Source organism: Lissotriton helveticus, chromosome 6 (genome assembly GCF_964261635.1).
Source record: "Lissotriton helveticus chromosome 6, aLisHel1.1, whole genome shotgun sequence".
Classification (NCBI taxonomy): domain Eukaryota; kingdom Metazoa; phylum Chordata; class Amphibia; order Caudata; family Salamandridae; genus Lissotriton; species Lissotriton helveticus.
The window spans coordinates 33154723-33731438 of NC_136067.1; the positions used below are offsets into that span (position 1 = coordinate 33154723).

Consider the following 576716-nt stretch of genomic DNA (forward strand, 5'->3'; position numbering starts at 1 on the left):
GCTGGCTCCACCCCCCTGCTGGGTGTCTGGACACCATCATCCCGGCCCCTCTGACCCCCAGGCGCGAGGGTCCGGACTTCAAAGACCTCCAGACCTATATCTGGGGCAACCCTGGATTAAGACTTCAGTTGTATCCTGGACTGGAAGCCCTGCTGACGCTGTCACGGCCGACACCAGACGAACTCATCCGTAACCCGACGACTTTCTGAGAGCCTGCTGGCGCTGCCGCGGCCTACCTTGCTGAACCTTCCGAGAGCCTGCTGGCGCTGCCGCGGCCTATCTTGCTGAACTATCTGAGAGCCTGCTGGCGCTGCCGCGGCCTACCTTGCTGAACCTTCCGAGAGCCTGCTGGCGCTGCCGCGGCCTATCTTGCTGAACCATCTGAGAGCCTGCTGGCGCTGCTGCGGCCTACCTTGCTGAACCTTCCGAGAGCCTGCTGGCGCTGCCGCGGCCTATCTTGCTGAACCATCTGAGAGCCTGCTGGCGCTGCCGCGGCCTATCTTGCTGAACCATCTGAGAGCCTGCTGGCGCTGCCGCGGCCTACCTTGCTGAACCTTCCGAGAGCCTGCTGGCGCTGCCGCGGCCTACCCTGTCGAACCATCTGAGAGCCTGCTGGCGCTGCCGCGGCTCGAGCATCTCGGAACCCCCCAGCTCGATGATTGAGAGCTGTGCGTAGGGTATCCCTTCCTCCGCCCAGAGTAAGACTGTCCCGCTACCTTACCCCCCTTTAAGAGACTTTCCAGATCCCTCGATCTGCCTGTACATACTGCCAAGAACCAGCAACCGTTTATTCCCTATAAAAGCTTGAGAACGTAACTTCTTGTGTGGTGTCCCTCTGTAGTGTTGTGATTACTCTGCTGTACGATCCTAGGAGAGGACCCTCATTCAGGAGGCCTCTCAGCAACCGCTCGGCTACTCCTCGACGGAGAGGTGGACCTAGGGGTGGTCAGTCAGACATCTTCTGCCTCGCCCGGGGACGCCTTTCTAACATTACAATGAATTTTTAAAAACTACCTCTACAATGCGTTCCATTACAATGCATACTAGCTATACAACGCATACCATAACAACGCATAACATTACATTGCATGTATGGTAAGTATTGGATAGTGTATGGGTAAAAATTACTATTCTAACTCCAGGGGGGTGCAACAGTAAGGTAAGTGTTGGATAGTGTAGGGGTAAAAATGACTATTCTAACTCCAGGGGGTGCAACAGTAGGGTAAGTGTTGGAAAGTGTAAGGGTACTATGCGTTGTAATGTTATGCGTTGTAATGGTATGCGTTGTAATGACATGCGTTGTAGTGGTATGCGATGTAGTGTCATGCGTTGTAATGGTTGCGTTGTAATTGCATGCGATGTAATGGATGTTGCGTTGTAAAAGTTTTGTTGTAATGGTAGTGCATTGTAAAAGTTGCGTTGTAAAGGTTGTTTCCCAACATGTGTAGCCACCGGATATGCTTCAGTGTGATTTCGAATGGCCCTTATGTGTTCTTGAATTCGCAATCTAAGTGGACATACACTGCTTCCTATGTATATCTTATTACAGGTACATCCTAAGACATATATGTTATAAGTGGTATCGCAATTTATGAAACTGTTAATAGTGTAACTTTTATTGGTGTTACAACAAAACTTTTTTGTCATAATATGACCTAAGCTAAACATTGCAGTTACCACACACTTAAAAACCATTAGGTGTCATGGGAAGCCAGTTACTGTCAATATTGTCTGGGATGTCACTCTTTACATAGTTGGACAGAGAACATTTCTTAGCGTCATCCGTCTTCGATAAACCACACGCAGTTTAGATGATACTACTCCATCTGGCATGGTAACACATTTTAAAATTTGCCGATGTTTTCTAAGGACATTCTTTATTTATACGTTTTATATAGCGCTAGCTAGACCAGTGGGCAACAGAGCACTTTACATACACGAAAATACACATTATAAATAAGTCCACTGTAAATACTGTATTGCATTACAAAAAATAATGCTTCCATTTTTAAAAGTATTCCTACCTTGAGCATGTGACAAAGTTTGTTTATGCTCCAGTTCAAGGGATCTATTTTCTGCATAATCGACGCTTTTAATATCATACCCTCAATGTTGAAACCCTTGCTTTATTAATGTTAACCTCTTCTTAAAATGTATTTCCTGGATACAATTCAGACTGCCTCTCACCATTTTCCCTTAAGGTATAGATTTAATTACAGTCTTTGGGTGTGAGCTAGAAGCACGTAACACCCTATTGGAGGTGGTTTTCTTTTTTAAAACATCACTCTGGGTGGAATTTTGATCTATTAACCCCTTGCGTGCTCGTGACGGAACCATTCCGTCACGAGCCACGGTGGGGCTGTGCTGGTGACGGAATGGCTCCGTCACGGACCGGCCACCGCACCTGCGTGGTGCTGATTTCACACCTGCGCGGCGCGTTCCATTGAGCGGGCGGGGCCGTGCCAAACCATTCCGTCACAAGCACAGCGCCACCGCGGCTCATGACGGAGTGGTTCCGTCACGAGCATGGTGGTGCCGCGCGCCCCCCCTGCCCCCTAGCGCCGTGGCGGAATTACCACCGCGGCCAAGGGGTTAATAATAGGAGGGTAATTAATTCTACCTAACGCCTATTATCTTTCAATGTTAATTGTACATGTAAATGGTTTGTATTTAGATATGCATGAAAAGCTTGCAGGGCCTCCTCCGTTGCATTCCAGATTATGAGGATATAATCTATATACCTTTACCTAGAAGATAATATTGTCCACCCATTAATGTGCACCGAGGCCCCAGGCATGCTCCCTCTCATACAATCCCATGAAAAGGTTTGCAGAAGAAGGAGCAAACCTGGAGCCCATTGCTGTACCCCGTTTCTGAAAATACCAGATGCAATCATGTAAAAACAATTGCAACTACAAATTATTAGAGCCAGTCCTAATAGCATCTGTGTGTGGCATCCACTTATAGAGAAAATATCTTAATGCCTCTAAGACAGATTCTAACTTCATACAAGTATATAACCTTGTGACAATCATAGTCACATAAAATTATCATCCTCCCATTGAAAGTCTCCTAATTTGCCCAGGACATCCTTTTTATCATGTAAATAAGAGCGAAGGTTAGCAACAATGAGTGGCAAGAAGTCGTCCACATAGTGTGCCAAATGTTCGATGCGTGAGCCATTCTCAGAGATGATTGGACTTCCTTTTGGAAAAACCTTGGGTAACACATAAATGCATGGAAATCTAGAGCAGTGAATCTTAACCCGTTGGCTGCCGTTGGCCAACGGTCGTCGCGAGCACTACCTTGGTAGTGCTGCGCACGTCCGTTGGCCAACGCTGCCCCACCCATTTTTCGAACGTTCGAAGCAGCCAACGGGTTAAGATAAGTATATCTCTGTTCAGATATTAAACAAGACTCCCTACAGTCAGTCATCTAGCATTATATGTCTCTCAATAGATGGTATGGGGTTTTCATCCAATTTATCATAACAGGAGAAGTCATTAAACTGTCTACTGATCTCACTCATATAATCAGTTGTATTCATTACAACAATGTCTCAACCCTTGTCAGCCTCTCATATGGCAATGTTAGGACAGAAGACATTAGTTCATGCTTGCTGAATATTTTCTTTAATTTTAATTCCCTGATAAACTTGAACACGTCAACATGAATATCAGCAAAGATAGATGGTTGCATAGGACGCAAATTCAATCCTGAGCAAAGGATTGACTGTTTATCCTACACAACTGTAGGAAATTAGGTTACTGGATGACTGAGGTGTGGGCCCAGGCCAAGCAGCAACCTCAATCCTTGTCAGGGTCAGACACACGAAAACATCAAATTAACCTGTGTTCAGCCCCATGGTAGCTTGGTACATTACAATCAGGATTAACTTAGAGGCAATGTGTAAAGTATTTGTGTAATACTTCAAACATTAAAAAAGTGAAAGCAACGCAAAAGACCCCACACCAGTTTAGAAAAAGAGAGCAAACTTTTATGTAAAATAAATGCCCAAAACAACAAAAATCCAATCAGTAGAACTGAAGTTATGAATTTTAAAGATTAAACTAAAAATAGTGCCAAAAAACACAAAACGCCAACTGTGGATATCTGATCTTGCCAGACCAGGACAAAGTCACAAGTTCAGGCCAATCGCGATGGAGCATGGGCCAGCTCCAGGGGGGCACTTGGACCTACTGAATAAAGTACCTCAAATTCTGGTTTTGATCTTTGTGGATCTGTGTTCAAAATGTGTTACACAGTCGAAGCAATACATCGAGATATGGCAAGGCTGCGATGCAAGACCCTGGGTCGTCGTTGACAATCAGCAGATGTGGCTTGCAATGCAAAGACTAACTTTGAGGATGGGGCACGTAGTCAGGGCGATACGTCTGTACCGAAGCTTTAGAAGGCTGCAATGCAGAGTCTTGCATCATTGTCGAGGCTGCCGTAGACAAGATATGTGAGGGCCTGCGTTGAGGATGCGCCATGCAGTTGGGGCAATGCACCTGTTCAAAACCGCTGTGATGCGATGGGGGTCTTTGTGACAGGTCCAATACAGCCAGAAGCTGCAATTCATCAGTTCTTAATGGGTTTGTGCCAGGCAGCTGTGGAGATGCATCGGTTCGGCTGGATTCGCAAAAGCTGGCAGAGCACCCTAAGCCTACTTTCAAGGGCCCAGGACTGGGGTGGCACCACTTGGCAGGGTAGACTTACAAATGGCAGATACTAATGTCCTGGTGCAGATAAAACATTGTTGGAATCTTGTTTTGTCCCTGAGGCTCCAGATCAGGAGGCCAGCCAACTAGCCCTTTGAGTTACTCTGCGTTCCGGGTTCAAGAAATACAGGTCCAATTCTTTTCACCCAGATAAGCGGGCAGCATGTGGCAAGTTAGCACAGCAGTGGGCTCCAGTTCTTTCAAACAGCAGTCCAGCAGAGTGGCAGTCCTTGTAGCATCACAGCAGTCCTTCTGCCTGGCACAGTATCCACAGGTCCAGCAGTGTACTCAAGGGTTGGAGTCTGAGGTCCAGGAGTTATACCGAGTTACGCCTTTGAAGTGGTGTAGAAGCTTCTAGAGATTTCCCTTTGAAGTCCCCAAGCATCCTGCCTTCCCTGGCTCCAGACTGACTACAGGGGGGTAGTGAAGGCAGGGGGTGTCCAGCTCCTCTCTCCCATCCTGCCAGTGATGGCCCAACCAGACACACCTATGCTCCCTATTGTGTGTGGCTGTCTAGGAGGAGTACACAAAGCTCAACTGACAGCTACACCCAGTCATGTGACTGGAGACAGGCTACATACCCTAAATGACTAAGGTAAGAAAATGATAACTTTCTTAAAGTGGCATTTTCAGAATTGCAATTTAAAAATCTGACTTCAAAATAAGTTAGTATTTTAAACTGTGATTCCAGAGACACCAAACATGAACTGTTTATCTCTTCCTATTTGGAAATTACACTTACTAAAATGTAATTAGGCAACTCCAATGTTATCCAATGGGAGAAATAGGCATTAAATTAGTGAAAAACAAATGTAAGAGTTTTTCTCTATCAGGACATGTAAAACTTAAAAGTACATGTCTTTGTGTTTAAATACACTACACCCTGTCCAAGGGATGTCCAAGCCCTACACAAGGGGTGATTTATATGTATTAACAAGCATTTACAATGCAATGGTCTCGGCAATATTATAGGTAGAGCTATTAGAATTGCTCATTATTTTTTTATCTTTTTTGTATCCCTAAATAAATGGCATTGTCATTTGTATTGGCATTAGCTTTGTTTTTTGCATATGTGATACCTATTGTATTAGCAGAGAGAGAGTGAGGTAGTGAGATAGAGAGAGCGAGTGAGGTATTGAAATAGAGAGAGAGTGAGGTAGTGAGAGAGAGTGAGGTAGTGAGATAGAGAGTGAGGTAGTAAAGAGTGAGGTAGTGAGGGAGAGGGATGTTGTGAGGTAGTGAGATATAAGCATAGAGTGATGTTGTGATGTAGTGAGATAGAGAAAGAGGTAGTGAAAGAGAGAGTGAAAGTGAGTTAGTGAGATAGAAAGAGTGAGGTAGTGAGATAGAGAGTGATTGAGGTAATGAGTTAGAGAAAGAGAGTGAAGTTGTGAGGTTGTGAGCTAGAGAGTGAGGTAGTGAGAGAGTGAGGTAGTGATGTTTTGAGAGAAAGAAGTTGTGAGGTAGTGAGATAGAGTGGAGTAGTGAGGTAGAGAGTTATGTAGTGAGAGATAGGTAGATAGAGAGTGAGGTAGTGAGAATGGAGAGAAAGTGAGGTAGTGAAAGAGTGAGGTAGAGGGATGTTCTGAGGTAGTGAGATAGAAACAGTGAGTGAGTTTGTGAGGTAGTGAGATAGAGAGAGAGTGAGGTAGTGAAAGAGAGTGAAAGTGACTTAGTGAGATAGAAATAGAGAGAGTGAGGTAGTGAGAGAGAGAGTGAGGTAGATAGAGTGAGACAGAGAGAGTGAGGTAGTGAAAGAGTGAGTTAGTGATGGAGAGTGATTTTGGTGGTAGTGAGATAGAAACAATGAGTGATGTTGTGACGTAGTGAGATAGAGAAGGACTGAGGTAGTGTAAGAGAGAGTGAAAGTGACTTAGTGAGATAGAAAGAGAGAGAGTGAGTTAGTGAGATAGAGAGTGACGTAGTGAGTTGGAGAGAGAGAGTGAACTTGTGAGCTAGTGAGATAGAGAGTGAGTCAGCGAGAGAGTGTTGTAGTTATTTTTTGAGTGAGTGACTTGTGTTATAGTTAGGTAGTGAGAGTGATATGGAAATAGATAGAGTGATGTTATGGAGAGAGTTAGTGAGAGAGAGAGTGAGATAGTGTTATAGATATAATTTGAGTAGTGATGTAGTTATTTTTGTTTTGTGGGAGAGTGAAGTAGATATAGAGTGAGGTAGTGAGAGATAGAGAGAGTGAGGTAGTGAAAGAATGAGGTAGTGAGGGTGAGAGTTGTTGTGCTGTATTGAGATAGAAACAGAGAGATGTTGTGAAGTAGTGAGCTAGAGAGAGAGTGAGGTAGTGTATGAGAGAGTGAAAGTGAGTTAGTGTATTTGAGAGAGAGAGAGTGCGGTAGTGAGATAGAGAGAGAGTGAAGTAGTGAGTTAGAGAGAGAGTGAAGTTGTGTGGTAGTGAGAGAGTGATGTAGTGAACTTTAGAGAGAGTGTCGTGATATAGTGAGAGAGAGATAGTGAGATAGAAATAGAGTGAGGTAGTATATAGAGAGAGTGTGAGGTAGTGAGATAGAGAGAGAGTGAAGCAGTGAATTAGAGAGAGAGAGAGAGAGTGAAGTTGTGAGGTAGTGAGAGAGTGTTGTAGTGAATTTTTGAGAGTGTCATGATATAGTGAGGCAGTGAGATAGTGAGATAGTAATAGATAGAGTGAGGTAGTGATGTAGAGAGGGTGAGGTAGTGAGGTAACGGGTTTTTAGGAACCCGCCGGTGTCAGGGGATAACACCCGAAGACCTCTGAGTTCCCTTGTTCCGGACCACAGAAACACGTAGTCTTCTAGTCGCAGTCAAAGATCAAGTTTTATTGGTAGCTACCAAGTAACACGTGTCCCAGAAGTACACCGCACAGAGAGTAGGTTCTTGGGAGACTGTTCGTTTTTACAGAACCAGCCGTCTCCTTATATATCAAATATATGGCTTCAAGCAAGAATTCTTGAGTTTATGGTATGGCAACACACATATTTCTACAACAATACAAAGAGCGAAGTCATGTAAGCAAGCCCATATTTTAGATGTCCAGTTTGCTGATAGATTACCCAGTTGGACCGGGAACTCCCATCAGATATAGATGAACCACCAATAAAGGAAGGTACAACCCAGCCATAAAAAGGCCATAAACAAGATACTGGGACAGGTGCGTGTTTGAAGGAAACATGGTCTGTACGTAGTGAATGGTTCGTGGAATGTTATGCGTAGATGCTATCGTATTCGGCCACTGGGCGAGGAGCTGCCTAAACAGGTTTGGCCGAAGACAGTGGAGTCAGTTGGGACAGGTCAGGGGAAAGTCACGAAAGGTGGACGTGTCTATTTGGATCAAGCTCGACCTTTAATTGACTTATCATGAGGGCAAGATGCAAGATGGATGCCGTTCACAAAATGGAGTTTAAGGGATGGGACGGAAACTGTGATTTAGGGGTGTTGGCAACCCTCGATTGTAACGCAAATACATAGGAATGATGTCCTAATCATTATCGGTTCGTAGACACCAAAATCGTCTTGGTACGTTGAGATTTTGTGACACGGGTATTGCACCTCGATATCGGGAAAACCACAGGGTCCGGATTTTGGGAACCACAGACCCTCCTTTTGCCCTCATATAAGGCAATAACTCATGCTAATCTGAGTCCAAATCGGTATGAAGAAATTCGTGGAGATGTTGCTGGAGCATCATTCTGTTACTCAGCTCGTCCTGTGACACAGGCTTCCGTACACACGAGGTAGCACAGAGGCCACATAGTGCAGGAGCACACTGTATACACAAGCAAAACATGAACAGAAGTGCCAAGATCATCCCAATGAAAATCAAAGTTTTCCATCCCCAGGCAGTGATCAGTTCCCAGAACCACCCCAGCAGGGACCAATCCCCTTTCTCAATGTGAAGGGAACCAGATATTTCGTGTAGTTTGGAGATGGCCTGGTATACTGTCGGTGCGTTATCAGGGATGAAAATGCAGCAACTGGATTGGATGACTCTACACACACCACCACGATCGGCGAGTATAATGTCTAAGGCAATTCGGTTCTGAAGGGTCATAAGTCGATCCGACTGAAGCTCTGTTGTCAAATTGCCAAGTGCTCCGGCCGTTGTAGTCACAGCGGATTCAACTACCCTCGCTAACTGGCGAATATTCCTGCTGTTCACCATAGGCCCCCAAAATGGCAGAAAACCCTTTGCAAAGTCAGCGAATTCCTGACCCGCGGTGTCGTCTTTACTCACGACACCTCTAGCTATCCTTGTCCGATGGTAATCTGCTCGGGCCGTATAGGTGGGAGGCAGCAGAAATGAAATGAAACATGAACCTGAGAAATCAGGGGGCAACCACGTGTAGGCTTGGTCGTGGCAAACGAAATACGTGCCTTTAGCTGCCAGGAGTATAGGGGAAGTTCGGGAAGCAAATACGTATGTTTCCGTGCAAATGCTCTTTCCTAACTGTGCTGTGGGGTTCCTACCAATACCCTGTAAGCATAAGTGACCTCGGTGGGGAACTATCCAAACTGGGTGAGATTTCTGTGCTGCCTGGCTCTTGACCAGGTAAACCCCATGTTTGGTCACGTTCCAACGGGAGTAGGGACTCAGTTCATCTTTGGGCATTGTCAGATAGGTGTCGATATCCCTACTCATGTTCCTTATCCCTGCGATTAGCGCCTTGTTACTGGAATCGCTCGCAGCGGAACGGGTCGGGTATGGTTCTAGGGCGAATAAGAACAGGGTCTGGAAAGCCCACAGAGAACCCTAGTAGCTAAATGGCAAAATGAAGTATGGGATCCCTTTATCGGTTGTGTGTGGCATAAGTCCGCATATCCAACAGTTTGACGTGTTCATTATGGACTGGTGTTGGTGTAGAAGCTGGATGAAAGAGTTGTTTACAAATTCGAGTCTTCGGGCAGACTCGTGTTCAGGTAAAGGGTGAAAGTAGTGTGGAGAAATAGTGGGAGGAGGTGGTGTCTGGGTGTCATTCGAAAAGGTAACTTTAAATACGAACAAAGCATAACCAATAAAAAACACAAGTATGCTACATAACATTAAAACACATAATATCAGGAATGTTCTTCTGGACAGTATCGTGCATAACTGTTTTTCAAAGTTCGTGAGTCTGACAGGTCTCTCTACCCTTGGAAACTCCATCCTCTAGTTGCTGCCCGCGGTGGTTGATTGATTCTCCCAGGGAGCGCGCTCTGCTCAGTCCGGGGTAACTCCCGTGGACCAATCAGAACCGTGGACCTAGAACTTCCCAGTTGCACTCCCCAGACTTCAACCGCGACCCTAGCAGCAGAACCGGATGGCGGTTCGAAAAATCAAAAATGAGCTAGTTCCCTTGGGACGAGAGAGCTGAAAATTCAAAAATAGTTCTTAGGGGAAAAGGAAATTACATTAGATCACACTTTTATTAGTTCTTTTGTTTAGACCGCAGGTCGTATCGTCGTTTCCCAGGTACGGTGTGATCTTCAAACAGCGTTTCAGGTTCAGTAGTGTCCAATTGCATAGATGGTGACACAAGTCCTTGCAAAATATGATCACTCTCCTTTTCGGTACTAGTTTCTTTCAAACGGGCATCGCTGAAAGGGATGAAGCGAGGTACGGATTCTGTCTCAGAGTCAGCAAGTCCTTTGTTGACCCACCGGTCGTATGGAAGGGGTAGAGGGACCCGTTTGCAGTGGGTCCCATGTACCCAGTTCTTCTTGCCTTCAACCCGAACAGCAGATCTTGTTGAAAGTAGTACCAGGTGCGGTGCGGTCCACCTCGGTTGTCCGTTGTTGGTGCGCTGAAAATTCCGCAGCAAAACCCACGAACCGGGTTCGATGAGGTGACCTGGATCGTCAGAGGCTGGTGGAGAAGAACTGTGAACCTGTTGGTGTAAAACACGCAATTTAGTTGTCAATTCGCACAAATAGTCAAGCAGTACGGGGTGCTCTATCTCGCTCAGTTTCTTGGGTCTTGGCACGCCCCAGACCTTGGCTGGGCGGCCAAACACGATTTCATGGGGGCTAAGTCCTAACCTGGAGTGGACAGTCGTCCTGGTTGACAAAAGTGCTAGAGGCAAGGCATCAGGCCATTTAAGACCTGTACTGGCTTGGATTTTGGCTAGTTTGAGTTTTAGAGTGCCATTGTAGCATTCTACTAATCCAGCTGATTGGGGGTGATTTGCAGCGTGGAATTTTTGGTGTATGCCTAGACACTCACACACTCTCTTCATCACGCATCCTACGAATTCACTTCCGTTATCACTCCAGACAATTCTAGGCATACCGAATCTAGGGAAGAACTCTTTGACAAGGGCTTTGGCAGTCGATAAGGCGGTGTTGTCCTTAAGGGGGTACGCTTCCACCCACCTTGAAAAGGCGCAAACAACAACGAGAACGTATTTCAGGTTGTTGCACCTCTCCATGTGGATGAAATCTAGCTGCAAAACCTCGAACGGATACGTTGGAGGCGCAAAATGACCAGCTGGAGTTGGCGTTCCCCTACCGGGATTGTACTTCAAACATACCATACACTTTCTGACCACGTTTTCTGCATACTTTTGGATATTGCTATTCTGCCATACTGGGGCCAATAGTTGACATATTCCTCTCGAATTGATGTGTGCCATTCCGTGAGCCATCGTTACCACTGCAAGTACGTATGCATTAGGTAGTAACCATCGCTGGTGTTCCGATAGTTCGACCCAACAACCATTCGCATCCAATCTACCTGTGCTTTCTCTCCATTCATTCATCTCGTTCTCAGTGGCCTCGGCTTGTATTGATTTTACGCTTTCAATGGTGTCCTCACACATTCCTACATCAGCAATCCATCTAGCGGGACCCATGACATACATCCGACTCATTGTGTTCCTTGCAGTTCCTTTCGCAACCTCATCTGCAAATGCATTTCCGCGGCCAACATCATCCTGAATCTTTCTGTGTGCACTACATTTTATAATGGCGACTTGTAGGGGCAAAGTGAGTGACTCAAGGAGCTCATTGACTAGCTGGCCATGTTGTATCTTTGCACCATGGGACGTAAGGAACCCTCGTTCACGCCATAATCTCCCAAAACTGTGAGCCACACCAAAGGCGTATTGGCTGTCAGTGTACACATTCACTCGCTTTCCTTTCGCCAGCACACATGCTCTAGTAAGCGCTATCAACTCTGCAGCTTGTGCAGAACTGTGGGGAATGCGTGCAGTCTCTACAATGGTGTGTAACGTCGTTACGGCATATGCTGTAGTCGTATCACCATTCGGCAACTTGAAACATGAACCATCAACCCATAGAGTATCATTGCATTCGGGAAGGGGAGTGTCCTGTAAGTCTACTCTCCCTTTTGTCTCTTCCTCTGTCCTGAAACAGCAGTCATGCTTGTCAATCTTGTCTGTTTCTGTCGGGATGGGTAATAACGTAGCGGGATTGAGTGTATCACACCTCTTTATATGGATGTGACTTGCTAGCAGGGTAAGTTCGTAACTGGATAGTCGAGCGCTAGTAAGGTGTTGTGTCTTTGTCCTATTTAGTACAATGTCTACTGCATGCGGAACCATAACGATCAAAGTGTTATTCATGACTAATCCAGCAGACTGTCGAATGCAGACAGCTGCTGCGGCTGTTGCTCTTAGACAACTTGGCAGTGCCTTAGCCACTGGATCCAGAGTTGCCGAAAAATACGAAAATGGGCGTTGTTTGTCCCCAAAGAGTTGCATTAAGACTGATAATGCACAACCTTCTTTTTCGTGGACATACAATGTAAAAGGCTTACTGTAGTTGGGGTTTCCCAACACAGGAGCCGAACACAATGCATCGCGCAACTCGCGGAAACTCGTCTGACAATCTTCAGACCAAGGCATAGGTTTAGGCGTGTCTTTGCGGAGTAGTGACAGTAAAGGTTTGGCTAGTAGTGAGAAATCCGGTATCCACTGTCTACAGTACGATGTAATGCCCAAAAAAGCTCGGACACCTCTCTGTGTCCTTGGGGCACTCAGTTCTGCAATTGCCTGTATTCTTTCTGGTGTCAGTCTCCTTCCCTCCTTCGACAAGATGTGACCTAGGTAGGTTACTTCTTGTCGACAAAATTGCAGTTTTGAAAGGGAGACTTTGTGCTTCATGTCACATAGGTGACGTAATAGCGACAACGTAGCTTCCTTGCAAATCTCTTCAGTGTCTGCAGCGATCAGTAGATCGTCTACGTACTGAATCAATGTTGACCCATCTGGCAGTACAATTGTGTCTAGTTGTGTTTTCAGAGCCTGACTGAATATTGATGGACTTTCGCAGTAGCCTTGAGGAGCGCATTTGAAGCGGAAGCTTCGTCCTCCTAAATTGAAGCCGAAAAGGTCTCTACTCTCTTCGGCGATCGGGATGCTGAAGAAAGCGTTCTTCAGGTCAATCACCGAGAACCAAGCTGCTGAAGCTGGAACCATTGTCAATAAAGCAGTAATGTCGGGGACGACTGGAAACTGTGGTATAACTACCTTATTTACCTCTCGGAGGTCAATCACAAACCTATACACAGGGGGCTGTGAAGGATCAGTACGTTTCAAGACCGGTAAAACTGGACTGTTACAAATGTTTCCTGTTGTTTCCTCGATAACATCTTTATCGATCAAATCATAAACGATCGTTAACAATGCCTGTTCGCAGTCGTTAGAAATTTTGTATTGGGGAATACGTGGCAATCTGACGTTTGCTTTCAAAGTTATGACATACGGTGCTATCTCTAAACGACCTACATCGTTGGAACCATTAGCCCATAGTAAATCTGGAAGTGATGACAATTCAGTTGGGATACCGTCTTTTGACAAGTACATTGGAGAAATGACTTTTCTCCCTAAAGTAAGCTGTACTCCCGAGGGAGAACAGTACAAAGTCGCGTACAACCTCTTTAGCAAATCCAATCCTAACAAATTTTCACCACAACCTGTTGTAAGAATGAGGGGTGCTTCTAATTCACGGGGGCCAACAGAAAGGGAAATAGGACTAGAGATCGGGTTTCTAACAGGGGCGCCAGAGAAGCCTACTGAGACATTCATTTCGCCAGACAAAGGTGCGCCAGGAAGTTTTGAGTGCATAATAGAACTTTTTGTAGCACCAGTATCCAGCAGAAATGGCTCTGACACTCCTGAGGTAATTACCTCGACATAAGGTCCATCCTGATCTACTGGAACTGAAACAACTCCCTCTCTTTGTCTATGGCTGTCCTAGCGATCGTTACCCTCATTGTCGTGTTCGGTGTAATAGTCGTCAGCATAGTACTGAGCTGACTTGGACGATGAATTACCCTGTTGATCAAAGCTATTCATGGATTTCTGAGGTGGAAAAGAAGTTATATTCTGAGTGAAATTTCCACGGCCTCTACCTCTAGAGGCATGCTGAACACCTCTTCCCCTTACACCTTGTGCACCGTTTAAACGTCGTGCAAGAGCCGGACAATTATTCCTAAAATGACCCTCTTCTTTGCAATACGCACATTGATTCGGGCCATACGTAGGACGCTGATGGGAAAGCTCGTTTCCTTGCGCGTCTCTAGAGTACTGCTGATTCTGTTGATAATTAGACTGGCTAGCCATACGAGGCTGATAGGCCTGTTGGAGAAGAACTTTAGTTTTCAAATCTTTCGTCTTTTTGTCTGCCTTGTCTAACTCGTCTTTACGCCTATTTTCATAGTACTGGGCTGTTGCTAGAATCTGCGCTGACGTAGAGACAGCCCAAGCACTTTCTGAGTCTTTTAGTTTAGCACACAATTCAGGAAGCAAATTGTGTACAAACTTGTCTACAAACAGTCTTTGGCCACCCTCGGTAGCCATATCCTGACCACTATGGTCAGTGAAGGTTTCCTCAAATCTCGTGAAGAAGTCAGACACATTCTCGTCTTTCTTCTGTTTGCACGCGGATAACTTGTCCCAGTTAACACGTACTTCAGGCATAATTGTCTTCATGTATGCAATAATTCTACCAGGAAGTTCAGCTATTAACGGCTCAGGCTTGAAACCACCGATTTGTCTAGCATCTGTAGTCGCAATGTTTGCCCATGAGTCACCTAATTCTTGGTCATGATCCGTATGACGTATCTTACTCCATAAAGGATGTGGAACAATGTTCCCAAACAACATGTCTATATCCGCTAAATTCATTATACATGAGCTTGCAGTTTGGGACAACTCCTTATAATACCCAGTCGGGTTTTTACGGGGATCGGGTAGTGTCTGCTTGAGTGCTAGAACTTCTGATCTTTTCCAGGGGACATGTACCCATACACGCTGGAAATGAGGCAGAACCGGTGGAACTGCGTTTGCATCACCTTCCCTCCAAACCGGAGGAACCTCTCTCATAGGGTACTGTCTCGCTCTTTTCCTACTAGATGTACCACTGTCAGAGGATGACCCAGAATTACCACCTGTACTTCGATGTGATAATAATATCTCTACTGCTCTTTCAACGTCGGGACCAACTATCATACCCTCCCCAAATTTAAATCGTAACCTACACAACTCCTGCAGGTTGCTCTTCTGACCATTATCTTCCAAATCCTCACACAGGAAAACACACATCTGCTCAAAGACGTATCTATGCGTTGGTTCATCCCATTGACGGAAAACGTTCATGACAGACTCTACATCATATCTCGCGGTATCCATAGCCCAATTTCGTGCTAACTTATTCAATGTTTCCCTTTCCTGATAATCAGGCATTTGGCTTCGTAATTGTCTTCGTTCCGTGTTAGGGGTCGTTTTAGGCGACCGAAAAAGTGGTGAAGGAAAGTTAGTAACAATGCTGGCCATTTTATGCCAGACGGAAGGTGAAAGTGAAGGAATAGCTGGTAGTAGAACAGAGTCACGCAAAGCAGAAACAGAAATGTTCGTAGAACGAGTATCAGAGAGACTAGAAGGTGCGCTAGGCGAAATTTTAGAAGGAACGGTAGGAGAAATAGATGTGATCGGTGAGCCTTGAGGAGGCTGTGCCAAAGAAACAGGAGCCAGCTGAAGAGTAGCCGGTGAGTGCGGTAAAGGAGCCTGTATTACAGCTACCAAAGGTGCAACGAAAGGTTGCGGAGGTGCTGTGGCATTTTGTGCATAGGGTGGCGGAGAATTTAATAGGTGGGACATTAATGGATCTTTCTCGGATCCTTCCTTTTGACCTTGTCCCTTATTTGGCAACATCGGGTAACATTTATCTATCGCTAGTTTCTTGCTCCTAAGCATCTGTTCGCTCTCCTGCTCTTCCTCGTTATCTCTGTATGCAACGGCAGCTTGCACCATTGACATATCTCTTTTATTCTTTTTTGCTAATCTTATTTCTTTCTGTTTGGCTTCCTTGCGCCATAAGCGGAAAGAGTCAAACATCGCCGGCCGGGCTTTCTTCTTGAACAATTTGACCTCTAAGTTATCTAATATTTCTTGGTCGAAACTACCATATTGGGGCCATTTTAAAACACCATCCTTGCGGGTGTATTTTATCCATACTTCGTTATATGTGATAGGACCTACGCCGTGCTTCACATAGAGTTCATACGTTGGAGTTCCAATTGGAGGAACCGGACAAGAATCTTCCAATTGGGAGTCCTTACTACAACCAAGACAAAACAAGTTTCCAAGTTTGCTAAAACTAGGCATCTTCGCTCACTAGTCTAGCTTCAAACTTCAAAGGATTATCTGTTACGATATTTCTCGTGAATACACGAGTCCTTCGGCTTTGGGGCTTGCAAGTTCCAAATCAAGTCGTATCTCAAGGATACCAAAAACTAAGAACAAACTAAGGACTAGGAGACGCTCCACTTATACTTAACTGAAGTATTTGAAGATCGATGACGTCGCTAGAAGACTCCTCTATCGTTTCGCTCTACCAAGGATCACTGGGTCCAAAACAAGGCGATAGTCAGGGCAGCAGTCCCTCGTAGCCGTCGGGACGCGGGGAACCTCGCAGCAAAGACCTTCGGAACCACGTCGACATACAGGGGTCGCTGAAGTGGCTGGCCGTCCTCTGGAATTTTCACACGAAGCTCCTCACGAACATCTGGCTTGGACCGTCACCGCTTGATATCGCCTCACGTTGGGCGCCAACTGAGGTAACGGGTTTTTAGGAACCCGTCGGTGTCAGGGGATAACACCCGAAGACCTCTGAGTTCCCTTGTTCCGGACCACAGAAACACGTAGTCTTCTAGTCGCAGTCAAAGATCAAGTTTTATTGGTAGCTACCAAGTAACACGTGTCCCAGAAGTACACCGCACAGAGAGTAGGTTCTTGGGAGACTGTTCGTTTTTACAGAACCAGCCGTCTCCTTATATATCAAATATATGGCTTCAAGCAAGAATTCTTGAGTTTATGGTATGGCAACACACATATTTCTACAACAATACAAAGAGCGAAGTCATGTAAGCAAGCCCATATTTTAGATGTCCAGTTTGCTGATAGATTACCCAGTTGGACCGGGAACTCCCATCAGATATAGATGAACCACCAATAAAGGAAGGTACAACCCAGCCATAAAAAGGCCATAAACAAGATACGGGGACAGGTGCGTGTTTGAAGGAAACATGGGCTGTATGTAGTGAATGATTCGTGGAATGTTATGCGTAGATGCTATCGTATTCGGCCACTGGGCGAGGAGCTGCCTAAACAGGTTTGGCCGAAGACAGTGGAGTCAGTTGGGACAGGTCAGGGGAAAGTCACGAAAGGTGGACGTGTCTATTTGGATCAAGCTCGACCTTTAATTGACTTATCATGAGGGCAAGATGCAAGATGGATGCCGTTCACAAAATGGAGTTTAAGGGATGGGACGGAAACTGTGATTTAGGGGTGTTGGCAACCCTCGATTGTAACGCAAATACATAGGAATGATGTCCTAATCATTATCGGTTCGTAGACACCAAAATCGTCTTGGTACGTTGAGATTTTGTGACACGGGTATTGGACCTCGATATCGGGAAAACCACAGGGTCCGGATTTTGGGAACCACAGAAGTGAGATAGAGAGAGTGAAGTTGTGAAGTAGTGTGTTAGAGAGATAGTTCCTGAGGTAGTGATATTGTGATGCTGTGAGAAAGAGAGAGTTGAGTAGTGAGGTAGAGATTGAGGTAGAGAGAGAGTGAATGAGAGATAGTGTAGTAGTGTGAGAGATAGTGAGGTAGTGAGTGAGTTAGTGAAAGAGAGAGTGGGGTAGTGAGAGTGAGGTAGTGAGAGAGAGAGTTTGAAGGGACGGTATAGTGGAGCTGAGGAGAGAGTGAAGGGACGGTACCGTAAGAGGCTGAGGAGAGAGTGCAGAAGTGAGTGATGGTGCAGTGGAGGAGTGAGGGCTGCAGCCTGGATGGGGGGCGAGGCTGAGCAGAGAGTGCAGCAATGAAGGGACAATGCAATGGGGGGCTGAGCAGAGAGTGCATCAGTGAAGGGACGGTGCAAGGAGAGGCTGAGGAGAGTGCATCAGTGAAGGGACGGTGCAGGGAGAGGCTGAGGAGAGAGTGCATCAGTGAAGGGCCGGTGCAGGGAGAGGCTGAGGAGAGAGTGCATCAGTGAAGGAATGGTGCAGGGAGAGACTGAGGAGAGAGTGTAGCAGTGAAAGGATGGTGCAGGGAGAGGCTGAGGAGAGTGCAACAGTGAAGAGACGGTATAGTGGAGCTGAGGAGAGAGTGAAGGGATGGTGCAGTGAGAGACTGAGAGAGAGTGCAGCAGTGAGTGATGGTGCAGTGGAGGAGTGAGAGCTGCAGCCTGGATGGGGGGCTGAGCAGAGAGTGCAGCAGTGAAGCGATGGCGCAGGAAGAGACTGAGGAGAGTGCAGCAGTAAAGGGACGATGCAATGGGGGGCTGAACAGAGTGCATCAGTGAAGGGACGGTGCAGGGAGAGGCTGAGGAGAGTGCAGCAGTGAAGGGACGATGCAATGGGGGGCTGAGCAGAGAGTGCAGCAGTGAAGGGACAGTGCAGGGAGAGGCTGTAGAGAGAGTGCATCAGTGAAGGGACGGTGCAGGGAGAGGCTGTGGAGAGAGTGCATCAGTGAAGGGCCGGTGCAGGGAGAGGCTGAGCAGAGAGTGCATCAGTGAAGGGACGGTGCAGGGAGAGGCTGAGGAGAGTGCAGCAGTGAAGGGACGATGCAATGGGGGGCTGAGCAGAGAGTGCATCAGTGAAGGGACGGTGCAATGGGGGGCTGAGCAGAGAGTGCATCAGTGAAGGGACGGTGCAGGGAGAGGCTGAGGAGAGTGCAGCAGTGAAGGGACGATGCAATGGGAGGCTGAGGAGAGAGTGCAGCAGTGAAGGGACGGTGCAGTGAGAGGCTGAGGAGAGTGCATCAGTGAAGGGACGGTGCAGTGAGAGGCTGAGGAGAGTGCATCAGTGAAGGGACGGTGCAGGGAGAGGCTGAGGAGAGAGTGCATCAGTGAAGGGCCGGTGCAGGGAGAGGCTGAGCAGAGAGTGCATCAGTGAAGGGACGGTGCAGGGAGAGGCTGAGGAGAGTGCAGCAGTGAAGGGACGATGCAATGGGAGAGGCTGAGGAGAGTGCAGCAGTGAAGGGACGATGCAATGGGAGGCTGAGCAGAGAGTGCAGCAGTGAAGGGACGGTGCAGTGAGAGGCTGAGGAGAGTGCATCAGTGAAGGGACGGTGCAGTGAGAGGCTGAGGAGAGTGCATCAGTGAAGGGACGGTGCAGGGAGAGGCTGTGGAGAGAGTGCATCAGTGAAGGGCCAGTGCAGGGAGAGGCTGAGGAGAGAGTGCATCAGTGAAGGGCCGGTGCAGGGAGAGGCTGTGGAGAGAGTGCATCAGTGAAGCGATGGTGCAGTGAGAGGCTGAGGAGAGTGCAGCAGTGAAGGGACGATGCAATGGGGGGCTGAGCAGAGAGTGCATCAGTGAAGGGACGGTGGAGGGAGAGGCTGAGGAGAGTGCAGCAGTTAAGGCGACAATGCAATGGGGGGCTGAGCAGAGAGTGCATCAGTAAAGGGACGGTGCAGTGAGAGGCTGAGGAGAGTGCAGCAATAAAGGGACGGTGCAGGGAGAGGCTGAGGAGAGAGTGCATCAGTGAAGGGACGGTGCAGTGAGAGGCTGAGGAGAGTGCAGCAATAAAGGGACGGTGCAGGGAGAGGCTGAGGAGAGAGTGCATCAGTGAAGGGACAGTGGAGGGAGAGGCTGAGGAGAGAGTGCAGCAGTGAAAGGATGGTGCAGTGAGAGACTAAGGAGAGTGCAACAGTGAAGAGACGGTATAGTGGCGCTGAGGAGAGAGTGAAGGGATGGTGCAGTAAGAGGCTGAGGAGAGAGTGCAGCAGTGAGTGATAGAAATAAACATAAGATTAGCAAAATAAACAAAATGCCTTACCTTAACTAAAAAACAGCAGCAAACATACCTGTCTGAACCACTTCGTGCACAGCAGTGCACATAGCTGCACGGAGACGACACGGGCCATGTTGTATCTAGCAAAGAGAGAAAAAAACCTAAGATTAGCAAAATCAAAAGATAGATTACCTCGAACATGATGTCCTAATCATTATCGGTTCGTAGACACCAAAATCGTCTTGGTACGTTGAGATTTTGTGACACGGGTATTGGACCTCGATATCGGGAAAACCACAGGGTCCGGATTTTGGGAACCACAGAAGTGAGATAGAGAGAGTGAAGTTGTGAAGTAGTGTGTTAGAGAGATAGTTCCTGAGGTAGTGATATTGTGATGCTGTGAGAAAGAGAGAGTTGAGTAGTGAGGTAGAGATTGAGGTAGAGAGAGAGTGAATGAGAGATAGTGTAGTAGTGTGAGAGATAGTGAGGTAGTGAGTGAGTTAGTGAAAGAGAGAGTGGGGTAGTGAGAGTGAGGTAGTGAGAGAGAGAGTTTGAAGGGACGGTATAGTGGAGCTGAGGAGAGAGTGAAGGGACGGTACCGTAAGAGGCTGAGGAGAGAGTGCAGAAGTGAGTGATGGTGCAGTGGAGGAGTGAGGGCTGCAGCCTGGATGGGGGGCGAGGCTGAGCAGAGAGTGCAGCAATGAAGGGACAATGCAATGGGGGGCTGAGCAGAGAGTGCATCAGTGAAGGGACGGTGCAAGGAGAGGCTGAGGAGAGTGCATCAGTGAAGGGACGGTGCAGGGAGAGGCTGAGGAGAGAGTGCATCAGTGAAGGGCCGGTGCAGGGAGAGGCTGAGGAGAGAGTGCATCAGTGAAGGAATGGTGCAGGGAGAGACTGAGGAGAGAGTGTAGCAGTGAAAGGATGGTGCAGGGAGAGGCTGAGGAGAGTGCAACAGTGAAGAGACGGTATAGTGGAGCTGAGGAGAGAGTGAAGGGATGGTGCAGTGAGAGACTGAGAGAGAGTGCAGCAGTGAGTGATGGTGCAGTGGAGGAGTGAGAGCTGCAGCCTGGATGGGGGGCTGAGCAGAGAGTGCAGCAGTGAAGCGATGGCGCAGGAAGAGACTGAGGAGAGTGCAGCAGTAAAGGGACGATGCAATGGGGGGCTGAACAGAGTGCATCAGTGAAGGGACGGTGCAGGGAGAGGCTGAGGAGAGTGCAGCAGTGAAGGGACGATGCAATGGGGGGCTGAGCAGAGAGTGCAGCAGTGAAGGGACAGTGCAGGGAGAGGCTGTAGAGAGAGTGCATCAGTGAAGGGACGGTGCAGGGAGAGGCTGTGGAGAGAGTGCATCAGTGAAGGGCCGGTGCAGGGAGAGGCTGAGCAGAGAGTGCATCAGTGAAGGGACGGTGCAGGGAGAGGCTGAGGAGAGTGCAGCAGTGAAGGGACGATGCAATGGGGGGCTGAGCAGAGAGTGCATCAGTGAAGGGACGGTGCAATGGGGGGCTGAGCAGAGAGTGCATCAGTGAAGGGACGGTGCAGGGAGAGGCTGAGGAGAGTGCAGCAGTGAAGGGACGATGCAATGGGAGGCTGAGGAGAGAGTGCAGCAGTGAAGGGACGGTGCAGTGAGAGGCTGAGGAGAGTGCATCAGTGAAGGGACGGTGCAGTGAGAGGCTGAGGAGAGTGCATCAGTGAAGGGACGGTGCAGGGAGAGGCTGAGGAGAGAGTGCATCAGTGAAGGGCCGGTGCAGGGAGAGGCTGAGCAGAGAGTGCATCAGTGAAGGGACGGTGCAGGGAGAGGCTGAGGAGAGTGCAGCAGTGAAGGGACGATGCAATGGGAGAGGCTGAGGAGAGTGCAGCAGTGAAGGGACGATGCAATGGGAGGCTGAGCAGAGAGTGCAGCAGTGAAGGGACGGTGCAGTGAGAGGCTGAGGAGAGTGCATCAGTGAAGGGACGGTGCAGTGAGAGGCTGAGGAGAGTGCATCAGTGAAGGGACGGTGCAGGGAGAGGCTGAGGAGAGAGTGCATCAGTGAAGGGCCAGTGCAGGGAGAGGCTGAGGAGAGAGTGCATCAGTGAAGGGCCGGTGCAGGGAGAGGCTGTGGAGAGAGTGCATCAGTGAAGCGATGGTGCAGTGAGAGGCTGAGGAGAGTGCAGCAGTGAAGGGACGATGCAATGGGGGGCTGAGCAGAGAGTGCATCAGTGAAGGTACGGTGCAGGGAGAGGCTGTGGAGAGAGTGCATCAGTGAAGGGACGGTGCAGGGAGAGGCTGAGGAGAGAGTGCATCAGTGAAGCGATGGTGCAGTGAGAGGCTGAGGAGAGTGCAGCAGTGAAGGGACGATGCAATGGGGGGCTGAGCAGAGAGTGCAGCAGTGAAGGGACAGTGCAGGGAGAGGCTGTAGAGAGAGTGCATCAGTGAAGGGACGGTGCAGGGAGAGGCTGTGGAGAGAGTGCATCAGTGAAGGGCCGGTGCAGGGAGAGGCTGAGCAGAGAGTGCATCAGTGAAGGGACGGTGCAGGGAGAGGCTGAGGAGAGTGCAGCAGTGAAGGGACGATGCAATGGGGGGCTGAGCAGAGAGTGCATCAGTGAAGGGACGGTGCAATGGGGGGCTGAGCAGAGAGTGCATCAGTGAAGGGACGGTGCAGGGAGAGGCTGAGGAGAGTGCAGCAGTGAAGGGACGATGCAATGGGAGGCTGAGGAGAGAGTGCAGCAGTGAAGGGACGGTGCAGTGAGAGGCTGAGGAGAGTGCATCAGTGAAGGGACGGTGCAGTGAGAGGCTGAGGAGAGTGCATCAGTGAAGGGACGGTGCAGGGAGAGGCTGAGGAGAGAGTGCATCAGTGAAGGGCCGGTGCAGGGAGAGGCTGAGCAGAGAGTGCATCAGTGAAGGGACGGTGCAGGGAGAGGCTGAGGAGAGTGCAGCAGTGAAGGGACGATGCAATGGGAGAGGCTGAGGAGAGTGCAGCAGTGAAGGGACGATGCAATGGGAGGCTGAGCAGAGAGTGCAGCAGTGAAGGGACGGTGCAGTGAGAGGCTGAGGAGAGTGCATCAGTGAAGGGACGGTGCAGTGAGAGGCTGAGGAGAGTGCATCAGTGAAGGGACGGTGCAGGGAGAGGCTGTGGAGAGAGTGCATCAGTGAAGGGCCAGTGCAGGGAGAGGCTGAGGAGAGAGTGCATCAGTGAAGGGCCGGTGCAGGGAGAGGCTGTGGAGAGAGTGCATCAGTGAAGGGACGGTGCAGGGAGAGGCTGAGGAGAGTGCAGCAGTGAAGGGACGATGCAATGGGGGGCTGAGCAGAGAGTGCATCAGTGAAGGTACGGTGCAGGGAGAGGCTGAGGAGAGTGCAGCAGTGAAGGGACAGTGCAGGGAGAGGCTGAGCAGAGAGTGCTGCAGTGAAGCGATGGTGCAGTGAGAGGCTGAGGAGAGTGCAGCAGTAAAGGGACGATGCAATGGGGGGCTGAGCAGAGAGTGCATCAGTGAAGGGACAGTGGAGGGAGAGGCTGAGGAGAGTGCAGCAGTTAAGGCGACAATGCAATGGGGGCTGAGCAGAGAGTGCATCAGTAAAGGGACGGTGCAGTGAGAGGCTGAGGAGAGTGCAGCAATAAAGGGACGGTGCAGGGAGAGGCTGAGGAGAGAGTGCATCAGTGAAGGGACGGTGCAGTGAGAGGCTGAGGAGAGTGCAGCAATAAAGGGACGGTGCAGGGAGAGGCTGAGGAGAGAGTGCATCAGTGAAGGGACAGTGGAGGGAGAGGCTGAGGAGAGAGTGCAGCAGTGAAAGGATGGTGCAGTGAGAGACTAAGGAGAGTGCAACAGTTAAGAGACGGTATAGTGGCGCTGAGGAGAGAGTGAAGGGATGGTGCAGTAAGAGGCTGAGGAGAGAGTGCAGCAGTGAGTGATAGAAATAAACATAAGATTAGCAAAATAAACAAAATGCCTTACCTTAACTGAAAAACAGCAGCATACATACCTGTCTGAACCACTTCGTGCACAGCAGTGCACATAGCTGCACGGAGACGACACGGGCCATGTTGTATCTAGCAAAGAGAGAAAAAAACCTAAGATTAGCAAAATCAAAAGATAGATTACCTCGAACATCAAAAGAGCAGAATATCGGAACCAGTTCGTGCACAGCAGTGCACACAGCTGCACGGAGACGACACGGGCCATGTTGGACCTGAAAAATAAAGAAATAAACATAAGATTAGCAAAATAAACAAAATGCCGTACCTTAACTGAAAAACAGCAGCATACATACCTGTCGGAACATCTTCGTGCACAGTGGAGCACACAGCTGCACGGAGACGCCAAGGGCCATATTGGACCTGAAAAACAAAGAAATAGACATAAGATTAGCAAAATAAACAAAATGCCTTACCTTAACTGAAAAACAGCAGCATACATACCTGTCTGAACCACTTCGTGCACAGCAGTGCACACAGCTGCACGGAGACGACACTGGCCATGTTAAACCTGAAAAACAAAGAAATAAACATAAGATTAGCAAAATAAACAAAATGGCTTACCTCTAACAGCAAAACAGCAGCATACATACCTATCTGAACCACTTCGTGCACAGTGGAGCACACAGCTGCACGGAGACGCCACGGGCCATATTGGACCTGAAAAACAAAGAAATAAACATAAGATTAGCAAAATAAACAAAATGGCTTACCTCTAACAGCAAAACAGCAGCATACATACCCGTCGGAACAACTTCGTGCACAGCGGAGCACACAGCTGCACGGAGACGACACGGGCCATGTTAAACCTGAAAAACAGGGAAATAAACATAAGATTAGCAAAATAAACCAAATGGCTTACCTCTAACAGCAAAACAGCAGCATACATACCTGTCTGAACCACTTCGTGCACAGCGGAGCACAGTGCTGCACGGAGACGACACGGGCCATGTTGCACCTAGAAAACAGAGAATAAACATATTAGCAAAAATAAAAAAGTAACATCAAAAGAAAAACACATATAAAGCAAACATACATACCGTCGGAAAAAGGACCCCGCGACTTCTTGCACAGATGATCAGCGCAAAATGTCATTTACAATCCTACGGCCATTTTCGGAGTTGGGGGCGTGGTTTTGAAGTTCTGAGTGACTGACTACGTCACGAGCTAAAGAACTGCAAAACTTACGCCCCCAAATCCGAAAAAGACGGGGCTACATCGGAGTGACGGGTCTCTCCTTCAATGGCTGGCCTCCGTTTAGGAAGCCAGCCAATGGAGGAGAGACAGGGGAGGAAGGCGGGACTTACAGTGCTACTGAAAGACATAAAATCTCCGACCACAGACTGCGCAAGCGCAGCCTTTAGGTCCTCGACCTAAAAAGAAAGGGTTTGGCCTGGTAAAAGGTTTATTTTGCCAGGTCAAAATGGCCGTTTACAAACTGCCCACACAGCCTGCAATTACTGGCCTGGGACACAATATCCGAGCACACAACATCATTCTCTTCTACGCAGATGACACACAACTCATACTCTCCCTCTTGGACAATACTTCTCCAACGCAATAAACACGTTTGCCACCTGCATATCTAAAGTCAATAACTGGAAGAAAGCCAACGGCCTCAAGCTGAACCCCGACAAGATACACAAACATGCTCAATTCTATCTCCCTACACACATGCTATACAACTCAGGCCCTCCTGCTTGAACAGTTGCATCCCCTTCCACCAACCAGCAAGAAACCTCTGCTCAGCAGGACTTCTATAAGGCTCAAGGGACCTTTCTCCTCAGCTAAGGGCACAAGAGACCTCAACCCTGTGTGCAGGGCACAAGAGACCTGAACCCTGTGTGCGGGAAACAACCTTTACAACGCAACTTTTACAACACACTACCATCACAATGAAACTTTTACAACACAACATCCATTACATCACATGCCATTACAACGCAACCATTACAACGCATGACACTACAACGCATGTCATTACAACGCAGTCATTACAACGCATACCATTACAACGCATACTATCACAACGCATAGTACCCTTACACTATCCAACACTTACCCTACTGTTGCACCCCCTGGAGTTAGAATAGTAATTTTTACCCCTACACTATCCAACACTTATCCTACTGTTGCACCCCCTGGAGTTAGAATAGTAATTTTTACCCCTACACTATCCAACACTTACCCTACTGTTGCACCCCCTGGAGTTTAGAATAGTAATTTTTACCCCTACACTATCCAACACTTACTCTACTTTTGCACGCCCCTGGAGTTAGAATAGTAATTTTTACCCCTACACTATCCAATACTTACCATACATGCAAAGTAATGGTATGCGTTGTAATGGTATGCGTTGTAAAGGTAGTATGCGTTGTAATGGAATGCGTTGTAAAGGTAGTTTTTTTTTTTGTTTTTTTTTTGTTTTTTTTTAAAAACCTTTATTGTACAGAAAGAGCTCACAAATACGGGCCTACAACCCACCGGGCTGGCCACCACAGAGCCGAATGTCAGGAGCAATGCACAGAGTATCACAGTATACAAAGGCAAAAAAACAGGAGAAATAACAAGCTTCTTAGAGCGATCACAGGAGATAAGAAGTAGAAAGGTAGTTTTCTTATTTTTAAAGGACGGGTTAGGGAGTACAGGAGTATGGCGGGCCAAGAGACAATCCAAAGGGGCGGGGCCGCGGCGGGCAGCAATACAATGATCGTAAAAAACACAGGAGAAACAAACACGAAATAGGCATACCAATAAGCACCGGTCAAAACAACAGACATGAGGAAAGGCCATCGCACACACCGTCCAATGCCCGCCCACCGCAGCTACCACCCGTCCCACCAAACAGCACAGAAAAAGACCCAAATACAAGAACAATGCGAAACGGACCCCCAATAAAAGAAAGGAACCCCGCATAAGGGGGGGGGGGGGGAAAGGAAGGGGGAAGAAGGAAAGGAAGGGACTCTTATCCAAACACCCGCCCCCGGGCGACGAAACAGGAAAACCATAACCCGGTACAAAATAGACATTGAAAATACAGAAAACACACCCAGCAAATCAGAATCATCGTGATACCGGAAAAATACCCCAGAAAGACACCAGGGGGACAGACGACGAGACAGAGCCCCGAAAGAAGGGATACACAAGGGCCATAGAACCAAAAAGGGAGAAGAAAGGAGGAAAAAGATCCCCCAAAAACAGCAACAGACCCCCCCACCCACCCCTCAAGCCCACCCTACACCCCTGCAGAAGGCTACGGCCAACCCCCCAGCAGCGTGCCTGTCGCCCTAAATAGAACCCGAAATATAGGAGAAAGAAACAAGGTAGAAACAAAGGCAAAAAGAAGGGCCAGGGAAAGGAAGGAACATTACACACGGGAGAGGGCAAAAACAGGATAATCTGCAACCATCCCACCACCTGTGAAAAGGGGAGAGGCAGAGCCCACGGGAAGTTAAACGACATCAGGATAAGTTTCAGGAGTCCCACGAAGTTACGCAACATCACAACAGCACATGTCGGTCATAGATCAAAAACAAGACTACCGCATATAATAAGTCATTTCAGCCCTGTCCGCTTTTGTCCAAGGTTGTAATCATCCAAACAAACAAAGTCCAAACGACGAGGGACACAGGGTTCAGGAGGAAATCCAGCGGCAGTCCTGAGGAGAAACGTGAAAGAAAATACGGAGAATATAAAAAAGTTACGGTACAATCTTCGCACCGCAGGCACAGTTCTATGGACAAGTCCAACGAGGCAAGCCCAGCTGGGTCGGCACAGGCGCCCCGGCCGGGGAGCCGACGCGATGAGAAACAGAAAGGATCATCGAGGCCTGGACAGGATGCAAACGGACCGCAGACCAGCGGCCGAGGCAACAAAGCAGGACGACGAAGGGCGTCGGAGAGTCTCCAATTCAGGGATGCGGTCTCCGCCGGAGGCACAGAGACCAGGAGCACACCAGCCGTACCCTGCAACAAGGAAGCAAAATCCAACGATGGGGGCCCGCCTAAATCGAAAAGTGGGTCCGCCTCCACAGGGGAAACAGGCGCAGCCACGGAAGTCCGCCAGGAGTATAGTGCATCCAGGACAACTTGAAGTGCAGGAAACCCTTCACAAGATCCGATATCCGGGCCGTGTGGCGGGCCCCCAGTGCTCGCCCAGGCCCGGCAGAGACTCTCAGGGTCGGCCGCCATCTTAGGAGCCCAGCAAGCCCTCGGTCGTCGGGGGCCCCGGCCGGAGCAACACCAAAGCAAAAGGAGGTCAGCCGAACTGCGGCGGGGCGCCCCAAGGCAGGAAGGAGACCCACCAGAAGAAGGATGTTCAGCGGCCCCCTCGTGCCGCCGGCCCCGTTCTCCGAGCCCGGGCGGAAAATTCAAAATGGCCGGGCCGGGGAACAAAGGGGGGGACCAAGCCGGATAAATGAGGAGGCTCCCCCGCAGGAGGCAGCGTCCGCACCCCTAGGCCCAGGCCAGTCGGGTCCGCCAACGGGCACAGCCGGCCTATTCGCACATCAGCCTCCGCAACCAGATCCACAGCGCCAGCAAGGGCCGACCATCGCGCTCCGTCACGTCCCGTCGCTGCCAGGAGGTCCAGGCCAGTCCGCCCCGAAGGCTCCGAGCGGGACCACCGCACAGGATCGACAGCACCCAGGATCACCGGAGCAACGGGTAAGTGTCCGCAAAGTGCCCGCGGTACCGAAACACCGCAAGGAGGGCTTCCCGGGGCAGGAGAAATACAGGATAATCGAAGAAAACAGGTGGTTGAACGGAGCCGAGCTAAAACGCGGCCATCTCGGTCGCGAGCTAGGCTCCTCCCCCCGTAAAGGTAGTTTTTAAAAATTCGTTGTAATGGCATGCGTTGTAATGGAATGCGTTGTAAAGAATTTTGCGTTGTAAAAAATGCGTCATAATGGTATACGTTGTAAAAGTATACGTTGTAACGTCATACATCCGTCTCACACTGTCCCATGCCAGTGTTGAGACTCTCACTCTGTCTGGGGATCTCAAGTCTTCCAGTGTGTGGGCAGCGCCCTCTGTCTAGAGGTCCCGCGCTGCCTCCTGCCAGGTGTGTCTCTTTAAGTCCACCTGAAGAGTTTGAGAGTTCTCACACCGGTGTGAGTCGCACCCACAGTCCAGAGCTCTCAAGCTTGTCCACACATCTCCCTTCTCAGGGGCTCCAGTTGTCCATCCCAGTTGTCTGAGTAGCTCGTCGTGTGCCCATCTCTGCTTTGCATGCTGGTACTTGTAGTCTGACATTTATGCTAAGGAAAGGAAAACTACAAATCCCAGAATACCAACAGAGAACTGGACCTGACGAGTTGCTTGTGTCTGACATGTGACAGCGGGAGGTCTTTGGGACTGACCCAGGGCACATAACATCAGCCCAGCGGTGCTTCGAGGAAGGATGTGTCACGAGCCTAAAATATCCTGCTCGTGAGTCCCCGTGTGACTCGGCTTCCTTCCACACTGGCGCCGACGAGCCTGCGCATGCTGGCCTCAACTGGTCCACTCAATTTAAAATGAAGGCCTAATTTCTGTGAAATCCGTTCCATCCGTCCCTCTGTCTGTCAGCTGTCCCCCCAGTCAGTGCAGGGTTTCAACCACCCCAGAGGGCAGTCTGTCTGCCTCCTAGTGCAGGACAGAAGGACACTCTGGGACATACTTCCAACATTTGCATGAACATTGTGAATTTTGTAGCATAAACTCGCATTTAATGCTAAGAAGTTTTCTGCATAAAATATGTTTGAAGCCAAACAGCTTTCTTCAGCTCCCATGCAATCTAGAAGCGCCTCATAGAACAATTTCGGAAGTGGGGGACTTGCAGAGAAATATTATGCAAACATTTGCCATTAATCACAGAAGTGCTGTACAAAAGGTAAAACTGCAGAAAAAATGCATCTGCATGTATTTTACAGCTTGGCTAGTGGGAAATCCTCCCATGAGTGACAGCTGACAAACAAAGTTAGGGGCAGATGTATCAAGATAGCCATTTGCGATTTCTAAATAGCGATTTTTAAGGAATCGCTATTTAGAAATCGCAAAATGGCATGTATCAAAAAATCTCTATTTTATAACGATTTCTTAATCTTCCTTATTTGCGAATTCGCAATTAAGGAATAATTTCCCTTTCATTCCAATGGGCCAGGAGGCCCATAGGAATGATTGTGAAGTAATTCTCAAATTGCAAATTCACAATTTGCTAATCGCAATTTGAGAATTATTTCAAGGGTGCAGGGGTGTCTCAATACATGTGTGTGCATATGGCGCACATACATGCCCCATGGGCATGTGTGTGCGTCACATGCCACCTTAAAAAATGACAAATTGTGCTTTTTTAATAGAAATCGCAAATTACCATCAACAACAAGTTGGTGTTAATTTGCGATTTCTTAACCAAAATTCGCAAATTGAAATTGCTTCATACATAGCATTTAAGGAATCGCTAAAATTGCGATTCCTTAAATGCTATGGCAAAATAAGGAATCGCGAATTCCTTAAATTGCGATTTGTTGATACATTCAAAAACATGCAAATTGGCCATTTGCGAATTTCGGCCTTTGCGAGTCGCAAATAGCTTGATACATCTGCCCCTTAGTGACGTTTCTACCGAGCATAAATCGCAGACTTTGCAAAACTTTGTTAGGGGAAAAAATCTTCAGCTGAGAGGGCATTTCTAAAACATTTTTGCCACGTGAGCAAGCTGTAAGGAAGTGTATAGATACCGGCTCACCGAAGTGTGCAGTGTGGCACACGACTCTGAGGGCATATGTAGGTAGGCGTTTGCGATTCGCAAATGCCGAAATTCGGCGTTTGCAAATCGCAAACGGCGTTTTGATATGTAGGTGCATATTAGCAAGATAAGGAATCACAAAAATTGCGATTCCTTATTTTGCTCAAGCATTAAAGGAATCGCAATTTTGCGATTCCTTAAATGCTATGTAGAGGTGCTTTAAAAATTGCGAGTTTTGCATAAGGAATTGCAAAATACCACCTACTTCAAGTAGATGGTATTTTGCGGTAAATGCATTTAAAAAAAAAATTCAGAGTGCCATGTGGCGCACAGACATGCCCTTAGGGCATCTATGTGCGCCACATGTACTTACAGGCACATTCCAGGGGTGCAACAGGTGTCCTTTGGACACCTTGGCACCCTTGGAATTGCGATTCTCAAATTGCGATTTTCACACAGAAAATCGCAATTTGAGAATGTATCTCCATTCATTCCTATGGGCCTCTTGGCCCATAGGAATGAATGGGACACTTATTCCTTAATTGCGATTCGCAAAAAAGGAATGTTAAAGATTGGCAAAAAAATAGCAAATTTTTACCTACATTACATTTTGCTATTCTCAAATGGTGATTCCTTAAAAAATCGCTATTTGGGAATCGCAAAATGGAAATTACCTACATATGAGTCACCACACTGTACAATGCTGATAAACTGATGCTTTCTTAAACACACCTTGCTTGCCTGGTCTTACTACTTGGGTATTCCAGGCAGCAGGCAGTGCTGAGGAGTTACAGACACCACACAGCCACCCACAGGGGAGCACGCAGGTCAAAGCCATAGTAGGGATTTTAGGGGCCCCTGTATGGAACAACTTTGAATTTTCATTATTTGCTGATTCAAGCCCTGTACTATGTGGGAGCTGAACCCCAGTAATCACCTGAACCCCTAATGTTTGCACTGACCCAAATGTTAAACAAAACAATTCAACTCCAGTGCCCCCAGTGGTGAGAGACGACACTCCTCATCTGGAAAACACATTTTAGCAGAGTTAAATGGAATAAAATATCAGAAGCATAAAAAGCTAGATCAAAAATAGAAGATACATATTTATTACAGAAAAATCCAAAATACAGTAGAGAGAAAAATGCATGTGTTGCCATGAAGGCCCCAATGACAGCAGCAGAGATAAATACAAAATCAAACTATCTAATCCCTGGTTAAGCTAAATCCAAGCAAACATTCTAAGTGGCAAATTCATAAAGAGTACTGAGCACGGTAAGTCGCCTAGGAGAAGAATAGCAAAGTATACCCCTGTTGCAACTGAATCCCAGAGGTTTTATAGACAAGTCACACAAGCTGTTACTAGATTCTGCAAATTCAACATGGCATGGTCATGGTTAGGGTCGCATTTTGCAAATCAGAAACAACAAAGTAATAATTAAGAATTATGGGCCCGATTCACAGAATTAACTTAAGACTCAATCCTAAACTTACTACTATTTTGGTATTCAAAGAATGCACTTACTACTTTTGGCATTCAGAGAATGCACTTACTACTTTTGGCATTCACAGAATGAACGTAGTACTTTTGGTATTCACAGAAGTTAGGATTTTGTCTTTAGTTTGTCTTAAGACAAACTTAAGACAGACTTAAGACAAACCTAAGACAGACTTAAGACAAACCTAAGACAGACTTAAAACAGACTTAAGTTAGGATTTTGTCTTAAGTCTATCTTAAGTCTTTCTTAAGTTTGTCTTAAGTCTGTCTTAAGTCTGTCTTAAGTCTTTCTTAAGTTTGTCTTAAGTCTGTCTTAAGTCTGTCTTAAGTCTGTCTTAAGTCTGTCTTAAGTCTGTCTTAAGACAAAATCCTAACTTCTGTGAATACCAAAAGTAGTAAGTTCATTCTGTGAATCCCGAAAGTAGTAAGTGCATTCTGTGAATACCAAAATAGTAGTAAGTTTAGGATTGAGTCTTAAGTTCATTCTGTGAATCGGGCCCACTGTGATTATTTAACTCTAACCCATTTCTTAAGGAAGGAGAAATCTTCCATCGCTTCTGCAGCAACTGTGCCCCAAAGATGTACAACACGAATGAAATGTTTCTTAAATAATGGCTCATAGAATTAGCACCAACTAGTTCTCAGTGCAACTTCCAGTAGAAGTCCTTGAAAATGGTACCTCGGGTACATGATGGAAGCATCATTCACAATAAAGATCTTCTAAGAATATTATATTTTGCTAATACATTTATGTCATTCACTTGATTGCTCAACGGAAACAAGGTAGAGATAACTTTAAGGCGTGAGCAAGTTGAATTGAACATCAGGAACTACATTAATTTAAAAAATATTGGCATGCTACACGAAAATTTGGCGTAGCTGTTCATAGTATTATTCACACTTCTAAGTCACCTAGGTAACTCGTTTCAGGTGCAATGGTGAGCTCATCAGTTATGACTGTATGCATCATAAAAAAAATCTAATTATCAAAATGTATTTTTTACACATTTGCACATTTTGCATTTTCCAAAATATTGCTACAATAGTTGCCGAACCATATTGAATTATAGGTCAAAGCTTAAGATACAAAATATGCAGAAGTGAGCAAACAGAAGGTTCCTTTTACTAAGTGGTCCCTTGGAAGGTGGGGCCTCTAGCCAGTAGCCTATTTTGACAATGCCTTAAAATATCTCTGATACAGGTGATTGTATTAGCATCTGACATACAGCGATCACATCACCTCAGTTTCCTGATATGGCACTCCGACATCAACATAAGTTATTATTTTATATTGTGATTCCAGAGACACCAAAATTGATCTGGGTATCTCTTCCCAATTGGAAATTACGCTTATAAAATGTAATAAGGCAAATCCAGTGTTATCCCACAGGAGAGATAGACCTTGCATTGGTGAAAAACAAACTTAAGTTATTCACTACCAGGACATGTAAAACTTAAAAGTACATGTCCTACTTTTAAATATACTGCACCCGGCCCTTGAGCTGTCCAGGGCCTACTTTAGGGGTGATATATGTATTAATAAGGAAGGTTTGGGCCTGGCAAAAGGTTTATTTTGCAAGGTTGAAATGGTACTTTAAAAACTTCACACACAGACTGCAATAGCAAGCCTGAGACATGTTTAAAGTGCTACTTAAGGGAGTGGCACAATCAGTTCTGTAGGCCCACTAGTAGCATTTAATTTACAGCCTCTGGACACATGTAGTACCACTATACCAGTGACTTATAAGGAAACTGCATGTGACAATTGAGGATGACCCAATATTACCTTGTTTTAAGGAGTGAGCACCTGCACTTTAGCGGCCTTCCTGAGGCAATTGGGCGGGAGAAGCTGACACTTGCGCCTGAATAGGGCTGTGCCTGTCCCCACACAAAGAACTGCATACCCCCTGTAGAGTGTATAAACACTCTACAGGGCAGGAAAGGCAGGAACCTTCTGTTCTTCTAAAGGCCTCTCTGATGTCTCCTCCACTTCAAATGCACATTTGGGTATAAGTGCTGGTTCCCCTGCACAATCAAATCAGAACGTTGCTGGATTCTGCCTGGAAGAAGAGATAATGTGGTGTAGGAGGGACCACCACTTAGCCGCCTGCATTGCTGTGTTGGCCTGCCGATTGTTGCGCTACAGGAGGGACTGCTACTTTGCACCTTGATCTGCTGTGTTGACGTACTGCTTCTTGCCTGGGAGTGAGAGGAACTAGACCTGCTCTCTACATCCTTGAACCAAAGATTATCCAAGGACTTGCTGGCTTGCCTCCTGTTTTCTGAAGTTTCAGGGACACAAAAGACTTCTTGCAACTCTGCTGGTGCTGCTGGACTCTGCAATCTGTGAGTCCTACCCTTGCCTGAGGTGCCCCCTCTAGTCCTGGACCTCAGAAGGGGGTTCTGCAGCTGTTTTTCTTCATAAACTGCAACATCGACCCGACTGCATGTGAAAAATCGATGCATCACTTCCCGATACCGACGCAGTCCCAAATTGATGGAGACGCAGTTCCCGACTGTGAGGCTCAACAAAGTTGTATAGCCGATTCTATGACACCGCCTGCGAGGCTCGACGATGGTGCAGCGCAGAATCTTCAACTCTATCTGCGAGGCTCATCTCAGATGCAGTCAACGGACTCATGTGAAAATTCAGATGCATCGTGTGCTCGACGTTGACGCTTTGCTCCATACAAGGTACCTTCTCAGCGGTCCCTGCATGGTCTCTGTAGCCAGCCTGCCCTCTTTCACGGTCGGGCCGACCTTTGGATTTGTACCGGTGTCTCGCAACTTCAAATAACCTTTTGACCGCTGGTTATTTCTAACCACTATTTTCACATTTAATCTTTAAACATTCATATCTCAAGTTCTACCTTTTGGATTTTTATTGTTTTTTTCTTGTTTTAGTTAAATAAATATCCTCTATTTTTGTAAACTGGTTTTGAGTCTTTCTGTGTTGTTTGTTTGTGTTACTGTAATTAAAAGGTGCCCAAATACTTCACATATTGCCTCTTGAGTTAAGCCTGATTGCTCGGTGCCAAGCTACCAGAGGGTGAGCTCAGGTTAATTTAGGTCCTGTATCTGACTTACCCTGACTAAGATTTTGGCTCCTGCTTGGACAGGGTGTATACTCTGCCAGCCAGAAATCTCTATTACTAATACACAATATGGAACACATTCGTCATCTGTGTTATACGCCAAGAATAGTGAAAAAAAGGGGTTGACGTCCCATTGCTATTTTGAGTTTTCTCATCTTGCGACACCAGTGTGACTTCTTGATGACAGTGTGTATATAAACACATACCGTTGTGGTGCTCGCTTTATACACTGCGCGCATGCTACATATAAGCTGTCTGGACACAAACCGCATTGGTGTAGGAGCATTGTTGCATATATTTGTCTGTGTATAATGTAATATGAGACGACATGGCTTACAGGAAAATTTTTGTATTGTGCATGAATGCTCTCGGCTCCATTCTGTGGAGTTCAAAATAAGATCTATTCAGTTGCAGGCAGCATGTTGTGGTTGCAGTAACCTCTATATTAAGCTTTTCCCTTATGTATGGAGTGAGATGCAGTGCGTGGGAGTTTCTGTTGATTGGGGCCATGTGGATTTGATTTGTAGACCTGTAGATTTTTTTTCAATGTGGGGGACATTCATAGATATGAATAATATACTCAAGCGAAACCGCTTGCCCTCTGTGCACTGTTGCAAATCCTAGTTGGACATACAAATATTCATCAAATGTATTCCGTGAATTTTTGAAGAAAACATAAACAAGAATTATTCAGCCAATGCATCTTTTACTGAAATTTCTTAGTTCATCAGAACATTATTTTATGTCATAACATTCCTTATGTTCAGTGATATTTTATGTCTTAACATTACTTGTTGTTCGTAGAAACAATAAATTCATAGATTCCATTTTTTCTCAAAAGATGCCCTTGCCCAATGCATTTCGGGCCACACGGCCCTTCGTCAGGGGCTGTACCTGAAAAACATAAACAAATTCATACGTTCACCACATCGAATGACCTCCAGCGTCATGGGTTACAGTAAGTTGCAGCGTGGATTTATCTACTACATTGTTACAGCAATAGCTTATCAATCGCGTCATGTCGACTAGTGTTTTACGAGATAATCTATACGAAACTAAAACTGTTCCTAGTCGCATAACAACAAATATTATGAAAATGATAAATAAAGAAAATATAACATCATATCGCTAAGTGTTAATAACACAGCATCCATCGAATTTAACTCACTTGTGTGGTTTAAAACAACGAGAAGAAGTAAGCGGAATCCTGACGGTTCCCGAGTGAGGATGCGAAAGACGTGCCGGTGTCCTAAAAACAAACATAAACCAACCCAAGATTACCAAACTATCTGACATTAGAAAAATCCCTTCCTTTGCTCGCTTCAAAAACGAGGCCAAGTCCTTTCTCATGGGTAAATTCCTTGGCTAAACTCATTCCGTCAGCCACCTGAGAGAATGTTGCCCTATCCTGCGCCATTGCACACCACTGTATTTGACTTTTTGTATTATTTGTATTATATTCATTGTACTTTACTTATCCTTGTTGTATAGCTTCTCACATCCCCCAGGTACAGTACCCTCTGCTACCCTGTCCCACCTTCATCCCTTGACTCTCTGTAAGCCCTCCTTTGTACCTAGTTTTCATCGTTTATCGTGTGATATGTCCCTGTATTATTCTACTGTATCTGTAAAGCGCTCTGATACCCTCACGGGTCATGTTTGCGCTCTATAAAACCTTAAAAAAAAAAAAAAAAATCTAATTACGTGGTGTGATGATACGCATAATTCTAAGGGTTAACTCACTTGGAAATGTGGAATCGGCTGTGTCCACGGGAACAGAAAAAACGGGTTAAAGATCCTGATTCTTCTCAAATGGACATGTGGCGGTTCATTCATAGATATCACACTGAGTGTTGATATTATTGTGCAACAGTGGATTTCATGACTTTCAAATTGATTATACTTTTTTTTATTACGTTTACACCCGAGTACTTTTTCACCTGTGGAAGATAAAAATATTGTTTTGACATCATCTAATACAATTGGCATCATCATCTAATAGAATTGTAAAAAGGTATTCTCCCATATGATACCTAATCATGGATTTAATATTGTAATACATTTAAAAATGCTTGTATAATTGGGTATATAAATTGTGACCATGTTGTATACAATAGTAGTTAATGAATGCTAGTTATGATCAATTCAATCAACAAATATATGTACTCGTTTAGATCAATCAGAACTTTTGTTGATATTTAATATAAAGACAGTATTGTGTTTATTTTTCATTCATACTAGTGTTTTAAATATTAAAGGGTAAGATGTGTATATGTATTGTGAATATCATAAAATGAATAACTAATTAATCCGAGAAAGGATATCATTGGGTTTGTTTTGGTGAGGGGTTATATAATTTCTATATACAGTCTCATAACTTTGCATATGAGTATGGTTAAATCTTCGAATGCATTTGAATTGTCTCTGTTTCTTAAAAAGCTGCATTCCATGCGGTGCTGTGATATGTTGATTGGCATTTGCCATGACGTGTCAGAGTGACTGCTAGGAGTTTATTTTTAAATTGCATGTAGTGTTTTTAAAGAATAATACATTTTAAATAATTTGTATATTTATTTGTGTAGCCCTGAAGAAGTCCCAACGGGGATGAAACGCATTGGCTCAGGCAACAATGAAAAGAAATTTAAGGAAAGAAGAATAATAAAGAATTGAAAACAAACTGCATATAGGACTCTTCTGATGTCTCATTGAAACATGGACAATTGATCTACATTATTGGTGGAGTAATATTGCATCTGGGATTTGAGTTGGAGAGCTGAGTAATATGGCATTATACTAGTAAAGCTATGGAGCATATTAACAAGGGCTTTAACTCCGCTTTTTTGGCTTTAAGGGCCATATGTATCAAGCCGTTTTTGAATCGCGAAGGCTGAAATTCACAGAATTTCGGCCTTTGCGATTCGCAAACGGACGTTTTGCATGTTTTGGGATGTATGAAACATTCCCAAAATAAGGAATTGCAAAGTTGTGCGATTCCTTATTTTGCCATAGCATTTAGGGAATCGCAATTTTGCGATTCCTTAAATGCTATGTTTGTAGCATTTTTGGCTTGCGAAATATGGTTAAGAATTCGCAAATTACCACCAACTTTTAGTTGATGGTAACTTGCGAATTCTTCAAAAAATGCATATTTTGGCATTTTTCAAGGTGGCATGTGATGCACACACATGCCCATAGGGCATGTATGTGCGCCATATGCACACACATGTATATTTCTGGGGTGCAGCAGGGTGTCTTTGAGACACCCCTGCACCCTTGAAATAATTCTCAAATTGCGATTAGCAAATTGCGAATTCGCAATTTGAGGATTATTTCGCAATCATTCCTATGGGCCTCCTGGCCCATAGGAATGCATTGGGAATTATTCCTTAATTGCGAATTTGCAAAATGCGAATTCGCAAATAAGGAATATTAAGGAGTCGCTAACAAATAGCGATTTTTTTCATACATACCATTTTACAATTTCTAAATAGCGATTCCTTAAAATTCGCTATTTAGGAAATGCAAAATCATTTGTTGATACATATGGCCCAAAGAAGCGGAGATAAAAAAAATCGCCCTATCAACAACAGGGTGCTAACATGCAAAATCGCATGTTAGCACCCTTCACTACGCTTCCCTTTGTATCTCTAATGAGATGCAAAGTGGGCGTTCCAGAGCAAAATAATAGGAGAAATGTCGCTAAGCGACATTTCTCCTATCATTAAGCTTCACGCTAACCCTGTTAGAGACAAAAAAAGCAGCGCTAAACACGGTTGACGCTGCTTTTTTACATCTGCAAATTTTCAGACTTAGCCATGTAATCCAATGGGAGGTGGATTACATGGCTAAATCCACCGTGGGCTATCAACAAGGATATCCCTATCCTTGTAGTTTTATCGCTGCATTACCAGCGATAACCTCTCAAAATGCCGCTATCGCTGGATTTTTTATCGCCTAAGCGGTTAGTGTTGTTAATACCGCGATATCCAGGCAACATTATCCAGCAATAGCGGGCGTTAAAAAAATTAACGCTAAGCGCCCTTAGCGTTATTTTCCCTGTTCCTTGTTATTATGCCCCCATACGTCTATACAAATTTAGTGGCCATTTCAATGGAAAATGTGCTCTCTTTAAATGACAGTGTGCAACCACAACAGTGCCCCAAAATGCACGACTGGCTACATACCACACCCTCACCACCCTCCTGCTACACTTGTTTGGGTGTTTTAGACGCTTGAATATTCCACAATATCTAGGAGTTTAGTGATGTAACATTAATGGCAGCACCCCATTCTGAAATTGGTTCCAGCACCATTGGCCTGGCTAGCTTGAAGGTGGCCATGTTCAATGCTGACGCCACATGACTGTCACCTGAGTGCCGGGTCAAAGGTTACATTCATCAATGCAGCTTGAGGATCTTGGCTTTGCTAATTAGATGCTTGTTGCAGGATTTGCTTTAGTATCTTGCTTTATATGCTGTGGATTGGAGAGGTGGTAAATGCTTCCAAAGCTATTGCTTATTTGCACCTTGTGTTCCTCTCCTGGGGCTGGTGGCATCAAGAGTGTTGCCAGGGGAGGGGCTTCTTTCAGCAGTTGGCACAGAGGTGCCCTCTATGGGCTTTCATGCGATGACATCACATGGGTGTGCAAGAAGTGCCCAGATCAAGAGACTTCAAAATGCAAACAAGAGATTTTTTCAGAATCCCCCTCAAGACCTGGGGATGAATGCCTGTATGCAAAAGGTGTGTGTGTGTTGGGGGGGGATACTGAAAGGGCACAGAAGGGAGGGAAGGGAGCAGTCCCTAGACCCCAGATGAATGGACTGCCTCTCGATCAGGCAGGAAGGAAGTGCAGTCACTCATAAAAGCACCCATGGTCCGGAGAAGACCTCTGGTGGCACAGACACACCTAGGAAGAATGCAGAGCCTGGCAGCATCCATGGATGGGAAGCAGGCATGTCAGGAGTTTTTGTTGGGCCTGGGTCAACAGCTTCAGTGATGCCTTCCATGCACACGTATGTGCTATCAAAGAGAGGACATAGCAGATAGAGTGTCTCGGGCGAGCTCTTCCTGTGACCGTCCTCCTGTCCAGCATGCAGTCAGTTTTCTACCTTCTGCTGCCTTCGGTTTATGCCTCCTCTGCTTAGTTTCTGTTCATTTTTCTGCCTCTTCTCTGCTCGCTCCTGCCCTCTATTCCGCCTCTTTCTTCTCGATCTACCCGTTATTTTGTTTCTTTCTGCTCATTTCTGACCTTCATTCTGCCTCTTGCTGTCAGTTTCTGACCTTTATTCTGCCTCTTTTTCTGCTCATTCTGCCCGTTATGTTGCCTCCTGCTTGTTTCTGACCCTTATTCTGCCTCTTGCTGTCAGTTTCTGACCTTCACTCTGCCTCTTTCTGCTCTGTTCTGACCTTTATTTTGCCTCTTTCAGCTCTTTTCTGACCTTCATTCTGAGGAGGCATCCACAGCGCCCAGAAACCCCTAGGGATGACAGTGCTGCGCTATACAAATGCCGATTGCTGAGCCTCTGGTGCCATCTAGTGGTAGTAGCAGTATTAGCTTCCTCGCCATTAATAAATAAGGCTGGTTCTCTTTGAAATTAGGGGGCTCCTCCATATTTACAAGGAGAGGAAAAGCCACCCTGCGTGACTTTTCCTCTCCTTGTAAATACGGCCCCTTCACACGCAGCACTGTGCGTGGAAGGGGCGTTCCATGGGTGTTGCTGTGGGTGTTCCCATGCAACACCCATGGAGCAAGACACAGCTCCAGATTTACGATAAAGCGTAAATCTGGAGATGCGTGTGAATGCTACGCTACCCTAGAGGTGGCGTAGCGAGGCGCAACGAGGAGAAATGTTTTCATTTCTCCTCGTTTCTTCCTCTTCCAACGTGTGCTGCATTTTACAGGATGAATTGAAAGAGGAAAATGCCTGTAGTGATTGTTTTTGTGGAGGAAGGTGCTCCTTCCTGCACAAAAACAATCTCCCCACGACGCAGGCATCCTTGCACCATGGTGGAAGGGTGCCTGCGCCGGCGCATGGCTGAGGTTTGTGTGCCAGTGCAGAGGAAGCACCAAGATGCGACATATTCTTGTAAATATGTTGCATCTCTGTGCTTTCCAAAGTAACGCAGCCCGTACGGCGCAGCAAAATTACTTGCTGCACTGTGCTGCGTTACTTTGTTGTAAATCTGCCCCACGGTGTCCCGGTAATAATGGACCCTCTGCCCCCACCTTGGGCCTGACCTGGGAGATCACAGATCCTGACGTCACTCCTGGGTGAGACCGCGAGTCCTGACGTCACCCCTCAGGTGCACGCACAGGTGAGTGTCGCCGTAGCCCTCACAGCCCTCCTTGTCTGGAGTGTTTGCACGTGAACATATTCTTAACATCCGCAGTCACACGCTTCACTTATAGGTCGAAACATTTAGCAATACATTTTTTTCAAACCCTTACAATCCATGACCTTCCTAAATTCTCAAAGTTGTGAGTGGGGTTCAGACCTTTTGAGTGTCTCAGAGCATTTGTGTCATTTCTCTAAACTGTGAAAATGTACCTTTGTAATTGCTGTCTCTCTGGGCAGCTGCCTTTGCAGATGTGACCTCCTGTTAGAAAGGCATCCCCGGGGGAGGCAGAAGATGTCTGACTGACTACCCCTAGGTCCACCTCTCCGCCGAGGAGTAGCCGAGCGGTTGCTGAGAGGCCTCCTGAATGAGGGTCCTCTCCTAGGATCGTACAGCAGAGTAATCACAGCACTACAGATGGACACCACACAAGAAGTTAAGTTCTCAAGCTTTTATAGGGAATAAACGGTTGCTGGTTCTGGGCAGTATGTACAAGCAGATCGAGGGATCTGGAAAGTCTCTTAAAGGGGGGTAAGGTAGCGGGACAGTCTTACTCTGGGCGGAGGAAGGGATACCCTACGCACAGCTCTCAATCCTCGAGCTGGGGGGTTCCGAGAGGTTCGAGCCGCGGCAGCGCCAGCAGGCTTGCAAGGTGGTTCAGCGAAGTAGGCCGCGGCAGCGCCAGCAGGCTCTCAGATGGTTCGACAGGATCGGCCGCGGCCGCGCCAGCAGGCTCTCAGATGGTTCAGCAAGGTAGGCCGCGGCAGCGCCAGCAGGCTCTCAGATGGTTCAGCAAGATAGGCCGCGGCAGCGCCAGCAGGCTCTCGGAAGGTTCAGCAAGATAGGCCGCGGCAGCGCCAGCAGGCTCTCAGGTGGTTCAGCAAGATAGGCCGCGGCAGCGCCAGCAGGCTCTCGGAAGGTTCAGCAAGGTAGGCTGCGGCAGCGCCAGCAGGCTCTCGGAAGGTTCAGCAAGGTAGGCCGCGGCAGCGCCAGCAGGCTCTCAGAAGGTCGTCGGGTTACGGACGAGTTCGTCTGGTGTCGGCCGTGACAGCGTCAGTAGGGCTTCCAGTCCAGGATACAACTGAAGTCTTAATCCAGGGTTTCCCCAGATATAGGACTGGAGGTCTTTGAAGTCCGGACCCTCGCGCCTGGGGCCAGAGGGGCCGGGATGATGGTGTCCAGACACCCAGCAGGGGGGTGGAGCCAGCGCCCAGGGAGGCCGGAGGGTGATCGATACCAGGCGTCCGGGGACGGCTGGAGGCCCATCGAAACTCCCCTTCCTCCGGGATCTGTCGAGTGGCTACTCGACCACCTGGGTGGATCTTGGTGCCTCGATGTCGGGGCTTCGCTGGGGCCTGGGCTGGGGCCGAGGCCACGTGGTTGTGACGTGGCGGGTCCAAGATGGAGTCGGGCACGGCCTCGTGCTGAGGTCGTGATGGGCCTACGCTGGGGTCAGGCCTGCGCTGGTGGACCGGGATGGTAGCCGGTCCTGTGGGGTTGGGGCGTGCAGGATCGGGCCGAAGGGGCCGCCCGAGGTCTGCTGGAGGGCGGATATCGTCCTGGGCCCGCCATGCGGGAGGGGTAGGACCACGCCATGAGGCCGGGTCCAACACCTCCCCCGATGGACACTGCTGCCTTGCACCCCTCCACAACCAAAGCAGACGATGCTATTCTAAGTGTGTTTTAACCTTTTGAACCAAACTACTCAAAAGAAAACTCGTGTCTATTGTAACACGCACTTTGTGGTGATGTCTGCCTTTTTCATCTTTAAGTGCCACACTGGTTGCACTTTGCTGTAAGAACTTTTAGATAAAGTAAATGTTTGTCATTTAAAAAACTATATATATTATTATTATAAATCAGCTCTAACCAATAACACTGAACTAACCACTAACCATGGGTTCCGGAGCAGCGTGCTGTCCAGCGGATAGCGCTTCAGCGCCTTGTCAGCGGTAGTAAGCGCTACATAAATGCAATTATTACAATACCAACGGTGCAGAGGACGTGGCTGTGCCCCTCTGTTGTGTCCCGTGACCCCTCCCTCTCCTCACAAGGATCCCCCTGCGCACACATCTCTGCGCAGCCTGCGGGGCACAGGGGCAGGCCCCAGCAGGGAAGACTCGTCCTCTCATCCTTCCGAGGCCCATAGAGCGAGCACCTTTGAGTTGGGTAACGCCGCTGGAAGTATGGGTGTGGGGTGCTGCAGCCCCCCAATATAACTATGCTAGCTTTCATAGGGTTGGATAAGCAGTTAAGATGACTTTGCATTTTATCTGGTCATAGAGGTCAAATGTCAGGCTCTTTCTTTTAGCAAGTTGCTGCTTATTCTTTTAACAAGGGGATTAGTGTTAACCTCTCTTTCGCTGACCGCAAAGTGAGAAGGTTTTGAAATGTAAACTATATAACAACAGTTCTGCTAAGTGTAAAAGGAAAGGCTGAAAGATGTAAAAAAAAGATTTCTAACGCAACAAAACTTGAACTGTACAAATATTTCAAAATACATCAGCAGTTAGGAAAGCACAAATGAAGCCCTTTCTATTGTCATTCTGAAGAGTGATCAGTGGCGGCTGGTGACATTTGAAAGTGGTAAGGCGTACAATTATTGTGTACTGCAATACGGCGAGCGAACAGTAGTAGTGAGCGAGCCCGAACAACCTATGGGGGGAACCTTTTGAAAAAAGAGTGGACAAATGATGCTTTTTCAAGCAATCTTGAGGCAGAAGAAGGAAGATTAATAAAGCAATTCACTTGAATTATTTACAATTTACGAAATTGCTGAGTGTTGGATTTTTTGGGGAAGGTTATTACACAGAGGACTACACAGATGTTGAGAGTGTGGCAGAAAAAAGTATGGTAACAGACAGCAAGATAGAGTGTGGAAGAGAGAGCTTACCTGTGCTAACCTTTACAGTGTCCACTGTTTCTGACACCTCACACTATCTGTTGGACCCAGCCTCATGGCGTGGTCCTACCCCTCCCGCATGGCGGGCCCAGGACGACATCAGCCCTCCTCCGGACCTCGGGCGGCCCCTTCGGCCCGACCCTGCACGCCCCAACACCACAGATCCGGCTACCATCCCGGATCCCCATCACCGGCCTGGCTCCAGCGTAGGCCCATCACGACCTAAGCACGAGGCCGTGCCCGACTCCATCTTGGGTCCCCCACGTCACGGCCATGTGGCCTCAGCCCAGGCCCAGGCCCCAGCGAAGCCCCGACATCGAGGCACCAAGATCCACCCAGGTGGTCGAGTGGCCACTCGACAGATCCCGGAGGGAGAGGAGTTTCGATGGCCCTCCAGCCGTCCCCGGACGCCTGGTATCGATCGCCCTCCGGCCTCCCTGGGCGCTGGCTCCACCCCCCCTGCTGGGTGTCTGGACACCATCATCTCGGCCCCTCTGGCCCCAGGCGCGAGGGTCCGGACATCAAAGGACCTTCGTCCTATATCTGGGCCCGTCCCGGAGTAGGACGCCAGTTGTATCCTGGACTGGAAGCCCTGCTGACGCTGTCACGGCCGACACCAGACGAACTCATCCTTCCTGTAACCCGACGTCCTTCTGAGAGCCTGCTGGCGCTGCCGCGGCCTACCTTGCTGAAACCATCTGAGAGCCTGCTGGCGCTGCCGCGGCCTTCCTTGCTGAACCATCGGAGAGCCGGCTGGCGCTGCCGCGGCCTACCTTGCGGAACCATCTGAGAGCCTGCTGGCGCTGCCGCGGCCTACCTTGCTGAACCATCCTGTAAGCCTGCTGGCGCTGCCGTGGCCCGACCTCTCGGAACCCCCCAGCTCGAGGATTGAGAGCTGTGCGCAGGGTATCCCTTCCTCCGCCCAGAAGCTAGACTGTCCCGCTACCTTACCCCCCTTTTCGAGACTTTACGGATCCCTCGATCCGCCTGTATATACTGCCAAGAACCCGCAACCTTGATTACTTATAAAAGCTTGAGAACTTGACCTCCTGTGTGGTGTCCGTTTGTAGTGTTGTGATTACTCTGCTGTACGATCCTCGGAGAGGGCCCTCATTCAGGAGGCCTCTCGGTAACGCTCGGCTACTTCTCGACGGAGAGGTGGACCTAGGGGTGGTCAGTCAGACATCTTCTGCCTCCCCCGGGGTCACCTTTCTAACACTATCCAGCAATGCCACCTTCACAGTCACACGCTGCCCATGAGAGAAAGCTCATCTCTGCCCAACAGTGCCAGCTTCACATGACTGTCCTCAAACACCTCACAGTGCTCACCACTGCTTGCTTGTTGTAATTCAGAATGCTGTGAACTGGCACCTGAGGCCTCTTTCAGCCGCCACTGAAGAAAAAGGGAAGGAAGATGCCATATACATCTTGAAAAATTAGAAACTGTTCCCATGTTAGAAACGTGAATAGGCTTTGTAGACTGCAGGTTAGAAGGTGAATCAGGTAACACGTCGGGTTAATGTGAATATTGTGGAGCTCTACGGTTCATTAACAGCTCCCTTGTACCAAGCCACCGGAGTTTAGTGACTTTAAATACTAAACACTCCTACACAGATCTGTGTGTAGCCTGCAGGCCCCCGGTTCTAATCTCAGTCAGATGTCTTAGTGGGTAAATGCACCTGCTGCAGAGATTTGCGTTGTGCACAACATATGGGTGGGTCAGAGGTTCCAAACACAAGGAGACAGATCAGTGGGTTGATGCACCTACGGCTCTGGGTCCAGTTGATAACTAGACAGACAACTCACACCCCGTGAGCACTGCACCCCAAGAGCCCTAAGGTTAAAGGAGTTATTGTAACCAATGAACAGTTCACTTTTAAAGTTCACCTCGGTTACACCACAGGCCGCTTCAAGCTCCAGTCACCTAAGCCCGGCCCCTGCATCTTAATTTGTGTTACATTTGCTACCATTGGCATATGTCATGCAGTCTCCTTATGCAACGATGCTCAGGGTGTTACACCACTTCCACACTAAACAACTGAGCAACTGAAACACTGCATCGGTCGGGGTCAAGGCAAAGAAAGGCATCTCAAGTGAGCACATATTGAAATATCGAAGCGATAGAAAAAAGCATAAGCCATATACAAATTGCTACTCACACACACAAAAATTCCAAGCATTTTTTTAAAAAAAACACAGGCTTAATGATGTCATATTACATTTCTGGGGAAGGACTCGCAGACAGCCAGGCGCTCCATCTGCGTGGAGAGACCACCAGGCAGTTTTCTTTAGACATGCCAAGGAAGACGGCAGCATTCAGTGGGGTGAAGGGAGGGGGGGATCTCATTTCGGCACTGGCAGGCAACTCTAATGTAGGGTTAATTAGCGAGTGACTACTGCAGGACCCGGCGGTAGTACGTGTGAGGGAAGAGCGGGAGGAGGGGATGGCTGAGGTGCGCGGAATCAAAGTAATAATAAAGAAAACAATCCCCATATCTCAGACTGAAGGAAGCTGCGTTGGTGTGGCGGTGCCTCCGCCAAGACCTCTTGTACATTACCGAACCAAACCTGCGACCCAATACACACTGTACCGCCCGGGGAATTAGAATAAAGAATTTAAAGGAAGAAGAAAACGTACCCGCCAGTCAGCGCCGCATCTTCTGGGACCTTGGCGCCTTCACTGGAGCGGAAATCGTTATGAGAGAGCACAAGTTTGAAAAAATGTATAAGTACGCCATATTTACAAGCACGTAGTTAGTTTAAACATGTTTTGCACACGAGTGTTTTATATTCAGTAGTGAAATGTATAGAATGTTAAGTGGAGTAACTATAATTATAACGGTGTGAGATTAATGTAGAAATGTTGGAATATATGTGAAAACCTCATGTTCTCATGTTAAAAGAATCATGTCCGAATTAAATGTAACTTTGAAATCCAGTATAATGTGTAGGCCTTAGGGCAATTCACAGCAAACCTGAACGTGCTGCTAAAATAATGTGAGATAAGGTTGACATGGTTCTTCCAAATGTACTATTGAACTTAGGGTTAGAAGTATATGCTTTATAGATGTGTTATTTTAGAAACGTATGCTAGCTAAGAATGTTTGCTGTTTAAATCAAGTTAACGTTTTAAGATTGCAGGGACCTGCTGCATGTAAATCAAGTAGGCCAGAGCAGATAATGTCATGTCGTTTAAATTGCCATGTGCTCGTTAGAGAAGGGGTCGTGAGGTGTCCAGCACAGAGCTTTGAGAGTGTTTTACGACTAAAGATATGGTGGAGTCTGGAATTTGAGGCCCACTGCAGGACGGACTGTATGCAGGTGCGAGGGTCCTAATCAGCTCGAATGAAAGGGACTTTGTTCAGTGGCGCCTTGCGCAGGCCTGTAGGAGTTTCCAGGAATTTCAGGGGGTATCGGCGCACTGGAGAAGAAGCCTGGGAACCAAGGTCAACTTTAACGAGGGTCTTCAAGAGTACCATCATGGAGTTTACCGCGCAAAGATGTACCACGTGAGGGGCGTCCCAAGGGGCGTTTCTATTGGAAATGTGATTTGGTATTAGGGAAAGCGACCCGGGAGGAGAGCAGAGCAGATGATTTTGGGAGCCTAAGGAAGCGGATGGGTAGGCAGATAGGCTGATCAGGAGAGACCCATTATCAGAGAAGAGACAAAGAGAAGTGCGTGATCTTCTTAGGAAGTCACCACGGCTGACACCTAGAGGGTTAAGATCTTGCTAAGTAGGGATGTCACTTAGTATAGTGTAGGGACAGACTAACCTTAATTTTCTTTTCTGTAATGACTTTGAGGTTACAACTTATATCCATTTTGGCAACCCTGATGGTTTTTGAGCTTGTACTTATTATTTTGTTTTTCAGACTCAGACTATTCAAAAAGTTCATGTTCATAGTGATACCGATTTATCTTCTTAATCTCATTTTGAGAAGTTTGTATCTTCAGTTATCCTTGACTTTATATTAAATCCTTGAAACTTAAAAATTGGTCAGTGGTCATTTAGAGTGGTGTAAGTTCTTAAATTGATTGACTTATTGCTAGATTACCTTTTACTCAATGACAGGTACCAACGATTCAATCGACGTAGTTTGGGATTTGGTAATGTAACTAGTAACCAGAAATCCCGCGTTGGCAGTTGGTAGCAGAGTGAGGATGGTTATCTTCTTGAGGAAGGTAATCTAGAGAGGTTAGTTTACCCCAAGGCCCCTAGACATCGAGAGACGAGCAGCGGAAGAATCGTGTGCCGAAAGGTGCAGACGGTGCGAGAAAAGCAGCAGTATCGGAGGAGAGTGAGTATAAAAAGGGTCATGCGTGAACAGATTGCGGTGTTTTGTGTTGTATTTGTATTGTAATGTCTTGCGGAGTTGAATGCCTGTAGTGTGAATGAGAGAAGGTTGTGAGCGCGCGCAACCTGGTAAGCTGGTAACCTGGTAAACGGGTGAACTGGTGAAATCTTAAGTTCAGGCCAGAGCTTAAGTGGTTTTGGGTGTATCGAACATCCAGGGTAGTTGTCGACCATAGTACGGAGGTCACGAGGTACCATTGACCGCCGTGGATCCAAGATAGGGGGAGTGTAAGAGTGAGTGTATGAGTAACGGACGCTGGTCGAAAGTTACTGTGTGTGAGTAACCTATCGGAGAAGGCGATTGTCTGGAAGTAAACGGAAAGATATTTCGCCAAGTTAAGGTGACAACTACAGAAAGACTGTGGGCGTACAGTCAAGAAAGGTGATCGCTTGGACGGAAGTAATCATTTTTCGGAGTATGAATGGGACGCGTGCATGACCGAGGAGACGAGCTGAGAAAGGAGGGGAACTGCTGCGAAGGGGGACGGGTGACGTCGGCTAGAGCCGCGCTGTGATTGAGCGGTTGGTGTGACGTTAGCTAGAGCCGCGCTCTGGTTGGGCGGCTAGAGTGACATCGGAGGAAAGTCGCGTACGGATAGGCCAGTTAGTGAGAACGGCGCTGAGATTGGTGGAGTGTCATCAGGAAGTAAACAAACGCAGAGAAAAGAGAAATCATGAAGTGTTTTAAGTGTTTGAAAGGGATTTTTAAACGTAAACGAAGTGAACATTATTACGGGGAAGAGGCTCCGCCAGAGGGTACGCCAGCTCATTATATGGCAACGAATGTGGGGCTGCATACGATATTATGGATTGGGGCTTGGAATAAGCTTACGGAAGGGAATGAGGAAATGCAGTTCCCGAGGTACGGGACGTTTAAGTTAGAGGTGTTGCATCAGCTAAAAGCAACCATGTCCTCATTGAAACCCTCGCCCAGACCAACACAGTTTGAGGCCCTTAATGCATGGATTAAGGCTGCACACGACCGAAATTTGAACAGGCGTCAACAAAGGCTGACGCGATCGGTAAGGGCAGTGCGAGATTCCAAATGGGATGAGGAAGCAAAGCGATGGAGGGTACAGGCTATTGAGGTGGAAAAAATGTATCCGATGAGGGAGGTGGCAGGAGGAGGAGGAAACCTCATGGAAGAAGACGAGGAAAGCGAGTCGGAGGACAATCTGATAAACAGATTGTTAATGGATAGACCACCTCCGAGAGTGGGGTTGATAGAAGATAGAGGGCTCGCAAGGGAAGATGGGAATGACATAGAGGGATATACACCACTCCCTATATCGGAATGGACACCTATCAAAGGCGGAGAAACACCTCCAAACAACACTGTACAGAGTGTAGTGGGAAGGTTTGTAGTGCAGAAAACGCCAACCACCGAAAGGGCTGAGTCTGTGGGATTACCAGACGCTCTTCAAGTGCCTGTTACCATAGGACCCATAGTTTCGATCTATAACCCTGAGAGAGATAGAGGGGAACAACAAAGGCAATTGGATAGGGAAAGGATTGAGATGGAAAGGAGGAATAATGTGACAAATGCATGGAAACAATTGCCAGGATCGGTAACATGGAATACCCCATTAGACACAACTGTCGGTCCCAATTCAGAACAGGGAGGTCCGAGAGGACCAATGGATCTAAGGGGACCACGGCCAAGATCCTATTCAGAGTTAAGAGCTGATTTGAGGGAATGGGACGGGTCCATAGTATCTCCGAGTAACAGGACAAGAACGGAACCAGAGTGGGAAAGCAGGGGTAACGGGACTGTATCTCATTGTGGGGCCAGCGAAAGCAGTCAGGGACGGGAAGGCCAAAGTCAAGAGAATAGAAGGGATGCATGTCCTACAAATCAGAGAGAACAGCCGGAACAAAATACTAGGATTGTAGAATGTGAGGAAATGTCCCGTCTCTGGGGGAAAGGAGGAGATGAGGCGGTACGGGCTTTTCAGAATAGGTTTAGGTGCCTTCATCATACACTCGGGGAAGACGTTCAACATTGGAGAAAGGAGAACAGCGATAGGTCCCGCCACGCCTCGAATAATCAGGAATCACAGGGAAGTAGGGAGGAAAGAGGGAGTAATGGAACATCTTACCCTGCATCCCGTGAAACTAGCCAGGATGGGGAGAGAGGGGCTATGAGGCGTGAAGGAGTGTTTCACCACCCACCCCGAGAAGATGGAAAGGCATGGGACCTAGAGAGATGGGAACAGGGGAGGACTCCCTATAACTCACCAATACCTAAACGTAGATCTCGGAGCTGGGATGGGAGAGATGCGGATGGAGGAGCTAAATTGAGTGTCTTGAAAGCTGAAATTAAGGCAAAAAGGCTTGATGTTACCAGTTTAAAATCAGATGTTGATGAGATAATAGATGGAACATTGCCTTTGGAAAGGATAGAATTGTATGAACAGGATGAGTTATTGTTCATGGCAAAGGATATTACTAGGAAAGCTAGAGCGTTTCATGAGAAACTGACTGATTTGGCAGATAGATATGCCGTGGATTTGTCTAGGACAAGGGCATTACAGAGTAACCACAGATTACAGTACGCAGACCAGGATCTAGATGAGAAGAGAACTACTGGATTAAAAACACACATAAGAGAGCTGGTATCAGGGATAAGAGTGTGGAGGGAACTGGATAAATGGGAAGAAAGGTGGTCGAAAAAGGGCACGGTTAGACGAAGTGCAAATGTGATGACCCCCGAGGGAAGGGTAATGCATATGGAGGCATTCCCTTTGCGAGAAATATCAAATGGAAATTATGTACATGTGCCCTGGAGTAGAGGAGACTTAGCTGCATTTACCAACTCATTTCCGAAGTTGCGGGACAATCCAGTAGAGTGGTATAAGCAGGTAGAGAGGTTTGTTAAAATTTCGAAGGTATTGTGGATTGATTTGAACACGTTGTTTGACATCGTGGTCCCATCTGATCTGTGGACCCCTTGTAAGACTAGTGTTGAATGGCCAAATACTGAACCAGTGAGGGATGCTCGGACTAATGGACCGTCTGAGATTGTCATGCGAAAGTATGAAAGGGTAATAGCATGGCTGAAAGATAAGGTACCACCACAGGACATAGATTGGGTAAAAATAGACCGAACAAGGCAGGAACCCAAGGAGACAGTTCACGAGTTTTATGAAAGATTATTGAAAACATTCAAGCAATACAGTGGACTAGATGTAATGGATCCCAAAGATATAGGGCAGTTTGTGTCAAAGTTTGTCTTGGGGTTGAGACCTGATATTTGTTTGATGATACAGCAACATTTAATCTGTTGGCAGAACAAACCACTAGATGAGATTTTACGTTATGCGAGGTACTGCAGTGACGAGATAGATTCTAAAGCCAAGAATCTAAAGGAGAAATTGATGGTGGTGCAAATGCAGTCCGCTGGGAAGGGTGGCCAGCAGAAGCAGGGAATGGGACGAAAACCAAACGGTCAGAGCAAAGATAATGAAGAAGGGCAGAGACCTAGGATAGACTTTGCCACTTTAAAGAAAACGACAAAGTGCCATCAGTGTCACCAGGTGGGGCATTGGCGACGCGAGTGTCCCTTTAACCCTGAAAATGGAGAGCTAGAAGTAGAAGAGCAGGTACAAGAAGTCCCAGTGCAAAAGGTGACAGTCCCAAGTAGTAAGGTGGCCAAAGGGGGGACTTCGGCTCCACGGGCCCAATTCCCACAGCCACCGAAGATAGCAGCTGGGGGTAAGGTCTTTAAGCAGATGCCTCTCTTCATCGAGGAAGACAAGTGTTACTACATTGATCCATTGACAGGACAACGTGTGAGCAGTGAAGAGGACTGTACCCTCGGGGCAGTCCTAGAAGTGGATCAAAGAGGGCCATTTGTTGAGGCAGAAGTGGCAGGGTGTCCCACTACGTTCTTAGTGGATACTGGGGCTACTCGTTCGACTCTGAAATCAGCGGTGGTTCCAGACTTGCCAATGTCAGGGGAAACTATTCAGGTGGTAGGAGTCGCAAATAAAAGAATGACTAGTCCTTTGACAGAACCAGTGTCTGTGAAAATTGGAAACCACATGAACGAACATCAGTTTGTGGTTTGTGACTCAAGTCCGGTATGTCTGTTAGGAAGGGATTTGTTATGCAAATTGAATTGCACCATATACTGCACCCCACAAGGAGTGGAGGTACAGACTACCGACGATGATGCTACCTTTAAGGTGGCCAATTCAAAATTCTGTGTAGAATTATATCCTACTCTGACTGTAGAAGATCTTCCCCAAGATTTAAGAGATGCAGTGGCGTCAGAGGTGTGGGATTTCACAGGAGAAGATATAGGATTGATTAAAGGGGTAGAACCGGTAAAAATTCTGGTAAAACCAAATGTTGAGTTTCCAAGAACGCCTCAATACAAATTGTCCCAGGAAACGATTGCGGGAATAAAACCTGTGATCGAGTCAATGATACAACAGGGAATACTGAAAGAAATCGTGGGTAGTCCTTGTAACTCCCCGATTATGGGTTTGCAGAAACCTAGCGGGAAATTCAGGATAGTGCAGGATTTACGAAAAATTAACAACATAGTCGTTTCATGTTGTCCCGTGGTACCGAATCCTTCAGTGATACTGTTTCAAATACCATGTCAAGCAGAATGGTTCACAGTGATAGATCTTTGCCAGGCTTTCTTTTCAATCCCATTGGATGAAGAGAGCAGATATCTTTTTGCTTTTAAAATGGAAGATCGCGTTTTAACATGGTGTCGAATCCCACAAGGATTCACAGACAGCCCATCCATCTTCAACCAGTTGTTGAAGAAGAATCTCGAAAATCTAGTACTGCCGCAGAACTCGGTTCAGGTCCAGTACATAGATGACCTACTTGTTGCGTCAGAGACAGAGGAAGCCTGTAAAACAGATTCAATTGCCTTACTGAACCATTTAGCTGAAAATGGACATAAGGTATCTCCGAGCAAGTTGCAGTATTGTCTGACAGAAGTACAGTATTTAGGGCACCGGTTAGAGAAAGGAAAACGTAAGGTGTCACCAGAGAGGATTGAGGCGATAATGAAAATGAATGCGCCTACAACACAGAGAGAAGTTAGAATGTTCCTAGGAATGGTGGGTTACTGCCGACAGTGGATAGTTAACTTTTCACTGAAAGCAAAGCCCTTACAGAAACTGACGCACAAGGAGGTGAGTGATCCGGTACCATGGGATGAAGAATGTCTGGTGGCGTTTTTACAGCTGAGAGACGATTTATGTCGTGCTCCGGCTCTGGGAATGCCAGATTACGAAAAGTCATTTTCACTCTATTGCTGTGAGAGAGAGGGATGTGCTTTGTCAGTCTTGGCACAGACCCACGGAAATGCCCGTAGACCAGTTGCATATTTTTCGGCTACATTAGATCCAGTAGCCGCAGCGTTGCCCGGATGTCTCAAATCCGTTGCTGCAACGGGTGTCAGCATTGAAAGGAGCGAGAGTATTGTGATGGGACATCCATTGGTGGTGTATGTACCACATTCAGTTGAATTGCTAATGACCAGGACGAAGACGCAGCATCTGACCAATAGTAGGCTCACGCGCTACGAGCAAGTTATTCTTGCCGCAGAGAACGTGACTCTCAGGAGATGCTCTGTCTTGAATCCTGCTACTTTGATGCCATTACCCACTGTGATAGAAGGCGAAGGATGTGAAGACCACGATTGCCTTGATGTGACTGAACTATGCACGAAACCCAGACCAGATATTGTGGATGAGCCATTATCTGACCCCGATGAAATTTACTTTGTTGATGGCTCATGTTTAAGAGACGATACTGGTCGGTTGAGAGCAGCTTATGCTGTTTGTACCATTACTGGAGTTGTGGAAGCCGCTTGCCTGGAAGGAGTACATTCCGCACAGGTAGCAGAAATTATTGCCCTAACTCGTGCCTGCATAGCAGGAAACGGAAAGAGAGTCACCATCTACACGGACAGCCAATATGGTTTCGGTGTGGTTCATGATTTCGGGCAGTTGTGGTCTCAGAGGGGTTACATGACCTCCTCTGGTTCGCCCATTCGAAATGGAGAATTTGTGCGGCTGTTGTTAGAAGCATTGCAAGGTCCAGTTGACATCGCAATAGTAAAATGTGTAGCTCATACTAAGAATACAGATTTTGTGTCACAAGGCAACAGATACGCTGATGAAGTCGCACGCTATTGTGCGGAACAAAATTATTCTTTCTCAAAGGTGGAAATAGAAGGTGCAGAAGAAAAGACTGAATTAAGTATGATGTTAGAAACTGTAGACACTTGGGAGGACTTAAGAATAATGCAGGAGAACGCACCTGAAACAGAGAAAAAGGCATGGGAAATAGCAGGTTGTGTGCGAAGTGAAATGGATTTTTGGGTTTCAGCAGATGGGAGGGCTGTGTTACCTGAAGAATTAGCTAATCCCATGGCAAGAGAAATACATGGCCCAGTACATCTAGGAAGGGATGCTACGATGAGGGTGTTTAGGCAAACTTGGTATTGCCCGAAATTTAGAATAGCAGCAGAATCAGTATGTAAGCGATGTGTTACCTGCCAACAACTGAACGTAGGCAAACGAACACCAGTCACACTGAGTCACATTGGGAGGTCTGGGGGGCCTTTCAATAGAATGCAATTAGATTTCATCGAAATGCCAAGAGTCAATCGCCTTAGGTATGTGTTGGTGATTGTATGCGTATTTTCCAGATGGGTTGAAGCGTACCCTACACGTAGGTGCGATACACTCACAGTGGCTAAATTGTTGCTCAGGGAGTTGATACCGCGCTTCGGGGTGCCTGCCTCTTTGGAATCTGACAGAGGAAAACATTTTAACAGCGAAATAGTGAAGATGTTGTGCTCCACATTGAATATCGATCAAAAGCTGCATTGTAGTTATCGACCAGAAGCTTCAGGAATTGTGGAACAAGTGAACGGCACTTTGAAGAATAGATTGGCTAAAGTAGTGGCATCCACATCCTTGAGTTGGCCAGATGCTCTTCCTTTAGTGCTCATGAGCATGCGCAGCACACCTGACAGGAGGACAGGTCTCTCTCCCCACGAGATCCTGATGGGGAGGGCCATGAGACTTCCTACAGTTCCAACTACTGCCCTATTGAATATTACAGATGATCTGATCTTGGATTATTGTAAAGGACTGTCTGACGCCATCCATTCTGTGTCCCTTCAGGTGCATGCGGCTGAAGTTCCAGCATCGAGGAACCTGTGTCATGATCTGAACCCAGGGGACTGGGTCTTGGTTAAAAAACACGTCCGGAAGAACTGCCTAGATGTTCGCTGGCGTGGGCCCTTTCAGGTAATCCTGATAACGAACACAGCGGTGAAGTGCGGGGGGCTGCCAAATTGGATCCATGCTTCCCATACTCGAAGAGTTCCAGCACCTCTAGAAGGAACAGCTCCCATCCCAGACGAAAGCCCGGAAGTGGAAGAAGAGTTGCAAGAAGGGATTGAGGCAGCTGAGGGGGTGTCGGAAGAAGTTGGGAACGCAACGGATTCAGAAGAAGAGCGAAGGCAGGACGGCAGTGAGACAGAAGACGCAACTGAAGGAGAGAGCAGAAGTGAATACGACTCAGACTCAGATCCATATCAGAGCGACCAAGAACCCAGTGAGAGGACAAGGAATAGGAGAATAAGGCTTGGAGCTGCCACTTGGCCAGCAAGGAGAAGAAGGCTAAGTTTGAGGTCGGCCCAAGAAGAAACGCTTGCTCCTATATCCGAAGACTCAGATCCAGAAGAAGATATCCAGGATCAAGCCGAGGAGGGTCTTAGAAGATCAAGAAGGGTGCGAGTGCCTAGCAGAAGATACTCTACTCCCGACTGGACCTACCTCGTTGCAGATGTCTGGGAGACACAGAACAGGGAGGATCAGGGAAGTGGAACTGGTCAGAACTGACCCGATCATCACAGTGCAAATAAGGTTTCTACTGCCAGGAGCGGAGACCGAAAGGTTGCTGACACTCAACATCGTTCATCCTGCTCTCCTGAGTGGAATAAGAAAATAGATTTTAGAGACAGTTGAGTTTCCAGTTTGCTGTTCACGATATCCAATATTGGAGGGAACTCTTCTTCGTTTGGAAATGCTTGAGCGAGTAGTAGAAATGCTAGGAGCGCTTATTGTTGTGGATTAATATCATTACGAATGTCTTCAAAGGGGCGCAGAACTGGAAAGGTGAAGAAAGTGATCCTGATTAGAACGGACCCCTTTGTAATTGTGGATGTAGAACTGATAGTACCAGGAGTAGAAATTGAAAAAACGCTAACTCTCAATTTCGTCCGTCCACTTGTCCTGAGCGAAATAAGGAGAATAATCTTAGAAAAAGTTGACTTTCCATGTTGTGGTACGAACTGCCCAGAACCCGAGGGAATGATACTTCGGATGGACATTTATGAAGACGTAGTGTCACTCCTTGAACCATACATAACTTCAGACGGAGATAAGACTCTTGAAAAGACTTTGTAAAAACTTGTTGCAAGATAACCTAGCGCCGAGTGGAAGAAGAAAAATGGTGGGGTTTCATTTTAGTGGATGGAGAAGGGCTAGGGTTGTCTAATTTCTATGGGACTTTGAACTGTTTTGCGGAAACAAATTGTCAAGCTTCCAAGTGTTCAAAAGAGAGACATTGCGAGAAAGAAAGACTTTTGGCTCAGGAAAGAGAAAAAGTGAATGCTGGAAGAAAGTCAAGAACTACACTGTTTGAGAACATGGAGGCTGGCAACCCGAACCGCAGGGCAAAATGTATAGTTGTTACACTTTTAGGAGTAGTGGTTTCTCTTATAATTTTAGTGGTAACTGTTTCATTCCTAGTGGGACACGAGAGGGATGAAACTGCAGTCAAGGAGGTCAAGGGAGTGTCAACACCGAAAACTACCATTATTAAAGAAAAGGGAAACATCAATGATAAAGACAAAGCGTTGTTAGATGCAGAAATAAAAAGGCTACATACAGATGCGTCACAGGGAAATTACAAGTCAAATGCTTATGCTAAATTGCTTTATGAATATGTTGATGCCATGGAAGTGAAGGATTGTTACGTTTGTATGCAATTACCAGCTTCTGTGGAGGAAGGTATCAGGTACCATCATCTTCCATTGACATATGGAATCACATGTAGTTTGTTGTTGAGCATATTTTATGGACGAGATGGATTTGAGTATTATTTCTCGAATTTCGACTCGACATTGCCAGAGGTCCCGAATTTCAAGCATTTGAACAAATGGGACTACTACAAAAGCGAAGACAGATTACACAAATGGTTTATTCCATGGAAAACGTTAGATACTTCACATGCTCGAAGAAACAATCTGACTTGTCAAATATCAGAAGTTGAGAAAAAGTTTATAGGTCAGGTAGATACTAGATACAGGAGGCAGAAGATTTTGAAGGCATCAGGACAATGGGAAACAGATTGGACCAAGGAGGAAAGGGCACATCAAAGAAAAGGTAGTATTGGTCCAATTGCATTGGATAAGGAAAAACGGGGGAAACTGTGCATTCACAGGAGTTACTCCTATTATGAGAATTTTTATGTAGGTCAAGTCAATTGTGAACATGCCTTTCAACTGGAGTATTACTCTAAGGATTTTTTGAAAGGGATGCAAGCAATACCAAATGTATATTTTGTATGTGGAAGAAATGCCTATGTGAAGTTACCAGATAATTGGTACGGATCATGCTATCTGGCTGTTGTCTTCCCTAAAATATATCATGTTGAGAATTTAGACACACCAAAGAAAGAAATACCAACTAGATGGAAGCGAGGGCTGGGTGCAGCAGAGGTAGTTAGAGATGTACTAGGCGCTGCATTCCCTATCTTAGGACTGATATTGACTGACATTAAGATCAGGAGGTTAGCTACAGTCATAGATAGACTATCTGCCAGTACTGCAAGATCCTTGATGCTGATAGAAGGGGAGATGCAATCGATTAGGGCAATGGTTCTTCAGAACCGACTTGCTTTAGACGTTCTGTTAGCTAAAGAGGGAGGAGTCTGTAAGGCTTTGAAGGTCCAGGAATGCTGTACTTACATTCCAGACAATTCAAAACCTCTAGAGAAGTATATACGAAACATCACTGCCATACACTACGAAATTGAGGACCTGGCAAAAGTAAATGTGTGGGAAAAAGTAGGTCATGGAATGGGTAAAGTTGGAGGTTGGTTTGCCAACTTAGGAAAGGGTATCGTTTGGTACATACTGAAACCCATCATCATAATAGTGATTTGTGTAATCACTTTGTGGGGACTGGTGCGTTTGTATCAATGTTATAGAGCAAATAGGTTGCAGAGAACTATGAGGAAACAGGAGGAAGAGTTGACAGCGATGCAGGACACTCAATACAAGAGTCTGAAAGCATTAGAAAGTATGAAAAGAAGTGGCACAGCCATGTCTTCACTTTGAAGGGTTCTACATTTTTGGTGTCTTGGTGATGATGACCCCTGAAGGTCATCAAAGGGGGGACTGAGAGAGCACAAGTTTGAAAAAATGTATAAGTACGCCATATTTACAAGCACGTAGTTAGTTTAAACATGTTTTGCACACGAGTGTTTTATATTCAGTAGTGAAATGTATAGAATGTTAAGTGGAGTAACTATAATTATAACGGTGTGAGATTAATGTAGAAATGTTGGAATATATGTGAAAACCTCATGTTCTCATGTTAAAAGAATCATGTCCGAATTAAATGTAACTTTGAAATCCAGTATAATGTGTAGGCCTTAGGGCAATTCACAGCAAACCTGAACATGCTGCTAAAATAATGTGAGATAAGGTTGACATGGTTCTTCCAAATGTACTATTGAACTTAGGGTTAGAAGTATATGCTTTATAGATGTGTTATTTTAGAAACGTATGCTAGCTAAGAATGTTTGCTGTTTAAATCAAGTTAACGTTTTAAGATTGCAGGGACCTGCTGCATGTAAATCAAGTAGGCCAGAGCAGATAATGTCATGTCGTTTAAATTGCCATGTGCTCGTTAGAGAAGGGGTCGTGAGGTGTCCAGCACAGAGCTTTGAGAGTGTTTTACGACTAAAGATATGGTGGAGTCTGGAATTTGAGGCCCACTGCAGGACGAGCTGTATGCAGGTGCGAGGGTCTTAATCAGCTCGAATGAAAGGGACTTTGTTCAGTGGCGCCTTGCGCAGGCCTGTAGGAGTTTCCAGGAATTTCAGGGGGTATCAGCGCACTGGAGAAGAAGCCTGGGAACCAAGGTCAACTTTAACGAGGGTCTTCAAGAGTACCATCATGGAGTTTGCCGCGCAAAGATGTACCACGTGAGGGGCGTCCCAAGGGGCGTTTCTATTGGAAATGTGATTTGGTATTAGGGAAAGCGACCCGGGAGGAGAGCAGAGCAGATGATTTTGGGAGCCTAAGGAAGCGGATGGGTAGGCAGATAGGCTGATCAGGAGAGACCCATTATCAGAGGAGAGACAAAGAGAAGTGTGTGATCTTCTTAGGAAGTCACCACGGCTGACACCTAGAGGGGTAAAGATCTTGCTAAGTAGGGATGTCACTTAGTATAGTGTAGGGACAGACTAACCTTAATTTTCTTTTCTGTAATGACTTTGAGGTTACAACTTATATCCATTTTGGCAACCCTTATGGTTTTTGAGCTTGTACTTATTATTTTGTTTTTCAGACTCAGACTATTCAAAAAGTTCATGTTCATAGTGATACCGATTTATCTTCTTAATCTCATTTTGAGAAGTTTGTATCTTCAGTTATCCTTGACTTTATATTAAATCCTTGAAACTTAAAAATTGGTCAGTGGTCATTTAGAGTGGTGTAAGTTCTTAAATTGATTGACTTATTGCTAGATTACCTTTTACTCAATGACAGGTACCAACGATTCAATCGACGTAGTTTGGGATTTGGTAATGTAACTAGTAACCAGAAATCCCGCGTTAGCAGTTACCTCGCCCTCCGTCCTCAGCCAATCCTGGCGCTGGAGCAGCGCCAGGATTGACACAGGGCATGGTTGCTTTCTGCCCGTCTGCCCATTAGGAGAGCGAGGTTTCGCTCTTCTAATGGGCATGCAGCAGGCACAAGTGCGCATGCGTGGGGAAGGCTGAAAAATGTGCCCTCCCTCCCCACTCATGCACACCTGTGCTGCTGCCTGCCCCTGAATATGCCTGTCGGTCAACATGACACAGGACCGCCCACCCCCTTCAAACTTTGAAGGGGGTGGGCGGTCCTGTGTCATGCTGACTGACAGGCGTTGTCCCTCTGCGTTTTGAACTGAAGTAAACTCTCAGTTAACTTCAGTTCAAAACGCAGAGTTTACTTCAGTTCAGAGACGCCGAGGGAGCTGCGGGTGCGGGCAGGGGGGCAACGCCCCAACGCCCCCAATGGACGCACCGCCACTGAGAGTGATGGAAACAAAGGGGCATATTACCAACAAGTAGCGATATTTATCACTAAATAGGCTTAGCGGCAATTTTTTTATCGCTGATCATCGCCGGAATGTATTGCTGAGATAACGTGCTATTAGCAACGTTTATCTCCAAAGCGATACATTTTCCAGCGATAGCGGCAAAATGCGTGAATATCGCTGAGAATACAGCGATATTCACGAATTAGCGACAAAATGCTCTTAGCCACGTTATCCACATCCCATTGGATAACATGGCTAAGAACTGATCTGAGCAGGTGCTAGTATTTGGAGATATTCGCGCTTAGCGCGAATATTTCCATCGCTACACCTGTCTTGCTAATAAGCGATAGCGTTGTTATCGACTGCTTTCAGTCGCTAACGGGTTGGGTACGCCCACTTTGCATGTCATTAGCGATAAATATCGCTGACATGCAAAGCGGGCCCCAAACCGCTCGCTATCGCCTAAAAGCTGTCACTAACATCAGTTAGCGACAGCTTGCTAATAGGGCGATAGAATTATCGCCGCTTAGCGGCCGAAAACGGCCACTAAAACGGCGAAAATTCCCTATCGCCCCCCCTTGATAATATGCCCCAAAGTTTTTAATGGAATCAAAACAAATAAAGACACATTACTGGGTGATGCACAATTGATAGATAGTCACTGACACCCAATCTACGCACATTATCTTTCGTGAGCTGTATCGTGCCATCAATTAAACTATGTCTGGTATATTTGGTGGCATTTCAATATGTAGAGATTGTTGTCTGTAAATGACACTGTGCAACACCATGCTTTAGTCATATATTTGCACCGGTGTGCTCCAAAATGCCCCACCAGCTGCATATCACACGCTTATCACCTCCTGCTGAGTTGGCGTGGCCTCACTTGCTACACTTCTTCTTTGTGTGACACTTGGAGTTTTTTTACTATCCCTGTGACTTCAGTGATATAACATTGAAGTCAGCACCCCTCTCTGAACATTGTTTCGGTGCCACTGGGTGACGCTCGTTATGTCTGTAAGGAAGCTCCAAACACACGGTAATCCACTGTGCTTTGCACGCGTGGGTTTGTGTCCCATCCTCGTCGCCACTGTAAGGAAGCTCCAGACAAACGGTAATCCATTGTGCTTTGTACGTGTGGGTTTGTGTCCCATCCTTGTCGCCACTGTAAGGAAGCTCCAGACACACGGTAATCCATTGTGCTTTGCACGCGTGGGTTTGTGTCTCATCCTCGTCGCCACTGTAAGGAAGCTCCAGACACACGGTAATTCATTGTACTTTGCACGCGTGGGTTCGTGTCCCATCCTCGTCGCCACTAAAAGGAAGCTCTAGACACACGGTAATTCATTGTGCTTTGCACGCGTGGGTTCGTGTCCCATCCTCGTCGCCACTAAAAGGAAGCTCCAGACACACGATAATTCATTGTACTTTGCACGCGTGGGTTCGTGTCCCATCCTCGTCGCCACTAAAAGGAAGCTCCAGACACACGGTAATTCATTGTGCTTTGCACGCGTGGGTTTGTGTCCCATCCTCGTCGCCACTAAAAGGAAGCTCCAGACACAGCCCGGCAGAAAATGACACAGAACTCCACACAAACTTCCACGCAGGGAAGCATGCCCACAATCCATGCCCACCATTCCAAGCCCCAGACTCTCCCAGCACATCCCATTAACCTCACTGGTAGGAAGGGCCAATATTGCCCTCGAGGAATCACTTGGCAGTCAGAGAGATGTTTCAGGGAGACACACCACAAATCTAAAAGTTTCCGATGTGGGTGAAAGGCAGCACATGCTCTGAGATTTCTTGGACAGAACTCAGTCTCACCACATGCACTCTTTTTTTTGTAAAATGTGAAAAAAATGTGAGGACGGATGAGAAGCAGATGTCTGAACATTATCCCATGACACAGCTCACTGGAACACTCCGCATGTGAGCCAACTCTTGACCTTAAGCACCCCCACTAACCCTCAACCACACTAAGCAGATGCTGGGCACCCCCACAGTGCTTCATTTCTAAAACATTGAGTTGCAGGGCTCTCGTCAGGTCACTTCATCTATTGCCCCTGCAAGCGCTGGAAATGACAGAACCAACACAACTATTACACATCACACCCTAGAAGAGTAATAATTCAGACTATTCGAGGCCCCCAAATCCATAAGAATGGCTTGGGCGACAAGTTGTAGTCAATTTTAATGTATATTGAATTAATCAACAACTGTTCCTGTGTTCATCTCTAATTTAGACAAACAGCGCCACCATGCGGCAGACTGTCATAAGTGGCGGTTTTGACATTTAAGTGCTGGTGCTGAGCACCAGAAACCACCGGCTTAAATTTAGCACTGGTACCCCAACATGTGGCCTTTCACACACGGCTCAGAGAATCCCAGGCAAACTCTGCAGGGGCCACCATCATCCAGCAGAACACACCAGAGACAACATCTCAGTGTCACGTACATCAAGCACAGACCAGATGTGTCACATTTTAGGGTCATTTTTAACATATTGGGCCAGATAGTATTCAAGGCAATCTTAGTACAAGGACCGCACATTGTGTTTGCTTCTGGTTGTGCTTCTGGTTGTGTCCTGGCGCATTGCACCAGCCTCCCACCACCAACAATCCACTGAAGTAGTAACAGGAGCACGAGCCGCATGTGCACGGTGCTCACCATTACTACCTCAACTTGTGATGGGGGAATGCAGCCGCCTGATGCCTGGTCAATCAATCAATTAATCAACCAATCAATCCATCAATCAATCAGGGATTTGTATAGCGCTGCTACTCACCTGTAGGGTTCTCAAGGCACTGGGAGGGGGGCTGGTCCAGCATCATGGAGGTCAAAGACAGAGCCACAGGTTTATCTTGTACTCCAGTACTGAGACCCACACTCAGCTCTGTCTTGTACTCCAGTACTGAGACCCACACTCAGCTCTGTCTTGTACCCCAGTACAGAGACCCACACTCAGCTCTGTCTTGTACTCAAGTACAGAGACCCACACTCAGCTCTATCTTGTACCCCAGTACTGAGACCCACACTCAGCTCTATCTTGTACTCCAGTACAGAGACTCACACTCAGCTCTATCTTGTACTCCAGTACTGAGACCCACAATCAGCTCTATCTTGTACTCCAGTACTGAGACCCACACTCAGCTCTGTCTTGTACCCCAGTACAGAGACTCACACACAGCTCTGTCTTGTACTCCAGTACAGAGACCCACACTCAGCTCTGTCTTGTACCCCAGTACAGAGACTCACACACAGCTCTGTCTTGTACTCCAGTACAGAGACCCACACACAGCTCTGTCTTGTACTCCAGTACAGAGACCCACACTCAGCTCTATCTTGTACTCCAGTACTGAGACCCACACTCAGCTCTGTCTTGTACCCCAGTACAGAAACTCACACACAGCTCTGTCTTGTACTCCAGTACAGAGACCCACACACAGCTCTGTCTTGTACTCCAGTACTGAGACCCACACTCAGCTCTGTCTTGTACCCCAGTACAGAGACTCACACACAGCTCTGTCTTGTACTCCAGTACAGAGACCCACACACAGCTCTGTCTTGTACTCCAGTACAGAGACCCACACTCAGCTCTATCTTGTACTCCAGTACTGAGACCCACACTCAGCTCTGTCTTGTACTCCAGTACTGAGACCCACACTCAGCTCTGTCTTGTACCCCAGTACAGAGACCCACACACAGCTCTGTCTTGTACTCCAGTACAGAGACCCACACTCAGCTCTGTCTTGTACCCCAGTACAGAGACCCACACACAGCTCTGTCTTGTACTCCAGTACAGAGACCCACACACAGCTCTGTCTTGTACTCCAGTACAGAGACCCACACTCAGCTCTGTCTTGTACTCAAGTACAGAGACCCACACTCAGCTCTATCTTGTACCCCAGTACTGAGTCACACACTCAGCTCTATCTTGTACTCAAGTACAGAGACCCACACTCAGCTCTGTCTTGTACTCAAGTACAGAGACCCACACTCAGCTCTATCTTGTACTCCAGTACTGAGTCACACACTCAGCTCTATCTTGTACTCCAGTACAGAGACCCACACTCAGCTCTATCTTGTACTCCAGTACTGAGACTCACACTCAGCTCTATCTTGTACTCCAGTACTGAGACCCACACTCAACTCTGTCTTGTACTCCAGTACAGAGACCCACACTCAGCTCTATCTTGTACTCCAGTACAGAGACCCACACTCAGCTCTATCTTGTACTCCAGTACTGAGACCCACACTCAGCTCTATCTTGTACTCCAGTACTGAGACCCACACTCAGCTCTATCTTGTACTCCAGTACTGAGACCCACACTCAGCTCTATCCTGTACTCCAGTACTGAGACCCACACTCAGCTCTATCTTGTACTCCAGTACAGAGACTCACACTCAGCTCTATCTTGTACTCCAGTACTGAGACTCACACTCAGCTCTATCTTGTACTCCAGTACTGAGACCCACACTCAGCTCTATCTTGTACTCCAGTACTGAGAGTCACACTCAGCTCTGTCTTGTACTCCAGTACTGAGACCCACACTCAGCTCTATCTTGTACTCCAGTACTGAGACTCACACTCAGCTCTATCTTGTACTCCAGTACTGAGACCCACACTCAGCTCTATCTTGTACTCCAGTACTGAGACTCACACTCAGCTCTATCTTGTACTCCAGTACAGAGACCCACACTCAGCTCTATCTTGTACTCCAGTACTGAGACCCACACTCAGCTCTATCTTGTACTCCAGTACAGAGACCCACACTCAGCTCTATCTTGTACTCCAGTACAGAGACCCACACTCAGCTCTATCTTGTACTCCAGTACTGAGTCACACACTCAGCTCTATCTTGTACTCCAGTACAGAGACCCACACTCAGCTCTATCTTGTACTCCAGTACAGAGACCCACACTCAGCTCTGTCTTGTACTCCAGTACTGAGACCCACACTCAGCTCTATCTTGTACTCCAGTACAGAGACTCACACTCAGCTCTATCTTGTACTCCAGTACTGAGACCCACACTCAGCTCTGTCTTGTACTCCAGTACTGAGACCCACACTCAGCTCTATCTTGTACTCCAGTACAGAGACTCACACTCAGCTCTATCTTGTACTCCAGTACTGAGACCCACACTCAGCTCTATCTTGTACTCCAGTACTGAGACCCACACTCAGCTCTGTCTTGTACTCCAGTACAGAGACTCACACTCAGCTCTATCTTGTACTCCAGTACAGAGACTCACACTCAGCTCTATCTTGTACTCCAGTACTGAGACCCACACTCAGCTCTATCTTGTACTCCAGTACAGCGTCCCACACTCAGCTCTATCTTGTACTCCAGGACAGAGACCCACACTCAGCTCTATCTTGTACTCCAGTACTGAGACTCACACTCAGCTCTATCTTGTACTCCAGTACTGAGACCCACACTCAGCTCTATCTTGTACTCCAGTACAGAGACTCACAATCAGCTCTGTCTTGTACTCCAGTACTGAGACTCACACTCAGCTCTATCTTGTACTCCAGTACTGAGACCCACACTCAGCTCTGTCTTGTACTCCAGTACAGAGACCCACACTCAGCTCTATCTTGTACTCCAGTACTGAGACCCACACTCAGCTCTATCTTGTACTCCAGTACTGAGACTCACACTCAGCTCTATCTTGTACTCCAGTACAGAGACCCACACTCAGCTCTATCTTGTACTCCAGTACTGAGACCCACACTCAGCTCTATCTTGTACTCCAGTACAGAGACCCACACTCAGCTCTATCTTGTACCCCAGTACTGAGACCCACACTCAGCTCTATCTTGTACTCCAGTACAGAGACTCACACTCAGCTCTATCTTGTACTCCAGTACTGAGACCCACAATCAGCTCTATCTTGTACTCCAGTACTGAGACCCACACTCAGCTCTGTCTTGTACCCCAGTACAGAGACTCACACACAGCTCTGTCTTGTACTCCAGTACAGAGACCCACACTCAGCTCTGTCTTGTACCCCAGTACAGAGACTCACACACAGCTCTGTCTTGTACTCCAGTACAGAGACCCACACACAGCTCTGTCTTGTACTCCAGTACAGAGACCCACACTCAGCTCTATCTTGTACTCCAGTACTGAGACCCACACTCAGCTCTGTCTTGTACCCCAGTACAGAGACTCACACACAGCTCTGTCTTGTACTCCAGTACAGAGACCCACACACAGCTCTGTCTTGTACTCCAGTACTGAGACCCACACTCAGCTCTGTCTTGTACCCCAGTACAGAGACTCACACACAGCTCTGTCTTGTACTCCAGTACAGAGACCCACACACAGCTCTGTCTTGTACTCCAGTACAGAGACCCACACTCAGCTCTATCTTGTACTCCAGTACTGAGACCCACACTCAGCTCTGTCTTGTACTCCAGTACTGAGACCCACACTCAGCTCTGTCTTGTACCCCAGTACAGAGACCCACACACAGCTCTGTCTTGTACTCCAGTACAGAGACCCACACTCAGCTCTGTCTTGTACCCCAGTACAGAGACCCACACACAGCTCTGTCTTGTACTCCAGTACAGAGACCCACACACAGCTCTGTCTTGTACTCCAGTACAGAGACCCACACTCAGCTCTGTCTTGTACTCAAGTACAGAGACCCACACTCAGCTCTATCTTGTACCCCAGTACTGAGTCACACACTCAGCTCTATCTTGTACTCAAGTACAGAGACCCACACTCAGCTCTGTCTTGTACTCAAGTACAGAGACCCACACTCAGCTCTATCTTGTACTCCAGTACTGAGTCACACACTCAGCTCTATCTTGTACTCCAGTACAGAGACCCACACTCAGCTCTATCTTGTACTCCAGTACTGAGACTCACACTCAGCTCTATCTTGTACTCCAGTACTGAGACCCACACTCAACTCTGTCTTGTACTCCAGTACAGAGACCCACACTCAGCTCTATCTTGTACTCCAGTACAGAGACCCACACTCAGCTCTATCTTGTACTCCAGTACTGAGACCCACACTCAGCTCTATCTTGTACTCCAGTACTGAGACCCACACTCAGCTCTATCTTGTACTCCAGTACTGAGACCCACACTCAGCTCTATCCTGTACTCCAGTACTGAGACCCACACTCAGCTCTATCTTGTACTCCAGTACAGAGACTCACACTCAGCTCTATCTTGTACTCCAGTACTGAGACTCACACTCAGCTCTATCTTGTACTCCAGTACTGAGACCCACACTCAGCTCTATCTTGTACTCCAGTACTGAGAGTCACACTCAGCTCTGTCTTGTACTCCAGTACTGAGACCCACACTCAGCTCTATCTTGTACTCCAGTACTGAGACTCACACTCAGCTCTATCTTGTACTCCAGTACTGAGACCCACACTCAGCTCTATCTTGTACTCCAGTACTGAGACTCACACTCAGCTCTATCTTGTACTCCAGTACAGAGACCCACACTCAGCTCTATCTTGTACTCCAGTACTGAGACCCACACTCAGCTCTATCTTGTACTCCAGTACAGAGACCCACACTCAGCTCTATCTTGTACTCCAGTACAGAGACCCACACTCAGCTCTATCTTGTACTCCAGTACTGAGTCACACACTCAGCTCTATCTTGTACTCCAGTACAGAGACCCACACTCAGCTCTATCTTGTACTCCAGTACAGAGACCCACACTCAGCTCTGTCTTGTACTCCAGTACTGAGACCCACACTCAGCTCTATCTTGTACTCCAGTACAGAGACTCACACTCAGCTCTATCTTGTACTCCAGTACTGAGACCCACACTCAGCTCTGTCTTGTACTCCAGTACTGAGACCCACACTCAGCTCTATCTTGTACTCCAGTACAGAGACTCACACTCAGCTCTATCTTGTACTCCAGTACTGAGACCCACACTCAGCTCTATCTTGTACTCCAGTACTGAGACCCACACTCAGCTCTGTCTTGTACTCCAGTACAGAGACTCACACTCAGCTCTATCTTGTACTCCAGTACAGAGACTCACACTCAGCTCTATCTTGTACTCCAGTACTGAGACCCACACTCAGCTCTATCTTGTACTCCAGTACAGCGTCCCACACTCAGCTCTATCTTGTACTCCAGGACAGAGACCCACACTCAGCTCTATCTTGTACTCCAGTACTGAGACTCACACTCAGCTCTATCTTGTACTCCAGTACTGAGACCCACACTCAGCTCTATCTTGTACTCCAGTACAGAGACTCACAATCAGCTCTGTCTTGTACTCCAGTACTGAGACTCACACTCAGCTCTATCTTGTACTCCAGTACTGAGACCCACACTCAGCTCTGTCTTGTACTCCAGTACAGAGACCCACACTCAGCTCTATCTTGTACTCCAGTACTGAGACCCACACTCAGCTCTATCTTGTACTCCAGTACAGAGACCCACACTCAGCTCTATCTTGTACTCCAGTACAGAGACCCACACTCAGCTCTGTCTTGTACTCCAGTACTGAGACCCACACTCAGCTCTGTCTTGTACTCCAGCACTGAGACCCACACTCAGCTCTATCTTGTACTCCAGTACAGAGACCCACACTCAGCTCTATCTTGTACTCCAGTACTGAGACCCACACTCAGCTCTATCTTGTACTCCAGTACTGAGACTCACACTCAGCTCTATCTTGTACTCCAGTACAGAGACCCACACTCAGCTCTGTCTTGTACTCCAGTACTGAGACCCACACTCAGCTCTATCTTGTACTCCAGTACAGAGACCTACACTCAGCTCTATCTTGTACTCCAGTACAGAGACCCACACTCAGCTCTGTCTTGTACTCCAGTACTGAGACTCACACTCAGCTCTGTCTTGTACTCCAGTACAGAGACCCACACTCAGCTCTGTCTTGTACTCCAGTACTGAGACCCACACTCAGCTCTATCTTGTACTCCAGTACAGAGACCCACACTCAGCTCTGTCTTGTACTCCAGTACAGAGACCCACACTCAGCTCTATCTTGTACTCCAGTACTGAGACTCACACTCAGCTCTGTCTTGTACTCCAGTACTGAGACCCACACACAGCTCTATCTTGTACTCCAGTACTGAGACTCACACTCAGCTCTATCTTGTACTCCAGTACAGAGACCCACACTCAGCTCTGTCTTGTACTCCAGTACTGAGACCCACACTCAGCTCTATCTTGTACTCCAGTACAGAGACCCACACTCAGCTCTATCTTGTACTCCAGTACAGAGACTCACACTCAGCTCTATCTTGTACTCCAGTACTGAGACCCACACTCAGCTCTATCTTGTACTCCAGTACTGAGACCCACACTCAGCTCTGTCTTGTACTCCAGTACAGAGACTCACACTCAGCTCTATCTTGTACTCCAGTACAGAGACTCACACTCAGCTCTATCTTGTACTCCAGTACTGAGACCCACACTCAGCTCTATCTTGTACTCCAGTACAGAGACTCACACTCAGCTCTATCTTGTACTCCAGTACTGAGACCCACACTCAGCTCTATCTTGTACTCCAGTACAGCGTCCCACACTCAGCTCTATCTTGTACTCCAGTACAGGGACCCACACTCAGCTCTATCTTGTACTCCAGTACTGAGACCCACACTCAGCTCTATCTTGTACTCCAGTACAGCGTCCCACACTCAGCTCTATCTTGTACTCCAGTACAGAGACCCACACTCAGCTCTATCTTGTACTCCAGTACAGAGAGTCACACTCAGCTCTATCTTGTACTCCAGTACTGAGACCCACACTCAGCTCTATCTTGTACTCCAGTACAGAGACTCACACTCAGCTCTGTCTTGTACTCCAGTACTGAGACTCACACTCAGCTCTATCTTGTACTCCAGTACTGAGACCCACACTCAGCTCTATCTTGTACTCCAGTACTGAGACCCACACTCAGCTCTATCTTGTACTCCAGTACTGAGACCCACACTCAGCTCTATCTTGTACTCCAGTACAGAGACCCACACTCAGCTCTATCTTGTACTCCAGTACTGAGACCCACACTCAGCTCTATCTTGTACTCCAGTACTGAGACCCACACTCAGCTCTATCTTGTACTCCAGTACAGAGACCCACACTCAGCTCTATCTTGTACCCCAGTACAGAGACCCACACTCAGCTCTATCTTGTACTCCAGTACTGAGACTCACACTCAGCTCTGTCTTGTACTCCAGTACTGAGACCCACACTCAGCTCTATCTTGTACTCCAGTACTGAGACCCACACTCAGCTCTATCTTGTACTCCAGTACTGAGACTCACACTCAGCTCTATCTTGTACTCCAGTACAGAGACCCACACTCAGCTCTATCTTGTACTCCAGTACTGAGACCCACACTCAGCTCTATCTTGTACCCCAGTACTGAGACCCACACTCAGCTCTATCTTGTACTCCAGTACAGAGACCCACACTCAGCTCTATCTTGTACCCCAGTACTGAGACCCACACTCAGCTCTATCTTGTACTCCAGTACAGAGACTCACACTCAGCTCTATCTTGTACTCCAGTACTGAGACCCACAATCAGCTCTATCTTGTACTCCAGTACTGAGACCCACACTCAGCTCTGTCTTGTACTCCAGTACAGAGACTCACACTCAGCTCTATCTTGTACTCCAGTACAGAGACTCACACTCAGCTCTATCTTGTACTCCAGTACTGAGACCCACACTCAGCTCTATCTTGTACTCCAGTACAGAGACTCACACTCAGCTCTATCTTGTACTCCAGTACTGAGACCCACACTCAGCTCTATCTTGTACTCCAGTACAGCGTCCCACACTCAGCTCTATCTTGTACTCCAGTACAGGGACCCACACTCAGCTCTATCTTGTACTCCAGTACTGAGACCCACACTCAGCTCTATCTTGTACTCCAGTACAGAGACTCACACTCAGCTCTATCTTGTACTCCAGTACTGAGACCCACACTCAGCTCTATCTTGTACTCCAGTACAGCGTCCCACACTCAGCTCTATCTTGTACTCCAGTACAGAGACCCACACTCAGCTCTATCTTGTACTCCAGTACAGAGAGTCACACTCAGCTCTATCTTGTACTCCAGTACTGAGACCCACACTCAGCTCTATCTTGTACTCCAGTACAGAGACTCACACTCAGCTCTGTCTTGTACTCCAGTACTGAGACTCACACTCAGCTCTATCTTGTACTCCAGTACTGAGACCCACACTCAGCTCTATCTTGTACTCCAGTACTGAGACCCACACTCAGCTCTATCTTGTACTCCAGTACTGAGACCCACACTCAGCTCTATCTTGTACTCCAGTACAGAGACCCACACTCAGCTCTATCTTGTACTCCAGTACTGAGACCCACACTCAGCTCTATCTTGTACTCCAGTACTGAGACCCACACTCAGCTCTATCTTGTACTCCAGTACAGAGACCCACACTCAGCTCTATCTTGTACTCCAGTACTGAGACTCACACTCAGCTCTGTCTTGTACTCCAGTACTGAGACCCACACTCAGCTCTATCTTGTACTCCAGTACTGAGACCCACACTCAGCTCTATCTTGTACTCCAGTACTGAGACTCACACTCAGCTCTATCTTGTACTCCAGTACAGAGACCCACACTCAGCTCTATCTTGTACTCCAGTACTGAGACTCACACTCAGCTCTGTCTTGTACTCCAGTACTGAGACTCACACTCAGCTCTGTCTTGTACTCCAGTACTGAGACCCACACTCAGCTCTATCTTGTACTCCCGTACTGAGACCCACACTCAGCTCTATCTTGTACTCCAGTACTGAGACCTGTTAAGGTGCAGGATATCAGCATGGGAGTTTACTTTATAGTACAGTTGGGTGTCGTCCGCGTACAGGTGATAGTTTATTTTGGCTTGTTTAAGTATAATGGTAAGGGGTTCCATAAAGAGGTTGAAAAGGGCAGGAGAGAGGATGGATCCTTGAGGGACACCAAGGGAGACAGAGGTTGGGCTAGAGAGGCAGTTTTGAATTTTAATTTGTTGGGTTCTATGTTGGAAGTAGGAGGTGAACCAGTTAAGGACAGTGCCATTGAGGCCGAAACGATTTTTGAGTGTATTGAGTAAGGTTGGGTGGTAAACAGTGTCAAAAGCAGTGGTGAGGTCAAGAAGGATGAGTAGGTAGGTCTCGCCCTTGTCCAGGGCTAAGTAAATATCATCGACAATGTTGAGCAGTGCAGTTTCAGTGCTGCAACCTTTGCGGAAGCCAGATTAAAGGGGGTCTAGAAGGTTGAACGTGTCAATGTGTTTGTCCGGTTGGAGTAGGGCGCATTTTTCCAGGGCTTTGGACAGGAGGGGGAGGTTGGAGATAGGGCGGAGATTGTTAGGGTCGTTGGGGTCAGCCTTGGGATTTTTGGGGATGGGAGTGATGTGTCCGAGTTGAAGGGAGATGGGAACATTCCCAGTTGATAGGGAGGCGTTGATGATATTGGTCCAATAGGGGACAATGACGTGTTTGAGATCTTGGACGAGTGCGGAAGGGAGAGGGTCTTTAGTGTGGGAGGAAGGTTTGAGTTTGGCTAGGATGTTGAAGACTTCTCGTTCAGAGACGGGGTGTAAATTATGCCATGAGGCGTTATTTTTAAGCGGTGAGGTATCGGGAAGGGGTTCAGGAGGGGTATGTGATGGGAGGAGTAGTGAGGGAGTCAAGGGTGTTGTAAAGGAAAGGGGTGGTAGAGGTGTAGTATCCAGGGGAGGTTGAGGGGTGAGTGAGGGTTGAGTATTGAGGAAAGCACGGTCAATTTTAGCGATTTTTTCACTGAAAAAGTTTCTTCACATTTGTTAATGGAGGCCACCAGATTAAGGGGAGCAGGGAGGTTTGATTTCTAATAAAGTTGAACAGTTCTCTAGGTCTGTTTTTGGCACAAGAGAGTTGTAGACCGAAGAAAGATGCTTTTTCCGAGAAGATGTGTTTTTTGTAAGAGGATCTTGCAGTTCTAAGGAGAGCGAGATGGGATGGGGAAGGGTGTTGTCTCCATGTTCTTTCAGCCAGTCTCAGTGAGCGTCTTTCTTTATTAAGGTCTAGGGTGAACCATGATTTGGATGGGGCATTTTTTAACGTTTTAATTTTCAAAGGGGCGAGTTGGTCTAAACCCTCAGAGACAGTTTTGTTAACGTGCTCAGTGAGTTCATTTGCATTTGAAGAGGGTGGGTGGGGGGGGGGGGGTGAGACTAAGTTGGGATTGGAGTTTATGTTCCTTCCAGTACGCCAGCGGGATTTGTTTAAGATTTCTGATCACAATTGTAGATTTATTGTTTTTTTAGGGGCTTGTGGGGCAGGAGGGGAGATGGTGAGCAGAATGAGATGGTGGTCAGACCAGTCGATAGGGATGATGTTGGATAAGGTTGACAGATCGGGGTTGGAGATGATGGCGTCTAGAATAGCTCCTTTGGCGTGGGTGGGAAGTGGAAAAGTTGCTTGAGGTCGCTAATATCAAGGAGGTTATTGAGAAGGTTGATTGCCAGTTCATTGGGTTCATTCCAATGAAGGTTAAGATCACATAGGTAGAGATTTTTGGTGTTGGAAAGAAGTGATTTAGTGAGAAGGTTGGAGAGTTCTTCGGCAAAGGGAATGGGTTCACTGGGAGGGTGATATATGTTATGAAGTCGTATAGGAGGAGTTTTTCATTTTGAGTTCGGCTCCTAGGTATTCAAAGGTTGTGTAGTCAGTATTATTAATTGGGGAGAGATGTAGGTCATCTTTAAAAATGATTGCTAGGCCACCCCCTATTTTTCAAGGTCCTTCTCTTCTGAGAATGGAGTAGCCAGGGGGGGGGGGGCAGAAGGTCAATGATGGGTGTAGAGTGGTCTTTTAGCCAGGTTTCAGTGAGGAAGGCGATGTTGGCATCTTCATTTAAAATGGTTTCTGAGATTTCGGTCGCATGCCGGACAACTGAGCGGCAGTTCACGAGTAAGCAGGAAAGGGGTTTGGAGTTGTTGATAGGGGCTGGGAGTAATTGAATGCTGGTGAGCTGAGGGGGGCCTGGGCAAGCTAGGAGACTCGGGGGTTCTGCTGGTTCCCCAGATAACAGGGATATTTGAGAGATAGGGGGTAAGATCTTTAGTTGGGGGTTGTTAAGGTAGGCGTTGCAGAGGACAGAGAGATCGGGGCAGAGTAGGAATTCGAGGTTCGGAGGGGTCTGTGAGAACGGGTGCGGAGAGGCGTTGTTAACCAATGTTTGGGATATGAGTGTTTTCGTTTTCAAAGGCTAGCACATGGGAGGGTGGGCCAAGAGGGGCGGGCTATGGGTTTGTAGGATTTGAATCGATTAAAATCTTTTCTGAGTAGGGTAAGTTCAGTAGCAAGGGTAGAGAGATTGTAGTCCAGGTTACGAAGTGACTAGCTGAGGTTGGAGAGGAGGGAAGTGGAAGAGGCTGGAGTGGAGGAGAAATTAGAGACGGAGTGGCTGGGAAGTGAAGGTTGACAGCTTGGAGTGGGCAGTTTGCCAGGGGAGGATAATGTGGGTAATTTTGTGTTAGAGGGAGGAGTGGGGGAGGCCTGGTGTTGGGAGGGAGGGATGGGTGTGGTGGGTGATGGCCAGGAGGGGAGTAAAGAGGAAAGGGGGAGTGGAGGGGGGAGAAAGTGAGGTGTGAGAGGGGATGTGTTAATGAGGTAATGGGTGGAAGGGTAGCTAGTGGAGGAAGGGGCAAGGACATGCAGGGTTATGTTCATTATGGGATGGTTTAGACGAGGAGGAGGGGAACTCGGGAGGTGATAGGGTGTAGGAGACAGACGGTCATTTGGGGACATGGGAGTTTGGAGGTGTGTATTAGAGGAATAGGGGGGAGATGGTTCCAGGGAGGAGGGAAGAATAGGAGCTAGGGAGAGGGCTGTGTCATTGCAGGTAGGAGTAGTCTAGGGGACATAGAGATTATTTCTGGGAGGAGGAGGAGAGTTGGGAGTGAGTGGGGGAGGGAACCGGTGTGGGGAGAGGGGATAGGATTGAGACAGGAGAGAGTCCAAGTGAGTGTGACACAGTAGGAGTTGTTGAACGGGGACTGTCGTCAGGGAGAGAGTTAGGAGTAGTGGTGCTTGTTGGGGGCTCGGAGGGGTTCTGGGATTGAGAGGGTATTGGGGGAGGAGTAGGTAGCGACAACTGGTTAGAAAGAGAGCTGAAGAGGAGTTCAAAAATTGTGAGGTGGAGTTCTGAGGCTTGAATCAGGATGTTCCCAGTTTTGTAGATGGAGATGGTAATTTCACCAGGGAAAATAAACGTAGGAGAAGTGGTAAGTTTGTGACCATGGGGGATTTTGATTGCGAAAGATACTGGGAGGTGGAGTAAAAAGGTGCTCTTCCATTTGGAGGGGCGTTTAGGGCCAGATGTAGGTAATTTCGATTTACCGACTCTTAAATACCGACCCATACCGAATCGGTATTTAAGAGTCGGTAAATTTGAAGGAGGCAGATGTAGGTAAAAAATTACCGATTCTGTAAGAGTCGGTATTTACCGATTCTGTAAATACCGAATCTGTATTTCACATTGATTCCTATGGGCCTTGAAGCCCATAGGAATCAATGGGAAATACAGATTCGGTATTTACAGAATCGGTAAATATACCGATTCTGTAAATTCCGACCCACCTACATCTCAAAAGCCAAATACCGGTCGGTAACGGCCGAGATCGGCCGTTACCGACCGGTATTTGGCTACCTACATCTGGCCCTTAGTTTAGAAAATATAGTTCGTTTTGAGGAGGAGTTAATGAGGAGGGACATGGTGGTGGTGAGGTTTGGCTGGGAGAGAATAAGGGAGTCGGTAAAGGGGAGAAGTTTACAGAAAGGAGGTTTGTGTGAGCGTGCGGAGGGAGAGGGTGTGGGATGGTGGGAGGGGTTAGATAATGGAGTCACTGCAGCAAATCCGGGGGTGGTAGGAGTGGCGCGGGTTGGGGGGGAAAGAGAGAAATTAAGGGCAAGGTAGGGGTGGATGGGGTATATTAAGATCAGGAAGGTTGATAAAAAAGAGCGGGGGAAGGCAGAGGTCGGTGCCCAGATTGACGTTGGGAGCTACAAAGATATAGGGGAGGGCAGTGGGTAGTGGAAAGGGTTAGAGGAGGTATGCTGGAGGGTTAGAGTGATGATGGATTTAGAGTTCAGGTAGGCTGTGGGTGAAGCGTGGGGAAGCTGAGAGGAGTATTGAATGAATGGGGAGGTGTGTTGCAATGCAAGTAGAGAAAAAAACAACAGTAATAGTAATAAACATAGGAACGAGTCGGGTAGTTAAGGCGCATACATTGTCCGATGAAATGGCATTCGGTCCTAATACCGTTGCAGTCGGGCTACTGGAGCATAAGTCTATGGCTCAGCTTAGACAGTGAGGTGAAATGAGTGACAGGGAGTGAGAGGAGAGAGACAATAGTTTAAAGTTTTATAGGAACAATACATTCAGTTTCAGGTACATGCAGATTTAGTATAAAGCGCCATGAGGAGGAATGAAGGAGGGAGAGATCATAAAGTGGAAGAAGAGAAAGAAAAGGTGAGTGAGAGGGGAGAGAACAGAGCAGGAAGTTAAAGCGACATTGTGCCTACCTATGCAACACGATGGCAGAAAAGATAGAACTCTGTGAGATTCGTTGGCTGAGGAATCAGGGAAGATGTTTGTTTAGAGTGAGTCAGTCCAAGATGGCCGCCTTGTTGACAACCAGTGTCTGTTCCTTGGGGGGAGATCCTCTTTCGCTTTCTAATAGTTGGATCACAAGGGGTGTAGTCTTGTTTCTCTTTCAGTGTCGGCTCAGGGGCTAACAGGGAGATATCACAACAAGCAATCCCCAGCCATTGGAGCTCTTCCTGTGAGCTCCTCACCAGGCGGCCATCTTAGCCTCTCCCACAGAGATTCACACACAGCTCTATCTTGTACCCCAGTACTGAGACCCACACACAGCTCTGTCTTGTACCCCAGTACTGAGACCCACACACAGCTCTATCTTGTACCCCAGTACTGAGACCCACACTCAGCTCTATCTTGTATTCCAGTACTGAGACCCACACTCAGCTCTATCTTGTACCCCAGTACTGATACCCACACTCAGCTCTATCTTGTACCCCAGTACTGAGACCCACACACAGCTCTGTCTTGTACCCCAGTACTGAGACCCACACACACCTCTATCTTGTACCCCAGTACTGAGACCCACTCACAGGGGTCTGAACTTACAGGCTCTACAGACACCACCAGATACAGGCCAGAGTCATCCTGTGCGTGCGCCCTGGTCTCAGAGGTGTGAACTTACAGGCTGTACAGGGATCAACAAATACAGGCCAGAGCCATCCTGTGCGTGTTTCCTGGTCTCAGAGGTGTGAACTTACAGGCTCTACAGACACCGACAGATACAGGTCAGAACCATTCTGTGAATGCACCCTGATCTCAGCGGCGTGAACTTACAGGTTCTACAGACACCCCCAGATAATGGCCAGAGTCATTCTGTTTGTGCACCTTGGTCTCAACGGCGTGAACTTACAGGCTCTACATACACCTGCAGATACAGGCCAGAGCCATCCTGTGTGTGTGCCCTGCTCTCAGGGGCGTGAACTTACAGGCTGTACAGATACCCACAGATACAGACCAGAGCCATCCTGTGCAGGCGCCCTGGTCTCAGGGGTGTGAACTTACAGGCTTTACAGACACGCCCAGATAATTTAGTAGTACTTGTATAGCGCACGAATCGACCCATGAGTCATCTCCACACTTGTATGCATACCGCTGTGGAACCCTTCCTTGCTTTTCCCTGTGAAGTGCCCACTCCTGGGCACCCCGAAGGTGAAGCCAGGCATCCCAGCGCTGTTGGGTCCGTTGTGGAGATTAAGCAAGCTATTGCCCAGAGTCACAGAGTGGGACCCATGATTAGACAAGGCACCGAGGCGAGAATGATCAGGTCCGTGGAAATTGAGCCCAAGACCCGCCGAGGCGGGAATTGAACCCTGGTCCCGGGCCAGACCTCTGCGTCAGGGTCTGCCGCTCCAACCATTGAGCCACACTTCTCCACTAGAGACAGAGCCATCCTATGTGTGTCCTGGTTTCAGTGGCGTAAATTTACAGGCTCTACAGACACTCTCAGACACTGGCCAGAGCCATCCTGTGTGTGGGCCCTGGTCTCAGCGGCGTGAACATACAGGCTCTACAGACATCCCTTAATACAGGCCAGAACCATCCTGTGTGTGCGCCCTGTTCTCAGGGGTGTGAACTTACAGGCTCTACCGACATCCATAGATACAGGCCAGAGCCATCCCATGCTGCACCCAGGTCTCAGTGGCGTTAACCTACAGGCTCTACAGACCACCCCCCCTGAATAATGGCCGAGTCATCCTGTGCGTGCACCTTGGTCTCAGTGGCGTGAACTTACAGGCTCTACAGACACCCGCAGATACAGGCTAGAACCATCCTGTGCGTGCGCCCTGGTCTCAGGAATGTGAACTTACAGGCTCTACAGACACCCACAGATGCAGGCCAGTGTTATCCTGTGCGCGTGCCCTGATCTCAGCGGCATGAACTTACAGGCGCTACAGACACCCACAGATGCAGGCCAGTGTCATCCTGTGCATGCGCCCTGGTCTCAGGGGTGTGAACTTACAGGCTCTACAGACCCCCCGAATAATGGCGGAGTCATCCTGTGCGTGCACCTTGGTCTCAGTGGCGTGAACTTACAGGTTCTACAGACACCCGCAGATACAGGCTAGAGCCATCCTGTGTGTGTGCCCTCGTCTCAGGGGTGTGAACTTACAGGCTCTACAGACATTGACAGATACAGGCCTGAACCATCCTGTGCGTGCACCCTGGTCTCAGGGGTGTGAACTTACAGGTTCTACAGATATCGGCAGATACTGGCCAGAGCCATCCTGTGCGTGCACCCTGGTCTCAGGGGTGTGAACTTACAGGCTCTACAGACATTGACAGATACAGGCCAGAGTCATCCTGTGCGTGCACCCTGGTCTCAGGGGTGTGACCTTACAGGTTCTACAGATATCGGCAGATACTGGCCAGAGCCATCCTGTGCTGCACCCTGGTCTCAGCAGAGTGGACTTACAGGCTCTACAGACACCCCATATAATGGCCAGAGTCATCCTGTGTGTTAACCTTGGTGTCAGCGGCATGAACTTACAGGCTCTACAGACAGCGGCAGATATAGGACAGAGCCATCCTGTGTGTGGTCCCTAGTCGCAGGGGCGTGAACTTACAGGCTGTACAGTCACCCACAGATACAGCTCAAGGCCATCCTGTGCGTGTGCCCTGGTCTCAGAGGTGTGAACTTACAGGCTCTACAGACATTGACAGATACAGGCCAGAGCCATCCTGTGTGTGGTCCCTAGTCGCAGGGGCGTGAACTTACAGGCTGTACAGTCACCCACAGATACAGCTCAAGGCCATCCTGTGCACGCGCCCTGGTCTCAGGGACGTGAACTTACATACTCTACAGACACCCGCAGATACAGGCTAGAGAATTCCTGTGTGTGCGCCCTGGTCTCAGGGTTATAAACCTACAGGCTCTACAGACACCCTCAGATACTCTCCAGAGTCATCCTGTGCATGCGCCCTGTTCTCAGGGTTGTGAACTTACAGGCTCTGCAGACATCGACAGCTACAGGCCAGAGCCATCCTGTGCGTGCACCTTGGTCTCAGGGGTGTGAACTTACAGGCTGTACAGACATCGACAGCTACAGGCCAGAGCCATCCTGGGCATGCACCCTGGTCTCAGGGGTGTGATTTGACTGGCACTACAGACACCCACAGATACAGGTCAGGGGCATGCTGTGCACGCACCCTGGTCTCAGCGGCGTGAACTTACAGGCTCTACAGACACCAGCAGACACAGGCCAGAGCCATCCTGTGCCCCCTGGTCCTGCAGCAGGAGGTCATCACAGCGCTCAGGCGTCCGCACTTTATATAACTTCCAGCAGGGGCTGCCAAGGACGCATTTTATGTGCTGTATATAACTCTAAAAATCCTTCTCTTATCTGGACATTAAATCTTCCAGTAACTGGAGATGACACCCCTGGAAGCCTCCCAGCCATGGTTTCTGTCCCAAGCACCTGCCCTTTGCCAAATGCAGACATACCTTCTAAAACTTCCCTGTGTCAGCAGCTCAGGCCAGGAACGTGTCCGCCTCAAAGTCTGATTTAAAGACCCACAGAGAGGGGGCTGGGGGGGCTGGGCCTGCTTGTGCTAGGGTAGGGTATGCAGCTGCTCCCAAGATGTACTTTTGCCAAATTCTTGTTGATGTTCAATACCTCCTCATCACTGCTTCTTGTTCCACTCCTCACCTGTGGGACTACGCCCCGCCAGAGCCTTCCCACCTTGGTTTCCCCCATAATATACTAATGGGTAGATGCATCATTGTTGCCGTTTGCGATTCCTAAATTGCGAAAATTAAGGAATCGCAAATGGCAATGCATGAAAAATTCGCATTTTTTTTTTGCGATTCGGTATTTTTCCTTAATTGCGATTCACAATTTGCGAATCGCAATTAAGGAAACCCTTCCCATTGATTCCTATGGGCCAAAAGGCCCATAGGAATGAATAGGAAGGCATTCACATTTGGCGAATTCCATTTTGCGAATCGCAAAATGTGAATGCAATTTCAAGGATGCAGGGGGGAGTCCAAAGAACCCCTCCCTGCACCCCTGAAATTTAACTTCAAGATCCATTTACACACACACATGCCCCAAGGACATGTGTGTGTGTAAATTAAAACTTTCAAATATGTAACTTGTGCATGTGTGAAAGTTTTCGGTAAATTAGCATGAAGTTCAACTTCATGCTAACTTAACCCTTCCAAATTGCGAATTCGCAATTTAAAAATAATCATGCATTGCATTCAAGAAATCTCAAATTGCGATTTCTTAAATGCAATCGCAATTTTAGAAATCGCAACATGGTTGCGATTCCTAAAATTGCGATAAGCATGATGCCTCCAAAATTTGAGAATTGCATTCGCAAACGGCCGAATTTTGCGATTCGCACCGTTTGCGAATGCAATTTACCTTGATGCATGTGGGCCTTAGTTCCTCATCTATAGGATTGTGGAGCAGGGCAGTGCAGCAAGGCAGCTTGGTGCAAGGGTGCCTACACTGCAGTCAGGATGGTTTTTTTTGTGCAGGAGGGGCCATCTTCCTGCATAAAAGCAATCCTGAGTGGCATTTTCTATGTGTGCTAGAAAAAGTTAATAAAAACTAGGAGAAATAAGCATATTTCTCCTCACTACGCCTCACGTCGGGAGGCGTACGGATATGGCGACTCCCCAGGTTTACTTGATTTTGCAAATCTGGGATTGCGTCAAAAACCATGGATGTTGCGTCAGAAAACCCACCACAACGCCCGTGGAACGTCTACCACGCGCAGCGTAAGGTGACGCAGTGATTCGCGCTGTGTCGCTTTACTCAAGAATCATGAGGCCGCAAAAAGCCATGCAGGGTGGCTTTGCGTGGCTTCATAAATCGGATTCAGAGCCCTGCGTCATGCATGTACCACTTTACGTGGAGCAAAAGTGACATAGGGCTTTGATAAATAAACTCCTTAGTCCTTCCTTTATTTCAAGGACTAGACATAATGCTGCTCGCCTCCCCAGTCACTTCCTACTTGATCCCTGTTCCGCGTTCCCAGCGTCTAGGGTGGGTTAATGTAACTATTTTGAAACTGTAAATGCTTCACGGCCAGCTAGGCTGGCGGCGCTCTTTGGTGTTGTGGGCCCGCCACGCTCCCCGCTCCCGTGCTGGGCTGGGGCAGGGCGCAGCTCGCCCCGCTCAGTGTATGAGCCGTGCAAGTCGATTTCTGTTCCAGTTAGTGGCTCCGTTAGAGCATGCGCACGGGCCTGCTGGTGCAGGCCTCTGTCCCCATGCTTGCATTTATGGTGCTAGTGGCAAGGCACCCGGTCCATTGTCGCGGGCTGGGAGCACGCAATCGCACCCGTAAGGGGGTCAACCATGTTTAGCTGGTCCAGGCAGGTTGGTGTGCGCGCACTTGCACCAAAGTTGCTAGGGCCTGTCCTTGCTGCTTGAAAGTGCATTCACACTTCCTATGCTTGGTGGGAAGTGGCACTGCGTTAATGTTTTGAAACATGGGCCGATGTGTGATTTCAGACCGGTGAGTGTGCACTAGCATCTATTGTGAGTGAACTTATGAGTACCTTGCCATTGTAGGTCGCTGTATGTGCGCCTATTCTGCCAGTGATTGCGTGTGTCGCCTGCCAATGCAGGCTTGTGCATTCACACAGACACACTTATCAGTTAAACCTGTGTCCGGTCTGTTTTGAAGATTCGGGAGGGAGCACTTGCACCCTTGGTGCTAGACATATTTACAAGAAAAGTGACAGAGTACGGTGTTAGACTTCTTGGCTTAACGCGGCGCTCTGCCACTTTTGAAATGCAGGACAGCACCGTATTCACAAGTATGCGGTGCACCCCTTCATTTCCCCATGTGCTGGCGCTAATTACAGCTGCCTAGCGCCAACGCAGGCACCCTGACATCATAGTGCAAGGGTCCTGCATTGTGGGAATGATTGTTTATGTGCAGGAAGGAGTCCCTTCCTGCACATAAACAACCTTAAATGGCGATTTGTAACTTCTATGTGTGCCGCCTTATGCAGCACATATAGAAGTTGCAATTCGTCATTTTTAAAATGATTGTTTATGTGCAGGAAGGGTCACCTTCCTACACATAAAAAATCATGCATGGCACTTCTCCTTTTCTATGCGTGCTGCACAATGTAGAGCACAGATAAAAAGCAAAAAACTAGGAGAAATCCAGCATTTCTCCTTATCGCTCCATGGTAAAGCCAGGTTTTTTTTTGTCTTAATTTAGGCACTGCCCAATATTTGTGCTACTCTTGTAAATATCAGTTGACTGGGGGTGAGTGTTTGATTTGCTCAAACGCTCCGTCCATCATCCCCTTTTGTACCGCTCTGGCCCCCATAAGTGTGGCAGGGTATGCTCAGACGCGAGTCCCTTGTTCACTTTGCCACTGGATTCAAGCTAGCCTGGCTGATGAGGATTATGAATCCGAAACCGGTCCCAGGATGCTTGTTTCCGGTCCAGGGAAGGCATGACTTGGCAGTTCGGGCTGGACTGTTCCCATGAGGCACAGGGTCAGACTGATTTGCATATAGCCATGTCTGAAATGGGGTGGCTGAGTGGGCTAAAGAATGGTGATGGATTAAACCCAGATCTGTTGACTGGGGGTGAGAGTTTGATTTGCTCAAACGCTCCGTCCTTCATCCCCTTTTGTATCACTCTTGTAAATATAGGCAGCATCAAAATCAATGAGTGTTGTGGCGGAATTCCCATTGCAAACCCATTGCCCACCCCTTTCACACTAAGTATAGCGTGAAAGGGTGCCTTATTTACAAGGCAGTGTCTTGTAAATAAGGCAAGACCTGTATCGCCTCAGAAACGTCAAAAAAGTGATGTTCCTGTGGTGATAGGGGCTTGTAAATATCCCCCTATGTTTCCCACCTGCCATCGCACGTTGGTGTGCACACTAGTGTACGTGCGCCCAAGTAGTGAGGAATACCTGTGTGTTTTTACTACCTATGGGACCTGTTCTTCCCATAGGTTAACACGGGGAGGTGGTTGATATTACGTCGGACTGCAATTGTGGATTGTATTGGAGCAGCCTCATGATGTTTCAAATCAATCGACTCGCCATGCCAAACCCTTTGCATTGGTAAAGGGGGTTCTGCCATAACTCGCTCAGAAATGCCACTTATAGAATATGGACATTTCCGTCACGGAAAGGCATTCAAATTGGCCCATCATAATATAGCTGGCGGTGTCTCATAGACACCGCCACCATATTTTACCTTTTCCGCCCCGGTCGCCTTGTGACAAAGCGGCGGGCGGTCTTACCATGCGCCGCGGTCCCCCCCGCCATCCTAATATGGTGGGAGGTTTTCAGCGCAAGGATGGCGGGCGGATCTCCCCGGCCAGGCCGGCGGTGGCTACCGCCAGCCTGGCGGGGCGATCCGCCCGCCATCCTAATGGTCCCGATAGGTTCTAAGGGCGGAATCAGGGCCCCACTAAAGATGAAAATCTGCATTCCACTGCCCCATGGCAGACAGGCCTACAATTCAGGGGAGACATCTGTGGTTCAAAGGAAACCCCCCCTAGACCACCATGAACTTCAAAGACCCATAACAGAATAACTATGGTTGATTGGGCGGGTATTTAATGGGCTTGGTCACACCTGGTTCTACTTACTGTAGTTGCTGGCAGGGCAACAGGGGGCCCGATGTAGGTAAATCTGATTTACCAACTCTAGAATACCGAATTTTACCGATTCGGTATTCTAGATTCGGTAAATCAGATGTAGGGAAAAAATCGTAATTTTTACAGAATCTGTATGATTCGGTAATTACCGAATAGGTTTTTACCGATTCGGTAATTGCCATTGATTCCTATAGGCCTTGAGGCCCATAGGAACCAATGGCAATTACCGAATTGGTAAATACCGATTCGGTAAAATTACCGATTTTGCAAGGGGAACAGGGTGTCACTTTGACACCCTGTTGCACCCCTGATTCTGGCTTGTGTGCCATGTGACACACATACAGGCCCAAAGGGCATGTATGTGTGTCACATGGCACAGGTGTACATGCACATCTGTGCATGTACACAGGAGTTCGTTATTTACCATGACATAGTATGTCATGGTAAATAACGAATTCTAAAGGGCCTGTGGCACTATTTTGAGTGCCACCTACATATAGATTTACCGATTCGGTAAATTTACCGAATCGGTATTTTACAGAATCGGTAACTTTAGCGAATCAGTAAATTTACCGATTCTGTAAAATATAGGCACCCTACATCTCAATCACCAAATACCGGTCGGTAACGACTGAAATCGGCCGTTACCGACCGGTATTTGGTGACCTACATCTGGCCCAGGGTGTGAGTTATGTCATTTATTTGATTAGTATAACTATGTGTGCCACCCTTCAGCAGGGGAGAAATACGCTTGCCGGGACGTGGAACCAGAGAACCCGGACTGTGTGGTGAACATTGTCAGAGGACTCTGTTGTTCACGTGTAGGATAAATGGCTTAATAGTTGCTTGCCTGGGTCTAGGACCTGCTGAAATGTGGTGCCGTGAAGTGTGCTCTCCAAGGTCCCGACCGCGGGCCTTCTGATCTCAGAGACAACAAAGACCTCCCTCAAGGGACCTACACCATCTACCTCTGACATCTGGAGAATGATGCCCTCTCCAGTGCCCCCCTTGGCTACTCAATCCCACTGGTAGCATGGTGTTAGCATAGAAGTAAGACTTGTGCCTGGAACCCGGATTGCCTAGTGCGGAGCCCCAGAGACATTGCCTGCATCTAAGGCGTGTGGGGGCATATTATCAAGGGGGTTTATCTCTGCTTTTTTGGCTTTAAAAGCCAAGAAAGCGGAGATAAAATTATCTCCCTATTACCTAGCTGTCGCTAACACCAGTTAGCGACGGCTAGTAGGAGATAGCGACCATCTTGGGCCCCGCTTTGCATGTCAGTGATATTTATCACTAATGACGCGCAAAGTGGGCGTGCCAAGATGTTAGCGACTGGAAACAGTCGCTAACATCGCTATCTCCTATTACCAACTTTTGAAGATATTCGCACTAAGCGCGAATTTCTCCAAAAGCTAACACCTGCCCTGAGCAGTTCTTAGCCATGTTATCCAATGGGAGGTGGATAACATGGCTAAGAGCATTAGCTCGGTAATGCATGAATATCGCTGACTTTTCAGCGATATTCATGCCTTGCGTCCGTTTTTTATCACATTTGCGATAAACCTTGGTAATACCAAGGTTTATCTGCGATAAAAATCGCCGCGGCTCTGCGATAAAATTTTGTCTCTAACCAAGCAATAGCGATAATTATCGCTATTGCTTGGTAATATGCCCCGTGGTTCCTATACTGCTGGGACCCCAACACTCATAAGCGTCTAGTTGGCGGTGAGCGGATTCACCAGTTTTGGGACCCCGCGTGACCCGTTTCGTCGACCTTGCCGCAACTCTCTTGTGCGATGCGTCAACTGCATGCTCATTGCGTGCGGTGCCCAATTCACAGAGCGCGACCCTCGGAGTTTGGGGTGTACCTGTAGTTTTGCCTCATCTGACCTCATGTGGCTCTGCTGAACTTGCGCCTTTGTGTGGCCGGACTGGTGCAACCTGTATCATTGTGCACCGGACATTGTGCCTCATTCCAGGGAGGTACGGAATTGAATCTCTTCACTGAGCGTGACCGGTGTTGCCTGGTGCAACCCATCTCAACGTGCACCAGTCGTTGTGACTCCTTTCCAGGAATTTGCAGCTCACCTTGTTTGAAATCTGAAATGCCTGGTGTGACACATAACAACACACTCCAGGTGTTGTGCCTGGATTGCCTGGGCACAACCTGAATCATTATGTACCAATTAGGGCACCTCATCCTATCGAGAGGCTCTCCTGTGTTGCTCCCCATTCGGTAAACAACCTGTACAACGCAACTTTTACAACGCACTACCATTGCAACAAAACTTTTATAACGCAACATCCATTACTTCGCATGCCATTACAACGCAACCATTACAACGCATGACACTACCACGCATACCACTACAACGCATAACATTAAAATGTATAGTACCCTTACACTATCCAACACTTACCCTACTGTTGCACCCCCTGGAGTTAGAATAGTAATTTTTACCCCAACACTTACCCTACTGTTGCACCCCCTGGAGTTAGAATAGTAATTTTACCCCTACACTATCCAACACTTACCCTACTGTTGCACCCCCCTGGAGTTAGAATAGTAATTTTTACCCCTACACTATCCAACAATTACCCTACTGTTGCACCCCCTGGAGTTAGAATAGTAATTTTTACCCCAACACTTACCCTACTGTTGCACCCCCTGGAGTTAGAATACTAATTTTACCCCTACACTATCCAACACTTACCCTACTGTTGCACCCCCCTGGAGTTAGAATAGTAATTTTTACCCCAACACTTACCCTACTGTTGCACCCCCTGGAGTTAGAATACTAATTTTACCCCTACACTATCCAACAATTACCCTACTGTTGCACCCCCTGGAGTTAGAATAGTAATTTTACCCCTACACTATCCAACACTTACCCTACTGTTGCACCCCCCTGGAGTTAGAATAGTATTTTTTACCCCTACACTATCCAACAATTACCCTACTGTTGCACCCCCTGGAGTTAGAATAGTAATTTTACCCCTACACTATCCAACACTTACCCTACTGTTGCACCCCCCTGGAGTTAGAATAGTATTTTTTACCCCTACACTATCCAACAATTACCCTACTGTTGCACCTCCTGGAGTTAGAATAGTAATTTTACCCCTACACTATCCAACACTTACCCTACTGTTGCACCCGCCTGGAGTTAGAATAGTAATTTTACCCCTACACTATTCAACACTTACCCTACTGTTGCACCCTCCTGGAGTTAGAATAGTAATTTTACCCCTACACTATCCAACACTTACCCTACTGTTGCACCCTCCTGGAGTTAGAATAGTAATTTTACCCCTACACTATCCAACACTTACCCTACAGTTGCACCCCCTGGAGTTAGAATAGTAATTTTTACCCCTACACTATCCAATACTTACCAAACATGCAATGTAATGTTATGCATTGTAATGGTATACGTTGTAAAGGTATTTTTTAAAAATTCGTTGTAATGAAATGAGTTGTAATGGATGTTGCGTTGTAAAACATGCGTTGGAAAAGGTGTGTGTTGTAAAAGTATGCGTTGTAACATCATACAACCGTGAGGATGAGTGGAAGTGATCATTCGTGGATTGCCTGTGATTAACGACACTGGCCCGCAGTGCCACTTCATATGGTGGTTGTTGCCAAAAGCACAATACATGTGACATTGGGTTCTTCCACGTGGCTCTGGCCCACGGTGCAGATAAAAATTGTTCTATTTTCGTGTATGTACATAATTTTGATATTGTGCACCACACAAGGGTGCTCTCTTTCAATTTGAAGGGGGAAGGTTACATTAGGAATTGTCCACAGTGTGCATACTATTGATATCACCACAATACGAGTGGGCTTAGTACTGCTAGTAATATTACCGAATGTATTTAATGCCTAAAAGTATATGGTGACCCTATTATAATGAGTGAATATGTGTGTTGAATATAAACATTGGAAACAAACATCCTGTGTGAAGTCTCTTTAGTGACGCTCGGTGTATTTATTGTATGAGAGTGCTGTGGCAATGCTTCACACACTGCGACTGAGATAAGCCTGCCTGCTCAGTGCCACGCTACCCAAGGGTGAGCACAGGTTATGCTGTGAGTGTAATCACTCACCCTTGACTAGAGCGGTGAGGTGTTTTGTCTTTATTTTCTCAGGTTAAAAGATTAATTCTGTTTTGGGATGAGATTATTGTTTTAGAGTGCCTGTCTGATCATTAGTTGGTTGTTTTACGGATGGTCCTGTTATAGAGGATTCTTTCACTTTTTTTCCCTTTACTGTGCATACATGGATCATGCTTTCATAAATAGTTGTGATCGATTGGCAGTTTGAGCTATGTAAAAGGAAGTTTTTCCCATCACAGGCGTTGGTTTTTGGCGATAGCGGGAATATTTCCATCGCTACGCCTGCCTTGCTAATAGGCGATAGCGACGTTAGCGACTGCTTTCAGTCGCTAACTGGTTGGGTACGCCCACTTTGCATGTCATTAGCGATAAATATCGCTGACATGCAAAGCGGGCCACAAACCACTCGCTATCGCCAAAAAGCTGTCGCTAACATCAGTTAGCGACAGCTTGCTAATAGAGTGATAGAATTATCGCTGCTTAGCGGCCGAAAACGGCCGCTAAACCGGAGATAATTGCCTATCGCCACCCTTGGTAATATGCCCCTTTATTCTTATTAAGATATAGATTGGGAGTTAAACTGATGGTAAGCTAAACTCCTCTTCGACCTTTGGCACCTTTCATGACACTTGGTGGAGAGAGTCACTTGTTTGCAGTACTTTGCAATTAACTGGATTTTTGACTTGTTGGAACCATGTAGGAACATTCTTGGTGGAGTTGGAGATACTTCATATGTCACTCAGACATGAGGTGTGTTGGCACATTGTGGATGAGTGGTCCAGATATTTTGATTGTCTCTTTTGGCATAACATGTTTTATTCTGATTCTGTTAGTGAACGTGTTATTAGATCGTTCAGGGAACGGTTCAGTTTGGCTTTGTTTTCCTCACTGAGCCATGATGAAGGCCTCATCGACTCGTTAAATAGAGAGGCTAAAACGTCGAGCATTATCCTCTCTAACAACACTCAGGGAAAACTCCATTCATCTGTTTGCATTTTTCTATCACTCAGGAATGGACACTTTTGATCGAAAATGCATATTTTGTTAGGTAGATAGACCGTCCCCCACTGACTACTCTGAATATAAAATAAATCATGGGATTTTATCAGTGTGGGTCGGGAGTGCAACTCGAAACTTTGTATTAAAAACCATGGGGCAGATTTACAAGCCCGTTGTGTCCCTTTTGTGCCACCATTGGGTCACTTTTGTGATGCAGTGGTGGCGTAAAAGTTGTGGCCCATTTACAACGTGACACATCAAGGGAGATGCCTCACGTTGTAAAGTCCTGCGTCACATTGTACCTGCGCCAGGTATAATGTATGCAGGGTGGGCGTTCTAGCGCAAAAAGCCACGTAGAACTGGTGCAGAGAAATTTACAAGATTTCACTGCGTCATTCTACGCCTTCACTGTGTCAAAATCCCTACACCTGCTCAGACCAGGCGTAAGTATTGACGCAGGGCATTTTACATGGGACCTCCCTATGTTTTCTGGCTCATTGCTGGAGTTGCGTCACTTTTGTGACACACTTCAGCAATGCGTCACTTTTCCTCCAACAGATACGTCAGAATTTCTGACGCATCTGTGATTCCTTGCGCCATGGTGCACCGTTTTGTAAACACAGCGCATCCAAGGTGGCGCAAAGACGTTTGGAGGTGACTCAAGGAAACTGACGCATCTATGCAGATGTGTCAGTTCGTTGTAAATTTGCCCCCCTGATTTTATTTTGGCACTGTTTAGTTACAAAAAAGAAAGAAAAGAGGAAAAAAAAGTTCATGTCTCTTCTGTAAAAAAGGGGAAAATGTTGTTACGCCTTATTACTTTTTGTGACTTAATTTATATAGTGGGATTATTACACCAACAAAATTAGAGGAGTATCAGAAGTGACCCCTTCAGGAGCACTCTCTTGCATAACAGCTATACCTTTGGCAGTGCGACAGGACGGTGCATTTCTGGATGCCCGGGGCTGACAGGTAGAGGGTTTGGTTCATGGTACGGCGGGGAAACGTGTTTGTAAATGTGTCTGCTTCTTTGACGGGTTTGCCCTCTGCCAACTCACGCAAATGTGTTGGTTCCAGGCGGTGAACAACCTTTACAACGCAACTTTTACCACGCAGTGCCTTTACGGCGCAACTTTTACAACGCAAACCATTACAACACATTGCGCTGGGGGGCGCTCTAGGATAGGGAATCGGTTTAATTTACTATCCAACACCTTCCCTACTATCCACGGGGACTGGAGTTGGAATAGTAAATGAAACAATTCACTATCCAGCACCCCTAAGGGCTATGCGTTGTAAAGGCATGCGTTGTAAAAACAGCGTTGTAAAGGCATGCGATGTAAAAGCGTGCGTTGTAATGTCATACATCCGTTCCAGACTGCCTTCCTTGCTTTCCAAGAAATGAGGGAATAAATACACCATTAACCTTCTTCTGTAAGAGAGAGAAATCTGCCTCTATACTCAGGGTTACCTGCTTGAAACACAGAGGGCCCACTTGGCCTCTCATCCTTCAGAGGTAGGCAGAATAAGTATAGCTGATATGTTAATAGTAAGACATGGCAGCTTGAGGCCTCCATTATACCACCTGGGGTGCAATTTATTTATAGTTGGAGGCGTCCAGACCCTCAGGAGCTACCCCCTGACATATAAGGATTCTATTCATCTGACAAGATCCACTGGACTGACAGCTGTCATTCAAATTAAATCCATGCACTATCCCTAACTATAGCAATGTCTTCAGTTCATTGACAGGTCTCAGAGTCGTAGACTTCGTGAGGAGTCCAAGACGCCCACGAGCTGCTACCAGGACTGCCTTCACAACCCTTCCGATCGACCCTGACCACCTTACAGACAAGACGAAACCAGGCACGGGCGTAACGCAGGCCCATGTAGCCCCTGCGGTGCGGAGGCCCCATTCCGCCCAAAGCCAATGAATTTCTGTGGGATACCGAAATCTAGGGGTTCGCTCTTCACATTCTGTAGGGAAGCGCCTCATTTTAGGTTACGCCACTGGACTCAGGATGCAGTGCTTAATTTGAGCTGGTGGTGTCCGGTGCTCGGCACTGGCAATAAATTGCCAACACTGGCGCTTGTGACAGTCTGCCACAAGGTGGCGCTGCCTGACTAATTTAGAGGTGAGCGAACAACAGTTAATTATTAATTCAATATACATTAAAAATGACTATTACCTTCTGACCAAGCCATCCTTATACCTTTAGGGGTCTGAAATAGTCTGAACTGTCACACTTGTCGGAGTCTGATGGGTAGCAGTTGTGTTGTTACTATAATTGGCAGCCTGGCAGGGGCAATGGATGGTGCAATCTGCAGTGGCCTCTTGGTGAGGGTCCTGGCCCTGGTTTTAACAGGTAAACAGATTCTGATTTTAATGTTCGCAGACCATCAGGCACATGCATCAATATTGCATTTTGCGATTCCTTAATTGCGAAAAATAAGGAATTGCAATTAAGGAATTGCAAAATGCAAAGCATCAAAAAATCGCTAAAAAAATAGCGATTCCCTAAAATTCCTTAATTGCGATTCTGTAATTGAGAATCGCAATTAAGGAATACCTCCCCATCCATTCCTATGGGCCAAGAGGCCCATAGGAATGAATGGGAATGACATTCTTAATTGCAATTCACCATTAGAAATTCGCAAATTAAGAATGCAATTTCACGGGTGCAGGGGTGTCCAAAGGACACCCTGTTGCACCCCTGAAATTTGCCATTAAGTACATTTTTCACACACACATGCCCCAAGGGCATATGTGTGTGTGAAATGGCACTTTCAAAAATGCACTTTAGTGCATTTTTAAAAGTTTTCGCAAATTACCATGAAGGTCAACTTCATGGTAATTTGCACCACTTATTTGCGAATTCGCAAATTTTTTACATTTGATGCATTGCATTTAAGGAATCTCAATTTGAGATTCCTTAAATGCAATCGCAATTTAATAAATCGCAATTTTGCGATTTCTTAAATTGCGTAAGTGACAAAAATGTTAATGCATCCCAAAAATGGGAATTGCATTCGCAAACGGACGAATTTTGCGATTCGCACCGTTTGTGAATGCAATTTCCTTTGATGCATGTGCCCGCATATGCTTATTATTTCTAAAACTCCTAGTGTGTTACAGCGTGCACTGTGACGTTTTGAAGATTTCTGTTTTTTTTTACGGGGCTTAAAAATAAATGCAGCAAAAACTACGTTTATGACTTTTAACCAGCATAGATTGTTCAAGGGTATTATGGTAATGGGCAGGTTACTCCTTGAACAGGGAGACGCATTTATCTACTTAGGTATGAACCTGCAGAAGGAACTGAGATGGAGGCCACATATTGACACCATGGTACTAAAGCACCGACAATTAGCTAGGGTCCTAAGAAACTAATTTTAAACATCGTTTTCCAAGCCTCTAAGGGCCAGATATAGGTAAATAGCATTTACCGATTCGAAAATACCGAATTTTACCGATTCGATATTTTCGAATCGGTAAATGCTATGTAGCAAATCATTCGGTAAAAATTACCGAATCGTTAAGATTCGGTATTTACCAAATCGGTATTTACCGATTCGGTAATTGCCATTCATTCCTATGGGCCAAAAGGCCCATAGGAATGAATGTCAATTACCGAATTGGTAAATAGTGTTTCGGTAAAAGGGGGAAAACATTGAAGGGTGGCAGGGTGTCACTTTGACACCCTGTTGCACCCCGCAATTGTGTATGGGTGCACATGTTGCAGACATACATGCCTAAGGGCATGTATGTCTGCAACATGGCACTGAAGCAATTTGCATAAAATTGCTTTTTGGGGTGTTTTCGTTATTTACCACCAACTTTTAGTTGGTGGTAAATAACGAATCCTAACATGGGATAAGCACTCATTTAAGTGCTCCCTACATTAGGAATTCGGTAATTTACCGAATCGGTATTTAAGAAATCTGTAAATTACCGAATCGTTAATTTCGGCCCCTACGTCAGAAAAGCCTATGACCGGTCGGTAATGGCCGAAATTCGTTAATTTCGGCCGTTGCCGACCGGTAATAGCCTTCCTACATATGGCCCTTAGTTTGGTGTTGCAGATCTATAACACAAAGGCGGTGAGCTCAGTCTTATACGGTGCTGAATTATGGGGCTTCGAGAAACTACACAGCTAGCCATATCAGAGAATAGGTTTCTCCGAATGATTACAAGCTTACCACAAAGGACCCCCACGCTGCCTTTGCGGAATGACCTAGGCAAAGAAGCTCTGGTAGATCTAGCTAGGGTACGCCCTATTCTATACTGGCGTAGAATCTGGTGCACGCCGGAATTGGTTAACTTCGCAGAGGGTTTTAAGGATATCATTGATGCCGATCATTTTCATAAAATTAGTTGGCTGCATGATACCAGAAATCTCCTGGCCAGAACGGGTCTGTCGCATCTGTGGAAAACCCCATTCAGCTCCCAGTTTCCATCAAGGGTCACAATCAAGGAAAGATACGGGAAGATGATTGAACACGATGCAATTAGAAGTAAGGATTGTACATCGTTGACGAGGAGCTTTTTATGAACAAACCCATGGTCGAGCTTTGAGCATTACTGGGATGCAATCTCAAAGCCTCTTAATCGTAAATTGTATTTGTAATTTAGGGTGGGCCAGCTACCACTAAAGTCTTTTACTGCCAAATGGACTACATCAGGTGACAAGAAATGTCCTATTTGCACTGACCGAGAAGAAACCTACTTGCATGTATTGTTCGTCTGCCCCACGTATTCCGATCCCCGAAAAGTATGGTTGGCGCAGACATGCAGGAACATGGGTACAAGATCATGCCGGGAAACCTTCGGGTAGCTGTGCGCTTAATCAAGTGTAATTATAATAATAATAATAATAATAATAATAATAATGTAGTGTTGCCTTGAGAATTCTGTGCATTGATCCATCACTCCGCTATGCAATCCCAGTAGCAACGTTTTTAACCCGTTGGCTGCTTCCGCTTTTTTGCACAGTGCGGCTGTTTTAAAAAACGGGCGCGGTTGCGTCGGCCATTGGCCGACGGCAGCACCAGCGAGGTAGTGCTGCCGTCGGCCAATTAGCCAATGGGTTAAGATGGATGTGTTCTATAAGATCTCGATTATTGTGTGCCAACAATTGAACTTGGAATTAAGCTACGTAAGGATGTGAAAGAAGTCTTTTAACATTGACCTGTGGTATTTAGTAATGATTTTAATCAATCAATCAATCAGAGTACTTGTAAAGTGCGCTATCTACCCGTGAGGGTCTCTAGGCGCTGAGGGGAGGGGGTGGGATACTGCTCGAAGAGCCAGGCCTTGAGGAGTCTTCTGAAGGCGAGTAGGTCTCGGGTCTGCCGTAGGTGGGTAGGGAGGGTGTTCCAGGTCTTGGCGATGAGGTAGGAGAAGGATCTGCCACCGGAGGTTGTTCGTTGGATGTGGGGGACAGCGGCGAGGGCGAGGCTGGCGGGTGGGGGTGTAGAAGATGAGTCTGCTGTTCAGGTAGGCTGGTCCGGCGTTGTGGAGTGCCTTGTGTGCGTGGGTGAGGAGCTTGAGGTGATCCTCTTGTCGACAGGGAGCCAGTGTAGGTCTCTCAGGTGGGGAGTGATGTGGCTGCGGCGGGGGACGTTGACGATCAGTCGGGCGGAGGCGTTTTTGATGCGTTGTAGTCGTCTTAGGTGTTTGACTGGGATTCCTGCGTAGAGTGTGTTGCTGTAGTCCAGTCTGCTGCTGACGAGGGCCCCTTGAGGACCCAGACCTCAATGCTCACCTGCCGCCACCGGCGTGTCTCCAAGAGGTCCCACCACGTGCCGGAGCAACCTCCTCAGCCGCCGCTGGATTCCACGCCACAGGACACCAGCGCATCCTGCTGCACCATGCCGAGGAGTCATGTCTGTACAGGCAGCTACCTTTGGCGTACGCATCATCGCAGGCTGCAGACCCGCTCAGTTCTGGTGGCAATATCTCAGTGCAGCTCAAGACATCTCCACGTGACGGGAGGCTCATGTTGGCCAAAATGCCTCAGCTGACACCAACTCTGTGCACCTCAAGTCATCTTCACGTTGCGGGAGGCCGTGTCAACCAAAGTGCCACAGCTGCTACCGACTCTGTGTAGCTCAAGTCATCGCCACGTTGCGGGAGGCCATGTCAACCAAAGAGCCACAGCTGCTACCGACTCTGTGTATCTCAAGTCATCTTCACGTTGCGGGAGGCCGTGTCAACCAAAGTGCCACAGCTGCTACGACTCTGTGTAGCTCAAGTCATCGCCACGTTGCGGGAGGCCATGTCAACCAAAGAGCCACAGCTGCTACCGACTCTGTGTACCTCAAGTCATCGCCACGTTGCGGGAGGCCATGTCAACCAAAGAGCCACAGCTGCTACCGACTCTGTGTAGCTCAAGTCATCGCCACGTTGCGGGAGGCCATGTCAACCAAAGTGCCACAGCTGCTACCGACTCTGTGTAGCTCAAGTCATCGCCACGTTGCGGGAGGCCATGTCAACCAAAGAGCCACAGCTGCTACCGACTCTGTGTACCTCAAGTCATCGCCACGTTGCATGAGGCCCCTGTCAGCCAAAGTGCCCGGTGCATGCTAAGGCCAGCATGCTAAGGCATGCTAAGTGCATGCTAAGGCCCTGGCAACAACATTAACTGTTGCATGGCTAAACACTTATAAGGTCCCAAAGGCGACGCCTATTGGCTATGCCAAGGTTTGTTTGCTTTATTAGTAAAACTGTCCCTCTGTACATCTGAGGGGTCATTTCAATGTAAAGTGTGTACATGACAGTGGCGTCCACAACAGGTCTGAAGTCTGTTCCAGCAGCACTACCCCCACACCCCCTCCCCACACACACACATACACACACACACATACACACACACACATACACACACACACACACATACACCCACACACACACATACACACACATACCCACACACACACACATACACACACACATACCCACACACACACACACACACACACATACACACACCCACATACACCCACACACACACACACACACACACGCACACACACATACACACACACACACATACACACACACACACACACATACACACACACACACACACACACACACATACATACACCCACACACACCCACACACACACACACACACACATACACACACACACACATACACACACACACACACATACACACACCCACACACACACCCTACACACACACACACACCCTGCAGCCACAAACATACTAAGGAGCGATTCTTTTCACACTAGGTGGGAGATTTGAAAAGAATTGGAAATACTTTGGGAATCTAGAAGAATTGAAGAAGGATGATTCAAAAAAGAAATTTGAGATTAGATAAGAATGTTTTTATTGCCATCAGCCGCCTCATCTGGGGTCTCACTATGTTTTCAGGCACATTTGCACTTTATTAGCTTTTCATGCTGACTTGCACTATTATGGCACTAGCACTTTTAAGATTGCACTTTATTGCATTTTTTTGCACCTTGCTGTAGCACTTTGATCTTATAAATTGCGCATTTTGCACACGATTTTATTGGAATCCTTAATGATAATATTGGCTGAATATGTCTCGATGAATCTTGTTGCCCTTTTTATCTCTTTTTAACCTCTCATTCAATAGGCAAAGGTTTTTCTGAAATGTATTGAAATGTATTGATATTGAAATTTAAAGTGAAGTTTGTTTTATACCTATTGCTCTGTTCAATAAAAAAAAAAATTTTAAAAAAAAAACCACTAGGCGCTGTACCGGAGTCATATGTAGCATTAAAACCCCACAGAAACACGCCCTCCTGGGAAAAGCAAACACTCCGAGGCAATGCAAGAGGGACGTCGCTGTTGCCAGGCTGAGGGCAGTGTCTGTGTGTGTTGGGGGCAGCTGTCGCCAGCGGAGGGGCACGGGGCGGGGCGGGGGGAGGACATTCACGCATAGGGCATCGGTCCCCCCAGGCACCCGACACACGTCACAGGCACAGTCACTCGGGGTCACCCACAAGGGCGCACGCACACCCCCAGGGGGCTTGTTCACAACTCACTGACCCCACCAGGGTCACTGCACTCTGCACATGGATGTCAGATGTTGTATCATTGTGCTGTGTGGTGAATTCATCACAAGTCACAGCTTTGCACCTACGTGTGATATTGTCACTGTCGTTTGACACTCGTGCGCCCAGCGCAGAGCTGGGTCCACGTGAGCAGTGATCATCAGTGAAAAGGGGCCACACAACGTAAGTTCAGACTGGGATTTATTCAAGCCTCGGCGGGTACCAGTGACAGAGAAGCAACTTCCATGCCGGGCAGGAGGGCAGGCTCCAGGCTCGTGACGTCAGGAATCTGAACCCCACGAGGAGTCAGCAGAGAGGCCCGTCTGCCCTCAGACAGCGCCCACCGGCTCCGCCTCGAGGCGCGCTCCTGGAGGGTGCCGGGGAAGTGGGGGCTCCCACAGCCCGCTATGTATTCTGAGTGGAAATGCCAGGAGGTTCCAATGTCGACCCCTCCCCATCACCCCCTACTGGCAAAGTGCCAACTCCCACCCATCCGGCTCAGTGCAAGCAATCAGCAGCAGAGACCATGGACCGGTGCACGCACCAGACCCGGGAGTGGGGGGCGTGGAGGAGGGGCTGGCGTGGGAGGGAAGGGGGAACAATCTAGTGGTGTACGGAGTTTAACATTTATTTTCCCCCTGAATCTGCGCAGAGCGCTACAGAAAGCTTTGCAAAATGTGTACGGGCTTATTTACAAGGCCTTTGCGCCACTTTTGCGTCACTTTTCCCATGTAAAAAATGGCGCAAAAGTGGCGCAAGGGCCTTGTAAATCTAGGGCCTCATATATGAAAAATGACGTCACTTTTCACTGCGCCCTCCTTGCGACACCAATGATGCGTCATATTTACAGTATGACGCATCATGTCGCAAGGAGTTACAGATACGTCAATATTTCTGATGTATCTGTAGGCGCAAAAGTGACGAATTGCTGGAGTGTGTCACAAAAGTGACGCAAATCCAGCAGGCCTGCGTCAGTCTTACACCTGCTGTGAGGCAGGCGTAAGATTTTGACGCATTGAGTCCTAGAAGTGGCGCAGTGAAATCATATAGATTTCACTCCGTCACTTCCATGACCCTTTCTTGCGTCAATACGCCCCCCTGCATACATTATACCTGGCGCAGGTGTAATGTGGCGCAGGGGTTTACAAAGTGACGCATCTACCTAGATGCGTCACTTTCTAAATATGGCACAACAAGGCGCATTTTTTACGCCACTGGTGTGTCACAAAAAGTGACGCACCGGCTGCGTAAAAGTGACGCATAGCCTCATAAATGACGCCCGTAGTGTTTACCGTTTTCTAGTCTGAGTGAGTAACGGAAGTTTTGGGACAATGTGTGTCAGTGTCCCAAAAAATAAGTTGCAGGAACAAATTCTGCAAAGTGTTTTTTTGGCTTGGTTCGATTACAGTGAACATCATCCAATGTACAGTACTTTAAAGTGCCTCAACGCCCCGTCGGGAGTGGTAAGCGCTAGAAATGCAATCGCCTACATTTACATTACATCACTGTGCACAGGTGCAGTGAAACTGCAAAACTTCAGAAATTTCGGATCTAAATTCGCTGGGCAATGCTTTAGGACACCACAAGGGGGCGCCATTTACTGACTCCCAGCAGCATTGCGCGAGGAGTGTCACGTGGTGCTTTGTGTAAATGTGGCTCTTCTTTCTGCACTCCAGCACGTGCCTCTGAGGACCTAACAGTTCTTTGAGCTCTGATTGGCTTTTTGGGCTGTCAGTCATGGAGGTCGCCCCCTACCTGGTAAGATAAGTGCAGTTGTAACTGTATGGAATAGGCCACCACTAGTTGTGGGCGTTCCTGACGCGCTTTTTACAATTTAATACAATAGTGACGCCCGTGCAAGAAATGTCACTTGACGCGGGGCAGCAGACACGCCACCAGCCCTCCCAAGTGTCACGCAAAGCGGGTACACCTAACACATTTCAGTACATTTCCCGCATTATCGCACTGAAATGCAATGTCACGCTTTTCTAGCGCCCCCTGTCTAGTGCCTCGAGTAGCGCATCCTGAAGCAACCAGCACTCACCTTACAGACTGTGACCTGCCCTTCAAGGCACCCAGAGGGTGTCAGAAAACCTGGGATGGAGCAGATCACAGAGGCTGCTGTGCACAGAGCGGACAGTCGGACCCCGAGCCCAGCTCCTTTTTATTTCCATCAAGTGGCTGCGGAAGGAGCGTGACGCCCCTTCATCGGAGTCAGGAGGGCTGGGGCACCAACAGCAAGGCCATTCCTCCAAGCCGTCATATTGGTGAAGTCGTGAAGGATGCGCGTGCGTTTCAGCCATCCCACTCCGCTTACGCTTACAGGGAGGGAACCACAACACTACATGTCCCAGGTCTTCCCTGGAGTGATCTGCGGAACTCAGGTCTAGTTGTCAGCCACTGGCACTCCCTCAGGGCTGGTTTACACCCACACCGCACCCATCCAGCACAGGCATCACAGGACATGTGACCCTGCCAAATAAAAAGGCCGGGCGCACATGCTTGACACAATTTCCACTCTCTATCTGGCTGTGTCCGTGTGGTTATTGTTCATGCATGAAGGCCTAGGGCCCTACCACATCACATTCCCCACTGCCGGAGGTGAGATGATGGTGTCCGCTCCACGATATTCAATCATAAAGGGCCCATGACGTGAGGTGCACAGTGTTGGTGGCAGCCAAGGCTCTTTGGCCGACACGGGCCTCATGCAACGTGGCGATGACTTGAGGTACACAGAGTCGGTAGCAGCTGTGGCACTTTGGTTGACACGGCCTCCCGCAAGGTGAAGATGACTTGAGGTGCACAGAGTTGGTGGCAGCTGAGGCATTTTGGCCAACACGGGCCTCCCGTCACGTGGCGATGTCTTGAGCTGCACTGAGATATTGCCACCAGAACTGAGTGGGTCTGCAGCCTGCGATGATGCGTACGCCAAAGGCAGCTGCCTGTACAGACATGACTCCCCGGCATGGTGCAACAGGATGCGCTGGTGTCCTGTGGCGTGGAATCCAGCGGTGGCTGAGGAGGTTGCTCCGCCATGTGGTGGGCCCTCTTGGAGACACGCCGGTGGCGCAGGTGAGCATTGAGGTCTGGGTGCTCAATGGGCCCTCGTCAGCAGCAGACTGGACTACAGCAGCGCACTCTATGCAGGAATCCCAGCCAAACGCCTAAGACGACTACAACTCATCCAAAACGTCTCCGCCAGACTGATGGTCAACATCCCCCGCCGCAGCCACATCACCCCCTACCTGAGAGACCTACACTGGCTCCCCGTCGACAAGAGTATAACCTTCAAGCTCCTCACCCACGCACACAAAGCACTCCACAACGCCGGACCAGCCTACCTGAACAGCAGACTCAGCTTCTACACTCCCACCTGCCAGCTCCGCTCCGCCAGCCTCGCCCTCGCCGATGTCCCCCGCATCCAACGAACGACCTCCGGCGGCAGATCCTTCTCCTACCTCACCGCCAAGACCTGGAACACCCTCCCCACCCACCTACGGCAGACCCAAGACCTACTCGCCTTCAGAAGACTCCTCAAGACCTGGCTCTTCAATCAGTAGCGGCACCCACTTCCCCTCAGCGCCTTGAGACCCTCACGGGTGAGTAGCGCGCTTTACAAGTACTCTGATTGATTGATTGATTTGGTACGCAGGGTCAGGCAGTCATCTCTGGGTTGCGGAGTAGTCTGGGGACCAGGGCTGGGATGCTTGCGAAAGATGTAGGAATAATGCACACTTTCTGAGAAGCTTGCAACGACATTAGTGTACAGGCCCCGGTGGTCCAGTTTTGCCTGCACATTGTTGGAATGCGTGTGGTTTCTGTTGCAGTGATTGTGTGCAGTGTCGGCAGGGGGCACAAGAGGTACATGTGTGCAGTCAATTGCCCCCAACACGTGCAGGAAGCCTGCTATGGTGTGGTTACCTTGCTTGGTCTCCAGCTGTTCCTTTGCAGTGTGGGTTAAGTGAACATGCAGGTGTGTCAAGCTGAAACGTACCATGATGCTTACAGGTATGATAAATCCTGCATAATTAGACCATAACAGAAATTAGTGTGGTTGTAACATTCCTTTTCTTTCCTACGAAGGTGACGACCACACAAACTTCTGTTACGGTCATTTTGTGCAGGATTGATCATACCTGTAAGCATTCCGGTTTGTCCAAGTGCAATACATTGTACCACATATAGTTTGTGACCATACTAACGCTTGACCATTGTCTTCATTTATTCAACAGATTTCTGAATACGGAGTATTGGGATTTCCAGGACGATCTACAGTTATTTCGATCCACAAGTTGCCCTGATGATATTCTCCGTTGGGAATGTCACTCTTTGTTTGATGTTTTTGTGTTGTTAATTGATGTTTCTCTAATAAAGTACTGTTTTTCCACTACTGTTGACTACTAGACTTCATGACCTGGCGCACCCCCTTTTCAGTGACTACAGTCTTGGATCTGGAGCACAGAGGTGTCAAGCAATGACTGGGGTTGGGGTTGGTTGTGCAAGAATACTTCGCATTGGGACGAGCGGGTAGTGCGGATACAGGTTCCCCACGTTGCTTTTGTGGACATGCATCCAAGACGTGTGGGGAAGTTTAATATGGTTGGCTGTGAGACTCCTCCGACTCTGGCAGTTGTTAGTTAGAAAGTACCAAAGGCCAACAGGTGCAGCAGAGCCAGCAGCTTTATCTGCGGAAGGATGTTGATTGTCTGATGTGTTGGTACCGTCATCCTGTGGGCAATGTGGCAGTGTGAACCAACTTGAGAATGGGGTGATAATTCTTTTGCCACTTTTGCTGTGCTAATGTGTCGATAACTCGGCAATAAGTCCCCACTGTTGGGTTATAGGATGACTCTAAAATGGACTTTGTTGTAGCTACATGCGAATCATAAGCAAAAAGATGTCTAAACAAGAAAAGTGGGCAGGGTACAAACACCCTGACCCCCAGGCCTGCTCAGGGGATCCCACAAAAATCTACAGGGCCAAATAATAATTAATATCATTATTTTTTTTTTAAGCGGCTGAGTGCGTGAATCTGGACAAAAATAAATACATTATGGGGCGTATTCTCAAGGACTTATCGCAGAGTTATTGGCACTTTAGTGCAAAAAAAGTGGCAAAAGAATTATCATCCCATTCTCAACCTGGTGCAAACTGCCGATATCACAAGTTTTCCAGCGATAGCTTCCGAAAAAAAATCGTCACGAATGAGAGCGACAACTAACGCTAATGATATGCAGTGTAGGCGTTCCTGTGCAAAAAAAACACAAAACACTAAAACACCACTTCCCGATATTTTCAATGACCAGCCAAATCGGGATCCAAAAACAGGCGATAAGCCACACTAGCAGTAAGAATTTGACATCTGCCTTTTATTGGTATAAAGCAGGGCGACTACCTACAGTATGAAAGGGAGCCCAGCCCAGAGCCACATCTGAAGACCAACACATGTCATAGAGCTACTGCTCATGGAGCTCCGACACAAAAGAAGGCCACAACACCCACTTCCACCACGCCCAGGACCCCCCCAGACGAACCCCCCACTACAACTGAGGCAATGCTGAACAAGACAGCGGACCATCCAAAAATGGCATGGCCCCTCAGCCACACAATAGCTGAATGTTGGGAGAGGTGGGAACGAAGTATGTGTGAAGGAGGTAAGTCACCCATGTATAAGAATGCACACAATGCCAAGTGTAGCGGTAATGTGCTAGACAGACCTCACTATGCAGAGCACAGACCTCTCCATGTGGACATATACTACTGGTACTTGTAGTGTTGTGAACAGTGGACGTAACCATTTTACCTCAGGCAGTGGGAAAGATCTCGGTCATGTAGCTGTGCTGTCCCCCCCGTAAGCGGAAGCGGAGTGGCTTGGTCCAAAGTACGCCACTCCAGCGTAAGAGTGTGAATAAATAGGTCAGGGCTCTGGGCGTGGTTCACTTCTAAGAAGGCCAATGCGTCTGCCAGAGCAGCGGCCCTCCCCCTGCCACAAGGCCGCCGCCGTGACCGCCGGTCTCCTCGACACAGGTCCCCTGCAAACACAGCAGCATAGCACCACAGAGTTAGGTCTGTACAGACTACTGCCTTCGATGTACACTGCGGACAGCAGGACTCACAATTCAGATCAAGTCGCGATTGTAGATGATGCAATCCAGTAGGCAACAGACATTGCTGCCCGTGCGGCCCGCCCGGACCACGCATTATCGCAGGCTGCACATACGACAAATGCTTCTGGTGGCACTAACTGTGCAGCGCAACTCAACGCCACATGGTTGTGGGCCCTTGCTGACAGCTGCCTCCGGCCTACACTGCAGACAGCAGGGTTCACAATTCAGATCGAGTCGGGATTGCAGATGATGCAGTCAGTAGGCAACAGACATTGCTACCAGTGGGGCCCGTCCGCACCACGCATCATCGCTGGCTGTGCACACGCTGAGTGCTTCAGGTGCCACTAACTCAGTGCACCACAAGTAACTGCAATGTAGCCTTATTAAGGCAGAATTCATTAGGCAAAAGACATTGCTCCCAGTGCAGCCTGCGCGGACCACACATCATCGCTGGCTGTGCACAGGCTGAGGGCTTCAGGTGCCACTAACTGCGCAGCTCAACTCAATGCCACGTGCTTGTGGGCCCTTGCTGACGGTGTGCAGTCATAATATCGAGTTTTTTATTTCGACTGGACAGAATATCGAGTAAAAAATATAGAATGGGCATAATATCGATTAGACATAATATAGACAACAAAAATATCGACTAGAAAAAATTAATATCGAATAGAATGGACATAATATCGAATCAAAAATATAGAATGGACATAATATCGACTAGACATAATATAGACTACAAAAATATCGAATTTAAGGTAAGTTAATTTTTTTTTATTTTTTGTGTAATATAAATCTGTAGCGGGTTGTGGGTTTATAGGGGAATAGGGTGGGAAGTAATTTAATTATAATTAATTAAATATGTTAATTTATTTATTGATATTATTTAGAATTAATTGTTAATTAATTATTAATTGGTAATTATTTAAAATATAATTGGTAATTAATTATAATTGATTAATTGATAAATATGTTAATTTTATTAAATTATTTTTTGTAGCGGGTTGTGGGTTTATAGGGGAATAGGGTGGGAAGTAATTTAATTATAATTAATTAAATATGTTAATTTATTTATTGTTAATTATTTTGAATTAATTGTTAATTAAATAATAATTGGTAATTAATTAAAATATAATTGGTAAATAATTTTAATTGATTAATTGATAAATATGTTAATTTCATTACATTATTTTCTGTAGCGGGTTGTGGGGTTATAGGGGAACAGGGTGGGAAGTAATTTAATTATAATTAATTAAATATGTCATTTAATTTATTGGTATTTATTTACAATTATTTGGTAATTAATTTTTAATAGGTAATTAATAAAAATATAATTGCCAATTAAAATTAATTGATTAATTTTTAAATCGTAAATTAATTTATTGTTAATAGGTAATTAATTAGTATTAGTAGGTAATTTTTATACTTAAATATTTTTAATTTGTATTTATAAATAATTATTTAAAATATTTTATACAATTGTAAAATATTTTTATTATTTTGTAATTGGTATTACTATTTATGTTATTTATATATGAAGTATTTACTTTCCCTAGTATTGCACTCTCTGGATTGGGAATAGTAATTTATACCCCTACGCTATCCAACGCTTTCCCTAGTGTTGCACTCTCTGGAGTGGGAATAGTAATTTTTACCCCTATGCTATCCAACTCTTTCCCTACTTTTGCACTCTCTGGAGTGGGAATAGTAATTTTAACCCCTAGACTATCCAACGGTTTCCCTACTGTTGCACTCTCTGGAGTGGGAATAGTAATTTTTACCCCTACGCTATCCAACGCTTTCCCTACTATTACACTCTCTGGAGTGGGAATAATAATTTTTACCCCTACGCTATCCAACGCTTTCCCTACTGTTGCACTCGCTGGAGTGGGACTAGTAACTTTAACCTCTACACTATCCAACGCTTTCTCTAGTGTTGCACTCTCTGGAGTGGGAATAGTAACTTTTACCCCTACGCTATCCAACTCTTTCCCTACTGTTGCACTCTCTGGAGTTGGAATAGTAATTTTAACCCCTACACTATCCAACGGTTTCACTACTGTTGCACTCTCTGGAGTGGGAATAGTAATTTTTACCCCTACGCTATCCAACGTTTTCCCTACTGTTGCACTCTCTGGAGTGGGAATAGTAATTTTTTACCCCTACGCTATCCAACGCTTTCCATACTGTTGCACTCTCTGGAGTGGGAATAGTAATTTTTACCCCTACGCTATCCAACGCTTTCTCTACTGTTGCACTCGCTGGAGTGGGAATAGTAATTTTTACCCCTACGCTATCCAACTCTTTCCCTACTGTTGCACTCTCTGGAGTTGGAATAGTAATTTTAACCTCTACGCTATCCTACGCTTTCCCTACTGTTGCACTCTCTGGAGTGGGAATAGTAATTTTTACCCCTACGCTATCCAACGTTTTCCCTACAGTTGCACTCTCTGGAGTGGGAATAGTATTTTTTACCCCTACGCTATCCAACGCTTTCCATGCTGTTGCACTCTCTGAAGTGGGAATAGTAATTTTTAGCCCTACACTATCCAACGCTTTCCCTACTGTTGCACTCGCTGGAGTGGGAATAGTAATTTTTACCCCTACGCTATCCAACTCTTTCCCTACTGTTGCACTCTCTGGAGTGGGAATAGTAACTTTAACCCCTACGCTATCCAAGGCTTTCCCTATTGTTGCACTCTCTAGTTTGGGAATAGTAATTTTTACCCCTACGCTATCCAACTCTTTCCCTACTGTTGCACTCTCTGGAGTTGGAATAGTAATTTTAACCCCTACGCTATCCAACCCTTTCCCTTCTGTTGCACTCTCTGGAGTGGGAATAGTAATTTTTACCCCTTCGCTATCTATCGCTTTCCCTACTGTTGCACTCTCTGGAGTGGGAATAGTAATTTTTACTCCAACGCTATCCAACGCTTTCCCTACAGTTGCACTCTCTGGAGGGGGAATAGTAATTTCTACCCCTACGCTATCCCACGCTTTCCCTTCTGTTGCACTCACTGGAGTCGTTACAGTAAATTTAAACCTCTTGCTATCCTACGGTAAAAATATTGTACATGTTTTGTTAATAATATGTATATATATATATATGTATTAAAAATATATATTTTTTTAAGTTATATTAATTATTTATTAATGTTACGTTTATTTAAGTATTTTAAATAAGTTAAAAATAATTTCATTTATTATTATATTACTTTTAAATTACTTTTAAGACATTTAAAAAATTCGATATTTTGACAGTCTATATTTTTTACACTCGATATTTTGGAGTCAATATTTTTGTACTTACCTGTTTGAAGATAGGAAGTCGATATTTTGTCGTCGATATTTTGACCTCGATATTTTGTCATCTCGATATTGTGACTGTCGATATTCTGTCAGTGATCCCTTGCTGACAGCTGCCTCCGGCCTACACAGCAGCAGGGCTCACAATTCAAATTCAGTCTTGATTAATTAATTTCAGAGTCCAGTAGGCAACTAACTATAACGTCCCTGAAACCTACATATTTCGACAATGTATACCATACATATTTCATCTTTTGTTCCATACACCTACACGCGGTCAGCAGGTCTCACAATTCAAATTTAGTCCTGATTTATTAATTGCAGAGTGAATTGTACTCTATGTCCTCAGATTTTGTCAAGAGGAAGTAAGAAAAAGCATTCCTCGATGTCTGTGCTGACAACTGCCTTCGACCTACACTGCGGACAGCAGGGCTCAAAATTCAGATCTAGTTGCGATTGCAGATGACACAGTCCAGTAGGCAACAGACATTGCTCCCAGTGCGGCCCGTCCGTACCACGCATCTTCGCTGGCTGCTCACATGCTGAATGCTTCTGATGCCACTAACTCAGTGCACCACAAGTCATCGCCAAGTGGCCTTATTGAGGCAGAATTCATTAGGCAAAAGACATTGCTCCCAGTGCGGCCCGTCCGTACCACGCATCTTCGCTGGCTGCTCACATGCTGAATGCTTCTGATGCCACTAACTCAGTGCACCACAAGTCATCGCCAAGTGGCCTTATTGAGGCAGAATTCATTAGGCAAAAGACATTGCTCCCAGTGCGGCCCGCCCGAACCACGTATCATCGCTGGCTGTGCACACGCTGAGCTCTTCAGGTGCCACTAACTCTGCACATAACAACTCATGGACCCTTTATGATTTGTGCTGTAGACACCGGGTGCAACAATGTCACCTCAGGAAGCAGGAATATTCCGAAGGGACATTAACAGTTTCTTCACATAAGCACGCTCACCTCTGGTGCCCCTACCTCAGTGCACCACAAGTCATGGACCCTTTACGATAAAATCTTTTGTGTGTTATTTCACATCTGGTGCCCCTACCTGAGTGCACCACAAGTCATGGACATTTTATGAATGAATCTCTGTGTGTTTTCCGATAATCACTGTTATAGTTGTTTCCAGCACCAACCATTCCCCGAGGGCTGGCTTACACTCACCCCACACGCATAGAGAAGTGTGGCTCAATGGTTAGAGCGGCAGACCCTGATGCAGAGTTCTGGCCGGGACCAGGGTTCAATTCCCGCCTCGACGGGTCTCGAGCTCAATTTCCTCGGACCTGATAATTCTCGCCTTGGTGCCTATTCTAATCATGAGTCCCACTCTGCAACTCTGGGCAATAGCTTGCTTAATCTCTACAACGGCCTCAACAATGCTGAGGATGCCTGACTTCACCTTGGGGGTGCCCAGGAGTGGACACTTCACAGGGAAAGGCCAGGAAGGGTTCCTCGGCGGTATTCGTACAAGCGCAGAGATGCCTACGGGTAGTCGTGCGCTATACAAGTGCGTAATCATTTCATTTAATCCAGCACAGACGTCATTGGACATGGGACCCTGGTAATAAAAAGGGGCCGAGCGCACATGTCCGTAGCTAGCTCCACTATCTATCTAACTGTGTCCGTGTATTCATTATTTATGCATGATGGCCCTGGGCCCTACCACATTACATTGTGCTGTTGACTGCGCACGCAACCATTTTACCTCTGGCAGTGGGGAAGAACTTGGTTATGTAACTTTCTCTGGGTCATTCTATGAGTGCATGGGTAGAGACTGGATGATTAGAGCACTGCAAGGAGAGTGTATGGTGAATTTATAAGTGCTTGGGGATTGGCGGAGTGATTGGATAAGTACATATGTTGGTGGAGCCTAACCCCCGAGCACGAGCTTGGCTCTAACTAGCTGCCAACCAGTGGCAACCCCAGCGGAGGATCAGGATTGCAAACCAAGTCTCGGGAGAGCCAATGCTATCCACGGAGTGTGAGTAGGCACCCCGCGGTTCCTGAGGCATCCGCCTTCTTTGCTACGGGATCCCCACAGCCTTTGCTCTAGTACCCTAGGTTCCCGCCCACTAAAATCTGGGCCACTGGCTAGCGGGAATACCGCATGGATGCCTGGAAAACTGAGTCCAGGAGCTTGGAATTCTCATTGTGGTATACTGCATTCTCATTCAGTGGATACCCTCCCAGGTCGTTGATAGCTGGATCAAGGAATTCTGACTGTTGGATCCCCGGAGTCCCTTCAACTGGATCCACTAAAGCGAGCTGCTGGGTCCATGGAGCACTGGCAATAAAAGGCCCAGAATCATGTCTCCAACATATTCCTAGCCCCATAGTTGGATCATTGACATACGGCGGATAGAATCCATGGAATTCTGTAACAGTAAGCAGAGTGGGCAGAGCCGGCATACACCAGTCAGGGGCGCAACTCGAGGCAAATTTCGGGGGAGGCTTATAAAAATTTCAGGGGGGGGGTAATAATTTCAGTCATAGGCAGAGTGGAGATGCAGGGGCTCCAAGAAGGGGTGAAAACACAACAAAGCCTCATTAACAGGTAAATGGTCTTTTAAAGACCTGTCAAGTACTCGGGTGCTGCGCTGAGAGCCGCGCACCCAGCGTGTTCACACTAGGGGGTCGCGCTGAGAGCCGTGCACCCAGCGCGTTCACACTAGGAGGCCGTGCTGAGCGCCTCATTAGGATCGCCACTCCAAACTTTTCTAAAAAAAAAAAAACGGTCCACCTCCATTCATTTATATTCACTCCGAGGACCCCATCCCCGAGGCATCACCAATTCTTGTATGTTTTTATTAATCATTAGAAAGGGGGGCCGCATTGTTCCCCTTCCCTTGTCCACTTCTGCCCCCAGGGACGCCATCCCCCGGGGCCTAGCCTCTTCGTTGGGGACCATGGGGGGAGCCCCAATGCCCCCAGGGTCCAGCCGGCTCCCCTCCTCCTGGGGGAACTGGCATTGCTTTTGGGCAAGGTGAACTACTAACATGCAGCTCCCCTGGCCCAAAAGCAATCCTGCTTTGCTTCATTGAAGCGAGAGCAGGTTTTCCTGCTCTCGCTTCAATGAAGCAATGCAGGGGGCCTATAACAGAGCGAGAGCAGGGCCATAGCAAATAGCAATGTCCTGGGGATGGGTACCCCGGGACATTGCATGAGCCGGCCCTGGGGGGTGGCGGTCCCCAAGGCCAGCAAGTGCTCCAGGAGGGGGCCGCACGGCTCCCCTCCCTCTATTTTCAAAGCCCAGGGGAAGTGGTGGTCCCCGGGGCTCATATTGCAGGGGCAGGCCCCCGCAATATAATTATAGGATTGCCCCCGGAACCTGGCCCACCCCGGGGCTCATTTAAATGAAGTGGGGGAGCCCCTCTTCATTATTTTTTTTGTCCGGATTCGAGCACCCTGTGCGCATTTGTACGTCCTGAGCAGGACTGAGTAGGACTAGGGGGTCAGGGTGTTTCTACCCTGCCCCCCGTTCTTCTTTTTTAATCTTGTTTCAACTGTTTTCTTGTGACTCGGTTCTACCGAGTCACAAGATGACTGCCAACACTTCCTCGTTTGGAGTGTTGGCAGTCAATCACAGTGAAGCTCGTAGTCGGGAGGGTGCACGAACCCACCGCTGCCCCAGATATCAAAACTTTTATTTTTTGAATTTCTCAGCAACTGCAGTTCGGGCTGTAGCCTTGGCTAAAGTTTCCTACGGGAAATTGGTTTTCAGACTTTTATTTTTGAATTTCTCAATAACTACTGAACGGATTTACACCATTTAAAAAAAAATTTTGCTTTCTGAACCAAGCACTACCTTTTTATCAAATTTGATGTAATTCCGTCCAGCAGTTCGGGCGGTAGCCTGTAATAAAATTTCCTATGGAAATTAACATGGAGAAAACACTTTTTGGGATCCCCCTTTTTCCTCAGCCACAGTATGACGAATCACCTCCAAACTTTCAGCATAGGAGCTAACCTGGATAGACCTTTTTTTTTTGAGAATTTCGCGAAGATTCATCATACAACGCCAAAGTTATTAGCAAATCAAAAAATGCTTTTCCTATGGAAACTAGGTTCTAACTAGAACTACCTACTGGTGATACTTTGGAGGGTATTCCTGATGTAGTTTTACATTTGCACTATCATTGTCTGTCTATATGTAGTTTACTGCGTGGATCCCTACATATGTGTTTGCATTGTCCTCCCCCTCCCCTTGCTCTATCCAGGCCTTGGTCTGCACAGGATTATTGTAGCAGCCCTATGATAAAGCATTTCACTATCTAGTGGGTGAGGGTATTTTTAAATAGAACTTATGTTTTTCCAGAGAAGGGTGTTTCTTTTCACCAGCGTGCGCCTCCTTTTTCTCTTGTTGTGGGTATTTGAGTGCTGAACAGGGCATTGAGTAGGGGTTGTTCAGAACTCTCGGCGTTTCAATATGCGGAATCCGACTAACTTACGTGAAAACTCTGCGAGATTCCGCGAACAGGCGGAATTAGGTACGCTTTGCTGAACACAGTGATTTTTAGAGGCAGGAGCTCGTTCCACGCTGAAAAAAATGAGCATAAACGGCAACTCATGGCGCACTAGAGGGCACTGCTTCTAGAGTTTATTTTGCTGCTGCTCGAGTAGATTTTCTACTCGAGCGGCAGCTTTCTGACTGCGAATGGTCGTGACCGCTCGCTATGGCCAGCTTTCGGGAAATCTCACTGGGTGCCCTCCTAGTGACCATAAACAGTGTCAGGGAACGCCAAATCTTGCTTGCGCTCACCAAGTTACTGTTAGTGAGTCGCGCATGAGAAAAATTCTGTCATGTTGGTGTAACGTGCAAGCCCTATAAAGGGATAGGAGTATTTCAATGACATGCGCAGCACATAAGAATACACAGGGGAGGTTATACATATGCACACAGACACAAGTACAAACAAGCAGAAGCTCCAGAATAAAGGCAAAAATACTTTTCTTTAATACAAAAAATTAGCCACTCAAATATTTAGAAAAACACAATTCAATAAACGTTGTTAAATATACAAAAACATCATATATTCTTATCAATAAGCCATGCAGTTCAAGTGAATTGTAGGACATTCGTTTTGGATACAGCCACAGGTTGACCCCAGAGTCCGTCATCTGTCATATATCAGAGGTAAATGAGATCTCAGGTGATCGAGAAGACGGGAGCGCTGATCCCAGGCCTGTGGGACAGTTCACTGGGTTTCTGGAATCGTTTACGTGTAAGGCACAAGTACGATGCATGTCCTCACATTCTGTTAGGTCTTCTTCACAACAGAATTTTAAGTTTAATTGATTAATGCCCTTCTGTCCCCCCCCCCCTCTTGGCTCTTCGGTATGGACACTGCACTCCCACCACCCAACAGCTGGGGGCGCAATCTCCTAAATGGCCTGACAGTGCGGGGTAAGCACAGAGAACACACTCACAAATAATGGCGTGAGAGGCTGGTATTATTAATTTTCAATGCAAATAGACTTAATTAACACGGTTGTTGTCCTCCTTTAAAATGTAACCAGACAGCGCCACCATGTGGTGGACTGTTACTAGTGCCGGTGGTGACAATTAAGTGCTGGTGACGAGCACCAGAAACCACGGGCTCATATTAAGCACTGGTGATATAGTCTGTGCCTGGCCGGCTCATAATCTACTTGAGGTAAAAAGGCAGGAAGTAACAGTGGTAGAACTGGTGCTCTCACTTTAATGTGTTTTATTTCCAGAAAGAAGGGTGGGTCTGCAGTGCATGCTTTATTTTATATATATTTACTGTCTTCGAGATGTGATTAAGTACCTTTCTAGAAAGATGTGTATTCCTTACTAACACATACATTAAATCAGCAATTCTCCAAGCCCTCTAATGGAACACCTTTCAGCGCCCACAAACATGTGTCTACTGACATAAGAGAGATCTGGATTTTTATTTTTAATGTGCTCATTACAATTACCTACCCTTCCAGGATGGAAATGTTTGGGGTTTTGAGACCTCAAATATTCCCATAAAAACCATGGCCCTGTTTTAGTTTTAGGCAGTGAGAACATGGCAGATGCACACATGCTGGGGATTTCTGTAGGATTCACTCTTCCATAGTTCACTAGATTGTGTAACAATTACATCTGTTATTTATAGGGCTTAGAAATGACAGAATTGTGTTATGTAGCACTACATTTCAACTGACAAACATACTGTGTCCTCTTAATGTTTATCAAAATATCACTCAATTGGAGGTAATATTACAAAATTTGCACCCAATGGAACAATATTTTTGTAAATGATATTCAGGACACCCTTTTGTCGGATGACATTTTTGCCATCGAAATTCTGACATCCTATGTACAAAAGAACAGAATGCCTGTCTATGGAGTAGAGAACAAAACTACATGTTGCTAGAGCTGCATCTTGTGGTTTGTGTAGACAACAGTGTGTTGTAAAGTACATTTCTAAGGTTGAATATTAGTGGAGGGCATTGGGAGTGCACATGAAGGGACTTTGACTCATTTCCAATTGGATGACGGTGAGACATCACCAAGAATATTCTGAGGAATCTCACAGTAGATGTTCTGGATACTGGTTTGACTGACAAATATATGGTGTCAGGAAAACTTTTTTTGGCAAGAAGAAATCGAATAAGTGATCTTTGAGGAGTTGGTTGTAGCAGCAAAGGCGGCTGGTTGGTTTACGTGAACTGGAAAGTAAAGGACGCCAGCAGAGCGAAAAGATGCGGTGAGGTGAAGAGTAAAGGACGCTAGCAGAGCGAAAAGATGAGTATTGTGAAGAGTAAAGTACTCTAGCAGAGTGAAAAGATGCGGTGTTGTGAAGAGCAGAGGACACTAGCAGAGCGAAAAGAAGCAGTGTTGTGAGGAGTAAAGGACGCCAGCAGAGCGAAAAGATGCGGTGTTGTGAAGAGTAAAGGACGCTAGCAGAGCGAAAAGATGCGGTGGGGTGAAGAGTAAAGGATGCAAGCAGAGCGAAAAGATACGGTGTTGTGAAGAATAAAGGACACTTGCAGAGCGAAAAGATGCAGTGAGGTGAAGAGTAAAGCACGCTTGCAGAGCAAAAAGATGAGCGTTGTGATGAGTAAAGGACGCTAGCAGAGCGAAAAGATGCGGTGGGGTGAAGAGTAAAGCACGCTTGCAGAGCAAAAAGATGAGTGTTGTGAAGAGTGAAGGACGCTTGCAGAGCGAAAGATGAGGTGTTGTGAAGAGTAAAGGACGCTAGCAGAGCGAAAAGATGCGGTATTGTGAAGAGTAAAGGACACCAGCAGAGCGAAAAGATGTGGTGACGTGAAGAGTAAAGGGCGCTCGCAGAGCTAAAAGATGCGGAGTTGTGAAGAGTAAAGGACGCTCGCAGAGCGAAAAGATGTGGTGTTGTGAAGAGTAAAGGACGCTAGCAGAGCGAAAAGATGTGGTGTTGTGAAGAGTAAAGGGCGCTCGCAGAGCGAAAAGATGCGGTGTTGTGAAGAGTAAAGGACAGCAGCAGAGCGAAAAGATGCGGTGTTGTGAAGAGTAAAGGACGCTCGCAGAGCGAAAAGTTGCGGTGTCGGGAAGAGCAGAGGACTCTAGCAGAGCGAAAAGATGCGGCGTTGTGAAGAGTAAAGGACACCAGCAGTGCGAAAAGATGCAGTGTTGTAAAGAGTAAAGGACGCTAGCAGAGCGAAAAGATGCGGTGTTGTGAAAAGTAAAGGACACCAGCAGTGCGAAAAGATGCAGTGTTGTAAAGAGTAAAGGACGCTAGCAGAGCGAAAAGATGCGGTGTTGTGAAAAGTAAAGGACGCTCGCAGAGCGAAAAGATGCGGTGTCATGAAGAGCAGAGGACTCTAGCAGAGCGAAAAGATGCGGCGTTGTGAAGAGTAGGGGACGCCAGCAGAGTGAAAAGATGCGGTGTTGTGAAAAGTAAAGGACAGCAGCAGAGCGAAAAGATGAGTGTTGTGAAGAGGAAAGGACGCTAGCAGAGTGAAAAGATTCGGTGTTGTGAAGAGTAAAGGACATCAGCAGAGCCAAAAGATGGGGTGTAGTGAAGAGTAAAGGACTCCAGCCGAGCGAAAAGATGCAGTGTTGTGAAGAGTAAAGGACGCTAGCAGAGCGAAAAGATGAGTGTTGTGAAGAGTAAAGTACTCTCGCAGAGCAAAAAGATGTGGTTTTCTGAAGAGTAAAGGACGCCAGCAGAGCGAAAAGATGTGGTGAGGTGAAGAGGTGAAGAGGAAAGGAAGCCAGCAAAGCAAAAAGACATGGTATTGTGAAAAGTTAAGGACGCCAGCAGAGTGAAAAGATGCAGTGTTGTGAAAAGTAACGGATGCCAGCAGAGCGTAAAGATCCAGTGTTGTGAAGAGTAAAGGAAATCAGCAGAGCGAACAGATGCGGTGTTGTGAAGTGTAAAGGACATCAGCAGAGCGAAAAGATGCGGTGTTGTGAAGAGTAAAGGACATCAGCAGAGCGAAAAGATGCGGCGTTGTGAAGAGTAAAGGACATCAGCAGAGCGAAAAGATGCGGTGTTGTGAAGTGTAAAGGACATCAGCAGAGCGAAAAGATGCGGTGTTGTGAAGAGTAAAGGACATCAGCAGAGCAAAAAGATGCGGTGTTGTGAAGAGTAAAGGACATCAGCAGAGCAAAAAGATGCGGTGTTGTGAAGTGTAAAGGATGCAAGCAGAGCGAAAAGATGCGGTGTTGTGAAGTGTAAAGGACATCAGCAGAGCGAAAAGATGCGGTGTTGTGAAGAGTAAAGGACATCAGCAGAGCGAAAAGATCTGGTGTTGTGAAGAGTAAAGGACATCAGCAGAGCGAAAAGATGAGATGTTGTGAAGAGCAGAGGACACTAGCAGAGCGAAAAGATGCGGCGTTGTGAAGAGTAAAGGACGCCAGCAGTGCGAAAAGATGCAGTGTTGTGAAGAGTAAAGGACGCTAGCAGAGCGAAAAGATGCGGTGTTGTGAAAAGTAAAGGACATCAGCAGAGCGAAAAGATCCGGTGTTGTGAAGAGTAAAGGACATCAGCAGAGCGAAAAGATCTGGTGTTGTGAAGAGTAAAGGACATCAGCAGAGCGAAAAGATGAGATGTTGTGAAGAGCAGAGGACTCTAGCAGAGCGAAAAGATGCGGCGTTGTGAAGAGTAAAGGATGCCAGCAGTGCGAAAAGATGCAGTGTTGTGAAGAGTAAAGGACGCTAGCAGAGCGAAAAGATGCGGTGTTGTGAAAAGTAAAGGACATCAGCAGAGCGAAAAGATCCGGTGTTGTGAAGAGTAAAGGACATCAGCAGAGCGAAAAGATGCGGTGTTGTGAAGAGTAAAGGTCGCTCGCAGAGCGAAAAGATGCGGCGTTGTGAAGAGTAAAGGGCGCTAGCAGAGCGAAAAGATGCGGTGTGGTGTAGAGTAAAAGACGCTCGCAGAGCGAAAAGATGCGGTGTTGTGAAGGGTAAGGACGCCAGCAGAGCGAAAAGATGCGGTGTGGTGAAGAGTAAAAGACGCTCGCAGAGCGAAAAGATGCAGTGTTGTGAAGGGTAAGGACGCTAGCAGAGTGAAAAGATGCGGTGTTGGAAAAAGTAAAGGACGCCTGCAGAGTGAAAAGATGTGGTGTGGTGAAGAGTGAAGGACGCCAGCAGAGCAAAAAGATGTGATGTGTTGTAGAGTAAAGGATGCTAGCAGAGCAAAAAGATGCGGTTAGATTACTATCCCAGTACAGCTCTATAGCATGAGGCCCCAAAGGTACAGTCCAAGGTCCACTAACTATAGTCTGCATAGAAAAGGATGGGGGGTACTTTCTTCAAGTCAAAGCATTTGCACTGAATAACAAATTGGGCGGCCAACTCAAGTTCATCATTGTGTGTAGCAATATCCCAACGTGGTCGCCATTTTCATCATTGTGTGTAGCAATATCCCAACGTGGTCGCCAATGGACAGTAATCCACATGCGCGTGAAGCGTAGACCAAAAGCTGCTCTGAGGTGTCTTGCTGCACCAGGCAGGAGGCAGAGAACAACTGAACATGTCTGTCGAGTGAACAGTTCAAGAACTCATCAGCTGACTGGTCACATTGGTGCCTCTCTCCTCTCTCACACATTAGAGATGTGTAAACAACATTGTGCCCCACCTGAGTCTGGAGTTATATGAAGGTATATGGTTTAACTTAAATCTATACAACCTGGAAGCATGGAGGGGGTGATAATAGAGATACTATATGTGAAGGTGAGCTATGACCTGGTGGGGACACTCAGGGGCTGCAGCGGAAACAATGAAGCGGATCTGGGCTGAAAGGAACCGATAGGCCACATGACTGCAGGAGACAAAGGTCTGTGAGATGTGATCGGCTTCGTGGCCCTAACAGTGATCATCAATGTCTGTGCATCTGTAGCGAAGTGACTAATGTGCCCCAAACTACGGACAGCGCTGGCGCTGCCCCAACATACAGCAGTGTAAACACAGCCTCAGAGGGATGTACGTCATTACTACGCATGCTTTTACAACGCATGCCTTTATCACGCAGGTTTTACAACGCAAGTCGTTACAACGACTTGCGTTGGGGGGCGCTGGATAGTGAATAGTTTAATTTACTATTCGAACTCAGGTCCCCGTGGATAGTAGGGAAGGTTTTGTATAGTAAATTAAACTATTTCCTATCCTACAGCGCCCCCAGCGCAAGTCGTTGTAACGACTTGCGTTGTAAAAGTTGCATGGTAAAGGTACTACGTGGTAAAAGTTGCGTTGTAAACGCTGTTCCCCCCACAGAAGGATCATTTGTGCCCTGTTAACGAGAGTAGAAACACATCCAGGAGACATTGCTGAGACATGTGTAGCTTTCATTTACTGTTTTGAAGCTTCTGCACTGTTTCCTTTAGATTTGGTGTCATTAGCTTGTATTTCCTACTAACCTTACACTCCCTGTGATTTCTTTTTTTATTAATTGTATTAACCATTGACCTTAAAGCATCCAAACCTCTCCCAAGTCCTGTGTGCAGAGCTCTATCCCATGTCCTCATACGACTGTTCGATGCCATGGTCCCGTTGGTGACATCACATTCACCATCCCAGCTTCTGCTCTAGAACCGCAGGCACCCTCCTCCTCTCACCTGGGACTCCAGGACGGAAGGAGCAACCCTTGTGCGGAGGAAGCAGTGGCGACCATCAATGTCTGACCTTGTAGCCTACAAGTCACCAGACCGCCATCGTAAGCAAAGGCCGCTGTTGTACTCTTTCACCAAAGCGGTAAGTGTGCAAACAGTGGCCATGATCCAAGCATGTATGAAGCACCTCTAGTCTTTCTTCCGGAAGAACCTTTTAAAGACAGACTTGTTCTTCGGAGGCGTGAGGGCGCCCAGGTTCCTTCCGGGAAGGTCTTCCGCCTGCCAGCCCAGCTGGTGAAGCTGCTCCCTCTGCACACTCGAGTCCTTGCTGGCCAAGGAGTGGCGCCGAGCTCTCTGCAATGGCGACGACTGGTCTCCGATGTACAATGTGACTGAGAAGCTGCCCCCGGCCTCAAAGGCTTCTGCGGGCAGTGACACCGGGGTGACCTTCTGGTACGTGGCTGAAAGAGAGAAAGGCGTAATTGTAATGACTGACTATGTGTTTGAGCTTTACCCCTGTCTTTTCAGTAACAGAGTAAACATCTCCACTCATGGGCTCAGAGCTGCATGAAAAGATGGCTGTAGGTGGTGATGGCTGATGGTGGTAAGGCCTGGTGGTGGTGGTGATGGCTGGTGGTGGTGATGGTTGGTGGTGGTAGGGATGGCTGCTGGTGGTGGTGATGGTTGGTGGTTGTGGTAATGGCTGGTGGTGGAGGTGGTGGTGACAACTGGTGGTGGTGATGGCTGGTGGTGGTGGTGGCTCGTGTGTGGTGGTGGGTGAAGGTAAAGGTGGTGGTAGCTGGTGGTGGTGATGGCTGGTGGTGGAGGAGACGTTGGTGATGGTTGGTGGTGGTAGTGATAGCTGGTGGTGGTGGTGATGGGTGGAGGGAGAGGCGGTGGTGGTGATGATGGTTGTTGGTGGTGACAGCTGGTAGTGGTGGAGGTGGTGGTGACTGCTAGTAGTGGTGGGGCTGGTGGTGACGGCTGGTGGTGGAGGAGGTGGTGGTGCTGGCTGGTGGTGATAGTGATGACTGGTGGTGGTGATGATTAGTGGTGGTGGTGGGGAAGGCTGGTGGTGGTGGGTGAAGGTAGTGGTGGTGGTGGCTGGTGGTGGTGGCTCGTGGGTGGTGGTGGTGGGTGGTGAGTGGAGGTGGTGTGTTGATGTCTATTGTTTATTGCTGTTTGGTAGGGTGACATTAGCAAAGCATCTGTTGAGTGTGCGGTTCAGGACAGGTTGGTGCGGCGTAGTGTGGAGTGAGCACAACTCTGGGAAGAGTAGCCTTCATGCCTGAGGTCCATCAGCAGAGCTGTCTGTGGATCCTAGAAGTTGAAAAGAAGCGAGTGCTCTTGGTTTAGAATGAGCGGTTTCGTTAGAGCTATGCGTGGTCTCGATGTCAGGATACTGTGGGTTGGCGCTTCTCAGAATAGGGGTGCACTGGTAGCCTGTGAGGTGACCGCAATACTGGAAAAGTAAAGGGGGTTGAAGGTCAAGATTAAGGTATAGAGGCAATGCTGTGTGGGTGTTAGTAGTGGATGGGATGGTGCTGGTGGGAAGGGTGGAGGCACTTCAGAAGAGCTGTGTGTGGTTCAGGAGAGCTGTGTGTGGTTCGGAACAGCTGTGTGTGGTGCAGGTGAGCTGCGTGTGCTTCAGATGAGCTGTGTGTGGTTCAAAAGAGCGGAGTGTGATTTAGAAGAGCTGTGTGCGCTTCAAAAGAGCGGAGTGTGCTTTAGAAGAGCTGTGTGTTCTTCAGAAGAGCTGCATGTGCTTCAGAGGAGCTGTGTGTGCTTCAGAGGAGCTGTATGTACTTCAGAAGAGCTATGTGTGCCTCAGAGGAGCTGTGTGTGCTTCAGAAGAGCTGTATGTACTTCAGAAGAGCTATGTGTGCCTCAGAGGAGCTGTGTGTGCTTCAGAAGAGCTGTATGTACTTCAGAAGAGCTATGTGTGCCTCAGAGGAGCTGTGTGTGCTTCAGAAGAGCTGTATGTACTTCAGAAGAGCTATGTGTGCCTCAGAGGAGCTGTGTGTGCTTCAGAAGAGCTGTGTGTGCTTCAGAAGAGCTGCGTGTGCTCCAGGGGAGCTGTGTGTGCTTCAGAGGAGCTGTATGTACTTCAGAGGAGCTATGTGTGCCTCAGAGGAGCTGTGTGTGGTCCACAAAATCTGTGTGTGTGGGTGGGTCTCAGCAGTGGTGTAGCAGGAGGTGCTGAAGCTGAGGAATGAGATATATGAATTGGGCTGAGGTAGGAGGTTGATGCTCCAACCAACCATGGGGGACACTTAAGGCCAATGGAAGAGCCGGTGCTGTATCCCTCTCCCAAGTTGACGTCATCACTCATGTTACACAAATGATGGGTGCAGAGGTTGCAAAGGGCCAGGGCATTTGGCACTACCTGAAGTGAACGAGCGGGACCGCCTCTGGTTCGCGACCAATGCAGGGTCATCGTCTTCATGCCAGCCACTGTGATGCAGCCTCGGAGACCCCACTGGTGCCCACTGGCAAAGTCTTCGCCCCACAGCATCCTGGACAGACCTGTGGTCATCTGCATTTTAATAGGAAATAAAGTCCTGTAAGTTGAAGGCAAAACAGATGCGACCATCATACACTCATATTGAACCATTACACTACTGACTCCCTCCTCTATGCAGCCAGGCTAACAAAGGTCGAACAGGAGAACTTATCGAACCAGCGTTCTGCAAACTGGGGTCTCCAGCCTACTCATAGCAAGGGTAACATTGGCTGTACCAGAGACGTTCAAGAACCAGCGTTCCACAAGCGAAGGTCTCACTCCTTGCCAAAGCCGGGCTAGCATTGGTTGCACCAGACACCTTCATAAACCAGCGTTCCACAAACAAAGGTCTCAATCCTCACCAAAGCCAAGCTAGCATTGGTTGCACCAGACACCTTCATAAACCAGCATTACACAAACAAAGATCGCACTCTTCGCCAAAGCCAAGCTAGCATTGGTTGCAGCAGACACCTCCAAAAACCAGCGTTCCACAAACGAAGGTCTCGCTCCTCGCCAAAGCCAGGCTAGCATTGGTTGCACCAGACACCTACTTAAACCAACGTTCCACAAACAAAGGTCTCATTCCTCACCAAAGCCAAGCTAGCATTGGTTGCAACAGACACCTTCGTAAATCAGCGTTCCACAAACAAAGGTTGCACTCCTCGCCAAGCTGCATTGGTTGTACCAGACACTTTCATAAACGAGCATTCCACAAACAAAGGTCTTGCTCCTCGCCAAAGCAAAGTTAGCATTGCTTACACCATACACCTTCATAAACCAGCGTTCCACAAACAAAGGTCGCACTCCGCGCCAAAGCCAAGCTAGCATTGGTTTCACCAGACACCTTTACAAACCAGCGTTCCACAAACAAAGATCGCACCCCTCGCCAAAGCCAAGCTAGCATTGGTTGCACCAGACACCTACATAAACCAACGTTCCACAAATAAAGGTCGCACTCCTCACCAAAGCCAAGCTAGCATTGGTTGCACCAGACACCTACTTAAACCAGCATTTCACAAACAAAGGTCTCAATCCTCACCAAAGCCAAGCTAGCATTGGTTGCACCAGACACCTACCTAAACCAGCGTTCCACAAACAAAAGTCGCACTCCTCACCAAAGCCAAGCTAGCATTGGTTGCATCAGATACCTACATAAACCAGCATTCCACAAACAAAGGTCGCACTCCTCGCCAAAGCCAAGCTAGCATTGGTTGCACCAGACACCTTCATAAACCAGAGATCCACAAACAAAGATCGCACTCCTCGCCAAAGCCAAGCTAGCATTGGTTGCACCAGACACCTACATAAACCAGCATTCCACAAACAAAGGTCTCCATCCTCACCAAAGCCAAGCTAGCATTGGTTACACCATACACCTTCATAAACCAGCGTTCCACAAACAAAGGTCGCACTGCTCGCCAAAGCCAAGCTAGGATTGGTTGCACCAGACACCTTTATAAACAGACGTTCCACAAACCACTGTCTCTCCTCTTAAAACCTGAACTAACCATGATCGCAGTTAAGACCATTATAAACCAATAAACCATACACAGAGGTCTCACTGGCACAAAAATCCAACCTTACAATGATTCTAGTTGACATTTATGTAAGCCAATGTTTCATAAGCAAAAGTCTCCCTTTTCCTCAAAGCCAAGCCAACATTGGTACCTTTGGAAACCTTCATAAACCAGCATTCCACAAACAAAGGTCCCAACCCTCTTCAAAGCCAACTAACAATGATCTACAAAACACATTCATAAGCCAATTTTCCTCAGGTCAAGGTCTCGCTCCTCCCCACAGCCACGCTAACAGTGGTTGCACTGGAGATCTTCATAAGTCAGGATTTCATAAACAAAGGCCTCCCTCCTCTCCAAAGACAATTTAACAACAGCCACATTTAAGCCCGTCTTACTCCGTCATCCCATTAAGTTAGGTCACCCTACTCCCAAAAGCCAAGCTAATGAAGGTTGTGCTGAAGACCACCAACAACAACCAACACGACACAAGCTGGGCCACATCTGCCCAGAGACGGTGCCAGGGCCATCGTCAGGAGGCCACTGCAGCTTGCAACACCCATCGCCCCCGCCAGCACTGCCAGTGACACTAACAACACAACTACTAACCAGCACACTCCTGCAAGTGTGACTATTCCAGGCCTCAAGGCTATACTAGCTTGGGTGTCAGGCTTTAGTCACATTTAATGTATATTGAATTAATAAACAATTGTTGCTGTGCTAATTTCTAGATTAGAAAAACAGTGCCCCCATGTGGCAGTCTGTGTTAAGTGCTGGTGTTGACAATTAAATGCCGGTGCCGAGCATTGGAAACCACATGCACAAATTAAGTACTGGTGTGAACCTCAAGAGTGTCACAGGCAGGTGGATATGACTGGAAGGCGACACGAGCAGAACTGACTTCTCGTTCTCTTGTCTCTTCGCCGGTCCCACCAGGTTGTTGTTCGTGCGCTCACCTCTTTTTAAGGACGTGGGTTCCGGTCTCCCTGAGGGCCACTGCAGCCGGGCGCTCGGCCTGCTCACGAACGAGACCTCCTTCAGTGGTGCTGAACTGGGCCGGACATACCCAGACAGGTGGGTGCAACTGGACCTGCCAGAACTGGTCACCCCAGCAGCCCTGGACAATGCGGAGAGATACAGAGAGCGCTGGTCACTAAGGCGCAGTGCACTGTGGAATTAACAGGGCCTGGCCACATATATTATTGTATTTTTTTATAAATTGTGGCTAAACATCAACAGATCAACATGAAACAGCAATTACACTGTAAGACCTGAGGGCCCGATTCACAGAACTAACTTAAGACAAAATCCTAAATTTACTACTTTTGGTATTCACAGAAGTTAGGATTTTGTCTTAAGTCTGTCTTAAGATAAACTTGAGACAGACTTAAGACAAACTTAAGACAAAATCCTAACTCAAGTCTGTCTTAAGTCTGTCTTAAGACAAAATTAAGACAAAATCCTAACTTAAGTCTGTCTTAAGTCTGTCTTAAGACAAACTTAAGACAAAATCCTAACTTAAGTCTGTCTTAAGTCTGTCTTAAGACAGATTTAAGACAAAATCCTAACTTAAGTCTGTCTTAAGTCTGTCTTAAGACAAACTTAAGACAAAATCCTAACTTAAGTCTGTCTTAAGTCTGTCTTAAGACAAACTTAAGACAAAATTCTAACTTCTGTGAATACCAAAAGTAGTAAGTTTAGGATTGTGTCTTAAGTTAGTTCTGTGAATCGGACCCTTACTATTTAAAGAAATGTATTTTCTTAAAATTGTGCCCTGGTTTTGAAGAAAGGCATTAAAACCCCCAAAATTAAACATCAATCCACTTAAGAGTGTGACTTAAAAGAGATCCTCAATTTCTGGCCATTTTTACAATGTGTAAGGATGTGCAGCTGTTTATTTTTTAAGTTGTGTATTTATTAATGAATTTATTTATTGATTTACAAATTAAGTACTGACCCAAGGGCATCAGTGTGAGATGAAGCAATGATCCGATGGCAAGGCCTGCATCTGACTCAATCTCAGCAAACATATGGACTTGAAAAACATGAGGTATAATTTTTTTTTAGAGTTTTCAAGTCAATATTTTTTGCCACAAATAACCAGCAAGATGTCTATTTTTAAACCAAACTACAGCTGAGCTAGAGGCCTGAGGCTTGGTGTGAAACTGTGAAGAACCCCGGTAAGTCGTAAAGGTTAGCTAGAATGCTATTATATATATATAGGTAAATATATAATTAATATTAATGTACCTTATCATATACTAATGACACGTGCATGGCTATCAACTTGGTAGTGACTGCAAATCAACAGTGGTGCTGGAACAATTTTTAGAGTGGGTGCTGGCATCAATGCTATATCATTAAAGTCATGGGCCTTGTGCAAAATCCAAGCATCACACAAAGAGCAAGTGTAGAAAATGGGCCACGCCCACGCAGTAGGAGGGTGGCACGGGTGTAGTATGGAGTTCGTAGTACATTTTAAAGCACAGTGTCACAAATGTATTATTAACGCATAGTGCGTTAGTGCACTGTCATTTACAGCCCGCGCAGTTTCCAGTGAAATGGGCAGAAAACTATATAACGCGCATACTGTAATACATGGAAATCGGGTTTCAGCAAATACTTATCATTTACTCATCACCAACACAAGTGTCTTAATTTGTTTGATCCTATTGAAATCTTTGTTTCCTTCACACTTTTAAAATAAAATGTGCCTCATATGTGCTTTCCTAATGATTGATAAATGTTGAAATATGTTCATTTACACGTACTTAAATGTTGTTGTGTTAGAATTAAACTAACATCTAACAGCCTTTCCTTTCACAATCCCTGTGCCCCCAAGAAGATTGTTACATAATTCATTTACAAACTCCTCTCAATCTGCAGTCAGAGTAAGAAAAGGAAACATCAATCTCCATGTTAAAAGAATAAGCATCATTGGTATTTTGAAGCAGTTCGCAAATAAGCTAGGGGACAGGCCAGTAGACATCCTGATTGATATATATAGGGCTAAATGTGTATCGACAGCTCTGTATGGAGCTGGTATATGGGGGTGGCAAATTGCCATGAAATCCAAACAAAGGAAAATGGTTTCCTCTGCTACCTGCTCGCTGTTCCCCGTTCCACCTCCACTTATGTCTGTCATAAAGAATTAGCCTTGCCCTTTATCTCAGATCTAATTAAAATTAGCCCTATGTTGTTGTGGCACAAGATCTGGACTTCAACAGAAACTGTTTTTAACAGGGCGATCATTGCGGACTGTATTAAACTTGAAGGGTCCAAACAGATCCAGTGGCTCTCCTAGGTTCAGGATTTTTTTTTAAATATAGGGCGCCCTGAATTTTATAATTCACCTTCGTCATTGTCTTCAATCTCCAGAAAAGCATTGAAGGAAGCTTGTCTTGCCCTCCTGGAAGATCGACGCTGGTGTTTAGAGGGGAAAAAGGCTTCTGTTATTCATCATCAATTTTTGTTGCATAGCTCTGGGCTACAGCTTTATTTGTCACCCGACCAGACAAGTTACAGCAGAATGTTTTTGGCCCGTCTGAGAACTGGAAGCTTTTTTAGGATGTTAACTTTTCCTAACCCAAATGATTGGTCGTCACAATTAACCACCTGTCCGTGTGATGTTTCTTCCACCCAATCAATCATACATTGTGTTTTGTTCTGTAGATTCTATGAGTGGGGGCGGAAAAGATATCTATTACCTCTTCTTAAAGCCTGAAACTTGAGACAATGCAGACCAGCATTATTTAAATTACTCACCTTGTCTGATGAAATGACTATTATTGCTGTGTCTAGGTACCTGAAATTTGCGATCAGATGCAGATGCACTATGGTTTAATTGTAACCCTATATGAAATGTAATGATTGCTGTTATTTTATCTTAGCATCCTTTGGGAAAGGGGTGAGCCGAATTATGTTTTGTATATACTTTTTTAAATATTATTTGTAACTGTTCCATTGGATGTATTCATTTTTTATCTGCTTGTATGATTTTAATGTAAAATCGAATAAAGCTATCTTTGATATTGAATAAGCATCAATTTGTCATAAGACAGCCTGACATTTGACCTCTGGCTTTGAATGCACATCACATATGGCAACAGGACAAAAACAGGCCTCTTTATTGAATGGCCTCTTTATTGCTCATTCATCTTATGAACTCCAGCATGGTTATTCCAGGGGTGCAGCAGCCCCACTCCCCTGCTCCCCTATTTCCAGCGCCTCTGGTGAGACATGAGCAGACAAGCAGCCTCGAGCACAGAACTGAGAGCCAATGCTAAAGAAATCCACTCAAATGCAGTGTGCGGTGTAAGTCACAAAATAGGCAGCAGGTGGCGCCGCAGGATTAAAAATCGCCGCAGAGACCGTGGAAATCATTTGCTGTCCTTTCATGACTTGAGAAAGTTCCAAACCAGGCTGCTAGACTTGCATGAGACTTGGGGCCACATGTATCAACAACCTGATTTGCGATTCCCAAATAGCAATTTTTTAGAAATCGTTATTTGCGAATCGCAATTAAGGAATACTTTCCATTTCATTTCTATGGGCCAATAGGCCCATAGGAATAAATGGGAAGTTACTCTCAATTTGCGATTCGCAATTTGAGAATCGCAAATTGAGAATAATTTCAAGGGTGCAGGGGTGTCCAAAGGACACCCTGTTGCACCCCTGAAATATGCATGGGTGCACATGTGGCACACATACATGCCCTAAGGGCATGTATGTGCCTCACATGGCACTTAGAAAAATGCAATAATTAGTGGTGGGAGATGCACACCTTATTCAACAATTTATGCAAGAAACTTTTTTTGAAAAACACTTAAACACAAGCGTGCTGCGGAGGATAACGCAATGTCCAAATTGCGGTAAAGAAACATATGTAACAAACAACAACAAGCGAACCTGCTGCGCCTCTGCGCACTGTTGCTGATCCAGAGTGGATCCCTAAATCCAATTACTTTCAATGAAAATAAAAATGTTTTAGACGACACAAAAAGCTGCGTTTCATATGTATATTTTATAGATGTACATAAATGCACTGATTTAATCTCAGTATCACTATAACATGATCAATACATGTAGATATATAAATTCATTTGTTCGTGTGAACATAAACAAAACATTTAATTGTAAGGTAAATAATACATTCCTTAAATTTCGCTTAGCGGGTTTGCCCTGCCCAATGCATTTCGGGCCCCCAGGCCCTTCTTCAGGGGCAGTACCTACAAACAAGATGAACAAAATACATGATAATCCTGTGATAAAAAAACTACTCTAAACCTTCAATGAACAAGATAATAGACTTGCCACTTTGTGGATCAACTATTCATGATAATGTTTGAACACACATAATTATTTCAGTATGACAGAAAAAATAAATAGACTTACATGGATTATAGTAATGCGTTGTGATACAAATAATTATGGAACCCGGTCTGGGTTGATGTTAATCAGACTGTGAGGAATCTCGGTATTCTCTGAAAACGAGAATGAAAATGAAAATGAAAAAAACGTAAGATATATGCAAAAATATGTGCGTGTGCTAGAAAGGTAACAGAGAAAATTCTGCTTACATTTACACAGCGAGGGTGGACATGAGGAACCTGTCGGTTAACGCAAGTACTGTGAAGACGGCGGAGGTGTGGCGGCGGTGCGCCTGTTAGTCATCGAAACCGTCCCAATCTAAAAAACGGAAGAATAGTATAAACAAAACTCCGCGCCGGGTGCACAGATAGATATCACCACGTATTGTCAAGGATCAAAATGAAAAATACAATGCATCGCCTCAATGCTGGTGGCTGATGACACAGCCAAGATTGTAACTGTGCGAACTAACCTCGTTGTGCTAGTGCGTTCTGTGACATCAACGAACCTCCAATATGTGCATCCAAGAAACCAACCAGGGAAGTTAGCCTGTAACAAATAAAGCACCTTCCATGAAAGCGGGTCTACTGCGCTATGCGGTACACATCTAACAAGACGCGGTCCCGGTTACCTCTCAATTCCTGAATACGTTCCAACACAGCTAACGGCCCTCCGTCCAAGCAACCCCGAGTGGCGGCGGTGATTACGATTTCAATGCAGGACGCGACGGCTTTATATGATGACGTCGGGTAAAGCGCTAAACATAAACAACGGACCAAAAGGCGGTCCGGGCCAGAAATAAGAATGAAAATAGACGACTGAGCTCACGATTCAAATGGAAAAAACGAAGAATAATGTGTGGTAGTTAAAAATGTGTGAAGGGAAAGAAGGAGCATACCGGTTTCCAACACATAAAAATACTGACATAGTTGATTAATGCAGTGATATAAACAGTAAACAACATGACGAATTCCTAACAAGTCCTGCAGCGTAGAACATAAGTGCAATGTCATAGAAAACAACTTAAGTCCGCTCTGTCATTGATCCCAGACGGATCTTGAGTATTAAGACGTTTGATCCAAAAGATCTCCCTCTGTAACAAAGTTTTGTTATGATTTCTTCCTGGGGTGGGTTTCACCATTTCCAATACCTGGAACTTCATCTGTGCAATCGTGTGCTTATTTAGGTCCCAATGGGTCGCCAGAATACTGTTGGGATTTTTATTACGAATTGTACTTTTGTGCTCTGAGATGCGGGTCTTAATTTTTCTCTCTGTTTTGCCCACATACAGCAAGCCACATGGGCACTTAATGGCATATATCACACTAGAGGAATTACAATCTGCACTGATCTTAGTGGGAATCAATTCTCCTGTGTGTGGATGTCTCACCGTGCTTGTTACCATTACATTGTTGCAATGTACACAGTTGGTACATTTACGCATTCCTTTGAACACAGTGGTTTCAGATGTCACTTTGGGTTTGATTAATTCCCTGATGTTCTGCGATCTCCTGTAGGCAAAAATAGGTCTGTTCCTGAATAACTCCTTGAAATCCGTCTCATCGCTGAGCAGGTCCCAATGACGATTGATGATCTTTTTTATATTTAGTGAGCTTGTGGAATATTTGCTGACAAATACCTGCCGTTGGCGTGGTTCTTTAGTACTTTTTCTCAACAAGCTTTCCCTCGAGACATTGTCAGTTTTGGTTCTGGCTGTTTCTAGTATGTCAACAGGATATTTCTTTGATAGATATTTTGAAGTTATTGTTTTGAGATTTGTTTGCAAAGTCTCCTCTTGTGAACAGATCCTTTTTGCTCGAAGCATTAAAGAATACGGCAGATTATCAATGAGTTTCTTTGAATGAAAACTGTTATATTGTAATGCTGTGTTCTTGTCTGTGTCTTTATGATACACTTCAGTTTCCAAAGTGTTGTTCTCGATTTTAACCATCACATCCAGAAATGGAATCATAGTCTCACTGATATGGTGTGTAAATTGTAAGCTCTCATCATATTGATTGATTTGTAGGATCTTTTGTTCCAACATGGTTCTGGAGTTGTTCCATATCAAAAAGATGTCATCTATATAGCGACAGTACATGGTCGTATTCTCCATCCAATCTTTGTCAGTCATCAAAAATGTCTCTTCAAATCTCGCCATATAGGTATTCGCATATGCTGGGGCCCCAGAAAAACCCATGGAGGTCCCCTTGTTCTGCAGAAAGAAAGCATCATTCCACTTAAAATAACTGTGTCTTAGACTGAAATGCAAAAGTTCTAGCAAAAAAACTTTATTCACTGGCAGATCATCCTGTTTGAGTAGAGCCCATTCTACAGCCTCTATTCCAGCATCGTGCGGAATTGAGGTGTAGAGGGCTCTGACGTCTAAAGTGCACAGCAGCATGTTGGGGCGAATGGTTACTTGCATAAGTTTTTGCAAAAAATGAGTGGTGTCTTTCGTGTAGGAATACCATGCCTGTACAAAAGGTTGAAGAAAACGATCTATAAACTGTCCCAGTGGTTCGAAAATGGTCCCACACCCAGTGACAATTGGGCGAAATGGTGGATTGGAAAGATTTTTATGGACTTTCGGCAGCATATAGATTCCTGGCTGCTTCGGATATGGTGTTGTGAGGAACTGGCGGGTTTTGGTATTTATCCATTTCATTTCTTCCGCTTGGTCCAAAATGATCTCCAAGGTAGATTTGAGTTCTTTTATTGGATCACAATCAAGTTTCAAATATGTGTCGGTGTCAGATACATGCTCCTCTACCTTTGATACATAATATGATCGATCCATGACCACAATAGCGCCGCCTTTGTCGGCTTGTTGGATATGAATTTCAGAATTTTCCGCCAATCCTTTCAATATCATCTTTTCAAATTTTGACAGATTCCAATAGCATTTTTTCTTGGTGTTGATTTTTTTCAAGTCTTTCAATACGAGATTCTCAAAAGCATCCAGTATTTTGTGAGAAGTTGGTGCTTGAAAGGTAGATTTGGGTTTAAATTGGAGATACTCTGCGGGTTGTGATTCAGTGGTTTGATCAGAGAAATTCAAGAAGAAATATTTCAAACGGATTGATCTCATGAACTTAAATAAATCAATTTCCATCTCTAACATGGTGGTTTGATAGGTTGGCACAAAATTAAAGCCCTTATTCAAAACCTGTTGTTGCTGGTTTGAGAGTTGTTGGCTGGAAATGTTTATGATCAAGTTGGACGGGTACTCCGCAAGTTTGGTTTGGTTACCTCTTTTGCTTCTCCTTGTTTTCCTTTGGGTTTGCCTGGTGGTTGTGTTGTGTCCGCGTCCTGGGCGGAAAAAGACGTCTTGGAGGTAGAAGCCCCTGATGTGGTCAGCGTTTCTTTCTCTCCTGCTCCAGTTTCAACAACTATTGGTGGGGGTCTATTTACATTAGTGTCACCTTCAGATGCCATGCTTTCTTGTGAGGAGGTATTGGTGGTTCTTTTTGTGAATGTTCTCCTCTGGGCATAGACCTCTGCCCACGTGTACACTTCGTTAAGCTTGTAGTCCAAAGTGTCACGTTTGTATTTCCTAAGTTTACCCTCTTGTATCTCCTTAGTGTGTTTGTCCATCCTCGCATTCATCTCCTCCAGAAATTTTGACCAGTCCTCTGCATCCATTCTGGATTCAAGATTGGTTTCAATTGTAGCTATCTCCTCTGTAATCTCTTTAATAACTACTGCCAGCTCTTCTACCAGTAATAGGATAAGGTCAAGGGAACACTTATTAAGAACTGCGTACCAGCGGTCCATAAAATCTTTCTTCATATGAAATCTGAAGAGCATGGGTTTGATTGGCATCCTTAAACCTCTTGGAATTCTCTTTGCGCGATGATATTGCACCAATGTAGACGCATGCAGGCGTTGGTTTAGTTGTCTCTTTGTTAAAAACTCAAGTTGCTTTAACTGCTGCGGCAAGCTGCTTCCTTGTGGCGACCCATTGGGACCCATTGGGACCTAAATAAGCACACGATTGCACAGATGAAGTTCCAGGTATTGGAAATGGTGAAACCCACCCCAGGAAGAAATCACAACAAAACTTTGTTACAGAGGGAGATCTTTTGGATCAAACGTCTTAATACTCAAGATCCGTCTGGGATCAATGACAGAGCGGACTTAAGTTGTTTTCTATGACATTGCACTTATGTTCTACGCTGCAGGACTTGTTAGGAATTCGTCATGTTGTTTACTGTTTATATCACTGCATTAATCAACTATGTCAGAATTTTTATGTGTTGGAAACCGGTATGCTCCTTCTTTCCCTTCACACATTTTTAACTACCACACATTATTCTTCGTTTTTTCCATTTGAATCGTGAGCTCAGTCGTCTATTTTCATTCTTATTTCTGGCCCGGACCGCCTTTTGGTCCGTTGTTTATGTTTAGCGCTTTACCCGACGTCATCATATAAAGCCGTCGCGTCCTGCATTGAAATCGTAATCACCGCCGCCACTCGGGGTTGCTTGGACGGAGGGCCGTTAGCTGTGTTGGAACGTATTCAGGAATTGAGAGGTAACCGGGACCGCGTCTTGTTAGATGTGTACCGCATAGCGCAGTAGACCCGCTTTCATGGAAGGTGCTTTATTTGTTACAGGCTAACTTCCCTGGTTGGTTTCTTGGATGCACATATTGGAGGTTCGTTGATGTCACAGAACGCACTAGCACAACGAGGTTAGTTCGCACAGTTACAATCTTGGCTGTGTCATCAGCCACCAGCATTGAGGCGATGCATTGTATTTTTCATTTTGATCCTTGACAATACGTGGTGATATCTATCTGTGCACCCGGCGCGGAGTTTTGTTTATACTATTCTTCCGTTTTTTAGATTGGGACGGTTTCGATGACTAACAGGCGCACCGCCGCCACACCTCCGCCGTCTTCACAGTACTTGCGTTAACCGACAGGTTCCTCATGTCCACCCTCGCTGTGTAAATGTAAGCAGAATTTTCTCTGTTACCTTTCTAGCACACGCACATATTTTTGCATATATCTTACGTTTTTTTCATTTTCATTTTCATTCTCGTTTTCAGAGAATACCGAGATTCCTCACAGTCTGATTAACATCAACCCAGACCGGGTTCCATAATTATTTGTATCACAACGCATTACTATAATCCATGTAAGTCTATTTATTTTTTCTGTCATACTGAAATAATTATGTGTGTTCAAACATTATCATGAATAGTTGATCCACAAAGTGGCAAGTCTATTATCTTGTTCATTGAAGGTTTAGAGTAGTTTTTTTATCACAGGATTATCATGTATTTTGTTCATCTTGTTTGTAGGTACCGCCCCTGAAGAAGGGCCTGGGGGCCCGAAATGCATTGGGCAGGGCAAACCCGCTAAGCGAAATTTAAGGAATGTATTATTTACCTTACAATTAAATGTTTTGTTTATGTTCACACGAACAAATGAATTTATATATCTACATGTATTGATCATGTTATAGTGATACTGAGATTAAATCAGTGCATTTATGTACATCTATAAAATATACATATGAAACGCAGCTTTTTGTGTCGTCTAAAACATTTTTATTTTCATTGAAAGTAATTGGATTTAGGGATCCACTCTGGATCAGCAACAGTGCGCAGAGGCGCAGCAGGTTCGCTTGTTGTTGTTTGTTACATATGTTTCTTTACCGCAATTTGGACATTGCGTTATCCTCCGCAGCACGCTTGTGTTTAAGTGTTTTTCAAAAAAAGTTTCTTGCATAAATTGTTGAATAAGGTGTGCATCTCCCACCACTAATTATTGTTTTGTACCCTGTCCACAGGGAGGTAGCACCCGTTGATTGAAAAAATGTCTTCTTTTGATGCCATCACAGGCTTAACTGACAATCGAGCCAGTACTTTGGCTTATACTAATGATCAAGCAGCAGAAATTTATTCATTAATTCAAGATGTTAAATCCTTCAATGTACAAGGAAGCAGCTTGCCGCAGCAGTTAAAGCAACTTGAGTTTTTAACAAAGAGACAACTAAACCAACGCCTGCATGCGTCTACATTGGTGCAATATCATCGCGCAAAGAGAATTCCAAGAGGTTTAAGGATGCCAATCAAACCCATGCTCTTCAGATTTCATATGAAGAAAGATTTTATGGACCGCTGGTACGCAGTTCTTAATAAGTGTTCCCTTGACCTTATCCTATTACTGGTAGAAGAGCTGGCAGTAGTTATTAAAGAGATTACAGAGGAGATAGCTACAATTGAAACCAATCTTGAATCCAGAATGGATGCAGAGGACTGGTCAAAATTTCTGGAGGAGATGAATGCGAGGATGGACAAACACACTAAGGAGATACAAGAGGGTAAACTTAGGAAATACAAACGTGACACTTTGGACTACAAGCTTAACGAAGTGTACACGTGGGCAGAGGTCTATGCCCAGAGGAGAACATTCACAAAAAGAACCACCAATACCTCCTCACAAGAAAGCATGGCATCTGAAGGTGACACTAATGTAAATAGACCCCCACCAATAGTTGTTGAAACTGGAGCAGGAGAGAAAGAAACGCTGACCACATCAGGGGCTTCTACCTCCAAGACGTCTTTTTCCGCCCAGGACGCGGACACAACACAACCACCAGGCAAACCCAAAGGAAAACAAGGAGAAGCAAAAGAGGTAACCAAACCAAACTTGCGGAGTACCCGTCCAACTTGATCATAAACATTTCCAGCCAACAACTCTCAAACCAGCAACAACAGGTTTTGAATAAGGGCTTTAATTTTGTGCCAACCTATCAAACCACCATGTTAGAGATGGAAATTGATTTATTTAAGTTCATGAGATCAATCCGTTTGAAATATTTCTTCTTGAATTTCTCTGATCAAACCACTGAATCACAACCCGCAGAGTATCTCCAATTTAAACCCAAATCTACCTTTCAAGCACCAACTTCTCACAAAATACTGGATGCTTTTGAGAATCTCGTATTGAAAGACTTGAAAAAAATCAACACCAAGAAAAAATGCTATTGGAATCTGTCAAAATTTGAAAAGATGATATTGAAAGGATTGGCGGAAAATTCTGAAATTCATATCCAACAAGCCGACAAAGGCGGCGCTATTGTGGTCATGGATCGATCATATTATGTATCAAAGGTAGAGGAGCATGTATCTGACACCGACACATATTTGAAACTTGATTGTGATCCAATCTGCGAATTTCGGCATTTGCGAATGCAATTTGGCTTGATACATATGGCCCTTGAAGTCATGTAATATTTATGTTTAAAATCAGAATTACAAGTGCTAGCCATGGAAGCTTCAAACCGGGACTGGAAAAGCTTTGTGTTTGTGCGAGGGCGCACCCGAGCTGGACTGGGGGTCATTTCGACCTCCTAAATATGAAACCCGAAAGAAAACACTTAGGGTCACACTCACTTTTGCAGCTTCCTTCCGATATTCACACTGAGCTGTCATTTATAAGAGAAAACATTACGCAAGGAAATAACTCCTTTGCGTCCCCCTTGCTTTGGAGAAGCCCAACAGGAGACAGGTGTTCTGTTCTGGGCCCTAGGCCCGCAGGATGTAGGAATGCCAACACGGACACAGCGAATATGGTACTGTGAACCAGCCCCGAGCACGTGCACTCGGGCTCTTTTATTCGCAGGGTCACCTGACTGGTGACGCCCCTGTTGCATGGGTGAGGGGGGGTGTGTGTGTGGGCCAGCCCTCGATTCTGCGCCTGTGCGGCCGTTTTAATGAGTGGGCGGGTTCATGACGGCCTCCAGCCGTCAGCAGCACACGAGCACTGTGATGCATGACGGACGGGGGCCGTCATCAGCATGGAAGGGGTTAAAACAAAAAACAACAAACAAGAGTCCAACCTATGGGAAGGAATGAGAAAGCAGCTAAAAATAACTGAGGCCTCACAGTTCAGAGATGTGGCTCGCAGGACAGAGGTGGACAGGGGCAGCTGGGAGCACCGGACATCTTGGCACAGGTTCATACTTTAAGCAGGCCTATCTGGACACGAACACGCTGCTGATGAAGTGTGGACCTTGGCGCCAGTTAAATGATAGTCCACCTATGTGGTGTTAGTCGGTCCAGCGTACTCTTGTTGTGAGGCAACTAGGATGTATGTCGTTACAACGCATGCTTTTTCCACGCATGTCTTTACAACGCAGGTTTTACAACGCAAGTCGTTACAACAACTTGCGCTGGGGGGTGCTGGATAGTGGAATAGTTTAATTTACTATTCCAACTCCAGTCCCCGTGGATAGTAGGGAAGGTTTTGGATAGTAAATTAAACTATTCCCTATCCTACAGCGCCCTCCAGCGCAAGTCGTTGTAACGACTTGCGTTGTTATACCTGCATTGTAAAGGCACTACGTGGAAAAAGTTTCGTTGTAAAGAATGTTTCCCGGCAACTAGCGCCTTATTGTTCAAAATAGCTGCCTAGGTGGAGTCCATTGTAAACACCTGACGATGATGTAACTTGATCCCTTGTCGACAGTCTTAGCATTCTGTGACCTGTTGGATTCTCGGTTGTATGGCCTGGCTGCTTCCTGGAATCCATTAATGGGGTAAAGTAAAGTCCACCTCTCACGCTCGGGGAGGCCCCTTGGATGAGTTGCTACTGGACTGCATATGGGCTCTGACTCTGGAGCCACCGCCTCGTCACTCGTGCAAACTTCAGGGTGGACGTGTCCTGGTCAGAACATGCTCTCGCTACCAGGATCAGAATGTTCGCCAGGTAAGCAAACGGTCACTATGTCTTCAGATCGTCACTCTGTATGGCAATGGTGAAGGACTCGTCATGGTACATTATGCTCCAGGGATGGGAGTGATACACATAACAAATGATGGAGTGGGTGTCATGAGACGACTGAACAACAGGTGGTGATGACTGGCAGTGAGAAGGGGTGACTGGTGAACCTTTGCCGTCATGATATTCGTTGTACACTTGGTGCAACTCTTATTTGGCATGTGTGTAAACAAACAGGGATGCCCTTTCCTTTAAGCAGCCAGTGACAGGTGGCTGGACGGTCACTGCGAATAATGATGTCACCGCACCCCAGTGGCTGTCGTATATCAGAATGTGCATTCAGGTGATCATACGAGTACTCGTTCTGATCCCCTTTTGCTGACTTCTACTGCGCACCAGTTGTCGTCTGCTTTCCTGGGATAGGATTGTCACCCACCTATCTCTCCACTCCTTTTCTTCTATCTCTCAAGAGTGGCGAAAAACCACGCAACGCATGTTCCGTCTGTACATGCTCTGAAATGTGACGAAAGGCCACTCAATGCAGGTCGCTTCTTGCTGCAGTGGTGTCTTGCTGCAGTGGCATTTTGCTGCAGTAGTGGCAGCTCGCCACTTGGAGTGCGGGAATCTCCTCATGCCTGTTACGGACCGATGCACACCAAGTCTTAACCTCATCACTGCGGCACGAATTCCGCCGCAGTGCTGACATTCAAATCGCGGGCGTGATCATGACGGCTGCCGGCCGTCATCAGCACACGCCCGCCGTGACTCATGACGGCCGGGAGCCGTCATGAGCATCAAAGAGGTTAAGGAAGTATTGGAAGCACTCTCTGAACGGCCTCTGGCCCACTGCTGGGCGATGTTGGTGCGGGTAGGGTGACTACGATCTATCTTCTTCCTGCGTTCTGCCCACACGGGCCCCTCTCTACCCTTGGTGCCTTGCAGATGGCGGGTAATCTCCAGTCCGCCTACTCTTCGCTGATGGGCATTGCTCTTGCACCTTGAGATTGCGCTGTCACTCCGTTGGCTCCTGCCTTGGTTTCTGCATGCTTGGCAGGGTTGGTAACTCCTTGTAAAATCCTTCTCGACAGTACTGGGGCAGCTGGCCGGCACGCATTCCTCCATGTAGCCATTCACTGTCCATGCGCAGCAGTGCGTAGACGCTCAGTCTGTCGCGTGCATTGAGCGTAGTGGCTGCTCCTCTCTTGGATGTCCTGCGATGCAGCCTAGCCCTGTCCATGAAGGTACTGGTTCTCGTGCACGTTGTTGGACAGGCCCCATGAAGGGCTCGCTCCCTCCCCGCAGGACAGGGCCCGGGCCACCGTCAGCACCATTGCCCGGCCCGGCCGCCATCTTGGACACGGCACCACGCGGCCGCGCGGCCTCAGCCCGACCCCAACCCTGGGCCTGGCCAGGCCCCGACATCCCGGCACCACCCTCCACCCAGGAGGTGAACGGCCCACTTGGCACGTCAATGGGAGTACGAAGTGTCGATGGCTCTCCCCCGCCAGGTGCCGAGCACCCCCAGCCTCCTCGGGCGCTGGCTCCACCCCCCTGCTGGGTGTCTGGACTCCCTCATCCCAGACCTCCCGACCTCCAAGAGCGAGGGTCCGGACATCAAAGGGCGCCAGACCTATAACTGAGGCAGCCCCAGGGCAGGAAGGCAGTTGTATCCTGGAGTCGAGAGACACCGCGACAAACTCATCCTTGACGGACTGTTGGCGCTGCCACAGCCCTGCCTTGTGAACTATTGTCCGGCCTGCTGGCGCTGCCGCGGCCCTCTGCAACCTTCATCCTCGTGGGACCTGCTGGCGCTGCCGCGGCCCTCTGCAACCTGCATTCTCGTGGGACCTGCTGGCGCTGCCGCGCCCCGTTGTAACCTTCATCCTCGTGGGACCTGCTGGCGCTGCCGCGGCCCGTTGCAACCTGCATTCTCGTGGGACCTGCTGGCGCTGCCGTGGCCCGTTGTAACCTTCATCCTCGTTGGGACCTGCTGGCGCTGCCGCGGCCCGTTGCCACCTACGACCTCTTCGGGACCTGCCGGCGCTGCCGCGGTCTGACCCCTCCGAACACCGAGCTCGAGGATTGTGAGCTATCACCGTTACACACCCGTACCCGTGGGTACCAAGACTGTCCCGCTACCCCCTTCCCTTACTAGAGACTAGAATTGAGAGGATCATCGTGTCCTGACCGCCTTGTATCGTACCACTCTACTACCAGAAGTGCCTATAAAAGGTGTTACCCTAATCTTTGTGTGGTGTCCATCTGTGGGGGGGAAGTTACCTGTCTGTGCGATCACTGTGCTCGGCCGACCCTCCAGGTCCCCGTCTAACATTGGTGGCTAGCGGCGCGATCCGAACCAACGCGTACCGTACAGACAGTAACTCACCCTACGACTAAAACCACAATGACGACCAAAGAGAGCGGATCGGCGGAGAAGTTCCAGATGGAAATGCTGGAAGAATACAACCACCGAGAGCTCAAACAATTTTGCATGGACTTAGGCATTGCTACCACCGGGCTAAGCACAAAAGAAGACTTCAAAAACGCTCTAGAGGCCTGGACAGAGACAAATACCGCAACCCCCCGGGACCCCGCAGCCCCGGAAGTCAACACCACCCGGACGGAGGAACGGAGAATAGGCCCCTCCCATGAAGAGATCCAGGAGCGGGAAAAAAATAGATTACACGAGTTAGACTTGGCACGACTCAGATTAGACGGAGAATTGAAACTGGCGGAACAAAAAATAAACTTAGAACACTTACGGCTCAGAGAAGAGCGAGAGGAAAAACAGAGACAGAGAGACCTCGAAGAAAAAAGACTGGCATACGAGCACGAGTGCAAACTAGCGGAGATAGAAATACGCAAACTGAACAAAAACCCAGGGGTGCCCGAGCAACCGCACTCCCCGGGTCCTACCGAGCAGAAGGTCCACATCCCCAAGGATGTGGTCCGAGAATATCACCGGAACGACGACATACAGCAGTGGTTCAAGGCCTATGAGATTGCCATGACCGCCCACCGGGTCGCTCGAAGTGACTGGGGAGCCGGTCTATGGGGGAGATTCGTCAATGAGGGTCGTGATGCCCTGCTGCAGCTTCCGGACCATCAAATGACGTCCTATGACCACATGAAGGCCGCCCTCCTCAGTCGATATGGACTTACACCCGAAATGTACCGCCAGAGGTTCCGCAACTGCACCCGGATCCCAGGTACGACGTGGGTGGAATACGTGAACTATTTCAGCCGAGCCTGCGAGGGGTGGATCAAGGGTAACAACGTAACCACTTACGAACAACTCTTCAATCTCATTGTGTGGGAGCACCTCTCCAACAACTGCTTTGTCGAGCTCAGGCAGCACCTCCTCGACAGTAAATTGACTGAACCCCGGCAGCTCGCCACCGAGGCTGACCGGTGGGAGAGCACCCGAGTGGCCCGGAGTGGGCCGAATGAGCAGAACAGAACCAACCAAGGTCACCATCGTCCCCGAGGAGGAGGAGGAGGCCCGGGCCGGGGCAGAGACGCCGCCCCGGCCGCACCCACTAACGCCACCCCGGCCCCAGCAGGCCGGGGAAACCCCCCGATGCGCCCGGGGTTCCGAGCTAACGTGACGTGTCATCGATGCCAGCGAGTCGGCCACTATGCCAGTGACCCGACCTGCCCGAAGAACCAGGCCCCCGGGCCCCGCCAGATGGCGGCCGCCGCCCTGGGAGAAGAACAAGTCTCCGAAGACACGGAGACCTATGAGTCGGAGCAGTTCGAGTGGGAACCCGCCGCCATGACCCTGGCATGCCTGGGAGGAAGAGACATGGTCCCGCGGACTCCCCTGCCCGCCAACACTCGGAAGTACAGCCAATGGGTGAGCATCAATGGGCGCAAGGCCGAGGCCCTGCGTGACACCGGGGCCAGTGTGACAGCCGTCCGCTGTCACCTGGTGACCCCAGAACAAATCCTACCAAACGTACTTTGCCCCGTCCGATCGGCAGATAACTCGGAGAGCCTGTGTCGGATGGCCTGCGTCCCCTTCGAATGGGGAGGAGTGTCCGGCATGCTGAAAGTAACTGTCCGTGACGATGCCCCCGTAGACTGCCTCCTGGGGAACGATCTCGAGAGCTCCCCGTGGGCCGCTGTGGAAAGAAGAGAGCATCTGGGGATGTTGGGTCTCCCGGACTGGGCATGCGTAACCACCCGGTCCATGGCCACCCGCACCATCCCTAGACCAGAAGAACCAGAATGGGCAACACCTCCGCCCTCGATCACTCCAGAAGAAGACTTCCTCCAGACCGACCACCCGGACCCCACCCCAGAGGGGTCCACACAGCCCCCCGAGCTTCCCGACCTGGCTCAGTGGCGTCAAGAAGGGGGGCCCACCCAGGAACAATTCCGGCAGGAGCAAAAGACCTGCCCCTCCCTCGAGGGATTGCGACAGCAAGCGCTCGCCCAGAGCCAAGGAGACACCACCGGGGCCCACTGGGTTTATTGGGACAATGATCTCTTGTACAGCGAACAGAAAATCGCAGAACTGGGGGCCGGGCGAGTGCTGGTGGTGCCTCTCCACTTCAGAGACTTCCTGTTGAACCTAGCCCATGATGTCCCCCTGGCCGGGCACCTGGGCCAAGACAAGACCTACCACCGCCTGGTGACTCACTTTTTTTGGCCCAAAATGAGGAATGACGTATCCAACCATTGCCGGTCCTGCCCGACCTGCCAGGCCAGTGGGAAGAGCGGCCGCAAACTCAAGGCACCCCTACAACCATTCCCCGTGGTGACCACCCCGTTCGAAAGGGTGGGAATAGACATTGTGGGGCCCCTGGACCCCCGAACAGCACAGGGACATCGCTTCATCCTGGTCCTGGTGGATCACGCTACCCGCTATCCTGAGGCGGTCCCCCTTCGTACGATAACAGCCCCAGTAGTGGGTCGAGCCTTGATGGGGATCTTCTCTTGAGTGGGCTTCCCCCGGGAAGTCGTCAGCGACAGGGGTACGAACTTTATCTCAAAATACATGAAGTCCCTCTGGCAACAGTGTGGGGTCACCTACCGATTCACGACCCCCTATCACCCTCAAGGGAACGGACTGGTTGAGCGGTTCAACCGCACGCTCAAAGGGATGATTGGGGGGTTGGAAGAGCCCCTCCGTCGCCAGTGGGATGTGCTACTACCGTGCCTTCTCTTTGCCTACCGAGAAGTCCCCCAGAAGTCCCTCGGCTTCAGCCCTTTCGAACTCTTGTATGGACACCCGGTGCGAGGCCCGCTCAGCCTAGTCAAAGAAGGCTGGGAAATGCCCCCTCTAAAGAACCCTCCAGATGTTTTCAAGTACCTCCTAACCCTCCGCAACCAGACCAGAAGGTTCAGAGAGATGGCAAAAGCAAACCTGGAGGCCAGTCAGGAGGACATGAAAAGGTGGTACGATCAAAATGCATCCTCCATCGAATTTGAACCCGGCCAACAAGTGTGGGTAATGTCTCCCACCGAACCATGCGCCCTGCAAGACAAATGGACGGGGCCCCTCAAAGTAATCGAGCGCAAGAGCCCTGTCACCTATCTCATCGATATGGAATCTTCCCGAAACCCTCTCCGGGTCCTCCACGCTAATAGACTGCAACCCCACTTTGTACGCTCCGAACTCAGCCTCCTGATGGCAACCGACAATGGAACCGAGGAGGACTCCGAACCCCTCCCTGACCTCCTACGGTCACGGGAGAAGGACGGCTCCGTGGACGGGGTCCGACTCTCGGAGGCCCTCACCCTGGAACAGCGCCAAGGCTGCCGAGTCCTCCTGCTACAGTTCTCCACCCTGTTCTCCCTCACCCCAGGGGTCACCCCCTGGTGCTTACACGACGTGGACACTGGAGACAGTCCCCCTATCCACCATCGGGCCTACCGCGTACCAGACCGGGTACGGGCCTGCATCCAAGAGGAGGTGGCCAAGATGCTCACACTCGGGATCATCGAGCCCTCAGACAGCCCCTGGGCCAGCCCAGTGGTACTGGTCCCCAAAGCGGCCGCCCCCGGCGCCACGCCGGAGCTCCGGTTCTGCGTCGACTACCGGGGCTTGAATGCGGTCACCAGAACAGACGCACACCCCATCCCCCGAGCAGATGAACTAATCGACCGCATGGGAGCTGCCCGCTACCTCAGCATCTTCGACCTGACAGCGGGCTACTGGCAGATCGGTCTCACACCCCGGGCCCAAGAACGATCTGCATTCTCTACCCCTGACGGCCACTATCACTTCAAGGTCATGCCATTCGGCATGAAGAATGCCCCAGCAACATTTCAGCGGCTAGTAAACCAGGTCCTGACAGGACTCGAAGGATTCAGCGCCGCCTACCTGGACGATATCGCTGTGTACAGCCACCACTGGTCCGACCACCTCCACCACCTCCGAGAGGTGCTACAGGCCCTCCAACGAGCTGGCCTCACGATCAAGGCCAGCAAATGCCAAATTGGCCAGGGGTCCGTGACCTATCTCGGGCACCAGGTGGGAAGCGGTCTGGTGGCCCCTCTGCAACTCAAGATCGCTGCCATCCAGTCGTGGCAGTCCCCCATCACCCAGACCGAGGTCCGCGCCTTCTTGGGACTCACAGGCTACTACCGACGGTTCGTGAGGGACTATGGCAGCATCGTAGGGCCCCTCACGGAACTCACCTCCAAAAACCAACCAAAGAAGGTCAACTGGACCCCAGACTGTCAAGCGGCCTTCGAGAAGCTGAAGGCCGCCATGTGCTCCGCCCCGGTGCTCCAGGCCCCCGACTACAGTCGGGAATTTATCGTCCAAACAGATGCCTCCGACCATGGCGTTGGGGCAGTCCTTTCCCAGCTGAACCCCGAAGGACTTGACCAGCCAGTGGCTTTCATCAGCAGACGGCTCCTGGCCCGAGAACGACGCTGGAGCACCATCGAGAGGGAGGCCTTCGCCGTGGTGTGGGCCCTCAAAAAGCTCCGGCCTTATCTCTTCGGCACCCACTTCCGGGTCCAGACCGATCATCGACCCCTGCAATGGCTCATGCAGATGCGGGGGGAAAACCCGAAACTACTACGTTGGTCCATCTCCCTGCAGGGGATGGACTTCACTGTGGAACATCGACCCGGCCAAGACCACGCCAACGCGGATGGCCTGTCCCGCTTTTTCCGCCTCGACGAGGAAAGTCCCCAAGAAGATGGGTGACTCTCCCCGCCTTCAGCTGGGGGGGACGCATGTTGGACAGGCCCCATGAAGGGCTCGCTCCCTCCCCGCAGGACAGGGCCCGGGCCACCGTCAGCACCATTGCCCGGCCCGGCCGCCATCTTGGACACGGCACCACGCGGCCGCGCGGCCTCAGCCCGACCCCAACCCTGGGCCTGGCCAGGCCCCGACATCCCGGCACCACCCTCCACCCAGGAGGTGAACGGCCCACTTGGCAGGTCAATGGGAGTACGAAGTGTCGATGGCTCTCCCCCGCCAGGTGCCGAGCACCCCCAGCCTCCTCGGGCGCTGGCTCCACCCCCCTGCTGGGTGTCTGGACTCCCTCATCCCAGACCTCCCGACCTCCAAGAGCGAGGGTCCGGACATCAAAGGGCGCCAGACCTATAACTGAGGCAGCCCCAGGGCAGGAAGGCAGTTGTATCCTGGAGTCGAGAGACACCGCGACGAACTCATCCTTGACGGACTGTTGGCGCTGCCACAGCCCTGCCTTGTGAACTATTGTCCGGCCTGCTGGCGCTGCCGCGGCCCTCTGCAACCTTCATCCTCGTGGGACCTGCTGGCGCTGCCGCGGCCCTCTGCAACCTGCATTCTCGTGGGACCTGCTGGCGCTGCCGCGGCCCGTTGTAACCTTCATCCTCGTGGGACCTGCTGGCGCTGCCGCGGCCCGTTGCAACCTGCATTCTCGTGGGACCTGCTGGCGCTGCCGCGGCCCGTTGTAACCTTCATCCTCGTTGGGACCTGCTGGCGCTGCCGCGGCCCGTTGCCACCTGCGACCTCTTCGGGACCTGCCGGCGCTGCCGCGGTCTGACCCCTCCGAACACCGAGCTCGAGGATTGTGAGCTATCACCGTTACACACCCGTACCCGTGGGTACCAAGACTGTCCCGCTACCCCCTTCCCTTACTAGAGACTAGAATTGAGAGGATCATCGTGTCCTGACCGCCTTGTATCGTACCACTCTACTACCAGAAGTGCCTATAAAAGGTGTTACCCTAATCTTTGTGTGGTGTCCATCTGTGGGGGGGAAGTTACCTGTCTGTGCGATCACTGTGCTCGGCCGACCCTCCAGGTCCCCGTCTAACACACGTCATCCTTTCTTGAGCTGGAAGAAGGGCATCCGTGGTGCTGGTCTGCCAGCTGGTGCTGCTCCATTCATTAAGGGATGTATTGTCTCTGTGTCCCTTGCATCAGGGCACTCTCTGTATGCCGTCTTGCATGGTCTCTGTGTCTCTCGAGACGGGAAACAACCTTTACAACGCAACTTTTACAACGCACTACCATTACAACGCATTCATTACAACGCAACATCCCTTACAACGCATGCCATTACAATGCAACCATTACCAAGCATGACACTACAACGCATACAATTACAACTCATGTCATTACAACGCAGTCATTACAACGCATACCATTACAACACTTACCATTACAACACATACCATTACAAGACATAGTACCCTTACACTATCCAACACTTACGCTACTGTTGCACCCCCTGGAGTTAGAATAGTAATTTTTACCCCTACACTATCCAATACTTACCATATATGCAATGTAATGGTATGCGTTGTAATGATATGCGTTGTAAAGGTAGTATGCGTTGTAATGGAATGTGTTGTAAAGGTAGTTTTTAAAAATTCGTTGTAATGGAATGCGTTGTAATTTTATTTATTTATTTTGAAAGTTTTATATAGCGCGAACAAGATCTTTGCAGATATCAGAGCGCTTTACAAGGGCATGGGGGTAAAAAATACAAAGTAATGAAGCGTATATACAGAGTAATATATGAGGTAGTTAGGTACAAGTTACATAGGTGGGATAAAGGACATGAGGTAGGTAACAGGTGAGGTAGTGTCGGTACACAGTGTATAGGCAGACAATTGCGTCAATAGTATAAAGTGCAATAATAAGGAGCATATACCTGCTTAAACGTGTTTAGAATATTTAGAGTTTAAAGGAGGGTACAGTTGAGGTAGGTGTGAGCAGGGTGTATAGTCCCACAGGTGCGAGAGTAGTAAGGAACGTTGAGATGGAGAGGGTAAAGTGTGCAAAGTCAACCAGGTGCGTCAATAATATAACAATATAACAATATACATAATCAACCAGGTGCATCAAACATTATAACAAAATACAAAGAGTGAGCGTATACAGTTAAGTAATTCGAAAACACGGGTGGCACAGTAGACCAGGGTCGGGAAGGACTTGCAAGGCAGATTCATGAGTGATACGGAGCAATAGATCATGTGTATTTTGCCATGAGGATCGCTTTAACTTCCCTCTTAAAGATTGTTTCGGAGGAGATGAGCCTTGTTTCCGGAGGGAGTGAGTTCCAGATCCTGGGTGCCATTCCTGAAAAGGAGCGTTTATAAGTTTTTTCCTTCCGAAATCTTCGAGGTTTCAGCAAAAGATTGTTTGTGCCTCTAGTAGTTCGGGAGCCACCCGAAATTGTCAGCTTTTGAGTGAGATAGGCGGGTGAATTCCGGTGCACAGCCTTGTGTGTCATGCAAGCGATTTTCAGTTGTATTCTGGCTTCAAAAGGTAGCCATTTCAGTGATTTAAAGTCCGGGGAGATGTGCGAGTGTTTTTTTGAGCCAGTGACGAGTCTCGCTGCGGCGTTAAGGGATGCTCTTAGGGGTGCCGTTGTAGTTAGGGGGAGCCCGCAGAGGGCGGTGCTACCGTAATCTATGTGCGGGATGACTATAGATTGTACTGCAGTTTGGAAGTCTTTGGCAGGAAGGAAGGGTTTGAGTTTCCTCAGGGTATTGATTTGAAAGTTCGCTCCTTTGGTTGCCTTGCTGATGTGCTGCTGCATGTTGAGATTGGTGTCCAGTGTTATGCCTAAAGATTTTGCGGAGTCAACTACGATGGGCTGTACATTTAGAGCCGTTAAATGCTTAAGCCATGTTTGAGCCGTGGATATTTTAGCGGGAGGTGAGATCAGGAGGAACTCGGTCTTCAGAGCATTGAGTTTGAGGTGATTCTCAGAAAGCCAGGATTGGGTGTTTCTGATTGTGGTGTTCAGAAGCATGATGTCCTTGGGAGATTGTATTTTGAGATAAAGTTGGGTGTCGTCGGCATACATGTGAAAGTGCACATTAGATGCCTGTAGCAACGTAGTGAGAGGTTCCATAACTAGGTTGAACAGTGTTGGGGAGAGGGAGGATCCTTGAGGGACGCCTAGCGATACAGGTACCAAAGAGGACAGCAGGTTGTTGCTTTTGAATCTTTGTGTCCGGTTGTGTAGGAATGAGGTGAACCACTTTAGAACAGTCCCAGATATGCCCATTCTTGTGTTTAACAGTTCGAGTAAGTTCTCATGTTTAACTGTATCGAATGCTGCGGAGAGATCCAGAAGGATGAGGAGGCAGGTGTCGTTTTGGTCTAGGATTTGGAGGGCATCGTCCACTATGTGAGTCATGGCAGTTTCGGTGCTGTGCCCAGCTCGGAAGCCTGACTGATGAGCGTTTAGGAGATCAAACTTATCTATGTGTTTAGTCAGTTGTTGCTGTACGCATTTTCCCAGCAGTTTAGCGAGAGTGGGAATGTTTGTAATAGGGCGGTAATTGTTTAGATCAGTGGGGTCTGCTGTTGGTTTTTCAGTAGTGGAGTGACTTGCCCTACTTTGAGGGCGTTGGGGATGGATCCTTGTTGAAGAGAGCTATTGATAATCTTTGACCAGAGTGGGAGAAGCCAAGGAGAAAAGTCCTTTACAGCGTTAGCAGGAAGGGGGTCGGAGAGGTGATTGGAAGGTTTCAAGGTGTTGAGCAGTCTACCAATTTCTTCTTCGGAGTAGGTGTCAAAGGCTGACCAAGTAGCATTGTTCTTTGGTTGAGGCACTGCTGTGTGTCGGGGGTTGGAGTACAGGATAGCGTCATTGAGGAGATCGCTTCTTATTCTCTCAGTTTTTTGGATAAAGAAGGCAGAGAAGTCTTCGCAGGAAGGAGTATCGCCCATAGGGCTGGGTGTCTGGGGTTGCTCTTTGGATTGTGTTCTGACTAACTCAAACAGTTTTTTTGGGCGGTTTTTAGCTTGGGCGAGTTGGAGGCTGAAGAAGTTTCTTTTTGAGCGCTTTATTTTCCTGGAGTAGGCGTTTCTCTGTATCTTTAGACTTTTTAGGTGCACTGCAGAAGGGGCTGATCTCCAGGTGCGCTCTACCATTCGCATGGCTCGTCTATCCTCATTGAGGCTACCGTCATACCATGGGTTGGAAGTCTTCTTGGACGAGACTCTTTTCAGTTGCATGGGCGCCGCCTCATTGATTATTGTGGACATAGTATTGAGATAGTAGTCAGTCAGAAGTTGAACGTCTGATACGCCGGGAGGGGGAAGTAGGCGATTGCAGCTGTTAGGCGGTAGGGAGTTTGCATTGAGTTTCTTCAAGTCTCTTTTCCACACTTTGTGCTTAGGGGGTTGAACTGAGTTAAGTCTGATTTTTTCCTTGATGAGGAAGGAGACAATGTAGTGATCTGACCAGTCACAAGGTTGGATTGATTCCAGTTGAATAGCGCCCTCTTTGGAGATGATAAGGTCAAGGGTTGAACCTCTCTTATGGGTCGGGTTATTGCATATTTGGTTGAGATCAAATGCGCTGAGAAAGCTTTTGAGGCTGTTTACCACTGCGTCATTGCTGTCATTCCAGTGGAGATTGTAGTCGCCAAGGAAAATTTGGGTGTGCTGCCGTCCTGAGTTGGCTGATATTATATCCATGAGTTGTTGGACGAAGGAGAGATTGTCCCCAGGTGGGTGGTATATAATGTGGAGTGAACATACCGGTTTGCTTTCGCTGATGATATCGAGGCAAAGGTATTCACAGGAAGTAAGAGAGGGGACGGCCACTTTGGAGACTGAGAGGTTGCTTCTGTAGATGCAGGCAATTCCACCGCCTGTCTTTATGGCCCTGTCAAGTCTAATGATACAGTAGTTGGGCGGGACTAGGATATCCAGTATAGGTGTGGAGGAATCAGACAGCCACGTTTCAGTCAGAATGGCTAGGTCCAGTTCCAGGGACATGATGAGGTCGGCGACCTCCGTGGAATGTCTTTGGGCCGATCTGCAGTTGAGAAGTATGCATTTAAGGCTAGGGGTGCATAGGGTGGAGGACGATTCCGTAATGAGGGGTACATTAGTGAGGTTGTTGGGGACAGCACCTCTGTTGTTATCCTTTTGTTGCCTAAGGGGGTTGGATATAATCGTTGGGATGGACATGTTGTTGGTAGCTAGTGGCTTTTGGGGAGCCGGGTCGTAAGAGTGGAGAAGGGTGTGTACGTCATGGTCAGAGATCGGGTTGGAGGTGCGTCTGGGGCGATTGGTGGTATTGCAAGAGGGGGTAGAAGTCCAATGTGGGGGGAGATGTGTGTTAAGGCGAGTAGGGGGAGAGGAGGAAGTGTTGTTCGGAGGAGAAGGGGGAGTACTGCGCTTGGTAGTGACGAGATTGCAATTGTTACTGCGATTGTTGGTATTGCGAGGGGGGATAGAGGTCCGGTGTGTGGAGTGTTGTGTGGTAGGGTGGGTAGGAGGTGAGGGGGAAGTGGTGGTGTTAGGTGTGGTAGGGGTGTTGATGTGGGGGTGTCTGGGGTGTGTGAAGAGCAACTCTTTAATGGAGTGTACTTCTTCTTTCAATTGGAGGAGGGTAGACATAATAGTGTCCAAGGTGATGATGGGTGCGTTGACCGGGGGCAGTCCGGGTGGAGAGTCGGGACTGATGAGGGTGTTGGGGGCGTTGGGGGCGTTAGCGCGAGGGTAGGTGTTAGGAAGCGCATCCGTGCTAGTGGGGGAGCGGAAAAAGGGGGTGATGTGAAGGCTGGCTGTTGTGAGGGAGGATGTGGGGTATTGAGGAGTGAGCGAGGGGGGTGGGAGGTTGATGGAGGGGTGCAGGCTAGGTGTGGTGGGAGTGCTAAGTGTGGGGGGGCAGAAGTCGGAGAGAGAGTCATGTTGTGTGTGGTGCCATTGGGGGAGATGGGGTGCTCCGAGAAAAAATGTGCGGGGGAAGGTATGGGAGTGCACAGTGTGGAGGGGGAGACAAGAGGAAGAGCAGAGGTACGAAGGTTAGTAGGGGGGCTGGGAAAGCGAGTGGTGTGTGTAGGGACTAGGTCTATGTCTGTGAATGAGGGGCGGGGAGGGGTAGCTGCGAGGGGCAGGTGATTGACTGTGGAGCAGGGTGTGAAGGTGAGGTGTGTGTCTTCTTGCTGCTGAACTGTGTTAGGGGAGTTAAGGGTGGGGGCTGTGACGTTAGGGGAGGTGGGACAGGGCGTGATCTGCGTGTAAGTCCAAATGTTGGAAAGGTGCTCTTTGAGAGAGGGGAACATGTTGTCCAGTAGTTCCAGGTTCCTGTCTATCGCTTGAATTAAAACAATCCCGTTGTTGTAAATAGTGATGGTGGTTCTGCCTGGGAGGAGTTGGGACGATGTGATGGAGAGTGTTAGGCCATGTGCGGATTTCCTGGTGGTGGAGACGGTGAATAGGGAGAGGAACACTTTTTTCCATTGCGCTCTGCGTGTGGTGTGGAAAATGATGTCGGTGTTCAAGGGTCCATTGACCGATGAGAAGTAGGTGTCGGCAAAGGGTGTTTCTGGGTGGGACCTAAGGAAGTCGTGTTTAAATCGTTTAGTAGATTTTTTGGTGAGAGAGGAAGGGTAGTTTATTTTATATGTGTGTTTTCCAATGAGCTCCATGTTGGTATGGTAGCAGTGTAGCGCGGGGGTGGGTGAGCAGTAGTGATATGCCGGAGCAAGGTGCACATGCAAGCCCAACAGGTTATCTGGGTCAGAAATCAGAACATTAGTGATCTTGGAGAGCAATCAAAATATATGAGGTAGCAATCGGTGCGACCCAGGAGAAAGTGAAACTGGGTGCAGGTTACAAAAGTGAGCAAAATACAGGTAAAAATATAATATTGATATAGGAGGTAGCATTGACATTAGTGAGCGATCAAAGTATCTGAGGTAGCAATCGAAGTATATGAGGTAGTATATGAGGTAGCAGTCGGTGCGTCCCAAAGAGAAGGTGAACTGGGTGCAGGTTGCAAGGTGTACAAGATACAGATACAAATATAATATAGCAAAACATAGTCTATCTCTATCACAGGTAGTAGTGGAGACATGTGGGAATGACCCCGAATATGAGGTAGCAGTCTTTGTGTTACATGGGAAGTGAACAGAGTGCCGGTTAAAAAAGGTATAATCCTGCAGAAATGTTTATCATACAGCTAGAGGTATAATCCTGCATAAGAGACCGACATTCTGTCAAAAGTGAACAGAATACAAGTAAAAATACAGTCTTGCCACAAAAAAGGTAGACTAAGTGGTAGCCGATGTTGAGATCTTAGTGTAAGTTCAGATAGTGTGACTGAAAGGATGAGTGGCCGCCCCATATGGGAGAAGGAGCCAGTAGTCCTCTTTTTATTTTTGTTGCTTTGTGAGCAGGGAGGGCAGTTTCGCTTTCAGCTAACCCAGTTTCTACGTAGCTGCGAGGGAGTCTTATCTTGCAGGAGCCTCGTGGGCATCTGAGGCACAGGTGATTTATTGCCTTAGTTTCTGGACCCCGCCATTTTGGACAAAGGGTTTAAATAACATAATAAGCGAATTCAAGAAAGTACCTTATTTGGCAAAGACCCTGTGAAGTAGCTCTCGCGGGTCCTCTGCAGGAAAGTTGAAAGTAGAGACATTCTTGTTTCAGCCATTATAGGAGGGAGGGAGAGAGGGCATCCACCGCCGCCCGTGGTCTGCTGGTCTCCCCCAGCCCCTCACAACCCTCAAGACCGCCAGGAGTCCTCCGCTGCGGAGCGGGAGCAGGTCGAGAGGGGGGGGGGGCGTCTATTGACGAGGCTGGTCCCGCGCTGGTCCTGGGATACTCCGGGAGGGAGGGAGGGAGGGGGGGGGAGCTCTGAAGTTGTCGCCTCGTTCCTCGCTGGTCCCGGCTGTCACCGTCGTCCTCTGCTGTCGGTAGGCGGTAGGATTCCTTCTGCTGCGGGGGAAGGGGGTGTTCTGTTGTTCACGCTGGTCCCGGTGTTCTGCTGTCCTCTGCTGCCGATGTCGTCGTGATTGCCACAACCCTCAACAGCCTCCGCTTCTGCTCCGGAGCGGGGGAAGGGTCCGGCGTTTGCTCCGCTCTGGTCCCGGCCCTAGTCCCGGCCGCCACAGTTTCGGGGCAGCCGCTCCCAGCGTCACAAGCCGCAACCAGCCCTCCGACGCCGCTGCAGTAATGGATGTTGCGTTGTAAAAAATGCGTTGTAAAGGTATGCATTGTAAAAGTATGCGTTGTAATGTCATACATCCCTCGAGACAGTGCCTGCCCTCTTCCCTTGCGGTGGTGGCAGACAGCCACTGGGTGTTGTAACCCTCGCCTCTCTCATAGGGAAACTACTTCAAGTTAGGTGGCTTCTTTCCTCAGGCCACACAAATTGCATCTTCTCTGAGGAAACAGTTTTCTGACTGCTATGCAGAGGTACTCGCTGGCTCATGAGCAGGGCCTTGTGGGGGATAGGAGTCTGTGTTCACCCGTCTTGGGCCCTCTGAGGGCCGTGGCAGCCTTGCTGACGCTGCGGGCTGTGCTACTGCGGCAGTAGTTGCCTCTTGTTTTCTTTATGTTGGTGCTCGTTGTCCCTCAATCATGTTGTGATGCAACAGCCGGTCCTGTGCTCCTGCTGTACCTTTGGTACTATTGAGTTTTCTTTCTTTTTCTTAACAAAAACACATGCAGAAAGTTCTTCCCTTGCACTGATCGCAGGTTGCAGCAATCGGTTCCCGCAAAACGGGGGGTGCTGCGTCGGCCGTTGGACGTGCGCAGCACTTCGTAGTGCTCGCGACGTCCAACGGCAGCATTTAAGGGGTTAAACTAAAGTTCTTTTTAATGTGACTGTGGTAGCACAAAACAGCCACTAGATGGCACTGTTGGCACACTCACCAGCTGGAAGACTGCTTTAGTACAATCGGGATGTGTTGTGCCAAAAACCAGGGGGCATACTATCAAGAACGGCGATAAAATTATCGCCGCTTTAGCGGCAGGAAAAATCGGCGATAATGGGCTTGATATTATGCCCTTGAGAATTCCCATAGAAGCCCATGTTCTGGTGTGAACATGGGCTTCTATTGGAATTCTCCAGGCCATATTATCAAGCCCATTATCGCCGCTTTAGCTGCAGTTTGCTGCCGCTAAACCGCTGATAATTTTAACACCGTTCTTGATAATATGCCCCTCAGTTCTTCTGCATCAACTCTCGGTTCGGGAAGTTGCAGCATTTTCAAGTATAGCGAATAGTGCCTGGAACCTATGTCGGCACCAAGCACAGCTTGCAGAGTGAAAACGCAGCTCATCTTTTTAAAGACGGGTTTGACACAGACATCCAAAAGTGCGGCATGTTCCCTTTCTCCGGCATGGGGGCACAGCTGTACCTGGCAGCGAGTCCAGCATTTATTGGCAATGCTAATACAATGGGGTACAGGCCTCCTACCACCGATTCAGCCAGGGCACCTCTCACCACTGCACATGTCGCTGCTGGGGGTCGTGCTGTCGCGCTGTGCACCTTTTGCTCATTTCTTCGGGGCTGGTTCAGGCTGCTCCCCTTTTGCCGTCGGACAGCACATGAGCAGGCAGCCGGGGCTTCTCTCATACTGCTGCATCACTCCTGCTGGCGGGGTGTCGCGATCGGCTGCTTATGTCCGATCAGAGCCTTATTTACCAGGGCACTGCTAGGGCAGCGTCGGAGGCAGACCAGCCTTCATACGTCGTTATCGGGGCAGCAGGATGCCTCGGGGGTGCACCAGTCTTCTGCTGTGCCCAGGCCCGGACTGGCCGTTGCGGGCACCGGGCAATCCCCCGGTGCGCCGCAAGGGTGGGGGCCGGTTTTGGGCCATGGGGGCCTTTTTTGAAGCATAGCTGCAAAAGCGGCCCTGTAACAAAATCGTCCGAAAACCGGCCCGACAAAGAGCTCGGTCGCGCACCCAGGGGGCCGACCGAGCACTTTGCCAGGGCCCGTTTTGGTTCTCAGTCCGGCCCTGGCTGTGCCACTGGCACTTCTCTGGGGGACACAAAGTGTAGCACCGCTAATACCGGGTATGGCTCACTTGTGTCGCGCCATGTCGGAATAGGCGCTCCTCTTCTTCCGCAATGGGACAGCTGAGGGGGCAGCTTGCAGGCATCTCTGCAGACGGGAACCTGGGCATGCACAGGCCCCTCCACACGTCAAGGGGCCCAGGGTGCCTTCTCTTGTAACCGCTGTATGCCCCTTGTCACACTGCCCTGCTTTCACCCCCAGGCACTTCTCAGGATGCTGTGACCTTTTCCGCCAGTGAATTCTTACCCGGGTTGCCTGGCTTGTTCCACCATACCACAGAGCAGCTCCTTTTTGCTCCCGTTATAGGGAGATACCAGGCGCTTTGTCATGCCCTCTTCACACACCTCCTGCCAACTTCCTCACTACCAGCTGCAGGATGCACGTCGGGGGCGCAGTCTAAAAACATGCTATGATCCTTCCGATGGGACGACGAGAGACTCTGGGCCCGATTCACAGAACTAACTTGAGACAAAATCCTAAACTTACTACCATTTTGGTATTCACAGAAGGCACTTACTCAATTCAGTATTCACAGAAGTTAGGACTCCTAATAGCCTTCTGTGAATATTGAAAGTCTTCGAGTTAAGATTTTTCTCAGTTTAGGAGTAGTAAAGTTAGGACTCCTAACTTTAGGACTCCTAAAGGCCTTCTGTGAATACCGAAAGTCTTAAAATTAAGATTTTTCTCAGTTTAGGAGTAGTAAAGTTAGGACTCCTAACTTTAGGACTCCTAAAGGCTTTCTGTGAATACCGAAAGTCTTAAAATTAAGATTTTTCTCAGTTTAGGAGTAGTAAAGTTAGGACTCCTAACTTTACGACTCCTAAACTGAGAAAAATCCTAACTTTAAGACTTTCGGTATTCACAGAAAGCCTTTAGGAGCCCCAAAGTTAGGACTCCTAACTTCTGTGCATACCGAAAGGAGTAAGTGCCTTCTGTGAATACCAAAATGGTAGTAAGTTTAGGATTTTGTCTTAAGTTAGTTCTGTGAATCGGGCCCTCTGTCAGCAAACACACGGGGTCAATCCCGCCTCATCGCCAGTGTTCTGTTCTTGGCCCTAGGCCCGCATGATGTAGGAATGCCAACACGGACACAGCGAATATGGTACTGTGAACCAGCCTCGAGTAAATGCACTCGGGCTCTTTTATTTGCAGGGTCGCCTGACTGAACGCCCGTGTTGAATGGGTGAGGGGGTGTGTGTTTGGGCCAGCCCTCGAGGGAGTGGCTGGCTGAAACGCTAGACTGTGTCCAGCAGGACACAACAACAGGTAGGCCGGTGCCTTCACAAGGGGTCCCCCAAAAATGCTACTTCACCCCCTCTTGAACCTGCTGTGCTACTGAACGGAGGTGAAGCAGCTGACGAAGGGGAGTCATTGGGGCAAGTCCCTTATGTCCATTAGTACAGACTGATAGAACAAAAAGGGTGGGTGTAGAACAGACGAACCAGTGCGAACCCTCGACCGACCCCTCTTCAAAGCTGGGTCTTGCGTATATTTTATTATTGCTGGATCGAAGGTGCCATCCTGCGTGTAGGGGGTGGTTGTTCCAAGCCTTGGCCGCCAGGTGTGAGAAGGAACGCTCGTCCTGTGTATGTTACACAGATTGTTTCGATTGAAGTGAACCGACACTAAAACTCTCAGAATGATCCAGACATGTAAAGCGGAGCCTTGGACTGACTAACCATGTCATGTTCACTGACATCCATCTATCCACACAGGTAGCTCACGCTGTCCTGAGCCCCTGCGTGAGCAGCTTATTCTGTTGTAGTGTTTTTCTTGGAATTCCAATATTGCCTGTTTTGCTAAAGGCTACACACAGGGCGTTAAGTGGGATGAAAAAACTGGAGGGTCTTTCAAAGGGGCGTGGCCACGTAATTAACCCCTTGCGTGCTCCCGTCGGCCATTGGCAGACGAGAGCACTACCTCCCTAGTGCTGCTGTCGGCCAACGGCCGACAGAGCCCCGCCCACTCTTTAGAACGCCCGCACCGCGGCGGATAAACCGCCGCGGTTAAGGCGTTAAGGGTGTGGCTTAAAAACACATAAACTAAAAATCTCTGCTTAGCATAGTGTGCCGCACGACTTGTATTTTGCGGTTTCTGTCATTGCATCCAGATATATCATACAACAAGTAACATCATACCTACATCAAGTCAGGAGTATTGGCTTTGTCAATGGTTGTTAGTTGCATAAGATAAATATGCAGCAACTACGGCGTGTAAGTAATATTGTAAAAGCTTCCACTTAAAGCCCTGGTGACACCATGACAATGTTGCTGCTCCTGAGATTCAAAAAGAGAAGGGAAATCCAGAGAGAAAATGACTCGCTTTAAAGGATTTCCCTTCCCCTACAACGCTCACCTGGCATGGCGTCATGTCGTAACTTCTCCACTGGTGAGAAGTGAGCAGTGTGAGCACGCGCACACTGGTGAGAAGTGAGCAGTGTGAGCACGCGCACACTGGTGAGAAGTGAGCAGTGTGAGCAGCGCATATCGATGTGGCTGCTGTCACCGCTCCGTCACGGCCCTCAGGTGAGCTGTGCTTGTGACGGAACGGTTCCGTCCTGGCCCCACTCGCTCTTTAGAACGCTCAGCGAAAGCGCGGAATTCGCGCCACGCAGGCGCGGCGAGCGGGCCGTGACGGAACCTTTCCATCACCAGCACAGCCCACCCGAGGCTCGTGACGGAACGGTTCCGTCACGGGCACGCAACGGGTTAAAAAGACTGCTGGTGCTCAGACCCGGTGAGACCCGGCCCACTTAAAGCCATCAGTACATATGATAAAATACAATAGGAAATCCACAGAAGCCAATGGACTTACTCACAGCGGGGATGACTCGAGAGGTCATGATAGCACCAGCTACTCAGAGATGCCACCGGAACACTCAGGATCTCCAGATCAATACAGGGAAAGTCTGTGGGCGGGAACAGCTGTGTGTACTTAACACAGACAACTTCAGATCCCTGCACTGGGAGAGCTACTTGCTTCTGAAGTAGATCTTTGTGATCTCTGAATAGGACAACGTCAGAGGGGATCACCTGACATGAGCGTTCAGGAGCAGCTACTCACATCTGACATGAGACACCATGAGGTGTCAGGCTAGACAAGAAACACTCACCCAACATGAGACTACAGGAGTAGGTATTCACATCTGACATCACAAGAAGGGCACCTCTAAAATTAGATTTTAGGGCCAGATGTAGGTAGCCAAATACCGGTCGGTAACGGCCGAAAATACAGAATTTCGGCATTTACCGACCGGTATTTGGATATTGAGATGTAGGGGCCCAAAAAACTAGCGATTCCGTAAATGTACCGATTCCGTAAATTTACCGATTCGGTAAATTTACCGATTTGGTAAATTCCAAATGGCAAATTCCGAATTTTACTGAATCTGTAAAAAATACCGATTTTTTACCTACATTGCATTTACCGATTCTAAAATACCGATTTGGTAAAATTCGGTATTTTAGAGTCCATAAATTTCAATTACCTACATCTAGACCCTAGTTTCTAGAGAGGGGGACCAACACATGAAATGCCCATAAGCATTCCTGTATAACCTATATTAACTTTTTAATATAATCTATAAAAGAAATGAATGTCAGAATATACAACTAGGCAGTCAACTCCTCCACAGCTCAAAAAAGCAGTAAATAGCCTCCGGGCACTGAGTGACGAGGCTCTCTGGATGAAGCCCTAGCTAGGAGCAGTCACTTCCCAATGCTTCTTGCAACTCCGAAGAATCAGGAATCTTAGGAAACTCCTTCCCCACAAAGCCCTTGTCCTAGTAGTCGTGGCCTTGGTCATTTCAAGGATCGACTATGCTAACTTTCTCTATTTTGATTTCCCCAAAGGCCTCAATCGCGGGAAACAGTGTTTACAACGCTTCTACTACATTACGTTCCTTTTACAACGTGGTCGTTACTTCGACCGCGTTGTTAGAACGTAATACCTTTTACATAGACTTTAGATCGACTTGCTGTAGGGAGCGCTCTAACCTAAGGAATAGTATAATTTACTATTCTAACACCTTCCCTACTGTTGCACACGCTTGAGTTGCAATAGAAAATGATACTATTCCTAAGTCCAGCAAGCCCCCCTACAGCAAGTCGATGTAATGAGTTGCGATGTAAAGGTATCGCTTTCTAACAATACGGTCGGTGTAACGACCGCGTTGTAATAGAACATATTGTAATAGCAAGCTTAGTAACAGGCTATATTCCTCAATCGCAGACTCCATCTGGCCCTGAGCCAAGCTGCCAGATTAACCTCTTGCATGCTGATGACGAGCTCAGCTCGTCATGCAGCACGGTGGGCGTGTGCTGAGCTCGTCATGGCCTCCACGGAACGCCCACGCGGGGATAATTACCCCGCTGTGCTGGGCGTTCCATTGAGCGGGCGTGGCCATGACAATTTCAGCTCGTCATCAGCACCGCGGCGTGCGGCCCCCCTCGCCGCGGGGGAATTAGCCCCGCGGCGAGGGGGCTAATCTTCCATCAACCCTTCACAGCAGTGGCTTCTTCAGCACAGAGCGCCTCACAGAACTCTTCATCGACCTCTCGAAGATGCGAACTCAAGATTGAGGTTCAAGAACCTGCCTGACAGACCCCCTCCCCATGAGTGTCACAGTGACAGCGATTCAGTGGCTGCTGTATCATTCCCTTTCCAGGCTGTCCTTATGGAACACATGTGAACCACACAGACCATATCCTTACCCTGACGTGGGAGGCGGGGTCCCCTCCGGTGGACGCGCAGCCGCCTGGAAGAAATCCTCCTCATCGAACCCTGTCATACAATGTGAGAGAAGTGTGAGAGTTAGAGACTCACATACATGGACTCTCAGCATGCATATTTCAAACACAAGCACACAGACACACACATTCACATATAGATTCCCCTCACATGCATGCAGACCACACAAGCACAAACCCATACAGACATACACACAAATGCACTGACCTCTCCTCTGCACACGCACCACACACAAGCACACACAGACACAAGTTCGTACCGCACATGCATACTACACACACACACACACACACACACACACACACTAACAGATCACTCTCCCCTAAGTGAGCACCACAAAGATAAAGACACACACATGACATGCACAGATTGCTACCTCTCATTCAAAGCCACACACACATACATGATCAGAGTCTTCTCCTGCTGGTGTACAACACAGACAAGCACAATGCACAGACCCCGCTCCCGTCAGGAAGACCCCGTACAAACACTGCTGGCATATCAAAACCACATGCACACAGACCAACACACACACAAGATTCTATGACACAAAAATGGACCAGAAAACAATGTGATACAAAAAAATTGCTGAAAAAATATTGAGATCAAAAATATTGACTTTACATATACATATTATATTAACCCCTTCGATGCTGGTGACGGAACCGTTCCGTCATCAGTTACGGCTGAGCTGTGCTGATGACGGAACGGTTCCGTCACGACCGCGCCCTGTTCTGGAATGTCCAGCACAGGGCGCGGCTAACGCGCCGCACGGAAGCGGTTAAGTGCCAGTATACTGACCACAAAAATACTGTGGGCCAAAACATCACTTATATACATGTAAATGTAACAAACATTCTTTATAATTTTAAAAAGTATATTTGTTTTCGAAAGTAATACATTAAAAATACATATATATTTACCTTGAACATAAATGAAACAATCTTTCAAACATTTAAGGGCCAATTCACAGAACTAATTTATGACAAAATCCTAAACGTACTACTTTTGGTATACACAGGAGGCATTTAGTAGTCTTAAATTAGAATTTTGTCTTAAGATAGGATTTTGTCCTAAGTTAAGATTTTGTCTTAAAATAGGATTTTGTCTTAAGTTAGGATTTTGTCTTAAATTAGGATTTTGTCTTAAATTAGGATTTTGTCTTATGACAAACTTAAGTTTAAGTAAGATAAAATCCTAACTTAAGACAAAACCCTAACTTAAGACTACTTAATGTCTTCTGTGAATACCAAAAGTAGTAAGTTTATGATTTTGTCGTAAGTTAGTTCTGTGAATCGGGACCTTAGAGCCTGATTACGATTTTTGGGTGGTCTGCCGCCGTCAGGCCATCATATGCTTCATAACTTTGTGACGTGGTACTTATACATCCAACTTCTGAGTAGTAAAGGTACAAAGATGGCACAAACCTTCCCATTTGTACTAACTGTAAATGAATATTCCCTGAATATTTCCATTTTATTTCTATTTGAGATGTTTTGAAGCTAATAAAGGAAAGCAAGTAAGAGAACGTAAAACAGGAATACAGGACTGCTACTTTAACCTCTTGCGTGCTGCCGTCGGCCGTTGGATGTCGCGAGCGCTACCTCGCTGGTGCTGCGCACGTCTAATGGCCGACACAGCCCCGCCAACCCTTTAGGACACCCGCACGCTGTTAAAGCGTTAAATGTTCGTGACTCACTCGTAACATAACATAACAGGTGTAGTTGTAAAGCGCACGATTACCCATAGGTGTCCTGGCGCTGAATAACAGATGTCTATTGTTACCCAACTCAATGGTACTCATTTTATCGACCTCAGAAGGATGAAAGGCTGAGTGGACCCGCCAGGATTTGAACCTGTGACCATGAGGTCAAACACAGGCCCCTGCAGTGGCTGCTTTAGTCCACTGAGCCACCAGACCCGGCTCGTTACACACACCATGGAGATCTGTTTCCAGCACACACATGTTCTCTCCCATCATACATGTCCCACAGGAGCCGCTCCTCACCTGAATTCATCTGTATCTTTGAGATCCACTCTTCCATGAGGGGGCCGGTGGGGGCTCTCAAGAGAACCTCGGAGCCGTCTCGCATCCTGCAATTGTGGGGTGCAATAGGGGGGTGCAAGGTAGTGAGAGAGAGTTGGAAAACAGGATGTAAGAAGCAGAAAATAGATAGTTTTGGACAACAAAGGAGAGTTACAGTGCAGGGAGGTAAGAGAGAGGAAGAAAGAGATAGGAAGATAAAGAGAGGGAGGACAGGAACAGATACAGAGAAAGAAGGAGAGAGAGAGTGCCAAAGAGGTGACGTGATAGCGAAGTGACGAGATGGGGGAGTTAAAAAAACAAGAATGAGAAACAGATAAAGAGAATCAGAAGAGAATAAAATGGGGAAAGAGAAATCGTTTGAGCGAAAAAGAAGAGAAAATGAAAATGAGAAATGGAGTGAGAGAACAGTAAAAAGAGACCGCGGGAGAGAGAAATAGAAAAACAGCCAAAAAGAGGATCACAAGGCAGGAAAGAAGGTGGAAGCGAGAAAGAAGAGAGGGTGAAAGCAAGGAGGGAAGGGTGGGATGAGAGAAAGGTTTTGACGTGAGAATTTGGACACGTCTGCTTGGTTCAGTATTTAATGACAACCAAAGAGTTGTAAAAGTGACACTGCAATTCTGTCCATGTGTCTGTCCCTCCCACTGCAAACCTAAGGTCATCTGTCTCCTGGTCCTGGCAATCTAGCTAGTCACTAAAGGCATTCAGGGGGGCCGTCCCTGTAAAACTCACTAGAGACAATTATACTAAAGTGCTAGATGAGAATGGTTTGCAACATAGAAAGTGCAGTTTCAGGTTCAGGTTCAGGTTTTAAAGTCTTTATTTCGATTCATAAAAAATCATAAAAGACAAACATTTAACAAACATTTGACAAACAGGGCTTATTTTAAAAAAATACATAATCTTTAGATTCATAAAACTAGTATTAAATGACAAAAAAGACAAACCTGGGAAAAAAAAAAAATACTAAGATTAAGCTCAGGAATAAAAGCACAAAAGTTTACAATTAAATTCCAAGCAGTTTACGATAACATAAGCAGAAATGAGCAGCCTGTTTTGATAGAGCTCAGTACATCATGGGGGAGCATTATCATGGTCAATGCAGTAGTTATACTACGGTTTCAACCTCAGTATCCAGGCCCACCCCAGGTATTTAGCCAGGCACACTGAAATGAACTCAGAGGTGTTAGTTGTTAATACACGAATAGCCTCTTCAGATTTTCTTATGGGCATACGCTGAAACAGTGGCTTTAACCATTTGGCTCTGGGTGCTAGATATCTAGGGCAAGCAAACAAGAATTGTCCTATTGTTTCCTTGTGGCCTGGGCACCATCTGCAATGATCCACAGTACTCTTTTTCCAGCTATTAGTGAAAATATTCAATGGTAATGCACCCACCCGAAACTGATGGTAGAGTTTCCTGTCCAGTGTTTTGGAGATTGAATCCCAATAGAGTTCACGGGACAAGTCCAACTTAAATGACAGGAACCTACCCGTAAGATTGGTAGAGCTTGAGGCATTGACTCTATTCTGACGGAGCGTGGCCCAGTACAGTTCCTTAAATGCTAATTTAGATGGAAAAGTGCTGGTAGAAGGGGATGTCCAAAGTTGCTCTAGCCCCATATCCGTCAGGATAGATTTTACCATTTTAAACCATTTAATTTTACCTGAACCCCCGAGTGACCTAACTTCGGCTACCTCAGTAGCAAATAGGGTAAGTTCAGGGGTTGTCCACAAACGCCTCCAAAAAGCAACCAATCTAAATTTAGCCATCTCATTAATCGGGGGGCAACCCATGTCCAAGCAAAGAGGGATAGAGGGGGTCGACTGTGGCAAACCCACTAGGTTACGCAGGAATTTGCATTGTATTTTGTACAAACCCATAAGATCCATATAACCCCACAAATCTGCACCATATAAAATTGCTGGGTTAATTTTAGCATCATAGATCTTGAGAACCGGACAAACCCGCTTAGTGATAGATCTTTTTTGTTCACTTAATAGGCAGCCGGTAAGGCGGGCAAGCTTTAGTTGTTGAGCTTCGACTTGTGCTTTCCATCCCAGACGACTGTCTAGGGTGACCCCTAGATACACCATATTCTCCACTTGGTCCAGTTTAACACCACCCATGTTAACTGCGCACCGGACAGGGCGATTCCTTGTTAATACCATAAGCTTGGTTTTCCCGACGTTCACCTTAAGGTCACTGATGGCACAAAACTCCCCAAACCGATCCAATGCCCGCTGAAGACCAGAGCGTGTCCGGGAAAGGAGAAGAGTGTCATCAGCGAAGATGAGCATCGGGAAACGCTGACCTGCAAGCATCGGGGCGTCTGTTGGGGTATCCTTAAAAAATTTGACCACTTGGTCAATAAACAATAAAAAAAAGGGTAGGTGCCAAAACACACCCCTGGCGGACACCCCTGGTTACTGGGAAGTGTTCCGTCACCTGCCCCTGGCCACCCCATCTCACCCTCGCAAAATTGTCTTCATGCAATTTGACTATTAAAACTAATAGCTCCTCGGGCATTCCCAAGCTCCTCAAAACTCCCCACAATTTATCCCTAGGGACAAGATCGAACGCGGACCTCAGATCAAGAAACGCTGCGTAGATTGTACCACCGCCAAGCTGAACCACCTTCCAGTAGATCAGACAAAATCTGAACACCTGGTCAATGGTGCTCATTCCCGATCTGAAGCCCGCCTGCATTGGAGATAGAATGTCCTCTAGTTCGATCCATCCTTGGACCCTACCTAAAATCATACGTGCAATAAGTTTCTGGGTTGTATCAATGAGGCTAATTGGGCGGTAGTTACCCGGAATTGACCTACTGCCCTTTTTGTAGATGGGTAATATCTCAGCCCCCTTCCAGGATTTTGGTATACTTGCACCAGCGGCTATTGAATTAGCCACTTTAGTAAGGTAGGGTGTCCATAAAGCGGGGTCGGTTTTAAACAGGTCGGCTGGTATGAGATCCATGCCCGGTGCTTTCCCTCGCATTGTAAGACCTATAGCCAGTTCGACCTCTTTTTCCGAAAAGGTAATAATCCTAGTTTGCAAGGGTGGCTTGGATACCATCGCCATAATGCTGGGGGGATTAGGGTTTTCGGCACAAAACTGGGTCGAATAAAACATTACCCATTCCACAGGGGACACATGATTTACGGGGATGCATGCATCGGGATCTTTCCCCCACTTAACTATTTCCCAGAACTTAATGGGATTGTTTGAAGTGGTAGCCTCCAATAAATCCGACCAATGCTTATCCTCCCACACCCGCTTAGCTTCCCACTGCGTTTTCTTATAGTTTGATCTAGCTTCTTTCACTGAGATCATAACTCTGGACTTAACTGCCCTTATAAGTTTGGTATGGGCTTCCCTACATTTAGTATTATACCATTTCTTGGGACAGATCGGCATTTTGGGGTTTGCCTTAGGCCGTGGTTTTGAAAGCAGGGATTTGAGGTCAGCAAAACAACGATTGTGGAGGTTAACAATATGGTTGGCCATTTCGTGATTATCCCCCAGATGATCATATGCCAGCATTTCACTATATGTGTTGCTGACTTTTATATTTACCTCATCCCTTAAAGTAACATCCTCCACTATTTTGGACCATTTTAATCTCTTCCTATCATTGGTTAGGAAGGCATCCCCAGTCTGTGCAGTACCAGGGTTCTCAGCTCTCACTAAACCTGGTAATTTTAATTTTAAGGACAAGGGGTTATGGTCGCTTTCTGGGCGGGGGAGAACTTCCATGTCCATCATAAGAGGCCAGTCTCCTACTTTTAATAGGATATAATCGATACGGCTTTTTCTCAACCCGTTATCAAATGTAAAGTTTGCTTCCTGGTCTGATTTGGCGCGGCCATTGACAGCCCGAAAGCCCCTATCAAGGCAAAGAGCCGTCCAATTCACTGCTGCCTCCGTTGCCATTACTGATTTACAGGGCATCAGTTCAGGGATACCCCATACTGCATCCTCCGCGTAGCCCCAACTGTCCCCTGAGTCAAGCAATGGCTCAAAGGTACAGTTTAGGTCTCCAGCCAGGAGGGTTACAAGATCACTATCAAGATCGTCTAAAATGGGATCCAATGCTTCCAACAGGAGAGGGGAGCGACCTCCTGGCAAGCCTCGGGCATATACATTAATCAGAATCATATCCCGACAACCAGTCTTGCTCAACCTAATTATAAGGAGGTCGGAGTTATGTGATGTTATTTCTGTAGAGTGAAATCCCAGGGATTGTTTCACCCAGATCAATAAGCCCCCTGAAGCTCTCCCTTTGGGACTTCTAATTGCAAGTTTAAAAAAGTTAGTATATCCCTGCCTAAATATTGGTTCAGTTGCCCAGGTTTCCTGGAGTAGGATGATATCATATTTATCTATAAACTCCAGCCAGTCATCTGAGTGAATACGACTTTTAACCCCTGCAACATTCCAAAAGACAATGGTAAGTAGTTCTGGAGCGTGGGTCACAGGGTGTACCACCAGGTCCAGGGCTACTAAAGCATCCGAATTATTCTCAGCATCACACCCATTTATGGTGCACCCAGGGGTGCTCCAATTTTTCCCTGTCTTCCGGGAGGCTTCTACTTCCCTTAAGGGTAGTCTAGTAGTACTTGCTATTATTGGGGCCCCCATTTGCTCTACCTCTGCAATTACAAACTGCGAAGGCTCATTACACGGCCTAGCTGGCAGAGACCCTGGATTTACTATGCCAGGTCGAGAATGAAGTCAATCGTTGGCCTCAAGACCAGATAATGGGCCGAATTGGTTGGAAAGAAATGGGAAGAGGGTAGGCTGGGGAGTCCTCATGGTTGGATAACTCCTAATGTTGGATTGGCCAAGTCTAGGACCCATCTGGGTACTACTCTGCCTATGCGGGTAAAAGTATGATAGGCTCAATGTTTGAACATCCCCCTGTCTGGCAAACCTCGCTTTTCTACCAATTATTTCCACTACCCAAGGATCCTTAAACGAGATCAGTATACAATCGCCCTCCAGATCTTTTGTACCATGGCCCACCCAGTCCACCCTTCTCACAAACAGAATTTCAGTGGGCAGTGAGGGGGGTAGCGGTCGGTTTTTATTTAACCAAAAGGTCACCTTATTTCGTAGATCATCAAAAGTCTCCCTCTTACCGGGTTGGAGGGGGGCTACACCAGTCAAAACTATTGTGTATAGTGCAGCCTCGGTAGGGAGATCAACCCGTGACTTGGTATTTCTATGATGTTTTTCAACCGGGGGTTTTAAGGTGTTACGTTTTTGGTTAGCTAGAGGCCCTGAGAAAAGAGACCGAGGGGTATTCAGACTGGGTTGGGCCAGGGATGGTGGTCTAGTTAAGTGGGGTCTAGCGGGGATTAAGCTGTCAGGTTTGGCCACAGACTGCTTTTTCTGCGATGATTGGGATGCGGCCACTGATGTGTTTTTAGGTGCAACCTTAGGATCTCCTCCCCTCATTGGTCCATTAATTACTACCCCAAGGGGTTTATTATTAAAAGATGGGGAAGTATTTATTTGAGCATTGTTTGCTGGTTGTAATAGATTAGCCCCCCCTTGGCTCAAGCTAGTTAGTGATACTAGTAGGGCTGAATTAGTGTTTACTACTGCCTCCAGGGATTCAATTTTTTGGGTCATTAACCTGGTCCGCTCTAGAACAGGCAATAAGAGGTTTTTCATCAAAGCCTCGATTTTAACCAACAATGATTCATCGCTATTTTGACAGGTGGGGCAGGGGTCAGAGGATCCAAGCGAGATAAGGGAAGGGCAAGGGATATTAGGAAAAGTACTGGGACAGTGTTTGTTATCGTCCGGTTTACCCATAGCTAATGATGTTGGATTGCCATGGCAGTTGTCTGCGGTTTCTTTTACTTTTAATTTGGGCATTTTTCGTTCTCTCCCCTCTAGGTAATTCGTGTTGTGCTTTCTCTTCCTTGTTGCCATATCAGCACCGACGGTGTTCATTTGTATTACCCTTTTGGAGACTGTTTTAGGGGGCTCGGGAGATGATTGGTGCGTTTCTGAGGTATAGTCTGATTCAAAACTAACCTGAGATGCAGTTTCTCTACTCGCCTCAGAATCATCTAGATTATGTTCAACATGGCCTGGCATATGTACGGGCAAGTCAACCCCTTCACTATCTATATGTACTAGAGCCTCAATGGTTGCTGAATGAATACAATTAAAAGCTGCATGGGGTTGTGTCACAGGGCTAGGGATCGTAGCCAGCCTACCCAGTGAAGAGCGTTTTTCACTAAGTAGGTCAATTGAAAGACGTTTCTCTACCATAGCGATTTCTTTTTCCAGTATACCTGTGGCACGAGAAATAAAAACATCCAATGGCCCCGAAACCACTCCTTTAGGGGTCTGAACTTGGACAATGCGTGTTTTGCCTGAACGTAATGGCATATTTTCTACGTGGAACAATTATGGGAGATAGCAACTAAACACGGTAATTTACACAAATAATCTATGCAGATATCAAAGTCCTATCAGGGATTAAAATGTTTCTTGTATCCAAACAGTTGGGAAGTATCAGTTTTTAGTAAAAGTCAATAGCGGTTAATTATCCCGCCTACCTTGGATGTTGGGTAAAGCCGATAGGGGGATAAGGGCCGGGGCCGTCCTCTGCCGTCCTCGAACGGCCTCAAACGGCCCGCTCTTAGCCCGGTCTTGTCCCGGGCTGCGTCCCGCGCTGCGGGAGATTTAACCCTAGATATAGGAAGTGATAGAGGGCGGTGGGCGGGCCGGCAGGGAGAGCGGACCGGAAGTTGACCACGGTCTGTCAGGGACTCCTGGGAATTGGAGTCCCTGTCACGCTCGCAGCCCTGCAGCCCTCCGCCGATGCCGAAAAAGTGTTTCCCCGGTCTCCCGGACTGTTCCTCCTCGCGTTGGTATGGCGCAGCGGCACCCGCGGAGCGGGTGCTGCAAGGTGTCAGGAGAAGTCAGCAGAGACCACACAGAGTCCAGGCAAGGTTGGCGCGACCCAATGCGCTTTAGCAGGTTTAAAAAAGTGTCCCAGTGAGGGCTTGTCAGCCAGGGGTTTAAAAATGCACTCCGGTGGGCGGGGGCGGGCCGGCAGGGAGAGCGGACCGGAAGTTGACCACGGTCTGTCAGGGACTCCTGGGAATTGGAGTCCCTGTCACGCTCGCAGCCCTGCAGCCCTCCGCCGACGCCGAAAAAGTGTTTCCCCGGTCTCCCGGACTGTTCCTCCTCGCGTTGGTATGGCGCAGCGGCACCTGCGGAGCGGGTGCTGCAAGGTGTCAGGAGAAGTCAGCAGAGACCACACAGAGTCCAGGCAAGGTTGGCGCGACCCAATGCGCTTTAGCAGGTTTAAAAAAGTGTCCCAGTGAGGGCTTGTCAGCCAGGGGTTTAAAAATGCACTCCGGTGGGCGGGGGCGGGCCGGCAGGGAGAGCGGACCGGAAGTTGACCACGGTCTGTCAGGGACTCCTGGGAATTGGAGTCCCTGTCACGCTCGCAGCCCTGCAGCCCTCCGCCGACGCCGAAAAAGTGTTTCCCCGGTCTCCCGGACTGTTCCTCCTCGCGTTGGTATGGCGCAGCGGCACCCGCGGAGCGGGTGCTGCAAGGTGTCAGGAGAAGTCAGCAGAGACCACACAGAGTCCAGGCAAGGTTGGCGCGACCCAATGCGCTTTAGCAGGTTTAAAAAAGTGCAGTTTACATGATGGTTCTAATAAAGCAAGTTGGTAACCTGGCTCAAGCCCCCCCTCCACTGCATCCACCTCTTCCCGTACCCTCCACAGACCACCCATTCCCACTGCACCTCTTCCCGTCTCTTCCAAGAACCACCCTCTCTCCGCTGCACCTCTACCCATCTCCCCCACGGACGACCCTCTCTCCACTGCACCTCTTCGTGTGTCCTCCATGGACCACCCTCTAGCCATTGCGTGAAACCCTCCCATTCTGTTACTTAAAACCCACACCAATCCATAAACTGGGGCTCTCCGGGTCCCATATCTGACCATCTAATTAGGAAATAGCCTTTTCTCTGTGGTCACCCTGAATAGTTCCGCGTTTGCTGCACCCTACATGTTTGCTGGCTTTGCAACACTCCACTTGGTCGAATTAGCATATTCTTAATTGGAATATATAATTTACCTATAAGTCCCTAGGAGGTGGTACACAGTGTACCCAGGGCCTGGAAGATACATGCCACTAGTGGTCTGCGGCCTCAGTTGCCCCTCCCACTACAGTGGCTGTGCAAATCAGGCTTCAGGCCTACCACTGCAGCCTGACTGTAGCAGTATAAAGAATTGTAATTCGAGCTGTCAAATTAAACCATTTCGACAAGTAAAAATCAAGCTTTTACATTTTAATAAGTCTCCCCTATATAGGCCTTGTAGCCAACAAGGCAGGGTGCATGATATTTTAGGCATGTAGAAATGTAATTTTAATAAGTTCTTCCAGTGACTAGCGCCCAGAGGCTATTTTCAATGTGGCAGGCCTAGATGTCCAATTTAGAAAACCAGAGGGCAGATTAAAATCCTAAAACTGTATCTTGTGAATGTAAGCAGCAAGAAAAATAATTAAACAAATATTTTTAATAGTTATAAAAAAAAAAATGTAAGGGTGAAGTCGGATTTTCAATAAATATTAAGTAAAAGTAACTTTTCAGAAGCTACGTTTTCCATGCCTGAAGCTCCTGGAGGCTAATTTACATTGGTTCTCAAGCTTTTAGCATTAATTAGCATTGAATAGGAGTGAATAGGTATAAAATGCCTCTTAGGAGCAGACAACAGGCTGAACTGAACGAAAAGACATGACTCCTCTGACCTCCACCGAGTATGCAGGGTAGGGGCTGTGGGCTTCCTTTTTCACACTCAAGTGTCAATACTACTTCAATGTCAAATCCTGCTTGACAGGCCTGCGGGGTTTACATATAATACTTGGGGCATACTTGAAAGGTGAGACAACAGGATGTCAAGACAATTCATGGGGATCCCCTGTCTGGTTGCTAAAGGACTCTGCTTTCATCGTACCAGACATCCGCCACTGGGTTTATTATGGGTACAGTACCTTCTCTAAACAGTATTTAGGATGGCTGAAGACTTTTGATATCTTGAAAAGGCCCCGATATATTGCATTTTGGTTCAGTTTGCAGTAAGCCAAACAGAAACTACTGAAAAAGTTGTTAGGGTTGGTCCCTATAACTTTTACTCGATTGGTTAGCGAGAGGCCAAGAGTTATCACGCCCACTAGCTAATGGCAGGCATAAATGTGGCATCTCCAAGCATCTACGTCAGAACACTTCTGGACATGCGGAAGATCAGAAGAGGACTGGGCCTGCGGTCTGTGACCTGTGAGGAGCTCTGAAGTACTGGACATGCCCCCTCTTCCACCCAGGACAACAAAATGAACTCCAAGGGTCAATTGGTTGTCCTCATGTGTGCCTTCAAGAGGCCTTTTCCTTGAAGTACCCAGCTAACCAATGGCAACTGGACCAAGACTGGACCCTGCAGTTGGCCATTGACTGACACCCTGTGAGTCTCTAAGTGTCTCCCCTGAGGCCCTGGGGGGGTCTTCTGAAGTGTACACCTGTGGAGGATTGGGACTTAGGGGCACATGCATCATTGAAAATGGCATTCGCAAATGGTGTGAATTGCAAAAATCGGCCGTTTGCGAATGCAATTTGAACTTTTGGGATGCATCATCATTTTTGTACTTTTCGCAATTTAAGAAATCGCAAAATTGCGATTTCTTAAATTGCAATTGCATTTAAGGAATCTCAAATTGAGACTCCTTAAATGCAATGCATCAAACTTAAAAAATTAGCGATTTCGCTAATAAGGGGAGCAAATTACCATGAAGTTGACCTTCATGGTACTTTGCGAAAACGTAGAAAAATGCACTAAAGTGCATTTTTCAAAGTTCCATTTTACACACACACATGCCCTTGGGGCATGTGTGTGTGCAAGATTTCCTTTTAGGCAGATTTCAGGGGTGCAACAGGGTGTTCTTTTGACACCCTCGCACCATTGAAATTGCATTCTCAATTAGTTATTCTCTAATTGAGAATCGCAAATTGCGAATTTCTTCCCATTCATTCCGAATGAATGGGGAGGTATTCCTTAATTGCGATTCTCAATTAGAGAATCGCAATTAAGGAATTTTAAGAAATCGCTATTTTTTTAGCGATTTCTTCTTGCATAGCCTTTTGCAATTCCTTATTAGCGAATCCTTATTTTTCGCTAATAAGGAATCGCAAATCGCATTGTTGATGCGTGTGGGCCCTAGTGCACTCAAATCAGAAGGCACAATCTTTGACTGGGACAAACCTAGTTGGTGCATCCGAATCACACTCCATCGCAATCTGCCTCATAGTGTGCCTAGGTTCTAGTGTACCATGACCATTAACTACTATTTGCGCTTTTTGAATTTTTGCACTATTTTTTGCTTAAAACTTTAAAAATTCATATCTCAGGCTACCCTTATTGAATTGTTGTCAATTTGGTTTCATTTTCTTTATTACATGTTACTCTGTTTTTTTAAAATACATTTTGTGATTTTTATTGTATTGCTTTTGACTTTATCGCTGTTTTGTCTGCTTTGTGCCATAGAATGCTGGGGAGTTGATCTCCGGTTAATCTAGTGACTTTGAGGGTTCGCCCAGACAAGGGTTGTGATTATTCCTTGGGGTGGGTTGTCATCCACCCCAACTAAAACTAGTGCAATTTCTTACCATCTGTCTCTGTGTGCAGACCCCTTCCTCTCCAGTGTATGCCAACATCCTTTTGTTGCATAGACACCACCCCTTCTGCTCAGTACACTTGGCCTCTCATAGGGCACTGCATGAACCCCTACAAAAAAAGTCAGGGCCCCTCACCGGTCCCACCTGGAACCCCACATATAATCTTGGAGCCTTCCCCATCATGGACCACCCTCTCCTCCAGGACAAGACCCCTCCCCTCCAGCACACACCCTCACCCTGGGAGGTAAGAAAAAGACTCACTGTAGCCGGAAGCAGTTATTCTTCTTGGTATACTCCATATCCAAGGAGCAGAGCGCCCCCGCCAGGTTCAGTGGGACAGCGCCAGTGGAGCTCTGTGGGGGAGAAGGAAAGAGAGGGTTGAACCACTGCCAAGGACCCGTGGGGTAATCTCTACAATGAGGGGTGGATACATGTGCCTTCCTAAAAGAGAGGGGTGGATACAGGAGCATTTCTAAAAGAGAGGGATGGATACATGTGCCTTCCTAAAAGAGAGGGGTGGATACAGGAGCATTCTCAAAAGAGAGGGGTGGATACACGTGCATTCCTAAAAGAGAGGGGTGGATACACGTGCATTCCTAAAAGAGAGGGGTGGATACACGTGCATTCCTTAAAGAGAGGGGTGGATACATGAGCATTCCTAAAAGAGAGGGGTGGATACATGTGCATTCCTAAAATAGAGGGGTGGATAAATGTGCATTCCTAAAAAAGAGGGGTGGATACACGAGCATTCCTAAAAGAGAGGGGTGGATACATGTGCATTCCTCAAAGAGAGGTGTGGATACACGAGCATTCCTAAAAGAGAGGGGTGGATACATGAGCATTCCTAAAAGAGAGGGGTGGATACACGTGCATTCCTAAAATAGAGGGGTGGACACACGTGCATTCCTAAAAGAGAGGGGTGGACACACGTGCATTCCTAAAAGAGAGGGGTGGACACGTGCATTCCTAAAAGAGAGGGGTGGATACACGTGCATTTCTTAAAGAGAGGGGTGGATACATGTGCATTTCTAAAAGAGAGAGGTGGATGCATGTGCATTCCTAAAAGAGATGGGTGGATACACGTGCATTCCTAAAAGAGAGGGGGGGATACATGAGCATTCCTAAAAGAGAGGGGTGGATACAGGAGCATTCCTAAAAGAGAGGGGTGGATACATGTGCATTCCTAAAAGAGAGGGGTGGATACACGTGCATTCCTAAAAGAGAGGGGTGGATACATAAGCATTCCTAAAAGAGAGGGGTGGATACATGTGCATTCCTAAAAGAGAGGGGTGGATACACGTGCATTCCTAAAAGAGAGGGGTGGTTACATGTGCATTCCTAAAAGAGAGGGGTGGATACACATGCATTCCTAAAAGAGAGGGGTGGATACACGTGCATTGCTAAAAGAGAGGGGTGGATACATGTGCATTCCTAAAAGAGAGGGGTGGATACACGTGCATTCCTATAAGAGAGGGGTGGATACATGAGCATTCCTAAAAGAGAGGGGTGGATACATGTGCATTCCTAAAAGAGAGGGGTGGATACACGTGCATTCCTAAAAGAGAGGGGTGGATACATGTGCATTCCTAAAAGAGAGGGGTGGATACACATGCATTCCTAAAAGAGAGGGGTGGATACACATGCATTGCTAAAAGAGAGGGGTGGACACACGTGCATTCCTAAAAGAGAGGGGTGGACACACGTGCATTCCTAAAAGAGAGAGGTGGATACATGTACATTCCTAAAAGAGAGGGGGGTGGATACATGTGCATTCCTAAAAGAGAGGGGTGGATACATGTGAATTCCTAAAAGAGAGGGGTGGATACATGTGCATTTCTTAAAGAGAGGGGTGGATACACGTGAATTCCTAAAAGAGAGGGGTGGATACACGTGCATTCCTAAAAGAGAGGGGTGGATACACGTGCATTTCTTAAAGAGAGGGGTGGATACATGTGCATTCCTAAAAGAGAGGGGGGTGGATACATGTGCATTCCTAAAAGAGAGGGGTGGATACATGTGAATTCCTAAAAGAGAGGGGTGGATACATGTGCATTCCTAAAAGAGAGGGGTGGATACACGTGCATTCCTAAAAGAGAGGGGTGGATACACGTGCATTTCTTAAAGAGAGGGGTGGATACATGTGCATTTCTAAAAGGGAGAGGTGGATACACATGCATTCCTAAAAGAGAGGGGTGGATACACGTGCATTTCTTAAAGAGAGGGGTAGATACGTGTGCATTCCTAAAAGAGAGGGGTGGATACACGTGCATTCCTAAAAGAGAGGGGTGGATACATGAGCATTCCTAAAAGAGAGGGGTGGATACAAGTGCATTCCTAAAAGAGAGGGGTGGATACATGCCCATTCCTAAAAGAGAGGGGTGGACACACGTGCATTCCTAAAAGAGAGAGGTGGATACACATGCATTCCTAAAAGAGAGGGGTGGATACATGTGCATTCCTAAAAGAGAGGGGTGGATACACGTGCATTCCTAAAAGAGAGGGGTGGATACATGAGCATTCCTAAAAGAGAGGGGTGGATACATGTGCATTCCTAAAAGAGAGGGGTGGATACACGTGCATTCCTAAAAGAGAGGGGTGGACACGTGCATTCCTAAAAGAGAGGGGTGGATACACGTGCCTTTCTTAAAGAGAGGGGTGGATACATGAACATTCCTAAAAGAGAGGGGTGGATACATGTACATTCCTAAAAGAGAGGGGTGGATACATGCCCATTCCTAAAAGAGAGGGGTGGATACATGTGAATTCCTAAAAGAGAGGGGTGGATACATGTACATTCCTAAAAGAGAGGGGTGGATACATGTGCATTCCTAAAAGAGAGGGGTGGATACATGTGCATTCCTAAAAGAGAGGGGTGGATACATGTGTATTCCTAAAAGAGAGGGGTGGATACATGTACATTCCTAAAAGAGAGGGGTGGATACATGCCCATTCCTAAAAGAGAGTGGTGGATACATGCCCATTCCTAAAAGAGAGGGGTGGAGACATATGCATTCCTAAAAGAGAGGGGTGGATACATGTGCCTTCCTAAAAGAGAGGGGTGGACACACGTGCATTCCTAAAAGAGAGGGGTGGATACATGTGCATTCCTAAAAGAGAGGGGTGGACACACGTGCATTCCTAAAAGAGAGGGGTGGATACATGTGCATTCCTTTAAAATAGGGGTGGACACGCGTGCATTCCTAAAAGAGAGGGGTGGACACACGTGCATTCCTAAAAGAAAGGGGTGGATACATGTGCATTCCTAAAAGAGAGGGGTTGATACATGTACATTCCTAAAAGAGAGGGGTGGATACATGTGAATTCCTAAAAGAGAGGGGTGGATACATGTGCATTCCTTAAAGAGAGGGGTGGATACCTGTGCATTCCTTAAAGAGAGGGGTGGATACATGTGCATTCCTTAAAGAGAGGGGTGGATACATGTACATTCCTAAAAGAGAGGGGTGGATACACGTGCATTCCTAAAAGAGAGGGGTGGATACACGTGCATTCCTAATAGAGAGGGGTGGATACATGTGCATTCCTAAAAGGGAGGGGTGGATACACGTGTATTCCTAAAAGAGAGGGGTGGACACACGTGCATTCCTAAAAGAGAGGGGTGGACACACGTGCTTTCCTAAAAGAGAGGGGGGTGGATACATGTGCATTCCCAAAGTAGGGGAGTGGCTACGCGTGCATTCCTAAAAGAGAGGGGTGGACAGACATGCATTCCTAAAAGAGAGGGGTGGACACATGTGCATTCCTAAAAGAGAGGGGTGGATACATGTGCATTCCTAAAAGAGAGGGGTAGACACACGTGCATTCCTAAAAGAGAGGGGTGGACACACGTGCATTCCTAAAAGAGAGGGGTGGATTCATGTGCATTCCTAAAAAAGAGGGGTGGACACACGTGCATTCCTAAAAGAGAGGGGTGGACACACGTGCATTACTAATAGAGAAGGGTGGATACACGAGCATTCCTAAAAGAGAGGGGTGGATACATGTGCATTCCTAAAAGAGAGGGGTGGACACACGTGCATTCCTAAAAGAGAGGGGTGGATACATGTGCATTCCTAAAAGAGAGCGGTAAACACACGTGCATTCCTAAAAGAGAGGGGTGGATACATGTGCATTCCTAAAAGAGAGGGGTGATACGTGTGCATTCCTAAAAAAGAGGGGTGGATACATGTGCATTCCGAAAAGAGAGGGGTGGATACATGCCCATTCCGAAAAGAGAGGGGTGGATACATGCCCATTCCTAAAAGAGAGGGCTGGATACATGTGCATTCCTAAAAGAGACGGGTGGATACATGTGCATTCCTAAAAGAGAGGGGTAGACACAAGTGCATTCCTAAAAGAGAGGGGTGGATACACGTGCATTCCTAAAAGAGAGGGGTGGAGACATATGAATTCCTAAAAGAGAGGGGTGGATACATGTGCATTCCTAAAAGAGAGGGGTGGACACACGTGCATTCCTAAAAGAGAGGGGTGGATACATGTGCATTCCTAAAAGAGAGGGGTGGACACACGTGCATTCCTAAAAGAGAGGGGTGGATACATGTGCATTCCTTTAAAATAGGGGTGGACACACGTGCATTCCTAAAAGAGAGGGGTAGACACACGTGCATTCCTAAAAGAAAGGGGTGGATACATGTGCATTCCTAAAAGAGAGGGGTTGATACATGTACATTCCTAAAAGAGAGGGGTGGATACATGTGAATTCCTAAAAGAGAGGGGCGGATACATGTGCATTCCTTAAAGAGAGGGGTGGATACCTGTGCATTCCTTAAAGAGAGGGGTGGATACATGTGCATTCCTTAAAGAGAGGGGTGGATACATGTACATTCCTAAAAGAGAGGGGTGGATACACGTGCATTCCTAAAAGAGAGGGGTGGATACACGTGCATTCCTAATAGAGAGGGGTGGATACATGTGCATTCCTAAAAGGGAGGGGTGGACACACGTGTATTCCTAAAAGAGAGGGGTGGACACACGTGCATTCCTAAAAGAGAGGGGTGGACACACGTGCTTTCCTAAAAGAGAGGGGGGTGGATACATGTGCATTCCCAAAGTAGGGGAGTGGATACGCGTGCATTCCTAAAAGAGAGGGGTGGACAGACATGCATTCCTAAAAGAGAGGGGTGGACACATGTGCATTCCTAAAAGAGAGGGGTGGATACATGTGCATTCCTAAAAGAGAGGGGTAGACACACGTGCATTCCTAAAAGAGAGGGGTGGACACATGTGCATTCCTAAAAGAGAGGGGTGGATTCATGTGCATTCCTAAAAAAGAGGGGTGGACACACGTGCATTCCTAAAAGAGAGGGGTGGACACACGTGCATTCCTAATAGAGAGGGGTGGATACACGAGCATTCCTAAAAGAGAGGGGTGGATACATGTGCATTCCTAAAAGAGATGGGTGGACACACGTGCATTCCTAAAAGAGAGGGTTGGATACATGTGCATTCCTAAAAGAGAGCGGTAAACACACGTGCATTCCTAAAAGAGAGGGGTGGATACATGTGCATTCCTAAAAGAGAGGGGTGATACGTGTGCATTCCTAAAAAAGAGGGGTGGATACATGTGCATTCCGAAAAGAGAGGGGTGGATACATGCCCATTCCGAAAAGAGAGGGGTGGATACATGCCCATTCCTAAAAGAGAGGGCTGGATACATGTGCATTCCTAAAAGAGACGGGTGGATACATGTGCATTCCTAAAAGAGAGGGGTAGACACAAGTGCATTCCTAAAAGAGAGGGGTGGATACACGTGCATTCCTAAAAGAGAGGGGTGGATACATGTGCATTCCTAAAAGAGAGGGGTGGACACACGTGCATTCCTAAAAGAGAGGGGTGGACACACGTGCATTCCTAAAAGAGAGGGCTGGATACATGTGCACTCCTAAAAGAGACGGGTGGATACATGTGCATTCCTAAAAGAGAGGGGTGGACACACGTGCATTCCTAAAAGAGAGGGGTGGATACATGCGTATTCCTAAAAGAGAGGGGTGGACACACGTGCATTACTAAAAGAGAGGGGTGGATACACATGCAGTCCTAAAAGAGACGGGTGGATACATGTACATTCCTAAAAGAGAGGGGTTGATACATGTGCATTACTAAAAGAGAGGGGTGGACACACGTGCATTCCTAAAAGAGAGGGGTGGATACATGCATATTCCTAAAAGAGAGGTGTGGATACATGTGCATTACTTAAAGAGAGGGCTGGATACATGTGCATTCCTAAAAGAGACGGGTGGATACATGTGCATTACTAAAAGAGAGGGCTGGATACATGTGCATTCCTAAAAGAGACGGGTGGATACATGTGCATTCCTAAAAGAGAGGGGTAGACACAAGTGCATTCCTAAAAGAGAGGGCTGGATACATGTGCATTCCTAAAAGAGACGGGTGGATACATGTGCATTCCTAAAAGAGAAGGGTGGATACATGCGTATTCCTAAAAGAGAGGGGTGGATACATGTGCATTCCTAAAAGAGAGGGGTGGATACACATGCATTCCTAAAAGAGAGGGGTGGACACACGTGCATTCCTAAAAGAGAGGGGTGGATACTGTTGGATAGGGAATGGTTTAATTTTCTATTCCAACACCTTCCCTACTGTAACGTGGGCTGGAGTTGGAAAAATTAAACTATTCCACTAGCCAGCGCTTACAGCGCAAGTCGTTGTAACGACTTGCGTTGTAAAAACAGCGTTGTAATGGCACGCGTGGTAATAGCCCGCGTTGTAGTGTCATACAACCTTGTGTAACACAGAGATTACTATCTATGGCTTTCGATATAGTCTGGTAGCCACCAATAGGTACCTTAAGTGGGTCTTTGCGGTCCTGATAGAAGCAGAGCGTCTGTCTCACCAGCACGGCGTGGCACTTCGTCCACGCGCGACAGGTTGCCTACCACATCAAAAAGAAAAGAGCGATAAAGTTACAGTGTGTTCAAGTGCTTCTTTTCGATGTATTTATCTTTCATTCAAGAAAGGATAAAATGATAAGATGGCCAGAAAAGAGCACTTATGAAGAAACCCATGTACAACACACCAAGAGTGCATTTGTGATTTTTTCCTATGTCAGCATCTGTGAGATTTTCTGATAAAGGAAAGTGTACACTGTATATACTAAGCATGGGCTGAAAATTCATCCCGCTCGCAAAATTTGCGGATTTTTGACAATTTCGCGTTCCGCGAATCGCGCGAAATTGCCAAACAATCCGCAATTCGCAAGTTTGCGAATTGTTTTTGCTTGTTCGCGCTTCAAATATACAATCTTGCGCGCGCTGCATTGTCTTACCTTGATTCTGAGTTTGCGAGTTGTTTTCCTCCCGCGAACAAGATGGTTGCGCCCAAAAACAACCGCATGGGTAAGTTCGTGGTAGCCGCGCTAAAAAAAAACCCATGAACACGCCAAAATAAAAAAAATTGCGAGTTTGCACAAATTCGCGGATTTTGCGGACCGCGAATTCGCAAATTTCGCCCATACTTAGTATATACACAATAATCTACGTGTCAATAGTTATTAATTCCTACTGGTTCTGAATTAGGGCTGATGGGTGCCTTAGATGATGGAATGGTTCCAACCCAGGTAAAAGGCTCACCGTGTAGGCCTTCACCCTGCGTGGGAGAGGTAGGACCTCCTTGTCTGCTTAGCTGCAACCCTGCAGAGTAAGAAACCTCTGCGTCCAGGCCCCAGGCCACGTCTGACACCAACTGATTTGCACCACAGAGAGATAGCTGGTAAGCCAAGGGCGTGTGTGTCTGCCTCTCCTCCTCCAGGCCCCTAACAGCATTGCACTGTTAGAAACTCACACTATAGTAAGAAAATAATATTTTGCTCGCCACCCACTGACCAGTGTCCTCTCTAGCTCAGCCTTTCGCTACCGTGCCCATCATAGGCACAGCCCCTCACAATAAGGCGTGGGCAAAATTTAAATAATTCCGCTGAAATTTGAGTAATATTTCCAAATGTTGTGCTACTTATTGGTATTTAATGTGCTCTGTTAATCAATTATTGTATTAAAAATAACAATATATGTTCAATAGTAAGGCTTGGAGATAGGTCTCACAATCATATAAATATTGATAAATGTCAAAATAAGTATATTACAATCATCATGGAAAGAAGTAGAAGAAACAGTATTCATGGCAAACAACATGAATAAAAAGTTGTTTACATGGTTCATGACTCATAACATAACATAAAACAGAAATCAGCCAGCTTGCAACCAAAAGATTTAAAAGTCCATTTATGCTGCATCAGCACAGTAGCATTGACGTTTCAGTCCATCGAGGCATCACATGCGTAGACCTTCATCAGGACAGCAACGACTTTGGATAAGTGTCCTTTCATCAAAACTAGAGTGAATATTGATGATTGGATCCAATGCAAAATCAAAGGATCCGAGAGGAGGGAGCTGCCAGATCTGCTCAGAAAATCTCCACTTAGGAACCCCGGAGACTACTCAGTCGGTCCTTTCACAAGCTGAGCAGGCAGTGGTCCTCTTGACCGTTCCCTGTTCACTGCATGGAATGTTATTCCACTACATCTGTGACCCTAGTAAGAACTGAGCTGAATGTCAACCCCATTGTTAGTGGATCTGTGCTTCCTTTCTGGTCATGGTCATGTAAACAACTTGTAAAACAAATGCTGGCATGCCTCACAAACAACGGCTACAAGGCGCTTCTTGCTGCTATCATGTGCATGCAACACAAACATCAGCTACAAGGAGCTTCTTGGCGCCAGGTGTACTTGGAGCACTAACCTTCCTTCCCCCAGGCTGTAAAACGTGCTTCTTCTCCAGGGTCCCCTCCATCAGCTGGAAATCCTTCCTGGTTGGGCTCTGGAAGACACGGATCAGTCGTAAGTGCGGTTTCTTGCACGCCCTAATTTTATCTGCTGAACTTACTCCAGACCTCTCCTTCGCCGGTCTCCCCCAACCCCACTCCCTACCAGAAGCAATCGGAGTTGCAGATTTCTGTCCCAGTTAATGTGCAAAGGGTGACATGTATGTGCACGTTGGCTGCAATGGCAGTCTTCCCAATCTCAGGCGTGAGTGGCTTCTCAAGATCTCAGGCTGGCCTCTGTCAGGGGCGAGTAGCTCCTCCAGGGGTGGGATTTCAGGCTGCCATGTGTCTGATGTGTGTGGACCCACCTGCTTTTAACTCGTTCCATGCTCATGACGGCTCCTGACCGTCATGAGTCACAGTGGTCATGTGCTCATGACGGCCGGGAGCCGTCCGAACGTTGCCGCTCCGCCGACGTGCGATTAATTCCCCACCTGTGTGGGCGAATTAATCAGTGGGCGGGAGCACACGCCTACTGTGACTCATGATGGCCGGGAGCCGTCATGAGCACCGCGGCACCGCACCACGCCCACACTCCCCCTCGCACTGCAGCAAATTTAACAACGCAGCAAAGGGATTAAGCATCAGCTGCAACCTGTTGTCACAGCAGATGCAGTCGCCTCTTATTTGGGCTATAACTAACCATTTGATGAAAGCTAATAATTATCTATTTCCTCATTGTTTTTAGGCCAGAGGACTCGGCTGCTTTAGTTTGTGGCCCGCAGGTTGACCGGCGTTAGACGGGAGATATTGTAGACAGTCCATGCTCTCTAGTTCAGTGTGTAATATTATTTCTTTATTTTTCCCGCCTATGGGGACATCAGATCACTTACGTGGAACAGTTGGAAATGGGAACCCAGTACAAACTCTCGTAGTTCACAGCAAGGTGTATAAGGATATACCGGGGATCTCAAGGGAAGGCGCACAGTGCTTAATTTGAGCCTGTGGTTGCCGTGCTCGGCACCGGCACTTAATTGTCAACACCGGCACTTATGATAGGCTGCCACATGGTGGTGCTGTTTGCATAACTTAGAGATAAGCAGAACAACAGTTATTTATTAATTCAATATACATTAAAAACAGCTAAAGGCTGTCGCCCAAGCCATTCTTATAGCTTAGGGGGCATTGAACATTTGGAACTGTCTCACTTGAAGCACAGTGCGATGGTTAAAAGTTGTGTTGGTATGTCATTGGCAGCCCTGGCAGGGACAACGAGTGATGCAAACTATGTAAAGTGTTTTGCCACTTTGTCTAGTCCATGGTATAACATAACATAATATGTGGATTTGTAAAGTGCAAAACCACTCAGAAGGGTATCTTGGCACTGAATAACAGATGATTATTGTTACCGAGCTCGACCTCAAAAGGATGATAAGCTGTATGGACCTGCTGGGATTCGGACCTGTGACAATTATTTCAAACACAGGTCCTTTCAGGGGACACACTAGTCTATAGATCCCGGAGTGCCCCAGCCAAAAATGGAAACTGAACGACACTGAACACAAACCAGAAACATAAACTGAACAACACCGATACAATCAAACCAGAAACAGAAACTGAACGACACTGTTACAATCAAACCAGAAACAGAAACTGAACGACACCGATACAATCAAACCAGAAACAGAAACTGAACGACACCGTTACAATCAAAACAGAAACAGAAACTGAACAACACTGATACAATCAAACCAGAAACAGAAACTAAACGACATCATTACAATGAAACCAGAAACAGAAACTGAAGGACACCGATACAATCAAACCAGAAACAGAAACTGAAGGACACAATACAATCTACCCAGAAACAGAAACTGAACGACAGCGATACAACAAAACCAGAAATAGAAACTGAACGACACCAATATAATCAAACCAGAAGCAGAAACTGAACGACACCGATACAATCAAACCAGAAACAGAAACTGAACGACACCGTTACAATCAAAACAGAAACAGAAACTGAACAACACTGATACAATCAAACCAGAAACAGAAACTAAACGACATCATTACAATCAAACCAGAAACAGAAACTGAAGGACACCGATACAATCAAACCAGAAACAGAAACTGAAGGACACAATACAATCTACCCAGAAACAGAAACTGAACGACAGCGATACAACAAAACCAGAAATAGAAACTGAACGACACCAATATAATCAAACCAGAAGCAGAAACTGAACGACAGCGATACAATCAAACTAGAAACAGAAACTGAACTACACCGATACAATCAAACCAGAAACAGAAACTGAACAACACCGAAACAATCAAACCAGAAACAGAAACTGAACGACACTGATACAAACTAGAAACAGAAACTGAACGACACTGATGCAATCAAACCAGAAACAGAGGCTGAATAACACTGATAAAATCAAACCAGAAAAAGAAACTGAACGACACCGATACAATCAAACCAGAAACTGAAGGACACCGATACAACCAAACCAGAAACAGAAGCTGAAAGACACAGATAAAATCAAACCAGGAACAGAAACTGAACGACACCGATACAATCAAACCAGAAACAGAAACTGAACGACACCGATACAATCAAACCAGAAACTGAAACAGAATCGCAGTTTCCAAGAGACTTCTACACTGCTCCACATACTAATACATTTGGGACAGCAAGTTTCTCACATTCTGCAAGGTAAATCAAGTTTTTGTTAGTAACAGTGAAGAAGAAAAACAGGGTATCACCCAGAGAAATCTGTCAGAAACTCTGGAGAGAGTAACAAAAGATGCCTATGTATGTCATCAAAAAAGACAGTACATAAAACGTGGACTGCAAACCAGTGGAGACTGAAATGAATACTACTGGACAGAATATAATGCTGAATGGCTGATATATGTTTACTGTGGCAACAATTGTCTGAGTTGTCAGTTTAATTAAGTGCATTGTGGTGAAATGACTGAGAAAAGCATCGTCTGAGCTGTGAGTCCTGTTAGACAAGTCCTCAGGATAGACCAAGGAGTGTTATGGTTTAAAAGACACCACAGAGATACTTCGGAATCACTCAACGACTGTAGTGTTCTACTGGGACCTCAATTCACAAGAAACAGGGAGGAGTAGATGTGATGTCACACACCCTTTGGCCCCAAATGACATCAAAGCACTGATCCTTTGTCCAAGCCCTAAACCCTCAACAGTCTCCGGTTTGCTTCTGAGGGCCTTCCGAGTGGCGGAGCCCTGTTTACGTTGTGTTTATTCATGAACTCTGAGACGAGGGATAGCAAGAGACATGTCAGAGCATCAAAGGGCCGGAAGGGGTGGCACGTGCTACCTTGGCTAACTAGATGCAATATCTATGCTGCATTAACAGCGACGCCATGAAGGGCAGACTTTGGGCTACATTTACCATCAAGGTGATAAATACGCGTACGCCCACTCAGGTCCGTCCTTACACCTGGGGTAGATGAAGGGCTGAGTCAAGCCCACTTGGATGTAGGTCTATCATCTTCAGGACATACAGCAGAACAACAACTGGATGGTCCATCTTTCCAGAGAGAGTGTCAGCAACAAGCTCATCACCGACTGAGCCATCTTAGGTTGCAGGTGACTTCAGTATCTCTTATCTCCCCTATCTTCTATTGAAGGCACCAGAAAAGAACTCAAGAAGGCACGTGGGCGACAAGATTTCATAATATGCTACTGGGGGGAAACAACCTTTACAAAGCAACGTTTACAACGCACTACCATTACAACGCATTCATTACAACGCGACATCCCTTACAACGCATGTCATTACCACGCATGACACTACAACGCATACAATTACAACTCATGTCATTACAACGCATACCATTACAATGTATACCATTACAACGCATACCATTACAACGCATAGTACCCTTACACTATCCAACACTTACCCTACTGTTGCACCCCCTGGAGTTAGAATAGTAATTTTTACCCTTAGACTATCCAACACTTACCCTACTGTTGCCCCCCCCTGGAGTTAGAATAGTAATTTTTACCCCTACACTATCCAACACTTACCCTACTGTTGCACCCCCTGGAGATAGAATAGTAATTTTTACCCTTACACTATCCACCACTTACCCTACTGTTGCACCCCCTGGAGTTAGAATAGTAATTTTTACCCCTACACTATCCAACACTTACCCTACTGTTGCACCCCCTGGAGTTAGAATAGTAATTTTACGCCTACACTATCCAATACTTACCATACATGCAATGTAATGGTATGCGTTGTAATGGTATGTGTTGTAAAGGTAGTATGCGTTGTAATGGAATGCGTTGTAAAGGTAGTTTTTAAAAATTCATTGTAATGGTATGCGTTGGAAAGGGATTGCGTTGTAATGGATGTTGCGTTGTAAAAAATGCGTTGTAAAGGTATGCGTTGTAAAAGTGTGTGTTTTAACGTCATACATCCCACTGGGGTGTCTTACTCTATCAATCAATCAATCAGGATTTGTAAAGCGCTGCTGCTTCACCTGTATTGTGGCACTATATTCTTTAGACTTCCAAAGAAGAACACCGGGCTGCACACGTATATCGGCAGAACAAACTTCATCCCAAGGATTCCTATGACTTTGTGTTCAAATGAGGACAAATTTGAGATTGCAAAAACATCTTTGAGATAGGCACATTAAGGGCCCAATTTAGATTTAGACGGACATGTTACTCCCATTCGCTGAAATAGGAGTCCCATACGATATAACAGAACGTATCATCGGCAGATGGGCTATCCGTCACCGTTGTAATGGAGTAACCCGTCCGCCAAGACCTACATCAGGCCTTAACTCATCAAAATCACGAAGAAAAGACCATCAGGTTTCACAATGATCTCTGCAGTTGTCACATTAATAGATAGGTCTCTCTTACGACCTAATCAGTGGTTCCCAAAAATGCACCCTACTGTGGCCCAACACTGTCCCATCACAACCGCGGACTTCAGTGATCAAAGCCTTACCTTGGAAGCGCAAGCATTGCCACCGTCAGCCTCCTGCGATTTGCATGCAGCTGTGAGCTGGTCCATCTCGCACGGATCCTTTGCCACAGTAAGCACAGTCTTGTTAGGAAGTTTCTGATTGGCCTCTTCTCTAGGGTGCTGGGATGTACATGACACGTGCATGTTGACTGGCACACCTCCATTGCCACTGGTATTGTCTTTGAAGTCCAGTCTCTGATGGGTATGTGTTGATGTGGGCAACGTGAATTTGGCAACCAGCATATTGGGCTCAGACGTCATGATGATCTGGCCACCAGGAATGGCTATAGAGTGAGGTTCATTATATACCTTGCCGGCCTTGGGGTCTTCAGTTTCACCCGTGCCGGCCTTGGAGTCACCACCAGCCTCCTTGGTCCATGCAGCCTGTACGACATCTTTGCCTTGTCGGCTCTTGTAACGCTCTACATTCTTCCAAATCCCCTCCAGTTCCTCCTCATCTTCTTCGAACAGCTTATGATTGAGATGAACCATATCTGTTGGCAGAGGTGCCTTCGTGTTAACTCTGATGGGGCTTCCCACTGCCGCAGGCGACTGAGTCCTGCCTGCTCTTGTTGAAGGTTTTATGGGACTGGAGGACTTGGGGTCCGGGTGGCAGATTTCATACTGCAACACCGAGAGCTGACTCGAGGGTTTGAGACCCAGCTGGATCTGCTGCGAAACTGCAGCGGAACCTGCTGAGTCTTCGATTGGTCTTTGGTTACAACCATGGGCACTCGTTGCCATCTGTAAAGAACCAGTTATCAGGCTCTCAGCCACCGTGGACTCGGGTGGTCTGGTACGAACTGTCCTCGATGGAGACTTATCTGGGGAGTTCACCATCATTTTGCTTGTTAACATCTCTCTCCGTTTCACAGAGCAGCTCACCTGTGCCTCTGCTAGAGACCCAGTGGGCCCACTCGATGTCTTCATTCGGGCAGCCAACCGGTCCCACTCGTGATCCATCTGCTCGTGCAGGACACTGATACGGGACAGTCGCTTCAGACCGAAGTCAAGCAGGTCCTCTGTTGAATCTCTCTGCCCCACGACGATCAATCCGTCTTGTTCACTTACTGTGTGAACATGCGTTAGGGGATCTGGGGAATTGGCCGCGTCACATGACCAGACACCTGGGTTCTGTTGAATCTTATCATGGGTGAGAACATTCGTGACAGCTTCTCCAAGCTCGACAGGTTTCTCGGGCATCTCTTGCACACAATCAACGCTCTGTCTTTGATGATCTGAAACCTTTTCTTCCTCCTCCACCAAATCATTTGTTCCCCTTTGGGCAGGACCACCGCCAAGGACATCAGGGCCATGCCTTGCTTCACCCCTTCTGTCAGACCCCTCAGGAAGAATTCTGATGCTTTCCTGGATATCCTGGAAGTTTTCCAATAGACTGAGATCTTTGGGAAGTTCAAGACTTAGCACAGAACCTAACGAGAGATGCCGGCAGCCGTAGCTTACACTATTAGTCTTTGACCCAACAAAACCCAACGTCCTACAACTAATTTCCTCTTTGATGAAACCAGATGCTGGTCTCATTGAACCACACTCCGCATCAATGTCTCTTGCCAGGGGGTTCTTCATGTAGTCAAGGAACCCCTCCATTTCAGGGCTGGGAACCCTTGATTTTTTCTTGTGCCGTTTCAGCGGCCAGGTGTTCGTTCCACTTTGATTTGTTTCGGGCAGCGGCCTTGCCCCGTTAGTGTGCGCGCCCATAATCTTCTGGACCGTCAGCCGCTGCGCCTCCGGCTTCGCCTTCTCCTTCCTCTTCAGACTGTTGAGGAGCGAGTTGGGGCTGATCTTGGGCAACGTGTGGAAGGCCGCACTAGTCGTACCGTGAGGACCAGAGAGCGGAGATGCGCACGCTTTGGTTGGGGTCTTTTTAGAAGAACGCGGCATCGTCAAGCTGTGGCAGACGGGACTCTGTTCCTTCTCACTGTCTTTCACATGCAAGTATGTACAGACCTACAGAACAAGAAGAACATGTTATGAGACTAAAGCTTCTGAGCATTCAGAAAAGAACGCAAAGCCCAACCACCCCGGGTACTATTAATGCACGGCATCACACAGTCATGCGTCCAACCTCCATTTCATGACACACCTTTTCTCTATTTTATGTTACACATTGCACTTGAAGCGTGAGCCATAAACACTGCAACCTGTAGGAAAGTGTAAGTGAGTACGGGTTAAGGGGGATGCAAGACACAGTTTTTCTACCAAAAAGATTAGTATCTTATACTAATTAGTACTGGAAACCTCAGTCACATTTATTGAGCTAACTATGACTATCATACTGCCCACTGGCTAAGTAGTGAGAAGAGTGTCAAAGTGAGTGAAAACACTCATTTCAACTTACGTCATTCAGCTTAGATAGTAAACATGGAGGAAATGCAAAGAAAAAGACCAGTTAGTTCAGAATGTAGCAATGCTACCCACTCCTCTTTATTGAAAGCTTGTATTCATTGAAGTGAGTTTGTCCAAGGGTAATGAATTTTGTCATAGTGACTGAGATTTGTCATAAGGACTCACCTGCTACCCAGCTTGAGTTCTATTACGGTTGCTTTAATTTTTTTCCTTTTAAATAGTCGCTGAATTAAAATATATGTATGAAAAAATTGGAAGCCACAGTTGCATCACTTGTCCGCAAAATACCACTCATCCTGTCATGCTTAAAGCTGCTCCGTCTGTCATGCAGCAGAGTGGCCCACCTATAAATACTGAGGCACCTCTCCAGCTACAGACCGCTCCTCACCTGTCCTTCTACATAGCACCCAGCATGTCCTGCTATATAATTCTGCATTCCATTATAGGTACCAATTCCTGGACTGTCTTGCCTGGAAAAGCTTTTTATTTTTATAAATTATTTGGTTGCAATTAGTGCTTTTGCCCTGAGGAAGGATGCCTGCCAAGTAGTGTGTGAGTCGAAACATTTTTCGACATATACTTGTTCTTGTGAAGTCTCATACTTAGGCTATGGTTTTTAGCTCTAGTAATTGCAGTTAGATAGAAAATAACCACTAATCTCTAGCTGCTTTGCATGTCTGTCCTGTTGTGAAGGTGCCTTTCTTTAACTATGTTTATCCTGCGAGTCGTCCCCTGTAACATGAGGTATTTTATCAGGAAGCCTCTATGGAGTCCACCCAACACAGTAAAGCAACAAGAAACTGTCCTTTGCCCAGCTTGCTTTCATCAGGCGTGCCCATTGTCTCTATTTGCCCATATGTGCTTTAAGAACCGCTATGTTCACGAGCACTATATATCTCGATAGAAGCCTCCCTACTATATGCCTTATTATCTTAGAGCGGTCGGACTGCCTCAGGACTTGCAGCTCGACTTACCTCAGTGGTCCATGACAATGGAACCTTTATGAAGGCCACGGATGTAGGTGAATCGTTGGTGTGTAGTCAATGTCTGACACTGTTTTTAGGGATATTCTTTCGGGGGTAAGCGTGAGCTTCAAATGAAAAAGGACTCAATGTTCCCAACTCTGCAAACGGCCAAAGTAATAGTCATGAAAAGAAGGGAGCAAAGAGTGATGCGCTAGACGTTGATGGGATCTCCGGTAAGGATTTGGGTATTTGGACAAAATATTGAGTCATAAATATCGAGGCAGACAAATATTGAGTCTTTAATATAGTGACACCTTAATACCGTAATGCAGAAATATGGTAGACATAAATGTTGATTTTTAGGTAAGTATTATTTTGTACAATAATATTGGTGTTTTCAATATTGTTTGCAATAATATAATTGTAAAAAGTATTGTTTTCTAATTATTTATATGTGCTTTAGTTCATATTTTAATTGTATATCTGTCATATATGGTTTGTGTAATTGTTGTAAATCATTTTATATTATAATTTTTCATTTTAAGTTATTTAGCATTTTTAATTTTATTTTTAAGAGTAACTTAGTGTCGCTGCTGGTTGTGAGGTTTACAGGGGTACAAGGTGGGAAGTTAATTAAGAATTATCAATTAATAATTAATTTGCAATAAGTATTAATTATTTAATTGATAATTATGTAAATGGTGTCATTATTTTCTTTTGTAAGAGATATTTTGGTGTGGGTTGTTTTGTTTGTAGAAGTATAGGGTCGGAAGTTAATTGACTAATAATGTATTATTTGCTTATTAATTAGTTCATTGACAATTATATAAATTGTGTGATTATTATATATTTGTTACTGATATTTTGGGTGTCTGTTTTTGCATTTGGAGGGGTTATAGAATGTGAAGTTAACAAAGTAATAATCTATCAATTATTTATTATTGTAATAGTAAATATTTAATTTATAATCAGGTAAATAATTTCATTATTCTTTTTATGTTATATTTTAGGCGTGGGTCATTGTGTTTGAAGGTGTATATGGTGCAAAGTTAATGTATTAATAATCAATCATTAATTTTTAATTACATATTGAGTTATTATTAATTATGTAAATGGTTTCATAATTATATTTTGTGTTGTTTCATTTGTATGGGAATAGGGTGGGAAATTATTAAATTATAATTAATAAACAAAAATGTTATCTTTTTTTAATAATTATTTTGTATATTACGTAATAGGTTAATTGAGTTCATTTATGTTAATTATATTTTGATTGTGTATTGTTTTGTTTGGGGGGTGTTAATCAAATTTTATCAATCACAATTTTCTTTTAATAATTTTTTTTTGCATTTTGTAAAAATGTTGTTCTATAAAAGGTTAATACTTTTGTGTTTTTTGTCAATTAATAGAGATATTAACATATGTTATGTGTTTGAACTGGAATATTTATTTTACTGTTGCACTGACTGGAGTGGGTTTAGTAAACTTTACCCCTTTGAAATCCAACTTTTTCTCTACTGTTGCACAGCCTGGAGCGTGAATAGTAAATTTTACCCCTCCCGAGTCCAAAGCTTTCCCTTCTGTTGCACAGAATTGAGCGGGAATAGTAAACGCTTTCCCTGCTGTTGGATACACCGGAGTTGATATAGTAATCTTATTTTTTACACAGTTTAGTATTTGTTTTATTATTTTTTAAATATATGTAATATTATTTCTTAAAACAATATATACTATTTGTATATATATATATATATGTGTATAACCTTTTATTTTTATTTGATATTTTTATTACATGTGATGTTTTATGTAATTTGTTTTTATTTTTAAATTGTTTAATGTTTAATTATTTATTTATATACAAATATATATGTACAGATACACTTTTTATATTAGTAAGTTAAAAAACAAATTACTAACATAATGTAAACATATATATCTAATATTCATCGTTATAGATATGTATATATAAACATACCCACATGTTTTTATTTGAGTATGTTTATATAAAAATATATGTATTATTAAATGCTACTTCATTTCATGTAATATACATTATATTATAGTTATGCATTTAAGTTTTACTAATAAGAACTTTATATTTATGCAAAAGACGATATTTTTGTAATTTTTTTAAACAATATTAGTGTAAATTATATATATATTTTGATATTTTTGTATTTCCCTTTATAAGTATATTAAACAATATTTATGTCAACGATATTTTTGATACGATATGTGTGTGACACAATGTTTGTGCGTTCGATATGTTGTTAGTGAGCCGTCTCGGTCTCTGGAAGTTATGTGCACGGTGGGGATATTCCATGAACTTGCAACCAGTTCACAGATTTCTATCTATTGAACATACACATTACTGTAAAACTGTGAACACATTTGTGGTTTCACCCATACAAAATGCATGACAAGCCCTTCTAAAAAGGTTTATCTCAACTTTAACAAATCTTTAATTAGAATCAATTGTACAGAGATACACAGAGGAAGGCAGCCCTCGTGAGAACAAGTGAGATATTACTAATTCTTCTAATCCCTGGAAAAAATATGGAAACCAGAGTCCCCCTAAAATAAAAAAGAGTGAAGCCAAGCCCACTACATGCAGCAAAACCTTCCCAGCATGCACCAGTGCACAGGGTTTTACCTCTTCCACACTCAGGCGGGAGTTTTTTTTCTTTCGCTTTAAACTACCGAAAGTGGTGCCTATGAGGCCCTGGCACCGTTTCCAAAATGTTTTAGGGCCTGCGGATGTAGTGTCAGAGATCTGATAGTGTAGGAAGAGAGAAAGCGAGCAGAAAGGTAAGAGAGAGGGTGAGGAAAAAGAGACAGAGAGAGTGAGAGAGAGAGAGACAAAGAGAGAGAGATGGAATTTGAAAGACATGAAAAAGTGCAATAAACGACTGAGGAATTAAGTCAAATCCCTTCAAGAAAACAGTCAGTTCTTCTTAAAAGAGGGATTGTTATTTTTTGGCAATTGGTACATTTTTCATTTTCTCCCCACCCAGAAAAAACCTTCTGCCAGCACACAGTGAGAGGTTCAAATATATTCAACCCCCAAATAAAATTGTCACAGTATTCTTGTCAATTGTTATCAGTACAAGACATGGATGTCTCACAATATCACAATGGCTAATAACTTCTGGAACACAAAGGACCTGATTACCATCTAAGGCATTATTTATAACCCTACCACGGGTATATTATTTGTCGGGTGTGATTAATAATACCTATTATGAGTTCCTGGGAACATAATTTGGTGTTTAAAATACCAAAATCAGCAAGATATGGCAAATATCGCACGTGTCCGCCTGCAAAATGTCGGCAGGTTTGACCAGCCGAAATTGAATGAATAATGAGTTATTTAATACTCGATAATTATTGGATGCGTTAAATACATTCAAACTCACAGTGACCCATTCAGTCCCATTTTTGCACTAATGTCATTACCTAAGGTTGTATTGTTACATACTTTATATTGTCCTCACTGTTTTAATGATATGTTGCTTATACTTCTTTGACTGCGTTTGACATACACGTATCCTCGCTTGTACCTCAAATTACCTATGCCCACAACTTGTAGGTCGCTCGGATACCTTCGGGAATAGCTAGCACCAAATAAAACTCAAAATAATAATTCCGACCCATGTGTAAACAGGAGTTTACTCATGGGTCAGAATATTACGAGGAACTCGATATCAGGTGTAAGACAGCAATTCATATCTAAATGCACCAAACATGGATCATAAAAAAGAGGATTTGACTGAGAAGGGCATCATGGTGCAAATACAAGGTGCGCGGATGAAACTACATCGAAACGCCCTGAAAAACAAAATAAAGTTAAAGGTAACTTAGAACTGGCAAGAGTGTAAACAACAGTGGCAACAATATACAACCTAAAAAGAAATGACGTTGGAAAATTAAGATAGTAAATTAGGACTGGAGGGGGTAGGGGAGGATAATGGGATATGTACGAGTGATGGATAGAATGTGTATTCTACTGAACGAAAAGGGTCGGTTGAGAAGGATGGTGTAATGGATGGACAGTGAAGGGTCGACACTTACCTTACCAATCTGTTATAAGGCATTGAGATGGGCGGAGCTATATGAGATAGGCTTCCCAGTTGTTGTCTATATATGTCTACTGTGTTTAAGATAATATAAAAATGTGTGTATTGTGGGGCCAATTCACAGAACTAACTTAAGACAAAATCCTAAACTTACTACTTTTGGTATTCACAGAAGTTAGGATTTTGTCTTAAGTTTGCCTTAAGACAGACTTAAGACAAAATCCTAACTTAAGTCTACCTTAAGTCTGTCTTAAGTCTGTCTTAAGTTTCTCTTAAGTCTGTCTTAAGTTTTTCTTAAGTCTGTCTTAAGTCTGTCTTAAGTTTGTCTTAAGACAAACTTAAGACAAAATCCTAACTTCTGTGAATACCAAAAGTAGTAAGTTTAGGATTTTGTCTTCAGTTAGTTCTGTGAATCAGGCCCAAAGACTTTAAGAAAAAGATAGCAAATTGACCTCATCTCCCATTCCTGCCATACTAACTCAACCTTGATTGTTGATTTTACAGCTGTGGGGCAGAAGCAGGAATCATTAGGATTAGGATCCTTCTTTTTTTTTTTGTGTATTCAGATTTTCATGACCACCCTCTTGCGTCATTATATTTCACCAGTCTGGAGTGTTGGTAAATGCTGTACCGGGAATGATATTTTTTAGAAGCAGGTGAGACCTATTGTAAAGCTTCTTGCTTAAAGTTTGCAAATCTTTGCTTAGGTTTGGATTTTGAAACACATTAAACCTTGAAATCCTTGCTTGTTGTTTGATGTTCTCAAACATTGGATTATGGCAGATGTTTAATCCGTCTGAACCTAGATCCGATAACTGTATTTGGTAGGTGTAACTGCCGACAGTGACTTTGAGGACACATTTAATCTGATGTTCAAAAATGCCAGTGTCACAGCGTCACCTCTGTAACATCCCATTCAAAGACCAAAAGGGTCTGTTGCACAAGCTACTACTTGTGCAACGATATATCTGTAAGAGACATCAGTTAGTGATAGATTCCTTACCTTAGAATATCCCCAGGCGTCAGACTAGATCCGGAAAGCTTTTGTCAGCAGTACTCCTGCGCGTTGTTAGGCGTCGTCGTATGGCTCCGCGTGCGTCGCTGGCGTCGTATTCTCCGAGAGGACTTCACCGGAGCAATATAGACGCACCCACGCGCGCTGACGTCAGTTCTGTACACAACTTTCCGTGACAGGAACACAGAGCCATGTAAGATACTGACCACTGGTGCATAGAAACTAGGGCCCGAAAGGATGACCTTAACCCGAGTAATCAGTTCGCAGAATGGGGAGGATGGTTGGGGCGGTAAGGAATCTATCACTAACTAATGTCTCCTACAGATATATTGTTACACAAGTAGTAACTGGTGCATCTGAAAGAGACACGTTAGTGATAGATTCCTTACCTTAGAATAGATAACCCAGCAATACCAACCCCGATGGTGGGTCTGCGAATAAGATTACATCAGAAAGTCACGGAGAACAGAACGGCCAAAGAAGCCATCCCTCCAGACCTGACTGTCAAGGCAATAATGCTTCGTAAAGGTGTGCAGTGAAGCCCACGTGGCAGCCTGACAGATGTCTTGCAAGGTGACACCACATTCCAATGCAGTAGTAGCTGCTGTCGCCCTGGTAGAATGGGCACGTAGCCACCGGAGGTTCATTTTTAGCCATAGAATAACAGGCCTTGAGACACAAGATGACCCAGTGGGAGATAGTCCTCTTGTGAACAGCCCGGCCTTTCTTGGCATCTGCATAGCCAGCAAAGAGCTGGTCATCCACCCGGAATGTTGTGTGCGATTCAGGTAAAAGGAGAGCGCACGTTTAGGGTCAGGACGGTGGAGCCTCTCTTCCTCTCTGGAAGGATGCAGAGGCGGAAAGAAAGTGGGCAAGGTGGTAGTCTGCTCAATGTGGAAGGCAGTGACAACCTTTGGCAAGAAGGAAGGACGAGTGCGAAGCACAACCTTGTCCGGATAAACCGACAGAAAAGGAGGCTTACAAGAAAGAGCCTGAAGCTCACTCACTCTCCTGACAGAGGTGATAGCCACCAGGAAGGCAGTTTTCAAAGTCAGAAGACGTAAGGGACAATTGTGAAGCGGCTGAAAGGGAGTGCACATGAGATAGGTCAAAACAAGATTCAAGTCTCACTGAGGCATTATGAAAGGAACAGGAGGGACCATATGAGTAATGCCTTTTAAGAGTCTCTGTACAACTGGGGACTTGAAAAGAGAAGGCTGATCTGGAAGCCTCAGAAAGGCTGGAATGGCAGAAAGGTAGCCCTTGATAGTGCCCAGAGCAGAGCCCTGCCGGGCCAGAGAAAGAAGGAACAAAAGGACCTCAGAAAGAGGGACAGAAAGGGGATCCACAGTCTTGGCTGTGCACCATGCCACAAATTGGTTCCAGGCGTATACCAATTTGGTGGAGGGACGCCTGGCTGCCAGAATGACATCACAGACTTCGGGAGGCAAGTCAAATGGAATCAACTGTCGCCGCTCAATCTCCACACATGTAGCTGGAGGCTGGGCAGGTTCGGGTGGAGAACCGTCCCCCCCTGCTGCGGCGACAGAAGATCCTCCCGCAGAGGCAGTCGGATAGGAGGATCCAGGCTCATACTGAGTAGCCCGGGATACCAAACTCTTCGAGCCCAGTCCGGAGCCACAAGGATGACTTGGGCCCGGTCGCGTCTCATCGTCTTCAGAACTCTGGGCAGAAGTGGTATAGGCGAAAAGGCGTACAACAGACCACAACTCCACTCGCGACAAAGCGTCACCGAGCGAGCGCCGCCTTGGAAATTCCAACGCGCAGAACTGATGACATTGCGAGTTCTCTTGGGTGGCGAATAGATCTAACCAAGGCCCTCCCCACTGTTGAAAGAGACCTTGCGCCACCCCCGAGTGAAGACGCCATTCATGATCCATAAGACATGGGCGGCTGAGTTCGTACGCCCTGGCGTTCAAAGAACCTGCAAGGTGTTGAACCGTCAAGGAAATGCCATGATCTTCCAGCCGTGTCCAGTGGCACAGAGCCTCCTGACATAGGGTCCACGACCCCACCCGCCCTGTTTGTAGCAATACCACATGGCGATGGTATTGTCTGTGAACACCGGCACTAACTTCCCTCTGACAGAGGAGAGGAATGCCTTCAGTGCAAAAACAATCGCCCGAAGCTTGAGAAGGTTGATATGGAGCCGGGACTCTGCCGGAGACCAGAGGCCTCTGATCTCTGCCTCTCCCATGTGGCCGCCCCATCCCCGGAGGGATGCAACCGTCACCACTGTGTGCTCCGATTGGGGAAGGTAGCGGGATCTGCCGCTGACCCAATACTGATTTGTGAGCCACCACTGCAATTGTTGTGCAGCACCCTCCGAGATCTGGACGTAATCGGACAGGTTTCCCTGATGCTGCACCCACTGGAACTTCAGGTCCCACTGCAGAGCCTGCATATGCCACCTGGCATCGGTGGTCAGCAGGATGCAGGAGGCCATAAGTCCCAGCAGCCTCAAGGTCTTCCTGACAGAAAACCAGGACAAGGCTGAAAGATCGGAATCATAGCCCGAATGTCCTGGACTCGCTGTTCGGGAGGATAAAGACGAAAATGTGCCGTTTCCAAACCGCTCCGATGAGGAGGAGCTTCTGAGAGGGGATCAGGTGCAACTTCGGCACGTTGCTGGAAAATGCCAGCAAATGCAGGAGGTCGGCGGTAGTCTGCAGGTGGGAGATGACTGTCTGAGGCAAGCCCGCCTTGAACAACCAGTCGTTGAGCTACGGAAGGACTGAAACCCCTGATCTGCACAGATGAGCTGCAACCACCGCCATCACTTTCGTGAACACCCGAGGGGCGCTTGTAAGGCCAAAGGGGGGCACGTGAACTGAAAATGCTCCTGCCCGTGAATCGCAGGTAACGCTGATGGGCTGGCAGGACGGGAGTATGAAAATAAGCATCCTGCAAGCCCTGTGCCACCATCCAGTCTTTTAGGTCGAGAGCAGACAAGACCTGAGCCAGAGTGAGCATCTTGAACTTCTCCTTCCGGAGGAAGCGATTGACGTTTCAAAGGTCTAAGATGGGACGTAGACCATTGTCCTTCTTTGGAACCAAGAAGTAGTGGGAGTAACAACCACGACCTACTTCTGGCATCGGAGCGCGCTTGATGGACCCCTTGGCCAAGAGGGCCACAACTTCCTGTTGGAGAAGTGCCAAATGAGCCCCCGACATGTGGTGGAACAGGGGTGGCATAGCTGGGGGGGTAGACTCGAAGGGAAGGGGGTAGCCCCGTCGAACAATCTCCAGAACCCACATGTCAGATGTAATGGTGCGCCAGTGGGGGAGGTGATGATGAATCCTGCCCCCCATTGGCGTCTGGTGGGCCTGAAACACCGGACTAGGGAGGTGTGGAGGCACTGGTAGCAGGGGTGTTGGTGGACTGACCCGCACGCTAGCCCCGTGACCCTCCTCTGCGAGCCCCAGGTCCGCTGCTGCGCTGGGACTGATGCTGCGCAGGCTTTTTCTGAAAGGAACGTGTTTGCACGCCTCTCCCGGAGCTTCGAAAGGAACGAAAGTTGGAAGTGCAAGGAGTAAGTGCGGCCGAAAGGCCTAAGGACTTGCCTGTGGCCCGAGAGTCCTTAAAACGCTCCAATGTGGAATCGGCCTTATCACCAAAGAGGTGGGTGCCATCGAAGGGCATGTCCATCAAAGTATTCTGGACATCTGCAGAAAAGCCAGCCGTCCTCAACCAGGCATCACGACGTAACGCCACCGTTGTGGAAATTGCCCTACCCAGCGAATCAGTGGTATCAAAACCACAACATACATTGTGCTTGGCCGCATATCTCCCCTCCACAAGAGCTCGGTAGAGAACTGTGCGAGCCTCCTCTGGACACTGAGGTAGCACCTGCTCAACCGCATCCCATACAGAATGGGAATAGCGGCCCAAGAGACAGGCAGTGTTCACAAACCGCAGTCCAGAACTTTCGGAAGAATAAATCTTGTTGCCAAACTGCTCCAATTTCTTGGATTCCTTGCCTGGTGGAGCAGAAGGAAACGCACTCGGGACGTGGAGGCCTGAACAACCAAACTTTCAGGTGTGGGGTGCTGGGTGAGGAAGGCAGGGTCGCCCGAAGCCGGGAGATGACGTCGACCCACACCCTTATCCATAGGGCCCCTTTGGTGGGCCGGACAAAGTTCCCAAAAGCACATCATAAAGTGCCTCATTAAACTGCAACAGCGGTTCTGTAGAAGAAGAAGCTGGCCGAAGCACTTCAGTCAGTAGGTTGGTCCTGTCAGCCACTGTAGGGAGCTCAAGGTCAAGAGCTTCGGCCGCCCTACGAAGCACCGTGGAAAAGGAACCACTCTCCACAGTAGCTGAAGGGGATGATGAACCACTTTCGGGGCTCCCGCAAAGTTTTCGGGGCCATGGCTCGGCAGTGGGAACACGACTCAGTGTCATGGTCACGCCCCAGGCAGAAGAGACACTCATGGTGCAGGTCCATCAGCGACATCGTGCGCGGACACGCCTCGCAAAGCTTGACACCGGGCATCCCTATGCACCAGAAGTAAGTTTTACTTACACTTTAATCAAACAAACACTTTAGTCAACAAGTTGACGGGGTACCACTCTCTCCGGATCTGCGCTTGCTGGCGTGGAAAAAGAAAGAACTGACGTCAACATGCGTGGACGCGTCTAAGTAGCTCCAGTGACGTCATTTCGGCGAATACGATGCCAGTGACGCACGTCGAGCCGTACGACGACGCCTATTGACGAGCAAGGGTACTGCTGACCAAAGCTTTCCGGATCCAGTCTGACGTCTGGGGATATTCTAAGGTAAGGAATCTATCACAACGTGTCTCTTTCAGATCTTGAAGGACCCCAACCAAGGGGCTGCTGTCCGCACTCTTTGATCCAAAGACTATCACCATGAACTATAAATGTTTGAGGTGGGTTATTCGTCTATCCTATATGTGAACTGGATCATGAATTGCCTTATAGGCAGCATTTTTTTTTGTGATCTTAAATTGTATTTTGAAAAGTTTTTTTCTCTCATTTTTGCTTCCAAATATTGATGAAATCTCACAGCTAAATCCCATGAAGCCAGTTGTTACAAAATGTTTCAAGCTCTTTCAGACACCCCAAAATCCTTGTACAAAAACAAACAAAAAACATACTTTGCTTGGAAGCGAAGATGCCACACTGGTTGTAAGAGGATCAGCCACTGTTACTGTGCACAAACAAAACTAAAGCCTCCCTGCAATATAAGCCTCAGAATTTTAAAAAATGTACATAGAGAAAAACAGAGAGAAATGAAGACTTAAACAGTGAGTGACTGTTGAAAGACAGAGATTAAGGCAGGGAGATCACAGAAATCGAGAGCTACTTTGTCGGCTGCGTAGAGCCTGGGAGACTGGATTGTGGTTCCAGGTTAGTGTCAGAGTGGCTGCAGTGGGACATTGATTCTGTGTGGGGCATGAGTGCGGCCTTAGTGTCAGTAGAGAGTGTGTAACGTGCAGCTGTAGGGAGAGAGCGGTATACCCTGAAAAGTGGTGTCGCTGCAGATTAAATGGAGTGTATAATGTACAGTAACTGAGGGGCAGATGTATTGAACGATTTTTTTGTCGCAAACGCTGCGAAACGGTAAAAAGCAGTGTTTGCGACAAAAACATCGGAAAATGGATTGTATCAACTAAAACTCATCGCAATATTAAGGAATCGCAAATTGCGATTCCTTAAATGCTATGTAAGAAGCAATTAAGTTTTGCGAATTTACACTAAGAAATCGCAAATTACCACCAACTTTTAGTTAGTGGTAATTTGCGAATTCTTTTACAAATGCACTTTTTGGCATTTGTAAAGGTGCCATGTGGCGCTCAAACATGCCCTTAGGGCATGTATGTGCGCCATATGGGCACACATGTAAATTTCAGGGGTGCAGCAGGGTGTCCTTGAGTCACCCCTGCACCCTTGAAATAATTCTCAATTTGCGATTAGCAAATTGCGAATCGCAAATTGAGAATAACTTCCCATTCCTTCCTATTGGGCCTCCTGGCCCATAGAAATGAATGGGAAATTATTCCTTAATTGCGATTAGCAATTTGCTAATCGCAATTAAGGAATTTTAAGAAATCGCTAAAAAATAGCGAATTTCTACATACATACCATTTTGCAATTCTCAAATAGCGATTCTCAAAAAATCGCTATTTGAGAATCGCAAATAGGTATTTTGATACATCTGCCCCACAATGACCTAAATGATGCTTAGAGACTTCATCCATCCATCCAGACTTAGTTACCATGATTTCCTTCTCTTTGGGGTCTTCATCAGGATTTCTGACCTGGGGAGCCTGCTGGGAAAGTATGGCGAGACCAAGGATTGTATCATGGTCGGACCTCTCCCCTGCATGGCTTTGTGGGCTATGCAGAGGGCCTTGAATGTAACTCTGGATTGGATTGGTAGCCAATGCAGCTTCTTCAGAGACGATCTCGCCAATTCGTATCGGGGGATCTTGAGAAGCATTCTGGCTGCCGCGTTTCGGACCACCTGCAGCCTGTCTGTGACGTATTTGAATATGTTACGTTACAACGCGATCAAAATGATCGCGGAACGTTACATCGCAGTTTTTACAACGCAAGTCGTTACAACGACTTGCTTTGGAGGGTGCTGGACTTAGGAATAGTATGATTTACTATTCCAACACCAGTCTACGTAAAGTAGGGAAGGTGTTGGAATAGTAAATCATACTATTCCTTAGGTTATAGTGCCATCCAGCGCAAGTCATTGTAACGACTTGCGTTGTAATACCTGCGATGTAACGGCATTGCGATGCAATGCCCACATGGAACTTGATGTTTCCTGACATATTTAGGAGAGCCAAGGTACAAAGAGTTGCTGTAGTCCAGTCGCGAGACCACCAGGGCCTGTACCACGGTCTTTCTCAATTTTTCTGGGATTACGTTTATGATTTTACGGATCATTCGTCGCATACCGAAGCAGATAGCCGAAAGTTTTTTGGCTTGTGTTTCCATGGATAGGTTTTTGTCTAACCACATCCCCAGGTTTTTTATGGAAGTTTTAGGAGTGGGCGGGCGGTACAATTCCCAGGCCTGCTGATCCCTGCCCGTGGCCCATGGTCATTGCCTAGGAACATAATCTCTGTTTTGTCCCCATTCAATTTTAGGCTACATGCATGTTCCTATTTTTTCCAAGCATGGAACAAGCTGCAAATGGTTCGAGCTGAGTTCTCGATGAGGTCGGCCATGTTGTGCAGTATGGAATCGCACCCCCTGGAATAGGATGTGAGAGGGGGGTGGCGTGATTTCTTGGAGACCCCGATTTGGTGTTACTCAGGAGGAGGCCTGTACACTCTTTGCTCAACGTAGGGAAGGAATTCAATGAAAGAGGCGGAGTAGGCTTGGGCAGTTCTGGACAGGGATGAGAGTTTGACTTGCCTGCTCTGTCCTGCATCCCTTCAGAGTTGTCCCCGGAGTGTGTATGTAGCGAGTTGTCGATGTTTTTGACTTTGTTCTTTGGAAAGTGGCTTGTTCGTTGCATCTCTCCTTTGAGCAGTGGGGTATGTGTGAGCATATTTCAGCTGTGGTGAGAGATTTCACGATTTTGAATAATTCTTTGGGTGAATTGGAGGACTTATCAGTCCTCTCCTCAAAGAAAACTGCATGCGCTTTCTTGATATCATCATGATATTGTCAGATGGCAACTTTGTATGATGCAAAAACAAGAAAGTAAGGGCCAGATGTATCAAGATACACTTTTGCGATTCTCAAATAGCGATTTTTAAGGAATCGCTATTTGAGAATTGCAAAATGGTATGTATGTAGAAATTAGCAATTTTTTAGCGATATCTTAAAATTCCTTAATTGCGATTAGCAAATTGCTAATCGCAATTAAGGAATAATTTCCCATTCATTTCTATGGGCCAGGAGGCCCATTGGAATGAATGGGAAGTTATTCTCAATTTGCGATTCGCAATTTGCTAATCTCAAATTGAGAATAATTTCAAGTATGCAGGGGTGTCCAAAGGACACCCTGTTGCGCCCCTGAAATAAGCATGGTTGCACATGTGGTGCACATACATGCCCTAAGGGCATGTATGTGCATCACATGGCACTTTGAAAAATTCAAAAATTGGCATTTTTCAAGAAATTCGCAAATTACCACCAACTTGAAGTTGGTGGTAATTTGCGATTCCTTAGGGACAATTAGCAATTTTTTAAAACTTCATACATTGCATTTAAGGAATTGCAAATTTTGCGATTCCTTAAATGCAATCGCAAAATAAGGAATCGCAAATTTGCGATTCCTTATTTTGCACTGAAATTTGCTACATACATACCATTTTGCTCAAATGAGTTGCGAACCCATTTGAGCTTCATACATCTGGCCCTAATATCCTGAGCAAAAATTGTCTACAGCAATAAGCACAGTCCACATCAGTAGTACGGTAGTCTCAAAGTTCTTCTTTTTCTTCTCTCTATGTGCCTTATTTGATCTTTTTTTCCTATTTGGTGATATGGTTATGTACATTTGGTCAGGGGTCTCTGCTCATTGTGTGCTCAGCTCTTTTTGGGCCTTTTTGTTGTCTTTTATAGACATGTTTTCTGTGAAGAATATTGTAGTTTTTAATATGTTTTTTTCTGTTAAATGTTCTAGCCCTGAAGAAGTCTGTGGTTGACTCCACAGTAAGACGAAACACGTGTTAGCTACGACCAGTGTTGAAGTGTGTTTTAAAGAAATAAAGAAGAAAAAGAAGAACTTTGAGACTACTACTGATGTGGACTGTGCTTATTACTGTGGGCAATTTTTGCTCAGGATATTACTTTCTTGTTTTTGCTTATATGTACTTGCTTTGTCTGCATACTTGGTAATGGTGGATGGCCACTATCTATATCCTTGGAGCATTCTGATATAGTCATTATTACTTTACGCAACATAGCGCAACTGTTACCCAGCCATCCTTGGTTCGGTTTGTAACTTTGTATGATGGTTTGAGGTCTGGGTCATTAGTTTTCCTCCAGCTCCTCTCAAGCTGTTTACAGTGTTTCTTTTGGACCGCTAGCTGGGAGTTGAACCAGGCTGCTCTATTGGGGTTCCGCGGGGCTGTCGGCCTGGGTTTTCGAAAGCTTCTATCAACTGAGCTGGTGATCCAGTCTGACCATTGCTTGTGTGCCTCGTAGAGGTGTTCTGAGGTTGGATGGGTAGTGGCCTCCAGATGACTGGTCCGCGTTTCTGGTGCAAGCCTGGACCATTTACGTCCCAGGACTGTGCTGCCCCCAGTGGGCTTATTCGTAAATGCCTTCTCTTATAGGAGAGGAATATAGAAGTGGTCCGACTAGGGTATCTGGATAAGTTAGGCAGACAAAATATCGAGTTTTAAATATCGACATACAATAATGCCGTTGTTTAAATATCGAAGGGACATAATATAGAAGGTAAGTTATATCGATATGTTTAATATCAATGTTAGTATGATCTATGTTATTAATATCGATGTTAGTAATATCTATGTTACTAATATCGATGTTACTAATATCGATGTTAGTAATATCGGTGTTACAAATATTGATTTTTGTATGATTTTTATGTATATTATTATGTATTTTTTATCTATTTAATTTTTATTTATGTAATTTAAGTACATTTTGTATTTTAGTACCGTAGCGGGTCTGGGTTCATAGGGGAATAGAGTGGGAAGTAATGTAATTATAGTAAATTAATGATTAATTATTAGGAATTATAAATTAGTTTTAATTAATTGGTAATTAATTGTAATTAATTGATGAATTGATAATTATGTTCTGTAGCAGGTTATGGGTTTATAGGGGAATAGGGTGGGAAGTAATTTAAATGTAATTAAGTAATATTTCTTTTGATTCATTGTTTTGTAAATTATATTATTGTTAATTAATTATTAATTTTGTATTTATTATTATGAATTGGTAATTATTATTAATTCATTTTTACTTAATTATTTATTGCTAATCATGTTTTTAATAATTATGTATTGGTATTTGTAAATTGTTTATATTTATTTACTAATTAATTTTTGTATTATTTTAAATTATTAATGTATTTATGTTATTTTCACCTTCTACGCTATCCAACACTTTCCCTACTGTTGCACTCTCTGGAGTGGGAATAGTAATTTTGTGTAGCGGAACCCACTAGCTGTGTAAGTTGCATTGCCTCAAGGTCGGATAAAAGTCACTTGGAGGATGGGTTATTTGTATCGTCCAAGTAGACGTTAAAATCGCCCAGTGCTGAGAATGCGCTTTTTCCTACGATTAGACTGGCTAGGAGATCAGGTATGGACTCTTTAAAAGATGTACATGTCCCTGGGGGCCTGTAAATAAGACTGCCAGAGAAGGAGGATGTGGGCGTGAGAGCCAATCCGAAATGAATGGCCTCGCAATTGGTTAGTTTGATGGAGCAGCTCAATAGTAGCTTATAAATAATGGCAACACCGACTCCTGCTTTTCCCGCCCTGTCACGTCTGTGTATCCCATAGCCTGGGCGAAGGGTTATTATGATGTCTGGCATTGAGCTTTCTTAGAGCGACGTTTCTGTAAGAAACAGAACATCAAGTTCTTCTTCCTCTATAAGCATCCCGATCTCAAATTTGGGACCTGCGAGGGATCTGCAGTCGATGAGGCCGATCTTCCGGTGCTTGTAATTATTGCTCATAGTCTGTTTGTGGCTGAGGTTAAGCAGAGTGATTTTTAGTGAGAAGTCACAGTTTTGTAAGTGGGTTCTGACTAGGAGTGGGCGAAGTAGCGCTACGAGTAGCTACGCAAAGTGCACTTCGTACTACGCGAGCTACGCGTAGCACTATGCGAACTGCGTAATAACATGTTGCACTGTGCAAGATGTCATTTTCAATGATTGCATAGTGCGGACAAGCATCTGGCACTGTGCAAGCATTGAAAACGGCCTCTTGCACAGTGCGAGCTGTACTTTTCTGCCGCTCGAGTAGATTTTTATTCGAGCTGCAGCTTTCTCAACGCGGACTGGTAGTTTCTCATGGCGAGCGGTCGCGAGCATGTGCGACCACTCGCAATGAGAAACCTGACCTCCCCGCTTTGAGAATCCCGCCGGGAGGTTTATTTTCCATGCTCGTGATCGTCAACTTGATGTTGCTGATCGCAAACAAGGAAAAAGTCACATGAGGATGTCATTTTGCTTGCTCGCGGTCGCCAACTTGACATTGAGGACCGCGAGCAAGCAAAAAATGACCCCTGCACAACGCTACACATGTTTGCACTGTGCTACGTGCAGTTCGCATAGTGCGAAGTTGCGCAAACTTCGCAAACTATGCGAGCATAGCGTAGTACTTTGCCAAGGGTTAGTTCTGACACCTGTAGAATTGTCTGCATTGAGTGAATGTAAGCAGAGTGGGGACATGGCTGGCCTAAGGAGTTCTGGTTCTATTTCTTCCCATCCCATATCCCCATCCTCGTCACTAGAACCATGGCGCTTCAAGACTTCATCCATCCATTCCAGATCCCCATCCTTGTTACTAGAACCATGGCGCTTCAAGACTTCATCTAGCGATCCCAGATACCCATCCTCGTCACTAGAACCATGGTGCTTACCCGGTGCACACCATCTGCTTGCTGCACCTCTTCCACGCCCTCCACTTTCTGTGCCTGTGGCTTCATCTCACCATTCCGGCTGATGCTTAGGATCAGGTTGACTGTGCCCCCAAGACTGCTCGTGCCAGACTGGGGCATCACCACCACCGGTGTCTCCGAGGGGTCCAGCACCAGTGAGGAGCGTGGTACCCCTAGCTCTGAGAAGGAGGGCGCAGCGGGGTGCTCCTGGCTGTCTTCTGTTGCCAGGTCCAGTGGATCTGGGAAGCCTTCCCACGCTTGACCGTCCCAAGGAAGCCGGCTGCCAGGCTGGTTAGCTGGCACTCTCCGCTGACTGGAGGGCGGGTCCACAGAGCATGCCAAGGCAGTATGGGGCAGAGAAACTGCCTCATTGATGGTTACATCACTACAGCATTCCTGCAAGAGAGAAAAGCAGGATTACACATTTCTGTGAGCAAAAATGGTAACACAGGAAAACACCCTGATGCCTCAAACCAACACCTTGCTCGTGCGCCCATCACTAGTGTGACCAGTTCCCAAATGATTTCACATTACTGGAGCACCTCGTGTTCAAATGAGGCCTTTTATATAACAAATGTGTGCATTCTGGGAGTCGTAGTCGTTGTTCAACTCAAATGTGCCAAGTGGGAAAATGCGCAGATCGTTTGCGAACGCAAAACCCAGAACTGTAAAGGTTGTGGTATCTGGACTGGATGTATGTCAGTACAACGCGATCTTTTAGATCGCGGTACTTTACAATGCGGTTTCTACAACGCAAGTCGTTACAACGTTGGAGGGCGCGGATTGAGGATTATTATAATTTTCTATTCCAACACCAGCCCACGTAACAGTAGGGAAGGTGTTGGAATATAAAATTACAATATTCCTTAACCAACAGCGCCATCCAGCGCAAGTCGTAGTAACGACTTGCGTTGTAATGGCAGCGTGGTAAAGGTAGTGTGGTGTACACACCGCGTTGTAAATGAAGTTTCCCATCTGGACTCGCCTCCTCAAATTAGATCTGAGAGTCTGCCTCTGCTATGACTAAAAACACAAAAAACACAGCTGTCGGGAGTATTTTGTGTTACGCCAAAGCGAGGTAGAGTTGGCGGAGAGTAAGGCACCCTTTCTTTTTGGTTCTCTCTTGGCTTACTATACAAGAGTCGGGTTTGTGGACCAACCACCTCCAAGCTGTGTTTGCAGATCCTAACACGTCCCGAGTCTAACGTCCTGAGGGCTGCATTCACTCTGTGCTCATTGCAGGCACAGTACACTCTGAGAAGAGCACAGTATTCTCTTTCAGTACCGGAAATACATCCTTCCAGCATTTTAGGGTAAGTTTTGAAGTGGAAATACTTTACTCTGTAATTCTGGAAGCGGACATTGAAATCATTTCTCAGAGTGTTAAATTGTAAATTTCATTCTGGATGGGAGAGTTTCAGGTGTTTACAAATACATATTCTTTAACCCCTTCCATGCTGATGACGGACCCCAGCCATCATGCACTACGGGGCTCGTGTGCTGATGACGGCTGGGGGCGTCATAAACCAGCCCACTCGCAATTCTGCGGTACAGGCGCAGAATCGCGGCGGCACGGTAGGGGTTAATGACTTGGACATTATTATTATTTAAAATCTTATATAGCGCGCAGTTACCCTTGGGCATCCCAGCGCTTTTCCAGACAAGATCAGATGTTACTGGGGGACAGAATTAACGCACTAAACGGGGAACAAAAAGGTTTTAAGACCTTTGCGGAAACGCAGTGTGCAAGACTCGGCGCGTAGTTTTAGAGGAAGCGAGTTCCAAATCTTTGCTGTATTAAATGAAAATCTTCTCCCACCCGTGCGGGCCTTTTTGACTCTCGGGACTAGCAAGAGATGTTTCCGATCAGATCGAAGCGTTCTGCTTGCTTTGTATGGAATAACTAGGTTTTTTAAAATAAGGGGACCTTTCCCTGAGAGGATTTTATGGGCCGTGCAAAGTGCCTTAAAGGTCACTCTCTCCCGTACTGGGAGCCAATGCAGCGCCTTTAATGCCGGTTTCGCTGATTGCGTCCTCGGGATATCCATAAGCAGCCTTGCCGCTGCATTTTGGACCTGCTGAAGGGTCTTGAAGGTGGATTCAGGGGCGCCCAAAAAAATGGCGTTACTATAATCGAGTCTAGATGTTATAAGACCCTGAATCAACAGCTTCCTCGATGTTAACGGTAGGAGAGGGAAAATTTTTCGAGCCGACCGAAGCAGGGCATAGCACACTCCTGCAGTTTTCTTGGCTTGGGTGCGAAATGACAAGTCTGGTTCTAGCCAGACTCCCAGGCTCTTGATTACTTCTTTGGGGGCTGGGAAAACACCCATACATCTCGGCCAGTGAATCGAAGGGAAAAGGGGAGTTTTGCTCCCCAGCAGCAATATTTCCGTCTTCGAACCGTTCAGCTTAAGGGAGGATTCTTCCATCCAAATATGAACATCCGACAGGCAGGAGTTCTAAGTGTCCGGGTTGTCGGCCAGATGGGATAAAGAAACCACCAGCTGCGTATCGTCAGCATAGCTGACGATTTTGATGTCATATGGGGACACTACATCCTCCAGGGGGGCCATGTAAACATTAAATAATGTAGGGCTCAAAGAAGAGCCCTGTGGCACTCCACACTGGAGGGGAATTGACTTGGAACTCTCACAGCCATCCCGAACCTGGTAAGATCGTCCGGAAAGGAAAGATCTCAGCCACTGCAGGGCCACCCCTGACATCTGAAGTGCACTCCACTGGTTTCTTTGTCATTAGCCTGAGCTCCCACTTCTGTAACACATCCTGGTCCAGTGTACACATGGGTGCCAGGAAGGTGCACAGAATTTATGAGTTTGAGTGAAGCAATTTATTTATTATGTTTTTGGTAGTTTTATATAGCGCTAGCCTGACCCGAGGGTATCGGAGCGCTTTACAGAGGATACATTGCGAAGATAACAAGAAAATACAAGAGAGTGACAAAAATGCATGTCGATGTTGAGGTATCGGCTTCGTATTCGAGGGAACATCTGTTTCGTATTCTCCCCGAGATGTTGCAGGAGCGGAAAAAAGTCTGTACCTCCACTCTGAAAGCTCCTATCGGTTTCCTGGGTCGGTTGAGGAACAGGATTTTGAGTTGGCTTTTGATTTTTACAATGGAGGGGATGGTTCTGATGTGGGGGGAGGGGAATGGAGTTCCAGATTTTAGGCGCGTTCCCGGCGAAGGAACGAGTCGCAGTTTTTGTTTTTCAAGTTTTTGGTGGAATGAGAAGGAGGGAGTTAGAGCTTCTAAGGTTCCTGGCCTGACCGGCTTTGTTGAGTTTGGCCGCCAGGTATTCGGGTTTGCCGGTATGAAGGGCTTTATGATTGAGGCACGCTATTCTTAAGCTGATCCTCATTTCAACTGGGAGCCACTTAAGTTCACTGAGAGCCGGAGAGTTGTGGTCAAATTTCTTGATTCCGGTAACCATTCTGGCTGCTGCATTCAGAGTTGTTTTGATGGGAGCTAGGTGTGACTTTGCAATCCCTGAGAGGACTGCGTTCCCGTAGTCCAGCCTGGACAGTACCAGGGTTTGGGTGGCCTGTTTGAGATCACCAGGCGGGATGAAGGGTTTTATTTTGTTCAAAAGTCTGAGGTTAAGGAAGGCGCTCTTAGCCGAATTCTTGATGTGTCTGGACATGTTTCGTTTCCGGTCTAGGGTGATACCGAGTGATTTGACAGAGTCAGCAAGGGTGAGATTTCCGTTCAGCGCATCTACGGCTTTGAGCCATTCCACAATTTGAGGGTTCTCCTCTTTGTTCGAGATAAGAAGAATCTCGGTTTTGTCGGGGTTTAGTTTAAGATGATTCGAGGACAGCCAGTGTTGGACATCATTCAGTACGTCATTGAGTCTTTGAATGTCACAGCTTGCTAACAAATCTTACCATTCATACGTATCATCATCTCTTTGTAAGTACGTTCTCTCCTTCCGAGTTCACCCCACTCACACTTGGTTAGGAATGGGGAGTCCCACTCATCTAAAAAACAGCTCAACGTACATCTGAGGTCATGCCTCAGGCCCAAAAACTGAAGAGCCTTCTTGGTCCTTGTACACATCTTATTTCTAACTAATATTATCACCAACCTGAAACTAAAGACCTGTTCCTCTTACAGTTCATTGCACTGACTGGATATTAGTGAAATTGAGTGTTGTCTACTAATCATACTGTATCAAAGTTTCTGGTCCCTTCCATCACCCGAGGTGACGCTCGACTGCTCACTTCAATGCTTGGAGAGAATCATGCGCCCGAAGGGGCGCTGCCCACACAGTGGACACTGCCCACTAACCACTGGGTGCCACAGGACCCCAAGAAAAGACCTCACACCCACCTCACCTGACCACAGTTGTCTTCTTGCCTCCTCAACGCGTTCCCCTCACTCTGCAAGACATCATGGGCTAGATGTAGGTAATTTTAATTTACCGATTCGAAAATACCGAATTTTACCGATTCGGTATTTTCGAATCGGTAAATGCAATGTAGGTAATCAATCGGTAAAAAATACTGAATCGTTAAGATTCGGTATTTACCGAATCAGTAATTACCGATTCGGTATTTGCCATTCATTCCTATGGGACTGGAGGCCCATAGGAATGAATGTCAATTACCGAATCGGTAAATACCGATTCGTTATTTACCGAATCGCTAAAAAAGCCTCCTACATAGGAAAAGTCTATTACCGGTCAGTACCGGCCGATTTCGGCTGTTACCGACCGGTAATAGCCTACCTACATCTAGCCCCATGTCACCTCATCCAATATTAGCCTCCCGCACAGCCTTTCCTCATGCCACCCTGATTCACGAGCGAGAATCAAAGTAACAGAGAAACATTTGAGGGGTTCATGATGTGGCCTAAGTTGATTTAGGTAACTCTGCCTCATCCTTTGACCCAGAGAATACAAACACACAATTCCTTCCGGAAGTGATGGTGGAAAAGCGGCCAGAGCACTAGGGGGCCCATTATGATGTCGGGCAAATTCCCCCCGTCAGGCTGGCGGTGGCTACCGCCAGCCTGGCGGGGGCAATCCGCCCGACATCCGCATTCGAATTCCCCCCGCCATATTAGTATGGCGGGGGGGACCTCTGCGGACGGAAAGACCGTCCGCCGCTTTTCCGCCCCGGTCGCCCGCCACAATGCTAAAAATACCGGATGCGCCCGCCACAGTGGCAAACGCATCCTAATACCCCCTGTGGGACTGTGGAAAATTAGTACGGTTTGGTGAACATTATCTGCGCCATCTTGCCTTTTCCCTGACGCCACACTTTTGTCGTGCGCGCCCGCCATTTTAGGTGCCCCGATCAGGACCATCCCTTTTTGCATGCCACTGGCCCCCGACATAGCCCTTCGCCCACACCAAGCCTGCACGCTGACCAACCCCCCCCTGCTCGCACCTGCCTTGAATCATAAACCCCTCTTCAGCGCGGCTCTGCCTCAGAACCTCATCCTGTTCCCAGCGCGACACCTCCCTTCTTCCCTTTCCTGGTCCCCGGCCCTTTGATGCAAACCCCTTTTCCCCGTGTGCCCGTTTGTCTTCCTCGTTCCCAGGCCGACACCCAGCTCTGCCGATACTATTCCTTGCCCCTCCCCGTGCAATAGAAAGCTTCCCTCATCAAAGGATCCCCGAGTTGATCAAAGCCCCCACCCCATGAGATCCGATCGAACCCCGCATTCCATGAATTGGCGGAATATCCAGCTGCGCGATAGTCATCACCTGTTGTGACCAGGGTGGGGACTTCTACTGTAAATGTGTGTGGGAACGGGCCCGAAGGGGGGATTCCGGGAATGTCTTTCCGTACATCAAAGCATTGCCATGAACATGTAAACTGTAATAAAACCGCAAAAGGCTGTATATAAGGGGCCAGGCCTCAGAAATAAGTTAGAGCACCTCAGAACGATACCTGCTGTCTGTTTTGCTGTGTTCTCCTCCGGAGAGAATAAAACCTTGTTTCCTGCTTTCCAGTCTCCAGCGCCTGCCTCTTCATTGATTAATAATTCGTGGGTCACAGAGGCAATACCGCCGGGCAAATATCGATTGTCCCCGACCCAGGTTTTACAATTGGCGTCCCAAGCGTGGGGCCCATCAGCGACTCGTGGATCCAGTGGGAGAGGTCCCGACGACAGAGTGAACGACTGCAACGATCGGGAGAGCTCTTGCCCAATAGACCCTCGTCTGGCAGCCGATCATCCGAACTTCACTAGTTCCGAACAGACCTCTCTCGAGTGATCTACGGTCCTGACTGGGAACCATTAGGAGTGCCGTGAGAAATACGAGAAAAAGAGGACGAACGGGCGCTGGATTCGGAAGACAAGAAACTGTCCATACGGTCCGGGTAAGGTCGTGTAAACACGACGAATTACGAAATAATTGCTTGATTGTTTAAAAAAATACTAGTATTACTCTTTGTTAACTTATTTGGAGATTCACTGTCTGCACGCGGAGAAACAGTAGGCTCTTTCCCTTTTGCAAACAGTGAAGGATAGGTAACGCAACCGTCGTGCCTATTTTTCTCCCCCACTGACTCTATTATTTATTAACGGTTTTTGGGAGATTCCCTCTCCCTCACTGATTAACTGGGTTCTTTGACCCCGAACTACTGTTCGCAGATTGTCTTCTGGAGATTCTCTGTCTGCAAACCGGAAATAACAGATTCCTCTTTGCGGATAGTGAAAGGGTAGAGGACGCAGACTTTTGCGCCCTACTTACTCTCCCCATTGATTCTACTCTATCTTATTTATTATTGATTATTCCTCGTTATTGGTTACTCTTTGTTATTTTGTTCATGAGGTATTCACTGCCTGCAAACAACGTAGAATAGAAATATTCTGTCTAGTCTTTGCGCGCAGTGATAAGATAGGCAGTGCTGACTTTTTGTCCCTCGTTGCGAGCCGTCATGTCTGTCTTCTCCCCACTGATTGATAATTGGTTCAGCCCGGACCGTGTATTAGAGGTGGACCATATAGCTCCACTGGAAGGCACCCCTAATAAGGACATGTTCATAAACTATGGATTAGTTACCATAGCCTATAATAAATTGTGGCACAGGTATACCAAAGAAAGTCAAGACAAACAGTGGCCACTGGTAGGATCCTTTGACCTTGATAAAATAGAAACGTTGGAAATAGCCCTTCGCAATAATAAGACAACGCCTATTATGCTCGACAGTCTCGGTATGTGGCGCAGAGAGGCTATGCAACGACAGAGAAAAGACGAGGACAAATCAGGTAGAGAAATATATCGACAGGACAACCCCGGGGCACCACGACCCAAAAATTATCCCCCGACACTACGCAAAAGACGGCCAGACTTAGGGCAAGACCAATGCGCTTTTTGTAGATATGTCGGACACTGGAAAGCCCAATGCCCGACTCTACTGAGCGTGAGTAGGGGCAGAGGGCCGACAGGAACGACAGGCCGGCAGAATGAGAAAAAGCGCGAGACAAAGAAGAATCCGACTCACATGGACAGACCAGATAGAACCACCACGTTTGATTATGCCCGATGGCACAGATTTCGCCAGAACGATTTCAGCGACATGTTCGAATTTTCCTAGGTCGGACAACGTTGAGACGGGAACCCAGCCTAGCTCTAAATTAACGGACGAAAAAGATAATTATGGCCAATAACTGTTTTTATGTTTGTCTCTGGATCTTGTGTGTCATGCTTTTACTGTTCCCCCCGTCTGAGCTTGTGTGTACGTAATATATGAATCTGCGTCATCCCCCTGCACGTGCTTCCATGTTACATAAACTATGTTAATAGAAATTTTAGCATGAAACAACCTGGAAAGAAAGAAATGGGACACGAAATCAGTAAGCCACTGATAAACACGAACTTTTATTTTTACATAACAAGCTAAGAAAAACACAATAACGCTAGAAAAACAAGAACGGTAAACTGTAGAACATGAAAGTCAACAGAACACCCCCCCTCATTCTGGAACCTTCCAAAGCAGGGCGGGGTTACGGCTACGCCCAACCGGCGGCAACCCATATAAGGCGGGCCCTGCTGCCAACACTTGGTCAGGAAATCTTAACGTATGGGGGAGCCGGAGGAGAGGCAGGGGCCAGCGGAGTCCAGCCGCAGCGGCCCTAGGTAGTTGCCGGTAATCCCGCCACATGCCTCCTCGGCCCAGCCGCAACGGGCCTGGATAGTTTCAGGTAGTCGCCCAACATGTCCACCCGGTCCGGCCACCAATGGCCAGGGACCGGGGCCAACTGAGTCCGGCTGCAGCCGATAACCTAAGGAAGCCCGGTCCAGAGAAGAACGAGGCACCTCTTTCTTTTCCCCTCCGTAACAGCCGCAGCAGCTCTGGGCGGCGGGATGTCCTGCACGTACCTCCACAACAATTCGTCCAAGTTGGGCTGGGAGGGAGAGGCGACGCGGACGAGCCTCTCCCACCTCCACGGATAGGAGGTCTCCCAGCCCCCGGCCCAACGCCGAACACCCCCAGCCAGGTGATGGTGCCCCAATACTTGCGCAGCACCGAACGTGCAATGGTGCCCATATTCTCGGAGCACCGAATATGCAATGACTGCGCCGATACTTGCGCAGCACCGAATGTGCGCCACAGGTGGCCATACTTCCACAGCATCGAGCATGGGCCTTGTGGAGCACAGGGTGTGGAGAGACCATCGTGCATGCCCATGGAAGAGAGCGGCCTGGAGTGCACCGGAAGAAGGAGACGGCGCGAACGAGTCTCCCTCGCCCCCCCAGGTGGGGGCATCACAGCCGCACCCCAGCCGAATGTCCCGCTTCCACAACACAGAGTTCCACTCTCTATTTTTGTCCCCAAAAAGGTCTCTTCCACTCTTGCAGACTCGATGAGAGGGGACTGCTGCGGGGCCTCAAAATGGCGTCTGGGTCTGCTGGAAGGCGGGCCTCGGCCACTAGAGTAACTTTGAACAGCAATGTAACTCGGTCGCTCGCCCACCGGAGCACGAGCCCCCACCTCCGACAACATCTCCACAGCCTTGAAGATTCTACAAAGGTCCCCGGAGGAACCCTCGGCCACTGCAGGCCTCCGGTAAGGGACAACTGCCTTGATCGCCAACGAAATAAACATGACGTTGCCACTCCTTCTGTTAGCATAAATTCTAGAACTGCCGAAAAGGACTCTGGTCCAACTGCCGGTTGTAGGAAACATTTTTCTGATGCTGCTTCCGGATTGACCCGGCACCGCCCAAAATGGCGCCGGTATCAATAGGAACTTACGAACACCTCGTGGTGTCCCTTTTTACTATACAAACTTAATGTTCTGCGACATATATGACCCTTTGTGCACTTGACAAGAAGAAAGGGGAGCTCACTCAACGAACAATGTAAAAGAATCCCGTTGAAAATGATGATTACAAATGTACAATGTATTATATTTTTTTATATATATAGCTGATGTATAACCTCGCTTATGACGCACGCACATGGTATGCATATAAGAAATCTGATTGCAACTAGTCTGACTATGCTTCTAAATTATGAAATAAACGCCCCCGAGCCCCCCGGCCAACTGATAGACGTTTTAGTTTGCTACAAGTGAATTGATAACCCTTTTCTAACGTTTTTATTGCTGCAGAACGACACCCCCCACTGTACGCACTTTAGCCATTGCCGTGTCCGGCCAAATACGACTGCACCCTCTTAAATCCACGTGCTATGATTTTGCAAAAATAAAGGTCTTCGAAATAATGAACGGGTATTGCATGCTTTATTTGAAATATGGGATGGGCGGGAGAGTTCTTTTCTGTGCACCCTACTCTGCTCTCTCTTTAAGGTTATTAGAAGATGGCTGCCCAGCCCTGGAGGACGGATCGGATCTACGACACGATACTCTGCCTTCAAGGTACGCGACTGACTCATGAACTCTCGCAGGGAGGAGGACCTCGGCTTCCAAGGATGGGTAAAACGAACGGTATAAATGAGGGAATGTAAAAGAAGGGTAAAATAAAACGATGTAAATGTTATAAAGTACGACGTTCAAAGGTATTAGGGAACAGAGCTGACCCGAGGACCGAAGAACACTAGAATGTCACAGCGTTGAAGGAGATTTAAGGACCCCGATAGTGAGATACATCTATTAACTAGATACCTCGCACTAGGCACCTCTGGTTCCCTTTTTTTACGCTTCCCCGCACACGACCTATAAGGACACACTGCCCCCCCCTACTCCAGAAACCATATCCCCGAGGACTCTACCCCGAGGAGGAAAAACGAGTATGAGGTAAGTAAAAGAACTCTCGAATCCATGTATTTGATATGCGCGAATGTTGTCCCCCTCCGTTCCCCTCTTTTCCCTCCCTCTGCAGGTTACATCAGAGATTACAGCCTAGGTGTGGCGAAGATCTGAAGCCTTGCCATGTCTGATACACGAAGCAGACTAGCGCTGCAAGGTGGCGCCTAAGCACGCCTACAAACTACTCACGTAGCAAACAAGCCCGTAAAATTAGTATGATCTGATGAAAAATGATCACCCTTAAACCAGGCTGCACGAATGAACCCATGTCACGTATGATTCGAAACTATGAGAGAATGTGTGTGTGTGACTGAAGCGTTGACTCAACTGGTCGAAGGACCAAGAGTGCAAGAAAGTGCGACACAATGGTACCTCCTTTTTCCTTTTCCTCAAAGCATGCCCCCTCTACCCTGTCTAATGCTCGTCCGCCTCAAACTGCATGCTTTCAAGATTCTAACGCAGACCCATAACTGTCCTTTGCTGTGTAATGCACTGAATAGCCTTTCTCGAATACACTGCCACCCTCCTGTCGCACGTGTACTATTTAGCCTGCCGTTGCACTCTCTCTCTCTCTCTCTCTCTCTCTCTCTCTCTCTCTCTCTCTCTCTCTCCTTCACACTCCCACTCTTCCGAGCGATTAGCTCCGAAATTGGCAGACTACCACCCCTAGCACACCACCCAATTGGCTTCAAATACCGCCAGTATTTGCTCAAACTTGTCTTTAATGCAATCGCCCTAACGCTGTGCCACTACCTCTCCTTTCCGAAAACTATTTTGAATTGACCATAAGGGAAAGGACGGGTAAGACGACTGAGGTTCCCTAATCTGACCCGTAATAAGGGAACTACGTCAGCGGCTCCCCTGATGGAATAGAGTGCCCCAGATAGCGCGACCTTCCCCGTCCCGAATTGTCGCGATACCCAAACCATAAAGGTAATCGAAACCTCCCCATCTTCTCAGGACGCACCCAGTATTGCGTTCAGTTGTCCCCCGATAAGAGTTTTTAAACTATCCTTCATCCCCCGATTGTAAAAGGTGGGTCGACTCGCGCCTAACACAGGCCAGCTGTGGTTCCTAGAAATGATTTTTTTATATATAGGAAAATTTCAGAGTTTGGAATTCGAGAAATGCCACTGAATGCTCACCAACTGAACTATGGCCTTCGGCCGATAGTACCCTTATAACCCAAAGTAAGATGACGCCCCCCATCACAGTTTTCTATGTCCCTAGTTGCCTTCCCATGAGACCCCTGTCTTTTCTAATTTAGTAATTAGGCCGTGAGAGGCTGCATAGGAACCAGAATGATGTTTTACAAAGTCAAAGATTAGACCGAAGCAAAGAGAACCATTACAATGAACGTTGTCGAAAAGCGAAAATGTTTAGGTAAAAGGCAGGAGGCATTGATAATATGAAAAATGTTTAGCCTATGTTCGTCCCACAGCGAGATGCCTGTTAGTACCATGCTGATAGCTCACAACACCCTTTTTGTAAATATAGACCCCTAGAGAACGGTAAAGCATTGTCAGGCTTGTATTACAAAGGTGGGTCCCCATCAGATGAACTGTCGTGATTATATTAAACAATCGTGAAGGAAAGTCATAGTAAATCCAGCAAGCTCACCATCGATCATTTATATGTCAGTTGTGAACCCTAACATAACGGACGTTTCTATTCTCATTTACCTGGGGCTGGGAGAGAAATAGACTTATGTGGTTACTTTCCTCTACCAATTCTCTAAAGACTGTCTTTTCAAACTCCTTCAAGGGTACGGCTGTCGGAGGAAATAAGGACCGGATGTGGGAGCACGTGGCCTGACTACAGACTATGGAACGTCTGCGACATGGGCCAAGGCGAGACCGCGACTGAACGGAGCTGCAGGACGAGGCACTATCTCCGACAAAATGAGAGGAAAGGGCTAACCCGATGCCCCTGCTCAAATGTTCGAATGTGTGCTGAGAAGTCCCCGCTCTCTAGACCCGGTCATGAGCCCGCCTACCAGAAATCTCTCGTTCCCCTAGTTTGTTCCCGATCTGGCCTTGCTCCATCCCCCTTTTTCTCCGACCTACCCGATGGACTATTTGTACCCTCTTCTTCCACCTGAACTTTTGACTATTGATTCCAAAGGACACAGGGCGAAAAAGACCTTTTTGACCAGAAACGCGAGGAAAAGGTCGTGCCCTGCAACACGGAACTTAGAATAGAGCTGGACTCGTAGCTCCACCGCCGGTGCTCCACAGTGCCAACAGAAGACGAAAAATTGCTGAAAACTTACTAAACCTCGAACATTCCTTCACTATCATTTCTGCTACGTCTCGTTTCTCTCCCAGCCAACATTGTATTAATTATGTAACAATCCATCAGTTCACCTTATGAAATGTACTCACTGCCCGCACTTCGAATCATTTTTGTATTGCATTACTATGACTTTCCTGCTAAACAAGTTTATCAAAGTTTATCAATAGGCCCGCCTCCTAAAACTAGAGATCTTAAATGTAATGTTTACGACTCCTTCACCTAGGGTTCCTACTGCTTCTTCTTATGCCCACCATAATAGAACTGAGTAGAAAATGAACCAGCAAGATGTCTTGATTATGTTAAAGGGAGGACTGTGGAAAATTAGTACGGTTTGGTGAACATTATCTGCGCCATCTTGCCTTTTCCCTGACGCCACACTTTTGTCGTGCGCGCCCGCCATTTTAGGTGCCCCGATCAGGACCATCCCTTTTTGCATGCCACTGGCCCCCGACATAGCCCTTCGCCCACACCAAGCCTGCACGCTGACCAACCCCCCCCTGCTCGCACCTGCCTTGAATCATAAACCCCTCTTCAGCGCGGCTCTGCCTCAGAACCTCATCCTGTTCCCAGCGCGACACCTCCCTTCTTCCCTTTCCTGGTCCCCGGCCCTTTGATGCAAACCCCTTTTCCCCGTGTGCCCGTTTGTCTTCCTCGTTCCCAGGCCGACACCCAGCTCTGCCGATACTATTCCTTGCACCTCCCCGTGCAATAGAAAGCTTCCCTCATCAAAGGACCCCCGAGTTGATCAAAGCCCCCACCCATGAGATCCGATCGAACCCCGCATTCCATGAATTGGCGGAATATCCAGCTGCGCGATAGTCATCACCTGTTGTGACCAGGGTGGGGACTTCTACTGTAAATGTGTGTGGGAACGGGCCCGAAGGGGGGATTCCGGGAATGTCTTTCCGTACATCAAAGCATTGCCATGAACATGTAAACTGTAATAAAACCGCAAAAGGCTGTATATAAGGGGCCAGGCCTCAGAAATAAGTTAGAGCACCTCAGAACAATACCTGCTGTCTGTTTTGCTGTGTTCTCCTCCGGAGAGAATAAAACCTTGTTTCCTGCTTTCCAGTCTCCAGCGCCTGCCTCTTCATTGATTAATAATTCGTGGGTCACAGAGGCAATACCGCCGGGCAAATATCGATTGTCCCCGACCCAGGTTTTACAGGACCCCCGCCCTTATGGCGGGCGGTCCAGATTACCGATGGGATGGCGGGCGGACTAAGTCCGCCCGTCATCCTAATGGACCCCTAGGTGTCTACAGCATCATGGTGGGACTGCTAAGAAGTGCAAAGGGGTCTTTACTTCCAACCATCAGTTCATCAGTGGTCCTTGTATGTACACACAGCTGCACCGTCTGCACGCCTAGAGGTGCCTAGGGTGTGCAGCTGGTGCAGACCAGGCGCCCTACAGACATTTGGGTCTGGCCAGTGCCTGTGTGAATGGCCTCAGATGCTGCAGCGTTGCTCACCTGCACAGCCGGGATCTTGCTCACGACCTCTTGCGGTCGACTCTCTTTCTGCTTCTTTTTGTCTTTCTTTTTCCCAGGATCCTGCTGCTGCTTCTGTGCTCTCCAGCGTACCAGCACCCATCCCAGCATGCTCTGCAGCTCCGCGAGCCTCTCTTTTATCTAAAGGAAGAAGACAACAGGCTAAAGAGTGCACAGCTCCATCTCTACTCTAGCATATGGTGCCTCAACGCAATGCATGGTCCAGCGGTTAATTTGCAAAATAATAAATGCAAGGGCTCTCGTCAGGAGTGCCAGCGCTGCCCATGATAGTAACAACACAACTACTAACCATCATTCTCCTACAAGTGTGACAATTCAGACAATGTTGGACCCCAAAGCTAGAAGAACGATATGGGCGGCAGGTAATAGTAATTTTTAATGTATATTGAATCAATAATTAACTGTTGTTGTGGTCATCTCTAAATTAGGCAGACTGCGCCACCTTGTGGCAGACTGTCACAAGTGCCAGTGTTGACAAATAAGTGCCAGTGCTGAGCACCTGCAAACACTGGCTCAAATCAAGCACTGGCGTTGTCAAAAACAAGGACAATCCAAGCATTTAAATGTCTGCCATCACAGTTTGTTCGTGAGCACATAACAGGAGGGTGCGCCTTACAGTGGGCAGGTTAGCCACTAAGGTGCATTGAAGGTCAGACACTTTGGTGGGGTCCAGGAAGGACCTCTCCCCCAAAATGGATTCCTTGCAGAGGCCTTGCCCCCTCTTACCGTGTCGGTCAAGCAATGGTCTTCGGCGATCAGCCTCAACCCTACGTCAGCCAGGTCTTCAAACTCCTTAAACTTCACTTCAATCTTTCGCCCCAGCTCTTCCTTCTCCTTCGTGGGGGGGCCGTCAGCATCCAGGCCCCCCGAAAAGACCTGGGACCTGGTGTCCTCGGTCCAAGAGCTGCGGAAACAAAAACAAGAGCACTGGACATTGAGCACAGCGCGAAACGCCTCGATTTGGGAACATAATTGAATCACTCATTCATAAACCACTTGTTTTTCTCTTATTATCAAAGTGTCACCAATTATGGGAATCAAATTATAGGGGGAAAACGGGGTTCAGAAGTACCCGGGTTTGGGAAAGATGATATGCGGACAACTGCTCCGTAAGAAACTCCCAATGAGACCATCCAATGATGGTGACTTATCAAGGAGATTTGGCAAAACCAGTAGGGAATTTGGAAAGTAATGTCATAATAAGAAAGAAAAACAATAATAATAATAGTAAGAAGAAGAAAATATCAATAGTAATATGAACAAAAGAGCAAATAACAACATCAACAGTAATAAATCATCATCACAATACCGTTAATGAAATAACAAAACAGATTATAAAAAAAAACAATGTTGGTGATAAAAATACCAACAGTAATAACAACAACAAAAATAATGACAATAACAGTAATGAACGGTCCAGCATCTGGCGTCCTTAGCTGATGCCAAACATTTTAAAAAGAAGCACGCGCGTGCACATCATTGGAGTGAAAGGGAGAGAGCGCGCACCTTGTTAGTAAGGAGGGGAAAAGTAGCTTGCAATTTCCCAAACTGACCGCTAGGTGGCAATAGTATCTATAGAATGTGAGATTATAATAGGACCGCCGCAAAGCACAACTTTCTGAAGCAGGGGCGGTTGTACGATGTTACAACGCGATCAAAATGATCGCGGTACATCACAACACATCTTTTACAACGCAAGTCGTTACCACGACTTGCACTGCAGGGTGCTGGACTTAGGAATAGTAAGATTTACTATTGCAACTTCAGCCTACGTACAGTAGGGAAGGTGTTGGAATAGTAAATCTACTATTCTTTAGTCTAGAGCGCCCTCCAGCGCAAGTCGTGGTAACGACTTGCGTTGTAAAAGACGCGTCGTAAAAACACCGCGGTGTAAAGGTTGTAGACCGCAGGAGGGGCGGCCTCTTCTCCTGCAGTGGGTCGATTCTCCCAGCACAACTCGCCCTCCACCCCCCTTGACTAGTTTCAGCTGGGGGGAGGGAGAGAGAGGGACGAGTGCATGCAGAGTGGTAACATGAACACAATCTGGTATGCAGAAATTTAACAGTAAGGTGTAATTCACATTACACTTCACCCCATAAACTATGGGTATGTTACTGTGTCATTCCTTCCCAAGAAACACATTTATTTCTCCCTGTGCCAGGAGTAAATCCGCATGAAGTTGGAAAATACCTGAAGACTATTGTCTGCTCACTCACCTACAGATGTACATCCACTGTGCTGGTTGGAACCACCCAAGCACCCCCTCTCACACTCACACTCACACTCACACTCACACTCACACACACTCACACACACACACACTCACACACTCACACACTCACACATACACTCACACACACACACACACTCACACGCTCACACACACTCACACACTCACACACTCACACTCACACACTCACACACTCACACTCACACACTCACACTCACACTCTCACAGTCGCACACTCACACACTCACACACTCACACACTCACACACTCGCACACTCACACACTCGCACACTCACACTCACACTCGCACACTCACACACACTCACACTCTCACACACTCACACTCACACACTCACACACTCACACACTCACACACACTCACACACCCACACTCACACACTCACACACTCGCACACTCGCACACTCACACACTCACACTCACACTCGCACACTCACACTCACACACACTCACACTCTCACACACTCACACTCACACTCACACACTCACACACTCACACACTCACACACTCACACTCACACACACACACACTCACACTCACACACTCACACACTCACACACTCACACAAATATTACCCATAAAGCCATCTATGCTGGGACACCAGACTCCCTTACAGCCGACCAAACTTGTTCTGCTCATACCCAGGCAGCAAAAGACACACACATCTAATTTCATATAAAAAAAACATTTTCAACCCAATTTTGAATCTCCAAATGTTTCTATGTTAATAAGAACAACCTGGCGGGGGTGCATAAAATAAAGATCTGCAAACGTGAAGTTACATTAGTTACATTTCTAAGTCACAAAATCAGGTGTGGTGATATTTAACCACAGAGACGCAGTTTAGCAGTACAGATTGTCACCTCGCTCGCACATTAATTACAACTTACCAAAGCAGAGTAACAAAGTAGGCAGAGCCCCTGCTGTCCAAGGCCCCCTGGGAAAGTGAACTGTCTCTCTTTGACAACTGTCTAATCATTTTCTCTATCCAATCCTCTCCCTTTCTGCCTACAGCTAACTCTGCCTCTCTTCTCTGTGCCATGTTTAAGATTTTCGGGGTCACAACTAAGATGCTTCAAATATTTTTTATGACCCTGTGAAAGTTTAACATATAATTTAGTATTGTTTGCTCGCATGCGGGCTTGAATTAGCAGGAAATGGGTAATACAATTCAAAAATTGTTCTATAGAGTGGGCCCAAGTCATTGGGGCCGATTCACAGAACTAACTTGAGACAAAATCCTAAACTTACTACTTTTGGTATTCACAGAAGTTAGGATGTTGTCTTGAGTCTGTTTTAAGTCTGTTTTAAAACAAACTTAAGACAAAATCCTAACTTAAGTCTGTCTTAAGACAAACTTAAGACAAAATCCTAACTTCTGTGAATACCAAAAGTAGTAAGTTTAGGATTTTGTCTTAAGTTAGTTCTGTGAATCGGGCCCATTGCCCTCCCCGGGGTCGCCCGAATCTTTAGGATGATGCTGTACCATAGCCTTGTCGATAATCTGATAATCCTCTGAGTACTGTCAACCAATGTACTGGGGGGAAAGGGAACTCCTGCACAAAAACAATTCTTGCAAAGCAGGCCCCCTTGCACCATGGCGCAAGGGTGTCTGCGTTGGTGCTAGGATGCCAGAAGTGTGCAAGCGCAAGGAGAGAGCAGAAATATTGCATATCTTCGTAAATATGGAGCATTTATGCCGGGAAACATCCCTTACAATGAAACTTTTACAACGCAGTGCTTTTACAACGCAGGTTTTACAACGAAAACCATTACAACGCATTGCACTGGGGGGCGCTCTAGGATAGGGAATAGTTTTAATTTACTATCCAACACCTTCCCTACTATCCACGGGGACTGGAGTTGGAATAGTAAATTAAACTATTCACTATCCAGCACCCCAAAGTGCTATGCGTTGTAACAGCATGCGTTGTAAAAACTGCGTTGTAACAGCATGCGTGGTAAAAGCATGCGTTGTAATGTCATACATCCATTTATGCCCTTTCACGCAATGCAGCAACTTTGTATCCCGCCCTGTGTTGTGAAAATTATTAGTAAATCTGCCCCTGAGTGAGTGATTGATCAGCCACAGGAATCCGTCAATGGGCCAATATTAGGTGGTTAGCTCTTCTTAAGCAGTAGATGAACTTACCATGCAGCCATTTAATGTGTCAAGACACCCAGTGGGTGATTTACCCATTGTGGAGCTACCACCCCTCAAAGGGCAGCTCTTGAGCATGCAAATGTACTCAGTGAGTAGCCTGCTACTCAGTGGCTGGTGCGCCACAGTCAAGAGTGTCTCTAAAACTTGCTCTACTGCTGGTAAGAAGGCTTCGATCTCCCAAGGAGGGACCCATGGCTACCACAATGTGCTCAGTGCATGACTGACCAGAGGCTGCACTCAATTTGTAATTTGTCAGTGGTCTCTTTAGCTAAATTAGTTCCCATTTCAACACCGTGGACTCGTCCCAATCCGGATTCCGCAGCAACCACAGCACCAAAACCGCCCTCATCTCCGCCACCGACGACACCAAGACCACATCCGCAGCTAAATTCTTTTCGATATGAAATGACGACCATCAGTGGCTGCATCTCCTCAAGGCCAATTTGCCATTGGTTGTATGTTCTTACAACAAACTCCGTAGTTACGCATGCCTTTACCACCCATGCGCTACAACGGAATGGTTTTTCCACGCTTATCCTTCTCCACGAATTCTTCCGTGGTTACGTCATATGTCGTAAAGAGGAAGCGGAAGTTTCTTTCCGTTTCCTCTTATACGACGCCGATTGCCTGCACATCTCGACTTCAGGTTTTTTTTTTTTTTTTTTGGGGGGGGGGGGAGCCCCCCCAAGCCCCCCTTTTTTAATTGTACCCTTTACCACACATGCCTTTACTACGTACCTCATAGTAAACGTATGCGTGGTAAAGGCTTTCGTTGTAACCATGCATGCGTTGTAATGCATGCGTGGTTAAGGTTTTCGTTGAAATGGCCGCGTTGTAGTGGCCGTTTCCCTTTGCCATTAATTAAAATTCCCCAATGGGTAACTTTCATTCAACTGTTCATTTACTGTACAGATCTTCCAAAAGAGAATGTTATGTTACATTACTGAGTATTTGATATAGCGCACGACTCGTCGCCGAAAGGGCATCTCTGCACTGAGGTAACAGAAAAGTTAGGAGCGGCCATTTAGAATAGCCAGGGTTTAAGCTGCTTTTTGAAGCCTGCAAAGTTGGTACAAGCCCTGATGACAAAGGGTAGTTTATTCCAGAGGTGCGGGGATACATATGTAAATACCTGTCCACCATAATTAGCCTTGTGGATGCGCCGAGGGCAGAAAAGGAGCCGTTTCCTTGATCTAAGGTTTCTATCTGGGGTGGGAGGTGTGGTGCAGCGGCCAGAGCAGCTGACTTTGGAGCACAGGGTTCACGGTTCGATCCCCGGCTCCGGCAGCAGCTCAGCTCAGCACCATGTGACTCTGGGCAATAGCTCACTTAATTTCTACGACAGCCCCCAGCGCCTTGAGACCCGTAAGGGTGAGTACTTCGCGCTTTACAAATACGGGTTTACATTTATTTACATTTATGGAGAATGGGTCTGACTTGTATGGTCTTAGTTGCTTTTATACAAAGGTCTTCATATAAGTGTTACGTGTCCAGGGCTCGAGCAATCCTGCTATTGTGAGGTACTTCTGCAATGATTCTGTTGGTAACAAATGAAATAAATGGACCATCTATTCAAAGAATTACTCTGAGGTAACTCAAATAAATGTATGAAGACCTTTAGATTACTGACTTGACCAGAGCTTGACACGAGTTGTAGGAAGGTGGAATCTGACTATATGGTTACCCCAACTTTTTTCCTGGTGTTTTGCTGGTTTTCGACTTAGTTGGCCTGGGACCCTGCTATTCAGGGCCCCAGACTATCTGCTTTCTCTAAATGGACTCCATGTACTTTAGATACATACCAGATTGGTTACTGGGTCACCCTTGTGGGCCCCTGTATAGTGTACCATAGGTACCCAGGGCATCGGTGCATCCAAGGCCTACCAGGGGCTGCAGCATGTATTATGCCACCCCTGGCTGGCCATCCAAACTGACACCACAGGCTGATCACTCAGCCTGGGCAAGGTGGTGAAATCACCCCTTACTTAGATATAGTATACCTATATCTACCTTATATATAGACACATATAGTCACTCCTATAGTTGGTTTTATGTGAGAGGGTGCCCTAGCATGAGCTGAGCCCTCTGCAGTTTTCGGGAACCATCTCCTTATAGCTGTTCTATGATATAGCCATACCATATACTCTTAAGTGCATTATAATCCTCGTGGTTAATGCTAACTTTGGTTTGGCTTTATCAAAACATGTCGTGTAAGGTGTCAAACACTTTGGAATACTACCCCCGCCAATTCTAGCAGCAGGGGTAGCATTCCACCCTTCTAGAGGGAAAAGACATGTATGTTACTGCTTTACCCGGTTAAAGTTAAACAGAGCTTCAGTATCACAAAATGGATGCTGCTGCCACAGACACAAGTCTGACCTCCTGCTGCTGGATGAAACTTTGGCAGGGGAGGCCTGGACAATAGGTTTCCTGTCCAGGGAGGTGCCAGCACCTCCCCAGACAGGCAGATGTGTATTGAGACTGGGAGGGCTGCATCAGCAGATGCTTTTTGAGACACTGCCTGGGGCACACATGGTGCTCCATGCATAGTCCAGTTCAAACCAGTTGCTGGTGCACTCCAGTCCCAGCTCTGGCGCGAAAGTGAACAAAGGGAAAGGGGTGTAACCACCCCCTTCTCATATCCACCCATAGGAGGGGCCTAGGTAATCCAGCCCCTTAGCTTAGTATAAGTATAGGATCTGTGTCCCCAGGACTTTAGATTATCCTGGAAAGAAACTTTGATACAGAACTCTTGGACCTTCGACATTCTTTTCTGACTAGAAGACGGAAGACATCTCCCTTTTGGTCAAGGAGTGACCACCCTGTGCAAACAGGCACCACCAGTAACTTGCCGGTCTGCTATGTCGACAACCCTGCCAAAACCTGAAGACTCAGCGACACAGGAACTGGACTCTCAGACTTTTCTAACTCTGACCCACATCAACAGCAAAGCTGAGACCCGTGGCGGACACGAGAGACGTGGGACCAGACACCCTGGACATCCTGCATTTTGCTAACAGCTCGACTACCGATGTACCCTCTCAGTTGTGCATTGGGGTATGAGAAGCCCCAGACCCGAGCACCATTTGCACAGAAGCTCAACCCTCCACACTCCACGAATGCCACGTGGGGCCTGCTCTTGCATTTCAGCTCGACACGCCTTCCCAGTTCCTTGCCCGTTGGCTAGTGAGCCCCCGGAAGACTTTTCTTTTGAACTAATCTGCTTTCCTGGTTGCTCCAGGCTTGCTCCAGCTTCCCTTCAAAGGGGAAGCGCCACAGACCTTGCTGGTCTGCAACAGAGCCAATCTCGACATCCTGCGTGGGTTGCGGTTGCCAAGGCTTGTTGGGTCCAATCCAGATACCGACACCGCAGTCAATAGATCCTTCGTGGGACAGCTCGAATCCAGCACCTGGTCATCGTCGATGCCTCCTGGACCTCGTGGCTGAAGAGACAAACTCACTTTCTTCACCTTCAAGCACCCAACATCGCCTGGTTCCTTCCTGGTTCCTTCCTGGTTACTGGCTAGTGACCCAGACTCTGTCCCCTCTGCTTTCAGGTTCTTTAGATTGTCGATCCACCCCGACACTTTTCCTCTGGTCGCCTGCAGCACTTCTTTGCAGATCTCCATTGAAAACATCGACGAAACCCGACACCAAAAGGCACCTATGCCCCCGGCTTCCCTGGGTGAGGTAACACGAGTACTCCGGTGCTCCCGTGGGTTTTGACTCTCGAAGTGTCCTAGTTTAAAAGGGTTCCATCCAAGTCCATCCGGAAGTGTCTTTAAACAGGAACTTTGTAACTTCTACGTTTCCCATATAAGAAAATGGTAACTCGCGACTGTGTTTAGACACTGCACGCGTCTCCCGTGGGCCTCCTACTTCCTAACCTTTGGTTGTTTAGTGTAGCCCCAGTGAATCTACAGGCCCTAGGCTTGCTGTCTAACTCTCACGTGGTTCTTATACCACTTTCTTAGTATATGGTTTGTGAGGCCCCTAGGGCATAACTGTGTTTGTGCAACCTATCGTATGCTAATTGAGTAACTTGTGATGTACTTTGACCTCTGACCTCATAAAGAGTGCAGAGGGGTTGTGTTAGTAATAAATACATATATATTTGATATATACCTTGTGTGGTGTCCTTTCATTTGATATTCAAGGGATTATATATGGTAAAACCACTGGCTTCACATGCTCTCTGAAGTCTTAGCCTGATGACTGCTGGTTCATGCTACCACTAGGATAGCTGGTCTATAAGGTTGACTTTACAACCACCATCAATAAGGGTCGTTTGGACTGGTGCAAGGTGCCCACTAGGATAGTGGACATCATATGCCAGGCTAACTTCTCACACGAGTGTCAAGTTCTTGCTTCCTCTCTGCAGCTGTGTCCCCCCAATCAAGAGGACAAGGGGACCCTTATTCACAAGACTGCGATGCGCCTCACTTCTTTCGTATGATTGGAAACTGCGCTACAAGTGGACTGGGCGGCCAGTGAGGCGGCAGGATATGACGTCACTTACATCATGGCCAAGTAATTCCTGAAGAACTCCTGCAGCTTGGAGGCCTTCTCGAGCTTGGCTTGGTTCTCGCAGACTGTCTTCTGCAGCTTGGTCCAGGCCGTTCTTGCGCCTTGAATCTCCTGTCGCACAGCCTGCAGCGGGCTCGCGCATAGCACCTCGACGTGTGCCGCGTGCTCCTCCACTTCCGCCATCACCACTTTTAAGGACTCCATAATATGCCCCTGAAACAAGAGACGAGAGGAGAGAAAGTGTCACACACAGCACAATATATAACTATAGAACACTTTGAGTAAATGGGGAAACAGAGTACCTTCAAAGCAATATATAATTCAAGGTCTGCATGTTTGCAGACACCCTGTCAGTACTCAGACGCGATGACCCCCTGGCACCCCATGATCCCATGAGCACCCCTTCATTCAAGGTACCTGCTTCTGTCTCCCTGAACTATGTGTATCTCTCTGTTACCCCAGGGCTGCTCCTCACACACCTCCCTGTCGTGCTTGCCAGTTTGCTTCTCACCTTTGCCTCGCCACACCCCCCGGTTGCCACCTCCACTGATGCTTTGTGTTGGTTGCCTGCCCCTCCCTCCAGCCCTCATGTTGCTTTGCCCCCCATTACCATCCTCACTCGCTGCTTGTGACTCTTGGATGGTTGCTTGGCACCCATGGGTGGTTGCCTGTGACCCCTGGATGGCTGCTTGCGACCGCTGGATGGCTGCTTGCGACCCCTGGATGGTTGCTTGCGACCCCTGGATGGTTGCTTGCGACCCCCCTGGATTGTTGCTTGCGACCCCTAGATGGCTGCTTGCGACCCCTAGATGGCTGCTTGCGACCGCTGGATGGTTGCTTGCGACCCCCTGGATTGTTGCTTGCGATCCCCTGGATGGTTGCTTGAGACCCCTCAATGGTTGCTTGCGACCCCTAGTTGGCTACTTGCGACCCCTGGATGGCTTCTTGCGACCCCTGGATAGTGGCTTGCAACCCCTGGATGGGTGCTTGCGACCCCTGGATAGTTGCTTGCGACCCCTGGATAGTTGCTTGCGCCCCCTGGATGGTTGCTTGTGACCCCTGGATGGCTGCTTGTGACCCCTGGATGGCTGCTTGTGACCCCTGGATGGATGGCTGTCTGCTACTCTTGGATGGTTGCTTGGGACTCCTGGATAGTTGCTTGCGACCCCTGGATGGTTGCTTGCGACCCCTGGATGGCTGCTTGCGACGCCTGGATGGTTGCTTGCGACCCCTGGATGGTTACTTGCGACCCCTGGATGGTTGCCTGCGACTCCTGGATGGTTGCTAGCGACCACTGGATGGCTGCTTACAACCCCTGGATGGCTGTTTGCGACTCTTGGATGGTTGCTTGCGACCCCTGGATAGTTGCTTGCGACCCCTGGATAGTTGCTTGCGACGCCTGGATGGTTGCTTGCGACCCCTGGATGGTTGCTTGCGACCCCTGGATGGTTGCTTGTGACCCCTGGATAGTTGCTTGCGACCCCTGGATAGTTGCTTGCGATCCCTGGATGGTTGCCTGCGACTCCTGGATGGTTGCTAGCGACCACTGGATGGCTGCTTACAACCCCTGGACGGCTGTTTGCGACTCTTGGATGGTTGCTTGCGACCCCTGGATAGTTGCTTGCGACCCCTGGATAGTTGCTTGCGACGCCTGGATGGTTGCTTGCGACCCCTGGATGGTTGCTTGCGACCCCTGGATGGTTGCTTGTGACCCCTGGATAGTTGCTTGCGACCCCTGGGTGGTTGCTTGCGACCCCTGGATAGTTGCTTGAGACCCCTGGATAGTTGCTTGCGATCCCCTGGATGGTGGCTTGTGACCCCTGGATGGCTGCTTGCGACGCCTGGATGGATGGCTGTCTGCTACTCTTGGATGGTTGCTTAGGACTCCTGGATAGTTGCTTGCGACCCCTGGATGGTTGCTTGTGACCCCTGGATGGCTGCTTGTGACCTCTGAATGGCTGCTTGCGACATCTGGATGGTTGCTTGCGACCCCTGGATGGTTGCTTACGACTCCTGGATGGTTACTAGAGACCACTGGATGGCTGCTTACGACCCCTGGATGGCTGTTTGTGACTCTTGGATGGTTGCTTGCGACCCCTGGATAGTTGCTTGCAACCCCTGGATAGTTGCTTGCGACGCCTGGATGGTTGCTTGCGACCCCTGGATGGTTGCTTGCGACCCCTGGATGGTTGCTTGCGACCCCTGGATAGTTGCTTGCGACCCCTGGATGGTTGCTTGCGACCCCTGGATGGGTGCTTGCGACCCCTGGATGGTTGCCTGCGACTCCTGGATGGTTGCTAGCGACCACTGGATGGCTGCTTACAACCCCTGGATGGCTGTTTGCGACTCTTGGATGGTTGCTTGCGACCCCTGGTTAGTTGCTTGCGACGCCTGGATGGTTGCTTGCGACCCCTGGATGGTTGCTTGCGATCCCTGGATAGTTGCTTGCGACCCCTGGATGGTTGCTTGCGACCCCTGGATAGTTGCTTGCGACCCCTGGATAGTTGCTTGCGACCCCCTGGATGGTTGCTTGTGACCCCTGGATGGCTGCTTGTGACCCCTGGATGGCTGCTTGCGACGCCTGGATGGATGGCTGTCTGCTACTCTTGGATGGCTGCTTGGGACTCCTGGATAGTTGCCTGCGACCCCTGGATGGTTGCTTGTGACCCCTGGATGGCTGCTTGTGACCTCTGAATGGCTGCTTGCGACATCTGGATGGTTGCTTGCGACCCCTGGATGGTTGCTTATGACTCCTGGATGGTTACTAGCGACCACTGGATGGCTGCTTACGACCCCTGGATGGTTGTTTGCGACTCTTGGATGGTTGCTTGGGACTCTTGGATAGTTACTTAGGACCACTGGGTGGTTGCTTGCGACCCTTGCTTCATTAAGGACGGACTGAGGCAAATCCCTGGAGACTGGAGGTCCCGGAGGACAGCTTAAGTGTCCCATGGGGCTGCCTCACTGCTCAGTAACCTAAAAGTACATCACCGGTCTGCCAGTGCAGTGCTCTCCTCATTTCCATTTCGAGCCCACTGCCTTCACCGCGCATGCGCTTAAAAGTGGCAAATCTGGTGCAATTTCACAGGTGAGGAGGGTGAAAACTATGGCAGGTGAGCGTAGGAATAAGTATTAAAACTTATTACAGCTATGGTGTTCCTGCTTGGATTCAGGCGAGGCTGCATTTTTACAGCACCCCCGTCACTGTACCTTTTTCCCGCCTAGGCCGATGCAGAGAGCGTCGGTGTTCCTCGACCCCCCTGTAGTGTCCGGCTGGACACGTTCTAGCGACTCAGCAGGCACTCGTTTTACCAGCCACTCCCTCAAGGGCAGGACACACTCACACCCCACACCCATCCAACACAAGCGTCACGAGTGAGGCGGGCTCAAGAATAAAAGGGTCTGAGTGCACATGCTCGTTCGTGGCCAGTTAACCAGCATACCCACATGTCCCTGTCACTCGTAATAGTAGAATGTGGCCCTATAGCCCACAACTCCACACCCCCAAGTAAAGTATGTGAGTGGTTTCATTTTGTCCTGGTGCAGGGTGTATTTGCCACTTTGCCTGGCAGTGGCAGAAGAAGATAGCGCCCTGAGTCTGGAAGTCTGTTACTGGTCCTTGGGTGGGACAACCACAAGATTGACTAGCTGAGACACGAATAAGAAGCAGGCAAACGAGAGTGACAGGAAAGCCAACCAATTGTAAGCAATAGGCAGGCTGCAAGCCCACCTGTGTACTGGTAAACCCCAGTATGCCTCGAAACAGACAGTGCAAATGGGGTCTCGTAGGCTTGACCTAAAAATAGTGGCTCTACCTTGAAACCGGCGACGTGATAGAGGTGACGACGGTAAACATCGTTTACAACGTGGTGTTTACACCGCAGTGCCTTTACAACAATGCCATCACAACGCAAGTCATTACTACGACTTGCGCTGGATGGCGCTGTTGGGCAAGGAATGTTGTAATTTTATATTTCAACACCCTCCCTACTGTTACGTGGACTGGTGTTGGAATATAAAATTATAATATTCCAAAATCCGCGCACTCCAACGCAAGTCGTTGTAACGACTTGTGTTGTAATGCCCGCGTTGTCAAGTACCGCGATCTTTTAGATCGCGTTGTAGTGACAGACATCCGTGACGACACGCTAAACAAGGCGATTGTATGAGCCACTGAGGTTGGACGTGAAACTTTACACCATTCTAAGACATTTTTTGTCTTAAAAGACGATAGGAAGAAAATCCTTAGAGACTGGCCCACATAATAATAAAAAGGTGGCTGTCCTGGCTCATCTTGGGACTCTTCGATACACAAAAACTTTGAAATACATTTACTTCTCATCGTATCAACAGTAATGTGCAATGTCTGCGTTCACGGCCTGGTTTGGACCCCCGGATGCACAATCGCAGGCGGACTGACAGCTTGTGGCTAGGAATGAAGAAGACATGGTAGCCCCATTGGTTTTCAAAAGGTGGCCCGAAGGCTGCACGGCTGGTGGCTGCTCAGCGAGAGAACATTTGCGAATTCTGCTCAATCTAAGCGGTGAGCTGTTGCATACTCCTGAACCCAGCTCAGAGGGCTTGCACAAGACACAGGACAAGGAGCCCAAAAAATCCTCTAATCTATGTAACCGGGCAAGTGAGTTTTTCAAGGTCAGAAGCAGGAAGTAAACTTAAGCAGATAATGCAAACCTCGTCAAATGGGCCACAATAATCATGATATTGGGCCATATATATCATCAACCTGATTTGCAATTCTAAAATAGCGAGTTTTTAGAAATCGCTATTTCAGAATCGCAAATAGGGATGTAGGTACAGATTCACAATTTTTTTACGAATTCTTAGTATTCCTTAATTGCGATTAGCAAACTGCAAATCGCAATTAAGGAATACTTTCCCATTCATTTCTATGGGCCAGGAGGCCCATGGGAATGAATGGGAAGTTATTCTCAATTTGCGCATCGCAATTTGAGAATCGCAAATTGAGAATAATTTCAAGGGTGCAGGGGTGTCCAAAGGACACCCTGTTGCACCTCTGAAATAAGCATGAGTGCACATGTGGCAGACATACATGCCCTAAGGGCATGTATGTGCGTCACATGGCACTAAGAAAAATGCAAAAATGTGCATTTTTCAAGGAATTAGCAAATTACCACCAACTTCAAGTTGGTGGTAATTTGCGATTCCTTAAGGACAATTAGCATTTTTTTTTGCTTCATACATTTAAGCAATCCCTAAATTTGCGATTCCTTAAATGCACTTGCAAAATAAGGAATCCCAAATTTTGCGATTCCTTGTTTTGCACCAGATTTTCCTTAATACATACCATTTGGCAAATTCGCATTCGTAAACTGCGAATTTCGGCGTTTGCAAATGCGAATTTGCTTGATACATATGGCCCTTAGTGAACTGAAAACTGCAGCGCTGTAAACGACTCTGGAAGGGTAATTCTGAAGGTATGCCCGCGATGGTTACGTAGATTTTCTTTTCTAAATTGGCATTGGGAGTTTTTAACGTCTGCCTTCCCATGCTGCTTCGCGGTCCATATTTCACTGAGGGTTTATGAGCGCATTTAATAAGTTAAAGGCAGGTAGTTCTTCACGCACATTGAAAGCCACATGGCTTTGTTTAGTGGGAAATCAGCCTAGAGCACTGAAGCTAATTTGTTCCTGCAGCCTTTGTGCTGTGCGGCTGTAAAACGCCTTTGGTGGTTCGTCGGGGCTCGCCCTGTCGATGTGAGTGGGCTCGGAGCCTTTCTCCAGCTGGCAGAGAGGCTCTATAAATGATGAAAAGGGCTCCGGGGTACATTGTCCCTCCGCAAGGATAATCCGAGAGGAGAAGGGAAGTAGCAGAAAAGATTAGGGGGTGCCAAGATGGAGAGAGCAGGGGGAAGCAATACGAAGGAGAACGCCGATTCTCTAATTAACATACAGAGAGAATCTTGATTTCATTAAAGACAACAGAGGCTAACATTGTGCAATCATTTTTATTTGCTGCCCACACATGCAGCCCTATAAAGAACATATGACATCATAAACTAAACATTCCAAAGAACCTAATAAATTAAACCAGTACACGGGGGAGAGAGCTGGAAACACATGCACTCTCATGGAGTGTTTAGCCAAAAAGAAAAAAAGTAGTTTCCTAAAACGTAAACAGTGGAAGGATACGAGTTAGCCGAACAAAAGGACGGTAAAGATGCTAAGCTCCAGGGGAGGGATGAACACAAGATGGGATAAGGAAATCCATCAAATAAGAAGCAAGGAAATGAAAGTGGCAATAGAGCCAACCAATGGTAAGCAATGGGCGGACTTTAAGCCCACGGTAAGATCTTGTCGAGCTGACAATAGGCCTTTTCCAGCCTGCCGCGCTGTCTGGTAGGCTCGACCTAAAAAGGACAGTTGTTAAATCAGCTTGTGTCTAGCTTCGAGTTTGCCAACAGCACTCTCCTTCTTTGCTCTGAAAATATCTATCACTTTCACACAAACTCTGAACATCACCGAAATTCCTCTTTAAGGGCCATATATATCAAGGTACCCATTTGCGATTCTCAAATAGCGATTTCTTAAAAATCGCTATTTGAGAATCGCAAATGGGTATCTTGATACATATGGCCCAAAATCACATTTTTTTTGCGATTCCTTAGAATTCCTTAATTGCGATTCGCAAATTGCGAATCGCAATTAAGGAATACTTTCCCACTCATTTCTATGGGCCTGGAGGCCCATAGGAATGAATGGGAAGTTATTCTCAATTTGCGATTCGCAATTTGCTAATTGCAAATTGAGAATAATTTCAAGGGTGCAGGAGTGTCCAAAGGACACCCTGCTGCACCCCTGAAATATGCATGGGTGCATATGTGACGCACATACATGCCCAAAGGGCATGTATGTGCATCACATGGCACTTTGAAAAAAGCAAAAATTTGCATTTTTCAAGGAATTCGCAACTTACCACCAACTAGAAGTTGGTGGTAATTTGCGATTCCTTAAGGACATTTTGCTAATTCTTTTTGCTACATACATTGCATTTAAGGAATCGCAAAAATTGCGATTCCTTAAATGCAATTGCAAAATAAGGAATCGCAAATTTTGCAATTCCTTATTTTGCACCAATTTTGCTTCATACATTCCATTTAGCAAATTCACATTTGCAAAGGCCGAAATTCTGCGAATTTCGGCCTTTGCGATTGCAAATTTGCCTGATACATATGGCCCTCAGTCACATTAAGTGAAGGAATCTATTTGAAGTGGTAGGTGGTGTGCAGTTCTGTCTCATCTCTGGCACACTTCTCTTTCATCTCACCGCAGACTTTGCTTTGGCCACTAGGGGTCACTGCGCTCATACCCATGTGGGGCTAGGGCATGCTGGGAGCCGCCATCTTGAAAGGTAATGGAGGCCAAGGCGATGCTGTCATCCAACTTGGCTGCCATCTGTCCTGCCTCAGACCTCTCCAGGAAGCACTCAGACTCCTGCTCAGATCTACCTGCCCTGAGATGGAGGAAACACAGCAGATCACAGACCGGAGGAGTGAGTTATGAGGGAATATTCACTAACACTGAATACAATAGATCTGCACTCTCACAGACATGGTATGCTAGTGTGAGTGAGTACTCACCATAGACCTGGGCACTTGCATACAGGAGGCGTGAGGGCATGAGTAATGCTCTTATTGGCAGTATGTATGTGAGTAAACACACACAGCAGATACGTATGCAAGTACACTCACTATATCCCGCAAATATTCACAGATTGATAGTGTACATTATACTCAGCCGATACTAACAGACTGGTGAGAGGATGTGGTCAAACGGATAGAGCGGTCGACCTCCAAGCTGGACTCATCAGATACTCCTCACAGACTGGTAATGTGCGAGTGAGTACTTACACTGTACTCTTTAGATACTCTTCAAAGACTGGTAATGTGCGAGTGAGTACTTACACTGTACTCTTCAGATACTCCTCACAGACTGGTGATGTGCGAGTGAGTACTTACACTGTACTCTTCAGATACTCCTCACAGACTGGTGATGTGCGAGTGAGTACTTACACTGTACTCTTTAGATACTCTTCGAAGACTGGTAATGTGCGAGTGAGCACTTACACTGTACTCTTCAGATACTCCTCACAGACTGGTGATGTGCGAGTGAGTACTTACACTGTACTCTTCAGATACTTCTCACAGACTGGTAATGTGCGAGTGAGTACTTACACTGTACTCTTCAGATACTCTTCAAAGACTGGTAATGTGCGAGAGAGTACTTACACTGTACTCTTCAGATACTCTTCAAAGACTGGTAATGTGTGAGTGAGTACTTACACTGTACACTTCAGATACTCCTCACAGACTGGTAATGTGTGAGTGAGTACTTACACTGTACACTTCAGATACTCCTCACAGACTGGTAATGTGCGAGTGAGTACTTACACTGTACTCTTCAGATACTCCTCATAGACTGGTAATGTGCGAGTGAGTACTTACACTGTACTCTTTAGATACTCTTCAAAGACTGGTAATGTGCGAGTGAGCACTTACACTGTACTCTTCAGATACTCCTCACAGACTGGTGATGTGCGAGTGAGTACTTACACTGTACTCTTCAGATACTCCTCACAGACTGGTAATGTGCGAGTGAGTACTTACACTGTACTCTTTAGATACTCTTCAAAGACTGGTAATGTGCGAGTGAGTACTTACACTGTACTCTTCAGATACTCCTCACAGACTGGTGATGTGCGAGTGAGTACTTACACTGTACTCTTCAGATACTCCTCACAGACTGGTGATGTGCGAGTGAGTACTTACACTGTACTCTTCAGATACTCCTCATAGACTGGTAATGTGCGAGTGAGTACTTACACTGTACTCTTTAGATACTCTTCAAAGACTGGTAATGTGCGAGTGAGCACTTACACTGTACTCTTCAGATACTCCTCACAGACTGGTGATGTGCGAGTGAGTACTTACACTGTACTCTTTAGATACTCTTCAAAGACTGGTAATGTGCGAGTGAGTACTTACACTGTACTCTTCAGATACTCCTCACAGACTGGTGATGTGCGAGTGAGTACTTACACTGTACTCTTCAGATACTCCTCACAGACTGGTGATGTGCGAGTGAGTACTTACACTGTACTCTTTAGATACTCTTCAAAGACTGGTAATGTGCGAGTGACCACTTACACTGTACTCTTCAGATACTCCTCACAGACTGGTGATGTGCGAGTGAGTACTTACACTGTACTCTTCAGATACTCCTCACAGACTGGTAATGTGCGAGTGAGTACTTACACTGTACTCTTCAGATACTCTTCAAAGACTGGTAATGTGCGAGAGAGTACTTACACTGTACTCTTCAGATACTCTTCAAAGACTGGTAATGTGTGAGTGAGTACTTACACTGTACACTTCAGATACTCCTCACAGACTGGTAATGTGCGAGTGAGTACTTACACTGTACTCTTCAGATACTCCTCATAGACTGGTAATGTGCGAGTGAGTACTTACACTGTACTCTTTAGATACTCTTCAAAGACTGGTAATGTGCGAGTGAGCACTTACACTGTACTCTTCAGATACTCCTCACAGACTGGTGATGTGCGAGTGAGTACTTACACTGTACTCTTCAGATACTCCTCACAGACTGGTAATGTGCGAGTGAGTACTTACACTATACTCTTCAGATACTCTTCAAAGACTGGTAATGTGCGAGAGAGTACTTACACTGTACTCTTCAGATACTCTTCAAAGACTGGTAATGTGTGAGTGAGTACTTACACTGTACACTTCAGATACTCCTCACAGACTGGTAATGTGCGAGTGAGTACTTACACTGTACTCTTCAGATACTCCTCATAGACTGGTAATGTGCGAGTGAGTACTTACACTGTACTCTTTAGATACTCTTCAAAGACTGGTAATGTGCGAGTGAGCACTTACACTGTACTCTTCAGATACTCCTCACAGACTGGTGATGTGCGAGTGAGTACTTACACTGTACTCTTCAGCTCACTGTACTCTTCAGATACTCCTCAAAGACTGGTAATGTGCGAGTGAGTATTTACACTGTACTCTTCCGATACTCCTCACAGACTGGTAATGTGTGAGTGAGTACTTACACTGTACTCTTTAGATACTCTTCAAAGACTGGTAATGTGCGAGTGAGCACTTACACTGTACTCTTCAGATACTCCTCACAGACTGGTGATGTGCGAGTGAGTACTTACACTGTACTCTTCAGATACTCCTCACAGACTGGTAATGTGCGAGTGAGTACTTACACTGTACTCTTCAGATACTCTTCAAAGACTGGTAATGTGCGAGAGAGTACTTACACTGTACTCTTCAGATACTCTTCAAAGACTGGTAATGTGCGAGTGAGTACTTACACTGTACTCTTCAGATACTCCTCATAGACTGGTAATGTGCGAGTGAGTACTTACACTGTACTCTTTAGATACTCTTCAAAGACTGGTAATGTGCGAGTGAGCACTTACACTGTACTCTTCAGATACTCCTCACAGACTGGTGATGTGCGAGTGAGTACTTACACTGTACTCTTCAGATACTCCTCACAGACGGGTAATGTGCGAGTGAGTACTTACACTGTACTCTTCAGATACTCCTCAAAGACTGGTAATGTGCGAGTGAGTATTTACACTGTACTCTTCCGATACTCCTCACAGACTGGTAATGTGTGAGTGAGTACTTACACTGTACTCTTTAGATACTCTTCACAGACTGGTAATGTGCGAGTGAGTACTTACACTGTACTCTTCAGATACTCCTCACAGACTGGTAATGTGCGAGTGAGTACTTACACTGTACTCTTCAGATACTCCTCACAGACTGGTAATGTGCGAGTGAGTACTTACACTGTACTCTTCAGATACTCCTCACAGACTCGAAATGTGCGAGTGAGTACTTATACTGTACTCTTCAGATACTCCTCACAGACTGGTAATGTGCAAGTGAGTACTTACACTGTACTCTTCAGATAATCCTCAAAGACTGGTGATGTGCGAGTGAGTACTTACACTGTACTCTTCAGATACTCCTCAAAGACTGGTAATGTGCCTGTGAGTACTTATACTGTACTCTTGAGATACTCCTCACAGACTGGTAATGTGCGAGTGAGTACTTATACTGTACTCTTCAGATACTCCTCACAGACTGGTAATGTGCGAGTGAGTACTTACAGTGTACTCTTCAGATACTCCTCAAAGACTGGTAATGTGCCTGTGAGTATTTATACTGTACTCTTGAGATACTCCTCACAGACTGGTAATGTGCGAGTGAGTACTTACACTGTACTCTTCAGATACTCCTCACAGACTGGTAATGTGCATCTTGGAGAATACTCACAGCATACTCATCAGATACTCCTCACAGACTGGTAATGTGCGAGTGAGTACTTATACTGTACTCTTCAGATACTCCTCAAAGACTGGTAATGTGCGAGTGAGTACTTACACTGTACTCTTCAGATACTCCTCACAGACTGGTAATGTGCGAGTGAGTACTTACACTGTACTCTTCAGATACTCCTCAAAGACGGGTAATGTGCGAGTGAGTATTTACACTGTACACTTCAGATACTCCTCACAGACTGGTAATGTGCGAGTGAGTACTTACACTGTACTCTTCAGATACTCCTCACAGACTGGTAATGTGCGAGTGAGTACTCACACTGTACTCTTCAGGTACTCCTCGAAGACTGGTAACGTGCGAGTGAGTACTTACACTGTACTCTTCAGATACTCCTCAAAGACTGGTAATGTGCGAGTGAGTACTTACACTGTACTCTTCAGATACTCCTCAAAGACTGGTAATGTGCCTGTGAGTACTTATACTGTACTCTTGAGATACTCCTCACAGACTGGTAATGTGCGAGTGAGTACTTACACTGCACTCTTCAGGTACTCCTCACAGACTGGTAATGTGCGAGTGAGTATTTACACTGTACACTTCAGATACTCCTCACAGACTGGTAATGTGCGAGTGAGTACTTACACTGTACTCTTCAGATACTCCTCATAGACTGGTAATGTGCGAGTGAGTACTTACACTGTACTCTTCAGATACTCCTCATAGACTGGTAATGTGCGAGTATTTACACTGTACTCTTCAGATACTCCTCACAGACTGGTAATGTGCGAGTGAGTATTTACACTGTACTCTTCAGATACTCCTTACAGACTGGTAATGTGCGAGTGAGTACTTACACTGTACTCTTCAGATACTCTTCACAGACTGGTAATGTGCGAGTGAGTACTTACACTGTACTCTTCAGATACTCCTCAAAGACTGGTAATGTGCCTGTGAGTACTTATACTGTACTCTTGAGATACTCCTCACAGACTGGTAATGTGCGAGTGAGTACTTACACTGTACTCTTCAGATACTCCTCAAAGACTGGTAATGTGCCTGTGAGTACTTATACTGTACTCTTGAGATACTCCTCACAGACTGGTAATGTGCGAGTGAGTACTTACACTGTACTCTTCAGATACTCCTCACAGACTGGTAATGTGCATCTTGGAGAATACAGCATACTCATCAGATACTCCTCACAGACTGGTAATGTGCGAGTGAGTACTTATACTGTACTCTTCAGATACTCCTCAAAGACTGGTAATGTGCGAGTGAGTACTTACACTGTACTCTTCAGATACTCCTCACAGACTGGTAATGTGCGAGTGAGTACTTACACTGTACTCTTCAGATACTCCTCAAAGACGGGTAATGTGCGAGTGAGTATTTACACTGTACACTTCAGATACTCCTCACAGACTGGTAATGTGCGAGTGAGTACTTACACTGTACTCTTCAGATACTCCTCACAGACTGGTAATGTGCGAGTGAGTACTCACACTGTACTCTTCAGGTACACTTCGAAGACTGGTAACGTGCGAGTGAGTACTTACACTGTACTCTTCAGATACTCCTCAAAGACTGGTAATGTGCGAGTGAGTACTTATACTGTACTCTTCAGATACTCCTCAAAGACTGGTAATGTGCCTGTGAGTACTTATACTGTACTCTTGAGATACTCCTCACAGACTGGTAATGTGCGAGTGAGTACTTACACTGCACTCTTCAGGTACTCCTCACAGACTGGTAATGTGCAAGTGAGTATTTACACTGTACACTTCAGATACTCCTTACAGACTGGTAATGTGCGAGTGAGTACTTACACTGTACTCTTCAGATACTCCTCAAAGACTGGTAATGTGCCTGTGAGTACTTATACTGTACTCTTCAGATACTCCTCACAGACTGGTAATGTGCGAGTGAGTATTTACACTGTACTCTTTAGATACTCCTCACAGACTGGTAATGTGCGAGTGAGTACTTACACTGTACTCTTCAAATACTCCTTACAGACTGGTAATGTGCGAGTGAGTACTTACACTGTACTCTTCAGATACTCCTCAAAGACTGGTAATGTGCCTGTGAGTACTTATACTGTACTCTTGAGATACTCCTCACAGACTGGTAATGTGCCTGTGAGTACTTATACTGTACTCTTGAGATACTCCTCACAGACTGGTAATGTGCGAGTGAGTATTTACACTGTACTCTTCAGATACTCCTTACAGACTGGTAATGTGCGAGTGAGTACTTGCACTGTACTCTTCAGATACTCCTCAAAGACTGGTAATGTGCCTGTGAGTACTTATACTGTACTCATCAGATACTCCTCAAAGACTGGTAATGTGCGAGTGAGCACTTACACTGTTCTCTTCAGATACTCCTCACAGACTGGTAATGTGCGAGTGAGCACTTACACTGTACTCTTCAGATACTCCTCACAGACTGGTAATGTGCGAGTGAGTATTTACACTGTACTCTTCAGATACTCCTCACAGACTGGTAATGTGCGAGTGAGTACTTACACTGTACTCTTCAAATACTCCTTACAGACTGGTAATGTGCGAGTGAGTACTTACACTGTACTCTTCAGATACTCCTCAAAGACTGGTAATGTGCCTGTGAGTATTTATACTGTACTCTTGAGATACTCCTCACAGACTGGTAATGTGCGAGTGAGTACTTACACTGTACTCTTCAAATACTCCTTACAGACTGGTAATGTGCGAGTGAGTACTTACACTGTACTCTTCAGATACTCCTCAAAGACTGGTAATGTGCCTGTGAGTACTTATACTGTACTCTTGAGATACTCCTCACAGACTGGTAATGTGCGAGTGAGTATTTACACTGTACTCTTCAGATACTCCTTACAGACTGGTAATGTGCGAGTGAGTACTTACACTGTACTCTTCAGTTACTCCTCACAGACTGGAAATGTGCGAGTGAGTACTTACACTGTACTCTTCAGATACTCCTCACAGACTGGAAATGTGTGAGTGAGTACTTACACTGTACTCATCAGATACTTCTCACAGATAGGTAATGTGCGTGTGAGTACTTACACTGTACTCTTCAGATACTCCTCACAGATAGGTAATGTGTGAGTGAGTACTTACACTGTACTCTTCAAATACTCCTCACAGGCTGCTAATGTGCAAGTGAGTGAGTACTTACGCTGTACTCAGCAGGTACTCCCACAGACCGGTAACATGTAATGTAATGTAATGTAAGGGACATTTCTAACGCGCAACTTTCACTCCAAGGAGTATCTTGGCGCTCACACAACTCAGATGGAGGAGTTGAGAAGGGAAAGGGGTGTCCTGAGTTCTACACAAACATTACACTAGGGTCCTACAAATAGCGTCAGGCAAAGAAAAAATCCACGTTTTTAAAGCCTTCCAGAAGGGGGCTTCTTGAGAAAAAGACAGCAAGAAAAGGGGAAGTTTGTTCCAGGCTTTAGTTCCCAATACGAAAAGGGATTTGCCACCTTTTGTGGCCAACTTGAAGTGAGGAGGAGTAAGTAAGTTCTGGCTCGGAGATCTCAGACAGCGCGTTGGATGGTATCTTTTAAACCCGTTACATAAATAGGTTGGGCCTCGCTGGTGAAAAGCTCTAAAGGTGATTAAAAGAAGTTTAAACAAGATTCTTTTACCTATTGGTAGCCAGTGAAGGGTGTTTAAAGCTGCTGAGGCTGATGACTTACGGGGCAGGCGCAATACAAGGCGGGCTGCCGCATTTTAGACCATCTGTAATTTATGGAGAACGATTTTGTTAGCTCCAACGTATAGTCCATTACAATAGTCCAGCCTAGAACTTATTAAGGCCACTGCGACTGTTTTCCTCGCCGATAGCGGGAGAAGATCAAAGAACTTCCTCAGTGCTTTTATGATCTGAAAGCACATGCATGCTACTGCTACAGGCTGGGGTTTGAAAGATAAATGGTTGTTGAATTTGATGCCCAAATTGCGGGCGGATGCAATTGTATTGGGGGGCACTTCGGCATCCACTGGCCAACACGCTGTTGGGGAAAAGAGATTGTGGTTCCCTATGGGTAGGATTTCGGTTTTTCCGGTGTTGCACTTTAAATGGTTGTTCGTCATCCAAATAAAAGTTGCTGCAAGACAGTCCTTAAGATCTTCCTCGGCACCTGGCCGCTCCCTATCCAACACCAATATCAGTTGGGTGTCGTCAGCGTATGAAATAGAACTGATCTTAAATGACGCGATCAGTTTCATCAGTGGTACCATGTATAGGTTAAAAAGAACAGGGCTCAAGCTAGAGCCCTGAGGAACCCCTGAGCTGACGTCTTTAGCCTCAGACTGATATGGGCCAAGCACTGTTATTTGGCGTCTGTTGGTAAGGAAGTTCCTACACCAGGCCAAGACCTGTCCTCCTACCCCTGCGGCAGACAACCGGTCCACTAAGATGTTATGTGAGACCGTATCGAAGGCTGCCGACAGGTCAAGTAGGATAAGGACAGCCTTCTTTCCTTGATCCATTGCTGCCCTTAATGTTTCTGCAGTATAGAGTAAGGCTGATTCGGTAGAATGTTCTGACCGAAATCCTGACTGATTAGGATGGAGAACGTTATTCTTCTCCAGAAAGTTAGTCAGTTGACTATTGACAAACTTTTCAGTCAGCTTAGATAGAATGGGTAACAAGGAAATCGGGCGCAGGTTGGAGAGGGTAGTAGGGTCGGCAAGGGCCTTTTTTTGGAGAGGCTTAACAGCTGCAAGTTTCCAATCGTTAGGGATACTTGCCGTGGTTAGAGAGGAATTAATGATCTTATTGATCATTGGATTAACCATCTCTAGTAAAAGATGCAACACCGGGGGGGGACAGGGATCGAAAGGGGATCCCGATTTACTGGCTAAGATCGCTTTAGCAGTTTCCTCCAAGGATACTGGGGCGAAGTCCTCAAAGCAGGGGGCAGATATTGTCTCTACTATCTCTTCAACACCCATCGTTGCAGTGGCTCCTGATGGAAAGGTCTTCGTGATAGCCAGGATTTTATTGTCAAAATAATCAGATATCGCGTTACAGAGATCTTGCGATGGAGGAATCTCTTGCGATAGAGCTGAAGGATTCATGAAATCCTTAACAATCTTAAAGATTGCTTTTTGTTCCTGGCCTGCCGTAGATTTGGCTTGTAGATAGTATATTTTTTTTGCTGACTTTATTCCTGCATGGTACTTTCGTCTCGCTGCTATATAGATGTTACGTGTAGCGGTGTCGTAATTTCGACGCCACATCCGTTCTAGTGTTTTAACTTCGCTTAGTTCAAGCTTTAAGGTTGTTGAGAACCAAGGGGCATTCTTTTTTGTCTTCCTGGGTTTAAGGTAATCACCTCTAGATGATTTTAGCAAAGTACCCGCTCCAGCAATCCAGTCACAAAAGGTCTGAGTATCTGTCGAGGTAAGATCGACCAGGACTGGCCTACTATTATTGAGTTTCTCAATAATGTCAGGTCTGCTAGCCAGTGACTTCCAGTCCGGAGTGGTTTTAAAAAGCAGTTTATCATGACACTTTGAAGGGTTTATGGTGGGTTTCAGAATCCCAACTATAATAAAAGGGATTAAAAAATGATCTGTCCATACCTGAGGACAAGGGGATTTGGCTATCAAGCTAGGGTAATTGGAACAGATACAATCTAGTAAATGTCCTGCCTGGTGGGTGGGTTCCCAGTTCACAAGAGTAAGGCCCAGCACTTCAATTGTATCCATAAAGCAGCTAACACCAGGATCGTTTGGGGACTCAAGATGTAGGTTAAGGTCACCCAGTACAGAAAAGTTGGAGAACCTGAGTGTTAAGTCACTCAGCACGTCGCCTACAGTATCCAAAAATTTTGAAGGAGGACCCGGGGGGCGATAGATAAGGACCCCAGAAAAAACACAAGAATCATGGATTTCCAAGGAGAATACTAGTGCTTCTGCCTCTTTTATTTCTATCAATTCTTGGGTGGAACATTTAAAGGTATTTCGATAGATAATTGCAAGACCTCCTCCCCGTTGTCCATGTCTATCCAAACGCTGGATAAGGAAGTTATGAGGCAGGGCTATAGCTAGGGCAGGATTAGACCATGGTTTTAGCCACGTTTCTGTGACCAAAAGCCAGTCCAGATGTGATTCGGTGATAAGGTCATAAATGTTCTGAGCATTTTTCACTAACGACCATGCATTAATTAAACCACCTCGCACTAAAATAGTGTCTGAAGGTGTCTCCATTAAAAGGTCAGGACTTAATGTCGTATGACAATGGGCACAACAAACAGGGCCATGCCAACTTTGTGGAGGTATGGCACAATTACAAGGTACTTGAGGCCCTTGGAAAGATAACAGAAAGTCACGTGACATACCTGAATCTGAGAAATTGCAGGTGGACAGCATTAAATTGCTCAGAGTCTCCCGCCTCTCACGCCTCCTTAGCGCTAACGGGCGCAGATGGGCAGACTCTGGCTTGACTCAGGCTCGAGTCAGGCGACCCCGCTGCGCGTCACCGCTGCGCGAGAGGGGTGAGCATTAAGTAGAAGCTCACCTGGTCTGCTTGGCTGAGCACTAGAGCGCTCAGGCGAGTGGCACAATGAAGGTCTCAATCACCCCCAAGATGGCGGCCAGACGCCACGAGTAGCCGGTAATTAGAGTGTTTACTCCGCTCTACGAAGCGGTGGGGGCACAATTATGGTGCAGGTGTGTGGACGCAATGGTGATAGTTAAAATCAGGGGGTAAAAAACGAAAATTAACAAAAATGAAAAAACTGGTATTTTTTTAAAATACTGATAGCGCTGCAAGCCCTATAGCACGCTGGCAGTCACGCGCATTTAAAACAGGTCCACCTTTCTCCAAGGGCGAGTTCCTTAAGTACTCACATGCATGTGAGTACTCACAGTGTACTCAGGAGGTACTCCTCACAGACTGGCAGTGAGTATGTGAGCGAGTGATATGACTGCATTTGTCAGGTAGTCTCCTGCAGAGTGCTCTTGAGAAAGCCCTCACTCTATACTCAGCACTCGTGTGCACGTTTGTGAATATGCACACACGTGTGAATCACACTCTGGCCTGGGTTGGAGTAAGGACAGTGCACATGGCATGGACTTTGATCCACGCAGAGCCTGCGTGAGGTTTTAAAATGAGGTCATGGACTTGGCTTGGATCCCACTGAAGCCAGACCCTCGGCCTGCCAGTGACGTCACTGGCTGCAAACACTGACATGTGTTGTGCATATGTCGGTCTCTCACTCACGAGAATACAAGCAGCAGTGGTGCGCACCGCACCCAGGCCCTGGCCCACAGCATCGATGTTTTTACCAAACACTTTAAAAGGCTCTGGAGTTCGGAGGCTGGAGTTACGGTCCTGCCTGTGCCAGTACTGGACTCCACACGTAACAATGGACCCCACACACAGCACTGGATCCCACACACAGCTCTGCTGAGGCACCTCAGTCCAGGCCAGAGTTAAAGCCCTGCCCGCTGTCACTACTGGACAAACACATCGATGAGTTCAACCTCCTCGACACATTTCAATCAGGATTCAGGAAAGGCTGTAGCACTGAAACAACTATGCTCAACATCTCTGACGAAATTCACAAAGCTTTAGATGAAGGTGATGCCTGCCTACTCATCCTTAATGACCTATCGGCGGCATTCAACACAGTAAACCATCCAGCTCTTCTGGAGACCCTGTTGAAGCGTTCCGGCATCAATGGCACAGTACTAAAATGGTTCACCTCCTTCCTTCAACACCGCTCGCAACAAATTAAAATCAACTCCTGTATCACGAAGCCAACAAAAGTCACACTTGGGGTCCCGCAAGGCTCGATCCTCTCCCCATCCCTCTTCAATCTCTTCATGGAGCCCCTCACGATCATCTTGAAAAAAGCTGGAGTGAGTTACCACCTTTATGCGGACGACACCAAAATCTATTCCAAAATCAAGTCTCCCAGCGACATCCGACACCTCAATGTCACTCTAACCGAGATACAAACTTGGTTCAACGCTAACCACTTAAAGCTCAACCTAGATAAAATGGAACTAATCCTATTCTCTCCAAAAAGCAACCACTGACCAATCCAAGAGTGGCTCAAGAATCGGGTTGCCCTAAACTGCCCCCTCGTCCCATCCGACTCAGTTAAGTCTCTAGGCATCACCCTTGACAAGAACTTATCAATAGAGGCTCACATCAAAAACTCTGCAAAAAGTGCTCTATTCTCACTAAAACACCTCAAGAAATTAAAACCTTGTCTTCAACATGATGACCTCAAGACAGTAGTTCAATCCCCAGTTCTCTCTAAAATCGACTACGGGAACGCCATCCTTACAGGGACTCCCAAAGCACACCTAGCCCCTCTAAGGACAGTGTTGAACATGGCCGCTCGACTCATATCTGGAGTAAAAAGATTTGAACACATCACTCCAGCTCTCAACTCCCTCAACTGGCTTCCCATGGAAGGGAGGTGTATTTACAAGCTGGCCTGCATCACACACAAAACCCTTCACTCTCCGGCCCCCAACTACCTGAACAACAAACTGGTAAGAGCAGATCAATCCAGAAGGCTGAGAAGCTCCAACTCACTCCTTCTTATGCCTCCGAAACTGAGAAAGAAAACCACCTATATTTTAGAGTGGGGCTCAACTTCTTGGCAGGGTGGATGGGGTCCACCCTGTGAAAAGAGTGGGTGGACACCGTCCACCCGCGTGTACCCCCGACTCGAGCCCTGGAAGTAGCTAATGTCCGGTCCCACTAAAGTTGTTGTCCACATCCTCCTTGTCATATTCTGGGGATGTTGCCTGATGTCATGCAGCACACAAGCACAACATACAGTTCGACGCACACCACCACAAGGTGGAGACACTGCCACCATCCTGAACTATCTCATTGGGGCTGGTGGCTGTAACCTGCAGGGGGCTGGGTACAATTAGCTGTTTATTGGAAATCTTAGACTCACAGCTCCCAATCTCACTAGGTAAAATACACACCTAGACACCCCAAGCTCTCTAATGGAAACGCAGCAGAGCAGATGGTGACACTGGGCTGGCTCCACCCCACTCAGTTCCATCTTCTTTTCAAATCCTCAGACCTATACTCAGATTGGCAAGTGCACCAAAATTCTGTCCTGAAGCAGTCCTTCTATTCTCATATTATGACCGAAACGTTCCACTGTACCAGACGTCATGAACAACAGACCTCCATACCATTCAACTGTATCTTGGCCTATTTTCTAACCCAATGCGGCACCCTCTACACAGCCCCCACCACTGTTATTTTGTGGTAGCCACACACAGATCTCACACACCTGGTCACTAGCACCCCACAGCCACTCTATTGATCCTCTACAAAGCACAGATGCCTGAAGTGGCTCCTTGACATAAATATTTCCCACCCCACAATACTGCAAGGTTGACTTCCCCATGACTGCTCATTAATTTACCAGACAACATGTGTGACCTTCGCATCTTCTCCCTTCTCTCCGCTTTATCAACGAATCGCTATATTTCTCAAAGACAAATACGACTCAAAGAACCTGCGCACTGAACACCTACGTACACTGACTTTTCAACTCCCCCTCTGTCACCCCAACTCCAGGAGATGTCTGAAGCTCACCTCCAACTCCTTCTGCTTGTCCTGCAGCCCTTGGAGTCCTTCCAAGCCCAGCTCACTCTTCACCGCAGCAAAGTCCCGCTCTGTCTCCACAATGTCCTGGCCGAGAACCTCCGCCAGGCTCTGAGCTGAGGATATCCTTTGGGACACATCGGAGAGCTGAGGGGGACATGTGAGAAAACAAAGGGGGCGATTACCCATAAAGCGTGAAGACAGCAGGCATCGCTACATGTCCATGTGGCCATCACACTCTTCTGGAGATGATCCGGCAGGACAGTCGAGGCAACATTGTCCATCTCCAACACACTCATCTGATCTCAAAACCCCACTGCTCACCCGCTAACCCTTCAGCTCTTCATGGGTACCCTACAGATGGCACCCCCATTACTGGTTCTACAATTCCGGTGTGCCATCATATATAGACAAAAGACAGAACAATTGAAAAAGAATAAGAAATGAAAAATTTGGCCCGTATAAGAAACTATTATAGAAAAAATATATGTATAATTATAAAAAAAAATACAAAATGTATTCAGATTAAAATGTTACATAAAGCTCAGACATATTGCCGGTACAAAAAACAATTACAGTACATATAAAACCAGACAGGTGGCATACACACAGAGGTTACACAAACACAAGAGTTCTAGATCCATACAAGAACTCCTATAAACAAAACAATGTGTCCTCCTTAAGTTGTGGCCACAATAGCGTTGACGGCGTTTCGACCATTGTCATTAAAACAAGGTCATCCTCAGGACAATAAGTTAACTGAGCTTTTCACCAACCAATTTCCGCGCAGTAGAGTCGCGGACAAGCACAACCAAATAAGTGCTTGTATCAGTAACGCCGTCGACGCTATTGTGGCCTCAACTTAAGGAGGGCACATTGTTTTGTATGCCACCTGTCTGGTTTTATATGTACTGTAATTGTTTTTTTAACCGGCAATAGGTTTGAGCTTTATGTAACATTTTAATCTGAATAAATTTTGAATTTTTTTTTTATAATTATACATATATTTTTTCTATAATATTTTTTTATAATTATACATATATTTTTTTCTATAATTGTTTCTTATACGGGCCAAATTTTTCATTTTTTATTCTTTTTCAATTTTTCTGTCTTTTGTATGTGTTATGATATGTTTAGTAATTGTTGTACATTCTGAACCGCTGTAAGGATAAAATACTGATAGCCCCTGGTTCAGGTGGTTAGGGCTGCCCCTGTGGTGGTTGATGATATATAGAGGCACAACTGTGACTGAGTCCAATTTCATTTCTTGTACAAGGTCTACTGGTTGAGTCCCCAGGACAGCACCACAGGTGATGCTTCCTGCTGGAGTTTGCACAAAGTATGGTAAATGTTGGCAAAGCAGTTATGACCAATGGGGTAACTCTGTGTTCCTCAGAAACTGGGTAATAATCGATATCAGAATAAATAGTTCTGCTGGAAAAACGTATAGTATCTGCAGAAAACAATACAAAATATCCTCATTAATGACTTGTCATATGAAATCATCTGTAGCACACTGAAGAGATAAGCTAAAGAAAACAATGTATATAAGATTTATACCAAAAGACATACAATGACAATAAAGATAAAACACTAAAGGTGATCCGTGCATATGTGCAAAGGTGCTAGTGCAATGTTTCAAATAGTGTATAATACATAAAATAGAATTATTCCACAATTCAATACTCAATATGATTCTACAATGATTCTTGACTAGCCTGGTCAGGGACCAGAGTTCACTGAGAGCATATATTGATATGGCTAGGTACTCAGTTCACAGAATCAATAGTCCAGTTCAAACTCTCTGTGATTCAGGGTCAGAATTTGTCATCGACGTTTCGACACACCAAAAGGAAGTGTAAGTTGTACATCAAAGAAGGGTCTTCATCAGGACAAAACAAAGGAACACCCCAACTGTCTATATGATGACAGACAGTGACAAATGTAACAGGAAAGACAATTACCCTATTCACAGAATAACACAAAAGGGGATGAACAATCATTTAGGAGCCCCCTGGGAAATCTTCTGGGCGCAATACCAAAACCGTGCGCAGACAGGTACATTGTTGTGATTGAAAATATCTCTAAATGGGGAAAACATACTTATAATGGCCCAGTGGAATGACCATGTGGGCAAAATGTTAAGGGATGTGCAGGCAGAAGCATGTGTGTACATATAAGCTGTCGTATCCCACAAAAGAGCTAAAGAGAGCATGCAGCTGCTCTCAAATGACCCCATACGTGGGTATCATTTGAGATAAGCTGCTCGCTTAGAGGTATGTTCTATTTTGTATTGTTTTCTGCAGATACACTAAGTTTTTCTGATAGGACCATTTATTGTGACATCAAATTGTTGCAAAGTTTATTACTTTTTGTGTGGTAGGTATAAGGCAGCAGCGCGTACTGTGATTGGTGCAGACTTCAGATGTTGCTGCATGATGGGCCTATAGGAGCTGCTACAAGGGACAGAACTTTAGCATCACTGGTCAGTTATCCAGGGAGCCAAAACCACTCCATGTTCCTTAGGTGGGTAACCCGCTAAGTGCAGGAACGAGGCAGAAGCGATCGATCAGCTACATAACGAACATATCCAGTTCAGCAGCAGACGAATGACTACATATGCCCGTTCTAAACAAGTTTTAAAAATATCTGAGATACACTACAAGTGGGCAGTTGCCTGACAACTAAACAACCAAGGAACCCCATCAAAAGGAGCTTTTGGTTACAAGAGAGAGAAGGGCACCAAGGACTATATGTGTAGCACCAAAAGAGGGAGACCTTAAGGAGACCCCATTTTTTGAGCGCCCACAATACGGCACCAAGGATACGGTATATTCATCCGTTCCCTGAAACCCCAGAAACAAGAAGTCCTGAGGAAGGTGCTACGATATCAAGTGACAAGCACCGAAACGCGTCGACGCACTGTTTTGATCCAAAAGAATCCAACCAGGGCCAGATTGAGCTTCAGATGGGCATTAGGTCTCTCCACTAAAGCTAGAGAGTATTTAAACCGTCTATGGCCATTGGATCTTGTCAAATATAGTGGCAGAAATATTAAGTGGGCCACTTAGATATGAGGGGTTTATTGTAAATTTGCTTTGTTTGTTGTTTACTGTGAATATATCTTGATTGCTTTTCCATTTATTGTGTATCTTGATTGATTTTCCATTTATTGTGTATCATAATATTGTGGTGATGTAACATTGTTTAATAATTATTCTTAACCCACCGGGATATGTTATCTTGGTTTTTAATTATTTTGGATGAATTTTATCTTGTTTTTATTGTCTATTTGTATACAATTCGAATAAATCTAGATTGTTTAGCAAGACTATTTCTTTGTGGAAATCCATCCTTATGCTTGTCTGAATACCTATGATATACTGTGACCTCTCCTTGTATTACAAGAAAGGTCTGTGTAAGAAGTAGACTATTCGACTCCAGGGATCCCCCCCTTGACTAAGGGTAACCCGCTAAGCCCTACCATTCCAAAGTCATGCACCCCTGACCGGGTTATAAACATACGAGATGCGCCAGGCTTCCGGACTCCTTCTCGGCAGCCATGACTCTCTCCCGCTCCTTGACGGCATCGTTCAGCATGTCCACCGCTTCCTGGAGCTCGTCCAGCGGGCTGGCCATCTCTTCCACGTTCTCGCCAGTCACCTGCTTCTGCCCTTCCTTCGTCGGCGTAAGGCGCAAAGGCTCGCGAAAATCAAGTCTCCGCCTCACAGCCTGAAAGAAAAATATTGCAATCAGAATTGTGCAGACCATTGGTCCTGTCCTGACCTCAAAGTCAAGGTATTCTGGGTGGATCTCGTGGGCTTCACAAGTCAGAGGTGGAGACAATGCTGGGAATCCTACTATGCAAAAAAGAACATGGTGCCCGCTGCCCAATCTGGCCCTCGCCCCTATTAATGGGAAGCCTATTAGGTTGGCAACAGTGGTTAGGATGGTGGAGCACAGCGTTGGCTATTCATGTCTTGTTTGGGAAGGGACTGTGTGCTTTCTTTTTAAGACACAGCTTGGAGAGTTTCTGTGTGTGCGGCTATCTGTGCACCCCGAAACATGCCGTGTGGAAAAGACGAGGCTCCGGGGCACCCCCCACCTCCTTGGCATCAGGGATATTTTGGCTACTAAGATCTCACCTCCGGTTGCCCTACCTTGTCCTCTTTGGAGAGTCGAGGAACTCAATGGATACTTTAAAAAGGTGCGAGAGGGGGTTAGTTCAAGTTCAACACATGAAATATCTTAGCTCCTCACCGGAGGTACAACACAAGGGGGTGAGGTGGTGAGTTTGTTTGGGGGGGGGGGTTTGGGGGTGTTCATGTATTTTGTTAGAAGCTATAAAGTGCATGCTGGATACTGAAACCTTTCTAAACAACCTAGACCTGTGGGGGGTCGCCAGTTAGATTACAAGAAGAACCTTTTTTGGGGAATCAGCACCCATCAAAAATTATCATATAAGTCCTTTCACATTAAATCAATCCAAAGAAAAATGGTGTAATGAACAGGTCCGGACTCCACTGGTGATCGGAATATATTCTTTATTACTTGATCCAAACAATAAATTTCAGAAACACAAGTGATTTTCTTTTAGCCAACGCGTTTCGTCTCATAAACGAGACTTCTTCAGGGCTTAAAAAGGTCAACGTTAGGTCAATTTTGGAAAGGTATTCACGATAAAGAACATCAAATTACATCTCCTTCAGTTCTGTTGTAGTCCACTGTGACTGTTTAAACGTTACACGGCATGGTGGCAAGCAACAAAGAGCAGCGTCCGCGGTCAGGTAGTAACAGATTACAAGAAGAACCTTGGGCCAGATTCACAAAAGTAATCTGAGACAAAGTCCAAACTTTACGACTTTCGGTAATCACAAAAGGCATTTAGGAGGAGTAAAGTTAGGATTCCTAACTTTACTGCTCCTAAATGCCTGTTGTGAATACCAAAAGTTGTAAAGTTTGGACTTTGTCTCAGATCACTTTTGTGAATTGGGCCCCTTGTCCTTAATGTTTTCAAGATTCAAGTTGTCTGAGATCACCAAACTTCTTCCAACTCTGCCTTCTTCAAAAAGTAAGCAGGGTGCACATATGTCAGTCCCTATTAAAGGGAGCAAACGGGATGTCCAAAGGTCACCCACCACTCTCTACATTCTACAATTCCAGATGCAGTTGCAGGTTTTGGTGGTCAATGGTGACCAAGATGAAATAACTCCCTAATCTGCACCATCCTGTCATGATCAAACGTCATCACTCCAGGCGACACTCCAGACTGTACTTTCCACAGGACACCAGCAACATCCTATCTCATAATCACTCCTTCTCTGAATGTTATAACACAACTCAGTCAGGGGTGATATAATTATCAAAAAATGACCAAGCACAAAAAAAGTGTGTTTCTTCACCAGTGGCAAGCACTGCAGTAAATAGCTTGATTACACAGTTCATTGTACAATGAACTGTGTAATCAAAGGACAATTGTCCCGAAGAAGGCAAGTTACAATTTCTTACCACATCTGAAACATGCCAAGAGCTTTCACAATCACAATGGCAGTGAAGAATTCTTACAAATGTTGAAAATATGCTTTTTTATTAAACCAATAGTAATAACTCTTCAACTGTTTGTTTTTCCTACACTTTGAAAAAGAAAGGCAGACATTGACTTTATCACCATAATATAGGATTTCTATAAAGAGACACACATGGTGACAACATTGCGACATGTGTACGTGTTCATGACAAACAGAGATGCAGAGTATACTTACACCATGAGCTAAATGTGTGAAGAATTTTTTCAGTCTAAACTATTTGTGTAATACAGAGATATATTGTTAAATGCTTCACCCCTTATAGGATCTGCCCCTCTGGTGTAGGATTCTACTGAAAGATTATTTCAGTACCCTTGAAACTTCGCATTGTGATGACGTAGGATACTGGATGGGGCACTGGAGTTTTATATTAAGTGTAAAAGAGAGAGAACCATTTTACAAAGAAGACACTGGTTTCATTTGAGAAGCTGGCATCAGTGGTATGAAATGAAGATAAGGTCATAGGGCATATTGAGCCTGATTCACAGAACTAATTTAAGACAAAATCCTAAACTTGCTACTTTTGGTAGTCACAGAAGTTAGGATTTTGTCTTAAGTTTGTCTTAAGACAGACTTAAGACAGACTTAAGTTAGGATTTTCTCTTAAGTCTGTCTTAAGTCTGTCTTAAGACAAACTTAAGAAAAAATACTAACTTCTGTGAATACCAAAAGTAGTAAGGTTAGGATTTTGTCTTAAGTTAGTTCTGTGAATCGGGCCCGTAGTGTCTGTGGTGCAGCTGGCAGTGTGGACCTGGTCGGTTTGTCAGCTGTTCACACGTATAAATCAGTTTCTCGTGACGTGTTCCTTACCGGAGTCATGTTCCTCTGGCTCAACTTCTCCTCCCTCTGCACATTCTGTAAAAATTCGGACAGAACCAATGAGTCTCTGAGGTCCAGCTCTCTGCGCCGGACGGCGTCCTTCACCATCGCAAACCTGCCAAGGTAGAAACAATGACATCCATAGAGACAGCTGCCGGAAGTAATGGTTAAAAATACTGCAGCATATCCAAGGAACCCAATGATTCCTCGCTCTTCAGCCATCTTTCCTCATCTCTACCAGACTGTACATTAACCCCTTGGCCCCGGCGGTAATTCCGCCGCGGCGCTTGGATGGAGTGGGGTCCGTGCGGCGCCGCCATGCTCGTGAAGGAACCACTCTGTCACGAGCCACGGGCGCGCCTTGCTTGTGACGGAGTGGTTCCATCACGGCCCCGCCCGCTCAATAGAACGCTCAGCGCAGGCGTGAAATTCATGCCGCGCAGGTGCGGGAGCCTGGCCGTGACGGATCCACTCCATCATTAGCACAGCGTGTCCGTGGCTGGTGACGGAGTGGATACGTCACCAGCATGCAAAGGGTTAATGTCAAAGCCAGGGGACACATGATGGCTACCCACAAGTCCAGCAGGCTCTTGGTGTCACCAAAAAGCTGTTTTAGTCAATTCAGAAAGTTTTGTCTCATAACTATCAATGCAGACACGGATGGCGACCCTACATGAGGCGCAGGACGTGTTCCCAGTGCAACCCGACAGAGCGTTTAGGCCACCTTGGGTAAACTGGCGCATCACCGATTACCCGTGAGAAACACCAAGGGCTTGATTTAGATCTCGGCGGACGGGTTACTCCATCACCACGGTGACGGTTATCCCATCCACCGGAATTTAAAACCTCCGGAATGTAAATCACATTGTATCCTATGGGATTTATATTTCAACGGATGGAATATCCATCACTGTTGTGACGGAGTAACCCGTCAGCCGAGATCAAAATTAGGCCCTAAGTATTCAAAGGTGCTGAGAAAAAAACCAAGTTTTATATTGAACCGTTTACTTTAAGAATACCTTCTTCAGGGGCCCAGGGACTGGTGGGGCCCTCTTTGGTGATGCAAAACTGGCTCACTCATATACAATTCTCGACTTCAGAAGCTTGCACATCTGCGCACCCATAACTGCCAGCTACTGGGCAGTAACAGAACATGAGTAACCCTCACCCAGGTGCAACGACAGCTCAGTTTTTAAGTTCTGTATACATATGATATTTTCACTTGTACAACTTATTTTTGGAGAGTTCTTTGGACCCAGGGGACTGTGTTAAAAACTTTGATTATTCACTGATAAAAACCCACCGATTTCTGGCATATTCTTTTCTGTCCCCTGGTGTTTATAAATGAAGGCAGGTCTACCAGTTCTCTGCTGTAGGGGCACTGGGACGGGAAACATCCTTTACGACGCAACTTTTACCACGCAGTGCCTTTACAACGCAGGTTTTTCAACGCAAGTCATTACAACGAATTGCGCTGAGGGGGCGCTCTAGGATAGGTAATAGTTTAATTTACTATCCAACACCTTCCCTACTATCCACGGGGACTGGAGTAGGAATAGTAAATTAAACTATTCACTATCCAGCGCCCCCCAACGCAAGTCGTTGTAACAACTTGCGTTGAAAAACCTGCGTTGTAAAGGCATGCGTAGTAAAAGCATGCGTTGTAACAACGTACATCCCACTGGGACTTCAAAGAGGCTCACTAGTCTCCGGTTGATTGCAATATGGATCCTAATGACAACGTGAGCTCGCCTTTCGTTGCCTGCTCAGCAAAGACGTATCGCGGGTCCTACCTTTTCTCCACTGCTTCCAGCCTCTTCTGGATCTTTGCGGCTAAGAAGAGCCGACTGCCAGCCGGTATTCCATTGGTGTCTTCCCTCAAGGCATGGAGGGAGAGGCCGCGAGAGGATAGCTCACTCTCCATCTGGCTGGTCTCTTGGAGGTCTTTCCTAATGGCTTCAGGGTCCCTCATGACAGCGGGCTCGGACAGCGAGCTAGCCAGGGCCTGCAGCCACCGCTCCATATCTGCGAGTTCATCCAGAACCCTGTGAGCCTGGGGAGGAAGGGAAGAAACAGAGACGGACACTCAGTAAGAGACAAACACTCATCGCTATCATCTGCCAGCAAGAACCCTTGGGAACACATAGGGTCTCACTGGAGCCCCCTCTTGAGTCCTGTAGGAGGAATGTATGTCGTTACTACGCATGCTTTTACAACGCATGCCTTTACCACGCAACTTTTACAACGCAAGTTGTTACAACGACTTGCGTTGGGGGGGCGCTGGATAGTGAATAGTTTAATTTACTATTCCAACTCCAGTCCCTGTGGTTAGTAGGGAAGGTTTTGGATAGTAAATTAAACAATTCCCTATCCTACAGCGCCCCCCAGCGCAAGTCATTGCAACGACTTGCGTTCTAAAAGTTGCGTGGTAAAGGTAGTGCGTGGTAAAAGTTGCGTTGTAAACGCTGTTCCCCTGTAGGAGAGGACAATGGCTTCAGAGTCAACCTTAGTACTAACATGGCAATGGAGACAACAGTCAAACCCACCACTTCCCACAAAGCCTATCTAAACCATCCATGAAATACTTTCTTATTGTGGCTAGGTACCACTGTGTAGCGTCTACCTTGGGAAGGGTTTACCTCCAACAGTGCCGCCCCTCCCTCAGTCTGTCTCCTGTTTCCTGCCCTGATGAGTATTCCTACAGTGAGACTTCCTGTGTATCAAAAAGCCTCCTGTGGTACTCCAACTCCTGAATGCTATCTACCTGACTTTTTGAAAAATTGTACGCAGGAGTCTTGTACCCCCCTGAGTTTTTTACTGGCTTCCTATAGGGGAACATCCTTTACAACCCAGATGTTACCCCGCAGTACCGTTACAACGCGTATTTTAGAACGCAAGTCATAACCACGACTTGCGCTGGAGGGCGCTAAAGGACAAGGAATAGTAGATTTACTATTCCAACACCTTCCCTACTTTACGTAGGCTGGTGTTGGAATAGTAAATTAAACTAGTCCTAAGTCCGCACCCCTACAGTGCAAGTTGTGGTAACGACTTGCGTTGTAAAATACGCGTTGTAACGGTACGCTTGGTAATACCACGCGTCGTAACAACGTACATCCTTCCTATAGCCTCAACCCTCCAGCTGTACCTCGTTTTCTCAATGTGCTTTCGCCCATTCCTGGTGTATGTAGCATGCCACCTTCATTTGCAATGCTTACTTTTGTGGGTGGTTGCCAGTGGTGCACACCGGCTGTCATTTTTGGGGTCCGGGACTTATTTCTCATTATCAGACTTTGATTCAGAGCAAGAGAGAGGAAGACTGGAAAGGGAGAAAGGAGGAAGAAGAGAATAGGAACACAGTGACAAAGGGAGAGAGTAGAAATGAAAAAGAACTTGCACAACTGAGATAAAGAGACAGGAAGTAGAAGGTGTTGGGAAAAAAGGGGAGAAAGCAAGGATGAAAAGAACCCGCGCAAGTCAGGTAAAGAGACAGGAAGTGGAGTGTGGTGGAAAAAAGGGGACGGCTGTAAAATGAACACCAGGGGCCATAATTTACAATGTTCCAGGGGGTGCAACGGGTATGTGTGTCTGCTATGTGCAACCCCGGGATCAATAGTATTACAGAAGAGGCCTCAGGCGCTCGTGCATCACCTTCTGTAATACCGATAGTGCTGGTGCGGGGAACAACCTTTACAACGCAACTTTTACAACGCACTACCATTACAACAAAACTTTTACAACGCAACAACCCTTACAACGCATGCCATTACAACGCAACCATTACAACACATGACACTACAACGCATACCACTACAACACATGTCATTACAACGCATACCATTACAACGCATAGTACACTTACACTATCCAACACTTACCCTACTTTTGCACCCCCTGGAGTTAGAATAGTAATTTTAACCCCTACACTATCCAACTCTTACCCTACTGTTGCACTCCCTGGAGTTAGAATAGTAATTTTAACCCCTACACTATCCAACTCTTACCCTACTGTTGCACCCCCTGGAGTTAGAATAGTAATTTTAACCCTACACTATCCAACACTTACCCTACTATTGCACCCCCCTGGAGTTAGAATAGTAATTTTTACCCCTACACTATCCAATACTTACCATACATGCAATGTAATGTTATGCGTTGTAATGGTATGCGTTGTAAAGGTAGTATGCGTTGTCATGGAATGCGTTGTAAAGGTAGTTTTTAAAAATTCTTTGTAATGGCATGCGTTGTAATGGAATGCGTTGTAATGGATGTTGCGTTCTATCATGAGCGGGCATAAATAACCTGGGTGTGTAGCAGTACGCCCTAAATCGGTGAGGTCTTGCCTGCACATAGGTACTAGCAGTCTGAACAAAATGGCGGCTGGAAAGAAACCGATGCTCAGAGGTAAAAATGGCGGCATCCAGAAACCAACTAAAATTCATACAGTTCTTTAAATCCAAAAAACATTCACTACAATTCCATTACTGTGCAAAATATTCCTTTTGAGGCTTCCAGCAGACCCCCAGAACAATTCTCCCCCTTATGTCCCAGCTCTTCTCAGAGTCTCAGGACATCAACATTTTTAAAAGCAGAACCCGTTTGCGACTGGTGCTTTGGTTTAACCCCTTCCATGCGGCTGCGATTCTGCGCCTGTGCGGCAAAATCGCAAGTGGGCGGGTTCATGACGGCCCCCTGCCGTCATCAGCACACAAGCACCGTTCATGACGGCTGGGGGCCGTCATCAGCATGCAAGGGGTTAAAGGTGTGCCGTAGCGCACACAGGGAAAGCGTGCCCTACTTGTAATACGGGCCCGGTAACATTAATGAGCACTAGCTTTGGGCCTCTGCGCTTTTTTCAACAAATTAAGCACTGCAAGGCATGTGCTCTCCAGCAGTGTCTGCTGTTCAGGTAATAAACTTCCCTAAACATCCACATTCTCCATCTGCGCCCTCCCAAACACTGGGCCTGATTCACAAAGGTAAACGTACACTTTGGAAGTCACAAACTCTGATTTAATATTTAATAATAAGTTTATGACCTGCAGACCCATGCCCTGCTCCAGTACCTTGTTTAGTTCCTGCAGACCTGTGCCCTGCTCCAGTACCTTTAGCTCCTGCTGACCCGCGCCCAGTTCCAGTACTTTGTTTAGTTTCTGCAGTCCCCTGCCCTGCCCAGTACCTTGTTTAGTTCCTGCAGACCTGTGCCCTGCTCCAGTACCTTGTTTAGTTCCTGCAGACCCATGCCCTGCTCCAGTACCTTGTTTAGTTCCTGCAGACCTGTGCCCTGCTCCAGTACCTTTAGCTCCTGCTGACCCGCGCCCAGTTCCAGTACTTTGTTTAGTTTCTGCAGTCCCCTGCCCTGCCCAGTACCTTGTTTAGTTCCTGCAGACCTGTGCCCTGCTCCAGTACCTTGTTTAGTTCCTGCAGACCCATGCCCTGCTCCAGTACCTTGTTTAGTTCCTGCAGACCTGTGCCCTGCTCCAGTACCTTTAGCTCCTGCTGACCCGCGCCCAGTTCCAGTACTTTGTTTACTTTCTGCAGTCCCCTGCCCTGCCCAGTACCTTGTTTAGTTCCTGCAGACCTGTGCCCTGCCCAGTACCTTGTTTAGTTCCTGCAGACCTGTGCCCTGCTCCAGTACCTTGTTTAGTTCCTGCAGACCTGTGCCCTGCTCCAGTACCTTTAGCTCCTGCTGACCCGCGCCCAGTTCCAGTACTTTGTTTAGTTTCTGCAGTCCCCTGCCCTGCCCAGTACCTTGTTTAGTTCCTGCAGACCTGTGCCCTGCCCAGTACCTTGTTTAGTTCCTGCAGACCTGTGCCCTGCTCCAGTACCTTGTTTAGTTCTTGCAGTCCCGTACCCTACTCCAGTACCTTGTTTAGCTCCTGCAGACCGGTGCCCAGTTCCAGAACACTTTGTTTAGTTCCTGCAGCCCCCTGCCCTGCTCCAGTACCTTGTTTAGTTCCTGCAGACCTGTGCCCTGCTCCAGTACCTTTAGCTCCTGCAGACCTGTGCCCAGTTCCAGATCACTTTGTTTAGTTCCTGCAGCCCCCTGCCCTGCTCCAGTACCTTGTTTAGTTCCTGCAGACCTGTGCCCTGCTCCAGTACCTTGTTTAGTTCCTGCAGACCCATGCCCTGCTCCAGTACCTTGTTTAGTTCCTGCACACCTGTGCCCTGCTCCAGTACCTTTAGCTCCTGCTGACCCGCGCCCAGTTCCAGTACTTTGTTTAGTTTCTGCAGTCCCCTGCCCTGCCGAGTACCTTGTTTAGTTCCTGCAGACCTGTGCCCTGCCAGTACCGTGTTTAGTTCCTGCAGACCTGTGCCCTGCTCCAGTACCTTGTTTAGTTCTTGCAGTCCCGTACCCTACTCCAGTACCTTGTTTAGCTCCTGCAGACCTGTGCCCTGCTCCAGTACCTTTAGCTCCTGCAGACCTGTGCCCAGTTCCAGATCACTTTGTTTAGTTCCTGCAGCCCCCTGCCCTGGTCCAGTACCTTGTTTAGTTCCTGCAGACCTGTGCCCTGCTCCAGTACCTTTAGCTCCTGCTGACCCGCGCCCAGTTCCAGTACTTTGTTTAGTTTCTGCAGTCCCCTGCCCTGCCCAGTACCTTGTTTAGTTCCTGCAGACCTGTGCCCTGCCCAGTACCTTGTTTAGTTCCTGCAGACCTGTGCCCTGCTCCAGTACCTTTAGCTCCTGCAGACCTGTGCCCAGTTCCAGAGAACTTTGTTTAGTTCCTGCAGCCCCCTGCCCTGCTCCAGTACCTTGTTTAGTTCCTGCAGACCTGTGCCCTGCTCCAGTACCTTGTTTAGTTCCTGCAGACCCATGCCCTGCTCCAGTACCTTGTTTAGTTCCTGCAGACCTGTGCCCTGCTCCAGTACCTTTAGCTCCTGCTGACCCGCGCCCAGTTCCAGTACTTTGTTTAGTTTCTGCAGTCCCCTGCCCTGCCCAGTACCTTGTTTAGTTCCTGCAGACCTGTGCCCTGCCCAGTACCTTGTTTAGTTCCTGCAGACCTGTGCCCTGCTCCAGTACCTTGTTTAGTTCTTGCAGTCCCGTACCCTACTCCAGTACCTTGTTTAGCTCCTGCAGACCTGTGCCCTGCTCCAGTACCTTTAGCTCCTGCAGACATGTGCCCAGTTCCAGATCACTTTGTTTAGTTCCTGCAGCCCCCTGCCCTGCTCCAGTACCTTGTTTAGTTCCTGCAGACCTGTGCCCTGCTCCAGTACCTTTAGCTCCTGCTGACCCGCGCCCAGTTCCAGTACTTTGTTTAGTTTCTGCAGTCCCCTGCCCTGCCCAGTACCTTGTTTAGTTCCTGCAGACCTGTGCCCTGCCCAGTACCTTGTTTAGTTCCTGCAGACCTGTGCCCTGCTCCAGTACCTTTAGCTCCTGCAGACCTGTGCCCAGGTCCAGATCACTTTGTTTAGTTCCTGCAGCCCCCTGCCCTGCTCCAGTACCTTGTTTAGTTCCTGCAGACCTGTGCCCTGCTCCAGTACCTTTAGCTCCTGCAGACCTGTGCCCAGTTCCAGATCACTTTGTTTAGTTTCTGCAGCCCCCTGCCCTGCTCCAGTACCTTGTTTAGTTCCTGCAGACCTGTGCCCTGCTCCAGTACCTTTAGCTCCTGCAGACCTGTGCCCAGTTCCAGATCACTTTGTTTAGTTCCTGCAGCCCCCTGCCCTGCTCCAGTACCTTGTTTAGTTCCTGCAGACCTGTGCCCTGCTCTAGTACCTTTAGCTCCTGCAGACCTGTGCCCAGTTCTAGATCACTTTGTTTAGTTCCTGCAGCCCCCTGCCCTGCTCCAGTACCTTGTTTAGTTCCTGCAGACCTGTGCCCTGCTCCAATACCTTTAGCTCCTGCAGACCTGTGCCCAGTTCCAGAACACTTTGTTTAGTTTCTGCAGCCCCCTGCCTTGCTCCAGTACCTTGTTCACTTCCTGCAGGACGGTGCCTCTGTGCTGGTTCCTCCTCTTCAGGGCACTCCACAGCCTCTCCAGCTCCCTCAGGATTCCTTCCACGCGTGGGCTCCCGGGGTGGTCCAGGGCCACCAGGGCCTTCCCTTCCTGTGGAGTCCAGAAACACATTGTGAGCCCAGGGTTATAACCAGTGATATCTGCCTGATTCCGAGTTTAGCATCCCAGGTAACATCTCAGACAACAGCTGGAGCACAGACACCACGCAGACACTAGGGGCCAGATGTTCAAAGAATTTTTCCAGTCGCAAAACGGCCTGATACGCACAATCGGGCCATTTGCGACCAGACAAATACCTTTTCTTATGTACAAAATGTGACTCCGTAATCGCATTTTGCATTTTCTGAATTTGGAAGAGGCGTGTTTAGGGCGTCCCTTCCAAATACCGAATCAGTATGGTACGCATTACTGTTTTGGTCCGAATTCCAGTCACAAAACAGTAATAATTTACCACCAGTTTATAACTGGTGGTAACCCATTCACAAAGGGTTTTACCAAGGGACCCCTTCCCTTTTGAGAATGTAAAAAATTATATTTTTTAAGAGCAGGTAGAGATCCCTCGGACCACAACCTACCCATAAAAAATGAAACTTCAATATTTCATTTATTGTTTTTGAAATGCCTCCCGTTTTCTTATAAGGAAAATTGGCTGCATAGGTTTTAAAAAGCTTGCTTTATTAAAAGTAATCACAGACATGGTGGTCTGCTGACCTCAGCAAGCCCCATCCCTGTGATGCGATATTGGCCCCTGTGTCTTTCACCCTAGACTACTTCCCCTCTGGTTCTATTTCGAACCGGATTAGGCCTCATCGCATTTGGTGTACTTTTGAACGCGAGCGCGAGAGCACATCGCTTACACGCTACCTTGCGCCCCCACCACGACTCGGGTTCATTCCCAATCCCGCACCGTCTCGCCAACACTCCGTCTCGGCACAACGAAGACTGATTCGACATGTTTGGGCAGCTACTCCGGCCCCCTGAACGTGCGTAGCTGCGATCGAGGAGGGCCGGGTTACATTAGAGGAATTCACCTTCGGAGCGATTCTCGATCGTCGTTCGTTTGAGAAGCACGGGCTTGATCAGTTTGTATTCGAACAGCTTCTAATCTGGCTTCGATATTTCAAAAATGTTTATGCCAGAAACCTTCGCGGGAGTGTACTCAAGCAACTTCCCAAAGTTTCATGGCGATCGGATGAATGGTGTAGTAATGCATAAAGGACAAACAGACAGACAGACATATATTCGTTTTTATAAATATAGATTGAATGCCAGATTGCATTAATACCCATCCTCTTATGAAGGTTGGTTGGTGGTGTCAAGTATACCATGGTAATGATTTCTGCAGCAGGTGCGTTAACCCACTGAGCATGTCTGCAGATAGGATCAGAGCTCACAATGCAATGGGTACCAATGGTGGACATGTGGACCTGGGACAGAATAATGGCTTCCACTCTCAAGTCTCAAACATTAGGAGCAAACGCAGTGGGTCAGACTGATTTGCATATGGCCATGTCTGAACTGGGGTGGTAGAGGGAGCTAAAGAACGATGATGGATCAAACCCAGATCTGTTGACTGGGTGTGAGTGTTTGATTGGTTCAGATGCTCCATCCATCACCACCCCCTTTTGTACCAAATTATCCCTATAGGCTCCTGAAAGTCAGTGTGTGATCTTTATTGTTCAAAGCACAGAGGGTCTCTGCGTGAAGTCTGTAGGGCAGCCATACCTCATCACCACTCACTTTTATGGCTCATTATAGTTTGAATGTACAGAGTTCTCTGTATTCTTCTTTTGGTAGAGAGTTCTGCAATCAATCGATCGATCGAGCATTTATAATGCGCTACAAATCACCCATGAGGGTCTCAACAAAGCGCTGGAGTTTCTAACCGCTTCCCCCCCCCCCCTTTTTTTAAAACATGGGGGTAGTAAAGAGAAGGCACTCAAAAATCAGGGAAAAAGCAGCAGAAAAAAATAGAAACTAAGGGAAATCAAATGAGAAGGCACACAGAAACCGGGGGGTGGGGGTGGAGGGGTTGGAAAGTAAGCTGTTTACTTGTAACCTCTTCTTATTTGAGACCATCTCTCTGGGGCATATTTCAGTATCCGTCACTTCTTGTGCCGTAGTTGACATGGGGTACACAAGGGGGTGGTGATGGACGGAGCATCTGAACCAATCAAACACTCACACCCAGTCAACAGATCTGGGTTTAATCCATCACCGTTCTTTAGCCCTTTCTGCCACCCCAGTTCAGACATGGCCATATGCAAATCAGTCTGACCCTGTGCCTCATGGGAACAGTCCAGCCCGAACTGCCAAGCCATGTCTTCCCTGGACCGGAATCAAGCTTCTTAGGACCGGTTTCTGGCATTTCAGCCGTCTTCAGCCCGGCTACCTTGAATCCAGTGGCAAAGTGAGCAAGGGACACATTATAGGGATAATTTGGCCATTTTCCTGTAACCTCAGGAGATGCCATTGCAGAAAAGGGGATTTATGGCCCAAGGTGTGCCACAAGTATTCATTAAAAGTAATGAAGGGGTGAAATCTGTAGACACTTATTTCTGTCTGAGACCACTAATGCTCATTGCCCTCTGAAGTCATGTACGGATATATTGTATAGGGCCACTGATGCATATAATGTCTGGGCCTGCTGTGACATATTATGTCTGAGGCAGCGGAAGACTATTCCCTTAAGGCCACTGATGTCTATTATAGCCTTATAGCCCGCCGTAGCGGGCTATACCGGCTACTAAAGGCCCGCTGCAGCGTTAAAGGCCCGAGCCAAGGCGAGGGACTTTAACAAGGCAGCGGGACTTTAATAGCCGGAATAGCCCTGCTACGAAGGGCCATAAGGCTATTAGAACATTCTGCCACTAGAGGGCAGAACGTTCTAATACATAAAACAAACCCTTATGGGAGCGCGAGGGGATTGGAATCCCCTCAGGCTCCCTGAAGCACTTTACCGTCTGGGGCCATTGATAGAAATTACTGCCTTGGTTCTTGCTATATAGTGCTGTCAAGGGGCACTGATACATACATAGCTTCTGTGGCCTTTGATGCATATTATGGTCTGGGGCCTCTGATGCAGACTCAAGAAAAAGAGAGAGTTTCCCAGGGACCAGAAAGGACTGGGTTCCAAACGGTTGTCAAAGAAAAAATTCCTTCCTGTGTAATTATTTTAGTGGGTGACCATGAGGCCTATCCATATCAATTGACAATTATTAATTTACAATTGAGGCAAGCGGAAAAACACATTTTTGCTCCACTGATGCAGACTACTGCTCGGAGCCATGGACACATATATTTTCTTGGGCCACTGATGTCTATTGCTCTCTATAGTGATTGGTGCACATTACTGCCTGTGGTTATCATTACCTTCATGTATTACTGATTTAGTGACACTGTCAGTAATGCTTTTATTTTAGTGAGGTATTCGTCTTATTTATATTCAGTAATCACTTCCAATGATGTCTTTATCTGCAATGTCATTGATGTTGAGTTCTGCAACACATTTTATTGCTCACCCCTTAGAAATGTTGCAACCTGAGTGATTTGACGTGAACCTCAAAGAGAAATGTAGGCTGGGGCCTGACCTGGGACAGACTCAAAGAGAATGGCTTGTCCCATTACAGATGAAAAGTAATTAATGTAATCCTGCCCTACCTGAGTAGTATGGTACTTTTACTTCTAATCGGAGTCCAAATGTAGAACTGTAAGTACCCTAATTCAAAAAATAAACCAAGATAAAAGAGTTACTCTTTGCACCAGATTTCTTTAACTTGTCGTGATAAAGTGTCACTTGTGCCATGCATGATGTGTATAAATGTCACACAATGCTATTACTGCAACGGACGTAGGACGCCACCAGCCATCTTGAGCCATTTCGTCCTGGTATTTTTACTCCTGATTGAAGTAATTACACGCGATCAAGATAAGCGGCAGCATATTTTCTTTCCCGCTATCAACCGGAGGATCCCGTTTTTTAATACCGCTTTTAACCCTACTTCTCGTTTGAGAACTCCACTCATTCTCTCCATTATTGGTAAACACGCTGTTTTAAAACCGGCACATTCCGCCCGTTTGAAACGTTACCTTGATTGGGGTCGTTCCTCTGTGAAAAGTTGCCCAATTATTGAATCCTTTAAAGAACACATCTGTTTGAAACGAAGCATTTTTTGTGTCTCCTGAAGAAGGCGTTGTTGTACACGCCGAAACGCGCGTCGAGAAATATTCTCTTGCCACTATGTTTTATGAATTATTGTCCATTTATGTTTAATAATTTTGTGTATTTAGTATATGTATTTTAAATTGAAATAAATGTGATTTTTCATTAATTGTATATTAAATATTATTTGATTGGAACAAAGTTTGGTTTGAATGTCCTCCCCCTCCATATACTAGTTCCCTTTGTTTTTATTCTAATTGCCTAGGAATTGTTACATTATATTATTTCCCTGTCCTAGGAATTTTTATCTGTGTTCAGGGGGTCCTTGTTTTTTACACATAAATGTCACACAATGACCTACTGTAAACGTGGAGATGCCACTTATAATTGAAACTGAAAATGTGGGTGTTCACAAGGCCTTCTGCAACAGCTGCCTCTTCGAGAGCCCCAATCTGAGCATGCTGTCACGCGCACCTGTTGCACTATCACTACGCGAGCATGGTGCCACATGCACCTGTTGCACTATCACTACCTGATCATGCGTCCACACACACCTGTTGCACTATCCCTACACGAGCATGGTGCCACAGCACATGTTGCACTGTCAGTACCCACACATGCTGTCACGCGCACCTGTTGCACTATCACTACCCGCTCATGGTGTCACACACACCTGTTGCACTATCCCTACACGAGCATGGTGCCACAGCACATGTTGCACTATCACTACCTGCCCATGCTGCCACATGCACCTGTTGCACTGTCACTACCCGCTCATGGTGCCACAGCACCTGTTGCACTGTCACTACCCACACATGCTGTCACGCGCACCTATTGCACTATCACTACCCACTCATGCTGACACACGCACCTGTTGCACTATCACTACCAGCTCATGGTGTCACGCGCACCTGTTGCACTATCAGTATGCGAGCATGGTGCCAAATGCACCTGTTGCACTATCACTACCTGCTCATGCTGCCACACACACCTGTTGCACTATCCCTACACGAGCATGGTGCCACATCACCTGTTGCACTATCACTACCTGCCCATGCTGCCACACACACCTGTTGCACTATCACTACCCGCTCATGGTGCCACAAGAACCTGTTGCACTATCACTACCTGCTCATGCTGCATCACGCACCTGTTGCACTAGCCCTACAGGAGCATGCTGTCACACGCACCTGTTGCCAAGCCCCTACCCCAGCATGCTCCACACACACCTGTTGCACTATCACTACCTGCTCATGCTGCCACACGCACCTGTTGCACTATCCCTACATGAGCATGGTGCCACAGCACCTGTTGCACTGTCACTACCCACACATGCTGTCACGCGCACCTGTTGCACTATCCCTACACGAGCATGGTGCCACAGCACCTGTTGCACTGTCACTACCCACACATGCTGTCACGCGCACCTGTTGCACTATCACTACCCGCTCATGGTGCCACACACACCTGTTGCACTATCACTACCCACTCATGTTGCCACACACACCTGTTGCATTATCACTACCCGCTAATGGTGCCACACGCACCTGTTGCACTATCACTACCCACTCATGTTGCCACACGCACCTGTTGCACTGCCTCTATCAGGGCCTGCTGCCGGGTGATTTCCTGCTGCAGAGTTGCCTGTTGTTTTTGCATCTCCTCTAGATTTTCTTCACTCTCGGCTCGATCCCACTGGGCACTGGATGACATGTTCTCCTTCAACCAGCACAGAGCCTGAGGGAGAAAAGAGAGTCTTTAGAGCTTCATGAATTCAGAGCAGCAAGTGAAGCAAGCCGTGCTTCCACACGATGCAGAGAGACAGGGAGCAATGGGGTGCATTATTCTACTGTTGTGTTCTCTATCCTTCTGTCCTACCCTTCTAGAGCCTAGATCAGTGGCTCTCACCTGTGGTCCAGGGACCCCTGGTAGTCCGCGACTCCGGGGGAATTAGAAATCAGAGACTATTAAGTCGGTATCCTCAGACTGATTAATGGGAGCAGTGCAAGTGCATCAAACAGAATATAATATACACAATGAGTGGCCTAAATTGAATTTAGAAAAGCTCCAACCTTCCCATTAAAATTGTATTTTTTATATATTTTGTTTTGAATTAAATAAAATATTTAATCATTTGTATATTTGATGAATGCTTTTGTCTGTATTTTTGTGTACTGTTTTGTGTTCCAAGTCATCGAAATTGCTTAGGCGGGGGTCCCTGGCTTCCAGTAAAAATTCAAAGGGGGGTGGTCCCCAGATTCCAACAATGATTCATGGGTGTCCCTGGATTCTAGTAATGATTAAGTGGAGAGGTCCACAGAATAAAAAAGTTTAAGAACCACTGGTTTAAATGAAAATATGCACTGTGCCTGGGTAGAAGAAAGGCGGAGCAGTGTCACCAAATTTTTATTATTATTACTAGTAGTAGTTGCAGTAGGAGGAGGATGAGTTATTCCAGTAGTTATTAAGATATAAACAGTTGTATTTCCTATATCAAATGCCTATGCGGGCTATACTTTGTTAGCAAGAAAACCAACAGGAATACGGATCAGCGTTGATCTGAGTGACAAGCAGCCTCGATTTGAAGAAGAAGAAGACAGGGTTAAAAGAGCACTTTGAAGAATGTAATCATAGCATAAGTTAGATTCCTTTTCAGATAGATGCTAAAGTTCTAAACTCCAAGCAGTTGAGCCTTCTTGACGATCATCGGCCTCTCTGATTTCCGTACCTGGGCAGCTACCTGGCAGAAGTGCTGCAGCTGGGCCTCCGGTTGAGGTCTCGCCTTTGGACCGTCCGTCTGTCCTGCAGGTCTCTTCTTTCTGCAGACACCAAAAGGTTAATACATTTTAGAAGATGGTCAGCCTCACCAAACCCCCAAGATTATGTTAGCATTGATTTTAACCGTTTGTGTTTCGGGGGAAAAAACCATTGTTCATTTTTTTTGCTTAGTTAAAATGGGGAACTAAAAGTAGAGGATTCTGGGATGAATCCTTGTTATTCTAGTAGTATATTCATCAGTTCTACTTGTTTTAAGCACCATCCAACAAGTCTCTTTCAGGCCTCTTTACAGTGTTTTGGATCAAAGAGAAAATCGGTTATCACCTATAGTTAGACCAGTAAGGAGAGTTAGTTTGGACAACACTTGATTCTTTGTCCCTACATTTCAGGAAAGAAGCTTGTGAGCCTGCACAAATCTCTTCTTCAAGCCCCTGCCAAAATTCTAGAATGGCTTGCTCACCAGCAACTTGCCCGTTATATTGAGAGGAATGGCCTCTACCATGATTCTCAACATGGTTTTCGCAGGGGCTGCAGCATGGAGTCGGCCCTCATTGAGATGGCCGACTCTGTGCGATGGACCTTAGATCAGGGATCGAGGGCGGTGTTGGTGCTGCTGGATTTATCAGCAGCATTCGACACCGTCTCTCACCCCTTACTGCTTAATAAATTGCAGGATAGTGGCATTCAAGGCAAGGTCCTTGATTGGATCAGCTTGTTTCTGTCCAACCGCACACAACAGGTCCACACCCCTCCTTTTATTTCAACACGTAGACCATTGAAATGGGGTGTCTCCCAGGGCCCTTCTCTAAGCCCACTATTATTTAAAGTGTATTTTTCACCATTGGCAGAGCTGATCTCCCGCTCAGGAATAAAAACAACGTCCTATGCGGACGATATCCAGCTGCTGTTTACGTTTAAGGATCCATCCCCTAGTGCTTTCAATCTACTCAAAACATGTCTGAGAGATATCGCCAGCTGGATGGACCTTAAATCCTTGAGACTCAACGCTGGGAAAACAGAGGTGCTCTTTTTTAATCAGCCATCTCCTCTTAGCTCGAACCTGTGGTGGCCGGAAGATCTGAGCCCAGCCCCGACCCCAAAGGACTCTGTGAGAAACTTAGGAGTTTGTTGGGATAACAAATTATCTTTTGACAGTCAGGTTCAAACTGTCTCAGCGGCCTGTTTTTCCAAGATAAGGATCTTAAAAAAACTAATCAACTATCTTCCCTGTGCTAACAGAAAAACCATTGTTCATGCCCTCATCATCTCCCATCTCGATTATGCTAATGGTCTGTATCTGGGTCTCACTAAATGTCTCTGTCAGAAACTCCAAAGGGTCCAAAATGCTGCTGCACGCCTAATCGGTGGCCTTACCCGCAGACAGCATATTTCCCCATACTTAAGGGAACTACACTGGCTCCCTATGGGCAAACGAATTGAGTTTAAGGCGATGATACTCGCCTTTCGATCCACTAAGGGCCTTGGTGCGGCTCATCTTCAATCTACCCTACAGCAATCTGAGAACCCTTCGCTCCAACACCAAACTTTTGGTGGCCACCCCAAGATACAGGAAAGCCCGAGCGGGTGGAAAGACCTTTGAGCTTCGAGCTTCTCAAAGATGGAATAAATTGCCTCTGGATCTTCATAGGAGCAATTCGGAACGAGAATTCCGCAGATCTTTGAAAACTTTTCTGTTTCGCCTGTAATTTCTAGCCTTCGAGACAGTTATCATTCAATCAGCGCCGGGACACCCCGTTCGGGTATCTGTGCGCTTTACAAAAGACACAATAATAATAATAATAATTGATAAGCTCTTGCACCAGCCCCCCCTACCTATGAGTTTTCAAACTCAGCCTTATGTACCATCTCCTTTGTACCCTTCACTAACTTCTACAAGAGAAGCGGGTGTCTTTCAAAACCCTGTAAATCAGCCATTGCTCTACCCATGAATGTGCTTCTTCCATTGTCAATAAATTGAGTAGTTTGTGCCGGTGTATTCCTTTTTTCCCATCATCGAGGATTTACGCCTTGTCACTGGGTTCCGAACTAGGAGAATACATTTTTTCTGTGCTTTTCCTGAACAGTGAACCAAGAAGAAGGTAAGAGGCTAAGTTTATCCTTCAAGGGTCAGTCAGAGGAGACCTAGTTATCTTACCACCTGTGTTCACCAAGATAGTTAGGAGTATGGGGTGTGTCGGGGTAAGGAGGGGACAGAGTTGCATTACACAAGCGACCTGGTCTTATCAAAACCCAACTCTCCTGAGCACCATTTCCATGGCAAACTCCAGCAAGAAAAGAGGACTGTGTATCCCATAGGATCAACGAGAGACCATCACAAACACACACCAGGGTTGTATGATGTTACAACGCGATCTTTTAGATCACGGTACATCACAACGCATCTTTTACAACGTAAGTCGTTACCACGACTTGCGTTGTAGGGTGCTGGACTTAGGAATAGTAATATTTACTATTCCAACTCCAGCCTACGTACAGTAGGGAAGGTGTTGGAATAGTAAATCTATTATTTCTTAGTCTAGAGCGCCCCCCCCAGCGCAAGTCATGGTAACGACTTGCATTGTAAAAGACGCGTGGTAATGGCAGCGCAGTGTTTTGACCGCGTTGTCATGGATGTTCCCCGTCAAAATTACCATACATAAGAATTCAATGTGATATAAGTTGATATCAGGCATGTGCCAAGATTCCAAGATTTTCTTCTACAAACTCATTTTTTTTTAAAAATCTTTGCAAGCTTTGTAACGCTCATGAGGGTTCAGGATTTTTAAGTTCTGTGATAATAGGTTTTGCGTCAATATTTTTTCAATAAAAAAAACTCACTTTTAGTGGGTGAGTTATCTTGCAAAATAATATTTGAAAGAGAAACCTAGCATGAGTGAAGTGTTGCAAAGTTTAATCTTCACAATCTTTGTGGAAAGCAACTCTTGTGAACTTTCCAAAACGCCATAGGTGAGATTTTAATTTTGCTCACCCTATTTAATATCAGCAGAACACTACCTTTTGTGGTCACTGTGGCGCCCGTTGATGACATCACTTCCTGTTTCCTGTAGCACCTTCGAGGAAGAGAGCTCGCTCTTTCCTTTTGATGCCCCTGTTCCTAATGAGTTAGGGCCATCACCTCTTTCCACCTATAAGAACACATAGATTACATAAGAAAACATAGGTTTTGTTGCAGTCAGATTTCAAGAGTAAAGAAAATGACCAGACAACAAGCACATCTTTGCTACCACAATATGTGAAATGAGACTAGCATTCATCCGCTGGTTTTAGCTTGAAGTGTGGTCATTGGTTCACGCATTCGCCTCCTACAAATACCCTTTGCGATGTCTTCGTGCCACTAGGATCTCGTGCAGAGGACCATACATGGTACAAAAGGGGGTGGTGGTGATGGACGGAGCATCTGAACCAATCAAACACTCACACCCAGTCAACAGATCTGGGTTTAATCCATCACCGTTCTTTAGCCCACTCTGCCACCCCAGTTCAGACATGGCCATATGCAAATCAGTCCGACCCTGTGCCTCATGGGCTCATGGGAACAGTCCAGCCCGAACTGCCAAGCCATGCCTTCCCTGGACCGGAAACAAGCTTCCGAGGACCGGTTTCTGGCATTTCAGCCGTCTTTAACCCAGATCTGTTGACTGGGTGTGAGTGTTTGATTGGTTCGGATGCTCCGTCCATCACCACCCCCTTTTGTATCACTTTGAGGACCGTACATGGTGCATGACTCAGGATATGAAGTCTTTACTGACCTCGTTGCCTTCGATGCGCAGTCCGATGAGGCTTCCTCTGGGCGCGGGTCCAAGCTGCGGCTTTCCCACGCCGCGAGGCCCTTCCTGCGCATGGGTTACGGGACCCTCTGCATCCTTGGGAGGACGCCCTTTCGATGTCAACTTATCTTCTCTAGAAAACAGGGAGACAGCGGATTGTACGGTGAAAAACAAAAGTGTAGTTGGATGGGGATGGTCAGTTGGGGGGCAAGTTATGCAAAATGGGGGCACAATGCATAGGGTCCATGGCTTGCAATGTCTGAGGGCATGATATAGGGATGTATGACATTTCAACGCATGCTTTTACAACGCATGCCACTACGACGCAGGTTTTACAACGGAAGTCGTTACAACGACTTGCGTTGGGTGGCGCTGGATAGTGAATAGCTTAATTTACTATTCCAACTCCAGTCCCCGTGGATAGTAGGGAAGGTGTTGGATAGTAATTAAACTATTCCCTATCCTAGAGCGCCCCCCAGCACAATGCGTTGTAATAACTTGCGTTGTAAAAGTTGCATTGTAATGGTAGTGCGTTGTAAAAGTTGTGTTGTAAAGGATGTTCCCCATGATATAGTGCCTAGAGCTCCTCATTCATGTGACTGGGCAGCTTGGGGTCTTCGTGGGACTATCCTAGGGAGATCTGTCTTTGCTCAAGCGATGGTCTTCAATTGAATCTATTACCTATCAAAAGTACCTAACACTGCCCTCTCTCACATGGATATGATGTTGTTTCTCTCTTCAGTGTTTCATGCTATCCCAAACACTCACCATAATATTCCTAAAAAGTGTGCATAAAAACTGATCTTGACTTAAAAATTCTGATTGTGACTCATTTTTCTTTCCAATGACCCTCTCCTTCTTTTCCATCCTCTGCGCGCCTCGTCTCTCTGAGCACCGCCAACTCACATGTACGTTCATCTTAATCCCCATTATTGTATTTCTGGAAATTGCCCACAACTCATCTCATGCAACACAACCTGTACTTTAACAATCGACCCCTGCATCCTAACAATAAAATAGCCTGGAGGAGGGAGGCAGTAAAGAAAGAAAAAGTACCACTAGAACCTTTGGTGTGGGGGTCATTGGTTTTTTATTTTTCAAAAACAAACTTCCGCTTTTGGAGGTTTTTTTAAAAAATAAACTTTGGAAAAGGCTCAACAGCTGTCCGTCATATTTCATGGAGCCATCCGTCAAACATTTTCTAAACTGACCAGAATCGCCACGGCACTGGCAATGTTTTGAAATATCGGCCAGGCAGGCAGACATCTTTAAATTTGGAGAGCAAAGTAATGCTGGTTGGCTGACATAAATTCCTCTGCAACTCTGTCTACCTTGACTGGAAATCAGGCTCTTTGGGCCATATGTATCATGGAAATTCGCCGAATTTCGGCCTTTGCGAATGCGAATTCGCAAAATGATATGTATGAAGGATATCCCGATGCAAAATAAGGAATAGCAACATTTGCGATTCCTTAAATGCAATGTAAGAAGGCAAAAAAAATTGCTAATTGTCCTTAAGGAATCGACAATTACCACCAACTTCTAGTTGGTGGTAAGTTGCGAATTCCTTGAAAAATGCACAATTTTGCATTTTTCAAAGTGCCATGTGATGCACATACATACCCTTAGGGCATGTATGTACGCCACATGTGCACCCATGCATATTTCAGGGGTGTAACAGGGTGTCCTTTGGACACCCCTGCACCCATGAAATTATTCTCAATTTGCGATTAGCAAATTGCGAATCGCAAATTGAGAGAAAATTCCCATTCGCTAAACAATTGCATTTTTCTTGATACATACCATTTTGCGATTCTGAAATAGCGATTTCTTAAAAATCGCTATTACAGAATCGCAAAATGGTTCCTTGATACATATGGCCATTTGTCTAGAGTGACACAGTGGGCGAAAAACGATGGGTTAGAATGCTACCTCGAGAGATTGCCGCTGGTTGGTCTATTTGCAAGCAATCAACCCATAACCTTTTGGGTGTTTGATTTCCAGCAGTATGCTTAGAAGCTCAACCGCCGCAGCTTTCCAAGCCCACTACTGCCAATGTTTGTGAATTCCAAAAAGTAGTACATTTGCATCCATTTACGTGGCACTTCTGTGGGAGCTGACTTGCTACTTTTTTGTGTAAACAGGTCACTATATATTTTTACGTTCCTGATCCAAAAAATGAACAAGTTAACCCCTTTACTGCGCTGAACATTCCACGCTAGTGCGGAACGTTGTATTGCGCGGGCGGGGCCGCGTCGTCCAACGGACGTGCGCAGCACTACCGAGGTAGTGCACGCGACGAGGTTAAAGCCTCCTAGTCAAATCAGAATGTAGAGAAAAACACAGACATATAAGGCACCACTCTGGGTCCCCCAGACCAAAGTACCAAGCCAAGAATGGATTTATTCGAGGGGTGTCACACCCCAAACACCCTCACTCTCCCCCTGCAGCTACGCCCCTGCTTTCAGCCCGTGCAGTGGCAGCTTACGTCAATGGAGGCGTTAGGGGAGTAAGGTCATCCTTACCTGACAACCTGCTGAAGAGCGCCCCAGCTGTTCTTCACCTCCCGGTGCTTCTGGGTAACCCCGGCAGCCAGCTCTGGGTGCAGGCTGATGAGTTGGGACACCGTCACGTCCAGCATCTGGAAAACAGGGTGGAAATGTGACGTTACCGGGGGAGGGGCAGGTGCTGTGGGGTGGGGGAGGCACAGGTGAGGTTAAATCCAGGCATGGAAATGTGATGTCACTGGCAATGGTGGGGGGGGAGCAGGTGAGGCTGAACCCAGGTTTGGAAATGTGATATCACCGGAAGGAACCCATGTGTGGAAAGGATGTATGACATTACAACGCATACCTTTACAACGCATTTTTTACAACGCATTCCATTACAACGCATGCCATTACAACGAATTTTTAAAAAATTCCATTACAACGCATTCCATTACAACGCATACTACCTTTACGATGCATACCATTACAACGCATAACATTACATTGCATGTATGGTAAGTATTGGATAGTATAGGGGTAAAAATTACTATTCTAACTCCAGGGGGTGCAACAGTAGGGTAAGTATTGGATAGTGTAGGGGTAAAAATTACTATTCTAACTCCAGGGGATGCAACAGTAGGGTAAGTGTTGGATAGTGTAGGGGTAAAAATTATTATTCTAACTGCAGGGGGTGCAACAGTAGGGTAAGTATTGGATAGTGTAGGGGTAAAAATTACTATTCTAACTCCAGGGGGTGCAACAGTAGGGTAAGTATTGGATAGTGTAGGGGTAAAAATTACTATTCTAACTCCAGGGGATGCAACAGTAGGGTACGTGTTGGATAGTGTAGGGGTAAAAATTATTATTCTAACTGCAGGGGGTGCAACAGTAGGGTAAGTATTGGATAGTGTAGGGGTAAAAATTACTATTTTAACTCCAGGGGGTGCAACAGTAGGGTAAGTGTTGGATAGTGTAGGGGTAAACATTACTATTCTAACTCCAGGAGTTGCAACAGTAGGGTAAGTGTTGGATAGTGTAGGGGTATAAATTACTGTTTTAACTCCTGGGGGTGCAACAGTAGGGTAAGTGTTGGATAGTGTAGGGGTAAAAATGACTATTCTAACTCCAGGGGGTGCAACAGTAGGGTAAGTGTTGGATAGTGTAGGGGTAAAAATTACTATTCTAACTCCAGGGGGTGCAACAGTAGGGTAAGTGTTGGATGGTAATGGTATGGGTTGTAATGGTATGCGTTGTAATGACTGCGTTGTAAAGACATGCGTTGTAGTGGTATGCGTTGTAGTGTCATGCGTTGTAATTGTTGCGTTGTAATGGCATGCGATGTAATGGATGTTGCGTTGTAAGAGTTTCATTGTAATGGTAGTGTGTTGTAAAAGTTGCGTTGTAAAGGTTGTTTCCCGAGTGGAAATGTGATGTCACCGGGGGTTGGGTGGGGAGGAGCAGGTGGCTGCAGCGTGAGCACCCTCAATGTCTGCCAGGCTACAGGGTGCAGAACTTAGGAAGAAATTTTGAGCCCCGGCATAGGAAGCTCATAAAAGCAGGTGTTACCATGAAAAAGCCTATTTAAATGATTCCAGTGAACATAGATTGCTCCTCGTTATCCGCCTTGCCTAGTCTGGTCAAGACCTATGTAAAATTAAGACCTATTACCTTTTTCTCTTTTTTATGTGCTTTGCAAAAGTGCTCAACTATGTATTTTTAGACCAATTGCAAAGATTTTTATTAATCATGCAATAAAGAATTACTTTACTTTACTTACTTACTTTACTTTATAATGGGTTTCCAGTTTTAGTTTTGCCCAGATGGTGTCAACAGAGTGAGGTGAGGTTCTTACATATACAGAAGCTAACACTTGCAAGCAACCTATGGCTCAGTGTACTGCGTTTCCATTTACCATGATCTGGCCGGCGATGTCCCGTACATCTCGGTCAGCTTGGCCCTCCGGCTCCGCCTGGGCTCTGAGGCTGCACACCGTCCTTCTCTGCACAAACACAAAGCACTTTATTCAGACAGTGAATAATGCAGTGACATGGAACCACGAATTATCGCATTATTGCGAATCAGCTGCCACCATGGAAGGTAAGACATCGTCCTATGGGGAAACAACCTTTACAACGCAACTTTAACAACGCACTACCATTACAACGAAACTTTTACAATGCAACATCCATTACAACGCATGCATTTGCAAAGCAACCATTACAACGCATGACACTACAACGCACACCCCTACAACGCATATCATTACAACTCAGTCATTACAACGCATACCATTACAACGCATAACATTACCATCCAACACTTACCCTACTGTTGCACCCCCTGGAGTTAGAATAGTAATTTTTACCCCTACACTATCCAACACTTACCCTACTGTTGCACCCCCTGGAGTTAGAATAGTCATTTTTACCCCTACACTATCCAACACTTACCCTACTGTTGCACCCCCTGGAGTTAGAATAGTAAATTTTACCCCTACACTATCCAATACTTACCAAACATGCAATGTAATGTAATGCGTTGTAATGGTATGTGTTGTAAAGGTAGTATGCGTTGTAATGGAATGCGTTGTAAATGTAGTTTTAAAAATTTCGTTGTAATGGCATGCGTTGTAATGGATGTTGCGTTGTAAAAAATGCGTTGTAAAGGTATGCGTTGTAAAAGTGTGCGTTGTAACGTCATACATCCGTCCTATGACCTGGAGAGGGATAGAAATAATGTGTCCATGAGGGATACGTCAGCAGGACCAAGGTATGAATCACCCTCTACTGAAGATAGTCTTAGTTGGGACATATCTTCTGCCCCGAAGTATTCCCTGTATTGGTCTATTGCAAAGCCAGGTATCACCTGCGGTACACAAGTGATAGAAAAGTCCCAATGCACTGCACATCTGCCAATCTCAAAGTGCCCCGTCTGCACCTATGGTGCGTAGAGATTGCAGCTCTCGTACATATATTTACAAGCGAGACCATGGTGTAACCACTCTAAAACATGAGACCAGGGAGGCTAGCGTTTGGAAGTGGTACGTCTTCAGACAACTGGGTGTAAGTGCTGCTCTTGCCAGCTGTGCCCTAACCAGGTCTTGATCACCTCTTCAGGTCATACCACAGCAGATCATCCAATAGCAGGTAGAACTGGGTGCCACCTGCATAGGAATCGTTTAAAGATATGGGAAAACCCAATAAACCCTTGTAGGCTTGGGCAATAAACATTGCAAGGCAAAAGTAATCTACAAGGGAATTTGTTTTTTAGTACAATTGTGATTTAAAACTCAATTGGACGAGTAAGTCATATAAGATCAACCTCGAACGTGTCCACAGAAAGGGAAACATCCTTTACAACGCAACTTTTACCACGCAGTGCCTTTACAACGCAGGTTTTACAACGAAAACCATTACAACGCATTGCGCTGGGGGGCGCTCTAGGACAGGGAATAGATTTAACCCCTTGCATGCTCATGACGGAACGGTTCCGTCATCAGCGTCGGTGCTCCGGTGCTGATGACGGAACATTTCCGTCATGAGCCAATACGCTTTTAAACCCTTCAGCACTGCAGCGAAATTCGCACAGCACTGAAGGGGTTAATTTACTATCCAACACCTTCCCTAGTGTTCACGGGGACTGGAGTTGGAATAGTAAATTAAACTATTCACTATCCAGCACCCCAAAGCGCTATGCGTTGTAATGGTATGCGTTGTAAAAACCGCGTTGTAACAGCATGCGTGGTAAAAGCATGCGTTGTAATGTCATACATCCCCACAGAAACAACAACAGTGAATGAGAATGGAAAGTAGTAAGCACACGGAAAGTCCTAATTGTACAAAAATAGTTCATATATTTTGTATGTCAGAAGTTAATTCAAGGGGATACATAAAAAGGAATAAACCATCAGCAAAAAATGTCATGAAAAGATGTAAAAGTCAAATAAACAAACAGTTCATAACATGCATCAGCTCCTACAATAGCCAGAGAGCAACTGTAATCCAATAATGAATAAACAATGCTCTTCAGAAAATAGATTTCATTGGAGTTGATGCGAAAGTCGACGTTTCGGTCTTGCCAGCCTGAGTCTATAAGACCTTCAACAGGACAATTGATTTTTTCAGAAAAAGCCCCCTTTCTATCTAAAGATTGATGCGAAAATACACAATATGTGTGATCTTGTGGTAAGGTGGCAGTCAGGATCGCATTGCTGTCACTGTCAATCAGTCAGAATTAATGTTCTTGATAAAGAAGAGAGACCCAACGTCAATGATGGAGTGCGCTAAGAGTATGTGGTTACTCATATGCATAGGAATGGCATCTCCAATATTTGGACCAATCTACTAAGCCTGGGGACCAGAGACAGATGTTATGGTTCCTGACAGAAGGAAGTTTGTCCAACACCACTGGTCATGCCCTCCACAAGAATAGCGATGAGAAACATGAAACTGTCCGGTGTCTTGGCACAGGCAGCGAGGGCATGGTCCAGGCAACCTCTGAAACAGCCTCATTTTGTCCGCTGCAAAGAAACAGCAAAAGGGTCATGGTGAAGGGGCTTGGACTGGATACCACAGGGACCACGGATGGAGGTGTGGGGCTCTACAAGGCGCTGAAACGTGTCACGTGTGGTCCTAATGAGGACAGGTAAGTGAGATGCAGATAGAAACAGGGTACCCTCTGAGGGGTGTCCCACCCACATCCTGTGGGGCTGGCGGGAGTGTGTAGCCATGAGGGTTCCATACTGAAGGTGCCAAACAAGAACATCTGGGACACTATAGTGAGAGCTTCTGCATAGACCTTTGGCACTGCATGGATTTGTTTTTGACTCTTGTTACTATCTTAAAACTAAAGGTAGTACCTGCAATATTATCCCTTTTTGTGATAAGATGTGCCTCCCTGAGCCATTTCTCTGTCCCAGGTTGCCAATATGAGGGTGCTGCCCCTGCAGATCACTTGCCCATTGCCTTCCCTCCCCTGGCCACCTACCTTGGTGTCTATGGTGCGGAGAAGGGCATCGGCCTGCTGGTGGAAGGAGGCTGCTTCCAGGGCCAGCTGGAGCGTGTTGTGGTGGTCGGCCAGCGTCCCCTGCACTTTCAGCCACCTGCACAGACATATTCACACAGTTATAAGGGGTGGGGCAGGTAAAGGGGGTGTTATGTTATGTTAATATACACTTATAGAGCGCATTATCACCCAGGGGTATCTAAGCGCTATCAACGGACAGACACCACCAACGAGAGATGCAGAGCCACCAGCTCAGAGGGGCGCAGCACCCCATACGTTACACCTCTCTCCTTGACTATGGGTGACTCTGAATGCCCCGCACTGGTACCCACTTCCGTCTGTTTACCCGGCACATGTGGACGAGGACCTGTGGATGCGGCTGCCGAGGGCACGAGCTGGCACCGCTGAGTGGAAGAGGGACTTTTGGCGTGTGCCCTCTCACCATTTAAGGGCAGGAAATATATGTCGAAGTGGGTTGGAAGAAACACAGGAGGATCCCAGCAAGTGTGATGTGTTGCCTTTGACGGAATGTTTAGCCGCTTACACAGGCCACGTCATGCCACAACGGAAAAGCTTCATGTGGCTGTAAATGCCACACGTGGAGGTGCCCAGGTGTTAGAGGGGCAACGTAGTCAGCATCGCGCAAGTGTCAGCAATGGACAGGGTTAATGGAAGTCAAAGAGTGAGTGTGGTGCAACAGGAGTATTTGGGAAATCTGTGTTTGGAAGAGTCAATTGTACTTTACAAATGTGACCTTTTGTGTCTTAAAAAAAAGCAGAGAATGGTGCATGGTTCACTGGTGAGTTTGTAGGTTTCTGAAACATCAGCATGTCTGCAAAAGGGATCAGCAGATACTCCCCCCTCAGGGACTCATTTTGCAAAGGGTGTTTCCACTTAGAACAGGACAGGTCTCCAGTCTCTTCGAGGTCTGGGTTTCACCTTGAGATGCAAGTGGTCACCAGGCTGGGTTGACTGGTGCACCTAGGTGGATGGACGGGTACTCCTAGGACTGGGGTACCATGTCCCCTGAGTGAGCACTCTCTTACTATCTGGGTAGCCAAACCTGCACTTCTTAAGGGGTCAGCTGGGCACTTTCTATAGAAGCGACGTGGTATGCCCTGGATGGGTGGGTACATTTTGCAAAGTTTAGTATGGACAATCCTGTATTTACTAACCGGGTACTCAGGGACCTCCTTCGTGCGCAGTCTGGTGCTACCTAGGTTGGAATATAGCGCTTCCAGGTTGGGGGTGCTGGGACTCTACATGGAGCCGGCCTGGTCCGCTTTGGTTAGCGGGCCTTGCGCTCCGTAGCGGAGCAGTTTTGTGTTCCTCAAGTAAGCACTACAGATGTCCTGTTAGCGCACCCTTGCACCACTACTTCTTGTTTGTGCTTGTGTTGGGCTCAGGTGGTGTGCTTTGCTCGTGTACTTCCTGTATAGGCGCTACGCAGGCCTTGTTACTGCATCCTTACCCTACCGGTCTTACTCACATCTTGTTGAGGTGCTTGCGTCGAGCCGAGATACTCCTGCTTTCGTTCTTCCCCTGCTTCTCCAGCTTTTGGGCCAGGCCGTTCACCTCCTCCTGCAGGTTCCGGAAGCGCTGCTGCTCCTGCGGAAGCACAGTCACACTCAACATTTATATAGCGCTTAGCACAAACTGGAGCACCACTCATAAGCACCCAACTCAGCAGAGCAAAATGTATTGGTTTCTGAATGATGAAAGGCTACACTTTGGGCAAAACTGAAGGGCATATTACCAACGATTAGCGATATTTATCGCTAACGAGGCTTAGCAACTAATTTTTTATCGCTAAGCATCGTCGGAAATTATCGCAGAGATAACTTGCTATCAGCAAGGTTAATCTCAGAAGTGATATAAATCCTCGCGCTAACTGCCATATGAGAGATTATCGCTGGAAAACCAACGATAATCTCTCGAAGTTTGGCGTTAGCTTGATGATAGGGGCTCACAAACTTAGCCATGATATCCACCTTCCATAGGATATCATGGCTAAGTCAGGAAAATACCAGGTGTAAAAAAAGTAGCGCTGCTTTTTTTATCACTACCAGGGTTAGCGAAATCCTTGATAATAGGAGAAATGTCGCTTAACAACATTTCTCCTATTATTTTTCTCTGGAACGCCCCCTTTGCATCTCATTAGAGATGCAAGGGGAAGCGTAGAGAAAAATGGTGCTAACATGCGAATTTGCGTGTTAGCACCCTGTTGCTGATAGGGAGATAATGTTATCTCCGCTTTCTTGGCTTTTAAAGCCAAAAAAGCGGAGATAAATCCCTTGATAATATGCCCCTGAGAACCCACAGTCATCAAAGACCTCTACTGCGAGCTCAGAAGATTCCTAGGTTTATACATGAGTGCAGCAAATCTGCCTTTTCTGCACGGTCACCCCAAATTTCACCTTTCTTTGGACCTTATTTTTGTAGGATTTCCAACTCTGTGTAAAGCAGAGGTCTAATGTCTGTGCCATGTTGAAACACAGTTAAATTGGCTTACCCCTGGCTGACATATTTAACTTCCCTATAAGTTCCTAGTGTATGGTATAGGAAATACACCTTGGGCCTGAAAGTTAAATGCCAACTGTGGACTGCACCGCCTTGTGCCATCCACAGAGTGGGCCTGTGAAATATGGCTTGATGTCTACCCTGTGTAGGCTGATTGCATCAGCCTAAAAAACAGTTGTCAAACTTTTCAGTATAACCCTTTCTGACTCATGGGAGACCCTTTTTTAAATATTAATAAGTCATACCTCGGTACACCTTATCACTCACAAGGTAGGGTGGCTGATATGTAAAAGTGAAGAATGTAAGAAATTACAGTTGGAAGGCACCTCCAGTGACTAAATAAATAAATTCCATAGTTGTAAAATGTGGCTTATAACGCGTAAGGGTACCCAGATGCTGGGGGTCGTCGGGGATATTGCCCAGAGTCACATGATGCTAAGCTGAAGCCAGGGATCGAACTGCAAGCCCCACACTCTGGAGCCTGCCAATCTGCCCACGCCGCCACACCTCTCCCTCTCAACTCCAAAAGCTACACTGGGAGGGCTATAGCTGGATCCTAAAAAATGTCAAAGTATACATTATAAATTTTAATCTGCAACTTTTGACAGGAAATGGCTAAAATAGTCATTCAAATACTATTTTTAATATTTATGAAAAATCCAATTCATTGGTGAAGTTTGAATTTCAATAAATATTTAGCAGTATATTAGAGAAAGTTACTTTTTTCTTGCTTCAATCGCCTGAATTTGCTTTAGCCCACCAGCAGCTGTCAAGCGGGTTATTGACCTTAATGAGCTGTGAAAACTGCTCCCACAGCAGAACTTAGGACCAGTGACAGAATGGAATGCTTGTAAGGCATATGTGAGCCCTATCAGCCCAGGAAGGACAGTTGAGTGGGCCCAGGAACGTCATTAACGGGCAGAGGTGAGACCGGCCCATTCATAGTTCAGTATAAGATGAAACCTGAAGAAAGAATGGCCTTTGTCCCAAGGCCCCCACCAGCCAGGTTGGCTCCAAACCCAGTGGGAGGGGAGCTACCCACAGAACTGGTTTGGAGTGGACACAGGGGATGGGCCTACTCATTTTCCTGGCCACACTTCTGAGGGAGCACTAGAGCTCTGCATAAGGGAAGAAGGTTTCCCTAGCTCGGATTTTAGGAGGGAGGTGGCCTTTGGGACTGTTTGCAGTAAGGCAAGAAGAAAGTGCTGAAAAAGTGGGCAGTGTTGCCACTGTGAACTTTTTTGGCCATTGGTTCGGGAGTGTCCAGAATTCACCCCCATCCACTGACTAGTGCATTCCATAAATGTGGCGACCAAAGAACCCCTCCTGCGAACACTTTCTGGACCTGCAGAAGATCAGAAAAGCACTGGTCCTGCTGTCTGTGATCTGCGTTGAGCCCTAAATGAATGGGCCGGCTCCCTCTTGCATCCACGAAACCACGAAAAAGAAGTTGGCTCCAAGAGTCAGTTGGCTGACCTCGTTTGTGGGATAGGGACACCACAAGCTGCAAGAGGCCTTTCTTCTAAAGTGATCAGTTGACCAGTGCCAACTGGTCTTGGACTGAACCTTGCTGGTGGTTTCCACGGCGTGAGTACTGGCCCCTTAGTGCTGTCTCGGAGGTCCGAGGGACCTCAGAAGTGGCCCAGAGGAGCTGCTCCAAAAACCCTGAAAATTTGGGATTTAGAAAATGTTTGGACTTGCAAGTCCTCTGGAGCCGTCAGCAAGACCTTGCAGCAAAGGTGTATGATTTTAATGCAACTTCCTCAAATATAGATTCAGGCTTATCCCACTGGAGGATTTTGAGCTCCATAAACAGTCTAAGTCAGAAGGTAAAATCTTTAACCGCGGCAAACCTGCCTTGTGTATCCAACCAGTGCTCCATTGCGCTCGGCCTGAAATCACGCCACGGTCCTGGTCTACCATTCCATAGACTATCATAGGTGCGTATTGTTTTTTGGTGCAATTTTTACTTAACATTTCAAACATTCATATCTCTGATTGCCCTTTATAAGATCTTTGCTATTTTAGTATCATTTTTATTACTTTTTGGCCTTTTTTTCTAATTCAGTTTGGGATTTTTATTGTTTTCTTATTTTTTATTTTAATACTGTTTTGGCACTTCATAAACACTTTACACATTGGCCTATGTTGAGCTGCCTAGTCTTTGCCATCACTACCATAGGGTTCAACTCAGGGTAATTTATAGACCTTGGAGTTCACCTGAGAAGTTAGCGTTATTATTCCATGGTTTGGGTGACTGCCCATATCAAGTAATAATTCTCGTTCTTACAGTGAGTGGTTCATCCACTTCAGGTTTTTGCTTTGCATTCTGGAACTTGTAGCCCCACATGGGAAACTTGAGACCTGTGCTATGCATTCTGGGACTTGTAGTCCCACCTGGAAAACTTGAGACCTGTGCTATGCATTCTGGGACTTGTAGTCTCACCTGGGAAACTTAAGACCTGTGATATTGTAGTTTGGGAGATATATGACATACCTGTCAAAACCTTTCTAATTTTAAAAGTGCCTTTTTCCTGTGGCAATGGGAAGCTTATAATCTTTACCGATCAGGGAAATATAGCTAGTTATGTTATGCGCATTTGTATAGCGTTTTACTACAATTGTGATGGTCTTGTGTGATGTTTAGACTCTGGGTGTCATCAACGGTTCTAAGGTATTTTTTCACCAGTCACAGTCACCTGTTGTAAATGTAGATGTACTTGTATAGCGCACGACTACCCGGAGGCATCTCGGTGCTTGTACTAATACCCCTGAGGAAACCTTCCTGGCCTTTCCCTGTAAAGTGCCCACTCCTGGTCACCCCCAAGGTGAAGCCAGGCATCCCAGCGTTGTGGGGGCCATTGTGGAGATTAAGCAAGCTATTGCCCAGAGTTGCAGAGTGGGACCCATGATCTCAACCAAATATGCAACAGCCCGACCCATAAGAGAGGCTCTACCCTTGACCTTATCATCTCCAAAGAGGGCGCTATTCAACTGGAGTCAATCCAACCTTGTGACTGGTCAGATCACCATATTGTCTCCTTCCTCATCAAGGAAAAAACCAGACTTAACTCAGTTCAACCCCCTAAGCACAAAGTGTGGAAAAGAGACTTGAAGAAACTCAACCCAAACTCCCTACCACCCAACAGCTGCAATCGGCTACTTCCCCCTCCCGGCGATACAGACGTTCAACTTCTGACTGACCACTATCTCAATACTATGTCCACAATAATCGATGAGGCGGCGCCCATGCAACTGAAAAGAGTCTCGTCCAAGAAGACTTCCAACCCATGGTATGACGGAAGCCTCAATGAGGATAGACGGGCCATGCGAATGGCAGAGCGTACCTGGAGGTCAGCCCCCTCTGCAGTGCACCTAAAAAGTCTAAAGAAACAGAGAAACGCCTACTTCAGGAAAATAAAACGCTCAAAAAGAGACTTCTTCAGCCTCCAGCTCGCCCAAGCTAAAAACCGTCCAAGAAAACTGTTTGAGTTAGTCAGAACACAATCCAAAGAGCAACCCCAGACACCCAGCCCTATGGGCGATACTCCTTCCTGCGAAGACTTCTCTGCCTTCTTTACCCAAAAAACTGAGAGAATAAGAAGCAATCTCCTCAATGACGCTATCCTGTACTCCAACCCCCGACACACAGCAGTGCCTCAACCTAAGAACAATGCTACTTGGTCATCCTTTGACACTTACTCCGTAGAAGAAATTGGCAGACTGCTCAGCGCCTTGAAACCTTCCAATCACCTCTCTGACCCCCTTCGTGCTAACGCTGTAAAAGACTTTTCCCCCTGGCTTCTCCCACTCTGGTCTAAGATTATCAATAGCTCTCTTCAACAAGGATCCATCCCCAACGCCCTCAAAGTAGGGCAAGTCACACCGCTACTAAAACAAGCATTTGCAATGCAATAGGTCTCGCATTAGGAAAGTTTGAGCTATTGGTATTGTAAATGACACATTTTTTATTTATGTGTTGGTTTTGAAAATAACGAAATTAATAGCTTTGTCATTTACAATGCCAATAGTTATAACTTTCCCAAATGGGACACCTATAGCATTTGTAATGCAAAATGTAAACACCAAGATAAGAAGTTTTAAGATTGCTCTCTTCCTAACGGGCAGCCAGTGCAGGGACTGCAGCAGGGGACGGGACTGGGTACGTCTGGGCTTATTCAGAGCCATTCTTGCAGCAGTATTTTGCAATATCTGGAGCCTAGAGAAAAGTTCTTCATGGAACGTTTTGTTTTGCACCATATACCTATGTATCTACGATAGGGTGTTTACGCTATCATTGACTAGCTTTGAACTTTATGTTATTTACCTTGTACCTATGTATCTAAGACACTTACCTTGTAAAGCGCTCTGATACCCGCAAGGGTCTTGTTCGCGCTATATAAAACTTTCAAAATAAATAAATAAGGTATTGCCCAGAGTTGGACTCCATGATTGGAATAGGCACCCAGGCGAGAATTATCAGGTCCGTGGAATTTTGAGCCCAACATCTGCCGAGGTGGGGAATTAAACCCTGGTCCCGGGCTAGACCTCTGCATCAGGGTCTGCCGCTAAAATCATTAAGCCACACTTCTCCGCAACATCCCATTGACTTCGTGACCCAATAGAATGCCTGTAAGGATAGACACTGCGTCCAATGTCTCTCAGTCCTTTCCCGGTTGCCAGGTTTTTCAGCATCTTTGGATTGGACCTATTGAAGCCAGTTATTATGAAAGTGACAAACTCATGAGTTAGTGGGAGCAGTGGTAATCTCCTTTACTTAATGGATCTCACCTACTTCGAAATGACACATGTCTCTTTACAGTGAGCTGCCACTTTCATCTTCATTTAAACTGATGGCAACACTGGTTGATGGAGACAAAGAGCAGTGGAGAGGGCGGGGTCTGGGGAGATCTATACAGGCGTTTGCAAGTTATTAACAGGCGCGACAGAGGTACTTTACACCTCTGATGACAGCTGGCCTGTTGCTCACCTTTTTTTGGGCGACAGCGAGGAGCAAATAAACGGAAGATCAGCCGATTTTTATTTTTTTAAGTCACTGTTTTAATTTTCGTGGTGACTTTTGTAAAAATAGCAATATCCAGGGGGGTCTGTAAATTGAGCTGGCGAACCACGAATTTGGTTGACAGGGTACACATAACTTTTATCTTGTCCACCAAACTCTAAATAACTCCCATTTTCTTGTGTCGCAGTGGTTAACTTCAGAGGCAGGAGACATCAGGTTATATTAATCTCAGCTTCCCCACTTTACCCAAAAATGTTTGATCCAGGACAAATCACCTTATAAATCAGTGCCTTCAGTCCCAATCTGTATAAACTTGAGAATATTTATAAACATCCAAACTAAGTGCTACATATAGTGTGTTTTAAGTGTATTTGTATCACGCATTCACCCTTTGCACTGGTCCCAAATCACTTTCCGATACCCTGGCGCTGTAGAAGTGGTTGGGTTTACAGTGTTGCATTTAAAAGCCTAGGGTGCAGCTATCAATAGTGCAGCAGGTACAGTGGCACCAAAGCTTTGGACTGTAAGATACTCTCTTCATCAGGGTGATGGCTGTCTTTTACCACACAGCAATGGGTAGATGAGGCATTATTCTTGCATGGCTTGAGGGCCCAAAGTCCCACTGTATGGTTCCCCTTATTTACACACTTTATTTTTTGCAGTATTTTACAGCATGAACTCGCCCTAATGTATTGGAGCGCTTTACTTGAGCACCAGTTACATTACACAAGGACACATTCATTTTTTGGTAGGCCAGGAAAGATTAAGTGATGTTGAGCCGACCCGAGACTCTAACCTGGTTCCCCAGCTCCAAAGTCAGCAGCTCTGACCGTTATGCCACCGCCACATTAATGAACATGTATAAGTAGCTATGAAACCTAAAGAGTCGGTAAACTTCACAGGGTAAAACTTTAAATCTGCTTTTTGCTGTCAGTCAGGCTCCAACACTTCAAATTACTGTAAACGCTAGCCACTGTGTTTGGACAATAAAAGGCATGCCTTGGGCGAGGGGAGTGATGCACATTTTCCAAAACAAATAATTGAGTTTAGCTTTTTTTTAAAGTATTTTATAGGAAGTTTCCATTGATTTAAGCAAACAAACGCAAGCACATAAAAGGCAGAATGCACGTGACTTCCTCCCCCCTTCTTTCTTGTCCCTGGCCAGAGAGCACCCGACAGTCTCGCTAAGAGGCTACAGGAAATGAAAACAAAGAGGGGTTGACATGGTTACGGGGTGATAACGAGGGAAGACATGGCAGAGGCACTTGATGTACAGCCGGGTCACCAAAGGTTGGCTCCGGAGTCAGAGTCCTGCTAATTTCCCGACCTAAGGCGCGCTTCATTAACCGAGCCTCGAGACACAGCGTCTGTGTCCAGCAGAGAGAGAGCTCGTTATCCACGCAGGGAGCGAAAGATACAGATCTTAATAATTGTTGGGGCCAGTTCAGGTTTTTAATAGAAAAAAAAACTCGTCTTTGTTTGGAATGGCAATTTATGTCTCCCCTCAGAACCATGAATATAAAAACAAGCATTTACAATGCAATGGGTCTCCCAGCATTAAAGTTTGAGCTATTGGCATTGTATATTACAATGTGTTACATTAATTTATTATCAAACTCTGAATTGTTGTATAAAGATGATTTGCAAACTGTCAAATGTTGCTGAATAGTAAGCAACGTTGTGAATAATATTGTTTGCTAGTCACCCTTGGGTACCAGAGTACTTCACTTGAGGCAGCTCACTACTCTGCACTCACTACTCTGCACTCACTACTCTGCACTCACTACTCACTACTCTGCACTCACTACTCTGCACTCACTACTCTGCACTCACTACTCACTACTCTGCACTCACTACTCTGCACTCACTACTCTGCACTCACTACTCACTACTCTGCACTCACTACTCTGCACTCACTACTCTGCACTCACTACTCACTACTCTGCACTCACTACTCTGCACTCACTACTCTGCACTCACTACTCACTACTCTGCACTCACTACTCACTACTCTGCACTCACTACTCTGCACCCACTACTCACTACTCTGCACTCACTACTCTGCACTCACTACTCTGCACTCACTACTCTGCACTCACTACTCTGCACTCACTACTCTGCACTCACTACTCACTACTCTGCACTCACTACTCTGCACTCACTACTCACTACTCTGCACTCACTACTCTGCACTCACTACTCACTACTCTGCACTCACTACTCTGCACTCACTACTCTGCACTCACTACTCACTACTCTGCACTCACTACTCTGCACTCACTACTCACTACTCTGCACTCACTACTCTGCACTCACTACTCACTACTCTGCACTCACTACTCTGCACTCACTACTCTGCACTCACTACTCTGCACTCACTACTCTGCACTCACTACTCTGCACTCACTACTCTGCACTCACTACTCACTACTCTGCACTCACTACTCTGCACTCACTACTCACTACTCTGCACTCACTACTCTGCACTCACTACTCACTACTCTGCACTCACTACTCTGCACTCACTACTCTGCACTCACTACTCACTACTCTGCACTCACTACTCTGCACTCACTACTCACTACTCTGCACTCACTACTCTGCACTCACTACTCACTACTCTGCACTCACTACTCTGCACTCACTACTCACTACTCTGCACTCACTACTCTGCACTCACTACTCTGCACTCACTACTCTGCACTCACTACTCACTACTCTGCACTCACTACTCTGCACTCACTACTCACTACTCTGCACTCACTACTCTGCACTCACTACTCACTACTCTGCACTCACTACTCTGCACTCACTACTCACTACTCTGCACTCACTACTCTGCACTCACTACTCTGCACTCACTACTCACTACTCTGCACTCACTACTCTGCACTCACTACTCACTACTCTGCACTCACTACTCTGCACTCACTACTCACTACTCTGCACTCACTACTCTGCACTCACTACTCACTACTCTGCACTCACTACTCTGCACTCACTACTCACTACTCTGCACTCACTACTCTGCACTCACTACTCTGCACTCACTACTCTGCACTCACTACTCACTACTCTGCACTCACTACTCTGCACTCACTACTCTGCACTCACTACTCACTACTCTGCACTCACTACTCTGCACTCACTACTCTGCACTCACTACTCACTACTCTGCACTCACTACTCTGCACTCACTACTCTGCACTCACTACTCACTACTCTGCACTCACTACTCACTACTCTGCACTCACTACTCTGCACTCACTACTCACTACTCTGCACTCACTACTCTGCACTCACTACTCTGCACTCACTACTCTGCACTTACTACTCACTACTTTGCACTCACTACTCACTACTTTGCACTCACTACTCACTACTCTGCACTCACTACTCACTACTCTGCACTCACTACTCTGCACTCACTACTCACTACTCTGCACTCACTACTCTGCACTCACTACTCACTACTCTGCACTCACTACTCTGCACTCACTACTCTGCACTCACTACTCTGCACTCACTACTCACTACTCTGCACTCACTACTCTGCACTCACTACTCTGCACTCACTACTCTGCACTCACTACTCACTACTCTGCACTCACTACTCTGCACTCACTACTCACTACTCTGCACTCACTACTCTGCACTCACTACTCACTACTCTGCACTCACTACTCTGCACTCACTACTCTGCACTCACTACTCACTACTCTGCACTCACTACTCTGCACTCACTACTCACTACTCTGCACTCACTACTCTGCACTCACTACTCACTACTCTGCACTCACTACTCTGCACTCACTACTCACTACTCTGCACTCACTACTCTGCACTCACTACTCACTACTCTGCACTCACTACTCTGCACTCACTACTCTGCACTCACTACTCACTACTCTGCACTCACTACTCACTACTCTGCACTCACTACTCTGCACTCACTACTCACTACTCTGCACTCACTACTCTGCACTCACTACTCTGCACTCACTACTCTGCACTTACTACTCACTACTTTGCACTCACTACTCACTACTTTGCACTCACTACTCACTACTCTGCACTCACTACTCACTACTCTGCACTCACTACTCTGCACTCACTACTCACTACTCTGCACTCACTACTCTGCACTCACTACTCACTACTCTGCACTCACTACTCTGCACTCACTACTCTGCACTCACTACTCTGCACTCACTACTCACTACTCTGCACTCACTACTCTGCACTCACTACTCTGCACTCACTACTCTGCACTCACTACTCACTACTCTGCACTCACTACTCTGCACTCACTACTCTGCACTCACTACTCACTACTCTGCACTCACTACTCACTACTCTGCACTCACTACTCTGCACTCACTACTCACTACTCTGCACTCACTACTCTGCACTCACTACTCTGCACTCACTACTCTGCACTTACTACTCACTACTTTGCACTCACTACTCACTACTTTGCACTCACTACTCACTACTCTGCACTCACTACTCACTACTCTGCACTCACTACTCTGCACTCACTACTCACTACTCTGCACTCACTACTCTGCACTCACTACTCTGCACTCACTACTCTGCACTCACTACTCTGCACTCACTACTCACTACTCTGCACTCACTACTCTGCACTCACTACTCTGCACTCACTACTCACTACTCTGCACTCACTACTCACTACTTTGCACTCACTACTCACTACTCTGCACTCACTACTCTGCACTCACTACTCTGCACTCACTACTCTCCACTTACTACTCACTACTTTGCACTCACTACTCACTACTTTGCACTCACTACTCACTACTCTGCACTCACTACTCACTACTCTGCACTCACTACTCACTACTCTACACTCACTACTCTGCACTCACTACTCACTACTTTGCACTCACTACTTTGCAATCACTACTCACTACTCTGCACTCACTACTTTGCACTCACTACTCTGCACTCACTACTCACTACTCTGCACTCACTACTCACTACTTTGCACTCACTACTCTGCACTCACTACTCACTACTCTGCACTCACCATTCTGCACTCACTACTCTGCACTCACTACTCTGCACTCACTACTCTGCACTCACTACTCTGCACTCACTACTCTGCACTCACTACTCACTACTCTGCACTCACTACTCTGCACTCACTACTCACTACTTTGCACTCACTACTCACTACTTTGCACTCACTACTCACTACTCTGCACTCACTGCTCACTACTCTGCACTCACTGCTCACTACTCTCCACTCACTGCTCACTACTCTGCACTCACTACTTTGCACTCACTACTCTGCACTCACTACTTTGCACTCACTACTCACTACTTTGCACTCACTACTCTGCACTCACTACTCACTACTCTGCACTCACTACTTTGCACTCACTACTCACTACTCTGCACTCACTACTCACTACTATGCACTCACTACTCACTACTCTGCACTCACTACTCACTACTCTGCACTCACTACTCACTACTCTGCACTCACTACTCTGCACTCACTACTCACTACTTTGCACTCACTACTCACTACTCTGCACTCACTACTTTGCACTCACTACTCTGCACTCACTACTTTGCACTCACTACTCACTACTTTGCACTCACTACTCACTACTCTGCACTCACTACTCACTACTTTGCACTCACTACTCTGCACTCACTACTCACTACTCTGCACTCACTACTTTGCACTCACTACTCACTACTTTGCACTCACTACTCACTACTCTGCACTCACTACTCACTACTCTGCACTCACTACTCACTACTCACTACTCACTACTCTGCACTCACTACTCTGCACTCACTATTCTGCACTCACTACTCTGCACTCACTACTCTGCACTCACTACTCTGCACTCACTACTCTGCATTCACTACTCTGCACTCACTACTCACTACTCTGCACTCACTACTCACTACTCTGCACTCCCTGTAGTGTGCTGTCTCCCTGTAGTGTGCTGTCTCTCTGTAGTGTGCTGTCTCCCTATAGTGTGCTGTCTCCCTGTAGTGTGCTGTCTCTCTGTAGTGTGCTGTCTCCCTGTAGTGTGCTGTCTCCCTGTAGTGTGCTGTCTCTAGTGTGCTGTCTCCCTGTAGTGTGCTGTCTCTCTGTAGTGTGCTGTCTCCCTATAGTGTGTTGTCTCCCTGTAGTGTGCTGTCTCTCTGTAGTGTGCTGTCTCCCTGTAGTGTGCTGTCTCCCTGTAGTGTGCTGTCTCTAGTGTGCTGTCTCTCTGTAGTGTACTGTCTTTCTGTAGTGTGCTGTCTCTAGTGTGCTGTCTCTCTGTAGTGTGCTGTCTCCCTGTAGTGTGCTGTCTCCCTGTAGTGTGCTGTCTCTCTGTAGTGTGCTGTCTCTCTGTAGTGTGCTGTCTCCCTATAGTGTGCTGTCTCCCTATAGTGTGCTGTCTCTCTGTAGTGTGCTGTCTCTAGTGTGCTGTCGCTCTGTAGTGTGCTGTCTCCCTGTAGTGTGCTGTCTCTCTGTAGTGTGCTGTCTCTAGTGTGCTGTCTCCCTGTAGTGTGCTGTCTCTCTGTAGTGTGCTGTGTCCCTGTAGTGTGATGTCTCCCTGTAGTGTGCTGTCTCCCTGTAGTGTGCTGTCTCTCTGTAGTGTGCTGTCTCTCTGTAGTGTGCTGTCTCCCTATAGTGTGCTGTCTCCCTATAGTGTGCTGTCTCTCTGTAGTGTGCTGTCTCCCTGTAGTGTGCTGTCTCTCTGTAGTGTGCTGTCTCTCTGTAGTGTGCTGTCTCTCTGTAGTGTGCTGTCTCCCTGTAGTGTGCTGTCTCTCTGTAGTGTGCTGTCTCCCTATAGTGTGCTGTCTCTCTGTAGTGTGCTGTCTCTCTGTAGTGTGCTGTCTCCCTGTAGTGTGCTGTCTCCCTGTAGTGTGCTGTCTCCCTGTAGTGTGCTGTCTCTCTGTAGTGTGCTGTCTCCAGTGTTCTGTCTCCCTGTAGTGTGCTGTCTCTCTGTAGTGTGCTGTCTCCCTGTAGTGTGCTGTCTCTCTGTAGTGTGCTGTCTCCCTGTAGTGTGCTGTCTCTCTGTAGTGTGCTGTCTCCCTATAGTGTGCTGTCTCTCTGTAGTGTGCTGTCTCTAGTGTGCTGTCTCTCTGTAGTGTGCTGTCTCCCTGTAGTGTGCTGTCTCCCTGTAGTGTGCTGTCTCTCTGTAGTGTGCTGTCTCCAGTGTTCTGTCTCCCTGTAGTGTGCTGTCTCTCTGTAGTGTGCTGTCTCCCTGTAGTGTGCTGTCTCTCTGTAGTGTGCTGTCTCCCTGTAGTGTGCTGTCTCTCTGTAGTGTGCTGTCTCCCTATAGTGTGCTGTCTCTCTGTAGTGTGCTGTCTCTAGTGTGCTGTCTCTCTGTAGTGTGCTGTCTCCCTGTAGTGTGCTGTCTCCCTGTAGTGTGATGTCTCCCTGTAGTGTGCTGTCTCCCTGTAGTGTGCTGTCTCTCTGTAGTGTGCTGTCTCCCTGTAGTGTGCTGTCTCTCTGTAGTGTGCTGTCTCCCTGTAGTGTGCTGTCTCCCTGTAGTGTGCTGTCTCCCTGTAGTGTGCTGTCTCTCTGTAGTGTGCTGTCTCCCTATAGTGTGCTGTCTCTCTGTAGTGTGCTGTCTCTAGTGTGCTGTCTCTCTGTAGTGTGCTGTCTCCCTGTAGTGTGCTGTCTCCCTGTAGTGTGATGTCTCCCTGTAGTGTGCTGTCTCCCTGTAGTGTGCTGTCTCTCTGTAGTGTGCTGTCTCCCTATAGTGTGCTGTCTCTCTGTAGTGTGCTGTCTCTAGTGTGCTGTCTCTCTGTAGTGTGCTGTCTCCCTGTAGTGTGCTGTCTCCCTGTAGTGTGCTGTCTCTCTGTAGTGTGCTGTCTCCAGTGTGCTGTCTCCCTGTAGTGTGCTGTCTCTCTGTAGTGTGCTGTCTCTAGTGTGCTGTCTCTCTGTAGTGTGCTGTCTCCCTGTAGTGTGCTGTCTCCCTGTAGTGTGATGTCTCCCTGTAGTGTGCTGTCTCCCTGTAGTGTGCTGTCTCTCTGTAGTGTGCTGTCTCCCTATAGTGTGCTGTCTCTCTGTAGTGTGCTGTCTCTAGTGTGCTGTCTCTCTGTAGTGTGCTGTCTCCCTGTAGTGTGCTGTCTCCCTGTAGTGTGCTGTCTCTCTGTAGTGTGCTGTCTCCAGTGTGCTGTCTCCCTGTAGTGTGCTGTCTCTCTGTAGTGTGCTGTCTCCCTATAGTGTGCTGTCTCCCTATAGTGTGCTGTCTCCTCTCCTAGAGTGTAGTCAGTCTTCCGTGCCCAAGTGTAAGTGAATGTTGGCCACTTGACTCAATGCCTTGCCATCCTAATGCACATAAGTGTCTCCCTAATTGAACATGTCAGTGTCTCATCTCCATTCTGTCCGTTTCCAATGTCATTAAACTGCAAATGTATTTTTAGTTTTGATTCTGCTGTACGCGAACCACCAGACAATGGAAGTAGTATCTATGCTATGCTATGCTACACAGATGAGGGAAAAGGATAAGATTTCATGATATATGTCCAACAACAGTGCAGTGGTTAATCTGGCTTCTGGTGAGACAGCACAATTGTGTCCCCTATTTATCAAATTCACTTAGCGTCTTGCATGCTTTATTCGTAAAAATAAAAAATAAAAAAATAAATAAAACAAGTTCTTTTAATCCTGAACACGGAGCTCGGTGTTAAGTCTAAGACATTAAATACTCTCTTAGATGCTAAAAGAAAGAAGGTATGTTTGCATACCAGTGACGTACGGCAGAAAACATTTAGACCAATTAGATATACATTGCTGCATGAGACAAATATCATGCCTAAAAGAAACCAAGAGGGGAATGCTTAATTTTAGAGGCGTGGCTGATTTCATTTGCCACTCACATAGTACTCAAGCATTAAATGCGGCACTCTGTAATCCATGGATGACTTTTCAAATGGTTATTAAGAGTGCATCGCACACTGAATTCGGATTAGGGCTGGCCGAAATCTGCATTATGCGGACTTCATTTTATGTTATTTGGTTAATTTCACCTTACATTCGTTATGCAAAATTACGCTACTGTGCCATGTCACGTAATTACGTAGGTCTGCTGCTGGCACGGAGGAGGACGCTACTGCGCGCGCACTCCTAAAAACGAAACCTATGGTGGGGGCGGGACTTCCGTTTTGTGAAGCCCGCGCCCACGGAGTGCCTGGAGGAGCAGTGGTGACGCGGGGCTCCCATGCCCGAGGGAGAGCCCCGCGGTCAGAGGCTGCACAAGTCCGGAGTGCCGGTGAGCGGGGAAGGGGGGGATGCCTGTATGTGTGCGTGTGTGTGTGTCTGTGTGTGCGACGGCGGAGGGGTGGGGGGGGATGTCTCTCCGTGCGTGTATGTGTGCTTGTGTATGTGTGTGCTTGTGTATGTGTGTGCGCATGCGTGCAGGGGGAGGTGTGCCTGTGTATGTTTGCGCTTCCCAGGAGACAGCCACGGCGAGCGCGTTCGCGCGCGCGTGGCCTGCACCGATCGCCTTTTGCGAAATACGCGCGGCCAGGTGCTGTCTCCTGGGAACCAGAGTCAGCGACAAAAGATCTCCTGGCGGACACAGCGCTGACGCGCTGTTAAACGCCAGGAGACCTAAAAAGTATCCATCCAGCCCTGTTAAAAACAAGACATACCAGCTAAACCAAAAACAAGTAACGTTCAGATGTGTAATCAACTGACGGGCTAGCCTTTGCATCGCCTACATCTTAAATAATGGCAGTTTTAAATTTAGCAGAGACTCCTGACCCCTCAATGGCGGAAGGGAAGAGCAATCACTGAGGAGCGAGCAGGAGAGGCTGAGAGACCAGTGAGACAATTTATCATCAAACCCGGAACCTCGCTGCCAACTTATCAAAGTGCCCACTGGATGCATATGATTGGTCCCGAGCATCTGTCTATCCGCTGTTCCCAACATTAGCGCAGACATCAGAATCAGTGGACTATCAAATGCAATTACAGCGCGCGAGACAGACAATAACGATTGATAGCGCCTACTCTTCCTATCGCACACGGCGCTAGTGGGGGGTTGAAGCTCTGCCTTGAGCCGCCCCCGTTAAACAATGATTGAAAATATGCATTTGTCCTGGTAAAACACTGCAGCCCGCACCACTTCATTTGCTGAACACATTATCAAATTAAATGAAAAGCGAACTGCCAGGAGCAGCAGTTACTGCGTAGTAGGGATGAATATTTACTTTACGGTGTTAGCAGCGCGCACAGAGTCCGGCGTCTATTCCCTGTTGTCGCCTTTGCGGGTCACAGTGAGTAGGAGCGGTGAAAGTGATCGCTGAGCGAGATGCCGTGAGCGGCGAGGCTGCCCTGCTGCTGCGGTCGTCCTCGTGGTAGGCGCCCACGTGGGACGTGCTCGTGGTACCTTGGCGGGGCTTGCTGGGCTTGCTTGTGTGCTTCCCAGAGAGACAGGAGATTGGGAAACGCGCGCGCGGCCGGCGCCGATCGCCTTCCAGAGCGTGCGCGCGCCAGTCTCTGTCTCCTGGGAAGCAGACCCAGCAACAATAGTATCGCGCCTGCGCGATGGCATATGGCTTCGCCATATGCATCGCAGGCGCGAGACCTAAAAACCAACAGCAGACCCCACTGATCTAAACAATTACCGCCCTATTACAAACATTCCCACTCTCGCTAAACTGTTGGAAAAATGCGTACAACTACAATTGACTAAGCACATAGATAAGTTTGATCTCCTAAACGCTCATCAGTCAGGCTTCCGAGCAGGGCATAGTACCGAAACTGCCATGACTCACATAGTGGACGATGCCCTCCAAATCCTAGACCAAAACGATACCTGTCTCCTCATCCTTCTGGATCTCTCCTCAGCATTCGATACAGTTAAACATGAGAACTTACTCGAACTGTTAAACACAAGAATGGGCATATCTGGGACTGTTCTAAAGTGGTTCACCTCATTTCTACACAACCGGACACAAAGAATCAAAAGCAACAACCTGCTGTCCTCTCCGGTACCTGTATCGCTAGGCGTCCCTCAAGGATCCTCCCTCTCCCCAACACTGTTCAACCTAGTTATGGAACCTCTCACTACGTTGTTACAGGCTTCTAATGTGCACTTTCATATGTATGCTGACGACACCCAACTTTATCTCAAAATACAATCTCCCAAGGACATCATGCTGCTGAACACCACGATCAGAAACACCCAATCCTGGCTTGCTGAGAATCACCTCAAACTCAATGCTATGAAGACCGAGTTCCTCCTGATCTCACCTCCCGCTAAAATATCCACGGCTCAAACATGGCTTAAGCAATTAACGGCTCTAAATGTACAGCCCATCGTAGTAGACTCAGCAAAATCTTTAGGCATAACACTTGACACCAATCTTAACATGCAGCAGCACATCAGCAAGGCAACCAAAGGAGCGAACTTCCAAATCAATACCCTGAGAAAACTTAAACCTTTCCTTCCTGCCAAAGACTTCCAAACTGCAGTACAATCTATAGTCATCCCGCACATAGAATACGGTAGCACCGCCCTTTGCGGGCTCCCCCTAACTACAACGGCACCCCTAAGAGCGTCCCTTAACGCCGCAGCGAGACTCGTCACAGGCTCAAAAAAACACTTGCATATCTCCCCGGACTTTAAATCACTGAACTGGCTACCTTTTGAACCCAGAATACAACTGAAAATCGCATGCATGACACACAAGGCTGTGCATCTGAATTCACCCGCCTACCTCACTCAAAAGTTGACAATTTCGGGTGGCTCCCGAACTACTAGAAGCACAAACAATCTTTTGCTGAAACCTCGAAGATTTCGGAAGGAAAAAACGTATAAACGCTCCTTTTCAGGAATGGCACCCAGGATCTGGAACTCACTCCCTCCTGAAACAAGGCTCATCTCCTCCAACACAATCTTTAAGAAAGAAGTGAAAGCGATCCTCATGGCAAAATACACATGACCTATTACTCCGTATCACTCATGAATCTGCTCTGTAAGTCCTGCCCGACCTTGGCCTATTGTACCACCTGTATTATCGAATTACGTAATTGTATACGCTCACTCTTTGTATTTTGTTATAATGTTTGATGCACCTGGTTGATTATGTATATTGTTATATTGTTGACGCACCTGGTTGACTTTGCACACTTTACCCTCTCCACCTCAACGATCTTTACTTCCCTTCTACTGTCGCACCTGTGGGACTATACATCCTGCACACACCCACCTCAACTTGGCCCACCTTTAAACTCTAAATACTCTAAACACGCTTAAGCAAGTATATGCTCCTTGGTATTGCACTTTATACTATTGACGCAATTGTTTGTCTACTCTCAGTGTACCTACACTACCACACCTGTGACCTACCTCATGTCCTTTGACCTACCTATGTAACTAGCACCTTGTACCTAACTACCTCATATATCACTTTGTATATACGCGTTATTACTCTGTATCTTTACTTTGTATTTTTACTTGTAAAGCGCTCTGATATCTGCAAAGATCTTGTTCGCGCTGTATAAAACTCTCAAAATAGAATAGGCACCGAGGCGAGAATTATCAGGTCCGGGGAGATTGAGCCCAAGACCCGCAGAGGCGGGAATTGAACCCTGGTCCCTGGCCAGAACTCTGCATCAGGGTCTGCCGCTCTAACCATTGAGCCACGCTTCTCCAGGACTGTTGATAATGTGTTTTTGCATTGTTCAGAGTTGTGTCCCGTTGGTCATTGGACATAAATTGGCTCTTGGTAAAAATGCAGTTTTGCACCCTTATCACTCCAGCCCCATTGCTCTGCTTGCTTGTGACACCACCGACCCTATCAGGCCATCAGTTATACACCCCAGTGACGAAGGATGGAAGTGCCTTGAAAGGGTGAATATGTAGGTCTTCCGACGAGACACATAGCGGGCATGAAGTAAACAATATCAAAACGGATCGTCACTTCAGTGCTGTGCGTCAAAGAGCATAGGACTGCAAGTACCACAATGCACTGGGGCCCGGGGTGAAAAACAAACCTTGGCTCGGAGGATAACCTTAAACCACAGGTATGTGTATCCAGGCTGCCAGACTTTCCCCAGTACAACAGATAGAGCTACTTATATTGACCACTGCACTTCAAGAATGTATATCCAAATGCATTCTGGATGGTGTAGTCTTACTTTGCTAATATTGAAGTAGTAGTGAGATGAACACACCTGAAAACAATGATTTGTAGGTGAAATGTTCAGGATTGGAGAGAGTGCCGTAAATACCTGGTGTGATATATACATAAAAAGTACACCTAGACTCTAAGGGGAGGGGTAAGATGTAGCGTAACGGCCAGAGCTGCCAACTTTGGAACAGGGGGGCACCAGGTTCGAATCTCAGCGCTGGCTCAACGTTCTGTGGCTCTGGGCAAATCAATTAATCCCCCTGTGCCTACTAAAAATGAATGTGTAATGTAACTGGTGCTCGTGTAAAGTGTTCCAATACCTTTGGGTCGAGTTTGTGCTATATAAAACTGCAACCAAAAAAATAACAAGCCATTGGGCTGGGGGATAAAATTGAGAAGGTACTTGGGACTTGCATGGGCCATAAAGTGATGGTTTATTGTGGCCCATACCAAGGCAGATGAGGCTGAGTGTTACTAAACTCAGTGGTAATCATTTTACCATTAAGGGAAGGATGAAAGGCTGAGCGAGCCTGCTGGGGTTTGAACCTGTGACCATGAGATCACACACACACTCCTCTGAGTCAGCAGGTGGTTCTCACCTGGTAAGCCACCTTCTCTGCAGGTAAGCAGAACCCACCTGTTTCAGGTCCAGGATGCGTCGGGCCAGCTGGATTTTGTCGCCACTGTCTTCGGGGAGGACGACCGGGCACCGCTTGTCTTCCTACATGGGTGATGGAAAGTGAGAGTGGGGGTTGGGGAGAAAGAGAAAGAGAAAGAGAAAGAGAAGAGAAGAGAAGAGAAGAGAAGAGAAGAGAAGAGAAGAGAAGAGAAGAGAAGAGAAGAGAAGAGAAGAGAAGAGAAGAGAAAAGAAACGAAAGAGAAGAGAAGCGAAAGAGAAGAGAAGAGAAGAAAAGAAAGGAGAAAAGAAGAGAAAGAGAAGAGAATAGAGAAGAAAGAGAAGAGAAGAAAGGAGAGAAGAAAGAGAAGGGAAGAAAAGAGAGAAGAAAGAGAAGAGAAGAGAAAAGAACGAGAAGAGAAGAGAAGAGAAAGAGAAGAGAAGAGAGAAGAAAGAGAAGAGAAGAGAGAAGAAAGAGAAGAGAAGAGAAAAGAAAAGAAAGAGAAGAGAAGAGAAAAGAAAGAGAAAAGAGAAAAGAAAAGAAAGAGAAGAGAAGAGAAACGAAAGAGAAGAGAAGAAAAGAGAGAAGAGAAGAGAAAGAGAAGAGAAGAGAAAAGAAAGAGACGAGAAGAAAAGAGAGAAGAAAGAGAAGAGAACAGAACAGAAAGAGACGAGAAAAGAAAGAGAAGAGAAACAAAAGAGAAGAGAAGAGAAGAGAAGAGAAGCGAAAGAGAAGAGAAGAGAAGAGAAGAAAAGAAAAGAGAAAAGAAAAGAAAGAGAAGAGAATAGAGAAGAGAATAGAGAAGAGAACAGAGAAAAGAGAAAAGAGAAAAGAGAGAAGAGAGAAGAGAAAAGAGAGAAGAGAGAAGAGAGAAGAGAAGGGAAGAGGAGGGAAGAGGAGAGGAGAGGAGAGGAGAGGGGATGAGGAGAGGAGAGGAGAGGAGAGAAGGGAAGAGAAGAGGAAGAGAGAGAGAGAGAGAGAGAGAGAGAGATGGAGAAAACAGAAAGATATGGAGGGAGGGAAGTTAGAGCAATGGAGAGAAGGGCAAGAGATAGCAGAAGAGCGGAAGAGGAGCAGATGGATAGGAGGCGAGGATGACGAGAGAGATAATAAGACGAAAGACATAAAGAGAGAGAGAAGGTGAGTGAGACAGAGGATGAAGAGAGATTTGCAAAAAAAGGGTAAACGAGAAAGATGCAGTGAAGAAGAAAGAGAGAAGACAAGATTAGGAACGACAATACAAGAAAGGATTCCATTCCTAGTCACAGATCTACTCTGAGTGGTCATCTCTCTGGAGCAGAGGTGAAGCACATCCCTTCAGCAGGTTTTTACTCTGACTTTGCACAGATCTAACAGGTTTCAATGAACCCTTGAAATATCTGGGTCAGGACAAGGACAGGGTTCTGGTTACTGGGGCCAGAGGGTCAGACGCAAAGAGGTGAAACTGGTCAAACACTAACACAACCAATCAAACACCATTTGGGCCTGATCCACAAACTACATCCTGTAGATTGTGATGCAGTGCTACAGTACTACTACTGGCTACAAAATGCAATTCACAAACCTACGAGTGTAAATCTCCACCTCCAACCCTGGCCAACCACTGGTCCTGCAACACCCTCCCATAGACAATAATGGCAGTGAGGACTTCAAATAAAACCCCATAGGAAGTAATGAAAAATGTAAATCCACTTATTTAAAGTAATTAAAACTATAAATACTTCACAAACCCTCCCTACTACTTGAAAACAACACAACGCCTGCCTACATGAAGACCACGTACGAAATAGTACTGCAGAACAATCTGTGACAAGTTGAAGGTAAGGTAAAGAAGGTTTATGGTAGGTAATTCTAATTCTGTGAGCCATAAACACCTTCATTTTTAAATGGATGTCAATAATCAAGAGTTACCAAATGGATGTTATCCAGGACTGTTGCTCATTGGCCACACATCTTTGATCCTGGACATAGTTCAGAGCAACAGTTTCTAGCATAGGTCCAGGAGGGCCAGAGAGATCCCAGGTTTTCAAGATATTCACATAAAATAATGTACACTGAGTGAATCTACAGGGCACTCATCTACATAGTCAGAAGTATGGTCAGCATATCTCATTGTGGGGCTTACTCAAATATGGCCACATCACCCCCTCCCGGACAGAATTCTGCAGGGCACTTTGAATGGGTTTGTTGTAAACCAATGACAGGAGTAACCCTCTAGTGTTCGAGCGATAACTACTGCATAGAGAAAATCCTGCATCAGGTCTCACGGTACCTTCTCTCGGATCCAGACCTCCAGCTCGTCCGCCTTCCGCTTGAACTCCTGGAGGGTCCGTGCCACACCCAACGCCTTGCTCTGATTGGTTGCTGTCTGCTTCAGCACATGCCACTGGTCTTTCAGAGACTGCAGCTGCTTGGTCATGTTGTCAGCATTCGGGGCTTGCTTGTTGATGAGATGTTCGGCCATCTGTAGAAAAGACGCAGGAGAGACATAGGATGCATGGATTTGCAACGGCAGTTAAATAGTGCTTCCTACCCCTTGCGAGGCACCATAGTGCTGTCATGTGGCAGGTAGAACACTAATATGTATGCTTTAGACCAAGAGTAAGAGCTCAGTGGGATGCAGAGGATAGAAGTTCTGGTAGACTCAACATGTCCAAAGGGCCTGAACCACAAGAAGGAATGAAATACCTCAATGAAATTAACCCTGGGCGTTGTTGGCGTAGCAGGACTACGCAGAGGTCCACGAAGTTGGGAACAAACTCTGGGTGAAAGGGGGCCCTGCTACGGGTCACTAAAGTCAGTTTCCGACAACCGATTCGTGTTGGACAGACCAATTCGGAAAGGCTGTCGGAATCTGACATCGTAATCGGCCAGTCGTAAATGTGGCCCGTTGAGCTGTATGATTCGCCTCTGACCGACTTGGACTCTCTGAATGCTGGTCGCAACTGGCTGACCGGTTACCTTCTATCGTGATCGGTCAGTCAGAAATGTTTCCGAGTCAGTCGTAAACATGGGTTCCGTCATAAATTAGGAAAATCCAAATGCCATTTGGAGCCTTTCCGACTGACATCGTAATGAGGCCCAGGGGGTGTAGAGGGGAAGAGCTGCACGCTCTGGGGACAGCTTGACAACACGTGGACTCTCATTGAGTGCTTAAGAGCAATAAAAGTAGATCCCTAAAAGTAAGCAGTGGAAGGACACACATAAGCAATGTTAACCTGGTGAGACAGACACAGGATGGACAAGGTAATCCATCAAAAAAGAAGCAAGCACATGCGAGTGACAGGAAAGCCTGCCAGTGGTAAGCAGTGGGCGGGCTCGAAGCCTTTTGTGTGTTAGTTGTAAACCCACAATATGCTGCCTCACAGCAGACAAATGTGCGGTCTAGTAGGCTTGACTTAAACATAAGGTAACAAAAGAGAGAATGCATTCTGACATCTGGTGCTAAATATTCTATCACTTCCTCTATTTAATGCACAAGATAAGCAGCTTTATGAAACTTTGGGCCATATGTATCAAGCAAATTCGCATTCGCAAACGCCGAAATTCGCAGAATTTCGGCATTTGCGAATGCAAATTTGCAAAATGGTATGTATGAAGGAAAATCTGGTGCAAAACAAGGAATCGCAAAATGTGCGATTCCTTAAATGCAATGTATGAAGCAACAAAAAAAAATGCTAATTGTCCTTAAGGAATCGCAAATTACCACCAACTTCAAGTTGGTGGTAATTTGCGAATTCCTTGAAAAATGCAAATTTTTGCATTTTTCAAAGTGCCATGTGAGGCACATACATGCCCTTAGGGCATGTATGTGTGCCACGTGTGCACCCATGCATATTTCAGGAGTGCAACAGGGTGTCCTTTGGACACCCCTGCACCCTTGAAAATATTCTCAATTTGCGATTCGCAAATTGCGAATCACAAATTGAGAGTAACTTCCCATTCATTCCAATGGGCCTCCTGGCCCATAGAAACAAATGGGAAAGTATTCCTTAATTGCGATTCGCAATTTGCGAATCGCAATTAAGGAATACTAAGAATTCGCAAAAAAAATGCGAATTTGTACATACATCCCAATTTGCGATTCTGAAATAGCGATTTCTAAAAAATTGCAATTTCAGAATCGCAAAACAGGTTAATGATACATATGGCCCTTCAAGTGATAGTTCTATGCCTCGGTGTTGAGCCCTTTGCAGATATCTGCGTATACCCTACAGGAATTTGAAACTCATGAGCCCCTTACAGACATCTTTGTGCACCCTGCAGGAATGTTGTATTCCAGGAGGGTGATCTCATTCATTTTATCAGTCACAGAGGCGTGAAAGGCTCTCTCTGAGTTGAAGACAACACTTTACAGTGCTAAATACACTGCACCAACTGCTGTAGTAGATTTATAAAATAATATTATAACCATAAAAAAATAAAATTATGCATTTGTTAAAGTTTCACAGGTTGTAGAATAAAACACTTCAAAAAGTCTCAAAAGTGCCAAAAAATCAGTTTAATGTGCTTTTATTGAGAAAAAAGATCACATCACTGGGCAAGAATAATACAAAATATGCCTAAACCACTTTTATTTAACACAAACACAATTTTAGAAGGACCAGAATGATTTATTATTTAATTCTGACCCGGTATTCGTTTTTCATACCATTTAATTTCTTTTTTTTCTTTCAAAATTTTTTACGCATTGATTAGCAAAAAAGGACCAACTGTACATATATTTACAATACTATACATAACAATTTACAAAAATGAAAACAATACATCTAAACAATAAATCAAATAACATCATCCATAAAAAACACTTATTCAACACCAAAAACCATACCAACATTTCTATACAATTGATTTCAATAAATGAGAGACAAATCCGAAAAAAGGGGGGAGGGGGTTTTGTGAGAAGCACTTTGCTCTTTTTATGGCTTTTAAAACCGCTTTTTAAGCTGTTTTCACCTGCTCAAACTGTTACTGAATCTGATACCTGGGGAGTGGTGCATGGCTGCTTTAGGGGAACTTTGAAGGGAGGAGTGTTATTGGGCCACTTACCTCTTTACTGCACTTTGCACCTTTTTACTTAGTAATGGCGGCGGTCTAGGTCTACCGCTTGGCCATTTTGCGTCCCCGCTCCAGTGTTTGGTGCTGGGCGGGGCAGCGCGCGTCCTTTCGCTCCTGCTTGGATATAGGCAGCATGAGAGCGGACGCGCAGCGAACTGTGAGAAGCACTTAGGTCTTTTTACTGCTTTTGAAAATCACGTTTTAACCTGTTGTAACCTGCTCCATCTGTTATTGAACCTGATACCTGGGGAGTATCTTTACCACATATTGCTCAGAAAAGTACTTTTATTTAACCCGGGGCGTAGTTTGCATAGTAGCGCTATGCGTAGCTACGCGAAGTGCACTTCGCACTACGCATGCTAGGCGTAGCTACGCGAACTGCGTAGTGCGGTAGGGAAAATGCTGTTCACACTGATTGCACAGTGCCAGATGCTTGTCCGCACTGTGCAATAATTGCAAACAGCATCTTGCACAGTGCAAGCGGTTGTTTTCTGCCGCTCAAGTAGATTTGTACTCAAGCAGCAGTTTTCTGAACGCGGACTGGTAGTTTCTCGTCGCGAGCATACACGACCACTTGCAATGATTAACCTGACCTCCCGCGTTGAGAATCTCGCCGGGAGGTTTATTTTCCACGCTCGCGATCGGCAACTTGATGTTGCTGATCGCGAACGAGGAAAAAGTCTCAACGGGATGTTGATTTTGCTCGCTCGCGATCGGCGACTTGACGTTGAGGACCGCGAGCAAGCAAAAAATGCCCGCTACGCTACGCGTTTTTGCACTGTGCTACATGCAATTCGCGTAGTATGTAGTAGCGCAAATTATGCACGCTCCATCAGCGTAGCGTAGTACTACGCCCAGGGTTACTTTTATTATGCAGAGTACCACAAAAGTGAAAGGAGCCCCCGCAAGGAATTTTATCTCTGGTTCTAAACATTGTTCTAGCTCCACCATCCAAAGTGTTAGCCCCCCCCTCCACAAAAGATGGGTCTGGTTACACCCCGGCCTCCGACCCTTTAACAGCTGCAACAAGGAGCACTTAATAAGCAGCGACACACGAGCATGAAACACTCTATAAACCTTTAAGCAGTCTACGCAGGGCCTACCTGCAGGGGCAGCTGCTCCATTAAAGTGGAGGAGCGTCGCCCCACAAATAATTCCCCCTAAGATAGAAATATAAAATGGTAATAAAGTTCATTTATTATCATTTTAATTTTTAAAACCCCACCCAGATCCGAGTGTTAGAACGGGGAGCGGGGCTTTCTGATGCTGCCCGTCAGGCAGCAGCAGGAAGCAGTGATAGGCAGGGCACTTAGGTTTAGAGTGCACATGTCTTTTTGGCCGGCTGTCTTGCGATTGGCAGCCAGACATACCGTCTAAGCCTCTCTAAGACAGGTGGGTTAGAGACAGCATAGCTCTCTAGTGCCCTTGGGAGCATCGAGAGATGCCGCTCCCTCCAATCCTGGCGCTGCTCTCATGCAACATGAAAGGAACGCCAGGATTGGTTACTGCAGTTTCCTGTCTTCCTAGAGAGAAGACCCGAGTGAGGAGGACGACCGCACCAGGAAGAAGGTAAGTGAAGTGATTTTTTTTTTTTTTTTTACTTATTTAGAATTTTTGCCCACCCTCCTTACATGCCAGCTGCCACTGCCTACCTGGCTCAGCTTGGTCAGGGTGGTCTCGAAGCCCCTCATGTCCCGCTGGAGGGAGAGCGCCGCCTGCTCCCAGTCCTGGAGCGGGGTGAGCTGGGAGTCGCAGCCGTCCCTCAGGTCGCGCAGCTTGGCTCGGACCCAGGTCTCCGCCTGCAACACAGGATGGCGAGAATGTAAATGTAAATGTAAATGTCATGGTACTTATAGAGCGCACTGTCACCATAAGGGGTCACCTTGCGGTGTCGTCTATTCGGCTTCCTGACGCTGATACTCACACCGCTGTGGAAACCCTCCTGGCTTTCCCTGTGAAGTGTCCACTCCTGGGCACCCCCAAGGTGAAGCCAGGCATCCCAGCGCTGTTGGGGTCGTTGTGGAGATTAAGCAAGCTATTGCCCAGATTTGCAGCGTGGGGCCCGTGATTAGAATAGGCACCGAGGCGAGAATTATCAGGTCCGAGGGAATTGAGCCCAAGACCCGCCGAGGCGGGAATCGAACCCTGGTCCCGGGCCAGAACTCTGGATCAGCGTCTGCCGCTCTAACCATTGAGCCACACTCCTCCACTGAGAAGGTCAGGAAAGTCTGCCTGGGGCATTGCTCGAGGATCACCACCAGGGGTGTAGCTTGGTCAGTAAAATTTGGGGGGTGAGCTTCCGATTTCCCAACAATAATGCTGGCATATCTTTTTAACATACAATATTTGAGAAGCAAGTCATGAGGAGGGCTGAAGGGACAGTGGAAAGGGAGGGCATCGTGGAATGTTAGAGCTACTTAAAACAAAACATTTTGTAAAATAACCAACATTTTTTAAGAACTTCAATATAGAGACAGAGTGAGTGGGCCCGATTCACAGAACTAACTTAAGACAAAATCCTAAACTTACTACTTTTGGTATTCACAGAAGTTAGGATTTTGTTTTAAGTTTGACTTAAGGCAAACATAAGACAAACTTAAGACAGACTTAAGACAGACTTAAGTTAGGATGTTGTCTTAAGTCTGTCTTCAGTCTGCCGTAAGACAAACTGAAGACAAAATCCTAACTTCTGTGAATACCAAAAGCAGTAAGTTTAGGATTTTGTCTTAAGTTAGTTCTGTGAATCGGCCCCCCTGTGTTTTAGTCGGTGTGCATGTAAAAATCCTAGTTGAAATCCGACCGTCGCCTCTCAGTACCCCATGGAAAGCACCCGGTCCCAACTATTTACTACAGAATACATGTATTGAGGGTGTAACAACCCAAACACCCCCCCCAAGCCACGCCCCTGGTCAGGACCTCAGTGTTACTCTCCTGTATAGACACATCTCTGTCCCGGTGGCCGGTGTGTTTCAAGGGCTTGAATAATGCCACAGCAGAGGATGAGGGGAGGGCGGGAAACATCCTTTACAACGCAACTTTTACCACGCAGTGCTTTTATATCGCAACTTTTACAACGCAAACCATTACAACGCATTGCGCTGGGGGGCGCTCTAGGATAGGTAATAGTTTAATTTACTATCCAACACCTTCCCTAGTGTCCACGGGGACTGGAGTTGGAATAGTAAATTAAACTATTCACTATCCAGCAGCCCAAAGCGCTATGCGTTGTAATGGCATGCGTTGTAAAAACTGCGTTGTAAAGGCCTGCGTGGTAAAAGCATGCGTTGTAATGTCATACATCCGGGGAGGGCTGATACTGGATGTGGACCATTATGTGCCCTGAAGCCCCTGGGGTGCTCAGGGGCTGTGCTTAATTTGTAACAGAATAAGTGCCGGGTCCCAAAGCCAGTGGTGATATCTATGGTCCGGGTGACGAATAACCGAGGCTGCGCAGTCTTGATTCCACCTCAGGCCTCGTTCATCCACCTACAGACACTCACAGGGACCCAGCTCCTTGTCTCGCACCTGCAGGCTCATTTTCATCCCTGCTTTCTCCCTTGGTCACACTTTTTCTATTGTTCTCTTTCTCTTTCTTCCGCCCTGTTGTGTTTTTCTCTCTCTTCCTCTGGGTCCAATGAGGTAAAATAACTGCAGGTCGGCAAACATGAGTGCATGTGGGCTCCACCTGCAAGCACTGGCTCAAATTAAGCACTGGAGGGAGTGTTCTCAAAGCTAACAGGTGCCTCTCGGTGGGGGCACAAGTCCTGCTTGGAACTATACACAGGGTCAGCCTGCATGCTCAGGAAGTGGTGGGTGGCCTTGGACACTGGTAGGGGTAGAGGGTAGTATCCCTAGGCTATTCAGGGGGGTGGGGGCTATGGGTGGTCTGAACACTACTGCCTGGGAAGGGAGGATCACCAGCCCATGCAGGGGGAGGGTTGAGGTGGTCTAGGCACTACTACCTGCGTATTGGGGAGGGTCACCGGCCCATTCAGGAAGGAATGTTTAAGTTTCCCAGGACTTTGCCTAGGTTGCCCCTACAGTCAGCAGGAATCGGGGGGGTGAAGGACACTGGTCCTCTCTGGGGGAGCGGGTCTCGGGGTCGTCAGAAGACAGGTTGGGGTGATCAGGATAGCCAGGATACTATATCTCCAGTACTCACATGCAGCACCCCAGTACTCCCATGCAGCACCCCAGTCCCCTCATGCAGACTGCTCGTCCCACATGGTTCGACAGCACTATTCACATCTAGCCCACCACCCGCCGACACTTGTTCTTTCTCACTTTTCACCTTTCTTGTGCTCACCTGCACTCACCCTCACATTTGTTCACTTCTGTTTACTCACAAAGGCATTGACAGACTCAATTTATGACTTCCACATATACTCACTCATTCACTCCCTCACTGGAGCTGACAAAAATATGCTCCCTCAGTTACCCCCGTCTTCTGCCTGCACTGTTACACAACCCATGCAGGAAAGGTGGTTACTCACTACCCCCTAGTGCTGCGACACAACCCGTGCAGGAAGGGTGGTTACTCACTACCCCCTAGTGCTGCGACACAACCCGTGCAGGAAGGGTGGTTACTCACTACCCCCTAGTGCTGCGACACAACCCGTGCAGGAAGGGTGTTTACTCACTACCCCCTAGTGCTGCGACACAACCCGTGCAGGAAGGGTGGTTACTCACTACCCCCTAGTGCTGCGACACAACCCGTGCAGGAAGGGTGGTTACTCACTACCCCCTAGTGCTGCGACACAACCCGTGCAGGAAGGGTGGTTACTCACTACCCCCTAGTGCTGCGACACAACCCGTGCAGGAAGGGTGTTTACTCACTACCCCCTAGTGCTGCGACACAACCCGTGCAGGAAGGGTGGTTACTCACTACCCCCTAGTGCTGCGACACAACCCGTGCAGGAAGGGTGGTTACTCACTACCCCCTAGTGCTGCGACACAACCCATGCTGTAAGGTGGTTACTCACTACCAAGTCTGAACTGGGGTGGCAGAGTGGGCTAAAGAACGGTGATGGATTAAAATCAGATCGGTTGACTGGGGGTGAGTGTTTGATTGGTTCAGATGCTCCGTCCATCACCACCCCCTTTTGTACCGCTTTGTTCGCCATAAGTTGGCAGGGTATGCTCAGAAGTGAGTCCCTTGCTCACTTTGCCACTGGATTCAAGCGAGCCGGGCTGAAGACGGCTGGAATGCCAGAAACCGGTCCTCGGAAGCTTGTTTCCGGTTCAGGGAAGGCATGGCTTGGCAGTTCGAGCTGGACTGTTCCCATGAGGCACAGGGTCAGACTGATTTGCATATGGCCATGTCTGAACTGGGGTGGCAGAGTGGGCTAAAGAACGGTGATGGATTAAACCCAGATCAGTTGACTGGGGGTGAATGTTTGCAATGTTCAACACTCCGTCCATTATCCCCGAGCATTAAGGAGGGTTACTCTCTATCCCTAGTAATTTAAAACAACCAGTTCATTGATGGCGGTTACTCTCTACCCCTAGTACCTCGATAACCTACCTGTGCAGTAAGAGTGGTTACTCCCTCGCTCCTGTACTGCGACAGAACCCGTGCATTGTGGGTGGTTACTGCCTAACCCCTGGCGTGCTTCCATTTCAGTGCATGAGGGGCAGGTTCACATCTCAGCAGTACACTCACTCCCACACATTCAATTCTGCGTCTCAAACATGCATTCTAGACAGAAAGCAATCGTTTTATTTTGTTTTGTTTCTGTTTTAGTTAGCCCTCACACTCAAGCCAGTTGTATTGGCTTTGCCAATGCTTGTGTCCCGAAGGCCTCTGCCCCACTGGCTGGGGTGCAGCCCCTCTGGCCCAGGGATGCAGGTCACACTCATCCCATGAGCCTCTGGGGCCCCCACGTGCTCCCAGGCTGCAGAATGCGCGCTTGTTTCCTCTCCTGGGGCCTGGTCCAGGCCAGTGATGTCACCAGTTGCATTGGCTTTGCCAATGCTTGTGTCTCGAAGGCCTCTGTCCCACCGGCTGGGGTGCAGCCCCTGGCCCAGGGATGCTGGTCACACATCCCATGAGCCTCTGGGGGGGGGGGGGGGGCACGTGCTCCCAGGCTGCAGAATGCGCGCTTGTTTCCTCTCCTGGGGCCTGGTCCAGGCCAGTGATGTCACCAGTTGCATTGGCTTTGCCAATGCTTGTGTCTCGAAGGCCTCTGTCCCGCCGGCTGGGGTGCAGCCCCTGGCCCAGGGATGCCGGTCACACATCCCATGAGCCTCTGGGGCTCCACGTGCTCCCAGGCTGCAGAATGCGCGCTTGTTTCCTCTCCTCCTGGGACCTGGTCCAGGCCAGTGATGTCACCAGTTGTATTGGCTTTGCCAATGCTTGTGTCTCGAAGGCCTCTGTCCCACCGGCTGGGGTGCAGCCCCTGGCCCAGGGATGCTGGTCACACATCCCATGAGCCTCGGGGGGGGGGGCACGTGCTCCCAGGCTGCAGAATGCGCGCTTGTTTCCTCTCCTCCTGGGACCTGGTCCAGGCCAGTGATGTCACCAGTTGCATTGGCTTTGCCAATGCTTGTGTCTCGAAGGCCTCTGTCCCACCGGCTGGGGTGCAGCCCCTGGCCCAGGGATGCTGGTCACACATCCCATGAGCCTCTGGGGGGGGGGGGGGGGGGGCACGTGCTCCCAGGCTGCAGAATGCGCGCTTGTTTCCTCTCCTGGGGCCTGGTCCAGGCCAGTGATGTCACCAGTTGCATTGGCTTTGCCAATGCTTGTGTCTCGAAGGCCTCTGTCCCGCCGGCTGGGGTGCAGCCCCTGGCCCAGGGATGCCGGTCACACATCCCATGAGCCTCTGGGGCTCCACGTGCTCCCAGGCTGCAGAATGCGCGCTTGTTTCCTCTCCTCCTGGGACCTGGTCCAGGCCAGTGATGTCACCAGTTGTATTGGCTTTGCCAATGCTTGTGTCTCGAAGGCCTCTGTCCCACCGGCTGGGGTGCAGCCCCTGGCCCAGGGATGCTGGTCACACATCCCATGAGCCTCTGGGGGGGGGGGGGCACGTGCTCCCAGGCTGCAGAATGCGCGCTTGTTTCCTCTCCTCCTGGGACCTGGTCCAGGCCAGTGATGTCACCAGTTGCATTGGCTTTGCCAATGCTTGTGTCTCGAAGGCCTCTGTCCCACCGGCTGGGGTGCAGCCCCTGGCCCAGGGATGCTGGTCACACATCCCATGAGCCTCTGGGGGGGGGGGCACGTGCTCCCAGGCTGCAGAATGCGCGCTTGTTTCCTCTCCTGGGGCCTGGTCCAGGACAGTGATGTCACCAGTTGTATTGGCTTTGCCAATGCTTGTGTCTCGGAGGCCTCTGTCCCACCGGCTGGGGTGCAGCCCCTGGCCCAGGGATGCTGGTCACACATCCCATGAGCCTCTGGGGGGGGGGGGGGGGGCACGTGCTCCCAGGCTGCAGAATGCGCGCTTGTTTCCTCTCCTGGGGCCTGGTCCAGGCCAGTGATGTCACCAGTTGCATTGGCTTTGCCAATGCTTGTGTCTCGAAGGCCTCTGTCCCGCCGGCTGGGGTGCAGCCCCTGGCCCAGGGATGCCGGTCACACATCCCATGAGCCTCTGGGGCTCCACGTGCTCCCAGGCTGCAGAATGCGCGCTTGTTTCCTCTCCTCCTGGGACCTGGTCCAGGCCAGTGATGTCACCAGTTGTATTGGCTTTGCCAATGCTTGTGTCTCGAAGGCCTCTGTCCCACCGGCTGGGGTGCAGCCCCTGGCCCAGGGATGCTGGTCACACATCCCATGAGCCTCTGGGGGGGGGGGGGCACGTGCTCCCAGGCTGCAGAATGCGCGCTTGTTTCCTCTCCTCCTGGGACCTGGTCCAGGCCAGTGATGTCACCAGTTGCATTGGCTTTGCCAATGCTTGTGTCTCGAAGGCCTCTGTCCCACCGGCTGGGGTGCAGCCCCTGGCCCAGGGATGCTGGTCACACATCCCATGAGCCTCTGGGGGGGGGGGCACGTGCTCCCAGGCTGCAGAATGCGCGCTTGTTTCCTCTCCTGGGGCCTGGTCCAGGACAGTGATGTCACCAGTTGTATTGGCTTTGCCAATGCTTGTGTCTCGAAGGCCTCTGTCCCACCGGCTGGGGTGCAGCCCCTGACCCAGGGATGCTGGTCACACATCCCATGAGCCTCTGGGCCCCCCACCTGCTCCCAGGCTGCAGAATGCGCGCTTGTTTCCTCTCCTGGGGCCTGGTCCAGGCCAGTGATGTCACCAGGAAGGGAAAGTGCTCCCAGCCCTTCCGGCCTCGGCCGCAGCCCTGCCCCGCTGACCCGGGCTGCGACCCCCCACAGCGCCTTCGGCCTCCCTCTCTGCCTCTTTAGTTCTCTCTCTCTCCACCTCTAATGAGCCCAATTTTCAACTCCTCCCTTTGTTCCCACTTCCTTCCACAATCTTTACCCAGTTTTCTCGGTTTTGTTCCACTTTCCTTAGCACAGTGGGTTCTAGCTTTCTTGCATGGTGTATTTTGGGTTACTTCATTTTCTTGTGTTATTTGTTTTGTCTCTCCCTCTTCCAATTTGCTATTTACAAGTTACAAATGAAAGGTGAACTCCACTTGAGTCAACAGGGTCAGTAGAATCCCAGCGCTGGACACTATGCCACACCCCTGAACCCTCCCGCTGGTGGGGGTCACAGCCTCGTGGGCGATCGGGGACCCCCATCCAGGCGCTGCACCCCCACACTCTTGGAAAGGAGTCCGGGGGTTGAAGGCGCTCTTACCTGCAGCAGCTCTCGGTTGAACTGCGCCATGTGTGAGCTTGGGCTGGCCAACCCTGGGGGGCCCTCACAGCCGCGGGGACTGGGCTTCACCCCGCCAGATGCATCCGGCCTCCGAAAGGGATCCCTGGAGGGGGGCGAGGCGCTGCGGCCCCCCAAGTCCTGAGGATAGAAATATGGATTACGGTAAGTATGTGGCCAGCATGGAATCCGCAAATAACAGAATTACAGGCATTTATCAACAGAACATCTGCTAAAACACAATATTTGTATAGAACAAATAGTTATTTTAAAGTTACATATGGAAAAATGTATAATTAAAGGTAATAAAACAACCATTGGGCCATCAAACGATAGACATTCCTCCAATCTATATATATAGAATCGAATGTATGTCTGTCTGTCTGTCTGTTTGTCCTTTATGCATTACTACACCATTCATCCGATCGCCATGAAACTTTGGGAAGTTGAGTACACTCCCGCGAAGGTTTCTGGCATAACATTTTTTAAAATATCGGCCCCCCCAGGGCCTTCATAATCTTTCGAATACTGATGTACGCACCAGACGGGAAAAAAAATCATGTATCCACAAGCACTCAAATAAATAAATAGAATTAAAACACCATTCATCCGATCGCCAGGAAACTTTGGGAAGTTGTTGAGTACACTCCCGCGAAGGTTTCTGGCATAACATTTTTTAAATATCGGCATCCCAGGGCCCTCAGAATCTTTCAAATACTGATGTACGCACAAGACGAAAAAAAAAAATTGCCATGAAACTTTGGGAAGTTGTTGAGTACACCACTCCCGCGAAGGTTTCTGGCATAACATTTTTTTAAATATCGGCCCCCCCAGGGCCCTCATAATCTTTGGAATACTGATGTACACACCAGACGGAAATACAAAAAATTGTGTATCCACAAGCACTCGAATAAATAAATAGAATTAAAACACCATTCATCCGATCGCCAGGAAACTTTGGGAAGTTGTTGAGGACACTCCCGCGAAGGTTTCGGGCATACATTTTTTTAAAATATCGGCCCCCCAGGGCCCTCATAATCTTTCGAATACTGATTTACGCACAAGACGGAAAAACAACAAATCGTGTATCCACAAGCACTCGAATAAATACATAGAATTAAAACGACACTTTGAAATGTTTTCCATATTAAAATGAATACGTTTGAATAAAAATGACACAATGTAAATTGAATGTTATCATGACGAGTTTCCTTAAATGTCCTTTCTTCGGAGATTGCAGCAACGTGCGACGGGTAAGCTAGTAAATTAATATAAATTGATTTTTCAAACAGTTTAGGACATCAGCTCAGAGATTCCTGATAACATACATCAGTTGGTTTCTCAAATGAGTCCAGTGCTGACATAGAAAGGCCTTTGTTTCAAGGCACATGGGGGTGAGTTGCATCATTGGAGTTCAGGGCACAGTTTCCAGTCAAGAGAGCAGTTACTCAGCTGAAGATGGCTTTTGGGGCTATGCTAAATTGAGATCTGGTGACAGAGACAAAGAGAGTCCTGTGACATGGAACAAGCACTGGCAAAGCTCAGACCTCCCCTTGGCTGCAGGACGCTGGCCTGTAGGCTGGGTGACGTTATCATTGTGGGGTTGAGGGCGCGGGTACACTGGTGGCTCTTTGAAGGGTGAGAACTTTGGTAACATTTAGCACAAGGGGTTTGTGTTTGAGCTTTGAGTTCAGTTTAGGACAGGGCATCACAAGGGCTACAGTGGGGTCAAAGGTCACAATGAGGGCAAGATTTAGTGTAATGGTCTTCACACTTTTTGATAGTTCCCCTATCCGGCCCCCCATGTAAAATAATTTCACCAGGCGCACCCCAACATGAAAAACATTTTCTAACAATTATTCTACAAAATATGACATGTTGCTGCCAAGCTAAATAATTGTAGTTGGGCTTGAGACAGACCCTCTATCAAATTAAGAGAAAGCTTATTTTCTGTGATGCTTTTCAATACATCTCACGAAACAGCTGCAGTTAAAATAAGGGCAATCAACCCCAAAATGCAAGCGGGATCACAGAGTAAGAGCACATTAGAAGATTAAAGCTGTGTTTGCAGTTGTGTTTATGTTTCGCATTATGTGAGAGTGTTAGAGCTGTGTTTGCAGTTGTGTTTATGTTTCGCATTATATGAGAGGGATAGAGCTGTGTTTGCTGTTGTGGTTAGGTTTCGCATTATGTGAGAGTGTTAGAGCAGTGTTTGGTGTCATGGTTAGGTTTCGCATTATGTGAGAGTGTTAGAGCAGTGTTTGGTTGTAGTTAAGTTTCGCATTATGTGACAGTTTTAGAGCAGTGTTTGGTTGTGGTTAAGTTTCGCATTATGTGAAAGTGTTAGAGCTGTGTTTGCTGTTGTGGTGAGGTTTCGCATTATGTGAGAGGGTTAGAGCAGTGTTTGCTGTTGTGGTGAGGTTTCGCATTATGTGAGAGGGTTAGAGCAGTGTTTGCTGTTGTGGTTATGTTTCGCATTATGTGAGAGGGTTAGAGCAGTGTTTGCTGTTGTGGTTATGTTTCACATTACGTGAGAGGGTTAGAGCAGTGTTTGCTGTTGTGGTGAGGTTTCGCATTATGTGAGAGGGTTAGAGCAGTGTTTGCTGTTGTGGTTATGTTTCACATTATGTGAGAGGGTTAGAACAGTGTTTGCTGTTGTGGTTAAGTTTCACATTATGTGAGAGGGTTAGAGCAGTGTTTGCTGTTGTGGTTAGGTTTCGCATTATGTGAGAGGGTTAGAGCAGTGTGTGGTGTTGTGGTTAGGGTTAGCATTATGTGAGAGGGTTAGAGCTGTGTTTGGTGTTGTGGTTAGGTTTCGCATGATGTGAGAGGGTTAGAGCAGTGTTTGCTGTAGTGGTTAGGTTTCGCATTATGTGAGAGGGCTAGAGCAGTGTTTGCTGTCGTGGTTAGGTTTCGCATTATGTGAGAGGGTTAGAGCAGTGTTTGCTGTCGTGGTTAGGTTTCGCATTTTGTGAGAGGGCTAGAGCAGTGTTTGCTGTCGTGGTTAGGTTTCGCATTATGTGAGAGGGTTAGAGCAGTGTTTGCTGTCGTGGTTAGGTTTCGCATTATGTGAGAGGGTTAGAGCAGTGTTTGCTGTCGTGGTTCGTTTTCGCATTATGTGAGAGGGTTAGAGCAGTGTGTGGTGTTGTGGTTAGGTTTCGCATTATGTGAGAGGGTTAGAGTGTAGTGTAGTTCCTATTATCCCAATAGGCTCTGCGCATTGGAATAATACCTTCAATAGTATAGGCCTAGACCAGACGTTAACTAGGTCTACTACTGTCGATATTAGACTTAAAGTTTTGGGTTTGCCAGCTAGCTCAGAGTTCACTAGAAACGTTCTCGAATAGGCAAGGAGGAGTTGAACCTCCCTGGATAGACAAGAAGGGATTTAGTTTCTGACAACCATAGAACATGACAACTTTGCTCTCCCCTAATCAAGAGTGTATCTCTAGAGTCGTGTGAAAACAAAAGGCAATTTATTTTACTCAGTCAGTACGTGCATTCTTAGTCTCATCAGATTGTAGAGAAAAGGAAGAGACGGGCGTGTTCAATAAAAGATGTTATTTATTGATCAGTCTCTTTTCTCATACAAGAGAAATGGATCGATATTATTGCAATACTTATGGTTAAGTAAAGTGCATACATTAAAAGCAGAAGTATAAAATAATACTGTAAAAACATTGATATGGTTTCTAAGCCATATGTAGGTTTAAAATGAATAAAATATATTACATACACATATACATTTGACTAATCGTACTCAACTGGTGTTTCTAACTACGCCTACCCCGTGTACCTGACCTAAGCCTAATACGTGGGCGGGGATAGAAAGTTACAGTTTAAGTTAAGTTTGTTTTGCCAAGTGACTGACTAAAGAATTCTCTGCGAGGGGTTATTCAGTTCTGTACCTGGAATCTAGGATGGATGAGGGATGGTATCTCTCGTCTCTGGTCTCGATATTCCAGGCTGCCTGCGAGGGCTACCCGGAAGCCCGGAGCTGGATTTCTCGGCAGGAGAAAGCAGCGTCTCGTTCTCAGCGCGTCAGAAAGGCGGGGCTGCGCCAGCGGGGTCTGCTCTGCTCTGGGCTTCGGCAAGTCTGGCTGCTCCGTCCTCGTCACCACCGCGTGTGTTTGCATAGGGCAATATCGGTAATATTTATACCTTTAAGGTGCCGAGATTGACGTAAGGATGGACATAGATACGTCAATAAGGATGTCATACGACCAGGTCGTTAGCACATTCTTTTGCTGAAGTTCTCGGTGAAATCAAAACGATGGCCGCAGGGTTTTTCCCAAGGTGTCATAGGTTTGATTTGTTTTGAGAACTCCGTATGCCTTATCAGGGGCTGGAGGAATATCGCTTGTCTAATTAGATGACAAGCGTTATGACCTAATCAGATAACACGTTCCTGTGCCGTAGTGTGGCTTTATCAGATAACGGTTCCTGCATCATGGGGGTTTTCTGCCTCATGAGATGGCTGCTAGTTAACTTGTTAGTTTGTTAACCAGAATAGGGTCAGGAATAGGGGGATCGATACAGAACCTATAGGAATACATCACACCCACTCCACGCTAACTATGGACATATTTACTAATCTATGCATAGTAAAACATACTGTAGAGTATCGTGTATACCTTACCACCCTAAAATACATGAATGCATTTTGAAATCATCAAATATACGGGGAAAAAAAGCATTTACATGTATTGTATGCACTCAAGCTGAGAAATAATGCTAAAGTAATCACGCATTTGTATACATTATTGCTAAATGGTATATGAGAATTTACACATGAAATGGCTCTTAATACAGAAAAAAGGTTCGAGACCATTCCATCACAGAATAAAATAATTATGAACATACCAGCGGGCAGCTAATGTCTATAAGCTATCTAAAAGTAGAAATCTTAGTTCTCTAAGAATAGCTCTTACTTTAAGCAGAAGATAGTGTCCCGAAAAATATGCAAAAATATTTTGGGGCTGCTGAAAAATATTGCTGTCCGTGAACTGGAGGGAAAATTGTTCATGGTATTTTGCTTTTCTAGTTGAAGGTCAAATTCAGGGAACGCCGTGTACGAGCTTGCTCAAAAGTCTCTATTTCTGCTCTGGTGAGAACATCATATCATTTAGACTCTCGAAAAAGTTGTCAACAGCTTCCTGGGAGAGTTCCACTAACTCGGAAATAGGTGTAACCATGCATTCGTGCGCATGATTGTCTCCATTGACATTTTGATTTGGATTGCTGACAGAAGGTCGTACCTGATCGATGCTGCTTTCATTTTGAACCTCACTACCCCTTAATCGTAGTGGTGAAGCTTCCACGAATGCCGTCATCAGGATTGGTAGCCGTTGAGGGCAGCACAAAGCATGAGCCTTTGTTGGACTCAACAATGTTTCTGCATCCATTGGCGTATCCGATTGTAGCGTCAGACAGGTGTCTAACACGCATTCTTCTCCGCATAGCAGGCACCTTAATACAGGTAAAACACATCGTTGCCACATGGGTCGAAATGATAGAAACCAAGTCATGTTCAGGTCTCTAAGCCGGGATAGTCCCAGGATTTTTGATATCCGGTCCCGATATCCAATGGCTAGGATTGTTTCTTCCCTTGTCGCAGGTGTTTTGTCTGTGACATGGTTTGCCATAACGAAATATAAGGACTAGGAATAGGATTCCTGCAATTAGTCCCAAAATCAGGGGAAGTCCGCCAAAAATCGAGTGGACGAAATCTGGAAAAATACCCAGTATGGCTTTGAATGGTGTTAATGCCAATACTGTCTTAAATACTTTTGAGACTCCACTGGTATCAGAAATATTTAAGATTTCATTCAGGATTTCTGCGAAATGTATGGGGGAATTAGTCGATAGCAATGAATGTATCTCTGCAGTCGTCCTTGCGACTGGGAGATCATACGTTTCTTTTGATGACGTGAGCCTTGTCGGCGTCTGAAGAAGCACTGTTTTCATTCTGCTTAAAGTATCTATTCGAATAGAAGTAATTTTCAAGTTGGGCCATGCCCTTGCCTCCCTGTCTGGAAAGGAGCTGGGGAACAATAAGCGTCCACAGCACTTGACCTTCGCAGTCGTAGTTACGAGATAAGGAGTCCCGGGCATAAGACTACAGCATCTGCGGTCTACAATTAGAATGTAACTCCCATTGTAGAGTCTTTGAAAGAATGGTTCTATCTCTGTAGCAGGTGTGCCTAGCTGGTGACATGAAAGGTTATTTGAGTTCCCTTCACAGGCTCCATGCAAACTAATTCCGTTACACAGAAGTGTACCGCTTAGTGACATCGCACAATTATTGCCACTAAGAAACACTTTCTGGCCTTTATTACTGACACATGCATGTGAATAGGGCAGGTTCCATGTTGTTTTAATGTACCCTTTTCCCAATTTTTCGTACATGCCAGCCTGTATATATTTTTGGCAGTATTGAAACCTGAAGGTAGATATTGGAATATTAATTATCCCATGTATTATCCATTCACTGACAGGTCGTTCTGACATTGTCACTGGTAATCTTTCGAGTTTCTCAATGCTCAGGATTGTATAATCAGCACCCTTTTGTGCCATACTGATTTGTTTATCAGTAAGGTTAAAGATATTGAATAGTGACGTTGTGTTGATTAAACGCCAAGGCACATAGCCTGAATGCAGATTTTGTAACGTCCAGCCAAGCTGTACAATAGAACGCAATTGAGACTGACCGTGTTGTAACAACAGTAAGTCTTGCGATATTATGTCGATTGCTGAAGACACAATGCTGTCCAAAGAAAAAATTCTGGAGGACAGAGTCATTAACCCATTGTCCACTACAGAAAGTGATTTTTCCAAATTAATACGGTCAATTTCCCGTATTCTTTCTGCTGTCTCAATTTGAGTAACCTTCCAGGCCTCGTTGTATGCTGCATATACAGAGGCTGCTATGAAACGTTTTTGACGCTGTTTGCGTGGTCCCATAGTGAAATCACGCAAGTCAGCACCATCAGTAAGTAAAGTTAGGTGTTGCTTAATTTCTGCCAGTGTGGAAGTTTGCAGCCATTGAAGGCATAATTTGCCCACACTGTAGGTGGTTATTATCCCTGGGTGATGTCTTTGGGGATATCTAGGGTCTGGCCTGGTCATTTTGAACCCCTGTGTTTTGTTCAGGAATCTGTTTTGACAGTTATTAGTATCTGTGGGCCAGATCAACCACTGTTTCCAATCAGGATGTGTTCTGATTTGGTTTAATACATAATTTACGTCTATCTCTTCGTCTGTGGAGCTATTGCTGTTCATTGTTGGTTTTGGAATAGACGGTTTATTTAAATCTTTGATTTTGGCTAAGCCAAGACAGGTGGTTTGTTGAACAGTGTCATTTAAAAATATAATTTGTTCTGGGATCATGCAGGCTCTAAACAAAGATTCTATACCCTGTACTTGCCATTCTTTTGTGCCCCAAACACTTTTCAATTCAACATTTTTGTCCCAATAATCAAAACCAAAAGTATTCATTTGTTCAAAAAACGAGTCTGAATATATCAATTTCGTGTTGGTTATCATGGTCTTTGTCCCTGTCTTATTTGACAATTTGAAATAAAATGTTTCAGCATTACTTACGTTAAAACCTGAAAAGTATGAATATTTGTCGTAAACGGTTCTTGAGCTTCCTTTTGGAGGGGTTGCACAATGTTCCCATTGATTATTTTTTAATACATTTCTAGGTTGTGCAGATCTATGTAGAAAATGGTTACCATAGTGGTTATAACAGTACATACTATCATAATTTGTCGAACCCTGCAAATAATCATGTTTGGTAAATTTAGCAGACATCACTAAGTCAGACATCATATTGTTTATACTTTCAAAGTCCCAATCATCAGCAAATGTGCTTGGTTTTACGAAGTCACTTAATGAGATTTTAATTTGGTGTGGATATTTCAGGATTTCAACCGGACCATAGATTTCGTAGTCAGTGTTGTCCCATGCTACCCCACCCGGAATAGGATTGGCTGTGAAGTTGACTGAAGAAAGTTCTCTTTTCTCGACGTGTGAAGATGTGTGTGGTTTGAGGATCAAGTTGATTTTCTGACTTGCTGTGTCCATTTTAGCATATTTTCCCTCAATGAAGCGTCCCAATGTTAGTATCATGATGAGCCAAAGTATGAGGATAAATGCACCAAAACCCACCCAAAATTCAATCCATGGAGAAATTAGATATGTTTCTTTCAGTTGTTTCAAGAGTTCTTTAGCTTTATCTTTAAAGGTTTTTGATGATGGCTGTGTCTTTGATTCAGTGAAGCCTTCAGAGGAATCATCGAAGTTTATGAAGTAGCCGGATGCAGTTCTGTCTATTGTTCCAATTGTTTCAGGATTACTGTTTCTTGCATAGTCGTTTGTTACTTCATTATAGGTTGGTGTGTCTCTGCTAAATGTTTTTATTTGGGTGTTCAGAGGTCTAAGTTCCATTGCATTGTTGCATAGTCCTTGTTGTATTTCTGTAGGCGTTTCGAATGTGATTAGCCTCTTTGTTAGGACCTCTGTACTGGTAGCAAACCTTGGTGTTCTGCTACTCATGGGGAGTCCACTTGGCCTACTGTTTGTTATCGGCCACATGATTGTGGTTTTACCAGGTCGATGGATACAACTCGGTTCTCCTTTTTACCAGCAAGCGGCGGTAGTACAACTGATCTTGTCCCGTTGACAGACAAGACAGGAACTGCTTTTCTGTAAGAAGGCCCAAATTCCTTCTTTACCGCGATCTTTTCTCTGACTAGATCCCCGACTTTTGGAATCCAGACAGGTCTTGCTGGGACAGGTGGTGGTTCTTCAGTGGCTGTTGGCTGTTGTTTCAACTTTATGTTGCTCAGGTCTTTTCTTGTTTCGTTTAAGGCCTGTAAAATAGCCAAACGATCTTTGATATCAAAGCTTTTTTCCTTTACCACTGAAGTCTGACTGTCAAGGTCAGAGATTAACATCCTAGTTCCAAATAATAATTCGTACGGACTGAATCCCTTCAGAGAATTTCTTGGCAAGTTATTTAGACTACGTTGGACACTTATTAGATGTTTGACCCACCCAGCTCCCGAACCTAATATCCTTTCCGTTATAGATTGCTTTATGCCTTGGTTTTTTCTTTACACCATCCCGTATCCCTCAGGAAGGAAGTGAGAAGATTCCCGCTGTGCTATGCTCATTTGGCCATGTTTCCCCTCATGCTTGAGGGCTCGAGTGAAAACAATGGTCAAACGTAGCATGCTTCTAGCGTATATGCCATTTAGACTCGCAAATCTTTGTATAACAGTCCAGACGTCAGCCGAGTGCAGGTGATCTACATTATAAGTGGAAACTAGCCTGTATATGTTAATCGGACGCTTTGCTTTTTACTGTTGATTTTTTCTGGAGTGAAACGACACGGTATTACACCGTTTCTCTCACCACTGCGATTTCTGTTGCAGTTTGGGCAGTTTTTTACAAAAATGTTATGATGCAGGCTCATGCCTGGCCACCAGTACCTTGATTGTAATTCTTCCAGAGAATCTTTTAGTTTGAGGTGTCTAAGACCCTCGCCCATATGTGCGTCTGCGATTAACAAGTTTCTCCTGTCCATGTTTGGAATCACTCTATCCCCCACTCGAGGGATTCGAGCAAAAGGGACGGAGTTTGCATCGATTATGTATGTATAATTGAGTGGATAGTTGATCGGTAGCGCTGAGCAGTCGCCTTTTGATGACGTTTTCACTGCCAGCACTGTTTCACCGTCAATATGCTTCACTGTATGCTTTTTTCGAACTACGGAAGCCGATTTAGTTGCTACCGCTGTGGCTGCCTCAGCCAATGAATTCCCTGCAACGTGAACGCCATCACGCTGATGACTCAGTGAGTGTGTCACGTGAGTCTTTGGTAGTTCTTTTTGTAAAAGAGCTATTTGTTCCCAGAGCAGTTTCTGCTTTATTGTTGCACCTGTGTCATCTTTGTAACCGTTTTGAATCCATGTCTGCAAATCCTTGTTATATGATTTGACGCAGTAATATGAATCGGACACTATAAGTGTCGGGAATTCGCGATCCGCATTATCTAGCGCCATTTTCAATGCTATTATTTCAGTTTGTTGTTCTGAATTAGTTTCTACTGAGTGTGTTTTTGTTAATAGAGGTCTTAGTTTACCTCCGCGCCACACTTCTTTTGTAATCTCACATGTGGGGTTGTATGCTTGTTCTCCCCAAACGGAGGGTTGAGCATGTCCGTCTGTATAGATTACACAAGCGTATTGTCGTAAGGGCAGAATGTCGATAGGCAGAGGGAATGTTCTTTCATATTCTAGATTTTTCAATTCTTTTAGTTCTGGATCAAAGTAGTAGTATACTTTGTCCGTTGTAATTGAATTCACCCATTGTATCCATTTCGGATTCAATGTTGTTGTTGGTAAATTACATGGTGTTGTTAATGCTTCAAAGGCTGATTCTGCTGTTCTGACTGTGATACGTCTACCGTCAGCTTGATCTTTTTCTCTAGCTATTGCGGTTTGAACTGCATGAACAATTTTTTCTTTAATGCTGAATTTCTGTTCAGCTTCTGTGTACGAGTGTGATTTTTCTCCCTCATTAGAGGATAGGTATGCGAATCCGCATCTTCCTGGGATGACTCGAATCACAAGATTGCGTGTGTTATCACGTGTTTCTAATTTTGTTTTAATTAACATGTCTGTTTGTAAGGATCTCAGAATTTCTGTGTGTATTTGAGTCCAATTGGTTCTTTTAAAATCTGGTTTTATTAGATCATAAAGGGGTTTGACCCTTTCTGCGTAATTTGCAATGTATGTTCTTCCGAAATTTAGGAAGCCTAGAATTGACTGTAGGTTTTTTAGTGTTCTAGGTGCTTGGAGTACGGCACATTTCTCTAGGAAATTGTCTGCCAGGCTTTTGCCTTCACTTGATAATTCATATCCTAAGAACAGGACTGTCAGATGGGCAATTCTGGATTTTTTAAAGTTAAATTTGTAACCCTCTGCTGCGAACCCAAGTATTATGGTGTTCACTCTCTTCAAGTGAGTCTCCAAGTCATCATCTGTTAAGTATATGTCGTCGACATACGATAATGCTTCATTATCATATATTTGTAGTAATTCTGTTACTCTCGCTGAGAATACTCCAGGGCTGTTCTTGTACCCCTGGGGTAAACAACAGAATTGTTTTTGAGTGCCATTTATTGAGAACGCAGACAAATATCTGCTCTCTGGTGCTATGTTTTGACAAAAGAATCCATTAGAGATGTCTAATGTTGTTTTGTATTTTTTGCGCACTATGTTATTCATTAGTGCAGCACTGTGTGAGTTTTGCAACATGAGTTAAGGTGTCGGTAATCCAAAACTAGACGATATGAATTGTCTGGTTTGGAGACCGGAAACAAAGGGTTGTTCATTTGTGAGGTGCAAGTTTCAATCACCCCCTGGTATTCTAGCTGATCTAGGATTTCTTTTACCTGTTTTTTAGCTTCTTGCTTAATTGGGTACTGTCTTTGTGCAGTAGGTTGTGATTTTAACTGGATTTTGTGAGGAGGAGAGTCCTCATCCCATCCTACATGATTTTTATGTAAAGCAGGAGCTAGGGCTACTGCCCACTTTCTAGCAAGTGTGTATTTTTTATGAATTGGGATATGATTTGAGAAGGCAGGCATAATTTTTTCTTCGCCATGAGGGCACTCCCTGACAAACTCTGGTGGCCAGTCTTTTTCAGCTAGAAGGATGTCATAGCCCTTGGAGAGATTATCCCAAAATAGTCCCCTTATTTTTCTAGTCTTATCCCCCTCTATACGTAATGTTATTTCATATATTTTGTGAGGTTTGCTAACTCTGGTGTCTGCAGTTTCCACTTGAAGATATTCATTCGTGTCCACTGTCTCCAGATGATTCATAAGGACTTTGCGAGCTATGCTCACTTCTGCTGCGCTGTCTAGCATTGTCTGAGCCCATTCTCCGTTTTTCAGTTGTGTCCTCAGTATTCTAGGCATTGTTAACTACCTTGATACTAGCTACCTTCTTTTTTGGAAATTGTAATTTCTTTTTTTGCTGAGCAGGTTCCTTGTCTTTGGACTTGGTGTGCTCTTCTCTTTGTTCTGATCGTCCTCTTCTTTCCGATTTCTGCGAGGAAGTCTGAAAAGATTGAGAGGGACGTGTATCAATGTCTTGATATCTATCAGGCTTCTTTATATTATCCCTATTTCTAAGGTTATATCTTTTCCCAGAGGGGTCACTCTGGGGTGACCTGTGTCTTTGGTTGGGAGATTTTTCTCTTCGCCTAGGAGACCTTCCTCTGGACTGGAATTTCTTTTCTTTAGGATTGGATTGTTTGTTTCCATCCCAGCTCTTTTTCTGTGATGTTGAATTATTGTTAAAAAATATTTTTTCAGGACTTTCAATCAGTTGCGGTTTTACTGGTATTCCACCTAAACTATCTCTACCTAGTTCCTCATAGGATTTTTCTATGATTCTGGCAATTTCAGCTGGTTGGTCTGCTATATCTGTCTCTTTTAACCTCTGGCGGATCGCCACGTTTGCTGCTTCTCCCTTTATATTGGCTAGTAATATAGCCGAGACCTGCTTGAAGTCTTTCAGTAATTTCATACCAAGAGTTAAAGCGGGTTCTGGACCGTATTCGTCTTGAATTTGTTGGATGGAACACCTTTTGCTGAAGTTCTCGGTGTAATCAAAACAATGGCCGCAGGGTTTTTCCCAAGGTGTCATAGGTTTGATTTGTTTTGAGAACTCCGTATGCCTTATCAGGGGGCTGGAGGAATATCGCTTGTCTAATTAGATGGCAAGCGTTATGACCTAATCAGATAACACGTTCCTGTGCCGTAGTGTGGCTTTATCAGATAACGGTTCCTGCATCATGGGGGTTTTCTGCCTCATGAGATGGCTGCTAGTTAACTTGTTAGTTTGTTAACCAGAATAGGGTCAGGAATAGGGGGATCGATACAGAACCTATAGGAATACATCACAAGAGCAGTGTTTGCTGTTGTGGTTAGGTTTCGCATTATGTGAGAGGGTTAGAGCAGTGTTTGCTGTTGTGGTTATGTTTCACATTATGTGAGAGGGTTAGAGCAGTGTTTGCTGTTGTGGTTAGGTTTCGCATTATGTGAGAGGATTAGAGCAGTGTGTGGTGTTGTGGTTAGGGTTAGCATTATGTGAGAGGGTTAGAGCTGTGTTTGGTGTTTTGGTTAGGTTTCGCATTATGTGAGAGGGTTAGAGCAGTGTTTGCTGTCGTGGTTAGGTTTCGCATTATGTGAGAGGGTTAGAGCAGTGTTTGCTGACGTGGTTACGTTTCGCATTATGTGAGAGGGTTAGAGCAGTGTTTGCTGTTGTGGTTAGGTTTCGCATTATGTGAGAGGGTTAGAGCAGTGTTTGCTGTCGTGGTTAGGTTTCGCATTATGTGAGAGGGTTAGAGCAGTGTTTGCTGTCGTGGTTAGGTTTCGCATTATGTGAGAGGGTTAGAGCAGTGTTTGCTGTCGTGGTTAGGTTTCGCATTACGTGAGAGGGTTAGAGCAGTGTTTGCTGTCGTGGTTAGGTTTCGCATTACGTGAGAGGGTTAGAGCAGTGTTTGCTGTTGTGGTTAGGTTTCGCATTACGTGAGAGGGTTAGAGCTGTGTTTGCTGTTGTGGTTAGGTTTCGCATTACGTGAGAGGGTTAGAGCTGTGTTTGCTGTTGTGGTTAGGTTTCGCATTACGTGAGAGGGTTAGAGCTGTGTTTGCTGTTGTGGTTAGGTTTCGCATTACGTGAGAGGGTTAGAGCTGTGTTTGCTGTTGTGGTTAGGTTTCGCATTATGTGAGAGGGTTAGAGCAGTGTTTGCTGTTGTGGTTAGGTTTCGCATTATGTGGGAGTGTTAGGGCAGTGTTTGGTGTGGTTAGGTTTAGCATTAGGTAAGAGGGTTAGGGTTATGATAAAGCTCACCGGCTTGGGATAAAGTTAGGGTAATGATATGTCTTAGAGTTACAGATGTAGCTAGAGCTTGGCTTTAATCTTATTTAGTTTGCTATTGCTGCTTCATAAATTCAGTGTAAAATGCATGTTCCTCCTAATGGTCCCACCACAACACTCAACTCATCCTCTCGCCCACTGAGAACCCCACCAACACCAAAACCACCTTCTCCAACCCATGACCAACGTAGCCAACTGGATGAGAGACAACTGCCTGAGACTGAACTCCGACAAGACCGAAGAACTGATCTTTGTGAACAACCCCTCGGTCTGGAGCCACAGTTGGTGGCCAGCTGAACTCAGGCCAACCCCAACACCAACAGACCATGCACGCCACCTCAGGATAATCCTCGGCAGCCAGCTGACCATGAGACGACAAGTCAAAGCAGTTGCTTCCCTCTGTTTCCCCACTCTTCGCATGCTCTGCAAAATCTTCCGATGGATCGCAATCGACACCAGAAAGACCGTCACTCAGGCCATCATCACCAGCCGCCTCGACTACTGCAACTATCTCTATACCGGCATCTCCACCCAGCTCCTCAGGAGACTCCAGACCATACAGAACGCAGACGTCAGACTCATCCTGGACCTTCTCAAACGGTCATACATCACCCCCTCCTCAGAAACCTCCAATAGTCCCCGATCCAGAAGGCATGCCAGTACATGATCCGCACACACGCCTAAAAGGCCCTCCACTATCAAGGACCATCCTATATCAACCATCGACTGAAATTCCATCAACCCGGTGGCCGCTCCTTCTCTCCTACATTGCAGCTAAAACCTGGAACAACCTGCCCCTCCACCTCCAAACATCACCCTACCTATCGGACTTCAGGAACAGACTTAAGACTTGGCTTATTGATGGGGAAACAGTATTCTCAGTGCCCAGATGCCCCGCAGGGTGACAGTGCTGAACTTTACAAATGCTATTGATTGATGACATATTGTCTATAATATATTTCTTTGCTTTGCATTCTTTATTATCGTATAGATTCCTTGGGCACGTTTATGACCAAAGAGTGATCAGACAACCCTCCCAAATAAACAGAGGGGTGCTCATTGGTATGAGCCGAGCTTCAGTTTTGGGGACCATTGAGTATCCTGGCCTGGAAGAATATAAGAAATAATGAACTTGGTGACCCAGAGCCCTTGTGGTGCTGAGCCCCTGTGGTCCTGGTCATCCGCTCACCCCCATGGATGCGCACCACTGGAAGTTACTCACCATATGGAATGGAGAGCTAGTCTCCGGCGACGAGCGAGTGACGCCAGAGCACAGCCGTTTCTGCGCGGTTCCTCCGGAGTCATTCTCCACCTCCTCTGACTCCTTCCTGAGGAAGACCTAGAAGACAGAAAAATATTTGGTGAACCTGTGAGACCTCTACCGAACCCGTTGATGAAACCAACTATCATTAGGTTAACGCAAGACTACTCCATGCACTAATAATGTTTCATTGCTTTTTCAAACTCATACATTTTGTCAAAACATTTTGGGGCCAAACATGTTACAAACTAGTTATGTAAAAATCAGGAAAATATTTTTAACCATTTTCTGCCCTCTGAGGGACAATATTGAAATATTTTATTTTCCTTGTCGATATAGCCATTAGAAAGGAAGCTTACTATGACTTATAAGAGTGCATAGGATATCAAGACTAAGCTGTCAAAACATTTAAAAGATGTTCAAAGAAGTAACAACGTAAAGGGCTGAAATTTTATAAGGAAAGACCATTCAATGTGTTTTTTCAACCACAAATTTAGCAATTTGTTTGTAGAAATATCCACAAAAAATAATATATTATCCTCTTTTATATTGCTTACACAATTCATTCCCCATTCTTATAGGACCCCTTATGTAACTCTTCCTCTCTCTATTTCTGTTTCTTTTGGTAATGTTTTAATAATATTCTTCTTTGAGCTTACATTTTTTAAATGTTATTTCTATGTATTCCTATGTATTTAAACCTTTACATTCATTATAAAACATTTCTTAATAAAAAATTATGAAACAAAAAAAAAATATCCACAAAAGATGACGATTGTAGGAGAAACATACAATTTATTAATACACAATTCATTGCAGTTTTAAAGATAAAGTGTGATGGGGGGGGGGCTTATTTTTTGGGGGTGTCTCAATACAAATTCGTCCAGCACAAAAAATTGGGGACCTTCAGCGAATAAAGGTCCAGCATACATGTTCCAATGTTAATTCTCAAAAGAAAAGGCAAGCTGTTCCTAAAGGGGACAAAGGGGAGTAGGTTAGAGAAATGGAGGCACTTCAAGGGGAGTAGTTCCTTTTTAGGTCTCGCCTGTCGATGCGCATGCGCATCGAGCAAGCGAGACTATAGGGGCTCATCGACTCTTTATCTAACTTGCAAGGAATCGTGGCGATTCCTTGCAGTGCCCGTGACTTTTAAGCTCAATGCGCATGTGCATTGAGCTTAAAAGCGCGTGCACAGCCGCCCGCATTCCTCCGACACCTTTGAAGTGAAGCTTAGCTTCACTTCAAAGGCCTGGCTTCTTCACACCCACATGCCGCTCTGCCCCGCTCCGCCCCCTCCCCTGAGTCATCCTGCCTGCCCAGACTTCTCCTCCCCCCTACTTACATCCCGCTTCCTACCCTACCTGAGACTTCTCCTCCCCCCTCCTCCCCCCTCCCCTTCTCTCTCTTCCCTCCGCATTTCTCCTCCCCCCTCCCCTTATCTGCCTTCCCTCCGTCTGTTCCCTCTCCCCGCTCCGCCCCCTCCCCTGCCCGCCGTGTCGCATTTCTCCTCCCCCCTCCCCTTCTCTCTCTTCCCTCCTTTCCCCCACCCTACAGCCATTAACACGGTTTCGTCTTTTTAGTAATTACAATCCTTGCATACTGCAAAAACTGTCCAGCCCACTCTAAACGTCTCGCAGGCCTCCTGAGGTGTTAGGAATTCCCCCAACCCACCTCCTCTCCAGGTAGACGTCTTTCAGGATCATGTATCCCCTTCCCTCCACCACCAGCCGATCACCAACATGCCCTCCACGATGTGTTGCACGCCATGAAAGTGCTTGCTTTTACCAGCTGTCTCCCTTGTGTACTTCTCTCCAGTTGCTCTGTCATCCATGTGCTTCTCCCGGCCCCTTTCCATGTTGCGCTCTCCCTCGTGCACTTCCCTGGTTCTATCTCGTCTGTGTCATTCTCCCAACTCGCTCTATGTTGTTTTCTCACCTATTGCTTCTCTTCTCCACCCGCACCACCCCTTCGCGCCCATTGGCATCGCCAGTGCTTGTTTAATAAGGGATAGCAGGAGTTTGAGCGCAATGTCGCAGGAAACTGACTTGCAGGAGGACATCTACAGGAAGCCATGAAAGACAACATTCCTTGTAGCAGGACGTTTTCTCAGGTAGACCTCCGGTATGTGAGCATGGGTGTATGTATACCTGCCTTAAGTAGGGTTTAGAATCTCTGCGTTACGTTTGCGATTAATTGACTTTCTTTTTAAAATGTATAAAGGCTTAATTAGACTTATTTCCTTTGTCGCTTCCTTTTTTTAATTTTATTTAAATGTGTAGTTCTTAGATTTCATAGACCAGACCAGTGTGTGCAGGTTCCTTGCTGTAGGCCAAGTACACCCGCCGCCCCTCCCACACAAGCGCCTTCAAATTAATTCGGGGTGAAAACCCATCAGACGACACACTGGCGAACCGTTCCGCATTCAGCCTTGCAGACATGTCGGATATTGTTCGGCGCCTAAATGAGTGTTGCCATGGACTCGGCCGTGCTGCTTATTAACCCAGACGGTGCCCTTTGACTCCGGGGCCCAGCTGACGTCAGCCCGATGTGCCTGCCTGGCATGGGTTGTTGGTGCTGCCTGCTGAATCAGCGCTTTTCTTTCCCAGAAGATTAGAAAGCAGGTGCCCTGCCTCCCTCTTGAGTCTGGACTGTGCTGTGTTTGTGACACTGCGGGCGGAGTACCAGGCTCGGCCGCTGCCAGACTCGGCCAGTGAAGCCCGCAGCCCTGCTAATTCCTTGTCTAATGAGTAATCCCTGCTCTCTGGATGTGCCTGGACTGCGGACGGGGTAATTATGAGGCAATCGCAGTAGGAAGGCTCGGGAAGGGCAGGCTGAAATGGGATGTCTTCATGTTATTTTAGCTCGCAGCTGTCAAAGGATGCTCCTAATTTCATATTTTTGTCACTGTTTTTATGTCTCACTCAGCACCAGAGTGGCCATGATTTTTCAGAAGGTAGAGTTGGCTTGCAGCCTCAACCTGTGGTTTGTGTGTTTCCTCTAAAATATTCATACGGCGATGTTACCCCTCCCATCAAAAAAATATAAAAACCATCTTCAAATCTCTAAGCATAAAACCCACTGTTGGGTGACATTTCAGACACAAGCACACCATATGTTAACTTATGACGTGCAGACGGTGTACTAAACACAGTGATCCAGAACCAACAGGCATACTGCTTCTTCCATAATGTGTGGCATGGACTTTGGACAAAGTAGTTCTTGTTCTAGGGGTCTCCCGCCTGCCCCCACATCAATGGAATTAGGTTGACGATCATAGTAGTTAGCCTAAGAAATACATAAATACATTGTGGGAGTTTGTTTTAGACCCAGGGCGTGTACACAGGAGCATGATGAGTTTCGAATACATTGGATCAGTGTTTTTTTGTTGTCCTTGGCACAACGAGTTTATTTTGCCTATGTTTTTTTTTTTTAATAGGAGGTGGACTGGTCGAGCTGCATCATACTTAGCCTGAGCCTCTACACTAACGCCACTCACCCTCACTCACCCTCAACCCCTCACCCCCTCACCCTCACTCACCCTCACTCACCCTCACCCTCACCCTCACTCACCCTCAACCCCTCACCTTCACTCACTCACCCTCAACCCCTCAACCCCTCACTCACCCTCACTCTCACTCACCCTCACTCAGCCTCAACTACTCCCCCTCACCCTCACTCACCCAAAACCCCTCACCCTCACTCACCATCACCCTCACTCACCCTCAACACCAACACCTCACTCACCCTCACCCTCACTCACCCTCACCCTCACTCACCCTCAACACCTCACCCTCAACCTCAACCCCTCACCCTCACTCACCCTCACTCACCCTCACTCTCACTCACCCTCAACCCCTCACCCTCACTCACCCTCACTCACCCTCACTCACCCTCACCCTCACTCACCCTCACCCTCACACAGTGCAATAGTTCTCAGACCATTTCAGTTAGAGCTTTTAGAAATGTTTATGGCTTTTTTTATTTGTAATACTTTAGCATTGGCTACAGGAAACAAAAATGCTAAACATTTACAAAAAAACCCCATAAACAATTCTAAAAGCACTAACTCTAATGGTGCGAGACCTATTGCATTTCCAATGCTTGTTGGAAATGGGGCCCTCACACACCCATGCGGGTGTCACGCCTCTTCATCTGGCTTGCTTCTCCTTGAATTTTCATCCATGAGTATTCCTGACGTATTAAAAACTTGATATAAGTCACCAGGGATCATTGTCCCCACTGGTGACATCACGTTTTTAATAAGCCGGGCATACTCATGGACTAAAATTTGATTTGAGACTTGCCTAGCGTTTTCTAAGTCACTAATCACGTCATTGACACCTATGTTTCCTCAATCTACATCTAATTTGCACTTCACATCACAGATTTTAAATGAAATAAATGAATGAAATGGAATGAATGAAATGTGGACTTGTAAAGCGCACTAATACCCCAACTGGGGTTTCCTGGCGCTGTAACGCATACCGCTGTGGAACCCTTCTTGGCTTTTCCCTGTCAGATGCCCACTCCTGGGCACCCCCAAGGTGAAGCCAGGCATCCCAGCGCTGTTGGGGCCGTTGCGGAGATTAAGCAAGCTATTGCCCAGCGTTGCAGAGTGGGACCCATGATTGGAATAGGCACCGAGGCGAGAATTATCAGGTCCGCGGACATTGAACCCAAGACCCGCCGAGGCGGGAATTGAACCCTGGTCCCGGGCCAGACCTCTGCATCAGGGTCTGCCGCTCTAACCATTGAGCCACACTTCTCCATTTGGAAAAAGATCTCTGATAAAGAGTCCCCTTGAGGGTGCCCGTCAGGCATTGCAGCGCCGGCCCGTCGAGGAGCAAGCCCTATGATGAAGCAAGACACCTGCAAGGGTGTGTGAGGGCCCCGTTTCCAAAAAGAAACTACTCCACTTACAGTGGCTCCTTTTCTCTGACCTACTCCCCTTTGTCCCCTTTGTGAACAGCACACCTTTTTTTGTCAAGATAAATTTACCCCTTGGATAAAGAAGTGAGCCCCCTCTCAAGATGGTGGCCCTGTAGGGGTGGCCTGTTTTGGGTTGCCCACATGCTATCTGGCCAGGAAACCAGGGATGCCTTCTCTCCATCTGAAACCACCTTCACAGCAGCAGAGATGGCGCCGGGACTGGTACTACCATGGGCGAGGTAAGGCAGGAACGTTACAGCATCACCACTAGGTGGTGCCAAATAACAAAAGGGACAAAAACAAACCCCTTTAATTAGTGAGTGAATGGGGAGCGCTCCAGCAGGGAAGATGTCATTTTGACAGGAGCGCTGACAATCATCACCCAGTTTCTCGATGACACAGTACCTGGGAGGACACAGGGAATCTACCTGCTGGTGGAAACCAGTCTAGTGCTGTCGCGTCCAGCCATCGGGTCCATAAACGCCCTCCAAGGGTAGGGCGCTTCTGAAGGAAGTTCACACTGCCATATCCTCCCTGGGGTGTAGGGCGGACCCACGTCACTCAGCAGCTTCTCAGCATCTACAAACCAACCTGAAAATTTTTTCTCTTACACAGTCAGGCGTTCCCTGCAAGTATGCACTGATTCAATCTCCTGTGGACACTGCCTATCACACCGTGGGGAAGTGTGGCTTAATGGTTAGAGCGGCAGACCCTGATGCAGAGGTCTGGCCCGGGACCAGGGTTCAATTCCCGCCTCGGCGGGTCTTGGGCTCAATTTCCTCGGACCTGATAATTCTCGCCTCGGTGCCTAGTCCAATCATGGGTCCCACGCTGCAACTCTGGGCAATAGCTTGCTTAATCTCCACAACGGCCCCAACAACGCTGGGATGCCTGGCCTCCACCTTGGGGGTGCCCAGGAGTAGGCACTTTACATGGAAAGCCAGGAAGGGTTCCACAGCGGTATGCGTACAAGTGCCTGAGATACCCCTTCGGGGGTCGATTCGGGCGCTATACAAGTACTACTACATTTACACCTGTCTCTGTACCTGCACACAATGAATCAATGAATTAGTGAAGGTACCTGGGCTCCTGCCTGCTAGCTTCCTGCTCCTTTTGCCAGCCCCAGATTCTCCCTGCCTTTCTCTCACTCATTGCTGCCTAGTTTCACTGCAACTGACAGGTTTCCCGCTCTCCCGTTCCTACCTCTGCCGAAGCCCCGCCCACCCCAGTATCTACTAAATGTGGACCGGTGAGTGACCATGCCGCTGGAGCACCAACGGCTAGTACGTCCATGCCTGGACCCTGCCCTGTGTCAGGAACCCTGGCCCACGTTCGACGCTAGACCACCATCACAGCCGCTACAGACACCGGAGACAAAGAATGCCGCCTCTGCTCTGCCGCCATCCTCCACCGCCTCAACACCAAGCACCGTCTTTTGCACTACTACTGCGATCTCTCTGCACCAGAGTAGGACCTTTCCCCTGAACCCACTGCAATTTCAGCTGCTACATAACATACAAAATTTCAGATGCCGATATAACCACGACCAAGCAACCAACAATTGCCACCAAACAACTGGCGTTTGATACCACCCCAACCCCATACCATCTGCCCACTATCCTCCTTAACATCCGCTCACTCGGGAAACACTCCACAGAAATCTGTACCCGACCTTCTCTTCCTGACCAAAACTTGGCTAAATCCAGCATCCAACCCGGACATCGCCACAGTCATCCCACCCATCTCCTAAATTATGCACCAAGACCGTACCCTCAAACCAGGCGGAGGACTCGCCATCATCCACAAAAACACATTCAACTGCACCACCTCCACGGACTCAGACACCAAACTCATGGAACACTTACACTTCAAAATACGAACGAACACCACCACCCTGAAGGGCACCCTCGCCTACTGTCCACGGGGCCCCGCGAGCAGAATTCTGCAACCCCCTTATGGACTTCATCGCTCCCCTCTCGGTCAGATCAAGCTATTACAGTGTCCTTGAACACCTCAACTTACACCTGGAAGATAATACAGACCCCAACTTCATGGCCCTCCTCAAAAGACTCAGCAACCTCGGACTCACCCAGCTAGTGCCTGGAGCTACACACACAGGCTGCCATACCCTGGACCCGATCTTCACCACCAACAACTGAATCACCACCACCCACATAACACAGCTAACATGGTCATACCAGTACATCGTCCACTTCATGATACCCACCCACATTCACCTCTCCACAAAAAACAGCTTGAAATCACGACATTGGGGCAGAGTATACGAAGAAGAATAGACCAACGCCCTACAGGAACACCCACCAAGCAACACCGAAACCCTAATGGCAACACAAAAATCTTCAACGACTGGATCACCGACTGCACCAGCCACATCACATCTCCTGCTGTATCAACACCAACAAGAACAACAACAATGTCCTAACTGGTACGCAAACGACTTCAGGGATTCCAAACACCACGGCAAACAATTCGAAAGAAAATAGAGACTTAACAAAAACACCACCGCAAGACTCCACCGTCACTCTCTACCACAAACAACCACTAAATGCAAAGAAAAGAGCCCTTACCTTCAGACATGAAGCCAGCTTTTACAATTGCAAAGAATGCCTTGACATAGTCAAGGAGTTCTCCAGTCCTGCACTAGCCAACAGTGACATCACCACATCCAAAACACTCGGTGATGCCCTCTCAAACTTTTTCAGCCAGAAGATCGTCATGATCAACAACAAATTTGACCCTGAGCCCACCAAACCTCCTTGACCAGCTGGACTCTGCAATCACCACCCAACAGAAGATCAACAACTGGAGACCCTTCTCAAACATAGACACCACCGCCCTGATAAAAACAATCCACTCAGGAGCCCTCTCCGATCCCGGCACCCACTTCATCTACCACCTATTAAGCAGCATCACCTCTCTGCTCTCACCAGGATCATCAACTCCTCCCAAACCACTGCCACCTTCCCGGCAAACTGGAAAAATGAAGAGGTCACCTCCCTGTTAGAGAAACAGTCAGCAGACCCCAACACCCTCAGCAACTACAGACCCATCTCACTCCTACCTTTCCCAGCCAAAGTTTTGGAGGAAGCCATCAACATTCAACTCTAGAGCAACTCCAACTCCTAGACAGCGCTCAATCAGGCAGCCCCAACCACAGCTTTGAAACGGCCCTCAATGCAGCCCCTTATGACATCAGAAGCATCCTCAACTGAGGCGAAATAGCCACCCTCATCCTCCTCGACCTCTACACAGCCTTCGACACCATCTCCCACAACACACTCATCAGAAGGCTTCACCGTCTGAGCATCTGTGGACCAGCCCTTCAGTGGATATCCTCTATCCTCACTGGACAAACACAGTGTGTGATACTACCCACTACACCTCAGAACCCAAAGATCTTCTCTGCGGGGTCCTTTGAGGCTCGGCCCTAAGCCCAACGCTCTTCAATGTATGCATGACACCCCTCGCAGACATCGTCAGCCTGCACGGCATCGTCATTGTATCATATGCCGATGGCACTCAGCTCGTTCCCTCCCTATTGGGCAGATCCAACACCACCAAAACCAACTTTGCCAAGTGCATGAGCACCATTGCATCATGGATGAGTAACAACTGCCTCCAGCGCAACTCATACCAAACCGAAGTCCTGATTTTAATAAAGAACCGCTCCTCCTGGGATGCTTCATGGTGGCCCTCCGAACAGGGATCCCCACTCATCCCTACTGATCATGCCAAGAACCCTGGGTGTCATCCTAGACGCCAACCTCACCGTGAACGTACACATCAGCGCTGTACTGCAGCGGGTAAATATTTCTGTCTTCAACACACAGTGCTCCCTACTTCTCCAAAAACCACCACAATAACAAACCTCGACACACTACCCCACTTTTTTTCTTTCTTTCAACAGCCGTAAGACGCTCCAACTGCACACTGCAATGTTTGATGGCTTTGCCACTGCATCACACCCACAGGCTTAACAAAACGAAAATCTACTAATCCTCGTTTGTCCAGTTTGACCCTTTTAGTCCTGCAACCACCATTCTCCCCTTGACTTAAAAACAGAAATCTGAATCATGTAATGTAATCTGGTGCTCGTGTAAAGAGCTCTAATTTGGTCACTTTGGCACAATCTAGCAAGCATTGGCATAGCTAATAGGTCTCGCTTTTGTGACCTTATATGTATTTAGTTATGCAGCACAATATCCTTGGTGCAAGAACTGTTGCATCGCTAAACACTTATAAGGTCCCAAAGGCGAGACCTATTGGCTATGCCAATGCTTGTTACTTTTGTACTTATATACATAAGTGCATGCACTGTAAGAATGTCAGATGGCCTGGTCTGTCCAAGTATTTACACAAATATCAAAATAAATAGGACTATTTTATTTCTTTTATAGCACTACTCATCCTAATGCAGAGTCTTCCAGTGAGGTCACTTCCTGTAATGCCATGTGGGATGTCACGCGTCATGTCCTGTGATGGCATGCATCATGATGTCACTTGTATACTGCCTAACTTGTTCAGTCCCCCCACTTCTTTTTATCCCCTTCACAGCTGGGCAAATTCCCCTGCTGTGGTGGGGGGCGGGGGGCGCGCACAGCAACCCGTGCTCATGACGAGCTTAGCTCGTCATGAGCCACGGTGGTCGTGTGCTCATGACGAGCTCAGCTCGTCATGACCACACTGTAGTAATTACTCAAACAGGTTGCAGTAGATTTCCATTAGTTTATTGGTAGCAGCACAGATGACATTTTACACCATTTCAATCCAGGCTTCATATGAATGTCAACAGTCATAAGACTACAACAGCTGGCCCTAGAATGTAGAACTATCTCAAAGGTAAACTTGCCTCATGCACTGGCATGCGACTATTATGTAACTCTTAAAGGCATATTACTACATTGGAATGTAACACATCTCCCTTTTTATAAAAAAGAAAATATAAGCATTGGTAAGCACTAATTTATAACTATATACAATAATAAAACTTAAACATATATATTTCAAAACAACATGTAGGTTTAATTAACATACCTTTTAGGTATGTTAATAACACGTTTTGAATCTTTCACCCTATGAGCAATGGAATCATTTCTAACCACCATATGAAATTTATTGGATGGAATTTTATCATCACGATTGAATGTACATTTTGCCAGTTTCTTAATATTCCAAAATTTACCATCCTGTGTCATCACGCTGTTGGAAAAAACTTTTTTAATTTGAATGGGAACACTAAATTTATTAGATCCTTTAGCTAGTAGACCTGGTCTAAGAATTCTCACCCATTCCCCCACTTGAAATTCTTGAGATTTAGTGTTCCATTTTTTATCATACCACTCCTTAGTTTTAAATTACTTACTCTCTACACGTTTGGCAACATCCTCTAAATTTACTTTATCTACTGATAATCGTTTGCATTTTTCTTTCAACCACCAAGGTAGCATTTTGGATGCTGGATCACGACCCTTGAATAACTTAAAAGGACTCACTTCAGTGACAGTGTGGGGTGTGATGCGATAAGTCCATAACCTTTCTCTCAGAGAACTTATCCAATGTTCACCTGACTTTACTGATTCTACAACAAAATTCTTCAAAACACGATTAAACCTTTCAACTTGGCCATTCTCATGTGGTTCATATAGTGAAGTAAACTTATGAATAATGTTGCAACTTTTAAGAAAATTGGACATTTCAGCAGATGTTAACTGAACTCCATTGTCTGAAACCAATACGGCAGGACAACCCTCTCTAGTAAATATTTCTTTCAAAAAACTAATAACACTCTCAGTAGTAGCTCTAGAAACAAACTTCACTTCCGGCCACTTGGAATGATAATCCACTATCACTAATGCATAGCGTGAAGATTCAGGTAAAACGCTGAACGGTCCAGATATATCAAAAGCAACCTTCTGCCATGGTGCTGAAGGCCATTCAACAATTTTTAATGGAGGAGTATATACCTTAAGCATCCTTTCTTTACACACACATTCTTGACATTCCCTCACAGTTCTGTCAACAAATCTGTCGATTCTTGGCCACCAAAAAACAGACCGAACCAACCGTTTCATGGATGAAATTCCTGGATGAGTACTGTGAGCAATCTGTAAAATAATGTCTTGCATGCTTTCTGGTGGTATACATTTCCCAGACTTAAAAATAAAACTACCATCCAACTCTAACTCATCCATGACATTATGAAAAGGCATTAATTCTGATCTGATCAATTTTTTATCAGGCCAACCGTTCTGAATGTAATCAGATAATTCTATCCAGTTTGAATCTTTTTTTATACCTTCATTCCAATCAGATTCAGAAATGGTCTTAAATTTTCCTTGTAATACATCTTCTATGGCTAATACAAAATCAGACTCTTCAACAACATTGGCTACTTCCACTTTGCATGGTAACCGTGATAAACAGTCTGCCGTAACATTCTTTTTCCCAGGTACATATATTGTGACAAAACTATATTCTTGTAATCTGGAGGTTAGTCTAGCAATCCTGGCTGTGGAATTCCATCCTCCTCCCACTGACAAAATATTTACTAATGGTTTGTGATCTGTCCTCAGTGTAAACTTAGATCCCCAAACATAGAGTCTGAAATGTTCTATGGCCCAAACACATGCTAATAGTTCTTTTTCTATCACAGCATATTTACGCTCACGTTCATTCAACGTTCTTGACGCAAATGCTACATTCCATTCCTCATTACCTTCTTTCTGAGATAATACTGCTCCCAAACCATATAGGCTAGCATCAACTGTGATGATACATTCTTTGTTAATTCTAAATGGTTTTAAATTTGGAGCTTTGATAATGTCGCTTTTGATTTCATCAAATGCCTGTTGTTGTACATTTGACCAGCAAAATTCAATTCCTTGTCTCAACAATCTCCTCAAAGGTTCCATTTTATCAGCAAAATGTTTTACAAATTTGCTGTAGTACTCACACATTCCAGCAAGTGATAACAACTGATCCTTATTCTCAGGAATTGGAGCATTACTAATGGCCTCTACATTAGATCTTTTTGGAAAAACTCCCTTGCCTGACAAGGTATGTCCCAAATATTCTACTGATTCTTGGAAAAGTTTACATTTATGTGCTTTTACAGTAAGGCCATTTGACTGTAGTCTCTTGCATACTTGTTGTAAATGATATTCATGTTCACTAACATTTTTTGAAAATACCAAAATATCGTCTTGAAAACACTTCACATATTTGTCTGCATCTCTGAATATATGAAACATCACCCTTTGAAATACCGATGCAGCAGATGCTAGTCCGAATGGCATGCGTATATATTGGAAAAGACCCTGGGGAGTTATAAATGCTGTGAGATTCCTAGATTCTTTTGTTAACTCAATCTGGTGGTAAGCAGATCTTAAGTCTAATGTAGAAAAAAAATTTGCTCCATCAAAAATTGACACTAACTCATTAATATTAGGTAGCGGGTGACAATCAATAACTATGTTGGCGTTAAGTGCTCTTAGGTCAACACACAGCCTCAATTTTTGATCTGGTTTTCTTACTAAAACTATTGGAGAAACCTATTCTGATGACTCTATAGGTTCTATAATTCCTTCCTTCAATAAATCATCTAACATAGTTTTTAATTTATCTCTTATGTTTATGGGGACTCCTCTAAGTTTTTGAATGACAGGAGTATGATTTCTTTTTAAAATGATGTTGTGTGAAAATTTTTTTAGTTTTCCTAATTTTTCACAGAAAACCTTATCAAAACGTTTGATCAATTCAGATCCATAAACACTTATCATATGTTTATTACATGGTTCAATACCTGATACGGTATTCATTAGATTGTCGTCACATAGGGATACTTGTTCTTTTGCCCTGGGATTCAATAGAATGCCTAGTTTCCATTGGTCAAACCATCCTAACACATTGATTCCCTTAACTGAAATATAAAGCTGGATATCAGCTTTCCTATGTTTGAATTGAATTTTAACTTTGTAAAATCCTAATATTTCAATCTTAGCCCCAGAAAAATTTAGGGCTGACACATCCGATTCATACATGTTACCTAACTTATCTGAATTACTAAAAATACTTTCAAAGTACTCTTGAGTAATTATGGTCCATGGAGATCCTGAATCAACCATTAAATAAACATCACATTCACAAATGGAAAAACTGCATTTTGGTGAATTACGTTGAAAATTTGACTGAATATTGACAATTGATACTACGAAACCTGACTCAATGTTAGATTCGCAAGTAGTGTCTATGCTTCTACAACTGCTTACATTCTCTTCAGAGGTAACAGATACAACTCCTTTATTTTGTATTTGAGTACGTCTATCCCTACACATATTGCTGAAATGTCCAATCCTTTTGCAATTGTTACATTCTCTTTTTAAGGCTGGACAACCTGGAAAAGAAGCAATGTGAAATTTATTACCACATCTAAAACACATTCCTTGAAAACTTTGGTTTTAAAAAATTCATTTTTCTTCTGAAAAGAATTTTGTCTATTTTTGTTAAATGAAGATTCTTGTTTGGTTCCTGGTTTGTATTTTACTACACATACTTCTTCATCTAGATGTTTCTTTTCTGAAGTGTTTTTTACTGTGTTCATCCACATATCAGATTGTTCTTGGGCTTTAGCTATGGCAATGGTTTCAGTCAAATTTGGATCACCCATGACCCAAAGTTTATCTTGAGTTTTTTTGCATTTAGTGTGAACAATTATTTGATCTCGGATCATTTCATCAGTAATATTGCCAAAGTTGCAATGTAAACTTAATGACCTTAGTGCGGTCAAAAAATCTTCAAAAGACTCCTCTTCCTTTTGTTTTCTAGTATAAAATTTAAAACGTTTAAGGGCAATGCTTAAATTGGGTTTAAATCTTTTTTCAAGTCTTGCAAGTGCCTCTGTATAAGGATTTAAATTGTCTCCTCCTGCTTCATTGGTTGAAGTAATTTGGGGTAAAGACCTAAAAATTTCCTGTCCTTCCGAACCAAGACAGTGAAGCAAAATACTTTTTTTCCTTTCTGAACCCATTCTTTCCCCATCAATAGCCCTCATATAATTTACAAATTCTTCTTTCCACCTTGTCCAAGGCATGGGTGGATCGCCTTTTACTTGTAGAAATTTTGTAGGAGGATCAAACTGCATTTTATGAAATATGAAGAATAGACTGGATGAAATAGTTCAGAATATAATATTTAAAACAATTTTTTTATGTAATCAGAATGTAATTTTGTAGTATTCAAAATGCTAGTTCCTTAAAGCGATGTTTGAATTAATAAAACTAAATTAAACCTCTTACTTCCATTTGTCCCCGTTTTTGAGATCGATGCGAGTGAAATTGGTAAATAACACGGTTGAATCTTGACTTTGTTTCCGTGTGTGCGTAGTTATGGTAACCAAGGTATACAAAATGGTGGTGGAGCGTCGTGCGTCGAGCGTCGTGCGTCATGAGCGTTACTGGGTTAGTTCAGTAGCGTCATCATGATTTGTGAAATGGCTGCGCACGGAAGTTCCAGGACGCGGAGATCAACGTTCTACAAGATGGTACGTTGTTCTCCGTTTTGAATGTAAACGAAGGAGACAGGCTTATTATTATGCTTAAAGATATATGGATTTGTATTAAAGTTTTTGTTCAGAAACCGGATAAACCGAGTTTGTGTTTCGCATCGGAACAAGATAAATAAAGTACACTGTCGCTTGAGTTGAGTGCGGTAAATTGCACAAGCAGGCGTTTTAAAAGTTGAATGAGAAATCAATTACTGCCGCGGGTGCAATTAAGGCACATGAACAAAATTCAGCCGCTGGCACAATCAGAGTGCATATAGAATTTTAAAAGACAGTACATACCAATACGTTTGAGTCCAAAAGAAACACGACGAAATTTGTAGAAACGCAGGTTCTGAACACCACCTAATTGAATCTGTGCTGCAGGTGGTGATTTCCTCAGTCGCCAAAATTGTAGTAATTACTCAAACAGGTTGCAGTAGATTTCCATTAGTTTATTGGTAGCAGCACAGATGACATCTTACACCATTTCAATCCAGGCTTCATATGAATGTCAACAGTCATAAGACTACAACAGCTGGCCCTAGAATGTAGAACTATCTCAAAGGTAAACTTGCCTCATGCACTGGCATGCGACTATTATGTAACTCTTAAAGGCATATTACTACATTGGAATGTAACACACACCTGTTTCTTTAGAACGCTCGCACAGCAGGGGAATTTGCCCAGCGTGCGAACGTTCTAAAGGTCATGACGAGTTCAGCTCGTCATGACCACACCCGTTTCTTTAGAACGCTTGCACAGCAGGGGAATTTTCCCAGCAGCTCAGCTCGTCATGAGCAACGGTTCGAGCTGAGCTCGTCATGAGGCTCGAAGGTGTTAAAGGACTCGTGCCTGATGTTTACTTTAGATACTGTCCCTCTTAAGGGTCACTTCCCAGCTCCCCTGAACACCGGCAGGCGGTGGTGCTTTAACTTTGAACATTTGCGAGGCAGTCTTGGATGTCTTGAAAGCTTCAAGGCGCTAGTTTTGGGAAATGAGCATCAAAGCGCTTTTCTTTTCTTTCGGTTCTTCTCTAACCTGACTCCAACACCCTTTTCAGCCTTAGACTGCATTGTTAGTTTTATTTCCATACTGGGGCTCCCTTGATTAAAACTCATATCCTATTTTTTTATGTTATTTTTATCATCATGACAATGTACGTGATTATGTGTGTACTTTTATGGATAATGAAATATCCGAATAAAGATTATTGACTTGACATATATGCCCAGTCGGTTTTGCTCCACAGCCTAGTATGGCGGTCAATGCTGCTCGTAGTAGCTGCCCCCATGCCACCACACTTCAGAATGATGTCTGAGGGAGCCCACCCTCTAGAGGGCACCCCTCCACCCGTGGTAAGCTTTCTATTGTGGAATGCCAGTAGGTGCTGCCAGCCTGCCCCGTGCCACCATTGACAGGCACAAACTGACCCGGCCTTTCTTCTGGAAGCCGGTCCCCGACCCATGTGCCCTGGTTATCCTCCTGGCATGGAGTGGCTGAGGGCGCTGCCAGCCTACCCAGGCCACCATTTACAGGCACAAGGTTGCCTCAGGGCGGATATATGACGTTACAACCCTCACTTTTACAACGCATACCTTTACAACGCATTTTTTACAACGCTACATCCATGACAACGCATTCCATTACAACGCATAATACCTTTACAACACATAGCATTACAACGCATAACATTACATTGCATGTTTGGTAAGTATTGGATAGTGTAGGGGTAAAAATTACTATTCTAACTCCAGGGGGTGCAACCGTAGGGTAAGTGTTGGATGTTATGTTATGCGTTGTAATGGTATGCGTTGTAATGACTGAGTTGTAATGACATGCGTTGTAGTGGTGTGCGTTGTAGTGTCATGCGTTGTAAGGGTTGCGTTGTAATTGCATGCGTTGTAATGGATGTTGCGTTGTAAAAATTTTGTTGTAATGGTAGTGCGTTGTAAAAGTTGCGTTGTAAAGGTTGTTCCCCCTCAGGGCAGAAGGTGCTGCCAGCCTGCCCCATGCCAAGAGGCACATGGCTGAGTGGAACCATTCTCTTGAAGTTCCATGTACCCTGGTTATCCCCCAGTATGGAATACCTACTGCCAGGGGAGCTGCCAGCCTGCCCTATGCCACCATTATCCGTGCCCAAGGCTGACTGGTCCATCCTATGGAAGGCCAAGCATTCACCCATGTGACCCCCTCTGGAAGGCCAAGCATTCACCCATGTGACCTCCTCTGGAAGGCCAAGCATTTACCCATGTGACCACCTCTGGAAGGGCAAGCATTCACCCATGTGACCACCTCTGGAAGGGCAAGCATTCACTCATGTGACCTTCTCTGGAATTTCAAGCTCCAACCTATGTGATATCCTTTGGAAGGCCAAGCATTCACCCATGTGACCCCCTCTGGAAGGCCAAACATTCACCCAGGTAGCCACCTCTGGAAGGCTAGGCTCTCACTCCTGTGGCCACCTCTGGAAGGCTAGACTCCCACCCTTGTGACCTCCTATGGAAGGCTGTAGTATTCTGAGTTATATATTTATGTTCATGCATTTCACTGCATCTAGCTACTTAGCAAACCTACTTCTCAACTCTACCTCATCTGCCTCGACTACATCTCTTCAATGTATGTATGACTAAAATACTACAAAGGCCAATCTCCAAACCATGAGAAGTTTTCTGGAAGGCCAAGTTCCTGCTCATGTAACCACCTCTGGCAGGCCAAGCTCTCAACCACGTGACCACCTCTGGAAGGCTTTGTTCTCATCCATGTGACCTCCTCTGGAATGCCAAGCTCCAACCCATGTTATATCCTATGGAAGGCCAATTTCCCACCCACGTGACCCCCTCTGGAAGGCCAAGCTCTCAATCTTGTGGCCATCTCTGGAAGGCCAAGCTCTCAATCTTGTGGCCACCTCTGGAAGGCCAAGCTCTCAATCTTGTGGCCATCTCTGGAAGGCCAAGCTCTCAATCTTGTGGCCACCCCTGGAAGGCCAGGCTCTCACCCGTGTGGCCACCTCTGGAAGGCCAGGCTCTCACCCTTGTGGCCACCTCTGGAAGGCCAGGCTCTCACCCTTGTGGCCACCTCTGGAAGGCCAGGCTCTCACCCTTGTGACCCCCTCTGGAAGGCCAAGCTCTCAATCTTGTGGCCACATCTGGAAGGCCAGGCTCTCAATCTTGTGGCCACCTCTGGAAGGCCAGGCTCTCACCCTTGTGACCCCCTCTGGAAGGCCAAGCTCTCAATCTTGTGGCCACATCTGGAAGGCCAGGCTCTCAATCTTGTGGCCACCTCTGGAAGGCCAGGCTCTCACCCTTGTGACCACCTCTGGAAGACTAGGCTCGCACCCTTGTGGCACAGTTATCCCCTAGTCTAGTACACCTGGAGAGAGAGGGGCCAGCCTGACCCACGCCACCAAACACCAGGCTGACTGGGACTGTCCTGTCAGGGTCGTCCTGTGCCCTCCACCCACGTGCTCTGGTTCGAAATGGATGAAGTCCCAGAAAGCATTGCAGCCACTTTGTGGAAAGAGTGAGCTAGAAAGGCCTGTGGGTGTGAGGGGAAGGAAGGAGTTAAACTTGGGGTGAAAGGGAACGCGCTGTGCAGAAGAACCAGGAACCGAAGCCCTGTAAGTGAAAGATGCTCCAAGGAGAACCGAGACATTACCCCCCCCCCCACACGGGGTGGCAGAGGCAAGTGCCAGGGCGTGGCCTCACTCGTTGACGTCACACACAGGACATGAGGGAGCATGGCTACCCCCTCCAAGTCTCACCGTGATGAGCTCTCAAGTACGAAGGGGTGCGTAGGTAGGGGGCCCGGAAGAGGGGGTCCGGGCAGGGCGGAGCCCCCCAGACGGGGCGGGGTCAGGGGGTTTGAAAGTGGAACAGAGCCGAAGGCCGCCAAATCCCTGCCAGGGGCCGCCACGCAAATATGTATCCATCCTCAGAGGATTATTATATTAAGGATATACATTGGGGTGGTTGCACCTATGGTTTGGTGGTCTGTGCAGGTGCACAGCTTGCACATGCCTAAGGCCGCTCCTGTGGGCGCACGGGCATCGACGAGGGTAAGAGGGTGTTGGGCGGGCTAGAAGAGAGCATACGGGCCACGCCCCCTTTTGGCCTCTGCAGGTAGCCACACCTTGACGCGGGAAAACTCGCGCTCAAGACTGGCCAATGCAAAACATAAACAAACCATATCATATTTGTGAGTATATGTTCACCCCATGGGCAGTTGGAGCTGAAATAATAGATATTTTTACTCAACCGCCCATACTTAACTGTTTTATTTGCTCAACCATCCATGCTGGTACCAGGCCACAAAACAATACTGAAATGTAAACCTGAAATAGCCCCCCCTCTCTTTTCCACGAGGCATAGAGGCCTGCACTGCTGATGCCGAGCTGCACCTTCGGTGTGAGGGATGCTGTGGTGTATTTTTTCGGTGAACATGGGAAGCTTGTCAATTGACGAGGTATATGTTTTGTGCGACAGGTAAACGTGCAGGTAATGCCCGGCTGTGCCTGTTCTGTCAGAGGCCCTTGCACTGATGATGGTGTGCTGATCCTCTTTTGTGAGGGAGAGGATTTTGTATTGTCATGTTTCAGAAGCATTGGGGAGAGGAGTTGGCCTAACGGCTAGGGCGGTCAACCTTGGGAAACCAGGTTCGAATCTCGGCAATAACACTGAATACCCTGTGATTCTGGGCAAATCACTTAATCTCCCCGTGCCTAACAAAAATGAATGTGTCCTCATGTAACGCAACTAGTGATATGTAAAGCGCTCTGATACCAGATACCTTCGGCTCAAGTTTGCGCTATATAACACTCTGTAAAAAAAAAGAGAAAAAAAATTACACCCACTGATATGTACCTATCTGTTGGTGACTGTGGGTTCTAATTTGAGGGAGTGGCTTCCAGTGCTCGGCACTTAATCGCCAACACCCGTGCTTGACACAGTCTGCCACAAGGTGGTGCTGTCTGGCCAATTTAGAGACAACAAGAGTCAATTATTAATCCAATATACATTAAAATGACTATTACCTGCAGCATAACGTCATACTTGTAGGAGTGTGATGGGTAGCAGTTGTGTTGTTACTTTCATTGGCAGCCTGGCGGAGGCGATGGTTGATGCAAGCACCACCTGCTTCACTAATGATAGCTGGATTTCTGAGTAGCGGGCGGTCACGTGTACCTCTTTCACCCCTTCCCCTCCCTGCCTGGCCGTCACTCCAGTCTTGACACAGGCTCTCTTTACCTCTCAGAAAAAATAGCTCCCACACATTGTCTCTTCTGCAGCAAGGGTTCCCTCTGCTCTACTGCTAGCAAGCAAGATGAGCCTTAACCCCTTGGCCGCGGCGGTAATTCCGCCGTGGCGCTAGGGGGAATGGGGGGGCAGCGCGGCACCGCCATGCTCATGACGGAACCACTCCATCACGAGCCACGGTGGTGCTGTGCTGGTGACGGAATGGTTCTGTCACGGCCCCGCCCGCTCAATAGAACGCGCTGCGCAGGCGCGAACTCACTGCAGCGCAAGCGCGGCGGCCGGGCCGTGACAGAACCATTCCGTCACCAGCACAGCACCACCGTGGCTCGTGACGGAGTGGTTCCGGCACGAGCATGCAAGGGGTTAATGTCCCTTTTGCAAAGACACCCATGGGCTACCCATGGAAGGCGCCCTTAATGCAAAGTAATTCAAGGCAGCACGTAGCAAAACTTTGTGTTACTTTGGGGAACTATCCAATGCAAATCCTGACTTGCTTTGAATAGTAAATCCCAGCATAACACTCTGCACTGGGTTTGCATTGCAAAATTAACGGAAACCTGTTGCAAAGCATTAGTAAATCTGGTCCCTACAGTGGCGCTGCGCAGCCTTGTAATACATTTGGGTGCAATCCAGTTTCAGGAAGCAGTCAAAAATCACAGTAGTTTTGGTATAGGCCCAGGTGAAATTTAACACCTTTGAATCTCATGACAAGCTGAGCTCGTCATGAGCCACGGTGCTCGTGTGCTCATGACGAGCTGAGCTCGTCATGACCTTTAGAACGCTCGCATGCTGGGCTAATTCCCCTGCTGTGCGAGCATTCTAAAGAAACGGGTGTGGTCATGACGAGCTCAGCTCGTCGTGAGCCACGGTGCTCGTGTGCTCATGACGAGCTGAGCTCGTCATGACCTTTAGAACGCTCGCATGCTGGGCTAATTCCCCTGCTGTGCGAGCATTCTAAAGAAACGGGTGTGGTCATGACGAGCTCAGCTCGTCGTGAGCCACGGTGCTCGTGTGCTCATGACGAGCTGAGCTCGTCATGACCTTTAGAATGCTCCCATGCTGGGCTAATTCCCCTGCTGTGCGAGCATTCTAAAGAAACGGGTGTGGTCATGACGAGCTCAGCTCGTCATGAGCACACGACCACCGTGGCTCATGACGAGCTGACCTCGTCATGAGCACGGGGGGGCACTGTCCGCGCCCCCCCCCACCCCCCAGCACAGCAGGGGAATTTGCCCAGCTGTGAAGGGGTTAAATTGCTCTGGCATAATTTGTGTAATTTCAGGAGATTCATAGTACACAAGTTTCCCAAAATGATGCCATTATGCCAAACCTCGTAATTATGCCCTTGTTTGAGGTAATGTTATAGCGCCGGAGCGCTGGGAGAACCCGAGCGACCAGAACGCTAGCAGCACTTGTGTTTATCACACTTTTTCAGTGCAAAGTATGTCTTCTCATCAAAATTGGTACAATGACACTTTGCACTAAAATATTGAGCTTAATGACAGATTTGAATTTTGGGTAGTTATGCGTAATTTTCACAAAATTTCACATATTTCATGAAAGCAGATTCCACAAATTCCATGTATCCTGATACATTATGGAAGGTGGCGGGTTTCTTTTCCGATATACACCCGCTATCAGTGTTGCACAAGTGAAAATATCGGTAAACAACCTTTACAACGCAACTTTTACCACGCAGAGCCTTTACAACGCAACTTTTACAACGCAAACCATTACAAAGCATTGCGCTGGGGGGCACTCTAGGATAGGGAATAGGTTTAATGTACTATCCAACACCTTCCCTACTATCCACGGGGACTGGAGTTGGAATAGTAAATTAAACAATTCACTACCAGCGCCTAAAAGCACTATGCGTTGTAATGGTATGCGTTGTAAAAAATGCGATGTAAAGGTAGGCGTTGTGAAAGTATGCGTTGTAACGTCATACATCCCCGCTATCAGTGTTGCACAAGTGAAAATATCCGTTAGGTTGACTAATCCTCACCTCACCCATGATAACCATATTTTATCGAGGCACTTGGTTCACCACTGAAATCAGTGCCCGGGCTAAAAAAAACATTCACTGCTGAGTTTGAAAACTGCTTTTTAACTTCACGAAAATGCAGCATGAATAAATGCCATATTCTATCAGTAAAACTACACATGTCTGCCCAGATGCTTGAATTTCCGTGCATCAGCCAATCATAAAGGAGTAAATATTATATACCAGCTTTTAAGTCAACAATGTCCCATCAATGCGAATGTACAATTTCTGCAAATGTATAAAGCTTATCAAGACATAAACGATTCTTTTATGTTAGTCATTAGGTGGCCTTTTAATGAAGATATTTTTTTGATTCTTAAACTTTTATGTACAAATTACTTTTGAGTGTGAGAATTTTCGAGCTCCGAAATGTAATATTGAAGTAACAAACAGTTGACTGTTTTACATTTTTAGATTGTCTTTTTGTTTTATATGTAGATAACTGTGAAAACCGTGCCTTTTAAATTATATTGCCCGATATAACTATTTAAATAGTTTACAATGGTATGAAAACAATAAGAATCGCATTAGACGTTTGGCGTTCTAGACGCTGTACCGCCTTTGCCAACCCGACTGGGGCCTCCAGCCAAATTCAAATATTACCACCAAGCAAAAGAGAAAAGGTGTTAAAACAGTATTTACATGAAATATGTTTGTGTATTTGGTTGTGTATACAATGCGTGATCTACCTAAGAGCATCAGGACCTGTGGAGCTAATATTTGAAAAAACTGGTGCCTCTGTGAAACATTTCTGCCCCACATCACCACCCCCTTTTGTACCACTTTGGCCACCATAAGTTGGCAGGGTATGCTCAGACGTGAGTCCCTTGCTCACTTTGCCACTGGATTCAAGCAAGCCGGGCTGAAGACGGCTGAAATGCCAGAAACCGGTCCTCGGAAGCTTGTTTCCGGTCCAGGGAAGGCATGGCTTGGCAGTTCGGGCTGGACTGTTCCTATGAGGCACAGGGTCAGACTGATTTGCATATGGCCATGTCTGAACTGGGGTGGCAGAGAGGGCTAAAGAACGGTGATGGATTAAACCCAGATCTTTTGACTGGGTGTGAGTGTTTGATTGGTTCAGATGCTCCGTCCATCACCACCCCCTTTTGTACTGCTTTGTTCACCATAAGTTGGCAGGGTATGCTCAGACGTAAGTCCCTTGCTCACTTTGCCACTGGATTCGAGCAAGCCTGGCTGAAGGCAGCTGGAATGCCAGAAACCGGTCCTTGGAAGCTTGTTTCCGGTCCAGGGAAGGCATGGCTTGGCAGTTCGGGCTGGACTGTTCCCATGAGGCACAGGGTCAGACTGATTTGCATATGGCCATGTCTGAACTGGGGTGGCAGAGTGGGCTAAAGAACGGTGATGGATTAAACCCAGATCTTTTGACTGGGTGTGAGTGTTTGATTGGTTCAGATGCTCCGTCCATCACCACCCCCTTTTGTACTGCTTTGTTCACCATAAGTTGGCAGGGTATGCTCAGACGTGAGTCCCTTGCTCACTTTGCCACTGGATTCGAGCAAGCCTGGCTGAAGACAGCTGGAATGCCAGAAACCGGTCCTAGGAAGCTTGTTTCCAGTCCAGGGAAGGCATGGCTTGGCAGTTCAGGCTGGACTGTTCCTATGAGGCACAGGGTCAGACTGATTTGCATATGGCCATGTCTGAACTGGGGTGGCAGAGTGGGCTAAAGAACGGTGATGGATTAAACCCAGATCTTTTGACTGGGGGTGAGTGTTTGATTGATTCAGATGCTCCGTCCATCACCACCCCCTTTTGGTCCACACCGTGGTGGCAGCCTGTATTAAGTGCTGGAAATGTGTAATTGGTTATTTTTCAGCATATTGACAGTCTTGACGAGGCACTGCGATAAGAGTGAGGAAGAAGGGCAGGCCTTCCAATGGGGTGATGCACGATTCCTAATGTCGCTGAAAGCCATAGTACAGTAAACGCGGCCGTGTTTCTCCCGTTTTAACAGTGTTTGACAGATGCACGTAGTTGATATAAGCAACAATTTGTTTATGTTTCAGTAACTTAAATGACCGTAGTAGGGTTCTGCTGGCGGTAATTCAACCCTCAGCAATCCCACTGAAGGAAGATTTACCCAATCCGAGCAGTACCTGCAAATTTTATACTACCCACCATCTGTAAATCCCCCCCAGTTATCCTACAATGGATATTACTTTGATCGCATGCAGCAAGTGGATGAAGTCTGTGAAGAACAATGCAGTACCGATGGTTGCAAATGGTTGGCTGGCGCCCCCCTTGAGATGTCTCCACGCCCCCCAGGGGGGCGCGCCCCACAGTTTGAAGACCGCTGGATTAAGCTCCACCTCCATGAAGTGTTGCCACCTTCCTTGGACAAGAATACTGAACCGGATCTTCTTCCGTAATCTTTGCCCCACTTGCTCCTACCCTTGTCTCTCTGCAGAAAGGCTCCTTTCCTCTGCTGTGCCGGGGTTGGTGGTAAGCAGGGCTTTAAGTGGGCCGGGTCTCACCGGTTCTGAGCACCAGCAGTTTTTTAAAGGAGGCTTCGAAACTGGTCTCTATCGGGCTCTGTTTTGTGTCCTGGCACAGGCAGTCCGGTTTTTTTTCTGGACTGCAGTGACAGCAGGCACATCGATTTAAGTTACGCGTGTCCTCATACCAGGTGAGTGTTGTTGGGGAAGGGAAATCCTTTAAAGAGTCATTTTCTCTCTGGATTTTTCTTTCTCTATTTGAAATTTGGGAGCAGCAACATTGTTGTGGTGTCACCAGTGCTTTAAGTGGAATTATATACAAGCCATAGTTGCTGCTTATTTATCTTATGCAACAAACAACCATTGACAAAGACAATAGTCCTGACTTGTGGTATGATATGACTTGTTGTATCATATATCTGGACGCAATGACTGAAACAGCAAAATAGAAGTCCGACGGCACACTGTGCTAAGCACAGATTTTTAGCTTATGTGTTTTAAGCCACGCCCTTAATTACATTGGCCACGCCCCTTTGAGAGACTCCCCAGTTTTTTCATCCCACTTAAAGCCCTGGTGGTAAGGGTGTGAACTTGGAGTCTCCATCTTCTTCCTGTCTCAGTCTGGTTCCATCTACCCCTCCCCCCTTTCAAGTCACTGTATCGTGGTGTCCTATCACACGCCAGTGCGTGAGGAGACAACTCCTGGGGTCATCTACACGCCGCAAAGATGTGTCAGCGTTTGCCCGATCAGTAGTGAATCCATCTGAAGCCACACAAGGACGGGACCCTACAACAACAGTACACATTAGACACAACTCCTGTCACCATCATACACAGAACAACTTGTCCTTTAGGGCCTCATGTAGGTAAATAGTATTTATCGATTCGTAAATACCGAATTTTACCGATTTGGTATTTACGAATCGGTAAATGCTATGTAGCAAAAAAATCGGTAAAAATTACCGAATCGTTAAGATTCGTTATTTTAATCTGCATATCTATTGTGAAAAGGCTAGATTCAACTTTCTGCGTCCACAAACACTTAAAATAGCATCAAAGCCGACTCACCAGGAGAGTTAGCCCACAGCGTTACAATCCCTTGAAGTCGATCCACTCACATAATCTTCACATCTTTAAATGTGTGATACAATTTATGTATTTTCTGTTAAAAGGGAGAAACTGGTTCCTTGCTTTGTTGATGACCTCAGGAGGTCAAGGGGTTTACGTTCCAGGTACTTTCAAACTTTCCTCACTCGGAGTTTTAGGTTCCTTCTGTCATACCACACTGCCAGGTATTCTGCAACATTTTCTTCTGTTTCACAGTGTTGGACTTCGCCCTCTCTGCAGGGTCATCCCTGAACTTTTTGCCTTCCTCCTATATTCTCTCTGACCTGTTTTTGTTAGTTTAATGACTCTGGGCACTTTACCACTGCTGACCAGTGCTAAAGTGCATATGCTCTCCCTACTATAAATTAATGCTATATTGATTGGATTCCATGATTGGCTTATTTGGTTTACTGCCAGACCCCAGTACAGTGCACCAGGGGTGCCCAGGGCTTGTAAATCCAAATGATGCTAGTGGGCCTGCAGCACTGGTTGTGCCACCCACAGAAGCAGCCCTGTAAAATGTGTCTAGGTCTGCCATTGCAGAGCCTGTGTGCCGTCTGGTACTGTCATGCTGACTGGGCAAGTGCAGCCACTTGCCAGTCCCTAAACCTTCCCTTAGCTTCATATTAGTCACCCCTATGGTAGGCCCAAGGGCAGGGTGCATTGTAATCATAAGGTAGGACAAGCCCTGATGTGTGTGGCATGTCCCAATAGTGAATTACTGCCATTTTCGTTTTTTACTATTGTAAGGCTACCTGTTCTCATAGGCCAGAAAGGGCTGTTGGAATTGTTACACTCTATAATCCCAACCGACTCAGGGAACATGGTAGAAATTCAAGTTTGGTTTGCCTGAACTCAGAATAATAAAATATATATTTTAGTAAAGTTTATTTTAAATATCCTGTGTTTGCAAATACCACTTTTAGAAAGTTGGTATTTGCTTGCCAAACCATTTCAGCCCGCCTCTGCTAGGATGTGAACCTGCTTTCTGGTTTCTGTGTGTGACAGGGCTGGGGAATTCCAGGAGGCAGGCTGGGCAGCCAGGTGGTGAATAGAAAGATTACACCAGGATGGGTGGGAGGAGTGCCCCTTGACTCTGAATAGGGCTGTGCTCTGCCACCACCATGCTGGCTCCACCTCCTGTGGAGCGTTTTATGTCTCTGCCCTGCACCTTGAAAGCAGAAGCCTGCATCATGTCAACTAAGTGCTCAAGAACTGGACTGAACAAGGCAAAGGTCCCCTGGCCTGAAAGAACAAAAGAAATGCAGTATAAATATAGGAGCCCTGCTCCTACGAAATCAGATCCTGCTTGCCCGACAAGAAGGACCTAGAAAAGCTGAAGGAGGAGTACTGTCCCTGACCTGGGGGATTGGCCTACAGTGGGCGCCTTGCTGAGAAAGGAGAGGAAAAGACTGAGAGAGACTTTGCAGAACTTGTGCTTCAACCAAATCTCCAAGGGCTTGTGGGTGAGCTTGCCCCCTGAACAGAGTCCCAGGAATATTGGACTCCTCCTGCCTCAAGAGCCGCTGGACATTGCCCAAAACTTGCCCTGCCGCTGGAGCCACTATTAAAGTGCGACTCGAAACCCTGTTCACTCTGCAGCCATGTCCGTGGCCGCCCCGCACCATGTGGTTCCACTCTGTACGAGCCGTAACCCGCACTGTCCACTGCCAGGCCGCCTACACCCCGCTGCACCCTCCCCCCGTGAGCCGCACTGCTCGCCTCGCCGCCCCTGCCGCTGGCAGTTAAAGACCGGAGTGCCCCGCAAGGAGAATCCACCCCGTACACCAAAGCGTACACACTCCCCTGGCACCGCACTCCCGAAACCGAACCCGCAGCCGCGCACTGAAGAGTACGGCTCGTACGCTCGAGGCGTACCGGCTGCCCCGTACTGCACCGCTGGGTTCGAATTGGCATCCCCGCTCCAAGGCACGACGCGCATCCCGCACCGCATTGTGAAACCGCTACGATGCGGACCGTCTGCTTCGCCCTGCAGCCCCGCTCAGACGCCCCGAACCGAGGCATCTAACCAAGCCAGGCCCACACCAGAGAAGAGCCCACGCACGCTCCTGGGACACCTTCACCAGCCGCATCATCCACGTCGACACCTACGAACTTCAAGGTACTGTGAGAGTCGTCCCTGACAGTGTGCGCATTGGACCCGCGAGTCCGCAACGTTTTTACTCTTTTAAGACACGAGAGAACCGCACAGTCAGCGCGACATTCAGAGACCATTAAGACACCCATTTGTGAAGTAAAACTTTGCCTTTCTAATAGTATTGTGGCCTCATTTTAAAACGTAATTGGTTCTTGTGCTAAGTCTTATATAAAGTAATTCTTTTTTATACAAAACCTCGTGTGGTATCCCTTTTGTGGTATTATCAATGAATTACTGTATGCACTTACAAATGCTTAACCCATAACGATCTGAAGTTTAGCCTTGTCTGCTCGCGCCACGCAACCAAGAGGGTGAGCAGGGGTTATTTGCCCAGACTAGAGGAGAGGGTCCCTGCTTGTCACAAGTCCTTACCTGTGCCAAATAGAGACCCCCAATTCTAACACACAGTTTCTCCGGTGCGGCTCTCATCGATTCGTCTCTTCTTGGAAGCGAGGTTTGCTGCTGGGGCTTATCTGCTGAAAGGCCTGCTCTCGCTGCCTGTCCTAAAGCTGGTCTGCTGAGGTTAGGTGGTGGCTTATGCCAGCCTGCTGTCCTGGGCAGGGTTTATGCTAGCCTGCTGTCACGGGCAGGGTTTATGCTAGCCTGCTGTCATGGGCAGGGTTTATGCTAGCCTGCTGTCCTGGGCTAGGTTTATGCTAGCCTGCTGTCCTGGGCTGGGTTTATGCTAGCCTGCTGTCCTGGGCTGGGTTTATGCTAGCCTGCTGTCCTGGGCTGGGATTATGCTAGCCTGCTGTCCTGGGCTAGGCTTATGCTAGCCTGCTGTCCTGGGCTGGACTTATGTTTGCCTGCTGTCCTGGGCAGGGTTTATGCCAGCCTGCTGTCCTGGGCTAGGTTTATGCTAGCCTGCTGTCCTGGGCTGGGTTTATGCTGGCCTGCTGTCCTGGGCTGGGTTTATGCTAGCCTGCTGCCCTGGGCTGGGTTTATGCTAGCCTGCTGTCCTGGGCTCGGTTTATTCTAGCCTGCTGTCCTGGGCTGGGCTTATGCTAGCCGGCTGTCCTGGGCTGGGTTTATGCTAGCCTGCTGTCCTGGGCTGGGATTATGCTAGCCTGCTGTCCTGGGCAGGGTTTATGCTAGCCTGCTGTCCTGGGCTGGGCTTATGCTAGCCTGCTGTCCTGGGCTGGGTTTATGCTAGCCTGCTGTCCTGGGCTGGGATTATGCTAGCCTGCTGTCCTGGGCTGGGCTTATGCTAGCCTGCTGTCCTGGGCTGGACTTATGTTTGCCTGCTGTCCTGGGCAGGGTTTATGCCAGCCTGCTGTCCTGGGCTAGGTTTATGCTAGCCTGCTGTCCTGGGCTGGGTTTATGCTGGCCTGCTGTCCTCGGCTGGGTTTATGCTAGCCTGCTGCCCTGGGCTGGGTTTATGCTAGCCTGCTGTCCTGGGCTCGGTTTATTCTAGCCTGCTGTCCTGGGCTGGGCTTATACTAGCCTGCTGTCCTGGGCTGGGCTTATTCTAGCCTGCTGTCCTAGGCTTGGTTTATGCTAGCCTGCTGTCCTGGGCTGGGCTTATGCTGGCCTGCAGTCCTGGGCTGGGTTTATGCTAGCCTGCTGTCCTGGGCTCGGTTTATTCTAGCCTGCTGTCCTGGGCTGGGCTTATGCTAGCCTGCTGTCCTGGGCTCGGTTTATTCTAGCCTGCTGTCCTGGGCTGGGCTTATGCTAGCCTGCTGCCCTGGGCTGGGCTTATGCTAGCCTGCTGTCCTGGGCTGGGCCTATGCCAGCCTGCTGTCCTGGGCTGGGTTTATGCTACCTGCTGTCCTGGGCTCGGTTTATTCTAGCCTGCTGTCCTTGGCTAGGCTTATGCTAGCCTGCTGTCCTGGGCTGGGTTTATGCTAGCCTGCTCTCCTGGGCTCGGTTTATTCTAGCATGCTGTCCTGGGCTGGGCTTATGCCAGCCTGCTGTCCTGGGCTGGGTTTATTCTAGCCTGCTGTCCTGGGCTGGGCTTATACTAGCCTGCTGTCCTGGGCTGGGCTTATACTAGCCTGCTGCCTGGGCTGGGTTTATGCTTGCCTGCTGTCTGGGCTGGGTTTATTCTAGCCTGCTGCCCTGGGCTGGGCTTATGCTAGCCTGCTGTCCTGGGCTGGGCTTATGCCAGCCTGCTGTCCTGGGCTGGGTTTATGCTAGCCTGCTGTCCTGGGCTGGGTTTATGCTAGCCTGCTGTCCTGGGCTGGGCTTATTCTAGCCTGCTGTCCTGGGCTGGGTTTATGCTAGCCTGCTGTCCTGGGCTGGGTTTATTCTAGCCTGTTGCCCTGGGCTGGGTTTATCCTAGCCTGCTGTCCTTGGCTGGGCTTATGCCAGCCTGCTGTCCTGTGCTGGGTTTATGCTAGCCTGCTGTCCTGGGATGTGTTTATGCTGTCCTGCTGTCCTGGGCTGGGTTTATGCTAGCCTGCTGCTCTGGGCTGGGTTTATTCTAGCCTGCTGTCATAGGCTGGGTTTATGCTAGCCTGTTGTCCTGGGCTGGGATTATGCTAGCCTGCTAATCTGGGCTGGGTTTATTCTAGCCTGCTGTCCTGGGCTGGGCTTATGCTAGCCTGCTGTCCTGGGTGGGGTTTATTCTAGCCTGCTGTCCTGGGCTGGACTTATGCTAGCCTGCTGTCCTGGGCTGGGTTTATCCTAGCCTGCTGTCCTAGGCTGGGTTTATGCTAGCCTGCTGTCCTGGGCTGGGTTTATGCTAGCCTGCTGCTCTGGGCTGGGTTTATTCTAGCCTGCTGTCCTGGGCTGGGCTTATGCTAGCCTGCTGTCCTGGGCTGGGTTTATGCTAGCCTGCTGTCCTGGGCTCGGTTTATTCTAGCCTGCTGCCTTGGGCTGGGCTTATGCTAGCCTGCTGTCCTGGGCTGGGTTTATCCTAGCCTGCTGTCCTGGGCTGGGCCTTTGCCAGCCTGCTGTCCTGGGCTGGGTTTATGCTAGCCTGCTGTCCTGGGTTGGGTTTATGCTGGCCTGCTGTCCTGGGCTGGGTTTATGCTAGCCTGTGTCCTGGGTTGGGTTTATGCTAGCCTGCTGTCTTGAGCTGGGCTTATGCTAGCCTGCTGTCCTGGGCTGGGATTATGCTAGCCTTCTGTCCTGGGCTGGGCTTATGCTAGCCTGCTGTCCTGGGCAGGGTTTATGCTAGCCTGCTGTCCTGGGTGGGGTTTATGCTAGCCTGCTGTCCTGGGCTGGGTTTATGCTAGCCTGCTGTCCTGGGCTGGGCTTATGCTAGCCTGCTGCCCTGGGCTGGGCTTATGCTAGCCTGCTGCCCTGGGCTGGGTTTATGCTAGCCTGCTGTCCTGGGTGGGGTTTATTCTAGCCTGCTGTCCTGGGCTGGGCTTATGCTAGCCTGCTGTCCTGGGTGGGGTTTATTCTAGCCTGCTGTCCTGGGCTGGGCTTATGCTAGCCTGCTGCCCTGGGCTGGGTTTATGCTAGCCTGCTGTCCTGGGTGGGGTTTATGCTAGCCTGCTGCCCTGGGCTGGGTTTATGCTAGCCTGCTGTCCTGGGCTGGGTTTATGCTAGCCTGCTGCCCTGGGCTGGGTTTATGCTAGCCTGCTGCCCTGGGTGGGGTTTATGCTAGCCTGCTGTCCTGGGCTGGGCTTATGCTAGCCTGCTGCCCTGGGCTGGGTTTATGCTAGCCTGCTGTCCTGGGCTGGGTTTATGCTAGCCTGCTGCCATGGGCTGGGTTTATGCTAGCTTGCTGCCCTGGGCTGGGTTTATTCTAGCCTGCTGTCCTGGGCTGGGATTATGCTAGCCTGCTGTCCTGGGCTGGGGTTATTCTAGCCTGCTGCCTTGGGCTGGGTCTATGCTAGCCTGCTGTCCTGGGCTGGGATTATGCTTGCCTGCTGTCCTGGGCTGGGTTTATTCTAGCCTGCTGCCAGGGGCTGGGTTTATGCTAGCCTGCTGTCCTGGGCTGGGCTTATGCCAGCCTGCTGCCCTCGGCTGGTTTATGCTAGCCTGCTGTCCTGGGCTGGGTTTATGCTAGCCTGCTGCCCTGGGCTGGGCGTATTCTAGCCTGCTGCCCTGGGCTGGGCTTATGCTAGCCTGCTGTCCTGGGCTGGGCTTATGCTAGCCTGCTGTCCTGGGCTGGGTTTATGCTAGCCTGCTGTCCTGGACTGGGCTTATGTTAGCCTGCTGTCCTGGGCTGGGTTTATGCTAGCCTGCTGTCCTGGGCTGGGTTTATGCTAGCCTGCTGTCCTGGGCTGGGCGTATTCTAGCCTGCTGCCCTGGGCTGGGCTTATGCTAGCCTGCTGTCCTGGGCTGGGCTTATGCTAGCCTGCTGTCCTGGGCTGGGTTTATGCTAGCCTGCTGTCCTGGGCTGGGTCTCTGCTAGCCTGCTGTCCTGGGCTGGGCTTATGCTAGTCTGCTGTCCTGGGCTCGGTTTATCCTAGTCTGCTGTCACGTGCTGGGTATATGCTAGCCTGCTGTCCTGGGCTGGGATTATGCTTGCCTGCTGTCTTAGGCTGGGTTTATGCTAGCCTGCTGTCCTAGGCTGGATTTATGTTTGCCTGCTGTCCTGGGCTGGGTTTATGCTAGCCTGCTGTCCTCGGCTGGGTTTATGTTTGCCTGCTGTCCTGGGCTGGGTTTATGCTAGCCTGCTGCCAGGGGCTGGGTTTATGCTAGCCTACTGTCCTGGGCTGGGATTATACAAGCCTGCTGCCCTGGGCTGGGTTTATGCTATCCTGCTGTCCTGGGCTGGGTTTATGCTAGCCTGCTGTCCTGGGCTGGGTTTATGCTAGCCTGCTGTCCTGGGCGTATTCTAGCCTGCTGTCCTGGGCTGGGTTTATGCTAGCCTGCTGTCCTGGGCTCGGTTTATTCTAGCCTGCTGTCCTGGGCTGGGCTTATGCTAGCCTGCTGTCCTGGGCCGGGATTATGCTAGCCTGCTGTCCTGGGCAGGGTTTATGCTAGCCTGCTGTCCTGGGCTGGGTTTATGCTAGCCTGCTGCCAGGGGCTGGGTTTATGCTAGCCTGCTGTCCTGGGCTGGGCTTATGCTTGCCTGCTGTCCTGGGCTGGGTTTATTCTAGCCTGCTGCCAGGGGCTGGGCTTGTGCTACCCTGCTGTCCTGGGCTGGGCTTATGCCAGGCTGCTACCCTGGGCTGGTTTATGCCAGCTTGCTGTCCTGGGCTGGGTTTATGCTAGCCTTCTGTCCTGGGTTGTGTTTATGCTAGCCTGCTGCCCTGGGCTGGGCGTATGCTAGCCCGCTGTCCTGGGCTGGGTTTATGCTAGTCTGCTGTCCTGGGCTTATGCTTGCCTGCTGTCCTGGGCCGGGATTATACTAGCCTGCTGTCCTGGGCTGGGTTTATGCTAGCCTGCTGCCCTGGGCTGGGCGTATTCTAGCCTGCTGCCCTGGGCTGGGCTTATGCTAGCCTGCTGTCCTGGGTGGGGTTTATGCTAGCCTGCTGTCCTGGGCTGGGTTTATGCTAGCCTGCTGCCCTGGGCTGGGTTTATGCTAGCCTGTTGTCCTGGGCTGTGTTTATGCCAGCCTGCTGTCCTGGGCTGGGTTTATGCAAGCCTGCTGTCCTGGGCTGGGCTTATGCCAGCCTGCTGTCCTGGGCTGGGCTTATGCTAACCTGCTGTCCTAGGCTTGGTTTATGCTAGCCTGGTGTCCTGGGCTGGGTTTATGCTAGCCTGCTGTCCTGGGCTGGGTTTATCCTAGCCTGCTGTCCTGGGCTGGGCTTATGCTAGCCTGCTGTCCTAGGCTTGGTTCACGCTAGCCTGCTGTCCTGGGCTGGGTCTATGCTAGCCTGCTGTCCTGGGCTGGGTTTATGCTAGCCTGCTGTCCTGGGCTGGGTTTATGCTAGCCTGCTGTCCTGGGCTGGGCTTATGCTAGCCTGCTGTCCTGGGCTGGGCTTATGCTAGCCTGCTGTCCTAGGCTTGGTTTATGCTAGCCTGCTGTCCTGGGCTGGGTTTATGCTAGCCTGCTGTCCTGGGCTGGGCTTATGCTAGCCTGCTGTCCTAGGCTTGGTTTATGCTAGCCTGCAGTCCTGGGCTGGGTTTATGCTAGCCTGCTGTCCTGGGCTGGGCTTACGCTAGCCTGCTGTCCTGGGCAGGGTTTATTCTAGCCTGCTGCCCTGGCTGGGCTTATGCTAGTCTGCTGTCCTGGGCTGGGTTTATGCTAGTTTGCTGTCCTGGGCTGGGCTTATGCTAGCCTGCTGACCTGGGCTGGGTTTATGCTAGCTGCTGTCCTGGGCTGGGCTTATGCTAGCCTGCTGTCCTGGGCTGGGTTCTTGCTAGCCTGCTGTTCTGGGCTGGGTTTATTCTAGCCTGCTGCCCTGGGCTGGGTCTATGCTAGCCTCCTGTCCTGGGCTGGGGCTATGCTAGCTAGCTGCCCTGATATGGGATTATGCTAGCCTGTTGTCCTGGGCTGGGTTTATGCTAGCCTGCTGTCCTGGGCTGGGTTTATGCTAGCCTGCTGTCCTGGGCTGGGCTTACGCTAGCCTGCTGTCCTGGGCTGGGTTTATGCTAGCCAGCTGTCCTGGGCTGGGTTTAGGCTAGCCTGCTGTCCTGGGCAGGGTTTATGCGAGCCTGCTGTCCTGGGCTGGGCTTACGCTAGCCTGCTGTCCTGGGCTGGGCTTACGCTAGCCTGCTGTCCTGGGCTGGGCTTACGCTAGCCTGCTGCCCTAGGCTGGGTCTATCCTAGCCTGCTGTCCTGGGCTGGGCTTATGCTAGCCTGCTGTCCTAGGCTTGATTTATGCTAGCCTGCTGTCCTGGGCTGAGTTTATGCTAGCCTGCTGTCCTGGGCTGGGTTTATGCTAGCCTGCTGTCCTGGGCTGGGTTTATGCTAGCTTGCTGTCCTGGGCCGGGCTTATGCTAGCCTTCTGTCCTGGGCTGGGCTTTTCTAGCCTGCTGTCCTGGGCTGGGCTTATGCTAGGCTGCTGCCCTGGGCTGGGCTTATGCTAGCCTTCTGTCCTGGGCTGGGTTTATCCTAGCCTGCTGTCCTGGGCTGGGTTTATTCTAGGCTGCTGCCCTGGGCTGGGCTTATGCTAGCCTGCTGCCCTGGGCTGTGCTTATGCTAGCCTGCTGTCCTGGGCTGGGCTTATGCTAGCCTTCTGTCCTGGGCTGGGTTTATCCTAGCCTGCTGTCCTGGGCTGGGTTTATTCTAGCCTGCTGTCCTGGGCTGGGCTTAACCTAGCCTGCTGTCCTGGGCTGGCTTATGCTAGCCTGCTGTCCTGGGCTGGGGTTATTCTACCCCTGCTGTCCTGGGCTGGGCTTAACCTAGCCTGCTGTCCTGGGCTGGCTTATGATAGCCTGCTATCCTGGGCTGGTTTTATCCTAGCCTGCTGTCCTGGGCTGGGTTTATGCTAGCCTGCTGTCCTGGGCTGGGTTTATTCTAGCCTGCTGTCCTGGGCTGGGCTTAACCTAGCCTGCTGTCCTGGGCTGGCTTATGCTAGCCTGCTGTCCTGGGCTGGGGTTATTCTAGCCTGCTGTCCTGGGCTGGGCTTAACCTAGCCTGCTGTCCTGGGCTGGGTTTATCCTAGCCTGCTGTCCTGGGCTGGGTTTATGCTAGCCTGCTGTCCTGGGCTGGGTTTATGCTAGCCTGCTGCCCTGGGGTGGGTTTATGCTAGCCTGCTGTCCTGGGCTGGGCTTATGCTAGCCTGCTGTCCCGAGCTGGCTTATGATAGCCTGCTATCCAGGGCTGGGTTTATGCCAGCCTGCTGTCCTGGGTTGGGTTTATGCTATCCTGCTGTCTTGGGCTGGGCTTATGCTAGCCTGCTGCCTGGGGCTGAGTTTATGCTAGCCTGCTGTCCTGGGCTGGGTCTATGCTAGCCTGCTTCCCTGGGCTGGGCTTATGCTACCCTGCTGTCCTGGGCTGGGTTTAGGGTAGCCTGCTGTCCTGGGCTGGGCTTATGCTAGCCTGCTGCCCTGGGCTGGGCTTATGCTAGCCTGCTGTCCTGGGCTGGGTTTGTGCCACCCTGCTGTCCTGGGCTGGGTTTAGGCTACCCTGCTGTCCTGGGCTGGGTTTAGGGTAGCCTGTTGTCCTGGGCTGGGCTTATGCCAGTCTGCTGTCCTGGGCTGGATTTATTCTGGCTGCTGTCCTTGGCTGGGTTTTTGCTAGCCTGCTGTTCTGTCCTGGGCTGGGCTTATGCCAGCCTGCTGTCCTGGGTTGGGTTTATTCTAGCCTGCTGCCTTGGGCCGGGTCTATGCTAGCCTGCTGTCCTGGGCTGGGATTATGCTAGCCTGCTGTCCTGGGCTGGGTTTATTCTAGTCTGCTGTCCTGGGCTGGGTTTATCCTAGCCTGCTGTCCTGGGCTGGGCTTATGCTACCATGCTGTCCTGGGCTGGGTTTAGGGTAGCCTGCTGTCCTGGGCTGGGCTTATGCCAGTCTGCTGTCCTGGGCTGGATTTATTCTGTCTGCTGTCCTTGGCTGGGTTTTTGCTAGCCTGCTGTCCTGTCCTGGGCTTGGCTTATGCCAGCCTGCTGTCCTGGGTTGGGTTTATTCTAGCCTGCTGTCCTGGGCTGGGTTTATTCTACCCTGCTGCCCTGGGCTGGGTTTATGCTAGCCTGCTGTCCTGGGCTGGGCTTACGCTAGCCTGCTGTCCTGGGCAGGGTTTATTCTAGCCTGCTGCCCTGGCTGGGCTTATGCTAGTCTGCTGTCCTGGGCTGAGTTTATGCTAGTTTGCTGTCCTGGGCTGGGCTTATGCTAGCCTGCTGACCTGGGCTGGGTTTATGCTAGCTGCTGTCCTGGGCTGGGCTTATGCTAGCCTGCTGTCCTGGGCTGGGTTCATGCTAGCCTGCTGTTCTGGGCTGGGTTTATTCTAGCCTGCTGCCCTGGGCTGGGTCTATGCTAGCCTCCTGTCCTGGGCTGGGGCTATGCTAGCTAGCTGCCCTGATATGGGATTATGCTAGCCTGTTGTCCTGGGCTGGGTTTATGCTAGCCTGCTGCCCTGGGCTGGGTTTATGCTAGCCTGCTGTCCTGGGCTGGGCTTACGCTAGCCTGCTGTCCTGGGCTGGGTTTATGCTAGCCTGCTGTCCTGGGCTGGGTTTAGGCTAGCCTGCTGTCCTGGGCAGGGTTTATGCGAGCCTGCTGTCCTGGGCTGGGCTTACGCTAGCCTGCTGTCCTGGGCTGGGCTTACGCTAGCCTGCTGTCCTGGGCTGGGCTTACGCTAGCCTGCTGCCCTAGGCTGGGTCTATCCTAGCCTGCTGTCCTGGGCTGGGCTTATGCTAGCCTGCTGTCCTAGGCTTGATTTATGCTAGCCTGCTGTCCTGGGCTGAGTTTATGCTAGCCTGCTGTCCTGGGCTGGGTTTATGCTAGCCTGCTGTCCTGGGCTGGGTTTATGCTAGCTTGCTGTCCTGGGCCGGGCTTATGCTAGCCTTCTGTCCTGGGCTGGGCTTTTCTAGCCTGCTGTCCTGAGCTGGGCGTATGCTAGGCTGCTGCCCTGGGCTGGGCTTATGCTAGCCTTCTGTCCTGGGCTGGGTTTATCCTAGCCTGCTGTCCTGGGCTGGGTTTATTCTAGGCTGCTGCCCTGGGCTGGGCTTATGCTAGCCTGCTGCCCTGGGCTGTGCTTATGCTAGCCTGCTGTCCTGGGCTGGGCTTATGCTAGCCTTCTGTCCTGGGCTGGGTTTATCCTAGCCTGCTGTCCTGGGCTGGGTTTATTCTAGCCTGCTGTCCTGGGCTGGGCTTAACCTAGCCTGCTGTCCTGGGCTGGCTTATGCTAGCCTGCTGTCCTGGGCTGGGGTTATTCTACCCCTGCTGTCCTGGGCTGGGCTTGACCTAGCCTGCTGTCCTGGGCTGGCTTATGATAGCCTGCTATCCTGGGCTGGTTTTATCCTAGCCTGCTGTCCTGGGCTGGGTTTATGCTAGCCTGCTGTCCTGGGCTGGGTTTATTCTAGCCTGCTGTCCTGGGCTGGGCTTAACCTAGCCTGCTGTCCTGGGCTGGCTTATGCTAGCCTGCTGTCCTGGGCTGGGGTTATTCTAGCCTGCTGTCCTGGGCTGGGCTTAACCTAGCCTGCTGTCCTGGGCTGGGTTTATCCTAGCCTGCTGTCCTGGGCTGGGTTTATGCTAGCCTGCTGTCCTGGGCTGGGTTTATGCTAGCCTGCTGCCCTGGGGTGGGTTTATGCTAGCCTGCTGTCCTGGGCTGGGCTTATGCTAGCCTGCTGTCCCGAGCTGGCTTATGATAGCCTGCTATCCAGGGCTGGGTTTATGCCAGCCTGCTGTCCTGGGTTGGGTTTATGCTATCCTGCTGTCTTGGGCTGGGCTTATGCTAGCCTGCTGCCTGGGGCTGAGTTTATGCTAGCCTGCTGTCCTGGGCTGGGTCTATGCTAGCCTGCTTCCCTGGGCTGGGCTTATGCTACCCTGCTGTCCTGGGCTGGGTTTAGGGTAGCCTGCTGTCCTGGGCTGGGCTTATGCTAGCCTGCTGCCCTGGGCTGGGCTTATGCTAGCCTGCTGTCCTGGGCTGGGTTTGTGCCACCCTGCTGTCCTGGGCTGGGTTTAGGCTACCCTGCTGTCCTGGGCTGGGTTTAGGGTAGCCTGTTGTCCTGGGCTGGGCTTATGCTAGCCTTCTGTCCTGGGCTGGGTTTATCCTAGCCTGCTGTCCTGGGCTGGGTTTATTCTAGCCTGCTGTCCTGGGCTGGGCCTAACCTAGCCTGCTGTCCTGGGCTGGCTTATGCTAGCCTGCTGTCCTGGGCTGGGGTTATTCTACCCCTGCTGTCCTGGGCTGGGCTTAACCTAGCCTGCTGTCCTGGGCTGGCTTATGATAGCCTGCTATCCTGGGCTGGTTTTATCCTAGCCTGCTGTCCTGGGCTGGGTTTATGCTAGCCTGCTGTCCTGGGCTGGGTTTATTCTAGCCTGCTGTCCTGGGCTGGGCTTAACCTAGCCTGCTGTCCTGGGCTGGCTTATGCTAGCCTGCTGTCCTGGGCTGGGGTTATTCTAGCCTGCTGTCCTGGGCTGGGCTTAACCTAGCCTGCTGTCCTGGGCTGGGTTTATCCTAGCCTGCTGTCCTGGGCTGGGTTTATGCTAGCCTGCTGTCCTGGGCTGGGTTTATGCTAGCCTGCTGCCCTGGGGTGGGTTTATGCTAGCCTGCTGTCCTGGGCTGGGCTTATGCTAGCCTGCTGTCCCGAGCTGGCTTATGATAGCCTGCTATCCAGGGCTGGGTTTATGCCAGCCTGCTGTCCTGGGTTGGGTTTATGCTATCCTGCTGTCTTGGGCTGGGCTTATGCTAGCCTGCTGCCTGGGGCTGAGTTTATGCTAGCCTGCTGTCCTGGGCTGGGTCTATGCTAGCCTGCTTCCCTGGGCTGGGCTTATGCTACCCTGCTGTCCTGGGCTGGGTTTAGGGTAGCCTGCTGTCCTGGGCTGGGCTTATGCTAGCCTGCTGCCCTGGGCTGGGCTTATGCTAGCCTGCTGTCCTGGGCTGGGTTTGTGCCACCCTGCTGTCCTGGGCTGGGTTTAGGCTACCCTGCTGTCCTGGGCTGGGTTTAGGGTAGCCTGTTGTCCTGGGCTGGGCTTATGCCAGTCTGCTGTCCTGGGCTGGATTTATTCTGGCTGCTGTCCTTGGCTGGGTTTTTGCTAGCCTGCTGTTCTGTCCTGGGCTGGGCTTATGCCAGCCTGCTGTCCTGGGTTGGGTTTATTCTAGCCTGCTGCCTTGGGCCGGGTCTATGCTAGCCTGCTGTCCTGGGCTGGGATTATGCTAGCCTGCTGTCCTGGGCTGGGTTTATTCTAGTCTGCTGTCCTGGGCTGGGTTTATCCTAGCCTGCTGTCCTGGGCTGGGCTTATGCTACCATGCTGTCCTGGGCTGGGTTTAGGGTAGCCTGCTGTCCTGGGCTGGGCTTATGCCAGTCTGCTGTCCTGGGCTGGATTTATTCTGTCTGCTGTCCTTGGCTGGGTTTTTGCTAGCCTGCTGTCCTGTCCTGGGCTTGGCTTATGCCAGCCTGCTGTCCTGGGTTGGGTTTATTCTAGCCTGCTGTCCTGGGCTGGGTTTATTCTACCCTGCTGCCCTGGGCTGGGTTTATGCTAGCCTGCTGTCCTGGGCTGGGCTTACGCTAGCCTGCTGTCCTGGGCAGGGTTTATTCTAGCCTGCTGCCCTGGCTGGGCTTATGCTAGTCTGCTGTCCTGGGCTGGGTTTATGCTAGTTTGCTGTCCTGGGCTGGGCTTATGCTAGCCTGCTGACCTGGGCTGGGTTTATGCTAGCTGCTGTCCTGGGCTGGGCTTATGCTAGCCTGCTGTCCTGGGCTGGGTTCATGCTAGCCTGCTGTTCTGGGCTGGGTTTATTCTAGCCTGCTGCCCTGGGCTGGGTCTATGCTAGCCTCCTGTCCTGGGCTGGGGCTATGCTAGCTAGCTGCCCTGATATGGGATTATGCTAGCCTGTTGTCCTGGGCTGGGTTTATGCTAGCCTGCTGCCCTGGGCTGGGTTTATGCTAGCCTGCTGTCCTGGGCTGGGCTTACGCTAGCCTGCTGTCCTGGGCTGGGTTTATGCTAGCCTGCTGTCCTGGGCTGGGTTTAGGCTAGCCTGCTGTCCTGGGCAGGGTTTATGCGAGCCTGCTGTCCTGGGCTGGGCTTACGCTAGCCTGCTGTCCTGGGCTGGGCTTACGCTAGCCTGCTGTCCTGGGCTGGGCTTACGCTAGCCTGCTGCCCTAGGCTGGGTCTATCCTAGCCTGCTGTCCTGGGCTGGGCTTATGCTAGCCTGCTGTCCTAGGCTTGATTTATGCTAGCCTGCTGTCCTGGGCTGAGTTTATGCTAGCCTGCTGTCCTGGGCTGGGTTTATGCTAGCCTGCTGTCCTGGGCTGGGTTTATGCTAGCTTGCTGTCCTGGGCCGGGCTTATGCTAGCCTTCTGTCCTGGGCTGGGCTTTTCTAGCCTGCTGTCCTGGGCTGGGCTTATGCTAGGCTGCTGCCCTGGGCTGGGCTTATGCTAGCCTTCTGTCCTGGGCTGGGTTTATCCTAGCCTGCTGTCCTGGTCTGGGTTTATTCTAGGCTGCTGCCCTGGGCTGGGCTTATGCTAGCCTGCTGCCCTGGGCTGTGCTTATGCTAGCCTGCTGTCCTGGGCTGGGCTTATGCTAGCCTTCTGTCCTGGGCTGGGTTTATCCTAGCCTGCTGTCCTGGGCTGGGTTTATTCTAGCCTGCTGTCCTGGGCTGGGCTTAACCTAGCCTGCTGTCCTGGGCTGGCTTATGCTAGCCTGCTGTCCTGGGCTGGGGTTATTCTACCCCTGCTGTCCTGGGCTGGGCTTAACCTAGCCTGCTGTCCTGGGCTGGCTTATGATAGCCTGCTATCCTGGGCTGGTTTTATCCTAGCCTGCTGTCCTGGGCTGGGTTTATGCTAGCCTGCTGTCCTGGGCTGGGTTTATTCTAGCCTGCTGTCCTGGGCTGGGCTTAACCTAGCCTGCTGTCCTGGGCTGGCTTATGCTAGCCTGCTGTCCTGGGCTGGGGTTATTCTAGCCTGCTGTCCTGGGCTGGGCTTAACCTAGCCTGCTGTCCTGGGCTGGGTTTATCCTAGCCTGCTGTCCTGGGCTGGGTTTATGCTAGCCTGCTGTCCTGGGCTGGGTTTATGCTAGCCTGCTGCCCTGGGGTGGGTTTATGCTAGCCTGCTGTCCTGGGCTGGGCTTATGCTAGCCTGCTGTCCCGAGCTGGCTTATGATAGCCTGCTATCCAGGGCTGGGTTTATGCCAGCCTGCTGTCCTGGGTTGGGTTTATGCTATCCTGCTGTCTTGGGCTGGGCTTATGCTAGCCTGCTGCCTGGGGCTGAGTTTATGCTAGCCTGCTGTCCTGGGCTGGGTCTATGCTAGCCTGCTTCCCTGGGCTGGGCTTATGCTACCCTGCTGTCCTGGGCTGGGTTTAGGGTAGCCTGCTGTCCTGGGCTGGGCTTATGCTAGCCTGCTGCCCTGGGCTGGGCTTATGCTAGCCTGCTGTCCCGGGCTGGGTTTGTGCCACCCTGCTGTCCTGGGCTGGGTTTAGGCTACCCTGCTGTCCTGGGCTGGGTTTAGGGTAGCCTGTTGTCCTGGGCTGGGCTTATGCCAGTCTGCTGTCCTGGGCTGGATTTATTCTGGCTGCTGTCCTTGGCTGGGTTTTTGCTAGCCTGCTGTTCTGTCCTGGGCTGGGCTTATGCCAGCCTGCTGTCCTGGGTTGGGTTTATTCTAGCCTGCTGCCTTGGGCCGGGTCTATGCTAGCCTGCTGTCCTGGGCTGGGATTATGCTAGCCTGCTGTCCTGGGCTGGGTTTATTCTAGTCTGCTGTCCTGGGCTGGGTTTATCCTAGCCTGCTGTCCTGGGCTGGGCTTATGCTACCATGCTGTCCTGGGCTGGGTTTAGGGTAGCCTCCTGGGCTGGGCTTATGCCAGTCTGCTGTCCTGGGCTGGATTTATTCTGTCTGCTGTCCTTGGCTGGGTTTTTGCTAGCCTGCTGTCCTGTCCTGGGCTTGGCTTATGCCAGCCTGCTGTCCTGGGTTGGGTTTATTCTAGCCTGCTGTCCTGGGCTGGGTGTATTCTAGCCTGCTGCCCTGGGCTGGGTTTATCCTAGCCTCCTGGGCTGGGTTATGCCAGCCTGCTGTCCTGGGCTGGGTTTATTCTAGCCTGCTGCCCTGGGCTGGGTTTATGCTAGCCTGCTGTCTTGGGCTGGGCTTATGTGAGCCTGCTGCCCTGGGCTGGGCTTATGCTAGCCTGCTGTCCTGGGCTGGGTTTATTCTAGCCTGCTGCCCTGGGCTGGGTTTATCCTAGCCTGCTGTCCTGGGCTGGGTTATGCCAGCCTGCTGCCCTGGGCTGGGCTTATGCTACCCTGCTGTCCTGGGCTGGGTTTATCCTAGCCTGCTGTCTTGGGCTGGGCTTATGTGAGCCTGCTGCCTGGGGCTGAGTTTATGCTAGCCTGCTGTCCTGGGCTGGGTATATTCTATCCTGCTGTCCTGGACTGGGCTTATGCTAGCCTGCTGTCCTGGGTTGGGTTTATGCTAGCCTACTGTCCTGCGCTGGGCTTATCCTAGCCTGCTGTCCTAGGCTGGGTTTATCCTAGCCTGCTGTCCTGTCCTGGGCAGGGTTTATTCTAGCCTGCTGTCCGGGGCTGGGCTTATGCCAGCCTGCTGTCGTGGGCTGGGTCTATGCTAGCCTGCTGTCCTGGGCTGGGCTTATGCTAGCCTGCTGTCCTGGGCTGGGTTTATTCTAGCCTGCTGCCCTGGGCTGGGTTTATGCTAGCCTGCTGTCCTGGGCTGGGCTTATGCTAGCCTGCTGCCCTGGGCTGGGCTTATGCTACCCTGCTGTCCTGGGCTGGGTTTATGCCAGCCTGCTGTCTTGGGCTGGGCTTATGCTAGCCTGCTGCCTGGGGCTGAGTTTATGCTAGCCTGCTGTCCTGGGCTGGGTTTATCCTACCCTGCTGTCCTGGGCTGGGTTTATGCTAGCCTGCTGTCCTGGGCTGGGTTTATGCTAGCCTGCTGTCCTGGGCTGGGCTTATGCCAGCCTGCTGTCATGGGCTGGGTTTATTCTAGCCTGCTGCCCTGGGCTATGTTTATGCAGCCTGCTGTCCTGGGATGGGTCTATGCTAGCCAGTTGCCCTGGGCTATGTTTATGCTAGCCTGCTGACTTGGGCTGGGTTTATGCTAGCCTGCTGTCCTGGGCTGGGCTTATGCTAGCCCGCTGCCCTGGGCTGGGCTAATGCTAGCCTGCTGTCCTGGGCTGGGCTTATGCCAGCCTGCTGTCCTGGGCTGGGTTTATGCTAGCCCGCTGTCCTGGGCTGGGTTTATGTTAGCCTGCTGCCCTGGGCTGGGTTTGTGCTAGCCCGCTGTCCTGGGCTGGGTTTATGCTACCCTGCTGCCCTGGACTGGGCTTATGCTAGTCTGCTGTCCTGGGCTGGGCTTATGCTAGCCCGCTGTCCTGGGCTGGGTTTATGCTACCCTGCTGCCCTGGCTGGGCTTATGCTAGTCTGCTGTCCTGGGCTGGGCTTATGCTATCCCGCTGCCCTGGGCTGGGTTTATGCTAGCCCGCTGTCCTGGGCTGGGTTTATTCTACCCTGCTGCCCTGGACTGGGCTTATACTAGTCTGCTGTCCTGGGCTGGGCTTATGCTATCCCGCTGCCCTGGGCTGGGTTTATGCTAGCCCGCTGTCCTGGGCTGGGTTTATTCTACCCTGCTGCCCTGGACTGGGCTTATGCTAGTCTGCTGTCCTGGGCTGGGCTTATGCTAGCCCGCTGTCCTGGGCTGGGTTTATGCTACCCTGCTGCCCTGGCTGGGCTTATGCTAGTCTGCTGTCCTGGGCTGGGCTTATGCTATCCCGCTGCCCTGGGCTGGGTTTATGCTAGCCCGCTGTCCTGGGCTGGGTTTATTCTAGCCTGCTGTCCTGGGCTGGGCATATGATGGCCAGACTCACCCCTTAAAATTATTGACTAAGCTAAGTCCCCGACACTTTATATATTAGTTCTCGTATAGTGTCACATTGGTGCCTGACAGTGACGTCAACACGTTGCATCCTAGGAAAGCAAGGGCGGGGCCAAACCTAGGATTCTCCACCCTCTTCCTAGTTACAAAATCAGCTGCTCAGGCAAAACCCAATGCAAGTATCTCAGTTTCCAAGAGTTTCCTGAACCGCAGGGGGTCGTGTTCTGCCCTCGGTTTGAAGCTCCGATCTGCCCAGATTCTGTGGGTTCTTCAAGGGACCTGTCTTAATTTTTGCAGTTTAATTTATATAGCACAACTTGATCCAAGGGCATTCGATGCTTACACGGTGAACAACCTTTACAACGAAACTCTAACAACGCGGTACCATTACAACGCAGGTTTTAGAACGAAAGTCGTTACAACGACTTTCGCTGGAGGGCGCTCTAGGATAGGGAATAGTTTAATTTACTATCCAACACCTTCCCTACTATCCACGGGGACTGGAGTTGGAATAGTCAATTAAACTATTCACTGTCCAGCGCCCCCCAATGCAAGTCGTTGTAACGACTTGCGTTGAAAAACCTGCGTTATAACGGTACGCGTGGTAATACCACGCGTCGTACCGTCATACATCCGCTTACACGAGCAACAGGTTACAGTACACGTGGTCAGACTTGTTTTTTTTAGTTAGGAGAGATTGGGAGCTTTGCCAAGAATCACAGGTTGGTGAGCAGACGCTGGGATTCAAAACTGGTTCCCCAGTTCCAAAGCAGGCAATGGACCATTACCAGGGCTCTGACTAGGTTTACCATATATCGCCGCTGAAGTCGGAAAAGTTTTAACATTTAGTTAAAAAAATAAAAACGAATACTATCAAATGGTTCGAAATCGAATGAAATATAAAATAATTACCGAGAAAGGAAAATAGGAGGATAAAAGGAAGATAGAAAGGGAAATTAGGAGCAAACAAGCATTGGCAAATCCAATTGGTGTTACTTTGCCAATGCTTGTTGTTGGTCTGTATTGGTTTTATCTAACACAGAAAGCATTAGCAAAGCCAGTACCTACCCCCCAGAACATCTTGAAACAATATGTTGAATATTTCCAAGATGGCTCCTTCAGGGCGTTAACTCCACAAGTTATGTGGCAGCCATCTTGAAAGTTTAAAGAATAACAGTCCAGGTTAGCCGGTTGTGGCTATTGGCTTTGCCAATGCTTGATCAATTTTACAGGCATTCTCAAAGCTAATAGTGAGGAACAGCAGCTAGTGTGCAGGGAGAGACAGACGGGGGAGGGGAAAAGTGTCACTAAGTCGAAGCATTGCCTGGTCTAGATCAGAACTCCCAGACACAGAAATAAAAATAAGTGCGTGACGTCAGCAGTGGAAGGATACACTAAACTGCTAAAAGCTACATTCTCAGGGGGTGACAAGTGAGCCATCCAGTCACAAGTAAGAGGCAGACCCATCATATTGTAAGGCGCTCTGATATCCTTTGGGATCTTGTTGGCGCTATATAAAACTTTATAAATAAAATAAATAAAATAAACCCCCACTCCAAACATACATCAGAATAATGGGGACAATGCTGCCTCAGCACAAGACCGAAGAAGAAACTGTCAGAACAAAGACTGCACAAATGAAAAGCGAAATAAAAAGTGGATGCAGAGAAACTGGACAGAGCGCTTGAGCAAACTAAACTATTGATCGAAACTATTAACACAAATTTTAAACTTTAGTGCAGTTGGTTTAAGTTAACTTGAACCAGTACTGCAATACCCAGAATGCACTGGGTGGCCAAATGAAATCCTGGGGCGGGAATGTGGTGCTCCTGATGACATGGAGTTATCTGTGAGATTTATTCAGAGCTCTCTGTTTCAAGACAATCTTGGTGGCGTGGTGGTGGTCGAGGGATTCTTCTACACAGGGTCAAACACTTGGACACTACGGGCCCGATTCACAGAACTAACTTAAGACAAAATCCTAAACGTACTACTTTTGGTATTCACAGAAGGCATTTAGTAGTAGTAAAGTTAGGATTTTGTCTTAAATCTGTCTTAAGTCTGTCCTAAGTCTGTCTTAAATCTGTGTTAAGTTGGTCTTAAGTCTGTCCTAAGTTTGTCTTAACTTGGTCTTAAGTCTGTCTTAAGTCAAACTTAAGACAAAATCCTAACTTTACTACTACTAAATGCCTTCTGTGAATACCAAAAGTAGTAAGTGTAGGATTTTGTCTTAAGTTAGTTCTGTGAATCGGGCCCTACTTTTTTTGTAAAAGACAGATCCCAGTGCAGGCATGTTAAAAAAACACCTCGGGAGAAAAGTCCTTCTCCCACATTGACCCAATTCAGGAAGTAGCTCAAGACCTGGTTCTTCGGATGACCCCAGCACTCAACAGAGCCTCCCCTCTCACCCCCAGCGCCATGAGACCCTCGCGGGCGAGTAGTTGCACTTTACCAACCCTGACTGATTGACCTCACCAATCTGTGCTGTTGGATAGACACACCCCATAAGCATACATTGATCCGTCACTGACTCCCTTCCCTTTATAAAAGGATGTCACACCAAAATCAGGCTACAGGGCGAAAGTTATCACTCAGTGTCGTCCACGTACCTCTTCAGTGATTCCGCGAAAAAGCTCATAGTAGAGTCACAGTCTAAAGACAGCAACACTTGAAAACATGGCTTTTGTCATCCCTCAAAGACGTTCAACAATCGCAGACACATGTTTCCCTACTGGAGACTCAACAGTGGCTTATAGTGGCCATGCTCTGAAATCACTGCATGCCATGCGGAGATATCCATATAGCCAGAATTGACTTTTCAAGTGCCCAAGACTGGAGGCAGTCTGACTGAAATGGCTGTGCACTGAGACCTACCCTAAATCTGGCAGAAAATATTAAAAATCTCGGTGCCCTCATCACTCTGACCTCTTTTTCAACACAAACAAATTATGTCAGCTAAACCCAGCTACTTCAATAAATACACTTCGGCCTCCCAAGAACTCTAAACACACCACAGTCGACCGAGAACAAAACCCAGCAGAGAAGAAGGCCAGTCATCTCACTGTACCACAGGCCTGAAGCTGGCCCTCACAATGGAGGCACAACAAGGCCGAAACGTCTAGAGTTGCTTATGTTTATGTGGAGATGTGATTTGGGCCGGTAGATCAGGCTAGATTTTTGGGACAAGGCCAAGTCTGATTTGCATGTGTATGCCCCCTGTCTTTAGTGGCAATAAAACAATGGAATTAAATACATCCCAGATTTAAAAGCAATGGCTAAGGTACATTCAAGCATTCCATCCATCACTATTTGTTCTTTTCACCCTAAGTGTGTTTCTTTCTCTCAGTGACACACCCTGAGTGTAGCATGTATGTTCAAACATGGATTCCATAGCTGATGGACAGGGCCACAGGAATTATGTGAATGTGCGGCCGCTGCGATTTTCACATAATTATAGATTTGCCTCGTTTGCCATGTAGAACCGTCATCTGCCGATTTAAGGTTCATTTTTGAGCACTCAGATATAGCACCATAGATAAATATAAAATTATAATGTGTGATACATGGGAAGACAGTCAGATTATGTACATAGATTGTTGCTACTGATACACATTGTGTTTTTAAAGATATATGTAAAAAGAGATACAAATTGTTTAAATAGATGTTTTTCTTGAGAAAACATGTCAAGATACGGTTAACCATTTGTGAAATCTGAGTATGTTCTCTTTTTTCTTTTATTTTTAGATAATTGTGTGGCATTCCTGAAGAAGGCGTTGTATACGCCGAAACGCGCGTCGAGTTAATAAAGATATTGCCACTTTTTAACCCTTTATTTATACATATTGATTAAATGTGATGTGTTACATATTGTGTTTAATTTTTTTATGTTTTGTATTAATATCATTTGTTTAGATAATATGAGAAGAAATTATTAAAATGGTAACAACTTTGAACATATTTTTTCTGTCTTCCTGGGTTTTCTTAATGTTATAGATACTGTGTGTATTTGCTTTATTGACATTGCCTAGGAGTTTTTGTCACTACCATTTAAGTCCCTGTCCTAGGAATTGAACTATCCATTGTTCAGGGGGTCCTTGTTTTTTTTTTCTCATTTGTTCACACATGGATTCCATAGCTCATGGACAGGGCCACTGGAATTATGCGATTGTGCGGCCGCTGCGATTTTCGCATAGTTATAGATTTGCCTCGTTTGCCATGTAGAACCATCATCTGCCGCATAATCTGCGGAGTTTAACAAAAAGAAAATGTTGTTTCTAGCTCAAACGGTTCAAAGGTTACTAAAAATACAACAACAAGTTACTGCGCAGTCAAAGGCCCTTTTCAAAACCTCAAAACCAGACTGGCCAGCTTTCTGTTGCTTATTGATATATTTGGGTGTCAAACTGGTACTAATGAGATGCAACCAATGCCTAGAGAGTGTTACCAAGTTTAAAAATGACAAATAATGAATAAATACTATATCAAAATGTGCTGCATTATGCCACATAATTTGCCTTTTCCTGCTCTGCCGCATAATTTGGCCCTTTCTTGCTGCATAATTCCAGTGGTCCGGCTCATGGTATCAGGGAACTCAGCTGCACTGATTCCCAATCAGAGGAGACTTTGCAGGGTCATTTGAGGCTGGATTGTTCCTATTGGTGCAGAAGCAGGGCTGATTTGCATATGATTTGCAACATCAGATCTGCCCTCATCCTGCTGGACCTGTCAGCAGCCTTCAACACGGTCTCCCACCACATGCTCGTCACCAGACTCCAGCGCATAGACATCCAGGGCGGCGCTCGACTGGATCGTCTCCTTCCTCTCCGGACAGACCCAGAGCATCCACCTCCCACCCTTCACCTCGGCATCCAACAACATCATATGTGGCGTACCTAGGGTGACCAACCGTCCGTAAATTTCATGGACAGTCCGTAATTTCGGCCGTCTGTCCGTTGTCCGTGAAGGATTCTTTAACAGACGCCATTTGTCCGTAATTTTAACTGGTCGCACAACTGGCACAGCTGGCCCCCAACTCCCTTCTTGACTGGATGCTGTGTGAAAGCTCAGATACCCCGCAGCATTGGAAAGGCACAGCGGGATGGCAACCCTCACACCTTCAGCCCTTGATGAGCTGTTAAGAGGTGCTCGAAGGTGACTGAGAGGGGAGGGGGGAGGGGGGGGGGCTGCAGCTTCAGGAGCAGGGGCGTCTATTCAGATACAAACAGCCCTGCTGAATGCATCTTGTATCTGCAATTAGTGCGAGACATTCCCCCTTTCTGCCCAGGGCCCCAAATATCCTAGAACTGGCCGAGGCAGCACGTGCTTCTCTTCACAGAGCTTAATTAGTCACTGAATTGTAAACAAACCGATTCTTCAAACATGCAGTCTATATTGTAATGAAATAAAGAAATGGCACAAACGCACCCACACTCATTAACAAAGTATGGAGGACAATCAGTTAAATCAGTTCTCTTGGAGTATCTCCTTTCAGTACTGTACATCAGTGGGAGGGGGGGGGACTAACATTTTGGAAAGAGCCTGTCTTCTCGTTATCTTGTCCAGGAGGGAGTGAGGAGCCCTCCCTCACCCTGGAAGAGAATAAGATGATACTAGAATACTGCATACCAACCCCTGTGCCCACCCTAGTGGATCCTGTTCCCCCCATGCCTGTGGCTCCTGTGATGGCTCCTGTCCCCCCCTGTGGTGGATCCTGTCTCCGCCCTCGGTGGCTTCTGTCCCCCCCTGTGGTGGATCCTGTCTCTGCCCTGAGTGGCTTCTGTCCCAGTCCTGCAATGGCTCTTGCAGCGAGGGTGAAGTTCTTGATGGGCCTCTTCTCAAAAAGGCTCAGCTCAAAATTAATATGAAAAGGTGGGCGAGTGAGTAAGTGAAGGGATGGGTGGATGAATTAGTGAAAGGGTGAATGGATGAATGAAAGATTGAATAGATGGATAATGAGAGAGGATGGATGGATTGATGAGTGAGTGGAAGGATGGAAGAGAGAAAAGGTAAATAGCTGGATGTATGGGTGGAAGGGTAGCTGGATGGGTAAAAGGGTGGATGGATGAGTGAAAGGATGGATTAGTGAAAAGGTGGATGATGAGTGAGTGGGTGGGTGGATGGATGAGTGAAATGATGGATGGATTGATGAATTGATAAGTGCAAGGGTGAATGGATGGACGGATGAGTGAAGGGGTGGATGTAATGATGGATGAGTGAGTGAATGGAAGGTAGATGGGCAAAATGATGAAACGATGAGTGAAGGAGTGAAAGTATAAATGGATCAGAGAAAGGATGGATGAGTGATAGGGTCAATGGATGGATTAATGAGCGGATGGGTAGATGGATGGATGGGTGGGTGGATGGATGGATGGAGGGATTGCTAAGTGAAAGAGTTGATGGAGAGAGAAAGGGAGGATGATAGATGACTGAAAGGGTGGATGGGTGGAAGGATGAGTGACTGGGTGGATGGATGAGTAGGTCAATGGATGGCTGGATGGGTGAAAGATTAAATGGCTGGATGGATGAGTGAATGGATGGATGGGTAGAAGAGTGGATGGATGAGTGTACAGATGGATAGGGTGAAAGGGCGGATGGATGGATAATGGATGAATGAGTGAAAGGATGGATGAAGGGATGGATGAGTGAAATGATAGATGGAAGGATACATGATGGATAGGTTTGCAAATGGTTGAATATGTTTGGATACGGCTGGGCTTACTTATATACTATTGCGCGACCTCTGATGTGTCTGTAAAACGTATCCAATTGTCCTGAAGTTTTGTCCTGAATTTTGACCTCCTGTCCTGAATTTGTGTCCTGAATTTTGAACCTTTGTCCTGAATTTTTACCCTCGCCGTCCTGAATTTGCACCAATGCCAGTTAGTCACCCTAGGCATACCCCATGGCTCCTCCCTCAGCCCCACCCTCTTCAAAACGTACATGACCCCTCTGGCCAACATCGCCCGCCCCCACGGACTCGACATGTTCTCCTACGCCAACGACACCCAGCTATCTCTATCCTTATCAGAAGACCCGGACACCGCAAGACTCAACTTCCAATCGACCATGATCAACATCTCCACCTGGAAGAAAACCGACTGCCTAAAACTCAACTCAGACAAGACAGAGATCATCAGTTTTGGAAACAAGCCCTCCCCTTGGGACAACAGCTGGTTGTCCTCCGCTCTCGGCCCACCACCCTCCCCATCAGATCACGCATGCAACCTCTGCATCATCCAGGAACCCAGGTCACCATGAAACAACAGATCAACGCCATCTCCTCTGCCTGCTTCCACACCCTCCACATGATCTTCTGGTGGATACCCACCTCGATCAGGAAGACAGTAACTAATACCCTCATCTCGAGCTGCCTCGACTACGACAACGCCCTCTGTGCCAGAACTGCCAACCAGCTCCACAACCACCTCCAGGCCATCCAGAACTCAGCAGCACAACTAGTCCTGAACATTCCCAGAAGAGCCAGCATCACCCCTCACCTCAAATCCCTCCACTGGCTCCCCGTCCAGAAGAGATGGCTCCCAAACTCCTCCTTTACGACTAAATAGCCCTCCACAAAACCGGCCCCACCTACATCAACTACCGCCTAGCATTCTACCAACCGTCCAGAGAGCTCGGCTCCGCCCCCCCTTGCATTAGCCTACGTCCCTCGCATCCGTCCCAGCTGATGCGGTGGCTGTGCCTACTCCTACCTCGCCGCCAAGTCCTGCATAGGCCTGGCGGTGAACTTCACTCCGTTCGCAGGGTTTGCAGAGTGTTCTGTATGCCGCACTCACGGAGTACAGAAAAATCCGCTTGACGATGTGCAGCAGAGTTTTTTCCCGGCTCGTAATCACGAATGGTAAGTTCGTGAACGCGAATGGTAGGTTCGCGAGCACGAGCTGATGCTCGGGTAGAATTTCTACCCTTGTGGCAGGAATACCAGCACAAACGGCAGTTTGCACTGCACTCCGCCACTCGCGGAAGTTCGTGAAGTTTTTTTGTAACTTCGCGGAGTTCCGAGTAGCAAAACTCTGCGAACTACGCCCAGGCCTGAGGGAGTTTATTAGGGAGTTGAAGACCTGGCTTTTCGACCACCACCTCTCTCTGAACGAGAATCACTCAAAACAGAGCGCCTGGAGACCCTCCGGGGTGACAAGCCGTTTTATACAAGTCCTGATGATTGATTGATTGATATCCATAGGCTAAAGGAAGCAGCCTTAGAGCGCCACCAACTGATAGCATTATTATAACAAAATGTCTGAGTGACTGGAAGGGGAGCGCCCCTGTGGCAAAAGGTAATATTGCCTTCCGCACTGGGCGCACACTGTCCTTGGCCAGAACTGTGACACTTATAAATAAGCATTGGCAAAAGCTGATGAATCTGCCGTAGACCCTCGCCCGCCCTCTGAACCGTGATGATCCCCCACCCCAACCCCAGGGACGGTCCAACAGAATTGCCAGGGCTGCTTTGTGTTCTCAGTCCGGCTCTGATTGCAGTGAATTGCTGTGTGCGTTGGCGTGTTCCTTGCGAAACAGCTGAATGTCCTTCCCTCCCTCACAGTGAAGTCAGACCATAGGGGGCTGGCCCGTTTCCACATGGTGTTTGCTGCAGTGGGAGGGAGAAACATGTGAATGACGCAATAACGGCCCAGTGGATGAAGAGGGCTATAAGCATATTATATAAGTTTAGTAAAGTCAAAAGGTCTTGCCCAACACCTGGCTTAAAAACTAGACAAGTGGGGCTGAACGTGCCCTTATCCGGCCTGGCCTCCACTTTGTTCGCCATAAGTGTGGCAGGGTATGCTCAGACGTGAGTAGCTTGCTCACTTTGCCACTGGAGTCAAGCAAGCCCGGCTGAAGACGGCTGAAATGCCAGAAACCGGTCCTCGGAAGCTTGTTTCCGGTCCAGGGAAGACATGGCTTGGCAGTTCGGGCTGGACTGTTCCCATGAGGCACTGGGTCAGACTGATTTGCATATGGCCATGTCTGAACTGGGGTGGCAGAGTGGGCTAAAGAACGGTGATGGATCAAACCCAGATCTTTTGACTGGGTGTGAGTGTTTAATTGGTTCAGATGCTCCGTCCATCACCACCCCCTTTTGTACTGCTTTGTTCACCATAAGTTGGCAGGGTATGCTCAGACGTAAGTCCCTTGCTCACTTTGCCACTGGATTCGAGCAAGCCTGGCTGAAGGCAGCTGGAATGCCAGAAACCGGTCCTTGGAAGCTTGTTTCCGGTCCAGGGAAGGCATGGCTTGGCAGTTCAGGCTGGACTGTTCCTATGAGGCACAGGGTCAGACTGATTTGCATATGGCCATGTCTGAACTGGGGTGGCAGAGTGGGCTAAAGAACGGTGATGGATCAAACCCAGATCTGTTGACTGGGTGTGAGTGTTTGATTGGTTCAGATGCTCCGTCCATCACCACCCCCTTTTGTACCACTCTGCTAAGGACTGACTGCAAGGGGTGTGGACCCCGTAGGTCGTGACCCCCTAAGGGGGGCCGTGGAGTCCCAAAGGGGTCTCGCATTTCCAGGCCTCACTTCTGCCAGGAATCTAAAACACGTGCTCTTCCTTTTGAAAACCGGGACGCTTCATTCCAGTTGTTAAAATGCTTTAACTTATTGAGTCTCCTGTGCTGTGAAACGAAGAGGTTGGGCAGACAGGTGAAAGAATCCTTCCTGCCAGGGTGCCTGCTTGCCTGAATGAAATGCAAATGTGGGTATTGAGGTAATCTGCAAATGTAAATGGTGCTTGGGACCGGTTCTGGCTTTAATTGCTTTGTGATGGCAAAGATTTTTTTGTTAGTGGTAGTAAGAAGAATAAACAACTGGGCTGTGAAGTGCGTGCTTTTAATCGCTCAGTACCTCTGAGGAGGTGTTAAAGGGACAGTTATGCAATAAAGAATGCATTCCTCATGTTCAGGTACTACTGAAATCTACTTTTTGGAAGCTCCATTTTATCCTAAAACTATTAGCACAGTTTGTAGCAGTCTACCTTATAATGTGTGTAATGCAAGAATAAAAGAACGACTTGCACATTCACAGTGCTTTCTGTAACGGGCTGTGACGTCGTATAAAATCCACAAGTCACTATTCCCCACTGCACCAACCAAGATTTAATTCTGCGGCTCTCTGGTTACACACAGACCTCTGCAGTGCAATAACTAATAGAGGTTTCCTAATGTACTACAATGCTCCCCCCCCCCCCCGAGTAACAACTTTTTAAATGTATTTTTCATTTAAGCTACCTGTTATTGTATATGTAGCCACCTGACGCCCCCAGGCTCGCTGACATTTGGTTTGCTAAACACTGTTTAATATGATTTCCCCACTGTCAAAATGATTTGCTGTGGGCGTTTATGGTTGTCGATAGTTGTCAATGACAAGGGGTACCAAGTTCTAGAATTTATGGTCAGGAGGGGGTCCTTAGGCCTAAACGTGTTTGACAGGGGGGTCTCGGTTTCAAAAAGTTTGAAGGCCTCTGTTCTAAGGGCTCGGAAGATGTGGTGCGCACGCAAAGGATCATGGGAGGTCTGGGGAGGGTGAGACCGGCTGGGCTGGGACCAGGTCTCGGACCCTGGAAGCTGGACTTCCGCTCAGGCAGCAGAGAGAAGGGTCTGGGAGAACTACTTCCGGATAAGGGACCTTAATAAACTCAGCCAATGGCAACCAGGGGTACTGCTGTAAGCCCACTGTGTCAGCTGACAGTGGGTCTTTGGAGCAGTCTGGTAGGTTCGACCTACAAACTGTGGTGTTAAGAGCTATATCAAAAGTTATTATGTATCATTATATTTTCAGAAAACATCCCTCCCCCCTGGTAAGTGGAAGGCGCAGTGCCGCGAGGCAGCTCGTTCCATTTCAGGAGTGATGTTTGATGTGCAGTCAGTACTGTATGTTTTGTCCCTTTGCATTTTGGTACTTGTAGTGCTGCGTTTATAGTAGAGAATGTAAATGGACAGGCAGCAGCATATACTTCCCACCTGCAATGAGACAGCTTGGGGGCTCAGAGTACGCGCTATGTCTGGCATAGGTTTTCTTGCTTTGTACTCTGTAGGCATTTCAAATGGTGTCCTTGTTTGCGCCATAAAATATGTCATTGGAAATCGATAAACATATATTACATTACACTCTAAACATAGCTCCAAGAAACCCCAAGTCATGTGTGAGACACTGAACCATACCTGTGTTTCTGGGTCTTCCAGGCCCAAACCAATAGCACATTTGAAACTACAAGTCCCAGAATCCCTAGCGGTCTTGTTTAAGAAGCCATTGCTGGCCTAAGGTGTCTTACCTTCACCTGGGGCCGGTTCTCACGGTGCATCCCGGTCATGCGCGGGAGGTCCCGGCTCATCCGACTGTTGTTGTTGTTAAGGTTCCGCTCAGATCCAGTTGGGGGGCCCCTGGGGGTCCCCTCGGTGACCCCAGCCGGGCCTCCTCTCCAGTTGGAGAGAGTTATCTTCCTGATGGCGCGGGCGGCCAGTGCGTTCCGGTTCATCCGGTCCTCTTCGGTGATGGAGTCTGTGGGGCTCCCTGGGGCCCCGGCTGTGGGGGGGCAGGGCTGGCCGGACCCCGCCTGGGCCCGGGCCAGGTAGAGGGACACGCGGTCGTTAAGGTTGGGGTGCAGGCTGCCGTTGTCCAGGGTGGCCAGGCCGGGGTCCCCATCGGCGCATTTGGGCAGAGAGAGCCGGGTGCCAACCGTGAAGGGCTGCAGCTTCCTGACTGTGCTCTCAGACATCCCCCCGCAGCATCAGCCCCCCGAGGAAGGCTCCAGAAAGGGTTTTAAGAGGCCCCCGGTGACCAAATGTCTAATCCAGGCCAGGGGGGCCGGACAGGTGGGCGCAGAGAGGGACCGCGCCCTGCGCCTTCAAGAGGCCAGCGGGGCCAGCGTCCGCGCCCACCTGCCCGCTTTTGGCGCGCTGCCTGGGAGGGAAGGGGCAGGTGGCGGCACGCGACGCTCCTCGGGGACCAGGGGGGGCCTGGGGTGGACCCCCAGCACCCCTGCAGCAGCTGCCCCCCGACAGCTGAGGCCTTGGGCCGCGTCCTGCAGCCTTGGCGCAAGGCTCGGAAAAAACAGACCAATCCTCCGGCCGAGCCCGGCGTGGCGGCCAGAGACAGGCCGTCTAGGGGAGATATTTACAAGCAGGGAATGGAGGGAAGGAACCCTGCACTTCCGGGGGCGAGTGGAGGCCTCGTGGCGGCCCGAACTCCGCAGCTAACGCACAGTGAGTGTCTTCAGTAGAAAGAGGAAAGGGTCCCAGTGCGCACAACAAGCTGAAAACGCAAATCCAAAGACAGGAGAGAGTAAAAGGCAGAAGTTTCCAGACTTTAACCCCTTGATTCCACAGCCAGGGAAAGGCAGGGCGCCGAGGAAGGGTCCCTCAGAGCAGAAAGCAGTCTTCTTGGCGCCTGGATCAGACGCAGATTCTTAAAGGGAATGGAGGCTCCAGGTAGAACCCATTGGGGTGGGCTCCCGTCGCTGCAGCCCGCTCTGCGTAGGGCCCTTTTGGGTGGGCTCCTGGCTCCGCAGTCCTCTGTGTGAGCCAGAGAGGGCCTGGATGAATGGGTGAGTTGGCACGCCCCTGGCTTTCCTCTGCTGTTCCCTCAGTCGAAGCCTCAATGGGCGCGAGGAAGAACCGCCCTTTTATCCCCAGGAGCCATGTGTGAGGGTGACTTCACGGCGTTCACACACTTAGACAAAGAAGGAACTCTTGGTTTCAAGCCTCCTAGGAGTGGCCGCTTCTCGAGCTCCTCGCCTTGGCTTCCTTCTGAGGCCTTGTTGACTTGTTCTTCGCTCTGAGGTGCCAGAGAGGCCTGGCAAGGCCTTCAGAGGGTGTCCAAGGTGTCTGGAGCTCTTGTGTGGGTGGAAGGAAGGCCTGCTTTGGCCCTCAGATTCCTTGGCAGTCTCTGGTTGCCTCTGTTTCACCTTGTAGGCCTGTCTTTGAGGCCTGGTCACCTCGCGAGCTGTCCAAGACTTCAGAACTACTGGTCCAACTGGAAGGCAGGCTTGCCAGGACAGAAGGTGCTTAGAAGGTCACTTGAGGCGGGCGGCCTTAGTTGGAAAGTTTGAGGCCACTTGAAGACTGTGAGAAGGTCAGATATGGTCCTGTTGATGCTAGGGTGCAGTATCAGGGTCTTTGCGTGTGTTTTGATTGGTTGTTATCCAAAGTGAAGATGCAGCCAGAGGTGACTGCTGGCCAATGGCCTTTAAGCTGTCTATGGTCTTGAGAAGACTTCTTTGGCGTGAGATGAATCAATTTTTGTCGATATAGCCAACAAGATCCCAGCTTTCGGATGTTGCTCTGGACTTAAGTTGACGGCCACCGTGCAGGCCAAGAGGCTTCGGTGTCGGTGGTGCGTGTAAGTACCTTCACGCCCGCCTTGACGAGCGGTTCTCCAAGGTAGGTGCCAGAAGTGAAAGGTTTTAAGAGGAATGGCTGTGAAGATTGGCCAAAAATGGAAGGAGCAATCTTTTGTCAGTAGGATGGAAACCCTTTGCAAATCCTGGTGTGGGAGGCGGGGTGTGCCGGGTGTTGGGGGATTGCTGTTGTCTGTATGTCTTGTTGCCTCCACACCTGCCTTGCTTGGCCAGGGTCACTTCAGGAGGTTTTAGGTGGCCTTGGCTAGCGTACAAGATGGTAGAGGACTTTCTGGAGCTTTTCTTAGCTGGAAGTTGGGCCTTCCTTCACAGATGTCACCTGGGAGGCCAGAAAACCTTTCTCCTCTTGGCTATGGACAGCTGAAGGTCATCTGAAGGTCACCACCAGCTTTGAGCAGGCCAACAGGGCCAGTTGTGCCGCAGGTGGCTTCGGGGAGTCTTGGTGGCCAGTTGAGGTGGTCTTCTTACTCGCCGTCCACCTTCTTGCCCAGGTTGAGGAGGCAGAGCACGCAGCCCAGCACGGCTTGGCGGGATTCCTCCGAGGTGGCCCGCCGCCACACGCGGCGCAGCAAGGTGGCCAGGTGGGCTCCGGCCCAGGTGAGGCGTTTCCTGAGGAACTGCACCCCGGAAGCAGCCAGCCTGCTGCCAGCCAGCCGGATCAGGAGGGTGCGGAGCAGGAAGCAGGGTAGGGGCATGCTGCTGCTGCTGAGGGGCCCCCGGGCCCAGGGCTGCTGGCCTGGAGGCGTCGCCGGCCGGACCTGCAGAGGGGAGACATGGTGGAGACAGTGAACCATCCGCCAGAAGCAAGCATGAGAGAGCAGAGGGAGAGGAGGGCTGGGGGGGTGGAGCCAGGGAGGGGGCAGGATGGGGTGAGTGCAAGGCAGGCTGCATGACATCACCGCCCCGGCCCAGGGCCTTCCCAGGCCAGCGTCCCCGCGCCAGGAAACACTTCACGCATGTCTCGCGCTTCCTGCCCCGCGCCAAGGTTTCCTCTCGTCCACTCTTCCATTCTAGGTCACTTCTCTCATGTTTACTCTTCCAACTCCTCCCTTTCAATTCTGAGTCAGCTTTGCACACTCTTTCCTTTTAGCTTTCTCTCTTTTACACGATTATTTTTCTTCCTGCCTTCTTTCTCTCCTTGTTTCCTCTCCTAACTCTTTTATTCTAGGTCACTTCTCTCGTGTTTACTCGTCCAACTTCTACCTTTCAATTGCTAGTCAGCTTTGCACACTCTTTCCTTTTAGGTTTCTCTCTTTTACACGAGTATTTTTCTTTCTGCCTTCTTTCTCTCCATGTTTCCTCTCCTAACTCTTTTATTCTAGTTCACTTCTCTCATGTTTACCCTTTCAACTCCTACCTTTCAATTCTAAGTCAGCTTTACGCACGTTCTCTTTTCTTTTAGGTTTTACACATTTGTTTTTCTGCTTTCTTTCTCTCCTTCCTTCCTTCCCTCCTTTTTCCCACACTTTCTTCTTTCTTCCCCTTCTTCCTGTGTTTCTTGCTTCTACTACATAACCCCTTCCTCCTTTGCTTATGCCTTTTTTTCCTCTTTTCTTTCTTCCCGTCTTTCCTGTTTTCCGGTTCTCATAAATTATGCCTGTTTAACTTCCTGTTTTTTTAATTGCTTCTCTCTTTCTCCTTCCTTATTTTCACCTTTCCCGTCTTGCTTCTCTTTCCTTCTCCCTTCTTGCTTCTCCCCTGTTCCCAATTTCTCTCTTCCTTCGCCCTTCCTCTCTGCCTTGTCTTTTCTCGCAGCCGTGCGCGCATTAACCCGTGCGCACCCACCCCTCCATCTCCCATGCAGATGAGGGGCCCTCAGCAGAGTGTCTCAGGGCGGTGGGGGCTGGCTTTGAGGGAGGGGGGGTGGACAGCACAGAAGGAAGGGGCAGTCAAGGGCTGGTGAGCATCTCAGCAACCCCCCCCCCCCCCCGAAGTTCACACGAGTTTCAACTCACAGGGGATACCCCCCCCCCCATGTAACCCCCCTCTTCCGCCTGCCCCCCACCCTGAAATGCGGGGGCGCCCCCTCCCTGCTGCAGCAGAGCGCGCGTTTCTAAGAAAAAGTGACGACATCGAATTCCAAGCTGATGTCCTAAAAATTATATCAGAAAAATACAAGTGCGCTCCCATGGAGACCCGCAGGGGGCGGGGCGAGGGGGGGGGGGGGGTGAGAGGAGAGGGGAGGACCGAGAGGGAGATACCCTGGGAAAGAGATGGGACGTCGAGGGAGAAAGAGAAGGAAAGTAACCGAGGGGAGAGATGGAGAGAAAAGTCTCAGAGGGAGAGACTGAGAAGACAGCAGTGGAGGGAGGAGAGATGAGAAGAAAAGACAGGAGAAGAGAATGGGAGAAGGGAGGAGAGATGCCATGGAAAGGGAAATTGTGTTGAGTGAGGGAAGAGAGTAAGGGGAGAGAGAAAAGTGAGAGAAAATAACACACTAAGAAAGAAAGAGAGAACAAGCATTGGAAATGCAATAGGTCTCGCATTAGAAAAGTTGGAGTTATTGGTCTTGTAAATGACATATTTTATTTATTTGTTGGTTTTTAAAATTGCTAAATTGATGGCTTTGTCATTTACAATGCCAATAGTTATAACTTTCGCGAATGTGACACCTATAGCATTTGGAATGCAACATGTTTTGTATTTACGTCACTTAGATGGCAGCTCTGGTCGTTAGGCCACATCTCTAGAGAGCAGGAGAGTGCAGCAGGGGAGAGAAGCACAGCAATGCAATAGGTCTCGCATTAGGAAAGTTTGAGCTATTGGTATTGTAAAGGACACATTTTTTATTTATGTGCTCGTTTTGAAAATAGCGAAATTAATAGCTTTGTTATTTACAATGGCAATAGTTTTATCTTTCGCAAAGGTGACACCTATTGTAACACAATATGTGTTGTGAGGGTGAGTGAGGGTGAGGGGTTGAGGGTGAGTGAGGGTGAGGGGTTGAGGGTGAGTGAGGGTGAGGGTGAGTGGTTGAGGGTGAGGGGTTGAGGGTGAGTGAGGGTGAGTGAGGGTGAGGGGTTGAGGGTGAGTGAGGGTGAAGGGTTGAGGGTGAGGGTGAGTGAGGGTGAGGGGTTGAGGGTGAGTGAGGGTGAGTGAGGGTGAGGGGTTGAGGGTGAGGGGTTGAGGGTGAGGGGTTGAGGGTGAGTGAGGGTGAGTGAGGGTGAGTGAGGGTGAGGGGTTGAGGGTGAGTGAGGGTGAGGGTGAGTGAGGGTGAGGGGTTGAGGGTGAGTCAGGGTGAGGGTGAGTCAGGGTGAGTGAGGGGTTGAGGGTGAGTGAGGGTGAGTGAGGGGTTGAGGGTGAGTGAGGGGTTGAGGGTGAGTGAGGGGTTGAGGGTGAGTGAGGGGTTGAGGGTGAGTGAGGGTGAGGGTGAGTGAGGGTGAGGGTGGGTGAGGGTGAGTGAGGGTGAGGGTGAGTGAGGGTGAGGGTGAGTGAGGGTGAGTGAGGGTGGGTGAGGGTGAGTGAGGGTGGGTGAGGGTGAGTGAGGGTGAGTGTGGGTGAGGGTGGGTGAGGGTGAGTGAGGGTGAGTGAGGGTGAGTGAGTGAGGGTGAGTGAGGGTGAGGGTGAGTGAGGGTGAGGGTGAGTGAGGGTGAGGGTGAGTGAGGGTGAGGGTGAGTGAGGGTGAGTGAGGGTGAGTGAGGGTGAGGGTGAGTGAGGGTGAGTGAGGGTGAGTGAGGGTGGGTGAGTGAGGGTGAGTGAGGGTGAGTGAGGGTGAGTGAGGGTGAGGGTGAGTGAGGGGTTGAGGGTGAGGGGTTGAGGGTGAGTGAGGGTGAGGGTGAGTGAGGGTGAGGGGTTGAGGGTGAGGGGTTGAGGGTGAGTGAGGGTGAGTGAGGGTGAGGGGTTGAGGGTAAGTGAGGGTGAGGGTGAGTGAGGGTGAGGGTGAGTGAGGGTGAGGGGTTGAGGGTGGGTGAGGGTGAGTGAGGGTGAGGGGTTGAGGGTGAGTGAGGGTGAGGGTGAGTGAGGGTGAGGGGTTGAGGGTGAGGGGTTGAGGGTGAGGGGTTGAGGGTGAGAGGGTGAGGGGTTGAGGGTGAGTGAGGGTGAGTGAGGGTGAGTGAGGGTGAGTGGATGAGGGTGAGGGGTTGAGGGTGAGGGGTTGAGGGTGAGGGGTTGAGGGTGAGTGAGGGTGAGGGGTTGAGGGTGAGTGAGAGTGAGGGTGAGTGAGGGGTTGAGGGTGAGTGAGGGTGAGTGAGGGTGAGGGTGAGTGAGGGTGAGGGTGAGTGAGGGTGAGGGTGAGTGAGGGTGAGGGTGAGTGAGGGTGAGGGGTTGAGGGAGGGTGAGGGTGAGGGTGAGTGCCAGATAGAGTGTACCTCTTTCCTGTGCAAGGTGGAGAATATAGTTTTGTGCCGGATAGTATCAGTGCATTACTCAAATTGGGATAAGAGGCATGATATTTACGTATGTCCTCAGAGCCATGAATCGTCAAGCAAACAAACAATGCTATCCAATGCTATCCACCTCTCGAACCCCGTAAATGCATCTGCCTAATTGCTGGAAAGCCGGGATTGTTTAGTAAGTATAAGATGGGGCACTTGCATCCCTAGTTCAGTTCACCCCAGAGTCTGATCAGAGCTTAATATTAATATGATTGACATTAATATAGCATGCCTTTAACATCTCAAATAAGTATTCCTCTGAATAAGAGTGCCCAAACCTGTGGGCCTGAGAAAATGCACCGCCCGCTGATAACTATCGGGTGTTCGAATACTTCACGAATCAAACCACATCCCACCTGCTCGTACTCAACTGCACTCACTGTGCAGGTTATTGTGGCCTATGTCAGCAACCCCTTTTCTTTACTGTGCTTAAAAGCATACTATTTATTTACTCCCTCTGACATGGCATATGCTCAGTACGACAAAGTGACCAGAATATCAATAGCACTGCCGGGGCATGAATTGAGTGTTATTAAATGTTTTATAATGTCTGGGGTTTCCAAACCCCAAGTTCACAACCCGGATGAGCACTCTTGAGAGTTAAGTATTGAAGAGGTGTGTATGGTTATCAACTTTCCATGACATCACGCCTAATGGATACACTGATAAGGATTCTGTTGAAATCAACTCCCTGTATCTGTATCTGTAAGAACTGAATGTTTCGTCTCCAATCTAAGTATGGCCGGAACTTCATTTCACTCAGATTACTACGTTCAAATCCGATGAGATGAGAGGTGTTTTTTTTAAATGAGCAACTTTGCCTCGAGGCCTATATCAGATCTAAATCAGCTTGTTGGATAGAAATGCTGGGGTAATGAGAGAAGATGGTTATGTTGCAATTTGACTGCAAACCCAATTTGTTTATTGGAGGGCAGGGTCGGAATTAACACTCGTGTGTGAATTCTTTAAATGTAGTATGATTTGGCTACTAGAGAATGCGAATAAATAAATATGTGATGAAATTAACAGAATATGCACTAGATCTATCTAATAACTGCAACGGTGTATGGGATTTTTAACGTAATGGTAACTGATGTCTGTCAATTGCTGTTTTATATTTAAACCTATAGCGGCGCCACTGGCATGCGCTGACATCAATTCTCTTTTTTTCCTCACCACTAGACATGGATCCAAATATCCCTCTTATCTCTTTGAGACTCCGATTACCTCTACAAATTGTAAAACAGACGGAGGGCATTGCTGTGGGGAGGGGGGGGAGGAGAAATGCACACGGCGGGCAGGGGAGGGGGCGGAGCGGGGAGAGCGGCATGAGGGTGTGAAGCAGCCGGGGCCTTTGAAGTGAAGCTAAGCTTCACTTCAAAAGGTGTCGGAGGAATGCGGCTGAGGGAACAGACGGCGATTTGGTGATGTGCACGCGCATTTTAGGTCAATGCGCTTGCGCATTGACCTAAAAGCCACGGGCACAGCACCAAATCGCCGCAGTTAGGTAAACTTTGTTTAAATCCCAATAGTCTCGCTCTGCTCAATGCGCATGCGCATTGACAGGCGAGACCTAAAAAACGAGAGGGGCTGGAAAAGTGGGCGTTAGAGTGAAAGACTAAGGGGCACATGCATCAACCTATTTAGGAAGTGCAAACGGTGCGAATCGGTAAATTCGGCCGTTTGCACTTCCTAAATACGTTTTTGGGAAGCATCAAACTCATTTTCAATGTTCGTATTTTTTTGCATTTCTTAAAAATGCAAATGCATTTAAGGAATCGCATTTGTGCGATTCCTTAAATGCAATGCATCAATTAAAAAAAAAAAATGCGAATTTTGAAATTGGAAGTGCAAATTACCACGAGGTTGACCCTCGTGGTAATTTGCGAAAATCTGTCAAAAAGCAAAAAAATGCATTTTTTAAACTGTCATGTTACAGACACACATGTCCTTAGGACATGTGTGTGTGAAACATGCACTTTCAAATACATTTCAGGGGTGCAGGGGGGGGTCCTTTGGACCCTCTCCTGCACCCTTGGAATACATCAACAAATTGCGAATTTGTAAAAGCCTTCCCATTGACTCCTATGGGCCTTTCGGCCCATAGGAATCAATGGGAATTGCGAAAATGCACTTAAAATTTCGGTATTTATTTGGGATTCGGTAAAAATTGCGATTTTTACCGAATCACAAATAAATACCGAAAAAAATGATGCATAGCATTTTGCAATTCTTAATTTGCAATTCGGTATTTTTCGCAAATTAAGAAGTGCAAAATGTCTCAATGATGCATGTGCCCCTTAGGAAAAAGAGTTAGGGAGGTTAATGTGGGTGAAGAACAGGAGAGTCAGAGAGAAAGAAAGGGAGCGAGTTTGCATACGTACAGGGCATGCGGAAAAGAGGAGAGAGCTGAAAAATAAGAGGCAGAAAGAAAGACCGAGTTAAAAAGAAAATGGGGCAAAAGGGACAACGTAGCAGAAACATGCTGTAAAGATGGTCAGGTAGGCAGCAGGACACTTCTTAGTAGTTTCAAGATAGGTTTATTAAATTGCAGCAGAGCAACACGCCTCGCCAGCTGACCAGACCATCAACCGACAAGTGTGGAGCATTCAAGTACCACATGGAATGTACACAGGCATTCTGGGAGGCTTAGTAGGAAGGGACATAGAGGAAGGGTGTAATGACAGCAGGTGGCCGTTGGAAGGAGAACTAGTTTACTACAGACCCTCCTCCTTTATCTAGAAAAGACAAATGACTGGAGATGGCCATGTTGGGAGTAGCATATGTTTACTACGGGGAACAACCTTTACAACGCAACTTTTACAACACACTACCATTACAACGAAACTTTTACAATGCAACATCCATTACAACGCATGCCATTACAACGCAACCATTACAACGCATGACACTACAACGCATACCACTACAACGCATGTTATTACAACGCAGTCATTACAACGCAGTCATTACAAGGCAAACCATTACAACGCATACCATTACAACACATAGTACCCTTACACTATCCAACACTTACCCTACTGTTGCACCCCCCTGGAGTTAGAATAGTAATTTTTACCCCTACACTATCTAACACTTACCCTACTGTTGCACCCCCCTGGAGTTAGAATAGTAATTTTTACCCCTACACTATCCAACACTTACCCTACTGTTGCACCCCCTGGAGTTAGAACATTTTTACCCTTACACTATCCAACACTTACCCTACTGTTGCACCCCCTGGAGTTGGAATAGTAATGTTTACCCCCACACTATCCAATACCTACCATACATGCAATGTAATGTTATGCGTTGTAATGGTGTGCGTTGTAAAGGTAGTATGCATTGTAATGGAATGCGTTGTAAAGGTAGTTTTTTAAAAATTTGTTGTAATGGCATGCATTGTAATAGAATGCGTTGTAATGGATGTTGCGTTGTAAAAAATGCGTTGTAAAGGTATGCGTTGTAAAAGTATGTGTTGTAACATCATACATCCGTTTACTACACATCCTCCTCCTTTATCTAGAAATGTATTACACACCAATCCTCCTCCTTTGTAATAGAAAGAAAAATAAAGATAGAGAAGGCAAACAAGCGTTAACCCCTTCGCCGCTGGGCTAATTCCCCCGCGGTGCTGGGGGGAGGGGAGCCGCGCGCAGCGCCACGGTGCTTGTGACGAGCTCAGCTCGTCACACTGCACAGTGGCGCTGTGCTCATGACGCTCTGAGCTCGTCATGACCTCGCCCGTTTCCATAGAACGTTCAGCTGGGGAATTATCCCCGCGTGTGAGAGCCGTGGCGGTCATGACGAGCTCAGCTCGTCATGAGCACAGCGCCACCGTGCATCGTGATGAGGTGAGCTCGTCATGAGCACGCAAGGTGGTAATGGGCATAAAGTGTTGAGAGTGAAATGTGAGGTGAGACACACCACACAAAACAACTAATAGGTATCACCACCACCTATTCTCCTTAACAGACCAAAACAGGAAAAGTCAGGGCACTTTCTCCTATCAGTCCTTGACTAGCAAAAAAACATAAAGAGACACCTCACTTTCTTCAACCTGTTTTGTGCTGAAGATAAAAGTTAAACTGAAGATGCAATTTGAACAGATGGCAGACAGCCATGCTGGGAGGAGCATATGTTTTCTACAAAACACAACTAAAGAAGAAGAAAGGGATAATTGGAAACATCTGTGTTAGACCTGACACCTTTTGGCGTGGTTCTTCCCCCATCTTTTTGCCTCTGACTCATGTGTGTTGATGCTGTGCTGGATTTCGTTTTTGCTGATTTAGATGTTTTGGACACTCTGCCACTGCTGATCAGTGTAAATTGTGATATTGATTGAGTATACCTAATTGGCATATTTGTATCACCACGAAGTCCCTAGTAGAGGGCACTGTGTGTGCCAGGGCTGGTGATGACAAATGCTACTAGTGGGCCTGCAGCGCAGATTGCGCCACCCACATGAGTAGCTTTAAAAAGGGTGACTCAGGCCTGCCACGCAGGGCCTGTGTGCAGTCAGTGACTGCCATGTCAGCCTGGCCAGTGTCCCCACTGGCTAGGCCTAACCCTTCCCTGTCTGTGCACATCAGTCACCCCTATGGAAGGCTCAAGGTACCCCCCTGGGCAGGGTGCAGTGTATGGATAAGGTAGAGCATGTGCTAGTGCAGGTACTATGCTCTGGTAGTGGGCAGCAGCCATTTTGTATGCTCACTGCTGTGAGGCTATCTTGCTCCATAGAGTAACATGGAGGGGGGCTGGGCCCATGTGATACCAGCCTATCTCCCCATAGGAACAAGATGGGACATAAGTGAAAGATATCCCTGGACTCAGAATTTAATGACACATCTTTTAGTGAAGGGTGTTTTTAAATCCTGTGTTGGAGAATAGCACTTTTAGAAAGTGGCTGTTCTCTTGTCTAAACCTTTCTGTGTGCCTGGGTTTGTGGAATGTCTGCCTGGTCTGGATGTGACAGGGAGGGGCTGCAGAGCCCCAGAGGAGAGGGTCGGAGCCATCCCGGGGATGAAAGGGCACATCTGCCTGCTTGGGAGGAGGGAGGAAGGAATGCCAGATAAGTGCTGGGCTGCGCCTGCCTACCTCCCCCACGTTAGCTCTCTCCTGGTGGTCAACTGACCCCACTGGCCCTGAAGCTGACAGGAAGAAGAAAACCAGAGACGCCTCAGTGCTCCGCAACCCCCAGAACTGGTTTAGACTGGACCCAGGGCCTCCATGCACAAAGAACTTCAAAGACATTGGGGGGTATAAGAAAAGGACCCCTGTCTGCAGAGAGTTAGATTCTGAAATTCTGCAAGCAAGAAGGAACCTCTGCTGGAAGGAGGACAGCTAGGGAACTAAAGGAAGACTGCCTTGCTGTGTGCTCTAAGGGCTGACCTGTTCTACTGTCTACCTGGAAGCTGAGGAGAAGAAAAGGGGCTTTGCTGTGTGCTGTGACCCTGCCTACTTGAAACTGCCAAGACTCTGCTGTGTGCTGTGTCTACAATTGAATCTCCAAGGGCCTGAGAAGAGCTGGCCCCCTGTCTGCAACCCAGGAACATAAAGGTTGCCCAAGGAAACAAGACTCTGCGGTGCCCCCCTGAAGTTGCTGTGTGGCAAGGAGATCGTGAAACTGCTGTGTGCAGGGAAACTCGGGGACGGCTGGACTAAGCCCTGCTGATTGCCCCGTGTAGCGCGCTGGCTGCCCTCTGTTCTGCTTGAGAGCGCCGCGCTGACTACTAACTGCTGCATCTCAAGATCGACGTGTTCATCGACACGTGCTTGTGGGGGGCCAGAGGGTTCTGAAGCGCTCCAGCGTGGTGAGGGCTAAATACGCTTGACCCGCCTCAGCATCGCCGCGGGCCCGGGCCCTGAAATCACCCCCGAGGGTCTGCTCGCAGCCACGAAGGGGCCGCGCAGTGGTTGGCTGCCGCCGTGGGCTGCGTGAGAAACGCCGCGACCGGATTGGTCGATTTCCCCAGAGCAGGCGGTGACGTCACGGGAGGCTCGGCAGAAGCGCCGCGACCGGATTGGCTGACTCCCCCTGAGTGACGGTGTCGTCACGGGAGGCTCGGCTGAAGGGCCGCGACAGGATTGGTTCCCGTCGCCAAGGACCTCGTCTGCCTGCGTAATCACCGCCGGGACCGGGGAAGACTGACCCGTCCTCGCCGAGGGAATTGTAGGAGTGCTCGAGCCCCCGGCCTGCCGTCCCTGCTCCTCGCCGCCCCCGCGAGACTGGGAGCGGGCGGAGAACCTGCTGGGACCGGCCGGGCCCAAGCGCGAGTGAGCGCTGGTAAGGGAGGCTCGCCTGAGGCAGTAAGAAGTGCCGGGGGAAGGAAAAGGAGTCCCCCCAGCCTTCGGGTGAGACGCGCTGCCACGCTTGGCATTCCTGGCATTAGGGGCAGATCGACTTGGCTATTTTTAAGCGCTGACATTGTTTTCCTGGCTCGTTTTGAGAGCGAATTGCATAGAAATCAGGGGCATATTTTTAGGCCTGATTTAAGAGACTAGAGACTATTTTTGATTTGGAACCTGAGACTATTGTTTTGAATGACCAGAACTGCCTATTTACAAGTACCATCCTAGAGAATTACGTGCAACCTTTAAGCTAGAAATGCTATGTGTTCTAAAGAAGTGATTATCATGCAACTGCTTCATTTACATGCTGAAACTAGATAAAGTTATATTTTATATATACTTACCTGTGTGGTCTCAGTTTGTGGTGGATTGGGAATTGCTGTTGTGTTAAGTGCAAATGTTATCCACATTGTCTCCGAGTTTAGCCTAGACTGCTCGCGCCATGCTACCTAGAGGGTGAGCAGGGGTTATCTCAGAGGGTTATTCCGTCGCCCTGACCGGAGCTAGGGGTCCCTACTTGGGCCAAGGTACTTACCTTTGCCAACCAGAGACTCCCGGTTCTAACAATCTGCGAGGGGAGTAAGGAGGGAACTACATGGAGAAAAGGACGGAACAAGAAATGAAGGGAGAGAATGGAATAGTGGAAGTCAAGAAGGAAGGGAGGACAGGAGAAAATAAACAAAATAACGTAATGAACAAAGAAGGACAAAGCTGAAAATGAAATGATGAAAAATAACTAAAATGAAGAATAAAACATAAAAAAAATAGTAAGAGGCGAGACTGAGAAAAAAATAAAGGAAACAGAAATAAAGAGGAAGAAACAAAAAGAAACAAAGAAAAAAGGAAGGTAGGTGATAGAAAAGAAAAAGAGAACTGAAAGAAAGATCAAACTGCAACCAGCAAAAGAACTAAACAAATAAAGAAATGAAGAAAGAAAAAGGAGGAAAGAGAGAAAAAAAAAGAACTATAGGAAGGGAAGGAGACAAAGAAAGGTATCAAGAAAGTAAGGAGGTGAAAGATAAAAGAAGGAATGGGAGCAGGATGAAACCGAAAAGAAGAAAGAATTAACAAGTAAAGAAAAAATTACTGAAGAAAGGTAAAAAATGAACCAATGAAAGAAGAAGGAAAGAAAAGACAACTAAGTGAAAAGGAAAGAAGAAAGCTAAGAAGAAATGGAAGAAACTAGGAATTTAATCATGAAAAAGATGACGTGAAGCAGAAATAAAACGAAGAGTGGGAAAGAAAAGGAAGAGGAAAGAGGGACAGCTGGAAAACACATGCCCTCCATGTTTGTCCTTTACCAGCTGAAGACAAAAAGCCCTACCCCTATCCTAGTGGGAGAACGACATGTCAGCAGATGTCTCTTTTGTGACAGGGGCTGCTGGTGTTTACCATCAGTGTACATGGCATAAAGCATTATTTCATTTCAACTGCATAACTAATTGGTTTCCCCTTACTTTAAAGGGCTTTTTATTGCTTTTAGCCCCGGATAAAGGTCGGTATAAGCTGTAGGTACAATACCCTGTTGGTTTTGACAATGCTTTGTCCAGTGAGACCCCCGTGGAGGTATCTGTGGATTACAGGGGGCCATGTCACGTGTTCATTCCACCCCTCGAGTGAAGGCTTCTCAGGTCACAGGTGATTTAGGGCCGACCATCCTTTCATCCCCCTTAAAGCACCATACCTCTGTCCTCCTCTCCTCCTCCCAGTACTTACTTCAGTCTGGAGTACGTTCACCTCAGCAGAGACCCCCCACCTTGTCTCAATGTCAAAACCTACAGAGTTTAATGGTGTCTTCAATCGCCCCTTCTTCCGTCCCATGACAGCCCAGTGTACCGAGGACTGCTGCCCGAGAGTGGACCACCTGCCCTGCCACGGCCCAGGACAGTGTGCACAGGTGAGATCACAGACCCCACCTGCCCCAGGACAGCCCAGCGTCCACAGGACAAGGCGTCCTGTCCCAAGGATGGGACCCACCTGCCCTGCCACGGCCCAGGACAGTGTCCAGAGGTGATATCACAGACCCCCCTGCCCCAGGACTGCCCAGTACCCACAGGGCAAAGAGGCCTGTCCCAAGGGTCTGTCCTCACCTGCCCTGTCACAGCATAGGACAGTGTGCACAGGTGAGATCACAGACCCACCTGCCCCAGGACTGCCCAGTACCCAGAGAGCAAGGCGTCCTGTCCCAAGCGTCTGTCCCCGCCTGCCCTGCCACAGCCTAGGACAGTGTCCAGAGGTGTGATCACAGACCCCACCTGCCCCAGGACAGTGTCCAGAGGTGAGATCACAGACCCCACCTGCCCTGCCACGGCCCAGGACAGTGTCCAGAGGTGAGATCACAGACCCCACCTGCCCTGCCACAGCCCAGGACAGTGTCCAGAGGTGAGATCACAGACCCCACCTGCCCTGCCACGGCCCAGGACAGTGTCCAGAGGTGAGATCACAGACCCCACCTGCCCTGCCACGGCATAGGACAGTGTCCAGAGGTGAGATCACAGACCCCACCTGCCCTGCCACGGCCCAGGACAGTGTCCAGAGGTGAGATCACAGACCCCACCTGCCCTGCCACGGCCCAGGACAGTGTCCAGAGGTGAGATCACAGACCCCACCTGCCCTGCCACGGCATAGGACAGTGTCCAGAGGTGTGATCACAGACCCCACCTGCCCTGCCACGGCATAGGACAGTGTCCAGAGGTGTGATCACAGACCCCACCTGCCCCAGGACAGTGTCCAGAGGTGAGATCACAGACCCCACCTGCCCTGCCACGGCCCAGGACAGTGTCCAGAGGTGAGATCACAGACCCCACCTGCCCTGCCACGGCCCAGGACAGTGTCCAGAGGTGAGATCACAGACCCCACCTGCCCTGCCACGGCATAGGACAGTGTCCAGAGGTGAGATCACAGACCCCACCTGCCCTGCCACGGCCCAGGACAGTGTCCAGAGGTGAGATCACAGACCCCACCTGCCCTGCCACGGCCCAGGACAGTGTCCAGAGGTGAGATCACAGACCCCACCTGCCCTGCCACGGCATAGGACAGTGTCCAGAGGTGAGATCACAGACCCCACCTGCCCTGCCACGGCCCAGGACAGTGTCCAGAGGTGAGATCACAGACCCCACCTGCCCTGCCACGGCCCAGGACAGTGTCCAGAGGTGAGATCACAGACCCCACCTGCCCTGCCACGGCATAGGACAGTGTCCAGAGGTGAGATCACAGACCCCACCTGCCCTGCCACGGCATAGGACAGTGTCCAGAGGTGTGATCACAGACCCCACCTGCCCTGCCACGGCCCAGGACAGTGTCCAGAGGTGTGATCACAGACCCCACCTGCCCTGCCACGGCCCAGGACAGTGTCCAGAGGTGAGATCACAGACCCCACCTGCCCTGCCACGGCATAGGACAGTGCCCAGAGGTGTGATCACAGACCCCACCTGCCCTGCCACGGCCCAGGACAGTGTCCAGAGGTGAGATCACAGACCCCACCTGCCCTGCCACGGCATAGGACAGTGTCCAGAGGTGTGATCACAGACCCCACCTGCCCTGCCACGGCATAGGACAGTGTCCAGAGGTGAGATCACAGACCCCACCTGCCCTGCCACGGCCCAGGACATTGTCCAGAGGTGAGATCACAGACCCCACCTGCCCTGCCACGGCATAGGACAGTGTCCAGAGGTGAGATCACAGACCCCACCTGCCCTGCCACGGCCCAGGACAGTGTCCAGAGGTGTGATCACAGACCCCACCTGCCCTGCCACGGCCCAGGACAGTGTCCGCAGGTGTGAGCACAGACCCCACCTGCCCCAGGACAGTGTCCAGAGGTGAGATCACAGACCCCCCTGCCCAGGACAGTGTCCAGAGGTGAGACCACAGACCCCCCTGCCCTGCCACGGCCTAGGACAGTGTCCAGAGGTGAGATCACAGACCCCACCTGCCCCAGGACTGCCCAGTACCCAGAGAGCAAGGCGGCCTGTCCCAAGGATGGGACCCCCCTGCCCTGCCACGGCCCAGGACAGTGTCCGCAGGTGTGAGCACAGACCCCACCTGCCCCAGGACAGTGTCCAGAGGTGAGATCACAGCCCCCCCTACCCCAGGACAGCACAGTATCCATAGGGCTAATAATCCCAGGACAGTGTCCTAAACGCAAAACAGCATATTCTATGGGTCGCCCACCCTCCCCACCCCGTCCTGGCACTGCCCCCGCATGTCTGTTCACAGCCCCCTCAGGCCCCGGACCGCCCAGCACCCGTGGGACGCGGCAGTCTGTCTGTCCGTCCGTCGTCCCGCCTGTCCTTCCATAGCCCAGTATCAGGGCAAGGCAGTCTGTCCCCAGCCCCCACCTGCGCCATGACCCCCCGCACCCAGAAGGCAGCCTGGTCCGAGGGTCTGTCAACGCCCCCCCCCCCCTCCCCCCCAAGTCTTTGAGTGACAGCGCCGGGTTCTCAGGTTACGAACAATGGAAGCGCTGTGGATGGGTCTGACATGGCGACCCATCGCCCCCAGCAGATGCCAGAGACCCCCCCCCGCCGCCACCCGCCTCTCACACCCAGAAGACCCCCCTAAGCTGCTGACGCTGCAGGAATTAAAGTGTCTGCTGCCTGAAAGTGTAAGTGGGGGCCAATGGCAGGGGCAGCTCGTGGAACCACTAGGCCCAGAGTAGGTGGCCCCTCCCATTTGGGAATTTCGTCACTGGAATGACTCTGACGTCATGGATTTGAAGCCTCTGAACGTGGGGGAGGGGGGTCGGAGTACTGGAGGGAAAGGATGTTGGAGATGGGGGTCTGGGCCCCAGTTGCATTTATCTTGCCGGCCCCAATCAATCAATCAATCAAGTCAAATAAATACTCGCATATCTCCCCTGACTTGAAATCCCTGGACTGGTTGCCTTTTGAAGCCAGAATACATCTGAAAATCGCCTGCATGACACACAAGGCTGTACACCTGAGCTCACCCGGATACCTCACTCAGAAGCTGTCAATCTCTGGCGGCGCTAGAAACACTAGAGGCACAAACAATCTTCTTCTAAAACCTCGAAGATTCCGGAAAGAAAAAACCTATAAACGCTCTTTCTCAGGAATGGCTCCCAGGATCTGGAACTCACTTCCTCCTGAAACCAGGCTCATCTCTTCCATCACACTTTTTAAGAAAGAAGTAAAAGCTATCTTTATGGCCAAATACACTTGAGCTATTAGCTTGGAACTGGAAAGACTCTACACCGACCTGTATTACTCTGTTCGAACTCTGACTATGTATTTCACCTGTATTATTGACGCTACTGACTATCTATGCACACATTTATCTGTAATATGCATATTATTGATGTACCTGTGTTACTTTCCCTCACGTACCTACCCTTCCCACTTATTATGTTTAATTTCACTCTCTTGTTGGGATTCCCGGCTTTGTAAAGCGCTCTGATATCTGCAAAGATCTTGTTCGCGATATATAAAACTTTCAAAATAAATAAATAAATAAAATAAGTCATTTATAGAGCGCGCTACTTACCCGTAAGGGTCTCAAGGCGCTGGGGGGGGGGGGATGCTGCTACTGCTCGAAGAGCCAAGTCTTGAGTATCCTCCTGAAGGTCAGCAGGTCTTGGGTCTGCCATAGTTTTGTGGAGAGGGTGTTCCAGGTCTTGGCGGCGAGGTGGGAGAACGATCTGCCGCCGGTGGTCGTTCTTCGTATGCGGGGGACGGAGGCAAGGGCGAGGTCGGCAGTGCGGAGATGATGGTTCGGTCGGGGTGTAGAAGGTGAGTCGTTTGTTGAAGTATGCTGGTCCAGTGTTGTGGAGTGCCTTGTGTGCGTGGGTGAGGAGCTTGAAGGTGATCCTCTTGTTGACGGGGAGCCAGTGCAGGTCTCTCAGGTGGGGTGTGATGTGGCTGCGGCGAGGGATGTCGAGGATCAGGTGTGCAGAGGCGTTCTGTATGCGTTGCAGTCTTTTCAGCAGTTTGGCCGAGGCTCCCGCGTAGAGGGCGTTTCCGTAGTCCAGCCTGCTGCTGACGAGGGCCTGGGTGACCGTTCTCCTTGTTTCGGTGGGGATCCATCGGAAGATCTTTCGGAGCATGCGGAGGGTGTTGAAGCAGGAGGATGAGACGGCGTTGACTTGCTTGGACATGGAGAGGGTTGAGTCGAGGATAACTCCCAGGTTGCGTGCGTGCGTGGTCGGTGGGTGTTGGGGCTGCACCCACGGCAGTTGGCCACCAGAAGTCGACCCATGCTGAGGGGGTGGTTCCGAGGATGAGCACCTCCATCTTGTCAGAGTTCAGTTTCAGGCAGCTGTTCTTCATCCACTCAGTGACAGCTTTTATTCCTTCGTGGAGGTTGGTTTTGGCGGTGCGAGGGTCTTTAGTGAGGGAGAGGATCAGCTGTGTGTCGTCGGCGTAGGAGATGATGTTGAGGTCGTGCAGTCTGGCCACGCAGGTGAGAGGGGCCATGTAAATGTTGAACAGGGTCGGGCTGAGGGATGATCCTTGGGGTACACCGCAGATGATCTTGGAGGCTTCGATCTGAAGGGGGGTAGTCGGACGCTCTGCTTTCTGTCGGAGAGGAAGGAGGAGGTCCATTCCAGTGCTTTGCCGTGGATTCCTGTGTCGTGGAAGCGGGTGCGTAGGGTGTGGTGGCAGACAGTGTCGAAGGCAGCTGATAGGTCCAGGAGGATGAGGGCAGCGGTCTCGCCAATGTCCAGCAGGGCCCTGATGTCATCGGTGGCGGCGATGAGGGCTGATTCGGTGCTGTAGTTGCTGCGGAAGCTCGACTGGGACGGGTCCAGGACATTGTTCTCTTCGAGGTAGTGGGTCAGCTGTTTGTTGACGGTCTTCTTGATGACCTTCGCCGGTAACGGGAGCAGGGAGATGGGCCGGAAGTTCTTGAGGCCCCTTGGATCTGCCTTGGGTTTCTTGAGCAAGGCGTTGATCTCAGCGAGCTTCCTGCTCTCTCCGGGAAGGTCCCGGTTTCGAAGGAGATGTTGATGGCCTTGCGGAGGTGGGGTGCGATGCAGGCGCTGGCTTTGTTGAAGATGTGGTGGGGACATGGGTTGGACGGGGAGCCGGAGTGGATGGTGCTCATGATTTTGATGGTGTCATCGTCGTTGATGTTTGTCCATGTGAGCAGTGGGTCACTGTGGGTGGTGGCCGTGGGGTCCGGGGGGTGTTGGCTGCCGTGGCGGTCTGGTTGTTGAAGCTGTCGTGGATGTCTGCGATCTTGCGGTGGAAGAAGGAGGCGAGGGCGTTGCACAGGTCTTGCGAAGGTGGGATGTCGTTGGTGCTGGAGCTGGGGTTGGAGAGTTCCTTCACAATGTTGAAGAGCTCTTTGCTGTTGTGAGCATTGTTGTCCAGGCGGTCCTTGATTGAGTTTTTTTTGGGCAGTTCTGATGAGGTGATGATGTTTGCATAGGGCGTGGTCTGCTAGGTTCTCTGGTGTCTGTTCGCGGCGCCACTTCTTCTCCAGTTTTCGGCAGTGTTGCTTGGAGGTCTGGAGGTCTGTGGTGAACCAGATGGGGTTCCTGTTGGTTCGTCCGTTGGAGGGATTCTTGACCGGTACGAGGGTGTTGGCGCAGTCGTTGATCCAGCGTCTGAGGTTGCTGGCGGCGGCTTCAGGGTCGGTGGTGTTGGTGGGAGGGCTCCGGGCAAGGGTGATGGTGAGCTGGTCTTCTGTGACTTTGCTCCAGCAGTGGCGGGAGATCTGTTGGGTGCAGTGGTGCGTGGTGGGTTTCCAGAAGGTGAAGTGGATGCAGCGATGGTCGCTCTAGTGTAGTTCGGAGGTATGGCAGAAGGAGACGTGGGTGCTTGCGAGAAGATAGGGTCCAGCGTGTGGCTGACAGCATGGGTAGGTGTTGTCACGAGCTGTCTGAGTCCGAGGTTGGTGATCAGGGTGGAGGAGTTGGTGTCGTTGTTGTTCTCGAGGTGGAAGTTGAGGTTTCCTAGGAGGATGTAGTCTGGATGTGAAGGCGTGCGTACTGACAAAGTCGGCGATGGAGTAGCTGAACTGTGGTCAGGGTCCGGGGGGTCTGTAGATCAGGGTTCCTCTGAGGGTGGTGTTGGGGTCGGTGTGGACCTGGAAGTGCAGATGTTCGGCGGTGTTGAAGGTGTCGCTGGAGTTGGTCTAGACTTTGAGGGTGGACTTGTGGACGACGGCGATTCCTCCTCCGATTCCATTGGCGCGGTCTCTGCGGTCCCACCTCCACAGCCGTTGATGTTTGCTCCGTGTTTAGAAGGGTCATATGATACAAGCATTGGCAAAGCCCATAGGCCTCATTCTGCAGGTGCAAACGTATGGTAATGTTTGCACATGCACATATCACCACATATGCAAAAAAATTATTACAGAATGGCACAATTAATCAATCAATCATTATTTATAAAGCGCGGCTTGTCCCCCAAGAGGGTATCCAGGCACTTGCTGCGGTTCTTAGTCTAACAGCCAGGTCTTGAGCCCCTTCCTGAAGTCGATCAGTGAGGGTGCGGTGGTAGAGGATGTTCCAGGTTTTTGCTGCGAGACAGGAGAAGGCGCGTCCTCCAGCACAGCAGCAGCGTATACGAGGGTTCTGCGCGAGGGCGAGATGCGGAGGATGTTCCAGGCTTTTGCTGCGAGACAGGAGAAGGCGAGTCCTCTTGCGCAGCGAGGGATCTGCGCGAGGGCGAGGTGTACAGATAGAGAGGTTCCTGGGGGGACAGTGGAAGTGCAGACGGTGGTTCTAGTATGCAGGTTCTTGGTCACAGAGGGCTGTGTACGCATGGGTCAGGAGCTTGAACTGGCATCTCTTCGGGACCGGGAGCCAGTGGAGGTCTTTTAGGTGCTGGGTGATGTGGGTTCTCTTGGGCAGGTTGAAGCAGTAGCGGTCGGTGGTGGGAGTGCTGCTGGGCGGGGGCGGGGGAGGGGCAGGGTGGGGGGTAGTAAACTATGGAATACGGCCAAATGCAGGTAAGTGAACATATAATTAAATAAAACGAATTTTGTTGCGCGCACTGCATCGCCAAATTCGATGCAGTGCACACAACAAGATTTGTTTTATTTATTTACATGTTTACCCACCTGCATTTGGGCGTATTCCATAGTTTACTACCCTCCACACCTGCCCCACGTCACCACCCGGCAACACTCCCACCCCCAACCGCTACGGGGTTGAGGATCAGTCTAGCCGCTGCGTTCTGGATCGCCCGGAGTCTTTGCACGAGTTTGGTGGTGGTGCCTCCGTAGAGTGCATTGCCGTAGTCCGGTCGGCTGGTGAAGAGGGCCTGCGTTACCATCTTAGCCACTTGAAGATTTCACAGCGTGTGTGCAAACAGGCTGAGGAGACGGCATTGACCTAACGTTTCGTGGAGAATTTGCTGTCTTGGATAATGCTGAGATTGCGGGCGTGGTCTTTCAGCGTGGGGGTGGGTCCGAGTTCTGACGGCCACCAGGACTCATTCTAGAGGGTGGTGTGTTTGCCGAAAATAAGGACTTCTGTGTTGACCTTCATCCAGGCTTAAACGTCCATCATGCAGTTGTGGAAGTTAGACTTCGTTGAGGAGGGATCGGCAGAGAGTAATAGGACGAGCTGACAGTCGTTGGCGTAGGAAATTATGTTGATGACGTGTGATCTGAGGATGTCTGTGAGCGGTGTCATGTGGACGTTGAAGAGTGTTGGGCTGAGGGTTGAGCCTTGGGGACACTGCAGATGTTGTGCTTAGCTGGTGATGTGAAGGGAGGGAGGTAACCTTTTTGGGGGATGTATGACGTTACAACGCACACTTTTATAGCGCATACCTTTACAACGCATTTTTTACAACGCAACATCCATTACAACGCATTCCATTACAACGCATGCCATTACAACGAAATTTTAAAAACTAAATTTACAACGCATAATACCTTTACAACGCATAAGATTACATTGCATGTTTGGTAAGTATTGGATAGTGGAGGGGTAAAATTACTACTCTAACTCCAGGGAGTGCAACAGTAGGGAAAGTGTTGGTTGGTAATGTTATGCGTTGTAATGGTATGCGCTGTAATGACTGCGTTGTAATGACATGCGTTGTAGTGGAGTGTGTTGTAGTGTCATGCGTCGAAATGGTTGCGGTGTAATTGCATGCGTTGTAATGTATGTTGCGTTGTAAAAGTTTTGTTGTAATGGTAGTGCGTTGTAAAAGTTGCGTTGTAAAGGTTGCTTCCCTTTCTGGGTGCTTCCTTGAGAAGGCTTGCCATCCATCTGAGCGCATCATCTGTTATGCCAATTTGGCATAGGCGATCGATCAGTGTTTGGTGGGAGACCATATCCAGCGCACACTGTCCAGGGGTAGAGAGACACACCCAGCGCACACTGTCCAGAGGTAGAGAGCACGGATGTCCGGAGCTACAGGCAAAATATAATTTCGCTGTTAGAGCTCTCCAGGTTCACTGAAGAACAAAGGATGTTTCAGAGCGTCTTCTTGAACTTTGGTGCCACCTAGAGGTGTTGCTGTAGAGCTGCAGCCTCACCTCATGCTCACACTCTAGGGCAGTGGCCTCAAACTTTTGAATGAGGCGCCCCCCAAATGTGTAATTAAAAAAATCATTTAGGGCCCCGCAGAATTTTTTTACAGTTATTCTATTGAATTGTCATTGTTTAATAATCATGGCATTTAAGTTCCATTGCCCCTTTTAGAAATGCAATCAGATACATGATTTGCAAACATGCTGGTCAGGCCGGCCTTGATGACGCGTTGAGGCATCCACAGGGTGATTATCAGACATGGCAGGGGGTGGAGGTGAGAAAGATCACTCATAGCGCAGATCAGGAAAGAGGGAGTGTGCCCAAGATCACTCATAGCGCAGATCAGGAAAGAGGGAGTGTGCCCAAGATCACTCATAGCGCAGATCAGGAAAGAGGGAGTGTGCCTAAGATCACTCACAGCGCAGATCAGGAAAGAGGGAGTGTGCCCCAGATCACTCGTAGCGCAGATCGGGAAAGAGGGAGTGTGCCTAAGATCACTCACAGCGCAGATCAGGAAAGAGGGAGTGTGCCCAAGATCACTCGTAGCGCAGATCAGGAAAGAGGGGGTGTGCCTAAGATCACTCACAGCGCAGATCAGGAAAGAGGGAGTGTGCCCAAGATCACTCATAGCGCAGATCAGGAAAGAGGGGGTGTGCCTAAGATCACTCATAGCGCACATCAGGAAAGAGGGAGTGTGCCCAAGATCACTCATAGCGCAGATCAGGAAAGAGGGAGTGTGCCCAAGATCACTCATAGCGCAGATCAGGAAAGAGGGAGTGTGCACAAGATCACTCATAGCGCAGATCAGGAAAGAGGGATTGTGCCCAAGATCACTCACAGCGCAGATCAGGAAAGAGGGAGTGTGCCCAAGATCACTCATAGCGCAGATCAGGAAAGAGGGAGTGTGCACAAGATCACTCATAGCGCAGATCGGGAAAGAGGGAGCGTGCCCAAGATCACTCATAGCGCAGATCAGGAAAGAGGGAGTGTGCCCAAGATCACTCATGGCGCAGATCAGGAAAGAGGGAGTGTGCCCAAGATCACTCATAGCGCAGATCAGGAAAGAGGGAGCGTGCCCAAGATCACTCATGGCGCAGATCAGGAAAGAGGGAGTGTGCCCAAGATCACTCATAGCACAGATCAGGAAAGAGGGAGTGTGCACAAGATCACTCATGGCGCAGATCAGGAAAGAGGGAGTGTGCCCAAGATCACTCATAGCGCAGATCAGGAAAGAGGGAGTGTGCCCAAGATCACTCATAGCGCAGATCAGGAAAGAGGGGGTGTGCCTAAGATCACTCATAGCGCACATCAGGAAAGAGGGAGTGTGCGCAAGATCACTCATAGCGCACATCAGGAAAGAGGGAGTGTGCCCAAGATCACTCATAGCGCAGATCAGGAAAGAGGGAGTGTGCCCAAGATCACTCATAGCGCAGATCAGGAAAGAGGGAGTGTGCACAAGATCACTCATAGCGCAGATCAGGAAAGAGGGAGTGTGCACAAGATCACTCGTAGCACAGATCAGGAAAGAGGGAGTGTGCACAAGATCACTCATAGCGCACATCAGGAAAGAGGGAGTGTGCACAAGATCACTCATAGCGCACATCAGGAAAGAGGGAGTGTGCCCAAGATCACTCATAGCGCAGATCAGGAAAGAGGGAGTGTGCCCAAGATCACTCATAGCGCAGATCAGGAAAGAGGGAGTGTGCCCAAGATCACTCATAGCGCAGATCAGGAAAGAGGGAGTGTGCCCAAGATCACTCATAGCGCAGATCAGGAAAGAGGGAGTGTGCCCAAGATCACTCACAGCGCAGATCAGGAAAGAGGGAGTGTGCCCAAGATCACTCACAGCGCAGATCAGGAAAGAGGGAGTGTGCCCAAGATCACTCATAGCGCACATCAGGAAAGAGGGAGTGTGCCCAAGATCACTCACAGCGCAGATCAGGAAAGAGGGAGTTTGCCCAAGATCACTCATAGCGCAGATCAGGAAAGAGGGAGTGTGCCCAAGATCACTCATAGCGCAGATCAGGAAAGAGGGAGTGTGCCCAAGATCACTCATAGCGCAGATCAGGAAAGAGGGGGTGTGCCTAAGATCACTCATAGCGCACATCAGGAAAGAGGGAGTGTGCGCAAGATCACTCATAGCGCAGATCAGGAAAGAGGGGGTGTGCCTAAGATCACTCATAGCGCACATCAGGAAAGAGGGAGTGTGCGCAAGATCACTCATAGCGCAGATCAGGAAAGAGGGAGTGTGCCTAAGATCACTCATAGCGCAGATCAGGAAAGAGGGGGTGTGCCTAAGATCACTCATAGCGCAGATCAGGAAAGAGGGAGTGTGCCTAAGATCACTCACAGCGCAGATCAGGAAAGAGGGAGTGTGCGCAAGATCACTCATAGCGCAGATCAGGAAAGAGGGAGTGTGCCTAAGATCACTCACAGCGCAGATCAGGAAAGAGGGAGTGTGCCCAAGATCACTCGTAGCGCAGATCAGGAAAGAGGGAGTGTGCCTAAGATCACTCACAGCGCAGATCAGGAAAGAGGGAGTGTGCCCAAGATCACTCACAGCGCAGATCAGGAAAGAGGGAGTGTGCCCAAGATCACTCACAGCGCAGATCAGGAAAGAGGGAGTGTGCCCAAGATCACTCATAGCGCACATCAGGAAAGAGGGAGTGTGCCCAAGATCACTCATAGCGCACATCAGGAAAGAGGGAGTGTGCCCAAGATCACTCATAGCGCAGATCAGGAAAGAGGGGGTGTGCCTAAGATCACTCATAGCGCACATCAGGAAAGAGGGAGTGTGCCCAAGATCACTCATAGCGCACATCAGGAAAGAGGGAGTGTGCCCAAGATCCCTCATAGCGCACATCAGGAAAGAGGGAGTGTGCCCAAGATCACTCGTAGCGCAGATCAGGAAAGAGGGAGTGTGCCTAAGATCACTCACAGCGCAGATCAGGAAAGAGGGAGTGTGCGCAAGATCACTCACAGCGCAGATCAGGAAAGAGGGAGTGTGCGCAAGATCACTCATAGCGCACATCAGGAAAGAGGGAGTGTGCCCAAGATCACTCATAGCGCACATCAGGAAAGAGGGAGTGTGCCCAAGATCACTCACAGCGCACATCAGGAAAGAGGGAGTGTGCCCAAGATCACTCATAGCGCACATCAGGAAAGAGGGAGTGTGCACAAGATCACTCATAGCGCACATCAGGAAAGAGGGAGTGTGCGCAAGATCACTCATAGCGCAGATCAGGAAAGAGGGAGTGTGCCCAAGATCACTCGTAGCGCAGATCAGGAAAGAGGGAGTGTGCGCAAGATCACTCATAGCGCAGATCAGGAAAGAGGGAGTGTGCGCAAGATCACTCATAGCGCAGATCAGGAAAGAGGGAGTGTGCCCAAGATCACTCACAGCGCAGATCAGGAAAGAGGGAGTGTGCCCAAGATCACTCACAGCGCAGATCAGGAAAGAGGGAGTGTGCCCAAGATCACTCACAGCGCAGATCAGGAAAGAGGGAGTGTGCCCAAGATCACTCATAGCGCACATCAGGAAAGAGGGAGTGTGCCCAAGATCACTCATAGCGCAGATCAGGAAAGAGGGAGTGTGCGCAAGATCACTCATAGCGCAGATCAGGAAAGAGGGAGTGTGCCCAAGATCACTCACAGCGCAGATCAGGAAAGAGGGAGTGTGCCCAAGATCACTCACAGCGCAGATCAGGAAAGAGGGAGTGTGCCCAAGATCACTCACAGCGCAGATCAGGAAAGAGGGAGTGTGCCCAAGATCACTCATAGCGCACATCAGGAAAGAGGGAGTGTGCCCAAGATCACTCATAGCGCAGATCAGGAAAGAGGGAGTGTGCGCAAGATCACTCATAGCGCACATCAGGAAAGAGGGAGTGTGCCCAAGATCACTCGTAGCGCAGATCAGGAAAGAGGGAGTGTGCCCAAGATCACTCGTAGCGCAGATCAGGAAAGAGGGAGCGTGCCCAAGATCACTCATAGCGCAGATCAGGAAAGAGGGGGTGTGCCTAAGATCACTCATAGCGCACATCAGGAAAGAGGGAGTGTGCCCAAGATCACTCGTAGCACAGATCAGGAAAGAGGGAGTGTGCCCAAGATCACTCGTAGCGCAGATCAGGAAAGAGGGAGTGTGCCCAAGATCACTCATAGCGCACATCAGGAAAGAGGGAGTGTGCACAAGATCACTCATAGCGCACATCAGGAAAGAGGGAGTGTGCCCAAGATCACTCGTAGCGCAGATCAGGAAAGAGGGAGCGTGCCCAAGATCACTCATAGCGCAGATCAGGAAAGAGGGGGTGTGCCTAAGATCACTCATAGCGCACATCAGGAAAGAGGGAGTGTGCGCAAGATCACTCATAGCGCAGATCAGGAAAGAGGGAGTGTGCGCAAGATCACTCATAGCGCAGATCAGGAAAGAGGGAGTCTGCCCAAGATCACTCATAGCGCAGATCAGGAAAGAGGGAGTGTGCACAAGATCACTCATAGCGCACATCAGGAAAGAGGGAGTGTGCCCAAGATCACTCATAGCGCAGATCAGGAAAGAGGGAGTGTGCCCAAGATCACTCACAGCGCAGATCAGGAAAGAGGGAGTGTGCCCAAGATCACTCATAGCGCACATCAGGAAAGAGGGAGTGTGCCCAAGATCACTCACAGCGCAGATCAGGAAAGAGGGAGTTTGCCCAAGATCACTCATAGCGCAGATCAGGAAAGAGGGAGTGTGCCCAAGATCACTCATAGCGCAGATCAGGAAAGAGGGAGTGTGCCTAAGATCACTCATAGCGCAGATCAGGAAAGAGGGGGTGTGCCTAAGATCACTCATAGCGCACATCAGGAAAGAGGGAGTGTGCGCAAGATCACTCATAGCGCAGATCAGGAAAGAGGGAGTGTGCGCAAGATCACTCATAGCGCACATCAGGAAAGAGGGAGTGTGCCCAAGATCACTCATAGCGCAGATCAGGAAAGAGGGAGTGTGCCCAAGATCACTCATAGCGCACATCAGGAAAGAGGGAGTGTGCCCAAGATCACTCATAGCGCACATCAGGAAAGAGGGAGTGTGCCCAAGATCACTCATAGCGCAGATCAGGAAAGAGGGAGTGTGCCCAAGATCACTCATAGCGCACATCAGGAAAGAGGGAGTGTGCCCAAGATCACTCATAGCGCACATCAGGAAAGAGGGAGTGTGCGCAAGATCACTCATAGCGCAGATCAGGAAAGAGGGAGTGTGCCCAAGATCACTCGTAGCGCACATCGGGAAACAGAGTGCATGTTGCTCACTGCTGTAGCGCCCTAAAGAGGGCCTGTTGGCGCTATGTGAAAGGCATCAAGGCGCTAGATTCAAAGCTGCAGCGCGGCCCCTCTCACCTTGTCTGGGTTCCTCGCCGGTGGTGGTCGCACACCCAGCCGCAGGCACCTCTCTTCCACAGACCCCCTGTCTGTCTGTCTGTCTGTCCCACTCCAGCCCCAGACTAGCAGGCCGCCCCCGCAGCAAGGCCCCTTTAAACTGCTGAACTCTGCACACATGCTCCCTGGGGACCCCCAGCCGGCAGGGGGGGGGGGCAGAGCGACACATGTGGGCAACACGCCCCCCCCCCCCCTCTGCCCAACACAGGGCCCATTGACCGCAGCACAGGCGGCGGGGTTAAAAATACCCGGGGTGTCCCTGGGAAAGCGAGAGCCAGGACCCCCCCACCCCCCCAAGGAAAGGGAGGTGGCGCCAGCAGCAGCGCCCCAGGGCACAGGGGGTCCCTCTCACTGACACTTGCATTGGACGAACGAAGACTACAACTCCCACAATGCAGCGCGAATGCAAGCCTGGGGACAGGGCGTCGTCTGGCATGGACCCCTAGGGTGGCGCGGTCCGCGTCCTCACCAGAAAGGTCTCCCCCGACGGAGAATCTCGGCCCTGGGAGCCCTGGGTTTCACGTGGCTCTGTGGGGCTGTCTTCAACCTTCATCCTAGCGGCACCTGGGTTCAGTGCATCGGAATGGGTTTCTCTGTAGCCCTGATCACATGTAGCATACGGAATCCACTAGGGTCGTCTACATACGGAGATAATATATACACGTCACCAGTGCTTAATTTGTAAATAACATATGTGTCAGGGCTCCGGTGAGGAGGCCACTGCTGCTTGCTTGACACAGTGCCCCTGGCAGCGCTGCCAATGACAGTAACAACACAATTACTAACCATCGCATCCTACACATGCCACAATTCAGACTCCTCCAGGCCCCCAAAGCTGCAAGAATGGCTTCAGCTGCAGGTATTAGTTAGTTTTAATATATATTGAATTAATAATTAACTGTTGTTCTGCTCATCTCTAAATTATCCAGACGTAATATATAAAGAAAAATGATGCCTAGGTCACTAATAATACATTTTAAATAAATAGGTGAGATAGTTGAGTTATCTGACCAAACGACAAAATAAATTGCCAAAAGAAACATCTATTTTTAGATTTGTAAATGAAATTTCCCACCTCCACAGAGAGAGCACCAACTCTTATTTTCCTTCTGGTTTTTCACTTTAATTGAAAAAGAATATAGAATTAAATAGGGGCTTATATAATTTGTAAGGCCACCTACTATAAACAAACACAACAACATATATATTTACATATTGCTATTTACATAGACATATACAAAACACATATATATACACAGAAAGATGTATCCTTATTCGAATGTTGTAGCCCAAATTTTTTTTACAAAAAAGGATGCTTCGTTGCAGGGGACCGGCAGACTAGTTTCAAAACACAGAGGAGGCCATTAGGGGACTCTCACAGACAGGTAAACATACATGTCCTAACGCCGCTACAACCTGTCACTGGCAGGAGACAGGTGAACACACATGAATACGCAAATGTCGTCCTCTACAGCTCAAAAAAGGTGGAATAAGGGGTTTCTCCGCTGTGAAAAATACGACGGCACTTGGGCGGCTCCTTTACACGTGTACATTCACAGGAGCGAAAACGCCCCACATTAGGCGTCATAAAGGGGCAGATGTATCAAGATACCATTTTGCGATTCTGAAATAGCGGAATCGCTATTTGAGAATTGCAAAATGGTATGTATGTAGAAATTCGCAATTTTTTAGCGATTTCTTAACATTCCTTAATTGCGATTAGCAAATTGCTAATCGCAATTAAGGAATAATTTCCCATTCATTTCAATTTCAATTTGCGATTCGCAAATTGAGAATAATTTCAAGGGTGCTAGGGTGTCTTAAGGGCACCCTGCTGCACCCCTGAATGTGACATGTGTGCGCACATGGCACCGTTAGAATTTAAAAAAAGTGCATTTTGAAAAGAATTCGCCACTTACCACCAACTACAAGTTAGTGGTAATTTGCGAATTCTTAGTCAAAAATCGCAACCCTGAAATGCTTCATACATTTCAAATAAGAAATCGCAATTTGACATTTCTTAAAAGCCTCGCAATATTAAGGAATCGCAAAATTTGCGATTCCCTAATATTGAGAGGCTTTTTGCATGATACATTCCAAATCCCGTTTTTTTTTGTCGCAAACGCTGCTATTTTGCGAATCGCAGCGTTTGCGACAAAAAAAACGGATGATACATCTGCCCCAAAATGTCTCTGCATTAGACGCAAGTCGCAAAAAAACAAGCCTACTCACATGCTGGATATTAATACTGTTTTAGGTGGGACAAGGAGCTTGTGACTGAAACAGGATTGCAACCTCAGCCTGAGTAGCACAGTAGCACAGTGGCACAGTAGCACAGTGGCACAGTAGCACAGTGGCACAGTGGCACAGTAGCACAGTGGCACAGTGGCACAGTGGCACAGTGGCACAGTAGCACAGTAGCACAGTAGCACAGTGGCACAGTAGCACAGTGGCACAGTAGCACAGTGGCACAGTGGCACAGTAGCACAGTGGCACAGTGGCACAGTGGCACAGTGGCACAGTAGCACAGTAGCACAGTAGCACAGTGGCACAGTGGCACAGTAGCACAGTGGCACAGTAGCACAGTGGCACAGTAGCACAGTGGCACAGTGGCACAGTAGCACAGTGGCACAGTGGCACAGTGGCACAGTGGCACAGTAGCACAGTAGCACAGTAGCACAGTGGCACAGTAGCACAGTGGCACAGTAGCACAGTGGCACAGTGGCACAGTAGCACAGTGGCACAGTGGCACAGTGGCACAGTGGCACAGTAGCACAGTAGCACAGTAGCACAGTGGCACAGTAGCACAGTGGCACAGTGGCACAGTGGCACAGTAGCACAGTAGCACAGTAGCACAGTGGCACAGTAGCGCAGTAGCACAGTAGCACAGTAGCACAGTGGCACAGTAGCACAGTAGCACGGTAGCACGGTAGCACAGTAGAACAGTGGCACAGTAGCACAGTGGCACGGTGGCACGGTGGCACAGTAGCACAGTGGCACAGTGGCAGAGTAGCACAGTAGCACAGTGGCACAGTGGCACAGTAGCACAGTGGCACAGTAGCACAGTAGCACAGTAGCACAGTAGCACAGTGGCACAGTAGCACAGTAGCACAGTAGCACAGCGGCACAGTAGCACAGTGGCACAGTGGCACAGTAGCACAGTAGCACAGTGGCACAGTGGCACAGTAGCACAGTGGCACAGTGGCACAGTGGCACAGTGGCACAGTAGCACAGTGGCACAGTGGCACAGTGGCACAGTAGCACAGTGGCACAGTAGCACAGTGGCACAGTGGCACAGTAGCACAGTGGCACAGTAGCACAGTAGCACAGTAGCACAGTGGCACAGTAGCACAGTGGCACAGTAGCACAGTAGCACAGTAGCACAGTAGCACAGTGGCACAGTAGCACAGTAGCACAGTAGCACAGCGGCACAGCAGCACAGCGGCACAGTGGCACAGTAGCACAGTAGCACAGTGGCACAGTGGCACAGTAGCACAGTAGCACAGTGGCACAGTGGCACAGTGGCACAGTAGCACAGTGGCACAGTGGCACAGTGGCACAGTGGCACAGTGGCACAGTAGCACAGTGGCACAGTGGCACAGTGGCACAGTAGCACAGTGGCACAGTGGCACAGTGGCACAGTGGCACAGTGGCACAGTGGCACAGTAGCACAGTAGCACAGTGGCACAGTGGCACAGTGGCACAGTGGCACAGTAGCACAGTGGCACAGTGGCACAGTAGCACAGTGGCACAGTGGCACAGTGGCACAGTGGCACAGTAGCACAGTAGCACAGTAACACAGTGGCACAGTAGCACAGTGGCACAGTGGCACAGTGGCACAGTAGCACAGTAGCACAGTAGCGCAGTAGCGCAGTAGCACAGTAGCACAGTAGCACAGTGGCACAGTAGCACAGTAGCACGGTAGCACGGTAGCACAGTAGAACAGTGGCACAGTAGCACAGTGGCACGGTGGCACGGTGGCACAGTAGCACAGTGGCACAGTGGCAGAGTAGCACAGTAGCACAGTGGCACAGTGGCACAGTAGCACAGTGGCACAGTAGCACAGTAGCACAGTAGCACAGTAGCACAGTGGCACAGTAGCACAGTAGCACAGTGGCACAGCGGCACAGTAGCACAGTGGCACAGTGGCACAGTAGCACAGTAGCACAGTGGCACAGTGGCACAGTAGCACAGTGGCACAGTGGCACAGTGGCACAGTGGCACAGTAGCACAGTGGCACAGTAGCACAGTGGCACAGTGGCACAGTAGCACAGTGGCACAGTAGCACAGTAGCACAGTAGCACAGTGGCACAGTAGCACAGTGGCACAGTAGCACAGTAGCACAGTAGCACAGTGGCACAGTAGCACAGTAGCACAGTAGCACAGCGGCACAGCGGCACAGCGGCACAGCGGCACAGTAGCACAGTAGCACAGTGGCACAGTGGCACAGTAGCACAGTAGCACAGTGGCACAGTGGCACAGTGGCACAGTAGCACAGTAGCACAGTGGCACAGTGGCACAGTGGCACAGTAGCACAGTGGCACAGTGGCACAGTGGCACAGTAGCACAGTAGCACAGTAGCACAGTGGCACAGTAGCGCAGTAGCACAGTAGCACAGTAGCACAGTGGCACAGTAGCACAGTAGCACGGTAGCACGGTAGCACAGTAGAACAGTGGCACAGTGGCACAGTGGCACAGTGGCACAGTAGCACAGTGGCACAGTGGCACAGTGGCACAGTGGCACAGTAGCACAGTGGCACAGTAGCACAGTGGCACAGTGGCACAGTAGCACAGTGGCACAGTAGCACAGTAGCACAGTAGCACAGTGGCACAGTAGCACAGTGGCACAGTAGCACAGTAGCACAGTAGCACAGTGGCACAGTAGCACAGTAGCACAGTAGCACAGCGGCACAGCAGCACAGCGGCACAGTGGCACAGTAGCACAGTAGCACAGTGGCACAGTGGCACAGTAGCACAGTAGCACAGTGGCACAGTGGCACAGTGGCACAGTAGCACAGTAGCACAGTGGCACAGTGGCACAGTGGCACAGTAGCACAGTGGCACAGTGGCACAGTGGCACAGTAGCACAGTAGCACAGTAGCACAGTGGCACAGTAGCGCAGTAGCACAGTAGCACAGTAGCACAGTGGCACAGTAGCACAGTAGCACGGTAGCACGGTAGCACAGTAGAACAGTGGCACAGTAGCACAGTGGCACGGTGGCACGGTGGCACAGTAGCACAGTGGCACAGTGGCAGAGTAGCACAGTAGCACAGTGGCACAGTGGCACAGTAGCACAGTGGCACAGTAGCACAGTAGCACAGTAGCACAGTAGCACAGTGGCACAGTAGCACAGTAGCACAGTAGCACAGCGGCACAGTAGCACAGTGGCACAGTGGCACAGTAGCACAGTAGCACAGTGGCACAGTGGCACAGTAGCACAGTGGCACAGTGGCACAGTGGCAGAGTGGCACAGTAGCACAGTGGCACAGTGGCACAGTGGCACAGTAGCACAGTGGCACAGTAGCACAGTGGCACAGTGGCACAGTAGCACAGTGGCACAGTAGCACAGTAGCACAGTAGCACAGTGGCACAGTAGCACAGTGGCACAGTAGCACAGTAGCACAGTAGCACAGTAGCACAGTGGCACAGTAGCACAGTAGCACAGTAGCACAGCGGCACAGCAGCACAGCGGCACAGTGGCACAGTAGCACAGTAGCACAGTGGCACAGTGGCACAGTAGCACAGTAGCACAGTGGCACAGTGGCACAGTGGCACAGTAGCACAGTGGCACAGTGGCACAGTGGCACAGTGGCACAGTGGCACAGTAGCACAGTGGCACAGTGGCACAGTGGCACAGTAGCACAGTGGCACAGTGGCACAGTGGCACAGTGGCACAGTGGCACAGTGGCACAGTGGCACAGTAGCACAGTAGCACAGTGGCACAGTGGCACAGTGGCACAGTGGCACAGTAGCACAGTGGCACAGTGGCACAGTAGCACAGTGGCACAGTGGCACAGTGGCACAGTGGCACAGTAGCACAGTAGCACAGTAACACAGTGGCACAGTAGCACAGTGGCACAGTGGCACAGTGGCACAGTAGCACAGTAGCACAGTAGCGCAGTAGCGCAGTAGCACAGTAGCACAGTAGCACAGTGGCACAGTAGCACAGTAGCACGGTAGCACGGTAGCACAGTAGAACAGTGGCACAGTAGCACAGTGGCACGGTGGCACGGTGGCACAGTAGCACAGTGGCACAGTGGCAGAGTAGCACAGTAGCACAGTGGCACAGTGGCACAGTAGCACAGTGGCACAGTAGCACAGTAGCACAGTAGCACAGTAGCACAGTGGCACAGTAGCACAGTAGCACAGTGGCACAGCGGCACAGTGGCACAGTGGCACAGTAGCACAGTAGCACAGTGGCACAGTGGCACAGTAGCACAGTGGCACAGTGGCACAGTGGCACAGTGGCACAGTAGCACAGTGGCACAGTGGCACAGTGGCACAGTGGCACAGTAGCACAGTGGCACAGTAGCACAGTGGCACAGTGGCACAGTAGCACAGTGGCACAGTAGCACAGTAGCACAGTAGCACAGTGGCACAGTAGCACAGTGGCACAGTAGCACAGTAGCACAGTAGCACAGTGGCACAGTAGCACAGTAGCACAGTAGCACAGCGGCACAGCAGCACAGCGGCACAGCGGCACAGTAGCACAGTAGCACAGTGGCACAGTGGCACAGTAGCACAGTAGCACAGTGGCACAGTGGCACAGTGGCACAGTAGCACAGTAGCACAGTGGCACAGTGGCACAGTGGCACAGTAGCACAGTGGCACAGTGGCACAGTGGCACAGTAGCACAGTGGCACAGTGGCACAGTGGCACAGTAGCACAGTGGCACAGTGGCACAGTGGCACAGTAGCACAGTAGCACAGTGGCACAGTAGCACAGTGGCACAGTAGCACAGTGGCACAGTGGCACAGTAGCACAGTAGCACAGTGGCACAGTGGCACAGTGGCACAGTAGCACAGTAGCACAGTAGCACAGTGGTGCAGTAGCGCAGTAGCACAGTAGCACAGTGGCACAGTAGCGCAGTAGCGCAGTAGCACAGTAGCACAGTGGCACAGTAGCACAGTAGCACAGTGGCACAGTAGCAGAGTAGCACAGTGGCACAGTAGCACAGTAGCACAGTAGCACAGTGGCACAGAGGCACAGTGGCACAGTAGCACAGTAGCACAGTGGCACAGTGGCACAGTAGCACAGTGCCACAGTGGCACGGTGGCACAGTAGCACAGTGGCACAGTGGCACAGTAGCACAGTAGCACAGTGGCACAGTGGCACAGTAGCACAGTAGCACAGTGGCACAGTGGCACAGTAGCACAGTGGCACAGTGGCACAGTGGCACAGTGGCACAGTGGCACAGTGGCACAGTGGCACAGTAGCACAGTAGCAAAGTGGCACAGTGGCACAGTGGCACAGTAGCACAGTGGCACAGTGACACAGTGGCACAGTAGCACAGTGGCACAGTGGCACAGTGGCACAGTAGCACAGTGGCACAGTGGCACAGTGGCACAGTGGCACAGTAGCACAGTGGCACAGTGGCACAGTGGCACAGTAGCACAGTAGCACAGTGGCACAGTGGCACAGTGGCACAGTGGCGCAGTGGCGCAGTAGCACAGTGGCACAGTGGCACAGTAGCACAGTAGCACAGTGGCACAGTGGCACAGTGGCACAGTGGCACAGTGGCACAGTGGCACAGTGGCACAGTAGCACAGTGGCACAGTGGCACAGTGGCACAGTAGCACAGTAGCAAAGTGGCACAGTGGCACAGTGGCACAGTGGCACAGTGGCACAGTGACACAGTGGCACAGTGGCACAGTGGCACAGTGGCACAGTGGCACAGTAGCACAGTAGCACAGTGGCACAGTGGCACAGTGGCACAGTGGCACAGTGGCACAGTGGCGCAGTAGCGCAGTAGCACAGTAGCACAGTGGCACAGTAGCAGAGTAGCACAGTGGCACAGTAGCACAGTGGCACAGTGGCACAGTGGCACAGAGGCACAGTGGCACAGTAGCACAGTAGCACAGTGGCACAGTGGCACAGTAGCACGGTGGCACGGTGGCACAGTAGCACAGTGGCACAGTGGCACAGTAGCACAGTAGCACAGTAGCTCACCAGGAAGCCCTGATGAAAATCGTGCGTGCAAGAAGCACGTCATACACGTTTGTGCATCATGGGAAGGTGGAAATACACACACCCTGCTAATGTATCACCCTGGAATGGGGTGCAGGCTGAGCACCCTGTAAATACCTGGCTGCACTAGCAGAATGCAGGGGGGGGGGGGCGCAATTTGCACCCAGGATTCTCTTCTTGCGGAATGAAACCGTGCACAGAAAAGCTCCGCGAACGGTTCACTTGCGGAGAAAAAATCTGCATAGATGTCCAGCTCCTCAGTGCAGTGCGCGTTGCTGCTTTTGAAATCACCCCGTGCAGGGTGAGCCACCATCAGCCTACAGCGCTTGGCATTCTGGGACATGGAGTGATGCTCTCACCTCCTGTGGTAAAGATTCAGAAACCCCAGCATGGCTGCTGGTCATGCTTCACACATGCAAGGGCCCCTTGGCATGTCTGCTGGACATGCTTCACACATGCAAGGGCCCCTTGGCATGTCTGCTGGTCATGCTTCACACATGCAAGGGCCCCTTGGCATGTCTGCTGGTCATGCTTCACACATGCAAGGCCCCCTTGGCATGTCTGCTGGACATGCTTCACACATGCAAGGGCCCCTTGGCATGTCTGCTGGACATGCTTCACACATGCAAGGGCCCCTTGGCATGTCTGTTGGTCATGCTTCACACATGCAAGGGCCCCTTGGCATGTCTGCTGGACATGCTTCACACATGCAAGGGCCCCTTGGCATGTCTGCTGGACATGCTTCACACATGCAAGGGCCCCTTGGCATGTATGCTGGACATGCTTCACACATGCAAGGGCCCCTTGGCATGTCTGCTGGTCATGCTTCACACATGCAAGGGCCCCTTGGCATGTCTGCTGGACATGCTTCACACATGCAAGGGCCCCTTGGCATGTATGCTGGTCATGCTTCACACATGCAAGGGCCCCTTGGCATGTCTGCTGGACATGCTTCACACATGCAAGGGCCCCTTGGCATGTATGCTGGACATGCTTCACACATGCAAGGGCCCCTTGGCATGTCTGCTGGACATGCTTCACACATGCAAGGGCCCCTTGGCATGTATGCTGGTCATGCTTCACACATGCAAGGGCCCCTTGGCATGTCTGCTGGACATGCTTCACACATGCAAGGGCCCCTTGGCATGTATGCTGGTCATGCTTCACACATGCAAGGGCCCCTTGGCATGTATGCTTCCTCCCCCTGGCATGGAGGGCAGCCCGCTGCAGCGGAGGGCACACACTGGTCCAGTATTTAACCTCATTCACAGTAGGTCATTGGCCCACGTCCAGGAGAGTGACGTCACATGCATGTGGCCCTTGCACTTTAAAGATTTTGGTCCCCCCATGTATATCTAATTCAAAATATAAACAATAATAAACCATACAATAAAATAATTTTTTTCTGAAATGAAACACAACTTACAGTAAGATGGAAAATAATGTTTATTTGTGTATACCATACTTTATTTTTATTTATATATATTTATTTATAGGCTCAGCGGCCCCATTTGTAGTTTTGCATCATATGGTCCATGGCAAATTCAGCAATGGAACATTTCTTTGGTGCCCGCTTCTCGCGATGCCCTTAGCAGGTGCCTACTTAGCTTATTGGTTAAGGCAGTCCTGGACCCATCCGGTGCATACTGTGCGCGCGCAATACAGGTTTCTAAGCGCTGCGTGCGTACCTGACTCAGGGCCATATGTATCATCACCCTGATTTGCGATTTTCAAATAGCGATTTTTAAGAAATCGCTATTTGAGAATTGCAAATAGGTTTGTATGTACAAATTCGAATTTTTTAGCGATTTCTTAAAATTCCTTAATTGCGATTCGCAAATTGCGAATGGCAATTAAAGAATACTTTCCCATTCATTTCTATGGGCCAGGAGGCCCATAGGAATGAATAGGAAGTTATTCTCAATTTGCGATTCTCAATTTGCTAATCGCAAATTGAGAATAATTTCAAGGGTGCAGGGGTGTCCAAAGAACACCCTGTTGCACCCCTACAATAAGCATGGGTGCACAGGTGGTGCACATACATGCCCTAAGGGCATGTATGTGCGTCACATGGCACTTTGAAAAATGCAAAAATTTGCATTTTTCAAGGAATTCGCAACTTACCACCAACTAGAAGTTGGTGGTAATTTGCGATTCCTTAAGGACATTTTGGAATTTGTTTTTGCTTCTTACATTGCATTGCGATTCCTTAAATGCAATTACAAAATAAGGAATCGCAAATTTTGCGATTCCTTGTTTTGCACCAGATTTTGCTGTATACATACCAGCCTTTGCGAATTCGAATTTGCTTGATACATATGGCCCTCAATCAGATACCCAGTGAGCGAGAAGGTGAAGGCTTTTGCACACATTTAGCACCAGAAAAGCAAAAGGCGAGCTTCACTGATTTTTCTGAGCACCTCATCAAGTTTGTACACAAAAATCTATTTGTGGGAGTTAACCTTTCAGTTCTGCTTGTCAGGATCAGGCATTCCTGGTTCACAGAGTCCAGACCGACCACCATGCACTCACACCATTCACCCACTCACCCTGCACTCAGTCATCACTCTGCACTCGCAGTGCACTTGCGCTGTTCACCCTATACCTCACTCTGCAGTCACACAAGCACACTACTCACCCTGCACTCATGTCACACTTCACTCACCTGTCCCCCTCACTGCTAACTCTGCAATCTCACTCAAATAAACCCATCACTGACAATGCATTCTTTCGGCCAACTCTGCACTTACATATGGCCACCTCACTCACCCTGCAGTCGCTCCTCTTACCAAACTCTCACACTGTTGCATCACTCATCGGGCACTCTTTATGCCTATTCAGCACCATTTACTTTAAACAGCAGGCACAGTAGTTTAATTTGGATATTGGAGATTTCAAATCACAATATACTAGATTTCTGGGTGGTAGGACAAAGTGATAGGTGATGGGCTAAGCCGCCGAGGGCTTGGGGGCCCTCCATGTGCTTTGCAGGGGGGGCCCCTCAAGTTCTGTTATGCCACTGGGAGGATGTTGTGCAGGTGCAGGATGTTGTTCTTTGTCGCGGCTGCCAGTGGTGGAGTTTGTGCAGCATGTTGTTCTTTGTCTCGGCTGCCGGTGGTGGAGTTTGTGCAGGATGTTGTTCTTTGTCACGGCTGCCAGTGGTGGAGTTTGTGCAGGATGTTGTTCTTTGTCACGGCTGCCAGTGGTGGAGTTTGTGAAAGTAAAGGATGTTGTTCTTTGTCACGGCTGCCAGTGGTGGAGTTTGTGAAAGTAAAGGATGTTGTTCTTTGTCACGGCTGCCAGTGGTAGAGTTTGTGCAGGATGTTGTTCTTTGTCGCGGCTGCCAGTGGTGGAGTTTGTGCAGCATGTTGTTCTTTGTCTCGGCTGCCGGTGGTGGAGTTTGTGCAGGATGTTGTTCTTTGTCACGGCTGCCAGTGGTGGAGTTTGTGCAGGATGTTGTTCTTTGTCACGGCTGCCAGTGGTGGAGTTTGTGAAAGTAAAGGATGTTGTTCTTTGTCACGGCTGCCAGTGGTGGAGTTTGTGCAGCATGTTGTTCTTTGTCTCGGCTGCCAGTGGTGGAGTTTGTGCAGCATGTTGTTCTTTGTCACGGCTGCCGGTGGTGGAGTTTGTGCAGGATGTTGTTCTTTGTCACGGCTGCCAGTGGTGGAGTTTGTGCAGGATGTTGTTCTTTGCCACGGCTGCCAGTGGTGGAGTTTGTGCAGGATGTTGTTCTTTGCCACGGCTGCCAGTGGTGGAGTTTGTGCAGGATGTTGTTCTTTGCCACGGCTGCCAGTGGTGGAGTTTGTGCAGGTTGTTGTTCTTTGTCACGGCTGCCGGTGGTGGAGTTTGTGCAGGATGTTGTTCTTTGTCACGGCTGCCAGTGGTGGAGTTTGTGCAGGATGTTGTTCTTTGCCACGGCTGCCAGTGGTGGAGTTTGTGCAGGTGCAGGATGTTGTTCTTTGACGTGGCTGCCAGTGGTGGAGTTTGTGCAGGATGTTGTTCTTTGCCACGGCTGCCAGTGGTGGAGTTTGTGCAGGTGCAGGATGTTGTTCTTTGTCGTGGCTGCCAGTGGTGGAGTTTGTGCAGGATGTTGTTCTTTGGCACGGCTGCCAGTGGTGGAGTTTGTGCAGGATGTTGTTCTTTGGCACGGCTGCCAGTGGTGGAGTTTGTGCAGGATGTTGTTCTTTGTCACGGCTGCCAGTGGTGGAGTTTGTGCAGGATGTTGTTCTTTGGCACGGATGCCAGTGGTGGAGTTTGTGCAAGTGCAGGATGTTGTTCTTTGTCATTGCTGCCAGTATGGGAGTTTTTTTGACCCCCTCTGCCCGATGAACCAGCGACCCGGCACCACCGGGCCCCCAGCCCGCCAGATCCCGGCGGCTGCCCTGGGTGAAGAAAGAAGTGAGGAAGGACGACGACCACGAACAGGCCGAGTGGGAGCCCGCCGCCATGACCTTAGCCTGCCTGGGTACCCACGACCTGATCCCTCGAGGTCCGATCCCCGGCAACACCCAGAAATACCGCCAGTGGGTCACCATCAATGGTCGCCGGACCGAAGCCCTCCGTGACACCGGAGCCAGCGTGACAGCGGTCCGCTGCCATCTGGTAAACCCAGAACAGATCCTTCCTAACGTCCTGTGCCCAGTCCGGTCCGCAGATAACTCAGAGACTTTGTGCCAGATGGCCCGCATCCCCTTCGAGTGGGGAGGAGTGTCGGGCATGCTGAAAGTGACTGTCCGCGACGATGCCCCCGTGGACTGCCTCCTTGGGAACGACCTGGAAAGTTCCCCATGGGCTGGCGTCGAACGAAGAGAGCACCTGGGGATGCCAGGCCTTCCCGAGTGGGTCTGTGCGACCACCCGCTCCATGTCCGCCCGAGCCTCCACCCCAACGGGGGGAGCTCCGACCGAGGAACCCGAGTGGCCCGCACCTCCGCCACCCGTCGTCCCCGAGGACGCTGACCCCGAACACGGCCCCCCAGGGCCCGACCAAGAAGATCTCACCGAGCTCAACCACCTCCCAGAACTCGCTCAATGACGCCAAGAAGGTGGCCCCACCCGCGAACAGTTCCGGCAGGAACAGAAAGCCTGCCCCTCCCTCGAGGGGATTCGACAGCAAGCCGCTACTCAAGCCGCTGGAGACCCCGCGGGGTCCCACTGGGTCTATTGGGATAACGACCTCCTCTACAGTGAGCAGAAGATTGCTGAGCTAGGGGCCGGCCGGGTACTGGTCGTACCCCTCCCGATTCAGAGACTTCCTGCTGAACTTAGCACATGATGTGCCCCTCGCCGGGCACCTGGGGCAGGACAAGACTTACAGCCGCCTGGTGACCCATTTCTACTGGCCAAAAATGCGCACCGATGTGCATAACCACTGCCGGACCTGCCCGACCTGCCAAGCCAGCGGGAAGAGCGGGGGGAAAGTCAAAGCCCCGCTCCAGCCGTTCCCCGTGGTGACCACCCCCTTCGAGCGAGTAGGAATAGACATCGTAGGGCCCGTGGACCCTCGCACCTCGCAGGGACACCGCTTCATCCTAGTCCTGGTGGACCATGCCACCCGCTATCCTGAGGCCATCCCCCTCCGAACCATCACGGCCCCCGTGGTGGGCCGAGCCCTCATGAGCATCTTCTCCCGAGTCGGCTTCCCCCGAGAAGTCGTGAGTGATCGAGGCTCCAACTTTATCTCGAAGCATATGCGATCCCTATGGCAACAGTGCGGGTCGCCTATAAGTTCACCACCCCGTATCATCCCCAAGGAAATGGACTAGTGGAACGATTTAACAGAACACTGAAGGGGATGATCAAGGGCCTAGAAGAGCCCCTCTGGCGCAAATGGGATGTCCTGCTGCCCTGCCTCCTGTTCGCCTACCGAGAGGTACCCCAGAAATCCCTGGGGTTCAGCCCTTTTGAACTCTTGTACGGACACCCGGTTCGAGGCCCTCTCAGCCTGGTCAAGGAAGGCTGGGAGACAGCAGTTCGAGATGCCCCACCGGATGTCTACCGGTACCTCCTGACACTCGGCAATCAGACTCGGAAGTTCCGGGAACTTGCCGAGGCCAACCTGGAGGCTAGTCAAGAGGAGATGAAACGCTGGTATGACCAGAACGCCTCGTCCATCGAGTTTGAACCAGGCCAGCCAGTCTGGGTCATGTCCCCGGTTGAACCGTGTGCCCTCCAGGACAAATGGACGGGGCCCTTCAAAGTGGTGGAGCGCAAGAGCCCCGTCACCTACCTGGTAGACATGGAGTCCCCCAGGAACCCCCTCCGGGTTCTACACGCTAACCGGCTCAAGCCGCACTTTGCACGCACTGAACTGAGTCTGCTGCTGGCAACCGATGACGGAGCTGAAGACGACTCCGAGCCACTACCAGATCTCCTCAGCACCACCGAGAAGGACGGCTCCTTCGAAGGGGTCCGGCTCTCCTCTACCCTGACCCCCGAGCAGCAACAAGACTGCCGAAAGCTGCTGGGGCAGTTTGCGGATCTGTTTTCCCTCACGCCGGGGGTCACCCGGTGGTGTGTCCACGATGTGGACACCGGAGACAGCCCACCTGTAAAACACCGAGCTTTTCGAGTGCCCGACCGGGTTCGGGCCTGCATCCAATCGGAAGTGGCCAAGATGTTGGCCCTGGGGGTAGTCGAACCCTCCAACAGTCCCTGGGCCAGTCCCGTTGTCCTGGTCCCTAAGGCCGCCTCCCCCGGAACGGCTCCAGAGCTCCGGTTCTGTGTTGACTACAGGGGACTGAATGCAGTCACCAGGACCGACGCCCATCCCATCCCCAGGGCGGATGAACTGATCGATCGCCTAGGGGCCGCCAAATACCTCAGCACCTTCGATCTCACGCCGGGGTATTGGCAGATCGGCCTTACCCCTGGTGCACAAGAGCGATCGGCCTTCTCGACCCCTGATGGCCACTATCACTTCAAAGTGATGCCCTTCGGCATGAAAAATGCGCCGGCCACCTTCCAGAGACTAGTGAACCAGGTGCTGGCCGGACTAGAGGAATACAGCGCCGCCTATCTAGATGACATTGTGGTGTACAGCCTTCAGTGGGATGAGCACCTGACCCACCTCTGGAAGGTCCTGACGGCCCTCCGGCGGGCCGGACTAACCATCAAAGCCAGCAAATGCCAGATAGGCCAAGGGTCAGTGACCTATCTGGGACACCAAGTGGGGAGCGGCCAAGTAGCTCCCCTCCAACCAAAGATAGACGCCATCCGGGCCTGGGAGCCCCCGGTCACCCAGACCGCCGTCCGAGCCTTCCTGGGGCTCACCGGATACTATCGGCGATTTATAAAAGACTACGGGAGCATTGTGGGGCCCCTCACAGAACTGACCTCAAAGAAATTGCCCCAGAAGGTGCAGTGGACCCCTGCGTGCCAAACAGCCTTTGAGACTTTAAAGACTGCCATGTGCACCGCCCCTGTGCTCCAGGCCCCCGACTACAGCAGAGAGTTTGTAGTCCAAACCGACGCCTCGGAGCACGGCATCGGGGCGGTCCTGTCCCAAGTTAACCCCGAAGGAATCGACCGGCCTGTGGCCTTCATCAGCCGACGCCTCCTGGCAAGAGAACAGCGGTGGAGCACCATCGAGAGGGAAGCCTTTGCCGTGGTGTGGGCACTCAAGAAGCTCCGGCCCTACCTCTTCGGCACCCACTTCCGAGTCCAGACCGACCACCAGCCCCTGCATTGGTTGATGCAGATGCGGGGAGAAAACCTGAAACTGCTGCGCTGGTCCATTTCTCTGCAGGGAATGGACTTCACTGTGGAGCATCGCCCCGGCAACGACCACGCCAATGCTGACGGCCTGTCCAGATTCTTCCGCCTCGGCGAGGAGAACCCCCAAGAAGATGGGTGACTCTCCCCTGCCTTCAGCTGGGGGGGACGCGTGTTGGACCCAGCCTCATGGCGTGGTCCTACCCCTCCCGCATGGCGGGCCCAGGACAACATCAGCCCTCCTCCGGGCCTCGGGCGGCCCCTTCGGCCCGACCCTACACGCCCCAACACCACAGATCCGGCTACCATCCCGGATCCCCATCACCGGCCTGGCTCCAGCGTAGGCCCATCACGACCTAAGCACGAGGCCGTGCCCGACTCCATCTTGGGTCCCCCACGTCACGACCACGTGGCCTCGGCCCAGGCCCATGCCCCAGCGAAGCCCCGACATCGAGGCACCAAGATCCACCCAGGTGGTCGAGTGGCCACTCGACAGATCCCGGAGGGAGAGGAGTTTCGATGGCCCTCCAGCCGTCCCCGGACGCCTGGTATCAATCGCCCTCCGGCCTCCCTGGGCGCTGGCTCCACCCCCCTGCTGGGTGTCTGGACACCATCATCCCGGCCCCTCTTACCCCCAGGCGAGAGGGTCCGGACATCAAAGGACCTCCGTCCTATATCTGGGCCAGACCCGGAGTAGGACGCCAGTTGTATCCTGGACTGGAAGCCCTGCTGACGCTGTCACGGCCGACACCAGACGAACTCATCCTTCCTGGAACCCGACGTCCTTCTGAGAGCCTGCTGGCGCTGCCGCGGCCTACCTTGCTAAACCATCTGAGAGCCTGCTGGCGCTGCCGCGACCTACCGTGCTGAACCATCTGAGAGCCTGCTGGCGCTGCCGCGGCCTACCTTGCTGAACCATCTGAGAGCCTGCTGGCGCTGCCGCGGCCTACCTTGCGGAACCATCTGAGAGCCTGCTGGCGCTGCCGCGGCCTACCTTGCTGAACCATCTGAGAGCCTGCTGGCGCTGCCGCGGCCTACCTTGCTGAACCATTTGAGAGCCTGCTGGCGCTGCCGCGGCCTACCTCGCTGAACCACCTTGTAAGCCTGCTGGCGCTGCCGCGGCTCGAACCTCTCGGAACCCCCCAGCTCGAGGATTGAGAGCTGTGCGCAGGGTATCCCTTCCTCCGCCCAGAAGCTAGACTGTCCCGCTACCTTACCCCCCTTTTTCGAGACTTTACTGATCCCTCGATCCGCCTGTATATACTGCCAAGAACCCGCAACCTTTATCATTTATAAAAGCTTGAGAACTTGACCTCCTGTGTGGTGTCCGTTTGTAGTGTTGTGATTACTCTGCTGTACGATCCTAGGAGAGGGCCCTCAGTCAGGAGGCCTCTCGGTAACGCTCAGCTACTTCTCGACGGAGAGGTGGACCTAGGGGTGGTCAGTCAGACATCTTCTGCCTCCCCCGGGGTCGCCTTTCTAACACCTACATCCACAATCACCTTAGTAGAACTAGGCACTGCAGAGAGGCAAACGTCAAGATGCCCACCTACTGCCAATTCATCCGACATTGGCAATGGCATCAGCATCAGAAAGTGGACCCCCCCCCCAGATTAGGACTTCTTTATGGTTAGCAAGAAGGAGCCAAACATTGCCATATGCTCTATTTGCATAGGAAGTGTTAGTCGGGATAAGCTTGGTACAAACAATGGTACCAGAGGCCAAACAACCCATTTGAGAAAACAACACAATCCAGTGGGTGGATCACCTTAGCAGCAAACAAATTGCAAGTGGTGTTGGTAAAGGGGCTGAAAAGCTGAGCAGAGAATTCAATCACAATGGAAGGTGAAGAGGAGGAAGACATTTTAGTTACGCAAATCAGTCTTGTCCCCAGCAGTGCAGTAGTATCGTCTACATCAGCAACATCGCAATGGAACAAGACTTAGGTCGAGACACCAAGGCAAGAACATACAGTGACTGCCCTCCTGAGACGCAGATTGGGCCTACCACCCTCTGCTCTCAAGTAGTCACCTGCATCAGTGGCACCAGAAAAGAAAAAAATCCAGGCTACTACTCCTGGCATGTTTACACAGGAGGGGCAGTACACAACTACCCAAATGGCATGTTTGTATAACGCGAAGCTGGCTTAAATGTTAGCACTGAACCTCCTCCCCTTTTCTTTTGTGGAAAGGGTGGGTTTTCTAGAATTTGTGGCAGCCATCTGCCCAAAATGGAAGTTTCCCAGCCGGTCCTATTTGACAGAGTTGCTGTTCCCGCACTAAATCACAATGTGCTGTAATTGCTTGGACAAGCTTTCAGCAGAGTGCCGTTCACACTATTCACCTGACGACAGACATGTGGACCAGTTGTCAAGTGATCCAGTGTGTATCACTGCACACTGGATCTCTTTTGTGGGGGTTAGAGAAATGATATCTGCAGGTGTTGATTGCTGAGATTTTTAACAGCGCTCGGAAGCATGCAAAGTAGCCATGTTCGCCATGGAGAAATCTTAACTGCTGCAAACATCTTGGAAGACTTTAACAACAATGTCTGTTAATGGCTGTGATGTGACCAAGAGAGCTTAACATTGGAGTTGTTGCCACGGACAATGTTAGTAATATAGTTAAGGCCATGGCAGATGGTGGCCATTTCAGGGTCCTGTGTTTGGTGCACTGCATCAACAGCATTGTGCCAGGACTTTCTGAAAAAAGACGACCAAGTCAGCAACCTACTGTCCACCTACAGAAGAATCTGCACTCATTTTAGCCATTCATTTAAAGCCCGGAAACAGCTGAGGGTCATTCAGCTTGATAATAGAAGCCAGTTAAAGCACTCATGCAGGAGGTTCCAGCACATTGGAACTCAACCTATTACATGCTGCAACGTCTGTTTGAGCAGTATAGACTGATCAATGAATATGTCATGCAAAGAGGGGATGTAACTGTGAAATGCATGATCATCAAGATGACAAATGGGGCCTAGTCAAGCGCCTGACAGAGAGGCTGCCTCCGATTATGTTTTTCACACAGGAAGTCAGGAAGGAGGACAGTACCATGGGCCAAGCTATCCCATTGTTGCATATGCTACAGGAACAGCTAAAGGAGATGTCTAAAATGTATGCAGGTGTGGACGGAAAAAAAGATGTACATGAGTTGGTGGAGAACTCAAATTCTTTACTTATCTGTTAATACACGGGTGCAAAGAGACATTGTGTCATCCAATCATTAGATGTGTGCCACAATTCTTGATCCACGGTACAAACAATTAATGGCCTCTTTCATTCCTTTTTTAGACAGGGATGGTTCAAACTACAAGTCGTGGATTGCCGACCAAGCCAGTGGCCTAGAAAAACAACAGCTGTGAATGAGAGGCCCACTCCTCCAGGGCACAAGTTCTGTGGTGCAGCCTTCAACTTCAAAGCCTGAGGGTAGTGCTGTTGGCTCACAGCAGCCAAAACCAACAACAAGAACATCAGCAAGAACAGGAACAGGAACATCAGCCAAGAAATATGCATGTGATTGTTTTCTAAAGAAAGGGCTTTAGTCCAGTGCAGAGGTGAAGACAAGAGGCTGAGCAAGGTATAGCACCAATGACTATTGAGAGGATGGTCCAGGCCTATCTGGATGACCCAACACAACCTATTGGTGTGTGGATATGGGAAGAGGCGCCAATGGCAGGTGCTCAGCAGGGTAGCAACAAAATATCTGGCTTGCCCGGTAGCCAGTGTGCCAGCTGAGCATGTGTTCAGTGCAGCTGGTACAGTTGCCACAGTGACAAGGATCAGTCTCTTGCTCCAAAACGTGGAGAGATTAACCATGATCAAAATGAATCAGCACTTTATACCACTGAATTACACCATAGCTGAAGTAGGACAGGAGAAGAATAAGGGTGAATGGCCAGACTTAGGTCATGATAGTTGTGTATTAGCTGACTTACTTCTGGGTGAGTTTGAGGATGAACTCTACTTTCTTGACTACTGGGCCTGGGCCACCAAACATAGAACTTTCTATTTCTATTGCTGAACTGCACTGACAACAAAATAAAAAAGATATAGCTAGGGGAACATTATTTTAATTTGTTTGTTTGTGTCTGACTGACTAATGCAGCCCCACCATTTTAGACACATTTTATTGATGTATTGGACTTCAACCAGTGTGGGGTGAAGAAGCTCCCCCATTCCCCTTAAGGGCATTAGAGAGACAAATGTGTACCTACCTACATCCTGTGCCTATCTATCATTTCTTTATGTCCCTAGCCGGACTGCCCCACATTATTACATTTATAAGACTGGCCAATGTGTGTTTTTGAAAACAATGGATTGGCAATCTACCACTGTTACTGCGCTTGAATTAGAACAGGTAAATGGCATGCACAAAGCAAAGTTTGATATGTATTATGAGTGATTGTTATTTGTGAGTGTGTTGAGATGATTCATGTGGTGGCAGGCAGTGAGACTGAAAGTTGATTGTTTAGCTATAACTATTTAGCTTGATTATGTGTGTGCTGATTTACAATGATGGTCGCCTAATGACGGGTTATAATTTTTTTCCTGAAGGTGATTTCTTCCTTCTCCTTTGACACTTATCAAGATTTTTTTGCCGGGTTCACACAACTTTGTTTTATGCTTTACTCTACACAAAGATCTGTCCAGTCCCTTTAGTTAACATACACAAATCTAATCTACACAAAAATGACTCAACGTTTCACTTGTTGTTCATCAACAGCATTGCACTGCAGGTCAATCTATCGCATTTGAGTCGGGACTCGGTCAGCACAGAGTTGGACGCGTTACTCGGAGTCAGGAGGATGATGGAAGGACTCAAGGCATGATGACTACTTCAACAAGTGTCACCAGAAGAAGGAAGTCAACGACTTCACAGAAACCAACATTTGGTGATGACTCTAAGAGGCCTACTCAACTCTGGTGAGTGGTGATGAGAGAGGTGTGTTGATTTTACTTGATTTAGGAAATGCAATGTTGCAGAGTGTGTGTGTGTGTGTGCTGGCTGGATCAAATTTGAAAGTATGTGTTGGTTGGGTGGGGGCCCTGCTGTTGTTGGTAACTGGAGACATACGCGTGGTGATCATCACATTATGCGCATGCTCGACTACATAATATTATTATGATTATGATGATGATCATGACAGTTGCCAGTCTGATCAGCCCGAAAGTACGTGCAGCCATTGTCTGTGATTGTTGGTTGTTGTAACTTATTGCTCTCACCTAATTGATCGCACATCAGTCATAAAATGAATGAGTGAAAAAAGGACTATTCTTCTCTCTTGCCCTGCCTCTGAGTCTTCTTGGTGCTCTCCTTTTGAAGTTTACCTTCTGTCCTTCTCCTCGATTCTACAATATAATTTTTGTTTTACAATCCACAGGCCTTCTCTTCTCCTGCACAAAAAGGCAGAAGCACCATAACACTCATGCTTACCTTACCGTACCACATCAGCCAGGCATTCAAGATTGACAGAAAATCCAGGAAGAATTCAGATACACTTCCCAATTTTGGAATACAGTATCATTTTTCTTTTTATAATATTTTTTTTAAGCGTGTGTGTTGTCTGCTCAACTCCTAAATATTTTGTATTTACTATTTTTCAAAACTAGGAGACAGAACATTTAGATATATAATAATGTAACTTGCCCGCACTCGGGGAGGCCAGAGGTGCGATCGAAACTGGTCCACCGGGGAAGGTCAGAGGTGTGATAAAACCCAGTCGCTCAAGGGAGGCCGGAGGTGCCATCGAAACTCCCTGGCTTATCTCACTCGGGGAGCCCTTTACCCCCCAGCCGGGACTGGCGCGCCTTGGAGGCTGAGTTTCACCGGGGCCGGGGTCACGCTAGGCCCAGGGAGTCAGGGATCTCGGGAAGGGAAAATGGCTGCCGGCCTTGTGGGGCATGCGGGTTCTAGGCGCTCGGAGCCGGGAGTGGGACGGGATAAGCAGGCCTGGTCGTCGGTTACGGGGTCTGGGCGTACAGGGAGCAGGACGACCAGGGAACTCTGGGTGCAGGCTACGCTAACTGGGTGCTGAGGAATGGGGGGGAACCACACCACGAGGCCAGGTCCAGCTCTGGCTCTGACAAACTGTTTAGTTTCCATAACATTTAAGTTAACTGTGTCATAGTCATTCCTTCATTTCCTTTCCCTCCCATAGCAGATTGATGATTGTTGACTGTTTATTGCCCGAGGAATATTGTCTTTTTGTAGTGTTTGTCTTTGTCACACTTTTTCCCAAATCGCCTTTCCCATCCGTTCATCAAAACCATAAACCTCTTCCCCAGGGCTCTGTGATTTATTATGGTGTGACTTAATAATTCATATGCTTTATTGATCACACACTTGGTGGGGTGGATGTGGTGAAAGCAACACCAACTCAGTGCTTGATCGTCAGTTCTACTCCTATCACTGAAACAATAGCCCACACTGGCCCCATTTACCCACCCACGCATAAAAGTGATGTATATTTTAGATATAGAAGAACATCATTCGTCAGCATCATCATTCAGGCATTGTGTGTTGCTTTACGTAAACACTTAACCAATAACCATGTCCGCTCCAGACTATGAGTCCTCTTCAAGAATCACGATTCAAGTGTCACTCTTGTTTTAATCAAAATACTAGCTCACTGTTGCCCTGAATAATTTAGTTTTGTTTGTTATTTCCTATCAGGTAATCTTTGTTGTGTAGTCTGGTCTCAAGTGTTTGTAAAGCTATTATATAGTAATATATAACTCACTAACTCCGTTTTTATTTCAACTTAGTTGCCTGCGATGAATAATCCTTCAGATTAAAATCCTACATGTTGGAGTTCACCTAGGTGGGAGTGTAACCTGACTTCGGATTCCTGCACTGTTGTTAGTGCACTAGCCTGCAACTACTTCCACCACATTGGCACGTTGGGAAACCTTGCAATCCTCGCTTCTTCTATTCGGTAAGAGAACTATGGCTCATTGTTCTACTAAGGGCCTGAGTCCTATGTCGTTAGGAAAGGCTCCAAGGGGGATTCAGATTAAGCGAATCCGAATCAGAGCCTGTTTTTCCAAACCGAATCATCCACCTTTTCCGGACGACCAAGTATGATGCGAAAAAGCTGTCCTGGCTCACCGAATCAGTTTCGAACGTGATTCAGGCACTCTGACTCATTCGGAGCCGAATCGGGCAGCTCAATCGGGACGGTTTCCGAACAAGCGAGTACGATGACCGATTCTGACAGCCTTACTGACTCGGTTTTGCTGAGATGAAACAGCTGTGGGAATCGGATTTTGGGGGCCCATAGCAGGCACTCTTACACCAGGGCCCTTCGAATCGGTCACGAGGAGTTACCCATGGGTCCCCCCTATCCATGCATGCACAGTGTGGCAGGTACCATGGGGTGCGCGTTACAGGGTGCACGCTTTTTGCCATGCACCCCTTTTTTCAATGTGAGCCTGTGTTCACGTTGGGTACACAGGCTCAATTGAATTCAATTGGAGTCCGACTGAACCAATTCCGTAAATATACTGACACATCGTAATCGATGGGTGGAACTCGCTGAGTGCGATTCGTCCGGAAAGCTTTCCGGGACCGCCTCATCCGGAAGGCTTTTCTAATGACATCAACATTTGGCACTAAATTGTTATAAGCAAGGCAATGGCAACCCCCTCCCCAAGTGGTCAATAAAGTTGCAGACTGCAGAAACTAAGGGAGAAGTAGGACAAGGGTACCATGTAGGCATAACACATACCTAATTGTTTTTATATACTACCAGCAGCTTTTTAAAATAGTTTGCGCTAAACGGCAGCACTGAAACATAAAATACCCCCCAAAAAACTAGATTTGGGGCATAAATAACAAAACTTTTATATTTGCTAAACCCAAACAATGACAACCCACCCCTTCCACCCACTACAACAACTGGCCCAAGCCTCTTCCCAAACAAATGAAACCCCCCGTCCCCATCCATTATCCAATCAAAATTTCCATTGTTCAGGAAAAAAGTTGTCCAAAGTTCCCAGTCCCCAGTCCCAACTCTCACATCCCCTTCCCTCCCTGCCCACACCAACAACCAAGTCCCAACCACCAAAACAAATGTTAAAAAAGGAACAGAGTGCACCAGTAATGGTAGGCCAGGCTCAGGAGCTCATGTAGGTGTCTCTCTATTTGTCTCTGCCGGGCTTCCATATGCGTCAGCCTTGAAAGGATGCAGAGTAGAAAAAGTGTGGTCTGAGTGGGAGGCAGCAGTGAATGATGATGAATGTGATTGCTGGCAGGCAGCTGCCAGCGGGCTGCAGCACTGATATTGTCCATGGGAAGAAGCTGGAGGTGCTGGGGCCCTGGGTAGCTGCCTCCGCCTCCTTCTCTTCCAGTATTTATAGAAGGAACAATGGTTTCTGGTGGCCTCAAAAGGTCCTGTTAGAGTAGGGTATGACTATGTTACTAGAATCAATCCTGGGATAGAGTTTTTTATAGGGTAACATACAAAAATACTTTATTATATTTATAATACATATATAATTTTCAGGTGCTCACATGGGTGACAAAGTGCTTATAGTGACTGAGTGAGAAAATAAACTATATACAAAAGTGTCACAAACAAGGGTATTCCCCACAAATATATACAATAGGGTAGGGGAGTTTCCTTGATTGGGTCGACAGCGTTTCGATCTAAACAATTTTAGATCATCATCAGGACGTGCTGAGCTTTACTTAGTTGGAGTGATGAATTTAAATTCCATCAGATATAAGAATTTGTAGTTCAAGGCTTAGCGAATAGTTCCAACAGCTGGATGTATTAGGCTCAGAGCTAGACCAATTAAATCACGGTTTAGCTTTCAATTTCGTCTGGATTTAGCGTTTTCATCACAATCCATAGTGTTCCAGTATTGTTGGAGACCGAAAGGTAATTTATAGTTTATGCAGGGTAGATCAATTAAAGGTAAATGGTCCCGGCGGGAGTGGATCACCGCGGTCCACGGTTCTAGTATCCCTGCCTCGCTGCTCTGGCGTTCGGTCTCCCCAGGTTTTATTAATGGGGTACCCTTGTTTTCCATAACTATTCCTTCTCTTCCAGGGCCACCAGCTGCTGTTACTTGGCCTGTATCGACTCCAGCTTTTGCTGCTGCAGCTGGGCTGCTACATCCTGGTGAAATGGATGATGGTGACCAGGAACAGTTACAATTAAAAAAGACAAATTGTAAACAATGCTCTGTGCAAAAAACTTGTTTAAAATTATGTAGTTGGTGGTACAATATCAGTGCAATGGTGGTCCCCTAGGGCCATTCAATTTGATGTGATTAGAGTCACAGCCAATTGTAGCTACAGTAATGATTCTGGTATGCTGTTGATCAGACAACTTGAATTTGTTTCCAGCATCTCAAGTGTGACCTTTTCATTTGCATTTTCATATGAAATCAGTCCACTACAAACTGTCAAAGTGATCCGACATTTGTCTCTGCAAGGTTTGGGAAGCCCGTTGGTCTTGGGTCAACATTTTTTTATTTTCTCTCAAATCGTTGGTCATTCAAGCTGTCAACAGGGATTGTCAAACAAGAATCCTTGTGTTGCTATGTGCATGTTACTTTTGTTATCAACTCAGGCCTATTTAACCTATGACTCCCTCAGCTATAACCTACATCCTTTCGATAAACGCCCGGCAGGTTGCTGAATTGCTGTGTCTAGGCATTATTATTTTCCTATGTTGCCTACAACATTGTGCCCATATTCTACTTATTCGATGCACATGTATTGTGTACTTGCTTATTAACTAAAAAGTAGCTAAACAACAGAACCTTTGTGTGGAAATTGAATAATAAAAACAAATTACCTCTCATTAATGAGAAAGGCATTATGCACTATGGAGATCAAGTGTTCTCTCTCTTGCTGTGCTTAGTTAATTAATGGCAGTATGCCTCAGCTGGCACCCTAGCTGTACTTGTAGTTTAGATGGGGCAGCTGTAATTGACAATTATCTAATTCCAATGGCCCTGCTCTTCTCCAATGCCTTAGGATTTTATCCTGACTACAAGGCAGATTAACAATATGAATGATACATGTCACATATAAAATGAATTAATCATGCGGACATCCTATATGATTGATTATCTGCCATAAGTAGACGGTGGGAAAAGCGGTGTACTGCAGTTCTGTCAGTGAAAGTATTAAGGACCGAAATATAGCTTTGGTCACAGACTATCCTGCCCACAAATGTCAGTAATTGACAATTATCTAATTCCAATGGCCCTGCTCTTCTCCAATTCCTTTAGCTTTTACCCTGACTATAAGGCAGATTAATAATATGAATGATACATGTCACATATAAAATTAATCAATCATGTGGACATCCTATCTGCCATCCTATATGATTGATCATCTGCCGTAAGTAGACGGTGGGCAAAGGGGTGTACTGCAGTTCTGTCAGTGAAAGTATTAAGGACCGAAATATAGCTTTGGTCACAGACTATCCTGTCCTCAAAAGTAAATCAAATTACATTATCGATTCAGTATTGCCTTGTTCTTCTAGTATTCTTAATCTTCACCCTTGGCTTTAATATGCACCATTTAAGCTTTACATTCTTATAGCATCTACTAATTCAGGTTAGAAGACTAGTAATTATCCAATTAATTCATCCATCCAAACATAGCCCCTCAAAAAACTTTCGCCAACATCCATTTTCTCACCATGCATCCTTGCTTTCACCTACTCCATTCACCCATCCTGCTTTGCCTTAACCCACCCAAGCATTCCTTTCCCCCACCCAGGCAGGCACCCTTCCAGTTTCACCCATATACACCCTTTTATCTATCCTTTACCCAGCCATGCAGATTTGATTCCTATCATCATCACCCACCTAGATGCATCCTTTCACCCATGTATTCTTTCACTCATATATAACATACAATGATTTCACCTATCCTTTCTCCTTCCATCCTGTTTTCTCTTTCCATCAACCCGTCATTTTTAAAGTTAATTTATGAACCTTTGTCCGCTGAGTTGCAGATAGAAGAGGACATAACTACTCAACTCCCACTGTATCTGTTAAAGCAAGTTGTTGTTCATAAGTCAGTCAAAGGAGCCCTCGCAGTGAGATATTACCATTTGTCTATAAGTAAACAATGTGACTTACCACTGCCTGCCCCTGCCCCTGCTGGAACTCCCCCCTCAGTGGTGACCACTGCAGCTGTGTCCTCTCCGCTGGTGTCATCCCCAGCACTGGTGGTCTTTACTGCTAGAAAACAATTATACATTTATGATTTTAAAAAGATGCCAGATACTCCTCCCCCACTCTCTCATTTTACTGTTTAAGCATGAGCATGAAAAAGAAACCCTTCTCAACAGACAAGCATAGAATACCTTAACCCCTTCGCTACGGCGGCAATTCCGCCGCAGCACTAGGGGCGTGGGGCGGCCGCGCGGCGCTCCCATGCTCGTGACAGAACCGCTCCGTCACGAGCCTCGGGTGCGCTGTGCTTATGACGGAGCGGTTCCGTCACGGCCCCGCCTACTCAATGGAACATCCAGCGCAGGCGCGGAATCCACACCACGCAGGCGTGCCGAGCGGGCCGTGACGGAACCGCTCCGTCATCAGCACAGCACGTCCGTGGCTGGTGACGGAGCGGTTCCGTCACCAGCATGGGAGGGGTTAATTGGGCATGCTATCTTCACAGTAGAGTACCTGGCCTAAAATGGGTTCTCTGAGTCTTACAGTATCACCAGTCTATAAGGAGAGAGGAAAGGCTTATTGACAAAGCAGAAGAAGAAGGAAGCTACAGACAGACTAGAACACATATTTTGAAGTCAAGTACAGAAACTTGAATTATAGAAAATAAGTAAATAGGATAATGCAGAGTTTAGAAGCATTTAGGAAACAGATAGATTCAAGAGGAGTTAGAAAACAATTCTAAAAAAGCATAGAAAATAGAAAAAATAACATAATTCCAATGGAGGAGCAATAAAAAAAGAATCAAGATAGGAAAATAATATAAATATTAACAGCAGGACTCACTGGGCCCAGCAGAGCAATAAGCACTTGTGGGGGCATCTCCAACTTTCTCCCCCACCAGCGCTTCGGTGGTGGTATCCCACTTGCCCCTGGATGCTGATGTAAGAAATTAACAAAATAAAATGCTTAAAAAAGATTATTGGTACAGTTAATCTCCCCAAAAATATTTTGACAGGAAGAGTCAAACACAGTAACATTTGATTGAACTTTTATAAATCAAATTTACTCTCCTGTTAGTATCGTGAACCTATTCCTAAATTTCCTAAACTACATTTTGGAGCTACTAATAAATTGCAAAGAATGATCTTTGCTTTTCATCTGATTCTCGATCTCTCGCCCTTTGACGGATCAATTTAGTCTGAATTTTTTTTTCAATGCATTGAAACTGATGAATGCATAGTTACTAGTTACTTACTACACATCACTGGGAAATTGCTTGGGGTTGGGACTGTATGAGCTACAAAGAATAAAGGCACAGAGAAGTGAGAGAACACGCTAGCTCAATAATACTAATTATTACCACTATTTTAGTGACAGGACAGAGGAGTCTCTGTATGACTTCTTAAATAAACAGTCAATGCACGTTCTAACGAATAGGATAAGGTAACACCGCCCGCACCTGTCTGCTCTAGGATGATCACATAATATAAACGTAACTTATCTGAGTACAAATAGAATGCTTTTTATTTGGAAAAAAAAATTAGCATAGATAAAACACAACAAATAAATAATTATTTATCACCAACGCGGCAACCTCCACACCCAGGAGGATGTCAGCCCACCGAAGCATAAGCTGTTGCGCCAGAACCAACAGCAGTGGCGCCCAGTCCAGCACACCCTCTCCCAATGCTGCCTACGCTCCCAGAGACCGTACCCACTGCCAGGCCTGCCCCCAGGGTGGAGGGGAGGTGGCGCTGCACATAAAAAACGAGCGCAGCCACCCCTACCTCTGAGAAGATGGTGCGGGCTGCACCCCTTCACGGCACCGTCGACTGCAAGGTAGGCAGCTGATGGTGCTGGTTCAGGGGGGTTTGGCGGTGCGACTGCCGTGCTCTTCCATGGCGCTCGTTGGGAGGAACAGAATAATAGTATAGGAAAGAAGGAAGGAAAATGAGAAAGTAAAGCAAAAAATCAAAAAAGTACAAAAGTCACCCAAAAAAACACAAACACATTACTAACAAGCATTTACAATGCAATGGTCTCGGCATTGATAAAGTTAGAGCTATTGACATTGCTCATGACATTATTTTTATTTATGTTTTTGTTTTTAAAACATATAAATAAATGGCATTGTCATTTACAATGCCAATAGCTTAATCTCTCGCAAATGCGAGACCTATTGCATTTCCACCCACACACAGAGCCACCCACACCCACATACAGAGCCACCCACACAGAGCCATTCACATAGAGCCACCCACACACACAGAGAGACACACACACAGAGCCACCTACACACCAAAAAGCCACCCTCACACAGACCCACCTACAAAAAAATCTACCCTCATATTACGGTCTGTACCAGAGTGTTAGTAAGAGTTCGAGACTTCCATACACAGCGTGTGGCGGTGGCCAAATAATTTGCCATGTGCTATTAGGGAGTAAAAGTGCTATTCTAAAAAAACGAGGGGCGTTCAAGTCTAGCAATGGGGAGCTGGAGACTGAACGGAATTTGCACTCCTATATTACTTGCAGAAACCTTGTGAGCACAAGGTGGTTAACCTGAGCACTCCTGTGTGCTTGATTGAGCCACAAAGTAATCCAGGGTAATGTTCAAAAAAAGTTTTATTCACTTTTTCACATTAAATTAGTATTTTCACCATGATATCCAAGGTACTCCTCATGTATGAAAAGCTGAGGCCAAAAAATGTTTTTCTTTTTTACGAAACGTTCCAAGAATTCAAATTCAGTAAGGTAACATCAAATGCATGTGTCTTCACCTCTATAGCTTCTGACATTCTACTTATACGCACACGCGGTTTTCGAAGCGCATCTACGCGTTTACCAGAAGGCGTCTGTCAGCCGTTTTTCTTCAATACAACCACTTCTGCATATAACACGCGGTAAGCGAACCCGGGTACAGTTTTTCTAACATTTCCGTGTAGCCTCGCTGCACACTCTCCTATGACTAGATTTCATTATTCCTCGAGACTAGATTTTTCATGGTGACGGATGTATCTTTTTGGTTTACACATAAGGTGACTTCTTGTAACACGGAGCACACTATTACACTATTTTCGTACTTTGGATTCTCTTTCACAATCGATAATCACTTTTGATTCACCACGCCTTTTCCTGACACGAACCCGGACGACCAGTTGAACACATCTTTTTAGATCACAGGCACGCTATAATGCACTTCGGCGTTTTGTGGTTTCCTGGCGTTTTTTTCACACAAGATTGTCAGTTACTTATCTTCCTCACTATTCCGGCTCCTGACTGATACAGTTTCCCTCTACTTATTTACAGTTACATACCCCCTGACGAAGAGCCCATCGGCTCGAAATGCATCGGGGTGAAGACACATGCATTTGATGTTACCTTACTGAATTTGAATTCTTGGAACATTTCGTAAAAAAGAAAAACATTTTTTGGCCTCAGCTTTTCATACATGAGGAGTACCTTGGATATCATGGTGAAAATACTAATTTAATGTGAAAAAGTGAATAAAACTTTTTTTGAACATTACCCTGGATTACTTTGTTGCTCAATCAAGCACACAGGAGTGCTCAGGTTAACCACCTTGTGCTCACAAGGTTTCTGAAAGTACTAATCACGTTTTGCCCTTCCCGGACAGTAAGGGCACAATCCTGAGCACCCTAAAAGACTTACTTTCTTGGAAAAACTTTGATAAACTTGATTAACCCAGGAGTGCAGCGGAATCGTTTTACATTTACACTCCTATATTACGACATACATACAAATAGATTTGTTATGGCTTTTAATTGCCATCCGCATCTAGAGACACCTTGCAGACACAAAGGATCCAACTGATGGCTAGAAATGCAATGACAGCTCAGTCAACTGGGCTTAATAGGAGCAGATTGTAATCTACTATTATAAATATAATTAAATCCTACTGAGTAACGGCAACGAAGAGCAACACATTATTGGAAGACTACAGTATCTCACAGGTAATATTTAAGGCTGTATACTCAAGGACTTCAAGCAATTTCATAAGTGAGAAAATATGTTTAAAAAAATGCACGTTACATCCAAGAGGCAAGTTATTTTAGAGTATGCAAATTTTAAACGTTTAGATTTAAATCCTATCGAGTACTGATGTCACTTAAATGTTGAGGACTAGATATTTCTGTTTTTTCTTTTAAGCGCCTGTAGTAGTCAACAAGAAACTAAAGATGATCTGTCCTGATCCCCTATGCCAATAAAAGTTATCAGTGTTGATAAATATCAATTTCTAAATCGGGACAGTTATACTTTTAACACTTTACATTGTGTATAAGCCGCCGTTTTGTTTCTGTATTTATGTCTAACGGAAGTCAGAGCGTCTTTCAAATTCATATCGTTGCCCAAAGTATTCCACTAATTCATTTTCGAAACACAGCACAGAAATAAAATCCTGAGAGAAAAATAAAAGGTGGTAGTTGTATGTTTTATACACTGTGCCTCTGAAACTCCTCATTTGAATTCTGTCACCTACCATGAAGAGTGCCTGCCACCCTGGACTAGTTTGTACCTGCTGTTGATGACAAGTAGAGAGTGCTCGCCTGTGATTGGAGCCATATATAGGTGGGAGTCTCTCGGGCTCTTAACAATGAAATAATGCCCCCGTCGTTGGAGTCCCCCCTCTGGGGACTCAAAATCAACAAATGTGCCCTGAGCCTCTCGTGGGCTCTTAAGAACAACCACCGTCATTGGAGCCTCTCGGGCCCTGAAGCAATTGTGGGCACTGTGGGGAGCAGGGACTGGCCTCCCCCAACGTCGGAGTCCCGCTCTGGGACACCCTCCCAGTCGATCTGGCCCACGCGACTCTACCACCCGCAGGAGGGGGGGGCGGGCACCAGCAATGTGCCCGACGCCCTCCTCCTCTAAAACAAACAGAAATGAATCCCGGGGCCTCACTCACCGGCTCTCCTGGTGTGGCGGCTGCTGTTACTACGGGGCTCTCTCTCCTGGTGACACCGAAGCCCCGCCTGCTCCTTCAGGCGGCGGCTACTCTCCTGGGCTGCGGGCTCACCGGCGACTCTCCGCCTGGGCGCAGGAGCTCGGGGTAGGCTCCTGCTGCTTCCTGCTTGGCTGCCTGTACTTACGGGTCCTGGGGGGAAGTACTTCCGGGTCACTGCGGGAAGCACGGCGGCCCCTTCAGGTCACTGCAGGCGGTGCGTCAGAGCACTACACAATAGGAACAGTAATGATACATGAGAAGATTACGAGTGAACAAATTACAAAAGCATACGTTAAGTTACATGAGGCAAAAGTGACAATTGTGAGCAAACAAAATACAAGAGGTAGCAAAAGGTACATTACAGGAGGAATAGACTGGGACCTCGGCGAGAGGGAGGGTGTAACGCCCACCACTAGAAAAGGGGCGGGCTTAAAAAAGGAAAAAGACGAGAGAGAAACGCCCCCCAATCTGGAAAAGACGGGGCTTGAATGGAATGATGCCCATCTCCTCCAATGGCTGGCCTCTGTTTAGGGAGCCAGCCAATGGAGAAGAGGGGCGCGTTCAAGCCCCACTGTAGAAAAAACATCTAGAAACATTAAATCTCTGACTCTGCCCACACTGCTGCGCAGTGCGACACTAGTCCGAGACCTAAAAAGCATAAAATACACAAACACAAAGACACACAGTAAGATAATAAAAAAAAATGAGGGGTAGAAAAAGTAGAGAGGGGTAGGATTAAACAGAAAAAGGAGGAATTTAAAAAACAGGCCCAAGCACCATAACAAAGCAAAAAACAAAATGACCGCGCCCATGCAAACCATGTGGTGCTGTTCATGTGTGATTTCCAGCACGAGAATGCACTTCGTGTTGCATATATCGCACGAACAGGAGTAGCGAGCAACTCCGCCAGCTCGAGGGACTCCACGTAGCGCTGCAGAGTTTTTTTGCCACTACGCAGAGTTCCGCAAATTGCTAATATGCAAACTCCACCCGGGCCTAATCTTAGCACACATAAAGAAGGGCGGCAAGTGTGTTGGGAAGTGGCGCCCAAGGTGAAAGTCCGCAAAGTAGTATGTTTCAGTAATTGATAGGTTGTGCAAGTAGTGGTGCTGCCGAGGTAGAGAGAACCACCCTACTCCCTAATCTGTGGTCAAGACCAGCAAAACAGTATATGTATAGTCCTGCAGCACACGCAAATGAATTCAATACAAAATATACACAGATATAAGTTGTGATTTTCTTTGTCTTTTGTTCTTATGTTCAGTTGTGTTACAGGGAAGGAATTATAACCGATAGGGAGGTACCGTTTAACTCCTTAACTGCTGCGCAAATTCCGCAGCAGTGCGGGAGTTCTATTGAGTGGGCGTGACCGCGTCGGCCAACGGACGTGCGCAGCACTACCGAGGTAGTGCTCGCGATGCCCGTTGGACGACGCGCGCACACAACGGACTAAGAAAGAATTAGCCCTGAGGAAGTTATGGGATAGATCTCCCTACAGTGCAACGAAACACGTGTTGGCTATGTCTAAAGGATAAGAGATCTATGCTTATGGATATGAAGTAACACAACTAAACATAAGAACAAAAAAAATCACAACTTATATCTGTGTATTTTTTGTATTTAACTCATTTGCGTGTGCTGGGGGACTATACATGTACTAATCTTAGCACACAGATGGGGTGTCCAGAATGAGGGGGATACATTTTGACCACATGGAGGGTGTTAGAGTGCAAAATTGCATATGTTTTGCGCTATCTCACCCCAAAAGGAAGAAATCACTTTTTAATATTGCGCTCCTGGGTCTCCATGCACAAGATTCTTAGTTGTTGTCGAAAACAATTTTGCATGGATTTATTAACTGTGTTTAGTTTTCCTCCTTCAGAAAGTTATGTTTTGCATCGCATCAGGACCCCATTCGCATCGAGCTACAATGTCAAAAGATCTAGGGCAATATGTATCAAGCAAATTCGCATTCACTAAGGCCGAAATTCGCAGAATTTCGGACTTTGCGAATGCGAATATGCTAAATGGAATGTATTAAGAAAAATGTGATGCAAAATAAGGAATCGCAAAGTTTGCGATTCCTTAAATGCAATGTATGTAGCAAAAAAAATTAGCAAAATGCACTTAAGGAAACGCAAATTACCACCAACCTCTAGTTTGTGGTAATTTGCGAATTCCTTAAAAAATGCACATTTTTGCATTTTTCAAAGTGCCATGTGACGCACATACATGCCCTTAGGGCATGTATGTGCGCCACATGTGCACCCATGCATATTTCAGGGGTGCAACAGGGTGTCCTTTGGACACCCCTGCACCCTTGAAATTATTCTCAATTTGCGATTAGCAAATTGCGAATCGCAAATTGAGACTAACTTCCCATTCATTCCTATGGGCCTCCTGGCCCATAGAAATGAATGGGAAAGTATTCCTTAATTGCGATTCGCAATTTGCTAATCGCAATTAAGGAATTTTAAGGAATCGCAAAAAAAATGCGATTTTGTACATACATACCCATTTGCGATTCTCAAATAGCGATTTCTTAAAAATCGCTATTTGAGAATCGCAAATGGGTATCTTGATACACATGGCCCATTAAGAGCTGGGTGCTTAAGATGCGACTGTTTCCTTTTTTCATTCTATATATATTTATTAAGAGTCACAATTTATAAGATAAAAGCATGCTTCCCCCTCCACCCCCACTCCCCTCTTTTCACTCTGCCAGCGTGAATGCCTCGCCTTGTAAGGGTGTGGAGCACAAAAGAGAGCGCTCAGCCAGATGTATCTCTCCTAGTAATGGAAAAGAAGCCTGGCATTAGGAGCATGACATCATGAGGTCAAGGTTCACCCGCAGACACTGGGGGGTTCTGTTGTGTGTTCCAATGTCAAGGGTGAGTCTGTGCCCAGGGGGGCCCACAGCTGGCCAGTCTGACTCCCAGAGGAAGTGGGGGCCTGGGAACAGGCTGCACAGGCGTGGGACCGTGGGGTCAGCACGTGACCTGTGATGTCATGGCGTTCCCAGCCTCTGCAGTGAAAGCAAAGCTATCCCAGGCCTTGGAGTGAGTCTCTTTGTGACTGTGCAGTGTAAGAATGGAAGAGCAGCACACAGCAGCTCTGTGACTCTCTTCCCAGGCCTTGCAGTGTGTGTCTTTGTGACTGTGCAATAGAAGAATGGAAGAGCAGCACACAGCAGCTCTGCGACTCTCTTCCCAGGCCTTGGAGTATGTGTCTTTGTGACTGTGCAGTGTAAGAACAGAAGAGCCAGGGTCGGTGCACAGCAGTTCTGTGACTCTCTTCCCAGGCCTTGGAGTGTGTGTCTTTGTGACTGTGCAGTGCATGAACAGAAGAGCCAGGGTGTGTGCACAGCAGCTCTGTGACCCTCTTCCCAGGCCTTGGAGTGTGTGTCTTTGTGACTGTGCAGTGCATGAATGGAAGAGCCAGGGTGTGTGCACAGCAGCTCTGTGACTCTCTTCCCAGGCCTTGGAGTGTGTGTCTTTGTGACTGTGCAGTGCATGAACAGAAGAGCCAGGGTCTGCACACAGCAGCTCTGTGACTCTCTTCCCAGGCCTTGGAGTGTGTGTCTTTGTGACTGTGCAGTGTAAGAACAGAAGAACCAGGGTCGGTGCACAGCAGTTCTGTGACTCTCTTCCCAGGCCTTGGAGTGTGTGTCTTTGTGACTGTGCAGTGCATGAACAGAAGAGCCAGGGTGTGTGCACAGCAGCTCTGTGACCCTCTTCCCAGGCCTTGGAGTGTGTGTCTTTGTGACTGTGCAGTGCATGAATGGAAGAGCCAGGGTGTGTGCACAGCAGCTCTGTGACTCTCTTCCCAGGCCCTGGAGTGTGTGTCTTTGTGACTGTGCAGTGCATGAACAGAAGAGCCAGGGTGTGTGCACAGCAGCTCTGTGACCCTCTTCCCAGGCCTTGGAGTGTGTGTCTTTGTGACTGTGCAGTGCATGAACAGAAGAGCCAGGGTGTGTGCACAGCAGCTCTGTGACCCTCTTCCCAGGCCTTGGAGTGTGTGTCTTTATGACTGTGCAGTGCATGAACAGAGGAGCCAGGGTGTGTGCACAGCAGCTCTGTGACTCTCTTCCCAGGCCTTGGAGTGTGTGTCTGAGTGACTGTGCAGTGCATGAACAGAAGAGCCAGGGTGTGTGCACAGCAGCTCTGTGACTCTCTTCCCAGGCCTTGGAGTGTGTGTCTTTGTGACTGTGCAGTGCATGAACAGAGGAGCCAGGGTGTGTGCACAGCAGCTCTGTGACTCTCTTCCCAGGCCTTGGAGTGTGTGTCTGAGTGACTGTGCAGTGCATGAACAGAAGAGCCAGGGTGTGTGCACAGCAGCTCTGTGACTCTCTTCCCAGGCCTTGGAGTGTGTGTCTTTGTGACTGTGCAGTGCATGAACAGAAGAGCCAGGGTGTGTGCACAGCAGCTCTGTGACCCTCCTCCCAGGCCTTGGAGTGTGTGTCTTTGTGACTGTGCAGTGCATGAATGGAAGAGCCAGGGTGTGTGCACAGCAGCTCTGTGACTCTCTTCCCAGGCCTTGGAGTGTGTGTCTTTGTGACTGTGCAGTGCATGAACAGAAGAGCCAGGGTGTGTGCACAGCAGCTCTGTGACCCTCTTCCCAGGCCTTGGAGTGTGTGTCTTTGTGACTGTGCAGTGCATGAACAGAAGAGCCAGGGTGTGTGCACAGCAGCTCTGTGACCCTCTTCCCAGGCCTTGGAGTGTGTGTCTTTATGACTGTGCAGTGCATGAACAGAGGAGCCAGGGTGTGTGCACAGCAGCTCTGTGACTCTCTTCCCAGGCCTTGGAGTGTGTGTCTGAGTGACTGTGCAGTGCATGAACAGAAGAGCCAGGGTGTGTGCACAGCAGCTCTGTGACTCTCTTCCCAGGCCTTGGAGTGTGTGTCTTTGTGACTGTGCAGTGCATGAACAGAGGAGCCAGGGTGTGTGCACAGCAGCTCTGTGACTCTCTTCCCAGGCCTTGGAGTGTGTGTCTGAGTGACTGTGCAGTGCATGAACAGAAGAGCCAGGGTGTGTGCACAGCAGCTCTGTGACTCTCTTCCCAGGCCTTGGAGTGTGTGTCTGAGTGACTGTGCAGTGCATGAACAGAAGAGCCAGGGTGTGTGCACAGCAGCTCTGTGACTCTCTTCCCAGGCCTTGGAGTGTGTGTCTTTGTGACTGTGCAGTGCATGAACAGAAGAGCCAGGGTGTGTGCACAGCAGCTCTGTGACCCTCTTCCCAGGCCTTGCAGTGTGTGTCTTTGTGACTGAGCAGTGCATGAACAGAAGAGACAGGGTGTGTGGACAGCAGCTCTGTGACCCTCTTCCCAGGCCTTGGAGTGTGTGTCTGAGTGACTGTGCAGTGCATGAACAGAAGAGCCAGGGTGTGTGCACAGCAGCTCTGTGACTCTCTTCCCAGGCCTTGGAGTGTGTGTCTGAGTGACTGTGCAGTGCATGAACAGAAGAGCCAGGGTGTGTGCACAGCAGCCCTGTGACTCTCTTCCCAGGCCCGAGGTGTTTGTCTCTGTGACTGTGCAGTGCATGAACAGAAGAGCCAGGGTGTGTGGACAGCAGCTCTGTGACTCTCTTCCCAGGCCTTGGAGTGTGTGTCTTTGTGACTGTGCAGTGCATGAACAGAAGAGCCAGGGTGTGTGCACAGCAGCTCTGTGACTCTCTTCCCAGGCCTTGGAGTGTGTGTCTTTGTGACTGTGCAGTGTAAGAACAGAAGAACCAGGGTCATTTTTGCTTCGATTTTTGGGAACCAGGAAGTTTTACATTTGAAATTCTGGCGCCATTTTGTTGTAAGAGCAAAGATGAGGTGTGATGGGAGAGGGAAGGAAACACTGAAGGCAGGCAGATTTCAAGGCTTGGAAGAGAGTAAATAAAATCCAGTTGGAAGACTTTATGGGAAATGAAATTCAAGAGGAAATCACGCCTGAAAAGGTAAGGAAATCCAAGATGGAAGACAAGGAGAGGTGCAATGTGAAAGAAGGGGACAGATCACATGGAAAACTCAGAAGGTCGGAGTTTAAAGGTCAGGACACCGATTGCAGGTAGATAATGGAAGTTTAATTTATAATTCAGCCGGAAGTAAAGTGTAAAAGGCCAGGCGATCATACTTGGTTTTCAGCAAGTGGAAAAGTGTGAAAAGCAAGGAAATTAAACAAATAATGCACATAGGAAATACATTTTTGGGTTTTCTAAATTACTACTCTACTAACTATTAACTTCCAGTTTTGGGTTCCAGAGTAGAGTGCTACTAGCCGCAAAGTGCTTCAACGCCTCATCAGGGGTAGTAAGAGTGATATAAATAAAGTTTATAATGACACAATCAATGCAAAACAGGAAGAGATCAAAAGTAACTGGTGAGAAAAACCAACATGGAAACCACAGAGGGGAGTGGAGAGCAGGCAAGTCCAAAATCATGAGAAGGAGGAATGAATTTGAGAGGGGACTGAACTTGACAAGGATTGGAGGACGAGTTAAAATGCAATTAGTAAGGAAAACAGGGACATTGAAGCCGCGGAGAGGTTACGAGTGAATGGCGAAATAATCAAGAAGCACTGGCAAAGCCAATGGAACAAAAAAAAGAAAGAAAATAAATGTTCCCGAGGTTAGGAGTTATCAGCTGACCTTTGGTCGCCGCGGGGTGAAAAGTAAATGCTTGAGGTTTGAGACAAACACAAGAATATGGAGGAAGGAAACCTTTAATCGGGAGCAGGGAACTGGATGAGACAAGAATGACATTCATAAACCACTCCATGCCCTGGGGCTGTCAATATGGACTAGACTGATCACCGCTTGGTTTCTGAGCCATCTATTCTCAAGAAATTATTCAGCCATCAAAGCTCCCCCTGGCAGCACACTGCCCTTGCCCCCTGCCCCCTGCCCCTCTCCATCACACACCCCACCAGCACCACCCCTGGCAGCACCCTGCCCCTGCCCCCTGCCCCTCTCCAGCACACACACCCCACCAGCACCACCCCTGACAGCTCACTGCCCTTGCCCCCTACCCATCTCCAGCACACACCCCACCAGCACCACCCCTGGCAGCACACTGCCCCTGCCCCCTACCCATCTCCAGCACACACCCCACCAGCACCACCCCCGGCAGCACACTGCCCTTGTCCCCTCCCTCTACCCTGCTCCAGCACACACCCCACCAGCACCACCCCTGACAGCACACTGCCCCTGCCTCCTACCCCGCTCCAGCACACGCCCCACCAGCACCACCCCTGGCAGCACACTGCCCCTGCCTCCTACCCATCTCCAGCACACACACCCCACCAGCACCTCCCCTGGCAGCACACTGCCCCTGCCTCCTACCCCGCTCCAGCACACGCCCCACCAGCACCACCCCTGGCAGCACACTGCCCCTGCCCCCTACCCATCTCCAGCACACACACCACACCAGCACCACCCCTGGCAGCACACTGCCCCTGCCTCCTACCCATCTCCAGCACACACCCCACCAGCACCACCCCTGGCAGCACACTGCCCCTGCCTCCTACCCATCTCCAGCACACACACCCCACCAGCACCTCCCCTGGCAGCACACTGCCCCTGCCTCCTACCCCGCTCCAGCACACACCCCACCAGCACCACCCCTGGCAGCACACTGCCCCTGCCCCCTACCCATCTCCAGCACACACCCCACCAGCACCACCCCTGGCAGCACACTGCCCCTGCCCCCTACCCATCTCCAGCACACACCCCACCAGCACCACCCCCGGCAGCACACTGCCCCTGCCCCCTACCCATCTCCAGCACACACCCCACCAGCACCACCCCTGGCAGCACACTGCCCTTGTCCCCTCCCTCTACCCTGCTCCAGCACACACCCCACCAGCACCACCCCTGACAGCACACTGCCCCTCCCTCTACCCATCTCCAGCACACACCCCACCAGCACCACCCCTGGCAGCACACTGCCCCTGCCTCCTACCCATCTCCAGCACACACACCCCACCAGCACCTCCCCTGGCAGCACACTGCCCCTGCCCCCTGCCCCTCTCCAGCACACGCCCCACCAGCACCACCCCTGGCAGCACACTGCCCCTGCCTCCTACCCCGCTCCAGCACACGCCCCACCAGCACCACCCCTGACAGCACACTGCCCCTGCCTCCTACCCCGCTCCAGCACACGCCCCACCAGCACCACCCCTGGCAGCACACTGCCCCTGCCTCCTACCCCGCTCCAGCACACGCCCCACCAGCACCACCCCTGACAGCACACTGCCCCTGCCTCCTACCCATCTCCAGCACACGCCCCACCAGCACCACCCCTGACAGCACACTGCCCCTGCCTCCTACCCCGCTCCAGCACACGCCCCACCAGCACCACCCCTGGCAGCACACTGCCCTTGCCCCCTACCCCTCTCCAGCACACACCCCACCAGCACCACCCCTGGCAGCACACTGCCCCTGCCTCCTACCCATCTCCAGCACACACCCCACCAGCACCACCCCTGGCAGCACACTGCCCTTGTCCCCTCCCTCTACCCATCTCCAGCACACACCCCACCAGCACCACCCCTGGCAGCACCCTGCCCTTGCCCCCTACCCCGCTCCAGCACACACACCACACCAGCACCACCCCTGGCAGCACCCTGCCCTTGCCCCCTACCCCGCTCCAGCACACACACCACACCAGCACCACCCCTGGCAGCTCACTGCCCCTGCCTCCTACCCATCTCCAGCACACACCCCACCAGCACCACCCCCGGCAGCACACTGCCCCTGCCTCCTACCCCGCTCCAGCACACGCCCCACCAGCACCACCCCTGGCAGCACACTGCCCCTGCCTCCTACCCATCTCCAGCACACGCCCCACCAGCACCACCCCCGGCAGCACACTGCCCTTGCCTCCTACCCATCTCCAGCACACACCCCACCAGCACCACCCCTGGCAGCACACTGCCCCTGCCTCCTACCCATCTCCAGCACACACACCACACCAGCACCACCCCTGGCAGCACACTGCCCTTGTCCCCTCCCTCTACCCATCTCCAGCACACACACCCCACCAGCACCACCCCCGGCAGCACACTGCCCCTGCCTCCTACCCATCTCCAGCACACGCCCCACCAGCACCACCCCTGGCAGCACACTGCCCTTGCCCCCTACCCCGCTCCAGCACACACCCCACCAGCACCACCCCCGGCAGCACACTGCCCCTGCCTCCTACCCATCTCCAGCACACACCCCACCAGCACCTCCCCTGGCAGCACACTGCCCCTGCCTCCTACCCCGCTCCAGCACACGCCCCACCAGCACCACCCCTGGCAGCACACTGCCCCTGCCTCCTACCCCGCTCCAGCACACGCCCCACCAGCACCACCCCTGGCAGCACACTGCCCCTGCCTCCTACCCCGCTCCAGCACACGCCCCACCAGCACCACCCCCGGCAGCACACTGCCCCTGCCTCCTACCCATCTCCAGCACACACCCCACCAGCACCACCCCTGGCAGCACACTGCCCTTGTCCCCTCCCTCTACCCTGCTCCAGCACACACCCCACCAGCACCACCCCTGGCAGCACACTGCCCTTGCCTCCTACCCCGCTCCAGCACACACCCCACCAGCACCACCCCTGGCAGCACACTGCCCCTGCGCCCTGCCCCTCTCCAGCACACGCCCCACCAGCACCACCCCTGGCAGCACACTGCCCCTGCCCCCTGCCCCTCTCCAGCACACGCCCCACCAGCACCACCCCTGGCAGCACACTGCCCTTGCCTCCTACCCCGCTCCAGCACACGCCCCACCAGCACCACCCCTGGCAGCACACTGCCCCTGCCTCCTACCCCGCTCCAGCACACGCCCCACCAGCACCACCCCTGGCAGCACACTGCCCCTGCCTCCTACCCATCTCCAGCACACGCCCCACCAGCACCATCCCTGGCAGCACACTGCCCCTGCCCCCTACCCCGCTCCAGCACACACCCCACCAGCACCACCCCTGGCAGCACACTGCCCCTGCCTCCTACCCATCTCCAGCACACACCCCACCAGCACCACCCCTGGCAGCACACTGCCCCTGCCTCCTACCCATCTCCAGCACACACCCCACCAGCACCACCCCTGGCAGCTCACTGCCCCTGCCTCCTACCCATCTCCAGCACACGCCCCACCAGCACCACCCCTGGCAGCACACTGCCCCTGCCTCCTACCCATCTCCAGCACACACCCCACCAGCACCACCCCTGGCAGCACACTGCCCCTGCCTCCTACCCCGCTCCAGCACACGCCCCACCAGCACCACCCCTGGCAGCACACTGCCCCTGCCTCCTACCCCGCTCCAGCACACGCCCCACCAGCACCACCCCTGACAGCACACTGCCCTTGCCTCCTACCCATCTCCAGCACACGCCCCACCAGCACCACCCCTGACAGCACACTGCCCTTGCCCCCTGCCCCTCTCCAGCACACGCCCCACCAGCACCACCCCCGGCAGCTCACTGCCCCTGCCTCCTACCCATCTCCAGCACACGCCCCACCAGCACCACCCCTGGCAGCACACTGCCCCTGCCTCCTACCCCGCTCCAGCACACGCCCCACCAGCACCACCCCTGGCAGCACACTGCCCCTGCCTCCTACCCATCTCCAGCACACGCCCCACCAGCACCACCCCTGGCAGCTCACTGCCCCTGCCTCCTACCCATCTCCAGCACACACCCCACCAGCACCACCCCTGGCAGCACACTGCCCCTGCCCCCTGCCCCTCTCCAGCACACACCCCACCAGCACCACCCCTGGCAGCACACTGCCCCTGCCTCCTACCCATCTCCAGCACACACACCACACCAGCACCACCCCTGGCAGCACACTGCCCCTGCCTCCTACCCATCTCCAGCACACACCCCACCAGCACCACCCCTGGCAGCACACTGCCCCTGCCTCCTACCCTGCTCCATCACACACCCCACCAGCACCTCCCCTGGCAGCACACTGCCCCTGCCTCCTACCCATCTCCAGCACACACACCCCACCAGCACCTCCCCTGGCAGCACACTGCCCCTGCCCCCTGCCCCTCTCCAGCACACGCCCCACCAGCACCACCCCTGGCAGCACACTGCCCTTGCCCCCTACCCCTCTCCAGCACACGCCCCACCAGCACCACCCCTGGCAGCACACTGCCCCTGCCTCCTACCCCGCTCCAGCACACGCCCCACCAGCACCACCCCTGGCAGCACACTGCCCTTGCCTCCTACCCCGCTCCAGCACACACACCCCACCAGCACCACCCCTGGCAGCACACTGCCCTTGCCTCCTACCCCGCTCCAGCACACGCCCCACCAGCACCACCCCTGGCAGCACACTGCCCCTGCCTCCTACCCTGCTCCATCACACACCCCACCAGCACCTCCCCTGGCAGCACACTGCCCTTGCCTCCTACCCCGCTCCAGCACACGCCCCACCAGCACCACCCCTGGCAGCACACTGCCCCTGCCCCCTGCCCCTCTCCAGCACACACACCACACCAGCACCACCCCTGGCAGCACACTGCCCTTGCCCCCTACCCCTCTCCAGCACACACCCCACCAGCACCACCCCTGGCAGCACCCTGCCCTTGCCCCCTACCCCGCTCCAGCACACGCCCCACCAGCACCACCCCCGGCAGCACACTGCCCCTGCCTCCTACCCCGCTCCAGCACACACCCCACCAGCACCACCCCCGGCAGCACACTGCCCCTGCCTCCTACCCCTCTCCAGCACACACGCCCCACCAGCACCACCCCTGGCAGCACACTGCCCCTGCCTCCTACCCCGCTCCAGCACACGCCCCACCAGCACCACCCCTGGCAGCACACTGCCCCTGCCTCCTACCCCGCTCCAGCACACGCCCCACCAGCACCACCCCTGGCAGCACACTGCCCTTGCCTCCTACCCCGCTCCAGCACACACCCCACCAGCACCACCCCCGGCAGCACACTGCCCCTGCCTCCTACCCATCTCCAGCACACACCCCACCAGCACCACCCCTGGCAGCACACTGCCCCTGCCTCCTACCCCGCTCCAGCACACGCCCCACCAGCACCACCCCTGGCAGCACACTGCCCCTGCCTCCTACCCATCTCCAGCACACGCCCCACCAGCACCACCCCCGGCAGCACACTGCCCTTGCCCCCTACCCCGCTCCAGCACACACCCCACCAGCACCACCCCTGGCAGCACACTGCCCCTGCCTCCTACCCCGCTCCAGCACACGCCCCACCAGCACCACCCCTGGCAGCACACTGTCCCTGCCTCCTACCCCGCTCCAGCACACGCCCCACCAGCACCACCCCTGGCAGCACACTGCCCCTGCCTCCTACCCTGCTCCATCACACACCCCACCAGCACCACCCCTGGCAGCACACTGCCCCTGCCTCCTACCCCGCTCCAGCACACGCCCCACCAGCACCACCCCTGGCAGCACACTGCCCCTGCCTCCTACCCATCTCCAGCACACACCCCACCAGCACCACCCCCGGCAGCACACTGCCCTTGTCCCCTCCCTCTACCCATCTCCAGCACACGCCCCACCAGCACCTCCCCTGGCAGCACACTGCCCCTGCCTCCTACCCATCTCCAGCACACGCCCCACCAGCACCACCCCTGGCAGCACACTGCCCTTGCCTCCTACCCCGCTCCAGCACACACCCCACCAGCACCACCCCTGGCAGCACACTGCCCCTGCCTCCTACCCCGCTCCAGCACACGCCCCACCAGCACCACCCCTGGCAGCACACTGCCCCTGCCTCCTACCCATCTCCAGCACACGCCCCACCAGCACCACCCCCGGCAGCACACTGCCCTTGCCTCCTACCCCGCTCCAGCACACACCCCACCAGCACCACCCCTGGCAGCACACTGCCCCTGCCTCCTACCCCGCTCCAGCACACACCCCACCAGCACCTCCCCTGGCAGCACACTGCCCCTGCCCCCTGCCCCTCTCCAGCACACGCCCCACCAGCACCACCCCTGGCAGCACACTGCCCTTGCCCCCTACCCCTCTCCAGCACACGCCCCACCAGCACCACCCCTGGCAGCACACTGCCCCTGCCTCCTACCCCGCTCCAGCACACGCCCCACCAGCACCACCCCTGGCAGCACACTGCCCTTGCCTCCTACCCCGCTCCAGCACACACACCCCACCAGCACCACCCCTGGCAGCACACTGCCCTTGCCTCCTACCCCGCTCCAGCACACGCCCCACCAGCACCACCCCTGGCAGCACACTGCCCCTGCCTCCTACCCTGCTCCATCACACACCCCACCAGCACCTCCCCTGGCAGCACACTGCCCTTGCCTCCTACCCCGCTCCAGCACACGCCCCACCAGCACCACCCCTGGCAGCACACTGCCCCTGCCCCCTGCCCCTCTCCAGCACACACACCACACCAGCACCACCCCTGGCAGCACACTGCCCTTGCCCCCTACCCCTCTCCAGCACACACCCCACCAGCACCACCCCTGGCAGCACCCTGCCCTTGCCCCCTACCCCGCTCCAGCACACGCCCCACCAGCACCACCCCCGGCAGCACACTGCCCCTGCCTCCTACCCCGCTCCAGCACACACCCCACCAGCACCACCCCCGGCAGCACACTGCCCCTGCCTCCTACCCCTCTCCAGCACACACGCCCCACCAGCACCACCCCTGGCAGCACACTGCCCCTGCCTCCTACCCCGCTCCAGCACACGCCCCACCAGCACCACCCCTGGCAGCACACTGCCCCTGCCTCCTACCCCGCTCCAGCACACGCCCCACCAGCACCACCCCTGGCAGCACACTGCCCTTGCCTCCTACCCCGCTCCAGCACACACCCCACCAGCACCACCCCCGGCAGCACACTGCCCCTGCCTCCTACCCATCTCCAGCACACACCCCACCAGCACCACCCCTGGCAGCACACTGCCCCTGCCTCCTACCCCGCTCCAGCACACGCCCCACCAGCACCACCCCTGGCAGCACACTGCCCCTGCCTCCTACCCATCTCCAGCACACGCCCCACCAGCACCACCCCCGGCAGCACACTGCCCTTGCCCCCTACCCCGCTCCAGCACACACCCCACCAGCACCACCCCTGGCAGCACACTGCCCCTGCCTCCTACCCCGCTCCAGCACACGCCCCACCAGCACCACCCCTGGCAGCACACTGTCCCTGCCTCCTACCCCGCTCCAGCACACGCCCCACCAGCACCACCCCTGGCAGCACACTGCCCCTGCCTCCTACCCTGCTCCATCACACACCCCACCAGCACCACCCCTGGCAGCACACTGCCCCTGCCTCCTACCCCGCTCCAGCACACGCCCCACCAGCACCACCCCTGGCAGCACACTGCCCCTGCCTCCTACCCATCTCCAGCACACACCCCACCAGCACCACCCCCGGCAGCACACTGCCCTTGTCCCCTCCCTCTACCCATCTCCAGCACACGCCCCACCAGCACCTCCCCTGGCAGCACACTGCCCCTGCCTCCTACCCATCTCCAGCACACGCCCCACCAGCACCACCCCTGGCAGCACACTGCCCTTGCCTCCTACCCCGCTCCAGCACACACCCCACCAGCACCACCCCTGGCAGCACACTGCCCCTGCCTCCTACCCCGCTCCAGCACACGCCCCACCAGCACCACCCCTGGCAGCACACTGCCCCTGCCTCCTACCCATCTCCAGCACACGCCCCACCAGCACCACCCCCGGCAGCACACTGCCCTTGCCTCCTACCCCGCTCCAGCACACACCCCACCAGCACCACCCTGGCAGCACACTGCCCCTGCCTCCTACCCCGCTCCAGCACACGCCCCACCAGCACCACCCCTGGCAGCACACTGCCCCTGCCTCCTACCCCGCTCCAGCACACGCCCCACCAGCACCACCCCTGGCAGCACACTGCCCCTGCCTCCTACCCCGCTCCAGCACACGCCCCACCAGCACCACCCCTGGCAGCACACTGCCCTTGCCTCCTACCCCGCTCCAGCACACACCCCACCAGCACCACCCCTGGCAGCACACTGCCCCTGCCCCCTGCCCCTCTCCAGCACACACACCACACCAGCACCTCCCCTGGCAGCACACTGCCCCTGCCTCCTACCCTGCTCCAGCACACACACCACACCAGCACCACCCCTGGCAGCACACTGCCCCTGCCTCCTACCCATCTCCAGCACACGCCCCACCAGCACCACCCCCGGCAGCACACTGCCCTTGCCCCCTACCCCGCTCCAGCACACACCCCACCAGCACCACCCCTGGCAGCACACTGCCCCTGCCTCCTACCCCGCTCCAGCACACGCCCCACCAGCACCACCCCTGGCAGCACACTGCCCTTGCCTCCTACCCCGCTCCAGCACACACCCCACCAGCACCACCCCTGGCAGCACACTGCCCTTGCCTCCTACCCCGCTCCAGCACACGCCCCACCAGCACCACCCCTGGCAGCACACTGCCCCTGCCTCCTACCCTGCTCCAGCACACGCCCCACCAGCACCACCCCTGGCAGCACACTGCCCCTGCCTCCTACCCCGCTCCAGCACACGCCCCACCAGCACCACCCCTGGCAGCACACTGCCCCTGCCTCCTACCCCGCTCCAGCACACGCCCCACCAGCACCACCCCTGGCAGCACACTGCCCCTGCCTCCTACCCCGCTCCAGCACACGCCCCACCAGCACCACCCCTGGCAGCACACTGCCCTTGCCCCCTACCCCGCTCCAGCACACACCCCACCAGCACCACCCCTGGCAGCACACTGCCCCTGCCTCCTACCCCGCTCCAGCACACGCCCCACCAGCACCACCCCTGGCAGCACACTGCCCTTGCCTCCTACCCCGCTCCAGCACACACCCCACCAGCACCACCCCTGGCGGCACACTGCCCTTGCCCCCTACCCCGCTCCAGCACACACCCCACCAGCACCACCCCTGGCAGCACACTGCCCCTGCCTCCTACCCCGCTCCAGCACACGCCCCACCAGCACCACCCCTGGCAGCACACTGCCCTTGCCTCCTACCCCGCTCCAGCACACACCCCACCAGCACCACCCCTGGCAGCACACTGCCCTTGCCCCCTACCCATCTCCAGCACACGCCCCACCAGCACCACCCCTGGCAGCACACTGCCCCTGCCTCCTACCCATCTCCAGCACACGCCCCACCAGCACCACCCCCGGCAGCACACTGCCCTTGTCCCCTACCCCTCTCCAGCACACGCCCCACCAGCACCACCCCTGGCAGCACACTGCCCCTGCCTCCTACCCCGCTCCAGCACACGCCCCACCAGCACCACCCCTGGCAGCACACTGCCCTTGCCTCCTACCCCGCTCCAGCACACGCCCCACCAGCACCACCCCTGGCAGCACACTGCCCCTGCCCCCTACCCATCTCCAGCACACACCCCACCAGCACCACCCCCGGCAGCACACTGCCCTTGTCCCCTCCCTCTACCCATCTCCAGCACACGCCCCACCAGCACCACCCCTGGCAGCACACTGCCCTTGCCTCCTACCCATCTCCAGCACACGCCCCACCAGCACCACCCCTGGCAGCACACTGCCCCTGCCTCCTACCCCGCTCCAGCACACGCCCCACCAGCACCACCCCTGGCAGCACACTGCCCTTGCCTCCTACCCCGCTCCAGCACACGCCCCACCAGCACCACCCCTGGCAGCACACTGCCCCTGCCCCCTACCCCGCTCCAGCACACACCCCACCAGCACCACCCCTGGCAGCACCCTGCCCTTGCCTCCTACCCCGCTCCAGCACACACCCCACCAGCACCACCCCTGGCAGCACACTGCCCTTGCCCCCTACCCATCTCCAGCACACACCCCACCAGCACCACCCCTGGCAGCACACTGCCCTTGCCCCCTACCCATCTCCAGCACACACCCCACCAGCACCACCCCTGGCAGCACACTGCCCCTGCCTCCTACCCCGCTCCAGCACACGCCCCACCAGCACCACCCCCGGCAGCACACTGCCCCTGCCTCCTACCCATCTCCAGCACACACCCCACCAGCACCACCCCTGGCAGCACACTGCCCCTGCCCCCTGCCCCTCTCCAGCACACACCCCACCAGCACCACCCCTGGCAGCACACTGCCCCTGCCCCCTGCCCCTCTCCAGCACACACCCCACCAGCACCACCCCTGACAGCTCACTGCCCTTGCCTCCTACCCCGCTCCAGCACACACCACACCAGCACCACCCCTGGCAGCACACTGCCCCTGCCTCCTACCCATCTCCAGCACACGCCCCACCAGCACCACCCCTGGCAGCACACTGCCCTTGCCCCCTACCCCGCTCCAGCACACACCCCACCAGCACCACCCCTGGCAGCACACTGCCCCTGCCTCCTACCCCGCTCCAGCACACACCACACCAGCACCACCCCTGGCAGCACACTGCCCCTGCCTCCTACCCATCTCCAGCACACGCCCCACCAGCACCACCCCCGGCAGCACACTGCCCTTGCCCCCTACCCCGCTCCAGCACACACCCCACCAGCACCACCCCTGGCAGCACACTGCCCCTGCCTCCTACCCCGCTCCAGCACACGCCCCACCAGCACCACCCCTGGCAGCACACTGCCCCTGCCTCCTACCCCGCTCCAGCACACGCCCCACCAGCACCACCCCTGGCAGCACACTGCCCCTGCCTCCTACCCCGCTCCAGCACACACCCCACCAGCACCACCCCTGGCAGCACACTGCCCCTGCCTCCTACCCATCTCCAGCACACACCCCACCAGCACCACCCCTGGCAGCACCCTGCCCTTGCCCCCTACCCCGCTCCAGCACACACACCACACCAGCACCACCCCTGGCAGCACACTGCCCTTGCCCCCTACCCCTCTCCAGCACACGCCCCACCAGCACCACCCCTGGCAGCACACTGCCCCTGCCTCCTACCCCGCTCCAGCACACGCCCCACCAGCACCACCCCTGGCAGCACACTGCCCCTGCCTCCTACCCCGCTCCAGCACACGCCCCACCAGCACCACCCCTGACAGCACCCTGCCCCTGCCTCCTACCCCGCTCCAGCACACGCCCCACCAGCACCACCCCTGGCAGCACACTGCCCTTGCCTCCTACCCCGCTCCAGCACACGCCCCACCAGCACCACCCCTGGCAGCACACTGCCCTTGCCTCCTACCCCGCTCCAGCACACACCCCACCAGCACCACCCCTGGCAGCACACTGCCCCTGCCCCCTACCCCGCTCCATCACACACCCCACCAGCACCACCCCCGGCAGCACACTGCCCTTGCCCTCTACCCCTCTCCAGCACACGCCCCACCAGCACCACCCCTGGCAGCACACTGCCCTTGCCTCCTACCCCGCTCCAGCACACGCCCGACCAGCACCACCCCTGGCAGCACACTGCCCTTGCCTCCTACCCCGCTCCAGCACACACCCCACCAGCACCACCCCTGGCAGCACACTGCCCCTGCCCCCTACCCCGCTCCATCACACACCCCACCAGCACCACCCCCGGCAGCACACTGCCCTTGCCCCCTACCCCGCTCCAGCACACGCCCCACCAGCACCACCCCTGGCAGCACACTGCCCTTGCCTCCTACCCCGCTCCAGCACACGCCCCACCAGCACCACCCCTGGCAGCACACTGCCCTTGCCTCCTACCCCGCTCCAGCACACACCCCACCAGCACCACCCCTGGCAGCACACTGCCCTTGCCTCCTACCCCGCTCCAGCACACACCCCACCAGCACCACCCCTGGCAGCACACTGCCCTTGTCCCCTCCCTCTACCCATCTCCAGCACACACCCCACCAGCACCACCCCTGGCAGCACACTGCCCCTGCCCCCTACCCCGCTCCAGCACACGCCCCACCAGCACCACCCCTGGCAGCACACTGCCCCTGCCTCCTACCCATCTCCAGCACACACCCCACCAGCACCACCCCTGGCAGCACACTGCCCCTGCCCCCTGCCCCTCTCCAGCACACACCCCACCAGCACCACCCCTGGCAGCACACTGCCCCTGCCTCCTACCCATCTCCAGCACACACACCACACCAGCACCACCCCTGGCAGCACACTGCCCCTGCCTCCTACCCATCTCCAGCACACACCCCACCAGCACCACCCCTGGCAGCACACTGCCCCTGCCTCCTACCCTGCTCCATCACACACCCCACCAGCACCTCCCCTGGCAGCACACTGCCCTGCCTCCTACCCCGCTCCAGCACACACCCCACCAGCACCACCCCTGGCAGCTCACTGCCCCTGCCTCCTACCCATCTCCAGCACACGCCCCACCAGCACCACCCCTGGCAGCACACTGCCCCTGCCTCCTACCCATCTCCAGCACACACCCCACCAGCACCACCCCTGGCAGCACACTGCCCCTGCCTCCTACCCCGCTCCAGCACACGCCCCACCAGCACCACCCCTGGCAGCACCCTGCCCCTGCCCCCTGCCCCTCTCCAGCACACGCCCCACCAGCACCACCCCTGGCAGCACACTGCCCTGCCTCCTACCCATCTCCAGCACACACCCCACCAGCACCACCTGGCAGCACACTGCCCCTGCCTCCTACCCATCTCCAGCACACACCCCACCAGCACCACCCCTGGCAGCACACTGCCCCTGCCTCCTACCCCGCTCCATCACACACCCCACCAGCACCTCCCCTGGCAGCACACTGCCCTTGCCCCCTACCCCTCTCCAGCACACGCCCCACCAGCACCACCCCCGGCAGCACACTGCCCTTGTCCCCTCCCTCTACCCCGCTCCAGCACACGCCCCACCAGCACCACCCTGGCAGCACACTGCCCCTCCCTCTACCCATCTCCAGCACACACCCCACCAGCACCACCCCTGGCAGCACACTGCCCCTGCCTCCTACCCCGCTCCAGCACACGCCCCACCAGCACCACCCCTGGCAGCACACTGCCCCTGCCTCCTACCCCGCTCCAGCACACGCCCCACCAGCACCACCCCTGCAGCACACTGCCCTTGCCTCCTACCCCGCTCCAGCACACACCCCACCAGCACCACCCCCGGCAGCACACTGCCCCTGCCCCCTGCCCCTCTCCAGCACACACACCACACCAGCACCTCCCCTGGCAGCACACTGCCCCTGCCTCCTACCCCGCTCCAGCACACACCCCACCAGCACCACCCCTGGCAGCACACTGCCCCTGCCCCCTCCCTCTACCCATCTCCAGCACACACCCCACCAGCACCACCCCTGGCAGCACACTGCCCTTGCCTCCTACCCCGCTCCAGCACACACCCCACCAGCACCACCCCTGGCAGCACACTGCCCTTGTCCCCTCCCTCTACCCATCTCCAGCACACACCCCACCAGCACCACCCCTGGCAGCACACTGCCCCTGCCCCCTACCCCGCTCCAGCACACGCCCCACCAGCACCACCCCTGGCAGCACACTGCCCCTGCCTCCTACCCATCTCCAGCACACACCCCACCAGCACCACCCCTGGCAGCACACTGCCCCTGCCCCCTACCCCGCTCCAGCACACACCCCACCAGCACCACCCCTGGCAGCACACTGCCCCTGCCTCCTACCCCGCTCCAGCACACACACCACACCAGCACCACCCCTGGCAGCACACTGCCCCTGCCTCCTACCCATCTCCAGCACACGCCCCACCAGCACCACCCCTGGCAGCACCCTGCCCCTGCCCCTGCCCCCTGCCCCTCTCCAGCACACACCCCACCAGCACCACCCCTGGCAGCACACTGCCCCTGCCTCCTACCCATCTCCAGCACACACACCACACCAGCACCACCCCTGGCAGCAAACTGCCCCTGCCTCCTACCCATCTCCAGCACACACCCCACCAGCACCACCCCTGGCAGCACACTGCCCCTGCCTCCTACCCTGCTCCATCACACACCCCACCAGCACCTCCCCTGGCAGCACACTGCCCCTGCCTCCTACCCCGCTCCAGCACACACCCCACCAGCACCACCCCTGGCAGCACACTGCCCCTGCCCCCTACCCCGCTCCATCACACACCCCACCAGCACCACCCCCGGCAGCACACTGCCCTTGCCCCCTACCCCTCTCCAGCACACGCCCCACCAGCACCACCCCTGGCAGCACACTGCCCTTGCCTCCTACCCATCTCCAGCACACACCCCACCAGCACCACCCCTGGCAGCACACTGCCCCTGCCCCCTACCCCGCTCCATCACACACCCCACCAGCACCACCCCCGGCAGCACACTGCCCTTGCCCCCTACCCCGCTCCAGCACACGCCCCACCAGCACCACCCCTGGCAGCACACTGCCCTTGCCTCCTACCCCGCTCCAGCACACGCCCCACCAGCACCACCCCTGGCAGCACACTGCCCTTGCCTCCTACCCCGCTCCAGCACACGCCCCACCAGCACCACCCCTGGCAGCACACTGCCCTTGCCTCCTACCCCGCTCCAGCACACACCCCACCAGCACCACCCCTGGCAGCACACTGCCCCTGCCCCCTACCCCGCTCCATCACACACCCCACCAGCACCACCCCTGGCAGCACACTGCCCCTGCCCCCTACCCCGCTCCATCACACACCCCACCAGCACCACCCCCGGCAGCACACTGCCCTTGCCCCCTACCCCGCTCCAGCACACGCCCCACCAGCACCACCCCTGGCAGCACACTGCCCTTGCCTCCTACCCCGCTCCAGCACACGCCCCACCAGCACCACCCCTGGCAGCACACTGCCCTTGCCTCCTACCCCGCTCCAGCACACGCCCCACCAGCACCACCCCTGGCAGCACACTGCCCTTGCCTCCTACCCCGCTCCAGCACACACCCCACCAGCACCACCCCTGGCAGCACACTGCCCTTGTCCCCTCCCTCTACCCATCTCCAGCACACACCCCACCAGCACCACCCCTGGCAGCACACTGCCCCTGCCTCCTACCCATCTCCAGCACACACCCCACCAGCACCACCCCTGGCAGCACACTGCCCCTGCCTCCTACCCATCTCCAGCACACACCCCACCAGCACCACCCCTGGCAGCACACTGCCCCTGCCTCCTACCCATCTCCAGCACACACCCCACCAGCACCACCCCTGGCAGCTCACTGCCCCTGCCTCCTACCCATCTCCAGCACACGCCCCACCAGCACCACCCCTGGCAGCACACTGCCCCTGCCTCCTACCCATCTCCAGCACACACCCCACCAGCACCACCCCTGGCAGCACACTGCCCCTGCCTCCTACCCCGCTCCAGCACACGCCCCACCAGCACCACCCCTGGCAGCACACTGCCCCTGCCTCCTACCCCGCTCCAGCACACGCCCCACCAGCACCACCCCCGGCAGCACACTGCCCCTGCCTCCTGCCCCTCTCCAGCACACACCCCACCAGCACCACCCCTGGCAGCTCACTGCCCCTGCCTCCTACCCATCTCCAGCACACGCCCCACCAGCACCACCCCTGGCAGCACACTGCCCCTGCCTCCTACCCATCTCCAGCACACACCCCACCAGCACCACCCCTGGCAGCACACTGCCCCTGCCTCCTACCCCGCTCCAGCACACGCCCCACCAGCACCACCCCTGGCAGCACACTGCCCCTGCCTCCTACCCCGCTCCAGCACACGCCCCACCAGCACCACCCCTGGCAGCACACTGCCCCTGCCTCCTACCCATCTCCAGCACACACCCCACCAGCACCACCCCTGGCAGCACACTGCCCCTGCCTCCTACCCATCTCCAGCACACACCCCACCAGCACCACCCCTGGCAGCACACTGCCCCTGCCTCCTACCCCGCTCCATCACACACCCCACCAGCACCTCCCCTGGCAGCACACTGCCCTTGCCCCCTACCCCTCTCCAGCACACGCCCCACCAGCACCACCCCCGGCAGCACACTGCCCTTGTCCCCTCCCTCTACCCCGCTCCAGCACACGCCCCACCAGCACCACCCCTGGCAGCACACTGCCCCTCCCTCTACCCATCTCCAGCACACACCCCACCAGCACCACCCCTGGCAGCACACTGCCCCTGCCTCCTACCCATCTCCAGCACACGCCCCACCAGCACCACCCCTGGCAGCACACTGCCCCTGCCTCCTACCCTGCTCCATCACACACCCCACCAGCACCTCCCCTGGCAGCACACTGCCCCTGCCTCCTACCCATCTCCAGCACACGCCCCACCAGCACCACCCCCGGCAGCACACTGCCCTTGTCCCCTCCCTCTACCCCGCTCCAGCACACACCCCACCAGCACCACCCCTGGCAGCACACTGCCCCTGCCCCCTACCCCGCTCCAGCACACGCCCCACCAGCACCACCCCTGGCAGCTCACTGCCCCTGCCCCCTACCCCGCTCCAGCACACGCCCCACCAGCACCACCCCTGACAGCACACTGCCCTTGTCCCCTCCCTCTACCCATCTCCAGCACACACCCCACCAGCACCACCCCTGACAGCTCACTGCCCTTGCCCCCTACCCCTCTCCAGCACACGCCCCACCAGCACCACCCCTGGCAGCACACTGCCCTTGCCTCCTACCCCGCTCCAGCACACACCCCACCAGCACCACCCCTGGCAGCACACTGCCCCTGCCCCCTACCCCTCTCCAGCACACACCCCACCAGCACCACCCCTGGCAGCACACTGCCCCTGCCTCCTACCCCGCTCCAGCACACGCCCCACCAGCACCACCCCTGGCAGCACACTGCCCTTGCCTCCTACCCCGCTCCAGCACACGCCCCACCAGCACCACCCCTGGCAGCACACTGCCCTTGCCTCCTACCCCGCTCCAGCACACGCCCCACCAGCACCACCCCTGGCAGCACACTGCCCCTGCCTCCTACCCCGCTCCAGCACACGCCCCACCAGCACCACCCCTGGCAGCACACTGCCCTTGCCCCCTACCCCTCTCCAGCACACGCCCCACCAGCACCACCCCTGGCAGCACACTGCCCCTGCCTCCTACCCCGCTCCAGCACACGCCCCACCAGCACCACCCCTGGCAGCACACTGCCCTTGCCCCCTACCCATCTCCAGCACACACCCCACCAGCACCACCCCTGGCAGCACACTGCCCTTGCCTCCTACCCCGCTCCAGCACACACCCCACCAGCACCACCCCTGGCAGCACACTGCCCCTGCCCCCTGCCCCTCTCCAGCACACACACCCCACCAGCACCACCCCTGGCAGCACACTGCCCCTGCCCCCTGCCCCTCTCCAGCACACACACCCCACCAGCACCACCCCCGGCAGCACACTGCCCTTGTCCCCTCCCTCTACCCATCTCCAGCACACACCCCACCAGCACCACCCCTGGCAGCACACTGCCCCTGCCCCCTGCCCCTCTCCAGCACACGCCCCACCAGCACCACCCCTGGCAGCACACTGCCCTTGCCCCCTACCCCTCTCCAGCACACGCCCCACCAGCACCACCCCTGGCAGCACACTGCCCCTGCCTCCTACCCATCTCCAGCACACGCCCCACCAGCACCACCCCTGGCAGCACACTGCCCTTGCCTCCTACCCTGCTCCAGCACACGCCCCACCAGCACCACCCCTGGCAGCACACTGCCCCTGCCTCCTACCCTGCTCCATCACACACCCCACCAGCACCTCCCCTGGCAGCACACTGCCCCTGCCCCCTACCCCGCTCCAGCACACACCCCACCAGCACCACCCCTGGCAGCACACTGCCCCTGCCTCCTACCCATCTCCAGCACACGCCCCACCAGCACCACCCCTGGCAGCACACTGCCCCTGCCTCCTGCCTTCTGCCCCCTGCCCCACTCCAGCACTCACCAGCACCAGCACCACCCCTGGAGCACACTGCCCTTACCACCAACTGCGTTACACACAAGCATCCTCACTTATGCATACGTGTGCACCACGATCCTACTACAACCCAGTTTGAAAACACATGCAAATGTAATGATGCTGCCAGCATTTTGTTTATCTTTTTATTTACTGTGAATTCCATGTCGTCAAAGAAAAAATGCTTGTTTGCTGAAGCAAAACAGTATCAACAAAAAAAACAACAAAAAAACTAACAAGATGTGGAAGTGGGTAAAACGGTCAAATAGGCAGTCGGAGGGGATTGTTTTGTGTTCTCAAGAGCAACAGAGAACTGGTGGAAAGGGTGTTAACATTATAACAATAACAAAAACAAGGGAGGCCGGCCGGGCTGTAGTTCCTGTTCTGACACGTCGGGGACGCTGCAGGTGCTTGAGAGAGGCTGGCAGGGCTGGGGCTCCTGTGAGGTGGGTGCCGGCATCCTTCAACCCTGGGTCCGTCGCACGTGCACATGCACTGTTTAAAGTGAAAGCACGTCGTGTTTAAAGTGAAAGCACGCCGCCATGCAATCGCGTGCACATCTCTTGACAGAGCCAGAGTTGAAGGAAGCCGGCGTGTTTAACAAGATGGCGGTGGACTGTCCACTGTCCCACGGACATGCTTTGGACAGATGGCGAGAGCAGCCATCTTTGTCCATGCAGACGTGTGCACGTAAGCCCACGGGGAGAATTGATTCCAAAAGGTACTCCCCATGGCGAGGGCAGTGCGTGTGCTGCTTTCGCCAGGCGAGACCTAAAAAGCAGAGAGAGGGACGAAGGCTGCACATATCACACATATATGTGCCATCGCAGGCTAGCGGCATCAGGACAAAATGGTCTGGGAGGCAGCAGAGAGGGCAACCGACAGCAGACAAAGTGTAGACAGATCATGGTCCATCCCAGCTGGATCTATGTTAGCTTACTGAAGGTGGCGTGGGTGAGTATGGGCAGGACAGCACTTCAATCGGCTCTGGCTTTAACAAAAGTTAGTCAGAATAAAGGACTGTATCGAGACGTGTTGTCCTTGAATTGCAAAATACGTTGGGAAAATGTGTCCCAGGCCACCCCACACCAATATCAGCACCAGTAATTCAAGAAGTTTTTGCAATGCAATAGGTCTTGCATTGGCTCAACTTTAAGCTATTGGCATTGTAAATAACAATGCGTTTTATTTATGTTTCAAAAATCAAAAGATAAATAAAAGGCATTGTCATTTACAATGCCTATAGCTGAAACTCGCGTGAATGTGAGACCTGTTACATTGCAAATGCTTGTTCAATATTGCATCCTAATTATCTGCCTACTCCTTTTCTCTTTACCTCTTTCTTTTTTTCAACTTTCTCTCCTGTTCCTATTTCCTCAAAGTTTATTCCACAGACTCCAGATCGGTCACTTCTCATTCACTTGCATTTAGCTCTATTTTCAATGAATTCACCCGCCTTTTTTTATTCATCAACATATGTATTTCGAATCTTACTTTTTCGTCTTTTCTTTCCGTTTGTCTCCTTTACGCACACTTTCTCTTTTTTTCTCAGTCCTTTACCCTTCTTTCATTTCCCGGCTCTCTATATTGACTGTAGTGGAATGTAGGCTGTCTGAAGCAGTGAGGTGCCCCATCCAGGCAGCTTACCTCCCCCACGTTGACTGCTAGGTTGTTCACCTCTGCTGGGAGCGAGGCCTTTTAAGGGTGAACAGCCTTTACAACGAAACTTTTACAACGCACTACCTTTACAACGCAACTTTTACAACGCAAACTATTACAACGCATTGCTCTGGGGGGCGCTCTAGGATAGGGAATAGGTTAATTTACTATCCAATAACCTTCCCTAGTGTCCACGGGGACTGGAGTTGGAATAGTAAATTAAACTATTCACTATCCAGCACCAAAAGCACTATGCGTTGTAATGGACTGCGTTGTAATACTTACGTTGTAAAGGCATGCGATGTAAATGCATGCGTTGTAATGTCATACATCCCCTTTTAAGCTGTGCTCACCCACATATGCTCTGCTAAAGTAGCATGTTTTTGGTCTCTAGCGTGGACACTATGGGCCTTGTTTATGAGGCCTTGCGCCACTTTTACGCCGCCGTGCGTCACTTTTTGTGCGTAAAAAATGTGCCTTGTTGCACCATATTTACAAAGTGACGCATCTAGGTAGATGCGTCACTTTGTAAACCCCTGCGCCACATTATACCTGTGGCAGGTATAATGTCTGTAAGGTGGGCGTTCTGACGCAAGTAAGCCTCGTAGAAATGACGCAGTGAAATCTATGAGATTTCACTGCATCACTTCTAGGACGCAAATGTGTCATTATCTTACGCCTGCCTCACAGCAGGCGTAAGACTGACGCAGGCACATTGAAATGGGGCTTGCTCATGTTAAAGGGCCCATTGCTGGAGTTGCGTCACTTTTGTGACACACTCCAGCAATGTGTCATTTTTGCGCCATACAGATACGTCAGAAATACTGACGTATCTGTAACTCGTTGCGACATGATGCGTCATACTGTAAATATGACGCATCATAGGTGTCGCAAGGAGGGCGCAGTGAAAATGCCACATCGCTGTTTTCACACAGTGATGCGTCACTTTTCATAAATAAGGCCCCTTGACTGTAAGTCGTACTTGGCTAACACTAGTAGTAATAGCATGGGCAGTCCTAAGTCAATATTTGAAAATACCAAGGGCCATTGTAAATATGCATTTGTGCGGCCGCAGCGATTTTCGCATAATTGTAGATTGCCCAAATAATCCATCATCTGCCGCATAAACTGCAGCTTTTAACCCTCTGCAAAAAAAACTCTAACTCAAACGGTTCAAAAGTTACTAAAAATGCAGCGTCATGCATTGTGGCGCAGTGGAAGGCCCTTTGGAAAGCTGAAAAGCTCACTTTTCTGTTGCTTATTGCTACATTTCTTTGTTAAATTAATACTAATGGGGTGCCACGAATGCCCAGTTGTTACTAAGTTTAAAAATAACAAAGTAATTAAGTAATACTGTTATGAAATGTTCTGCGTTATGCCGCATAATTTGGCTTTTTTTTCCCACATAATTTACTCAGCCCTGTCTTCTGCCTCTCACTGGCCCCAAAATTCCAGTGGCCCTGAGAGTACCAAAATATTCATATTCAGCCGACTTCCAGGCTGCAGTAGCCAAGGTCATCACCCCTGCCAACCCCAGAGGGCCCCTCCATGAGTAAAGAGCATTGCTGCTGCCTTCCTCTTCCATCTTTGTCCCCAGGACATACATCCAAGGATGAGGAAAGCTGGTCTCACCAGGGGTTCAGATCCACACCCACTCAGGGCTGCAGCTGGGGCACCTGCCTCCTGAGTGCCTGGATGCTGGACCACTGGAGGGGGGAGCGGATCACCGGATCCCAGGTAGCGGGTGTGCTGGTGCCATGCTGGGAGGTTTGTGGAAACCTCTGTGAGTGATCCTGAAGGCTCTCAGACCCGCACCAACAAAAAACGGATGTATGAAGTTACAACGCATACTTTTACAACGCATACCTTTACAACGCATACTTTTACAATGCAACATCCATTACAACGCATGCCATTACAACAAATTTTTAAAAACTACCTTTACAACGCATTCCATTACAACGCATCTCCCAGACATCAGTCAACATTTGCAAATGGAGAAGGGCTGGTCTCACTTGCACAAAGCCCTTGTTACTTAGAATTGGAAGAATAAAACGTTTCCTAATGAGAATAAGGTGTTCACAGAAAAAGAGGAAATGTATAGTGTCTTGTTGCTTGATGCATCTGGGGGTAAGATTCAGGGGATGCGAAGCACAAATTTCTCAACTAAAAAAGCAGTGGGTCGCAGGGTGAGTGGGTGAGGTGGACAAGGTTCAGGAGGGACTGTTTCATGGAGGGCGGGGTCAGTGCTGATTTGCATTACATGAGCCTCTGTCTAGAAGGGCACAGTGAGTGAAAAACAGTGGATTGGAATGCTACCCCAAGAGATTACCAGTGGTTAAATTATTTGCAAACGTTTATTCCCATCACCTTTTGGGTGTTTGATGCCTGTCATAAGTCTGGGAACCTGAGACGGGTGCAGCTTTCCAAGTCTACTACTACCAATGTTTGTGAGTTCCAAAAAGTAGCACATTTGCACCTATTTGGAGTACTTCGATGCTTTGGGCCCGATTCACAGAACTAACTTACTACCTAGAATCCTAAACTTACTTACTCATTGTGGTATTCACAGAAGGCACTTACTCATTTCGGTATTCACAGAAGGCACTTACTCATTCTGGTATTCACAGAAGGCACTTACTCATTTTGGTATTCACAGAAGGCACTTACTCATTTCGGTATTCACAGAAGGCACTTACTCATTTTGGTATTCACAGAAGGCACTTACTCATTTCGGTATTCACAGAAGGCACTTACTCATTTTGGTATTCACAGAAGGCACTTACTCATTTCAGTATTCACAGAAGGCACTTACTCATTTCGGTATTCACAGAAGGCACTTACTCATTTCGGTATTCACAGAAGGCACTTACTCATTCCGGTATTCACAGAAGACACTTACTCATTTCAGTATTCACAGAAGGCACTTACTCATTTCAGTATTCACAGAAGGCACTTACTCATTTCAGTATTCACAGAAGGCACTTACTCATTTCGGTATTCACAGAAGGCACTTACTCATTTCGGTATTCACAGAAGACACTTACTCATTTCGGTATTCACAGAAGGCACTTACTCATTCCGGTATTCACAGAAGACACTTACTCATTTCGGTATTCACAGAAGGCACTTACTCATTTCGGTATTCACAGAAGGCACTTACTCATTTCGGTATTCACAGAAGGCACTTACTCATTTTGGTATTCATAGAAGTTAGGAGTCCTAACTTTAGGACTCCTATAAATTTGCATATAGATAAGTACCCTGTCCAAGAAATGAGCAAACTAAAACCTCTTGGTGCAATGAGAACGATGTGAAAAATCAACACAAACATGGCAGGCCTGACTCAGGGACCCAGGCCCAATTGCCAAGTCAGGAATGCATTTATTTGGGGGCTGCCACACCCCAAACACCACCCCTGAAGCTACACCCATAGTGAAGTCGTAAAAAAAAAAAAGATCTTTGTGTATTTTTGTAAAAACTCTGGAAAATATGATGGTAGTGGATTTCAATGCGAGTTTGCATTTGTCTGAACAATATTTTTTTGTTTTCAGTTGCACACTCCCCAATCCTTGATATTTTGTTCTCAAGTATAAGTGCTGTGACTTTCCTTCATGAGCGTTAAGCCACCTTAGGAAAAGCTGTACAAGGTACGTACTCGTGTACAACACAGGGGCGTAATGCGGGCCCTTGCCGTGCAGGGGGGACCCTCTTGGGACCTCTCAACCCTTTGGGGGGTCCCCATTTGGCCCAAGGCCAATGAACATCTCTAAGATATGGGAGACTCAATGGCCCCTCTTTGCATTCTTCAGGGGGGCCATTGGTGCAAAAAGAATTTTCAGTGGATTTTTTTTTAAATTTCTCATAGTTTTAGGGAACCCAGGTGCAAAATGAAATGAAATGAAATTTAGATTTATAAGGCATGCTAATACCCGAGGGCGTCCAGGGACACCTTCCGTGCTAATACTAACTGCATGAAGGCGCATAACCAGAAGGTACCCACACTCGGGTCACGTGGTGAGGCTGGCATCATCAGGGTGAACAATGCTTGTCCTGGGCTCGTGGATGCAGGAGGGATGCTGGTACATGAATAAGAGGCTCAAGTCTCCGATCAGGTTGTATGACGTTACAACGCATACTTTTACAACGCACACCTTTACAACGCATTTTTTACATCGCAACATCCATTACAACGCATTCCATTACAACGCATTCCAGTACAACGAATTTTTAAAACTACCTTTACAACGCATTCCATTATAACGCATACTACCTTTACAATGCATACCATTACAATGCATAACAGTACATTGCATGTATGGTAAGTATTGGATACTGTAGGGGTAAAAATTACTATTCTAACTCCAGGGGGTGCAACAGTAGGGTAAGTGTTGGATAGTGTATGGGTAAAAGTTACTATTCTAACTCCAGGGGGTGCAACAGTAGGGTAAGTGTTGGATAGTGTAGGGGTAAAAATTACTATTCTAACTCCAGGGGGTGCAACAGTAGGGTAAGTGTTGGATGGTAATGGTATGCGGTGTAATGGCATGCGTTGTAATGACTGCATTGTAATGACATGCGTTGTAGTGGTATGCGTTGTAGTGTCATGCATTGTAATGGTTGCGTTGTAATGGCATGCTATGTAATGGATGTTGCGTTGTAAAAGTTTTGTTGTAATGGAAGTGCGTTGTAAAAGTTGCGTTGTAAAGGTTGTTCCCCCCCCGATCAGAACCTCTGCTGAAGGCTTCTAGAATCTTCTGAGCCCCTTTATGAGGACCCCAGTAAACATCTGGAGCAGGGGCGTGCCAGAGGTTCCTTCTGCACCCGTGCAGTGCACAGCGCCCCCTTCCTTCAGAGGTCTCCGTTCAGCCCAAGGCCTATGAATATCTGTGACATATGGGAGTCTCAGGGGCCCTGAGCACGTTCCGCATAGGGCCCCATCATTTGTCACGCTATCGATCTGCAGGGACCTCCTGCGGCGTCCGCTGGGCGGGGCTTCAAACGCCAGACATACTTGGAGGCTCACAGTCCCCCGGGGGCTCGTTAGCTTCACAACTGTGCTGATCTCACAACCCTCCTAATTGCTTCAAGTACTGAGGCTTGTTTTGTGAGGCGTGTGCTCTGGAGATCCCACAGTATGTCGGAATCAGCCTTTTACCAGATGAAAACAAGCATTGGCAAAGCCAGTAGGTCTCGCATATACAAGATATTTGCCAATATTTATGTTTTAGTCTTCTTGTACACCAGCGTGGCTGCTGTTCAGCATGGCTAAAAGTTAGTGGGGTAAAGGAGAGTGGAGTGTTGTAAGTGGAGTGTTATGGTGTGGTGTAGAGTGGAGCGGTGTAGACTGTTGTGGAGTGTCGTGGAGGGAGCAGAATGTCGTAGAGTGGAAGGGTGTAGAATGGAATAGAGCAGAGTGAAGTGTCGTAAGGTGGAGTGGCAAAGAGTGGCGTGGAGTGGTGTATAATAGAGTGGAGTAGCGTAGAATGGCATAGAGGGTGTTGCATATAGTTGAGTGGCATGGAGTAGAGTAGTTTAGGAGAGTAGAATGCCATAGAATGGTGTAAAATGTTGTAGAGTCGAGTGGCATAGAGTGGAGTGGTATAGAGTGTCGTAGAGTGGAGTGGCGTAGAGTGGAGTGGTATAGAGTGTCGTAGAGTGGAGTGTCGTAGAGTGGAGTGGCGTAGAGTGGCGTAGAGTGGAGTGTCGTAGAGTGGAGTGGCGTAGAGTGGAGTGGTATAGAGTGTCGTAGAGTGGAGTGGCGTAGAGTGGAGTGGTATAGAGTGTCGTAGAGTGGAGTGGCGTAGGGTGGAGTGGTATAGAGTGTCGTAGAGTGGAGTGGCGTAGAGTGGAGTGGTATAGAGTGTCGTAGAGTGGAGTGGCGTAGAGTGGAGTGGTATAGAGTGGCGTAGAGTGGAGTGGCATAGAGTGGAGTGGTATAGAGTGGTGTAGAGTGGAGTGGCGTAGAGTGGAGTGGTATAGAGTGGCGTAGAGTGGAGTGGCGTAGAGTGGAGTGGCATAGAGTGGCGTAGAGTGGAGTGGCATAGAGTGTCGTAGAGTGGAGTGGCGTAGAGTGGAGTGGTATAGAGTGGCGTAGAGTGGAGTGGCGTAGAGTGGAGTGGGCAGAGTGGCGTAGAGTGGAGTGGCGTAGAGTGGAGTGGTATAGAGTGGCGTAGAGTGGAGTGGCGTAGAGTGGAGTGGTATAGAGTGGCGTAGAGTGGAGTGGCGTAGAGTGGAGTGGTATAGAGTGTCGTAGAGTGGAGTGGCGTAGAGTGGAGTGGTATAGAGTGGCATAGAGTGGAGTGGTATAGAGTGGCGTAGAGTGGAGTGGTATAAAGTGGCGTAGAGTGGAGTGGCGTAGAGTGGCGTAGAGTGGAGTGGCGTAGAGTGGAGTGGTATAGAGTGGCGTAGAGTGGAGTGGCGTAGAGTGGAGTGGTATAGAGTGTCGTAGAGTGGAGTGGCATAGAGTGGAGTGGTATAGAGTGGCGTAGAGTGGAGTGGTATAGAGTGGCGTAGAGTGGAGTGGCGTAGAGTGGCGTAGAGTGGAGTGGCGTAGAGTGGAGTGGTATAGAGTGGCGTAGAGTGGAGTGGCGTAGAGTGGAGTGGTATAGAGTGGCGTAGAGTGGAGTGGTATAGAGTGGCGTAGAGTGGAGTGGCGTAGAGTGGTGTAGAGTGGAGTGGCGTAGAGTGGAGTGGTATAGAGTGGCGTAGAGTGGAGTGGCGTAGAGTGGAGTGGTATAGAGTGTCGTAGAGTGGAGTGGCGTAGAGTGGAGTGGTATAGAGTGGCGTAGAGTGGTGTGGCGTAGAGTGGAGTGGTATAGAGTGGCGTAGAGTGGAGTGGTGTAGAGTGGAGTGGTATAGAGTGTCGTAGAGTGGAGTGTCGTAGAGTGGAGTGGTATAGAGTGGAGTGGTATAGAGTGGCGTAGAGTGGAGTGGCGTAGAGTGGAGTGGTATAGAGTGTCGTAGAGTGGAGTGGCGTAGAGTGGAGTGGTATAGAGTGGCGTAGAGTGGAGTGGTATAGAGTGGCATAGAGTGGAGTGGCGTAGAGTGGCGTAGAGTGGAGTGGCGTAGAGTGGAGTGGTATAGAGTGGCGTAGAGTGGAGTGGCGTAGAGTGGAGTGGTATAGAGTGGCGTAGAGTGGAGTGGTATAGAGTGGCGTAGAGTGGAGTGGCGTAGAGTGGCGTAGAGTGGAGTGGCGTAGAGTGGAGTGGTATAGAGTGGCGTAGAGTGGAGTGGCGTAGAGTGGAGTGGTATAGAGTGTCGTAGAGTGGAGTGGCCTAGAGTGGTGTGGCGTAGAGTGGAGTGGTATAGAGTGGCGTAGAGTGGAGTGGCGTAGAGTGGAGTGGTATAGAGTGTCGTAGAGTGGAGTGTCGTAGAGTGGAGTGGTAAAGAGTGGAGTGGTATAGAGTGTCGTAGAGTGGAGTGGCGTAGAGTGGAGTGGTATAGAGTGTCGTAGAGTGGAGTGTCGTAGAGTGGAGTGGTATAGAGTGGAGTGGTATAGAGTGTCGTAGAGTGGAGTGGCGTAGAGTGGAGTGGTATAGAGTGTCGTAGAGTGGAGTGGCGTAGAGTGGAGTGGTATAGAGTGTCGTAGAGTGGAGTGTCGTAGAGTGGAGTGGTATAGAGTGGAGTGGTATAGAGTGTCGTAGAGTGGAGTGGTAAAGAGTGGAGTGGTATAGAGTGTCGTAGAGTGGAGTGGCATAGAGTGGAGTGGTATAGAGTGTCGTAGAGTGGAGTGTCGTAGAGTGGAGTGGTATAGAGTGGAGTGGTATAGAGTGTCGTAGAGTGGAGTGGCGTAGAGTGGAGTGGTATAGAGTGGCGTAGAGTGGAGTGGCGTAGAGTGGAGTGGTATAGAGTGGCGTAGAGTGGAGTGGTATAGAGTGGCGTAGAGTGGAGTGGCGTAGAGTGGTGTAGAGTGGAGTGGCGTAGAGTGGAGTGGTATAGAGTGGCGTAGAGTGGAGTGGCGTAGAGTGGAGTGGTATAGAGTGTCGTAGAGTGGAGTGGCGTAGAGTGGAGTGGTATAGAGTGGCGTAGAGTGGAGTGGTATAGAGTGGCGTAGAGTGGAGTGGTGTAGAGTGGAGTGGTATAGAGTGTCGTAGAGTGGAGTGTCGTAGAGTGGAGTGGTATAGAGTGGAGTGGTATAGAGTGGCGTAGAGTGGAGTGGCGTAGAGTGGAGTGGTATAGAGTGTCGTAGAGTGGAGTGGCGTAGAGTGGAGTGGTATAGAGTGGCGTAGAGTGGAGTGGTATAGAGTGGCGTAGAGTGGAGTGGCGTAGAGTGGCGTAGAGTGGAGTGGCGTAGAGTGGAGTGGTATAGAGTGGCGTAGAGTGGAGTGGCGTAGAGTGGAGTGGTATAGAGTGGCGTAGAGTGGAGTGGTATAGAGTGGCGTAGAGTGGAGTGGCGTAGAGTGGCGTAGAGTGGAGTGGCGTAGAGTGGAGTGGTATAGAGTGGCATAGAGTGGAGTGGCGTAGAGTGGAGTGGTATAGAGTGTCGTAGAGTGGAGTGGCCTAGAGTGGTGTGGCGTAGAGTGGAGTGGTATAGAGTGGCGTAGAGTGGAGTGGCGTAGAGTGGAGTGGTATAGAGTGTCGTAGAGTGGAGTGTCGTAGAGTGGAGTGGTAAAGAGTGGAGTGGTATAGAGTGTCGTAGAGTGGAGTGGCGTAGAGTGGAGTGGTATAGAGTGTCGTAGAGTGGAGTGTCGTAGAGTGGAGTGGTATAGAGTGGAGTGGTATAGAGTGTCGTAGAGTGGAGTGGCGTAGAGTGGAGTGGTATAGAGTGTCGTAGAGTGGAGTGGCGTAGAGTGGAGTGGTATAGAGTGTCGTAGAGTGGAGTGTCGTAGAGTGGAGTGGTATAGAGTGTCGTAGAGTGGAGTGGTAAAGAGTGGAGTGGTATAGAGTGTCGTAGAGTGGAGTGGCGTAGAGTGGAGTGGTATAGAGTGTCGTAGAGTGGAGTGTCGTAGAGTGGAGTGGTATAGAGTGGAGTGGTATAGAGTGTCGTAGAGTGGAGTGGCGTAGAGTGGAATGGTATAGAGTGGCGTAGAGTGGAGTGGCGTAGAGTGGAGTGGCGTAGAGTGGAGTGGCATAGAGTGGCGTAGAGTGGAGTGGCGTAGAGTGGAGTAGAGGAGCACAGTGGAGTAGTGTGTCATAGAATCGAGTGGAGTAAAGTGGCATAGAGTGGCATAGAGGGAGTTGCATAGCGTGTTAGAGTGGAGTAGTGTCGTAAAGTAGCAGAAGGAGGCTTGGGTGGTTCTCCCTCAAGAAAACTTGAGAAAATTGCGAAAACTATGCATTCTGCAACACACTTTTCATTATATGTTCAACTGTATTAGTTTTTAAAGCATAGTAAATGATGGCCTTAGAGTGCCCCAGCATATGGCAATCTTTATTGGGGCTCTTCAATGATTCCCTCATGTTAGACGGGGACCCTGAGGGTCGGCCGGGTACTGAGGGAGAGATCCCCGAGGGGGACCGTCTCCGGTGATCGTACAGACAAGTTACCTCCCTCCCCACAAACAGGCACCACACCAAGTCGGGTTCAATGCTTTATATAAGGTTCTTAAGGCAAGGATATCAGCGATACAGGATATCTCGGACCGGGGGTCCTCTCACTTCTAGTCTCTGTAGGGAAAGGGGGTAGCGGGACAGTCTTGGTACCGGATCGGTACAGGTAGTGGTAAGGGGCGAGCTCACAATCCTCGAGCTGGAGTGTCTGTGGATCGGGCCGCGGCGGCGCCAGCAGGCCAAGATGATAGTCTCACAAAGCAGAGGGCCGCGGCAGCGCCGGCAGGCCAAGTCGATGGATTCACGAGGCAGAGGGCCGCGGCAGCGCCAGCAGGCCAAGACGATGGTTTCACGAGGCAGAGGGCCGCGGCAGCGCCAGCAGGCCAAGACGATTGTTTCACGAGGCAGAGGGCCGCGGCAGCGCCAGCAGGCCAAGACGATTGTTTCACGAGGCAGAGGGCCGCGGCAGCGCCAGCAGGCCAGTTACGGATGAGTTCTTCTTGGGTCTCTCGACTCCAGGATACAACTGCCTTCCTGGTCTGGCACTGCCCCAGTTATAGGTCTGGTCCCCTTTGATGTCCGGACCCTCGCGCCTGGGGGCCGGGAGGTCCGGGATGAGGGAGTCCAGACACCCAGCAGGGGGGTGGAGCCAGCGCCCAGGGCGGCCGGGGGTGATCGACACCTGGCGGAGGGGAGCCGTTGACGATTCCTTCTCCCATTGATTTGCCAAGTGGTCACTCTGCCTCCTGGGGGGAGGTTGGTGCCCCGATGTCGGGGCCGGCCGGGCCCAGGGTTAGGGTCGAGTTGAGGCCACGCGGCCTCGTGCTGCAGTGCCCCAAGATGGCGGCCGGTTCGATGTCGTGGTGTGGATGGTGACCCGGGCCAGCTGGGTCCGGGGCTGGTGTCTTGTAGTGGAGGGATTGCAGGGTACTTCGGGTGGTCGTTTAGGGACTCTGGCTGGGGATGCAGGGAGAGCCAGGGTCCAGGTCCTTCTGCGGGGAGGGGGGGCAGCCCGACCATGCGGCCTGTCCAACACCTCACTATCACTCTCCAACGCTGCCCCTCATCTCTCCATAGCCCCTCTCCCACATGTGTTTCATTTGTTTTATAGCGCTGCTCACACAAGGGTAGGGTGTCGGAGCATTTTACATCACAAACACATAGAGAGAAAGAATCATACGCGTGTAAAAGTGGAGTGGTGTGGCTCACTGGTTAGAGGCGGCAGACCCGTAAGCAGAGAACGGCCCGGGACCAGGGTTCAATTCCCGACGCGGCAGGATCTTGGACCAGGGTCAGCGGACTCGATAATTCTCGCCTCGGTGCCTACTCTAACCAGGGATCACACTCGGCAACTCTTGCCATTAAGCTTGCCTCATCTCCACAACGGCCCCCCACAGAAGCCGGGGATGCCTGGTTTCACCTTGGAGATACCGAGAAGGGACCATCTTGTGGTAAATAAATAATTAATTACCGGTTCTATTTTTCAGGATACTCATATAAACAGATAGCTCAATAAATAAGAGTCAAAATTCGAGGTAGCTGGAGTTTACAGGCTTTTAATCAGGCATAAAGGACAGGAACAGGACAGCCTGTACGGGAATAGGATGGCAGCTGCCGGGGGCAGGATCTGGGAAGCATAAGGGTAACTTTTAATAACAGTGCACAATATTTATAGTTAAACAAATACATTACATTCAATACAGTAGGCGTAGCAGTAGGCGTGGTTCGTAACACTCGCGAAAGATAAGGGCAAAATGAAGTAACAAGGAGGCGTGTACATAGACATGTGATGCAAACGTAACAGAATATGTCATAAACGGGGCGGAAACATGGAGGGGGCTACCTGAGCAGCTGGGACCTCTAACCTAGTGGTGCGCGCAAACGGGCAATGACGTGTTACCAGGGAGAACTGGGGGCTATGACTTCTGCGCTAGAAGAGGAGACTAAAGTCTGGAGTGTCAGAGCGACATGTACCCAGGCATATCTAGTATCTGGTGTTTAGAGTACATGTTGATAGAATCCAAAAGTTATCAGGGTAAAGGCTAATAGACTCTAAGACTGGTGCATGCATAATTCTATATGTAGTGCGTGTGCGAGGAATATTCTATGAATATTAATACAGTATTTCTCTTACATGGAGACATAAAGGCTAGACCATGACGGAAACTATTGATGCGATTCAGTAGCTTAGGAATGCAGAGAAGGAGGGCTGGACTGATAACTAGAAACATAACATACTCTTGGCAGACTGGGAGGCAGAGCCAGGCCGAGCCGGGCACTGCGAGGCATAAAAGTAAGCTAAGAGTCAGGGATACAGGTGGGGGCTGTATCGCTCCTTGGAGAGGGTTCAGGAGACACGAGCTGAATCTGAGTCCGGGCCCTTTTGAGGCCTAGAAACGGGGACAATTCAATGAATTAACGTGCACACTGTAAAATGTGGCAACGTAGGTTTACATAGGCCTAATATTCGTTGCTTTCACGAAGACTGGAAAATGGCATACTAGAGATGGACACAACTGTAATTGCGTCTTTAATCGATCAGAGGGGAATACATGCATATCGATCATGCACATATAACATAAGATGGGGAACACGTAGGCACATACAACATGGCAAAATTTTACTTTTCCACATTCCCTCCTTGTGCCCTACGTTTCCATCAGGAAACATCAATATTCATGATACCATCTATCATTTCATATAGCATCATTTGCTCGTCTCGAATTGTCTTGGAACGGGACTTAGGACTAGGAATACAAGAGGTAGCACACATGCCGCAAATCGCAGGGCCACATTGTATACAGAGGCAGCAACTGAATATGATCATTACTGCAATACCTAGGAATGACAATACTTTCCATCCCCAGGCAGATATGATACTCCAGAGCCAACCGGACCATGTCCAGGTGCCTGGATTCTGGTGTAACTGATGGGCAATTTTATGAAGTCTGGTTATAGCTGAATAAACAGACGGCGCGTTATTAGGAATGAAAATGCAGCAACTAGATCCGATGACTCTACATGCTCCTCCTCTATCGGCCAGTATGACGTCAAGAACGAGACGATTTTGGAGCACGACAAATCTCATAGCAGATTGCTCTTCAGTTAAGTTACCTAGAGCAGAAGTAGTCTCATTCACTACTGCTTCAAGGGTTCTGGTTAGTCTACGTATTAACTTACTATTCTGGACAGGTCCTATAAAGAAGAAGAAACCTTTATTAAAGTCCTGATACTGTTCTAGAGTAGTTTCAGTCTGATCGACAATTGGGGACTCGATCTCCCTCCTATGTCTGACGTGTACTAGATGTGTGTTTCTGTGATAATCAGATGGGGCTAGAAAAACTGGTGGCAGTAGGAAGGCAATGTAACATGTTCCATCCCAATCGAGGGGCAGACGAACATATGCGGTCTGACCACAAACAAAATAAGAATGACGTGAGGCTTTGAAAATAGATTTCCCACTGTCACTATACTCGACAATAGTAGTACAATCACTATGTCCTACATGTGCGGAACCATTCTTTCTGACACATAATTCGCCTTTGACTGGTAGTACTGAAATAGCAGGTAAATCTGGAGTAGTCTCAGACTGAACATTCAGGACCATAAAATTCGAAGAATAATTACCTAAATCATATACTTCATTTTCTAGATCTAACCCTGTTCTATGGGGGAAACCTTGCTTGTCTGGAAAACATGTTCTATTTAGAAGGGACATATCATTGGAGGATGACGTTAACGTGGACCATGCTCCACACGAACCATTATGTGAAAACGGATAAGGAAAGAGTGGCAGAACTCCCTTCGGTGTCTGGAAAGGGGGGAGTCGACCACACACCCAACAATTAGTGGCATTGCTGGTCTGGTGTGAATAATGTAACATTCTGATAAATGTATTATTTCTGATAGCAAGACGATAGGATAGCTCGTGAGGAGGCAGATCACTAAATGTGTGCTCTACTGTAGCATTAGAAAACTTATTTACATGTGCACTTGGAAAACATAAATGTAATGCATAACTTGTGCAGGTAACCATCAAACTTAGAAACAATATAAAACTGAGGAAAACAATACATCTTATAGAGTTTTGACTAACTCTCTCACTATGGGGGTCTATCTCATACATGTCAGATACCTGTCTAACCGTTTCACCCGAGAGGGACTTAGACAATTAAACTGGCTGACTTATTTTACTAGACCGGAGTTTCTCTTTATACTCCTGCTGCGGAGTTTTCTCTAACAGAGGAACTTTCAGTTCAGGATTCAGATTAGAGTCTGGTTTCAGGCAGTCTTTAGAAATGGAACAGTTCTTTGAAAATGTTTTTTCTCGAACTCCATGGAACTTCTTTATATGGGACAGATGGACCCACCCCTTGCGGCCTTCCAACTTCACGGTGGTGCGGGTGGTCAGGAGGACAAGTCGCGGCTCTTTCCAACGAGGCTCCAGCGGACTTGAACGATCAAAGTTCCTTACAAGGACGAGGTCGCCTGGAATGACCTCATGCGGTTTCACTTCAGTATTGTCTGGAAATGCAGCGGCAACCTGGGAACGTCAAGAGTGTAGGGCAGACATCAAGGAAGCTAGGTAATCTGTCAACATATTACTGGAAACATCTGTAATACTGCGGGGTCTAGGTGTACCCCACATGTTTGGGGGGCGGCCGAATACGACCTCATAAGGGGACAGACCTGATCTGGAATGTGCAACCATCCTCATGTAGAATAGAGCAACTGGCAGGGCAACTAGCCAGTCTACACCTTTCTCTTTACATATTTTGGCAATGCGAATTTTCAGGGTCTGATTATGTCTCTCTACGAGACCGGCTGCTTCAGGATGGCGCACACAATGGAACTTCCACTAGTACCCTAACAGAAGGGAAACATGTTTCATAAGCTCAGATGAGAATGGCTGGCCGTTATCAGAATACACGACCCTAGGGAGTCCATAGCGGGGAAAGAATTCACGGACCAACTGCCTGGCAGTGGTCGCTGCTGTGTAATCTGGAACTGGATATGCTTCTGTCCACCTGGACAAAGCGCATACAACTACGAGGACATACTTGAAACCTCGACATCGCTCCATCTGAATATAATCCATCTGGAGGACTTCAAAAGGGTGGTCAGGAGGTTGGAATCCACCTTGTTCCACCGGGACACTTTTACCTGGATTGAACTGACAACATATCATACATATACGGACTTTCTGCTTGGCTGCAGCTCGTAAGTGCTTGTTGAACCAAAGGTTCTGAATACTGTCTAACATAGCTTTTTCTCCTAGATGTGCTGGACTATGTGCGGTATTAATAATGACTTGAACCATAGAGTCGGGGAGAAACCATGTGGCTTTTCCCTTCGTCACCCATCCTTGATCTGTCTGGACCCCTCCTTGTTCGGACCATTTCTTGATTTCTTCGGGAGTAGCATGTAACTGTATGTCTATGACATCTTGTGTAGGGTCCTTAACTGTCATACAAGTAGTCTGTTCTGGAATGGATGTCTGTGTCTTGTTAACTGGAATGTCTGGAGTCTGAGCTGTAAGCTTGGCTGTTCGATCTGCTAGATCGTTACCTTGGGAAATAATGTCAGTAACTTTCGTATGTGCTTTGCACTTCATGATAGCGATAGCTGTCGGTAAATGTATTGCGTCTAACAGAGCTTGAATGAGGAGACCATGCTGAATCTTGGTTCCATGAGAAGTCATGAAACCTCTCTCCTGCCAAAGTACTCCGAAGTCGTGTACAACTCCGAATGCATAACGTGAATCTGTATATATGTTTACTTTCAGGTCCTTCGCACGTATGCAGGCTTGGGTCAGAGCGACTAGCTCTGCTGCTTGAGCAGACAGGGTGTCAATACGATGTGTTTCTATAACTTCAGTTTCAGTAGTCACTGCATATGCGGCTACTAGTTCTCCTGTACTTGCTCTCATACATGAACCATCCACATAAAGTGTCAGGTCGGGATTAGGTAATGCAATGTCTGTCAGGTCTTGTCTTGGCTTAGTCATAGTGTTAACAACTTCCACACAGTCATGTGTGGCAGGATTTGAAGTAACTGACGGTAACAGTGTAGCAGGATTCAGAACGTTGCAGCGTCTGATTTCTATGTGTGGCTGGAACAGTGTCAGTTCATAACCTGTTAAACGTGCAATGGTCAAGTGCTGAGTCTGGGTTCGGTTTAAAAGAACTTCCACGGAGTGTGGAACTTGTACTGTCAGGGAGTGTCCTAATACTATGGAATCACTTTGTCTGATTGCTAGAGCTGTGGCTGCAACTGACTTGAGGCACGCAGGCAGAGCCTGGGCTACTGGATCTAATGTGCTCGAAAAATAAGCACAGGGCTTGTACTGTCCGGCTTGATCTTGTGTGAGAACAGATAATGCAGTACCATCACGTTCTGTGACAAAAAGTGTAAAAGGCTTACTGTAGTTCGGTGTAGCTAGAACAGGTGCTTGACATAAGGCTTTCTTTAATTCATTAAAAACAAGTGTATGTTCAGATGTCCAAGGGAGGACAGTCGATACGGCTGCCTCCTGTGTCGTTAACTGTATCAGTGGCTTGGCTAGAAATGCATACTGAGGAATCCATTGTCTGCAATAAGAAGTGAGGCCAATAAAAGCTCGTACCTCCTTCTGTGTCTTGGGCTGTGGAAGACTCGCTATTAACTGGATACGGTCTGGTGTCAACTGCCTACCCCACTTGGACAGTAAGTGGCCTAAGTAGATCACTTGCTGGACACAGAATTGTAATTTGGAAGGGGACACCTTGTGCCCCTGCTCGGCCAGGAAATACAGGACGGTAAGTGACGCTCGCTCGCAGTCACGTTCAGAACGGGCTGTGATCAGTAGATCATCGACATACTGGAGCAGGGCAGTGTCAGTTGGCATGTGAATATTGTCTAGTTGTCTCTTAAGTGCTTGACTGTAAATACTAGGACTTTCTGTGAAACCTTGAGGAGCTCGTGTGAATTTATAGCTCCTTCCATTTAAACAAAAACCGAAAAGGTACTGGCTGTCTGGATGAATCAGGACACTGAAAAATGCATTCTTGAGATCGATAACTGTGAAAAATGTAGCTTCAGAATCAATGGCTGTCAATAGAGAAGAAATATCTGGGACTACTGGATACTGGGGTATGATACATTTATTAAGCTCTCGAAGGTCAATCACTAATCGATATACTAGAGGTGCATTTGGATCAGTACGTTTCAAGACTGGAATGATAGGAGAATTACATACATTGGAGTCAGTTTCTACAACCACTCCTTGAGCAATAAGCTCGTCAATAATTTTGGATAAGGCTGCTACAGCCTCAGGTGGCAATCTGTACTGTCTGATTCGTGGCAAAACTATACCTTGTTTGAGAGTCACACGATGGGGTGTGATGTGCATACAGCCTACATCAGTTGGACCTTGCGCCCATAAATGCTGCGGGACATTCAGTAATCTGGGATCAAAATCACGTAATACATAGTGACCTTTAAAGTCACGTAAAAACAATCGAACTCCTTCTGGGGAGCAGCAAATTACTGCACCTAATTCTTTTAACGTTTTAATGCCTAACAAATTTTCTGGACATGATTTCGTAAGTAACAAATCAGTAGTTCGGGACAATGGACCTACTTCTAGAGTAACTGGTTTTGAAATCTCGTTAACAATAGGCTTTCCTGAAAATCCAAGTGAAACATTTTTAGAGCCTGAGAGCGGAGCCCCTGGAACCTCGTCATGACTGATAGTAGTCCTACTTGCCCCTGTATCAATCAGAAACTTTCTGTCTTTCCCTAATACTTGACTGTGTACATAGGGACCCTCTTGATCTACAGGTATCTCGATGAGAGGTAAGCCTACCTCCCTCTCTAGGCTGTTTCATGAATACTGTTGATACTCTGGATACTCTGACTGAGCATACTGGTACATTTGCTGTGTAACATGCTGTGTTGCAGCGATAGGCTGCGGTGCTGGAACTGTCTGTTGTGCATTCTGTGGTGACTGAGAAGTCTGTGAAACTTGTTCTTGTCTAGGCGGACGTGGTCTTTCTTTAGTCTTACCAGTAGCTATGTTGTGTTTCAGAACTGCACACTCGTTTATAAAATGACCTGGCTGTTTACAGTAATTGCAAGTCCCTTTAACGGGAGCTGCAGGATGACTGGCTTGATTCGGACCCCTCTTCTGACTGTCTTGTGGAACAGATTGTGCAACTAATACTTTCATTTTCGTATCTTTCATACGTCTCCTTTCGTGTTCTTGCTCTTCCCTGATTCTATTCTGGTGATACTGGAGCATCTGGAGCATTTGGGACGGAGTATTAGCTTGCCAACTACTTTCGACTTTCAAAACTCGATTTTTAACTTGTGGACTTGAATTCTCGACTAGTTTGGTAACAAAAAGATGAGGGTACGACTCACTACCTGTCTTCAGACCACTGTTAATAATAAAACATTTTTCAAACCTAGAATAAAAATCACTAGTGTCTTCATCCTGTTTCTGTTTACATGCTGAGATTGCATCCCAATCTTCCTTTTTGGTGGCTAGTAACCTTGGCAAAACTTGTATCAATAACTCGGGCAATTCTTTAACCTTAGCCCCTAGACCGGTACCTGGTACTCGTGAATTATCTTCAGCTTCTAGAGCTGTCCAATCTATCTTTTTCTCTCCCACCTCCCATTCCTTTTCCTTGAGTTTCTCATATACCCCTGCGGGCAACAGAACCTTTAACATTTTAATGATATCAGGATACGTGTATTCTCCCATACGGAGCATGTCTTTTAATTCTCGATGGAATCCTGCTGGATCTTTGTCGTGACAGGGAATTAACTTTTTCATCTCTAAGAGTTCCATCTTAGTGATAGGGGTGTAAACAAATACTCGTTGCATTTCACCACCCGCTGTCCTAACTGGGTGTACTTCTCGTAACGGATGCTGTCTATCTATGTAAAATGGTTTACTTTCTGGGGGTGAGACATGAACAAAATGCGGATTCAGAAACGTTCTATATTTGTGGCGCTGTTCTAGAATGACACTAATTAAATCGGTACCTAAACCTCTCCATCTATATTGGAGTAGCTCGTTCAGAACATCATGTAACGGACCTGGATCAGAATGTTGTCCCTCATACAGTGTAATGAGGTGCTGGATCATATACATACCCACCAGTCGCTGCTCGGCTGGGGGCAGTTTCAGAAACATTTGTGCCACTATTTCGTCTGGAAAAGTGGTAGAATCAGTAGTCCATCGGACTGCTGACCGGGCTAGTTCTTGTTCATGCATGGTACTAAGTTCACTGTAACCGATTCGTGATTTCAGAATGTGATCGGTAGCTTGAAATACTTGCTCAAGAGAACCTTGTTCTGGTGCTGGAAGAGGAAAAACTTTCTTGTGATCTAGGCGTGAATGTCGGTCGGGAAGTCTAGTACTACCTACATACGCTATTCTGGTGGGATTCTCGTCGTCTACCTCTTCAGTAGAAGAGTTGTCTTCTTTCTCGCTTACTTGTGCTGCTTTTCGTTTCTCGTGTAACTTTATTATTTCCCTACGGATCTTCTTATACATACTGTCTATACAGTTCTGTGTCTTGTGTCTTCCCTCGGCTATGTGGTCACTCCACCTGGTCAGGACTTTCATTTCTTCCGGATCTTTATCCGGATAATCTTGTTCTCTTATCAAACAATTAATTAGAAACTTTAAAAGCATGAGCTGAATCTCGACTTTTCTTTGAGACATGGCCTCGCCAATACTTTCTGGATCTACTCCTGTACGGATGAAACGATATATTCTGTCTAGATATTCTTTCATATTCGGTAGGGTGTCCAAATATTCGGTCACCCGTCTTACACGCAATGAATACAGGACCATATCATCATCGCCTGGGACCGGATCATAACGGCATTCTGTAAGAGCTCGTTTGATATCTGCAACTGACTGATTTTTGGGCGACCGCTGTAACGCTCGGGCATGTAGCTCGAGTAATGTCACACATCTGTGTTGGGGCGGGGTTCCAGGAGGACTTCCCCCCGAGGCCCCTAAACTAGAATCGTCGACGGGTATCGTACGGGCTGGCAGAGTGACTGATGTAGCGGGTACTTGTACTGCGGGCTGGACCGGGGGTACCGTAGCAGATACTGTAACGGGTGCCCCGGTGACTGGAGGAACCGGAATTACATTATTTACAGGAGCTGGCGGAACAGGATTGGCATATTCTGGGACTGTGTCGTCCAAATAGGACGAGAGAAAAATATCAGCTGCGGTCGGTTTGTGACGCAGCTTAATCGGAACTAATGGCGGCGGAAAATTACATGGTGCTTCCGGGGTTGCTTTTGGCAAGCCCTCGGCAAGAAGAGGATACATACCCTTAATAAGGGCATTTCTCTGTCTGTCTGACTGTTCGGCTTTAACTCGTTCACCTATTTCGATTAGTTCCCTTTCTTGGGCTCGTTCTGAGGATTCCCTACTTAATTCTGTCTTTCTGATTTCTTTTTCTGTTCTTCTATGAGATTCTTTGCGCCATAACTCGATGGCATCTTTCTGGGACTGTCTGGATTTCTTTTTCCATAATGCTTCTTCTACTCGCATGATGCACTCGGCATCCCATGTACCTGACACGGGCCATCTATATTTCTCTTCTAATTCCTTGGTGTACTCCACCCATAAATCTAGATATAATATGGCACTTAAGCCATGCTTATGATACATAAAATGACCTGGACTGTCCCTAGGCGGGACAGGAACTGCTTCCTCTAGCAGACCTTTTCTGGTTTTTAACTGACGTAATTTCGAGAACAAAGGCATAATTTAGGCTGGAGTCTGGACACAATACAATACACAATAAACACAATAATAACTGAAAAACGAATCACTCATACCACGACATTGAAAACACATGGAATAACATTTAGAATAACAGTTCGAACAGAATACATGAATTTTCTCGAGAACAGAACTTACTGGAACAGAAACTTACTAGAATGACTAGATGCACTGCTAAAACAGTACGAAACTTACCGGTCCCATGAAGAGACACGTCAGGACCCGCATCCACCTAGGTGAACACTTCGTGTTGGATCTGTGTACCCAAACCCACGGACCAGAGACAAATTACTTTGACCCTGTCTAGATACTACCCCAGCAACGGTACTCACCGGGCAGCAAGAACGGAAGGCCTCGGACTGGACTGGACTGCTACGACGACGGACTACGAACTTCGGACTTCAGTTACAGGTGGGCCTCCGGATACCTCGGACTCTCGGCTTGGGCTCTGGTCGGGACTCGCCGCGTTCCTCCACCGCCTCGTCTGGACGCTGGACCGCAACCTCCGTCTCCTCCGTGGGCCTGAGGGATACTTGAAGCAGAAATATCTGCACGTGCACGGTATGGTTCCGTCACGGCTGCAGAGGATCAGGGGGCCTGCGTGGCTTCTCCGGCGCGTGGGGAAAGGGCAAGTCCCTATTCGGGCGCCATTATGTGGTAAATAAATAATTAATTACCGGTTCTATTTTTCAGGATACTCATATAAACAGATAGCTCAATAAATAAGAGTCAAAATTCGAGGTAGCTGGAGTTTACAGGCTTTTAATCAGGCATAAAGGACAGGAACAGGACAGCCTGTACGGGAATAGGATGGCAGCTGCCGGGGGCAGGATCTGGGAAGCATAAGGGTAACTTTTAATAACAGTGCACAATATTTATAGTTAAACAAATACATTACATTCAATACAGTAGGCGTAGCAGTAGGCGTGGTTCGTAATGTGCACATCTAGGAGAAAAAGCTATGTTAGACAGTATTCAGAACAAAACAGTATAAAAGCTATGTTAGACAGTATTCAGAACCTTTGGTTCAACAAGCACTTACGAGCTGCAGCCAAGCAGAAAGTCTGTATATGTATGATATGTTGTCAGTTCAATCCAGGTAAAAGTGTCCCGGTGGAACAAGGTGGATTCCAACCTCCTGACCACCCTTTTGAAGTCCTCCAGATGGATTATATTCAGATGGAGCGATGTCGAGGTTTCAAGTATGTCCTCGTAGTTGTATGCGCTTTGTCCAGGTGGACAGAAGCATATCCAGTTCCAGATTACACAGCAGCGACCACTGCCAGGCAGTTGGTCCGTGAATTCTTTCCCCGCTATGGACTCCCTAGGGTCGTGTATTCTGATATAAGAGGTGGTAAATAATTAATTACCGGTTCTATTTTTCAGGATACTCATATAAACAGATAGCTCAATAAATAAGAGTCAAAATTCGAGGTAGCTGGAGTTTACAGGCTTTTAATCAGGCATAAAGGACAGGAACAGGACAGCCTGTACGGGAATAGGATGGCAGCTGCCGGGGGCAGGATCTGGGAAGCATAAGGGTAACTTTTAATAACAGTGCACAATATTTATAGTTAAACAAATACATTACATTCAATACAGTAGGCGTAGCAGTAGGCGTGGTTCGTAACAGTCGCGAAAGATAAGGGCAAAATGATGTAACAAGAAGGCGTGTACAGGGCGTGTACATAGACATGTGCTGCAAACGTAACAGAATATGTCATAAACGGGGCGGAAACATGGAGGGGGCTACCTGAGCAGCTGGGACCTCTAACCTAGTGGTGCGCGCAAACGGGCAATGACGTGTTACCAGGGAGAACTGGGGGCTATGACTTCTGCGCTAGAAGAGGAGACTAAAGTCTGGAGTGTCAGAGCGACATGTACCCAGGCATATCTAGTATCTGGTGTTTAGAGTACATGTTGATAGAATCCAAAAGTTATCAGGGTAAAGGCTAATAGACTCTAAGACTGGTGCATGCATAATTCTATATGTAGTGCGTGTGCGAGGAATATTCTATGAATATTAATACAGTATTTCTCTTACATGGAGACATAAAGGCTAGACCATGACGGAAACTATTGATGCGATTCAGTAGCTTAGGAATGCAGAGAAGGAGGGCTGGACTGATAACTAGAAACATAACATACTCTTGGCAGACTGGGAGGCAGAGCCAGGCCGAGCCGGGCACTGCGAGGCATAAAAGTAAGCTAAGAGTCAGGGATACAGGTGGGGGCTGTATCGCTCCTTGGAGAGGGTTCAGGAGACAGGAGCTGAATCTGAGTCCGGGCCCTTTTGAGGCCTAGAAACGGGGACAATTCAATGAATTAACGTGCACACTGTAAAATGTGGCAACGTAGGTTTACATAGGCCTAATATTCGTTGCTTTCACGAAGACTGGAAAATGGCATACTAGAGATGGACACAACTGTAATTGCGTCTTTAATCGATCAGAGGGGAATACATGCATATCGATCATGCACATATAACATAAGATGGGGAACACGTAGGCACATACAACATGGCAAAATTTTACTTTTCCACATTCTCACAGGGAAAGCCAGGACGGGTTCCCCAGCGGTCTACAGCGCCGGGACGCTTACGGGCAGCAGTGCGCTTTACAGACACATACATTTACATAAATCAATGTATAGAAAATATTACAGAAGACAAAAGAGATTGCAAGGTGTAGAATTTAGATGTCATCTATACTGGTAGGCATTTTTAAGAGTGATTGGTCTCGGGAAATCAAACTTAGGATTCAGAACATAACACAGTGGTTAGGGTTGATTGTACTAAAAAGAACGTTTTCTACTCCAAAAAGACCTTTTTAGCAAAATTAGGATAATGAAAGACTGGGGGAAAAAAAACATATCTTTCTAACCTATATTGCAATTGTAACTTATGAACTGCACAGTAGCAAAGGCCTCTCTGACAAAAGCAGTAACCCACTGAGCCATGCACATAAAATATTGTTCTGTTATCTACATAGTAGATGCTCTTTGTAGCAGGCAAATTAACCCTCTGCACTAACTGAAATGAGCCGAAGCTCCCTCCAGACAAAACTCTATCCATCAGGTGCATTGATCACCAGAGTTATCTTGGCACTTTTATTGTTGCCTGAAAACTGTTGGATATACACGGAACTCTGAAGTGTATTTAAAACTGCTGCACTGCTACAAAACCGCCCACCCCAGAAACACAAGCAGAAACACAAGCAGCCCCAACACTTCCAGCCTCCCGGGTAAACGGCCGATGCCTGGTACAGCCATTCCAGCCTTGTAAAGTGTTGTAGAGTGGAATGGCATAAAGTTCCATGAGTAGAACGTAATAGATTTTAGTGTCAAAGATTTGAGTGTCATGGAGTAGAGTGGCCTAGAGTGCAGTGTCGTATAGTGCATTGGTTTTGAGTAAAGTAGTGTAAACTGCAGTGACGTAGAGCAGAGTGGCGTAGAGTGCCATGGCGTAGAGTGCCATGGCGTAGAGTGCCATGGCGTAGAGTAGAGTGGCGTAGAGTAGAGTGGCGTAGAGTAGAGTGGCGTAGAGTAGAGTGGTGTAGAGTAGAGTGGCGTAGAGTAGAGTGGTGTAGAGTAGAGTGGCGTAGAGTAGAGTGGTGTAGAGTAGAGTGGCGTAGAGTAGAGTGGCGTAGAGTAGAGTGGCGTAGAGTAGAGTGGCGTAGAGTAGAGTGGCGTAGAGTAGAGTGGCGTAGAGTAGAGTGGCGTAGAGTAGAGTGGTGTAGAGTAGAGTGGCATAGAGTAGAGTGGCGTAGAGTAGAGTGGCGTAGAGTAGAGTGGCGTAGAGTAGAGTGGTGTAGAGTAGAGTGGTGTAGAGTAGAGTGGCGTAGAGTAGAGTGGCGTAGAGTAGAGTGGCGTAGAGTAGAGTGGTGTAGAGTAGAGTGGCGTAGAGTAGAGTGGCGTAGAGTAGAGTGGCGTAGAGTAGAGTGGCGTAGAGTAGAGTGGCGTAGAGTAGAGTGGTGTAGAGTAGAGTGGTGTAGAGTAGAGTGGTGTAGAGTAGAGTGGTGTAGAGTAGAGTGGTGTAGAGTAGAGTGGCGTAGAGTAGAGTGGTGTAGAGTAGAGTGGTGTAGAGTAGAGTGGTGTAGAGTAGAGTGGCGTAGAGTAGAGTGGCGTAGAGTGCCATGGCGTAGAGTGCCATGGCGTAGAGTGCCATGGCGTAGAGTGCCATGGCATAGAGTGCCATGGCGTAGAGTGCCATGGCGTAGAGTAGAGTGGCGTAGAGTAGAGTGGTATAGAGTAGAGTGGTGTAGAGTAGAGTGGCGTAGAGTAGAGTGGCGTAGAGTAGAGTGGCGTAGAGTAGAGTGGCGTAGAGTAGAGTGGCGTAGAGTAGAGTGGCGTAGAGTAGAGTGGCGTAGAGTAGAGTGGTGTAGAGTAGAGTGGCGTAGAGTAGAGTGGCGTAGAGTAGAGTGGCGTAGAGTAGAGTGGTGTAGAGTAGAGTGGTGTAGAGTAGAGTGGCGTAGAGTAGAGTGGCGTAGAGTAGAGTGGCGTAGAGTAGAGTGGCGTAGAGTAGAGTGGCGTAGAGTAGAGTGGTGTAGAGTAGAGTGGTGTAGAGTAGAGTGGTGTAGAGTAGAGTGGTGTAGAGTAGAGTGGTGTAGAGTAGAGTGGCGTAGAGTAGAGTGGCGTAGAGTAGAGTGGCGTAGAGTAGAGTGGCGTAGAGTAGAGTGGCGTAGAGTAGAGTGGTGTAGAGTAGAGTGGCGTAGAGTAGAGTGGCGTAGAGTAGAGTGGCGTAGAGTAGAGTGGCGTAGAGTAGAGTGGTGTAGAGTAGAGTGGCGTAGAGTAGAGTGGCGTAGAGTGCCATGGCGTAGAGTGCCATGGCGTAGAGTGCCATGGCGTAGAGTGCCATGGCGTAGAGTGCCATGGCGTAGAGTGCCATGGCGTAGAGTGCCATGGCGTAGAGTAGAGTGGTGTAGAGTAGAGTGGCGTAGAGTAGAGTGGCGTAGAGTAGAGTGGCGTAGAGTAGAGTGGCGTAGAGTAGAGTGGCGTAGAGTAGAGTGGCGTAGAGTAGAGTGGCGTAGAGTAGAGTGGCGTAGAGTAGAGTGGCATAGAGTAGAGTGGCGTAGAGTAGAGTGGCGTAGAGTAGAGTGGTGTAGAGTAGAGTGGCGTAGAGTAGAGTGGCGTAGAGTAGAGTGGCGTAGAGTGGAGTGGCGTAGAGTAGAGTGGTGTAGAGTAGAGTGGTGTAGAGTAGAGTGGCGTAGAGTAGAGTGGCGTAGAGTAGAGTGGCGTAGAGTAGAGTGGCGTAGAGTGGAGTGGCGTAGAGTAGAGTGGTGTAGAGTAGAGTGGTGTAGAGTAGAGTGGTGTAGAGTAGAGTGGTGTAGAGTAGAGTGGTGTAGAGTAGAGTGGTGTAGAGTAGAGTGGTGTAGAGTAGAGTGGCGTAGAGTAGAGTGGCGTAGAGTAGAGTGGCGTAGAGTAGAGTGGTGTAGAGTAGAGTGGCGTAGAGTAGAGTGGCGTAGAGTAGAGTGGTGTAGAGTAGAGTGGGAGTAGAGTGGTGTAGAGTAGAGTGGCGTAGAGTAGAGTGGCGTAGAGTGGAGTGGCGTAGAGTAGAGTGGCGTAGAGTAGAGTGGCGTAGAGTAGAGTGGCGTAGAGTGGAGTGGCGTAGAGTAGAGTGGTGTAGAGTAGAGTGGTGTAGAGTAGAGTGGTGTAGAGTAGAGTGGTGTAGAGTAGAGTGGTGTAGAGTAGAGTGGTGTAGAGTAGAGTGGGAGTAGAGTGGTGTAGAGTAGAGTGGCGTAGAGTAGAGTGGCGTAGAGTAGAGTGGCGTAGAGTCGAGTGGTGTACAGTAGAGTGGCGTAGAGTAGAGTGGCGTAGAGTAGAGTGGTGTAGAGTAGAGTGGGAGTAGAGTGGTGTAGAGTAGAGTGGTGTAGAGTAGAGTGGTGTAGAGTAGAGTGGCATAGAGTAGAGTGGCGTAGAGTAGAGTGGCGTAGAGTAGAGTGGTGTAGAGTAGAGTGGTGTAGAGTAGAGTGGCGTAGAGTAGAGTGGCGTAGAGTAGAGTGGCGTAGAGTAGAGTGGCGTAGAGTAGAGTGGCGTAGAGTAGAGTGGTGTAGAGTAGAGTGGTGTAGAGTAGAGTGGTGTAGAGTAGAGTGGTGTAGAGTAGAGTGGCGTAGAGTAGAGTGGCGTAGAGTAGAGTGGCGTAGAGTAGAGTGGCGTAGAGTAGAGTGGCGTAGAGTAGAGTGGCATAGAGTAGAGTGGCGTAGAGTAGAGTGGCGTAGAGTAGAGTGGTGTAGAGTAGAGTGGCGTAGAGTAGAGTGGCGTAGAGTAGAGTGGCGTAGAGTAGAGTGGCGTAGAGTAGAGTGGTGTAGAGTAGAGTGGCGTAGAGTAGAGTGGCGTAGAGTAGAGTGGCGTAGAGTGCCATGGCGTAGAGTGCCATGGCGTAGAGTAGAGTGGCGTAGAGTAGAGTGGCGTAGAGTGCCATGGCGTAGAGTGCCATGGCGTAGAGTGCCATGGCGTAGAGTGCCATGGCGTAGAGTGCCATGGCGTAGAGTAGAGTGGCGTAGAGTAGAGTGGTGTAGAGTAGAGTGGCGTAGAGTAGAGTGGCGTAGAGTAGAGTGGCGTAGAGTAGAGTGGCGTAGAGTAGAGTGGCGTAGAGTAGAGTGGCATAGAGTAGAGTGGCGTAGAGTAGAGTGGCGTAGAGTAGAGTGGCGTAGAGTAGAGTGGCGTAGAGTAGAGTGGCATAGAGTAGAGTGGCGTAGAGTAGAGTGGCGTAGAGTAGAGTGGTGTAGAGTAGAGTGGCGTAGAGTAGAGTGGCGTAGAGTAGAGTGGCGTAGAGTGGAGTGGCGTAGAGTAGAGTGGCGTAGAGTAGAGTGGTGTAGAGTAGAGTGGTGTAGAGTAGAGTGGCGTAGAGTAGAGTGGCGTAGAGTAGAGTGGCGTAGAGTGGAGTGGCGTAGAGTAGAGTGGTGTAGAGTAGAGTGGTGTAGAGTAGAGTGGTGTAGAGTAGAGTGGTGTAGAGTAGAGTGGTGTAGAGTAGAGTGGCGTAGAGTAGAGTGGCGTAGAGTAGAGTGGCGTAGAGTAGAGTGGCGTAGAGTAGAGTGGCGTAGAGTAGAGTGGTGTAGAGTAGAGTGGGAGTAGAGTGGTGTAGAGTAGAGTGGCGTAGAGTAGAGTGGCGTAGAGTGGAGTGGCGTAGAGTAGAGTGGCGTAGAGTAGAGTGGCGTAGAGTAGAGTGGCGTAGAGTGGAGTGGCGTAGAGTAGAGTGGTGTAGAGTAGAGTGGTGTAGAGTAGAGTGGTGTAGAGTAGAGTGGTGTAGAGTAGAGTGGTGTAGAGTAGAGTGGTGTAGAGTAGAGTGGGAGTAGAGTGGTGTAGAGTAGAGTGGCGTAGAGTAGAGTGGCGTAGAGTAGAGTGGCGTAGAGTCGAGTGGTGTACAGTAGAGTGGCGTAGAGTAGAGTGGCGTAGAGTAGAGTGGTGTAGAGTAGAGTGGGAGTAGAGTGGTGTAGAGTAGAGTGGTGTAGAGTAGAGTGGTGTAGAGTAGAGTGGTGTAGAGTAGAGTGGTGTAGAGTAGAGTGGTGTAGAGTAGAGTGGCGTAGAGTAGAGTGGCGTAGAGTAGAGTGGCGTAGAGTAGAGTGGTGTAGAGTAGAGTGGCGTAGAGTAGAGTGGCGTAGAGTAGAGTGGTGTAGAGTAGAGTGGGAGTAGAGTGGTGTAGAGTAGAGTGGTGTAGAGTAGAGTGGTGTAGAGTGGTGCAGCATAGAGTGCGGTGCCATAGAGTGCAGTAGCATGGCGTGGCACAGAGTGGAATAGAGTGCAGTGACGTAGAGTAGAGTGGTGCAGGGTAGAGTGCAGTGGCATAGAGTAGTGACGTAGAGTGCAGTGGTGTAGAGTGCAGTGGTATAGAATGCAGTGTTGCAGAGCAGAGTGGCATAGAGTGGAGTTGTGCAGAGTAGAGTGGAGTGGCCTAGAGTTTTTGTTGTAGTATGCAGTGGTGCATAGTAGAGTGGGGTATTTATTTATTGATTTTAAAGGTTTTATATAGCGCTGGCTGGACCCGGGGGTATCAGAGCGCTTTACATAAGTGTAGATGGTACACACATAATACATTTATACATAGTATAGAGGTCACATAGGTCGGGTTATGCAGAACAGGTAGCATAATACCACTAAGCAAATGTCAAACCAAAAGAGAAAGAAACATAGATAAAATGGATACATGTAGAGTGAACTGGCATAGAGTAGAGTGGTGTAGAGTTGAGAGGTGTAGAGTGCAGCGTCATAGATTGCAGTGGTGCACAGTAGATTAGAGAGGCATAGAGTGGATTAGCATAGCGAGTAGTGACGTAGAGTCCATTGGTGTAGAATGCAGTAGAGTGGTGTAGAGTATTGCAGAGTAGAGTGAGTTGGGATAGAGTGCAGTGGCGCAGAGTAGAGTGTACGTAGGTTAGTACCTGGTGCACACAGTCTTTAATGGAAAATCAATATGGTCATGCCAAAACTATTCTGCATAATAATTCAAGGCTGCCTACAATACTTAGTATGTAGTACGATGAATCTTTGCCCTCCTGGAAACTTTTCCTGCTTTACCAAAAAGCTTGTGTGAAGCATAACGACCACAAGTTGTCGACTGTCACCTGCACACAGAGTTGCTCTTCAATCGAATGATTTATAATGTGTTCAATACCTCTACACACCTATGGTGCATTAGGAGCACATGTGTTTTGTAAACACTTACAGTGATTATCTATACACAGGCTGTACACTCTGAGGAAGAAAAGCAAAATAGTAGTTACCCGCCACTATGTAAACTATAAAACAAATGAACGCTCTAATTGGATGATGTCAACAATTATGCCATTTGAGATGTCATGAGTGATGTCACAGAACATGTCATGAGTGATGATGTCATATGTGAGGTCATAAGCAGTGCAAGTTATAGTTAGCGCTGCTGATTATAAGTGGTAAATACCTGTATGCTTTTAGCTCAAACCATTAATGTTATCACTGACATATTCACCTAGCTATAACTGTACTTTATCCTATATACATACTTACCATAATTATATACTTACCGTAACTATATACTTACCTTAACTACACTTACCATTTGTGGTAAAGGAATGCGTGGTAAGAGCACCAAAAAAGGTATGCATGGTAAAGGTACTGCATGGTAATTTTCACGTTGTAATGTCTGTGTCCCGTCCTGTCCATCCATCCATCCCTGATAGCAGGTCGCCTGCCCCCGGCACACCAGGGCTTCCCCCTATCTTGTGTTATCACTCCGGCCTTGGCTCTGGTCTAGTGCCAGGAGTGGAGTCTCCTTGCCTACAGTGGGAGCACCAATGGTTTTTCTGGTCTTCTTTCAGTGTCTTTCGGCCGACAGATATTAAACTGTTTCTGTTGCAAATGGTGTAGATGTTATTGTGGAGGTGATTATAAAGGACGTCAGTGATGTGCAAGTTGAGTCCTGTGGCTCTGGGTGGTGGTTTATTTTAATATTCTGTGTTTGCAAATACCACTTTTAGAAAGTAGGTATTTGCTTGTCTAACCATTCAAACCTGCCTCTGATAGGTTGCGTATTCCTATGTCTGGTTTCTGTGAGTGACAGGGCTGGGGAATTCCAGGAGACAGGCTGAGTCACCCAGTGGTGAATCGAGAGATCTGCATCTAGATGGGAGGGAGGAGTTGCACCTGAACCTTGAATAGGGCTGTGCCTGCCTTCCACAATGCTGGCTCCACCCCCTTGGGAGCGGCTGATGTCTCTTCCCTGCACACTGAAAGAAGAGAAGGAGTCCTGTAAACAAAATGCTCCAGGACTGTACTTGCCTTCCACAATGCTGGCTCCACCTCCTGTGGGGTGTCTGATGTTTCTGCCCTGCACTGTGAAAGCAAAGGAGAAGTCTGGTAAACAGAGTGCTTCAGAACTGGTTTGGACTGGGCAAAGGCCCCTCTCCCCTCAGAGAACAAAGGATTTTGGGGTATAAATATTGGGACCCTGCTCCCATGAAATTAGATCACTTTTGGACTACAAGAAGAAACCTTTACTGAGGAGAGGAACCTGACCAAGCAGGACCAAGACTAGTCTAGCATGTAGCTCACCTCTGTCTAGACGATGTTATTTTATGTTATTGAATTTTGTAACGTGCACAGCTACTCCTGGGGTGTCCCGGCGCGAGCCTTTGAGATGCTGGTAGAGGAAGCGATTAAAACAGAAAAGTTTTGAGCTGTTTCTGAAACTGCCCCAGATCCTGGATGCTACGCGGAGAAAAGGGCAAAGAATTCCAAGCCGTGGCTATCCTTACGGCAAGGGACTTGCCCCTCCCATTCTTTGCAGGCGTGCACGGGGGTATCTGTGCAAGAAGCCGAGATGCCGACCTCAAGTGTCTGGCAGGCGTGTAAAAAGCAAAGCGCTTCCTAAGATATTCCGGCCCCCCAGTGTGCAAAGCACGATGCGCGATGACCAGGGCCTTGAAGCTTACACGTTTCATGACAGGTAGCCAGTGCAGGATACGCAGGTGTTGCGTGATGCTCTTTCTAGTAGGAATGTTGAACACAAGCCTAGCTGCCGCATTCTGGACACCTGCAGTTTTCTGAGAGTATAATCAGGGAGGCCCATGTACAATGCGTTGGCGTAGTCAAGGCAAGAAAGGATCAGTGCCCGGATCACTGTTTCCTTCGCTGTCCTAGGAAGCAGCGGAAGGAATTTCTTAAGGGACTTTAATGTCCCAAAACAGCTCCCAGCTAGTTTTTTAATTTGGGTCTAGAAGGCCAGCTGCTTGTCGATGATGGAATGCAAGGTAGCCATTTTTAGTGGAGAAGTGTGGCTCAATGGTTAGAGCGGCAGACCCTGATGCAGAGGTCTAGCCCGGGACCAGGGTTCAATTCCCGCCTCGGTGGGTCTCGGGCTCAATTTCCTCGGACCTGATAATTCTCGCCTCGGTGCCTATTCCAATCATGGGTCCCACTCTGCAACTCTGGGCAATAGCTTGCGTAATCTCCACAACGACCCAACAGCGCTGGGATGCCTGGCTGCACCTTGGGGGTGCCCAGGCGTGGGCGCCTCACAGCGAAAAGCCAGGAAGGGTTCCACAGCGGTATTCGTACACGCCCCGAGATACCCCAGCTGGGGTCGATTCGTGCGCTATACAAATACACTACATTTACATTTACATTTACTACCTGTGGCTCTGTTAAATTCAAGCATTCCACTTATAACCTTTTTATCTAAGTGTGGTGCCCTCGGTGAGCGCAGAGTGACTATAAGAGGGACCTGTGCTTACTGTGCCACTGGACGCAAGCCTCAGCTCACTTATGACACCCAAAGTTGTTGAAACCAGCCTGGGGTTGTTTATGTCCCCATCTGGAGGGGACCTGGCCTGGCATTTCAGGATGGGTTTTTTATATTGACGCAGAACAAGACTGATTTCCATATAGCACATCTGTCGTAAACGGCAACCCCGAGCAAACGAGGTGCTAGAATGAAGCCCGGCATAACCCTCAGAGGCTGAGATTTATTCAAGTATTTGTCAGGGTTGCTCCAACTTGGTAATCTGGAGCAAGGCCAACATCCATGCTCCCCTGAACCCACAGACGACCAATCAGAGGACATCTACACTGGTCAGCAGGTGAGCAGGGGCAAGGGGAAAGGGACACAAAAGAGAGATACCGGGATCATTTGCTCAGCCTGGTCTTGCAGCTGTGCTCAGCCAGCATTGGAGAAATGCTGAGATCTAAAACAAGAAAAGGCTCTTTTAATATTTTATAATTCTCATTAGAACTGTTTCTGTTATGACATATAATCTACCTTGTGACAATCTCTGTGTAACTGACTCACAATGATTGATGAAAACTCTGACTTCCTAGAGCAGCGAGATAAATGAAACCAATATATTGTAATGTAATATAATGTAATGTAATGTAATATAATATAATATAATATAAAATAGTATAATATAATATAATATAATATAATATAATATAATATAATGTAATTTGATGTAATGTAATATAATATAAAATAGTATAATATAATATGATATAATATAATATAATATAATATAATATAATATAATTTTATGTAATGTAATATAATATAAAATAGTATAATACAATATGATATGATATAATATAATATAATATAATATAATATAATGTAATTTGATGTAATGTAATATAATATAAAATAGTATAATATAATATGATATAATATAATATAATATAATGTAATGTAATGTAATATAATATAAAATAGTATACTATAATATAATATAATATAATATAATATAATATAATATAATATAATATAATGTAATTTGATGTAATGTAATATAATATAAAATAGCATACTATAATATGACATAATATAATATAATATAATGTAATTAGATGTAATGTAATATAATATAAAATAGTATAATATAATATGATATTATATAATGTAATATAATATAATATAATATATGTAGGGAATAACCAGGACTATTATACATGTTTCTGTGAGGACTACCTGCAGAGAATTGTAACTCAAGCCTGCGATCTGAATGGTTCTCAATATAACAAGCTCAGCAGCTGTAAATAATGGATACAGGACCAGAACCGAAGGAAGATCCTTCTCCTACCTCGCGGCCAGGACCTGGAACACCAAGCCCACCACCTCAGGCAATCCCCATCGCTGACCCAATTCAGAAAGGACCTCAGGACCTGGCTCTATGACTGAAGCGCAGATCCACTCTCCCCAACTCAGCACCTTGAGACCCTCACGGGTGAGTTGCCGTGCGTTACAAACACCCGATTGATTGAATGATTGATTGATTGATTGATTGATTCACATTAGTGTTGTGGGTGCACTCCGGCAAGATGCGTTCACTTCCCCACCACTGGCAGTGCTCTCATACCATAAGTCGCTTTAAGTTCTATAGACGAGACACGTAGAAGCGCAGGATAAATCCAGCTCCTCTGGTGAACAGGAGCGATCGATTTTGTAATCCCTGTCAGGAGGATCCATGATCAATTCACAAATCAAAGCCTAAATCCTTCACCCCAAATTTTATCCGGATGACTTCTCTGAATCCAGCAAATCTTCAAAAACTTCAGATAAAAGTGCAACAGAAGTTGGAGATGCTACAGCTATATAAACATGATGATTGTGTCCAGTGTGAATTTGAGAGCGCCGCCACCATTGCGAGACCTGCGGCACTCTGGGGTAGGGAGTCTCTCTTGACATAAATTTGTTTTAAGTAGAACATGAGTCGCAGCTGCCAAGCATCACACCAAGTGGCACCGACATTCCGCATGCACCGCTCATGCATGCTGCAGCAAAAGACTCAAGCACATCTGATGTTTGGGGGACCACATCTCTGTCCCCACTTGGAGCACATAGGTGAATGTGAGCCAGGGATCATGAAAACCTTCCTGGTGAGGGTCAAACACTCTGAAATCAGTCTGGATTGGCTTTGTTCCTAGGACCAGGCCTGGATGTCCTGGCTGGACAATCACATCAGGGTCAACTCTTTATGTATCTGGCCGGTCTCCATCTAGAGTGGCACAGTGGACAGATATGACCCGCAGTGATCCAAGACAGGGTTCACTAGTGTCCCCGAAGTGATCTAAGACCGGGCACTGCAGTGATGATGGAGATCTCAATCTGGAAAAACTGAGGTTTTGTTTTTCAATCAACCATCTCCATTAGACTACAATTTATGGTGGCCGGAAGATCTGAGCCAGGCTCCTCTTCCGAAGGACTCTGTTAGAAACCTGGGGGTCCGATGGGACCATCGTTTATCCTTCGTGAATCAGGTTCAAACAGTATCTGCTGCATGTTTTTCTAAAATCAAAATTATAAAAAAGTTCATAAACTATCTACCCAGCGATAATCGCAAAACCATAGTCCATGCACTTATAATCTCGCATCTCGACTATGCTAACGGATTATATCTGGGTCTGACAGCAGGCCTGTGCCACAGACTCCAGACAGTGCAAAATGCAGCTGCCCGTTTGATCGGGGGTATTACACTTAGGCAACATATCACTCCTTACCTGCGAAAATTACACTGGCTCCCTGTCTCTAAGCGAATTGAGTTTAAAGCGATGACTCTGGCTTATCGGACGACAAAAGGCAAAGGCCCAGCCCATCTCAGGTCAAGTCTCCGACCATACTGCAACTCCAGAGCCCTCCGTTCAAACACCAAGCTGTTACTAGTGACATCCAGATTTAAAAAAACCTGATCGGGAGGTAAAACCTTCGAGGTATGTGCCACCCAGCGCCGTAACAAGCTTCCGCTATACCTTCGTGTGAGCCAATCGGAACTCGAATTTTGCAGAGCCCTAAAAACCTTTCTATTCTGCCTGTAAGGTTCTATCTTGGACCATTTGCCGTCTGTTCAATCAGTGCTGGGACACCCGTTGGGGTAGCTGCGCGCTTTATAAAATACACAAATAAATAATAATAATAATCCAGTGATCCAACTGTGAGCCAAGATAGAGTACTATATTAGTTGACGGATCCAGGACAGGGCATTACAGTGAACCAAGAGAAGGCACTTCAGCAAGCCCGGGCAGAGCACTGCAGGGACCCAAGACATAGAACTGCATGGATCCAAGGCAGGGCCTGGCAGTGGTGAAGAGTGAATCGTGTGAACTGCATTTACCAGAGTGCGAAGGGGCGACCCGGCTGAGAGGTCAGGAGTGTGCTCCCTCCCTGTTTCCTGTTTGGGGCTCCCGTGAGCCTCCATAGCTGGCGAGCTATAGGCGAAGCACCTCCGCGCCCGAGAGGCAACGAAGCCTAGATTGTTTGGCAGCCTCTTATGAATGAATGAATGAATTGTTATTTATATCCGCGCAACTATGCCCAATGGGCGTCAAGGCGCCTAACTCCAAAACTAGCTGACGGCAAACAGAAACCAGGAGCTCACTGGTAGGCTTTAATAAAGCACCAAGTTTTCAATGCTTTCCTGAAGAGATCCAGTGAGGGCTGTGATTTTATCTCTAAAGGGAGAGCATTCCACAGTTGTGGTGCAAGAATGGAGAAGGCTTTGCTCCCCCATCTCGCCATCCTGGCGCGCGGGACTACCAGTTGGTTAAGCTCGAGAGAGCGGAGGCATCTATTTGGGACATACCTAGTTAACAAGGACCCCAATGCATCATTCGGGCCTGCCCTCAGGGCGCTGTAAGTAAGACAAAGAAGTTTAAACGTCACTCTGGAAGGGATGGGCAACCAGTGGAGACTCTTCCTTGCCAGGGTTGCAGAGGACCGCCACGGGAGAGCCAAAACAAAACGTGCCGCGGCGTTTTGAACCACCTGCAGGCGTTGTAGAATACCCTTGTTGGCCCCGGCATAGAGAGAATTACAATAATCAAGCCTTGAGCCAACAAGGGCAATCACAACCTGTTTGCGTGCCTGTGGGGACAGATAATGAGCAATTCTTTTCAGAATTCCAATGACCCCCCAACAGGTGGCCACTGTCCTATTTACCTGAAGCTCCATGGAGAGCCGAGTATCAAAAATGACGCCTAGGTTCCTAGCAGATTCTGTGGGTGTGGGGCAGATGCCTAACGATGAGGGCCACCACTCACCTGACCACATACCCTGGTCTTTGCCGAAGACCAGGACCTCCGTTTTGTCACCGTTCAACTTTAGTGAGTTGAAAACCATCCATTCTGCAACAAGTTGCATACAGGCTTTAAAGCTGGACGAGGTGACGTTAACGGAGTGGGTCAGGGACACCATAATCTGCGTGTCGTCGGCATACGACACTACCTCCATCCCCTGAGATCTTACTAGTCTTGCAAGGGGGGCCACATAGATATTAAACAGGGTCGGACTCAACGCCGACCCCTGTGGCACCCCACATTGCAACGACTTAACAGGGGAGAGGTAATCCCCAAGCATCACTCGCTGCTCTCTCTGATGTAAAAAGGAGTTCAGGAGACTCAGAGCCGGACCTGCTACCCCTGCCTCCCTTAACCTAGATGTTAAAGTGAAGGGAGACAGGGTATCAAAAGCCGCTGTAAGATCAAGCAGAACTAGCACAGTAGTCTGCCCAAGGTCGACTTTCCGACGAATGTTATCTGCGACCTTAGTCAGGGCTGACTCCGTGCTGTGCAGCTTTCTGAACCCATGTTGGGACCCAAAAGCCACCCCAAACTGATCTCTACTGATGAAGGATACTATCCAGAAACACGAACCATGTCTCGTGTCTAGAGACTCCTTTTACTAAGCACCTGCTTGCACCAACCTTGGTGTAATACTTACGGACTTTGTCCTGAATCGTGTGAACTGCATTTACCAGAATGCGAAGGGGCTACCCGGCTGAGAGGTCAGGAGCGTGCTCCCTCCCTGTTTCGTGAAGAGTGATCCAAGACAGGTGCTGTAGTGATCCGATAGGGCTTGGGCGGAGGGATACGGCGTTAGGAGGCCGAGCACAGGGCAGCAGTCAGGAGGCGGAGCCACTGACTATATGAGTCGCAGGGCAGCGCGGACGCGCAGCGACTAGAAAGCGCAAGAGAAATCATTCACGCTGTAACAAGACAGGATCGCGCACGCTGTATTTTGCACATAGCACTTCCTGGAAGACATTTTTAACCAGTGAGTAGTAGATAACTGCTTTTATCCTTTTTAACTGACTCGTAAGGAGAGAGGTTTTTTTAGGGAACACTCTCTGAGAGGCAGAGTTTTAATAAGTGAGTTGCTGGCTATGTTTTAAATGCTCTCCGAGTCTGAAAGAATATCTTGGTTAAAAGCACTCACCAACTGTACATTACGCCGCACTCCCGCTCTCCTGCTAATTCGCCTAATCCCCGGTCCATCACGGAGTGTTCCTCTTGTGTGGAGGGAAACGGCGTTAGGAGGCGGGGCACAGGGCAGAGGTCAGTCGGCGAAGCCACTGACTATATGAGTCGCATGGCAGCGCGGACGCGCGCAGTGGGCACGCCGCTGATGTGCCGAAGGCGCGCCAAAGGCAAACCCATCTGCGCCTGTCCGCGCCCGGCCGGGACCAGGGGCCAGAACCCTTGGACTAAGCCCAAAGGCATTTGACATATTCAGAGCACCAGCTAAAATCACTCCGGAAGCCTGTCAATGAGAAATGCAAACACCGCACTAGTCTGACTTCAAGTAGCAACACCTGCACTAACTGCCCATTCAAACTGCACCACACAGGGCTGTGCCCGGCTAATAAAGAGATTAATACAGAACTAAAGCTACTTCTGATGAATTGTAGGTCCCTGTCAAAACATTACCTTGAAATTAACATCCTACTCAGGGACCAACAGCCTGAAGCACTGTTCCTGACAGAAACTTTGCTGCACAAAGATGCAGACCCAGATGTGGTGCAAGCACTCCCCCCAGGATACCAGGGGCCCGATTCACAGAACTAACTTAAGACAAAATACTAAACTAACTACTTTTGGTATTAACAGAAGTTAGGATTTTGTCTTAAGTTTGTCTTAAGACAGACTTAAGACAGACTTAAGTTAGGATTTTTTCTTAAGTCAGTCTTAAGACGAACTTAAGACAAAATCCTAACTTCTGTGGATACCAAAAGTAGTAAGTTTAGGATTTTGTCTTAAGTTAGTTCTGTGAATCGGGCCCCATATATTTAGGAAAGAAGGACTCTCCGGAAGGGGGAGAATTGCCATTATCCTTAAAGACCACGTAAAAGGATGCATCAAACCTGACTGTGAGAGCATGGGTTTTGCACTCACCCTCACCCCCACATGCTCACTATCAGGTATTCTACTATACAGACCCCCCCGGGCCATGTGGAATGTTCATTGGCTCCCTCACTGACATAGCAGCAATGAGGGCAAACACGGCCGTCAACTTCACTATTCTAGGAGACCTAAATTTGCACCTGGAGGACCCGAATAAAAGCGATGCACTCAACCTCATGCAAAATATGCAGGCATTACAACTTAAGCAAAGAGTCACAAGCCCAACTGATAACAAAGACCACATAATAGAACCAGTATTTTCAAATTTAGATAATATCTCAATTAATAACCCTTCCCCAGTCCCCTGCTCAGACCATTTTTTAATACCAATTATCCGGAAGTTATCGAGGACTTCTACTAATGACCGGCCCTCAAAGACCTGAGATCGACCATGGGCAAAATTACAGTCCGATGTCTGGGCCAATAGCCTTGAAATCACCAACCCCATAATCAACCCCGATCCCATTAAAGCATACGACAATTTTAATGAATGGACCACAACATCCCTCGACACAAATGGAGCTCAAAGAAACCCACTGAAAAGAGACTCCCATGGTACACCCCGAAAATACGAGAGATCAAACAAAAATGTAAAAGACTGGAAAGGGCCGGGAGGAGAGACTACAGCCCGGTGAAAAAACAAAAATATAGAGAAGCGATAAAAATGTATCAGACAGAAACCAAAAGAGCTAAGGCTCAATGCTATGAGGAAAAAATGAATCTGCCAGCTAACGCACCTAGGGAAATCGCCAGAATAGCAAAAAAACTATCATTCTGTCCCCAGCCAGAAAGGCCCGCAGAATCAGCCCCCCAGCGATGTAGGGAATTGGCAGAATTTTTTAACACCAAAATCCTTGACATATATAATGCCTTCCCCCTGCCTCAGCCGACGGAAACTCTAGTACAAAAGGGTTAAGTGCTACGGAGGGTTCAAACATTCTGAGCGACCTTCCAATCCTGGATATGGATACCCTTTCCACACTTTTCACGAAAGTTAAATCGGGATCACCCTGCGACCCAGCGCCAGCGCACCTACTGCATAAGGTAAAGGAGACCACAGTACCAGCACTTTTGGAAGTCCTCAACCTGTCCTTAACCACCGCGACAGTACCATTGAGCTGGAAACACGCCATGGTTAAAGCACTCTTAACCCCTTGTGTGCTGTTGACGAGCTCAGCTCGTCATGAGGGACGGTTGAGCTGCCCTCATGACGAGCTGAGCTCGTCACAGCCGTTGGAACGTTCGCACGCGGGGATAATTTCTCCGCTGTGCTGAACGTTCTGAAAATGGGTGTGGCCGTGACAAGCTGAGCTTATCACGAGGGCAGCTCCGCTGTGCCTCATGACGAGCCGAGCTCGTCAACAGCACAGCGGTGCCGTGCGCGTCCCCCCTTGCCCCCCGCACAGCGGGGGGAAAACACCCCGCAGCCAAGGGGTTAAAGAAGCCCTACCTAAACCCAGAAACCTGGAGCAACTAACGCCTGGTATCAGTATTTCTCCTGGTCAGTAAGATTTTAGAAAAACACGTAAACACCTCCCTTACCAACTACCTTGAAGCCCATAAGATTCTACACACTTCCCAGACAGGTTTCGGCCCCAATCACGCCACAGAAACAGCACTTATAACAGTGACTGAGGAATTAAGGAAAGTCCACGACCTGGGAGGCAATGTGGCACTCATCTTACTTGACCTGAGTGCCGCATTTGACACTGTAAACCATGGCACTCTACTAGACAGACTCAAAGAGGTGGGAGCGACAGGTAAGGCATGCTCCTGGATCGAGTCCTTTCTAACGGACAGAACATTCCAAGTATTTGAAGGCAATAACACCTCAAGGAAGATCCCACTACCCTTGAGGTTCCATAAGGGTCTTCGTTAAGCCCCACCCTGTTTAACATGTACCTGAGACCCCTAACTGAGCTAGTCCTCCCATACGGAGCCCAGATAGTGACATATGCCGACAACACCCAACTGGTGGTAGCCCTCAACCACCCAGATGGAAGCACAACCGACCTTGAAACATGTCTGACAAAGGTGGCCATCTTGGATGGACCAGTCTTACCAGAAGCTTAACGGGGATAAGACTGAACTAATGATCCTCGGCAAAACTGCCAGTGGCCCCTCAGATTTAAAATGGCCGAACTGCCTGGGCCCAACCCCTGTACCCAAAGATAGAATAAAGAGCCTACGAATCTGGCTGGATAGATCACTTACACTAGACCACCAAGCGGTACAAGTAGCATCCACATGCTTTGGTATCCTAAGGCAACTAAGGAAAATACTACCACTACTCCCAGAAACAGCACGCAGAATGATGGTACAAGCACTGATACTCCCCCGGCTGGAGTATTGAGGTGCACTATACCTGGGTACCCCCAAACTCCGTAATAAGAAAACTCCAAGTGGTACAGAACTGTGCAGCCAGACTATTATATAACATCCCTAGAGAGCAATCGGCTAAGCCAACACTGAAGGCATTACACTGGCTGCCCATCTCAGAACGCATAATGTTTAAATCACTCTGCATCACACATTAGACCCTTTGGGGCATAGGCCCCAAAATTCACTCCGCCCTTTTGTCCTTCCATTGCCCCATGCGTAACCTGAGATCTGCCAATCTGTTCCTAGTCAAGATTCTTAGAATTTGGAAAGCAAGAACAGGGGGAGGGAAACAACCTTTACAACGCAACTTTTACAACGCACTACCATTACAACGAAACTTTTACAATGCAACATCCATTACAACGCATGCCATTACAACGCAACCATTTTACAATGCATACCACTACTTTGCATGTCATTACAACGCAGTCATTACAACGTATACCATTACAATGCATAACATTACCATCCAACACTTACCCTGCTGTTGCACCCCCTGGAGTTAGAATAGTAATTTTTACCCCTACACTATCCAATATTTACCAAACATGCACTGTAATGTTATGCGTTGTAATGGTATGCGTTGTGAAGGTAGTATGCGTTGTAATGGAATGCGTTGTGAATGTGGTTTTTAAAATTTCGTTGTAATGGCATGCGTTGTAATGGAATGCGTTGTAATGGATGTTGCGTTGTAAAAATGTGTTGCAAAGGTATGCGTTGTAAAAGTATGCGTTGTAACGTCATACATCCCACAACATAGTTATGGGACCTGGGTCCGGATCAACTTTGGATTTTATTACCAATTTTCTGCTAATTCAAACCCTCATGATGCTCCATAAAACGTAATAAAAATTTTAACTTTCTGACCCAAACCCTCCTAAGGTTGTCTTGCCCAGTTCCCCAAAAATCCTTATGAAGATACTAAGGAGAGAGGAAGAAAGGGGTAGATGTGAGCAAAGAGAGAGGAGGAGGCTGAGGGGTGAGATAGGGAGAAAAAGATCACCTTCCCAGCTGCCCCTCGGAAGGTAGGAGCCATGGGCAATTGCCCACTTTGCCCATGCCTTAAAAGGTCTCTGGTTTTAAAAACCCATCCACTCTAACCCTGAGCTAGGGCAGAGGAACCCCATAGAGATATCGGTTGTATGTCATTACAAAGCGGGCTTTTACCCCGCATGACATTACAACGCGGGGATGACAACGAAAGTCGTTACAACGACTTTCACTGGAGGGCGCTGGATAGTGGAATAGTTTCATTTTCTATTCCAACTCCAGTCCACGTTGACATTAGGGAAGGTGTTGGATAGAAAATTAAACTATTCCCTATCCAACAGCGCCCTCCAGCGAAAGTCGTTGTAACGACTTTCGTTGTAATCCCCGCGTTGTAATGGTAGTGCGGGGTAATCCCCGCGTTGTAATGGCTGTTCTCCGAGATATCTATCTGAAATGGGCAGTCATATCACATGAGAGGGCGGTGGGGGTGGGGAAGTGGGCAGAGCAGCTTAGGGCAGCGGGTGACAGCTAGAGGCCACTAGGGGGCAGCAGGATTCCTCCCTGCAGCCCTTCCCCTGGCAGTGCCCTCTGAAACACCTGTCTATACCTCATATTTATGAGCAGGGCTTGGCAGGGGCACAATGCCTGGGTGCTGCACCTGTTCATCTCTCCATAGATTTCAACCTCACGTGGGTGCAAACTTCCAACTTTTTGGAATTTACAAAATCTTCGCAATTTACACCTGGAAACTTGAGAAATCTGGTGTGAATTCCATTTTTGGTATATGTGAATATACATGCATAATTTTTCTCTTGCGATGAAAACAAGAAGATGTGGCCTAACGGCTAGAGCGGTTGACCTCAGAGCTGGGGAACCCGGTTCAAGTCTTGATAGGGAGGGCCAACATCTTTTGATTCTGGGCAAATCACTTATTCTCCCTCTGCGTATTAAAATGAATGTGTCCCTGTTTAACGTAATGTGGTGCTCATATAAAGCGCTCTGATACCTTTGGGTGTAGTTTGTGCTATATAGAACTCCCCTCCCCCGCCCAAAAAAAGTATGCGCTAACTTTTTTTCCTTTTTTTTTACCAATTGGAAAATAGGGGCATATTACCAAGGGGGGCGATAGGCAATTATTGCCAGTTTAGCTGCCGTTTTCGGCCGCTAAGCGGCGATAATTCTATCACTCTATTAGCAAGCTGTCGCTAACTGATGTTAGCGACAGCTTTTAGGCGATAGCGAGCGGTTTGGGGCTCGCTTTGCATGTCAGCGATATTTATCGCTAATGACATGCAAAGTGGGCGTACCCAACCTGTTAGCGACTGAAAGCAGTCGCTAACGTTGCTATCGCCTATTAGCAAGGCAGGCGTAGCGATGGAAATATTCCCGCTATCGCCAAAAACTAACGCCTGTTCAGACCAGTTCTTAGCCATGTTATCCAATGGGAGGTGGATAACATGGCTACGAGCATTTTGTCGCTAATGCGTGAATATCGCTGCATTCTCAACGATATTCACGCATTTCGCCGCTATCGCTGGATATTTTAGCACAATGGAGAAAAACGTTGCTAATAGCATGTTTTCTCTCCTAACATATCAAGCGATAGGCAGTGATAAAAAAATCGTCGCTAAGCCTATTTAGCGATAATTATCGCTACTTGTTGGTAATATGCCCCATAATCTTCCTTGCTGAAATATTCCTTCCTTCTACAGGCCAGCGATTTGGGGGGGAAAGTGGGTTCCCTTCTCCTTCCCATACTGGAAAAGGATTTACTCCTGCTCTTGACAGGAGTAAGAAATGAGTTGTAATTACCCCAAAATCAAATTTTTGTGGGTGTTTTATAAACAGACTTACAGGGCATACAACTGAGAATTATTTGTGCACATTGTTCCTGGGGCCCGGGGCCACAGATTTCTGAAATTTGCTCCATGATGGTGGACTGTAGCTGAGGCACTGATTTGAGCAGGGTGACCGGATGTGTCTTCAGTCGCAATAATCCCTTATTTTGATAGTAAACAATTATATAATGAAGTATAAATTGCCTGAGACTACCAAGGATGTCCCTCCTCCACAGGCCCAGCTCCGTGGCTTTCCATGGGGGCCATCAATACAGTAAATGGGGGTTTGATTTGAAATTGGGGCTTCATTTACAAAGTTTTGGCATCGGGTAGTGCCACAAGCCTCCTTGCTGCGCTGCCGTTCATCAAAAGAAAAGGACATACAGCCACGTGCATCATTGTTGCCGTTTGCGATTTCTTAATTGCGAAAATTAAGGAATCGCAATTAAGAAATCGCAAAAGGCTATGCATCAAGAAATCGCAATTTTTTTTGCGATTTCTTAAAATTCCTTCATTGCGATTCACAATTTGCGAATCGCAATTAAGGAATCCCTTCCCATTGATTCCTATGGGCCTAGAGGCCCATAGGAATGAATGGGAAGTCATTCTCAATTTGCGATTCGCAATTTGCGAATCGCAAATCAGAATGCAATTTCACGGGTGCAGGGGGGTTCCAAAGGACCCCCCCTTCATTCCTGAAATATAACTTTAAGTGCATTTTTCACACACACATGCCCCAAGGGCATGTGTGTGTGTAAAATTAAACTTTCAAAAATGCACTTTTGTGCATTTTTGAAAGTTTTTGCAAATTACCATGAAGGTCAACTTCATGCTAATTTACCTCTCCCTATTTGCGAATTCGCAAATTTAAAATGTTCATGCATTGCATTTAAGAAATCTCAAATTGCGATTTCTTAAATGCAAATGCAATTTTAGAAATCGCAACATGATTGCGATTTTTAAAATTGCGAAAAACATGATGCACCCCAATTTTGTCAATTGCATTCGCCAAAGGCCGAAAATTGACAATGATGCATGTGCCCGATAAATACCAAATATCTATAAGATACCGCCCATTCCTGTCCTCGTCCCCAGCGCTGGCACCCACTTGGCTGTCATGCGCCAATGTAGGCACCCTTGCATTCATGGTTTAAATGCAGCACACATAGAAAGAGGAAAAATGCAGAAAAATAAAGTTATTTCTCCTTGTTGCAGCTCCCCTATGCGTCACATGGGAATACCCACTGTAACGCCCATGGGATGCCTCCCCGTTCTAGTGTGAGGCAACGCAGCGACTTGGCTTTGTCACTTAGGGACTAGTATGGGCAACATCTTAAGGTCACTTCCACTATTGAATGGGGAATAACCAGCCTCACTAGCTGGGAAAGAGGGACTTCGAGATACTGCCAACAATGACGCTAGCGTGCCTACCTTAAGAGTCTGTGAATGTTATTTAGTGTGTCGTTTCTATGCTTTGTGTGCTTATATTAAAAACTACATTTTCATGAAAGTAAGTATTTAACTGGACACTCAGCTGAATGCAGTAATTGTTTCTATTTTCAGTATTGGACCTGTGTATGCCTCAACCTACCTTTCCTTGGACTGCTCGACCCATGCTACCACTAAGAGGCAAGTGCTGGAAGGGGTAGTAGTTGGCCCAGTTACTCAGGACTTCAATCTACTCGGAGCCAAGGGGGAAAGGAAAAGGAAAGGCCACCCCCCACTCAAAACATTATAAACAACATAGGGCCTCACCTAACAGACACTTGTTCCCATTAAAAGTAACAAAGCCAGGGTTTTTAACCCCTTCCATGCTGGTGACGGAACCACTCCGCCGCCAGCCATGTGTGGGCTGTTCGCGCCAGCGTGGCGTTAATTTCGCACCTACGCTGATCGTTCTGATCGTTCTAGTAGGCGGCCGGGCCGTGACGGAACCACTCCGTCATTAGAACAGCCCACACATGGCTGGCGGCGGAGTGGTTCCGTCACCAGCATGGCGGCCCTCCTTTACCCCCCCAGCCCCAAGGGGTTAATATTCTTCTCAATTCCCTCGAGTGTGTGCAATCCAACTACTCTTGTTTGTCACAGTGTCTCACTAAAAACAATAATGTCTACTACCATCCAAATTCAAATTCAAATTCAAAACAAACTTTATTTCGATTGAACAATCATAAAAGTTCATTATAAAAAATTTTGCAACAGTTAAAAGGACAATATTGATTAATATATACAAAGACATAAATTGAATATTTCTAACAAGTCAACTGTACAATGATATCCTATGTGGCGAAAGAATGAGAGTTATACGCACAATAAACAGAATATTTTAAGATGCAGAAACAGCAAATTGAGACCGAATTTTCAAGCAAGCCTTTAAAAAGCGAGCTATAGATTTGGCAACATATGGAGTATCTAAGTACTGTAATGCCAAAAGAGCAGGTCTGCATCTTCTCAGCCCAAATTGTCGAAGTAGTGGGACCAACCAGCGTTTACGCGGGGTCTCGTACAAGCTACAGAATAATATTACATGCAAAGTGGACTGGATAGAACAATCGTCACAGGGGCATCTGCTTAGTTCGCGGGACCAATCTAAAGGCTCCGGGAACGAGACAAGACGATAAAAACAGTCAAACCGAAATCTGGTTAAAACATATCTATCGTAGTTTGATAAATAAAAAGACAGATATGGTTGGATACCGTAGGAGGATTGTGCCATCAATAAATGGATATTTGTTTGTTTGCCAATTTCAGAACACAAGCTTAATTCTCTTAAGTGGGTGACACATAGGTTCTTCAGCGTCTTTCTTGGTATAGACATTAGTGAGACAGGATTTGTAAAAAAAGCTAGGCAATTCAGATCATTCAAAAAATTAAAAACATACAAAAGCCAGGGGATCCTTTTCCAGTGAACCAATGACAAGCAGTCGGTAATTAACAGCCGAGTAAGGAGACATTGCTCCTTAGTCCAAATACGATGCCAGAGGAGGATCGGTTGGCATCTAATGGTGTCAGAGAGATAATCCCAACTGAGCTCAACATGGCTACCATCCAAACTCCCCACCTTACATCCAATGAAAAAACGTGGGAGGAGAGAGAGAGTACCTCACGGTAGAACAGCCAACGAGGTTGCTGGCTGACAATCACCAGTGTACCCACTTCTCATCATCAGTAACTCTCTCTCTTCAGTGAAAGAAGTAAAGCAAAGAAAGGAAAAAACAGTGCTGGTTCTCCTTTTCGAGAACCACAAACAATTGTGGTAACACACGTGATAGAAAGACAAAATAAACCATGCTTACTATTGTGTATATATGCCCAACGAACCCCAGTGAACCCCAGTGAGAAATAATAAATGTGACTCTCACCATTAAAAATGGTAAGGCTTGCTGGCCAACCAACTTTTAGCAAGCCCTCCAAATTAAAAAAATGGTCCCCATCAAACCATATCTAATTCTCTATTGCCAACATGTTTCGTTGCTGTATTCTCACGCAACTTCATCAGGGCTAATAAGGGTTCACCTTCTCAATCTTTCACTTCATATTTACATAGAGACCTGTGATGGTAGATAACAACATATAAAATTGAGCCAGTTGTAAAAATCCACATGCCTCCTGCTCGGGCAACGTGAATATCAAAAACTATAGTGGCACATTGTTTCTTTTAGAGCATTATTACCTGGCGGTTGCGAAGTTGCAGCATACACACAACCCTCCTCATCGGGTCAAACGTGTCAATCGATCACGTGTCCCTAAGAAGACCATCCACAATCTGGCCCTCTGTAATTGTATATAAACACAGTTTACACACAACAACATCAATAATGCATGGTTTACATATCATTTTATTCAAACCATACCATCTCATTGTATGCTCCTAACACAATTTTCTAGTCAGTTCTCATTTATAATGATCTCAAACCAATAGGTATACTCTCAATTCACATTACAACAGTTTACGTTTCTGTAAGGAAAAACAAGCTGCTCGCACTGTCATCAACAATTCCCAAACTCGCAACTACTAGCTACCACGTTTTATGTAAACAGACATCTCACCGACCGGCACAGACCCTCTTACCAGTGCCGCGTCCCACCGGCGTTTTAGGAGCTCCAACTCCGAGCTCCCGGCGCCGTGTGTTTTAACTCTTACTGTGGTCCCGCCCAACCAGTGCGTCTTCAATACCACGTGACGCGCGATGAAAACAATCATGGCGGCCATCTTTAAATGGGGCAGAGGGGGACTTTTGCTGTTCACTCAGGCTAAGTTTCGTATTGCAAATGTCATATACACAATGTACCTATTTCTTTCCAAGCACAATCCTATTCTCAAGGCACTAAAACGAGATAAAATGAGGGAGGCAGTCATTACACAAGATTACACAAGATTCTCATGTACAGGATACTACTGACATTTTGAATATCCTGAAGGACGTTGAGTTTGATCCTGAATCCCAGCTGCTGGTGACTATTGATATTGAATCACTTTACACCAGCATCCCCCAGGACGCCACGCTGGTGGCAGCAGCGCGGGCACTGGGGGATCTAGAATGTTTTTATGACACCCCTCCGTCTTTTGTCATGCAATGTATTGAACTAGCATTGACAAAAAACTTCTTTGAATACAAACATCAGTTGCATCTACAAGTGTCTGGAACTTCTATGGGGGCCACATTCGCCCCAAGTCTGGCCTGCATTTATGTGGGCCAGTTTGAGGTGAATGTGGTCAACCACCCCGGGAATCCCTTCAGGGAGAATATCTCCCTGTGGCGGAGGTATATTGATGATGTCCCCTGTATCTGGACAGGTACAGAGGGCCATCTCCTGAGCTTTCCTGACGTGGCTAAATCAGGCTGATGACTGCCTCCGCTTCACGTGGTCTATCAGCAACACATCTGCAGTATACCTTGATGTGGTCATCACGGCAGTGGAACGGAGGCTGGCTACAAATGTCCACCATAAAACAATGGACAGGAATTCCCTACTCCACCAACCATCTTTCCATCCCAGAGCTGGGGAGTGGGTAAGTGTGGAGTTTGGATGGTAGTAGACATTATTGTTTTTAGTGAGACACTGTGACAAACAAGAGTAGTTGGATTGCACACACTTGAGGGAATTGAGAAGAATATTGAAAACCCTGGCTTTGTCACTTTTAATGGGAATAAGTGTCTGTTAGGTGAGGCCCTATGTTGTTTACCAGTTACTCAGGACCCATAGCAGGTCCGGCCTGGGGCAGCAGACGTAAAAGGTCATGACCCCCCATGGTTGGATCCACCAGTAACCCCTGTCTTCCCGTGGTCCCCTGAAAGGGGTTCTGACAAACATCACCTCTCACAAACCCTGGAAAATCTGTAATAAGTATGTCTGAGTATGAAAATGACCATATCTTACTCTCTATCTGTAAATATTATGGTTCTGCAAACTGATGCAATGACAACCCCTTCCACACTAGGCTCTCTGGGTAGCTCTGGTGAGCAGTCACTTGCCTCTCAGGGAGGAAGTGTGGGGCACAAGAACTCAGTGCTCAACACCCAACACACAGACACGTTAAGTGCCATGTCCAGCCCAGCGCTTGTTTCTTAAAAAAAAGTAAGCACTTTTAATCACACAATAGTAGTAAATGGTACACAATCCAACTCAGTATAAAGGGACCTGAGGTACAATCTTCCCTCATGGCTCTGCCCACTGAGTTCTCTTGCTAATTCCACCCAGGTGACCCTTATCTGATTGGTCACATCACCCACCCCCTCATGATCCGGTAAAAGCATGAACCTGGCACAGGTGTAGCCTTTACTTTACCCACAAGTCAAATGCTCACTCAGTTCACAGTTTGTCCGTTTTTACCACCTTGCTGGGTAGCGGGTAGGTAATATTGTTTCTCGCTCCTCAGCAATGCTATAAGTTGAGCACATAGTGAGTGGACACAGCCCAGGACCACCAGGAAAGCCGGGTATGGGCCTCGTCTCAGTCAGTATCGACCTCCGGAGGGGTATCTCTGCGCTGCGGACAGGCAACTGAAAAACTGAGGGACTGGATCAGGAGCAGAGACAAAAAAGGATGGTCTTAAGGTGCTTCCTGCCTTGGAGGTGGTCGGGGCATTGTCTAAGGTGCAAGGGGAGCTGGTTCCAGTAAAGAGGACCAAGGTAGGAGAATGCGTTTCCACCTAGTCTGGCCTTCCTTACTCGGGGGACCACGAGTAGAGATTGGGTTCCAGAGCGGAGGGACCTAGAGGGTGTGTACGGCGTGAATTTCTCGGCAAGGTAGGTGGGCCGAGATGGTTTAAAGCTTTGTGAACCGTGCAGCAAACCTTAAACTTGACCCGCTCTCGTACAAGGAGCCAGTGTAGCTGATGGAGGAGAGGGCGAGAGGCAGTCGGGGTGGGGGCATTTAGGACCAGTCGCGCCGCCTTGTTCTGGACTACCTGCAATCTGCAAAGCAAGGACTCATTGGGCCGAGGCCAAGAGGCCATTGCAGTAGTCCAGGGGGCTGTGTCAGGGTCTTCCGAGTGGAGTCGGAAAGCAGGGGAAATTCTCGGAGTAATAGGCCCAGCATATTAAAGCAGGAGCCAGCTGTCTGAGCGACATGCTCTTTCAGGGTGAGAGCCTGGTCCAGGCGACTACCTTAGTTCTTGATAGTGGACTTGGGGACGGGGGGAGCCAAGGTCCACAGGCCACCATTCAGGTGTCCATAGTAAGGGTGCGCCTCCAAAGAGCATGATTTCTGTCTTCCCACGTTGAATTGGAGAAAGTTACATCTCATCCAATTGGAGATAGCCTTCATTCCGGAAGAGAAGGCCGACTGTACGGATGAGGTAAGTTTATCGAAGGGAAATAGCAGCTGTGTATCGTTGGCGTAGGAGATGGGAATAAAACCGCAAGTTCTGAGAAGGTTGGCCAAGGGAGCCACATAGATATTAAACAAGGTAGGGATTCTAAAAAATCTTAGGGGGTCCCCGATTAGGTTTTTTCTTAGGGGGGGGGGGGTATGGCTTTAAAAAGTTTGAAGACTGCTGCACTGGGGCGACCCAGTCTTCCCAAAGTAGATGGGCGAATAATATAGCCTTACAGCCCGCCGTAGAGGGCTATACCGGCTATTAAAGGCCCTCTCAAGCGTTAAAGGCCCCGAGCCGAAGGCGAGGGCCTTTAACAAGGGAGAGGGACTTTAATAGTGGTATAGCCCATCTACGAAGGGCTATAAGGCTATTAGAACATTCTGCCAATAGAGGGCAGAATGTTCTAACAAAAAAAACAAAGCCTTATGGGAGCGCGAGGGGATTGGAATCCCCTCAGGCTCCCTGAAGCCTTTGTTTACAGCCAGAGCTGAGAACAAAGAAACATTGGAATGTTGGAGCTCCGGGCTTCTACCAGCCATTATAAGCCCGGAGCACTCCATCGTTTTCAATGGAGCTCCCAATATTCCAATGTTCTAATTGTACATAACACAGACCTACTGTATGAAAGTGGGTTTCTGTTGCAGTAACCCCCCACACACACTTTTTGGCAAATTTCTGATTCACTCTCACTTAATGTGCATTGGGTCCCTGGCAATAAGGTTCCCAGTGCCTGTGTTCTTTCCCCAAAAGGAATCCAGAATTGCACCAACTTCAGACACCCCTGTAAGTCCCTAGTGAATAGTACCTAGGTCAGTGGTACTGAAGAGGGTACCCAAGGGCTGCAGTACTAGTTGTGCCACCCTGGGAACCCCTCCCCAAGCCCATGTAAACTGCCACTGCAGCCTGCATGCCTTGATGCAGAGAAAATCAACAAGTCAACAAGGCTGTGTGTGCCGTGCCCAAGCAGCACTGCCAAGATATGTGTGAGTCACCCCTCTGGAAGGCCTCTCAGCACTAAGGCAGGGTGCAATATATCTATGGTGAGGACATATCTGCAGGAGCAGATATGACCCTGCAATATTAAGCCGATTCTTAATATTGTTACAGTGAAGCCATATAGAGTCCATGGGCTGGAAACTCCCCAAAGTCGAGTTTCCCAGCACTATGATGGCTTTACTGAACCTGGGAGAGTTTGATACCAAACTGCTCCTCATAATAAACCCACCCTGATGCCTGGGTTTGATTTATTACAAAATGCACTAGCAGCCACATGCATCATTGTTGGTATTTGCGATTCCTAAATTGCGAAAATTAAGGAATCGCAATTTAGAAATCGCAAATACCTATGCATTAAAAATTCGCAATTTTTTTTGCGAGTTCTTATTTTTCCTTATTTGCGATTCCCCATTTTGCGAATCGCAAATAAGGAATCCCTTTACATTGATTCCTATGGGCCTAGAGGCCCATAGGAATCAATGGATAGGCATTCTCATTTTGCGATTCGCAATTAAGGAATTGCAAAATGAGAATGCAATTTCCAGGGTGCAGGGGGGGTCCAAAGGACCCCCCCTGCACCCCAGAAATGTAACTTACAGTCCATTTTTCACACATACATGCCCAAGGGCATGTGTGAGTGTAAAATGAAAGTGTCAAAAATGCACTTTTGTGCATTTTTGAAACTTTTCTTAAATTACCATGAAGGTTGACTTCATGCTAATTTGCGAATTCGCAAACTTTTTCAGATGATGCATTGCATTTAAGAAATCGCAAAATTGCGATTTCTTAAATGCAATCGCAATTTAAGAAATCGCAATTAATTTGCGATTTCTTAAATTGCGAAAAAACAAAAAAGGTTAATGCATCCTAAAACAAAGAATTGCATTCGCAAACGGCCGAATTTTGCGATTCGCACTGTTTGCGAATACAATTCTGTTTGATGCATGTGGGCCAAAGAGACCAGCAGCTCTAGTGTGTTTTTTGACTGGTCTGAGCCGGCCTGCTGCCCTGAGACGCTGTTCTGGACCCCTGGGGTAAGAGCCAGCGCTCTCAGTGCTCGGAACAAAGCTTGTGTTGAGCAAAGGGCTTCACACCCTCTCCCAGCCAGCATGGGTAATTCGAGGCAGTGAGCTTGGAAGGGCTTAGCACCCTTTGGTCACCAGCCCCAGCATCTCCTGTAGCAAGAGAAGCCCCCCTTCCTATCCCGAGTGGGCTGGGTATGCTCAGACGTGAGCCCCATGCTCTCCACACCACTGGAGTCAAGCTATCCTGGCTGATGACGGCTGATAGCCAGAAACCGGTCCTAATGCTTGGTTCCGGTCCATGGCTTGGCAGTTCGGGCTGGACTGTTCCCATGAGGCACAGGGTCAAGGCTGATTTGCATATGGCCATGTCTGAACTGGGGTGGTGTGGAGTGCAAAGAAATGATGGATTTAGGCCCAGATCTCTGTACTGGGGTGAATGTATGACATTGTTCTGCATTCTGTCCATCAATTGTTCTTTTTGCATTTGTCACCCCGAGCGGGATGGGTATGCTCAGACGTGGATCCCATGCTCTCCACACCACTGGAGTCAAGCTATCCTGGCTGATGACGGCTGACAGCCAGAAACCGGTCCTAGGATGCTTGATTCTGGTCCAGGAAAGACATGGCTTGGCAGTTCGGGCTGGACTGTTCCCATGAGGCACAGGGTCAAGGCTGATTTGCATATGGCCATGTCTGAACTGGGGTGGTGTGGAGTGCGAAAAAACGATGGATTTAGGCCCAGATCTCTGTACTGGGGTGAATGTATGACATTGTTCTGCATTCTGTCCATGGGAATCCCACAGTAGCCAGGAGGTGTGCCCTCCTCTGCCAATATCCATCCCTATGGTGGGGAAGCGAGGTAAAACACAAAATGAACTTTCCACCATCTTGAAGATGGAGAAAGGTAGCCAATAGGTTTTTGGGAAATGCCCCCTCCTATTGGAGGCTGGCATTTAGGGGGTGTAGCCACCCCAAAGGTCCTATGGGCCTTTGCCCTCTACTCCCCTGAAAACACCCCTAATGGTAGTATTTAGGGGCCTCCCTGAACCAGGAAACCAGATTCGTCAGACAAGACACCGAAGTAGAATAGAAACTGCCTGGCTTGTCCGAGACCGCACAGGGAAGAATTTTGATACCAACATCAGCAGGGGTCAGATCCACCACCGCACCACATATGGTGTTCCAAGGGCCTTCCTAGCCCGCCCAGTGCCTATACCCGGGGTACCGGGCCCCTGAACCCAAAAACATGGTGAAACGAATCCTAGTGGGCTTCTGCATGCCAGGACCCCACCAGGGTCATCCATCCTCTGATGACCCACTTCCTAAGTTGCCCAGAAGACCCAGAAACCCAACTAGAATTGTACTGGCCCTGACCGCAAGGTGCACCTTGTGCATAGTGCCAAGCTGTCCTGTTGGTGCTGCTCCCTGCCTGCCGACCTGGATTCCCACAAACCTATGGTGGTCCCGGATGTATGACGTTACAACGCATACTTTTACAACGCATACCTTTACAATGCATTTTTTACAACGCAACATCCATTACAACGCATTCCATTAAAACACATGCCATTACAACGAATTTTTAAAAACTACCTTTACAACGCATTCCATTACAACGCATACTACCTTTACAACGCATACCATTACAAAGCATAACATTATATTGCATGTATGGTAAGTATTGGATAGGGTAGGGGTAAAAATTACTATTCTAACTCCAGGGGGTGCAACAGTAGGGTAAGTGTTGGATAGTGTAGGGGTAATAAATTACTATTCTAACTCCAGGGGGGTGCAACAGTAGGGTAAGTGTTGGATAGTGTAGGGGTAAAAATTACTATTCTAACTCCAGGGGGTGCAACAGTAGGGTAAGTGTTGGATGGTAATGGGTACTATGCGTTGTAATGTTATGCGATGTAATGGTATGCGTTGTAATGACATGCGTTGTAGTGATATGCGTTGTAGTGTCATGCGTTGTAATGGTTGCGTTGTAATGGCATGCGATGTAATGGATGTTACGTTGTAAAAGTTTCGTTGTAATGGTAGTGCGTTGTAAAAGTTGCGTTGTAAAGGTTGTTTCCCGTGGTCCCAGAGTCCCAATACCCTTGCAACCTTCTCCCTCCTTGGGGAAACCTCTGACCTCCTTGGAATACCGCCTTCGTATAGGTGCCCCCCGCCCCCTTGGTGGTGCACCCGTGACCGTGTTCCTTTGTCCCGCTCTCCCACCAAAACTCAAGAGTATCCAACAAGGCGCTCCTTGGGACCTGGGATCTGGGGACGAAGGTAAACCCTGACTTCTGTGCATTGTATGTTTTCTTACTGTGCCAAATTTCTCAAGAGACCGAATTGCCTTGTAAAAGTGTTTACTCTTATATCCAAAGCCTTACACAGATTCTCTAAATTGAGTGGCCCTAGAAAAAGTATTTCCAGTACATACCTGTTAAAATTGCTGATCTGTTTTTCCTTCCATTGGATTGTATGGCACTTCTCTGACAGTGCACTAAGTATTGATTTCTCAAAGTATTACAAAGCATTTCCCAACACTGTAAAGTATTTTTATCCTACTGTTAAGTAGTTTACTGACCTTGCAAAACAATCCTATAGCATTTGAAAAATATGACTGCTTTTGAAACTGTTGCTTATCTGCAAATGAGTTTGGTTCTAAAAATAAAACGACAAAGGAACATTTTTTTATGTAAACAAATTGGTCTGGATTTAGCCTTTGGGTGTGTGCTTTAATTTCTTGCCTGAGTGTGCACAATACATGCTTAACACACCCTCTCTTAAGCCTAACTTCTCACACACACTACCACAAATAAAGAATTTAGGAGCATATTAGCAAGGGCTATATCGCCGCTTTAGCAGGACTTAGGGATATATTAGCAAGGGCGCTATCGCCGCTTTAGTGGGACTTTTCCCCGCGAAAGCGGCGATAATTTTATCGCCCTATTAGCAAGCTGTCGCTAACAGCAGTTAGCAACAGCTTGTAGGCGATAGCGACCGTTTGGGGCCCGCTTTGCATGTCAGCGATACATGTACCCAACCTGTAAAATATCCGGCGATAGCGGCTCAATGCGTGAATATCGCTGGAAATCCAGCGATATTCAGGCATCATCGCTATTGGGTACGTAACCTGAAAATCCACCTCCCATTGGATATACAGGTTAAGAAGTGGTCTGAGCAGGCGTTAGGTTTTGGTGATAATCGCGCTTAGTGCAAGTTAGTGCAAGTTTTTTTATCGCTTCGCCTGCCTTGCAAATAGGCGATAGCTGTGTTAGCGACTGCTTTCAGTCGATAGCTTGTAGGCGATAGCTATCGCATACAAGCTGTCGCTAACTGCTGTTGGCGACAGCTTGCTAATAGGGCGATAAAAATATCACCGCTTTCGCAGGAAAAAGTCCCGCTTGAGCGGCGATATCGCCCTTGCTAATATGCCCCTTAGTATTATCTACTTTAGCCTCTGTTAGGGCTCCGAGGATCCACTGGACTCTGTGCACGCTATACCTTACTTTGGTATAGTATATGCAGAGACAGCTCCCTAAAACTACTGAAGGAATTGTTTAGGAATATCCTTAATTCTGATCAATTGAGTTTGATCAATAAAGATACAACCCACAGTAATGTTAATTACAGAAAAGTTCAACTTAACCAAAATGAATAAATGAATTGGCATATTCTGTACGTCTAAAAAGATACAGATAGAGATATATATTTCGATAGGTACAAATCTTTACACCGGCAATGCAATGAAAAAAAGTTAATAATACGATTTCAGTCGTGTATAGGTATTTTCAGAGGGTCACATGAGTACAAATACACCTACAAGGACACAAACACTAGCTAATATAATTTAGACAAGTTACCTTGTTTGGTGTAAGACCCCACATGGTCTGATCCATGAACTCTGGATAGAGAATGAAGGGGGTGAAAAGTTGACGTTTCGGCCATTTAGTGCAGGCAATCCGTAAGGTCATCTTCAGGACAGTTATTAGAAACAGGACCGCTGTAATAGAACACATCAAACACCAAATTCAGAGGAAAAATTTGAATGTATCTCTGTATTGTGTTGGTATATGGTAGGGACCTAAGTTTTAGAAAATCCAGAATTTTGGAAGCTTTTGTCAAAGGAATCGTGGTGAGTGAATTTTTGGCACTCGAGTGCAGCAGTGAGGAATCGACCGACTGAATAAGAATTCTTCTAGTGTCTTGGAGAAAACTGAGAGCAGGAACTCCAGATAGAGGTCTGACGGTAGATGTAGGTTTGGCAGTAGTTTGTTTGTTTAGGAGGGGTAAAACCACTCCATCATTGGAACATGTGGGTTGTGTTCCATAAGTGAGAACGTAGCTGAAAACAGCTAGGTCAAACAAACTGTAGCACAAACCAAAGGGGTATGGAGTGCTATACAAATGGTACAAATTAATATAATACTCAGTCCCTCTCACCACTGGTGCTGTATCCTCTAAGTATTGCAGTGCCTAGAAGTGCTGCTCTTGGTTCAAAGCAGTGGAACACACAGTTGTTGTCCCTGACATTTCTTGGAAAAGAGTGGGTATCGATATTTTTGGTCCTGTAAAAAATTCTGTAGGGGTGCTGAAATATTTTCTGGTCTTAGTGGATCACTTTTGCGAAGTGGCCAGAATACAAGGTTGTTGACAAGGCAGACTCAGAGTCAGTACTTTTGTTCTTACCTGATGTGTTTGGACATGAGGGGTTACCCAAAAACATTATTTCTGATAACGGTGGGCAATTTGTCAGTGATATCTTCAAGAAATGTTGTCAAGAATCTGGCATTATCCATCGGACCACCTCTTTGTACCACCCTGAGGGTAATGGTAGCGTAGAACGCTTTAACAGAGTAATCAAAGATATTATTGAACTTTCCTTTAGCAATCATTTAGATTGGGAGGATGAATTAAGGAAGACCATTTGAGGATACAGGGTTACACGCTGTGAGTCCTCTGGACATTCTACTTTTGAGATAATGAGGGGCAGGTTTCTTCGCTCCAAAGACAATGTGGGATGGTTAAAGTGTACTAGTTCTTTTTCGCGGTCTGTCAAAAAAGTTAGGGATTCCTTGGAGGCTGTTCAGTTGAAGTACAGGGAAAATTTTGACCAATCTCATGGTACAAAAAAAGTACATCTTTGTGTAGGTGATACAGTTAAAGTTAAGAAAGGTAATATAACGCGCAAAGGGAAAAGTACGTTTTCTGCTCCTCTCAAAGTTGTCAAGGTTATGTGCAATTTCTGCCTTACTCAGTGATGAAAAGGTGTGGTATGCCAATAGAATTGCTAAGTTTAGAGGCAAGATTTACCCTGATTGTGTGAAGAATTTTCAACATGATTCTCATGCTGAATTTCACCCAACCAGGTATGATTAGATCGAACATTTTACTCCGTCTGAGGGTAAGTTTGGCTCTACGTCTTCCGGTGTTATTAAGGAGGGTGGTCATGGACCTTCCTTCTCTAATATTACAGAGGGGGAGGGTTGTGTGAGTGACGGCAGTAGTGCCAGCATTAGCAATTCTGATGTCTGCAAATCTAAAGTTGTTATGGTTCCTAAGGAGTGCAATGGTTCTAAAAGTTCTGAATTCACCAGAGGCATGTATGACATTACAACGCATACATTTACAACGCATGCCTTTACAACCAGTTTTTACATCGCGACATTCTTTACAACTAATTCTTTCACATAGCATGCCATTACATCGCATTTTCAGAAACTACCTTTACAACTCATTCCATTACAACGCAAACCATTACATTGCATTAAGGCAAGTGTTGGATAGAATAGGGGGTATAATTACTATTCCCACTCCAGTGAGTGCAACAGTAGGGTAAGTGTTGGATAGTGTAGGGGTAAAGATTACTATTCTAACTCCAGGGGGTGCAACAGTAGGGTAGGTGTTAGATAGTGTAGGGGTAAAGATTACTATTCCCACTCCAGTGAGTTCAACAGTAGGGTAAGTGTTGCATAGTGTAGGGGTAAAAATTACTATTCTAACTCCAGGGGGTGCAACAGTAGGGTAAGTGTTGGATAGTGTAGGGGTAAAGATTACTATTCCCACTCCAGTGAGTTCAACAGTAGGGTAAGTGTTGGATAGTGTAGGGGTAAAAATTACTATTCTAACTCCAGGGGGTGGAACAGTAGGGTAAATGTTGGATAGAGTAGGGGTAAAAATTACTATTCTAACTCCAGTGAGTGCAACAGTAGGGTAAGTGTTGCATAGTGTAGGGGTAAAAATTACTATTCTAACTCCAGTGAGTTCAACAGTAGGGTAAGTGTTGCATAGTGTAGGGGTAAAAATTACTATTCTAACTCCAGTGAGTTCAACAGTAGGGTAAGTGTTGCATAGTGTAGGGGTAAAAATGTCTATTCTAACTCCAGGGGGTGCAACAGTAGGGTAAGTGTTGCATAGTGCAGGGGTAAAAATTACTATTCTAACTCCAGTGAGTTCAACAGTAGGGTAAGTGTTAGATAGTGTAGGGGTAAAGATTACTATTCCCACTCCAGTGAGTTCAACAGTAGGGTAAGTGTTGCATAGTGTAGGGGTAAAAATTACTATTCTAACTCCAGTGAGTGCAACAGTAGGGTAAGTGTTGCATAGTGTAGGGGTAAAAATTACTATTCTAACTCCAGTGAGTTCAACAGTAGGGTAAGTGTTGCATAGTGTAGGGGTAAAAATTACTATTCTAACTCCAGTGAGTTCAACAGTAGGGTAAGTGTTGCATAGTGTAGGGGTAAAAATTTATATTCTAACTCCAGGGGGTGCAACAGTAGGGTAAGTGTTGCATAGTGTAGGGGTAAAAATTACTATTCTAACTCCAGGGGGTGCAACAGTAGGGTAAGTGTTGCATAGTGTAGGGGTAAAAATTACTATTCTAACTCCAGTGAGTTCAACAGTAGGGTAAGTGTTGCATAGTGTAGGGGGTAAAATTACTATTCTAACTCCAGTGAGTTCAACAGTAGGGTAAGTGTTGCATAGTGTAGGGGGTAAAATTACTATTCTAACTCCAGTGAGTTCAACAGTAGGGTAAGTGTTGCATAGTGTAGGGGGTAAAATTACTATTCTAACTCCAGGGGGTGCAACAGTAGGGTAAGTGTTGCATAGTGTAGGGGGTAAAATTACTATTCTAACTCCAGTGAGTTCAACAGTAGGGTAAGTGTTGGATAGTGTAGGGGTAAAAATTACTATTCTAACTCCAGTGAGTTCAACAGTAGGGTAAGTGTTGCATAGTGTAGGGGTAAAAATTTCTATTCTAACTCCAGGGGGTGCAACAGTAGGGTAAGTGTTGGATAGTGTAAGGGTTCTATGCGTTGTGATGGTATGTGTTGTAATGACTTGCGATGTAATGCCTGCGTTGTAGTGACATGCAATGTAATGGCTGCGTTGTAATGAAATGCAATGTAAAGGATGTTGCGATGTAATGACTGCTATGTAAAGGCTGTTTCCCGCTCTAATTTTTCTATTTTATTATTATTTGATTCTCTCTCTTATTGTAATTTCTTTTTACTTTCTTGCTTCAGCAGAGTGCTTTTCACACTTCAAGCAAAGTATTGGGGTTCGGGATGAAACACAGAGGTGCCCCTGCATTGGAGTCGGTGCACATGCACACTGCTGGCTCAGTGTCCTGGGAGGGGTGGAGCTCCTGGGGTTTGACATGGGGTGGAGGCTCAGGTTTATACTTTAGGCTTCTTGGGGTGTAACGTATGGTGCATGGGCTCATGACAGGAGTGTGCTATGCGTTGTGATTGTAGGACCCAGGCTCTCTATATAGGGTACTAAAACGTACACTGTGCAGAGATTCCAATGGATCCCAAATTTACTTACAGAGGTTAAGTAGATAATACTAACGCTCTATTTGTGGTAGTGTGGGCGAGCAGTTAAGATTAACAAAGGGTAGGGCAAAGCATCTGTTATCCTCACAAAGGCAATAAATGAGACACATACTCTAGAATAAATCCGAAACCCATTTAGAAACACGGCACATCATTTTTTATATATTTTCAACCCAATAACTTTGTTCACAGGAAAGTCAAGTTTTTCATGGGAATGATCAAAGATAAGGAAATAGTTTAGTGTTGTGAGTTTTTACCCAAAATGCAATCCTGTGGGAGGAAAAAGCGTACATGCATAGAAGTCAGTACAGACACTTTCAGTGGTTCACCTTATAGATACAAAGTAGTAGTAAGCCGAGGTACAAAGCTCTACTAACAGTTCGTCTGGTGTGTCCCGAATTCAATTGAGAGTAGGGTGTTGGTGGAGTTGGCAGCAGGCATTATAAGAAGGGGGACCCCAGAAACAGACTGCACACCAACTGGGGGCTAGGGTCGGATGTATGACTGTACAACGCGTGGTATTACCACACGTACCGTTACAACGTGTTTTTTACAACGCAAGTCGTTACCATGACTTGCGCTGTAGGGGTGCTGTACTTACAATAGTTAAATTTACTATTCCAACACCAGCCTACGTACAGTAGGGAAGATCTTGGAATAGTAAATGTACTATTCCTTGTCCTTGAGCGCCCTCCAACGCAAGTCATGGTAACGACTTGTGTTGTAAAAGACACGTCGTAACTGTAGTGCGGGGTAACATCCGCGTTGTAAAGGATGCTCCCCGCTAGGGTCACAAGGGCCTTAGGGACAAGGCTGTACAGAAATGGGCAACCCAATCTACCCTTGAGGGTTCGGGCCAAAATGAAACGATAGAGTAAATGTACCTTCAAGGGATTTGATTTACAATCTATTTAAATTATTGATAAAATAAAATTTCAGGCCAAACAAAATGCTGCCTCTTCTCATTAGTAGACTTCAACAACTAGTGTCACAACTTGATTATTACATACATTGAGTCAAAGTCACAATCGCCAACATTAGTTGTCATGCAGAAAAAAGGGCCAACATAAAAATGAAAGCAAAAACGGGTGTATATAGAAAAAATATTCACTTTATGTATTTTCAAATCAAAAAGGGTACTAAAAGATATACAAACAATGTGACAAGAAGGTGACAATGTGGATTCAAATGCATTCACTGTAACAATTGTAGACACTTTTCTTCTCAGTTAAAATTAATACAAAATAATAGAAGAAAAAGCGTAGGTCGACGTTTCGGTCTCTACTTTTCCATAGGCGAGACCATCTTCAGGACTGAACAGTATCACAATAGTTGACCCCTATGGTAATGTAGAACAGAGAATAATTACTGCTTATTCTGTCACATATCTAACATAAAAACATGCATATGATATATCATTATTGCTTGTTGTTTTTTGTTGCAGTGTGACCGGTAACCTGGGTATAGGTGTTCTAGGGCTCCTGTAGGTCCTGGTGTCTTCCCACTTGATAGCGAGACAGATCTGACCTCCCAGAGTACGTATGAGTACCTCCTCCTGTGTGGTTGTTGCGTTGGTTGGGCAGGGGAGCTGCAAGTCAGTGGACTAAACTCTGTGGGTTCGATGCCAGCGGGCTGCTGGAGAGTAGTTCCTCTACTCCAAGGGAGTTCTTGCGTGATGTACGAAGGGCTGGTAGTCCTCTGGGTTCTTAGAGGCCACACAGCAGCAGGGTGAGACAGTTCACCTTGGTTGTTAACTCTTGAAGCGGCAGTTCTCGAGCTAACCCCTTCCGTGCGGGGATAATTCCCCCGCTGTGCTGGGGGGGCGGGGGGAGCGCACAGCGCCCCCATGCTCATGACGAGCTCAGCTCGTCATGAGGCACGGCGCTCGTGTGCTCATGACGAGCAGAGCTCGTCATGATCACACCCGTTCCCGTGGAACGCTCAGCACAGCAGGGGAATTATCCCCGCGTGTGAGCGTTCCACGGCTCGTCATGAGCACTGGTGCGCCGTGCCTCATGACGAGCTCAGCTCGTCATGAGCATCGATGAGGTTAAGCAGCTCTTCTTTGTCCTCTTCCTCTTTAGGTCCATCAAATCTGAACTTCTGCGTCGAGGGGTGCCACCTAAATACTCAATTTAGGTGCGTTAAAGGGAGTGACAGGTAGTAGCCAATGGGCTACCTACCTTTAGGTTGACTAGACACTCATATGACCACTTCCATTGGGAAGTGGCCATAACTGTTACCCTGATAAGCTAATCCTCTCCAACACAAGATGGGGGAATCTAAAAAAGTGGGGTCCACATCACCTCTACCCTAGGTCTGGTGCTGGCTGGATGTGGGCACACCACCTAATCTTACACATTTTTCCGCCTGCCCCACCGTTAAATGTGGGGGTCAGGAGAGGGTGGTTGACATCTTCCACTAACTGGAGAGGCTTAGGTCGCATTTCAAAGGTGGAATGGCCTTTGAACTTACCACCCTTGAATGTAATTCCTGCTTGGAGGAGGTGTGAATACCTCCGTCCAGAGCAGGCTTCGTTCTCGGCCTCTGAGAGCCGAGGCTCCCACTCCAGGAGGCCAGAAACATGTTTAGTAGTGGCCGGCCGGCTGAGACCCGTCGGTATCCACACCAGCAGTCAGCAGGTTTTCAGGGGGCAAATTTAAGGTGGATGTATGACGGTACAATGTGTACTTTTACAACGCGTACCGTTACCACGCAACTTTTTCAACGCAAGTCGTTACACCTACTTGCGTTGGGGGGGGCGCTGGATAGTAAATTCTTTAATTTACTATTCCAACTCCAGTCCCCGTGGATAGTAGGGAAGGAGTTGGATAGTAAATTAAATTATTTACTATCCTGGAGCGCCCCCTAGGGCAAGTCGTTGTAACGACTTTCGTTGTAATAGTTGCGTGGTAACAGTACCGCGTTGTAAAAGATTCGTTGTAAATGATGTTCCCCATCTAAGGTGCCCTCTCAGTGCATTTATTAATAAATCTGACACTGGCATCAGTGCGGGTTTATTAAGATGAGATGTTTGATACCAAACATCTTTGGGGTACAGTGAAACCATCAGGGAGCTAGGGAACTCGTAATGACCAGTGTCCAGCCCTGTACTCGTTACGGCCTCCCTGTTCACAAACAATATCTAGGAATGGACTTAGATACTGCAGGGTCACATCTGTTCATGAAGATACGTCCACACATGGGATATAGTGCTCCCGGTTGTATGTATGAAGTTACAACGCATACTTTTACAACGCACACCTTTTCAACGCATTTTTTACAACGCAACATCCATTACAACGCATTCCATTACAACGCATGGCATTACAATGAATTTTTAGAAACTACCTTTACAACGCATTCCATTACAATGCATACTACCTTTACAACGCATACTATTACAACGCATAACATTACATTGCATGTATGGTAAGTATTGGATAGTGTAGGAGTAAAAATTACTATTCTAACTCCAGGGGGTGCAACAGTAGGGCAAGTGTTGGCTAGTGTAGGGGTAAAAATTACTATTCTAACTCCAGGGGGTGCAACAGTAGGGTAAGTGTTGGATGGTAATGATATGTGTTGTAATGGTATGCGTTGTAATGACTGTGTTGTAATGAGATGCATTGTAAGTTATGCGTTGTAGTGTCATGCGTTGTAATGGTTGCGTTGTAATGGCATGCGATGTAATGGATGTTGCGTTGTAAAAGTTTCGTTGTAATGGTAGTGCGTTGTAAAAGTTGCGTTGTAAAGGTTGTTTCCCAGTGCTCCCTGCCTTAGGACTGTAAGGACTGCTGTAGGGGTGACCTACTTATATCTCATGCAGTGTCTGTAGGCATCGCACACAGGGATGGACTCTTCGTTTTTGTCGGCTCAAGACACGCAGCCTGCAATGGCAGCTCGCATGGTCTTGCTGAAAGGTCCCTAGGATGGCATAATTTGTGCTGCGACCCTAGTAGACCTTCTTCAGTCCCAATTCCCAAGGGGTACTATTTACTAGGAACTTACAGGGGGGCTGACGTTGTGCCAATTGTGGAGCAATTGTACATTTTGGGGAAAGATCACTGGTACTGGGTCCCACGTTAGCAGGAACCAAGTACACTTCAGTCAAAGATGCATCAATAACAGTCAACAAAGTGTGTGGGGGGTACTGCAACAAGTACCCCGCTACCTACCGTGAGTATGTAAGGAAGGTGGCTGCACACGAGTGCTCTGAGTGGGCATTGAGAAGGCTCATGTGCTAATGGGACGCAGATAATATCAGTGTGTACACACAGACCTTTGCAGTTCTCACACTAACCTATGGGAATATATCTCTTTACAACGAATGGGCTACAACGCATTCTATTACAACACGGTCGTTACAACAACCGCATTGTTACAACGCGAACCATTATATTGCAAGTCGTTACAACGACTTGCTGTATGGGGCACGCTGGATTTAGGAATAGTATAATTTACTATTCCAACTCCAGTTTGTGCAACAGCAGGGAAGGTGTTGGATTGTAAATCCAACACCAGAGCGCCCTCTCGACCGTGTTGTAATGGAATGCGTTGTAGCGCATTCGATGTAAACGATGTTTCCCACCTATAGAGTTTTCATAACGTAAAATTGTCCCACCAATTGGTTTAACATGTATTTATTTTCCATTTGAGGTCTTTATTATTTTTTATGCAGCTATGGGAAGGTAAAATATAAAATAGCTAAAGAATATTTAGTTCTTTTTAGCCCTGCCTTTGAACCCCTCCTCCCACTCTTACTGACCCCACTGACCTTGCCTTCAGGATCACAGCTCCCATAATTGTTTTCATGCACTTTGGGAGCTGATCTGTGTTATCTTATTAAATGTGTGATGTAATTTGTAATTTCACGCATTAGTTCAGTAGTGAGGAAAGTGCAGTGTATACAGACAGACCCTTTAGCTGTGGGTATGTGGGGTCTTTTCTTTCTTTCCAATAAATGATATTTATTCCCAAATACACAGTGCATCCACTGCAGAGGTCGCAGTGGGCGGGATCTGTGGGGTACACGACAACGTGTCCGTGCTTTTTAAATTTCACAAAAGCAGTTCCCCTACTTTTAGTTAACCCCTCCCATGCTGGTGATGGAACCGCTCCGTCACCAGCCACGGATGCGCTGTGCTGATGACGGAGCGGTTCCGTCACGGCCCGCTCGGGGCGCCTGCACGGCGTGGATTCCGCGCCTGCACGGGTGCTCTATTGAGCGGGTGGGGCCGTGATGGAACCGCTCCGTCATAAGCACAGCGCACCCGAGGCTCGTGACGGAGCGGTTCCGTCACGAGCATGGGAGCGCCGCACGGCCGCCCCACCCCCCTAGCGCTGCGGCGGAATTGCCGCCGCAGCGAAGGGGTTAAGAGACAACTGCTCTGGGACAGTAAATTCCAACATTGGAGCTGCCTCAGCTGAAGTGGAAGGGAGGGAGTCTCCTGTGCTGTGAACCCAGGGAGGGACAGACATCTAAACAAGAAACAAGCCTTGTCAACAAGAGTGCATGCTGCCTGAAAGAAATGTAGATGTGCAGTTGGTGAATCTGCACATGTAAAGGGCGCTTGGAAGCCAGTATTGTCTTTAACCCCTTTCATGCTGATGACGGCCGGGAGCCGTCATGGCACACAGTGCTCGTGTGCTGATGACGGCTCCCGGCCGTCATGACCGCACCCGCGATCGGAAGGTGCCGCACAGGCGTAGAATCGCGGCAGCGCCCAAGGGGTTAATTGATGGAGTCACTTGAAGCTTCCTGATAACGAAGGTTTATTCTTTATGGCACGAGCTTTCGACTTTCAAACTGGGGAAATACATCGAGTCTCAACGTCGGCTCAATGTCCCGTGATTCAGGACAAATCACTAAGGGATTCGTTTAAATCATGTGCAGACGGAACTCCATCACAACAGCATTGGAGTTCCCTCCCTCCCCGCCAACATGATGGCCCACCGCCTGATTTAAATTCGGGTGAAACATAGTTTGATGACAAACTACTCCAATGGCTGGAATGCCAGAAACCGGTCCTAGGAAGCTTGTTTCCGACCAGGGAAGGCATGGCTTGGGAGTTCGGGCTGGACTGTTCCCATGAGGCACAGGGTCAGACTGATTTGCATATAGCCATGTCTGAACTGGGGTGGCAGAGTGTGCTAAAGAACGGTGGTGGATTAAACCCAGATCTGTTGACTGGGTGTGAGTGTTTGATTGGTTCAGATGCTCCGTCCATCCCCCCTCCTTTTGTACCGCTTTGTTCGCCATAAGTTGGCAGGATATGCTCAGACGTGAGTCCCTTGCTCACTTTCCCACTGGATTCAAGCAAGCCAGGCTGAAGACGGCTGAAATGCCAGAAACTGGTCCTCGGAAGCTTGTTTCCGGTCCAGGGAAGGCGTGGCTTGGCCGTTCAGGCTGGACTGTTCCCATGAGGCACAGGGTCAAGACTGATTTGCATATGGCCATGTCTGAACTGGGGTGGCAGAGCGGGCTAAAGAACGGTGATGAATTAAACCCAGATCTGTTGACTGGGTGTTTATTTTTTTTATTGGTTCAGATGCTCCGTCCATCACCACCCCCTTTTGTAGCCCCTAATTTAGATGGACAGACATTCAGCCATTTGTCAATGCCCGTCACCGCCAGGAAGTACCTGCGGTAAGCGGCACTGAAAAGTGAACAATGCCCTTGCCAACATGGGAGGAAACTCTCATGGGGAGGGTGGCATTTTTTTTTTTTCCAAAAAGAAAATGCTGCTTTGAGATTACCTTTTAGAAAATTAAAACAAGTTATACGTTTGACATACGAGTCAGTCATGTTGACAGAGCCTTCCGTCAAACTTACAATGCTAAGCTTACACTGCTAGAAATGTCCGCTGGGCCTGCGGATATTTCTAGAACCGGTGGGCAGCGCCCCTGTCAGGGCGACGGGGAAATCTACTCTGGTGCCCTAGCAGCAGACGCACCGCCCACCATGATTCAAATAAAGCTCTTACGGGCATATCATCAAGGCGGCGATATGAAATTATAATAAATATCCACATTGTAAAGCGCACAATCACCCGTTAGGGTCTCTAGGCGCTGGGGGCCGTCGGGAAGATTAAGCAAGCTATTGAGTCACATGGTGCTGGGCTAACCTGCCGCCGGAGCCGGGGATCGAACCGTGATCCCCAGATTCCGGAGTCAGTCGCCCTGGCCGCGGCGCCACACCTCTTCCTCTTCCAAATTATCGCCGCTTTTGCGTCCGTTTTCGGCCAAAAAGCGGTGATAATTTCATCGCCTTATCAGCAAAGACACGCTATTGCGTGTTTCGCTGATTTAGCGCCCGTTACAACAACGTCCAGCTTTGCATCGCTAATGAGATGCAAAGTGGGCGTAACACAGAGGTATTTCTAGGAAAATGTCGCTAAGCGACATTACTCCTATTATCAACCGGCACTCTACCCTGTGCAGCGATGATAAAAGGAGCACTAACCGCACTCATCGCAGGTTTCTTTACGCCTGCTTTTCCTTTCACTAAACAATGTTAGCCAATGGGTGGTGGATTATAGGGCTGAGACCACCCAGCCCTATCAACAAGGTAACCCCTGTCCCTGTGCGTTTATCGCTGCATTTCCAGCGATAATCGCACCTTTTCGCAACTATCGCTGGTTTGTTTATCGCAATTGAGATAAGTGTTGCTGATAGCACGCTATCTCGGCGTTATCAACCAGCGATAGCAGGCGATAATTATCCTAGCGTTAGGTGCGCTTGTGATAATTATCGCCGGTTGTTGCTGATATGCCCCTTAATTTCCGCCTGCCTAAAAAAAAAAAAAAATCACGTGACCTTGTGTAATGTAACTCTTGCTCAAGTAAATACCTTCAGGTCGAGTTCACGCTATGTGAACCTCCAAAAACATATTTATTGAAAAGATGTAATGGGATGTATGACATTACAATGCATGCTTTTACCACGCATGCTTTTACATTGCAAGTTTTAAAACGCATACCATTACAACGCATAGTGCTTTGGGGCGCTGGATAGTGAATAGTTTAATTTTCGATTCCAACTCCAGTCCCCGTGGATAGTAGGGAAGGTGTTGGATAGTACATTAAACCTATTCCCTGTCCTAGAGCGCCCCCCAGCGCAATGCGTTGTAATGGTTTGCGTTGTAAAAGTTGCGTCGTAAAGGCACTCCGTGGTAAAAGTTGCGTTGTATAGGATGTTGCCCGATGTAATGTTACCAGCTGATCTGCAGAGTGCCTCCTTTTATTTGACATTTAAAATGTTTGTATCAGGTACCGTCGGCTTATTTCTAACATCTCTATTTTGAAAGCACTTTTTTTTAAATCTTCCACTTAAATGTTTTTGCGTATTTCGTGACAGCCTGCCTTTTACTGTGTGTCATGCAAGTTTAAAATAATGACTTCCACCTTCACAGTGCCTTCTATCACAGGCTGGTACCTCCCAGCACAAAACATGCACGAGTTGTTATTCCCCATTGCACACATCACGACCCAGTCCTGTGTCTCTCCGGTTACACACACACATCGCCTTAATCGAAAGAGGTTTCATAACGTAAAACTACAGGGGCATATTACCAACGATTAGCGATATTTATCGCTAACGAGGCTTAGCAACGAATTTTTTAACGCTAAGCATCGCCGGAAATTATCGCAGAGATAACTTGCTATTAGCAAGGTTAATCTCAGAAGTGATATAAATCCTCGCGCTAACTGCCAAATGAGAGATTATCGCTGGAAAACCAACGATAATCTCTCGGAGTTTGGCGTTAGCTTGATGATAGGGGCTCACAAACTTAGCCATGTTATCCACCTTCCATAGGATATCATGGCTAAGTCAGGAAAATACCAGGTGTAAAAAAAGCAGTGCTAACCGCGGTTAGCGCTGCTTTTTTTATCAGTAACAGGGTTATCGAAATCCTTGATAATAGGAGAAATGTCCCTTAACAACATTTCTCCTATTATTTTTCTCTGGAACGCCCCCTTCGCATCTCATTAGAGATGCAAGGGGAAGCGTGGAGAAAAAGGGTGCTAACATGCGAATTTGCGTGTTCGCACCCTGTTGCTGATAGGGAGATCGTTTTATCTCCGCTTTCTTGGCTTTTAGAGCCACAAAAGCGGAGATAAATCCCTTGATAATATGCCCCCTGTGTGTTTCCCTCTGACTAACTTAACGTGCATGGATGTAATTACCTGAAGGTGAAAAAACAAACAAACAAATTGTTACAGAACACACACACACATATATATATATATATATATATATTATTTTTTTATCTACCCCTTTGACTCACTCACCCGCCCCCATTGCACTCAGTCACAGTCCACATACTTTTGTTAGTGCCCGCCGACCACTGAGACACAGGGGGTGGGGGAGTCTCGAGAATGAAGAAAGCCCAGAATGACAGAGTGAGAGTGTTAAAAGGCGCCTGCGGGGGAGGGAGGTCGGGAGTTCGGGGGGGTCTGTGCCCAGAGCCCAGCTGGTAGCAGCTGTTGCCACACTTGCTGAGTGGGTGCCCACAGCACAACCGGGGCATTCTTCTCTGCTGAAGCCTCGGCACAGCTGGGCGCAGGGGGCTCTCAGAAAGGCATCCCCAGGGTGGGCAGCCCCCCCCCCCTCACTCCTTGGCACAGCTGAAGGGTCCCACCGGCCACCGCAGCTGACGAGAGGCTGGCACACACATGGCACATGGGGGGGGGGGGGGCTTCAAATAAGCACTGACTGCATGCCAGGGCAGGCCATTGGTAGCAAAGAATGCGGGACTGGTGCAGTCTGAGGCCGGGGGGGCCCCAGCAGCCCCCACCCCCCTCTACACGGGATGGATCCGATGGCAGATTAATTGCCCTAAACCAGCGGCTAAGTGACCGCTCCCCCCCCCCCCATGTGGCTCCAATTCACAGAACAGAAGAGAATATTAAAATCTTTACTAGTTACAGACCGCCCATGGTTTTTCTAAAGCTACTGTTTTGTTTTTTAATTCACATACATCTATATAGTTGTGCCTGAGTACCACCAAACTCCAAGACTTCCCTAAATATTCATAACCCCAAAATTATACCGCGTCTGCTTGTGGAAAATCTGCATTGCAAGGATTACTTTGGACAGAGAGGTTTTACCACATCAAAATGAATTTCACGATGATTTCTAAAGCATGTCAAAGAATTTATTTTTGTGTAAACCTCTCTGGAGCTGAGGAAACGAACGTGCCACCTACAGGAATATTCTTCTTAAATATAGGAATTTGTAAAGGTTCAGCATATGAACCACAACTGGCTGCAAATCTGGAAACTGACTTACTGACTGGCTCACTGGACAAGGCAGCTCATTTCATTGGTGAAGAACCCAGGGCCATATTATCAAGAAAGGGCGATACATTATCGCCAGGAAACTGCCGCTAAAGCGACGATAATGGGCTTGATAATAGGCCAATGTGAATTCCCATAGCAGCCCAGGTTCTGATGTTAACCTGGGCTTCTATGGGAATTCACAAGGGCGTATTATCAAGCCCATTATCACCGCTTTAGCGGCAGTTTCCTGCCGATAAAAGCGGCGATAATGTATCGCCCTTGCTTGATAATATGGCCCCCAGTTTTCTGTTGTCTACACCCCCTCAGCGGGCAACGAATACAAAACCTGATTTTTCCCAGGGTAACTTTAACAAACTTTTATAAAAAAGAATCTGATCTACCACAGAAGCATAAGCTACATATACTAAACTCTGCTTCCACTGAATAGCTCACTACATAAGCTCATTACACTGCGCAGGAGGGATCCCCACGTATGCAAGAGCGCCCTTCAGTTCCTTTCTCAGCCCTCAACCCTTTGGCTACTGGGGTCATTCCCCTGCCGTGCCAGGGGGAGGTGGGGCGCGCTGGCACAGCAGGGGAATTTGCCCAGCGCGCGAGCGTTCTAAAGGTCATGACGAGCTCAGCTCGTCATGAGCCACTGTGGTCGTGTGCTCATGACGAGCTCAGCTCGTCATGACCACACCCGTTTCATTAGAATGCTCGCACAGCAGGGGAATTCGCCCAGCGTGCGAGCGTTCCAACGGTCATGACGAGCTCAGCTCGTCATGAGCACACGAGAACCGTGGCTCATGACCAGCTGAGCTCGTCATGAGCGTGGGAGGGTTTAACCGTTTGACCGTTGCATGAATTCCACCTTGGTGCGGCTAAAATATTGAGTGGGCGTGGTTTCGATGGTCCCGTGTCCTCCGCACACGCCCACCGTGACGTCGGACGGCCGTCCAACGCTTGGAAAGGTTTAGAACAAGGAAACCCTCAATCTGTTTCAACTAACACATGATAGACAAAATACATCCTGAGGACTCAGCTTCACAGTTAACAAGTCATTATTTAAAGAAAGGGGGCGGGCTCCTGCTAAACAATGTCTGTATCTGATAACAGAAGGCAGAAACATAAAAGAAAAGATAATTCCCCTCTAGCAAAGGAATGCTTAAATTTGCCGCATTTCCATTTAAATACAAGAAAACAAAACCCATCTTAGTGTGATCATCTAGAAAACTCTTGGGTTTCCTCCAAAAGTGTAACTGATTCTGGTTTAATGACAACACAAACTTCTTTGGGTCTCCAGAGTATCTTTCAGTGGGTGCTAAAGGCATTATTGGAGTAACCACCAAGGAGAAAAAAACTTGAGGGCATATTTACAAAAAACTGGCGGAGTGCGGGTTATCTCCAAAAGTGCTAACACCGCGTGCCGCCAATTAAAAAACGCAGGGATGTGCCGTATTTACAGCAAAACGGCACACCCCTGCGTTTCCCCCTGCGCTGGCGCTAAATTTAGCTGCCTGGCGCCAATGCAGGCAACATTGCACCGTAGAGACAACAAAAAGAAGGAATCGAAGCATAAATGCCTGCACAAGTCTCAAAATTGCCTCTTAAATAACATGAAAAAAGGTGCAAAAAGGTCTGGAGGCACAATTCCCTACACCCCCACGTACGAGTTTGCATTCCGGATCTAGGATACTTTGCCTTTCTATGAGAAGTCTTGTCGAATCAAATTTGAAATTTTAAAATCAATGGAGAAACCACGTTGTTGCTTGATAACTTAAACTCTTCATTTTAGTTAACACTACTGATGAACAAACACAGCTTAGAATTTGTCCGTTCATATACTATCAGCCCTGAAGAAGTCCCTGGACAGGACGAAACGCGTTGGCGGTTCCAAATGTTTTTAAAAGAATTGAATAAAGAATCAAATTTAATACAGCATCGACTCACCTTTGGAACAAGCGCTGCTTTCTGATCGTTATATCATTGTGATATTTACGTACAAAAGTGTGCTGAGCTATTGTGTATATAAAACATTGCACCGTAGTGCAAGGGCGTCTGCTTTGGGGGGAATGATTGTTTATGTGCAGGAAGTGACACCTTCCTGCACATAAACAATTCATAATGGCGATTTGTAACTCCTATTTGTGCTGCATTGTGCAGCACCCATAGAAGTCACAAATTGTCTTTTTTAAATTGATTATTTATGTGCAGGAAGGAAGGAATACCTTCCTGTACATAAACAATAATTCATGGTGATTTGCTGTTTGTATGTGTGCTGCAAAATGCAGCCCAAATAAAAAAAGCAAAAACGAGGAGAAATAAATCGTCATCATAAGTAGGGGGCAGAGTCAGCAGAGTCAAAATCAATGGGTGTTGCGGCAGAACGTACATAACACCCATTTTCCGCCACTTTCACGCTTAGTGTAGCGTGAAAGTGGGCCTTATTTACAAAGAGGTGTTAAGCCGCGTTAAGTGGCTTAACTCCGCCTTGTGAAGAAGGCGAAGGACTTAACACCACCAGAATGTCTTAAACAGTTAGCGTTAAGCTCTTGTAAATATGCCCCTTGGTTGCGAAAACAAGTTTTTTACAAGTCCTGTCTTGCAATGTCTAGGCAAAGACCCATGACTAGCATCTTTCTTCTTGGGTTTAACAGACTACTTATTTCTTGTTTCAACGGAGGGGATTCTGAATGTGGCTCAAACACACAAAAGGTGATGGGAGAATGCTTGCAATTTGTCTAACCACTGGCATTCGCTCGGGGTAGCATCCCAACCTATCATTCTTTTTCCCACTCTGCCACCCCAGTTTGGACCCAGCCATATGCAAATCAGTCTTGACCCTGAGCCTCATGGGAACAGTCCAGCCCGAACTGCAGAGCCAGGTCCTCCCTGGACCAGAATCAAGCATCCTGGGACCGGCTATACCTGGCTGATGAGCCCTTATCCGGGCGAAACCGGTCCTCGGCTGCTCGTGTTCCGGTTCGGTAAGGTGCAGTCGAACACTACCTGACCTCTTCCAGCTCACCCACTGATGCCACCAGGCACATACATGTGCCGCAAATAACTCCTAATGGTTTTTTTGGGCACACAAGACTAATCATACTGGATTAACCACTGGGCACAGCGTCCTGCTCGGCGTAAAGCGCTTCAACACCTCGTCAGACGCGGAATTTTTCATGCAGGCTAGGTGAACGTGATCACCGGTGATACCTAAATGAATATATAAATAGTTGGCTCAGTGCCTTAGCTGCACTTCATGGACATCAGTTGTAACGGTGAACAGCCATTAAAACGCGGGGATTACCCCGCACTACCATTACAACGCGGGGATTACAACGAAAGTCTTTACAACGACTTTCGCTGGAGGGCGCTGTTGGACAGGGAATAGTTTAATTTTCTATCCAACAACTTCCCTACTGTCAACGTGGGCTGGAGTTGGAATAGAAAATTAAACTATTCCACTATCCAGCGCCCCCCAACGCAAGTCGTTGTAACGACTTGCGTTGTAATCCCCGCGTTGTAATGAGATGCGGGGTAAAAGCCCGCGTTGTAATGTAATACAACTTTTGTAACCGATTACCAGCTTGAATCCCACAAAGCCAACTCAGTCCCACATCCTTCTGAGGTCAATAATTTCGCAGAGTTTTAATCCACAGTCTTTCTCTGTTCCTTATCACAGGTTAATGAATACTTTAAAAAATAAATAAAAATATTGCAAATAACAGTGAATAATTCCTAATATAATTGGTAATCAATTTGCTTTAATGCACAGAGTAATAATATCTGCTATTTAACGCACTTAGCATAACAACACAGTGTGGTATTATTGTCTGTGATGACAGGACAGAACCACAGCATTCGAGAGTGTGGACATAGCTTTGCAGTCCTTAGCAGTCAAGAGCGCCACCTAGCGCCTGCAGACAGTACCTACGGGAAGCCAAGTGCACTGCCAAGGTATTTAAACTTCGAATTGGTTGAAATACGAACACGAATTGTATTTGGAATGTGTTGTACGTGCTTACTAATGGAGTGCTTTTAATATGCATTGCGTGGCTTAAAATGCTCCCCAAAAGTAATTCTGTTACAATATTGTTATCTGTGTCCACAGGCTGTTCAGAAGCAGTACTGTCGCCGGACTAAGGGGCATATTATCAAGGGGGGCGTTAGGAAATTATCGCCGCTTTAGCGGCCGTTTTCAGCCGCTAAGTGGTGATAATTCTATCGCCCTATTAGCAAGCTGTCGCTAACAGCAGTTAGCGACAGCTTTAAGGCGATAGCGCGCGGTTTGGGGCCCGCTTTGCATGTCAGCGGTATTTATCGCTAATGACATGCAAAGTGGGCGTACCCAACCTATTAGCGACTGAAAGCAGTCGCTAATGTCGCTATCGCCTATTACCAACACAGGCGTAGCGATGGAAATATTTGCGCTAAGCGACAATATCTCCAAAAACTGCCTGCTCAGACCAGTTCTTAGCCATTATATCCAATGGGAGGTGGATATAATGGCTAAGACCCTGTTAGCGATAATGCGTGAATATCGCTGTATTCTCAGCGATATTCACGGATTTTGCCGCTATCGCTGGGAATTTTATCGCTTTTGAGGTAAACGTTGTTAATAGCACGTTATCTCAGCGATAAAATCTGGTGATGTGCGGCGATGAAAAAATTGCAGCTAACCCTACTTAGCGATAAATATCGCTATTTGTTGATAATATGCCCCTAAGTTATTTCTGAGGTCTCTCTCCGGAACTGTGGAAAGGAGAATACATGGCATTTGCGACAGATTAGAAGCATCAAGATGGAGCAGCTGATCCCTTCTGTGTTGATATTTAAAAACACTGTAAAGGGATGTAGCAAAGTAGGGTCTTTCTTTTATGGTTACCCTCACTTTTTTCCTGGTGTTATGTTATGTTATGTTATTGCTTATTTGTATAGCGCCTATCACCGCCGGTCTCTAAGCGCTTAGAAACAGAACAACACAACACACTGTTAACCCAAGGCCCTCAGGCTACCCATCGACTAAGCTAGAGTCATCGCCCTTTTAAATAGATGGGTTTTTAATTTCTTTCTGAAGGGCAGTAACTGAGATTCTTCCTTCAGAGTAGTCGGAAGTGCATTCCACAACTGTGGGAGAAGAACAGACAGGGCTCTGCCTCCTCTGGTTTTTAGCTTGAATCTGGGTTGAATCAGATTAGAGGTCTTCCCTGAGCGCAGAGGTCTACCGGGAACGTATCTCATGAGACGTTGTTTTATGTACTCTGGTGCTTTACCAAAGAGAGCCTTGTGGGCCACACAGAGACATCTGAATTGTACTCTATACATGACCGGTAGCCAGTGCAACTTTTGGAGCAGGGGGGTGGCGTGAGAGTTTCTAGGCAGGGAGTGAATCAGCCTTGCGGCATCGTTCTGTACTACCTGCAGCTTCCTCAACAGCTTCTGTGGCAAGCCGAGGTATAGTGCATTGCCGTAATCAAGTCTTGAAATGACTGTGGCAGATACAATCGATTGCAGGGTAGAGGCTGATAAGATGGGTACCAATTTCCGCAATTGCCTCAGTACACCGTTGCAAGAGCCAACCACGGCTGCGACTTGGGGAGCCATCAAGAGGTCTGCATCAATCCTCAGACCCCGACTTTTTACCACCCTACCAGGAGGGGGAGTGGAACCTAGCTCTGGGGGCCAGTATAGGTCACTCCAGGGGTTCCCTAGGTTACAGAGAACCAGCACCTCTGTTTTTTCGGCATTCACTTTCAACAGATTGTTGGTCATCCAGTTGACCGTGAAGCTAAGCAGATTCCTCACTGATTCCTGGGCTTCAATGGTGTCTTCCAGCTGAACCAGTAGCTGGGTATCATCTGCGTAGTTAAAAACTTCGCAGTTCCGGCTCATAAGCTCCTCAACCAGCGGCTGCAGGTAGATATTGAACAGCAGGGGGGATAGCGCTGACCTCTGGGGCACACCCCATGTTACATCACTAATCCCAGATAGCTGATCACCCAGCTGTACCCTTTGAGTACGGCCTGATAGAAAAGACTCCAGCCACTTTAGCACTTGGCCAGTGATCCCCAGCTTCCCAATACGGTCCAGCAGGATGGTGTGGCTGACCGTATCGAAAGCCGCCGACAGATCTAGGAGAATCAGGGTGCATGGCTGTTTATTGTCTGCCCTGACTCTCAGTTCGTCGGTGACCGCGGCCATTACTAGTTCCGTACTGTGTTGGGATCGGAACACTGCTTGCCTGGCGTGAAGGAGATGGTGTTCCTCCAGATAGCCGGCCAAAGTGCCTAGGACGTGCTTCTCCAAGAGCTTACTCAGGAAAGGAAGCTGCGAGATGGGCCTATAATTTTTCAAGGCCTTCGGGTCAGTGGCAACTTTTTTTAATAGTGGGGAGACCCTAGCTTCCTTCAACTGGACAGGAAGATACCCTGTTTCCAGTGAGTTATTAAGTAAACTCAACACCTGGGGCTGGATGCCTGGCAATGCCATTTTAAAAATTGTCATGTAAATGGTGTCAGTATGTTTTGACTGTAGCTATCTGGGATCCCGCTAATCCGGACCCCAGTCACTGTGCTTTCAATGGTAAGTACTTTGCTACCAATATGACAAAAAGAACAATTTCCCTTATCTACCACATAATACTAATGTAACAACATTGCAAATGATTGAATCAATTGTTGGTGACAGAAGCTCATAGATAACCTACATTTATTTCAAAAAATAATGTATTTCATTTTTATAAATATAGATTCCATTAGTTTACATCAATACTTTTTTGTCAATTCCAAATGAGAATGTGAAAAATCTATTTTTATAAAGACAGAAGCATTTTTTTATACAAATAATGTGAATAAGGAAAAACAGGTAAATCATGTCTAAATACCATTCACAATTCCTACAAATGAATACATAATTTATTAATCCCCTGGAATTTTTTTTTTTAACTACAACCACACACATACTCAGCAATCCAAACATTCTCACTCTAGTTGCATACACTGCCACACCAATTAAAACAAGGAAGTAAACTCATGAATACAGGTCTCCAAGATCAATGTGAGACCCCGCACTTGGTCGACGCGCGTTTCGGCGGCACAAGGCCACCTTCTTCAGGACCACTTCCAATAGAACCACCCAATTATCCAGGGGATCTACAATATACAAAACGTATCAATGTCACCAAACAGAGAGAAATATATATATATATATATATATATATATATATATATATATATATATATATATATATATATATATATATACTCTCGCAACTTGCCTCGTCACAGGGGGAGCGCTTACAGGCTGGTGCCACCAACGGGACCAAGGCAGTGTCCCGTATACTATCGCCACAAAGTTCAAATTGATGGCACTCCACTCAGGGATTTCTTTCAGCAGTATTTATTTAAATGGCTGTAAAGACCTACGCGTTTCGAACATCTCGTTCTTGATCACGGTAGCATTCTAAACAGTAAGTCCTTTTTCACTTTTTCAATATATACACACATTTTTGAACAGTGCATTGTGGGTCTTGTAGTTAAAGTAGTTGGCCGCAATACCCATAAATGAACGTGGGGGAGACAGGAAATCACAACTAAGAAGACTGGAGTCAAAACTAATCATGAAATTCAAAACTACTCAACCAACGGGACTAAACTCAGATGCGGAACTTCATGTACATTTATAACTTGATTTGACAAGTGATAATTTATGTTTGTGTCTTAAAATGAACTATGATTATTCTCACAGTATTAGAAATCAAACCTCACCTAGCAAACACAATTTCAATGAATGGCAATCCAAAGCGGTGGCAAGGGCACTCAGCCACAGAAACACTGACGCACTATCCGATTGTAGATTTGCAGCAGTTACATTACAAACAGTGGAAGCATTCACAGTAGAACACTGCAAACAAAAACATATATATATAGGATAAATGTCCCACCGCTTTGCTTCATAACACTGTAATTCAACTTCACAACCACCCACAATATAATAATACCAGCTCACATGCTAGGGTCACTTTAAGACACTCAGTCTTCAAATTATGACAACAAAACACATCAATGACTAACACTGATGGATCAGCAATACAGAATTTTTTTTACATAAATGACTGTGATTAAAACATAGTTAAATGTTGTCAATTTAACTACAAGACCCACAATGCACTGTTCAAAAATGTGTGTATATATTGAAAAAGTGAAAAAGGACTTACTGTTTAGAATGCTACCGTGATCAAGAACGAGATGTTCGAAACGCGTAGGTCTTTACAGCCATTTAAATAAATACTGCTGAAAGAAATCCCTGAGTGGAGTGCCATCAATTTGAACTTAGTGGCGATATATATATATATATATATATTACCTACTGGCGGTCGCCAGTAGGTATATATAGTTAGGATTTTTTCTCTATGGGTTTTTTGAAAATTCTATGTCTAATAACTTTGGCGTTTGTGGACGGAATTGGCTGAAATTTTCAGGAAAATGGCACATTTTGTTTCTGAGCAGCCCCTGAAAATTGGGGGGGGGGTTCGTCCAGGGGGGGTCGAGAAAAAAGGGGGGTCCCAAAACGTGTTTTTAACATTGAGTTTTCCATAGGGCGGTTGGCCTCACTTTTAGCCCGAACGGCTGAATGGATTTGCACGAAACTTGGCAAAATTGTAGGGACTGGTAGCCCGATGTGCCTTTTGTAGGTCTCAATATATGTGCTACAGTGGATTTTGAGAAATTAACGTTTAAAAAAAGATATATATCTGTAACAGCGGACCGGGCAGCGCTCCAGGACGCGTACTTTTCGCGCAACGGAGCTTTGTGAAGCGAAGCTGATTGGTTCTCCGGCGTCTGTCAACATTCCAAACAGTCCGTAGCGGCCGCCATCTTGTCTCTCGGTAGGATCGAGAGACAAGAGGAGGCCAAAGCGAAGGGGCAAATGACCATAAGGGGGAATAGTAGATCCTCGCTGACCCCCTAGGTTTGATGTGGAGGTTTTAAAAGGGCCCCGCGGGGCAAAAAAAAATAATAATAATAATAATCGAACGGCTGAATGGATTTGCACGAAACTTGACAAAATTGTAGGGACTGGTAGCCCGATGTGCCTTTGCTAGGTCTCAATATATGTGCTTATGAGAAATTAACGTTCAAAAAAAGATATATATCTGTAACAGCGCACCGCTTCGCGTACTTTTCGCGTTACGGAGCTTTGCGAAGCGAAGCTGATTGGCTCTCCGGTGTCTGTAAACATTCCAAACAGTACGTAGCGGCCGCCATCTTGTCTCTCGGTAGGATCGAGAGACAAGAGGAGGCCAAAGCGAAGGGGCAAATGACCATAAGGGGGCATAGTAGATCCTCGCTGACCCCCTAGGTTTGATGTGGAGGTTTTAAAAGGGCCCCGCGGGGCAAAAAAAAAAATTAATAATAATAATCGAACGGCTGAATGGATTTGCACGAAACTTGGTAAAATATTAGGGACTGGTAGCCCGATGTGCCTTTGCTAGGTCTCAATATATGTGCTTCAGTGCATTTTGAGAAATTAACGTTCAAAAACAAGATATATATCTGTAACAGCGCTCCGCTTCGCGGAGATAAAATTATATCTGTATTACCTAGCTGTTGCTAACACCAGTTAGCGACGGCTAGTAGAAGATAGCGACCATCTTGGGCCCCACTTTGCATGTGAGTGATATTTATCACTAATGACATGCAAAGTGGGCGTGCCAAGATGTTAGCGACTGGAAACAGTCGCTAACATCGCTATCTCCTATTATCAACTTTTGGAAATATTCGAGATAAGCGCGAATATCTCCAAAAAGTAACAGCTGCCCTGAGCAGTTCTTAGCCATGTTATCCAATGGGAGGTGGATAACATGGCTAAGAGCATTAGCTCGGTAATGCATGAATATCGCTGAGTTTTCAGCGATATTAATGCATTGCGGTCGTTTTTTATCGTATTTGCGATAAACCTTGATAATAGCAAGGTTTATCTGCGATAATTTCTGACGGTAAAAAAATCTTTACAATGCATCGTTAGGGATAAATATCGCTTAACTTTGGTAATATGCCCCAACGTCTGTTAACGTTCGATTCGAAGGAAATCAGGAAGTGTTGAAAAACATTGTCTGCGCCATCTTGTCTTTTTTCAAATGCCACACTTTTGTCGTGCACGGCAGCCATTTTAGATGCCTTGACCAGACCCACTCTGTGCACGCTGTCGATCCTTAGCATGGCTCCCCACCCTCGCAAGCATCTCACCCAGGCAGTGGTCACCCCCGCTCTCTGTCTTATGCATGGGTAATAAACCTCCCCCCATCTGCGCTGCTCTTCCCTGAGAATCACACCCTGTGCCCGCCCGACACCTCCCTTTCGCCCTATTCACTACCGCACCCTCTGACACTCCTTTTCCTCTGTGTCCGATTGTCCAGGCCGGTCCTAGGCTATCAGCTAGCCCTGCAGATGTAGTTTATGGCCACAGCTGTAAAGAATCACCCCTCTTCAAAGGAGTTATAGTAGATCAAGGCCCACACTCGATGAGATCCGTCACAGCAGAAGCGTTGCTATTATCTGAAAACCATCCTGTATTGTGATTGGGGAGGGGACCGAGCGTGAAGCGGAAGATTCCAGGGATGACTCTTTGTACATCAAAGTTTTTACAATTATGTGTCACATTAAAAATATATAGCACTCCGACAAAGTAGTAAGATTATAAAACTTTAATAATTTATAAATATATACAAGAAAACAAAAATAGTAATAACATATAAACATTTTTAGGGAAAAACAACGAAGTAGCGGTCGGCTGTGCGAATAGTCCCAACGCAGCACAACGTCCAGATTTCCGGTGTGGGGCGTCGCGGGGGGTGGGTCATCAGTAGCAAACTGTTGTGCGAATAGTTCCAAGGCAGCAGAACGCGCCGAAATCTAGATGACACGAAAGTGATGTCTAGTAAGTTGCCACCCAGCAAATAACGGCGTGGGGCATCGCGGGGGTGGGTCATCAGTAGCAAACTGCTGTGTGAATAGTTCCAAGGCAGCAGAACGATGGCACCAAGGCAGGGGCGGTGGGTGACATTTGAAAGTGGTGGGGCGCAAAGTGATTTGCATACAGTACCGTAGCGAGCGAGCGCAGCGATCCCGAACTCCCAAAGGGGGGTTTGGGGGGATAACCCCCCCCAAGAAAATTTTGAAAAAAAAAGAAGAAAAATCGTGCATTTTCAAGCAAATTTGAGAAAGCAGGAAGGTTAATAAAGCAATTGTGAAAGTGCAGTTATTACATTAATAGATGGCATAACATAGGTAGCTGCTTATTCAGTATAACCACAGAGCTTCATACATTCCGTCCTATTATGCTCAGACTGAATCTGGTCACCAGGCCAACTGGCTCACTTTCAAGAACAGGACCGTATTCAAACCACTTAAATGGACATACAAATCAAAAGTTGTGGTGAGTGCAGACCTACCAGTAGACTGTCTGTTAGGCAATGACCTTGAAAGCTCAGCATGGTCAGAAGTGGAGTACAGGACTCATGCAGAAATGCTAGGGATTTCAGAGCATGTCCTTGCCATGACAAGGGCTCAGGCTAAGAAGTGACTTCCTGAACCAGTGGTGGATCTTGAGACAATAGACCAGCCACAACCCAAGAGAAGCCCAGCCTTCCACCTTGCCCCAGGTTGAGGATCAAGTTTCAGAGGAAACTGATTCTGCAGTCCAAGAGGAGACTGTCTCAGAGGAACTTGAACCTGACCAGGTTGAGTTTCTGGGGACAGGGGGACCCTCAAGGGCAGACCTGAGGCAGGCTCAATTAGATTGCCCTTCCCTTGAACCCCTCAGACAGCAGGCTGCTGCTGAGGCTGCTGGGGATGCTAAAGGTACCCATACTGTGTATTGGGATGAGGGACTCCTTTACTCAGAGGCTAGAGACCCCAAGCCTGGCATGACCAGGAGGTTGGTCATACCTCTGCAGTTTAGGGGGTTCCTTCTTACCTTGGCCCATGATATTCCCCTTGCAGGACACTTAGGCCAGAACAAGACGTGGGACAGGCTTGTTCCACACTTTCACTGGCCTCACATGTCAGAGGATGTCAAGGAGTTTTGTCGCTCCTGTGTCACTTGCCAAGCCAGTGGTAAGTCAGGTGGCACAACAAAGGCTCCCTAATACCACTACCTGTGGTGGGGGTCCCCTTTGAGAGAGTTGGAATTGATATTGTGGGTCCAATGGACCCCCAAACAGCATCTGGGAACAGGTTCATACTGGTGGTAGTGGATCATGCCACCAGGTATCCAGAGGCTATTCCCCTAAGGACCACCACAGCACCTGTGGTGGCAAAAGCCCTCATTGCAGTTTTCTCAAGAGTGGGCTTTCCTAAGGAGGTACTATCAGATAGAGGGACGAATTTTATGTCCAGCTATCTAAAAGCAATGTGGAAGGAATGTGGAGTAAACTACAAGTTTACCACCCCATATCATCCACAATGCAATGGGCTTGTGGAGAGATTTAACAAGACCCTTAAAGGCATGATAAAAGGATTACCAGAGAAGCTCAGGCGGAAATGGGACATTCTTTTACCCTGCCTGCTCTTTGCTTACAGAGAGGTCCCACAGAAGGGGGTTGGCTACAGCCCTTTTGAACTTTTGTTTGGCCACCCTGTGAGAGGTCCATTGTGTTTGGTGAAGGAAGGATGGGAGTTACCTCTCAAAAAGCCCAAACTAGACATAGTGGACTATGTACTTGGTCTCCGCTCCAGGATGGCTGAGTACATGGAAAGAGCATCCAAAAACCTGGAGGCCAGCCAAGAATTACAGAAAGCTTGGCATGACCAAAAGGCTGTACTGGTAGAGTTCCAACCAGGACAGAAGGTATGGGTACTGGAGCCAGTGGCTCCAGCAGCACTCCAAGACAAATGGAGTGGACCCTATCCTATTATTGAGAAGAAGGGGGAAGTCACCTACTTGGTAGACTTTGGAACACCCAGGAGCCCTCACAGGGTAATCCATGTGAACCGCTTGAAAGCATTTGTGGACAGGGAGGACATGAGCTTGCTCATGGCCACAGATGGGGAACAGGAGGAAGAGAGTGACCCTCTCCCAGACCTGCTTTCTCAGAACCCTGATGATGGTTCAGTTGATGGAGTAGCCTTGGCAGGCAGCCTCACTGACCAACAACAGAGGGACTGCAGACAAGTTTTGCAGGCTCACAGGCAAATGTTTTCACTCACACCCAGCCAAACTGACTGGTGTACCCATGTTGTGGACACTGGTGACAGTCTGCCTGTCAAGAATAAGATCTACAGGCAACCTGATCATGTCAGGGATTGCATCAAGGCTGAGGTGCAAAAGATGTTGGAGCTTGGAGTGATTGAGCCATCAGAGAGCCCATGGGCCAGCCCAGTAGTCCTGGTGCCAAAACCTCATACCCAAGATGGTAAGAGAGAAATGAGGTTTTGCGTGGATTACAGGGGTCTCAATGCTGTCACTAGGACAGATGCTCACCCCATTCCAAGAGCAGATGAGCTCATTGACAGATTGGCTTCTGCCAAGTTTCTGAGCACATTTGATCTGACAGCTGGCTACTGGCAAATCAGACTAGCTGAGGAGTCAAAAGCCAAAACAGCATTCTCTACCCCTAGTGGACATTATCAGTTTGTGGTAATGCCCTTTGGTTTGAAGAATGCACCTGCCACTTTCCAAAGGTTGGTGAACCAAGTCCTTACTGGGTTGGATGACTTTTGTGCAGCTTATCTAGATGATATTGCTGTCTTTAGCTCCACCTGGGAGGATCACCTGATCCACCTGAAGAAAGTTTTGGAGGCCCTGCAAAAGGCAGGCCTAACTATCAAGGCCACAGAGTGCCAGATAGGGCAGAGTAAGGTTGTATACCTGGGCCACCTAGTAGGGGGAGGCCAGGTTCAGCCACTGGAAAGCAAAATCCAGGCCATACAGGACTGGGCTCCTCCAGTTACCCAGACACAAGTCAGAGCCTTCTTGGGCTTGACTGGGTATTACAGAAAGTTTGTGAAAAACTATGGGTCTATAGTGACACCATTAAATGACTTGACATCCAAGAAGATGCCAAAAAAGGTTCAGTGGACAGTTAGCTGTCAGAAGGCATTTGAAGACCTGAAGAAGGCCATGTGCTCTGCACCTATCCTAAAGAGTCCTGACTACTCCAAACAGTTCATTGTTCAGACAGATGCTTCTGAGTTGGGGGTGGGAGCTGTACTCTCACAACTTAATCAAGATGGTCAAGACCAGCCAATTGCTTTCATTAGCAGGAGGCTAACCCCAAGAGAAAAACGTTGGTCAGCCATTGAGAGGGAGGCCTTTGCTGTGGTTTGGGCATTAAAGAAGTTGAGGTCCTACTTGTTTGGAACTCACTTCCTGGTGCAAACAGACCATAAGCCCCTCTTGTGGCTTAATCAGATGAAGGGTGAAAATCCCAAACTACTCAGGTGGTCCATTTCCCTACAGGGGATGGACTTTACAGTGGAGCACCGCCCAGGGACTGACCATGGTAATGCAGATGGTCTCTCCAGGTACTTCCACTTAGAACATGAAGACTTATCTGGTCAAGGTTAGTTTAATGTCCCTGCGTTTGGGGGGGGGTTGTGTAGGAGAGTAGGGTCTGCTATCCTATGGTCACCCCAAATTTTTGCTTTTTGCTTCACTGGTTTTCGACTACTGAGGCTGTGGGCCTGCTGATCAGACCCCCAGCCTGCTGTTCTCTCACTAAATTAATGACACATGTGCTATAGGCACATACCAATTGGAAATGGACTCCTTGTCAGCCCCTGTAGAATGCACTATAGGTGCACAGGGCACAGGAGCCACTAAGGCCTACCAGGGGCTGCAGCATATCTTTTGCCACCCCTGGCTGGTTCTTAAATTGACACAACTGGCTGATCACTCAGCTGGGGTAAGGTGGTGTACACACCCCTTGCTTAGATATAGTATACCTATGTCTAGACCTATATCTGGACACATGTAAACCTGTGAGCCACTCCTATAGTCAGGCCTCACCAATCCTGGAGGCTGGGTGCATGGTTTTATGTGAGATGGAGCTCTAGCATGAGCTGAGCCTGTCTGCAGCCGTCGGGAACAAATCCCTAAGCTGTTTCAGGATAATGCCATACCATATACTATTAAGTGCCTTATAATCCTCGCGGTTATTTAGCAACTTTGGTTTGGCTTTATCAAAACATGTCGTGTAAGGTGTCATACGCTTTGGAATACCATCCCCTCGCCAGTTCTGGCGACGGGGATGGCATTCCACCCCTCTAGAGGGGTAAGACATGTTACTTCACTTTAATGCGGTTGATTTCTCCAAAGGCCTTAAGATCCACAAAATGGATGCCTCTGCCACAGACAAATGTCTGGACCCCTGGAGCTGACCGAAACTCAGTCAAGGGGGTCCTGGACAAAGGGTTTCCTGTCACAGGAGGGTGTCACCGCCCTCCAGACAGGAGATAGTGTATTGTAGCAGGGAGGTTTGAAAGAAACCAGACACTGCCTGGGGCGCACAAGGCTGCCCCTTGCATAATCCGGCCAAACCGGTTCTGGGGCACTCCAGCCCTCGTGCCAAGGCGGCCTGGATCAAAGGAAGGGGGTGTATCCACCCACTTCCTGGGTCCCACCCATAGGAGGGGACCTAGCAGGTAATCACGCCCACCAGATTCGAATAAGAGTGGGAGCAGTGCCAATGCACATCAGATTTCCTGGAAGAAACATTTGAAACGATATTCTGGACCCTTCGCCCTCCATCTCAACGTGGAAGCCCGAAGAATCTCCCTTGTGGTCAAGGAGTGACCACCCTGCAGCAGCAGGCACCATCCAGCCCTCGACGTCTACTTAGTTGCAGTTCCCGCCGGAACTCGAGTGACTGAGATCGACAAGATTAAGCCTGCCCAGCTTCTAACAGCCCGATCCACAGTCCCTGCAAAGCTGAGACCCGTGGAGGCGACCGGAAGCGTGGGGCACGCCATCTTGAAGTGACCACGAGACGCTGACCGTGCAGCCCACGAGTGACCCTCGAAGCTGTGCACCGGGGTTTGAGAAGCCCCTACCCTGAGCTACTCCTGAGCCGAAGTTCAGCCCTCCACACTCGACGAGTGCTGCGTGGGGCCCTTTGGCACGATTTGGCTCAACGCGTTGGCCCGGTCACTTGCCAGCTGGCTTGTGGTCCCTGTGCCGACGAACTACCTAAGAAGACTTGTGATTCTGGTTGCTCCAGATCCACACCAGCTCCCCTGAAAAGGAGCCCCGACTCTGACCTTCCTGGTCCGAGTGAGAAGCAATCTTCCGATCCTGCGTGGATTGCTCTTACCAAGGCTTGTTTGCTCCAAACTTGAAGCCGACTGCACCGACGGTGAGAGCCTGCGTGGGACAGATCGTGACCTGCTCCTGGACGTCGCAGATGCCCCAGAGCCCACGTGACAGCGGAGAGAAGCTCCTCGACGACCACCTGATTGCGCCCGACATTGCCTGGTTCCGTCCTGGTTCCACCCTGGTCACTGCTGAGTGACCCAGACTCTGTCCCCTCTGCTTTCAGGTACTCTACAACTTGAGTCCACCCTTGGACTCCACCGGACACTTCATCTTCAACCCGCCTGCAGCCCTTTCAGCTCCAAGCACCAAGAGCCTGCGTGTCAAAACCCGACGCCACTTCGACCCTGTGCACCCACTTCCTGTGGGTGAGGTAACTTTGCTCCGCCGGTGTTCCCACACTGGTGCACACCTCTAGGGTCTGTGTGTTAAGTTTTGTTCCTCTAGGTTCAGCGGAAGTGTCCTTAAACTTTAACTCTATGACTTTTACGCACCATTGGTTAACATTGGTGCATGCGTGCGCTTTCCGCACATCTCCCGAATCCCGAGGGCCATTCCCGACTTCAGCATTGCTTGTCCTGACTGCTCCCAGCGATTCCCTAGGCCCTAGGCCTAACCACTGTTCGAGTGGTCTCTCTTATACCACTTGTTTAGTATATGGTTTGAGTGGCCACCCGCCCTCATCCATAATTGTGCAACTTGTATGTTTAAACAGTGCTTTTGATTTAACGCTTGTGCCCCTTTATTCATAAAGAATACTGGGGATTGTTTTTAGTAATAAACACATATATTTTTATAATATATACTTGTGTGGTGTCCTTTCATTTGGTATTACAGGATTGTATGTGGTAAAACAGCTCGCTTAACACGACCTCTTAAGTTAAGCCTTTAGGCTGCTTAGTCCATGCTACCCCTAGGATAGCTTGTCTAATAAGGTTGACTTACAACCAGACACCATAAGGGATTGTTTGGTCAGGTAGTAGGTGGTTCCAGAATTGGAAACATCCCCTACCAGGCCAACTTCTCACAACCATATATAGTTAGGAATTAGCATTTACAAAACCTTGAAAATTCACTGAAAAAACCATAGGTTATAGACCATATATAGTTAGGAATTAGCATTTAGAAAACCTTATTTTACTCACACAAAACCATTGAAATTCCATATATAGTTAGTTGCACTAACTATATATCGCGCACCCGCAATCCACTGCTGATGATGTCACATATTACATCATTCATGACATGGTCAGTGACATCACTGATGACATCACTGATGACATCTCAAATGACATCACTGATGACATCACTGATGACATCTCATTTGACATCAATGACCACATCACTGATGATATCATTCATGTGACAATACAATGCATCTCCTCACACTTTAATATAACCTCAGTTACACCCAGTGTTAAATACAGAGTATAATTTTTGAAACCATTGACACACCAATACTAGTTACTACATACGCACTCACTGATTCCTACGTCTACACACACATTCACTCATTTACCCATACAATCATTCATACATACAATCACTCATCTTTACAACACTATCATATGCACTCATACACCTATACAGACACTCACACTCTGCCACTCATCCATGGGGTTACTCACACACCTAGTCAGTCCTGTAAAGAATCAATCACACTTCCATTTTCTAATCTATACACTTAAACATAGAGCACCTTACATTTTCAAACATATACTAACACATACTTACCTTCTTATACAATCATTGATACAAGTACAGATTGATCTGCACAGAGTCATACACCTCCCAGCCAGCCACACACACACTCAGTCTCCTATACAAATACTTGGACAATCAATCAATAACCCATATAGTTACTCATATAGCTACTGATCAACACATGCAGCAGTTTACAGAACAACAGACATAATAATGCACAAATTAAGACAGTTTAGTCACTAGCCCATGCACTCAGTGAGACACATTTAATCACTCACTCATACAGTCAGTCATGCACCTACTAAATCCTTCGTCCAGACACTTATACATCTACTCATTCTTCAATATGTAAAACATATTTAAACTTTACAGAAACACACAGTCACTGGATGATGTCATCAGTGATGTCATCAGTGATGTCATTTGAGATGTCATCAGTGATGTCACTGACCATGTCATGAATGATGTAATATGTGACATGATCAGCAGTGGATTGCGGGTGCGCGATATATAGTTAGTGCAACTAACTATATATGGAATTTCAATGGTTTTGTGTGAGTAAAATAAGGTTTTTTAAATGCTAATTCCTAACTATATATGGTCTATAACCTATGTTTTTTTCAGTGAATTTTCAAGGTTTTTTAAATGCTAATTCCTAACTATATATGGTCTATAACCTATGGTTTTTTCAGTGAATATATATATATATATATATATATATATATATATATATATATATATATATATATATATATATATATATATATATATATGTGTGTTTTTAGATGTGATTAACTCTGGTCCAATGTAGCGGATCAAGTTTTACCTGGTTTGTTTTTTTACTACTTGCTATTTTCCATGTGTAATGTAATCAGTTTTAATGTATATATGTTTTTAGATGTGACTTGTTTTTTCCAGGCTCGTTTCGTACTTCAGGGCTTTAAGTGGGCCGGGTCCTGCGGCTGAGACGGGTCTCTATCGTGCTCCCCATGTTTGCCCTCACCCTCAGGGTGAAAAATAAATCTTACCTCTGCTGCAGCGCCCCCTTCACGCGCCTTGTAACTTCAGAGAGACTTGTTACGCTTCTTTCACTCTCTCATTTCAGCACTGAATCATTTTCATCCTTAAATACAACGAAGTCTTAGTTGTTGGCTGTTATCTAATGGAACTAATAAGCATTGACAAAGCCAATAGTTCTGGCTTGTTCTAGGTGGAATGTTACTTGTTGCAATACATCTCTGGATCCGATGCAGTTACAAAACCATCACATTTGCCCAGGTGCGCAACGCCCATTGGGCTCAAAGGATTTCTTTAACGCCCCCTAAGCACACATTTTTTTGGTACATGTGTTTTAGGCCATGCCGTTAATTAGACAGTCCGCGCCACTTTGAGAGACCCTCAGTTTTTTTATGCAATGTAAATCCCGGTCCTAGGGCATGAACCAAGCTGGCCCTCCGGTACTTCCCATAAATTGAGTGTCTCTCCCTCCCCCCCCCCCCCCCCACCCACCCACAAGTTGAAAATGTTTCGCAAACCGGCGGGTCTGTGTTAGTCTACTCTAGCAGTTTAAATATATTGCGCAAGTGTGGATGGGCGGGGGTGCCTGGCACAGGGCGCGCCTGGCACAGGGCGCGCGTGTCTGCGCGGGGGCTTTATAAGGGTCTGCGGTGCGCACGGAGAGACAGACACACTGACCCTGTCCGCAGTCTGCGAAGTGGAGACCGCTCTGGCAGGACGACTCGAAGCGAGCAGAGAGAGAGCTGTCCTGGGCCGGAGCAGAGCGCAGCCATGGGGTCCGAGAGCTCGGCACCGTGCAACTATGTCGACTCTGGGTGCTACGCAAACATGTGTAACTACTTTTGGGCGACAGGCTGGCCCTAGACGGGAGGTTCGAGCACTTCACGGACATGGGCGCGAACAATAACCTGGATGCGTACACCAGGCAGACCTCGGGCATGCTCCAATACAGCACTGGCGCCATGTCACTCATCAGTCCGGCTCTGGGGGCACCGGCCACTTTCACCTTTGGGGTCACCGCGCTCTTTTTGACCATCTTCGTCGATGTCCTTCAAAAGCAGTCCCACATTACTTTGTTCCCTCCTGAAGGGCGCCTCCTGTACGGATGCAGAAAGCAGATGTCCGGGGGGCTGTGCCAGTGTCATGTGTTGCCATTGTTGTGCATGAAGTGAGGCGAGCTGCTGGATTTATTTCAGTATGTTAATCAGTCTCCCCCTTCAGCTGGCGTGGAGAGGCAGCGTGAAACTCAGGCGGCTGTTTGGCACAAGTGGAGCATGCCCGGTGAGTGAGGCAACAAAAAAACGGGGAGAGCAGAGCCGAGCCGGGTCGGCTCTGACTCTTAAGAGTCTGTGCACGAGCCGAGCCTTTCACATATTTGCCACATAAACATGCAGCAGAGAGCTATTTACAACTGTGGGACTCGTTGCACAGGACTGTTTTTCAACAAATGCGCATAACTGTGACATTAATAAGCATTTTCATATCATTGTAAAAAAAACGTGTGAATATTGAAAATGAGGAAGAAAGTAAGGAAGGGAAGTGACAGAAGGGCATTAGGGACCGTAAGGGAAAAGTGGAGGGATGAAAGATATACGGAAGGAGCATAGAAGAAATGAATAGCTCAAATACAGAAGGAAAAAAGGTAATGTTAAATAAGCGCTTTGTTTTTGAAAGTTTCTGAGTGTCATGTGCGAGTTTTCAGTATTGAAATGGAAGTCAACAGAGGCTGTTTTGGTCATGCATGGCACTATCATGGACAGTTTAGAGTCTGGTGAAGAGACCCTGGAGTTGTTGTGTTCTATGGAAGAGTTTAATAACGGCACCAGCTGCAGCACATTACACGCATAAATGGTGGAATGCTTTCAGCTCACCACACTCTGATTCAGCAGTGCAAGCTTTTCTCATGATTTGACTGTGTGTGTGTGATGTGCAGGGAGGGGGCTGTGCCAGTGTCATGTGTTGCCATTCACCTTAGCTCAGGACAACAGCCAACAAGTGGCCTCATGTCACCAGTGGCGCCTTCAGGCAACACTGGCATGTTAATGCAGGTGCTCAAAACTCATAGAATTCTTCAATTTGAAAGCGAAACTACACATCCCAGGATGCACTGTGATGTTGACTGAAAAGCAAGGGACTGCTGAAGTTGTCATAAATGATTTGGGGCCACATGTAAGCTATTCTGGCCTCTGCACTGACTGGTAAATGGAGACACGGGCGGGTAGGAGTGATGAGAGGCAGGGGCCAGGCAGAGGAAGTATCGGAAGTAGGAGAGGAAGATGAAGAGAAGGTGGACAGGCGAGAGACACGAGACTGAGATGACAATACAAGAGAGGGAAAAAGAGTACGAGCGAAAAGGTTGTGAGAAGTAGAAAAACTGTGGAAAAAAGGGAAAGAGCAAATGGAATGCACGAGTAAAGTGATGAGCAGGAAGTGAGCTGGGGGAAGGGGTCATGGTATAGAAAGAGAGCAGTGGACAAGAGGCAGGAGAGGCAGAGTGAACAACATAATGTCATGGAAAGGTGGGTGAGAGGTGGTGGGAGAAATGAGAGCAGGAGAGAGTGAGGGAAAGGGCCAATGCCATGTAAACCGCAGATGAAACTCAGCATCCTTCACAGCCCCTCTCATCATATATTGTGCATGGTCCGACGACTCTGTGAGCGAGGACACGTATGTCTTCAAGGAAAAGCACCAGGGCGCTAAGTAACTTGCACATGGGCTCTATGTGAAAACCACCTAATGTAACAAGAAAATGAGAAAGAGCAAAATAGAGAAGAATTGTGGACCAAATGTTTAGGTATGAATGAAAAAGGATAAATAAACCTCATACACTGGTATTTCAAAAGCATACATTTACAATGATAATAGTTTTGGCTTTCGTTTAATGCTAAGTATCTGCCTTCATTTGGGCCCCTAAGCAACTCACCGCCAGGGTCGTTAGAAACAGCATTAGGCAGGTTTCAGTGTGCCAGTCTCTTGATAGTGGCACACAGGTCAAAGTTTGTGTTAATCTACATTGGAAGAACGTGAAGTTGAGAAGTGTTCCTTTTTATGTGAAGCTGCACCTCAACAAGGGTCCTTCGAGAGCTGTGATTGACGCTCAGTAATCAATGCACACTTCCCTTCTCGGTTCTACAGCTCCTTCTGCACTAGGTAGGTGACATAGAGGCACATGTGTCTGTCCCATGGCCCGTGTTGCTCACTCACATCAGATCTGCCCAGTTACGAAGTACCCCCATATCACCATGAGCCCTTCAGACAGGTCTGGCATGTTATTCAACAAGGCTGTGCATGCTCTGGTTTACAGCCCACACTTACAACTTGAATTGCAATACTACAAGTCATAGGATGCCACGTCCTATTGCCTAAAAAGCAAGCCGCTGCCTGGCTGTTAATCGGAGACACAGTGAGTGCAGGAGCCAGGCACGAGAAGTATCTGGAAGAGGAGCCACTACTGCGAGAGGAACAGATGGCTGAAGGAGAAGGAGACAGAGGAAGTCAGATAAAAAGAAGCAAAGAAAGGGGAGAAACTCAGGAGTGGGAACCAGAATGAAAGTGAGAGGAAAGTGCGAAAGAGAGTGAAACGGAATGACTGTAAACGAGTGTGCAGGAGATGGAAGCGAGGATAATGCTATAGAATGGGCGATGACAGCAAGGGCAAACAGGAGCGATGGAGTGAAACGCATAATGTAATAGGATAGAGGAAGAGCAGTAGACAGAACAGTAATACCATAAAGCCAATGAAGATCACAATCACCACTCAGTAGAGAGGCCAAAAAATGAATAGGTTTTGAGTTCCCCCTATCAGCCTACACGGTTGGTTTTATGCACAACCAAAGGCAGTTTGAGAAGCAGCCAGCAATGTAGTATGACGATCTTGTACTGGTAGCCGTGCGGGAGTTGTCCAGCGAGTACTGGGGAGCACTGTACGGAGCTAGCAGTACATGTAGGGGCACACTACTCAGTTAATGGGACACTGCGCCCGAGGGATACTGTATACTCGAGAACGCTGCACACTCAGTGGCACAGACTGTTCATGTCCTGGAGCACTTCATACTAGCACTGCGCGCTCGGCTGCAGCGGCACTGCACAGTCACACTCGTGTACTTCAATTCCAGGGTCACAGTAGATCAAAGGCACTGCACCATCGGGTTCAAGGGCAGTGCACAGTGATGAACACGGCACACCCAGATGCATGGGCCCGTCCACCCTGATTCATAGCATAAACTAAAACGGGCTTTATTCTTGTAGGATGTTTAGGCATCCTGGATTTTGTTATGTACAGTTGGCGCACTCTGAACTGAACATTTAAGGAAGCTTATTGAAATTAAGATATGGAGTTATGGCTCCTTGACTGATGAGTACACCTTCCTGACATTCCGTTTCTTCTTAATATGAAAAAGCATAACAAATGTATCTTTACTTTAAAACCACCGTAATAGCCAACACCATGATGCCTCATCATTAGTTGTCATCTTGTCTTGTATTGTGTCCATGTTGTACACAGACCTACTCAGCTTTCTGGTTTCTGATGTTTACAGCCTCCTTCTCATGTTTGGCCTCTCTGAGTGAAGTTTCACAAATGACTAGGTCAGCATCTGAGACTTTATATTCGTTGTATCTTTTTCAAAGTTATTTTTTGTTCCTTTCAGGAGAAGGCTGTGCAACTGCTAATGAGAGTTTTGGTTTCTGTTATGTGTGCCTCATTCGAAGCAATATATGTAGAAAATATTTAGGTCATGCAAATTGGGGCGTGGTTTGCCTTATTTGCTCATTGCTAGGGGGCTTGTCGCTGCTTTCACAGTTTTGTACTCTGGTTACTGTGTCGGATAAACTTGTGCAGACTTCCAGAAAGAGTGCAGGAGTGCAGGGGGGGTAGAGCAGGCCCCTGAACCCACTGTAGGTACACAACTGCACTCGTACACTCCAGCCCTGGCCGAAAGCCAGATTTGGGAGACTCGAGGCCCCTCATGACACAATGCAGGGAGCCCCCATCATTTTGGATGAGTGGGTTCATGCTCTCTTCTAACAGGAAGTGTGCTTCTCTTGGGTCATTTATATGCCAAGTTTAGCTGGATCAGGACTCATCTGGGGTGCAAGGGGGCTGCACATTTCTTCCAAACACAAGCGTTCTTTATAGCTTTCAACTGTGTTGGGCCAGAGGATGCTATACTCAGCTTGTAAGTGAGAGCAATGCTCACGCTCCTCCTGTTTTATTGGGCTGCTTAGATTATTGATAAACGTCACCTGTACACACTCTGCAGTGAATGTGCTATGAATATGCAGTGCTTTGGGTCTGAGTGAAAGAGACTGCTTATTAAAAGTTCATAGGTGGAAAGTTGTTAGAAAAACAGAACCAATGCCAAATCAGTGTAATCAGGTCAGGTTCAATTGAGGCTATAGCATAACGAGCTGGCAAAGGTGCTGGTGCTTTGGGAATCCAGAAATTAATAGTTAAGAACCCTGCATGAAAATGGGCCCCTGAAGAAACGGAATAATGTGAGTTATGAAATCCAGCTCGTAAAGTTTATGAAGGAGAAATTTGAGGCTATCTTCGAGCATCGTTTTTTGTTTCTGTGTTGTATTTCTTTATTTGTGCTACAGCGGTTTGGTAATCACAAAACAGGCATCCAATACTCCATACAGAAACAATAAATAAAGACCAGCTTCATTTATAACAATTCCCTGCTGTCTTTACCATTGCTGATTAGAATGTAATAGTTAAGGCGAAATTCATTGGGACTTTTAGCAGCATGTACAACAGTCCTGGTAGTTTTCTCCACATCTGCCATACTTCACGGAGAAGCTCTGAAGCTGTTGCAGAGACAGAATGATCCATATACATGCAGCTTGTAACCAATAGGTAACCATTATAAGGCAGGGGAGATGTGGGTGTGTGACTTGGCAGACACATAATGTCACAGACTGTCGTGTTGTGTAAATCAAGTGTCCTGTTCAACGATCACATACATGAATTTTGGGGGTATATCACAACTGGTATGAATGAGCCAGGAACAGGCCGTCTGGACATTCGGGGATACTGATTTAGTTTTAGGCAATGGCGTTTGAGCAGCTAACATTAAGAAATCACTATGGCTACCTCAGGGATTCAAATGGAAAGTTTGTGGGCTGTTTCCTGTTATACAGTATAGAGGTGAAGTCGGTGTGAATTCCATGAAGGGGTTGAGATGGCGTGGGCTAGGGAGAAGCAGTAGCTTAATTTTAATTTTCATGTCAGCAATTTTCTACACCTTGCCGTCGTCTGGGTTACTGTGTTACACGCACCCTGTTCCTGGAAGCCTGGCATCAGCCTCACATCCTGTCCTGTCGGAACCTAAATACACTTAAACACTATTATGTTAATGTTAAAGCACTTTAATCTGACTAAAGAGCACACAATGGCTGCCACAGTGCCACCATATTTTTGTGAGCCCGCTGCTTCCATCTTTCCCTTAGCCTGTAAGACTACACTGCTTCAGAGTTGGCCTTGCTACAATATTTATGGTTTTTCGGTTTTGCTGGTGGGATGTGCTCACTTTTGGGGTACATCTAAGATGTAAACAAAGACGGACTGTAAAAACTGGCTGCAAGTACTTAGGCCTCAAACAGCCTGACAGCAAGCTCCCTGCAGGAACACAATCTGCATGAGTGTGTGTGTTTGTGTGTGTGTGTGTGTGTCTGTGTGTGTATGCTAGATCCTTTATTTGCCTTTTCGAAAGAATAGGCATGTGTGGTAGCGAGCTGGCACCTCATGTAGTGACCGTGGAGAGTGGAATCTATCTAGATATGTGTGTGTGTGTGTGGGGGGGGTGTCTGTCTGAGTGTGTGTGTGGATTGATGTGTGGGTGAGTCTGTATGTGAAAGCGTGTCTCTGTGTGTGGGCGTGTGTTTGTAATGTAATAACTGCACTTTCACAATTGCTTTATTAACCTTCCTGCTTTCTCAAATTTGCTTGAAAATGCACGATTTTCTTCTCTTTTTTCAAAATTTTCCGAACCCCCCCTTATGGGCAGAAAGGCACAAAAACGAGTGGGACAGAGGGCAGAAGGGCACAAAAACAAGTGGAACAGGGGGCAGAAAGGTGCAAAAAACGAGTAGGACAGAGGGCTTTGTAAAGGCTGTCTCCCAACTGCTGTGCAACTTCTTCTACTCTTAGAGCTGAGATTTTCATGCAAGTCTTATAGTTTGAATTCAGCAGCGTAATAGGACGGAATATATGAAGCTCTGTGGTTATACTGTATAAGCAGCTACCTATGTTATGCCATCTATTTATGTAATAACTGCACTTTCACAATTGCTTTATTAACCTTCCTGCTTTCTCAAATTTGCTTGGAAAATGCACGATTTTTCTTCTCTTTTTTCAAAATTTTCTAGGGGGGGGTTATCCCCCCAAACCCCCCTTAAGGGGTTCGGGCTCGCTCGCTGCGCTCGCTCGCTACGCTCGCTCGCTACGGTGCTGTATGCAAATCATCTTGCGCCCCACCACTTTCAAATGTCACCCACCGCCCCTGCTCACTTTAGGTGAGTGCTTCCCTGGTTCAAGTGCAGCCCGGTGCTTGGAAGCCTTGGTGTGTGTGTCACACATTGTGTTGTTCAGAAGGGTTAGCCTTGGTGGGGTTAGGGCTTCCGAAAACCATATCCCAAGTGACGTCAGGAAAGGTGGCTTGCAGTTTATGGTTATCGAGCTCCCGGTAAAAGAAGTGGGGGGACGCCGTCCACCCGCGTGCTACCCCGACTCGAGCCCTGGGAGTGTGGCTGGTACCTGCGAGCTGTCGCGTGGCCCTTCTGTTGAATATGGAACTCGTGTCAAGGGTCAAGTACTGGACTGTTCTCGAACCTGCAAGCAGTCACTTCATATTCAGTGAGTAAAACTGTTTGTCACTACATGTACCATCATGCATTTAGGGAGACTTGGGGCAGTCTCGCGGCCAGTAGGTGTCCAACCCCACGCACGCTGATTTACAACGTCATTTGAATGTAAAAGACTGAATACATGCTTTTGAACACAACTGTGCTTGCAAATGTGATTTCTTTAGAATTAAAAATTGATGGATTTGATTTGATGCTGTGCAGAGGTTGTTTTTTTTACTATTAGAATTTGCTATTCCATTTTTAGGACTCACCCGCAGGCAGCGTTAGCTATTTGGCAACAACTGCTCTTGTCATCACACAGCAGACACATACAGAAAGGGGGTTCTACACAGCCTCTTACAATCATTTTGGCAGTGACTTTTGACATTTCCAAGCTGGGGTACTCGCAACCCCAGGGGGTGCGACAAAGAGCGAAAGTATGTACTGTATGCATACGAGGAATTTCGTGACGTACTGGTGGCGCAGTGGGCTCCTCCATATTTACAAGGAGAGGAAAAGCCACCCTGCGTGGCTTTTCCTCTCCTTGTAAATACGCTCCCTTCAAACGCAGCACTGTGTGTGGAAGGGGCGTTGCATGGGTGTTGCTGTTGGTGTTCCCACGGAACACCCTTGGAACAAGACACATCTCCAGATTTACAAGAAATCATACATCTGGAGATGCGTGTGAATGCCACGCCACCCTAGAGGTGACGTAGGGAGGTGCAAAGAGGAGACATTTTTTCATTGCTCCTCGTTTTTTCCTCTTTCAATGTGTGCTGCATTCTACAGGACGCATTGGAGGAGCAAAATGCCTGTAGTGATTGTTTTTGTGTGGGAAGGTGTCCCTTCCTGCACAAGAACAATCTCCCAACGACGCAGGCATCCTTGCACCACGGTGCCAGGGTGCCTGCGCCAGCGCATGGCTGCAGTGTGTGCACCAGCGCAGGGAGAAGCACCGAGATGCAACATATTCTTGTAAATATGTCGCATCCCTGTGCAGCCGGCCACTGGTTCACGAGTAGCGACAGGCAGACAAGCGTGCTTAATGCAAAGAATAAAACGTGAAATAAAGGACAATTAAATGAATGTCAATGCATGAGGGCAGAGTGAAAGGACGGAAAACCACAATCAAGCAGGAGAGGTGAGGATGAAAGAGAAGAGAAACAATGGCAGAGGCTAAAAAACAGGAGGGAAACACATCAAAAGGGAAGAAAGATTAAAGGGTGACATAAAGAACAAGCATTTGCAATGCAATGGGTTTCACAATTAAGAGAGTTAGAGCTACTGGCGCTGTAAATGACAATGTCTTATCTACACGTTTTGGTTTGGAGTGGAGTGAATGCATGTGGTTTGGAGTGGTTGAATTGGAATTGTTAGTGGTGGGATTGTGTGTTGTGTGGCATCTTTGTGTATTGGAATTATGAGACATGGTGAATGGATAGGGCTGAGAGCTGCACAGAATAGATGGAAAGGAAGATAGAGGAGGATAGGTAGTTTGTGTACAAAGTGGTGAATGAACTCTAGATAGAGGTGGTGCTCAGGTGGTGCTGAGTGATGCTGTGGTGGTGCTGAGTGATGTGTTGCTGAGTCATGTTGAAGTGGCGGGAGTGCTGGGCTGGTGCTCAAGTGGTGCTGAGCTGGTGTTATGCTAATGCTAAAGTGGTGCTGAGTTGCTGCTGAGGTGGGACTCCACTGGCAGGGGTGCACTGATGCGGAGGTGGTGCTGTGCTGATGCTGTGCTGATGCGCAGGTGGTGCTGAGTGATACTGAGGTGGGGCTGAGTGATGCTTAGGTGGTGCTCAGGTGGTGCTGTGGTGGTGCTGAGTGATGTGTTTCTGAGTCATGTTGAAGTGGTGGGAGTGCTGGGCTGGTGCTCAAGTGGTGCTGAGCTGGTGTTATGCTAATGCTGAAGTGGTGCTGAGTTGCTGCTGAGGTGGGACTCCACTGGCAGGGGTGCACTGATGCGGAGGTGGTGCTGTGCTGATGCTGTGCTGATGCGCAGGTGGTGCTGAGTGATACTGAGGTGGGGCTGAGTGATGCTTTGGTGGTGCTCAGGTGGTACTGTACTGATGCTGGTGTGATGCTCAGGTGGTGCTGAGTGATGCTGTGGTGGTGCTGAGTGATGTGTTGCTGAGTCATGTTGAAGTGGTGGGAGTGCTGGGCTGGTGCTCAAGTGGTGCTGAGCTGGTGTTATGCTAATGCTGAAGTGGTGCTGAGTTGCTGCTGAGGTGGGACTCCACTGGCAGGGGTGCACTGATGCGGAGGTGGTGCTGTGCTGATGCTGTGCTGATGCGCAGGTGGTGCTGAGTGATACTGAGGTGGGGCTGAGTGATGCTTTGGTGGTGCTCAGGTGGTACTGTACTGATGCTGGTGTGATGCTCAGGTGGTGCTGAGTGATGCTGTGGTGGTGCTGAGTGATGTGTTGCTGAGTCATGTTGAAGTGGTGGGAGTGCTGGGCTGGTGCTCAAGTGGTGCTGAGCTGGTGTTATGCTAATGCTGAAGTGGTGCTGAGTTGCTGCTGAGGTGGGACTCCACTGGCAGGGGTGCACTGATGCGGAGGTGGTGCTGTGCTGATGCTGTGCTGATGCGCAGGTGGTGCTGAGTGATACTGAGGTGGGGCTGAGTGATGCTTTGGTGGTGCTCAGGTGGTACTGTACTGATGCTGGTGTGATGCTCAGGTGGGGCTGAGTGATGCTGTGGTGGTGCTGAGTGATGCTTTGGTGGTGCTCAGGTGGTGCTGAGTGATGCTTTGTTGGTGCTCAGGTGGTGCTGTACTGATGTTGGTCTGATGCTCAGGTGGTGCTGAGTGATGTGTTGCTGAGTCATGTTGAAGTGGTGGGAGTGCTGGGCTGGTGCTCAAGTGGTGCTGAGCTGGTGTTATGCTAATGCTGAAGTGGTGCTGAGTTGCTGCTGAGGTGGGACTCCACTGGGGGGGGGTGCACTGATGCGGAGGTGGTGCTGTGCTGATGATGAGATGGTTCTGTGCTGATGTTGGGATGGTGCTGCGCTGATGCTTTGGCAGTGATGCTGCACTGATGCTGAGGGAGTGCTGTGCTGGTGTGGAGATGGTGTTGCACTAATACTGAGGTGGTGCTTCTTTTGTGCTGTGTTGCTGTTGAGGTGATGCTGCGCTGGTGCTGTGGTGAGGCTGCACTGGTACTAAGTCGGTACTGTGCTGGTGGTGGTGCACTGATGCAGAAGTGGTGCCGTGCTGATGCTCAGGTGGTGCTGTGGTGGTGTTCAATGATGCTGAGGAGATGCTGGTGCTGAGGTAGTGATGAGTGATGCTGTGGTGGGGCTGAGTGATTCTTTGGTGGTGCTACTCTGATGCTGAGGTGGTGATGCTGCACTGATGCTGAGGTGAAAGGATGCGGAGGATGAGAAAGGTGATCCTGGCGATATAAAATGTGGGAGTTTATCATAGTCTGTTGACACAATATTACTAATTTCCAAATCTGCACTTGACGCTTGTGCACAAAAGATGTAAAATTACTTGAGCTCATGCACAGACCACGCAAGGAGCTTTGGGAAACTCAGGGGCTTGTAGTGAAATAGTGGGTGGAGGCGGATGCATGTGGAGAGAGCGAAAGGGAGCGTGGGGTGTTGGCAGTGCGAGAAGGCCTGGGAGAGACTTGGAGGAGGATGGAGCACATGGAAAGGCCGTGCACGTGAGAGGAGCTATGATCACTCAGACAAACCATGTTACATGGGAGCCTATGTACAGTGTTAGGAGCCCGCAATGTCATTACAGCTTTTAGCCTCCAGACCGCAAACATCATCATATTTCGTTGTTACCAGGGCCCAAGCGTGTAGAAGCAAAGGGGCATATTATCAAGGACCGGTGTTAAAATTATCGCCGTTTTATCGGCAGGAAACTGCAGATAAAACAGCGATAATACACCCTTGTTAATTCCCATAGAAGCCCATGTTCTGGCGTTAACATGGGCTTCTATGGGAATTAACAAGGGCGTATTATCAAGCCTATTATCGCCGTTTTATCGGCAGTTTCCTGCTGATTATTCGGTGATAATTTTAACACCGGTCCTTGTTAATATGCCCCTAAATGTGTTCATAGAGTGTCTATGCTCTATTGCTCTTATTGCTTGCAATGGCAACGCGTGCACGTCTGCCGATTTCCTTGCGGGAGCTCGCAGCGCCATATGGTCACAAGGTCACAAGGACCCAGATACTTGGCCAAGGGCTTTAAGCGTTATCAGCCAACACGTTGCTTGAGGTCGGCTAATCAAAATCTTCTGGTAATCCCCAGATTTAGACTGGTTACTAAAGGTGGGAAATCTCTTTTTGTTTGGGTTCCAGGGCCTGGAACAAATTGCCACCTCAGCTGCCATTTATCTCCAAGGAGAGACACTTCAGGAAATCCTTGAAGACATGGATTTTCTCCCTTACTGACGCTGTATGCAGGGCGCTAGTGTAGTGTGTGTATCGTGCCTTATGTTGCCTCCAGTGCACCAACCTATTCGAGCTGGGTTGGCTTTGAGCGCCAAGATGCTCCTTGGAGTGGTAGTAGCTCTTTATAAATGAGATTTTACATTACATTACATTACATATGGTCATAATCATTGTGCCTTGCTGCACACTTCTGCAAGGGAATCGCGAAGGCCCCCTCCCCTGCTGCAGCGTGAAGCGCGCTCTTGTTTTACTAGCAGGAAGCAACGCGAGCAATGGGGGCATATGCAAACAAAAAGGAAAGACACCAGGCAACCCATTGATTTCACCAGACTAAGGACGTTCTTGCGGGTACTGCCCAATGTATGCAGGACAACAGGTGAGGACAGCCTCTTCCAGGCTGCATTAGCGCTGTGGTATGTAGCCCAGGCAAGGCCAGAGGACCACCTACACCAGACCTCGATAGCAAGGACACCAATGACGCGCGGAGTAAAGGACTGTGGGGGAGCTGCTGTCAGATGTGTGATCTGAGGACTGGTGATGGAGTAACATGATCAGGGTCGAAC

At 48.3% G+C, this 576716-nt stretch overlaps 1 protein-coding gene and 1 long non-coding RNA gene across 2 annotated transcripts; both read right to left on the minus strand.

The window, feature by feature from the left end:
* Nucleotides 1-35967: 35967 nt before the first annotated feature.
* Nucleotides 35968-47145, minus strand: LOC144761200 (uncharacterized). Its single transcript, XR_013595624.1, has 4 exons — nucleotides 47088-47145; nucleotides 36955-37151; nucleotides 36380-36460; nucleotides 35968-36105 (listed from the first exon to the last, which is right to left on the minus strand). It is a non-coding gene; the product is annotated as an uncharacterized LOC144761200 (long non-coding RNA).
* A 71587-nt stretch (nucleotides 47146-118732) lies between these two features.
* Nucleotides 118733-388467, minus strand: LOC144762155 (uncharacterized). Its single transcript, XM_078647312.1, has 33 exons — nucleotides 387657-388467; nucleotides 332568-332684; nucleotides 317371-317529; nucleotides 310285-310431; nucleotides 305847-306038; nucleotides 303595-303678; nucleotides 283773-283891; nucleotides 282266-282380; nucleotides 279192-279278; nucleotides 277316-277431; nucleotides 274773-274923; nucleotides 274018-274148; nucleotides 270953-271043; nucleotides 269812-269961; nucleotides 264015-264152; nucleotides 257902-258161; nucleotides 256100-256223; nucleotides 253230-253436; nucleotides 249696-249851; nucleotides 228714-228934; nucleotides 220507-220684; nucleotides 219742-219900; nucleotides 205707-206120; nucleotides 191691-191810; nucleotides 185688-187673; nucleotides 180657-180734; nucleotides 178709-178795; nucleotides 172147-172238; nucleotides 161140-161225; nucleotides 159095-159164; nucleotides 123994-124154; nucleotides 121407-121556; nucleotides 118733-119481 (listed from the first exon to the last, which is right to left on the minus strand). Exons 1-33 carry the CDS (start codon nucleotides 388098-388100, stop codon nucleotides 119210-119212), a joined length of 7062 nt encoding a protein of 2353 aa, XP_078503438.1. The 5' UTR covers nucleotides 388101-388467; the 3' UTR covers nucleotides 118733-119209.
* Nucleotides 388468-576716: the final 188249 nt, after the last annotated feature.

Coding starts and splice junctions, on each gene's coding strand:
- LOC144762155 (XM_078647312.1), bottom strand. CDS start 388,100: ATGTCTGAGAGCACAGTCAGGAAGCTGCAGCCCTTCACGGTTGGCACC. Junction 277,432..279,191: donor ACATCGCCGGCCAGATCATG/GTAAATGGAAAC, acceptor CCTGTTTTCCAG/ATGCTGGACGTGACGGTGTC. Junction 249,852..253,229: donor CCGGAAGCCTGGCGCATCTC/GTATGTTTATAA, acceptor TGTCCCCCTCAG/CTCTCCGATGTGTCCCAAAG.